Source organism: Mustela nivalis (assembly GCF_964662115.1).
Source record: "Mustela nivalis genome assembly, chromosome: 1".
In the NCBI taxonomy this organism is placed as follows: Eukaryota; Metazoa; Chordata; class Mammalia; order Carnivora; family Mustelidae; genus Mustela; species Mustela nivalis.
This window is the reverse complement of record NC_139020.1, coordinates 141,252,371-141,739,957: the sequence shown is the minus strand read 5'-3', so window position 1 is coordinate 141,739,957 and position 487,587 is coordinate 141,252,371. Positions and strand designations below refer to the sequence as shown.

Sequence of the window (487,587 nt, the reverse complement as noted above, 5' to 3'; positions counted from 1 at the left end):
TCGTTCTTCCCAAATAGACTATAATAGTAGTAGTGATACTTAGCATGCATTGTGCCAGGGACTATGCGAGGGCCTTCCCCATTTGAACTCATTTTATTCTGTTCAACTGCTCTAGGAGATTGGTATTGTTATTAATGTTATTACCATCACCATCATCCCAATTTTCAGATAGAGAGAGTGAGGCACAGAGAGGCTAAAGCATCTTGCCTAAAGTCAGAATCAGTTCCCTGGGGTTAGAGATCATGTGTATCTTGTTCACTTTTGTATTACTCCTGCCTAACACGAAACTTGGCCCATAGTATTGAAGGAAGGAAGGAATAAAATGCCCCCATGAAGCTGTTTCTGCAGTCAGAATTAATCTCACTCCCCTTTCCTTTCACATCTCTTCCCAGTACTTAACACCTAACTTCATAACATTGCCTCCCCCCACCCATTTCCAAATAATCTGTGCTTTTACACACTGCTGAACATCCAAACCCTAACCCTCATTTGTTTGGAAGAAGTCAGGCTTCCATAGATCAGGTGGTTTCCAGCAGCTCTGGGGCTGCCTGAGAGCAGCTGCTGCCAAGGGAGGAGACCAGGAGTCTGGGAGACGTGGAAGACTATAGGCAAGGGGTTGGAGGCTGTGTTGCCACCACTTACCCTGAAGCAGCACAGGGCTGCCCCCTCTGGAATGAAGGGGCTCCAAGAACTTGCTGGCTCATTTAGCATTACCATGAGAGATGAGTGTGCCTTGATGACCTGGCCCCCTCCTGTCCTCCCACACTTTGGCTTCATCCAGAGTAACTCGGGGAGTTACGGAGGTTATGGAGAAATGGGGCGCAATGGATGGCAGCCGGACAACTAAAGAGGGAGTGAAGAGGGCAAATGGTGGTGACCATATGGAGGATCTGGGGTTTCACCCAGCTTTGTTGGCCAAAGTACTGAGTTCCCTTAGGTCAAGACTTTATGGGGTTTAAAGATCAGGTGTCATGGTCATCGGCCCTCTCTGCAATTGGAAAGGAACCCAAGGAGGGGCTTGAGTGGGGAGGGCTAGTTCTGGCTTAACTCCCTGTACAAATAGCTATTCTGTTAGCAGCCAAGGGCGAAAGCTGTTTGTAGACGTCAGACTCTGTAGGGTGGTTTCTCACTTCTGGCAGGGGGCTCTTGACAAGGAAGGAATTGTATTAAGGGATTTTGTAATTAGTGACTCCCAGCTAACTAGAAAGAGAGCTCCCTTCTGCTTTCAGACATTCAATCTTCAAATGCACTTTCTGTTTTGTGGACCACCTATATAATTTTATGTTCTTCCATCACTAGATTGTAAGCTCCAGAAGAGAGGGGCATGGCCATATTCATAGTTCTCTTCTGCCTACTCCATTCCTTCTGCAAATTGTAAGAGGACCGTTTTACAAAATTTTCAACTTATGCAATTTAATTGTATGTCATAGTAAGCGAGCGTCATTGCTAAAATAGACTAATTCTGGTCAAATATTTTGGTGAGCTTCCTGTCTTTCCAAAGATCTTTGGAGCCAGGGCCAAAATTCCAACTTGCTGGAAGAGGGCATGCTGAACACAACCTAGGTTTCCTATGAAAGACATCCAAACATTTACTGGAACACATCCAAAATGCCATAGAATCCTGCCACCACCTATCAATATTAAGACTCTCTTCCCCTTTTCTTTTTTAACTGAATGTCTATGAAGAAAGCAGGTGATTAAAGCCACAGGTAGAATTCAACAGTGAGATGTCCCTTAAAAGATAGACATTGCTGTTGATTAAATGTCCCTTAAAAGATAGACATTGCTGTTGATTTTCTCTGATTCCCATCAGAGAAAAGATCACATGCTGCTAGCAATGGTTTCCTAAGATTAATTTTAAAAAAGAGGAAAAAAGTAACTCTGGTATTGATGACTAGTAGAGTAACATGAAAGCAAGTGATCATTTCAAATGTATAGTTACATTTTATCCTGGTAATTATTAGTTGCAATGTACTTAAACACAGTTTCCTTCAGAAAGAATAAATAGAAGATAAAGTTGATTTACAAAGCCCTTTCACATAAAATACCTCATTTTGTCTTCACAACAATGCTTTTGTTTAGATAGTTCCTTCCCTACTTCATATATGAGGAAACTAGATGCTCAATCCACCACCCACCTAGTAACCAGATTATGAAACAGTATACACGGTAATCAAGGGCATGGGATCGGGAACAGACAGAAATGTACTCAAATTCTGACCTTTTCACTTATTGGTAATATGACTTAGACAAGTTAGTAAAATCTGACCCTAAACTAGATTTTGCAAGTTAAAATGCTATGATACCATACCAATGGGCTAAGGAAGACTTGAGGAACAGAAATAGGATGGAATTATTTTGCATACTCTCCTTTGCCAAAGCAGACATTCCACCATTATGGGCATTACTATAGAGTCTAAAAATACTTAAAAGAAGAAGTGACCCTGAAACAAATAATACAGTATATGTTAATAACTTTTTTAAAAAAGGAGGAAATGATCCACACTTAGGATCCCTTAGTGATATGTTGGTGGTGTTGGTATTCCATTAATTTATAATATATATGTTGTATATCTATGTATATATATACACTATATGTAAGTATATATATGTATATATTTATATATATTTAAATATTTATATAAATATTTGCATATACATAAATATATATATATTTAATGGGCTAAATATATAAATATATATTTATATGTGTATATATATTTAATGGGCTAAGCCTCTCCAGTTGAGAAGCCTATCTGGGCCAGATTCAGAAAAAGCTGGGAGTGTCACTGGGCACAAGGCCTTGCACTAGAACTCTGGGTCCATCCTAGGTGGCAGGAGTATTTTGATAGGAACTCCATCCTAACAAGAAAACATCCCATAGGCCAGATACAGCTGGAAAGCTGCCACCAGACCTGATCTTTGAAACTGCTGCTAGGACTAAGAAATCAGGTGTATTCGTTAACTAGTGTTACAATGATGCTGTGTAACAAACCACCCCAAATCTCAGTGGCTAGAAACAAAATACTTTATTCTATCCTGTATCTACAGATCACCTGGGGTAGCTCAGCTTCATTCAGCATGTCTCTGGGTCTGAGTCTTCTCCTTGGCCTTTCATGCTTCCTGAACTAGAGGGTTTGCCAGGGCATGTTCATGTCAAGGCAATGGCAGAGGATACAAGAGGTAAAGAAGAAACCACCTAGGTCCTCTAGTATAAATTGGTACCATTAGTACCATCACTCCAGCTCTATTTCATTGATCAAAGCAAGATTCCAAGGCCAAAGACATAAGGCAGGAAGTACACTCTGCCTCCGAAAGAGCCATGATAATTATGCAGTGGAGGAAGACACAAAGAATTTGGATTAGCAACTCAGTTGACTACTGTCCACCTCCCTGGCTACATTATTCACATCTCTCCAATACAGAAAGAACCATCCCCATCAAGGGATACCCAGAAGTCTCACCCAGTCATGGTATCAGGTTCAACATTTAAAACTCCATGATCTATATCTGATCCAGATGTGAATTAGACCTATAAACTAAGAAGACAGATCACTGGCCTATGCCCTCTTCCACCTACACAATATGCAATGGTCCAATGGGGATAGGACACAGTGAACACCTCATTCACAGCAAAGAAACCTGTTCCTCTAGACAAATAAGCCAAGTTTCCCAGCCAAGGTAGTAGGATAGCCCTTGGTTCTGTGGGAGGAGCAAGATGGTGGAGGAGTAGGAGAGTAAAAGACCTAATATCATCGGGTCCCAGGAGTTCAGATAGATATCAAACCGTTCTGAACACCTACAAACTCAACAGGAGCTCAAAAATGAACAGAAATTGACCACTTTCTGGAAGCTAGAACATGTGGAGAAGTGAATCTATCTATGGGAAGATAGACCACAGGGGATGGGGCTGGCTCCCAGCAAGTGGTAGAGCAGTGGAGCACAAAATTGGAACTTTTGGAATTCTGCTCCACTGAGGGACAGCCCTCCAGAAGCTAAGTTGGGGGGAGCCCTCACAGGGACAGTGTGGTCTCAGGACTCACAGGGTGCCTGAGTGTGTCAGAGCTCCCAGGTATCAAAGCAGGGAAGCCAGCTACAGAGACAGAGCCAAGGTGGGGGCTCTCAGCTCAGGGTAACCTTAAACTGTGATCCGAGGTACAGTCGTCCAGTGCTTTGCAGACAGGGACCTAACAAGCGGCAGATCCAGGGAGACTCACCTTTTTCTTCTGGGAGGAGCAATGCAGGAGTGTGCTGCAGGAATCAGCTGGTTTTAGAGACTCCAAACAGGGCTGTGCGCCAGAGATAGAAACACTCAATCACAGGCTGGATGAGCACAGAGTGCAGCCAGGGACCAGGGAGACAGGAGGGATTGACTGTTCTTCTCTTGAGGACTCACTGAGAAGTGGGGCCCTGATCGCTTGGCTCCTCCTGGCCAGAGATTGGGAGGCTGTCATTTTCATTCTCCTCCTCCAAAGCTGTACGGAAAGTGTTCAGGGAAAAAAGCTCTCAAGAGCGAACCCGAGTATATTACTTAGCCTGGCCCCTGGCAAAGGTGGTGTAATTCTGCCTCAGCAAAGACGAGAATTACTGCAACAGGCCCCTCCCCAGATGATCAGCAAGAACATCCAGCCAAGACCAACTTCACTGATCAATGAGAACTGGAAAACTTCAGAGCAATGGGAATATAGCACACAGAATTCATGGCTTTCCCCCGATGATTCTTTAGTCTTTGAAAGTCAAATTTTTTTAATTTAATTTTTTTCTTATTTGATTTTTAAAAAATTTTCCTCCTTCCTATTTTAACATGTTTTAACTATTTTATCAATACCTTTATAAAAATCTTAATTTTCATTGCTATATTCTATTATTCTATTTCTTCACTGTATTTAAAAATCAAATACATCAAAAAAATAAGAAAATCCCTTATTTTTTGTATACATACAGGTTTTTCTTTCTCTAAAATTTTGGGATACAGTTTCTTCTAACAGATAAAAATATACCCTAAATGTAATGCATGGCTTTGTCCTAGTCTCCAGTCTGATCACATTCTTTCCTCTTTTTTCAACCAACTTCTTATCAATTCCGTTTTTAGCATCTTTTGTAATTTTCATCTTTGCAGTCATATTATGTCCCTTCATCATGTTTACCTTTATTTTGTATATATAGAGAGAGATATACAGATATCCCCCTTTTTTCTCCCATTAGTTTCAGGTCTTTTCTGCTTTGGTTAGTGTATATTTTTCTGGGGTCGTTGCTACCATTTTAGTATTTTGTTCTTTCATTCATCTATTCTTATCTGGATAAAGGATAAGTCAGAAAAACTCACCTCAAAAAACAGAATAAGACATAATACCATCAGCTAGGGACCTAATCAATATGGATATTAGTAAGATGTCAGAACTAGAGCTCAGAATAATGATTATCAAGGTGCTAATGGGCTCGAAAAAAGCATGGGAGATACTAGAGAATCCCTTTCTGGAGAAATAAAAGCCCTTGAAGAAATAAAAGAACTAAAATCTAATGAAGTTGAAATTTAAAAAGCTATTAATGAGGCGCAATAAAAAATAGAGGCTCTTACTGCTAGAATAAATGAGGCAGAAGAGAGAATTAGTGATATAGAAGACCAAATAATGGAAAATAAAGAATCTGAGAAAGAGAGAGATAAACAACTACTGGATCACAGGGAAGAATTCAAGAGATAGGAGATTGGGCAGTAATCAAAAATCTCCCAACAAACAAGAGCCCTGGGCCAGATGACTTCCCAGGAGAATTCTACCAAACATTTAAAGAAGAATTAATACCTATTCTCCTGAGACTGTGCCAAAAAATTAGAAATGGAAGGAAAACTTCCAAACTCATTTTATGAGGCCAACATTACCTTGGTCCCAAAGCCAGACAAAGACCCCATCAAAAAGGAGAATTACAGACCAATATACTTGATGAACATGGATGCAAAAATGCTCACCAAAATACTAGCCAATAGGATCCAACAGTACATTAAAAGGATTATTCACCACAACCAAGTGGGATTTACTCCTGGGCTGCAAGGTTGGTTCAACATCCTCAAATCAATCAGTGTGATATAATACATTAATAAAAGAAATAACAAGAACCATATGACACTCTAAATAGATGCTGAAAAAGCATTTGACAAAGTACAGCCAGCATCCTTTCTTGATCAAAACTCTTCACAGTGTAGGGATAGAGATACATATCTCAATGTCATCAAAGCCATCTATGAAAAACCCACAGCAAATATCATTCTCAATGGGGAAAAACTGAGAGCTTTCCCCTTAAGATCAGGAACATGGCAGGGCTGTCCACTATCACCTCTGCTACTGCACATAATACTAGAAGTTCTAGCCTCAGCAATCAGACAAAAGAAAATAAAGGCATCCCAATCAGCAAAAGAGAAGTCAAACTCTCACTCTTTGCAGATGATATGATATTTCATGTGGAAAACCCAAAAGACTCCACTCTAAAACTTCTAGAACTCATCAGGAATTCAGTAAAATTTCAGAATATAAATTCAATGCACAGAAATCAGTTGCATTTCTATACACCAACAGCCAGAACAAAGAGAAATTAAGGAGTTGATCCCACTCACAATTGCACCCCAAACCATAAGACACCTAGGAATAAACCTAACCAAAGAGGCAAAGAATCTGTATTCAGAAAACTATAGAGTATTCATGAAAGAAATGGGAAGACACAAAGAAATGGAAAAATGTTCCATGCTCCTGGATCAGAAGAACAAATATTGTGAAAATGTCTATGCTACCTAAAGCAATCTACACATTCAATGCAATCCCTATCAAAATACCATCAAAATTTTTCAAAGAAATTGAACAAATAATCCTAAAATTTATACAGAACCAAGAAAATACCCTGAATAGCCAAAGGATTGTTGAAAAAGAAAAGCAAAGTTGGCAGCATCACAATTCCAGACTTCAAGCTCTATTACAAAGCTGTAATCATCAAGACAGTATGGTACTGGCACAAAAACACACACATAGATCAATGGAGAACAGAGCGCCCAAAAATGGACCCTCAACTTTATGGTCAACTAATTTTTGACAAAACAGGAAAGAACATCTAATGGAGAAAAGACAGTCTTTTCAACAAATGGTGTTGGGAATATTGGACAGCCACATGCAGAAGAATGAAACTGGACCATTTCCTTACATCAGGCACAAAAATAGACTCAAAATAAATGAAAGACCTAAATGTGAGACAGGAATGATCAAAATCTTTGAGGAGAACACCAGCAACAACCTCTCTGACCTCAGCTGCAGCAACTTCTTCCTATAAACATCAACAAAGGCAAGGGAAGCAAGGGCAAAAATGAACTATTGGGACTTCATCAAGATCAAATCTTTTACACAGCAAAGGAAACAGTCAACAAAACCAAAAGACAACCAACAGAAAAGGAGAAGATATTTGCAAATGACATATCAGATAAAGGGCTAGTATCCAAAATCTATAAAGAACTTATCAAACTCTCTGATATGAGGAATTTGAGAGGTGGGGGGGGGGTGTCCTGGGAGGAAGGGAATGAAAAAATGAAAGAAGATGGGACCAGGGAGGGAGACAAAGAGACTCTTAATCTCAGGAAACAAACTGAGGGTGGCTGGGGGCTGAGGGTGGCTGGGGAGAGTATGTGCTATGGTGAATGCTGTGAATTATGTAAGACTGATGATTTACAGACCTGTACCTCTGAAGCAGATAATACATCATATGTTAATAAAAAGAAAAAAAAAAAAAGACTTTGGTTCTGTTTCCAGGGAAGGGTTGGCAAGTAAGTGGTTGGGGTTGAGTTGAGTGAGCCAAGAGGAAGAGCTCTGGTCCATTGTTCTCTATAGCCCCATAGCTGTCCTCTGAAACATCCTTTTACATCATATTTTCTCATTTGCTTCTGAAGGGCACATTGAAACTTACACATTTTTTTTGATGGCTAAGAAGTTCTCCCAGCCTATTTCCTACCTGTAGAGAACTAGAGGCTCTGGGGCACCTGGGTGGTTCACTCAGTTAAACATTTACCTGAAGCTCAGGTCATGATCTCAGGATCTCAGGATTCCAGGATCCTTGGGATACCAGACTCCTGGGAGTTTGCTTCTCCCTCTCCTTCTGCAGTGCCCTCCCTCCCCCATTTGTGCCCCATTTCCCAAGTAAATAAATAAAATCTTTAAAATAAAAAAATCTGGGGGCTCAGAGGTCTTTTTTTCCCTGTCAGCTTGTCTCTTTTAGCTCAGCAGCTAGTACTTAGGCAAAGTCATTTTTTTTTTTAAGATTTTATTTATTTATTTGACAGAGAGAAATCACAAGTAGTCGGAGAGGCAGGCAGAGAGAAAGAGAGAGAGGGAGGGAAGCAGGCTCCCCGCTGAGCAGAGAGCCCGATGCGGGACTCGATCCCAGGATCCTGAGATCATGACCTGAGCCAAAGGCAGCGGCTTAACCCACTGAGCCACCCAGGCGCCCGGCAAAGTCATTTTTTCCAAAAACTTAGTGGGTTTTCTATGTATTTGATTCCAGTCCATTCTATCTGGCAAAGCCACAATTTTTTTTTTAATGCTGAAAAGAAATAAAAAATAAAAACAAAATTAATCATGTGAATGTGAAAGGGATTTAACCAATGATAAAAACATTATGACAGATGTTTGAAATAGCTTGATATTGAATTACTCAAACATAAAATAAAACTTCCTAATTAAAAAAAAAAAGACAGGTTGTTCTCTCCTGATTTAATTACTAGCACTTTGGGCACATCAAGTGGCAGTAGTACTAGGCCCTTAAGCTTTATAGGAGGTTTGCAAGTCCTTTGGAAATATTTGTACTGTTAGTAGCCACACCCCTGATTGAGCCTCTACCCTGAGGCCAAGTTTTCTTTAAGTGTACTAGGTTTGGTCTTTGACTCTTCTGCTATGATTTAACAACCAGACCTTCAACTTGATCTTTGTCCCAGGTCATACGTAAATTTGAGACTCTTTCTGTGGCTGGAGGCGCCGAAGATTAGAAACAGTTTTATTTTTTAAGTCAACAACTTCCGGACTGCTTGCAAACTGTGTTTTATTTGGTTCTGAGCATATCTCTTTCTTGTAGTATTTTCCTACAGGCATTTATTTAAAAGCAAACAACTCATACTTTCAAAATTTCTTTGGAAAACAAGTTTCTCCTCTCTTCCCTGCCTTTTCATTTGATTATGCTGTCCACTGCTCTGTGTGCTTATACCATGCAACAAATCAGTGGGTAGAAAAATCCTAATATTTATTTCGCTAAGCATGATACGCTCTAGTTCCATCCACGTAAGTCAAGCAGAGAAAGACAACTATCATATGATCTCCCTGATATGAGGAAGTGGTGATGCAACATGGAGGCTTAAGTGGGTAGGAGAAGAATAAATGAAACAAGATGGGATTGGGAGGGAGACAAACCATAAGTGACTCTTAATCTCACAAAACAAACTGAGGGTTGCTGGGGGGAGGGGGTTTGGGAGAAGGGGGTGGGATTATGGGCATTGGGGAGGGTATGTGCTTTGGTGAGTGCTGTGAAGTGTGTAAACCTGGTGATTCACAGACCTGTACCCCTGGGGATAAAAATATATGTTTATAAAAAATAAAAAGTTAAAAAAAAAAAAAAAAAAAAAAAAAAAAGAAAAATCCTAATATTTAGATTTGTATACAAAGATTGTCCCACTTGGGCCTTACGGTCAAATTTACCTCTACAGAACAACTCTTCTAGAATTATACTGAGTGATAGCAAGATCTGGCTTGGCCCTAAGGGAAGAACTTTTTAAATGAATTTTTTAAATGTACTATGTTTGTTTAGATCTCTTCTTGGAACCATAGAGAGAGAAGAAATAATAGAGCAAGATTTGGATATTTCTATTTTGGATTTTCAAAATCTTACCTTTATCTCTTGGAAGGGCCACAGGTGCAAATTTTACTGGTCTGGAAGTATCTGGAACAGAACTATACTATTTGGTAGTCCCAATAAATGGTGGAGTCATGGAATACCTGCTAGTTGGTAGAGCATTAGATAACAGAATGGGTTGGTTCCATCAAGCATGACACAGATCACTTCAGGTTCATGAATAAAAGGGTCCACCTTTTAAAATTTTCTTTTAAAGATTTTTTTTTTTTTGAGAGATACTACAAACAGAGGGTGCAACAGGCAGAGAGAGGGGGAGAAGCAGATTCCTTGCTGAGCAGGGATCCCTATGTAGGATTCAATCCCAGGACGCTGTCATGACCCAAGCTAAAAGTAGATGCCTAACAGACTGAGCCACCCAGACACCCACCCCAAGATTCCTCCTTTTAGAGCTAATTATCAATTTTTTCCACAAAGGCTCTCGACTTTACATAGTTTATGATAGTGCTTAGGTCAGGTCTATTAGTGGATGTATTAACTGTGGCCCATCACTCTCCACCCCAGTGAGTTCAGGGCTGTAGATACTACAGACTGGCAAGTATATGGGAGCACTCTCCTCTTTATCCCACTGGTGCCCACAAGAGATTAACCTATCAAAAGTGCACTGCCTACCTGCAGCAGAGATAAAGCTAAGATTCTTACCCCTGGGAATCCCTGCATAAATTCAGCTTTTAGCAAGGGGCAAATGGACCAGGACTTCCTGGAATATAGGGCAACAGAGCTAGCTTTGATGCTTAACCTCTCCACTGTCTGTAGATCTAACTGGAGACTCAGCTGTCAATGAACCCAGCACTTTTATAGATTCACGGAGGCCAGACACTAGGTGGGTTTGGCCCAACTCATTCCAAAGAGGACCAGCCACTCCTCAAACTAAACAAAGAGGGGCTCTTATTCCAACTTGAATGTTTGGGCAGGAGGTTCTAACATATTGCTTTATACCTCTCATATCAAATTTGGTATGACCAGTATACTTAGAATTTAATCTCCCTTGATGGGTAGATATAGTTTTCTTACAATGTCCTCCTCTGGGCTTAGCTATAAAAGTAAGGTATTGTCCACCTCTAGGCCTACCCTAGGAGTCAGCATAATCACATATAATCCTTGGTCCCAGTGGCCCCAAAGCAGGTTTGTTACCTCAGGTTCTGGTGAAAAAAGCATGTTAGTCCATTTCACCTTGGAAGAAAAAGACAGGATCCCTCAGAAGAAAGGTTTGGACAATAATCATGGTGTAACTTGTATAGTTTTCTGCATGTTGATTTTTCTCTGTATTTTATATATATTAATAGATTTTCTTTCACAGCAACTTCTGTGGGGAAAAAAGCTTAGGCTCTGGAAAGTTGAATAACATATCTCAGGTCTCCCAATGAGTAGGTGGCAGCACTGGGACCAGGAGGCAGGCATTGTGTCTCCACAGTCCAACTGCTATGCCCTGGTGTATGTTATTTGGCTGGCCTGCCCCAGAACATGGGGTATTTACCAGTAGGAAGGGTTTGCCAGCCAGGCACGATTCTCAGCCTTGAGGATAGAGATATTATCTGAATGCTTCTTCATCCATTTTCCTAAACACATTCTACCTGGAAATTTGAAAGTCTATATTCTCACATGGACAGAGGTTCCCCTCTGTCCTCTTGTAAGAGGCCTTTCCCCCCAAGAGCCTCTTCTTGGAAGGAGATTGAACTTTCCTCTGCAGACAGAGCCAATCCAAATGTTTGTTCTCAGAACCATTTTGTGCAGCTAAGTGTACAAAGACTTCAGTGGAAATTCCAGACTTCTACAAGTTAGAACATGGCAGAGATAAATTTAGTCTGGCAATTTCAGTATCTTACCTATAGAATCTGACTTTGATGAACACTGGCTGTTCCACCAAGAGGAATTAGCTGTAAGTGATCTAATTAGTCTACTACATGAGGGCTTATATCAAACATTTGAATTATGAGTAAAGTCCTTCAAATACAATTATAGTCATTTTTAAAAAGGTTTTTTATTAACATACAATGTATTATTTGTTTCAGGGGTACAGGTCTGGGATTCATCAGTCTTACACAATTCACAGCACTCACTAAAGCATATACTCTCCCCAACGTCCACCACCCAGTCACCCCATCTCTCCCTTCCCCTACCCCTCCAGCAACCCTCAGTTTGTTTCCTGAGATTAAGAGTCTCTTATAGTTTGTCTCCCTCTCTGGTTTTGTCATTTCATTTTTCCCTTCCTTGCTTTATGATCCTCTGTCTTGTTTCTCAAATTCCTCATATCAGTGTGATCATATGATAATTGTCTTTCTCTGACTGACTTATTTCACTTAGCATAATATCTTCTAGTTCCATCCATGTTGTTGTAAATGGCAAGATTTCATTTTTTTAAAAGATTTTATTTATTTATTTGACAGAGATCACAAGTAGGCAGAGAAGCAGGCAGAGAGAGAGGAGGAAGCAGACTCCCTGCTGAGCAGAGAGCCCAATGCAGGGCTCAATCCCAGGACCCTGGGATCATGACTTGAGCTGAAGGCAGAGGCTTTAACCCACTGAGCCACCCAGGCGCCCCAAGATTTCATTTTTTGATGGTTACAAAATATTCCAGTGTGTGTGTGTGTGTGTGTGTGTGTATGTATATATATATATATATATATATATATATATATATATATACCATATCTTCTTTATTCATTCTTCTGTCAGTAGACATCTAGGCTCTTTCCATAGTTTGGCTATTGTGGACATTGCTGCTATAAACATTTGGGTGCAGGTGCCCCTTGAGATCACTATGTTTGTATCTTTAGGGTAAATACCCAGTAGTAAATACATATTTACCTGGCAAGTATGATTGCTGGATAGTAGGGTAGCTCTCTTTTCAACTTTTTGAGGAACCACCATATGGTTTTCCAGAGTGGCTGCACCAGCTTGCATCCCACCAATAGTGTAGGAGGGTTCCCCTTTCTCTGCATCCTCACCAACATCTGTCATTTCCCGACTTGTCAATTTTAGCCACTTCAACCAGTGTGAGGTGGCATCTCATTGTGGTTTTGATTTATATTTCCCAGATGCTGAGTGGATGTTGAGCATTTTCTCATGCATCTGTTGGCCATTTGGATGTCTTCTTTGCAGAAATGTCTGTTCATGTCTTTTGCCCATTTCTTGATTGGATTATTTGTTCTTGGGGTGTTGAGTTTGATAAGTTCTTTATAGATTTGATTCTAAGAAGTAACAGGAAAATGGGATCTATGACTTCTTGAGACATCTGTAGGCTCTGAATATAAAATCATAATGCCAAGAGAAAGAAGAAACGTTTTTCTGAAATGCTATGGAGTAAATTCTGTTGGAGGAAAAAGAGGAAGGCTTAACTTCCACTGTTTCATATCACTGAGAAGTAAATATGATGTATTGAGAGATTATTCATTGACACTCTGGCTCCTGGAGTGGTTCTGAAAGGCAGACTCTGTCAAAGCATGAAAGTTCTGCTGCACTTACCAGTTTGGCCCAAACTGGGTATATGCCACCCATTTCTAATATGCATGTATTCATTTTTTAAAGATTTTATTTGAGAGAGAGAGAGACAGAGAAAAACAGTGCACAAGGTGGGGAGGGACAAAGGGAGAGAAAGAAGCAGACTTCCTGCTGAGCGCAGAGCCCAATGTGGGGTTCAATTCCAGGGCCCTGATATCAAGACCTGAGCAGAAGTCAACCGCTTAACTAATGAAGCCACCCGGTGCCCCTAACTTGTATGTATGCTGACCTTCAGTGAAAAGCACTGTGAATACCAAGAACTCAGGAGTTGTTCCTACCTCTCCCTACTGCTGTATCCCTATATCCAATTGCTAAATCCTAATAATCCATCAATGCTAATGTAGCTGGGAAGCCATTCCACTCTCTCCATTTGTGCCATACTCAGGCTCTCAAAGTCTTGCACCTGAATTCCCTCCTCCTAACAGGCCTCCTGTCTCTGGTGTTACTCCTGCTCACTCCAACCTCCGTCTGCTGCTGGTGTGATCCTCCTGAAATGTAAAAGGGCTTACACTGCCTAAAACTCTCCACTTGGCCCTGCAGTTACAAACTCTTCAGCCTATGTACACAGAGCAGCTCACCTGCTGTGGTGACCTTCACACCAGCACACGGTCACTCTAGCTAATTCAACCAGCAATAGGTCCGAGGGGCTGTACTGCTTTCTTCTCTCTTCAAGCCTTGGTTTTGTTTCCATGTGCTTGGAATGTCCTTTCTCTGACCCCATACTCCCAGGAGAGAGAAGGGCATGGAAAGAGTGCAAGTGTGAGCACTAGAGATGGATGTGCATTAGAACACGATGTAGAAGGACACTCACCAAAACTGTTCCTGGGAATCACTATAGGATGGGGTTGTAGGGGAAGTGTTAAGGGAGTGATGTTGCATGATACACATTTTGCCTGCCTACCTTGCTTATGGATTTTTTTTAGTGAGACTATATTTAACTTATCTCTTTATGTTTTCCATTACATTTTCCCATCCTCACCTTCAGAGATACTGATTCAATAGGGGAAGCATCCAGGATTCTGATTGTCTACAGCCTCCCCACCTCCCCTGAGACTCTGTTAATCAGTTTTGGGAATCGGGGTTGAAATGATTATTTCCCATAAAAGGTAACTGACACCTCTGAGAAAAGCACCAACTCAATTATACAGTACTTTTTTTTTTATTATTTCCTTTTATTTTGTAGTAGCTTAATTCCACTACCAATATACATTCTCACATCTCTACTACACCTGAATTATCTGTATGAATTATAATAGCCTCAACGGCCATCTAAATAGCCACATTTGAATAAAGGGCCTAAATAAATCATTGTAAAGCATGCGTTTGTGCAGTAAGTTTATAAACCATTTTAAAACTAAGGCACACAAGAAAAAAAATCTATAAATACAAATATCAGGGCTTCTTAAATCCTAAATTTTTATTACTAATTTAAGTACCATTTGATTGATTCTCAAAACAATGGCTATTCGCAAAGTATAAAATAGAAAGTTATTATAAATATCAGCTTTGGTATAACATACACCTATTTCCCTATTTTCAAGCTTTTGACTTTTGGGAAAATATAAACATGTAAGTGTCTTTATAACTAGCCTTTGAAAATATTTATAACACGCTAAAATTCAGACATTAGAGCATCTATTTCTTTAAATTTGCTAGTTATATTTTCAATACATTCTCCAGCTTTTAATTTTATCCCATCAATTACAAGATAGTCCTCTTCATAGTGGTTTTCGAATGGACTGCCTGCTGGGACTTCAGAGCTGCATTTAGTTAACTGTAAAAATAAACATACAATTCATCAGAACTACATCAAATTTACTGGAAGATCAGGCTTAATTATTTGAACAAAGTGTAAAGTAGTCAGTAGCTCCACAACCAAAAGCAGTGACACAAAGCATTGTTATGCTGGTGGTCAAATAATGATCCCCATGTGGAGCAGAATGTATAGTAAATGTGTTAATATAAGAAGAACTAACTATTCAGGCCCTATCTCTTTCTCCCAACTTTACACATTTTTAGTTTTCATTTTAAGCTTTGGGAAAACATTTCATTCTATGAATTTTGCTACATTTGTTTTCTGTATTTGTTTATTTTTAAGGTTATCATTATAGGGAATACAACTTAAAACTAAGTCACAATTTCTATGGCTATCTTCTCATAATCCTCTGTATTACTTAAGAATAGCCATCATTTGGTCTAGCTCAGTAGGAAGGGACACTATGTAAAAACAATGCAAATATCTATAAACACACACAAGATTTATAACTTCAAGTTTCATTAAAGATAGAGCGAACTTCCATGAAATGAAGAAAAAGAATAATTTATACAAGTATTTTCACATATCAAAAATGTACCTTTTAATACAAATAATTATTCACTAAACTCTGTCTTATTTATATATGGCTTATCTAATTCAGGTGGATTTTATAAAAATCTGATATTAATTCCCTCCCATTGTTTGCAAAGCCGTGGCATGACAACCAGTGTTACATAAAGAAGAGTGTAATTAGGAAGGAGACTCTACTAAGGAAAATAATCTCATAAATCATTTCAGTGACAAATAGAAAAGAATTTTGATTATCCACATGTGTATGCTTTTTTTTTTTTTTTTTTTTTAATGTTGCTACTCTCACCTATTGGTGTAAGTGCTAGAGAGTAATCAACCTGAATCCTCATACGTGAAATGACGGATGAAAACACTATCAAATTTACAACTTTGGAAAGAGCTCAAACAATACCTGCTCAGAGAGTAAACATGTTCAGAACATTAAAATTATCAAGTGGCTTTATTGCGGAGGTTATAGCTTGTAAGAGGCCACTTTCTCCTGCAAACACAACACAGCTCCAGTTTTAAGTGGTGTTAACTTTGGAGGCCATGTTAATTTTCCCTACTAACTTAGAAAAAGCAAGCAAGAAAAAGAAAAGAAAAAAAAAGAAACCCCTGAGGTGATCATTTCTTTTCTTTTAAACTGGAAATTGTTCCAGCTTTGATAGTTGGTTTCATTGCTATTCTCCTCATTTAAAAGTGAACAAGGTCCTAAATATACTGAACCTGGTGTGAATGCCAGGCTTACAAAGCTCGTTGAGGAGAAGGGCTTATGAACCAGTCTGCAGGGGGCACTCACCTGCCTGCCAGCAAGTTAAGATGGTTAATTTTTACAATTCCTCAATGGCTTTTGAAAGCATAAAATATTACAAGAATCTAAAACAAAAAGCAAGCTCCTGCCTGGTAATACATTGAAACTATGTATTTTACCTTAAGAAATAAAAATCAGAAGTCATTTTCTGTTCTATCACATTACTGGTTATAATGGTAAAATAGAAGCCAATTCTGTGGCTGTAAAAGCTCCAGGACATCTCTATAAAAATCACCCTGGCTGGAGTTTTGAAAAGACAAACTGCAAAGACTGAAAACACACTGCACAAAACCATATGGTGCTCCAACAAAGCACACATTTGCTGGGAAAGAATAATTTGTATATTAATTACATGTATATAATATATATGCCACCAACCTACAGATCTTGTTTCATTTGTTAGGAAAAAATAATTTGTATATTAATTACATATATATAATATATATGTCACCAATCTATAGATCTGGTTTTATGGAAGGTAGGATCTATACAGAGAAAATGAGTTTTTTCAAAAAGGAACTCTAATTGGAAAAATGGCATTCACAACCATGCAATTCAAATACAGGTTGATATTGCTGGTGCTAATTAAACAGGCTATGGTTTTCAAGTTGGTAAGAGTTTTTAGCATTAATTTTATTTTCTTTTAGCATATTGATCTCTTTAACTGTAAATCCTGTATATTCCGATTTCTAAGTCAAGAAGGGAGGTGTTTATGAATCATCTTTTTTCTTGTTGGAGTCCTGAATGAAATCATGCAATTGGGCAGTCTGCCAAAGTGTGTCAACAACCTTGTCCATATACAAATTCACTTTTTTCAGCATCTGAGAAGAGACAGACTCCGGAATGAGTAGTTGCTCAAAGTAAGAATGTGGGAAAAGAGATGAAGTAAGGAAATCTCAGCCTTATTCTCTCCAGTGACTGCCACTGCCAATTCTCATCTGTAATAACAGCTGACCTTAGAAGTCAGTTTCTATGCAAAGTACTTTTCCTGGTTTGTCTTATTTAAAAAAAATCTTCTGAGGCGTGTGATAAGGAACTGTGCCAAATTACACAAATTGTCAGTGGCCGGACTAGGACTGGGACACTGATATTCTATTCCAGAGTCAGCAGTCCTAACCACTGTGCTCTCTCGACTCCAGGCACAGTATATATCTACATGAATGAATGAGAGAATGAATGAAACCTTAAGGGTATAGGACCTCTTGCTGCCAGTTCTCCCTATTTCGAGAACAGCTGTATTGCCTTGTGGAAGTGCCTGTCTTATGACTTATTTTTCTCACACCTACCATATTGCTACACTGTATTAATCACCTGGGCTTATGCCCTTGTTTTATTTGCATGAAAATGGAGCTGATGTGCTGGGCAATTGATCAACCAACTTAAAATTTATGTTGTCACATACAAATACTGAATAAAGTAAGCACACACTTAGCCCAACATAGGTAGCCGAAAGAGAAAAAATGGAAAATTCTACCTTCGGTATGTTAATAATGAAGTCTGTCCCTACAGAGGTTGTCCCTGTGCCTGAACCAGACAGGGCAGATGTCCTAGCAAGCTGCTCTCAGCCTGGCCCGTCTTCTCCTGACTGTGAAAATCGGCAGTAGTGGAGAGGTCTGTCTGCTGTGGTGCCCCATCAGATACTGTGAGCCCCTCCTCCATTCTTTCTTCATGTCAACCTCAAAGACCCGAAACACAAAGAGCTCCTCCACTCACAGATTTTTTTTTTTTCAAAGACTCATAGATGTATTCTGACTTTTCAACAGGCTGCTAGTTTATTATTCACTTCAGGATAATCAAGGACTCAAATTTCAGAAGGGAATAGAAGTTCTCCATATAATTAAAACATACATCCAGAAAAAATGCCTGCCACTGAAAGAATCTGAAGTTGCTGTTTAGGCCTCATCACGATGACCAGGCTACCTTCGCTCTGGCATTTACCTCCTCTCCACGCTCCTCTTCGGGCTCATCAGGTGCCCCTGTGGAGTCCAGCGCCTGCTGTAGCATTTGCTCTAGCTCCTTCAGTAAAACTTCGGTCTCAGAGACAACTAGAAAACATCGGTAAAAAAATGTTACATCTTAATTAATTCCATCAAATCCATAAGCTTAACTGCCCCAGAAGAGAAAACTGTCTAAATGTTACAAGATAAAAAATAAATATTTTGTACTATTTTCCCATGTGACCTCTGCCTGATGCAACTTAATTATGGATTTCCAGGTGAATGTTTTACAATTATTCCTTTAAAAATGTAGGTGATATTCTTTTTTTTTTTTAATTTTTTTAAAATGATTTTGTTTATTAGAGAGAGAGAGAAAGAGGGCCTGAGAGGAGAGGGGTCAGCGGGAGAAGCAGACAGGGAGTCTGATGTGGGACTTGATCCCAGGACTCCAGGATCATGACCTGAGCTGAAGGCAGTCACTTAACCAACTGAGCCACCCAGGCGCCCCCAAAAATGTAGGTGATATTCTTGCCATGATCACAAAAAGCTCACTAGAAGTGGTTTTTTTTTTTTTTTTTTAAATCAGGGACAAATTAAATTGTTTTTTATTAACCAAGGGTCAGCAAATTCTTCCTGTGAAGGGACAGAGTAAATATTGCAGGCTTTGTGGTTTCTGTCACAACCACTCAATTCTGCTGCTACAGTCCAAACTCTACACATGTACCTAAACAAATGAGAGTGACTGTGTTCCTATCAAACTTTATTTACAATAGCAAGTGGCTTGTGGGCCACAGTTTGTCATCCCTACAGTAAGCTCTTACTGTTTAAAAGGGGAAACCATGTAATTAAGTGGACAGGTTAAACACAGGCTACTCTATTCCTAATTCAAATACCAATGCATCTTAACTGCTTAGTCTGATATCTATCCGCAGCTATATCTATATGTAGATATATATTTTAAATACCACACTAAAACAAAATTTGTGTGTGTGTATGTACACTGTGACATGAATTCACTGAACTTGCTGAGATAAAATAATAACCCATACAAGAAATAAACTACTATGTAACTATAGACTCAGCTACTGATTAATAACATGCAGTTGAAATCCTGACTTAAATAGAATAGACATTTTTGTTTGATATAGTCTCGTTGAAGTAAAAATCAAGGAAACCACGTGTGGCCTGTTGTCCTGTACACCAGACAGATGGAGCATCTGAGAAGTCCTTCCAAAGGCAACATGATTCAAAGATAAAGGCCATGAATATACACCCCATCATTTTCCACTCTGGTGACAAAAACCTGACATACCACCTCCTATTATCCACCATTCTTTGGCAGGTCACCAAAAATCACACTAGGTAGAGCAGCTCAAAGTTCATGGAACTTGAAAATAGACCGAAACAGGACATACGCTTTCAAGCTAAAATATTATCGATGAATATGGAAGCAAGGCATTCTCAGCACTAAGTTTTAATCTAATTATTGAACATATTTTAAAATTTTCTAACTAATCAGTTTAGGAAGAGTGCATATGATATATGAATCCCTGGCATCCTTGTAAACTAAGCATGTTGGAAGGTAAAAAACAGAGATTGTTAATGTGAAAAGTTTTCTGTGTCCTTTCCTCTTATCTTTAACTCATAAGAAGGAAATTTTAGAATTTTAATTTAAAATTTAAAATTTAAAAAAGTTTTCTGTGTCCTTTCCTCTTATCTTTTACTCATAAGAAGGAAATTTTAAAATTTTGCTAGAACATTTTTAAATACTAGTGTTAAATAAAGTCATGGGAGGTTATGAAATAGAAAATTTTCCCTTTCTTGGTTGTCACTACAGTATAAAAGAACAATTTTTAGTTACCATTTTTCACATTACAATTTTACCTACAAAAATAGATTTTCTGTCAATACTTATCACTTGCCCCAAGTAGTTTTATGTTCATTCAATATTCAAATAATATCAATTATTTTCCTACTAAGTGCAAGGGACCCAAGAGAGTAGGCACAGACCAATGAACCTTCCTGGCCATCATCTCTTTCCAGCCCATCTTAGGTTTTCTCCATGAAGACTTCTTTCAAAACAGCTTGAAAGTAGCTTTCTGATAAGCCATTTGCATACCACAGAACAAATTCCTATGTTTAAAAACACAACAAAAACTGTAACTGACCTTTTATTAGATGTGTCCACATATCTATGTGTTTCTGTATAATTGCTAAAGCATAAGAACACAGAATTTAAACTATTATATTCTAAAACAATGGAATTCAAAATTTGGTAGGCATAAGAATCTCATGGAGAATTTACTAAAAAAACATGAAGGCAACCCATGTCTACTGAATCAGAATTTTCTAGAGGTATGTACATTTATATTGAAGCAATTTTGTTAATGGAGTTAACCTCTCTTTATGATAGATTTCCTACTTAGTAGCCTGTTATTCAACAGACAACTACTTGTGATTATCTTCACACCAATTCTCCAGTCCCACTCACAGAATTGTATTTTCCTACTTTACATTCTGAGTCTATGGAAATTGATACTGACATTTAATGCACTGTTGAGAAGATGGATTTTGAGCTATGCTGTAAAGGAAAAATGGTACGCAAACATCTTTATATTTCTAAGGCTAGGCTAAAATACAATCAATTTATGATAATGAATGTCATTGCTGAATGGCATTGTAGGCCCTCCATTTTCAAGTGATGTGGAAAAATATGTACACTGCCTTTTGATCAAAGGGTATACAAAGTAATGGATGACTTCATAAATCAACCAGGGTTCATAACACCGACTTGATTGATATCAAATTCTGCTGCTAGAGCAATAGGAGGTTTGCTTTTCTAAATACGTATTCGTATATTGTAAACTGATAGAGTTCAAAAATAATTCTTAAGAAACAGCAGTTACAGTAATCTAAAAACTAGCTTATCAAAAGTGGCCAATGATATCCTCCAAAGATAGGGACAGAATGAATGCCTTTGCTGATTGCATGACCAATCATCTTCTCTCAATACTGATTATCTTGTAGTTTCTGGGACTTGTTTCAATTTGTTGTTTAGAGTAAAGTGGTAGTATTACAGTTATACCATCACTCAAGAGAAAGTTTTTTTTTTAAAGTAAGAAAAAGGTGTCTCTTACACCAAAGTCCATATCTGGCTTTTAAAAATGAATTTTTATAAAATAATCTGTGTATTTTTTCCATCCTGATGAGAAGTAACTTACTCTTGGTCTCAATAAATCAGTTGCTTTTTTAGAAGTCTTCAAATGTACATTTATGGAGTTTTCTCCAATCTTTACTCTTCTACTAAATGTTTAAGGAAGCTGTTTATTTCCTTATGTTAAGGGGCTACTGGTAAGTCTACCTACCCCAAAGCTGGCATTGAAAAACACCATCTGCAGTAAACTTTCACGGTCATTTCAATATTGAAATTTTGAAGGCATTCTTTTTTTTTCCCCCCAAAGATTTTATTTATTTATTTGACAGAGATCACAAACAGGCAGAGAAGCAGGCAAAAAGAGAGGAGAAAATAGGCTCCCCTTGGAGCAGAGAGCCCGGTGTGGGGCTCCATCCCAGGACCCTTGGATCATGACCCAAGCTGAAGGCAGAGGATTTAACCCAATGAGCCACCCAGGCGTCCCTTGAAAGCATTCTTATGGAAGACAGTGAAGAAGAAGAAAAAGTACTTGTGTTTTGTTTTATTATTAAGTAACCACAAACACTCCTCTTACATGCTTACAATTTAAATGTAGTGATGAGTAAAATACAAATTAGAATGTAATGAAGAAGATAGCACCATTCCCGGAGATACAAACAGAAACAGGAGGCAAGGAGTTTTCCAGGAAAGGGGCATGTGGACCAACCCCACCTTTTAGTCTAGAGGTTAAAGGTAACTCCAAACCAAGAGTAGATGGGCAAAGTTTGTCCTGAGCAGCAAGAAATCATCTTTCTCCCTGTCACCTCTTCTACCTCCCAGCCCCAGTTCCTACTCCTAAGGTCATGCTCCCCCAGGATTTCCGTCATGATCCAGACCTCTCCTGTATTAGCCATTCTTTTCCATGGCTATCTGTCTCAGGTGGCTGATGAATATATCCTTTGCTAATTTATTAATGAATGCCACAGATTATCAGTTAAACCTGGGTAATATGCCAATCTTTTACCTATCTAAACTTTCATAGATTGTCGACTACCCAATAAGAAGTGAGGTATTTCCCAACAAAAAACAATGATATAACAAAACAAATGATGAAAACCCAAAGACAAAAAGAAGTCAAAATCAGTTCATTAAGGGGGTATGAAAGGCTATAATAAAATCTTAAAATTGCTTAGGTTAGTTATCAGTACTGTACCAAAACCCAATATAGTTAGCTTTACGATTCCTGATATTCAAAGCAACCAAGGAAACAGCTGCACACTTTGATTAACTTTAAGAAGATATGTGACTTAGAAAAACCATATAACAACCTCTGAAGTGTCTTGGTTTCCCCATTGATAAAATGGGAGATAAAATAATATCTAGGGTTGCCTGGGTGGCTCAGTGGGTTAAAGCCTCTGCCTTCAGCTCAGGTCATGATCCCAGGGTCCTGGGATCGAGCCCCGCATCAGGCTCTCTGCTCAGCGGGGAGCCTGCTCCCCCCCCCCGGCCCCCCGCCTGTCTCTCTGACTATTTTTGATCTCTGTCAAATAAATAAATAAAATCTTAAAGAAAAAATATCTACCTTATTTACTTCTTATGATCTTACAAGGGCTAAATAAATATATATAAAGTGAAGACACACAGTAATTTTTACAGGTGTTGGCTATCATTATTACTATTGGTATTATTATTGCATCATTATAGATGAACTTTCTTGTTCCTAAACACTGGGAAAAAAATGAGGTAGAGGGCCAATACAAACATAATTCACAATATTCCTTATAGTAATTTCCCCCCAAACATAGATATGCTCCACAAATAGCTATTTCTTAGATTATATCTGCATATCCATGGGCATACAGTTTAAATTATTTAATGATTCCTCAACTTTTTCTATTAATTTCAGAAATCTTCTCCTTGTTGGATAAGAGGGTTTTTACTGTACATTTTTATCACAGATGAAGCAACTGACACTTGGGCAGGTAAAGTAGCTACACTTAATTAGCTCTCCTCCCAACCTCTAATTAAGGAAGAGAGAAAAGCAAAGGGTAGAGTTTATAAGCCAGAAAGGAACAGCAAATCTGGGCAGTAGGTTGATGGGAGACTTTACTTGAGCACCTGGGAGTGTAAGGAAAATGGCTCCAATTTTCACTTGATCTAGGATTGATGCTACCTCAAGCCAAGAACGAAAGGAGTGATTTCAGAGACTTAAGATCAAGGGATACACTGAAATATGGGTAGGGGTAAAAAACTGAGGCGGAGATAATTTACTGAAAAATAACCACTCTTTCAAGAAGTAGTCAGCTCTTACAAAGAACACAGCAGATTAGATGTTTATGCTTTTTATTTGTTTGAAATGGGATAAAGGAGTAAAACACAGATCAGGTTAAAGATTTGAACAATTAACTATTGAGACTTGAGAGCTACACAGAATGTGAGACTCCTGAAAGGGTGTCAGTGGATAACTATGGAAATGTATTCACTCATTTATGCAGCAGAGTGATTTCCAATCAATGGATTCCTGGCTATGATGGCTTTCTTCCTCAGTAGTCCCTGTGAGTCAGAGGCAGAAAGGATCCCAGCACTGGAGCCCTCAGCTGTAGTACCAAGGTCTCCTAGTGAAATTCAGTCCAGGGATAAACTGACTTTTTTGCCTTTCTACAGGAGTATCTGAAGTAATCATGTGAGGCAAAAGGACAATAGAGCCAAGAAAAGGAACCTAAGTTAGCAGGAAAGTAGCAGCAGAATAAATTTAAGAAGAGATAGAAAGAATAGAATTTTGTAGTGGTTTAGGAGAGGAACAAAAGATTTTAAAAAGTTAACTATTTTGTCCTTCTTCTGACTACTTTCCTTTCTTTTAATAAGGCTAAAGATGAATGGCTTATTTAGTCAGTTGAAACACAGTGCCATAGAACACTTGGGGTGGCTATAAAGGAAAGGAAATATGGTACGGATAACTTCTTGGGGGTTAATGGGCTTTGGAACCTCTTTGCATGGTTGCCAAAGTTCCATCTTGCAAATAAGCATTTGCCTGCTTTTCAAGACTAATGAAAATGAAGGAAGAGTAAAGCGCTTTTGAAAACTAAAACTTTCTCCCTGCATTCCACATTCTCCCTACTGTGTTCTAATACCAACAGCAATTAATTCAGCTGGAAGCCCCACGCTGCTGCTTTTCTTCTTTCTCTCCCTCTGGCACCCCGAGGACCCCAATAATTTTTGAATGGAGGGGTCTGGATTTTAATGTATTGATGTGGGTATTTCCTCCCACAGCCACTGGTGCTTTATTTTTTTAAAAATTAAATATGTGACAGAGCCAGAGAAAATTTAATTTATGGGAACAGAAACCTAAAGACAACTGAAGAGATCTAGTATGTAAATCAATATCCAAAATGACCCACTAACAGTTCTCATCAATATATTTTTTTCTTCCAAAAATTACAACTACATTTAGTAAAATTAAATAGAAGTAAAGGAACTAAGAGTAGGAGAGGCCTTCACATACCCATGTTTTCCTTTGATAAGGCATCATCTGAACAAACATTTTCAAAAGAGCATTTTAAAATAGCTTTCCTAGAAAAGGAATTTGACAGATTTAGTTTCAAAAGACCAATCATGTATACTTCAATGGCCATTTTTGCATATTCATTGATAATTATAAATTATGAATATATTTCTTTATCTGGAGGTACTTTTCCTTGGTTGGTTTATACAGTAAGACAGCATGATACAGTGAAAAAGCCAAAAGGAAATAATATTGATCTAAGCTCTCATCTGGTGAAAAGCACTAATGATCTACCAAGTACCTTATATAGGCTTTTTCATGTAATCTTCCCCTAAAAAACCTACTAAGGAATTGCTACTCTCATTTTATAAAGAAACTGAAGCTCTGAGAAATTGAGAAATTTGACAATGTAGGAAATAGTTGAGCATGACACAGCTAAATTCTGTCAGACTGCAAAATCCATGCTTTTCCCATGACACTGCATTGCTGACTTAAAGTCAGAAAACATTTGTTCAAATGCATTTTCTCTAACCATGAGATCTTGAGAAAGCCACGTAGTTTTTCTAAGTCATAGTTTTTCATCTTTTAAATAGAGATGATTATGATATACTTCGTATTTGATGGGGTTATTGTGAAGTATAACTAAGATAAGACTGGAGGGCCTTTTTAAAAATTTAATTATTCATCCTCTGAAGAAGGACAAAGAATAAGAGAAGGACTATCATATCGGAGTCAGACTTTGTCGTTGAGCAGGACTCCTTTTAATACAGCACTGATTACCATTCTTCAAAAAAATATGTAAATAAACTGTGTGGTTGGCTCAATGATAAACACTAAAACTTGTCATCAGTGGCTTATCAGTTCATTATAAAGGCCTGTTTCTGGTTTGCACTATTTTTAAACCAAACACCTGCTTCTCATCTGCTTGCTCACATGATTTTAATCTTCACTAGTTCTGCTTCAACATATTTGTATAAACATAAAACTTTCTCCATACTCTAAAACTACTACTTATCACCTTAATTCTTATTTCTTAATAATTTATTTTAATTACTAAGAAATAATTTATTTTTTAATTCTCATCATCTCTAATTCTTCTAGAAAATTTTGATGTTTCCCTAGAGAAAAAGAGTCAAGAATCAGGGGGAAATATCATAATAATTAATCCAATGTATATATACATTTCAATTTTACCATAATACTTTTTGTAAAAAAAAATACCTTTTCCTTCTAAATTTGGGCTTCTTCTTTTCTGTTGTGTTTTTGGAAACTTGCATCTACAAAATAACAAAAAGACAAGTTAGTTCAAATGGGACTAGATGAGTTCAGTAAGATAATGGGTTCTATAAGGTCCAAGTAATTTAGTACAGAAGAAAAACTCTGGCCCACTGCTTTCAAATAGTTGACTTGGAACCCCAAGTCAACCACTTCATAGTCACTACAATTACATTGATCTGCTCAACTTTCAGAAATAGTAGACTAATCCAACATGAGTCCCCCTCTCCCACGGCCACTCCCCCTTCTCACTTCACAAACATATAATAACACTAGGTAAAACAATCTTTAAGCTTTAAAACATACATGACCTTTTTTTTTTTTTTTAAGATTTTATTTATTTATTTGACAGAGAGAGATCACAAGTAGACAGAGAGGCAGGCAGAGAGGGAGAGAGGGAAGCAGGCTCCCCGCTGAGCAGAGAGCCTGATGCCAGACTCCATCCCAGGACCCTGAGATCATGATCTGAGCTGATGGCAGCGGCTCAACCCACTGAGCCACCCAGGCACCCCATACATGACCTTTAAAGGAGGAAAAAGAACTATACATATGCCAGAAACATGAGGAGTGCAAATGTATACAGATAGGAAGCGGCATGGTAAAAGCCTACAAAAAATGTATACTAGGATAGCGCCAAAGGGGTTCGGGATTTTAATATCTAGGCAAAGACAAGATGTGGAGAAATTGGCACCTCCATACATTGTTGGTGGGAACGTGAAATGGAGCCACTTTGGAATACAGTTTGACAGTTCTTCAAGATGTTAAACAGAAAATTACCTTATGATTCAGCAGTTTTACTCCTAGGTACATACCCAAGAGAAATAAAAACATTATATCCATATAATAAATTGCATATAAATGTTCATAGCAGCATTATTCATAATAGCTGCAAAGTAGAAACAACCCAATGTTCAACCTAAAGTATAGATAATAGTCTATCCATACAATGGAATATTATTTAACCTTTAAAAACAACAAAGTGATGTTAATACTAAAACGGAATCAATCTTGAAGACATTATGGTAAGTGGAAAGTGAAAAAGTCAGACATAAAGACCACATAGTATGACACCACTTATCCAAAATGTCCATAAAAAGGCAAATCCATAGAGATAGAGTTATATTAGTAGTTGTCAGGGATTAGTGGAAGAGGGGAAATGGGCAGTGACTGCTAATGGGTATGAGGTTTCCTTTGGGATGATGAAGAAATGTTCTAAATTTACATAGTGGTATTGATTGCAAAACTGTGATTATACTAAAAACCGCTAAACTGCAAACTTGAAATGAGTGAATAAATTATATCTCAATGAAGGTATAATTTTTTAAAACTTTGGTGACATGGAAAAATGGAAAGTAAGGAGATAGAATAGAATGTACCAATGATTAACAAAAGGAACCCAATGTAGCAGTATTACTGTTAGAAAAAAGCATAATCAGAGATTTTTTAAAAAAGGGTTATTATCTAATGCTAAAAGAAATGACCTACCCAGAAAATATAGCAGTCCTGACCTATATATACCTAGAATCTCAGCCTTAAAATATATAAAATAGAAAAGAATTACAAGTAGAAACTAATAACCTATAGTTAAAATGAGATATTTTAATTTACTTCTCATACAAAGGTGATAAAGTAAAAAAAATTAGCAAAGAAACAGGAGCATTCAATACCACAAATAATAAATTTAGTCTAATAAACACATATCAACCCTAGAACTAAATAATTAAGGAATACATAGCTCTCAAGCCTGAAACATTCACAAATTTGACCACCTACTAGGTCACAAAGGAAGACTCAAAGTATTAAAGTAATCTATTTTACAGACCACAGTCACTGGCTAAAATGCAATACAATAAGAACTCAAAACTCAAAAGATGGCTGAATAAATTTGTAATCAATTCATAGACGTAGAATAATTATATTCTCCCATGAACCTACCCATGATAAGAGTTATGATCTATGTCATTTAGATCAGAATTATTGTCTCACACTTTAGTTACTGGTATATGTGACTTATCTTCTCACTGGGTAATACATTTGTCTCCATGCCAAACCTTGCATGCTATAGGTGCATGTGGAGTGTTGTGGAATAAATGAATGAATAAATGTCCAGAGAAAGATACAATAAAAAAAATATATCACTAGGAAAAAAAAATAGTGCCAGTGTTACTGTCCATTCAGTACCATCGTGGTTGTTAAGCATTTAACAAATTCATACAATTTGCCCTCATCTCCTGAGACAGAACCTCAATGCAGCTGTCACCGCAACGTTTGTTAGCTTCGTCTTTTTGCTTTAACCTGCTAAAGTGAGCAGTTTCTTAGCCAATTTTGTCTAAATCTTTCACAGTTACACTGATCTTAATCAAGATCCTGAATCAAGCATCCACAGTGCAAGGGTGGGAACAATTTTTTTACATATCAAATGTTCAGCAGCTAGCAGAGTGCCATTCACATTGTATGCTCAAAGGCATTAACTATAATGAGATGAAGGTTGAATTTAATAACTCTCAAAGCATTATTAAACAGCTTAAATAGCTTAATAACCATTCGAAAGAAGTTTGTATGAAACACTCAGGGAATTCATATTATGATGCTAAATCATAGGTTTTTTGTGTGTAGGGTTTTGTGTGTGTGTGTGTGATCTGCAACCACAAGGTAATATTCAAATATTATTCCAGCCTTGTATGTATATATATATATATATATATATATATATATATACACATACATATATGTGTATATATATATATAAATAAGGCAAAAAACTATATGGAAATATTATTGTCTAACTCATTGTTCCACATCTCCAAAGACAATGTAGAGCTATTATTTCTATCTTGTTATTCACGATCAGCCTAAATTATGTGCATATTTGAGTATAAAGTGAAAGAGTTGCTACAAGGAGAAATAATATTAAAGTAACAAGGTACAAACTACTTTATAGGTATTAATAGGAGGAAATACTGTTGAATACCTACCATAAATCAGGAAGATTTCTGTTAGAGATAATAAATTCCTTTCTACTTTCTTAAATATTCCACAGCAGCCAAAAATGAACTAGTCAGTATTGCCAAATGCCCTGTACTTTCCAGCTCCAAGCCTTGATAAAATATGCTATGATGGAGAAGAGCATGGAATTTGGAATGACAGGATCATGATCTGAATTTAATCCATGCTACTTACTAGCTGTATCACTTCTGGTAAATCACTGACCACTGGAATATCTAGCAAGAGTCTGGTATAAAGCAGTAATGACCATTCTGGGTTTCAGGATCTTCTTTTATAAATAGGCTAAAAAAAAATAACTACCTCAAAGCACTTGGGGATAAGGTGAAATTAAATAACATCCCAAAAGGTATCTAACAGTGCCCAACAGTTAGTCAATGTTCAGTCATTGTTCAACCTGTTACACTAGTCCACTGGGCCAGTGTCAGAGTTCTATCCTTTTTCCTTAGAGTATATAACATAACTTGGCACTTTGGTATGGTTGGACTTACAGGAGTCCATTAGTTTCCCAAGACTGCCCTAACAAAGTAACATAAACTTATAAAGCATCAGAAACTTACTTATTTATAGTTCTGTAAGACAGAAGTCTGCTTCTTATGGACTCTTAATGTTGCTTGTCATTGGATGAGGGCCCAACTAATCCAGGATGACCTCATACTAAATCCTTACCTTAATTACATCTGCACTACTGAATCCTTACCTTAATTACATCTGCAAAGATCCTTAATTCTAAATAAGGTCATATTCTGAAGTTCCTGGAGAATGTATTTTCTGGGGACTACTATTCAACCCACAGGTAGATACTATAATCTTTATCTATGTCATCCCTTCTACTTCTCTTCCTGTGTTGCAGCTGATTCTCCTATGTTGTTGAGCCTCATGCTATTCAGAGTAGTGCTGTTGTGTGCAGAATTAGCAACACCTGAGAGTTTGTTAGACATGCAAATTCTCATGCCCATCCTAGGCCTACTGAATCAGAAACTCAGGGAGTAGGGCTCGGAAATCCATATTTAAATAAGTTCTTCAGGTGACTTCTACCCCAACTAGACTTTTCTAGGCCTTAGTCTAGCCCACAACACATCGGTACAAATACAATGCTATATACTGTCATTGATTTTACAGAAACCAAAGCAAATATTAATTCTTTTCTTGCTAGATGTAGAGGCATCTATAAGAGTCATATGTAGAGAAAGAAAATGCCATTTATTGAAAAAAATATATTTATTTAATGATAATTAGGACTGCTGACTGGAATGGCAAATAGTAGAATTGCCTTTAGTCGCCAAAGACATATAATCTATATGAATTATGTTTACATCAGATTTATATAATCTTCATAAATTGACTTGATGTTGCCCATTTCCTTAAATGTTTCCCATTTCATCTAAATGAAAATCATTTTATTTTTAAGAAGAAGAACTTTGCTGGCTGTGTTAAATCTGAGGGCATAAAGTTTTGATTTAGCATTTTATGCTCAAAGAAGACATAAATATGTTTTGTAACCTTCCATTGAGAGTAATTGTCAGTCAATGATCACTAAAAAGCTGCCTATTTTGACAGAATTTCCAAACGTGAATCTGTGCCTTGAATAATATATACAAACTCCTTGTCAAAAGTTATCATATAGAAGGAAAAGCCAATATTCTCATTTCTCTTTGGAAAATCTGTTGGGAAAACCTGCTTGGAATAAGGATGATAACTAGTTTTACGCAGCATTGTAAATGATGGTTATTACTTAATCTGAATATCCGGAGAGTACAAATAATAAAGTTAAGTCTTTGGGCCTACATATGATTGTTTTCACTCTACTTTGAAAAGGGGGAAAATTAAAATAATCATTTTCTAGCCCTATTTTAAACAAGATTTTAACAGAGAGAATACAAATCTAGTGCTTCTTACATATATGTCACTCAATTACCATATGCTCCAGTCCAGTCATTCTTAGTAGAGCTCAGTATTACTGCGAGATTTGGACAATATCAAAGATCAGTGCCTGGCAATATGACTTATAAATATCTTGCTGTCCCCTGCACTACCTTTAGCCATGTGTAAGTTCTCACTAAAGTACTGTGGATTTCTCTGCTTTGAGGGGCTTAGCAGAGAAAACAGTGGAGTCTGTATTCAAGTAGTGAGCTGAGACAGAGGAGAGTATTTTCCCTAAAAATAGAAGTTGACCACTAGACCACCTTAAGTAGAAGGCATGAAACACTTTCTATTAACACCTCCCAATCCTTGCTGAAGATACAAGTAACAGCACACTTCAAGAAATTCTATGATTAGCTACATCACTGATAATTTCTAAAGTCTTGGATTTAATTTTTTAAAATGGTCTTTGACTATCTACACCAGGGATAAAACATATAAAAACAGGAGTTTTTGTTTGTTTGTTTGTTTGTTTTTTAAATAGGACAGGTTTCTCTCATATCTATAAAGAGATTAAGAATACTAAATGCTAATGGAAACAGGGTGTCCGGGGAGTATAAAACCTGTATGAAAAGCAGAATTTATGTCACAGTTGTTTATCTCATTGAATGGTACCAGCACATTTGATTATTTGACCTCTATTTGGAGACTCTAAGATCCAAGTCTTGTGCAAACAATTCATGTTAGCACATAGTTTTTCCTAAAGTCACTGGATATTTTAGCAAGAGGAGAACATAGGGTCTCTAAGGAAGACTTCCTGGAATAGATATACAGGTCTACCCCCGAGATATTATAGGTTCTGTTCCAGACCACTGCAACAGAGTGAATAATGCAATAAAGTCAGTCAAATTAATTTTTTGGTTTCCCAGTGCATATAAAAATTATGTTTAGACTATCCTGTAGTCTGTTAAATGTGCAAAGCATTATGTCTATAAAAACAATGTACAAAGCTTAATTAAAAAATATTTCATCGCTAAAAAATATGCTAACCATCATTTGAGTTTTCAACAAGTCCTAGTCTTTTTCCTGACGGAGAGTATTGCCTCGATGTTGATGGCAGCTGACCAATCAGGGTAATGATTGCTGAAGGCTGAGGTGGCTGTGGAAATTTCTTAAAATAAAGCAACAGTGAAGTTTGCTACATCAATTGACTCTTCCTTTCACAAACAATTTCTCTTAGTATGTGATGCTGTTTGAAGGCATTTTACCCATAATAGCACTTTGAAAATTGGAGTCAATCCTTTCAAATCTTGTCACTGTTTTATCAACGAACTTTGTTATATTCAAAATCTTTTGTTGCCATTTTGACAATCTTCACAGCATCTGTACCAGGAGTAGATTCCATCTTAAGAAACCACTTTCTTTGCTCGTCCATAAGAAGCAACTCCTCATCTATTCAAGTTTTATCATAAGTTTGCTGCAATTCAGTTCCATCTTCTCGCTCTACTTCTAAGTCTAGTTTTCATGCTATTTCTACCATATCTGCAGTTACTTCCCCCACTGAAGTCCTAATATTTCAATATTATCCATGAGGGTTGGAATCAGTTTCTTCAAAATTCCTGTTAAGTTGATTTTTTTTTTCTTTTTTAAAGATTTTATTTATTTATTTGACAGAGATCACAAGCAGGCAGAGAAGCAGGCAGAGAGAGAGAGATGGAAGCAGGCTCCCCACTGAGCAGAGAGCCCAATGCGGGGCTCGATCCCAGGATCCTGAGATCATGATCTGAGCAGAAGGCAGAGGCTTTAACCCACTGAGACACTCAGGTGCCCCTAAGTTGATATTTTGACCTCTTCCCATGACTTAATGACATCTAGATGGTGAATCTTTTCCAGAAGGTTTTCAATTTACTTTGCCCAGATCCATCAGAGGAATCACTCTCTATGGCAACCACAGCCTTTTGAAATGTATTTCTTAAATAATAAGACTTGAAATCTGAAATGACAGCCCTGCTGAATTAGCAGGTATGAAATCAACATTACTTTCATTGTATATCTCCATTGTAGCTCACGGGCAATTATGTGCACTGTCAATGAGCAGTAATATTTTGAAAGGAATCTCTCTCTTTCCCTCCCCCCGCCCCCGAGCAGTAGGTCTCAACGGTGGGCTTAAAATATTCAGTAAAATGTGCTATAAGTAGAGATACTGTCATCCGGGCTTTGTTGTTCCATATATAGAGCACAAGTAGAATAGATAATTTAGCATAATTCTTGAGGGCCCTAGGATTTTTGACTGGTTAGTGAGCACTGGTTTCAACTTAAAGTCACAAGGTACATTAGCTTCTAACAAGAGAGTCTGCCTACTCTGTGAAGCTTTAAAGCCAGGCATTGAATTCTCCTTTCTACTACAAAAGTCCTAGATGACATCTTTTTCCAAAATAAAACTATTTCACCTACAGTGAAAGAGAGTTGTTTAATGCAGCCACATTCATAAATTATGTTAGCTAGATCTTCCGGATAACTTGCCGTGGCTTCTACATCAACACTTACTGCTTGACCTTAAACTTTTATAAAGACAGCTTCTTTCCTTCAACCCTACAAACCAATCTCTGCTATCTTCAAATTTTTCTTCTACAGCTCCCTCACCTCTCTCAGCCTTCACAGAATTGAAGACACATTTCTCCTCTATCCCTCAGGCTCCTCCCACTCCCACTGCCCATCTTATGAGAATGACGAGGAGATCAATCTGGCTAAAGTCAGATCCATGGGCTGAAAGTCAAAGCAAAGAAGGGGTTAAGCAAATACATAAATCCCAAAGTAACCCCCCCCCCCCGACATTTAAAGAGCAGGAATGCCTGGCTGGCTCTGTTAGAAGATCATATGACTCTTGATCTTGGGTTATGAGTTCAAGCACCACGTTGGGTGCAGACATTACTGCATTTAAAACTTTAAATAAATAAATAAATAAAATTTAAAGAGCAAATACAATCATCCACACCAGAAAACAGGTACTATGAGTCAAGGGATCTTTGCTTGCTCTCATAAATGGTACATAAAAAGCTCTGAATATCCAAGATTAATCCATTTTTTTCTAATTTTGTATCTTACTGCTAATAGTTATCCTATAGAATTCCCATAGATTGTAATTCAAGATAAAAGAAGTAAACCTTGCAACCTAATTAAGCATCTTTAGTTACTGAGTTATTAAAGAGTACCATGTTAAAAGTTACTCCCCCAAGAGCCTCCAGCTGGCTCAGTCAGTGGAGCATGCAACTCTTGATCTCCAGGTTTTGAGTTCAAGCCCCAAGTTGGGTGTAGAGATGACTTAAAAACAGAATCTTAAAAACAACAACAACAACAACAACAACAACAAAAACACTTCCCTGGAAATCTGTTTCACAACACTGCCTTGTGGTGGTGCAGTTTCCCAGTTACCCTCCATGTTTTGAGTACAAGTTAATTGAAATTAGCATGAAAATAACTTTCTAGGGGTGCCTGGGTGGCTCAGTGGGTTAAGCTGCTGCCTTCAGCTCAGGTCATGATCTCAGGGTCCTGGGATCAAGTCCTGCATAGGGCTCTCTGCTCAGCAGGGAGCCTGCTTCCCTTTCTCTCTCTCTGCCTGCCTCTCCATCTACTTGTGATCTCTCTCTGTCAAATAAATAAATAAAATCTTTAAAAAAAAACTTTCTATGTTAAGATTTCCACTGATGATTTAAAGTGATAAATGGATAATTTCGATGTATAGTAATATATTTTTCTATGTATTTTAAAAATGCAAATGCACAACAAAATAGTGCAATTACATTTTAAAATTTAGATTTCGGGTGAAGAAAATATTATCTATTTTGATCAGGGATGTTAGTTACATGAGTGTATATACATTTAAGAAAAACTCACGAAATTCTACACTTAGTATCTTCCACAGTGTTTAAATTTTAACCTCAATTAAAAAGTTAAATTAAGAAAAAGTTAAGCCAAATGAAAGAAAACTATAGTAACTAACAGTATAGTAAATGGCAAAATGGTGATAAAATACCTGAATGATTCAAGTCTGGGGAACACTGGCCTATGGAAAGGTGAATGATGCCCACAGAGTAGAATCCAAAAGGAAACTAAATGAGTTTTGAATTCTGACTGTGACTCTTCCCAAGGGGTTCCTCTGCTTACTATTCTTTTCAGAGATTTCTCTCTGCCTGGGGCTAGAAGCCAGCAGTAGGGATCTATTATAATATTTATCTTTGGGGAAGGATACATATAAAGCTAGTGAATCAAGTGAGTTGCAGTACATGAATTCCATATTAATAGCAAACTTATTAATTAACACAAATATCTAGACATCTAGTCATAAAATGTAGGCAACTTATCCTGCGACAGGGCTAATGAAAATTTCCTACTTATTATGAAGAATTTTTACAATGATTTTGGAGAAAAATATTTTTTTATCAAAAAATATAATAGCCTAATTTCCTCATACATAAATGTATAAATCAAGACAGTGATCATTAATTTTGTCTTTCAAAGTGTTACAAGTTAAACTCTTGGCACTAATAAAAGTGAAGTGTTAAGAAAAAAGATACTCATACGTACAGACATAATTTCTGTATATAAGCCAAAAAAATTAGAAAACATAATGACAAAGAGATCCTTTTCTAATTAGTAATATATCTGAGATAGTCTTAATTAGAAATATGTAAAATTCTACATTAAAAAAACTAAAGGGAAACAGGGAGAAAAGTTGTATTTCTACATGGGTGTATTTAATATTATAAATATATAATTTTTCCCTAAATTAACACATAGATTTCCTACAATACCAATCATTATCTCAACACAATTTTTCTTGGGTGCTTCAACTGTGTAATTCTAAAGTTCATTTGTATGTAGTTAAAACTATTTAAATTGTGCCTTTATTGGGGTTTCCATGGGAAAGGCAAGGTTGGGTAGGGTGAACAGTTCAGTACTGGGTAGTTTCAGTAATTCTGGAGGGCTCTGGCCTATAGGAATGGTCACCAGTTGCCTGGTATTCAATTATGGGATTATTGAGGGCAATGGAAATATTGGCTTGGTATTTCAGAGTTTCCTAAGAAGTTAGTTGCGGAATAAGGGTTTAGAACTGGTTGATTTGCATATGCAAGATGTATCCTTTGTTACTGGTAAGGGGCAGTTCTTCCCCAGCCAGAAAGGTTTTTGAAAATGTCAAAACATGATAATATACAGAAAATACATACATACATTATACATACACACACACACACACACACACACACACACATATGCAGACACAATGCAATCTGAAAAAGTAAACAGATACGAACTATGAGAACAATTGTTAAAGATTATACTAATGAAGGATCACAAATATACATGTTAAAGAAAAGATAAACAACAACTAAAGCAATTTGAAATTTAAGACCCAATAGATGAATAGATGGAGAAGTAGGCATTCTGACATATTGAATGTCATATGTCACATAGTGAAGATGGCAAATATTAAAAGGAAGATAAAAAAGAGTAAAGGGAAACATTACTTTTTAGTCAATAAATGGTATTGGAATAACTGGCAGTGTAGGAAAGAAAAATATCTTTTTCCTCTACTCTTCTAATTTTTCCAGGGGGGCCCCTGTAACACAAAAACATTAAGAAGAGAAAAAGCATATAGATTTAGGGGCGTATGGGTGGCTCAGTCAGTTGATTGTCCAACTCTTGATTTCAGCTCAGGTCATGCTCTCTGGGTCCTGGAATCAAGCCCCAACTCAGCTCCACGCTTAGTGGGGTGATTGCTTGAGGGTTTTCTCAAATAAGTAAATAAATTTTTAAAAAAGAACAAACAAAAACAAGCATACAGATTTATTTAATATGTTTTTTTTTAAAGATTTTATTTATTTATTTGACAGATAGAGATCACGAGTAGGCAGAGAGGCAGGCAGAGGGTGGGGTGGGGTGGGGAGAAGCAGGCTACTCGCCGAGCAGAGAGCCCAATGTGGGACTTGATCCCAGAGCCCCGGGATCACGACCTGAGCCAAAGGCAGTGGCCCAACCCACTGAGCCACCCAGGCGCCCCTATTTAATGTAAGTTTTATGTGACATGGCAGCCTTCATTAAGGACATAAACATCCAAAGAAGCAGTTAATCCTGAGTTTTTAAGCTAGGTTTGAAGAGTAGAAGGCCATGGGAAAATGTGACAGGATATGAAAGGGTAGGAGTTAAGTGTAGTAAACTGTGGAAATGGCAAGGCTTACTCCCTCAGATTCTTCTCAGGTTCCCTCTACCTTTAGAGATAAGAAACCTCCTTTCCTTCCATTGTAAGGATGATATCTTACATGAGGCTCTTATAACCTGTTCGAGAAAAAGAAAATTCTTCCTGCACCTGCCATTTCCTAAAATCTTTCAGCTTGAAATATTCAATATACCAAGATGCCATCTTTGGAGTAGCATGTCCTGAACTCCATCTTAGCAAGTTGCATAAAATTTTTATACCCTATCCTCATATCTCATATAGAAATAAATCTATATTCCCATAATAGCTAACATTTGTGAAATGTTTCCTATGTTATGTGCTTTACACAACTTGTTAGAGCAATCTTTACACAAATTGTCAGAGTCAGAGTCTTTGCAATACTTCCATTCTTCCCACTTAATGGGAAATTGAAAGCTTCCAAAGTAGCTAATTTCAGATCATACTGCTAGTAGGTGACAGAGCCAGGATTGTTACCTCAACAGCTCAACAGTCTACCTCTAGATGTTCTTCTTCTTACTCACTCCACTGCATTATTATCTATGAAGAAGCCTATGCTAAGTAAGAAATAAAAAAATCTCAGAAATGCAGATGTGACCACATACAAATATTTAACCTCCCTATTTCCAGGAAAAAAATAATAGAAAAACAAGTAATATGCTGGGAAAAGCATATACTGAAATGATGGCAAAATTTTATATTTTCATTACTAGCATATAAAGTATTCATATAAATTTGCAAGATAATATTAAGAACTCAGACATAGGCAATTTATTACAAGTCACAGAAATGTAAATTAAAACTACAAAGTATGATGTACACTGGCAACAACATTTTTATGTGAGAACACCTGTCACTGACTGCGGCATTTGCATGCACTGCTGGTGAGAGTGAACAACCTGATGTATTGCTATCACTGTCCCAGGGATCCTCCTACTGGGAGCTGTCAGAAGGAAACCAAACATGTGGTGGGAAAGGAAGCAATATTCATGGAGATTTTCATCAAAGTGTGACCAACGGGAATTAAAGAAAGATTAAATGAATCATGACATATTTTGTTTAATGAAAGGTCAGTCTTTCAAAGCATGTCACAAAAGCTCTAAAATCCTAAAAGAAAAAAATTTTTTTTTTACTATATAAGTACAGCACAAAAGAATTATAAAAAGGGGAAACTGAGAAAATGTTTGCAGCATATTAAGTACTAACAATCGATAATTAAAGGAACACCTACAATTCAATTAAAAAAATGAGAGAGAGAGAAGGCAGTCTATGGAATAAACAGGCAAGGGTATAAATAGTCAGTTTTCAGAAGAAATACCATGCCCAATAAATGCATTAAAAAGTGTTCCAACAGAGCGCCTGGGTGGCTCAGTCAGTTAAATGTCTACCTTTGGCTCAGGTCATGAACCTGAGGTCTTGGGATGGAGCCGTGCATCAGGCTCCCTGCTTCTCCCCCTCCTGCTGCTGCCCCCACGTGTGCGTGCTTTCCCTCTTTCTCTCTCTTTCTCAAATAAATAAATAAATAAATAAAATTTAAAAAAATGTGCTCAATCTCATTAAAGTAAAAAAAAAAATAGATAACAGCAAATGAAAACAATGTTATTGTTATTTTATACCTCCTTTTAAATATTGGCAAATATGTAAAGATATCTACAACTGGCAAGAGAGTAGGAAAAGCACTGGTAGGAGTACTCAGATATAACTGTTTTGAAGACAATTTGACAATGCTTGACTGGAATTTTTAACTTTTATTTTGAAGTAATTTTAGATTCACAGGAAGTTACATATATAGCTCAAAAGAGTTCCCACATGGTCTTCACCCAGCTTCCCCCAATGTTAACATTACACAAAATCATAGTACAATTATCAAAACAAGAAATTAACATTGCTGCAAAACCATTAATTGAATAAAGACCTAATTCAAATTTCATGAGTTTTCCCACTGATGTCCTTTTTCTGTTTCAGGACCCAAAGTAGGATCTCACATTACATTTGGTTGTTACGCCTCCATAGTTTCCCTCAATATGTAACAATTTTTCAGTCTTTCCTTATATATAAACAAATTTTAAATACTCACATCCTTTACCCCAGCCATTTCACTTACAGGAATTATTCTGTTGAATTTGTGCAAAAATGTACAAGGATGCTTATTTACAGATTTTGAAATAGTAAAATGTTAGAGATGGGGCAACAAGAGGGGAGAAAATGACTTGAACTTTCCATTTTACACATTTTGTAACCTTTGGTATTTTCTCCCTCGGATGTATTACATAAATTTATAATGAAAATAAAACAATTTATAAAGAAAAAAGACTGGTAGTGGCTAGAGTTGGCATGTTAAGGCAGTCTAGACATTCCTTACACTAGTAATGGGACTATAATTGGTACCATAATGTTGGGGGATTTTTTTGGATGGGAGATGTTTAGTAATTTGGCAAAATTGAAAATGTGCCTACTCTTTGACTCAGCAAGTTCTCTTCTAGCAATTTTTAGTGTAGAAATATTTACAGAAATATTTAAAGAGATTTGTGTACAATGTTGCTGCATTTTATTTATAATTTTGCTAATCCAGAATCAATCAATCTAAATGTCCAGGAGAATGTTCAATAAATGAAGAAGCCTCTATAAAAAGATATGCTACGCAAATGGGATAGATCTGGTATATCCGGTAGATCTCTGACTTTCTCATTCTTCTCAGATGTCCACAATATATTATTGAATGAAAAAAGTAAGGTTTAATTCATTACATTCATGTTAATAAAGCATATATATTTTATACATGTAAATATTATATAGTTTTTCACATTTATTTGTACATATACTACATATATTTATACATGCATAAAGTATATAAAACTATTAACAGTGGCTTTTCTTTCAGAAGTGAAATTATAGGTGGGAAAGAATTTATATCTGATTTTTTTTGTTTTCTCATAATGCTATTTCACTAATTTAAAAAAAAACCCAACTCTTAAAAGTAATAAGAACTATAAGGCAACATGAAAAAGATTTGTGATATAATACATAAATGAACATTAACAGCACATTGCTCAATGATTAAAACTATGCAAATAAACATGCATATAGAAACAACTGTAAACAAATGCAAAAATTAATTTAAAATTTTTAATCATACAGATGGGTTTTAGATGATTTTAAAAAGTTCTGTCCTCCAAATATAATGTTATTATATTACTCTGAAAAAATTAAATCATGATTAAAATGTGGGAGTTAGGGGCGCCTGGTTGGCTCAGTGGGTTAAAGCCTCTGCGTTTGGCTCAGGTCATGATCCCAGGGTCTGGGATTGAGCCCTGCTTCAGGCTCTCTGCTCAGCAGGAAGCCTGCTTCCTCCTCTCTCTCTGCCTGTCTCTCTGCCTACCTGTGATCTCTGTCTGTCAAATAAATAAATAAATAAATAAATAACATCTTTTTTTTTTTTTTAAAGATTTTATTTATTTATTTGACAGAGAGAAATCACAAGTAGATGGAGAGGCAGGCAGAGAGAGAGAGAGGGAAGCAGGCTCCCTGCTGAGCAGAGAGCCCGATGTGGGACTCGATCCCGGGACCCTGAGATCATGACCTGAGCTGAAGGCAGCGGCTTAACCCACTGAGCCACCCAGGCGCCCAATAAATAACATCTTTTAAAAAAAAATGTGGGAGTTAATTTTAAAAAGAAACTTTGACATAATCTAACCTAATAGAACTATGATGCTATTGTAAATCTGAAAATCTTAAATATTCTTAAATCCTTCCTATTTCTTAGAAATTAGAGAAGTACTAGGCATTTATTAAACAAGCACCTACTAAAATACAGTAAGCCCAAATCTATTATAATTGTTTTTTATGTTACCTTTATAATACTCACATAAGGTAATTATTATTCGGTTTCTAAAACAAAGAAGGTCACACATCTAAGTAGCAGAACTAGCTACAGAAGTCAGATCTGGTTCATTCATAAGTTTCTATTCTGTCCACCATGACATGCTGTTTCCTGAATACTTGGTTTTATATTTAAACATCTTTCAGAATCTGTAACAGGTAACAGCCTTCACCCATTACCTGATACATTACTATTTTTATTCTTTCATTTCATTCTTTCTAGGGCCAACTGACCCGGATTATTTACTCTGGTTTGCACAAGTCCTTTGACATTCTGAAATTACTTACCGAGCTGTTATAAATATTTCATGGAATATTAGAGCAGAAAGGGACTTAGAGACAATCTAGATCTTCCCCTTCTTTTTTTTTCAAGTGGGACTCAGAGATGGGCTTACTCTAATTCTCTTTCATTCAGACTGCTCCACTGGGCAGAGTGGTGGTCAGGTGAAAAGGTGTGTGCACCTAATACTCCTCACCTCAATCTTAACAGATAGCCACATAACAGCTGAACAGCTCAAAGGGGCCTATGGGAATGGTAGCGGCCTTTAGATATAGCGCTCCTACTTGAGCCAAGAAGCACTATTCCCAGTTGGCACTTAGCGACGGTTTTCAAGGTGGCAACATTCTCACATCTTGGTTCAAAGAGGCGGCAGCAACCACCAGTGCAACCCAGCACAGGCCAACACAGAACTTGGACAACTTATTCCTCAAGGTCCTTTCACAATTCAAGGGAGGCAGGTGACACTGTGGTTAGTTTTGATATTTCAAACCCATTTGGGGAATTTATCCTACAAAAATAATGGCGTCAGTATTTAAAGATATATGTACAAGGAGATTTATGAGAGCACTATATATAGCAGTACCAAACCATACCCGTGACTTGAAAACTCCCACTCACTCATCACTATAGGGCTGACTGACTAACTGTGATAGATCTGGTGATGTAGGCTCTGAAGAAGATTAAAAACAGATCTGGATCTGTTAGCCTAAGTGTTAAATCTATAGAATAACATATAATCAGATCTCATTGTTGTAAAAATAAGACAATCACAAAATACTTTTACATGTATGTATGCACATTTGTTTATATAAATACAAATAAATAAAATAGACTGTTAGGATTTGCAACCCAGGATAAGGAGCTATACAACCAATTAACTTACTTTTTTATCAGTGTTGAATAGCCCTATGCCTGCTGTCTTCATTCATGAACAAGAGACAACACTGACTCTTTTTTTTTTTTTTAAAGATTTTATTTATTTATTTGACAGAGAGAGAGATCACAAGCAGGCAGAGAGGCAGGCAGAGAGAGGGGGGAAGCAGGCTCCCTGCTGAGCAGAGAGCCCAATGGGGGGCTCAATCCCAGGACCTGAGATCATGACCTGAGCCAAAGGCAGAGGCATTTTTTCACTGAGCCCCAATTATTATGACTCTCTTTCATAATAGTTGTTGAATCAAATGAAGTAACCCTTGTATACACCTGGCCTTAGAAGGTACTTAATACATATTATTATTATGGCCTTTTGGTTTCACACCAACAGCTTCTTCTTGTCCACATATTGAGTTTTATATTAAACAGTTCTACCTTTAAAAAATACTATCTTCAGGGCACCTGGGTGGCTCAGTGGATTCAAGCCTCTGCCTTCAGCTCAGGTCGTGATCTCAGGGTCCTGGGATTGAGCCCCGCATCGGGCTCTCTGCTTGGCAGGGAGCCTGCTTCCTCCTCTCTCTCCCCCTGCCTCTCTGTCTACTTGTGATCTCTGTCTGTCAAATAAATAAATAAAATCTTAAAGAAAATACCATCTTCAGGGGAGCCTGGGGGGCTCAGTCAGTTAAGCGTCTGACTCTTGGTTTCCGCTCAGGTCATAACCTCAGGGTCGTGAGACTGAGCCCACTTCAGATTATGAGCACAGCATGGAGTCTGCTCAGGATTCTCTCTCCCTCTCTTTCTGTCCCTCTGCCTGCTTGCACACACACACACTCTCTCTCAGATCTTTAAATAATAAATAAAATCTTAAAAAATATAGTATCTTCAATAGCCATATATCCAAAATGTATAGAAAAATAAAAACTACTTATTAGGTGAAATTAACACTCAAGCTCTAGTAGGACTAGCTTGCTAATACTTGAATAAGAACTAAGGAAAACTAATTAATTTTAAATAAAACTACCTAAGGAGCACTGTGTGGCTATGATGATTTCCTTGATTTCTCTAACTATAAATTTTCTCCTTTGTCAGGTGATGATGATATTGTCTTCTATGCCTTCTTCCCAAGGGTCTGAAGTGAAAGACAATATTTTCAGAAATGTTTTATAATCTGAAAGTACTATATTGATGAAGAATTGTGCCTTGTTTTAAGATTTTATTTATTTATTTATTTATTTATTTATTTATTTATTTGAGAGAGAGAGAGAGAGAGCGAGCAGGAACTGGGAGGAGAGGGTTCAGAAGCAGGCTCTGTGACCTGAAATGAAGGCAGGCACTTAACCGATGGAGCCACCCATGTGCCATGTGCCTGGAAGAATTGTTTTAAAACTAGAATTGTGCCTGTTCATAAGATGAAGTTTCCAATTATTTAAGAGTCAAATATACAAAGTGATTTGGATACTTAAAAAGACACTAAAAAATGATTTGGTATTTCGAAGATAGTAAAGGGATTTAAAAACCTAAGAAATGTTAAAAGAAGCTGTGGTATTATGGACTATCAGAACTGGAATTCTACCCTGGCTCAGCCTCTCCTGTTAGTCACTTAATACCTCTGGGAGGAGTTTCTTTGTAAGAATAATTATGGTAATACCTATTTCCCACTAGTATTGTGAAGGTCAAATGAGGCAATCTACGAGCTTCTCAGCTCTATCAGACCTAACGAATCCCTTTTATAAGAAATATTTTGAAACACACCATTCTCTATTCTTAAATGAAAGTCACAGACCACTAACTAAAACACCAGTATCTAAACTGGTCCAGTTAGAAGCTGCAGTCCCCTCCTTCCCTTTGGCAATGGGTATAGACATATTACTAAGTTTTGCCAATGCAATGTCAGAGAAATGACATGCACAGCTTCAAGTTCATGTTTCTTGTTCAACTAATTGTACTCCTTACCTTTTTTCATGGGCCAGAATGTGGATGTGATAGTGCACTCAACTTTTGACCATATAGATTAGACCACACCCTGGGGATTTACATAAAAATAAAACAGAAAAAACTTGGGAGTCTAAATGATTTTGTGGGGCAAAGCCTCCTCCCACCCTGGATCATTGGCCCACCTTTGGTCAGGTATAGAATAAAGTGATAGATAAACTCCTATCTTATATGACTCCCTGTAATTTGGAGTCTCCTTGTTACAGTAATTGTAGCCTGTAACATAATTAATAGATCTGACTACATGAATAATTTCAAAATACTATAACTTTAACTATACTATAAAAGAGAAATAAAATATATTTATCATAAAATAAAAATGCATTTCTATATGTGTATGCTTGAGAACAACTAACTTAAAGACATAATCAGTGAGATAAATGCCAGTCATCCCTATCATGAATATATAAGTTTGGATAAAGTCGATCTGTACAGGATCTATAAAAAATGTACCAACAGGAAGTAGTGGTGGACATAAGAACAGAAACTACTTTCTTTGTTTTTACTTATAACTTTATGTAGACATACTTCATTCCTTCTTTTTTTAAAAAAGATTTCATTTATTTGAGAGAGAGCGAGCGAGACAGAGCATGAGTGGGGGAGGGGGCAGAGAGTGAGGGAAAAGCAGACTCCCTGTTTAAGCAAGGAGCCCAATGCAGTGATCCACCCCAGGACCCAGGGATCATGACCTGAGCTAAAGGCAGACGTTTAACTGACTGAGCCTCCCACAGACCCCACACTTCATTCATTCTTATATAATTCTTTTTAATTTAAATATCTGAGTTCTCTTCTAGACTGTAGGAGAGTATATGCATTTCTTTTTTTATAATTTATTTATATTTTAGGTATTTAACATACAGTGCAATATTGGTTTCAGAAGTAGAATTCAGTGATTCCTCACTTACATATAACCCCCAGTGCTCATCATAACAGGTGTTCTCCTAACACCCTTCACCCACCTCCCTCCATCAACCTTTATTTTGTTCTCAATCATTAAGAGTCTTCTATTGCTTGATTCGTTCTCTCCTTTTTTTCTTTTCCCCTTCCCATATGTTTCTCTGTTTTCTTAAATTCCACATATGAGTGAGATCATATAGTATTTGTCTCTGATTTACTTATCTCACTTAGCATAATATACTCTGGCTCCATCCATGTCATTGTAAATGGCAAGATTTCATTATTTTTGATGCCTGAGTAATATTCCTGTGTGTATGTATGTGTGTGTGTATGTGTGTGTGCATGCCACATCTTCTTTATTCATTCATCAGCTAATGGACATTTGGGCTCCTCCATAGTTCGGCTATTGTTGATAATGCTGCCATAAATATTAGGGTGCATGTATTTTTGTATCCTTTGGGTAAATACCTAGTAGTGCAATTGCAGGATGGTAGGGTAGTTCTATTTTTAACATTTTGAGGAACCTCCATATTGTTCTCCAAGTGGCTCTACCAACTTGTATTCCCAACAATAGAAGAAGTAACAGGTGTTGGCAAGGGTGTGAAACTACTTTTAAGCTAAGTAGTAACAGATAGGACATTTTATATCATGGAAGAAAAGAAACAAATCTTAAAGAGAGATAATATTCTAAAATAAATTATAGATTGCCCAAGCATAGAAAATGGGAAGTATTATATTCTCCCAAATGAGTTTGGGAAAATAATTCCCTAAATTATTTGACATGAGATGACCTAGTAACAAAATATCACAGAAATCCCACAACACATCAGGGCCACATTCAGTCTCTAGTACTTGAAAATAACTTCGCCATAACTTTTAACATGTGAGGAAGAATGTCTCTTTTTTAAGATTTCATTTATTTATTTAGAGAGACAGAGAAAGAGAGTGAAAGCAAGAAGAGGGGCAGACGGAGAGAGAGAATCTCAAGTAGACTCTGTGTTGAGTGTGGAGGCTGATTGGGAGGGGGGCTCTACCTCACCACCCTGAGATCATGACCTGAGCTGAAATCAAGTATTGGACACTCAATTGACTGAGCCACCCAGGTGCCCCAAGGAAGACTGTCTTGATAATAAATTAGAAAAAGCAGCAATTAATATCTGTATTATACTTATGTAATGAAGAATTTTAAGGTAGACTTTGGGGACATATCAGAGTAAGATTGGAAAACAATAGAAAGTAATTTTCTAAAAGTAATTTCCATATGCAATACCTATAGCAAATTTCTTAGTATTAATTCTAAAGTGTTAACACATATATAAAGGGTAGCAATACTATGAAATATTTCTAAATGTTTATTTTTTGAAATTCAAACAACAATACATTTCATTTATCTGTCAATTCAGTAATATTTGATTTTAAGACTGTTAAAAGGCATCTCAAATTTCCTGTTTCCAATTTTTAAATGTTTTCCATGGTACCTCAGGAACTGCACTTCTACTCTTTATGGTTAAATACGTAGCTAAATATGTTACAATACGTTGAGTAGAAGATAGGTAAATTCTTCAGTAATTTCAAGAACAATGTGTTTATTCCATTTTGGCTTCCTGCTCTATAATAAGCCTTCTAAATTCCTTGGCTTTTTGTCTAACATGTTATATTTCAGTATTACTTTGTATTAAATCACTATACAATTATGGTTGACCCTTGAACAACACAGTTTGAACTTCACAGGTCTCCTTATGCATAGATTTTTTACAATATAGTATTGTATATGCATATTCTCTTCCTTATGATTTTAACATTTCCTTTTCTTTAGCTTTATTGTAAGAATACAGTACATAATACATATAACATACAAAATATGTTAATTGATTATGTTTTTATTATGCTTTCAGTTGACAACATGTTATTAGTAGTTAAATTTAAGGGAGCCAAATGTTATACATGGGTTTTGGACTGCAGCAGTCAGTGAATCTCAGTGAATCCCGTTTTGTTAAAGGGTCAACTGTATATTTGTAGTCTGTTGAGTCTAGCAGCACATTCAAAAGTCATGCCAAATGCTGAAGAGTTTTCGTTATTTATTTTTGTTCCATACATTGCAAGATAGCTAGTTTCCTTAGCTTTGCCCAACAAAAAGCCCTCTATTCCTCCAAACTACTGTAGCCCAAGACACTTGTACAAATTCCCAACACGCTCCAAGACACATAGGGCAGTGTCTCTCAAATAATATTTAAAGGACCAGTTTTGCCCCAAGTATGCCCCAGATCTATACTTCTATACAATTAAAAATAAGTTACTAGGAAAAAAATGAAATAGAAAATAAATATAAGTTCTATTTTATCATTACATTCAACAGACAAAAGTGACTCTGTCAAATTGCTATACAACTTTCTAAATGGTTCCTGTCATATTTTGCTCTTGTCTCACTGCAGACCAATAACAAATAATAAATAGTTCACAGGCTACTTCACACTTTAAATGGCACTGTCCTAGAGACAGTAGTACCATGTCCTAGAGACAGTAGTACCATGTTCATTGAGAATCACTGGCAAAAATAAAGCAATATATAGAAATGTTAGTCATTATTACCTGTATCATTTTTGATTCTAAATATCCTTTAGCAGTTACTAAAATAAACAATTCCAACCACATTAATAATCCTGCACTCTCTCACATGTTCCTGTCTAAATGGTCAGACATAGACAGAAGTACTATTTCCTTTCTTTGAAAAAGGCAACCTTGTCTTCTATGATACAGGTGCAACATTATTTAGCTGGTGAAAAATACAGATTACTTTTACAAGTCAAAAAGCAAAAGTGTAAAACAAAATCAGATTTTAAAAGGACTCATGATAAAAATAAATAATACAAAAATGAAAGGACTCATAATATATACATACTCAGAGTAAAAAAATGATGCTTACCTCATTGCCTGTTCATCTATAGGTCTGTGACCAACATTTTTTTCTCTTCTGTCAGGTTACACTCAACCTTCCCTAGGTCTGCCCTGCACCAGTCCCACCATTCAATTCAGGAAAAACTAGAGGGATAAGCTTTCCTTTTAATCACAATTCTTTTTCTTATGACATCAATGTATTATTTGTCTAAAAGAATTTAATTTAACTATTGGGCCTTTCTCTTTTTAAGTAGTGTCCTATTAAGAATACTGTCACTTGAGGAGAATGTTCTTCCTATTTCAATCATAGTTTTGAAAATAAGTAGTTAAACATCTCCCTGCATACAATGTACAGAATGATGTGTTAAATTTTAAAAATTCTTTTAAAGTGCTATTGACTTTACAAATTTTATTTAAAAGATGTTAGGTTTAGATTGATATAAATGGCTGATAATATTCTCAACTTCAAGGTAAAGTTCATATTAAACTGTGGATTTTAATTATTTAAATTTTCCATGAGATCGCACACATTTCAATATGGTACACAAAAAACATTTTAGTATATGAGAGTATGTATGTGAAATACAATGTAAATAAAAGCAATTGCTAACTTGTTAACTTTAAGTTTTTCATCATTCTAATTTCTGATAATTCTGTAACAGTGAAAAAAGTAATCATAAATATTAAATTTCTAGTGTCAACCTAAAAAAGGAAACATATACTCAACCAATGTCTAGAAGAAAAAAACTCATTATATGTCATTTTGCTTTTAAATATTAATTCAATTTTCTTTTAAAAATAACTGTAATCAAATGGAATTTGAAGACTGCGTATTTTATATAATGAAACATGATCTTACCCTTTTCTTGGCTACCACAGCAACTTTGCCATCTGCTTTGAATTTATCTGTAAGATAATAAAGTATGGCTGTTTCAAAAAAAATGCCTACACTCCTGTTTGAGTAAGTGCAACATTATAAAATCAGAATTTTCTACCTTCTCATACTGTAATATGTGTTTTTAATGGTTCTTTTGATTAAAATGCTAACAAACTCAACTTTCCAGAGTTAAGTAGAACAAAATAATCCCAAAGTAATAGCATTAGGGATTCATATACTTATTTGACAAATCTCTTCTGTTAAGTCTAATTGGTTGGACGTTCTGGAGTTAGCCATCTAGTGTATCCTATTTTAGGTTCTGGTCAGCTTATGTACCCTGAAGTATATAAGATCTGGAATGAAATCCCAGTGACCTCTACTTGAACATCTCCTTGATGCCAGACATGGGATAAAGACTTTACATAGACAGTATCTTATTTAAACTTCATTGATAATCTTGCAAAGCATGTAGTCCATCCCCATTTCACAGCAGAGAAAGTTGAGGCTAAGTACCATGCCTGAGGCCATGCAGTGGGGCCAGATCCATGTGTTGGCAAGTCTCTAATCTTTATGTCTGCTGCCTCCATGTGGGACCCATAAGCAACACAACAAAAAAGAGGACTAGAACCAAATAGAATATAGAAAATTATTTTAAGATATTATTTTGATGTATGCAAAATAGTATGTGAATTAATAAAAATTATTGGCAATAATAATTAATAATTGGATTTTTATAGGTTCAATGTAGAATTCCAACTAAATTAATTGTACATAAATATTCACTCATACATTTGTTTTATTAACCTTAATATTATGGTAATGAAAAACAATTAGAGCTATGGACATTAGTATGATGGTTTTAGAGTTACATTTAATGTTAAAGAAAAACACATAGAAATTAAATTTATTAATATAGGACTGTAATTCACAATGAACATGTAAAACTAATAAAAAGAATAAATATCCATGAATATAAGAGTAAATAAATGCTTCCTATCTAAAAGCAAATATTGCAGTAAGAAACAAACTACTGGCATAAAACAGAGAAATTCAGGGAAGCAGGTTGCTACATTTATACCTATAATTAGCTGGCCACATGTCAACTGCCCTCCTTCCTATGTTTGGCTGCATGCTTAGAATAATCCCTTCTGGAATACCCTTTTTCTCCCCACTTATGAATGCACAAGACCATCCACCATCATAGAGAATTCCTCCACCTAAGAGAAATAATCACCTCTGTTGCAAAACCACAGTCATCCCAGGACACAGGACTTTCTTCCCTGTATTATAGTTACTTCTGTACATGTCTAAGCACTCTGTAAGACTAGAATGTACCTTAAAGGCAAGGACCACATTTTATAGGCAGTAGGTGCTCAATATTTTTTTATAATTAACAAATGCACATGTATTTTATTCAAATCTTATATGGATCTGAAATATGCATTTTCCCTGAACAAATGAATATTATTTACTAGTTAAAATACATGTTTAGATGGTATGTTACTATACTAGACAGTGTAAGATATAAAACACTGTATATGTTCTCAGACCTTTAGTTTCTTTATTGATAAACCAGAAGTAATAATTTATTATCTTACAGGTATATTGTGAGATTCAAATAATAGAACTTATATAAATTCCTAAAACAATGGTAGATAATAGATTATCAACAATGTTCTCTTTTAGCTAATAAAGACCTTCTGGGGTTCGCACACGTGTGTGTGTGTATGTGTGTATGTGAGTGAAAGAGAAAGAGGGATCTAACTTTTGGAATACTAAAAAAATAGTTTAGTGATGATACATTTTACCACTGTATCATCTTAAGTGATTCTATCATTCTCCCATTTAAATAATTTGTTTTAGGGGCACCTGGGTGGTTCAGTGGGTTGTCTCTGCCTTCGGCCCGGGTCATGATCTCAGGGTCCTGGGATTGGCCCCACATCAGGCTCTCTGCTCAGCAGGGAGTCTGCTTCCACTTCTCTCTCTCTGCCGGCCTCTCTGCCTACTTGTTATCTCTGTCCGTCAAATAAATAAATAAAATCTTTAAAAAAATAATAATTTGTTTTAGTCTTTTTAGCATAGTTGGAAATAAATTAAAGAGTAATGATAAAAGAGCAAAGATTATTGAAATTCCATAATTTGTTTCAAATTTATAAAAGGGCCCTGATGATAATTATAAGAGAATAAACTGTCATATCTAAAATTTTTTTCTCTTTTCTCTTTTGAAGATCCCTAATAACAAAAGTCATGATGAAATATCAACTTGTACATGTAGTTAAAACTGTACAAAAAGGAAACTCAAAAACTAAAATTGGGTCTCCAATGGACCCTGATCATATACTGAGAGTTAACAAAAAAAAAATTATCAATTTCCTATATCTTTCCTCAACATATACATCACTCTTATGTAAAATTTCCAGCAGGGAGACAACTGCAAACAGAAACACCCAAACTGCTGTTCCAGGAATTTTTTGTTTTAAGATTTAAAAAATTTATTTGTCAGAGAGAGAGAGAGCACAAGTAGGGGAGCGGCAGGCAGAAAGAGAATGAGAAAGAAGGCTTCCCACTGAGCAAGGAACCTATGAGGGACTTGATTCCAGGATGCTGGGATCATGACCTGAGCTGAAGGCAGACGCTTAACCGACTGAGTCACCCAGGCGTCCCAAAGCCTTCTTTTTCTTTTTCCTTTTTTTTTTTTTTTTAAGATTTTTTTAAGGAACTTTTTATGTTGAAAGGTTACACAATCATCTCCCAGTGCAACACAGAAGTGTTTTGGGAAGTATCAACAACCACTCTGATTTTCAAAGGGATTTGCCAAAGGGAGAAAGTCTGGTATAATGCTGAGAAACATTACAATCATTAGCATTTTTTCTATTAATAACAGTAAGTCCATGTTCAACTTCAGCAACATTAAACACCTTCTAAGAGCCAAATTTTCCCTAGTGAGAAAGGTTTAATTTCCTCCCTTCAGAAATCTCTGCATGTAGGGACCCTCACACAGAGTGAAAAGCAGTTAACAGGAAATGTAGATCTGGATAATTAAAAGGGCCTTTACTCCATTTTTGGGCTATAGCCACATCATAGTTTTAAAGTGCAAAAAAGGAGCTGCAGGTAAAAAATGAAAATGTTCCAAGTCAGCAGAGATGGTTCTGCTTCATGACTCATAACAGATGTTAAAATTTTTTTTATTTACAAGCATATTAGAGAGGACTACAAATATGAATACAAATCAATGGTTTCTTTCTAAAATATAAATTTTTAAAGGCTGTCCATTCATTGCCTCAGAAAATCTGTCAGTCTATGTTTCTTTAAAGATGACAGCTGAAAGAAAGCATTTTCTTAAAAAGGTAGAGGACAGTCCAGTTGCCTATCTGGCATGTAAAGAGCTTGGAAGTCACACTCCATCCTCACAAGTAAAAAGCTGAACAAATTGAAAATCAATAACTCTTCTTAGATTCCCTTAGAGAAGTGAGGTCACAGAGCAAACCACTGCCCCCAAATTTGGAGACAGGTGAATACAAAGAATCACAACTTAATGGAGCAGAAACCTCCACAGGAACTAGTGCTGGGGTAGGAACACATGAACTGTAATTGATGAATTGCTGGAGCCTCAATGTGAACAAGCTGAGAGATAGAAATTCTAGGGGGACCCAGTCATGCAGGAGGGAAGCACACTTTTGTGAGTTTACCTACAGGAGTTCTATCAGGTTCTCAGAGTGAAGACTGGAGAAAAATACCTTTGTGCTTCCTCAGTGGGGGGAAAAAAAGGAACCTTTCTGAAATATGCTAGGGCATTCAGTTCTTAACAGTTTGCCCTCAAGAGAAACTATTTTATCAAAGCCTAACCTATTGTGGTTTTTTTCAGAGCCTGACTAATTAGCGGGAAGGCAACAAATCTAGCCTGCTGTAGTCTTCCATGTGGGGGAAGGGAAATATCCAACTCCAGCTCCCCTTTAACTGTCATGTGCCACGTAAGGGGGTAAAAAAGGTGAGAAGCACTTGTGCAGTTCAAATTCCAGGACTGAGACCCAATCGTAGAAACTACAGACTGCCTCCCTCAGCCCTACATGCCTCACCACTCCACTCGTAAAGGACTATGTACTGCAGTTTCTTTCACCTGGTACATCATATTTGCCTTTCTGCAAATAAATAAATAAATAAATAAATAAAATTAAAAATATATATATATATACACAAAACAAGGCATACTAAAAGGCAAAAAGCAATTTGAAGTGACAGAGAGAGCATCAAGCATCAAAAACAGACCCATATATGTCCTAGATGTTGTAACGATCAGACTGAGTGTATTGATCACAGTCATTTTAAGTTCAAAGTCTCTAGTGTTAAAGTAGAAAACATTCAAGAACAAATGGGTACTATAAGCAGAGAGATGGAAATTCTTTTTTTTTTTTTTAAGACTTTATTTATTTATTTGAGAGAGAGAGAGAAGAGAGAGAGAGAAAGAGCATGTGCATGAGCATCCCTGGGGGGCAGGGGTGGAGAGAGAGGGAGAAGCAGATTCCCTGCTGAATAGGAGACTGATGGAGGGTTTGAACCTGAGCCAAGGGCAGAAGCTTAACCTACTGTGCCACTCAGGCACCCCAGGGAGATAGAAATTCTAAGAAATAATAATTAAAGAAGAAATGCCGGAGATGAAAAATGCTATAACAAAAATGAAGAATACCTTTCATAGTTTTATTGGTTGGACATAGCTGAGGAAAAAAGTCAGTGTCTTTGATGATATGTAAAATAGAAACTTCTAAAACTGGAAGTACAGAGAAAAAAAACTGGGAAAAAAAGAACAGGATATTCAAGATCTATGGGAAAACCCCAGAAGTATAATATATGTGTAATTGGAATATAAAAAGGAAAAGAAATAGGGGGTGCCTGTGTGGCTCAGTGGGTTAAAGCCTCTGCCTTTGGCTCAGGTCATGATCCCAGGGTCCTGGGAACGAGCCCCACATCAGGCTCTCCGCTCAGTGGGGAGCCTGCTTCCTCCTCTCTCTCTGCCTGCCTCTCTGCCTTCTTGTGATTTCTGTCTGTCAAATAAATAAAATCTTAAAAGAAAAAAAAAAGGAAAAGAAATAGAAAGGAACAGGAGAAATACCTGAAGCAATAATGACAGAGAACTTCCCCCAAATGAATGTCAGACACCAAATGAAGATCCAGGAAGCTCAGAGAACAATAAGCAGAATAAAAGCTAAAGATAGAAAACCAAAGATAAAGAAAAATTCTTGAAAGAAGCCTGGTGGTAGGTATTGCCTTATCAATAAAGGAGCAAAGACAAGAATTTCATTCAGGTCCTCTCAGAAACCAGGCAAATAAGAAGAGGGTGGAGTTTTAGAGTGGAGTGGAGTGATTAGTGTTAAGAGGAAAAAACATCAAATTAGAACTCTGGTCACTGTGCAATTATCTTTCAAAATAAAGCAAATACACTTGAGAGAATTTAAGAAATTGATTTGTTACCAGTAGACCTACCTTGCAAGAAATGTTAAAAGAGAAAAGGAAAATGATATAGAGCGGAAACTTGGGTTGACATAAAGGAAGAGTATCAGAGAATGACTAAGTGAAAGTAAAATATAAACTTTAAATTTTCTTATTCTTTAACTAACTGAAAACTATTCGTTCAAAATAATAATGGCAACAGTGTGTTGAATTTAGGAAAACCATTGGAAAATGGTTTTTTTTCCCTAGAGAAGTTAAAAAGAAAGCATAATTGATATGATTAAAGAGGAAATAAAATCATATAAAATACTCAATTAAAACCAAAAAGGTGGAGGAAAAAAATCCATAAAAAGATGAGGCGCGTTGGTAACTCAGTAAGTTAAGTGTCTGTCTCTTGATTTCGGCTCAGGTCATGATCTCTGGACTGTGATATCAGGCTCCACGCTCATGGAGCCTGCTTAAGATTCTCTCTTTCCCTCTCCTTCCTTCTCTAGACCCCTGTGTCTCTCTCTCCCTCTCTAAACAAACAAACACACAAACAAAAACAAAAACAAAAAAAGGCAAAAAAAGAGTAAAAGAAAAAGGAACAAAGAAAAAGGAAAACAAATAGAAAACACTAACACAAATGGTAGCTATTAATCCAACTCTATCAATAACCATTTTAAATTTCAATGGTCTAAATATATTAGTTAAAAAACAAAGACTGTCAGAGTGGAGTAATTATACGCTATCTACAAAAAACTCAATTTAAGTATAAAGACACACAGAGGTTAAAAGTAAAAAGATACAGGATATACCATGTTAACACTAATCAAAATAAAGCTATTTTAATAAAGTAACTATATTAATTTCAGGCAGAGCAGGCTTCATAGCAAGCAAAGTTATCAGGGATAAAGAGGAGCATTACCTAATAAAGGCATCATTACTCCAGGAAGACATAATGATTATTAATATGAATGTGTCCAACAACACAGTGTCAAGGCATGTAACACAAAAATTGATAGAACTCAAGGAGAAATAGATGAACTCACTATTATAATTGGAGAATTCTGCAGAAATGAACAGGTCCAGCAAGCAGAAAATCAGTAATGACATTCAGTAGTTCCCCTTTATCTGTGGGGGACAGATTCCAAGATCCCCAGTGGATGCCTGAAACCATGGATAGTAATAAATCCATGTACTGTACTGTTTTTCATATATATATATATATATATATATATATATATATGATAAAGTTAATTTATAAATTAGGCAGAGTAAGAGATTAACAACAATAACTAATGAAAAGAACAATTATAACAATAAACTGTAACAAAAGTTATGTGAATGGGTCCTTAACTCTCTCAAAATATCTTATTGTGCTATACTCATCCTTCTTATTAAGATGTGAGACAAAATGCCTACATGATGAGATGAAGTGAGGCAAATGACACAGGCATTGTGACATAGGGTTAGACTACTATTGATCTTCTGATGATACATCAAAGTAGGATCATCTGCTTCCAGACCATGGCTGACTATGCATAACTGAAACCATGGAAAGCGAAAGTGCAGATAAGAGGAAAACACCATCAATCAATGAATGGCAATCAACTGAATGTAGTCTACATCTATAGACTACTTAATCCAGCAACAGCAGAATATACATTCTTCTCATGCTCACTTGGAACATTCACCAAGACATACTATGTTCTGGGCCATAAAGTATACCATAACTCATTTTTAAAAATAGATAACATACAATAGTCTGCTCTCAGACCACAGTAGAATTAAACTAGAATAGAAAAATTGAAAGATAAAGGAACAAAGAAAAAGGAAAACAAATAGAAAACACTAACACAAATGGTAGCTATTAATCCAACTCTATCAATAACCATTTTAAATTTCAGTGGTCTAAATATACTAGTTAAAAAACAAAGACTGTCAGAGTGGAGTAATTATACGCTATCTACAAAAAACTAGATAACTAGAGATTAAACAATGCATTCCTAAATAACATAGAGATGAAAGAAGAATCTTGAGAGAAATTTAAAAATATTTTGAACTAAATGAAAATGAAAATAGAGTCTATAAAAATTTGTAAGACGCGGTGAAAGCAGTATTTAGAGGGAAATTTATAGCATTAAAATGCAAATATTATGAAAAAACAAAGACCTAAAATCAATAAGCTGAACTTCCACTTTAGGAAACTAGAAAAAGAAAAGCAAGTTAAATATGAAGTAAACAAAGGAAATAAAAACTAGAGCAGAAATCAATAAAATAAAAAATAGGAAATTAATGGAGGAAATAAAACCAAAAACTGTTTCTTTAAAAAGATCAATAAAATCAAGACTCTAGCCAGTCTAACTAAGAAAAAAAGAGAGAAAACATAAATTACTAATACCAAAAATGAAACTGAGGGCATCATTACAGATCCCAAGATATTAAAAGGATAATAAAGAAATGCTATAAATATGTCTATGTCCACAAATCTGATAACCTAGATGAAATGGACCAATTCCTTATAAGACACAATCTCCCAAAAGTGACACAAGAATAAATAATCTGTATCTTTTTATAAAATTAAATTAATATAATAACCTTCCAAAACAGAAAGCATCAAGCACAGATGGGTTCATTGGTGATTTCTACCAACCATTTAAGGAACAAATTATATCAATTCTCTATAAACTCTTCCAGAAGATAGAAGCAGAGGGAATACTTCCTAATTCACTCATGGAAGCCAGTATACCAAAACCAAATAAAGACATTACTAGAAAATTACAGATTGATTTCTCTCATGAACATAGATGCAAAAATCCTCAATAAAATATTACAAATCAAATACAATGTATAAAAAGAATTAGACACCACAAACAAGTGAAGTTTATCTGAGGTATACAAGGCTGATTCAATATTCAAAATCAATTAATGTAATCTGTGACATCAACAGGTTAAAAAAGTAAAGTCACATGATTAGATCAATAGATGCAGGTAAAGCACTTGACAAAATCCAACACCTATTCATGATAAAAACTCTCAGCAAGCTAGGAATAAAGGAGAATTTCCTCAATTTGATAAGAGAATCTATAAAAATCCTACAGCTAGCATCATACTTAATTAACAGTGAGAAACTCAAAGCTTTTCCACTAAGATTAGGAACGTCAAAGATTTTCTCACCTCCCCACTCTTTTCAATATTGTGCTGAAACTCCTAGCTAATGCAATACGAGAAAAAAAAAAAAAGGAAATAAAAGGTATAGACTGAGAAGAAATAAAACTGCCTTTCTTAGTAGATGACATGATCATCCATGTAGAAAATCCAAAAGAGAATTAAAAAAAAAAATACTCCTGGAACAAATAAGTAATAATAGTAAGATTGCAGGGCACAAGGTTAACAAACAAAAGTCAATCACTTCCCTATTTACCAAACTGAGAAAGCAGGATTTGAAATTAAAGACACATTACCATTTACACTAGTGCCAGCCCCCCCCAAAGTAGAATACTTAGGCAAAATTTAACAAAATATGGACAAGATTATACGAGGAAAACTACAACACTCTGATGAACAAAATCAAAGAACTACAAATTTGGGTATATTCTATATTTATGGATGGGAAGATTCAGTATTGTCAACATGTCAGTTCTTTCCAACTTGATCTAAAGATTCGGTGTAATCTCAATGAAAATCCCAACAAGTTATTTTGTGGATATCAACAAACTCAATCTAAAGTGGGGGAGGGTATGTGCTATGGTGAGTGCTACGAATTGTCTAAGACTGATGATTCATAGACCTGTACATTAGATGTTAATTAAAAGAATAAAAAATTAAAAAATAAAGTTCATATGAAGGGACAAAGATCTAGAATAGCCAACACAATATTGAAGGACAAAGTCAGAGGACTTGGCCCTACCTGACTTTAAGACTTACTCTAAAGCTACAACAATCATGGCAATGTAATATTGGGGAAAGAATTTTTAAAAACCCAGATCAATGGAACAGAATAGAGAGCTCAGAAACAGATTGAACAACTAGATATCTACATGTCAAAAAACTTAATCTAGATAAGACCTTACACCTTTCACAAAAATTAACTCAAATCACATATCTAAATGAAAAATGTAAAACTATAAAACTCCTAGCAGGCAACATAGGAGAAAATGTAGATGACCTGGGGTATGCAGATGACTTCAGATATAACATCAAAGGCCAGATCCCAGAAAGAAATAATTAATAAGCTAGATTCCATTAAAATTAAAATTTCCACTCTGCAAAGAACACTATCAAGTGAATGAGAAGATAATCCAGAGTGGAAAAAAGTATTTACAAAATATCTGACAAAGGACTGTTATCTGAAATATACAAATAACTTTTTTTTTTCTTCTCTCTCTTCATTTTTTTTTTTTTTTCAGATTTAAGTTCTACTTAGCTAACACACAGTGCAATATTGATTTCAGGAGTAGAATTCAGTGATTCTTCACTTACATACAACACCTAGTGCTCATCAGAACAAGTGCCCTCCTTAATCCCATGCCCCACCCACCTCCCTCCATCAACCCTCAGTTTGTTCTCTATCATTAAGAGTCTCTTATGGTGACTGTGGACTCTGAGAAACAAACTGAGGATTTTAGAGGGGAGGTGGGTGAGGGGATGGGTTGGCCTGGCTATGAGTATTAAGGAGGGCATGTATTATATGGAACACTGGGTGTTAATAAGTAAACAATGAACCTTGGAACACTACATCAAAAGCTAATGACATACTATATGGTGACTAACATAACATTAAAAAAAAAAAGAAATTACAATGTTCAAAAAAAGGAGTCTCTTGTGATTTGTTTCCCTTCTTCTCTCTTTCTCCTCCCACCATATAGTCATCTGTTTTGTTTCTTAAATTCCACGTATGACTAAGATCACATGGTATTTGTCTTTCTCTGACTTATTTCGCTTAGCATAACATACTCTAGTTCCATCCACATCAAAGCAAGTGAGAAGATTTCATTCTTTTTGATGGCTGAGTAATATTCCATTGTAGATATAGATACCACATCTGCTTGTTCCATTTATTAGTCAATGGACATTTGGGCTCTTTTCAAAGTTTGGCTATTGTTGATAATGCTGCTGTAAGTATACAAAGAATTCTTAAAACTCAACAATAAGAAAATAAGCAACTGAATTAAAAAGCAGGCAATAAACAAATACCTCACCAAAGAAGACTTATAGATGGCAAATAAGCATATGAAAGGATGTTCATTATCGTGTCATTAGAGAATGTCAAATGAAAACATCAATGAGGTACCACCACAGACCTAATGGAATGGCCAAAAGCCAGAATACTGACAACACCAAATGTTGGCAACTACGTGGAATATGAACTATCATTCATTTCTGGTGGGAATGAAAAAATGATGCAGCTACTTTGGAAGACAGTTTGGCAGTTTCTCATAAAACTAAACATACCATATGAAATGGGTCTATATTTTTTACATATAATTTACTGACCTTGAAGATTTCAACAATGAAAGATCTACATCAAATATAGTGTGCCAATTTCTGTAGGGTAGGAAGAATTTAGGCCATGAAATTACTAATCATTATTTCTGGGTTGAAAGAAGACATTTTGGGTTAAAGAAGTCCTCAAAGTAGCGGGGTAAAATAGGTTGTTTATCTCTAAGATCTTTGTAAGATATCTGAATAATGGCTAATTACCTCTCAAAATAACTTTGAAACAAAGTAAGAAGCTGAATATGTACTAGAGTTTACCCTGGAAACTAAGCAAGGACTACAGTGTCTATTTTGGAGATAGTAAAGAATGAGTGAGCCTATTATGGCAAAGGCTGAATTCCTGGAAGTGTCTTCATGCCCTTCCATTTTGACTTCTCCAGGGATAAGAATCAAGTCTTTAGACACAGGACTGTCTATAATCAGACTGAATTACATCAAATTCTGCATGCAAAAATCATCAGATTTTCAACAAGAAAATGGGTCTGCTGCAAAACCAAAGAGAAATAAGCCCTCTCCATATTCTCGAGACAAGCAAGAATATCAAAGGACCCAGACATAAATATGCTAGCACATACAACAACAACAAAGACATAGTTCAATATTTATTGAGTGTGTCTACTACTAATGTGAAATGGTTACAATAAACTTTAAAAAATAACTGACTATATTACTTCAAGGTATTCATATTAAAAACTAAAAAATTAGTATTTCAAAGTTTATTTTGGTTATACAAGAAAAATGTATACTCTGTGTAAATAATAAAATTGTATGCATGACAATAAAGTGAGTTCAACCTTTACTGATAATAAACTAAGACATATTTTCAGCACAAGGAATAAAATCACATTTATGGTAATAAATGTCTCTTTTCTCAGTTTCAAAGTAAACCAGAGTAATGGGCTTGTCATTCTTTTCCACTATCTTCAAATCTACTTATTTCTTTTAAAATATGAACTTAGGTAGCTAAGTTAATATTCAAATTTTTCCCAAATAAAATGTTCTCACATCTAAGTTTTAAAAAATATATATTAAATTCCAAAAGGAAAAAATGTCATGCTTACTTTAAAATTCAGTCAGCACTAAAATGACAGATCTTCCCATAATCTATTTTAGAACTTAAGATGATCATTTTAGAAATTGAGATGATAATTATTATTATCACTAAGAACATATTTAAGTTTATTCAAAATCATTTTTTCTGTGACAGTCATATTGAGTTAAAAGTATGTCCTATCTACTATAATTCCTATGATGAATCCATTTTAAAAAGCTATGTACAAACCATAATATTTATGATTCAAGAGAACTTTCTCTGAAAATGACCTGAAATCTTATATTCTTTCACCTCATTAAAAAAGTTGAAGATTGTTTTTATCTCTGCCTTGAATTTCTTTAAAAACAAAAACATTTTTGAAAAACACTTTGTTCTGAAAGAATGCAGCATATGCAAATGAAAGTTTCACCCCAGAATTATGTTTTAAGGCCACAGCTTCTAATTTTGAAATATATACTTTGAAATACACAAGAGAACTTATGTAGATAGTTGAAGGGTAAAGAAGATTATAGAAGTGCTAATGAAAACCCTTGCATTTAAGTAGAATGTATGTTTAGTCACTGAAAATAGTTTCAAAGTGCAAAATACATACTATTAATCCACACAAAATTTTTTTTTCAGGGGACAAATATATATTATATCCCCATGCAGAAAAAGAGAGTTTTTTTTTTAAACGTGCAAATATATTTTGGAAAGCAGGCATCTGAATAAATCTTCATTTTGGGGTGGTAAAGAATAAAAAAGCTCATATACCCTGTTTGGCTAGGCGGCACATTTCCAGTCTTTGCTCAGGGGAATATCCATAGAGGAGGCGGGCTTCTTGTAGTGCACTTTTATACCATTTCTTTTTTTTCTTACATTTTTCTGGCTAAAGAAACACAGAAAAATAGTGAGACTCATTTATAAACATATTATTTTGTTTTAATATCTACTTGATTTAGCTGTTGAGCTGGAATTAATCTGGTTTAAGCATTATACCATATATTACTTAGACTTTTGTATATGATTATTATTATTTTAGAGTAAACCAAGGTTGGGGAAATCTTGTACATTAAAAGTCAAAGGGTCAGATTCTTGATTCGCTAAGATAATATTTTAATATGATTCATCTCACACTTTAAAAAGTCACCAAAAGATCACCAATGTAACAAAGTAGTCAGTATTTAAACATCTTATTAGAATAATTTGATTCTCTTTTAAGAGCAATGATCCTGAAGTGGTATAAAATGAAAAGCCAGGCTTCTTATTGTCACAAAGTTAATTCTATTCACATCCAGCTTTTGTGTTATGACAGGCAGGTGAAATATTCATACAAGTTCCTTAAACTTTTGCCCCAATTTCTTCATTTGTAAAATGTGGATAACAGTATATTCATCATAAAATTTCATAAGTATTAAGTGAAATAATAGATGGCAGTTTTCTGGCCTATTAAGCACACAATAAATATTATTCTACTTGAGTTCAGTACTTTTTCTGCATATTAAGTAATTTAAAAAATATTTTGAAAACAGAAACAAGAGTAAAAAAGTCTCTATGCTAAAAATGACTACAAAAATTATCTGGTCCAATAATTTTTCCAATGTTATTTTAGAATATGCTTAAGGAGATTTAAAAAAAAAATTTTTAAGTAATCTCTATGCGCAGCCTGGGGCTTGAACTTATAACCCCAAGATCAAGAGCTGCATGCTCTACTGACTGAGCCAACCAGGCACCCAGAATTTGCCTGAAAAATTTTTTATAATGCTTTTATAAATATTATAATTTATAAAATGCTATACCACCATTTTCTTTTTGGAAACTGTACCATCAAAAAGAATACAGGTTTTTATTGCATAATTCCATATTTACCACTTGCATATAATCATCAGATACGTAATTCACTTTATACAGAAATGTAAATCTATGTAACACTTTTTTTAGTTCATTCAGAGAATGAAACCATCTATATATTTAAAGCACTTTTCAAATTCCACCTTATTCTTAGAATCCTCAAATTAATATAAGCCATCTGTTCCCATTACACTTAATATTTTCTTTTAATCATTTACTACATTCTGACTTGTATTATAGATATTTGTATTCATAACTTCCCCCACCCATAAAATGAAAGGTCCTGAAAACAGAGGCAATAAACAGCATTTCATCTGTGTGTCCTCCACAGTACCCATTTGTCTAATCTCATTGTGTATAATGTAAGCAATCAGAAAGTGGTTGTTAAATTGCATGTTATTCTGGACACTGATTTGATATAAAAGCCATCAAACAATATAATCAAACAAAAATCTATTATTTTAAATCTACTTTTATGCACAGAATATTTATAATTTATTCATTAATAGAAAAAGAGATGAAAATATAGGCAGATACAATTCAAAAAACATGAGAAACTATAAACTAAGAATATCTAAGCTAGTTTCTGCAAATCTAAGATCTTCCTACAACTCAAATGTTATAATGATGCTAAATAAAAAGTTAGTGAAAAATACCCTAGAAGCTGATATGGCACTAAATGACTGATGTTAAGGAAATTTCTTGAGAAAAACCAATACTGTACACAAAGTAAACTCTGGTGAGTTTGGGGAACTAAACACTTTCTTAAAAATCTGTGCTGGAGATTCTTTGAGATTTATCAGTAAATATGTGCCATCTAGTGGTAATATAACTAAACATCTTCAAAGAAAAAAAATTAAGACTATAAAGAATTTTGAATTCCAGAATTAGGCTCAGCTATGCATTATATTTTACAACTAAAGAAATGATAGGTGCATATCCTAAAGTGTAGACTGTGCCTCCCTACCCATTCCTGGTAATGTTTCTACCACAGGTGCCCATTATTACAAATTTCTTTCATAGTCTTTCAGAGATATCATATGCATCTAAAAACATATCATTTATATAAATATAACTCATTTTACAGAGTGTTGTGAATAGTTATATATACTTTTGAGTTCTTCAATTTGTCTTTCAGATCACTTCATTTATTGATTGATTCAACATATTCTAAATCGTTGGGACCTATCATTGAAGAAAATGGATAAAGCTGACATTCATTCTAGGCATTAAAACAGACAACCTATAATAAGCATAACAAATCAATAAAGCTTACAGTATGGTGAAAGAAGTTATAAATTCTATGTAATAAATAAAAGTTAAGGCAATAAAGTAGTCAGGGTAATTCTCATTGGAAAGGTAACACTGAGCAAAGATGGGAAAGAAGTCAGGGAGTTAGCCACATAAATATTCCAAGAAAGAGTACTCCGAGCAGAGGGAAAAAATACTCTAAGGTGAGAGAATACAAGTGTATTCAAAAAGCTTTGAAGAGGGGGGAGGAGTCAAGATGGCGGAGAAGTAACAGGCTGAGACTATTTCAGCTAGCAGGAGATCAGCTAGATAGCTTATCTAAAGACTGCAAACACCTACAAATCCATGGGCAGATCGAAGAGAAGAAGAACAGCAATTCTAGAAACAGAAAAACAACCACTTTCTGAAAGGTAGGACCTGTGGAGACGTGAATCCAAAGCGACAGGAAGATAGACCCCAGGGGGAGGGGCTGGCTCCCGGCAAGTGGCGGAGCACGGAGCACAAAATCGGGACTTTTAAAAGTCTGTTCCACTGAGGGACATCGCTCCAGAGGCTAAACCGGGGCGAAGCCCACGTGGGGTCAGCGTGGCCTCAGGTCCCGCAGGGTCACAGAAGGATCAGGGGTGTCTGAGTGTCACAGAGCTTGCGGCTATTGGAACGGGAAAACCAGCTACAGAGACAGAGCTGACAGTAAGCTCACAGCTCGGTGTTACCTTGAACAAGCCACAGGCTCGGTGAGCCCGGAGCACGGACGGAGGTCAAGCAGACGGGAGTAACTGGGCGCTGTTCTCTGAGGGCGCACTGAGGAGTGGGGCCCCGGGCTCTCGGCTCCTCTGGCCGGAGACCAGGAGGCCGCCATTTGTATTCCTGTCCTCCGGAGCTCTACGGAAAGTGCTCAGGGAACAAAAGCTCCTGAAAGCAAACCCGAGTGGATTACTCAGCCCAGCCCCTGGTAAGGGCGGTGCAATTCCACCTGGGGCAAAGACACTTGAGAATCACAACACCAGGCCCCTCCCCCAGAAGATCAACAAGAAATCCAGCCAAGACCAAGTTCACCTACCAAGGAGTGCCGTTTCAATACCAAGGAGAGCAGCAGAATTCCAGAGGAGGAGAAAGCAAAGCACGGAACTCATGGCTTTCTCCCTGTGATTTTTTTTTAGTCTTGCAGTTAATTTTTTTCTTTTTCATTTTTTTTTCTTTTTTCTCGCCTTCAGGTAAATTTTTTTTTAATTTAACGTTTTTTAACTAGTTTATCTAATATATATATTTTTTCTTTTTTATATTTTTCTATATTTGTTTTCTTTTTTTAAAAATTCTTTTCTTTTTTTCTCTTTTTTTTTCTTTCTTCTTTTTTGAACCTCTTTTTATCCCCTTTAACCCCCCTCACGATTTGGGATCTCTTCTGATTTGGTTAAAGCATATTTTCCTGGGGTTGTTGCTACCCTTTTAGTATTTTACTTGCTCCTTCATATATCCTTATCTGGACAAAATGACAAGATGGAAAAATTCACCACAAAAAAAAGAACAAGAGGCAGTACCGAAAGCTAGGAACCTAATCAATACAGACATACGTAATATGTCAGATCTAGAGTTCAGAATGACAATTCTCAAGGTTCTAGCCGGGCTCGAAAAAGGCATCGAAGATATTAGAGAAACCCTCTCGGGAGATATAAAAGCCCTTTCTGGAGAAATAAAAGAACTAAAATCTAACCAAGCTGAAATCAAAAAAGCTATTAATGAGGTGCAATCAAAAATGGAGGCTCTCACTGCTAGGATAAATGAGGCAGAAGAAAGAATTAGTGATATAGAAGACCAAATGACAGAGAATAAAGAAGCTGAGCCAAAGAGGGACAAACAGCTACTGGACCATGAGGGAAGAATTCGAGAGATAAGTGACACCATAAGACGAAACAACATTAGAATAATTGGGATTCCAGAAGAAGAAGAAAGAGAGAGGGGAGCAGAAGGTATACTGGAGAGAATTATTGGGGAGAATTTCCCCAATATGGCAAAGGAAACGAGCATCAAAATTCAGGAGGTTCAGAGAATGCCCCTCAAAATCAATAAGAATAGGCCCACACCCCGTCACCTAATAGTAAAATTCACAAGTCTCAGTGACAAAGAGAAAATCCTGAAACCAGCCCGGGAAAAGAAGTCTGTAACATACAATGGTAAAAATATTAGATGGGCAGCTGACTTATCCACAGAGACCTGGCAGGCCAGAAAGAGCTGGCATGATATTTTCAGAGCACTAAATGAGAAAAACATGCAGCCAAGAATACTCCATCCAGCTAGGCTATCATTGAAAATAGAAGGAGAGATTAAAAGCTTCCAGGACAAACAAAAACTGAAAGAATTTGCAAACACCAAACCAGCTCTATAGGAAATATTGAAAGGGGTCCTCTAAGCAAAGAGAGAGCCGACAAGTGGTAGATCAGAAAGGAACAGAGACCATATACAGTCACAGTCACCTTACAGGCAATACAATGGCACTAAATTCATATCTCTCAATAGTTACCCTGAATGTTAATGGGCTAAATGCCCTAATCAAAAGACACAGCATGTCAGAATGGATAAAAAAAAAAAACAAAACCCATCTATATGTTGCCTCCAAGAAACTCATTTTAAACCCGAAGACACCTCCAGAGTTAAAGTGAGGGGGTGGAAAAGAATTTACCATGCTAATGGACATCAGAAGAAAGCAGGAGTGGCAATCCTTATATCAGATCAATTAGATTTTAAGCCAAAGACTATAATAAGAGATGAGGAAGGACACTATATCATACTCAAAGGGTCTGTCCAACAAGAAGATCTAACAATTTTAAATATCTATGCCCCCAACGTGGGAGCAGCCAACTATATAAACCAATTAATAACAAAATCAAAGAAACACATCAACAATAATACAATAATAGTAGGGGACTTTAACACTCCCTTCACTGAAATGGACAGATCATCCAAGCAAAAGATCAGCAAGGAAATAAAGGCCTTAAACGACACACTGGACCAGATGGACATCACAGATATATTCAGAACATTTCATCCCAAAGCAACAGAATACACATTCTTCTCTAGTGCACATGGAACATTCTCCAGAATAGATCACATCCTCAGTCCTAAATCAGGACTCAATCAGTATCAAAAGATTGGGATCATTCCCTGCATATTTTCAGACCACAATGCTCTGAAGCTAGAACTCAACCACAAAAGAAAGTTTGGAAAGAACCCAAATGCATGGAGACTAAACAGCATCCTTCTAAAGAATGAATGGGTCAACCGGGAAATTAAAGAAGAGTTGAAAAAAATCATGGAAACAAATGATAATGAAAATACAACGGTTCAAAATCTCTGGGACACAACAAAGGCAGTCCTGAGAGGAAAATATATAGCGGTACAAGTCTTTCTCAAGAAACAAGAAAGGTCTCAGGTACACAACCTAACCCTACACCTAAAGGAGCTGGAGAAAGAACAAGAAAGAAACCCTAAGCCCAGCAGGAGAAGAGAAATCATAAAGATCAGAGCAGAAATCAATGAAATAGAAACCAAAAAATTAATCGAACAAATCAATGAACTAGGAGCTGGTTCTTTGAAAGAATTAATAAAATTGATAAACCCCTGGCCCGACGTATCAAAAAGAAAAGAGAAAGGACCCAAATAAATAAAATCATGAATGAAAGAGGAGAGATCACAACTAACACCAAAGAAATACAAACTATTATAAGAACATACTATGAACAACTCTACGCCAACAAATTTGACAATCTGGAAGAAATGGATGCATTCCTAGAAACATATAAACTCCCACACAACTGAACCAGGAAGAAATAGAAAGCCTGAACAGACCCATAACCAGTAAGGAGATTGAAACAGTCATTAAAAATCTCCAAACAAACAAAAGACCAGGACCAGACGGCTTCCTGGGGGAATTCTACCAAACATTTAAAGAAGAACTAATTCCTATTCTCCTGAAACTGTTCCAAAAAATAGAAATGGAAGGAAAACTTCCAAACTCATTTTATGAGGCCAGCATCACCTTGATCCCCAAACCAGACAAGGATCCCATCAAAAAAGAGAGCTATAGACCAATATCCTTGATGAACACAGATGCGAAAATTCTCACCAAAATACTAGCCAATAGGATTCAACAGTACATTAAAAGGATTATTCACCACAACCAAGTGGGATTTATTCCAGGGCTGCAAGGTTGGTTCAACATCTGCAAATCAGTCAATGTGATACAACACATCAATAAAAGAACAAGAACCATATGATACTCTCAATAGATGCTGAAAAAGCATTTGACAAAGTACAGCATCCCTTCCTGATCAAAACTCTTCAAAGTGTAGGGATAAAGGGCACATACCTCAATATCATCAAAGCCATCTATGAAAAACCCAATGCAAATATCATTCTCAATGGAGAAAAACTGAAAGCTTTTCTGCTAAGGTCCGGAACATGGCAGGGATGTCCATTATCACCACTGTTATTCAACATAGTACTAGAGGTCCTAGCCTCAGCAATCAGACAACAAAAGGAAATTAAAGGCATCCAAATCGGCAAAGAAGAAGTCAAATTATCACTCTTCGCAGATGATATGATACTATATGTGGAAAACCCAAAAGACTCCACTCCAAAACTGCTAGAACTTGTACAGGAATTTAGTAAAGTGTCAGGATATAAAATCAATGCACAGAAATCAGTTGCATTTCTCTACACCAACAACAAGACAGAAGAAAGAGAATTTAAGGAGTCAATCCCATTTACAATTGCACCCCAAAGCATAAGATACCTAGGAATAAACCTAACCAAAGAGGCACAGAATCTATACTCAGAAAACTATAAAGTACTCATGAAAGAAATTGAGGAAGACACAAAGAAATGGAAAAATGTTCCTTGCTCCTGGATTGGAAGAATAAATATTGTGAAAATGTCTATGCTACCTAAAGCAATCTACACATTTAATGCAATTCCTATCAAAGTACCATCCATCTTTTTCAAAGAAATGGAACAAATAATTCTAAAATTTTATGGAACCAGAAAAGACCTCGAATAGCCAAAGGGATATTGAAAAAGAAAGCCAACGTTGGTGGCATCACAATTCCAGACTTCAAGCTCTATTATAAAGCTGTCATTATCAAGACAGCATGGTACTGGCACAAAAACAGACACATAGATCAATGGAACAGAATAAAGAGCCCAGAAATAGACCCTCAACTCTATGGTCAACTAATCTTCGACAAAGCAGGAACAAATGTCCAATGGAAAAAAGACAGCCCCTTCAATAAATGGTGCTGGGAAAATTGGACAGCCACATGCAGAAAAATGAAATTGGACCATTTTCTTACACCACACACGAAAATAGACTCAAAATGGATGAAGGACCTCAATGTGCAAAAGGAATCCATCAAAATCCTTGAGAAGAACACAGGAAGCAACCTCTTTGACCTCAGCCGCAGCAACATCTTCCTAGGAACATTGCGAAAGGCAAGGGAAACAAGGGCAAAAATGAACTATTGGGATTTCATCAAGATCAAAAGCTTTTGCACAGCAAAGGAAACCGTTAACAAAATCAAAAGACAACTGACAGAATGGGAGAAGATATTTGCAAACGACATATCAGATAAAGGACTAGTGTCCAAAATCTATAAAGAACTTAGCAAACTCAACACCCAAAGAACAAATAATCCAATCAAGAAATGGGCAGAGGACATGAACAGACATTTCTGCAAAGAAGACATCCAGATGGCCAACAGACACATGAAAAAGTGCTCCATATCACTCGGCATCAGGGAAATACAAATCAAAACCACAATGAGGTATCACGTCACACCAGTCAGAATGGCTAAAATCAACAAGTCAGGAAATGACAGATGCTGGCGAGGATGCGGTAAAGGGGAACCCTCCTACACTGCTGGTGGGAATGCAAGCTGGTGCAGCCACTCTGGAAAACATCATGGAGGTTCCTCAAAATGTTGAAAATAGAACTGCCCTATGACCCAGCAATTGCACTATTGGGTATTTACCCTAAAGATACAAACGTAGTGATCCAATGGGGCATGTGCACCCGAATGTTTATAGCAACAATGTCCACAATAGCCAAACTATGGAAAGAACCTAGATGTCCATCAACAGATGAATGGATCAAGAAGATGTGGTATATATACACAATGGAATACTATGCAGCCATCAAAAGAAATGAAATCTTGCCATTTGCGACAACATGGATGGAACTAGAGCGTATCATGCTTAGCGAAATAAGTCAAGCGGAGAAAGACAACTATCATATGATCTCCCTGATATGAGGAAGTGGTGATGCAACATGGGGGCTTAAGTGGGTAGGAGAAGAATCAATGAAACAAGATGGGATTGGGAGGGAGACAAACCATAAGTGACTCTTAATGTCACAAAACAAACTGAGGGTTGCTGGGGGGAGGGAGGTTGGGAGAAGGGGGTGGGATTATGGACATTGGGGAGGGTATGTGCTTTGGTGAGTGCTGTGAAGTGTGTAAACCTGGTGATTCACAGACCTGTACCCCTGGGGATAAAAATATATGTTTATAAAAAATAAAAAATTAAAAAAAAAACTATAAAAAAATAAATAAAATAACGGGGAAAAAAAAAAAAAAAGCTTTGAAGAAGCCAACCTGGCTGACACTAAATGAAGAAGGAGAGTGACAGGAAATGAGGTCACAAAATTAACAGGGGTCACATCATGGAGGTTCTTTCAGGCCAGTGTAGGGAACTTGTCTTTTATTCTAAAGAAAACGGGAGCCTCATTCCACAGTTCTGAGCTTGAATAACATTTGATTTGATTCAATTTTTTTTTTTTAAGCTTTAAAGTTTTGGCTTTGCTTTTTTTTTTTTTTTTTTAAGATAAAGGTTTGGCTTTTTTTTTTTTTTTTTAAAGATTTTATTTATTTATTTGACAGGCATAGAGGCCAGCAGAGAGAGAGGAAGGAAAGCAGGCTCCCTGCTGAGCAGAGAGCCTGATGCAGGGCTCCATCCCAGGACCCTGGGATCAGGACCTGAGTTGAAGGCAGAGGCTTAACCCACTGAGCCACCCAGGTGCCCCGATTCAATGTTTTAAAACAATTTCTGATTGTTTTGACCAGAATAGACAATACAGGGGCACGTAGATATAAGATGACCAGCTACTGCAATAATCCAGGCAAGAAACGAAGGTGGTGTAGACCAGGGTAGTGGCAGTCACCATGGTGAAAAGTAGTAGGATTCTGGATATAATTTGAAGGTAGAGCAAAAGGAATTTTTGTCTAGCTGGAAACTGGTTGTAAGGGAAAGAGAAGATGACTCCTAAGGCTTTTGGACTGAGCTAGTAGAAGGGTGAAATTTGCTGTCTACTGAGAAGATGGCTGTCAAGAGTTCAGATATATTGAGTATGAGATATCTATTGCCACATCCAAGTAGAGATCCCAAGAGGAGAATGGTAAGGGAATTTAGCAAAGAGAACAGAACTGTAGATAACATTTAGGAATTGTTCACATGCACGTGGTATTTAAAGCCAAGGAACTGGAAGAGGTAACCAATGGAATGAGGAAATAATATGTATGTAAACCCACATATATGCTATGTATATATCATTTGACAGATGCCCTAATAATGAACATTTTAGTTATCTCTAATACCATGCAATTTGAAACAATGCTGTAATAAAAAAATTTGTCCATAGGTCACTTTGCCCATGTGAAAGAGTACTGAAGAGTAACTTCCGATGTTGAATTACTAGGTTTGAAGTATGTCTATTTTAAATTTTAGAAGTTACTCTGAATTCACTGTTGAATGAGGTGCTCACAATTTTTAATACCATAAACAGCATGTATCCTCACATCCTGGAGAACACTTCTGTTACCAAACTTTTAGATCTCTGTCAGTATTTTAAGGGAAATATGGTATTTCTTTTTTCATTATCATTTTCATTTCTTAAATTTTGCAACTATGAGAAATTTTAAATACTTTTGTAGCTTTGAGATATAATTGACATATAACTATAAATTTAACATATAACTGTAAATTTAAGAGCACAATATGATTGGATACATGTATATCTTGTAAAATCATTACCACAAATAGAGTTAGCTATTACCTTCATAAACTCACATAACTTTTGTGTGTATGTAGTAAGAACATTTAAGATCTACTTTTTTTGGTAAGTCTATGTTGTACATTCGATCCTGGAACTTATCCATCAATTTTCCACATTTTTAAAAGTCACTTTCTTTTCTACAGAATGATTGTTCAAGTCTTGTGTTCCTATTATATTGGTCTTTATCTTAATGGTTTGTTACATGTATTGCAAATATCTTCTCCTGTTGATAATTTATCTTTTAGATATTTGCATTGTCATTTTTGTTCATTTAAATCTTTCATCCTTCCAGCAGTAATTTGAGTGCAAGGTATGAACTATACTTCTACTTTATTTTTTTCCCAAGTAGCTAGCCATTTGTACTCACAGAATTTATTAAATAATACAACTTTAATGATTTGAGTATAACCTTACCCACCAGCTATATTTCCAAGAACTCTGGAGTCTGTTTTTGAACCTTATATTGTTCTATTTGTCTGTTGAATCACTGTTAGTACCAAACTACTTTAATTACTTGAGATTTATTTTAATTTTACATTTTATAGGCCTAACTCCCTCTCCTATATTTAATTTTCCTATACATTTTAGTACTCATCTTAAGTTCTTTTTAAAAAATTGGATTGCTTTAAAATTAATTTAGGGAAAATTGGTATCTTTCCGTATTTAATTTTCTAAACCAAGATAAGGATTTTACCTTTCCATTTACTTAGGTTTTATTTTCTGTCTCTTAGTAGCAAAGTTTTATTTATACAGCACTTACATATGCTTCTTAAGCTTATTCCAGTGTATCAGGTATGTTTTATTGCTATTATAAGTGGGAACTTTTAATCCCTTTATATTTTCACACTGGTTACTCTGTACAGTAATTTTAAAACTGCCATATAATTGAATTTTCTTATTGCTTATAATGGTTTTTTATTTGAGTTCCATGGGTTTTCCAGGTAAACAGTCATCTACTAAAAAAGGTAACTTTGCTCTTTTTCTTTCCTGTATGTGTACTTTTGCTTCTTTCTTTAGTTATCTGTATTGGCCAATTATACCAAGACAATTACATAATAATAGTAATCTTATATACTTTTGAAAACCCAAATTTCCTACCTGAACAAGCAATGTCTTCTCTAATTAAAATAAAACTTTCAATTGAATGAGTTTGCATATTTTTCAAGACATGCTGAAGTGATTCACAGTTACTTAAATTGAATCCTTCTGCAGAAGCTACCAAAAAAAAAATGGTTATTTGTAATCATCTTCATAAACTAAGCTGTTTAAGACATTATCATAATCTTTCAACTGGAATATGCTAAGGAAAGGCTTCTGGATTGACAAGAAAGAAATAAAGACTCAGCATTTTACCAAATATAACACATTTATTCCATATACTAATTACTAGGGCAAAGTTTGTGAAGGATGAATGAACATCATGCTTGAATGAATTATAGTAATAACATTGTGATTAGGTCGAATTTTAAAACACTATAGTATTTAATGAGATAAATGTTCAACTTGAAGTTACATTTTGGACAAAATTCAGCAAAGGAAATAATGCTGTCTTGAATTAAGTCCAAACTAAGGCAAAAACTATTGTTCCCCGCCCCCAACCTTTTCTTAAGAAATAAAAATTTGTTTCATCGATTCTTCTTCTACCTACTTAAGCCCCCATGTTGCAACAAACCATAAGTGACCCTTAATCTCACAAAACAAACTGAGGGTTGCTGGGGGGAGGGGGGTTGGGAGAAGGGGGTGGGGGGGACATTGGGGAGGGTATGTGTTTTGGTGAGTGCTGTGAAGTGTGTAAGCCTGGTGATTCACAGACCTGTACCCCTGGGGATAAAAATATATGTTTATAAAAAATAAAAAATTAAAAAAAATTTGCTTTTAATAAAATTACCTTTTAAAAGCATGAAAACTTTTACATTTACCATTTCATCCAAAAGTCAAGTAAGATAATTAACTTTAGATTTAACAAAGAATTGTTCAAAACCAAATGGGCACTGAAAATAGGATTCAAACTCCAGCAGAAAATAATTGCCATTCAAACTCACTCTATCGACTGGAATCTAGAGGTTTCTTAACCCTTGCCTGAAATCTACTGCAGCTCTTGTGACTTTTCTGATAACCAGTAATAGAATGTCCCAGAGTTACTTAGTCCCCTGAATTTCAAAAACTAAAATGTCTACTCGCACGTTAAGAGATAAAATTCTACACTCTAGTTTAAGTTAGAACTTCTGTCCTCCACTTGCTAGGAGCATACTTCAGGCAGAAGTAGTCTTCTTTTCCTCCATGTGCTTCTCTGTCTCTCCCCACATCTTCTGGGTTCTCTGGGATTGAAAAGATTGGTGTGGAGAATGGAAAAGAAATTGCAAAAAAAAAAAACAACCCAAAAAACCACATTTTTGACTGCTACCACAACAATTTGGGGTTGGTGCTTCCTGGTTTTAAAGTGTTTTTTATTATGGGGTGCCTTGTGGGTTTTTGGAGAACATTTTCACGAACTAGGAACAACTCCCCTAATAGAGGAGGTCTTTTTTTAGCTGGTTGCTTTTAATCCCCCACCCTATTATCATTTTTCTGCATTGTTCTGCCTAGATTGCCAAGGAGCAGAGAGCCATCTTGGTGGTGGAACCCTTCTATCACCCCGATTCTTTTCCCCACATTGCCTATGTCGTCGATACCCCAAACCATGGGAATGCTGACCATTCTCAGTGTCTCTAGCTCTTTCCACTCTGCTGCCAGACCTGATACCAGATATTCTCACTCTGTAGATTCTTTAGAGGAAAGCTGGCTGCCAGTATGCTGTGTTGCTCAAGCTCCAGAGTACACACACTGAGCTCTCAAAAAATCCCTCATACAGGAAAATCAACATCTTTCCCTTTCCCAAGATGGAGCATGAGGAGGTGCAGGGAAAATGCCACAGAATATCATTATTTTCTCCAAAGAAATTTCTGTATGTTTGACCTTTTATATCCTTGCATAAATTGGATGAAGGGCTGCCGAGTCAGTTTTGGCCCCTCCTTTGCAATGTGTAAATAATTATTTGTCTTCACCTTTTACAGTCTTAAAGACGTGTCTTTCACTAAAACCTGGACATATCTAATAATGGTAGAACTTTCAAATTATCTCCCACCCCAAAACAAAACAAAACACGAAAAGTTTTCAAACATACTTAAGAAGAAAGTTTTAAAGGCAGCTCTTCAGCAAATTTTCAAGGTGCTACAAGCTTATAAAGTCAAGGATAAAGATCAATGACTTCGCAAGAAATCATAGAAAGAGCTGGACATCTTCAAATTCAAGTAAATTCTATGATCCCAAGAAGGAATAATACCATGCCCTTTGTTATGTTTATAATACTCTGGCAACTTGAGTTTTCTCAATCAGTTTATTAAATTTAGGGTAGAATGGGAAATAAGTAATCATCATAGAAAGAGAAGGAAGACAGTCTAAAAATTTGTGTGAATTTATGAATGTAAATAAGATAATTCTTGATAGATGTATTCTTGGTAGATGAATAAGCATGTAAATTATTTGGAGTAAAGATGAGGTTTGAGACTACTAACAGATGGTTAGAGAGGGAGGATAGTACCCTATGTTTGACAAAATTCTTAGCTGTGTCCAAAATTAAAAAGTTTGTAAACTACTGTCCTATATGATCTTGTTTCAATTTGAGTATTACTGGCTGACTGAAAGGACTTAGTATCATTTTTACATTTTCCAGGATTTGAGGAAGAAATTGAATGTCCCATTTTATTGAATAATGTTTGTGCTATTACCACACACTAACATGGAGTGGTAAAGTCAAGAAAAATAATACATGTGTTTATCCACCCAGTAAGGCCAGAGGAACAAAATCTGCAATCCATCAGAAATTCACATCTTTTGTTGCTTTATATTTTAAGATTGCTTCTTCACCTCAGAGTTTACAATAACCTGAAGTTGTAGCAGGATAAATTTTTTTTTTCAAGATTTTATTTATTTATTTGACAGAGAGAGAGAGGTCACAAGCAGGCAGAGAGAGAGGCGGGGGTGGGGGTGGTGGCGGGGAGCAAGCTCCCTGCTGAGCAGAGAGCCTGATGCAGGGCTCAATCCCAGGACCCTGAGATTATGACCCGGGTCGAAGGTAGAGGTTTAACCCACTGAACCACCCAGGTACCCCTAAATCTTATGCTTCAAACTGGAATGTGTAAGCAGTGTCCCATTACTGTTTTCTGCTAAATAAAATACAATGTAACAGCCTGCATCCAAAAAGGATAGGAAAATTGATCTCAGTCATTTGGGGGCTCACCTCTTACTTTGCCTAGGTTCATATAAATTGTAATAAAATTAACAAGGCCCGTGAAGACAGATCATTACTCTACAACCCATAGTGGTTACATGAATAGCAACATCTTTGTTTCAGTCCCTTAAAGTCAGGCAGTCTAAAGCTTATGGGCCACACCTAAACAAAAGAAGTTTTTTGGAAGTTGGGAACCTTAATGGCATGAGTTCAACCTCCCTGGGTGAACCCTGGTACTATTCTTTTGTGAGGAGCCACTTGTCAGGGCACTGACAGACTTTTGAACTCTTCCAAGTCTAAAAGGATCTCTTCCCTGCTCAGCTGCTCAGCTGCTCCTGCCTGTCCCTCTCAGAGGCACTGACTTCTCTGTTCCCAGTCCACCCTTCCCACCCTTCAGGAACTCAGGTGGGGAAGACAGGCAAGCTCTGCTTTTGACCTTCACAAGAGAAAACTCCCCTGACACATGGGAACATAAGGGGCCTAACTACTTTTTGGAACAAACGAAAGGGGAAAACACCATCAAAGTAAATATCATCAACCAACCATTCGTGTTTGGTGGGCTGGGGACAAGCATTTCTTGGTTAAGGGACTTTGAATATTAGAATAGATAGGTAGGTGGTAGTCTTTCCTCCTCTCTCCTTGGCACCTTACTTCCTTACTCCACCTATGATTTTTCCTTAATTTTCCCCCATAGTACTCCTTGACAACTAACATACCTATATCTTTGTTATTATTTGTTTGTTTACTATGGGTCTTAACCTACTAATTTAAGTCTTATGAGGGCATTTGAATTTTGTTTGTTTTGTGCACATCTGAGCCTAGAAGAGTTGTAAATAATAGAAGCTCAGTAAATATTTATTACTATAAATAAACATCTTTTTGTTCAGGGTGGCACTGACAAAAACCAGTCAAAACTGGAGATGAAAATGAAAGCTACTGCATTTTTAATCCTGAATTATGTGATTAACCCTTGAAGAGTAAAAGAAAAATTTATAAGGATGAGGAGTATTGGGCATTATGATATGGTAATATTACTTCTAAGATAACATAGAACTTTTCAGTTCTTGTATAGAAATCAGATCTGTAAAATACTTCATGGGCCACTGATTTGTTCCATGATATTAGTAAGTATATTTTTTTCTTAGAAAAAAAAAAGTGCATCTAATTTCAAGTACTTTAAATACTATTTAAAAAATAGTACCTATTGAAACTAGAGTAGTTCAATCAAATGCTTTTTTATGTAACCTATTTGGGAGATGGTAGAGCCTCACTACAGTCCTGTAGGTACAATAGCAGTATCTATAATCCAAAATTATCATTTTGGTTACATCGGTATTAAAATTAAGTGCAAAAAAGTACTTAAAATTTAGAAAATTTATCTTTTAGAACACAATGTTGAACATATATTAAAGAGCTGAAAAACAAGAATCATAGGTACTTAGCCTGCTTTACTGAGCTTCATAAATTCATTGAAATGACTTCAAATATTGACCATTACTTTAAGTTATTTCTTACATAATATGCCGTTAGAAACATGAGACTATAATTCATAGATTTCATAATCTAAAAATATATGAAAGAATTTTCCTTTTAAATGCATCTCTACTGAATGTTTGAGGTACTCTGCCTGGTGATTTACGTTAATTGTTGCTATTTATACATTCAGACTTGCCGTGTAGGTCGCTGACTCTAACCATGCATTGCCCTGATGCATCGTTCTATTTACTATCACACCAAAGTTATCGCTCTTCTCCTCTCTTGGGCAGATTGTTTTCACTTAAAGCAATTCGGTAGAAAGTTAATCACAGGATATCTTGTCCTCCTTAAATTGGATTTCTGTAACAGCAACCAGTAATCTAGACAGTAAGAACATTCCCGTTCCTTTGATGCACACTAGAAGATAGTCATATCACACCCGTTTGCATCATACACTTCTTGGTTTCCTTCCTCTTACCCTTCATCTTTAACATAGACTTATATAATCTTCATATAGTCAACTCTGGATTATTTAGATAGTTTATTTCAATTGTTGAACACTTGAAGGAACTATTGCTTTCAAAATCTTACTAACCTATTGTTTACGTTTCCTTTGCACATAAATAGGAATTTTGCTTACTCTAACTCAGCAGGACTTTAAGATCAAAGTAACTTATGTCCACTCTCCACACTACTGGAAAGTGTGAACTACCTAAATTGACCAAAAAAAAAAAAAAAAAAAAAAGTGTTCTAGTTTTGCTTAGTCTGATCCTTTACAAGATCTCAGAGATTATAGATTATGTCTGAGAGACAATACTAAGACACTGAGAATGCAATGAGTACCAGTGGAGAAATTAGGAAGAAAGAGTAAGAAAATCTGAGAGTCCAATTACAGTGTGATTCCATTACTTGGCTTGAAATATTGGGAATTACCAAAACAGGAACTGAGCATTCCTTGTGAAGGTGGGTGTAGAGGGCAGAGGAGAAAGCCAAGCAGTTTAAAGCAGTACCAGCAGAAAATCAGAAAAATCACAGGATACCAGATGATGCACTTTTTATTAACTTAGATTTTGATATATATTTACTAAGTAATCTGAAGATCTACAACTGCTACATGCTGTGGTGGTGGTGGTGGTGGTGGTGGTGGTGGTGGTGGTTTTTTAAAAGAAGTTCCAGTCTGACACTTTAGTGTGGTCTATTGTTTTTACTGACATTCTTCTGAAAACAATTTTTATACAACCAATATATTGGTCACTTAGTGTGATGGACCTGAAACCAGATTTTGAGAGAAGGAGAGAAAAAGAAGAGGGCTCCGGCTGTGACAGCAGGGAAAAAAATCAACCGCCACCAAAGAAAGAAACTTTTTAAAGGGACAGGGGAGTCTAACATAATTTTGCTAAAGATTTGTCTGGCTTCATTAGTACCACAAACTTAAATACACGTATATGTTTCACACACATACACACATAACACAACATAATAAAAATAATAAAAAAATAAAAATTTTCATAAATATTTTCTTTAGCTAATTCCAGAAAACATAAAAAATAAGTATTTATAGTGAGATAATCTGCTACAGACTGGTGTTTGAGATTCACTGAGGAACTACATAGATTCACAGAACATTCCTGAGTATGTAGGTTCAGGAATATATGTATTTGTATACATATATATGCAAATATATATCAGAAATACATACATACAAATATATGTATATATGCAGACATATGTATATATATTTTTTCCTAGTTTTATTGAGAAATAATTAACACACATCACTGTGTAAGCTTAAGGGATACAGCATGATGGTTTGTTCTGCATATATTGTGAAATGATTACCACAAAAGTTTGGCTAATATCCATCTTCTCATATAAATACAATAAAAAGAAAGGAAAGAAGAAAAAACAAAAAAAATGGTATTCCTTACAATGAGAACTCTTTGGATTTACTCCCTTAACAACTTTCTTATATATCACATAGGAGTGTTAACTATAGTCATCATGTCATACCTTATACCCCAGTACTTAATTTACCTTATAGTGGGAAGTGTGTACCTTTTGACCACTTTCCTCCAATTCCCCTCCTCCACCCTCTACCTCTGATAACCACAAACCTGACCTCTTTTTCAATGAGTTTGTTGTCATTGTTTCAATTCCACATATAAGTGAGGTCATATGGTATTCATCTTTTTCTGTCTCACTTATTTCACTTAGTATAATGCTTTCAGAGTTTATCCATGTCATCATAAATGGTAGGATTTCCTTACCTTTTTTATGAATAATAAGGAATAGAAATATTTTTAAAGAGCTCTATGATAATGAGCAATTTTAGGAACTGGCAATAGAGCAAAACAAAACAAAACAAAAAACAAATCCTGGCATTGAGATACCAATGTTTGTATTAATAATAAACAATTACCACTAAGGTTACAAGAGAACAGATACTAGGTTTTAATAGTAGTCATGAAGAGGTCCTAAATCTCTGGCTAAGAATCAATACATGAAGAAGAAAACTTTCACATCTTTGTCCAACTTGGAAAATTCTGGTTTATGGCTAATTAATCAAGTTGGTTGAATTAACAGCAGGAGATCAATAAGAAGGATATTGTGATCTTCTAGTTTATAGATGATAGCTCATTATGAATTTGGTATGCTTATGAAGATTAGAAGCAGAAAGCCCAGCATAAATTTCAAGCAGGTTGACACATAATGTAAAAACCTGGTATTTGTAATCAGAAGACCTAGGCTTGAGTCCCAGTTCTGCTGTTGTGTGTGACCTTAGTCAAGTCACTTAACCTAAGCTTCAACTTTCTTAACAATGAATGAAGATCACATGAGAGAGTGCATGAAAAAGTACTTTGTAAAGTATAAAGCTTTTTTTCAAATGTTCATTATTAATGTCATAACTGATCAGGACATAAATATTTATCATTTGGTTTATGCAATCCAAGATAATGAGATAGGAACCATCCACAGAAGGGAGGAGCTGACTGGGTACATATATTATTTTCACAGGAGTTCTGTGAAAGAGTCTACTATTAATTTTTTAATTTACTAATTATCCAATGCTTGTGCAGTGCCAGGTGTCAAGAACAGCTTTAAGCACCTCACAAACAACTTATTTTAACTTCCTAACAAGCTCATGAGGTAGGTACTGTTGCTATCTTCATTTTACAAATAAGGAAATAGAGGTAATGAGTTTAGAACTTGCCCAGACTCTTATAGTTAGCAAGTGACACAGTTGGAATTCATATACAGGCTATCAAGCTCCAGAATTCGTGGGCTCAACCACTATAATATTTTATTTCACTAAAAGGCAATTCTGTAGGGGTGCCTGGGTGGCTGAGTCAGTTAGTGGTCTGCCCTTGGCTCAGGTCATGATCTCAGGGTCCTGGGATGGAGCCCTGTGGTGGGCCCCCTAATCAGTAGGGTGTCTGCTTCTCCTTCTCCCTCTGCCCCTCTCCCCTCTCATGCTCTCTCTCTCTGATAGAAAAATAAAATATTTATTTAAAAAAAAAAGGCAACTCGGGATGCCTGGGTGGCTCAGTGGGTTAAGCCACTGCCTTCGGCTCAGGACATGATCTCAGGGTCCTGGGATCGAGTCCCGCATCGGGCTCTCTGCTCAGCGGGGAGCCTGCTTCCCTCTCTCTCTCTGCCTGCCTCTCCGCCTACTTGTGATCTCTGTCTGTCAAATAAATAAATAAAATCTTTAAAAAAAAAAAAAAAAGCAACTCTGTTGCCCAAATATCAAAGATGGTATTATGAAGGGTTTTGCAGCTCATATCATAAGAAATAGAAAGTATCAAAAATAACAGAGAACTTCCATCTGGTACTTTCTATATCAGGTCATATTTATACTTCTTTGGAAAACTTCTTCTAGGATTATTAATTAGTCATTGAAAACTTAAATCACCATTGAACATATGGTTAAATATTCAATTTTATGTTATCAGTTTTTTCATAATTTTTAAAAAGAATAAAAAACTTGAATTTATTGTGACAATTTAAACAATTTTGCATATTCTGCTTTCAAGTTGTAGACTTTTTTTTTTTAAGATTCATTTATTTGAGAGAGAGAGAGCAGGAGGGAAGGGAGAGAGAGAGAACCCCAAGCAGACTCCCTATTGCATGTGGAGCCAAATGTGGGCCTCCATCCCAAGACCCTGAGATCATCACCTTAGAGTGATGACTCACCTAAGAGTCAGACACTCAACCAACTGAGCCACCCAAGTGTTCCTCATGTTGAAGACTTTTTATTTTGCAGAACTAAGTATACCATTAAGTCTGTAGGAAGAAAGCTATTGTGAACACTGCTACATAAAATGACAGGACTAGTAATGAACTATTAGTAATAAAGTATTACTAATATATTGATGAAACAGAGCACATGAAGCAAAGTGAACACTTGAGTCCATGGGTAATTTTAAGGCCTGTGTTCACCTGAAGTGTGGCTATCTCCCACTGCTCTGGCCAGGCTGTCTGTTACAGCTAGGAATATTCAACAGAACTGGGAGGATAGGTTTAAATCAGCCATGAAAATAAGCATGTGCTTATTTGTTCTGAGCCTTAAAAATGTCAGGATTGGCCTAATGAATTTTAAGCAATAGTACATAGAGTTAGCAAGACCTGGACCTAAAGGAAAGCTCCTTGGCTGATATTTTCTACTCCACATTTACTTGCTTTTTTTTTTTTTTTCATGGAATATGTGTTTATGGGAAAACAATTGCTGTATTTATTACATACAATTGCTCAGATTCTGTTTCACAAAAGAATTGTGAGAGAAGGTGGGAATTCTAGAAGAGGATGGTTAAATATGTGATATAGAATCAGTACACATTCTGGGAACTAAACAAAATGGTGAGCAAGTGGTAATTCTGAAATTTATTTCCAAAGTTAGTTTAGTAAGTATTGTTTAGGGTTTAGGGAGAATGGGTTTTGACTGAGTCATGGACTAGTCCTGGCCTTAGGCTATAAGATATGATATAATCAATTAATATGTGAGGGAATTAGAAAGAAATGAAAAAGGAAAGATAGTAGATCAATTGTAGACTTTCAGCTATATGATTATGAGTTTTGGGTTTTACTCTTCACTAATGGAAGAATGTACCAAAAAGTTACTACATTATTTACTAATTTAAGAACCCTAACATAAAAGACTCATCTTAAGGCAGACTTACTCATAGAGGGATGATTCTGAAGGCAATTTAGTGAGCCTTGTATTTTGGCTTAAAAACAATGTTCTGCCTCTGGTTCCTTTAAGAAAAACTAAACACTTCTAGAAAATTGAGGAAGCTATGTTGGAATTTCTTAGAAAAGATTACTGCTGTTCCAGTGAAGAGTCAACATGAAAAACCTAGGTGATACTTAATATATTTTTCATGCATTTGATGATGGGAAAGGTAGCCACCTGTTCTATCCTTTATAAGCTGAGTATAAAGTTGGCCATATTATTTGGATTTGGACTTTTTAACTTCAGTAGAAGTTCACAGCTATCTAAATTCATAAGAGATGAAGTTGGGAGATGACAGAGGTGAATTCAAGAATTTATTTGGAGCAGCCAAGTCAGCATACATAAATGTGAGTGAATCAAAAAGCAGAACAGAGATAGGGAAAGAAACTAGTTTCATTCAGTTGCAAAGAACATGAAAGATAGTATTTCCTATTCTCCTTCCAAATTCCATCAAACAAATCCAAAGTACTTGGGGACTATTCACTCACCAAGGAGTCAGATTAAGAAGGCTCTAACTTATCTCCTCCTTTGAATAGTTCAGAGCACTTCTGTTTACATTAACCTAGAAAAGCACTGCAGCAATGGCCTCTTCAGTCATGTACTAAAGAATCAAAACATAAGATGATCCATTAGCTTTATTTCCTCCCATTGCTGGGACTATCATGTTGGTTGATAGAAAACACTGAATTTATATCATTTTTCACATACGATCTTAAGAGAAAAGATATTATTCATCTTATTGTTCTTGGTATCTTTTTGTAGATGTGGGTTTCTAAGGAAAGGAAATAAGTAATTTTAAAAGTATACTTCACCTGTACTTCCAATGAATAACATCACCTAATGTCTATTAAGAGCCTACTATAGTGACTATACTTATTGTGATGAGCATTAATGTATAAAATTGTCAAATCACTATGCTGCCCATCTGAAACTAATAAAACATTGTATGTCAGCTATACTTCAAAAATAATAATTTAAAAAGAGCTTATTATTTGACAAAGCAGTATACCAAACGCTTTGCATGTAGTATCTCAGTTAACCCTTACAACATCTTTATGAGGCAGATGCTATTTCAACCTCCTTTTTAAAGTGAGGCATGTGGGATTCATGAAGACTAAGTGACTTGCCTGAGGTTAATTATCTGGTAAGCAGCACAGCCAACGTTCAAAACCAAAAGAGCATGGCTCTAGCGCCTGCCTTATTAACTGGTATGACAACTTAATTTTTTCCCCCTAATATCCACTGCTATGGAAGTTATCTTGGTTTATTTATCACAAGTTAAGGTCACAGTTGCATAAATATGTTCTAATTACTTTAACTTTTCTCCAGGCCCCAAACTAAAGAATGCTTAGAAAACAAGCACACAAACAAAAAATCTTAATCCAATAGTACCAAATTTACAGCAAATTTTATATCAAATAAGGCACTTGTATAATAAAAACTTACTGAGAGTTTGATAGCTATACAATTATTTACCAGCAGGAAATAGCATAGATGGTCCCCAACTTATGATGGTCCGACTTACAATTTTTTGAGTTTACAATGGTGCAAAAGTGATATACATTCAGTAGAAACCATACTTCAGATTTTGAATTGGAATCTCTTTCTGCGCTAGCAATATGTGGTTGATACTCTCTCAGGCAGTGGTAGTAAGCCATAGCTCCTGGTCAGCACACAATCATGAGGGTAAATAACCCATACACTGACAACCTTTTGTAGCCATACAATTATGCTTTTTTCACTTTTGGTACAGTATTTGATTATATGCAATATTCAATGCTTTATTATCAATTAGACTTTGTATTAGATGATTTAGCTCAATTTTAGGCTAATGTAGGTGCTCTGAGAACATTTAAGGTAGACTACACTTAACTATGAGGTTGAGTAGATTATGTGTATTAAATGCATTTTTGACTCATGATGTGTTCAACTTACAATGAGTTTATCTGAACGTAACCACATTGTAAGATGAGGAAGATATATATAGCAAATGTAGTTTTCCACTGAGTTAGCTAAACAGATTTATATTCACTTTCACTCCATTACTCTAAGAACAAAACACTGCCTGATGATCTAGTTATAAACTAATTTGCTAATCCTTATTACACATTACATTCTTAGAATTTGGATCCTAAAGAGCAGAACACTTGCTCAAATAGATCTTAATTCAGATGCACTTGTTATGACTATTGCAAATGTAATTTGAAAATATCTAGAGTTCTGCTTCACACTAGTCCTCCAAAGGGGAACCTCAAGGGGCAAATAAAGAGAATATCTACCAGAGACTGCCATGATTCAACATGTATATTAGAATTATAAGGTGAAAAATTTCCTCATTTTGTAGGTACAAATTTGGGAAAACATTCAACAATAAATTAGCGACTGCATATGAATAAATACACTAGCATGGTATAGAAAGAGAAATAATTTGGATTTGGAGTCAGATATTGTAACTCTAATAATTATTGCATCACCTGGTAGCTGACTGACCTTGGGCTAGCCAAGTGGCCTGAATCTCAGTTTCTTCTATATGTCAAATAGTGACAATGCCTATCTTCATGGGGCTGCTCTAAGACTTTGAAAATTATATGAAAAGGATCTACCCAATTCATGGCCTAGGGGAGAGACTCACTATACTATATCATTGCTGTTTGTAGACTCTTCTAGCTGTTGGAGTCATCATACTGCATGCTGATGTGAGAGTCCTTTGTTGCAGGGTATTTACTAAACCAAATTTATACTCATTACATTGATCATCAGTTGGTAATTTCTACTCATATGTTTATCACTATACAGCAAAGAAACAAACTTATTTAATACATTACTGTAGGATAGCAAGTTGTATTATCACATCTATTTACAGATTTGGAAGAGTTAAGAGTAATGTGATTTCAGTCATTTGGCCAAATTCTCAAGGGTACTAAAATTTCAGAACGGTTCTTCTAAAGATATAAGTTACAAAGAACTGTGACATCCTCCATTCCATCATTAGTGTATCTTTTGGAATAATCCCAGGTGCTTAACACAAGGTCTATATCTTCTTCACATTGTTTACTTATTACCTGGTGGGGAGAGGGAGGTAGTTTGCTAAGAGTGGTCAATTCAGGGATCCAGTATGAGAGAGCAGCAAATCAACACTTCAAACATTATCAGTCCCAGGGCCACAGGGAAAGACTGAAGTCTGGAGGATATTGCACTGCACACATTTGCACGTACAAAGAGGTAATATTCATAAATTTCATACAACTCACTCGCCCCATCCCACCCCAATTATCAAATGTGCAATTCTATTTTGCAACAGGAAGGAAGAGATTTGGAAAGTTCTGGTGAACACTATCAATGACTCCTCCAATTAGGAAGCAGATCTGTAAGAGCTGCGGAGCCCAAGTTAGTAATACGGCACTGCTTCCTGGAAAATACAGGCAATTCCACAATACAATGGGTAAATTCTCAAATGATATCTGGGACCCAAACAGATGGCTGCATACCTATAGGTACATCCTACATACAGTAGTAAGCAGACTACTAAAATATATAGCCCAAAAAATCAGTTCACATCACGAACAAAATAACCCCCTACATTTTACCACAAGAGCATCACAGCATCAGAAGTGAACTACCTACCTACTTTTCTTGGCAACAAGAAAAACTAGAAAAGTGTAGGCCAAGCAATTATTGGTTGGAGTACATTTCTTATGTCCAAGAAAAATTATAATGACTCTATATAACCAATAAGATAGATGATCAACTTCAACATACTAGAAATACTAAGATCAAATTATATAGCAGCTTTACCAGCAATATCTATAGATTATGCATAATGCTGAATGATAGGAGTGACCTTAAAGCTGTGTTCAGTGAAACAGGTCATTATTGGGTTTGACATGTGAACGTATGGCAGTAAGCACAATCTCCAGGCAAACCTAAGTGAAAGACTAATCAAAGAAGTAGAAGGCAACAGGAAACAACAAGCCATAAGCACAGTTATATTACTACACTAGTAGAGATAAAGCTGACAAAGCTCTGATGCCTCAAGTTGGGAAAATTTAGGCAGTGGTTCTTACTCTCTGGACTGCACATTATATTCATTTGACAGACTTAAAATTACTGAGGCCTAGCCCTACTCCAAGAGATTCTGATTTAACTGATCTACTAGCCTGGAGCCCAGGCATTACCATGTTCTTGTTGGTGTTGTCATTTTGTTGTTATTTTGTAAAGCTTTCTAATGTATAGCCAGGCTCAAGAAATGCTAAACTAAGTCATGTAATCTATCAAACTAAAAAATAAACTTGCAAGTAATGGGTTCCTCAGACAGGTATCTGCTAAATATAAAAGAACAGCATTTGTGCTAGTGGGGAAAAATTATTTTCCATGCATTAACACTTAAAAAAATAGCCATTCAGCACATGTTCACACCTATTTTCTTTAAAGGGAGATTTCACCTGACTTTATAGCTACTGATTTAATAGTAAATGAAAAAATAAAATGTATCCATAAACTAATATAAATCACAAGTACACAACTAAATACCACGTTCAACTTTTTTCTAAAGTATATCCCAGTGTATCTATGAGAAATTTTATTTATTATGTAAAACCTTATCATCTGTACCAATCAATAGACAGTGACAGCTCTGTTGTGCATTCAACAATGAAATTAGTAAGTCGGTGGGTCCCATAAATATATCAACAAGGGGAAAGTGACTATTCAAAAAAAAAGCTTGGCAAACACAAATTAGAAGTTAAAATTTTCATAATCTAACACTAAAAAGATATTTCATTTTCTTATAAATGCATTTAATGTCTTTCTAGGATAACATATTTCTCTCCCACCTTAACATATATACTGTAAAATATTCATAGTCCATATGCAGTGAAAACGCTAAAATATTTAATCATCTGGTAAACTAAACTTACACAGATTAGGATAAAATGATTGAAATAAGGTATGAAGTAAGATTTAGTTGATTAAAGCAGTGAAAGTTATAAATGCCTATCACTCTTTGCTGGTTTTAGAAAAAGAGATCAGACAACCTGTGCAATATGCATCCCACCTCCACTTCTAGAGGAATCTTTAAGAAAATCCACATTGTCTACTATGCATTAATTTTTGTGTGAGTGATCTTTTTTCATGGGGGAAAGGGATGTGAACTTAATATCCAGATCAATGTACTACAGTATAGAGAAAGCATTTGAGGATATGAGAGCCCTGGTGCAGAGAGGACCACTAAAAGATTAAATTTTGGAGAAGACTAAGCAAGAAAACGGTAGGCTAGGGTTACTACTATTTCCATCACGCAGGTACAGTGAAATCTCAGCTGTCCCTGGACAATACGTATTTTGAAATTACTCTTTTTCAATCAGTTTCTCATGTGCAAAATTTTTGACCATTTTTCAACCTTGGCTGGCAGTATTTCTGAGTCAACTTTCTTCCTTTCTATTTCTTGACTAGACTGGTGTCAATGAGGTGTCAGTGTGAGTCTTCCCTTCTGGGTAAGCAGATCCTTAGATTGGCAGAAGTGGGGAATCAGAACACAGAGGGACAATCTGGCATGTGCTTGATGAATTTGTGGTAGAAGGGAATTCTTGAATGAATGAAGCCTTGAATGAAGAGACCCACAGATAAAGGCACCTAAATTATACCAGCTCCAAGGAAGTAAAGAAAAGAAGACACAGATAAAAAGAGTAAGGGACAAAGAAAGAGCCTAGGAAAGGTACCCTGAAGGACTGTAGAGGAGAGAGCCTGCCCCAAAGCTTGTAAGCACCCAGTGGGTTATTCACCTAAGAGCACTTGGTTAGCTGGAGGAGTAAGGGGAGGAAGAGGGGAAACAAATACTTTATTTTTTTCTGTCCTCATCCTTGCATTAGGGGGCTGCTTAATTTAAGCAGCCTTGAATTGATGGTCTTTGTAAGAATTTCTAAGTTTACTTTAATGTTTTCAGAAGGTTAAAAACTTATGGCTTCAGATGCTTGAGTTTGGCTTTGTTTTGCATCAGATTTTGCCCTTGTCCTGACACAATTCAAATCCCAAGAGAGATATCAATTGAGACAATTTAAAAATTCACTTCTGGTTTTTACTTATATTTAAATATAATTTCTTAAGAATGTCTTGCTCTTCATCATATTGTCAGATCTCTAAGATTCTAAGGTCTGTTTCATGAGAAGCTAGCAGTTTTCCCTGTTCTTTAGGAAAGGGGAAAGGGCACAGAAAGGGAGAACAATTCTTGTATTCTGTGGTTGCCAGCAGAAGCACCTAGGAGCACATCCAAAATGTCAGAGCAGAGAAGGCGCCTCACATTAAGATGATTGGCTCACAACTACCAGGAAATGAACGTATGTATTTTATTCTGTACTTAAATATTTTCATTAGAATGGCCTTCCCTTTGTTGCTTTCAAGTTGGATGGAAAAAGATACTGCTTATGCCAAAGATATAGCAAAAGCCCATTTTGAAGGACCTCAAATTCACACAGATTTACTTATACTGTGGACTAAAGGACGTGCCTTAAATGTACATACACTTACATGTGTATTTGAACATAGATATTTCCACTACAAAATAGAAACCATCCAAACAGCCGAAGGAACCCACATTTGACATCTATTTTAAAATCAGACTTCTAATGAAAGTATGGTTTGCAGATGAAAAGTTTCAATATTAGAATACAGACACAGATAATTGAATTGATTTATAATGACTAAACTAAACCATGGAAATAAGCCCAGTTTGCCTATTCTCATTAACCTGAGAGTCCAGTCTATTCATTAGTTGTAGTGTGTGATTTAAAGTTGAAAAAGTAAAAAAAGATACTGAAGGAGTTAGTATAATGAAATATTCTCTTTGAAATTTGAAAATCTAGTTGCATTCCATAATTAATTTTCCCTGTGAGCTAGGCCTCCAACTTAAAGTCTTCTCAAGGGGATTTTTAAAAACTACCAAATGATAATATTAAAACTGTTTCAAAAGGCAATTATGTAAAGTCCTCAGTTGATTTATACTGCATTGCCATTCAGAAAAGAAAATTTAAAACTATCCTACTTCCCACATTTTCTTTGAAAAAACGTTTAAAAATACAAATATTCAATTTTAAACAAATAGTACACACTGTTTCATTTATATAAATATAAAAATAAATAATTAGGTATCTTTTAGGCTCTAAACAAAAATGGCCATAACTAAAAACAAGTGCAAAAGAAAAAAGCTTTGATGTTACTGTACCTACCTTTAATGTGATACTATAATATCCAACAAATGTTGCATTTATCCATGATCTTGAATGGGGATCTCCCAGGAATTCTACATGATATTGTTCAACATTTCCATCCAGGTCATAGATCACGTATTTCCCTTTAAAAGAATCTGGGCAAAGTATCCCTGGCCAGCTTCAAAAGAAAGTATTTTTAATTATTTAATTATTATGCATTAAGAAAGGCAGAAATCAGTGCATCTGTTATAATCATATACCAAACTTTCTCCTTTGAATTTTAATAACTCACAAAACTTAAACATATTGCCTTGTATCCTTTAAAAGTAGGATACTCATTTGATAAGTCATCAGTTGTGCCTTTGTAGATATAGAAAGCTTTGGTAAAGTCACATATTTAAGATAAACATAAAATACAAGGATAAAGAATTATAAGGCAAAAGAATGATTTCTAGGATCTGGAAGAGACATTTAGACACTGCTAACAGGAAAGGTTAAGATTCATGGCAAGTTTGAATCAACTCTAAGCAATAAGAATGCATAATTACTAAAATGTTAACCCACTGGCAGAGCTTCTGATGGGGCAGGAGAGAGCTCTCATTTCCTGAGCCAGGGCTGCCCAAAGGGTACTGATAGCGCAGGCTGTGATAACATTGGAGATTCTAACTACGGTGGGACAAGCAGAAATAGAGCCTGGCAGTTTTATTTTGCCCCCCGCCCCTCTGCTCCATTGGAAGGAGACCAAATTTATAAAAATTTTTAGTACTGGAAGTAAAATTTATCCTTTACTAAAAATAAACCTCTAGAAATTCTACTAGAAATACATTTCATCTTTTTCTTTGAGAAAAATAAAATACATACACATTAACTAAGTTTTAACTATTTTACCAATCTTTCTGGCCTAGACCTACTGTTTGGAGTCTAAAGTAGGAAAGGAAGACAATAAAGTCAGGAAGCAGTAACTAAGTGATGCCAAGTTCTACCTCAGTTTGCAGCCCCCCTGTGAAAAAGAGAGAGTGAGGATCAAATCAGGAGATCCAGGCTCTGGCTCTGCCTTCTAAGAGGCAAGAGGCCTCAAGCAGGTAATGAGGCCTTGCTGTGACACTGGTTCCTCAATGTGCTATTACAAAGTTCACACAAATATATGCTTTATACATTTCTGGCTTTTGACAAATTAAAATATTATAAAGTGCCATTGTTATGAACCAAACTGTGTGCCCCCTCATCAAGTTCATATGTTAAAGTCCTTTTAACTCCAGTACCTCAGAGTGTGACTGTATTTGGAGATAGTGTCTTTTGAAATGCCCAACTGAGTTAAAAGGTGGGCCCGAATCTAACATGACTGGTTTCCTTTTAAAAAGAGAAGATTAGGGATTGCACTGAATGTATAGATTGTTCTAGATAGACATTTTAACAATATTTGTTTTACCAATCCATGAGCATGGAATGCTTTTCCTTTTCTTTGTATCTTCCTCAATTTCTTTCATGAGTGTTCTATAGTTTTCTGAACACCCTACCAAAATATCACCAACTTTTTTTCACGGAGCTATAACAAATAATCCTAAAATTTGTACAAAACCAAGAAAAGACCCTGAATAGCCAAAGGAATGCTGAAAAGAAAGCCAAAGCTGGAGGCATGACAATTCCAGACTTCAAGCTCTATTACAAAGCTGTAATCATCAACACAGCATGGCACTGGTACAAAAACAGACACACAGATCAATGGAACAGAATAGAGAACTCAGAAATGGACCCTCAACTCTAAAGTCACCTAATCTTCAACAAAGCAGGAAAGAATATCCAGTGGAAAAAAAGACAGTCTCCTCAACAAATGGTGTTGGGAAAACTGGACAGCCACATGCAGAAAAATTCATCAAAATCCTAGAGGAGAACACAGGCAGCAACCTCTGTGACTTTGGTCATAGCAACTTCTTGCTAGACACATCTCCAAAGGCAAGGGAAACAAAGGCAAAAATGAACTATTGAGACTTCATCAAGATCAAAAGCTTTTGCACAGCAAAGGAAACGGTCGACAAAAGCAAGACAACCAAAAGAATGGGAGAAGGTATTTGCAAATGTCTTATCAGATAAAAGGCTTGTGTCTAAAATCTACAAAGAACTTATCAAACTCAACATCCAAAGAACAAACCTCCAGTCAAGAAATGGGCAGAAGACATGAACAGACATTTCTGCGAAGAAGACATCTGGATGGCCAACAGAAACATGAAAAAGTGCTCAACATCACTCAGCATCAGGGAAATACAAATCAAAACCACAATGAGAAACCACCTCCTACCAGTAAGAATGGCTAAAATTAACAACTCAGGAAACCAAAGATGTTGGCAAAGATGCAGAGAAAGGGGAACCCTCCTATATTGTTGATGGGAATGCAAGCTAGTGTAGCCACTCTGGAAGTATGAAGGTTCCTCAAAAAGTTGAAAAGTAGAGCTACCCTATGATCCAGCGATTGCACTACTGGGTATTTGCCCTAAAGATACAAATGTAGTGATCCAAAGGGGCACCTGCACCACAATGTTTACAGTGGTAATGTCCACAATAACCAAACCATGGAAAGAGCCCAGATATCTATAAAAAAAAAAAAAGCAGTATGTATATACAATGGAATGCTACTCAGCCATCAAAAAAACAAAACAAAACAAAACAAAACAAAAAAGGGGCGCCTGGGTGGCTCAGTGGGTTAAAGCCTCTGCCTTCGGTTCGGGTCATGATACTAGGGTCTTGGGATGATGGAGCCCTGCATCAGGCTTCTCTGTTCAGCAGGGAGCCTGCTTCCTCCTCTCTCTATCTCTGCCTGCCTCTCTGCCTACTTGTGATCTCTATATGTCAAATAAATAAATAAAATCTTTAAAAAAATGAAATCTTGCCATTTGCAAGGATGTAGATGAAACTAGAAGGTATTATGCTAACTGAAATAATCAGACAGTTATTATATGATCTCACTCATAATGTGGAATATAAGAAATAAAACAGAGGAGCATAGGGAAAGAGAGGCAAAAATAAAACAAGATGAAATCAGAGAGAGAAACCATAAAAGACACTTTAGGAAACAAACTGAGGGTTGCTGGAGGAGAGGTGGGTGGAGATGGGGTAACTGGGTGATGGACATTAAGGAAGGCATGTGATGTAGTAAACACTGGGTATTATATAATACTGATGAATCACTGGCCTCTACCTCTGAAACCAATAATACGTTATATGTTAATCAATTGAATTTGTTAAAAAAATAAAAACTCAATAAAAAGAGATTAGGACACAGACATGCATAGGGAGAAGACCATGTGAAGACACAAGGAGAGAGATGCATCTACAAGCCAAGGAGAAAGCCTAAGAAGAAATCAACCCTGCTGACAATTTAACCTGAGATTTCTAGCCTCAGGATTGCAAGAGATTAAATTTCTGTTATTTTTAAGCTACTCAGTCTGTGATACTTTGTTTTGGCAGCCCTAGCAAACTAATCATATGCAGGTATGCAATTATATATAGGTAAGATAATTGGTATAATTGAGAGGTAAGAAGAATGACACAAAAACATTTTTTGCCTCATTTAATTCTTTAGAAACTAGATAAAATTAGATATTTAGATAATTTTAAAACCTAAAGAAAGCATACAGATCATGCTATAAGGAATATGAAATCACAAAAATGGAAGATCCATAAATTACTTGGGTTTGAGGATATAGATGGTTGATCTAATAAATTATCAATTGATATGAAAGTTACATAGTTATAAATATAGAAATTTATCTACCATACCATTGTAAAAAAGTTTTTATAGATCATAAATAACACAATCTAAACTAACAAAAATATTTCATGCTTAGTATTATTAATGAAAAAAGTTTGATTCCAGGAAATTAACAAATCCCAACTATAGTTGCCAGGAGGTAGTGAGTTGGGTGCACCAGTCACCAGGGAAGGTGGAATGTGAGAATGGAGAATGTCTAGCTGTTCCCTGGATGCTGAGCAGAGTTCTTTGGCTCTTGGACCTGAGATAGGGAAAGGGAAGGTAGAAGGTCTGCCTGGCATCCCTAGATCATGGAAGAGGAAAGGCTAGAAGATTACAAACTGAGTCAGACTATGTGGAACCCAAAGCCGCCTAATACTTTGGAAAATTGATAATGGAAAGTCAAGTAGAGGTTCAGGACCTAAATGAAGACCGCTATCTAGATCTAGTAATCAGGTTCACATCACAGTATCATTGCTATTTGGCAGCCCTTATTGGGCTTAAAAGTGCTTAAGAGAAGCTTGAATTAGAGTTTATCTTTTAAACCTACATTGGAAATCTACATTTCTGAAGGAACTCGCTCAAAAGAAGATTTCAATAAGCAAACAAATGACTAAAAATGAATGATAGCTGTATTGGAGACTCTTAATTTATTAGAAATCAAGAAACAGTGGGTCCAAAAACACACAAAAACCCCCAAAACAAACAAAAAAAGAAACAGTGGGCCCTCCAATGGATTAGTAACTCTTTGAAAAGAAACCAAACTGTGATTGTTATATTTGTTGACTACTCTTCTTAAAATGCAAGGGGCTCATGTTTAACAGTAGGTGATTTGCATCTCACCAACATTTTAGTATAAAATTATAAGTAGCACCAATTTCATTCAGTGTAAAACAATCACGGGATTTACAACACTTGAGAAGGGAAAGAAAAATATTTTGCCATTATTATGTTTGAGTTTTTCTGACACAGATTTTGAGAAAACTTCTTTTAAATAAAGACTACTGGCCCCTAGAGTATTCCATTTATATTGTTACTCTATAAAATAAAATAAAAATTAAAAAAAAAAACAAAATTAAAACTAGAAATGACTCCTAAAAACAATTACATGCCAATAAAAGAAAAAAGCTTCTGTTCATTATTTAAAACATGTCATATTAGACAAAATATTGCATGCTGATTTACAGATGAATTATGAAAAGTGTTGTCAAATGTCCTCATAATTGGGGCACATTAGTATTTCTTCCGGCAGTGTAAAGGAATTTTCTGACTCCTAGTCTGTGTGTTTCAGCTAAAACAGAATGTACCAAACTGCAGAAGCTGAGAGGCAACAGATGCAGAAAACATGATACTTCTCTCCACATACTTTATCCATCATTTTCTCTGACTCAGCGTGACTGAAGAAAGCTGATGTCCATTTTTTGCTTTCATCCTGAATTCTGAGTTCCCAAACTGTCAATGATGATAGTGCATTGTGTAATTCTACTTCCTGATTTTTCATGTTAATATTGATGAGAAACTCTGAAGTGTTCTCTTGTGGGCTTAAAGACGGAGAGGGAGAGTAAGAGTAGGCAACCCAATGGGAAGGTATTTGAATTACAAGGAAAGTTGTGTGATTGATTTTAGAACCTGTGGGTGGTGGGAGGTAAAATGTACATATACAACACGGACAAATAGATACCAAGTGTTGGAATCCACTTGGAAGAAAGGAAAATTTGGGCATAACATGTAGCTTCGAGAGGAGTGCAAATATATCATAAAGAAACTGGTGTCATACACATTTCTCATCCAGTGGAAATGATCTTTATAAGATAGCTATTGCCCTCAGCAGAAGCTGACGCCTAAGCATGATTTCAGTTGCCATGTTTTTATACTCAATGAGAAATACGTGACTTATTTTCAAACTATGGTTCGGATGTTTAAAAGGAGAGATAGTTTTACTTGGGTCTCACTCGTTTGTGTGTGTTTTTTTTTAAAGATTTTATTTATTTGAGAGAGAGACACACAGCAAGAGAAGGAAGGCAAATAGAGGGAGTAGGAGAGGGAGAAGCAGGCTTTCTGCTGAGCAGCGAACCTGATGCAGGGTTTGATCCAGGGCCCTGGGATCATGATGAGCTGAAGGCAGATGCTTAACAACTGAGCCACCCAGGAGCCCCCTGGACCTCACTCTTAATCTGTGGGAAACAAAATGGATGAGTTGGAATCATCACTAACCGAATGCTGTATTTGCCACAAAATCTCTCAGCTGTTCCTAACTATAGGGGGATGATAGGAAGAGCAAATTCCCCATCTTCTCCCCACATTATAAGTATATTAATCCTTAGACAAAAGAATGCAAATAAGAAGTAGTCAAATAATATTTTATAAGACTGAAAGGATCTACAGAAATCTCAATTTATAAATTTCAATACTATTTCTAAAATGTATTGCTGCATTGGCTTGTTAATTTAAAGGCATATCTTACCACTAAATTGTTTGTACTATAGCACATTAGAATGCAAATATATTTTCTATAAATTAACTTTCATATTTACCAAAAAGCTTTGTGAAATCTGTAAATATGCCCAAGGTAGGTACTTTCAATAGAAGCCTATTTTCTACTTGACAATGTGTCTGTCCCTACTAGGGGAGTTATGCACCATTATTTTTCACTTTTAACTTCTACGCTCTTTCCAGCTGAATACAATGATATCTGATTATTTTTTTTAAAATGAAGGCTGCTTAATATTTTGAGGATAGTTTTTCTCCTCCTAGTACATACAGGTATCCCCACCACCAGCACAACAGACATAGCATAATCCAAAGACAAGAGGCTGCATATGTCCTTTTTAAGTATGTAAGTGTGTGTTATCTCACAATGTGGAGGTAAATGTAACTGTTGTAATTTGATTTTCCACGGATCTTGCCCAGAGACAAAGTGCTTTTTCTTGACAATTCTTTATTTTTATTATATAAAGATTAAATATGCATTTCTAGATTCTGTATCAGTCTCTCTTTGCCTTTTTAAAGTTTTGTTAGAGAAGGTCAACTGTTCTGGGAAAGAGTAACTCTGGGATGTTGTTAAGATTGTTTCTGAGCCTTCAAAGTTGGGTGTAAGGCCATGGGCTAATGAGAACTGACCCAGATAATGCTACCAGCTAAGTGTCTCTACAGCCAGCTAGCTGGTCTTTCCACTTGAAATTTCAACATCTTTAATATTGCTTAATTAAGCGCTGATGTTTGACTATGTTTAGTGGGTTAATTCTAGTTTTATATTCTGCTATTGCAATTTATCCTGCTATCAGCTTTCTATGTATCTGTAGCACTGAATAAGAAATATAACTAGATTTTTTAATATTTTAAGGCTATATTTTAAGCCTGTGCTCAACTGTACTTAGTTCATAAAGAAGAATACATATTACTACTTAGCCAAATCCATTCTATTCTTTCCAAATAGAAAGAAGTAGAGACAGCTGCATTTTGCAGGTATTTTGATGGTTCTAATCATAGATTCGAGATAATTTAAGGCCTGGAGTAAAACACGTTTCATTTGTATTTCAAGTCCTAATCCTCAGTTATAAGCACAAAACTGCAAAAGAAATTCCTAATCAGATTTCTAACATAATATTTCAGATATAGTGACAAGAAACAAATACATTTCTTGAATTAGTTATTGAACCTTCAGAATTTCCAATAGAAAATACAAACTCTTTGCTTTCAAAAATATTAATTTTGGATCTGAAAAATGATATGGGACTACAAACACCTTCATAAGTAACCTCATAAGATAAGCATTCATATTCATGTCTTTTAAGATATTTGTTTTTACATAGCTATCTAGTTTCTCTTTGTGCCCATCCTAATTATTTTACAAAAGAAAATATTTTTAATATTTAAATAAATAATACATATATACTTATAACATTTCACAGCTAATCTCTAGAAAAGTCCTCAGTAGCAAAAGGTATATATCTCAGAGAGACTTCCACATTTGCAAAGGTATTAAATGTGTTAGTTCGCTAAGGCTGCCACAGAAAAATACCACAGAGTGAGTGGCTTAAACAACAGAAATTTATTTTCTTATAGTTTTGGAGGCTTTGAGTCTAAGATCAATAGGTCAGCAGGGATGGTTTCCCTTGAAGCCTCTCTTTGGCTCCCTTCTTGCTATGTCTTCAGATAGTTTTTCCTCTGTGCATGTGCATCCCTGATGCCTCTTTGTGGGTCCACATTTTCTCTTCTTATAAGAATGCCAGTCAGATTGGTGTAGGGCCCACCCTAATGGCCTATTTTTACTTAATCACCTCTTTAAAGGCCCTGATTCCACATACAGTCACTTCTGATGTTTCAACTTTGAAGTATGACTTTTGGGGAACACAATTCAGCCCACAATAGTAAGTGACAGAACAAGAACACAAATGTAGGTTTGATTTGAAGGTCTCTTGTCTGTATGGGTGTGCGTGTCTGTGTGTGTATGTGTGCCTGTGTGTGTGTGGTATATTAAAGAAAGTCCATCACAGTCTCTCTATGACAGCAAACATTTTATATTCTTCATGGAGAACAGCTGACCGGGAATGGAAATGAGAAAATATGAGCCAGAGTATCTCAGCTTTGAGAATATTAAGTAGGAGAATGTAATGCAAAATAGCAAGGGATTCTGGGAAGATAGTAACAATGGTGTTATGGTTTTTTAGAATCTCCTGAAATTTTCCTGTAAGTATAGGTAGAACAACTATAACAGCACAGTCAAGACCTGACATACAACATCTATAACAAAAGTAAATGATAAACTACCCACAGAAACTACCAAAATTGGAGCAGGCAGGTACAAACTACTGACAGTTCTAAGACCCACATATCACTAGCATCTGTATGAGGGAAAGCAGGGTGGGAGGGAAAAGGCAACCAGAGCTCTGATGGGTTTGTGAAATAAGAACCTCAAAACCACAAGGAGTACTTATTGAAAAGTGCAGCAGGTCAACATGAGCACAGCAGCCAAAATTGTGAGGAGGATCACAACAAAACCTGGAGTTACTGGAGCACTCTGGACTCTGCAAACACTTAAAACTTACAGTGACAAGAGCTTACACTGATGAGAAACTGCTGGGAGTATAAACCAAATTGAAGAAGAAAGGATCAATATGAATAAAGAAAAGTGAGGGTACAAATAAAAGTGGGGATATATGCCAAAAGCACCATCCATGAGAAAAAGTTGGATTTCATTAAAATTAAGAATGTCTGCTGTGCAAAATACACTAGTAAGAGAATGAGAAGATAAGTCACAGACTGGGAGAAAATATTTGCAACACAGATATCTGATAAAGGACCGGTATCCAAAATATTCAAAGATCTCTTAAGCTCTCTAAGAAAATGAACCACTCAACTAAAAGATAGGCAAAAGACCTGAGTAGACATATGGCAAATAAGAATATTAAAAGATGTTCCACATCATATGTCATCTGGGAAATGCAAATTAAAACAACCATGTATGTTCATGAAAATACACAGAGGAAATACTAAGTGAAAGAAGCCAATCTGAAAAGTTTACATATTGTGATTACAATACAGCATTCTGGAAAAGGCAAAACTATGGACATATAAAAATCCCCAGTTGCCAGGGGGTGGTGGGAGGGATGAATAGGTGAAGCAGAGGAGATTTTTAGGCCAGTGAAACTATTCTGTATGATAGACATTATAATGGTGAATACATGTTATTATACATTTGTTAAAAACCTATAGAATGTACAGCACAAAGAGTGAATCCCAATGATTCACTATGGATTTTGGTTGAAAACGATGGGTAAATGCCGGTTCAGAGATTGTAACAAATGTGCCAAACTGATTTGGGATGTTGATGGTATATGAGTTTGTATGGGGCAGGGGTGGAATGTGGAAACCCTGCACTTTTCCATTCAGTTTTGCTGCAAACTTAAAACTGCTCTAGAAAATAAACTTTGTTAAAATATGAAATTAATTTAATTTTAAAATTTTAAAAATAAAATTAGGGAAGAAAAAACTAGGAAATCTCAGACACCAAGTTCATATTTTTGATGCTCTGAGGAAATAATAGAATAAAGGGCCCTGGGTATACAATTTAGGAAAAAAAAAAAAAAACTAAAGCAAAGCTATTCTGCAGATTCCATTTCTGGACAAGTTGAGGTAGACTCAATTCTCTATATTTTTCCCACTAAGTACACCAAAAATTCCCAAGTATTATATATTAAATAAACATAAGAAGAGTCTAAAGGATGAAGAAAAGATAAACAGAGAAGGGCCTGAGGACCTGAAGAGTGACATGGCAGGGAGTTCCCTGAGTTTATTTTGCCTCCTATATCCTAGACTGGGTGCTAAAGAAGTCAGCAACCCAGAGATACCAATGGGTGCAAAGGAACAAAAGTTCATGTGAAGCCTGGTCTTTTGAGTCAAAAAACCAGGATAGGGGCAACCTAGCAAGACAGAAAACTTTAAAGCAATAGCTACCTTTTCCCAGCCAAATACCCTGGAAATTTCTACAGATCCCCATCTCCGTCCTTAACAAAGGGCGAGTGTTGAGCCTGGACTTCAACGCACTGAGCAGTAATACAGCTCCCACTGAATCCCCACTCAGATGGTGGTGGAAGAGGACTACTGGGAAGCTGGAATTTTTATCACCTTTCAGAATTAACATGGTTCTCCCCGCCAGGGTATCAGTGGAGGTGAGAATAAGGTTCCCCTACCTTTCCCAGCAAAGTTGGTGAGTGAGAAGCCTTAACTCTAATCCCTTCCCGGCAGTAATGAGGCACCCCACCCTTTCCAGAGAGTAAGTGGAGGCTGACAAGAAAACCTAGATTTCCACTCCCAACCTGGCAGTAACAAAGAGGTTCCCTCATATCTCTCCAGTGCAGTAGTAGGGGCAGCCTGCTAAAAAGATTTAAATAAGATCCAAAAAAAAGCCTTTTACGAAGATGGCGCCGAAAGCTAAGAAGGAAGCCCCTGCCCCTCCCAAAGCCGAAGCCAAAGCAAAGGCTTTGAAAGCCAAGAAAGCGGTGCTGAAAGGCGTCCACAGTCACAAAAAAAAGAAGATCCGCACATCACCTACGTTCCGACGTCCCAAGACTCTGCGTCTCCGAAGGCAACCCAAATACCCTCGAAAGAGCGCCCCCAGGAGAAACAAGCTTGACCACTATGCCATCATCAAGTTCCCCCTGACTACTGAGTCAGCCATGAAGAAAATAGAAGACAACAACACACTTGTGTTCATTGTGGATGTCAAGGCCAACAAGCACCAGATCAAACAGGCTGTGAAGAAGCTCTATGACATTGATGTAGCCAAGGTCAACACCTTAATCAGGCCTGATGGAGAGAAGAAGGCATACGTTCGGCTGGCTCCTGACTATGATGCTTTGGATGTTGCCAACAAAATTGGGATCATCTAAACTGAGTCCAGCTGGCTAAATCTAAATACAGTTTTTTCATTAAAAAAAAAAAAAAAAGAAGAAAAGAAAATATAACAAATAAATAGAAGGTATATAGAGAGAACCAAATGGAAATAATACACCTGAAAATACAAGAACTAAAACAAGAAGCTCAATGGATATTTACAACAGCAGAATGAATATGCAAGAGGCAAGAAATGATCCAATCTGAACAGAGAGAAAATAGACTGAAAAAAACCTCTTCTTAAGGAACAGAATTCATTTCATATAAAAGTACAAAAGAGACTCAGCGGGTGTCCTCCAAAGCAGCTTCTACCTGCAAGCAACCCCCACAGGGACTGGCGCTACTCCAAAATGACTTCTTCCTTGGGAGAGGGGAAGATAACCACACACACTAATTGCTCCCATAGTCCCAGGAGCCAAAACTTACAGCTGGCCACACAGAGAAAATGTCCTGTTGATCAGTTCAACTACAGCCTTCCCGGGGCAGACTGGGGACAGACATCTGGTCTGATTGCTGTTGCCACCCAACCAGAAGCCCATGGCAGCTCCAGACTGACCCCTTAATGGCACAAAGATGAAACTCTGTCACCCACTGTATCCACAACAAGCAAAGTGGGCCATTGCAGCCAACTGGACTAAAGGCAAACATAGCTCAGCCATAATAGTAGGGTGCAAGCAACCCATACAGGACACACCCCTGGATCTGAGAAAGAGGGAGCATTGCACTAAGGGCCACCACAGAACCTCTTTTTCATAAGGCCACGACTTTCAAGATCAGAAGACATAGCTGACTTTTCTAATATACAGAAACAAAGAGAGTTAGACAAAACGAAGACGAAGAGGAATATGTCACAAAGGAAAGAACAAGACAAAACCACAACAAAATAGCCAAATGAAACAGAGATAAGTAATATGCATGATAAAGAATTCAAAGTAATTGTCATAAATATACTCTTTGGGCAATAGATTTAAATTAGAGCTCAGTAACAATAAGATATTTAGAAATCCCCAAATATCAGGTAAAAATATACTTCTAACAGATCATCTGGAAAGAAGACATCACACAGATAATTAGTAAATGCTTGAAACTGAATGGTAATAAATCACAATATACCAAAATTTGTGGGATATAGCTAATGTTGTCTTTAAAGAGAAATTTTTAGCTGTAATTGTCTACATCAAGAGGAAGAAAGATTTAAATCAGTTACTTAAAGTTTCCAACCCAAGAAACTAGAAAAAAAAATTAGACCCCAAAATGTCAGGGAAATAATAATGAGACCAGGAAACAATAAATAAGAAATTAGACAAACAGTAGAAAAAAAAGTTGATTCTTTGAAAAGTTTTAAAAATTCATAACTTAACAGTTTATTTTGAAATAACAACAACAACAACTTTACCTTGGCCAATTCTGTAATTTTACCAAAACCAGGCTCCCAAGAGGGAGCTGTGAATAGACAATCTTAAATCCACTTTCATGAAGCTGAGACTCTTCAGGGAAGTCTTCTTCAGAAACAGAGCAGTTATTGTATCTTGAATCAGCGTTCATGAAGCAGTACCATGGTTTATTGTGGTCAACTCTGGCTGCATCCTTATTTGACAACAATCTCCATTTCAAACAGCTTTCACTCTCACATTGAACCCATACTTTGTTTACATACATACTGTTTTCTGCTGAGGGATCCATTGCAGTGTTACAATATTCTACTATTATCTTACTATCCAATTTTTCTTTTTCCATAAATGCATTTAATCTGGAAAACAAATAAGAAGAAAAGAATAAAGATTCAAGGATATAAGGAAAGTTCAAGCCAAAATCAGAGAAAGAGCTTTTTGAGACCTTTTGCTTATATAATATTGCTTTTTATCCATTAATTCAAGCAACTTGAAAAAAGCATTTCTCAGAATTTATTATGAAAATTTTAAACATATAAAATGTTAGAATTGTATGATTAAGCTTCCAACTTCTAGCTTCAATAATAACTGTGTGTATACTAAAAATAATAAAACCAAAATAAAATAAAAGTAATTAGCAACTTATTTTGCAATAGAAACCTATTTTAAAGAATGACTTCAATATACCACATTCACAAGTTAGCAAAACATTACTATCCAGGGTAAGCACCATTTAAAGAAGCTCTCAATTCATGAGTTAATCATATATTTAGTAACTCACTCATCAAATTCCAGGGTCACCACAAATTGCTTTAGAAATTTGCCAATTTATGCCAATAGCCACAGCTTACAATTTTTTTTACCTGTTAATACTACTCGTATGAATGTATCCACAGAAAATGAACTTCAAAAAACTATCCTACATATACAAAGACCCAACAATATTCACTGAGACACTATTTATCATATCAAGAGTGGACAAATCTAAAAACACAAAGAACTGAATCTACTAAAAGAGAAATAAAATTTTGCTAATAATATTCATGCAAAATTTCTGGTTAATTATATAACTGGTGAGGAAATTTATGAGAAGCATGACTGCAATTTAGATTGCATTTGAAATGACTAGTCCTTTCTTCAATTCTCTGGGCCACTGGACAGTAGCACAAGTTGTTGAGTTTGGACACTGGAGCCAAATTATTTGTGAACTCCTGGCTTTACTGTTCACCAGTTGTCCTTGGGCAAGACAGTATTTTGCATTTCACTTCACCTTAGGTGTAAGTGTGTGTGTGTGTGTGTGTGTGTGTGTAGCAGTTTTGTTTATTTTCAATCCTTGTGCCATCTTTTATTATACTGCCTAAGAGAGGGATAATATGGAATAGAAGCCAATGATAGGAGACATCTTTTTCTAATTTCAAAGAGAATGATTCTACTATTGGACTATAAAGCCAAATATGTCTATTTTTTGATAGAGACCATTAAAAAGTTGCCAGAAAATTTTTCCCATCAATTACCAGTTTACTATGAGGATTTTTTGTTTATCATGAACCACTGTTGAATTTTATCTACTGCTTTTCTGTATGTGTTGAAGTAAACACAAAGATTGTCTAAGTGTATTAATTGGGTATGTTATAACAATGAATGTATTAATAACAAATCATACTTGCATTCTAGGTAAACGTTACATGATTAAGTGTTATGAGAAATTTTAAACATATATTGCTATATTTAGCTTATTAATAGTTATTTAAGATTACATATATATTTATTTATAGATAAGATTGGTCTAATAATTTCAATTCTCTTCTTTTTTGCCTTTGTCTGGTTTTGATATCAAGATTAAAATAGCCTCATAAAATGAAGAACAGAATGTCTCCTTTTTTTTAAAGTTCGCCTAAGGGGGGAATTCCCAATTCTGTCTTATGTTTAAGAATACTATTGTATCTACTATGTTTTTTATTACGTTTCTCTCCTTCACTCTGAAATTTATTTATATCTTCTTTTTCTTCATTTATTTTTTTATTTTCTTCATTTTATTGTCAGTACTTTTTAAACACAAGCAGAATTTGAGTCTTCCCATTTATTTTTTAGAATTCTATTTAATTAATAGCTGCACTTTATTCTTTCCTTCCTCTTCTCTCTTAGGCATTCTCTGTTGATCTTATCTTTCTTGTCTTTGAGTTGGTGCTTGGTTAATTTATTTTCAGTCTTTTTAAAATTAATTTTAAGGGCATCTGGATGGCTCAGTGGGTTAAAGCCTCTGCCTTCAGCTCAGGTCATGATCCCAGGCTTAGGATCGAGCCCCGCATCGGGCTCTCCACTCAGCGGGGAGCCTGCTTCCTCCCCTCCCTCTGCCTGCCTCTCTGCCTACTTGTGATCTCTGTCAAATAAATAAATAAATCTTAAAAAAAATTAATTTTATTTTATTGTGGTAAAAACACTTAACATAAGGTCTATCCTCATAACAAGTTTTCAAGTGTATAATACAATATTGTTGACCATAGGTACAATATTGTAAAGCAGATCTGTATAACTTATTCATCTTGCTTAATTAGAACTTCATGCCTGCTGATTCATAACTTCCCATCTCCCCCTTGAGTCCCACTCACTGATTCTAGGAATTTGAATATTAGATACTATATATAAATAGATTCATCCAGTATTTGTCTTTCTGTAACTGGCTCATTTCACTTAGCAAAATGGCCCCAACTTGATCCATATCCAATATTTTGCAGACCTTGGAAGGCTTAGTAATATTTCCTTGTAGGCTTTCTTCATCCATCCATCAACAGAAACTTAAGTTGTTTCCATATCTTGGTTATTGTGAATAGTGCTGTTATGAACATGGGAGGGCTAATTTGTCCTTGCAATCCTGACTTCTGTTCTCTTGGATCCATACCCAGAAGTGAGATTGCTGGATCCTGTGGTAGTTCTATTTTTCATTTTTTGAGGAATACCCCATACTGTTTTCCATAGTAGCTGTATCATTTTGCATTTCCACTAGCTGTGTACAAGATTCCAATTTCTCCATGTCCCTGCCAACATTTCTTATCCTTTTTTTGATAATAGCCATCTTAAATAGGGTTGAGGTGATATGTAATTATGGTTTTTATTTGCATTTGTGATGATTATTGATGTTGAGGATATTTTCATATATCTGATGGCTGTATTTATGTCTTCTTTGGAAAAATGTCTACTCAGGCCCTTTGCTTAAATCCTGATTATTACTATTATTTCTGTTAGTTGTAAGATTTTTTTTCATATCTTGGCTTTAACTCCTTATAAAGTATATATTTTGCAAATGTTTCATCCCATTCTATAAGTTGCCTTTTAAATTTGTTGATAGTTTCCTTTTTTGTGCAGAAACATTTTAGTTTTATATAATCTTACCTATTTGGTTTTGGTGATCACTGATGAGACTAATCTCAATGATCTTTTCTTCTGTGTTTTCTTTAAGTGTTTTACAGTTTCAGGTCCTTAATTTGAATCTTTCGTCCTTTTGAGTTGATTTTTATGTATGGTATGAGATAAGGATCCAGTTTTATTCTTTTTCATATGACAGTCCAACTTTCTAATACCATTTATTGAAGATGCTATCTTTTCCCTATTGTGTATTCTTGGTGACTTTGTCAAAAATTAGTTGACCGTATATATGTGGGTTTATTTCTGGGTTCTTTATTCTTTTCCATTGATCTGTGTTTTTATGCCAATACCATACTATTTTGATTACTATAGATTTGAAATATAGTTTGAAATGAGGAGGTAAAATTCCTGCAACTTTGCACTTCTTGCTCAAAACTGCTTTAGTGATTTGGGGTCTTTTATGATTCCATATGAATTTTATGCCTACTTTTTTCTATTTCTGTAAAAAATGCCATTTGAATTTTGATAAAGATTGAATTGAATGTATGGATCACTTTGTGTACCAGTGATATTTTAAGAATATTAGTTCTTTCAATCCATGAACATGAGATATCTTGCCATTTATCTATGTCTTTTTCAGTTCCTTCCAGAAATGTTTTGTAATTTCCATTGTACAGAACTTTTACCTCCTTTATTTATTCTTAGGTATTTTATTCCTTTTGATGTAATTAGAAATGGGATTGTAATTTCTTTTTCAGATAGTTTATTGTTAGTGCATAAAAATGCAATCAGATTTTGATTTTGTAGCCTGCAACTTTACTAAGTTCATTGGAGTCTTTAGGATTTTCTATTAAGATAGTATGTTCTGCAAACAAAGACAATTTTACATTTTCCTTTCTGATATGGATGCCTTTTCTTTTTCTTGCCTAATTGCGCTGGTTACCGTTCCCAGTACTAAGTTGAATAGACGTGATGAGAGCAGACACCTTTGTCTTGTCCCTGATCATAGTATGTTAGTTGTAAACTTGTTATTTAAGACCTTTTATTTTTTTGAGATACATTCTTTCTATACCTCATTTATTGAGAGTTATATCAAAGGTTGTCAAATTTTGTAAAATGCTTCCTCTGCATCTAGTGAGATGATAATGTGATTATTTTCTCATTATGGCATGTTTACTGATTTGAATATGTTGAAATACCTATGGATAAATCTAATTTGATCAGGACATATAATCCTTTTAATATACTGTTGAATACTATGTGTATTCTGCCACTGTTGGAATGTTCTGCATATATGTTAGATATTTTTGGTCTGAAGTGTAGTTTAAGTCTAGTGTTTCCTTGATATTCTGTCTGGATGATCTATCTACTGTTCAAAGTGGGATACTGAAGTTCCCTATTATTATTTTACTATTATTTATCTCTTCCTTCTGATTTGCTAATGTTTGTTCTATATATTTAGATGCTCCAATATTGGGTGCATTTTTTTTTTTTTTTTTTTTTGAGAGAGAGAGCATGTGTGTTGGGGGAAGAGGGCAGAGGTGAGAAGTACCACAACTCAGAGTGCTTCACAGAGGTGCTCTTAAGCTATATAGTTAGCTTTACCATACTGCAATATTTTTGAGTTATAATTAACTAGTTCAACAGGTTTACAGATTATGTTATCTAGATTAAATTATTGCTAAGAAAACTTGTATTTCTACAAGGAAACAGCATACTGAAGAGAACACTAATAATGTAAATAATGTGTAAGAGATAGAAAGGAAGTGAAAAATGATTGCTATCTATCACTGAACTGCCTAGGATTTTGTCCATCTTGCAACTATTGGTCTGCTATAAAGGAGAAAGTACTCTAAGTTTATGGTACTATTTCAATAGAAAGCTTAGGAAAATCCATTTTGATAGGCTATTATAAAATGTTAAGGGGATTAAAAGATTACTTTTAAATGGTAGATAAAATTTTCAGATTTTCTTAGAAAGTTGAGTCTCACAGTGGATAATATTGAGAAGATAAATTAACACTAAGGAAATGTCATTATTACTTAAATGACAGTGATACTCATTTTCAATTGCATCTAACTTAAACCTCTGGTATTTTAGATTTGACACAGTTTATCCAGGCTAATAGAATTTATAATACAGATTACAAAACACTTATTCTTTTCAAACCAGATTCTCATGATCTCTATCACCTCCTCTCCAACACTTTGCTGGTTTTCAAAATTAGTAGCATGGGGGCACCTGGGTAACTCCATGGGTTAAGCCTCTGTCTTCGGCTCAGATCATGATCTCAGGGTCCTGGGATAGAGTCCTCCATCGGGCTCTCTGCTTGGCAGGAGGCTGCTTCCTCCTCCTCTCTCTCTGCCTGCCTCTCTGCCTACTTGTGATCTCTGTCAAATAAATAAATAAAATCTTTAAAAAAAATTAGTAGCACATACAGAAGATGCAAATGAAGCAGGAAAAGACAATGTGGTCTAGATCTAGCCTTTTTCTTTTTTAATGATTTTCTTTATTTATTTGGGGGAGAGGGAATGTGCACACATGTGTGCGCGCGCACACACAGATTTGCAGAAGAGGGGCAGAGGGAGAAGCAGGCTCCCCATTGAGCAAGACCCTGGGATCATGGTCCCCGGGATCATGACCTGAATCGGAGATAGATGCTTAACTGACTGACTCACTGAAACACCCCTGGAAACTTCTAGAGTCTTTAAATGGGTCCCCATAAAATTATGCCTGAGTACTTCACACTACAGATTATAAAGATATTGCTAAATGCAAAGTTATGCAAAGCATTAATACTTGCTTTACATGATTTCTTTTTAATTTTTGATTCCATGACTTAGCTAACGTTGAACCATAGAAATCAGAAGAAAATTTAAAAAATAAATTGGAGGAGCACCTAGGTGGCTCAGTCATTAAGCATCTGCCTTTTGTTCAGGTCATGACCCCAGGGTCCTGGGATCAAGTCCTGCATCGGGCTCTCTGCTCTGTGGGAAGCCTTCTTCTCCCTCTCACTCCCTCTGCTGTGTTCTCTCTCTCGCTGTGTCTCTCTCTGTCAAATAAATAAATAAAATCTTTAAAAAATAAATAAATAAATTTGAAAACAAAAATCATAGAACAGCTATCCAAAATAATACAGCCTTAAGTTCAGGCTGTTTATTATTTATTCTTTCATTCAAGGTAATAGTTATGAATGGTCACAGACACTCAATTTTCTGTCCAATAGCTCTACTACTTTTTATTAAACAAATGACTTAATCACTCTAAAATCTTTGGTCCCTTATCTAGGGATGTTAAGAGTACTATTAGCCTATTTTGAGCTCTTGGTACAGTGTATTACATACTTGATAATAAATATTTGTTAAATAAATGATTGACTTTGAACATTAATTCAAACATGTAGTGAGTTTCTACTAGATGTCAGTCACGGATATCAGGATTATGAACAAAAGATGAATAAGAAACAATCTCTCCTTTTGAGTTCAGACAGAGAAACAGATAAAATTAAGTTCCATAAAATACTAGACGAATGTAACAAAGGATGATACAGATGGGGTTAGGTCCCAAAGGCTATAGATGGCCTTGCCCCATGGCTTTGGGCAGCCCCTAACCCTGTGAATTTGCTTGAAGCAGCCCACACCTAGCTCTTAAAGGTTAAAGTAACAATCTGTGGTTCTCCTAGACTGGAATTGCCCATGGGTGGCTCCTAGTCATGAGGGCAGCCTCCCACAGCTCCACTGAGGAGTGTTATAGTGGTTGCTCTTTCTCTGGGGTGACTCTACCTCTGCAGGGATTTTCTGCCTGGGTCACACACCAGGCAGAAATAGCCATGATCTCATGGCTTGTGCACTCTGTGTCCTGGCAGAGATGATGCATGAACAGTACCACTTGGATGCAGCAAAATCCTTTGCCTGAACCGTCTGGTGGGGTGACTACTGCAGCCTGTGCCATAAGAACTCACTGGAACCAAATCTGGGGCAATCAAGGAGCTTGCCCCAAATGCAGGGAGTGAAAGTCCTTGAAGTAAAGCTAAGCAGTAGGTATTTGGGCTGCTATAACAAAGGTACCATAGACTAGGTGACTTAGAGGTAACACAAACTTGTTTCTCACAGTTCTGATAGCTGAGAAGTCCAAGATCAAGGCTCCAGCAGATTCACTGTCTAATGAAAGCCCTTTCCTTGTTCACAGATGGCTGCTTTTTTGCAGTTAGCTCTCATGGTAGAAGGTGCAAGGCATCTCTTGGGGTCTTTTTTAGAAGGGAATTAATTCCATTAATGAGCATTTCTATCCCCACAATTTATTTACCTCCCAAAGGCTCCATCTCCCAACACCATCACATTTTGGGGATACACATTCAGTATATAGCAATCATCAAGTGTATGTTGGTTTTGGAAGTGGAAGGTTCCCAATGATAAGGAAGGGAGGATAGTGGCAGATGAATCTAAGATTTCTGGTTAGGGCAAATGAACAGTGGAGTTAATAATTGAATAGGTTTAATAATCAAATGCACAAATACAAGTTTGAGTTTTGGGGAACAGGAATAATACATTCTTTTTGATCTTAAGATGCCTATAGTTCTACTAGATAGGTAATTTGAAGTATGGGTCTGTTTCTCTAGAGAAAAGTTCTAGAGTCACACAACAGGAAGTCAGAGTATCAACTACTCGCCAGAAATCCTAGGCATCTACTTATTTTTAAATGCCTGACCATCTGGCTTTTACCAAACACTTCTTTTAAAGGAGACCAGAGACTTTCTAATCACATAGTTGAAAGGATTTTTCTCTAACTTTGATTTTTCACTAGTTCTTCTTTCTCCTCCTAGTTCCTAAATGTAGGCTTTTCTCAAAGTCTGTCTTTAAACTTCTCCTTCTATTCTCTTCCTTTTGGTGTTCACTCAAATAGCTTTGACACTCTCTCCTATGCAAATAGCTACCAATTCTCCAACTCAAGTCTCACCTTCATACCTATATTCCAACTAATTCTGACAGTGTCACCTGGATGCTCCTCAGGTACCCTGAATCTGGGCCAAATCGAGTTTTCATTTCCTTCAAAAGTCTCTCTTCACCATTATTGCTACTTAGGCTTGAATTTCACCCAGAGCCAACTTTGAAACTGCCTACTTTCTCATCCTCTCTCTTTGAATACTTGTCATTTTGTTATAACTTTAAAATTTTAAAGGGTCTCTGTGTATGATCCCACCTATAAACCCAGCTCAGTTCAGTAACTCACTCAGACTCCTCTAAGAAGCCTATGAACGAGCTGGTCTATTTCTCTCACCTCACATTTATTCTTTTAACTCACTAATGATAGGTTAATTTTAGAAACTCTTAATAACTGGTCCTCTTGCTAACACACACACACACACACACACACACACACACACACACACACACACACACACAGAGTTTTCCATTGCTAATATAAGGTCTCCACTTTATATCTGAAATCTCCACAGTATAACTTTGTATTGTAGTGGTTAAGAGTATGGGTTTTATTACCTGTCAGACCTGGATTAAGATCTAAGAACATCAACTTAATAGTTGTAAAACCTTGGAAAATCATTTAATATCTTTAAAAAAGTGGGAATAATAATACTAGCACCTGCTGCATAGCAGGTTCTTAAAGTTGAATAAAATAAAGTATGTAGGGTATGTAGCAAGAAGCAGAGCACACTGTAGGTGCTCATTAAATGTCTGCTAGCTAGTATTATTTCTTCTATTACTCTTTCAAACTGCATCAACTTACATTATCAAATAACTATCATTTTCCAAAAAAACCCCAAATGTGTCTGTCTCTATACCTTTGCTCATGTTATCCTCCTTATTCCACCTTAACCTGTAAATTGCTGAATTTCAAGCTCTACTTCAAATGCCATCTTCTTCAAGAAGTCTTTCTGGATATCCCCAAACAGCTGCAATTTCTTCCTGCTACATTTTCCTTAACTTCTCATAGTTAGTATTCTGGTTCATATTATAGTGTTAATCCATACTTTCCATCATTAAATTGTGAGCTGAGGACAGACACATTATTTTTGTATCTCCAACAGTGAAGGCGTTGATGATGGAAACATTGTTTTCTGATCCACAAATGCCTAAATAATTAAAATGCAGGAATTTTTCCTATCATTTCTCTAATTTTTCTCAGTGTCATCTATATTGCTGTGGAACATCTAAAACTAGCCAATGGATGGGAAAAAGATTAGTGAGCAATTTTTAATTTGTAACAATACATTAAACATACTACTGGCTAAACTAAATTTAGTAAAGAGGCCACCAAGGTCTGCAGAACCCAACTAAACAGTTCTAAACAATTTTATGCAGCATAATTACTATTATAGGTATTTGTAGCATTAAAGTAAAATTTATAAGCTCAAAAAAATAAGAAAATAAAAAAGTCTATGTGGATTTTACATAAATTCTCCACAGATTTATGTAATCCATGAACATTATTTTAGAATGTTGCTAGTAGAGTTTGAAAAAATTAAGAAATAAGATTTACTGTTCTTGAATTGAAATATTACATAGTTCCATTGTTTAACAGAACAAAGGCCTTTAAGATGGACTATAGCCAATATGAATCCTTGTGAAGCATCCATTTTTATTACAATGTATATGTATTTTGTGACTGATGAAGCCCAGATGGCAAAATTACAACATATCCAAGGAGTTTGGAACAATATGAGAATTTAATGAGACAGTGTGAAAAATACATACAGAATAGGAATGAAGATAAATGACTGCTTATAACAGAAATTGTTTTTATTGTTTGTATGTGAATGAGAAAAATAATGATTGTTCTTCCAAATGAAAAAAGTTGTCATTATTCTTTTGTTTTCCAAAACTGCTGTTACAGGAAGTGTTTCCATTTTTAACCATGGGCTACCCCAGATAATGCCACTCTTTTGGGTTGAAGAAAAGTAGTAGTATGGGTTTCAAGGTCTTTAGACTTCAGGCATTTTTGTATCATAATTTCAATTTTTAGCTTCCAAAGAGAATTTGAGGTAATAAGATAATTTTAATGTTATAGATGATAATTTCATAATATTCAAGAGGCAGTAGAAAAAGATCAGGATTTGGTATCAAAACTGTAGTTTCTAATCTTGGTTATGCAACTTTGTAACTCTGTAATCTCAAGAGGGGCTCAGTGTTCTTATATGTAATGTGGGAGAATAAGGCCAAATGATTTCTAAAAGTTGTCCTGCGTTAGTGTTTCTTGATTTATCCATTCTGGCTGTTCTTTCTCAAAAATATTCTGCTCCCTCTACCAGATTATCAGCTTCTGTGCTTCATTCTTTCTAACCATGTATCAAGAGTCCCAAATTTCATCAGCCACCCTTTCATCACATCTGTGTTATTAAGTCTCGTCAGCTCTGAAGACCTGCTAAACCTTACTTGCTTTGGAGGTGCTGGTTTTCACGGTCTATTCTGTCTTCAGTTCATACATAATATCCCTTAACCTGGCAATCCGATTAGACTAAAAGCTACATTTATTGTCAATCATTAACACCGCACTCTTCATTACCTTTGATCCCCATCCAGGGTCTTCAGTCTGATGCATTGTATCATCTCTCATGAAAGATGCTTTTATCACTATCATCCAGACAATTAAATGTAGCAGGTATGAATTCCCTTTGGCAAATGTTGATCCAGTTTGTCACTGTCCTTCCCACATAATCAGCTTGATAAGATATTAGCTCTGAAGTCACAAAGTCTAAGAGGAGTACAGAGTCTACCAATTACTGGTTCTATAACTTTGCGAAATTAACCTCTCATAATTTTTTATCTCCAAAATTATTACATCATAGAGAGGTTGGAAAGATAATTAAAAAAAATGTTAAGTGAATGTAATAGATAACAGTAATAGATAAAAATGCTTTTGTACAAGGAACAGTCAAGTGTAGAATACTCTGAGAGTTGGAATTTATTTTTTATTTTTTATTCTTAGGAAGATTCCATGAAGAAAAAGAAAAACACACAAAATACAGAGGAGGATAGTGAGATCTATATTAAACGACAACAACATCATCAAAGAAATAGGGGCTCTACTGGAATGAATCTGAAGAAGCTGGTTATCAATTCAGCAAAGTTCAAAACCACAGAAATGTACAATTTTAAAATGGTAAGGAATTATTGAAAATTGCCATACTCTACCAACAAAAGTATAAACTGGTTGAAACTCTAGAGTGAAATTTTGCAATATGTAACAAGAGACTTTAAAATGGATCCATATAGTAATGGTATTGCATCAAAGTTAAGTTGCTGACTTTGATAACTACGTTATGATCATATAATAATAAAAATGATTGCTTGTTTTTGGAAATGCACACTTAAGTATTAAGCGACAGAGAAGGCTTATGTATTTTGTGACTGGTGAATTCCAGATGGTAAAATTACAACATATCCAAGGATTTCCAAGAGTAACTTACACTTTGAAAGACTGTATTCTCTGGTCTATGTGGTCAACCCCTCTGGCACCAGCAAGCTGCATCAGGAATGCAAGCTGCCATCCCCACCTCTACCTGTGAGCTGGGAGATAGGGGACAGTGGGTGGGTAATGTTAGTTTTACTTCTCAACTTGGATGGGCCAGGGTACCCAGATGTTCGGTCAAATACTATTCTCACTCCATCCAGAAGTTTTATCCCACCACGGCTCCTTTCATATATGGAGAAAAGCTTAAGTCAACAGACAATTCATAACCTCAAATACATAGTTGAGGACTCAATCACAATAATCAAAGAGAAAAGCAAGTATGAAAGATAGAAAACAAGCCTAACAAAAGGAAGAACTCAGTACCTATAAAATATAAGCTTAATAAAGTGAGAAGGACAGCATTTTAAAATATTTAATAACTTTAGAAAGATATGGATGAATATTCATTTAAAAAAACAACAGAATACCATGGAAATTTAAAATCTGACCACTAAAATTTTAAAAAATCAATCAATACACTGTCAAGATGGTTAATATACTGCAAGACTGAACTAAGGGTTTTTCAGAGAATGAAACCCAAACTTTGAAAAAATGATGTATAAGAGAAATTTAATAAACTAGGAAAGAAGCAAGAAAAAAAACAATACAGAAAAAAACCAAAGAACTAATATAGGGGCACCTGGGTGGCTCAGATGGTTAAGCCTCTGCCTTCCGCTCAGGTCATGATCCTGGAATCAAGCCCTGCATAGGGCTCTCTGCTCAGCAGGGGGCCTGCTTCCCTTTCTCTCTCTCTGCCTGCCTCTCTACCTACTTGTGATCTCTGTCAAAAAAAAAAAAAAAAAAAAAAAAAAAAAACCATAGACTAGGTGACTTAAATTTTAAGAAACAGAAAGAAAGAGAGAGCATTGGGGAGAGGCAGACGGAGAGAGAATCTAGGCATGGAGCCTGACACAGGGCTCCATCTCAAGACCCTGAGATTATGGCCTATGCTGAAGTCAAGAGTCAGATATTTAACCAACTGTGCCACACAGGCACCTTTTATGTAACAGTCATAAACAACAGAAAACAAATTTATTTCTCATCGTTTTGCAGGCTGTAAGTCTTTGGCTTGAAGATGGCTATCTTGTTCACTTTCTCCTGCAGCCTTTCCTCAGTACATGTGCAAAGAGAAGGAGAAAGAGCTTTTTGGAGTCTCTTCTTACATGGATACTAATCTTAACAGATCAGGCTCTTACTATTAGGACCTCACCTAATCTTTATTACTTCCTAAGCAGCCCCATCCTCAAACACAGCCAAGTTGGGGCTTAGAGTTCCAACATATGAATTTGGGGGGTACACAAACTTAACTCAATAACAGTCAATAAAACAAAATCTGGTTCTTGAACAAGAGAAAATTCAGAAATAAATCATATTAGAAACATAACTAAAGAACCTTTAAAAAAAGTACAAGCTCCTAGAGTATACCTTGAATATTTTTAATTCAAAAGGAAATTTAAAAAACCAGATAATGAGAGCATAGGAAAAGGAAAAACTATGCTACTTTCATTTAGGAAAGTAGTTTTAAAAATCCTGGCTAAGGGGTGTCTGGGTGGCTCAGTGGGTTTAGCATCTGCCTTCGGCTCAGGTCATGATCTCAGGGTCCTGGGATGGAGCCCCAGGTCAGGCTCTCTGCTCAGCGGGGAGCCTCCCTCCCCCCCTCTCTCTCTGCCTGCCTCTCTGTGTACTTGTGATCTCTCTCTGTCAAATAAATAAATAAAATCTTTAAAAAGAAATCCTAGCTAAAGCAGATCAGATCTATAAAGTAAATCACATGTGTTAGAATATTAAGAAAAAAAATATCCTGGCCAAATAGGCAATGGGAAGTAAAAGTTATTTAGTTGTGAGAATGGTCCCTTGCAAGATGGCCTACCCAAAATGTGGCATCTTACAAAGCTCCACAAAAACTAGCTATAGCTCAGATCCTAAGGCAGTAAATACTGATCTGCTATAATGTTTGAACCCATTTGCCACCTCCAGTGGTACTCACGTTAGGGAAGGTGCTGGCATTAACACAATCAATCATGTATACTGATGTGGTCCACTGGCATGGCAATCCTGCTAACTTTCAGTTTTTTTTTTTTTTAAGGATTTATTTATTTATTAGAGAGAGTGTGTGCACACAAGAGGAGGAACAGAGGGGAGGGGGAGAAAAAATCTCAAGCAGACTTCCGGCTGAGTGCAGAGACCAACGTGGGGCTCGAACTCACCACCCTGAGATCACGACCTGAATTGAAATCAAGAGTTGGATGTTCAACCAACTGAGCCACCCAGGTGCCCCTAACTTGCAGCCATCTTCTATTTATAACCAGAAGTCTTAGATTTCAGCTACATTAGGATTTTTTATCAATCTTGAATGCCATGCTGTCAGGACAGTGCTGAAATCAAAGTTCTGCCACATCATACTACTACTGTATTCTGGTTCCTGATCATACCAGGGGAGGAGCTGATGTTCTCTAATTACTCATTAAAAGTTCATATTCCAGTGGTCAAGTTCCCACTAGTAGAATCTGTCACATGGCCTAAAGAGATTGCTATGCTCTGCTTTAGACTGGAATGAGGCAATGGTGACCCACTGAGGTTCTGACCCCTACTCCTCTATGCTTTCCCTAGTAAATACTGCTCCAGCAGGTCTGATATGTGTGTTGCTTGGAGACCTGCACTGTTAATGATGACATGTCACATTACAGATTACACAAGATAAACTATATAATCATCATCATATTTGCTGTCCCAAAGTATGTGAGAAATTCAACATTCATTAATAATTTTTCAAAAAAAAATGAAGGTCCATCTCAATCTAGTACCATTTATAAAAATAAATTCCAGACTGACTAAACACTAATGTAAAAAATGATAAAATTACAAAATAGCAGATAAAATATTGAAGTCTAAATGTGTTTGTATATATGACACGGAAGTCATTAAAAGATTGATAAACTTGAACACATTGAGATTAAATCTTCTGTGGAATTAAAATTCAAAAAAATTAAACCATAAAATAAATTGAAAGGTAAGAAAGAGACAGAGATGAAATATTTCCAATATATAGACATATGGGCTAATATTTAGAAAGTATATTGTATGGAGTGAATGTCCTCAGGAGAAGAGCTTTAGAAAAGCAGAGAAGCTTCAAGATTGCTTTTCTGTTTATACTGTTTTCTAAATTTTTTAAAAGACTAAAATTTTTTAAAACAATTTTTCTTTTAAAGATTATTTATTTATTTGATAGACAGAGATCACAAGTAGGCAGAGAGGCAGGCAGAGAGAGCGAGGAGGAAGCAGGCTCCTTGCTGAGCAGAGAGCCCAATGCGGAGCTCGATCCCAGGATCCTGGGATCATGACCTGAGCCGAAGGGAGAGGCTTTAACCCACTGAGCCACCTAGGTGCCCCTGGAGACTAAATTTAATATGCTAGTATAAGCCTGATTATCACTACTCAACAATACAAAAAGTATAAAACAGACTCGTGATTTTGAATATATTAATACAAAGTGTAGGACAACTCCATGAACCAAGAGAGTTAGAAGGAAAAAAAGAAGACTGGTTGATCTAGTAACAAATACAGAAGTAGAGATGATCTATACTCTAGTAGGTCCTATATCACAATATCAGCCAAAATGCACAAAATAAAATTCAAATATGACTCGGGAGAGACATGATAATGGCTAAGACCTTATAATGTATCTCAAAGGCTACTGGAGAACTCATCCAACTCACTATGTAGTTTGTGTATAGGGTGGCATATGTGTAGGTTCTTCTGAAGGAAAGAAGTACAGAATTTTAATTTTAGATTAATAATTATAAAATTACAGGGTATCCATAAAAGTGGCTCACTGTTGCTATTATATGTACTCTCCAATTTTTAAAACTTCTTAAAGATAACACTTTTTTAAAAAGTCTCTTTTACTTTAAAATAGTATCTTTTAGGGGTATCTGGGTGGCTAAGTGGGTTAAGCCTTTGCCTTCAGCTCAGGTCATGATCTCAGGGTACTGGGATGGAGCCCTGCATCGGGCTCTCTGCTCAGCAGGGAGCCTGCTTTCCCCTCTCTCTCTCTGCCTGCCTCTCTGCCTAATTGTGATCTCGATCTCTCAAATAAATAAATAAATAAATCTTTAAAGAATCACATTTTTATAAGGTAGGCAAAATGTTATTCCCTCACTATAAAAAGTGTTGACCTGTGGGGTTTCTCCCCTGAACTTTTAGGAAAGCAGCAATGAGAGAGCACTTTGGCTTAGGCTTAAATAAGAAAGGCTTTTAATGGAGATTTTAGAATTGAAGAGCTTCAGATTCAGGATTCATGAATCATGTAATATCTCAATGTACAGAAATCCTGACTAAAATAAGCCACCCAAAAAACCAACCCACTCAGCATTAATATGTACTTATTTTCTTCCAGAATTTTTCTTTAATACAAAATAAAACAAAAAATTCTAATAGGTTAAAACAAGTCAAATGCCCACTCTACAAAGGTAAATACTTCACAAAGATCAACTGAATCTACAACTAAAAGTTAATCGTGCAGGTTTTTAGTCAAATCACTGGTCACATAAAACAAACAAAAGTCAACATGGTAAGCATTCTAAGAAATGAAACCCAAGCAGCATTAGCCTTTGTTTTTTTGCCATTTTGAAGACTTATACATTTTCAGTTTCAGAGTAACATATTAATACTATATATATATATATATATATATATATATATATATATATAATATACTATATAACAATATATAGTAATGTTTTGGTACTCTTCATAGAGGATCTCTAAATTAGAAGATGCCAGTTTTCCCAAAGACAACTTTGGTTATGCTTTAGAAGTCTTAGATAAATGAAACACCTTATCAAATATTAACATAGAGGGAAGAGACACAAGATACAACATAGACAGTCAAGTTACTTCTTTGTATGTTTAGGAATTACTTTCTCCTTCAAGGTATTTACACTAGGTAAGTGTAGTGTGTCCTGATTAATATTTCAGTAGTAAAGATTTGAGTGATCTGAACCTTGGTAAAACCTTAATTCAAAACTCTTAACAAATACTTCCAGTGTCAAGACTACTTTTATTTATATTTATATATACTTTTAAAATATTTTTATATATTATATTACATATTATTATTACATATATTATATATACTTTATATATATTTAAATATACTTTTATTATTTTATATATATATTTCCAATGCCAAGATGTATTATTACAAAATTTATTGTTATGAGGGAAAACAAGTATAGCCAGTCATATTTGAAAAATGTCTCAACCACTGCTTCTCAATATAGAAGGACAGAATTACATATGGGCTATCACACAATTAATCATACCTCTCTTCCCTGAAATTCCCTTAATTTCATTCATTAGAAGGAGATATAAAGACTTTATAGTGGCATGTAGCTTTCCAATGAAACACTTGCTATCTCAAATATTATGCACGTTTTTCTTTCAGTAAGCTAGTACTGGCTTCAGAGTTTGTGAAAATGGAGAAAAAAAGACCAATTCAAAACCATTCTAGAAAATGTCTTTAACTGTAAGTATCCAAGTCAAAAGCTGGAAACCCACTGTTAAGGGCTGAACTATATCTGCCCCCCCCCCAAATTTATATGTTAAAGTCCTAAATCACGGTGCCTCAGAATGTAACTGTACTTACAGATAGGGTCTTTAAAAAGGCCGTTAATTTGAAATGAAGTCATTAGCGTAGGTCCTAATCCAACATGACTGGTGCCCTTATCAAAAGAGGAATTTTGACAGACACCTACAGAGGGAAGACAATATGAAAACATAGAGAGAAGGTGACTATATACAAGCCAAAAAGAGAGGCCTGGAACAGGTCCTTACCTCAAGGATCTCCAAAGGAATCAACCCTCCTGACACCTTGATTTCAAACTTCTGGCCTCTAGAACTATGAGAAAACAAATTTCTGTTTTTTTAAGCCACTCACTCTGTTGTACTTTATTACGGCAGCCTTAGCAAACTAATACAGCCTTACTAAAAACTAGGGTTTTTGTTCCCCATCTAAATAAACCTTAGTCACCACTCCTCAGTGGAAATAGAGGCTCTGATACCCTGCTTCTCCAGCTTCTCAGAAACTGCTTTCTTACAGCTGCAGCAAGACTTCCATAGATGGGTGTCAAGGACTTCCTCAAAGTGCTTTTTATATTAAATACACTACCTAGTTTCTGCCTTTTCTAACACATGAGATTACAAAAAAATAGAGGTGTGTTGTTAGAACCAGAAGCCATCTTTGTATCAAAGCCATTATCTGACTGATGATGCAACAGGGAGACTCAGCTGGAGAAGTACTTGAGGTAGTACAGTGGGTAAAGAAAATTTTAGTTTACATCATATTATGAAGGACTTCCTCTCTGTCACTGTCTTAAGAAACTTCATAAAAACTTAATTTTCAATATTTATTTATATTTATTTTTAAGCAGGTCTCCATGTCAACACAGGGCTTGAACTCATGACCATGAGATCAAGACCTGAGCTGAGATCAAGAGTCAGACACTTAACCAACTGATTCCACCCAGGCTCCCATTCAGTGCTCTCAAAAATAATATTTATATATATTTTTAGTGTGACACTGAGGGGGCCTTATTAGGACAGGAAGAAGAAAGTCTGAGATTTGAGATATATTTGAAGGACTACCAAATGGGAGTTTGGGGTAATGGTAAAATATTCAACTCTACCTCGTATTAAATCATTACTCTAAAACAAACCACAAATTAACCTTCACCATAACCTCTCAGGGGGTTGGGTACCAACCTTTCACAAGTTAGGAATTACTTTAAGGCAAAAAGAACGTGAATTCTAGTTGGGAATTCAGGGCTCAAGATTATATATTTACAGATAGAAACCAGATTTAGGCACCATTTCATGATTTCACTAAATAGACACGTTCTCTCAATTAACAGAGAAGTTAACAGGCTAAAAATTCATTCTAATCCAGCCTTCAGAGATACCTAATCATTAGAAACGGTGTCTTTCCTCATCCAAAACAAAAGGTCTGTGGTGGAAATAGTTAGACTGCTTCAGCGTTCATCTCTCTCTCTCTCTCTTTTTTTTTTTCCCCCTAAGATTTTATCTATCTATTTGACAGAAATCACAAGTAGGCAGAGAGGCAGGCAGAGAGAGAGGAGGAAGCAGGCTCCCTGCTGAGCAGAGAACCAATTCGGGGCTCCATCCCAGGATTCCTGAGATCATGACCTGAGCCGAAGGCAGAGGCTTAACCCAAGGAGCCACCCAGGCGCCCCCATCTCTCTTTTTATTGGCTATGACTGAAACCATTGAAGGTTGGAATACTATGCTATTGTCATACAACAGACTACGGAACCACTGGTAGAGGGTGTTTACTACTATAAATTGAAAACATTAAGAAGGGACACTGCCATGAATGGGGGAAAAGGCTTTTGAATTATCACTGAAATAAACCAAATGCTCTAACAGTGTTAGGCTCCAGAGTTTGAAAATACTAGAGATTAAGTGAGGATCTATAAAGTCTTGAATTTGGAGCTACAAAGAACTACTTCTGTGGTAGTATTCAATCTCTCTCTTCTTGCTGGGTTCTTAGGTCAAGTTAACATCCACATGACAAAGCAAAGGGAAAATAATCTACCTGTATAATCAGACTTTGAGATTCTTTTTTTTCCTTTTTTTTTAAGAGAGGGAGTGCAGAGAGAGAGGGGTCGAGGGAAAGGGAAAGAGAGAATCTTTTTTACCCCCCCGAAGATTTATTTATTTTAGAGAGGGCAGGGTCCGGGAGAACCAGAGGGTGAGAGAGAATTTCAAGAAGACTCCCAGCTGAGCGCAGAGCCTGATGTGGAGCTCCATCTCAAAATCCCGAGATCGGGACGCCTGGGTGGCTCAGTTGGTTAGGCAGCTGCCTTCGGCTCAGGTCATGATCCCAGCGTCCTGGGATCAAGTCCCACATCGGGCTCCTTGCTCAGCAGGGAGCCTGCTTCTCCCTCTGCCTCTGCCTGCCATTCTGTCTGCCTGTGCTCGCTCTCTCCCCCTCTCTCTCTCTGATAAATAAATAAAATCTTTAAAAAAAAAAAAAAATCCCGAGATCATGACCAGAGCTAAAATCAAGAGTCGGATGCTTAACCCTACTGAGCCACCCAGGAGCCCCCAGACTGAGATTCTTGAAATGGGTCCTCCAGCAAGGTGTGGAAGAATAATTACAAATGACAAGATCAAATTAGTTTAGGAGATATTTATATAGATAAGAATTACTAAATAGATTTATACTTTATTACTAATAAGGAACAAATCTTAAAAGAAGGCAGTGATGAGTGTTGGGAAGAATGTGGGACACAGAGATGATTCAGTCTCCTAAAATATGATCCTCAACTAGCCAAATCCCTGGGCATAGGCCAGGTCCTCCACTCACAACAATGGACTCCAAGAAGAAGCTCATCACTGATGTCGTAACTTTCAGCAAAATTACCTTGCAGTCTGACAAGGTGGCCCAGAAAGGGAACTGCTGTGACCATATACATATTCTTCCAATAGCTCACAAATCTCAGTTTGGGGGGGACAGACATAGTTGTAACCCCAGGACTAGTCAAGACCTTGAAACATGGATAGGTTTTCACTTTTGCTTAAATATGGAAAGGTGGGACATCTATTTGAAACTATCCTCAAAAGGGAAAGGGCTGGCTGAACATTCCGTTTTCTTTGCTGGCAGAAGAAAGAGACCTTGGTTATGTATGAGTAGGATGGGGGCAGGAGATACAAGCACCTGATAAACATCAAAATTTTTCTCCTTGGTCTAAGACACATATTTATAGCAAACTCAGGTTTAGATAGAGATCTTGACTCTGAATCTCTTTTTATTTTACCAAAGCAAAATTGAACCCTAAAATTAAGCTAAGTACCTATAAATTACTTACCTGTATTTGGTTTATATATGGAATTACTCGTATGATGGAAATGTAAACACCTTGTCCTCATCTAATGTCCAATTCATAGCTCTGCCATCTTCTGATACTCAACTCTGCTTCTCTATTTCTACTCACTTCACTTTAACCATTCTCTTCCATAAGTACTTTCTTCCAGTATTATCACCCCGCAAAAATATCAATTGCAAGCTTCTCTAATCCTCTTGTCCTCCCAAAAAGTCCATTAAAACCAATCACTTTTCAAGTAACATATCATACATTACACTTCAGTCCTGTCTTCATTTATATCATTTTCCAGCTTGGATTCTATGGCCCATAATTAAAATTATTCCCTTCAAAAATCTTTAGAAACCTCTTTGCCTTTGATCTTCTTTTGATGAACTCGGTCATCACCTGTACCTGAACAACTGAATGTTGTCATATGATCTTAAATGTCATGTGGAATTAATTCAGTTGTTGTTTTCATCCAGGATCAATCACAAGGATGCATGCACACATAAACACATATGCATGTAGGCACAACCTAAAACCTATTTGTTCCATAATCTAACAATCTCACTTTCAGGTATATATCCAAAGAAAATAAAATTACCTCAAAGAAATATCTGTATTCCCATGTTCACTGTGACACTGTTTACTTTATTCAAACCTATACTTCATACACTGGACTATCATTCAGCATTAAAGAAGGAAATCTTGTCATTTCTGACAACATGGATGAACCTGGGTGAACCTGGAGAGCATCATGCTCAATGAAATAATTCAGGCACAGAAAAAAATATACTGGATGACTGTCACTGAATCTGAAAAAAAGTCAAAATCACAGAAGCAGAGGAAATGGTAGTTATCAGGGGTGGGGAGGAAATGGGGATGTTTGTGAAAGGGAACAAAGTTTCTGTTATACAGAAATGAGTTAATTTCTAGAGACCTAATTCATAGCATGTTGACTATGGTTAATAATTTATATATTTGAGATTTGCTAAAAGAGTAAATCTTAAGTGTTCTTACTACACATGCACAAAAGGTGACTATGTGAGATGATGGATATGTTAATTAGCTTGATTGCAGTAATCACTTCATATATATATATATATGTTGCATTATACACCTTAAATATATATAATTTTATAAAAATAAATTAGAACCAATTAAATTATTTCATTAGGATTTGGTTTTTCTTAATCTCTCTACTCTGCCTCCTTTGGCATTAGGTTCAATCTTAGATTCTATGGAAAAGATGGTGGCAGCAAATTCAAGTCCAGTACAAAAGAGCAAGTGTCTCTGCAGGAATCTAGCAAAAATCTTATGGCACCACACTGGCTCTATCCCAGTATCAGTAACTGTAGTGGGTGAATACCATAATTTTAAAGCAGAGGTCACATACCCATCCTTAAAGCATGGGTAAAGACAGCTCCACCTAAAACCCATTAATGGAGGAGGTGAAGGGCTCTCCAGCAGCACACTGGGTGGAAAACAAACTGCAATATTTGAAAATATATACAACAGAGGCAAAAATTGAAAAATATATAAAAAAAGAATCTTATGCTGGTAAGATTATAAATTGTTTTCTGCTCTATTTTCTAAAGTTTTTATCTTGGATAATTTAAAATTGTATTGTTTTATATAACTATACATCAATCTTCATTATTTACAGACTCCGTTTTTGCAATTTTGCCTACTTTCTATAAAGTATTTGTTACCCCCAATATCAATATTTGCTGCACTTTCACAAGGCAATGTTATGTCTTCTTGTTTCAGCTCTCATACTATAAAGAGGTATCCATTTTGTGATCTATTTAGTGCCACATTTTTTCAGTAACTGATTTTATTGTTAAAAATGATGTCCCCCTATCTTCCCCCCTCTGCCCCCAGCGGGCTAGCAGTCTTAAGCTCAAGAAGGCAGAGATGTGCTTTAAGGAGAAAATCTGCTAGGTAAGCTTTGTTCAGGCAAGTGCTGTTGGTCATGAGCTCAGTGTTACTGAATCAATAGTATAGATCAAATAAATTATCTTTAAACAGAAACATACATAAAAAAAATAAGCTTTTGTATTGATTGATTAATGAAAATGTTGTGACCAAAGGTTTGTAGGAATCTAATTCTGCATTTCTTCTAGGAGCAAGGATTCAGAATTTGCTAATATTGTTTTCACAATAATGTAGGAGAACATAATGACCATGAATAATGAGAACAGACTGCAAGTATATATGTGTTTTAAATAAACATAATAAAATTAAATTTTCAATGAGTTTTATAAATGAATATAGGAAATAAATACAAAAGGCTAATATAAGTATATAAGAACAAAATTAACAATATAAAAGAGTAATTTCTTAAAAATATTTTAGCAACATAATCTATCCTTGAAATAAACATTCTAACCGGATGCCTGAGTGGCTCAGTTGGTTAAATGCCTGCCTTTGGTTCAGGTCATGGTCCCAGTCCTGGGATTGAGTTCCACATCAGGCTCCCTGCTCAGTGGGAAGCCTGCATCTGCCTCTCTCATGCACCTTGCTTGTGTTCCCTCTCTCTGTCTCTCACTTTGTCAAATAAATAATAAATAAAATCTTTATTTAAAAAATTGATATTGATCTACATATATCAAAGTGGTAAGTAGCGACAGAAAATTCTGAATAGTAATTTATCAGATTTAATATTTTTTATGTATGTTGCTCATAATTACAGTCCATATATCAGAACTTCAATTAAAATCAATTATTGAAAATTCTGACGAAATATTTTAATATGAAAACAAGTTTCCAAATAAACCATCAAACTACAAATTTTCAATAAATTTCAACCTGCAGGGTCTCTGCTAATTAAATAGCCTTAAACCCTTGTGTACCCAAAGTACTTGTTTATAATTTTGCCAATTATAACAACTTCTTGTTACAAAAGTTAAATCATAAAAATGTTTTATGGACTTGTAAATTTTAGCATTGTAAAGGTGTACCAGGCAATATATCAATAATGGTTACTCTTAGTGTCACCTTGGAAAATGAAGATCAATAGGGGTTAAGTAATATTACTATGAATATAATTATAATGCACATAAGAAATATCAGGCAATGATCCTAGTTCAAGAAAATTCCTTTCACCTACAAAAATATATACTCTTTGGGGAAAAATGATATGTACCCCTCTGTAAATATATCAGTAAGAACAGTATCTCAAATTTGGCATTAATTTGTTCCTTGATTCACTCAGTCATTCTTTCTTTTTTTTTTTTAAAGGCTTATTTATTTATTTGGAAGACAGAGTAAGAGTACGAGTTGGGGGTATGCTGAGAGAGAGGGAGAGAGAATCCCAAGCAGACACCCCACTGAGCATGGAGCATATAACGCAGAGATCATGACCTGAGCCAAAACCAAGAGTCGGATGCTCAAATGACTGAGCCATCCAAGTGTCCTCATTCTATTTTTTTCACAGATACTTACTTCAAACCTCTCACATGTCACACAAAAGTTCCAGGTGCTAGGGAAATAGCAGTGAATAAAAACAGAGATAACTTAACAGACATGAGTTAACATTCTAGTAAGAAGCGAAGTGGACAGTATATATAAGCAAACCAATAAATAAACAAGATAAAATTTCACATGTTGATGGATGCTTAAGGAAAAAAAAAAAACAGGATGATATATGAGAATGATACACACTTTCGGGGGAGATGAGGAGATGGTCAAGGAAGGTTTATATGAAAGATGACATTTGACCTGAAACCTGAAAACTGAAGACACAACCCATAAACATCCTTGAAAAGAAGAAAATTTGAGCCTATATGAAGGACAAAAATGAGACCAGTATGACAGGTAGTTAAATACAGGCGGGATTTCTGGTATAGATCTAGTATCAATTAGAAAAAAGGCAGAAAACCTAATAGAAAAACAGCCAAGAGACCTAAATAGGTACTTCACAAAAGAGTTAATCCATATGACCAATAAATATGAAAGATTCTCAACTTAAGAGTCATAAAGGAAATGCAAATTAAAAGTACAATGAGATACCACTGCAAACTTATCAGCAAAGTCAGTTAGAAGGATTGACAATGCCAAGTTTTAGTGATACAAATGAACTTGAACTTTCATATACAGCTGGATGGGTTGCCAATTGGTATGTCCACTGGCAATTTACTCTTCACTATCTACTAAATTTGACCATAAGTACTTCTGGGTATATATATGATACAAATATCTATATCTAATATCTGTATCTACCTGTCTCAATAGGTAATTTCAAGATATGTTCAAGATTTGTAGTCAAAAACTATAAACTCAAGAATCTATAAGCTGTAGAACAGGAAAGTGAAATATGGTGTACTCACATTTTATAATAATATACAGCAAAAAAATGAACAAACTTCTGCTACACAAAACTTGAGTGAATCTCAGAAACATACGAAAAGAAGCCTGATTTAAAAAATACATATTATTTGATTCTATTTATTTTTATCTTTTTTTTTTAAATTTTATTTATGTGTTTAACAGAGAGACACACAGTGAGGAGGGAACACAAGTAGGGGGAGTGGGAGAGAGAGAAAGACAGGCTTCTTGCTGAACAGGGAGTGCAATGAAGGGCTCGATCTCAGGACTCTGGGATCATGACCTGAGTGGAAGGCAGATGCTTACTTAACGCCTGAGCCACCCAGGCACCCCTTGATTCCATTTAAATAGTTTTCAAAAAAGTGGAACAAATTCACAGTGTTAAAAGTTAAGATAGTAGTGAGTTTTGGATCAAAGGGGTCTAATGATTGAAAGTGGCCATGAGATAGCTTCTCTGGGGCAGGTAATGTTCTTCAAAGGTCCTAATAATTGTCACAGATAATGAGTGAGAAGAAGAGATTGATTAATACCTTGCATGTGGTTATACATGTACACTAACTTTGGGATAATTTGTGAGTTCATCTACAACTTTCACACTTTTTTTTTTGTATGAATGGTAAAATTCAACAAAGTATATATTTTCAAAATTTATTATAGTAAAAAATAGATTTTAGAAAAGAGATAATGTTTTGGTCTTGGGTAGAAATCAGGCACTAAGAAAAGGGGACTGATTCTGTGTGTTCTGGAGGTGAAATAGGTAGAACTCACGGTTGTATCTTGTGTAGGGAATAAGGGAAAGGTAGTGATCAACACTATTAAGCTTTCAGCCTAAGTAACTGGATCAAAGTTGGTGATTTTATGTTTCCAGAGAGACACAGCAGTTGATTATATTAGATATTGCTTATCTGAGTAAGAGGAACAGAGAAACATGGCAGTCATCAATGATCAATGAACAACAATAAGTTAGAGGTAGAGATGAAAACCTCATTGGAGCATGCTAAAGTGAAATTATGAAGGAAATGGAGAAAACAATTTTAGCTAACTCTAAGTTGGTTTCTGGGTTTGTTTTTTTTTTTTTTAATTCTGTGAATTAGGAGAACAGAAATGCAAGAAAAGAGCAAAGTGGAAAGTATTGTGAGCAGAGTAAGTTACGACAAACATTCTACAAATGGTTGAAGAGAAGGAATCTGGTATAAAAACATAAGCTTCACTTACTTAATAGTCTTGGTAGAAGATCAGGCCTCATCAACCATAATTTGCCTTTCCCTGTCACCCCAGAACTAGAAGCCACTTTTTAAGAAACCTCTTGATATATTACTTGCACAACAAATAGTCCTGGATTCCTTAATGATGTTCAAGTGTTGTCTGGTGCTAATAACATTCAGCATGAACCAAAAAATGTTTTGGACACAGGGAGATATTTTCCTTCAGAACTTTTATTTTAAAGATCAATTTTAATTAAAAAATATTTATTGTACAAAATAATATTTTAGGAAAAAACAAAAGAAAACCCATTCCCAATGGATATGCAGACAAGAACCCATAGTAACATTCCGAGGAGTTAAGTTTTTTGTTCTTAACTTTAGGAATCTTATCATCATTCTATATTTCTGTTCTTCTGTATATGTGACAAAATTAACCCCTACGTGTTCAAACTACTATTTATCTTTTCAACTACTTGAGGCCAAGAGCATTCCTAACAAATATAGGCTTGATCTCTGATTTCTTGCATCTGAGATGCGGATTCTTGTAGGAAATTATGTAGTCATGCCTATCGGTACCACAACATATTGAAAGATTCCAATCTCAGAGGAGCTATTAGCACATCTTCAAGGCTATCCTTTTTATTCTTTCTCTTTCCTCTTGCATCTGGACAGTTATTGTTCTAAACCGTTATAAATAAATCCTATACCATCTTCCTCCTTCTCAAAAGATAAACTTGCCTCCTACTTTACAAGGAAATCTCCATCACTTCTCATCATAATACCCCAAAATCTTATCTAAAACTGCTCTCTTGCATATTTGCTGCAGTTTTAAACCCCGACTCTATTTTTTTGTTGTTTTGGGTTCTAAAATAGTTCTTGAGGATTTGCTGTGAGCCAGACATAATGCTTAGGCAAAGACAAAATCCCTCTCCTCAAGAAATGTTGAGCATTAAGCATTAGGAGACAAATGGAGAATGCTATGGAAGCAGATGTGGCATGCTAAGCCTTTAGGTAGAAGGTATTAGACCAGGTTCAGGTGATGTCTAAACCAATCTAAAAAATGGTAAGTAGGGGTCAAATCTCCTATCGTGGGCCCCTAGGACTCTCAACTCCTTTACACACCTCCTAACACACTGTATTACGATTTGTTTGATGAAGTCCTCTACAAGCTAATGAAAGTCCACTTCGGTCAAGGTTTATATTATTATACTGTTAACCACTGTATCCCAGCATCTAAAAAAGTTCCTATCAAAGAAAAGCACTAAACATTTAGAGTATTATAAAATAATGGAAATAATATGAACTTCAGAATTAGGACTGGCCCAGGCAGTGTTGATATTCAAAATATTTAACAACCAGAATGACTGTGTGTATCAACTAAATATCATCATCTGTAGCTCTGGATTTAAATTCTAGCTCCATTTCCTGAGATTTTTAAATTAAGGCAAGTCAGTTAAATGATCTGAGTATCATTTTATCATCTGAACATGTTGATCACAGTAATACCTAATTCATAGGATGGTTTCAGTGATAAAATGAAACAGCATATAAAACCCATTTCAGTATCTGACACACTAAAGATATATAATAAATGTCTGACTCCCTTTCTACATTGCTTTTAAGTAAGTTCTGTTTGTAGTTGGACAGAATAAAACATGCAGAAACCAAAGTGGAATGAGTGTACTCCAATTATTTCATCTTTCCTTAAGGATTTTTCTCAGATGCTTATTAACAACTAATTTAGTTTACTTCTAAACTTTAAAGCAGTCTTATTCGTTTATCTTTTTGAGAGAGAGAATGCACAAAAGCACCCAATGAGTGGTGGTCACAGAGGGAAAGAATCTTAAGTAGGCTTCACCCACCAGCACAGAGCCTCATGTAGGGCTGGATCTCAGGACCCTGAGCCTAAATCAAGAGTCAGACACTTAACTGACTAAACCACCCAGGTGCCCCTGCTTCTAAACATTAAAATGCATTTTATCCTTAATCTTCTCTGTGAAGTAAGTTTAACACTTGCTGTTCATTCATTTACCTAATTTGTGCCTACTTGTCAACCTTAGATTGTACTTAATGATTCAACAGAAATTTATTAAGGGCCTATTATCTATGCAAAATTGTAATTTAGCTTTATCATTCATGGACTAGTTTATGCAGATACTTCTGGATAGACTGTGGCTTAATAAACGCTCCAAGATGCTTAACAGATATTCTCTTTCCTTTTTGTTTTACTAATGAAGATAACTAATGAATTTCATCCCAAATCAGAAATTAAAGTTGAAGGCAAAGAAAGAGCTTCTGGCAGAATGAGAAACTGGTATCTTTTGCAGCAACTATTTTCTTCAGCTTTAATTTTTTTTAAGGGAACAGTTAACAAATAATTAGAGATCTGATAAATTGTGCTAAATGCGAACTTCAAATCTTAGTAATTGATGTATATGCTTTAATATGCTATATTGGTTGTAAGTATCTCAGTTTATTCAGTATAGTGAGACTTGTCAGCATAAAATAACAGAACTAACAAGGATAATCACGATTAAGTTCTTCAGATCATCTACCAAGTATAATAGTGCTATAAATGGATTCGAATTATATCTGTAGGTTGAGCAAAGAGAGCATTGATTTCAGATGGGCTTTTTTATTTCTCCCTACATGTGCCTATTCTCAACTGACTTTTCTCTAAGCTATTTGCACAGAAGTCATATAGTTGATTTGCTTAAACATAAAATTTTGTTCCACTAACCTGAAAGAACAATCTTCAATTAAGTTCACCACTTCCCTCAAATCGCAAGGCACAAGAATAGACTCTCAATCTAGTCTAATTAGAGAATTTCAACTTGTCATTCGAAATGATTTATACATTGCCATTTGTGTTCCTCATTTTAGAAATAAGTGTCATAATTCTAATAAAGCGTGATGACTTTCTTACACTGGGTGCTAGTGAGTAACTACATAATTATTGTTTCAAGAATCACTAAACAAGTATTGAGAAAATCAATCAAGAGTTTTAAAATGAGAACGTGAAAACAGAAGTAATTTTAAATTGCATAATGTAAAACTGAGAACATGCTTCTTCAACATATCACATCTAAATTTGCAAAGTAAACATGACACAGTGAGAATAGGAATAAGTTGGGATTCTTACCCTGGAGAGAAACAATCTAAAGCTTTTTCCCAGTTTGTCCAATTTTCAGTTTCTTTAGAGTGGGTGGGTCCTTTGTTCTTCTGGCCTTAGAAGACACTCTGGATTGCCTGTCTTTCTGCATGATGAAATGAAGAAGACAAGGAGGCACATTAGTTTCATAAAAGACTTCCAAAAATCTTCTTCCATCTTACATTTAGGGCCTTCATAGCCTTGCCATCATCTTCTAGGAAGATTGATTCCCAGCTCCACTGTGAAGCCTAATATATTCTGTGCTGAAACTTCCTGGGCTCTATTTCTTTGAAATGTTCATACCTAGTTTCTTTCAGAATACTTGTAATCTTTTATCCACTGATGACTCCCTCTTTCCTTTGCTGTTATGTGTATATTTTCTTTTTTATTTTTTAACTGTAATTGTAATGGAAGGAAAAACATAAATAAATCGGGCTGTAATCCGGAACAATTTGCTTTCTTACCAACACGTGAACACATGTGAACATTTTCACATGTCATTTATGTTATATATTTAAGCATAGGTATGATTTAGTTTTGAAGCTGTTCTTTACTCCTCAGTCATGTTATTTTAGATATGTCTAATGAAATTTAAAGTAAAGATCACAGTATTTTTCCAAGATTGCAGTCACTAGATGATTCTTTGTATTTTATTAGTGATTGATTTAGAGGCCTTCACTTACCTATTTTTTCTTTTGTTGCCCATGCTTTTGTTACCATGTCCAAAAACTCACTGCCAAATCCAATACTATGATGTTTTCCCCTATTTTTCTTCTAAGAATGTTATAGTGTTAGCTCTTAAAATTTAAGGCTTTGATCAATTTTTACTTAATTTTTGTATATGGTAGGTAAGGGTCCAACTTCATTGTTTTGCATGTGGATACTCAGTTTTCCCAAAACCAACATCATTGGTTGAAAAAACTGCCCTTTTCTGTTGAATGGTCTTGGCATCTTTGCTGAAAATCATTTGACCACCTGTATGAAGGTTTTGAGGGGGTTCTCTATTCCATTGATTTATATGCATGTCTTTATGTCAATGACATACTGTCTTGATTGTGTTGTTCTGTAACACGTTTTAAATTTAGCAAATGTGAAACCTCGAGTTTGTTCCACTTTCTCAAGACTGTTTTGGATTCAGGGATTCCCTTGAGATTCCATATTAATGTTAACATAAATATCTTCCATTTGCTTTTTATTTCTGAGGATAGCCATCCTAGGGGGTGTGATGTTAATAATTCTAATTCCAATCATCTATTATGTTTTTTTTTTTCCATTCTATCAGTTAGTGAAGGAGGGAACTTCAAATCTTCTAGTAGTGTGTGTTTATCTCTTAGTTCATATACTGTGAAGCTGTTTTATTAGATGAATTTTTTTTAATCTTCTGGTGGAATTAATACTTTTTTTTCTGAAAATCTGCTATGTCTCACGGTAATATTTTATATCAGGCTATTTTCTACTTCAGCTTAGTTTATTTAAGATCGATATTTTTGTATCCTTTGCTATTTTCCACAGATCTTTTATTATCAGCACATTTTTTTTTCTTAATCCAACATGACAGTCTTTGAGCAGTCTGTGTACATTTAACATTAATACTGAGATATTTGGTTTTCAATATATCCTCCAGTATTCAAAGCAATAAAATGAATGTCATTCAAATCTATTTTTCTGAAACTTTTTATTAAGATATCATTAGAAGTGACCACAATTATTAACATTATGTATTATCAATATTTAAAATTTCTATTATTTTTTCAGCAAAAAGGAGAAGTGAGACTGACATAATCTAGGTCATGTAGGGTAAAAGCACACTCTAACTCTTAACTAAAGGAACATTTCATAGACACATCATATAAATATGCCTAATGCTACATTTTATAGTTGACAATTTCCTTATTGCTCTATATTTCTCTTCTGAAAAAAGTGAATAAACTTGTCTCACAGTTTCTGTAAAGATGAAAGATATTTATAATCTTTTAAGATTTTTGTTGCTTTATTTTTAGAGAACAAGGATTATGGAATAGTATGCTGATTCATTTAATATCAAGATGAATAAAATTTTTCCTCAGGCCTCTTCCACTTTTCCTCAACCCAAGCCATTATTTCTCCCCAAAGATCTCCACATGCATATATTGTTTTCACATGCATATTTTTTTAAGTGAGTTTGCTTTATCTGGAAAACTGTAATTGTCCTCTGCCTAGCTGCACAGACCAAAAAAAAAATTTTTTTCATTCTCTTTAGATTCTTTGGCCCATGTTTCATAACTTTTACAACAAATATTGACCAAAACATTAAATATCCCCACTTAGTGAATGATATACTCTTAGTGAATTACATACTCAATGTCAAAAAATAACTATTTTTCATGAATATAAATGTTATTGATAATTTAAACTGTATTTCTGTGGCTAATAGATTGCCAAGTTAAAATACAAGATTTGGGGTAGATGTAGTTATTTCATTCCCTTGTCATCTAAACAGAACTAAAAATCAAAACTGAAAGATAATAAGGTAGTCTGGCTTCTAAAACTCTTAGTTTTGAGCAATCACTTCAGTCACTAAGCTCAAAATATCAATGATTTTTTCAGTGTATAGTTAAGTATTTCCAAGTAGTTCTAGTTCTGTCTTATCTCTGATGTATAAACTTCTATATTATCTAACACAGTTATTTGAAACCTATTAGTTCATTTGAGATAATAAATATATCAAACTGTCCTGTCACAGAAACAAAAGAAACACTTCTTCAAATTGAAAATTTGAATTATTCTAGAAAAAGTACTGGTAGGACAGGATAAAGAACTTTTTAAACACTCCTGCCAATAACATATACATAGCAATGCAATTCATTATGAAGATTTAGAAGAACAATTAAGAATTTTGATATTAGTTTAGGATGATCAAAATTTTTTTTATTCTGAGCACAAAGGGAACAAAATAGCTTTGATTTCTACTAGGGAACACTAGTAGAATGTCAAAATAATGGTATAATATCAGTGATTGAAGACCCATCTTTTCAAACCATAAGAGCCTCTTAATGTCACAAAACAAACTGAAGGGGACTGGGGTAGGGAGAGGGTAGTGAGGCTATGGACATTGGGGAGGGTATGTGCTATGGTGAGTGCTATGAAGTGTGTAAACATGGCGATTCACAGACCTGTACCCCTGGGCCTAATAATATATTATATGTTTATAAAAAAAATTAAAAAAATATTTTTTTGTACTTTTAAGAATCAATGGACTATCCATACGTAGACAATTTAAAAATCAATAGTAGGTTTTAGGGTAATGAAAATACCCTATACAAAACCATGATGATGGATACATTTGTCCAAACCCTTAGAATGCACAATGCCGAGAGTGAACCTTATGCCAACTATGGACTGCCCCTGATTTTGAGGTGTCAATGCAAGTTTATCAATTGTAACAATTAAACAGCTGGTGGGGGGGATACTGACAATGGAAGTGACTGTGTATGTGTGGCGGTGGGGGTTTTATGGGATATCTCTATACCTTTCCTTCAATTTTGCCATGAATCTTAAACGGCTCTAAAATATTAAAGCCTTAATTTTAAAAAAGAAAAAAAATCTACGCTAAGAACTTATGTCTTTAACTTTGCAACTGTTATAAATTCAACAATTTCACTTTCATGTGCTGTGAGTTGTGCAATGGCTTGGAAATTTTCCCTTGCTAAATATTCTATTTTTAAAAATCTAGTTTAATTTCTTTCTACAGTTCTTATAGAAGCTTAATGTCATCCTTTTGTTGTTTATTTGGTAGCTTTATAAAATATCTTTCCTCTAACAAACTGACTTTGTCTTCTTGGATTTTACAGTGAACATGCAGAAATCTCCAAATTATTTCTTCTTTCCATTTTAAATAAGAAAAGAAGTTTTCATAGGCACATATACGAATTGCTATAAAAGAAAATCAGTGGGAGGGAGCTGCTTGTCATGTTGTTAAATTTCACATACGTCTTCGTCTATGTGACTGATTTCCCGTGATAGATTTTATTTCCTTATACATCAAAAAGTCATTTGCCTGTTTCATTTCAGGGCCTAAAACAATGTCTAATACATGGTAGGTGCTAAATTAATAAATTAATTTATTTACTAATTTGCTATTTAATTTAGCAATTTGCTAATTAATAAATTAATGCTAATTAATACATTTGCTAATTAATAAATTTGTTATTTAATTTGCTAATTAATAAATTAATGAATTATTATCCCAAACAGCAAGAGTACAACTTTCAAGCCTCAGAGGAGGGTTGTTCTTACTTCATTTAATAAGAATATATGATTCTCTCCACTGGATCTTTTTTTCTCTCTCTGTACAACATACCAAACCTATTCTGGGTTCTCTGTTGCTGTTCTGTTAGCTGTCTTCATATTTCTTCTTCATACTTTAGGGCTTTTCAGGGCTATCAAATTTTTCTTCACCTTCATGTTTCCAAAAAAAAAATCACTACACTTACTGTGCATACAATTATGACACTCAAGTTTTATTAAAAAAAAAAAAAAATGAAATCTCTGTCAGAAGCTAGTTCTGACTGAATACAAAGTATTTCAATTCAAAGTTATTATGAAGCATAGACTGTACATACAGAACAAGGCTAGTTCCTACAGACAGTAGCATCTCTCTCTTTTATAAATAAAATGTAAATGCCATACTAATTTATATCTATGATTATTCATCCTGTTGAAAAGCACATGAACAAGCTTTCCCTTCACAGTTGGGAACTTGACTATCATTCCTTTTCTCCTTGAATTCATATTTTTATCTCATATATGTATTTGTATTATATATATATTCATATTTTTATCTCATATTTATTATTCTCCTACATACGTTTCTCCTAACATTTTAGTGTTTGAAAATATTTTAAGCTGACCATCCTATCAAATTTCCTTCTAACAACAAAAAGATTTTTAAATTCCTGAGAACATAAGTTCTAAAAATTTTCTTTAGTATTGTATTATCATTAAATTACTAGACTACTATTGATCAAGTAACAAACATATTATAAATTATGTTCATTTGAAAATATCAAGTCAGCTTTTATTAGAAATGCATCTCATAAAGAAACAGGTAGGCCCTTCTCTAACACCCATTTATATCATTTATCCAGGATGAATACTACTCATTGCTAGAAAAAAAACAGGTAAAGTTTTTCTTTTACTTTGTATTCTTCCATTCCAAGAATTTGGGAGTAGAAGGATTTCTGGCTGTAACAATCTTTTTGAACTACTAAACCATGTACCAAAAATCACATAGAGGTATGTATCAAAAATTATTTTTTAGTAGTCAGCTGACAACTCAATTAAGTTCTGCAATATTTCTGAAGGCCTTTGGCAATTGCCATTCTTACAAAGGAATCAATTACCCAGTCATTAGAATCACTCACTTTCTAAACAGATTTAGATCAGATTAAAAGTATTGCTTTATATTAGAATAGTAGAGGGACAATTACCAAAGAGGAAGGGAGAAGGTATCTGATTCAGCACACTCTGACGTAGATCAATTTTAGGGAAGAAAACATGCAAGGGGACAACCTGAGAATTAGTACCTTCAAACTATCCTTTATGTAGGGATATGTATGGAAATCCTCCATGTATCTTCTAAGGTTAAGGGTTAGGAATATGTGTTGCCCTGTTTGAAGCCTGTTGCTTCAGGATATACACAGATTTGGATATACACAGTTTATCAAGTCAAGACTTTTAAGTAGTTTACATCTTTTTGTCTATGTCCTTTTTTTTCCCCCCTTGGGGGTCTCTGTGTGTGTGTTTGTGATGAGGTGGGAGAAAATAATTTTAACAAAATAATTTTGTTAATAAACTTCCTCATAATGATAGTAAGGAGGTGTTTAGTTTTTCATCAGAAAACTAAAATAATGGGCTGTCATTTTCTAAAAGGGAAAAGATAAAAGTCAATTTTCCTTCGTTTTTGACAAGTCTCAAAGTATTCTAACTTGTCAAAGTTGAATAATAGAAAGCATTTTCATATCTACAAATTAGAAACCAGAGTATCATTTTTATTTCTGATGATTTCGGGTACCTCCGCCGATTTGGTAAACATTCCTCAAAACTTTACCAGCCAAAACATCCTTACTGTAGTGGTCTGCTTTTTAAATTATCAAAGCGCATTACCAAGGCAATCAAAAAATAAACGATTCACGTCTAATATACTAAAAACCGTGCTCTCTTTCATGCCGCAGCCGGATAAATTAAAGCAAACTATTTAATTATTTAGATTTTTAAAAAATATGATGTAACTTTTAAGTTGCGTGTGGTCTTTGTTCATAACCACCGTGAACTTTCACTTAAACCAAAAAGAGAAGATTAACAACAAAAGCGTATTTTAAAGTTAATCCTTGCGTCGAATCCATTGTTTGATCAGAGCTACCAGGTGGGCTGATGAATTAAAACGCGATGTAAAAACACCTTCCAAGAGAACACTTATTTAAACAATATTCAAGTCTTAGTTGACAAAACACTATGTAAGAGGGTGGCGAGGGGGGTCTTTTTTGCCCACTGGCAGTAAATGAGGATAAGTTGCCAACAATTACCGTTTTCTCGTTTATTTTTTTAAATCAGAAACAGCCCTAGAGCTTGAGGGGTTTCACGTGGCTGCGACCTCCAGAGACAGTGACGAGTTCAACTACTCGTGACTTCACAGCTCAGGCCTATTATCTAGAAATTACTAAAGACGGTAGAAAATCTAGGGCCGCCGGGTACCATCCGCAAATCCCAAAGCTTTGCCTAAACTCAGTTATGTAGGGTTTTTTGTTTGTTTGTTTTTTAAAGAGCACTGTGCCGAATAACTATGCTGCCCTGAGTAATTCGCCGAGCTTGTGTTTCAAATGCTGGCCTGAAGTTTACAGCAGCGCCCGGGAAACGGAGGTGGGAAGCCTTAACAGCTTCCTTCCGTCAGCCCCGAAGGCGTCGTTAGTTTCCCAGCTCCCGGCCACAGCGATATAAACACTGAGCGCATCCAACAGACACCACAGACGCTCGGGGACCCCCAAGTGGACGCCGAGAGAAAGGAACGCGCTGGAAGTAGGCCAAAAAACAAGCCAGCAATCCAACCGCCCCAGAGGCCAGTTGAGCGCTTACCCACCTCCAGCTCCGCCTCCGTCTTCTCGCGTCGACGCGGCCCCGCCCCGCCGCGGAGACTCACGGGACACGTAGTACGCCGCGCCCACCTTCCCCTTCCCCCCGACCCTTCAAAGCCCCGGCTTCGAGAACGCCCTCTCAGCTCCTTGCGGACCGGGTTCCGGTTTGCTCTTGTGGCCTCGGAGCCCAGCCTGAGGACGGCGGAAGCCGCACTTGCGGCGGTTCATTATTCGTCCTCCCTTCCAGCCCCCCTCGACAGCGCTTCCCTCCCTCGGAACGCGACAGGGCCATCAGCCGGGGCGGACGCTAACGAGGCGGACGCCAACGAGGCGGACGCCGGCGGGCCTAGGTCTCGCGCGCGTGTTGCTGGGTAACGGGCCTTCTCCGGCAGCAGTTCGGCAATTCCTGCTTCGGCTGGCTCTCCTTCCAGAACCTCCGGAGCCCTAGACGACAGGCCGGGCTGCGCCGCTGCGGCGCAGCCGAGGCTAAAGAAATGGGAATTCCGCGGCGTTCCCGGAGCGGCTGCCTTCTCTGGGGAAGCGGTGGTGCCTTCGAGGAAACCGGAAGCCCATGGTGACCCCTGGCGACCCGGTTTGTTTTCCGTCCGTTTCCAAACACTGGGGAATCGAAACTCGGCGGCCCAGGGGGCGGCCCTACGTAACCTGTCTTCGGGGTGAGTGACTCGCTTCAGCCGGGCTAGGGGCGCGGGCGGTGCCAGGACCAACCTCCGCTGCCATTGCTGGTTCGAAGAGACACGTCATTTTCTTCACAATCCCGTGCGCCCTCTGACTAGGGAGCCGCCCGCGCCTGGGCATCCCTTAGTCCTGTCACCTTTTCACGCTAGCTCTTCCAGGCCCTACTTGGTTTTTCACTTTGTCTCTATGCTTATTTTCTTTCCGTACTCTGAATTACTAGGGCGCCATTACTTGTATTTCATTCATTGAGATTGCATTTATATCGAAAACGGAAGAGGGACGTGTGGCTAGGACGGCACTGCCTGAGGCAGTGGTCGTCACCCCGCGGCCCCCCCCCCCCCCGCCCTGTCCGTTATCGAGGCTAACAGTAGATATTCGTCGTTCTTGCAGTGTCTGACCTGTACGTTTGGTATGATTTTTGATCATTTGTAGAGTGACTCCTACATACACGCACGGTACAAACAAGGAACTCACATAGTCGTAAGTGAGATAAAATATTCGCTGAAACTGTAATACAAGTTGGAATATGAACTGCTCCAGCATGTGTTGTTGGAGATCTGCTAAGGTGATCGAAGACAGTGACGTACTAGACTGAAATGACCTGTGCCTCTTAAACATAGCAGACATTTTTTTTTCCTACTATAGAATTTTGAATTGGATTGCTTAAGATTTCAACGGCATAATTTAAATTCTGGTTCTTTAAACATGCCATATCTGATTTCCCAACCTGTTGTGATCACTCCCTACTTCATCTGTAAATTAGGAATGATAATCACTCACAGAGTCTTTGGAAAATTTTAATGCCATATTGTTTATAAAATGGGAAGAGGTATACAAATATAGGGGTTTAGTATTAGAGAATATAGTGTAATGGGAAATGCACTGGATTAAGTCAGAACGAACATTAAGTCAGATCTGAGTGTTGAATTTTCCACTTACTCACTTGACACTGGGTAGGAGACTAAATCTCTTCGCCATTTTCCCACTCTCTGAAATGAGAGTAATGCCTAACTCTTCAAGGCACCAGTACATAGTTTCTAAGTTTCCCTAGCTGTAGTCAGCTGGCTGGTTTACATTCCTGGCTTCACTTTTCAATCTTTGCCTTACTTTTAGTCCACCTGTGATAACAGGAAATTCTTTCCACATCAGAGGTCTTAGATTTAACCAATTGTTATGAGGAACAAATGAGATAGCTCCCCTAAAAGCTGCCTGAGAGACCATAAACACTCGGTAAATATTAATTACCAACACTGAGCATTTTTGTTTATTGAATGAAACATGATGACGTTTTTCATAATCCATGAACAGAACAAATGTGATTTTTTTTTTCCTTGTTTTTATATTCTGGATTAAGGTACAGTTGTCTTAATGGCTACCAGAGAGTAACCACTGCTAATACTAAATTACTAATATACTAATACACTAAAGAGGGAATGTAAGTGCTCAATTCCATTGAGATTTATTACTTTATGAAAAGACTGAAAAGAAGTAGACTGTACTTCATACCTACCCTAACCCTGAAAAAAATCTTATGATTCCCTAGCCATAACACATTTTTGGACTAATGCAGTTTAGTGACATATGGAAATTAGAGTGGAGTTTTTCCTACTGTATATCTGTTGCTGAACACATTTTGGGCATTCACTGAATTATAGGGCATTGGAGTTCTGAGGTATATAGACGGAGTGATAGTATCATGAAAAAAGGCACTTGATCATCCCTTCTTTATAAACTAGTTAAGCCATTCCTGCCCCAATTGTTTAATTAAAAATAGGGAGTGAAGGGGCACCTAAGTGGTTCATTTGGTTAAGTCTTGGACTTTTAATTTAGGCTCAGGTCATGATCTCAAGGTTGTGAGATTGAGCCTGGGGTAGGGCTCCATATCAGTGGGAGTCTGCTTGAGATTCTCTGTTTCTCCATCACTCTCTGCCTCTTCTCTTTTTGCGTGTGTGCTCCACTGCTCTTTCTCTGTCTAAAAAGAAAGAAATCTTCAAAAAATATGGGTTGGGGATGTGTCGGGGTGGCTCAGTCAGTTGAGCATCTGACTCTTCTTAGGCTCAGGACATGATGTTAGGGCTGTGAGATGGAGCCCAGAATTGGGCTCCATGCTCAGTGGGGAGTCAACTTGGGATTTTCTCCCTCTGCCCCCCCCCAAAAGAAATAAAATCTTAGAAAAAACAAAAAAGAACGAGGATTTTAAGTGTTGGTCTCTTTGCCTCCATAAGATTTAATCCTTGCTCCACTGTATTGTGAATAAACCTATGAAGTGGGTTAGGGATATTCTAGCTTTTCAGAGGTAGGAGGATGATGGCAATAGGAGATTCAGTTCAGAAGGAAATGTAGAACAGAGGAAAGAGCCCACTAGATAATGCTTAATTCCAACCCTAGCTCTGTCATATACTGCCAGTGTGATTTTAAGCAAATTAGCCACACCTCTTTGAGCTTAAGTTTCTTCATCTGGGGTGGTGGTGATAACTTTTTAGCCATGTTTGGTATGGATTTGAGGTCTAAGATTTGTACTATACCATTTATTCAGTTTTTGGCAAAAATGGAACTCCTTCTATCTGTTTAGGTTGCCATTCTATATTTGCATTAAATTTTCCTTTCACAATTTAGGAAGGTAGCATCTTAGTAATGAAGTTCAACCTTGTCATTTTTTATTGGTGGGAAAATTTAGATCCTGAAAGGTAAACCAATCAGTAATCAAGATGGCAGATTGTAGACTAGAGTCTGGGTTTTTGAATCTCTGGTTGGGGTTGTTTCTACCACTGAGCTTTTCCTTTCTGGATTCTTATTAGAACAAATCTGAATCCATGTTCTGTTGTCTCTGAAAATGTTGTATTAAGAGCACAAATTCAAAAGGAAGCTTATCTGGGTTTACATCCCAGCTTTGCCACCGATTACTCATATAGCTGTAAATAAGATATTTAATTTTTTTCTAAGACTTTGTTTATAAATTAGGATTATAGTACCTACCTAAGAAATTGGAAAATGCATTTGGAAGCACTAGTGCCTGGTATTTGGTAAGTGATGAATGTGGTAAATATGATGATGATGAAATATGACAGAATAATCATATTTTTTCCCTAGAAAAGAAGATATTTCTGTGTTTTCTAATATGTCACAAGCCAGTATATATAGCATGTCTTAACTCAGGGTACTCTTAATGTTGATTGTAGTAAATATTGAAATTTAAGGTTTTCTAAAATAATTCTTAAAGTGTTAAAATTTTTTTTCCTTTGTCTCTTCTGTAGCCTCACAAATAGCTCTTGCTCCTTTCTGTCCACCTTATCTGGCAAATTGTGCCCTTCTTTCTCCATTATCATTGCAATATTGTGATTTATAAGAAATATGTATTTGATCGTTTAGATGATCAAAATGTATTTCTCATATATATTTGGCTTTAGTCCACAGTTCTTGGCCACAGCTCCCAAACTCTTGGAAATTTCCTGAGGATTAAGAGTTATAGGATCATCTTTTGTCATAATATTTGGTCTCTTAACATCTTTTACTGAGCAATGAAGGTGAAAGGCATGTCTTGTTTATTTCTAACAAGTTCCTTTCTACCAAGACTGGGTTTATGTTAATATGGTGACTTTTGGACAGCAACTAAGGGTGAGAGCTGATTGCCAAGAAAACCAATCCTATCATTAGAGGGTTGAACCTTTCAGCCCCACCAAGGTTGGTGGTGGTGTGGGCGAGAGGGTGGCACTGAAATTTTAATCAGTTGTCAGTGATTTAATCATTTTATGTAAGGAAGCCTTTGTAAAAACCAAAAGAGGGAGGGTTCCGAGAGCTTCCAGAACATTTCACATGCCATTATGCTGGCCTCAAATTCCAGAAGGACAGCAGTGGCTTCGTTCAGGACCTCACCCTATGTATATGTATGTTCAGAAGCACAGGTAACAACCTAGGCTTACAGTTCGCATCCAATGTAGAGGGCAGTCTTGTGGGAGCAAGCCCTTAAACTGTGGAATATGTTGGTAGATACTATCAGAATGGAGTTGAATTGTAGGCTACCCATCTGGTGTCCGGAACATTGCTTGATAGTGTGGAAACATCTCCTCCTCACATTGGAATTGGCTGACCAGAACACCTTTTAATCATCCTTGGGAATTTCATTGTTCTCGGCAATAAACGTCAACATCTTTGACCTTAACCCCACTCTGGTTTTTTTGTTTTTGTTTTTAAAGAGAGAGTGTGCACATGTAAGTGTAGGGGTGATTATGAGGAGGGGGAGGGGCAGGGGGAGAGAGAATCTTAAGCAGGCTCCACACCCAGCATGGTGACTCACCAGGGCTTGAGCTCAACCCTGAGATCACGACCTGAGCCAAAATCAAGAGTTGGGCGCTCAACTGACTGAACCATCCAGGCACCCCTCACTTAACTGTTTTTAATTTTCTTTTAATTTATACATCTCTTATGTAAACCTCTAAGAAGAAACTATTTAACTCCAAATATATAAAATAATTGCATGATTATATAAATATACTTCCTATAGGTAAATATATCTGATTCTCCTATACTATTGTGATGAGAGAGACAATGATTATGAATTTATTTTCTATACTATTAAAAACACAATCTCCATGCACAAGTTAGGTGATGTTTACCAATTGATAATACAGAACTAACCAGGACCATAAATGTTTAAGAATACTAGTTATAATTGGAATTCCGTAAATCTCATAGTAGCCACTTAACTCTGTAGAATAGTGGCTCTCAAATTAGAGAGGGACTTAAAATTACATGGGTTGATTATTGAAAGTTCAATTTGACCTTTTCACCCCAGGTATATTGACTTGTGAAGTTCTGCAGTGCTGTCTAGCACTCAGTATTTTTTTGTTTGTTTTCTATTAGAATTTTATTTATTGAAATATAGTTAACACAAGTGTTACATTAGTTTCAAGTGTACAACATAGGAATTTAACAACTGTATACATTATGCTATGCTTAGTACACATATAGCTACCATTTTTCACCATACAATGCTATTACAGGATCATTGACTATATTCCTTATGCTATACCTTTTCATCCTGTGACTTATTCTGTAACTGGAAGCCTGTACCTCTTAATCCCCTTCATTTTGCCCATCCCTCATCCCTTCCACTATGGCAGCTATCAGTTCTTGGTTTAGGTCCATTTCTGCTTTTGTTTGGTCTTTTGTTTTTTGGATTCTACATTTAGGTGAAATATAGAATTTATCTTTGTCTGACTTACTTCACTTAGCATGATGCCCTTTAGGTCTGTGTTGCAAATGGCAAGATCTCATTCTTTTCTATGACTAAGTAATACTCTATGGTGTGCTTACTATATTTTCATTATCTGTTTATATATCAGCAGACTCTTAGGTTGCTTCTGTATCTTGGCTGTTGTACATAATACTGTAGTAAACATGGTGCATATATCTTTTCAAATCAGTGTTTTCTTTTTTTTTTTGGAAGTACTGAGTTGTACAGTTTTTCTATTTTTAATTTTTTGAGGAACCTGCATACCATTTTCATAGTGGCCACACCAGTTTGCATTCCCACCAGCAGTGCATTAGGGTCCCTTTTTCTTTACATCCTTGCCAACACTTGTTATTTTTTGTCTTGATAGTAACTCTTCTGACAGTTGTAAGGTGATGATAGATCATTGTGGTTTTGATTTGCATTTGCCTGATGATTAGTAATGTTGAGCATCTTTTAATGTGTCTGTTGGCCATGTGTATGTCTTCTTTGGACAGATGTCTATTCAGGTCCTCTGCCCATTTTTTAAGCATATTGTTTGGATTTTGTTGGTGTTGAATTACATAAATTCTTTATATATTTTCAATATTCCTTATTGAATATGTCATTTGCAAATCTCTACTTCTGTTCAGTAGGTTGCCTTCCTTCTATTTTGTTGATGGCTTCCTTTGCCATGCAAGCTTTTTATTTTGGTGTAGCCCCAAAAGTTTATTTCTGCTTTTGTTTCCCTTTCCTGAGGAGACATATCTAGAAAAATGTTGCTAAGGCCAATGACAAAGAGATTACTGCCTATGTTGTCTTCTAGTCTTATGGTTTCAAGTCTTACATTTAGGTCTTTAATCCATTTTGAGATTACTTTTTGTGTATGGTGTAAGAAAGTGGTGCAGTTTCATTCTTTTTACCTGTCCAGTTTTCCCAATACCATTTGTTGAAGAGATTGTCTTTTCCTCATTGCATATTCTTGTCTCCTTTGTCATAGATTAATTGACCGCATAGGCACGGGTTTATTTCACTGTGCTCTATTCAGTGCCTGTTTTGTGTCAGTGCCGTGCTGTTTTGATTACTGCAGCTTTGCGGTATGTCTTGAAATCTGGGTTGTGGTATCTCCAGCTTTGTTGTTCTTTCTCAAGATTGCTTTGGGTATTCAGAGTCTTTTGTGGTTCCACACAAATTTTAGTATAATTTGTTTAGTTCTGTGAAAAGTACTCTTGGTATTTTGATAGGATTGCATTAAATCTGTAGATGGCTTTGAGTAGTATGAACATTTTAACAGTTTGTTCTACCAATCCATGAGCGTGGACTATCTTTCCATTTGTCTATGTCATCTTCAGTTTTTTCCATCAGTGTTTTATAGTTTTCAGAGTACAGGTATTTCACTTACTTGGCTAAGTTTATTCCTAGGTATTTTATTATTTTTGATGTAGTTCTAAATGGGATTGTTTCCCTAACTTCTTCCTGCTACTTCATTATTAGTGTATAGAAATGCAACAGATTTCTGTATAATTGAGTTTGAGTCCTGCAATCTTGCTGAATTCATTTCTCAGTTTTAGTAGATTTTGGGTGGAGTCTTTTCAGGTTTTCTACATAGAGTATCCTGTCATCTGCACGTATGATAGTTTTGCTTCTTCCTTACCAATTTGAATGCCTTTTTTTTTTTTTTTTCTTTTTGTCTGATTGCTGTGGCTGCCATTTCCAGTATTGTGTTGAATAAAAGTGGTGAGAGTGAACATCCTTTTCTTGTTTGGGACCTTAGGGGAAATACTCTCCATTTTTTCCTCTTGAGTATGATGGTAGCTGTGAGTTTTTCCCGTGTGCTGTATATAATGTGGCATGTACCTTCTTTACCTACTTTATTGAGGGTTTTTATCATGAATGGATATTGAATTTTTTGCCTATGCCACCTTTGAAAGGAGGCTTGAGCTGTAGTGAGCACTCACCAGGGGTATCCCACTGTGGATTAGGGGCCTGAAACTCATTGAGGTGGTAAGCCAGCTAGGGCACCTGGACTCTGCTTCTGTTTACATTATCAAGGTGGAAGGGGAATGTCAACTGTAGCACTCATCAGTCTCCTGACCCAGAGGGAGTTCAGCAGCTTTGGCTGGTTCTTTTATTTTCTATAGCCCTTATAAAGGCATAGCTTGCTTCTCTCTCTCTCTCTCTCTCTCTGTCTCTCCCTCTTTGTCTCCCTCTGCCAGAGGGCAGAGGAATCTGCTCACAGTCTCCCATAATATCTCACCCCACTGTGGTTTGCGGTGGCAAGGTTGGAGCTTCCCTTTGTACCATGTCTCTGTTTCTATTGCCATTCTGTGTGTGTGGTTGTTGTCATTCAGTCAGGCCTCAGTTCTTCAGGAGTGGTTGTTGTATAGTAGATGCAGATTTGGTTTGTTCCTAGAGGACTTGAGGTCAGAATCTTCTGTGTCACCATCTTGGGCCAGAACGAGCCATCAGGATTTTGAAGAGTACTCCCAACTGATTCTGGGGCAGTGGTCCACATCTCACTCTGTCAAACACTCCTCTAGGTCATCTCCAGTTTCTTAGAATGTTCTTGAAAAAGACATTTTGTGTGTGTGGTATATTACTATAGAATGTATTTATTACTGATTTTTATGATCAAGAGAGGTCTGCTTAATCTTTGGGTAATATTTTTGATACTTGTTGAGATTTAAAAGTTAATGCTCTCAATTCTTGCTAGGTGTACCTTTAAAATATTGTCTAGTCTTTTGATGATTCTAATTTTGATAATAATCTGCTTATGACACTTTAAAATTTCTTTTTTATTTCTATTTTATTTATTTGATAAAGAGAGCAAATGGGCATGAGCAGGGGGAAGGGGCAGAGGGAGAGGGAGTAGCATACTCCCTGCTGACCAGGGAGCCTGATGCAGGACTCATTTCCAGATTGTGAAATGGATTGTGACTTGAGCAGAAGGCAGACGCTTAACTGGCTGAGTCACCCAGGTGTCCCTGCTTATGACACTTTTTAAAGATTAAAGTTAAGCACATGCTTGTTATTTTAAGATAGTTTAAGTTACAGTAAATAACATTAGATCAGTGTAGGATAAGTTTTCCCAAATTTTAGATGTTAAAACTGGTCTTGTCTAGTTTATTAAGGATAGTATTAGCCAGTTAAGCTTTCATGATTTGTCCAGAAAATCAAATTTCTTGGGCCAGTAACTTTGGATACTCATGAAGAGACATTTCATCACAACAGAAGTATATAAAACTGAATCATACTTTACTGTGAGGGAGATACATAAGCATTAAAGGCCTAGCCTACTTTGTTAATTTTCTAGCAATTTTCCTTTCAGTATAATAATTTATATAATGGGATAGCTGCCTTGTATTTTTCAGAACCTTTCTAAGATAGCATTTTCTTTGGCCCTGCGGCTTTTAATCTCTTTTAGTCCAGCTGGTACAGAGTAATGTAAGCATTAATATTTCTGATACTTTTGTGATTTCATATTTATTTTTGCAAAGATAATCAAAGTTTCCTTTTTCATTTTACAGCAAATTTAAAATACTGATTTTAAAACATTAAAACTGCATGCATATCTGTGATGCTAGTAGATTTTATCTTCGGTGTTTTTTTTTTTTAAGATTTTATTTTTAAGTAATCTACACCCAACATGGTGCTTGAACCTACAACCCCAAGATCAAGAGTCATATGCTCTACCAAGTGAGCCAGCCAGGTACCTCTTGAGTGTGTTTTAATGTATGGGTATTTCTCATACAATTTGGCTATTTCTTATACAATTTTTAGGACAGTTTTTATGCTGCTTTCCAAGTCATGTTTATAGTATAATAACTAAATAAATAGAATTGTAGTATAAAACTTGGAAGAAGCTCTTATATCCAAATAAATTTTCTCATATTTGGAGAGAGGACACCATATGCTACTTTTTAGTGATTTAAAAATAAATCATTTTACTTTAGGCAATAAATATATAAAATAAGCTAGTTTCACTACTCATTTGTTCTAAAAAGACCAGTGATCATATTGTGTATGTGACATTGTTACATCAGTATACCTCCTTCCATCTAAGGTACTTAAAAACGTTCCTAGTTTTGTGGTCCTTTTTTTCCCCCCTAAGATTTTATTTTAGAGAGAGCATGCATGCATGTGCGCACACATGAGTAGGGGAGGGGCAGAGAGAGAGGGAGAGAAGTAGAGGAGTCCATGTTGAGCTGGAGGGATCGGGGATGGAATCTCAGGAATCTGAGATTAGGACCTGAGCTAAAATCAAGAGTCAGATGCTTAACAGAGCTACCCAGGCGCCCCCTAGTTTTGTAGTTCTTGATGAATATAACTATGTGAAAGATTCATTGGGGAGGGAAAAATATTAATAGTTCAGGCTCTGAAATCCAGGTGCTTGTGCTATATACTAATCATCTGGTCTGTAACCTTCCCAGGCCCCAGTTTTTCCGTCTTTCCCAGTAAGATTTCCTTCCTCAGGGTAGTCATGAGAGTGAAAAGAGAATATTTACAAAATATTTAGCACAATACTAAGTAGTTCATTTGGTTGGATATAGTTTACAAATGTTGTATAAGTATTCTTCACATTCTTGAATTATGTTCGGGTCTGTTTTGAATTCCTCAGAATAAGAACCAAATTCTGGGGTGCCTGGGTAGCTCAGTGGTTTAAGCCTCTGCCTTCAGCTCGGGTCATGATCTCAGGGTCTTGGGATCGAGCCCCACATCGGGCTCTCTGCTTGGGGGGAGCCTGCTTCCCCCTCTCTCTCTGCCTGCCTTCTGCCTACTTGTGATCTCTCTCTATCAAATAAATAAATAAATAAAAATCTTAAAAAAAAGAACCAAATTCTGTAGTCTGTCTACATAAAAGACCACTTCAGTTTGTTTCTGTTAGGTATTTTTTTAATTTCACATCTTGCCATTTCCCTTTTCATACTTTCTTCTCTACTCTTTCAGGCCTTTGAACTTGTTTCCCTTGTCAGAAGTTATACATACAATGAAAATAACCATCCTTCTCACCTAAGAGTGTGGAACTAAGAGTCCTTTCATTATTTTATGATACCTTCTTTCAAAACTGCTCCTTATAACAAATAGCATGGAGGACATGGGGAGATAGAGAGGAGAAGGGAGTTGGGGGAAATTGGAAGGGGCGGTGAACCATGAGAGACTATGGACTCTGAAAAACAATCTGAGGGTTTTGAAGAGGTGGGGGGTGGGAGGTTGGGGTACCAGGTGGTGGGTATTATAGAGGGCATGGATTTCATGGAGCACTGGATGTGGTACAAAAACAGTGAATACTGTTATGCTGAAAATAAATTTAAAAAAGAAGAAACTGCTCCTTCACCTGAACCCTCAATTCCTGTAGCACTTTCTCTTATTTCAGATATGTTATCTTGGGGCACCTGAGTGGCTCAGTGGGTTAAAGCCTCTGCCTTCAGCTCAGGTCATGATCCCAGCCCGCATCGGGCTCTCTGCTCAGCGGGGAGCCTGTTTCCTCTTCTCTCTCTGCCTACTTGTGATCTCTGTCTGTCAAATAAATAAATAAAATCTTTAAAATATATATATATATATAATCTTTATGGCATGATTATTTTACTGCACAGCTGTCTTCCACACTGGTGTTTTTTTTTTTCCTTCCCGGGTAAGTGATTATTTCATAATAAAAATGAATGCTCTGATCCTTGAAGTGCACAATCAGTGGGACATCTCTTTTGACTTTGTAGAGTAGTTTATGCTTATTTCTTGTTTTTCAAGAGTCTTCAGAAAAAAAAAAAATCTCAGTTGAATAAATCCTGCCCATTTGGTTGGATATTAAGATATGAGAAATCATATGCCTACCTTTCCTGTAATTTTAGATATAAACCAATTGCTAGATATACCAAACTGACATTAATTGAGAACAATTGTAAGCCTTCCATTATAAAAAATCAGTAAAGCAAAAATACAGTGATAGAAAACTAGAACTAGAAAAAACCTACACTTTTCCTTAGTATTCATGTTGTCTGAAATAAGGCAAAATGAACTTTACAGGCATTGATTGATACAGGGAGGGAGGTCAGAAGTTTTGGAGAAAAGCAGGCACAGTAAAACATAGTTCTTGTGCCTTAATCACCTATGTTTACATCTTCTTATTTATTATTTTACTTGGGAAAATTACTTAAATTCCTTTCTACCTTAATTTCCTTACCTATAATATTCTTGGAACAGTGACATGCTAAGCAACCAAATATCATTCCAAGCAAGGAATAGTAAATAAAAATGTTTTTCAGTAGTCATGAGTTACTAATACAAGATACATGAAATTCCATTGATAGTCTTATTTAGATTGCTCTGTTTGATGTTTTATTTCAAACTAAAAGGTAACTAAAAGGATTTTTTAGGATCTCTTATGACCTGCAGTCCCACTTACTCTGTTTTTCCCATAAGGTCTTAAAAGATTTCAGCTACAATTTCTCCTTCCACAGTGTTTTTCAGGAACGTAACTTTGAGATGAGGAAGTAATGCTGAACCTAACAACAAAAGTACATGTACAGAGCAAGCAAGTTCACTAACTACGGAACTAACTGGCTTCTTGTCTTAGGTTTTTGAGTTAGAGTTTGATTTGAATCCTATACTATTGACTCTTCATTTAATAACCAGTGTTTATTGGGCATCTTACACACAATGATAAGTTGGGGACACGATGAGCAAAACAGACATAACCTGTACCCTCCTGGAGCTAATTAACATCTACTATCTTTAACCTGGGCAATTTACTTTACCTTTTTGATCCTATAAAATATAGATAATACTTACCTCATAAAATTGTTTGGATGAATTTGAAAGAGATAATAAAAAAAATGTACTGCATGGTGCTGGGACATGGCGAATACTGAAATAATTCCTTTGTGTCTTCTATTGCAAATGGACAACAATCAATCAGTTACTGGTATGCAAAGAATACAGTGGAGGATGCATTAAAACTTCCTTAATACTCTTGTAATGAATTGTATTCAGAAGAGTTTTAAAAAATGTATAGTTTGCGAAGTTATAAAACTTGCTGCTTATATCTTAAAGTGGAAATACTGATAATGAAGCAATAGGTGGATAAAAAATATTTAAAAATTTTTATCCTGTATAAATGGTGTTTTGCAACTTTTTCTAAAACTTATTAATAATAGCTTAGATTGGTTTCAAGTGCTATATGGATATCAGCTCATTTAATATCCTTAACTCTGTGAAGTAGTTGCTACTATTTCTTATACTTTCTAAATAAGGAAACCAAGGCAGAGAAATTAAGCACAAATTCTCACACTAAGCAGTGCTTGGATGCAGTTCCTAGAATCTGGTTCTAGGGTCCATGCTCTTCACCACTATGTTATGCTGCCTCTAAAAGAAATAGGAGTTTTTAACATTGACAGTATTTTCATTATTCTGAATACCATCTCTCTTTTCTTGCTCATTTATTGAAAGAGACATTTTTCTTTTACATTCTTTGAAAAAGCTGTCATGGATGCACTGGTAGAAGATGATATCTGCATTCTGAATCATGAAAAAGCACACAGGAGAGACACAGTGACTCCAATCTCAATATATTCAGGAGACGAGTCTGTTGCTTCACATTTTGCCCTTGTCACTGCATATGAAGACATCAAAAAACGACTTAAGGATTCAGAGAAAGAGAACTCATTCTTAAAGAAAAGAATAAGATTTTTGGAAGAAAAGGTAATTACTATCTATTATATTTTATAACTTAAAGAATAATTCAAAATACTTGAAGTTTTAAATATTTTCCTATCCTCTCTTCACTGGTTGTACTGTTTCCAAGGTTAACTCATAGCTGGTTTCAAAACCCAGTACTTTTCATACTATGCTTCACATATCATGTACATGGGGAATATGTGTAGAGTTGGATTTGGAATATATTTTTGGAATATATTTTTCTTGGAATCTTTTTTTCAGATTGCCTTACCTTCGTAAATTGTATGTATTTTATTCAGGATTTTAAAATCTGTGCAACAAATGATATGCCAGCACAGGAAATTAAATGTAACATTGTTCTAATGTTTAAAAACATCTTCACCAGCACTGATATCTTCTCTACCTCAACTTGTCTCTTGTTCTTGAACACACGGAATAATGCTTTTAACTGATAAAGGTCATCTGTTTACCTTTCTCATGCAGAAATCTGACACTCTTAAATCTTACAGAATATATAAGGTTGATAGCTGATTCCATTATAAACCATCATACCTACTTGGCTTTTTGTACTGGAAAATCTTTATCACTCATCCTTATATTTTTTGAGGTTTAAAGTTTTAACTTAGTTTTATGTTTCTTCTGATTAGATCATTGTATTTGTATTTTATAAACAGCAGCTTCCCCAATGGGGAAGGAAATGGATTCTTAGCTGCTAAGGAAATGAATTATCTTGTTATAAAAACTTTAGGAAGGGACTTGGTAGAGTTTGATTCATCTAGGAGAATTAAGAGAAAGGAGGTCAGTTGTAAAAATCATTATAATTTCTTTATATTCATATACATTGTCTTTAATGGTAATCAAATTTGTGATACAGTTGGGTAGAGTGAGAAAAGGTAACATTTTGGAGCTTGTAGTTATGCTTATTTTAAAATTAAGTAGAAAAATGTGGTTTGGTATAGCTAACATTGGAAATATTTGTGTACTTTGTGACCAACAATCCTATAATTTCTATTCTGAAATAATGTAGTATTTAATTAACTACCACATTTATTCTTTAAAAAGGTCAAGCATACCTTAACTTGTCATTTTTTCTGATGGTGGAAATGAAATACTACTGCCTTGAAAAACATCTTAAGTATTATAAAAGAATAATGTACTGTTTTAGAATGATGAGTTAATATATGTTATAAAACAAAAAATACTGATTAAGTAAAAGCAAAAAATAGAAGGCTTTAAAAATGTTTACCTGTACTTTTTTTGCTTTCTTAATCAGTAAGGCTTACTTGTTGAAAGTAAAATGTTTATTTTTAATTATAGTCCAGGCTTTATCCCTGCATTACAAAGAAAAGTAAAGTGTGGAGCCATCAGAAGACTGGCGGCTTTTTTTTTTGTTTATGTTTGTTTCGTAGAATACGTCCTTTGAGCTTTCCCTTCTAATTTTATACCATTAGCTTATAGGAGCTCGATTTGATGAAGAAACAAATTCTGTGGGACGTGAACAAGTAAATAAGGCCTATCATGCATATCGAGAGGTTTGCATTGATAGAGATAATTTGAAAAGCAAATTGGATAAAATGGTAAGTTGGTTTGAAAACAGTTTCTATATATTGCAAATGAGTTTTCTTCTGGGAGTTTAAAATTAGAAATAAGAAAGATATTTAACATTTATTAAATAAAAAATTGAAAATATACATCCTGAAGGCAAAAATAGGAATTTTTTTAAAAGATTTTATTTATTTGACAGACAAAGATCACAACTAGGCAGAGAGAGAGAGAGGGTGAAGCAGGCTCCCTGCTGAGCAGAGAGCCTGATTCGGGGCTTGATCCTAGGATCCCGGGATCATGACCTGAGTTGAAGGTAGAGGCTTATTAACCCACTGAGCTACCCAGGTACCCCAAAAATAGGAATTTTTAATGGTGATATTTATAGCTTATTTCTGTACAAAATAAATACATAGTATGTGATGATGTTTAGGAATTAAGTATATCTAACACCACTAACTTATTTTGGAAAATCATGACATGGTAGATTTTGTCAATGTGTTTTTAAGAAAAAAAGCTAGTGACTAGTATTTCCTAAGATTGAAAAAGAAAAAAGGAAATTAGTGAAAAACTGGGCTAATCATCCCACCTTGCTTTTATAAAGGCCTAAATCTGTTTTTTTTTTCATCTACCTGAAAATTAATGTATATCAATCTATAGATTTTATTGAATATAATTTGGCATTTTCCCTACTTAACTAGAATAAAGACAACTCTGAATCTTTGAAAATGCTGAATGAACAGCTACAATCTAAAGAAGTAGAACTGCTCCAGCTAAGGACAGAGGTGGAGACTCAGCAGGGTATGCCACTTATTTGTTACAAATATTATAATGGAATCAGTATAATTTTCCATTTATGCGTTATATCCATTATCAGTTTTCTGTATCTGTATGCTAAGGCCTTAACTTATTTTACAATTTTAGGCTTATATTAATTTCTCTGATCAGCTTTCACCAAAATATCAACTCCTTTAACTTTTCCTTAGATATAAAGTTGCACTTTTCCTAGAGAAAATTTGATGGTTTCTGTTTAGGGCTAGTTTGTGATGAAGTAGATGAAGAAAGGAGTAGAACTCCATCCTTGTCTGAGATCTTGCCTGCTGGTATGTCCTGGATTTTCCTTTCTACTAAACTTTTGCCCCTATTAAGCACACTGTCATGGAGTAGTTACAATTACTTTTTTTTTTTAATTTAAATTTCTGAAGTTGTTAAAATGTGTAGATGAGATGCTAGAGTAAATGATGAGATGCTCCAGTAGTTCTGGAGCATATGGCTATTGGCCTGTTCCCATGAACATTCTGATGAGACAGACTGAAGAGTAGGCCTCTGAGAGAGGCCTTTTGATAGGCATTTGAGATGAGCTCTCTTACAGTAGCTGGTTGGGGCTTTTTAGCCTTTCTATCTTTAGATAGAGAGACTAAAGAACTATGTCAAAGGTAAGTCAGTATCCAGTTGTCCTGAGTTTCTATAGTAAATGTTTATGAATAAATTGTTTTGATGTCATTTTCTAGGCCTGATGGTCATACTTTATACTCTGAGGGGACTAGATGGAGTAATTAGAGTCATGAGCTTCAGTTTCCTCACTTCATTTAATTTTTATCACTGTCTTAACCTTGACTTAAATATTGTTGACTTGCCAACAGTTTTAGCATGTATTTAATTAGTGTTGTATATTTTAAGGTTTCAGACTGACAAACTGGTACTTTAACCTAAACAGAAAATCAGGGATAGTGGTGATTAATACATTCTGAAACAAGACTGGTAGGTTTCTTATTCTCATTAGCATAGGTCTTTGAAAGTAATATTACTGTTTTTAAAAACTGTTAGTTGTGCATGTTTTATATTAGTTTTTATATTATCTACGTTTTACTAGTATAACCTTTATCACAACAAATGTAGAAGGCAGAAATAACAATTTTATTGTCTATCCTCTTTTTAGTGATAAGGAATTTAAATCCACCTTCATCAAACTGGGAGGTGGAAAAGTTGAGCTGTGACCTGAAGATCCATGGTTTGGAACAAGAGCTGGAACTGATGAGGAAAGAATGTAATGACCTCAAAATACAGCTACAAAAAGCCAAACAAATGGTACCACAGAATTATTAAATTAAGAAATTCAGTATTCTGTGTATGCTGTCTATAGGATTTATAACTAAGGATTAAATCATAGATTTAAATATATTATAACTACCTGGAGAGTTAAATTCTCTGAAAAATTTACCTTTATCTTCCCTTTTAATCATTTTGTCTAAAATTTGATATACTATATACTTTTAGCATAATCCCAGAATTATAAAATTTTATTGTTTTAAAGAGCTCATTTTAAAAAAGCTTTACTAGTTTATTAATTTATTGAAGCGTTTCTTTTAAACGCCTTTTCCTTCAGTTTCTTTAAGTCCTTTTTTTCTGTAAAGTTTAAAGAGAACTCGTTTTAAGTTTATCATTTTAATTTAATAATTTGGTTAATATAGACCCCACAAGAGACAACTTAGTTTTTAGAACTCTTGAAAAAACTCTTAAGAGTCTACTAATTCACAAAAGTCTTAGTACTTTTGGGGCAACTTCAATTTTCAGCAAATAGCTGAGATTTTAAGAATTGGGTGGAAAAGTAAAAACAAAAAACCCTGCTGAGCTGCTAAAGTATGGTTAGCCAGAAGTCCTCCATAAGTTGCCTCTCAGGTCCTCACCAAGTCTGTTTACTAATACTTTACACTGGGTTCCAACAAAGTTGAACACAAGTTTTTAGATGTCATGACAGATAGTGCTGAAGAGAAAAGAAATGGTAGAAAAAAAGAGGAGTATAAGAGCAATGTACCAAATGCAGAGTTTTAAAAATAGTTGTTACAAGCAAAGTTCAGTAGTCTAGAGTCAGTCATTATATACACTGAAGTATTTTAAATAAGTTAACCAGTGAGTGAATTGTTTCTCAGCTTAACCATTTTTTGCCCATCACAGCATTCTAACCCCATTCTACCCCAGGTTCCTCTTGGGATGCCAATAACTGATGAAGACACTACTTCCCCATATTGTTTGACTGCCTACCAGGACACTGCCCCTGAATCCCAATTGTCCTTAAATGGAACTGACAGTTCTTTATTTATGATGTTGTCTTTATTGAAGGTGACTACCCTTACGGATGAGCCACGCATTAAGAATAATGTAGCATTCTACCCTGGCCTCGGCCAAATGAATTCTTCTGAAATGGCCAATGAGAAACACTACAGCGATTACTGTCAGTTTCTATTAGGGCAAAATACTTTTTTTCCTGCTTAACATATGAGGTTAATTTCTGCCTCCCTTTGAACCTGTGATTACAGAAAATTTCTTCAAATGCTTCCAGCATCCTATCCCACAATCTTAGATGCCTTAGCCCCTGAGAAGCTAGCTAGCTGGCTGGCTGGCTTTTATGCTTGCTTGCTTGTTTATATATGTGTTTCTTAATTTTAATTAAAAAAAATTCCAATCTAATTAACATCCAGTGTTATATTAGTTTCACATGTACAATATAGTTAACAATTCTAACTGCTCATCATAAGTGTACTCTTAATGTCCTTCACATATTTTACCCATTCCCCCCACCTCCCCTTTGATAGCCATCTATTTATTATTAATAGTTAAGAGTCTGTTTTTAGGTTTGTCTCTTTTTCTTTGTTCATTTGTTTTTTAAATTCTGCATATGAGTGAAAGCATGATATTGGTCTTTCTCTGACTGGCTTACTTTGCTTATTTGCATTATACTCTCTAGATTCATCCACCTTGTTGCAAAAGGCAAGATTCCATTTTTTTTATTGCTGAGTATTAGTCCTGTGTCTGTATGTTTGTCTGTCTGTATGTATACAGACTTATGGTTATTCTATTTTTAACTTTTTGAGGAACTTCCAAACTATTTTCAAAGTGGATTATACCAGTTTGCATTCTCACCAACATGCATGAGGGTTCCTTTTCTTCTCATCCTTGTCAACACTAGTCTCTTGTATTTTTTTTTTAATTTTTTATAAACATATATTTTTATCCCCAGGCGTACAGGTCTGTGAATCGCCAGGTTTACACACTTCACTTACCAAAGCACATACCCTCCCCAATGTCCATAACCCCAACCCCCTTTTCCCAACTCCCCTACCCCCAGCAACCTTCAGTTTGTTTTGTGAGATTAAAAGTCACTTGTGGTTTGTCTCCCTCCCGATCCCATCTTGTTTCATTTTTTGATGTTAGCCATTCTGACCGGTGTCAGATGATATCTCACTGTATTTTTGATTTGCATTTCCCTGATGATGAGTGATGCTGAGCATCTTTTAATGTGTCTGTTGGTCATGTGTATGTCTTCTTTGGACAGATGTCTATTCGGGTCTTTTGCCCATTTCTTAAAAAATCATTTTTATTAACCTATAATGTACTATTTGCCCCAGGGCTACAGGTCTGTGAATCATCAGGCTTACACATTTCACAACACTTACCATAGCACATACCTTGCCCAATGTCCATAACCCACCACCCCTCTCCCTACCCCCTCAACCCCCAACAACCTGCAGTTTGTTTTGTGAGACTGAGAGTCTCTTAGTGTTTGTCTTGCACCCGATCCCATCTTGTTTCATTATTTCCTTCCCTACTCCCCACAACACCCTGCTTTGCCTCTCAAATTCCTCATATCTCCTCTGCCCATTTTTAATTAGATTATTTTTTAGGTGTTGACTTGTGTTAAGTTCTTTATATGTTTAGAATTCTAACCCTTTACCAGATACGTCATTTGCCACTATCTTCTCCCATTCAGTAGGTGTCTTTGAGTTTTGTTGTTTCCTTTGCTGTGCAGAAGATTTTTATGTTGATGTAGTCCCAGCAGTTTGCTTTTGTTTCCCTTTCCTGAGGAGACATATCTAGAAAAATGTTGCTAAGGCCAATGACAAAGAGATTACTGCCTATGTTGTCTTCTAGTCTTATGGTTTCAAGTCTTACATTTAGGTCTTTAATCCATTTTGAGATTACTTTTTGTGTATGGTGTAAGAAAGTGGTGCAGTTTCATTCTTTTGCATATACCTGTCCAGTTTTCCCAATACCATTTGTTGAAGAGATTGTCTTTTCCTCATTGCATATTCTTGTCTCCTTTGTCATAGATTAATTGACCGCATAGGCACGGGTTTATTTCACTGTGCTCTATTCAGTGCCTGTTTTGTGTCAGTGCCGTGCTATTTTGATTACTGCAGCTTTGCGGTATGTCTTGAAATCTGGGTTGTGGTATCTCCAGCTTTGTTGTTCTTTCTCAAGATTGCTTTGGGTATTCAGAGTCTTTTGTGGTTCCACACAAATTTTAGTATAATTTGTTTAGTTCTGTGAAAAGTACTCTTGGTATTTTGATAGGATTGCATTAAATCTGTAGATGGCTTTGAGTAGTATGAACATTTTAACAGTTTGTTCTACCAATCCATGAGCGTGGACTATCTTTCCATTTGTCTATGTCATCTTCAGTTTTTTCCATCAGTGTTTTATAGTTTTCAGAGTACAGGTATTTCACTTACTTGGCTAAGTTTATTCCTAGGTATTTTATTATTTTTGATGTAGTTCTAAATGGGATTGTTTCCCTAACTTCTTCCTGCTACTTCATTATTAGTGTATAGAAATGCAACAGATTTCTGTATAATTGAGTTTGAGTCCTGCAATCTTGCTGAATTCATTTCTCAGTTTTAGTAGATTTTGGGTGGAGTCTTTTCAGGTTTTCTACATAGAGTATCCTGTCATCTGCACGTATGATAGTTTTGCTTCTTCCTTACCAATTTGAATGCCTTTTTTTTTTTTTTTTCTTTTTGTCTGATTGCTGTGGCTGCCATTTCCAGTATTGTGTTGAATAAAAGTGGTGAGAGTGAACATCCTTTTCTTGTTCGGGACCTTAGGGGAAATGCTCTCCATTTTTTCCTCTTGAGTATGATGGTAGCTGTGAGTTTTTCATGTATAATGTTGTGGCATGTACCTTCTTTACCTATTTTATTGAGGGTTTTTATCATGAATGGATATTGTCAAATACTTTTTCTGAATCTTTTGCATCTTTTCTCTTGTTCATATGATGTATCATGTTGATTGATTTGGGAATATGGAACCACTTTTGTATCCCAGCAATAAATTCTACTTGATCTTGGTGAATGATTTTTTTTTTTAATGTATTGTTGGATTTGGTTTGCTATTATTTTATTGAGAATTTTTGCAGCCATGTTCTTCAGCAATATTAGCCTATAGTTCCCTTTTTATGTGGTATCTTTATGTGGTTTTGGTATCAGGCTAATGCTGGCCTTGTAGAATAAATTTGGAAGCTTTCCTTTCTAAGTTTTGGAATAGTTTGAGAGGAATAGGTATTAATTCTTCTTTAAATGTTTGGTATAGTTTCCCTGTGAAGCCATCTGGTCCTGGACTTCTGTTCCATGGGAATTTTTTGATTATTTATTCAATTTCATTGCTGGTGATTAGTCTGTTCAAATTTTCTATTTCTTCTTCATTCAATTTTGGGAGATTATATGTTCGTAGGAATTTCTCCATTTCTTCTAGGTTTCCTAGTTTGTTGGCATATTATATTTCATAATGTTCTCTTACAGTCCTATGTATTTCTTATATTTTCTCTTACTGCTTTTAAAATTTATCTTTATCACTACTTTTTGCCATTTTATGATTTGCTGTGGACATTTGATGGTATCACTGAGTTTCCTAAAACTCTTTTTTTTTTTTCATTTTTCTGTTTAGTTTGATTTGTTTTCCATTACTCTGTCCTCCAGATCACTCATTGTTTTCTCTGCTTTCTCTAGTCTACTTTTTTATTTCTCTAGTACACTTTTTTATCTAGTGCATTTCTAATTTCAGTTACTGTGAGTTACTGTTTTTTATCATTTCTATCACTTTTTTGAGGGTTTCACTGAGGTCCTCCCCTCTTCTCAACTTCAGTGAGTATCTTTATGACCATTATTTTAAATTCTACGTTAGGCATATTACTTTGTTTTGTTTAGCTCTCTTTGCTGTGTTCTTATCCTTCTTCCTTTTGGGATATAATCCTCTCTTAATTTTGTCTCTCTGTATTAGGAAAGTCCGCTATGTCTCCACTCTTGAAATACTGAAATGGAAGAGGTCCTGTACTCTGCAGTTACAATGTCCCCTGTTCACTGGAACCTCATGTTTCAGGGGTGTCTTCTGTGTGTGTTGTGTTAACCCTACCATTCAGGTTGAGCTGCTTTTGCCTTCAGTCCATTTGTCTGCAGTGGCTTTCTTTGTTGTGCGTGGGTGCATATTGGAAGGGGCAGGTGCACAGGAGAATGTAGGGGCAGGGCATATGGTGTTAGCATGGTTTGATGAGGTCTACTGTGAGAGGGGAGCTGGAGCTGCTTTTGAAAACTGCTTTATTGCTGGTGGGGGTGAGTCTACAGAAGAGTTGGGGCCGGGGGAATTGCCGCCTGGTCTGCTGTGGGAGGGTACCTGCTGCTGCCCCAAACTGTGGAGGCTGGTTAGGTTAGAGAGGGCAGATCTGCAGAAGCATGTAAGGCATGCTATTAGCAACCTATGTGGAAAGTGTGCTGCACTGGTTCCCGCACGTGTCCATGTAAATAGGGTGGTGGCCCAGGGAGGGAAATGGCGCCCACCAGCCCTTTTGTTCTTGGGGAAGTCTCCTCAGGATCCCTGCTCCTCTAGTACGTGCTCTCTTCCATATACTGGAGGCATTTTTCCAAGTGCTGTTTCTTTGCTTTGTCTTCTTGGGGGCTGATTATGCTGTCTTTTTAAAGGCCAGGATTCTGTTTCCTCTCATCCTCCCTTTTCTCCCAGAGCTGAGCCCACCAGTTTGTGAAGTCCCAAGTGTTAAGCCTCACTGATCGTGGGAAGTGGGGTAACTGGGCCCCTCTGTATTTTCAAAGCCAAATATTATGGGGATTCATTTTCCCTGTGTGTGGTCCCCATACCTGGGGTTCTTGGTGTGAGGGTCTGCTTTTCTCCCTTTCTGGTGCCAATGGTGTCCCTCCCTCCTGCAGATAGTCCTGTGGGTAGATGTGTTTAGCTCCTGCTTGCAATTCCTGCCTCTTCAATATGGCCTCCTCTTTACTTTTTGCTGTGAATAGTTTGTTTTGCCAGTTCTCTGGGTTATTTACACTGCTGTGGATGTTATCTGGTTGTATCTGTGGAACGAGGTGGGCATAGGATCCTCCTACTCTGCCATATTTTTCTTCTTCTTTTTCTTTTTCAAGAAAAGACCTTTAAGGATTTTATTTGAGAGAGAGTATGAGATGGGGAGAGCAGAGGGAGAAGCAGACTACCCGCTGAACAGGGAGCCCAGGGTGGGGCTCAGTCCCAGGACCCTGATCATGACCTGAGCTGAAGGCAGAGGTTTAACTGACAGAGCCACCCAGGCACCCCTAGATGCTATTTTTCTCTTTTTTAAGATGTGATTCCAACAAAAGATCTATACCTTGAAGCTCTGAATTATAATTGTCAGTAAACAGATTTTCCTTGAAAGGATGATGATAGCTTTTTACATAATGGATATTTCATTACAGAGTAGGAAAAAGTACCATGGAATTGTAAAATATTTTGGCTTATAATTACGGCGTTGCTTATTAACTATGTAACATTAGGAATATCTTCTTAACCTGTTTTCTGTAAAGTAGACTTAAAAATCTGTTTTTTTCCATAAAGGTTAGATAACATGTAACACTTTTAGCACAATGCTTAGTATATAGTGTATTCAGTAAATCAGTGTATTTCAAAAAAAAACTTATGGTAATCAGAAATGCAGTCCTGTTAAGTGGGTGTGGGTGTTATAGTTCAGTTCTTATTAGTTACTCTTTTCCACTAGATGGTGCTAGGGGATAAATTTGCTTTTAGTATAATTTACCTATCATAAATCCATAAAAACAGACATTTGAAGGTAGAAGAAACTTTAGAAATTTTTCACTTACTGCTGAAATGGCATCTGGAAAGACTAAGAAACAAGAATTTAATATAAGAGGAATTGTTTTTAAAAAAATTTAAGACTTCTTACTTTCATAGGAATTTATTCGGCAGGGAGAGGGGGGATTTAAAATTTAAAAATGCTCATAACTAAGATAAAAAAATTAACCAGGAAAAGGGAGAATGGAATGCTTAATATAAACTTACCAGAAGTTCCAAGTGATGGAAAATCTGGATGTTGTGAGGAGTATACTTTTAAATTTTGTTCAAAGGTATTGCTGATCAGAGTCCTCTTGATATGGAATCAGAAAGGAAGTCAAGGAGAAAAATTTATGTTCATCTTATTAATCTTATATCTACTATAGCCATATTTACAAATACTTTTGAGGTGGTATTTTCTGTGAAACATTTTATAACATCTTTTAAAGTGTGAAAATAGCATTACATGGACATAATAATGAGAAGTTTTTTGGTTTATGTTTTTTTTTACTCAGTAGATTACTGTTTTGTATTAATGAGATCAAGTTTCCAGTGTCTGTTCCACTATGGCCCTTTTTTCTTTTAATTTTAAATTTTTTATTTTATTTATTTTTAAACTTTATTTATTTTCAGCATAACAGTATTCATTGTTTTTGCACCATACCCAGTGCTCCATGCAATCCGTGCCCTCTCTAATACCCACTACCTGGTTCCCCTAACCTCCCACCCCTTGCCACTTCAAACCCCTCAGATTGTTTTTCAGAGTCCATAGTCTCTGTGGCCCTTTTAAACTTTTCCCCAATATTCCAGTCATTTATATTCAGAAAAGTTGATCCTTTGGGGAAAAAAAAGACACTGGGGCCAAAGAAGTTTAGAAAGCACTGGATCTATAAAATGGAGTTGGTGTAAAGTCTAAGGTCCCGGACACCTGAGTGGCTCAGTTGGCTAAGCATCTGCCTTTGGCTCAGGTCACCATCCAAGTTGGGCTCCTTGCTCAGCAGGGAGTCTGTTTCTCCTCTGCCTGCTGCTCCCCCTGCTTATTCTCTCTCTGACAAATAAGTAAAAATCTTTAAAAAAAATAAATAAATAAAAATAAAAAAGTCCGAGGTACCTAATAATAGCCCAGTGTGCTCTTATGTATACCAAAGTTCTGAGAATTCTTAGCTTGTAGGAACCTGTTTAACTTGAACAGCGTTTCCCAATATTTTATTTTTATTTATTATTATTTTTTAAACATTTTATTTATTTATTTGACAAAGAGATCACAAGTAGGCAGAGAGGCAGGCAGGGACGGGACGGGGCGGGAAGCAGGCTCCCTGCTGAGCAGAGAGCCCCATGCGGGGCTTGATCCCAGGACCCCTGAGATCATGACCTGAGCTGAAGGCCAGAGGCTTAACCCACTGAGCCACCCAGGTGCCCCATCCTAGTATTTTATAATGATGGCCCCTGTATATGTTCCATCACAAGGTACTAGTTGGGAAACAGATCTATACTTCTTAACAATTAGAACTTTTTAACTTTTTTTTTTTTTTTAAACAAATGAAAGGATCCATCTCAGGAAGACAATCTGAAGAGCAGTGATCTCCAAAGACTGAGCATTTCAAGGTATGAATATTTTTCAACATTCAGAAATAACATACTCTCCTCTGTAGGCCACTTTCTATAGCTTACCTAGATTTCTGTTAGGATTTAACCTTAAAAGTGAATGGATCACAGTGGATTTATAAAACATTTAACTGCTCTTTAGCAGTTGGTTTGAACCAAAGTAGTAGAAAGGTACATACTGTGAAGCCTTAAACAAAATTTTTGAACATGCGATGTTTTAGATAGGGCTTTAAGGAGCTAGATGTATAGAAAGTATTCTGTATTAAATCCTGATTTTGCATGAAGAATTATACATTTCTATATACAGTATTACCACCCTGTCCTTAAGGCAAACTTGGACCACCGTAGTCTTTGGTATAACATGAATCACAAGAGAACTGTTCTCTTGGGATAAAAACAAAAGTAGCTGTAAGAATTCATGTTTTATTTTAACCTTTATTCCCTTAAATATATATAATTTTTATTTAACATGTACTGTGTTTCACATTATCTTATTTTACATCCCTTCTATATATGGATACTTGAATCCAATGAAAAATAGTGAGTTGACTTCATTGTTGGATCATTTGGCTTCCAAGGTTTACAGATCTAAAGTAAATAATGTGAAATGGCTCCTACCTATTTCTTTTGAAAACCCAATTGAGAGAAATGATCAACTAGGGCAAACAATTTGAGGATTGCAGCCAATCTTTTAGATCCAGGGGGTAGGCAAACTTTTTCTATAAAGGAAGATCATATTTAGGCCTTGTGGGTCATAACCTCTTTCTTGCAACTACGAAACTGCCATTTGAACAGTTCTTCCGTTGATGCCTTCAAGTTTCATCTAACTTTACAGCAAGGAAGTTATTCCAACAGTGGGTCTAGGTCAGTGTCCATGTAAATTATTTCTTAAAGTTGTCTTTATGATACATTAATTTATTTTAGAAAGGAGTTTTGTGTGAGCAGGGAGAGGCAGAGGGAGAGGGGAAGTAGACTCCCCACAGAGCCTTGATTCCAGCACAGGGGTTCCATCTCACCACCATGAGATCATGACCTGAGCTGAAACCAAGAGTTGGATGCTTACCAATTGAGCCACCCAGGTGCCCCTTATTTCTTCAAGTTTTCTTAATTTCTTCTGAGCCTCCCCCCTCATTTTGTTGTATTTATCAGCTTATAAGCCTCTTCAAACCATTTTTGGTAAGAAGCAGGGAACAAAGAAATATGTTAGAATCACAGTATGTCAAATGAAAGAGCTATGTATATTTTATATTAGAGGTCTGTGATACAGAATGAGACTTCTTCCATTCATGGGAAATTTTATAATTTGGATCACATCACCTGAGAATAACTCAAAAAGCTGCCCCCCCCCCCCCGCAACCTCCCTGCAAATGTTTTTTAAGACATAATGAACAAGACAGTAAGGAATCTCCACACCAGGATTTAAGGGGATAAATACACAAGGAGATGAGTCTAGTTTTTGAGGCTGCCAGGCTATATAATTGTGGCTTCAAAAGTACAGTTATGAATTCTCTAAAGCTTGGTAGTATCTCAGAGTATCAGCTGAGAGAAACAATTTTTAGAAAGATTTGCCCTAAGTTCTTCACTCCAAGAGCTATGTGTCTGCTAAAAGAATTGCATAATTAAAGCATGTCCTGATGGTTTGCTAGTGCTCAAAGTGTACTTATGGTTTTATACAAGTTGGTTTGCATTTATTTTATGTAAACAATGTGGATTGCAAAACTGATTAGGTTTCCCTTTTCTGGTAACTAGAAAACTAATAACCAAATTTGTAGCTTACCCCTTGGTAAACTTTGTTATCGTGCATTTTAATGTTAGTCTCATTCCTAGCTGCATTTTATCTTGTTTTTCCTTCACCTTACAGTTTATACCTATGCCCAGTTTATAGTCCTGTGTTAATATTTTTAAGTTACTTCATCACTTTTAAGTGGAACAGTTCAAAGTTTACTACATTAGCAGAAAGGTTAATAGGAATGTTTCCACAAAACCTTTAAGTACGAGTTTATGTATTTTTAAGGATTATTTTTTATTTATTTGTAAAACACCCTTTTTTGGGGAAACTTTTTTTTTTCATATGTCCTCCATATGATGTCAGGTGAATGAGGTACTGTATTGTTCCCTCATATAGAGTGAACCTTTAGTTACTGGAGGCCTTTTATCTGGTATTTACTGTGTAGAATATCATTTAACAGCAGCCCAACCAGGAATTTGGCCTGTGTCTTGCTCATGTTCTGTTTGGTTTTAGCTTTATAGGTTGTTGTGCTCAGTGCTTAAACATAAGTAGGTATGGAGTAAACTTATATGGTAAATTTTTAAAAAATATATATCTTTAGGAAATAAGGATTAGGTTAGTGTTTTTCAAATGGTGCTGTGCTCCCTGAGTGGTCATGAAACTTGGTGTGTTGAGAGAAGTATTTTAAACAAATACTGAATAAAATAGAAGAACATATCAGTGTGTACTACACATAGTGAGGGGGGTTAAGTATGGTTTCTCATAACTTACTCTTTGGGTTGCAGTGTAAAATGATTCGTTGCTGTGCCTCCCATTAAAAAATTTCTAAAAGATACTTGATTTTGGGGAATCACAGTTGTCAAAATACACACTTCTAAATCTTTAGCTCTTGGGTAAGTTATCTCATACTTTGATTTTAGGATTTCTGGGGAATGTAATTGTAATAAATTTGCAGAAGCTAAAGAAAAACACAAATAGGTGAAGTAAAAAATTGGATTTTTCTTAGACAAGGAATACTAATTTCAGTATTGAAGAGTTGAATAGTTTCAATTAAGAAAACTGGGCTTTTACACAATTTGACTTCATAAGCAGGACATGAAACCTGCTTATTCACATCTCAAGAAGGAGGTACTTTACATTTAAAATTTAGAGGATTGAAATTTGTGGTTAAAAAGGTTGTGTTGGCAGCCAGCATATTGGAGGTGCTTGGTAAATATGTGATGAAGATGATGGTAATAATGATATGAAAAATGTTACCCCCAGCAGGGCAGCAGGCAGTCCTTAGACTGGATAATTAAAAGATGGCTTTGATCAGCAACATGTTAGAATATGGAGTAATCTCTTGAACCTGTTTCCTCACAGGGAAACTGGTTATACCCAGCTTGTCAAGTTGGTGCAAGAACATGGTTGAGCATTTACTACGTTAGGCATTTTTGTGGGGTTCTCATTTGGGGTGCTTTTTAGTGTTGCATATCAGTGCTCAAGTAGTTTTATAATTTCTTACACACACACATTTGCACCTGTGTCATTTAAAGCAAAACTTAGCTAAATTCACACTCCTGGTTGGTTGGGGAGGGAGACAGAGCCAGCCTATACAATCTCAAAAATACCTAGATAAGTGAAGGTTAGTTGGAACCCCGCTAAAGATTTGTGGGTAATTTGCCTTTTCCAATCTCACTTAAGGTAATGATTTAAATACTTTGTTCAAATAAATTAATTTTGTGAAAGTACTCTGAAGACTGTAGCACTTTCTAGTGTAAAGAGACTGTTATTACTTTATTATCCACAAGGGGGAGAGTTTATACTTAGTAATTTGTTGGTTTGGTTTGGTTTTGTTTTTAGCTGTAGTTTTTAATTCAGGTGACATTAAGGGCAAAAGAAAAAGACTTAGATGTATGTTGAACTTGGTGACCTAGTTTTTGGTTTAACCTAATTTATAAGCAGTCTTCATTGATACACATTTTCCAATTCAATTTAGACACTGCTTTAACACTTCTGATTGTTTCTTTTACTTTACATGCTTAGCTATTTTGAATGATTAAATGTGTTTGATATTCTAGGACCCAAACATGGTCTTGGATATTTGCTTTTGTTTTCTCAAAGTTAGGTACTGATTTGTCATCTCATGCCAATAACTAAACAGTATATTTAAACTATTATTCATATCATCACAGTCTGCATGAATTAGCAAGTTTAAGTGCTGTATATGTGTATGCAATGTGAGTAACTCTTTGGAAAGCGTATTGAATACCCACAGTTGCAACAAGGAACAAACCACTCTTCACACTTAAGATGAGTTCCTATGTGAAACATTCATTGTAACGTACATCTCAGATGTTTACTGGTGAAATGGGGGTGGTTAACTAATTTTTGTTAAGTATTTAACACTTATCAAAAACCTGCAAAAAGCCCTGTGATTTTTAATAGACTCCTGTTTGACAAATGACATTTTCAATAGACTAAAACGTGTAGATTTTTCCCAAAAGCAGTATTAAGTTTATTCTGCTTCTAGTGAAAGAATTGGAGTCTTAGTGTGATAGAAATACCTTGACAAAAAACATATATAACCTTACATTCAAAACAATGTTTTTTAAATTTTTTTTAAAGATTTTATTTATTTGACAGAGATCACAAGTAGTTAGAGAGACAGGCTGAGAGGGGGGGAAGCAAGCTCACCACTGAGCAGAGCTCCCGATGTGGGGCTTGATCCCAGGACCCCGGGATCATGACCTGAGTCTAAGGCAGAGGCTTTAACACACTGAGCCACCGAGGCGCCCCAGAACAATGATTTTTGAGTAGCTCTGTTGCACTGTAATTCAAACAGGATCTTAGATTTAGGTATCAAGAGTATTATACCTTGGTTTATTTAAAGGTTTTTGTTTATAGCTAGATAAAAATTGATGTATTTTCTAACTTGTTCTACTTATTAAATTTATACCACTATCTTTAAGAGGCAGTAATGGTCATTTGAATGCTATGAGATCAATTGTTTTTATACTTAACATTTTACATATCCTTGTATAGCAAAGTAGGAATATATATTGAAGATCTGTTTATTTAGTTGGCAATTAAAAACCAAAAAAAATCATGAATATCCATGTCTAATGGAAGAATGAGACTTTACAAATTAGGTGTAAAATAATTTATAACTTCTCAGATAATTGAGGCAAAATACTTTTAATTATGAAAATGAGAGGCATTTATGAAGTTTTAAATTTGTTTCATATAATCCTCTCTCTAGCTTCTTTTCCCTTACCAGGAAATCATCTGGCTCTTCTTGTCTTGTGCTGTCATGTCACATTGGTTTAGACCAACCATATGAGACAGCCCAGTCAAACATAAAAGAATGAAATGCATGAAGCCTAAATTTTAATGTGGATCTGGGTATACATTCAGTAGTTGATATATTTCAATTCATAATGTCAAAACCAAGTAAGTTAAATACAAATTAAAACTCTATACATGAATAAACGTCACTTTATTTTTGATCCGATTTGTAAATGAAGACCATATTCCTTGAAGTAGTGTCACAGCACAGCACATTATAGGCTATAATTAATAAGAAATTTGATTGTAATACTACTTTTTGTAATAACCTTCTGTTTAATATAGTTCAGTTAATGGCCAGAATTGTGAATAAGATCTTTTTACTTATTCTAATGCCCATATTTGTTACTTAATGAGGAAGTTTTGTTTATCTCAAAACTAATTGGAGCAGAAATGCAGATAATGCTCATTTCTATATTAAAGTCAGTCCTTTCTTTCCATAAAGAAAGTTATATAACCAGTAACTTTTAAAAAAAAAATCTATTTCAGTGATAATATGCAAAATGCATACTGGGAACTGAAGAGAGAAATGTCTAATTTACATTTGGTGACTCAAGTACAAGCTGAACTACTAAGAAAACTGAAAACCCCAACTACAATCAAGAAAGGCAAGTTAATGTTTGCTGGAAACCCTATTAGAAGAGCAGCTGGCTATCGTTTCTTATCAAAATCTCATCAGATGATTTTGATAAGTCAAAGTATATATACAGTATGTTCACAGCCTACCTATTCTCTGCTTTGGCTTCATTCTCATACTGGTCAACTTCACACATAAAGGTGTTGCTGATGTGTTTTTTCTTCGTACTGTATTCTTTTCCCCTTGTGGCTTTTTTTCTCAGCCAAGTGTTGCTTATGTGTATAAGCCTGAGGTGTTAAGTTTGCTCTAGTTGACCTTTTACCACAACTCCTCCTTATATTTAAAAGAAAAAAAAGACACCAAGACACTGAAAGCTATTTTTTATTCCAGCGTTACAGAATATATCAAAGACCTAGCTCTTTAAAGGAAGAAAATTACTTTGATGCATTTATTGGGTTCATTTGGTAAACAATTTTTCTTTCCATAAAGGATAGATTGTTTAGAATGGAGACCAGGTGTTATCCCCTTATCTCTTTCAATGAAATGAAAATTTTCATTGATTTGCTTTTCATATGTAACTGCTTGGCTGACTACACTTTCTGAGTTTTGGGCTAATATAGTACTGTTTTGCCAAAGCTATTTTTACACCTCAATCAGTGCATTTGCACTTTTTATTACATAATAAGTATATTTTTGAAAAGTTGTAAATTTGAATGCCCTAAGTTTATTTTAAAGGAATGAGATGTGACTTTATATTCACTACCACCTAATTTAAAATTATATGCACCTCGTATTGCTGCTAAAGAGGGCACAAGAGAATTTTGTTTTATAAATCTCCTCAGGAGTGTTTACTAGTAGGGAAAAAGGAAAACTAAAGTCAAAACTCCTTTCAGTTTCGTGAGAGTTATTTATGAATCAGGAAAACTAATACAGTGCTCTAGCAGGCTCCAACTTAATTTATGGTTCATTTTGCCCTTGAGTTTTCCAGTGGCCAGGGTTACATATGAGGCCAAGGTATGTTGATGGGGAAGTTCCTCCTTTTAAAAGGAACACAGAATAATCTTGTAGGGAGTTTTCAGTGAGGCTCTTTTTTTATGTAATAATTTCCAAAGAATAATATAGGAGGAATGTTCTTTCCATATTTAATAATAACTCATTTGTATGTCCCTTCTGATGAAGGATGCCTTTTGGTATATTGAACCATAAATTTTCTAGCATACAACAACAGTGGCGGGCTCAAGGCCACCACTCCTAACTGCGGCACTCAGTGCTTTGGGGAGTAGAGACAGACTAAATCTACCTTTTTTCTAATCTACAGATCACTCTTGTCCAGAAGTTGAGCACCTTTAACTTCTACTTCTTCTATCCCTCTTCCCAAGAAGAAAAGGCAATGAGCTTATAATGTGGTTCAGTTTTTTATAAAATTATAGATTCAAGTCTTTGTTCTAATTCCTAGCATTCTGCCACAGTTGGTTAAATTGGAAGGGGCAGAGAAGCTCATAAACTCATACTACCATTATGTTGGCTATTACTAAATAACAACTTTAAAGCAGTTTGTTTTCTAAGCCATTATGTGCATACTTAACATTTTTTTCCTTGACCTATTACTGTAACCACAGCAGAAATATATGTTTATTTAAGAAACAGATTATTATGTATTAAAACTTTTATCCATAAAAACCTTTGGATCAATTCACAATGTAATTATTTCTGAAAAAATTTACTTTTGAAGCACCTATGGAAAAAAGATTTGAATAAGCAAAGGATATTATATTTAATAAAACATTACTTTAGAACAGCTTAGTTTCCACTGACATGTAGTCTGCAAACATTTTCTAGCCACATTATGAGCCAAGAAGGGGATCCTTTCTGTATTTTAACTTTATTGGCTTCTAACTTCTATGGAATTCTTCATCTTCATTAATTATTCTGTGATATAGGCAGGACAAGATAACTATGTCCATTTTGGAAATAAGAGAAGTAACACCTGGATGTAACTGACTTAACCTATCTAAAAGTCACAATGCCAGTAAATAGTGATCCAGAATTAGAACTCAGATCACTTTTCATCAGTCTTCAAGTCACAGTGCCCCAGTGGTCACGCAAACTTAGAAATGTTAATTTTATTTCCTATTCTACATTTAACCAAATTAATGAAGTGTTACGTGTTTTATGATCACAAATGCCTTTACAACTGACATTTAGCCTGTGCTTTCTTTTTAGCCTGTGCCCCAGTAGGATGCATGGAAGACCTTGGGAAAGAGAGCACAAAACTGCACTTGGCGAATTTTACTGCAACATACAAAAGACATTCCCCCCTCTCACCGAACGGCAAAAGTGTTTGCCATACCACATCTTCCCCTTTACCAGGAGATATAAAGGTTTTATCAGAGAAAGCAATTCTCCAATCATGGACAGATAATGAGCGATCCGTTCTTCATGATGGTCCTAACTTTCAGGAACACAGCTCTTATGGCAGAAATTCTCTGGAAGATAATTCTTGGGTATTCCCAAGCCCTCCTAAATCAAGTGAGACAGCATTTGGGGAAACTAAAAATAAAACTTTGCCTTTACCCAACCTGCCACCACTGCATTACTTGGATCAACATAATCAAAACTGTCTTTTTAAGAATTAATTCTGAAGAGATTCATGATTTGGTCATGAGGTTATTTTATCTCCCTCAGTGGCACTCTCAAGAAATTATTTAACAAACTGAAAGCAGATTTTGATTAAACTTTGAAAAGTTCTTCGGTATATACGTTTGCACATACTGTTCCACATTATGTAGTTGATTTTCCAATGTGAAAGAGCACCGTCCAGCTTCACGTTCTGGCTAAGAATCAGACATATGCTACTTACTAATAAATAAGCTTAAGGCGTTTTAAAGAGACAATTTTACCTTTGATAGTGATTGTAAATAACAGCCTCACATAAAGAATGGAATTAAAATTTCTTGGACATGGTTTTATAAAGCGTGTGAAATGCCTAAATATCCATTCGTAAAAATAAGAAGCCATTAATATGAGACAAATTAGAAGTTGCTTTAAGTTGCAAAAAAGAGCAAATGGCAAAATGAGTAAGTTATGTTTCTGTTGATTTACTGAATAAAGACAAAAAGTGTTATAGTTAAATAATAGCATCTCTTACAGGTTATTCCATCTCCGTATGCTATTATGTTTTCAAAGTTTAAGACTTTTTTAAATCACAGTGTTAAGACTTGAAATAACCTGATCATCAAAGCCAACCTTGTCCTATACATTCCTCAAATCCTAACTGAAAAGTGAAAATGTGTGTGAACTATTATAATTCTATAGTATTCAATGAGAAGCAGAAAGAGCACCACAAAGGTTTTAGTCTAAATCTGTGCCATCAGTGGTCCATAATGAAAATCTAAGTATGTAACTGGATAAAGTCATTTTCATCAGGGTCTGTACCTGCTGGTTATGTAGAGCAACTTATAAATTGCTAGTTTATTTGAAATGTAACATTGTACTCATTGAGATAGTGATTTTTCATTAACCAAATTAGGAATTGTAATTCTATAAACCAAATTCTGTGCTGTATTGATCTAGTACAATCATGAAATGTCCCCAGACTTTTTGATTCTAAGTGGTCTATCATTTATAAACAAGCATATAACAAGGATGGCTTCACACAAATCTATCTAAGTTCTTACAGGATGGTGGTATTAACATATTAGTAATATAATATATTAGTTGGCTTATACATCTTTTCCCTGAGATAAAGTGTTTCATGTAGGATGCCTTTATCCTTTTTGATAGACAGTTTCAAATATCTTGAACTCAAAAGAGTATCTCAGATCTCTTCTATACTAACTGAATAGCATACATACATAAACAATGTTCACCGTTCACCAGATATTTGTCTTTCTATTATCTTACTCACTTATTCAGGCTTGTCTGTGATTAATGGAATTGGTGTCAGATGCTGGAATTTATTCTGACCAATGAACACAGCTGACTCCAGGGAGTACAATCTCCTGCCAAGTAATAGAACAAAACCCAATATGCATAAAACAAATACAAGACTCCAGGCTTTAGCTAAAGGAAGCAACTACCTGTGTAATAACAAAGCAGCAGAAACTATTTCTCATGTGGCTGCATAGACTATATATTCTATCTAATCTCTAAGGTAGCTTACTGGTTTGTCTTTTTTTAAACCAAGGTTGGAAACTTTTCTTTGTAAAGGAGTAGTATGAGATAATGGCTTGATTAATGTTTTGAACAATGCCAAGAAATTGTTTAATTAAAATAAATTATTTTTGTTTGAAATTGAAGCGAATGTGAAATACTGTCCTTGCCTTTATATTCCAAGGTCAGGTACGATTTGTTAGTTGTTCATTTGATTCATGTAACAGGCATTTGTCTTGTTAAACCAGTTCTTCTAAGTGGAAAAAATGTTCTTCCATATGAACAAGAGGGTGGCTATCCAACAGGTATGCTAAAAATCAGTGGTTGTATGTTCTTTACAGTGTAAAGTGCTAAATAAATGATGTGTAGGACTCTGATAAAGATTAACCAAAAGCTTTTAACCAGCCACAAATTTAAAAATGTATGCTTTATGATCATCTTCGTTGTACATAAGATTCAAAGAGAAATGGGAATGGCCCATCTATTTGAGATGGAAAAAAAATTTAAAGATTTACCTGAGGGGGGTAGGGAGGAGAGAGAAAATCTCAAGCAAACTCCCCACTGAGCACCAAGCCCAACCAAGGGCTGGATCCCAGGACCCTGAGATCATGACCTGAGCTGAAATCCAAGAGGCAGATGCTTAACCAACTGAGCCAGTCAGGTGCCCCCGAGATGGAAAATTCTATGTTGATTTCTTTCATACTGCTTGAAATTTGCTCCAAAGGGCTTCCCTTGGAAATATCTTTAATCTTTAGCTTTTTATAACCCAGTTTACATTTATATAACAGAATGAAGAGAAAACAGGTAACAACAAAAAGCCACTCACTCCTTCCTCTTGGTCTCCTATCAGTGAAAGTAAAATCTGCATCATCTTTAAAAGGAAATGGAGATTCTGCCCAAATGGAACCTATTCCTAAGCAGAGCAGGGACACACCTATGGGAAACATTAGAAACCAAGTAAGTAGGGGAAAATTCAGACTTAAAGACCTGAGACCTAATCATGGAAAAACCATAATGATCTGATCCAGAGAGGCTACATGAACAAGGCGGATCTTTAGGGGCAGAAAATCTGTGCACTATTTCTTCACAGAAATAGCTTCAGCCAGAGGTATGAATAAGCAAGCAAGACAACAACTGAGGCAGCTGTTTTAGAGTAGACAGTGTGGTGGCTAGGCAGGATATCCTGAAAGCTGTGATAAATGGTTTAGTTTCTGGCAGAGGAATGAACATACATACTACTATTCCAGTACCTGTGGAGAAAGTGACATCTACAGAAAATAAATTTTCCACATAAATTTAGCTCCTCTGATTGTCATCCAAATTATAAATTAGCCACAGATTATATATTTCACTAGCTTTTTAAATTTACTGCCTTTTCATCATTTGCACCATTAAAAGTAAGGTCCTGTGCGCTAAGAAATGTAATAGGTACTGAAAAGCCAACAGAAGAATATAGGCTGGATGATGCCTATGGTATGTGGTCTCTAGGTTTCTACATTTGCTTTGCTTTTGTCTGCTCTAGTAATCTTCCTTTTGATCTGTGGGCTGGGAAAATGTGGTTTCTTTGGTTTTCAAGTTAAGAGTAAAATAGTTCTTTGAGTGGTTCACTTGAGTAAAGTATGGAACTTGAGCATCACACTAGTTCCTTAGCATCCTATCTGCTTTAAACTAAGTCCTTTAAAAAAAGAATAAGCTCAGATCTATTTTATGGGCTAGGGGTCAAGATTTTAATCTTGTCCTAGTATGTAATTTCTATTTGTGATTTTAATGAGAAATACATAGAAACTGGTTGCCGTGGCTATAGTGGAGAGTTAACAGCTCATGGAAGAAAAGAAAAGCAAGTTTTGATATAAAAAACTGGAACCAAATTATTGTACTCGGACAATTTTTTACATTAGCTCCTGAAATCATTAAAATATTTTCAATAACCAAATGAACAGGTCAAGGAACATAATTCATTTTAGGAAACTTTCCATCAAACATATAATTAAAATTAATTCATCTATTTTATATGTTTCCAAATAATCCTTTACTACTTCCAACAACCATTAAAGAGCATTTACCACATCTGAGGCACTGTCCTAAACACTCTACTTACTTGCAATAATCCTCACAATAACTAAAAATTATTTCCATGGTTACATACCTAATAAGTAACAAAACCAAGAAGGAGTCTGGTTCATCACTATTCTACTATACTGCCTTATTAATACCTCTGATGGCTGTCCATCCCTACTTTGGTTACTTCTGATCCCTATGATTACCCATTAGTCTATACACTGGACAAAAGGAATATAAGGTCTATATAGAACCCTAAATCTCAGTATCTCTGTTACAGAACTGTAGTTGTGGGAAATTTACCAAAAAATCCATGATGACCAGGCAGATCATATCCCATTTCACTATTTACTACTCCTACCATATTTGACACACCTGACTTTAAAATTAAAAAAAAACAAAACTTTATTTCAGATAAAATTAGTATTTCCATAATTTAGAATAAAGCGAACACTTCCTTAAGTCCATTATTTTAGGTGATAATGATTTCCGTGAGTATCAGAGCTTCTAAGTATCTGAACACTTGCCTACATGCTTGTGGGAAGCTTCTGTAGCCTTTTCTTGGTAGGAATTCCAGTTTTTCTGAATTCTTCCCTTTCCTTCAGGTATTCCATTTTGCATTCTTCATAAAAGGCTGGATCATTATAACTACAAGAAGGAAATGAAAATCTCGTTTAAAAAAGTGAAACTTCACGAATGTTTTTATTTTTTTTAAATTTTTATTTATTTTTAAGATTTTTTATTTATTTATTTGACAGAGAGAGATCACAAGTAGGCAGAGAGGCAGGCAGAGAGAGAGAGATGAGGAAGCAGGCTCCCTGCTGAGCAGAGAGCCCAATGTGGGACCCAGGACCTGAGCCAAAGGCAGTGGCTTAACCCACTGAGCCACCCAGGCGCCCACACGAGTGTTTTTAATATAAGCTTGGTTTAATAATAGTCAGACATTTCACCAGGTACAATCTTTAAAAGTAGATTTTAAGAAATGGTCATAAACTTACTGTAAACATTAGGCTATCAACCTGCTTACTTAAGAGGGCAAGGGGGATGACCTAGTGGTTTGTTTTTGAATGGCAGGATAGAGTGATGAGAAGCACAGCGCCTATCCTAAGGGAGCGCATGGCGTTCTGGAACAGGAAGGAAAGGATGCACCACAAGGAAAGATGCAAAATGCTGTGCCAGAGGTATGGCCCAGTGCACCATGGGAACCTGGGAGAGAAGTGGGGAAAGGAGAGGTGGCAACAAGTGCAGGAGTTGTACTTTAACAGACAAGAAAAGTCCAGACTGAAGGCACACTGGAAAGGAACAAAGATGAGGAAAAACAATGAAGAACTGCAAATAACTACCATTACAGCAGATTATGCACATAAGACAAAGGGCCTGGAATAAAGCTAGACAGGGCAGGAGCCACATCATGAAGGCCACTGTATGCCATATCCAGAAGTCAAAATCTATCCTGAAGGCAATGGGACACTATTAACAGAAACTCAAAGATCAATTCTATGTCGTAGGTGAGTCAGGCCACATGGTACAGCCCAAAAGGGGGCAGCAGGGTTCAGTGCAGGATGCCCTGTAAGTAAACAAGATGAGAACAAGATGCCCAGTAAGTAAACGACCACAATGATCCAGAAAAGAATGATGAGGGCCTAAGCTAATGGAGGAGAAGTTGGGATGAAAAGGACAAAATCGATGTGGGGGAGATATAGGTAATAAAACCAATAGGAAATAACCATTTAGAGTTAAGAGAGAGGAGTCTAAATTCTAGACACATGATGCAGGAGGAGGAAAAGGAGGGGAGTTCAGTTTGGGACCCGAAGAGAGCAGAAAAATGTCATAACCTATAGGAAGTAACTGAATTCATGGGTATAAACTGAGCTGTCACAGACCTAAGCATGAGGAGAGAACTGGGAACCCATTTTAAGGAATCAGTTAAGGAAGAAAAGGCTGAGAAGAAATGAGATGTTGGAGGAATAGGAAAGAGTGAAAGGGATGCCAGACAGAAGGGAATTTTAAGGAATTTCTGGAGGTCAAGTAAAAGGAAGGAATGAAAAGTACTTCACTGCATTTGGCTACCAGGAACCTATCAGAAACTTGAAGAGCCACACGTAGTTCCAGTGGAAGGGGGCAGAAGCAAGGCTGCTGTTTACTAAGGAATGAGTGAAAATGAGACAGAGATAAATGAGAACAAGCATTCATATTTCAAGATGTCACTATGAAAAGATGAGAGGGCAGTGGTTAACTTCATTTCACAGTAAAGCAGAGCACTTTCTTATTCCAAAATGAAGATATAGACTGTTGAGACTTCAGGTCAAGCAGTAAAATCCTTAACTCCATCTACTTTCAGTTTCATTTACTGTTTCTCTCCTAAACAGAAGCAGCCTCCTCCAACCCTTCCCAGCCCCTTCCCCCAGAACAGACTAGAAGTTCTTTCTCCTTATTTCCAGGGGGTAAAAGATGGGAGGATATTTAAATGATTAACATTCAGATAACAAAAACAAGTACAATTTTTTAAAAAAGCTACCCTTTACTCACTACCTCCTATGTGCCAGGCACTGTTGTAATGAGTTTATGTATAGTCCCCCACGATCACTCCATGAGGAATAATTTTCCCATCTTCTGTGAGGAACTTGCCTGAGGCTGCATGGCTAGCTAAGCTCTGGCTGGTCCACAAGGTAAGCCCCAGCTGCCCTCTCCCCAGCTGGCACTCCTGCCCCTTTGCTCTAATTATGCCCATCTGAGAGGGATGGATAATATGGCAAACTAAGAACAAGTTATTATGATGACTAAAACTGAGGTGTAAAATCCCTTAATATACAACAGAATTTAAATTCAGTCACAAAGAAGTTTAACAGGTTCGTTTATTCATTACACATCTCTTGGGAACATGAGGAAATAGGAATGGGAGAAAAAGAAGTCACAGAAGGAACTCTTACTCTCTGATGAAATGCTTAGTGCAGGTCCTGGGCCATAAGTAAGGGTGTTTCCTCATCCATAAATGTAGAGATTAACTTCTCAAGTCTTCTAACTACAGAATTCTAAAATAAGTTTGTAAATTTAAATGTATATGTACATTAGTTGTTCTCAAAAACAAAAACAAATATTTGATTCAGATAATCACTTGTTATATAATTCCCTAAGGAAGCATCAAACCGTGCGGACCTATGTTTCAAGGGCTAGAGAAGTATAGAAGGAAATAAGGGTTAACCAAAAAGACCTCACAACTGTCAGTTAACAATACTAAAGTATTCTGCAATATCATCAATAATGTAGACAATAAAATGTGTGGGGAGATACAACAGAAAGCACCTGGGGTGACTGAGTGGCTCAGTCAGGTGAGTGTCCGACTCTTGGTTTTGGCTCAGGTCATGATCTCAGGGTTGTGAGATCAAGCCCACATCAGGCTCTGAGCTCAGCATGGAGTCAGCTTGACATTCTTTCCCTCTCTCTCTGCCCATACCCTGGTACTGCTCTCTCAAAAAAAAAAAATAAATAAAGTCTTTGAAAAAAAGAAAGCACTTGCATTCCAAGAATTTTGCAAATTTTTACTTTAATATTCAACTACATGTCAGTGAACATGATATTTAAGAATTATTTTAGGGGCACCTGGGTGGCTCAGTGGGCTAAAGTCTCTGCCTTCGGCTCAGGTCATGATCCCAGGATCCTGGGATCGAGCCCCGCATCGGGCTCTCTGCTCAGCAGGGAGCCTGCTTCCTCCTCTCTCCCTGCCTGCCTCTCTGCCTACTTGTGATCTGTCAAATAAATAAATAAAATCTTTAAAAAAAAAAAAGAATTATTTGAAAATTGATTAACTTCAAAAATCTAAATTTACCTTTGTATCCTTCATTTTATCCTTCATTTGATTTATTACAACTTTCCCAGGAGTTAAAAATTATATTAATCCCCAAATCATAAGGCTGGCAAATCATCTAACTCAGTACCTTTTCATTAGAAGAGACAAATATAAGCCCATCTATAATATATTCTACAGTTCAACCTCTTCATGAAAAGGAATTTGCTGTCATATGAAAAATCCTGCATTTTTGTTTGCTTGCCCTCCTATTTTTAATCAGATATAATGTTGACCCATGTAACTTGATAATACCTTTCATAAATAAATAAATTGCTTAATATTTAACAAACTGAAGTCTCAGATTGAGCTAACAATATCAAAGATCTGATGGGGTGAAGTACAAAATCTATTACATGTAATGAGTTAAATAACAGTCTTACCTGCTACATGTATTAAAAACATAGAGAAGCACCAACAATGTGGTGACTACTTACTGAGCAGTTAGGCATTCTTTCAATGCAGAATTTTCTTTCCGACATTTTACTACCATAAGGATTCCAGAGTCTTTGCAACATTTGGTAAAATCTGAAAAAGTTTGGAAAGAAAAAGAAATGACTTGCAGTTACATCAAAATTTTTAAAGATTCCTTAAAGAAAGAGAAAGAGAGAAAGAGCGTGGGCGGGGGGAGAGTCCCAAGTAGATTCCGTACGGAGTACAGAGCCCAACACAGGGCTCAATCCCATGACCCTGAACTGAGATCATGACCTGAACTGAAACCAAGAATCAGATGGACACTCAACCGGCTTAGTAGACACTCCTACTAATTTTTAACAGCTCTAAAATACTCACCACTTAACATCTATTACTTAGATTATGCTTGGCACATAGTACACACTCCAGAGAAGACATGCACACAAATAAAAGGCAGAACAGGATAAGCGCCATTAACTTTGCAGAAATAAGGGATGACTCTGAAAGGGCGGGGGGGTGTGGGGGAGAGGACCTCTGTGGAGGCCTCCTAGACACAGAAGGGATGTAGAGAATAAGGACGATTCCTAACACAGAAGAGGGGTCTCTTTTACAAGAAGTGAGTGCAAGGGTGAAAGGGGAGTTGTTTGCAGATATGGGCCTCTGGCCTCTAGTCTCTGCAGGTCACCTGCAGGTCAGGCATCAAGGCACCCACTTTAAGCCAAGCCTGCCAAAGGGCCTTCCTATCTGATAATAGGGTTCCCACTCCATTCCCAGGTCAACTCTTAGATGTCCCTGGAAACAGCTTTCTGTCAAATTTCCATTCTAGTAGTTTGTCTTTTAAATTGTACTAATCCCTTGGTATCCTGCCTTCTCAACACTCCCAACTCAGAGAAGCCTGGTGCCCTAATCCAGTCTGCTTTGGAAAGTCAGACTTGGTCCTCCGTTATTCTTCCCACAGGACAGTGTGCTTTGCTGCAGCTCCCGACTATTCTGGTCCTTCCTCTTGTCCACTGGCTACTCTAGTTTCAGCTCTGCCATCTCCAGTCTGCTCTAAGTAACGAACCATTTCCATGTCAGACTTCAATTCAGTATCACCCTCGCATAGAAGCTATAGGTAAAACACAGTGTCTTCTGAGTATCTTTTATAATTCCTTTAATGCAAAATTATCAAGATTTCCCTCTTTTCTTGAACTATTACCCTTCTAGTTACTAGAGGATATAATTTATAATTCTCTTAAAGCAAGCAGGTAATTCAGGGGTCTCCCTGATGACACAGAATATGTTAACCAAAAGTTTTAAACCTAAGCAAACTGGAAATGACTGGAATCTATTAAATGCATTAAAAAAAACCTCAGGAGAGGGGCTGTGCTGGGACAAGAGCCCCACAGCACAGACATCTGTGTCTCCCTGAAATGTCACAGCATACTCTGACGGAGAAGCAGCAGAACAGGAACAAGGCCGAGAGATGCAGGCAATGACTTTAATTCAAACAGTTTAATGTGTGATCACATGAAAGCGGGGGACATGCAGTAACACTCCACGTCAAAGACACGTAGGATTCTCTTCCTTCAGCTGCTTGTTCTCCAGTCCTGGCAGTCCCACCACTGCTCTCCGACCCCTGAACTCACTCAGCTATCCTTTTCTACTTCAACTACAAATATTCTGTTCCATTCTGTGCACGAGTTGAGCTCCTGAGCCAAATCAGACCAAGGAAATTTCCTTTGTGCCCTCTAAGGACTCCCTCCAACTCAAAAAGGCATAACAGACTTATATAATCAGCTCATTATCGGGGAGATCCTGAGGGGTGGCTACATGGCTATAGAAGTCCATTAACTTTCACTCTGGAATGTCACTAGTATTCCTACATGTGAATTTCTCTAGTTAAATGATATTAAAATCTGCTTTTCGACAAGCAATGGTTATGATGCTAAGTAAGATTCTAAGACCAAGGGACCTGGTTTGTGGGATGCCTGGATGGCTCAGTCGGTTGAGCGTCTGCCTTCAGATAAGGTCATGGTCTTGAGGTCCCGGGATGGAGCCCCATATTGGGCTTCCTGCTCAGTGAGGGAGTCTACATCTTCTGTTCCTCTGCCCCTCCCCGCACTTGTGTTCATGCTCTCTCTCTCAAATAAATAAGTAAACAAAATCTTAAAAAGACCTAGGAAATCCTCAAAGGGAGTATGTATATAAAGTTAACCTGGAAGTGACTGAATCTGGCTAAGGGCTTCTGTAAGGGAACTGCTGTATTCCACAGTGGTGATGAGCCATGGGCTGATTGCTCTGCATCACTTCTTACTAGACCTATAGCAGACCAGTCCATGCTCAGATAGTGCCTAGAAGAAAGATCATTAGCATCACAAATTTGCCTAATGAAAATATGCTAGGTGATCAAAATCCTCCTTTCCTGAAAAAGACCAACACGATGGCTATTATCAAGTCCACTTTCCAAATTTAATAAACCCAATACTTTTACATTTGACAGATTCACAACAGAATGGTTACACATTATCTTACTTCCAGATACCTTTTCCCTATTATGAATAAAAATATTCTCAGTAGGGAACCAATGCAAGATAGCATCCCTGTATTCTGACCACAATAAAGGCACAGTCTGTATATTTTCATACTTGTCCAAATCTCTTGGAATAACCACGACTGGCCTAAAGCCTCAAGCTGTTTGTAAGGTTTCTGTCACTTTAGCTACAAGGTTTTAATGAGGATCTTGCTTTCATACCACATTAACAAACATTCATATAATAATGATGTCGCTAATACAGCCAACTAATTTCTAAAATGGTATTCTACGATATTCATAGAAATTCTTTGTCTTTCAATGTTATTTTAAAGCTTATATGCCTATATATAATTTAAATTCATTACCATTGAAGATTATGAAAAGAAAATTTCATGCACTTAAGTATATCTTAAGGAAATACAAATGAATATCAATAAACAGTAAGAACAGAGAGCTTAAAAAGTTATTTCAAATTTAAAAAACATATTTAGAGGTAACATTCAAAACTTTTTTCTTTAAAATGTCAAGAACATGGTACCTGCTCTTTTCAAACTATTCCATAAAATAGAAGAGGAAAAGAAAACTTCTAAAGTCATTGTACAAGACCAGTATCACCCTGGTATAAAGCCAGTAAAGACACTACAAAAAAGACTATAGGCCAATGTCTCCGATGAACACGGATGCCTAAATCCTCAACAAAATCTAAGAAAGCTGATTTCAACAATATATTAAAAAATTACAATAGTGGGATTTATTCCAGGGATACAAGAGTGGTTCATTAGTCACAAATCAATCAATGTAATACATTACATTAACAAGACAAGGGGATTAAAAACCATTTGATCACCTCAACAGTCACAGAAAAAGCATCTGACAAAATGCAAGAGCAAAGTAGGTTCCAAGGGAACATTCTTCAACATAATAAAGGTCATATATGAAAAACCCAAAGTTAATATTATACTCAATGGTAAAAAACTGAGAGCTTTTCCTAAAAATCAGGGACAAGACTAGGATGTCCACTCTCACTGCTTTTATTTAACACAGTACTGGAAGTCCTAGCTGTAGCTATTAGACAAGAAAAAGAAGTAAGAGGCATCCATACTGGCAAGGAAGAAATAAAACTGTCATTATTTGCAGATGGCATGGTATCACATGCAGAAGACCCTAAATACTCTACCTAAGAACTTATTAGAAGTTATAAATGAATTCAGTAAACTTGCAAGATACAAAACAAATACACAGAAATTGGCTGTGTTTCTATCCACTGATAATGATGTAACAGAAAGAGAAATTAAAACAATTCCACTTAAAATTGCATCAAAAGGAATAACTTATGTAGGAATAAACTTAACCAAGGAGGTAAAAGACCTATACCCTGAAAGTTATAAAACACTGATGAAAGAAAGTGAAGACAACACAAACAAATGGAAAGATATTCCAAGTTCATGGACTGGAAAAACAAATATTGTTAAAATGCCCACCCTACACAAAGAGACCTATAGATTCAACACAATTCCTACCAAAATACCAACAGCAGTTTTTACAGAACTAAAGCAAATACTCCTAAAATACATTTGGAACCACAAAAGAACCTGAACAGCCCAAGCAATCTTGAAAAAGAAGAACAAAGCTAGATCACAATCCCAGATTTCAAGATATAGGATAAAGCTGTAATAATCAAAACAGTATGGTACTGGCGCAAAAACAGACAAAAAGATCAATTAAACAGAACAGAATAACAAGAAATAAACCCACACTTATATGGGCAGTTAAACTTTAACAAAAGCGTTAAGAATATGCAATAGGGAAGACAGTTTCTTCAACAAATAGTGCTGGGAAAACTAGACAGATACATGCAAAAGAATGGAACTGGACACTGTCTTATACAACAAAAATTCACTCAAAATCGATTAAAGACCTAAATGTGAGACCTGAACCATAAAACTACATAAAACTCCTGGAAGAAAACATTAAGCAGTAATCTCTTTGATGTCAGCCCTGGGAACACTTTTTTTTTTTTTAAAGATAAGTCTCCTGAGGCAAGGGAAACAAAAGCAAAAATAAGTTACTGGGACTATATCAAAATAAAAACCTTTTGCACAGCAAAGGAAACCATCAACAGAATGAAAAGGCAACTTACTGAATGGGAGAAGATATTTGCAAAAATTTGATATAAAAAGAAATTAAAAAGCTTGAGAGGGATACTCAGATTTGTTATCTACATTTGTTAGAACATATTTTAAATGGGAATTAAGATGCGATTCTGACAAAGCATTTAGTAGGTAACACTTGGGATACAGATGACTTCTACTTATGTAAAACCAAAGGGCAATGGCACATTAATATTGGGTAGGTTCTAAAACAGTTCTTGGAGATTTTCTGGGGAAGACAGCAAAGTAGGAGGACTCTAAGCTCACCTTGTCCCACAATAAAACTAGGTAACATTCACATCTATATAAATAACCCAGAAAATGATCCCAAGACTGGTAACAAACCCAGCTTTGAAAAGTAGAGAAGAGGCCACCTCAAAGAGGGTAAGATAGGTGAAACATAGTGGGGAGGGATGTCAGGTGTGCAGACAAGAAAGAGAAAATGACTCTCACACTGGAGAGCCCACACGGTAAAGACAAATTCCCATAACATTTGACATTGAACACAAAAGGGGTCAAATTTCATGAGTTCTTACAATCAGCAGAGCTTTACACTGGCAACACTAAGCATCAGTTGGCTCAAGTTCTGGGAGAGCTGGGAGGGTAAAAGGAAACTGAGTCCCTATCCTTAAAGAGACAGCACAACCAACAGCCTTGGAAGATACAGCATGGAGGCAGTGTATGAAAAATGTCTGGGGCATAAAGAAAGAAGAGTTAATTTAGTCATCTCAGGGCTTGTCCTGGAGGGACAAGGATCACTGGGGGACTCCTCCAGGGACAAAGGAGCTGGCAAGCACCATTTTGCTCCCCTGTGCCCTAGCATACACACACGGCTACCTGTGGGAACCAGCCTGGCACCAACACTTGCCACCTAACTTGCTAAGAGTTTGCCATCCCCGCACATGCAAATGATGCTAACACTGCACCACCCATGACAGTGAGCTTCTACAGCGCTGCCTGCTCCAATACACTCTTTGCTAGAGCCCTTCCAAAGCATAACCACAAGCCTGGTAGTGTACAAGCAGCCGTGACAGGGACAGCACCACTCTAAAGTGACGCCTGTCCTGGAGAGAAGGGAAGATTACCACACACTAGTCCCAAATGCAACTCCGGCAGTGGCATGGGGGCAGACAGAAGTCTGACTGCAGGTTGTACCCACCAACAAAGGCTTCTCAGGGGACAACACAGGGAAAAGTGTCCTGTAGTTTGGTGCTACTCCACCTCTAGACTGAAGCAACTAGAGCCTAAAGTGGCCCCTGACTGGTCCACCAACACCACAGGAAGCAAACACTGCCCACAACAGGCAGAGAGCCACTGGAAAGAGCTGGATGGTAGGAAGAAAAGCCAAACCACGATACCAGGATGAATGCAACACACACAGAAGACAGCCCTGAAGTGTCAAGTTCTGGTCAACACAGGACACTGATTGCAGGGTACTCCAGGACCTCTTCTTCATTAGGTCACTACTTTTAAGAGCTGGAAACGTAGCTAACTTTCCAGACACACAAAAATGGATATGGAGGGGCGTCTGGGTGGCTCAGCCATTAGGCATCTGCCTTTGGCTCAGGTCATGATCCCAGGGTCCTGGCATCGAGCCCCACAACAGACTCCCTACTCAAAGGGAAGCTGCTTCTCACTTTCCCACTCCCCCTGCTTGTGTTCACTCTCTCGCTGTCTCTATCAAATAAATAAAGTCTTAAAAAAAAAAAACCAGATATGGAGTTAGACAAACTGAGGACAGAGGAAAATGTCTTGTATGAAAGAACAGAACAAAATCATAGCAAGATACCTAAGCAAAATGGAGAAAAGTAGTAGGCCTGATAGAGAACTTGAAGCAATAAATCAGGGGTGCCTGGGTGGCTCAGTAGTTAAGCGTCCGCCTTCAGCTTGGGTCATGATCCCAGGGTCCTGGGATCAAGCCCTGCAACAGGTTCCCTGCTCCACAAGAAGTCTGCTTCTCCCTCTCCCCCCCCAACTTGTGTTCCCTCTCTCACAGTATCTCTGTCAAATAAATAAATAAATAAATAAATATCTTTTTAAAAGATTGAAAAAAATAAAGCAACAAATCATAGGGCACCTGGGTGGCTCAGTTGGTTAAATGTTTGCCTTTGGCTCAGGTCATGATCCCAGGGTCCTGGGATCAAGTCTCACATGGGCTCTCTGCTCAGCAGGACACCCACTTCTCCCTCTCCCTCTGCCTGTCACTCCCCCTGCTGCACTCTTTTTCTCTCTCTTTACTTGTCAAATAAATAAAAGCTTAAAAAAATAAAGTAATAAATCATAAAGATAAACTCACTGGACAGTGAGACCCTTAACAAAGAGACAGAAAACATAAAAAAGAAAACTTATAGATGAAGAATTCAATAAATTAAATTAAAAATACACCAAATGGAATAAATAGTGGAGTAGAAGCAAAAGAACAAATCAGTGACCCAGAAGACAGAGCAATGCAATGTAATCAAGCTGAGTAGGCGAGAGACAAAAAAACAAAAAACCAAAAAGCCCAGAATAAAAATAGACTTAGGGAACTCAAACATAATAATATCCACCTTATAGAGCTACCAGAAGGGTAAGAGAAAGAGAAGGAGGCAAATAAATACTTGAAGAAATAATAGCTGAAAACATCTCAAATCTGGGGAAATCAAGATCGAGGAGGCACAGAATGCTCCAAACAAAATCAACCCAAGGAAGTCCACACCGAGACACAGAATAATTAAAATGGCAAGAAGTAGTGATAAAAAGAATTTTAAAAGCACCAAGAGAAAACAAAATAGTTATACACAAGGGCAACCTCATAAGGCTATCAGCTGATTTTTCAGCAGGAACTTTACAGGCCAGAAAAAAGTGACATGATATATTCAAACTGCTGAAAAGAAAAAAAAAAATCTGCAGCCAAAATTATCTATCCAGCAAGGATATCATTCAGAATAGAAGGAGAGAGAAAGAGTTTCCCAGACAAAAGTTAAAGGAATTCATCACCATTAACCCATGAGAAATGTTAAAAGGGACTCTTTACATGGAAAGGAAAGACCATAAGCAGGAATAAGAAAAGCAGACAGCACAAAAGCAGTAAAAGTATGTTTATATGTCAAAATCACTCAAGGGACAAAATAAAAGGGTGTAAAGTGTGAAAACATACACCTAAACATGGAGGGGAAAGGCATAAAGAATGGATTCAAACTTAAGCAACCATCAACTTAATATAGACTACTATATGCAGAAGAGGTTATAAACAAATGAAAAATCTAAAAACCAGTAGTAGATAAGCAAAAAAATAAAGATAAAGGAGGCCGAGTATATCACTAAAGAAAGCCAAATAATCATGAGAGAAAAGAGCAAGGGAAGAAAGGAACAGAGAACTACAAAAGCAACCATAAAACAAAAATGGCAGTAAGTAATCTACCTATCAATAATTATTTTGAATGTAATGGGCTAAAGGCTCCATACAAAAACAGAGGGTGATGGAATGGATTAAAAAAACCAACAAAAAAAACAAAAAACAACCAAAAAACCCCAGGACCCATCAATATGCTGCCTGCAAAAGACTCATTTCAGACTTAAAGAAACCTGCAGCTGAACACGAAGGGACAGAGAAACATTTATCATGCAAATAGATGGGAAAAGAAGCCAGGGTAGCAATACTTCTATCAGACAAAACAGACACTGAAGAGGAGACAAGAGACACGAGACACAAAAAGGACACTATATAATCATAAAGGGGACAATTCAACAAGATATGACAACTGTAAAGTAAGTATTCATGCACCCAACATCAAAGCACAGAAATACATTAAAAAAGGCTAATAACAAACATAAGGCAAGTAATCAACAGTAAATTTATTAGCAAATGATTTTTCACACCCAGCTTGTACCAATGGGCAGATCAACCAAACAGAAAATCATCAAGGAAACAGTGACTTTGGATGATACATTGGACCAAATGGATCTAACAGATATACTCAGAACATTCCAACCTAAAACATCAGAATACATATTGTTTTCAAGTACACATGGAACATGTGAAATCATATCATGCATCTTTTCTGACCACAATGTTATAAAACCAGAAACAAACTTCCAAAAAAAAGTCTGGAAAGAGCACAAATACATGCAGCTTAAATAACATGTTACTAAACAATGAACAGGTCAACCAAGAAATCAAAGAAGAAATGAAAAAAATTCATGGAGACAAATGAAAATGACAACACAATTGTTCAAAATCTTTAGGATGCAGCAAAAGCAGTCCTAAGCGGGAAGTTTGTATCAATACAGGCCTACTCAAGAAGCAAGAAAAATCTCAAATAAACAACTTAACCCTACAACTCAAGGAACCAAACCAGTAGAAGGAAAGATATGATAAAGATTAAAGCACAAACAAATGAAATAGAAACTTAAACAATAGAACAGATCAATGAACCCAGTCACTGGTTCTTTGAAAAGATTGACAAAATTGATAAACTTTTACCCAGATTCATTAAAAAGAGACAGAGAGAGAGAGAGAAAAGACTCAAACAAAATCAGAAATGGAAAGAAGAAAAATAACAGGAATACAAATACTTATGAGAATATTATGAAAAATTATATGCCAACAAACTGGACAACCTAGAAGAAATAGAGAAATGCCTAGAAACATGTAAACTACCAAACCTGAACCAGGGAGAAATAGAAAATGTCAACAGACTGACTACCAGCAGTGAAACTGAAACAGTAATCAAAATCCCAATAAACAAAAATCCATGACTGTCTAGCTTGACAGGCGAATTCTACCAAACATTTAAAGAGTTAATACCTATTCCTCTCAAACTATTCAAAAACATACAAGAGGAAGGAAACCTTCCAAATTAATTCTATGAGGCCAGAATTACACTGATACCAAAACCAGATAAAGACATTACAAAAAGAAGGGAACTACAGGGCAATACTGCTGATGAACATAGATAGAAAAATGCTTAACAAAATACTAGCAAACCAAATCCAACAATACATTTAAAAAATCATTCACCACAATCAAGTGGGATTTATTCACAGGATGCACGGGTGGTTCTATATTCTCAAGTCAATGAATGTGATACATCATATCAACAGGAGAAAGGATTAAAACTGTATGATTGCCTCAATAGATGCAAAAAGCACTTGATGAAGTACAATATCCATTCGTAATAAAAACCCTCAACAAAGTAGAGTTAGAGAGAACATACCTTAATATTATAAAGGGCATCTATGAAAAACCTACCGCTACTATCTTATTCAATAGTGAAAAATTGAGAGCTTTTTTCCTCACCACTTTTACTCAACATAGTATTGAAGTCCTACCCGCAGCAATCAGACAAGAAAAAGGAATGGAAGAATTGGTAAGGAAGAAGTAAAACTTTTACTTTTTGCAGATGACAGGATACTGTATGTAAAAAATCCTAAATACTCCACCAAAAACCTACTGGAACTGGTATCTGAATTCACACAGGTCACAGGACACAAAATCAATATACAGAAATCTGTTGCATTTCTATACACTAATAATAATGAAGCCGTAGAAATAAAAACCAGGAAAACAATCTCATTCACAACTGCACCAAAAATAAGAAAATTTCCTTCCTTACGCAAGGCAGTGAAAGACTTGTACTCTGAAAACTATAAAATACTGAGATGAAAGAAACTGAAGACAGAAACAAATGGAAAGACCTTCCATACTACAGACTGGATGAACTGAATGAACAAATATTGTTAAAATGTTCATACCACTTAATGTCAGCTACAGATTTAATGCAATCCCTATCAAAATACCAACAGCATTTTTTACAGAATTAGAGCCAAAAAATTCTAAAATTTGTATGGAACCACAAAAGACCTCGAACAGCCAAAGAAATTTTGAAAAAGAAAAAACCATAGGTATCACAATGCCAAAGTTTCAATTTATACTACAAAGCTGTAGTAATCAAAACAGTATGGTACTGGCACAAAAAAAAAAAAAAACAAAACATATAGACCAAAGGAATAAAACAGAAAGCCCAGAAATAAGCCTACATTTACACGGTCAATTAATGTTCGACAAAGCAGAAAAGAGTATACAATGGGAAAAAGAGTCTCTTTAACAAATGGTGTTGGGAAAACTGGACAGCAACATGCAAAAGAATGAAATCAAACTACCTTCTCACACCATACACATAAACTCAAAATAGATTAAAGACCTAGATGTGAGACCCGAAACCATAAAAATCCTAGAAGACAACACAGGCATTAATTTCTCTGACAGTGGTTTTAGCTATGTTTTTCTAGATATGTCTCCCTGAGGCAAGGGAAATAAAGCCAAAAATAAACTATTGAGACTACATCAAAATAAAAGTCTTCTGCATAGGAAAGGAAATAATCAACATAACTAAAAAACTACTTACTGAATGGGAGAGGATATATGCAAATGATATATCCAATAAGGGTTTAGTATCCAAAATATATAAAGTATTTCTGCAACTTAGCACCAACAGAACCCAAAGAATTCAATTAAAAGTGGACAAAGGACATGAACAGACATTTCTCCAAAAAAGACATACAGATGGCCAACAGATACATGAAAGGATGCTCAACATCACTCATCATTAGGACAATGCAAATCAAAACTATAATGACCTATAATGACATATCATCTGACACCTGTCAGATGCTAAAATGAAAAACAAAAGAAACAAGTGTTGGTGAGGATGTGGACAAAAAGGAACCCTAGTGCATTGCTGGTGGGAATGCCAACTGCTGCAACTACCGTGGAAAATAGTATCGAATTTCGTCAGAAAATTAAAACATAGAAAACCAGTATGATCCATTAACTGCACTACTGGGTGTTTACCCAAAAACTACACAAACACTAATTCAAAGACATACATGCATCCCTATGTTTACAGTAGCATTATTTACAATAGCCAAATTATGGAACAGCCCATATGTCCATGGAGAGATGAATGGAAAAAGAAGATATCGGGTGTACATAGGTACGTGCACACATACACACATACACACACAGGAATATTATTCAGCCTTGAAAAAGAATGAAATCTGGCCATTTGCAACAACACAGATTATTATGCTAAGCAAAGTAAGTTAGAAAAAGAAAAATTCCATACGATTTCACTCATATGCAGAATTTAAGAAACAAAACAAATGAACAAAGGTAAAATGAGACAAACCAAAAAGCAGACTCTTAACTATAGTGAACAAACAGATGACTATCAGAGGGGAGGTGGGTAGGGGGATGGTTGAAATAGGGAAAGGCATTAGGAGTACACTTACTTGACAAGCACCGAGTAATATACAGAATTGCTGCAATACTGTATTGTATACTTGAAATCAACATAATACTGTATGTTATCTATATTGGAATTGAAATTTTAAAAATTATAATTAAAAATAAAATATGCATAAAATTTTAAAAAACAAGTAAAATGGTTCCTTTACAAAAAGATTTTATTTATTTATTTTTAGAAATAAATTTTAGAAAGATTGTGTCAGCCAGAAGTGGGAGAGAGAGAATCTCAAGCAGACTCCACACAAAGTGCAGAGCCCGACATAGGGCTGGATCCCAGCACCCTCTGAGATCATGACCTGAGCCGAAATCAAGAGTCTGATTTTAGGTGGCTGTTTTGTTGGCCTGTTTTCCTATTTTCCCATGGAAATTTGTAATTCCTTTAAAGGTATTTAAAGGTGTTAATAATAGCAATAAGAACAAAATAATAACGGCAACTAAAATACGGTGGGTGTTTATTATGTACCAGATACTATACTGAGTACGTTTATTCACTTGAATTTTGTAAAACCACTGTCAGATAAGCACTTTTATTATCTTCATTTACCAGATGTCACATTTAGGTTATGTCACATTTCTAAGACCACAGAGCCTGGCACAGACTAGCCTAGCAACCGGCCTTTCCTCATTCTGGAAAAATACTTGTAACTACTACTGAATTCCACTTGCTCCTTCCACAATAAGAACACACACAAAAGTCTTCACATCTAGCTGCAATTTCCATGGTCACAGAGGAAACTAAACCTAGGCCAGTTAGCTCACAGAAAGTCGCAACTGAGAAGTGGGGAGTGAGCGGGGGTAGCCCAGCACACCCCTATCATCACCACAGGAAAAAATAAGCTGTAGACTTGTTGCTCAATTTTATGCTACTTAGCAGCAATCATCTGAAATAAGTAACATCAGGTCCCTCACTCTTTGGTCCCATCCTGTTTTCTAGAATTCCTATAAAATATATTTAAATACTTAAATTAAGTATTTTACGCACTGGAAAGTGGCTTCTCCAAACGGTATATAATGAAACACTGAATTCTGTGTGTCAGATTTTAAGTGCTACCAGCACTTGAAAGGTACACATTAGCATAGCCTAGTGCTGCTGAGCAAAACACCCACCCAGCCCATCTTTTTTTTAAAAAGACTGCCACTAAGAGATGTTTGAAGTCTCCCCAAATCACAGTATCCATTGTCATTAACAATAGCAGAGGTGGAGGATGTAGAAGGTGATAAAGCAGGAGAAATGTAAGTGAATGAGTTTGGTTCATGCTGTACATTTTTCTTACATGTTCCCTCTCTGTTCCCATTGCCTCCCAAGTTGAAAGAGCTGTCCATTAACAGGCACTGATCAAAGCAGCTAACAGAACAGCACAGCTCTGACATGGAGCCTTCCAGGCTTCCTTGACATCTCCTGGTGGGTGCTCTGCCCTCCCCCACCCCTCATGAGAAGCACCATCACACAAAAGTAGAATCCATGCTTTTAATAATGTCAGTAATGCAAGCAATAAACTAACCCGCTGTACTTTTTCTCTCTTTCAAGAGGTTTTACAGTCCTTTCTGGGCATGAGTATGAGCCACCACTGACCATTTACCACAATTCCCAGAGGGTCCAGGGGAAGGACGAGCTGCCTTGTTCCAGACTTCTGGGACTGAAATGGTGAGAGTGGGAAGGACTTCACAGGTCACTTAATCTAAACTCTTACTCAGTTCGGAAGGTCCTTGTTAACCATCTCTCTGTTTAAACACTGTGACAAAAACTCCTTATCTCCCCCATGGTAGCCAGTTCCTATGTGTGTGCGTATCACATGTGTGCTGTGGGTTAAGGGAGGATTTATGGCATAGAAAAAAAAAAAAGCACAGTACATAGAAATGCTGCCTTCTCCTCAAATATTACAGGAAATAACATCCTTCTTGCTCCCTTTTCCTGGTTCAGAGGCAGTGTGAATGTGGCTCTCTCTTTCCTAATTGGATATGCTTTCTAGAGTACTAACAAAACCTGGGCACCCCCCTCATAATCTTCTCATTTGTCAAATTTATTTATGTATTTAACACCTTGTTTCGCTCCCAAAAGGATCTAAAAGAGGTTGGCATCTCCGTTACAAAACACTGACAGTAAGTTTTGCAAATTCAAACACAGCAGGCGATTAAAATATGAAAATGATTATGGCTAGGTATTTCTTAACAAAAATGAATATATAAATAAATACATAGATATCAAAAAATCCTTTGGAGGGAATCATTAAGAGAATGACACATCACTAGCCATTCCTCATTCTACTTTTCCTGAGCTGAAACAAAAAAGGTTTTATCTAAGTAAAAAATAGCCTTTGACACCATTGAAAAACACTGAATCAGCCTTCTTTTACTCTGTCACATCAACAACCAAAGGAGTAAAATACTATATCGTGAAATACTATGCAGCCACAAAAAAGAAAAGAATAGGAAAAAAGTACATTAACAGGAAATGATCCCTAGGACCCCAACTGAAAATCGAGGCAAGAGCAGTACAGTGGAGCATGTTATCATTTCTGCTTAGAATACAAAATGGAATATTACAACTCCATCAGAAAGGATGAATACCCAACTTTTGTTGGACGGGACTAGAGAAGACTATGCTGAGTGAAGTAAGTCAAGCAGAGAGAGTCAATTATCATATGGTTTCACCTGTGAAGCATCAGGAATAACTAGGACATTAGGAGAAGGAAAGGAAAAGTGAATTGGGGAAATCGGAGGGGGAGACGAAGCATGAGATATTGGACTCTCAGAAACAAACTGAGGGTTTTGGAGAGGAGGGAGTGGGGGGATGTGTGAGCCTGATGGTGGGTGTTAAGGAGGGGCACGTACTGCATGGAGCACTGGGTGTGGTGCATAAACAATGAATGCTGGAACACTGAAAAAAGAAAATTTAAAAAATAAAACATCAGGTTTGTGTATGCGTGCATATCTGTGCATCTATACAGACAGATGTTTATACAAACTCCAAAGGGCCAGAGAAGAACAAGGAAGAAAACTGGTAATTGTGGTTGCCTCAGAGGAGAAAAACTGGGGCTCTGGAGGGCCAAGAAATAAAGAGACATGTTTGTACCGTGTCTGGGTAGTAGACACATGTGTCAACCTTCCAAAATGTAATTTTAAAAAAAGCAAGCAAGCAAGCCATAGCTCTGCGTGGAGGGGAGAGTGGAGTCCGGTTCAGACTTTGATGATCAGAGTGAAAAAATCCTCTGCAGTTTCCTTCTTAAGCAAGTGCTTTTCCCTGAATGCTGTGCACCAACGACTGGGTGGGGAACCCCTCTATATCTCACTAAGAACACCCCGTTCATCACACTCTAGGGCTATTTCTGCACATATGGCTTCTTTTCATTAAATGCTAATTGTTCTCAAATACAAATTTGGACATTCCTTTTCACAAAATACACAGCTACATAGATCCTACTATTCCCATTATACCAATGCCAAGCAAAAAGCACTATTCCAAGGTAAAATGACACTATCAAAAGTCACACTACTGGCTTTCTTGTAATTTAACACGGTCACACCAACTGCCAAAACGGAAGAAATCTGACAATAACATGTGCTACCTTATTCATAAATAGGTCCAAACTCTCAGTTTTAAAAAGAAAAAAAATAAAATAAAAGACATGATATGCTAAATTTAATTAGACATTTACTAAGTGTAGTGTCCCTAGTTAACAAGGCAAATCGATCCTTTCAGTTCTGGCTGCAGTTTATTTAAAGACTTTACAATTTTACTACTTAAGAGCAAGTCCTATGGAGGTGTTATCTCACCATTTATATTTTCACAACACTTATGATATTGCTATCACACTCTTAAAATAAATGAAAAGCCCATGCCACATTTCAGACCAATGTAATGCTACAGACTCTATTTTTATTTCTAGAAATAAACATTAAAATAATTCGATATTGCTCACTTTATTCTTGCAATGTTGAACATTAAAAAAAAAAAAAAGTAAAACTAAGTTTGGTTGTTTTTTGTTTTTTTTTTTAAGTCCCAGGTATACTTGAAAAGCAGAAGTTAATCACTTGGCTTTAAAATTAGGCACTAGAAAAACACAACATTATAAAATTCTCACAACAACAGCATTTTGTGACAAAATTATTATGCTTTTAATTTTCTATTAAATTGTGATTTATTAGCTTGCTACTTTAAAGATTAGTTTGTGTACAGAACGAATTTAGTGGTGCATTTAATGAGACAAGAAGGTAGAATGATGAACACGAAAAGATTATTTCACATTGTAGTGCATGAGCTATTTGATAATTCTAACATAGTACAAAAGAAAGCTTCTCTCTAGATTGATCACGGTTCAGTTAACATCACTGAATATCTAATACCTCCAACTCAATTAATTCTCACCTGATTAAGATCAGACTGATATTCAAACTAAATCATCTCTCCAGTCAAGTAGAAATCAATATTTCTGATTTTACTTTTAAATTACAATAGAAAATAAAATGCACGCATCTTCAATATGCCAAGAGTAGCTTTTTCTATTCTGGTCTACCACGGCATGGATAACACAGTTGATTAAAGAATTATTCTAATTTGAGCACCGATATGTAGCAGAATCTGATTAATTTGAACACAGAGATGGAATAAAGTAATTAAATATATCTTATACAGGGCAAATAGAAAATTGACATAAAGTAAACTTGACTTCTTTAAAACAAACCTCACTATTTATCAGCTCAAGTAGTTAGGAACACGATCTTATTAAAGATTGATTACTCTGACAGAAGAGTCTTATTTCAGGCACAAATATATACAAGATGGGCAGACACAGTTCTTTTTAGATCATACTCTTGCTACCACTGTGACCTCCAAAAAGCATGCACCTACCTAAAAACGACCAAGCAGGACTTTTCTAGAAAAAAGACATACCAACTCATTTTTGCTAAGCAGGGTTAAAAAAAAAAAAAAAAAAAAATCAGTGGATCCTAAAATAACAAAATACTTACATACTTGTAACTTTTACTACTTGAAGAGGACTCAAAATAGATTTTCCTACTCTTTATTCTTTAATGCCACTTCAAATTTAAGATGGAACAGAAGAAGAGTAAAGCCAAATTATTTGTTGTTTGTTGGATTAGCTGAATACGAAGTATTGCTTTGCTTGTTGGCAAACTCAAAATTTAGATAAAAAGGACAGAAAATTCTCAAATTTTAAACAATACACTGAAGAAAGTAAAATCACAGCTAAATGTACTATTAGAACTGAAAACAATAATACAATCTGAAGAGTACTTACTGTGTGTCAAACATGGTGCAATACATTCATTTACTATATATTATGTATATATCATATAAAAATACTTCTATAATGTACTTTAAAAATAGGATATAATTTATATAAAATATATATTTCATATACATTATTCTCAAACCTCACAAAATAGGTTTATTACTGTGCACTAAATAACTCCTGGTGCTACCTACCTTAGATGTACCTTTTCTGGTGTCTTAAGACATATCAACCCATAGAAAAGAATATGAGGAACAAAAAACTATGCAAACTAGTCTGGAAATAAAGATTCCCCAAACCATACCCAATGAGAAACAGCCATAGGAATTAGTAGGGCATAAAAAACTAGTAGATAGTTAAGGGCATAAAAGTTTGGATTTTATGTTAAGATAGGGTACTTTCCAAACACTTGTAGAATCTGATGCTGGGCTGCCTGGAAAACTTGCAGGCACACAGGCAACTTCGAATTTGGGCCACTTGTATAATATACAGAAAGGGACAGTTTTTGCGTTCATGAAAGACTGTTTTTATTGAATCACACAGACATTTCAGTTTGATTTTCTTAACTAATGATTGAAGCGCATTATTTTTGGAGAAATATTTTGTGTATATGTGTATTTCTCCAAATACATAAAGTAACCGTGCAAGCAGACTGTAATGAACCAGTGCACATGTCCCTCTGTTTAAAGGAACCACACATGTCAGCAGTTACTTCATTCCAGATACCCTCTTTGCCTTGCAGGAATGGAAACACATCATTACCGGATCTGAGGATTTACACTGTTTTTTAAGCTGGAGTTTTTGTTTTACGTAAAATATAGCAATTTTAAATAGTTTAGCTAACTTTGTTTTCTAAGACACTGCACAGAGGAAAAACAAAATATGTCTACATCAAGGGCCTTGGTTGGAAAGCTGATGGTCTATGCCATTGACCTCAAAGGCTTTCTTGAACACTTCACTTCCAGAGTAATTATGCACACGTGGTTATCCATTCAAAAACTACGATCACTCACTTGACAACTACTGAAGCAGAAGTCTCATAATTATTCTAAGTAATGTAGCTGTAGAAACAGAGTAAGGACAGACTCCCCAATCTTGCCATAATCTTGTGAGACCACCTCCGTCATGATGGATGTAAATGCATTTACTTCCTTTTAGGAATCAACAACAGGGAATCAACACGGGCCCTTAACTGAAAGTTTACACTTCCTTTGGGTTAAACATCTCTGTATGCTCCAAGAAGCACTGTCCTTAAGAAGAATGTTTCATCTGAGTGGATGCTACTTTAAAAAAAAGAAGTATTACTAAATTACCAGGCACTTGGTAAACTAACAAATCGTCTGTCTGCTGCCCTCAGGAAGTGTCTAATGGAGCAGCAAAGCAATGACACCCTGAAAATGTTAAACAATACAAAATAAAACTGCAATTATGCAAAAATGACAAGTATCAGATAACAGTAAAAGACGGGCTACCCAAACAGGGCATGTGCAATGACTGACAATACCAGACCACACGTGAAAGGGCACAGCTCAGGCTGCTCGAAAGCAGCATGTTAAAGGGCTACTCCCCCCAAACCCCACCATTCGCAAACATGGATGGAAGAACTCCAAGAAATGTAAAACAGCAATCTTTATCTTCTCCTCCCTACTACTCTATTAAGCAATCTGTGAGTAGAAAGGATAAAATGAAGAATTCTTTAAAGTATACCCAATAATTTTACATTCTCAGAATCCAATGTAATAGCAGTTAATTATACTCACGCATAAAGCATTGTGGCAAAATCAAACAAAGTAAAAAACATAGGGGTTGGTCTTCACCTACTTATCAGACACCGCTAAATAAGAATTTTACTTTTGTTCTATTTTATTAGTAACTTTCATTAAGATAATAAAAATAAAATATAAAGTAAAAAAGTAAAAAAGGATTCAGAAACGTTCTGTTGTAAGAAGTAGAGAAAATAGCTATCACAAAGTCTTATGTTAGATTCCACAAAGAATATTTTTAATTTTAAAACAGAATGTCAACAGGGCTGATTGAAATAAAGAGAAATAAATTAATGCTAAATAATTACTAAGGAAGTTTTGTTTATGGAAATGAATAATTCAGTGTTTTACAAAGTAAATTCAAACAGCAGCTGCTTTGCTGACATTAAGCTTTCTCAAAATGTACAAACTTTAAAACTAGAGAATCATCATTTTTTTTTTAAGTCAAACAGAAGTTATTTTCTAGATCTTCTGGTTTTAGTATAAAATATTACATGGTTACAAATAATCAACTAACCACTTAAGGAGTCTCAGCATTACATTCTTCATGGGAGGTATCTGCCACATTCTCGTTAACTCAATGTATGCATAATTCCTGGCTTGTTAAGTCTTAGAACAGCTGGGGAAGAAAGGAATTCAGATTTCTAACAATCTGTTCCCAATCCACTTGGTCCTGGGTTTTATTCAGATCTCAAAATAAATCTTATGGTTGCCTTTAACTCCATGGCAGTTCCAGCTCTGTATCCTAACTACCACTCCGTATATTGGATACAACTCTTCCTCCTTCCAAGAGAAATAAACTCAAACTTAAACACACTTTAAAAATATTGCACGTGGAGTGCCTGGGTGGCTCAGTGGGTTAAGCCGCTGCCTTCGGCTCAGGTCATGATCTCAGGGTCCTGGGATCGAGTCCCGCATCGGGCTCTCTGCTCAGCAGGGGGCCTGCTTCCCTTCCTCTCTATCTGCCTGCCTCTGTCTACTTGTGTTCTCTGTCTGTCAAATAAATAAATAAATCTTTAAAAAAAAATATTGCACGTATTACGAATTAAGTTCCTTTTTACCAAAATTATTTTCCTTTTTACTAAAATTATGTATCTATAGCTTTTATCCAAAACTGCTTAATCCAAATAATTGATCCACACAATCAATATCTCATAAAGGCAGCTAATAGATACAGAGACTTAAAAAATAATGTTTCAAGTACCCCCAAAGATCTATCTGAAATTTGAGCAAGACACTTGCCAGTGGTCACAGAAGACAAAAAGAAAACCAGTCCTATTTACTTAAGATTATTTGAGGCTTGGGGCTACTTAAGATTATTTGAGGCTTGGGGCACCTCTGCCTTCGGCTCAGGTCATGATCGCAGGATCCTGGGATCGAGCCCCATGGCAGGGGTTCTTTGCTCGGCAGGGAACCTGCTTCCCTCTCTCTCTCTGTCTGCCTCTCTGCCTACTTGTGATCTCTCGCTGTCAAATAAATAAATAAAATCTTAAAAAAAAAAAAAAAGATTTGAGGCTTGTCCATTGTGTAAGGCAAACTGTAGTCTGCAGTTTTAGTGCATGATGAAAATTTAGTAGATTACAGAGTATTTGTTTTTAAAAATGAAAGAAAATAGGAGCACCTGGCTGATTTGGTGGGCTAAGCATCCAACACTTGATTTCGGCTCAGGTCATGATCTCAGTATCATAAGATGGAGTGCTGAATCAGGCTCCCACCCAGCAGGGAATCTCCTTGAGATTCTGTCTTCCTCTCCCCTCCCACAATCTCTCTCAAATTAATAAATAAATCTTTTAAAAATTAAAGAAAATAGGAAATATCAACATATGCTATGCATTTCGTCTATATAAACCTATATATCTAGGGGCACCTGGGTGGCTCTGTTAGTCAAGCATCTGCCTTCAGCTCAGGTCATGATCCCAGGGTCCTGGGATAGAGCCCTGCATTGATGCTCCCTGCTCAGAGGGGAGTCTTCTTGAGATTCTCTCTCTCCCTCTGCCCCTCCCCCTGCTCATGCTCTCTCACTCTCTCTCAAATAAATCAATAAAATCTTCAAAAAATAAAAATTAAAAAATAAACCTATGTATCTATATAAATATATCTCTACATACCAAGTCCTATTCTAGACACTTGGGACAAATGAGTAAAACAAACTCAGGGTCTCTGCCCTTGTGAAACTTATCCAGCAAGAAGACAGATAAGAGAAATAATATTGTACAGTATGTTCAAATATATAAGAGTTGGGGTGCCTAGATGGCATAGTTAGTTGAGCATCTGTCTCTTGTTTTCAGCTCAGGTTGTGATCTCTAAGTTGTGAGATTGAGCCTTGCAGCAGGCTCTGAGCTGAGCGTGGAGTCTGCTCAAGTTCTTCTCTCCCTTTCCCTATACCCACCCCAACACCATGTATGTGCATGCTTACTCTCTCTTTCAAATAAATAAATCTTTAAAAAATATGTATGGGGGGCACCTGGGTGGCTCAGTGGGTTAAAGCCTCTACCTTCAGCTCAGGTCATGGTCCCAGGGTCCTGGGATCAAATCCCCCATCAGGCTCCCTGCTCTGTGGGGAGCCTGTTTCCCCCCACCCTCTCTCTGCCTGCCTCTCTGCCTATTTGTGACCTTTGTCAAATAAATAAATAAAATCTTTAAAAAATATATATATATGGTAAGAGTTATAGGGAAAAAGGAGAGAGTAGTAAGGTGCATCATGGGGGTATGGAGACAGTGGGTTGTATTTGATAGAGGGCTGTCAAGGTAGGCCCCTCTGATAATTCGAGGGGAAGACCTTAAAAGAAGTGGAGGAATGAATATATCATCATTTATACATCCAATGACAGTGTAATATAAATATTTTAGTTTCTAATCCTATACATAACAAAAAAATATTTATAAGGAAAACAGACCTGAAGAAAGAATAACTGTAGTTAAAACTAAATTTCAAGACTGGATTCTAAGCACACTACCATCCACCAAAGAGAAGGCAAGGTTATTAATGTCAACGAAGTTGCTCTTGTGGGACTCGGACAAGGGCCTTAATTTTAAAATGTCACTAAAATGAAAATAAAGACTAGAGACAAAAGAGACACATAAAGAGTGATTTAAAATCTTAAAGCAAAATGAGCTCAGATAAAAATGCATGTACTGAAAAAAAAATATTCACTAAAGATATTTCTAGGGTAGCCAAGTGTGAAATAGCATTCTCTATTCTTTCTAGAGTCTACAAATTCTTTCGTTTTTCTAAAAAAAAAAAAAAAAAAAATCAATAAATGACATAAACTAATAAGCATCTTTGCGACTTCTGCCTGGGTAACAAAAGAATGAAGAGAGGAGTTTCGTTAATGAACCCAAACCTAATTTCTAATATAATAAGCTCCTTCAGTAGTAGGGAGCATGAGTATTGACTGATGTTTTGGAATGACAAATCTGGAAGTAACTACTACATAATGTATGCACTAAGGACCTATGTCCTCTATTTTTTTTTTTCAGTCAGAAAACACAAATATATTTCCTTAAAGAGAAAGTGGGAAAAATAATGTTATATCCTATGTTAAAACTATGTTCTTGATTCATAAAAATGAAAGAGCATGAGCAAATTAAGGATTTCTGGTATTATTTTTTGTTGACTTTCACTTACCTATTCAGTTTCCATTCGTGCTTTAACTTGCAATTAAAGAGGTTTCTTTTTATTTATTAAATACAAGCAGTACTTAACTTCTGATACTTATCAATATCGATGTAGCTATACAAATACGTTTTCTTACTTATTTTATAAAATCCCATGAAAAATTTTCTCGAATCCAGCTGAAATGGTTAGTAAAATTTATTTCTCCTATATTATAGAAGAGAGAAATTTATTTCATACGACAAAAAGGAAATTTTATCGCCAACTTTTGCTATTTAACTACATAATAGGCAACTTCAAGCTATTCTGTAAGAAAATAAGGCAATTACAGAAATTTTTGCATATGAACAGGGAAAAGCTGTTTCTGTTTTGTTACACACAACAAATGAGTCAGGGTCTCATAACTGCAATGCCAGTTCTGTAATTTTTTTGATGGAATTAATTTATGTTACTGCCCCAGAACTGCCACTGATAAAAGATGCTTAATGGGTATACAAGTTATGGTCGATGAGAACCAGTGAAAGCAGTTCTACCTCACTGGACATTAATTTTTTAAAAAATCACTAACTTCACATTTATTTCACCCAATTAAAATGAATTCTTCAAAAAAATTAAAATTATCTTCTTCCCTTATCTGAAATTCACAGTTCAAAATTAATCATGTATCCAAATACATAAGGTCTTAGAAAGAAAATTAACACAGAGGAGACTCTGGGTGGCTCAGTCAGTTAAGCAGCCACCTCTGGCTCAGGTCACATCATGCATCAAACCCCACATCATGCTCCTTGCTCAGCAGGGAGCCTGCTTCTCCCCTGTCTACTACTCCACTCCCTCTGTGTTTGCTTGCTGTCTCCCTCTGTCAAATAAATAAAATGTAAAAAAAAAAAAAAAAAATTAACACAGGTTTTATAGAACTAAAGGGTTTTTCAGTTAAAGAAAGATACATGTTTTGCTTTAAAACTCTGTTGTAATACCTTAAATAGAAACCTAAGACACAAAGCAAATTTCTGTTAAGAGCTGGATGTCTTCTTAGTTATGTCTCAACTCACTGACCTCAAATTTAACATGTCCAGGTTCCCTGCTTCTCGAAAATCATTTGAAGTCAAACTTTTGGCATCATCACACTTCTCTTCGGGGTCATCTTTCCAGTCACTAAATGCTGCTAATGTTTCCTGTGATGCTTCTCATTCTCACTGGCATCTTCCCTGAAACAGGCCCTCTGCTTATAGCTTAATGAAAGGAAAAGCATCCCCTTTCTCTAACATCTCCTCCATCCAGCCATCCCCCATAAACAGAAAAATCACTGGTTTTCTCTCATGTCACCAGAAGCGTGACGGAGAAAACAAAGCCTGACAAGATTACAAAGACGCAACTGTATTGGAAGTACTGCATGCAGTTCCAACTTACCCTCCCCGAAAGTTCCTGTTTCTAGAAGAGACTTACACTAAAGGTGTGATTAGCATTACATGGATTTAAAGGAGGACTGATTTAAGATTCAAAATAATCTCAATTAATATGGTCAACCAGGGCAAAAAACGAAAAAAGAAAAGAAAAAATTAAGGTGAAATTTCTCAGGAATAAATGCAAAGTCCTGCATTTAGGTTTAAAGAAATCCTTTGTTTTAGAAGAGAATGACAAACAAACTCAATGTGATCCAACAAAATGAAACATGATAGAACACCTAAACCCACGTTAATACCAATATCCTAGTCACAGTGGCACAAGCTCACAGGTATCTGTGCTCTTCTCTGGGGACCACATATTTACTTAGATGGATTTTGACAAATAAGCATGTTCCTAAAGAAAGATGATCAGGAGACTGAAATAAAGAAAAACCACAGTGTGTATATAGTTGACCCTTGAACATGGGTTTGAACTGTATGTGCCCACTTATATATGGATTTTTTTTCAATAAGTATAGTACTATAAATGTATCTTCCCTTATGATTTTAATAACATTTTCTTTCCTCTAACTTAACTTTAAGAATATAGGATATAGTACATACACAAAATATGTGTTTACTGTTTTGTTATTGGTAAGGCTTCTGGTCAAGGGTAGGCTAACAGTAGCTAAGTTTTGGGGGAGTGAAAAGTTATACATGGGTTGTCAACCATAGTGGTAGGGGTGAGGATTTTGGCATACATAACCTCCACATTATTCAAGGGTCATCTGTATACACCATGTTATGTACTAACTACATCTTGGAAATCTACCCAGAGTATGTGTGGGAAAACACAGAAATTTCCAAGCTACCCTGAAATGAGTTCAAGAAAGGAAATGAGACTATGATTAGTAAAGTAGGCCTAAATAAAATCTTGGAGGACCTTGAATATAAGACTTTAGACCGGATCCTAGAGGTAGTGGAGAATGACATGAACTTAACTGTATACTTAAGGAAGTTTTACCTAGCAACTTTTAGAGTAAAGTTCAGGAAGATGAAGGAAAATAAATTTTCTAGATAGGGAAAGGTAGTCTATATGCTAATAAAACAATTCAGACAACAGATATTGAGGACAATTCTAGGGGGAAAAAAAAAAATCAAAGGATATTGCAAGCTCATAAATTCTTCCACAATAAAATAAACAAGAGGAGTTTCAAAAGAGGGAAAATTGCCCAACTCCCACAATGCAAGGAAAGAGGCATATGTAATCTTATACCTAAACTTCAAAAAAAGTAATAGGAAAGAAAGAAAAGACTGGCAAACTCAGCATGGTGAGGATCAGCGTAGCATGGCCACTAGTCCCATTTCCACACCTTAGAACACACTGGAGGATGAAAATGAATTTTAAAAAGTGCTAAGAATCTCCACTAATAGCACTCCTTATTTTTGAGAGCAACAGACCAAGGGCATAAATAAGAATCCTAGAGAAGAGTAAAAAACAAAATGAGACCCCTTAGAATAAAAGCCTCTAACCACATTCAGAGGATCTCAGCAGAGGTTTAAAAAAAAAAAAAAAAAAAAAGCCCACAGTATGCCATTTTTCAGGGCTCCACGCTTAATAGCAAGGATAACCCAAAGGTAACCCCACAGGAAAAAAGGAAACATTCCTGAAGGCTATTTAACAAAAACACTGCATTGACCAGTACCTTTCTTTTCTCCCCTCCCTTCAGGCTTCAGGAAAGTACAGAGAAGAACACCTCAGCTCTCACACTATAGCCCACAAGGGAAGACAAAGATATCAGAGAAAGGTGGAGTGTTAAAGAGAATTCACCCACAATTTCAGAGAAACAGCAGGGCAACTCTGCAAACATACCCTAAGGAAAAAAGATTCATCTCAAATGTCACACTATATAAGAACTCAATAAAAATATAAATTCAAGAAAGCTAGGTTTCAAAGAATGGTTGAGAAAATAGAGTGAGATTTAAGAAGAGATAAAAATCTAAATATCTAAACAGATGTATAATGTGCCAATATACTAGAAATACATAAAAAATAGACTATACACAGCTAAAAATTTAAGTGAGAGACTTTGTAAGAATGACTTTAGATAATCATAGTAAATATGGAGGAAAAATGTTGAAACTTAATGCAAACACAAAGAAAACCAAAATGTGATAGGTAGTTTCTCAGATGGCCTCAAATTATCCCAGCCTCCTGGCATCCATGCCCTACAATAAACCACTTCCCTTGAGAACAGGCTAGACCTAGCGGTTTCCTTCTAATTAAAGAACAGGCAATGTGAGGAACAGGATGTCACTGCCATGGTTAGGTGACAAAAGAGCCTGACTTTTGTGTTGTTACCAGATGTTCTCTAGGCCTTCCCAGTTTGCATGCTCTAATGATAAAAATTGCCATGAGGGAGAGACTTGTGGCAAAGAACAGAGGGGCCACTGGCCTCGGGACAACAGTGAGCAAGGAACTGAGCCTGTCAGCACAATATCACACGGAGGAACTGAATGCCGCCAGCAACCACTGGATAAGCTTCCCCAGTCGAGGCTTCAGATGAGACCGCAGACCCTAAGACCACTCTGTGACTGCAACCTTGTGAGAGACTGAAGCAGAGAACCAGTTAAGTCATGTTAGAGTCCTGGCCCACAGAAGCTGTGAAGTAATAAATAGGTGCTGTTTTTAGCCACTAAGTTTTGAGGTAACTTGTTACATAGCAAATGGCATCAAGTGGTAACCCTGTTTCAGTGTTCTAAGGATCACTGGTCTCTCCAATAAAGAGAATTCAAAAAAAGAAAAAATATTTTACATAATTTAAGTTTTCTGACATAAAGAATTGAATCTGCAAATCAAAAAGACACTGTATATTCCAAAAAGAACCGACAGACAACAATAACCACCTAAGATATAGTCTATAGACCTAACCCAAGAATTTAAAAAAGAGTTTTTCTTTTATCTAAGTAAAATGAAAACTCCTATGGCAGGATAGTTGTGAGGTCGGGCAGGGATGAAAAATCAGGCTCAGAATTCCCAGAGCAACATTCAATGTCAAAAAATACTAACAGGGGGCGCCTGGGAGGCTCAGTGGGTTAAAGCCTCAGGTCATGATCCCAGCCTCCTGGGATCGAGCCCCGCATCGGGCTCTCTGCTCTGCGGGGAGCCTGCTTCCTCTTCTCTCTCTGCCTGCCTCTCTGCCTAATTGTGACCTCTGTCTGTCCAATAAATAAAATCTTAAAAAAAAAAATCTCAGAAAAAAAATTATTAAAAAAAATACTAACAGAATGTATACAAATTTCTGAGGGAAAGAAATATGAACTGACAATTTTATGTCATGCATGAGACAACAAGCAGTCCTTTCCAAACATGATAAATATCTAGGATTCTAAAATGCAAAGATTCTTAAATTATTTGACAATGAAATCTAACCAATCAAACAATGAATCAAAACAAGTAATAAGGGGCGCCTGGGTGGCTCAGTGGGTTAAGCCGCTGCCTTCGGCTCAGGTCATGATCTCAAGATCTTGGGATCGAGTCCCGCATCGGGCTCTCTGCTCAGCAGGGAGCCTGCTTCACTCTCTCTCTCTCTCTCTGCCTGCCTCTCTGCCTACTGTGATCTCGCTCTGTCAAATAAATAAATAAAATCTTAAAAAAAAAAAGTAATAAAAGGTGGAGAAGTGATGAGCATTGAATTTATGGTTACAGAAAAGAATGGAAGTATTATAAATATCAACAATATAAAAATAACTTAGAAAAAATGGAACCTAAAAGGTGGGATGTGGAGAAGTATAATTTCACCTTCAAAGCAGAGAATCAACTGATACTGCCCCAAACTAGATATGAACTTTAAAATACACAATAATTCAGCTTGTTAATGGCCTTTATCTGAGGCACATTCAGCAGTAATACATTTTTCACCTGAATTTCAGCAACTTGTTCAGTTTAGTTTTGCTAAATTCAACTTTAAAAAATAGTGATTTTTATATAACCCATTCCGGGTCTGTTCATAGAGATCTCTATTTATGAATGGGGAGATGAAGGGTAAGTTTTAGGAGGGGGTCATCCTTTTTTAATTTCTTATGTTATATAAATGGAGTATTTATAATTTGTAGTAAAAGATATTTTTCTAAAAAATTAACAATAACATATGGGGGAAGTAAGTAATGAAAGCCTCAACTGGCAAGGAGGTATTGAAAATAGAAATTTTCACATAGTATTTGAAAGATTCCTGAACTGGGACTAGTAATCCTCAAAGGCTCCATTTGATTCTAAGTTTCCAAGATCACAGAATTTCCCCTCTACTAAAATCCAGGCAACATAAAAATCCCTGTTTTCTATTAAATCAAAGTCTAGATTTCGTAGCTTGGCTTTTAAGAAGCACCAAAATATGACTCTAAAGGCAACCAGTTTTACACAATTAGGCCAATCTGCTCACTGTCTCATAGATACCTTGTACTATATTCAGCTTTCATGTTTTAAATCCTATGTGGGATATCTTCTAAACAGACGGATATTGAAATGTTACCAATTTATAGGCTATTTCATCCCCAACAATTAATAAGATAAAGAGACTTAAGTTTTAAAAAGCTATCTAAATCTAACCTAGCTAAAACATCTATCTGCTGCATAAAATTCTTCCTAAACTCTTGAAAGTCAAAACATTTTTTCAGAATTTCTAGAGCATTCAGACTTTTTTATATCAAAACTCTAAATTAATGCTGTGTAAATGTGTTAGTCTTAACAAATTTAAAAACCTGAAAGAATAGAAAAAGTTTTAAATATTAGGTTAAATATATTTAGTTGGAAAAAAAACTTAAAACATCTTGAAGTTTTTAATTAAAAATAAAATGAAAGGGTGATATAAATAATTCTGATTTGAAATATGTTCTTAAACCTTTGATATGGTCTTCCCTGTCAAATAATTCATATTAGGTATTTTAAAAAGAGAATTTTATGCATTTATATAGCATGCTACAGTTTACAAAGTGTCTTAATGCTCATTTACCTCTAAAAATAATTTTACAATTATAATTATCCACTAAAGGACAATGACATTAAAAAACCAGAAACTAGAAAAATGAAAATTTTAATTGCTTCAGTAAGAAACAATTTATGAAACTTCATTGATTTATCACAGAAACGTTTTAATCAAAATACTCTTTACCACGACAAAACTACTTTTGCAAGTAAGCATCTAAAGCTTTATTTGTTCTTCCTCTGAACCATGATTAAAATATTTATATTCCTTGTTTCAATATTCCAACACATTCAGAATGGTAGCTGTAATTGTTTTTTTTTCCCTTCACTGTAATTTTAAAATCTGAAATTATCTTTAGCTGACTTCTTCTATAAGACCTAAAACTTTATTAATAAACCCTAACATTTAATGTTATATTTACAGTAATGGGAAGGAGCATAAGTCATGTAAAGAGGAATATGGGTTAACTATAGTCTCCTAAGAACAGCATTTTCAGATATTTCTACCACAAGATGGAGATAAAGTAGACATATTTACATATGTCTAAAAGATATAATTTTTATTAAAACATTTGATGTCATGTAGTTCATAACTGGAAATATATGCTGATCTTTAAGATAAACAGAAAGGTAATACTAGTTCATATGACATCAATTTCAATTAAAGTTATTTCCAAAATATTCTTTTGATAAAAGAAAACAAAGACATACCATGTTCTCATGTTTCAATTCATTTTACACAGGAAACTACCAGTATATTAAGATTATTTTTAAACATTCACTGAAGATGATTCATTATGTTTATACCAGTGCTGTCCAAAGAACGTTCTACAATAACGGAAATGAACAATAGACTGCATTATCCAATGTGGTAGCCACAAGCCACATGTGGCTGTTCAGCATTTGAAATGTGCCTAGTGCTAAGAAAAATTAAGTAACTAATAAGACTAGTGACTACTAGCTACTACTAGCTATTAACAACTAAGCCTAGATCATAGCCAGCTTAATATTTTAATGTAGATCAACATCTAATAGAGTTTTCAGATATTAAACAGATAAAACCTGAAATATAGTTATGAATTAGTGATACAAAAATGTGTTCTGACAATTAATAATTGAGGTTTATCCATAACCATGAGGAAAAAACCAAAAACTCAAAATAACTACAGGAATGTAAAAGTACTGTATATTAAAACAGTTTTATACCATCCTTCAAAGAGAATAAAAGAGCATTAAAACATACATATATAATACACACAAATCTTTGAAAAATATAACAATGACCATATGAACTTTCATATTTGATATAGAAATGTGGTTAAGTATTCAAAATATTAAATATCAAATAATTGCACATAAAATAAACTCCATGTTTACCACTTATTCAAGTCCAAGTTTAGTTAACATTTAAAAACAAAATTGGTCCCTCTTACCAAAGAGTAAGAGTCTAACTCTGCAATTACAAAGTAGAGCACTTTGCAACAGAGAGATTCCAAAAAAAATCCATTGGACCTCAATCGATTCCAAGCTGTGTACCATGTGACTAGAGAGCCAACAGCCAGGGTGTTTCTAACTAGAAGTACTCTCACCATCCAGCCAAAGACACCAATCAAAAGTGCTGAAACCAAAAGGAAAAAATTTGATGATCACATCCTGAAAGCATAAGGATTCAAGACCAAACTGCTTTATTCACGTCTTTTTGGGGTTTGGGCAGATAAGGGAGGGAGCCGAACTGAAATGCTATGAAATCAACACTGAGGAGATAGGAGAGTAGAAAAGAATTTGTGGAATCATCAGCAAATAATTCTTGAAAATATGCTGATGGTTGGACTATTCTAGCACAGGTGCTCTGACTTTAAAATCAAGAATGTTTACTTATCTGTAGGTTACAAAATTAGGACGTTCTTCATTTGTAATAAATAGTCAAAACCGGCATGCCATTGACTAGTCACACTCCAAAAGAAAATGAAAAATAGAACTCTTCTCTTCAGCAGATCTACCCTTCCCCCAAAAGATCTCATTAAATGATTTCTTCATGTGCTGTGTTAAAACTGAACCCCTAGAGGGCAACTGAGCTTCAATTTTTACTTCAGAATATACTTCAGTTCCTAACCAGTTTATAGACACCATGACCTATTTCCTTATACTTTGGAACTTTTCCTTTAAAACAAAGGGAAATGGAAAGAAGAAAACTAAGATATTCCACCAACTAATGAAAAATACCATTATGGAATGTATTCTTTAACACTGATAATTCAAAGATGAAGAATATGGTATATTCTTATAGACATCCCGAATAACACAGATCATAACGAATATCTGAGTATTAGCACCCTCAGCAGGAACCATGTAGCAGATAGGAAAGATCTACTTAATGAGTCTATTTAATATAAATGCTTTGCATAACTTTACATTTATTAAAGGGCACGTTAAAATTTATACAGAAAAAAGTGAAGAACCCAATCTCTATAACAATTAACCCTATATAAACTACCCAATATAACTCACTATAGGAAAATCAGTATCTCTTCAAGGTAAAAAAATGTGACAAGATTTCCTAACTGTCCATCTCAGTTAATTCTATACCATGAGGTACAAGTGTTAATATTCAAATAGGCCCACTCGAAATACGGACATACCAAAAAAAAAAAAGGGGGGGGGGCATCACTATATCAAAGTGAAAGAATACTAGCTAGCAAGGCCACTAACCTATACAATGCAACAATGGTATATCTGGTTTAGCCTTTTCTTAGTGTAACTTGAGAAATGAGGCATCTACAACAACCCTAACATGTATATACTAGCAGAGGAACATAGCAGAATGAGTTGAGCATTTACCTGGATGGTATATGGGGTTACAACAGTAACTTGATTGTGTTTTTTTTAAATCCCAAAAGATTTTTAAACAATAAACTCTTAGATTTGTATGTTTACTCTACAATATGTAACTTGTTAACAGGAACAAAACTTTAAATCAATCCAGATTTTTTTTGTTTTTGTTTTTTTCAAGATTTTATTTATTTGAGAGAGAATGAGTGAGAGAGGGAACACAAGCAGGGGGAGATGTTGAGGGAGAAGGAGAAGCAGACTCCCTGTGTCAGAGCTGGATGCCTGACACAGGGCTCAATCCCAGGACCCCGGGATCATGACCTGAGCCGAAGGCAGATGCTTAACTGACTGAGCCACCCAGGTGCCCCCAATCCACAGTTTTTGACTGTCAGTGTAACCACACAAGGCCCTCCTTCCCACCTGGGTCTGTCAGCAGTGGCTCAGTGCCAAAGCAACCATCCTCCGGAAGGCAAAGAATACATACATACACATGGCTGGTTAAGACCTTATGTCATAATTTTCTTCACTAACTTTGTTGTAAACTAGTCACACATACAATTTCTTGTAATTACATTACACCCTACAGACTCATGGATCTAAAATGATCACAAATCAAACTGCTCACGTAAATTAGAATCTGTGTATGACAAATTAAGCACAGACTAATGGAACACAGAGAAGAGAGAGGCTGCTGAGAAGTGTGAAGTTTGTGTGCCATGATGTCAGTCATTTTCAGAATAGGAAAGAGGGACAGGGAGTAGTATAGAATAAAAAGGAGGCAAGGGTTCAGACCTTAAGAGCATACTTGGGTTCATTACTTCCTAAGATTCTTTGGCTCACTAGAAAATATGAAGGTTGGACTAGAAAATGTGGGGCTCATCCTTGAAGATGGAAGGAAAGGAAATAAAGTGTCAAAAATAGAAAACACACACACAATCAAGAACAACAACTAAAAGCTTCTGGTTTATATGGACGAGTGCTCTAGATCGGGAAGTATGTAACCTGAAGATACACAAAATGAGCCGTAGGCAGGTAAAATCCATAATGGCCTGTTGCCATGTGCTGCTTTAAGGAGCAGCGCTGGGTCTTTGGCTAATCACTTATTTTCGACTGTGGCTGCACATTCAAATCATGATGCAAGCTTTGAAAAGAAAATAAAAACATCCAACCATATCTTTCTTTGTGGAGAGGAGCCTGTGCATTGGTATTTTTTAAAAGATTCCCAGCTAACTCTGATGTATAGGAAAGGCTGAGGACCACTGATCTAGTTTATGTGTGAGAGGATACAATCATAAAGGCAGAGCAGAGGTTCTACCCAAAGAATATGACAATTTGAATCTCATCATATGAATATATGACAAGGGAAGGAAGATGTGGAAGAAAAAGATAACACAGAAGAAACCACCCAAAGCCTTTATCATTGAGGCATTTAGTAAACAGGTCCACTCTGAAAAGCATGGGGGTATTAATGAAATTAGAATTCCTTAATAAACTCAACTACATGTACCTCAACCATAAGTACTTGTCTCATGAGGACAAAGTAAGGAAAAAACAACATCTTTTTCACACTGGTACATGAAAACTATGGTTGGCCAAACCTTCAATAAGGTCGGAATTTTTAAATTTTTCTTAAGTTTTATGAGCTTGGCATATCTGTGGGAGATATACCAGGCGAAGAATAGGATGCAACATATTTTCAGTTTTTACCTCTTACTGACATGATCTAGGATTCAGCTTCCTTAAAAGTCAGTTTCAAATTTCCAAACATAGTCTTGACTCTTCTAGGATGGTCTAGTTCACAATCTGTGTAGGTGAGTGGTGAGTAAAGTAAGCAGCAGCTATAACTGCATCAACCTGTACTGAGTTAGAACAGAATTGTTCCTACTGATCCAATAAAGGCATCTTCCACCACAATAAAGAGCTATTATCTGGAACAGTCAGAACGGAAGTGAAATTACCTGAGCTCAAGGATTCAATAGGCTCAGAAGGACAATCAAAAGAATTAGACAATATGTTAATCCAGAAAGAGCTGGGTTTTAATCATGTATTTGATATTAACCCATGGTTTGAACTGAGGTCCATCAATTACCTAATCTCTTACATAAAAGACACTGGAAAAAGCGATATTTAAACATTCTACCCATCACTTAAATTCTATGTAAGACTTGGCTCTTCGGCAGTGTCACTGACTAAGGAGGTGTAAATATGGGGCTGAACTACAGAACTATTTTAATAAACACATGGTAAAGTTTAGAAAATCAGGAGGAAGCTGAATTTGTGTGTGATGACCTAGAAATCTTACATAAATATAATTTGTCCTAAGAAGTTAAATCCAGTAAGATTTTCTCAAACTGTGCTGAGAGATATTTGAAATAAGAAAAAACCTCTGATAATATGGATTCAGAGTTAAATTTGTGCTGTATTTTTGAGTTTGGTCATCATTAAAACAGGTTTTAGGGTTATGATGCAGAATTAAAGGGATAAAAAAAATCAGTATTACATTGTTTACCCATGCACTTTAAAGGTAAGGACCTGGGTACTGTATCAGAATGCAGAGTAAGACTACTTGTGGGGGTTAGGGGAGGGTGGGAAGAAGCAGCCTGACAATGTGAACTTTCTAATTATGTAAGCAGAAATCAACTGCCATTAAATTAAGAGAATAAACTGCCATTTCGCTATTTAGCCAATCTGAGATCAAAGAAATTTTTTCTTTAGCTTTGAGGACTCAAGTAAAATGTTATAAAAACCTGACAAATCAGTTTGTCTAAAAGAGGTAACACTACCTACCTAAAGACACCTGTAAAAACAAAAAGGCTGTGTCACAGTTAACTCTGGGGAAGTACTACATACAGTTAATGCTCATCCTCACACTGTAGCCGGACACTTTCCATCACTGCCAGGGGTTATGATACAGCAGTTTGAGACAGGGGTGCCTCCTTAGCTCTGGCAAACACACATCATTGCCTGTCATTTTAATGAACAATACCTTTTAGTTTTAGAAGGCAGAAAAGCAGACTTTGGAAAGGAAATTTGTTAATATATACAGTGTTCTGTTGCAGAACTAATATTTCAATTCTATTTATATCAGTTCTCTTTCTGGGAAGGGAGGAAGAGAGGGAAAAAAGAAAGGGAGGAAGAAAGGACGGATTTCAGATGCTTCTGATTTCTTTTTATTGTTTTCTTTTTACATTTCTTTTCAGCGTAACAGAATTCATTGTTTATGCACCACATCCAGTGCTCCATGCAATACGTGCCCTCCATAATACTCACCACCAGGCTCCTCCAACCTCCCACCCCCCGCCTCTTCAAAACCTTCAGATTGTTTTTCAGAGTCCATAGTCTTTCATGGTTCATCTCCCCCTCCAATTTCAACTCCCTTCTCCTATCTCCCCGTGTCCTCTGTGTGATTTCTTATGCTCCACAAATAAGTGAAACCATATGATAACTGACTCTCTCTGCTTGACTTATTTCACTCAGCATAATCTCTTCCAGTCCTGTCCATGTTGACACAAAAGTTGGGTATTCATCCTTTCTGATGGAGGCATAATACTCCATAGTGTATATGGACCACATCTTCCTTCTCCATTCGTTCGTTGAAGGGCATCTTTGTTCTTTCCACAGTTTGGCGACCATGGCCATTGCTGCTATAAACACTGGGGTACAGATGGCCCTTCTTTTCACTACATCTGTATCTTTGAGGTAAATACCCAGTAGTGCAATTGCAGGCTCATAGGGAAGCTCTATTTTTAATTTCTTGAGGAATCTCCACACTGCTCTCCAAAGTGGCTGCACCAACTTGCATTCCCACCAACAGTGTAAGAGGGTTCCCCTTTCTCCACATCCCCTCCAACACATGTTGTTTCCTGTCTTGCTAATTTTGGCCATTCTAACTGGTGTAAGGTGGTATCTCAATGTGGTTTTAATTTGAATCTCCCTGATGGCTAGTGATGATGGACATTTTTTCATGTGTCTGATAGCCATTTTTATGTCTTCATTGGAGAACTGTCTGTTCTTGTCTTCTGCCCATTTTTTGACACGATTATCTGTTTTGTGTGTGTTGAGTTTGAGAAGTTCTTTATAGATCCTGGATATCAACCTTTTGTCTGTACTGTCATTTGCAAATATCTTCTCCCATTCCGTGGATTGCCTCTTTGTTTTGTTGACTGTTTCCTTTGCTGTGCAGAAGCTTTTGATCTTGATGAAGTCCCAAAAGTTCATTTTCGCTTTTGTTTCCTTTGCCTTTGGAGACGTATCTTGAAAGAAGTTGCTCTGGCTGATATTGAAGAGGTTACTGCCTATGTTCTCTTCTAGGATTCTAATGGATTCCTGTCTCACATTGAGGTCTTTTATCCATTTCGAGTTTATCTTTGTGTACTGTGTAAGAGAATGGTCGAGTTTCATTCTTCTACATATAGCTGTCCAATTTTCCCAACACCATTTATTGAAGAGATTGTCTTTTTTCCATTGTATATTTTTTCCTGCTTTGTCAAAGATTATTTGACCATAGAGTTGAGGGTCCATATCTGGGCTCTCAACTCTGTTACACTGGTCTATGTGTCTGTTTTTATGCCAGGACCATGCTGTCTTGGTGATCACAGCTTTGTAGTAAAGCTTGAAATCAGGTAACGTGATGCCCCCAGTTTTATTTTTGTTTTTCAACATTTCCTTAGCAATTTGGGGTCTCTTCTGATTTCATACAAATTTTAGGATTATTTGCTCCGACTCTGAAAAATATCTGTGGAATTTTTATCAGAATGGCATTAAAAGTATAGATTGCTGTAGGCAGTATAAACATTTTAACAATGTTTATTCTTCCGATCCAAGAGCATGGAATGGTCTTCCATCTTTTTGTGTCTTCTTCAATTTCTTTCATGACTGTTCTGTAGCTCCTCGAGTACAGATCCTTTACCTCTTTGGTTAGGTTTATTCCCAGGTATCTTATGGTTCTTGGTGCTATAGTAAGTGGAATCAGTTCTCTAATTTCCCTTTCTGTATTTTCATTGTTAGTGTATAAGAAAGCAACTGATTTCTGTACACTGACTTTGTATCCTGCCACATTACTGAATTGCTGTATGAGTCTAGTAGTTTGGGGGTGGAGTCTTTTGGGTTTTCCATATAAAGTATCATGTCATTTGAGAAGAGAGAGTTTGACTTCTTCATTGCCAATTTGGGTACCTTTTATTTCTCTTTGTTGTCTGATTGCTGTTGCTAGGATTTCTAATACTATGTTGATCAAGAGTGGTGAGAGTGGGCATCCTTGTCATGTTCCTGATCTCAACGGAAAGGCTGTGAGCTTTTTCCCATTGAGGACGATATTTGCTGTGGGTTCTTCACAAATAGATTTTATGAAGTTCAGGAATGTTCCTTCTATCCCTATACTTTGAAGCATTTTAATCAGGAATGGATGCTGGATTTTGTCAAATGCTTTTTCTGCATCAATTGAGAGGACCATGTGGTTGTTCTCTCTTCTCTTATTGATTTGTTCTATCACATTGACTTACGAATGTTGAACCACCCTTGTAACCCAGGGATGAATCCCACCTGGTCATGGTGGATAATCTTTTTAATGTGCTGTTGGATCCTATCTGCTAGGATCTTGTTGAGAATCTTAGCATCCATATTCATCAGTGAGATGCTTCTGATTTCTAACTAGGAAACAAATCTAAACTTTTGTTGTAGGTTTTTTTTTTTTTTTAAGATTTTATTTATTTATTTGACAGAGAGAAATCACAAGCAGGCAGAGAGAGAGAGAGAGGAGGAAGCAGGCTCCCCGCTGAGCAGAGAGCCCGATGCGGGACTCAATCCCAGGACCCTGAGATCATGACCTGAGCCGAAGGCAGCGGCTTAACCCACTGAGCCACCCAGGCGCCCTGTTGTAGGTTTTCTAAGGTACTCCAAAATCAGGCCTGACTCCAAGTCTTGTCTTGTCAATATCCCCCAAATACAATGTCTCTTAAGATCAATCTCTTTACTGCTGTAGAGACACACTGTGCCCATTCTTACCTCTGGGCTTTCAATCCTGAGTCTATGGTATAAAATGCTTTTCTAGCATCCCTGTACTAACCCAGTCATTAGCCACCCTTCAAGGTCCACTTCATATAGCCCATGTTCTTTCAGTCTCACCTGATTAAATCAGAATTTACTGGCTTTTCTTTTTTCTCAACTAACATGTAGCTATTCTATTATAAATTGCTTTATACGATGTAAGTCTAGTTTAGGCATGTCTGGTTTGTCTCTCATCAACCAGACAAGTTTCTTAAACCAAGTCTCCTATTCTGCCTCTATAAAACTTCTTATGGTGCTGAACATGTGCTAGGCAGTCAATAAACATGCAGTAAGACTGCTATTACAATGAACTCTGTAAATTAGGAGCAGTATTATTCTTTAAAAGGGTTTTTAAAACGTTTGAGGAAATGTCTGCCTATCTACTTAATGTTCTTGATTTATCTCCAATAAAAAGTAACTGACAAATATTAAGAAAAATCTAGAAAACTTAAAAAAATTTTTTTAAAGATTTTTAAGTAATCTCTACACCCAATATGGGGCTCAAACTTACAACCTTAAGATCAAAAGTCACAGAAACCACCAACTGAGCACCCAGGTGCCCCAAGAACAAATTTTTAAAATCACAGATATTTCTAACATTTCTTTAGAAGCATTTCTTTATAGCACTCTTTCTTCATGGTATTAGCCAGAATTTTAATTTGAATACTTACTGAATAACTATCTCCCCTGGTTAAACTCAGTAAGAATAAGGACTAAATCTGTTTCTGTTACAGTCATGTGCAGAGTGTTGTGTGTGTGCAATACTTGGTCCCTGGTAAGTGCTCATAAAAAACTTATGGAATTAGAGGTGCCTGGGTGGCTCAGTGGGTTAAGCCTCTGCCTTTGGCTCAGGTCATGATCTCAGGGTCCTGGGATCGAGTCCCGCATTGGGCACTCTGCTCAGCAGGGAGCCTGCTTCCCTCTCTCTCTGCCTGCCTCTCCGTCTACTTGTAATCTCTGTCAAATAAATAAATAAAATCTTAAAAAAAAAAATCCCCAGGGTGTCAGACTGGATAGAAAATAAGACCCATCTATATGCTGCCTACAAGAGACTCATTCAGACTCAAAAACACCTACAGTTGAAAGTGAGGGGATAAACAAACAGCTATCAAGCAACAAATGGATGCCAAACAAAACCAGAGTAGCAATACTTTTAACAGACAAAATAGACTTTAAAACAAGGACTGTAACAAGATACAAAGCAGGACACTTTACAATAATAAAGGGAATAATCCAACAAAAAGATACAATAACTGTAAATTGTGCATCAAACTTAGGACCACCCAAATGCATAAAATATTTAATAATTAACATAAATGAACTATTCAATAATAATACAATAGTAGTAGGGGACTTTAACATCTCACTTACATCAATGGACAGATCGTCCAAACAGAACAGCAACAAGGAAACAATGGCTTTGAATGACACATGAACAAATGGATCGAACAGATATATTCAGAACACTCCATCTTAAAACAGCAGAATATGTATTCTTTTCAAGTGCACACAGAACATTCCTCAGAACAGATCACATATTAGCACAAAACAAGCCTCAACAAATTAAAAAAGATCGAAGTCATACCATCCATCTTTTCTGAGCACAACACTATGAAACTAGAAGTCAACCATAAGAAAAAAATCTGGAAAGACCACAAACAAATGGAAGTTAAATAATATGCTACTAAATAATGAATGGGTCAACCAGGAAATAAGAAATTAAAAAGTACATGGACTCAAATGAAAATTAAAACATAACATCCAAAACCTTTGGGATGCTGCAAAAGCTGTTCTAAGAGGAAAATGTATAGCAACTCAGGCCTACCTCATGAAGAAAAATCTCAAACAACCTAACCTTACACCTAAAGCAGCTAGAAAAACAAAACCTAAAACCAGGAGAAGGAAGCAAATAATAAAGATTAGAGCAGAAATAAATGATACAGGGAAACAAAAAAAAAAAAAAAAAGAAAGAAAGAAAAGAAAACAACAGAACTGATCAATGAAATGAGGAGCTGGTTCGTTGGGGGGGGGGGGGAATCAATAAAATTGATAAACCTTCAGCCAAACTTATCAAGAAAAGAAGAGAAAAGGATTCAAGTAAATAAAATCACAAATGATACAGGAAAAATAACAACCAACACCACAGAAATACAAACAATCGTAAAAGAATAGTGTGAAAAACTAGATGCCAACAAACTGGACTACCTAAAAGAAATGAATAAATTCTTGAAAACATAGAAACTATCAAACTGAAATAGGAAGAAGTAAAAAATTTGAACAGACTAAGAATGAAAAAAAGAAACTGAACCAGTAATTCAAAAACTCCCAAAAGGGGCACCTAGGTGGCTCAGTCAGTTAAGCGTCTGCCTTTGGCTCAGGTCATGAACCCAGGGTCTGGGATCGGGCCCTGCATCAGGTTCCCTGCTCAGTGGGAGTGTCTGCTTCTCTCTCTCCCTCTCCCTCTCTCCCAGCTTGTGCTTGCTCTAAGAAATAAAACATTTAAAAAAAAAAAAAAAGCCAACAGGAAAAAAAAAATCACCTCCCAAAACACCAGATGGCTTCACAGGTGACATCTACCAAACTTTTCCAGAAGAGTTAGCATCTATTCTTCTTAAAACATTCCAAAATATTGAAAAGAGAGGAATACTTCAAACTCCATTCTATGAGGCCAGCATTATCTGGATACCAATACCAAAGACACCACTAAAAGAGAGAACTATAAGCCAAAATCCCTGATGAACGCACATGCAAAACACCTCAATAAAATACTAGCAAACTGAATCCAATAACAGATTAAAAAAAAATTCACTCACCAGGATCAAGTGGGTTGCAAGGTGGTTCTATATTTACAAATCAATCAACAGGGTACATCACATAAGTAAGAGAAAGGATAAGAACTATATGATCACTTCAATAACAGAAAATTGCAGAAAAAGCTTCAGACAAAGTACAACATCCATTCAAGATAAAAATCCTTAAAAAAGTAGGTTTAGATTGAACATACTTCAACATAATAATGGCCACCTATGAAACCATCCTCAGTGGAGCTTTATCCCCTAAGGTCAAGAACAAGATAAAGAAGTCCATTCTCACCAGGGCTATTCAACACAGTACTGCAAGTCCAATCCACAACAATCAGACAACAAAAAGAAAAAAAAGGCATCCAAATAGGTAAGGAAGAGGTAAAACTTTTACTATTTGCACATGACATGATACTACAGAGAAAAACTTGGAAGACTACAGCAAAAAACTGCTAGAACTGATTGAAGTCACAGGATACAAAACCAATGTACAGAAATCTGTTGCATTTCTATCCACCAATAATGAAGCAGCAGAAAGAGCAATTAGGAAATCAATCCCATTTACAACTGCACCCAAAATACGAGACCAAGGAATAATCCTAACCAAAGAGGTGAAAGATCTGTACTCTGAAAACTATAAAACACTTAATGGTAGAAATTGAAGATGACACAAAATGGAAAGATATTCCACATTCATAGATTGGAAGCACAAACACTGGTAAGGTTCCACGCTCATGGACTGGAAGCACAAACACTGGTAAGTACAAACACTGCCGAAAGCAATCTAGACATTTAATGTAATCCCTATCAAAATACTAACAGCATTTTTCACAAAACTAGAACAAAGAATTCTAAAATTTGTATGGAAATACAAAGACCCCAAATGGACAAAGCAATCTTGAAAAAAAAAAAGTAAAGCTGGAGGCAACACAATTCTGGACTTTATGTTACAAAGTAGTAGTATGGCACTGACACAAAAATAGACACACAAACCAAAGGAACAGAAGAACCCAGAAATAAACCTACAACTCTATAGTCAATTAATCTTTGACAAAGCAGAAAAGAATATATAATGGGAAAGCCCTGCTCTTCAACAAATAGTGCTGGGAAAACTGGACAGCAACAGGCAAAAGAACAAAACTGGACCATTTTCTTACACCATACACAAAAATAAACTCAAAATGGATTTAAGGCCTAAATGTGAGACAGGAAACCATAAATAAATCCCAGAAGAGAACACAGGCAATACCCTCTTTGACACTGGCCACAGCAACTGTTTTCTAGATATGTCTCCTGAAGCAAGGGAAAAAAAAGCAAAAATGAATTATTGGGACTACATCAAAACAAAAGGCAACCTACAGAATAGGAGAAGATATTTGCAAATCACATATCCAATAAAGGATTAGTATCCAAAATATATAGAGAGAACTTATAAAACTCAACACTCAAAAAATAATCCAATTTAGAAATGGACCAAAGACATGTACAGACATTTCTCCAAAGATCTAGATGGCCAAGAGATAAATAAAAAGATACTGATCATCACTTACCATTAGGGAAATGTAAATCAAAACTACAATGAGACATCTCACACCTATCAGAACAGCTAAAATAAAAAACACAAGAAACAACGGGTGTTGCTGACGATGTGAGGAAAAAGGAATACTTTTGCACTGTTTGTGGGAATGCAAATTGGTGCAGCCACTGTGGAAAACAGTATGGAGGTTCCTCAAACAGTCCTCAAACAGATCCATAGTTAAAAATGGATCTCATGATCCAGCAATTGCACTACTGGGTATTTACCCAAAGAATATATATATATATTTTATTGCACCCTATGTTTACTACAGCATTATTTACAACAGCCAAGCTATGGAAGCAGCTCCAGTGTCCATAGATTGACAAATGGATAAGGAAGACATGGCATATACATGCACTGGAATATTATTTAGTCATAAAAAAGAATGAAATCTCATCATTTGCAACAACACTGGTGGAGCTAGAGAATATTATGCTAAGGGAAATAAATCAATAAGAAAAAGACATACCATATGATCTCACTCATTCATGGAATTTAAAAAACAAAACAAATGGGCAAAGGGGAAACAGACAAACCAAGAAGTAGACTCTTAACTAAAGAGAACAAACTGATGGCTACCAGAGGGGAGGTGAATGTGGGGATAGGTTAAATAGGTGATGGGGATTCAGAAGTGCACTTGTGATGAGCACAGGGTGATATATAGAAATATCCAATCCCTGCACTGTAGATCTCAAACTATTTTAACACTGTATGTTAACTAACTGGAATTAAAATAAAAAAAGAAAATACTCATAAATGCCTTTCATGACTTTGTGCTGATCTGCATTTCTAGCCAGCAGTGTAAAAACCTGCTTCTCTAAAACCTTGTCAATGTTATATACTATATATGTTTTCTTACCTACAATACTTTAGCATGGACCGGACTAGAATTCTATATTTTGTCAGGGACCGCCTCCGGCCGGGAAAGTCCCCACCATTACAAGATGGTGCTTGGCTCACTGCCAGCAAAATACACTGCAAGTAAACAACAAACGTTCTGGTGAAGCCTGCCTAAAGGAGGACATTGTCACTGGCTGTTTCAAATTTAATCAGCATAGTAACAGGACTCTCATTGGCTCTCCCCATTGCTTGGCCCCTTATTGGTCACCCTGCTGCATATAAGCTAAGGAAGTTGATGAAATAAACGGATGAAGCATTAACACCATACCAGGCTGACTGTCGTTCTTGCGGGCCAAGGGCGACAGATGGTGCCGAAACCCGGGATTTGTTAACGAGTAGTAAACCTTGCAAGGAGAAAAACCGCAGGTAAGCGGGAAAGGGACCACGATCAAAGTGGTGGGAATCTTGTACAAGACCGCAACAAGAAGCAGGGCGGCCATAGAGCCGGGATTTTACAAGACCGCAACAAGAAGCAGGGCGGCCATAGAGCCGGGATTTTCTTATCGCTTGTGAAATTAACCTAAGCGGCCAGATGGGTTCTGAATTATCAAAATCTAGATTGGAGGGTTCTTTAAAGGACGTTCTCAAAGCCAACGGTGCACCTCTGAAATTAAAAACCGTCAGAGCATTTCTAACTACAGTGGAAACCATTGCACCTTGGTTTTTGGACGAGGGTTTGTTAAATATTCCACAATGGGACCATTTAGGAGAGGATCTTAAGAAAAGAGATAAAAGCAAACCATTGCTGCCTGGAACATTAGCTATATGGACTCTGGTCAGAGGATGCCTTGGGGGACATAAGCCAAGATGTGAGTCAGCTATTCAGGAGGGAGCTGAGGCCCTTAAGAGATACACATAGCACCAGAAAAAATCCAAAAAACATCTATCAAGGACTACTAGACTTGATGATACTAAAGTTAAACCTTTAAAGGTAACCCTACGGAACAGATAATTTAAAAACATTAAATGACTTCCAAAAGCTACTAGGAGACCTTAATTGGATTAGGCCTTATTTAAAGCTTACAAATGAAGAATTGCATCCTTTATTTGAAACGCTCAAAGGAAATGCTGATCTCAATTTCACCCCGTCATATGTCCAGACAAGCCCAAGCAGCTATCGAGTTAATTCAAAAAAAGACTGGAAGCTGCTCAGGTTGACAGAATTGATTATTCAAAAACGCTATATTATTGTATTCTCGCTGTGGAACGAGCCCCCACTGCGGTCTTCTGGCAGGAAGGACCCATATCATGGGTCAACCTAGCCTACTCCCCAGGAAAAATTCTGCCATGGTATCCAAACGCCATTGCAAAAATTTTACTGAAGGGTGTAAAACTCAGTGTCACAGCATTTAGCAGACAACCTGACATCATCGTCACTCCCTATACACAAGACCAATTAACCTGCTTAGCAGCATGTGATGATGATTGGGCTATAACCATGACCATTGTTACAGCAAAGTTCGACAATCATTATCCTACAAGCCCATGGCTTCAATTTAGCTTAACACATCCACTCATTTACCCTAGGGCAACTCGCCACAAACCACTCGATAGTGCTAAATTGGTTTTCACTGATGGATCCAAACATGGGGTGGGTGCTATAGTCACAAAGGAAAAAAAAAATTGGACCTTCCTGTTTCAGAGCACTTCCCCACAGGTCACAGAGCTACTTAGCGTTACAAAAGCCTTTCGATTATTTCATCATGAACCCTTCAACCTCTTGTCAGATAGCAAATATGTTGTTCAAGCCGTTTCCATTCTTGAAAATGTAGGTCATATTAGTACCAAATCCTCTATTACCAAAGCCTTAAAAAACCTCCAAACAATAATATGGGACAGAAAAGCCCCCTTTTTTATAGGTCATATCAGAGCACATACAACTCTACCTGGTCCCCTAGCAGAAGGTAACGGCACCACGGATCTACTAACAAAGGAACAGTTTATCTTTACAATAGAGGATACATTACAACAAACTGTTTCATGTAAATTAAATGCACTCACACTCAGATTAAAATTTAATATAACAAAAGCTCAAGCCTGAGACATAGTTGTATCCTGTAAAAACTGTGTGATGCTGCTTCCGTCACCTTCCCTAGGAGTAAATCCACGCTGTTTACTGCCCAACCATATATGGCAAATGGATGTAACTCACATCCCTGAATTCGGCAAACTCAAATATGTACATGTCTCGGTAGATACCTGCTCGGGAGTCATTTTTGCCTCTATCCATACAGGAGAAAAAACCAAAGACGTTATTTCCCACTGCCTTCAAGCCTTCACCATTTGGGGTAAACCCCGACAAATAAAAACAGACAATGGTCCTGCATATACTTCACAATCATTCCGCAGTTTCCTTGCCCAACTAGGTATTACCTTAAATCATGGTATTCCCTACAACCCTCAAGGACAAGCTATAGTAGAACACACCCACTTGACCCTCAAACAAGCTCTTTTAAAACAAAAAGGGGGAATAGGGGGCACGTTTCGGTCCCCTAAAGGCAAACTAAACACGATTCTAACACTTGATAAAAATGGACATGCAGCAGCTGAGAGACATTCAGCACGTACCAACTCCTCCCCTAAGCCTTTAATCCTTTGGAAGGATATTCTTACAGGACAGTGGAAGGGTCCAGACCCTGTACTAATCTGGAGCAGAGGTTCTGTTTGTGTTTTTCCACATGACAAGGAAGTACCTATTTGGATTCCTGAGCGGTTAACCCGACAAGCCCCAGACCCTGAAGACGGCGCTAAAGAAGATGCCACTGATACTACTGATATGGGGAGCATTAACACTCCACCTCCCGCCGATAGCGACCCGTGAATTGTGAGCAATCCTTAAAGCCTGGCCCTACCCTTTGCCAGTTACTAACTCCTCATTAATATTCCCTCCATTTTTCACAACTAATCAAACATTATGACTGCCTACTGTACACAATTCGCCCGACATTGCGTCTTTACAGAATCATACCTTCTATCTGCCAGGAACTTTACTATTACCTTAGACATGAACCAAACATCACCCCCATGTATCCAATTGAATAATCAAACACTCGGACATTTTCAGCCATATAATCACACTGCCGTTAAAGGTAATGTTACCGTCTTACAGGGTCTTACCCCCAGCCCTTTGTGTTACCCCTGTAAAATTCTCTCAATTTAATAAGGCCAGGAATTCCTCCCAACAGCTCTCCCAGTATTTGCAGGGTGCTTGGTCTGACGATTTTCAAAATTTCACACGAATCCTTCTGGCTGAGATAACTAGAGTAAATAGTACGCATGTGCAACCAGCTTCCCTCCCAGAGCTATTTCAAACATTCAGCAATATGTTCCAGTTCACCAAACAATGGGCTGGCACAATTGGTCTTCTTGTCCTCCTTCTTATTGGCATTCTGCTTCTATTCAGAAAAGTTCGCCAATGGAGAACACAGCAGCGAGAGCAGAGCCGAGCTATAGGCCTCCTCTTATGTCAATAGAGGCTGGGACATCTCCCCAGATATGGCTAAGTATGCTAGATTGGTAGTCAAAGACGGGTAAGATCAGTAGAAAAGCATACCAACCTAAGACAGGATAGAGATCATCGATATCTTGTGTCTGATGACAGGTAAGGTTGTTTTCTGCTACTGACGACCTAAGACAGGCACGATCTCTGCCATAAAACAAAAATGGGGGAGATGTCGGGGACCACCTCCAGCCGGGCAAGTCCCCGCCATTACAAGAAGGCGCTTGGCTCACTGCCAGCAAAATACGCTGCAAGTAAACAACGAACGTTCTGGTAAAGCCCACCTAAAGGAGGGCATAGTCATTGGCTGTTTCAAAAAAAATTTTTTTTGGCTCTTTCAAATTTAATCAGCATAGTAACAGGACTCTCATTGGCTTTCCCCATTGCTTGGCCCCTTATTGGTCACCCTGCCGCATATAAGCTAAGGAAGCTGACGAAATAAATGGATGAAGCATTAACACCATACCAGGCTGATTGTCGTTCTTGCGAGCCGAGGGCGACAATACTTGTTTTTTTTTCTTATTAGGGAAGTTAACACACAAGGAAATAAATCTTAAGTACAGCACTCGATGAAACAAAGTATACACACCTCTGCATCACAAACCAACAAATTAGAGTATTGAAAAGGACTCTACTAAGTTCCTTTAAAGTTCCTTCCTGGCCCACTCCCAGCCTAATGGTGTAACCCTCATTTGGATTAGTTTAGTCTATTCTAGAATAGACTATGTTTTAAGTATGTTCTTTCATTTTTCTATTTCACTCAGAATAATAGTTTGGGGATTCACCTGTGCTGCAGTGTGTTATACAGTAGGTATTTAATTTTATTGCTGAAGAGTATTCCATTGTATGAGTATACCACAATCAGGCTATCCCTTCTCCTTTTGAGAAATACCTGGGTTATTTTCCATTTTTGGCTCTTATAAAAAAATCTACTGTACATATTAGCATACAGAAATGAAACTTATGTTGAAATGATTCATTTCTCCTAGGTAGAGCTGCTGGGTCATTGTGGGCAGGTATGTGGTTATTAGTAAATATTTTCAGTGTTTTTAACTATAGCTATTATGCTAACTATGCAATTCCAATTACATAAAGGTTGTCCTTAATATATTGTTCTAAAAATCAATTATATTCTATTCATCTTTTTAAATTACTTTTTTCCTCTATTGTTTAGAGTGGCTATTTCAATCGATCTCTCTTTAGATTCATGACTCCTGCCATTTCTATTCTGAAGTTCCTACATCAGATACAGTAATTTTTAGTTCTAGAATTTCAATTTGGGTCTATTATTTTGAATTCCTTGTTAAGATTTACAGTCTTTTTATTCATTGCAAGCATATTTTCCTTTACATGTTTAAGCAATTACAACAGCTGATTTCATATTCTTCTCTAATTCCAACCTCTTAGTTATCATGAAATTAGCCTCTTGATTTCTTTTGAAAATGGATCAGGTTTTCCTGTTTCTGTGCACCTAGAAAAATTTGGCATTCTATCATGCGATCAATATCATGTAAAGTGTTTGGATTCTGTGTTTTTTTCCTAAAGAATTTTTTTTTCTTTTTCACTTAGTCAATTTTATTTGCTGACCTCAAACTGTGGGACCCTATCTCTCCTACACCGTATAGCGGGTAGCAGCTCAAAGTTTGGTGAATGAGTAGCTTAACTGAGTGGCTTGGAATTTGCTCCATATGTAGTTTAGGACTGAGTCAGAGACAGTTTAGACACAGTATGAGGCTCACTTTCTCTAGCTCCCAACTTGTTGCGATTAATGTTCTTACCCTTCTCTTACACCATCACACATAAATACAAAGTTTTCTAAGTAGTTACACTAAACCCTATTTTAGGTCCTGCAGACCAGTAAGACTAAAGACTAAAAAAGTAAAGGGTTTTTCTGTTTGTTTGCTTTGGTCAGAGTTACAGCCATCTTACAAGATGGAGACTCAGCCAGTACTATTCCCTTCCTTCACTGTGACTACCCTCTGACTTCCAACTGCTTTTGTCTACACTCAAATGACTTTATGTTGTTATTTTTACATTTTGGTCATACTTTATAGTTATTTTCTGCAGAGAGACATGCAGAATCATAAGCGATCAGAGCTATCAGGCCATGCCAGAAGCGGAACTTCTCCATCATAAATTTTTAAGACATATCAAGTTTGCTAGTTACACATGATACTGCAGGTATGGTTTGCAATTCACCCACTGAAAGCGAGGGCAAGTATTTTCCATATTTAATATGTATGTAATTTGTCAAAAAGGAACTTTGTGTCCTCTGCTCATTGATATTCACCAATTCCTAACTGGTAGGTCTTTATATATTAAGGATAGCAAACCTTTGTCACATATGTTACAAATAGATTTTCCTTATTTAGGATCTATTATGTTTGTACTATAAGACATACAAAAAGCTTTTTTTTTTTTATATTTACAAATACATGTTCATTATGGGAAAATTTTAAAAAATCCATTCTATAAAATAAAAATCACCTATATCAACCATCCTTTCTTCCTCCAATACCCTTTTATGGCTGTTTTTTAAAAATCGGGTATACTTCCAGTCATTTGGAAGTCTGTTTAACATTATCTACTGAAATTGAAGTTATATACAGTGTATGACCCAGAAATCCCATTTCTATGCTATAAATTACAGCACATTCATATGATGGTGCTATATAGCAATGAAAATGAAAAAACTATAACTTCATACAAAAACATGGATAAATCTAACAAATATAATGAGTGAAAGAAGCCAGGCACAAAAGATCACACGCTGTATGGTTCCATTTAAATTAAAACCCAGGCAAACTAATCTATGCAGTTCTCAGTCAAAATGGTTGTTATTTTGCAGAGCAGGAAAAGGACGGTGATTGGGAGGAGACTGGAAGAAGGACAACTTCTGGCAATTTCTATTTCTTGACTTCAACAATAATTACCCATATGTCTACTTTATCATAATCCACAAACTGTACATTTATGATTTGTGCATGTGGGAGACAAAGCTTAAAGTAATGTTTTCATTTTGAAGACTGAAAAAGCTATGCAAATTACAGAGCCTATGATCCACCTTCTCGTGTTTCAGATACTTACTAAATTTTGGATGTATTTACTTTTTTCAACATATATTTATAACTGTGTTAGAACTACACCATGTACAGGATTTTATATAATGCCCTTTCACTTAGTGATGTGAGCATATTAACATTTTTTAATGATCCTTCATGGACTCAACTATTAGTTACCACATATTTTACTGAGTGATTTCATAAGAAGATATAAGGTAATGAAAATAAAAATGTTTCAATTCTAGTAAAAAAAATCAAAGAAGTAGATATTGTTAACTGTTAATTATAAAAATAAAGAAAACATTCAACTTCAAAGCATAAATCAAATTCTTATGCTGCATGGGTATGACTGCATTTTTAACAAGTAAATGGTTTATAGTTTGCATAGGTATAGAGCTATAGCTCTAAGAGTGCCATAGGAAATACCAGAAATGTTCCCCAAAAATGAAATAAAAACTCAGAATCACTTAAGCTACAGGAAAAAAATAACGTTTCCATTTTGGTGAAGTCTGTGATAAATAATACATAGCACACACAATCCAGCAACAGGAAAGTAGTAACTAAAAATAAACTAGCACATATGCAAAGCATATCATCACTTACCAAATCTACCACCCAAGACAGACATAGCTAAGTGATCTAATGACATGGTTTTTGATTGATCCCCTTATAGTATGGTAGGCAACCACTTCCAACTGCTGAAAGTCAGCATAAAGTTTATTTGCTATCTTTGACATAGTTAAATGGCATGTTAATGGAAGAGCACTAAACTGGGAATTAAGATACCTGGATTCTGACACCAACTGTGATTTTTTTTTTTTATTAAGATTTTATTTATTTAACAGACAGAGATCACAAGTAGGCAGAGAGCGAAGAAGAAGCAGGCTCCCCAATGAGCAGAGAGCCCGACGTGGAGCTCAATCCTAGGACCTTGGGATCATGACCTGAGCCGAAGGCAGAGGCTTAACCCACTGAGCCACCCAGGTGCCCCCAACTGTGATATATTAATGCATCACACAATACTGAATAATCTATTATGGTATGAGACCATATCCTCACATTCCTCTCTGTACTTGGCACCATTAGTTTCTCCCTTCGAGTACTGAGGTATAGTTTGTTAAATAAACAAATCAGTGTAGTTATGATTTGCTCTGGAAGGGAAATGGCCTATGTGGAATCTTAAAGAAAGACCAAGAAATAAAAATGTCAGTTTTTGATACCAAAACCACTGCATTTGCATAAACAGTCTACTCCTATGTTTCCCTTTAAGACTGATCACTTTTTACTATTGCTTAATACAGTATTATTAATATAGTGGCTTCAAATTTAGATGTCTACTAGGCACCTCAGAGTTAACATGTCCAAAACTAAACTCTTACTCCATCAATCACCAAAAACTAAACTAAACTAATAGTTCTTCACAAAATTCTGCCTCATCTCTGGTAACTACAGTCCCATCCTTTTATTTGTTCAGGACAACTCATAGGAAGCTCTCTCTTTCCTGTTGCCTCTACCTTCAATGTATGTCTTGGATGCGTTCATCCTCATCATCTCCAGTGCTATCACCCTTTTAATCCCCCATCACGTCCTTAAACTGCAGCACCATTCTAGCACTCCCCATGGCCCTCACTCAACTTTTTCTCCAGATGACTTATATTTACTTATAATAACCTACAATATTTACCTCCCTCCTTCATTGAAATGTAAGGTCTGTAATGATAAGAATTTCTGTTTCATTCACTGTCCATGTAACAATGGCTAGGGAATATTCAGTAAACATTTCTGACTATGTTGCATATAACCCTAAGGTTCCATTCAAGTGCATAAGGGAACCTGAAAGTTCTTTTTTGCTTGTAAAAATATATGTTCAGCGGCACCTGGGAGGCTCAGTCAGTTAAGCATCTGCCTTCAGCTCAGGTCGTGATCCCAGGGTCCTGGGATTGAGCCTTGCCATTGCGCTCCCTGCTCAGCAGGCCTGCTTCTCCCTCTTCTGCTCCCCATGCTTGTGCTCTCGCTCTGTCAGGTAAATAAAATCTTTAAATCTAAAATAAAATAAAAATATATCTTTAGTGATATGGTAATTGGATAACACTAAAATATATGCAAATAGTACAACTGAATGCTAACAACTGAATGCTAGACAACCAATATGTTAAAATATGATGCCAGATAAACTTATTTCTGGGCCTCGGATCAAAATTTCTCTCATAGCTGTTTAATTGAACAATATTCCCAAAATCTGAGTAAATCATAAGAAATCATTACTACTTAGACTACTACATTATATGATTTAGGATTTACTCTTTATTTTGTATTCCTCAAAAAGAAAGCCAGAAAAATGAACTGGAAGAGGAGATACATACTAGGCTACATCTGCAATCAATAATATCTGATTTAAAATTTGCTTCATGAAAATAATGCAAGATTGTTTCTACATGTTGGCTCTGTAAATGTGATAAAATTAAACATACTACAATAAAATGCTGTCTTTATCTGTTTTATACATTATAGTTCCAACCAAATTCTAGCCCTCTGTAAAAAGGAACTGATTATTTTTTAAGTGGTTCTAAATCTAAATGCATTCCAGAGTTTTGTACTAACCAGATTTATAAATTACCCCCCTTTCCAATAGACAAGATTCCTCTAAGAATGTATTTCAGTCAAAATATAATTACTTGTGGGGTGCCTGGGTGGCTCAGTGGGTTAAGTCTCTGCTTCGGCTCAGGTCATGATCTCAGGGTCCTGGGACCAAGCCCTGCATGGTCGGGGGAGGGTCCTCTGCTCAGTAGGGAGCCGCTTCCCCCTCATCCTCTGCCTGCCTGACTACTTGTGATCTGTCAAATAAATAAAATTTTTAAAAAAATAATTTTATATATATATGTATTTGTGAGTATTTGCACAAAATTAACCAGCCATCTGCTTTATCTTGAAAGAATGTCAATTACAACTTAAGGATCATCAGTTAAGTGAAATGTGATCTTATACTTAGGTTTTGTAAACAAGGGATGGTACTGTTTCAAGCCCATATTTAATTTTGGATTAATTTCCCATAAGATAAAAGAATTTAAGACTATTACAGCAAAATCATTGAAAGGTCAGGCCTAGGAAAGCTGGGATATAATAAAAACTTGTTAATGAAGTAAACAAAGAAGAATAAAGAAGTTAGTTCATATGTTATTTATTCATCTTAACAATATTCCTAAGTTTCAAGTCACAAAAGTCTCAAGTAGACTTTTCACACTTAGACCTTCAAAAATAAGTTGCATAAATTACGTTTGAGATACTAAATTCATCTGCCCTGACAAAACTCCCTGCTAATGTAGTCACTTAAAGAGTTAGCATTTACATATTTAACTTACTTCAAAAACTCAAAGAGACTACACCTCTCTCTGTGGGAAGAAAACTAGCCAATTCATTCAAGAGTACTTATGTACAGTCATAATTACAAAACTACCCTGTTATGCAGAAACAAGGCAGTCATGATAAGCCATTACGTCCTACAATACAGGTATGAATTAACAAACATAACGGAGAAGCACTATGATCAATAAGTAATGACCACCATATACCTTGCTCAGTCATTTTAAAAATAATTCAGCTGCATTTGTCAGATATAGGTCTATTACTCATAAAGTCATGACATCAGGCCTGAGAGGCATACACAAGTACTTACTGGCAATTAATTTGTATTATGTCCATGTACAGAAAGGGGTGAACACGGCAGGCCTGATGCTGTTATCTTTAGAAAAGCCTGTTTGGAAGGTTGGCCTAGCTGGTGTCTGACAACTTGGATTTTGGGAGTGTTCCCACCGTTCCCTAATTGCTAAGAGTGGCTCACTGTCTCTAAACTGTTTGTGCAAACCATATGGTTTATGCTGAACACCTGCTTTCCTTCTGGGAGTCTGAAATTTTGGTAATGCTAACCAAAGGATGCCTGTGTGACCAACTCCTAATAAAAACTCTGAGGACTAAGTCTCTAATGAGTTTCCCCAGTACACAACACTTCACACATTGAGTCACAATTCAACACTGGAGGAATTAAGCACATCCTGAGTGACTACTGGGAGAGGGCTCTTGGAAGCATGTGCCTGGTCTCCTCCATTTCATGTGCCTTTTCCCTTTGGCTGTAAGAAACCTTAGCCATGAGTGTAAATACACGATGAGTCCAGTGCAGGGCCAAAGAAGAAGAACTGCACTTTCAATCTTTCTATTATTTCTTAATGTATGTAACATACTCTTTTAACAATATGCATCACACTTGGTGATTTTACATATTTGACCCTCCTGAGTTAGTTAACACTGATGAACTGTTCAATGGCAAAAATATATGTAGTGGTAACAGCACCACTCAAAGAACAAAGGGAAAGTTTTTGGCAGGTTCAAGTAACACAGTTGGATAAAAGATGGATTTCTTTGACCATGCACAGTCTTCAGTCCTCCAGTTTGTTTTAATAAAGTTTCGATAGTTTTCCACCTGTAAACATCCTAAAGGATATCCAAAGCATTCTTAATTTGATTTTTTCCTGTCAGTTCATAATCCTTGGAATTTGTAAAATGTAACATACTTCATTGCATGTACTGACAGAAGACAACAGATATTCTGTTAGCTACAGCTCTGCAAGGTCTCAAAGAAATGAAGAATCTGTGCTTCCTTATGGTTTACAGAATTCCTTTAGAACTAACTGTTACCACCTATTGGGCAAAAGATCAAAACGGACTCAGAAGAAGACATTATACAAAAGAAACATTAAAATATGATTTAAAAAAAAAAAAAGGAGTTAGTGAGCAGTAGATACATCTAGGTTAAAGAGAGCTCCAGGCCATCCCCGATGACAGAGTACTACTTTGGTCTTGATGTGTCATAGCAAGAAGAAAAAAAAGTTATTTTTAAAGTTAATTTCGTTGTTCAATGTGGAAGCTTTATATCAAATGTCAACTATGCAATTCAGAAAAAGCAACAAAATATAATGAATTTTTACAAAGCATCAATTCAGTGATTCTTCCTCTCATGGACTACTTCCAGAAGAAAAACTGTAACACAAGAATGTATAAAATATGCACATATGTAAACTATGCAATGTATATATGACAAACTATACACACACACACACATATATACACAGACAACATACAGTATAGGTGACACAATATTACTAACACAGAAAAATTAAAATTAAATTAAATTAGCAGAGTCAAACACATGGAAAAAGTCACAGAATGAAAAGTAACCTCCAGAGGTCATCAAACCGTCTTCCTAAAACACCACAAGCTGGTAACTCCCAGATCCAAGAAAACCAATGATTCCACCATCATACTTGATGAAAGAGAATTTCTGTTTTGGCTTTTAGAAAATGGGAGACCTGGAGAGAGCCATGACATTCTAGAATTTTCCTTCAGTTTCGTTCCCAACATTGTCAGTGTTCATTGTGTTAATATCTAAAAATACACTGGTAATTTTAGTGGCTCTATTCATTGCCAGTATCACTGGCAAAAGAATACTATAAAGTTCAGTTTTCTATCTCAACCAGTTGATCACTTGCTTTTCTGTTGATGTATACTCTACCAACAGTTAATCTTATCTGAGTGTATATAATAACAAGATCAGCATTCTCAGTTCTGTATCTAATCTCTAAGTTAAGCCACCTTTACTCATCAAATCAAGGTTAAATTCCAAAAGAAAAGGTAATAGGTATTATTTTTCTATATAAAAAAGAACAAAATGCAAAAAAGCATATTTTATAAAGACAAAGATTATCAAGTTGACACCAGTTTAATACAAGTACTGCTTACTTGTTACCCAGAAGCTGAGATTTTCTTGTTTCTGGTTATAGTTTTCATTACTTGAAATGACAGTTATTGTGACTTTATAAACATACACTGTAGAATAAGAATCATGAATTGTAAATAAAAATTAAGTTTTAGAAGCATTAAGGCATGTAACAATGAAACATTCTAAATGTTATCAGCTACTTAAGACAAATTTTAATTGTGTTTAAACATAAGATGAAATGTGCAACTCAGACTAAATCAGTGTAGAGTAAAAACCAATAGTGTATATACAGATAATGAAGGTATCGCAGAAACTGGTTAAAAATTATAATGGAGAGAGAACTAGTAAGAATATAGCAACCTGGCTGAAATTGATATTCATTAGGGTACTCTTCACATCAATAGGGAGCATTTGGACTCTGTGGTCTTTATCAGTGTCCCAGCTGGTAATGGTTGAAGGTTAATGCCTTACCCCATTCTGTTCAATTTTCTATCCTAATTAGCCCTCCAAATCTATAGCTGTGAGCACCAAGTGTCTGTGCTCAAAAGAAACTAATTAATGCTAGCAAATTAGATCAAGTCCAAAGATCCAACAGCCAAACTCTTAGTTAAATGCTCCTTGTTAATAGGAAGTGTAGCTGTCAATAACTGCTGTTGGTGACTATAATGAGGCATCCTTCTTTCATTGAAAGTGATTTCATTTCTCTTTGTCCCTGCAAAAGCTGTTCCATTCCCTTCACAAACCTAAGTTGCTGGCAGTCTGACCCAGTTCTTATGATCAGCTGGGATGAAATGACATGCAAAAAATCAAACAGAAAAGCTTTCCTACATAATCAGGTTTAAGGCATTTAGCAGAAAGTCAGATCACTTATTAAAATTCCTGTATCTTTATCGAAAAACTATACAGTGAGCACACACAATGCTTTTATATAAAAATTCTATAATTATTTAATAAAGCAAAGGCTATAAATAGTAAATAAACTACAAGGTGAGTGTCCTGATTCTAAATTACATCTTATTGTTCAGTTCAAATATAGATCTGCTGCTGCTGAACACCAATGTATGTTCTTGACTAAACCACATGGTTAAGCAAGAATACTAAAGAGTATTGTTTTATAAAATAATTTTAGATTCTATAACAGTCTTAGACCATATGGCCTAAAAAAAAAGTCAATATATGATTATCTATAAAAGATTCAAATATTCAAAAAAATCAATTGTTACACCATGTTCTAACAGGGACAAATGCATTGAAAAAACCCAAGCAGATCTCAAATTTTAAGATGCTTTCAGTCTTCAGAAGATTTTAAGTTTATTTTAAGAAAGATTTAACTAAGTCAACATCCTAAAAACAACTTAACTTCTGATAAAGCAAAAAATAAACATTTTTTCTGTACCACTCGTTATATGATAGTTGTGCAACACAAACTTTTATTTTGTTATACTCTCTTTTGTTTTTTAAAAAAACCAAAAACAGTTTCATTGTTTTAGGAGTTAGCAAAGGCAGTTCTGAAACCCAAACCCAATTCTTCTGCATTTTCATCTGTATCATGTGAGTAAAAACTCCATCTGTAATTGAGTTAGCTAGCTTTTTTTCATTCTAGATATCAGAATAGTGTGTTAAAAACAGAATAAATACAACTCATATTTATAACTTTGAACCAATATATCAGTAGCAAGTAAATCTTCCTGGTAGTAAAAATTTAGCCCTATAATTCCATTACACATTGTTCATTTTTATCCTCCCTCACCTGGGTCAGGAGATTTTATATATATAAATATATACGTGTGTGTGTGTGTGTGTGTGTGTATACACACACATTTATTTACTTATTTTAAAGTTCTGAGGCAAGTGGAGAATTATCTCCAGACTATCCGCATGACACCTGCCAATTCTAGCTTTGCGGATGGCAATGGGTTAGTTACTCCTGATACCTGGGGGTATGAGTGCAAGGAAGGTGCTCTGATTAAACAACTAATTCACAGTGAAAGCAAAACTAGTATCATAGACGAAGTAATTACTGATAACATTATTTATGGATGGATTTAACTTAAATCTTATGAATGAATCTGAAACTGGAATAGGGCACAATAAGTCATCTAACAAAGAGAAATGACCACCACACTATGTCCACTGTGAGAATTACTCTTCTTTTTATCGCTTCAATCCAAGGATTTCAGAGGTCATTCTCAAAGAACAGCATCAGAGGGACAGAAATGTTCCCGGCATCCAAACATTACTGACAGAGTCCCAAAACTACAGATGACACAGCCTGGCTCCCTATAGAGAAACTTGCTGATGGGAATCACAGGCCATCATCCTCCACAAAGAATCACTGAAGTCCCTCAAGGAAGAAGACTACAGGGAAAAGTGAAGAAGGGGAGCCAGAAAAATGGTGTACATCAGGAAAATTTTTACTACTACCTCTTTTAGATGGCCATTTCAGGGATAGATTTGTGTAAAAAGATGTTTGTTTCTACAGTAATACTGTCTGTCATCTGTTTTTCTAATGACCCCCCATCTATGGCCTCCGTTTTTACCTTCCACTGCTTTGTTTACATGTTTTCACTAAATTTTATATATTAATCAATAGCATGTCTTCTAGATGTACAGAATACAGGAGTATCCTGCATTAAGAAACATTTTCTAAACAAAACATACATATGTGGGTGCCTAATGCATTCATTTACATAAATATCCTAAAATATAGAAAAGTAAAAAATAAAAAGTCTCAATGGAATCTCAGTAGTACTTACAGTAACAATTCAGAAATAGACAATGGCACCAAAGAAAATCATCTTAGAATATATAAGAATATTGCTGAAGAAAAAACAGGTACATGTTACATTTGAGGTTTCTTCTTTCCCTATCGAAATCACTGGAATAACTCGTTTCTCTAAAATAGTAATAACCAAGTTTCTCTATATATGTAACTGTACTCCTGGGAAAAAAATTTTTTTTACTAGTAATTTGGGAAAATATTTTTAAATTGTAAATGAACTGAACACCGTCTGCAAGTTCTGAAAGCTGAAATACTGGTATCTCTGTGAAAGGGTGAGAAGCAATTCATACATATTAATTCATTGACTACTTGACTCTGAGGCTAAGGATTAAATTCAGATCATATTATAAAAAAATGAATTTGATCTTTATATGAATATTTGAATCTTACCTTGAACTTGTTCAGAACATCTCTCTCGGGCTTTTTCTCTCATTATTTTAGGGATCAAAACATCCTTTTCAACATGTCTGAGATGCTGCCCTGGGGAAAAAAAAAAAGATCATTCTTTAATATAGTGAAGTCTCAAGTAAATCACCAGTTTAGGGAATCACCAGTTTAGGGAAAAAATCACCAGTTTAATATAGTGAAGTCTCAAGTAAATCACCAATTTAGGGAAAAAATATCTGCTTTACTCAAAATGAAAGCCTATGCAAATATATTAAAAGCTGACTCTCACAACTTCATTAAGATTGTGATTATTTTAGTTAGTAAAAATCATTCTAAGTATTTTTTTATATAAAACAAAAATGTGGGACACAAGCAATACGTTTCTAAAAATTTCTACAAGCTACACTGCAACACTTTTGATAACATTCTATGCAGCCTTGTCAAAAGGTCATAAACTAAAACATTATAATTTCCTTTCTTAACATAACCCAAAGAAAGAGGATTTTTATCAATACTGAGATTCAAGGATAGATGAACAGATCCAAGATTATGAGACACACAAGTAGTTTAGTAAATAACATGTATTTATCCCCAAAGGATCAGGACATTTCCCAGTATCTAGTGACACATAGGAAGACCAGGACCCCTAAACTTTTCCTGGTACTACGCAATTCCCAACAACCTTTGGATATAGGCAGCCATGAACTGAGAGTATTTGCCGAGCGTGTAAAACGGCAGCTTAAAAAGCAAACAAAATCAACAACAAAATAGCCAAGAATCACCTAAATTTGGTGGGACAACATGGTGAAAGGGGGAAACCAACTGTAATTAATCAAGAAATATTTAAACCGTGGAGATTTAAAAGAGTAAAAAAAAAAAAAAAAAAGAATTTACAGTAAGTTTAAGAAATACACTAAAGTAAATATAAAGACATGAGTCCTCAGACAGAAATGGATTACGGATTACCTACGCACACTGTAAAGAAATATCTGAAGGTCAAAAATCCCAAAAGCTTCAAAAGGGAGAAAACGTTACCCCCACAGAGTAATGAGAATCAGATTTATATTGTTTCACTGGCAAGACTTTGATACATGAAGACAATGGAGAAATAACTTCAAAGCTCTGAGAATGAATTTCTTTATATCCAAGGATTCCAAAGCCAATTAAGAGTGTGAAGATATTTTCAGATGTGTAGGGACTGAAACCTCTATCCCAATCCTACTGACATGAAGCCACCCCTTTCTGTTGTGCAACAAGCCATCAACACACTTAGTGGCATAAAACAAACATTGTTATGCATAGAGTTCCAACAGGCCAGTACTTCAGAAAGTTAAGGAGAATTGACCCTTCTCAGCTTCATAGTTATCTGAGGCCTCTTCTAGAAGAGGCAAAGGACTGGCATTGACTTCAACAGCTACAAAAGCTGAGGCTGGAGGATCTACTTGCAAGATGACTTCTTTCTTCACTTACCCATTTAACCTCTGCTATGAAATGGCTGATGAATGGGCGTGGTGAGAACTGTAAACTAGAGCACCTATACATGACTTCTCCGTGTGGGCTGATTTTTCAGAGTGTAGCAGATAGGTCTTGAGAGGGAGCAATCTAAGAAGGAATGTCCACTATAGCCCTGAATCTATTAAAGAAGTTGAATCTGTAGGGCGCCTGGGTGGTTCAGTGGGTTAAGCCTCTGCCTTCGTGACAACAGGGAAACAAATGAGATAATCATACTGTTTTTGTTGTTGTTTTAGAAAAATCAATAAAACCGCCCAGATGGTTTCATTGACAAAGTCTATGAAATACTTACTGAACAAATAGCACCAATTCTTTAGTCTCTTCCTAGCACTATTTTATGAGACCAGCCTTACTCTGATACCAAAAGCAAAGACAATATTAAAAAACAAAACAAACAAAAAAATCCCAATATTCCTCATGATTATAGACTCAAAAATTCTCAATAAAATATTAGCAAATCGAATCCAGCAATATAGAAAAAGAAAAATACACCACATCGAGTTGGGTTTATTCCAAGATACAAGGTTGGCTCATTATTTGAAAATTAATCAAGGTGGGGGCCCCTGAGTGGCTCAGTGAGTTAAAGCCTCTGCCTTCAGCTCAGGTCATGATCCCAGGGTCCTGGAATCGAGCCCCGCATCGGGCTCTCTGCTCAGCAAGGAGCCTGCTTCCTCCTCTCTCTCTGCCTGCCTCTCTGCCTATTTGTGATCTCTGTCAAATAATAAAATCTTTAAAAAAAAATTAATCAAGGTGACCTATCATATTAATGGTCTAAAAAAAGAAAACCACATGATCACATCAATTAAAGCAGAAAAAACATCTGATAATACCATTCATTAAAAACAAACAAAACTTTCAATAAACTAGGAACAGAAAGGAACTTCTTCAACCTACAGACTGTTTGCAAAAATCCTATAGCTAAAAAATCCTATACCGCACTTAATGGTAAAACACTGAATGTTTTCCTTGTAAGAACAGGAACATGGAGTAAAATTCCATAGGACTATACACATACATATGCCTGTATATAAAAACTGGTGAAAACTGAAGAGGCCTATAGTCTAGGCAACAGTATTATACCAACTTCAGTATCCTGCTTTTGATATTATGCTATAGTTATACAAGAAGCCACCACTGAGGGAAAGCAGCACAAAGGGCATGTAGGACTCTATACAATATTTTTCACAACTTCCTGTGAGTCTCTGAATTATTTCAAAATAAAAAGATCAAAGAAAAAAACTTGTATAAGAAATCATAGAAGAAAATCTTCATGACCCAGAGTTAAACAAAGAGTTCTTATACATAACACCAAACTCATGATCCATAAAAGAAAAAAAAAAAAAATCAATAAATTTAAGCTTCATCCAAATTAAAAGCTTTCACAGAAACTGCTCTTAGGAAGATAAAAACAAGCCACATAGTGGAAAAGGTTATTCACAAATTTCGTATCTGAAAAAGAATTTGCATCCAAAATACATACAGACTTCTTTAAACTCCAGCAGTAAGAAAACAATCCATTTAGAAATGGGCAAAAGACTTGAACAGACACTATACAAAAAGATAGAAGGATAGCAATAAACACATGAAGAGATGCTTAGTATCATTAGTCATTAGGAAAATCCAAAATAAAATTACAAAAGTTATCACTAAAGACCTATTAAGATGGCTGAAAGAAAAAAAGTAGTAAGTGCTAACAAGAATACAGAGTAACTGGATCTCTCAGACATTCCTAGTAGGAACATTAAATGGTACAGGCACTCTGGAAGATAATCAAGCAGTTTCTTATTAAGTTAAACATAAGTTTAACTTATATTAAACTTAACTTATGTTAACTAAAACTTAACTAAACTTACGTTAAATGGCATTTAACTTATGTTAAATGGCAGTTTCTTATTAAGTTAAACCTAAGTTTAACTTTTATGTTTAACTTAATGCCATGTGACCCAGCAAAACACTCATCAGGATTTATCCCAAGAAATGAAAATATGTTCCCACAAAAACCTGTGGGCAGATGTTCACTGTGGCTTTACCCGTAACAGCCAAAACATGGAATTAACCCATAAGTACTTCAACAGATAAGTAACAGTTCAGCAAGACAACGGAATATTATTCAGCAATAAAACAGAATGGATTGCTGACATCCAACAATGGCAGGAACTTGAATGGATATCAAGCGCATTAAATTGAATGAAAAAAAGACCATCTCAAAGGGCTACATATTGTATGATTCCATTTATATAACATTCTTAAAGTGACAAAACTGGAGTAATGGAAAACAGATCACTGGTTCCCAGTAGTTCAGAGCTAAGGAAGCAGTAGGACGATTAAAAGCAAACAGAGGTTTCCTTTGTGCTGACTGAATAGTTCTGAATGCTGTGATCACGGCTACCTAACTATTCACCAGCCATAAAATATCATAAACACACACGCGCGCGCGCGCATAAAATTTGATAAAATTCAACTAAGGTATGTACCTGAATTAGCATACCAATGCCAATTCCTGGTTTCCTTATATATAATTTAGAGCAGTGTGTTCCAATTCTTTTCCATTTTTACTCTAGTAGAGCCTTTTTAGTTTTTTTTTCCTAATGCCCCCCATGAAATGTTAATACCACAGACACATTGTCTATTTATATGCTTCATGTATAACAGTACTTCATATATTGAAAGAGTAAGATTTTCTCCCTCCGTTAACAATTTTTGCCCCTTTGAGGGCAATATCATACTCATTGAAGACCTATATGAAGATTATGAAAGACAGTATCATTAGGAAAAACTGGAGAAAGGGAACATGAAAACTGCCATGTTTTGCAGCTTTATGTGTTACACTATTTCAAAATAAAGTTATAATTTTAAAAAGCTTAAAAACATCTAAGAGTAAAGGACTTAGAATAACCAAAACAGTAAAAAAGAACAAATCTGGATGACTTACATACCTGACTTCAGGTGATTCCAAGTCTCACTACAGAGCTACAGCAATCAAGGTAGTGCAGTACAGGTATAATTAGCATAAATAGATTGATGTAACAAAACAGAGCCCAGAAATGTTTCCACTTAGATACAGTCACTTTATTTCAACATATTCGCCAAGGTTACTGAATGAAGAAACAAAAGCGTTTTTTTCTAATATTTTAGTTATTTGAGAGTGTGAGCAAAGAGGAAGGATAGAGAGATGAAGAAGCAGACTCCTCACTGAGCAGGGAGCCTGATGTGGGACTTGATCCCAGGAACCTGGGATCATGACCTGAGCTGAAAGCAGAGGTGTAACCGACTGAGCCACTGAGGCACCCAATAAAAGCATTTTCAATAAATGGTAGTAGACCTGGATAAAAATGGAGGTGGGGGGGAAATCAGCCTAAACCTTCTGATCTACTTCACAGTACCCACAAAAACTAATTTGCCACAGATTATAAACCTGAATATGAAAACTAAAACTATTAAACCAAAAAAAAACCTCAATTCCTCAGAGTAGAAAAAGATTTTTTTTAAGAAGACACAAAGACACTAAACAGAAGAGAAAAAGATAAATTTAATTTCATCCAATATAAAACCTGTTCATCGAAAAACACCATGATGAAAATTAAAAGGCAAGCCAGGAGAAAGCGTTCATGGTAGATAGACAGATAGCTACAGACACAGATAAATACAGAAATAGGTACAGTTCTATATCTATATATGTAGATACATAGACTTATTTGACAAAGGACTTGAATTTAGCATATATAAAGAACTCCTACGGATCAATAACAAAAATACAAACAACCAAATAAAAAACCCAATAAAAAAGGGACAAAAGGTGTGAATGGACTCTTCAAAAATATATACAAATTGTAAATATGTAAATGAACAGGTGCTCAAAATCATCAGTCATTAAGAAAATGCAAATGAACCCCATTATACTATTTCACACCCACAAGAATGACTAAAAATTAAAAATAGTGACAACACCAAATGTCAGAACGTGAAGCAAGTGGAACTTTCATATATTGCTGGTAAGAGTGTGAAGAGATAAACTTCTTTGGAAAACTAATTGTTAAGTTATAGTTAAATATACACCCAACCTACTTTCCACTCCTAGGTATTCATTCACCTAACGTCAATAACAACACATTTCCAGAAAATGACTTGTACAAGTCTGTTTATGGAAGCATTCACACTAGCCAAAAATTGGAAACAACTTAAATGCCCAACTGAATATTACTCAGCAATACAATAACTGCTGAACACTCAGCATGGGGGTGGAGCTTAAAAACTGTTGACAATAAGAAGCCAGGCCCAAGAGTAAATACTACATGATTCAAGAACATAAAAAATTGTGGTGATAAAGAATAGAACACTGGTTATCTATGAGAGTTGAGGAGAATACTCTCTGGGAGAGGTCTTGATTCAGTCAGTTGTAGACATGTATCACAACTTACAACGTGCAGATTTCACTGCATATTTTACCTCAATTTATAATATATTAGCTTTAAAACAGGATAAATAACTGCACTCACAGTGGATGACTTTAACATGTAACTTTAAATAATTAAGTAGATAAAAAGTTCTGTAATTTTCTCCTTAAAGATATTATTCTTTTACTAGATTTACTTCTACTAATAAGGGTTAAGTAACATGTAATTATTTGTCGCTAGTTTCACTTAAATCTTATTGTCCTTCTAGCCAACACAATCTTACTTCTCATTAATTCTAGTAAATTGGCCATAGTCTTCTAATTTCTATGTGGACAATCACAGGGACAGCTCTGCTCTTTCTTCTTAAAAGCTTACTGGCTAGGTCCTTTAGAAAGTAAAGTAAGTATAAACTTAACAGCACCTCAGTCTTAGATGCTCAAATTCCATTTAGAATTTTTATAGTGATCTTCCTGTTGAGATTGGCCTATGATTTTCCTGTGTTGCTTTGTATAACAGTTACATTATTTAAATGATAAATTGGGGACCTAACTCTCCCCTTGTATTCTCTGAACACTCTGTATAAAATAAAGATTAACAGTTCCTTTAAAGTTTGGTAGAAACTACCTGTGGCTATCAGTTTTAGGAATCAACTTGGCTAGGCTATCCTCTCCAGTTATTTAAACAAACACTAATCCGGGTTATGCTGGGAAGGTACTTGGCAGATGTGATTAAAGTCTATGATCACTTGACTTTAAGTAAACTTGATTTTCCTAGCTAATCTGGGTGGGTCTCAAAAGCCTGAAGAACAGCATTGGTGGTATTGTGGGGATCATAGCTGCCTTCAAAAGCCTGAAGAACAGAACTAAGATTTTCCTAAAGAATGCCTTCTGCAAACTGCAGCTCCAGCTCAGAACCAAGGGTTCTAATGCTGATAGCCATTCTTCCTCATAGCTTGGCCGGCCCTACATTTCAGACTTGCCCAACTAGCTACCACAGTCACACGACCGATGGTCTCTGCTGGAATTCTTGACCGGTACACCAGCTGTTAGGGCCTAGGTCTTGCAGTCTCTGTGTGTGAGACAGACACAGAGTTTTACCTACCAATTCTATTTTCTAAGGGCTTTTTATTTTTTAGTCAGTTACAGTTTTTAGCAAATTTATATTTCACAAGGAAACTATCCATTTCATCAAATTTTCCAAAGAATGATATAAAGATATTCACATGATTTTTTTTTCCCTCTTTACCACACCTATAGTTGTATCCCAATTTTCACTGCCTATGCCAGGGTTCAACAAACTATTTCTAGTTAAGGACCAGACTTGTGAATAAAGTTTTGTAGGCTACAAACTATCTCTGTCATGTATATGCTTTTTTAAACCACCCTTTGAAAATATAACTAACCATTCACAGCTTACAGACTTTACTCTAGACCTTCTGCCTGGACCCTGGTTTACTGAAACCTGGCCTAAACTATTTATTTATGCCCCTCTTTCTCCTTAGCTTTGCCAGAGCTGCTGTCAGATGGGAAAAAGGACAGTGAGCTTATAGAAGGCACCGGAAATATGGATGGAGAAAAAAAGGCAGCTTTGAGGGAGGCCCTACAGGATCACAGGGCCTGCAGGGACTAAGGAAAAGAGGATTCAAAGAAGGCTGCGAGTTTTTCTGGCTCCCAGGGAAATGCTGTGACCACTCAATGACACAGGGAACGCACGAGAAACACCAGGTGGGAGAGGACTTCAGCTGTGGACATGGTGAATTTCCGATGCCTGTGAGACTTCCTGTGGAGTGAAAAGCTGATGTGTATTTGAAGGGAAATAATGAAACAGGAGACTATCTCCACATACTTCTTTCCTCCTGGTCTGCAGCACACATTTTAGGAGGCATCAGTTATTAACACGATAATTAATGAGGAGTGGAGGAAACACTGTAATACACCGACCTAGTTTATAAAATCAATATCAAAATGTTACCTCTTCCTTTCACTTATATAATTTTAAACTATACAACTTATTAATATTGTGTCCTGATGAGTATCTTTTGTTCTAGAAACTTTGTAGTGGTCTCAGATAACAAAAGCACTAATTTTTTAAATCAGTTCCTTAAATGGGAATAGTTGTGTAATATCAAGCTATTTTTCCTTAAGAAATTATAACAGAAATTTACCTATTTATGAATTCTAGGTTATAATTCCTATTTAAACATATGTTTTAAATAGCTTGCAAAAATTCCTTCTGAACATTCTTCTAAAACCTCCTAGGGCAAAACAAACAAAATCAATTACAGAATCACACGAATACTTAGATTTTCCGAACTCTTGGTGTTAATTCAAAAATAAAAATATATAAATAAATTCTACTAAAGATGCTCTCATTTGATAGCATATCAACCACTGAACATTATTAATTATAATTTTATATGTATTACAAAGCTATCTTCAACACAATTATAAAATTATCCTTTTTATTCATAAAACTCAAATGATTCTCTCAAAGTCAATGTGATGCATATATGTTATACATTTGTATAAGAACCTGCAAAAAAAAAATCAAATTTTGAGAGTTTGCTACCATATAGTCATATGAATTTATACTGATATAAAAAATCAGGATAACACCACCAAAGAAAATTTCCAAAGCTCTAACTTCAACATTCTATCATCACCTGAAAGTCAATTTTCACCTTTTTCACTGGCTGAATTTGTTAGCTCAGATTTTGCTTGGGGGCTCACAAGTTCCTGCAGTATGGCAGGAATAGATTAGATTGTAAGTCTACTGACAACAGCAGTTGCTATGAATCCACAAAGATAACAGTGAAGCAAATCAAAGTATTACAGAATCTTTCATTGGAAAGAAGTGACATTGGAAGGGCAAGGTATGCCTTTACAATAGTGAGAATGTTCTAATTTAACAAATTTGATTCTTGTTTAGAAAATGCCACTTTTTTTTTTTTTTTTTTTAACTTCCTGGTTAAATTTATTCACTCCTGAAGACATTTCCATGCTACTCTTCACTCTGGAAGAAAAACAAGAAAAATGCTTGCAATTAAGTTTGCAACGGTATCCTCATTAGCCACAGTTTCTATCTTTAGGGCTCTCTACTAGCTACCAAGAGCCTAGAAATGAAGAGCTCCAGGCAGATGGTATCAGGAAAAACATAGAAAGACCAGTGTTCTCAATTGCTACATTTCCAATAAGTGCTTCACACCAGGAATCTAGACAGCTTCCAGTTTTCAACAGCACAAAAATAGGGATGATCTTGATCAGAATTCTCAGGTTCTTGCCAGCTTGCTCATACTTTCTTGCTATGATAAAATGAGGAAGGGGTGGATGGGTGATAGAGATACTTAAGCTGGGAAAATTACAACAGTGAAGATCAGTGCTCCTTTCATACTTTCTTTCCTTCAAGCCCTACTTGAACGAACAAAACCAGAAAAGACAATCAGTAGTAGGAGATATTCCCCACCCTCTCCTGCCCCCAAATTCCAGCCTGCCGCTGGCTATAAGGCCTTCAAGATGAGGCAATGAGACCACAGTCTGTGTAACAGCCCACCCAGGTGAAGGTACTTTGATTCCATTTTGTGGATACAAAAGTGGAGACCCACAGGGTTAAATAAAATCAAGTCTCTGATAAAGCAGCAATGCCAAGATCATGTAACCCAGCTCTCAAATCTTCTTCCATGACACACCACACACACGCAGGTGGTGGCCTCTTTAAAGGGATTTCAGCAAATAAGGTTATATAAGCTTCGGAAGTTATACAAAGTGTGAAATAACCCTCAGATAGTCAAGATTGTTTCAGAAGCATCAGAAGCACAGGTAAAATTAAAAAAAAAAAAAAAAAAAAACACCTCACCCTTCAGATTTTTTTTCTTTAGCAGAGCATTAAATGGAATTCTGATCTCTGATTTCTAGCATGCTGAAAATTATTTGAAAGAAGGGGAAAAAAACCTACCACAAGCCATTTGTCGTTGGCTGAAAAAATACCTTCAAACAAAGTACACATCACATATTAGGTCAACTGGTAATAATCTAATTTTTTTATAAGCTCAAACTTCAAAAAGAGAGGGAAAGCAAGTCAGTAAGATAGATGTCCCTACTTCTGCTTAGCTTCTGGGTCAGATACCCCATAGCCCACAACAGGAGTCTTCATATGAACTATTTTGTCCTATCAGCTTTCACTGTTAATAACCACCCAGTTCACACTAGATGTGCCCATTTCCCAAAAGCACCTATTTCTTGGACCTCAGATTCTGTAGATTGTGAGGTGTGAAAACTTCCTCTTCCACCCACATTACTTTAACCAAGATGAGGCCAAAAAGGGACAACAAATCTAAAGGTATACCAAAGCAGGAAATAAACTTATACAAGAAGACATGCCAATTTTAGAAATGTGCTGCAATCTCCATCGTGGCCATAATTTCTTAAATGAAAAGGTTTCATATTTACTTTACTTGGTAAAACTTTGAGACTATCTTTTCCTACAAGCACAATTTCCCATTGATACATAAGAGAAAATCAGCAGTGTTATGAGAGGCATAAACAGGTATTTGAGAAAGAAATAAGGGACAGTATGCCTATGTCTTCTCAGCAATACACACCTGATTTTTCTGATGGTACATCTGGAACATGGTAGACTATATTCAAATCTGAATGTTCCTCAGTGCCTTTGGCCACTCTACTCCATCAGTTCTCCTTCATCTTACAATATTTCATAACCTTTCTTCAGAAAACACGTGCCACTTTGTAATGGAGTGGGGGAATTATTTTTACATTGAGAGGTTATTCACTTATTTCAAAGAATCAAACTTTGCTCACACCACTCATGGCTTTCTTGGCATGGCCTTCAGAGTCTGTGTGTGTTAACTTGAAAACCAGTTCCATAATACAACTTTTCTTGGGGAGGAGCATTTCCCAGGATGATCACCTACCACCTTCACCAGACTGCCCCTAGCTAATGTTGGCTGAAATTCAAGTTCACTTTCTACACAAGAAACTTACCAAAAATGAGGATATTGAGATGGACGGTACAGGCTGAAGGCAAATCCTACAGGAGTCTCAAAAATATTCTGAAAAAAAACGTAATACTAGGAAAAGCATAAACGATTCCAAGATCTGCTCCTAGTCCTTCTGCAGCAACCCCACAAGGTTCTACCTTTAAAGATGCTGCTGCCATGTTCTCAGTGATTATTTCCAGCTCCAAAATTTACTCTGTCCACATTTTCAAGTGTCTATTGGCAATTTCCAAGTCCCAACGGTATCATGATTTCAACTTAAAAATTTCAACAACTTAAATCTGCATTCTCCCATCCTGGTGGTTATGTTATACTCCTTACGGCGCCTGGGTGGCTCAGTGGGTTAAGCCTCTGCCTTCGGCTCGGGTCATGATCTCAGGGTCCTGGGATTGAGCCCCGCATCGGGTTCTCTGCTCAGTGGGGAGCCTGCTTCTCCCTCTCTCTCTGCCTGCCTCTCTGCCTGCTTGTGATCTCTCTTTCCGTCAAATGAATAAATAAAATCTTTAAAAAAAAAAAAAAAGAAAGAAAAGAAAACCAGCTTACATTTATATGGTACACAGAAGAAGCACAATAAATTATTTAAAGAAGGAAGGAAGGAAGTGGTAGAAGGAATTGTTTTATAAACATCACACACGAGGTATTACAAAGTAGCAGGGGCTCAGAAAACCCAAAGCAATCTTACAACATTACCCAGCAAGTAACTGTAGAGTCAAACTCCAGCTCAATCTTCTGTCCTTATTTTCCATTTTCTACCTCTTATTTTCTTAACAAAGTCTACCACCTTAAAATCAAACACTTGTTCCATCCCAAAGTTCTCTCTGACCTCAGCACCTGAAAGTGCCTTCTCCTCCTTTAAGCCCAGGATTTGGGGCACAACAATGCTATGGCTCTAAACTGCACCTGGATTCATACATCATATCGTACACCACCCGTGCAATCTTCTTTTCCTGACAGAGCAGTGGTTGCCATGGACTGAATCTTTGTCCCCCTCCCCCACTCCACTTCATCCTGAAGCTCTAAACCTTAATATGACTTTTATCTGGAGAGGCAATTAAGTGTTAAAGGAGATCATATGGGTAGGGCCCTAATCTGACAGGTGGTCTTATAAAAAGATTCTAGCAACCAAATTGGCCAGCACCTCCAGCTTGGACTCTCCAGCCTCCAGAACTGAGGGAAAATAAGTATCTGTTGTTTAAGCCACTCAGTCTATGGTACGCTGTTATGGTAGGCCAAAGACACTAAGACAGATTTTGGTACCAGAAGTTCTCAATTCTGGCTGCATCTTCTAATAAGCACTTGAGAAGGCTTTGTAAAACTCTGATGCCTGGGCACCACCCAAACCAGTTAAATCAGAAATGCTGGGATAAACCCAAGCATTTGTATTTTTATTTTATTTAAAGATTTTATTTGACAGAGAGAAAGATCACAAGTAGGCAGAGAGACAGGCAAAGAGAGAGGGGGAAGGCAGGCTCCCTGCTGAGCAGACAGCCTGATGCAGGGCTCGATCTCAGGACCCTGAGATCATGACCTGAGTCGAAGGCAGAGGCTTAACCCACTGAGCCACCCAGGCGCCCCAAGCATTTGTATTTTTAAAAGCTCCTCAAATAATTCTAATATGTGGCTAAATCAAGAAACACAGCATGAAATTTAAGTTTAATGAGGTCCGAGACCATGTCTCAGTCATCTCTTAATTCCTTTTAACTGTTGGCACATGGCAAATATACATTCAAACTGTTTAATAAGTGACGCATGACTAAGAGTGTTTCAACATTTGATAATTATGGATATTCATTCTATTAACAGATATTAGGTACCTACTATGTATGCATCAGTCACCACGCTAGGGTGTCTACACAATGCTAAGAATAGCAGGCTAGTTCCTTATTCCGCCACATAAACATTTGAAACTCAGTATTTTAATTCATTATACTTAACACTCCTTTGATCTGTAAAAAATAAAACAAAAACAAGAAACAAAAAACTCCCAGTAACAGTTCCTCAGCAAACACAATGCAGGATATTAAATTCCATGTTTTTAAAAAAATTTTCCCCTCCATCTCTCAACTCAAAAATGTTACATATTTATAATCAGGGCTGGTGGAGGGAGAAAGCGAATTTGGGCATCAGTGTTCTTATTTGGGCAGTTTTGTTTGATCCATTTACATCAGGTAAAAGGTGGTATTTTTTGACATCTTTATAAACTTAGGGGCTTCTACACGTATGCTATTAACACCCTTATGCAAAAATAAGGAGAGTCCTCTAGTCAATGGAACATAAAACCTGACGTTTTTTTTCCTGTGGTGAACCATCTGTGCTGACTCAAGAAGCCTTTGAGACCAACTGCAAGTATTTAAAAATCATAGATGTTTAAGGCTTAAAGCAGCTTTCAGGGGCACCTGTTGAGCGGCTGCCTTCGCCTCAGGTCAAGATCCCAGGCTCCAGGGACTGGGCCCCAAGTTGGGCTTCCTGCTCTGCAGGGGGCCTGCTTCTCCCTGCTGCTCTATGGGCTTGTGCTCTATGTCAAATAAATAAGTGAAATCTTAATTTAAAAAAAAAAAAAAAAAAAGCAGCATTCACAGTTATTGATAAATCTTATCCTCAAACCTGAGATTATGCCATTTAGAATTGGGCGTAAGGTTAATAGCAAAGTCTAAAACAAGAAGATATCATTACAAATTTCCCAATTCAATTGGGTGCTATTTCCATAATACGACAGTGCTCCCCCCACTCCTGGTGGGCAATCTCTTACTGTCTAGATGTAATTAACTGGTTTATCTTCTCTAATCATCTAGTCTCTGATAAACTTAAAGAGGAGAAATCATGTAAAAATATTTACTGTTTACTACACAGTTACATACATATTCTCATTCTTCACATGATGCTTTTCTTCATTTCTCAAATCACTGGACACAGAGACATTCACATCTATAAGTTCCACTTTATTTCTCAAGGAAAAAATTCTAGGTCTAGAATGAAAAAACTCTATACGCAGGTTATTTGACATTTTGGTAGTTTTTAAAAATCTCAAGTAATTTTAAAATTGTTTTTTGAAAGACTGCGGGTGGTAACAATCAGGGAAAGCTTCCTATGCAAATAATTCTAACGTGAAGTGTGAAAAATGAACAAGAATTAGACAGACTTGGGGATGGGGAAGAGAGGGAAAATTCTAAAAAGAAAGAACAGTATGTCAAATGGCCTAGAGGGAAAAAAACAAAGCACAGTTTGGCAGATGTTAGGTCTATCTGAAACTAATGTTATTACCACAACCCCATGATATCCACACCTGGAGCCAGTACAGACACCTGTGCGTATTTATATGTTTGTGCACATAGCCCTTCCTACCTGACCTACCACTATTCCAACTTTCATTAACTGAACAAAGGTTCCTAAGAGCTTCAGATACAAGATTTTTAGGAGAAAGCTGGAATCCTTCCTACAGTAGAATGCAGGAGCACTCATACCTGCAACCTTTTCAGGACTGCCCCGGGCATGGCAGCATATTCCAGCTCTCCTGCCTGCTGCCCGCCCCCCATCTCCTGCAGTGGGCAAGGACGGACAGAGGTCACAAAAGCCCAGAGCCCTTGCCTCCAAAGTGGGACAAGCCCTGCATGCTGCGGTACACCAGAGCTGATCAGGTAGAGACAGGCCTTCCCTGAAACCACATCCTTGCTCAGCTTCTTCCCCTTCCCTTTCCGGTTCCCTTCAGTCCCTCACAGGTTTTTTCCTAAGAGCATACCATTCATCAATCACTTGCATGTAAAACATCCAATGGTCCCCAGACCTTGGTCTCTAATGTCATTCCCAAAGAAAGGAACCAGGGTTTGTAAGAGATAGGACTAAATCTATGGATGGGCCAGAAATACCTTGTGAGAAAAAATGGAAATGCTCCAAAAAAGGATGGGAGCATATCACAAGGACCTGGAAGCTAGTTTGAAGGAATGCTCTCACTGGCTAAATCTGGGAAAATGTGAGCACCAAAATAATTACATACGGCAACAAGTTATAAGTGGAAAAAAAGGAATTCATGAGTGTGTATCTATGATAAGTCTATAAATAAATAAACAAGAAACAAAATGATCTCTGGCTTGTATCAAAACACCAATACCATCCAATAAATGTGGAGAGAATGCTGGAGATAGAAAATCGTCACTCTGCAACCACGGTAGGGAAGCCTGAATCAGGCAAAAATCATCAATGGATACCACATCAAAGGGAATTTTTTGATGAGGAATTGGTATTTGCCTAGTCAAATGGTCTCCCCACAGATTACTGATAAATGGTGAGAGGAAAAAACAAATGGAACAAAGCCCTTGACTGGGTGATTAAAATTAGTATCACCTATGAGAGACAGACATCAATGTGCCTCCAGATATGACACCATGAGAAAGACATCACCACTGAGGCAGTACTTTGCTGAGAACAAATAACCTGGATCTGATGAAAAGCCACATTAACAGAAAGTGAAGGAAAGTTCTATTTGCCTAAAAATCTGCAGCACCTTCCCATCATTCTTGGGATAAAATTCAAATTCCCTAAGCTGGCTGACAAAACATTTCGTGATTTGTGATTCACAACTCCTATAACCAATATACTTCGAGTTTAGAAATATATAAAAATTACAAGTTCAACAGATTTTTAACCCTGAACTACCAATGTAATCTATGTCTAAGAGAACACTACAGAGCTACTGAAGCAATAATAAAAATTTTGCTGATCAGCTACATAACCTTTTATATATTAGTCACCCAGTGCTCTGAAAAGATTCTTCTAATCTGTTTAGATGTCTAACTTAATTTCCAGTGAATTTGATTAAGTGCTGGTATCCCTAAAGCTAATCTACCTATATACCCACAAGAACCATTAACAGAACCCCTATAATTCAAATATTCCAAGAACTGCCATGACACCCCCAAGATACATCTTCAACATCTATGCATGGGATGTCATGAAATTCCTGACTCTACTTTCCATCCTCTGAGCTCTTGCTATCCCATATTCCTCCCCTAATTAGATTTCTGGACAACACCATAACAGCGACACACACACCTGGTGAAAGATACTTCTCTCTGCTGCTATTGCCCCACTATGCAAAAGTAGAGAACAAATCCACACTAATGGATGAAGGAAGGGGAACTAACTACCCTGCTAAAAGAGGAAATGGTACAAGGGGGTGGGGAAGAGAAAGGAATCTCTTCTGGTTATTAGAGAAAGTAATCAAAATTATCAGGCCCAGGTTTCTGTAGGTTGTCATCTGGGAATATAATGATGTTGGAAAATTCTCTGGAATCTGGAAATAGCAAAGGAATAATTAAGTGTTCTTTCAGTACAGCCCTGGGCTTGACTTTCCATTACCAGGCCCTTTTACAACTTGGTACAGGAGGAGGTTAATGTCTAGAACTTTGTAGAATAAAGACAGAAATAATTTCTGACCAGTGGAAAAGATAACCCCAAAGATTACAGTGTATGGTCCTGTTTTAAACCCACCATTTTTATCTAAGCAAGCAATCTATGAAACAGTCAATGCAGGGGCGCCTGGGTGGCTCAGTGGCTTGAAGCCTCTGCCTTCGGCTCAGGTCATGATCCCAGGGTCCTGGGATCGAGCCCCACATCGGGCTCTCTGCTCCACGGGGAGCCTGCTTCCTCCTCTCTCTGCCTGCCTCTCTGCCTACTTGTGATCTCAGTCTGTCAAATAAATGAATAAAATCTTATTAAAAAAAAAAAAAAAAGAAACAGTCTACGCATCTAAATTGTCAAACGCTTTTTGGACTGTTTTACTAATTCCCACACTAATGAATTGAAGAAAATCTTCAGCACACATTCATTTTGTATTTGCATGAGTAGTAATTTTATCTTTTTGAAAATTCTATTTTAACAAGCACCACTTTTTAAATTGTTCCTATAGGGGATCATGTGTTATGCATTCAAAATATACAATCATTTAAATTTTCAATCACTTAAGTCTGACTAGATTTTCAAAATATACTTGTAGAAGGGGTACTAAACTGGCAAATATGGAATAGACTATGTTTAAGTCTATTATGCAAGAATGAGCTATACTGTATATTTCTGAACCATTACTATGCCATCAAAGATCCCATTCATGGCTAAAAACGTAGGGATAATTTTCTCTGGAAATAGGGGGATTAGACTTATAAGAAAACAAAGCTAAAGAATAAGTCAATAAAAGTGGAAGAGTTCAGAACAGTGGTTCCTTTTCTACTCTGTTTGTATATTAGAACTGTCTGGACTATTTTTAAATGTCAGAGGCTTAGTAAATTAAATCTGAATATCCGGAAGCAAACCACATACGAGTATTTTTTACAAATATTAATCTCTTTCTGCAGCCACTTTTCTTGGGTGTTGTGAACTCCCTCCAGCTTTTTCTCTCTGCATTCAAATAGTAATAGAAAATAATGAACATAATTACAGCTGATAAATGTACAAAGAGTGCCCTTTATTACCCCTACATTAATGAAAAGAAGAATAGTGTCACTAAAACTACATAGAAGAGTAAGTATGTAATCTGCATTTCACTGCTGGGTTCAGAGCTTCTTGAGAAAAAATGGAGGTTACAAAGTTAGTTAAAAGCTGTGCCAAACGAAGATCAAACTTATATAAAGATCTTTAAAAATCTAACATAAACCAATGAAGGTAACCTACTGAATGGGAGAAGAAATTTGCAAATAATATATCTTATAAAGGGTTAGTATCCAAAGTATATAATGAACTCATAAAATTCAACACCAAAAAACCAAATAATCCAATTAAAAAATGGGCAGAAGACATGAACAGACATTTTTTCAAAGAAGACATCAAATGGTCAACAGACATGTGAAAAGATGCTCAACATCACTGATCAGAGAAATGCAAATCAAAACTACAATGAGACATCATCTCATACCTGTCAAAATGGCTAACATCAAAAACACATGAAACAAGTGTTAGAGAGGATGTGGAGAAAAAGGAACCCTCCTGCACTGCTGGTGGGAATGCAAACTGGTACAGCTCCTGTGGAAAACAGTAGATTCCTCCAAAACTTAAAAATAGAACTACCCTCCAATCCACCAATCACACTGCTAGGTATTTACCCCCAAAATTCAAAAACACTAATTCAAAGGGATACATGTGCCCCTATATTTATACCAGCATTATTTACAATAGCCAAATTATGGAAGCAACCCTAGTGTCCACCAATAGATGAATGGATAAAGATGTGATATATACATACACAAAGGAATATTATTCAGCCATAAAAAAGAATGAAATCTTGCTATTTAGGATGACGTGGATGGAGCTAGAGAGTGTAATGGTAAGCAAAATAAGTCAGAGAAAGCCAAATACTGTATGATATCACTCATATGTAATTTAAGAAAAACAAACAGCAAAAAAAAAAAAAAGAAAGAAAGAAAGAAACAGAGACATGAAGAAACAGAACAGATTGTTTCCACAGGGGAGGTAGGTGGAAGAATGGATGAAATAGGTGATAAGAATTAAAGAGTACATTTACCCTGATGAGCACTGAGTAACACATACAATTGTGGAATCACTATAGTGTACACCTGGAACTAATAACACTGTCAACAATAGTGGAATTAAAATTAAAAACTTAATAAAAAATATTTTTAAAAATCTAATATAAACCATTGTGAAAACAGACCTTGCTATGTAAACCTCATCTGATACAACTACCAGCATGGGCACAAGCCTCTGTATAAAAAGCAAGAGAAATATCAAAATGTGAACCTATGCTTCAACTCAAGAACCAAACAAAAATGAAGCTAAAAAATACAAAACTGGCTTTAATATATTTTTGGGTGTCATCCTTACACAGGGGCCAGGCTAATATTCTCTCTATCATTCCAATTTTAGTATATGTGCTGCCAAAGCGAGTACAGCTTTAATAGATTTTTATTCTGGAATTAAACCGAGAAGAAAAATTTAAAACTTCCAACTTTCTGAATCCACTTTCTTTCTTCCCATTCAATTTTGCTTCCATTCCTGCTTTTTTTTTTTAAGATTTTTTTTTATTTATTTGACAGAGAGAGATCACAAGTAGAGAGGCACGCAGAGAGAGGGGGAAGCAGGCTCCCCGCCGAGCAGAGAGCCCAACGCGGGGCTCGATCCCAGGACCCTGAGACCACGACCCGAGCTGAAGGCAGAGGCCCAACCCACTGGAGCCCCTGCTTTTAATCAAGTTTCCAATGATTACACTGTTAGATTTGGCCATCACCAGCCAGCCAGTCAGTAAAAAACCCATTAATTATCCTTAATACTTCCCTTTCCCTCACCATCTTTATTCAATACAGCAGCAGGTCTTCTCAATTGTTCCTCCAAAACATCAACCTAATAAGCTTTATATTCTTTTCCAGCTTTTCTAATACCATTCCAGTCTACGATACTAACATATCCGGCCTGGACTACTGCCACCACCTCTTAACCTGTTTCCTTGCTTGCATTCAGGACCCCTCCATAGTGCATGATACCACTACAGTCAGGGTACTAAAAACAATTTATAATATGCCATTGCCCTCTTTAGAAGCCCCCCAGTGCTTTCCTATCAGAGCCTTCAAGGCCCTGCAGCATCTAGTTCCTGCCTACTTTCCCAACATCTTCCCTTTTGGAGCTCCACCACTCTGGCCCTCGTTCATGGCAAATATTTAAGCATTTGCTACTTCTGACTGCCTGGCATACTTTTTCCCTACCTCTTCACATAACTACTTCATCTTGTCCTTCAGATTCCAATTCAAATACTTCCTCACAGATCTGTTCACATACCACTCTAAGGTAGTCCGCTCTTTGCCACCTAACACATGACACTGCTTATTTTCTTCATATTTATCATAATCTGGCAGAATGTATATGGGGGCATAGAGTTGGGGGGGGGGTCTTTCTTTTACCATTGTATGCCTGTGACATGTAACAGGCACGTATTTGTTTAATCAATAAATACTCCAACAGAGGCACGGTCTATAACCATGCAAATGTATTACAGAATTCGATTCCAGACTGGACTCTACGAGCAATTAGCTGCATAGCCTTGGGCATACCACAAGATTTGAGTGGGTTAAGAGTAACTGGACAGTAAAAAAGTGGATGGGGCGCCTGGGTGGCTCAGTTGGTTGAGCGGCTGCCTTTGGCTCAGGTCATGATCCCAGGGTCCTGGATGGAGCCCCACGTCTGGCTCCCAGAACCTGCCTCTCCCTCTCCCTCTGCTGCTCCTCCTGGCTTGTGCTGTCAAATAAATAAAATCTTTAAAAAAAAAAAAAAAAAAGTGGAGATGGCATGTAGGATTTCTTTTTCCTTAATTTCCTCCTGGATCTAAATTCAAGAATATAGATGTTTGAAAGCATTTGACCTCTCTGCCTCCGTTTCCTCATTTGTAGGAGACTGCTCTGAATACCACTTTCAGCTAAGAAATACTAGAACTAAGGCTCACCTGGGTGGCTCAGTCGCTTGAGCTTCGGATTCTTAATCTCAGTTCAGGTATCGATCTCAGAGTTGTGAGTTCAAGCCCTACAATGGGCTCTATGCTGGGGTTGCAGCTATTGTAACAGGCCTTAATCTACTTTTTAACCTAATTTTCCTTAGGCACCCCTTATTTCCACCCTGCAACCAAACATTACACTTTACTGCCTGTACATTTCCTCATTCTGCCGCCTCTTCTCCAACTCCAACCACTGGAAGTTTCCCTTAAAAGCCCAGATCAATTGTTAACTGCCTCATAAAGTCTAATTCAACCACCTAGCCCAGTATTGGTATGATCATTAGGTGTTCCAGAAATTCTTTTATGCTTCAGAGTAGTCCCTGATCCTCTCTCCACCTGTTTCTTAATCCATAAAAGGGAGATAATACTATCTAACATACCGCACACTATTGTTGGACAACTGTGAAAACTTAGCTTGATAATAAAGCGTTCAATAAGTAGTAGTATTTGTTGGCTACATACACTTTCCGCTCTCCTTGAGAGTCACCAAAATGACTTCATTTCCGAATCTCCAGAAGTTTGAAGCTATTACTACTCCTTCCAATGCCTCAAGTTTTCATATTCATAAAATGAAGGGAGTGGACTAGACCAATTACTATTCCCTTCAAAATGAAGTTCCCTATATTTACATGAATACCCTTTAGGGAAGCCTCAGGTGAGCTTCCCGCAACATAAATAGCTTAAAGCAAGGACACAGGCGCAGGTGAGCTGCTTTAAGGACGGGAATGCGAGGAACCTGAAACCACTGCTGCAAATGGAAGTGGGGTGTTAACACTAAAGTTAAAATAATGTTTACCAAAACCCTGGAGATCCTTTCTCAAGAAACTGAATCTTGCCATAGTGATGGCTCTTTGGGATTTTCGCTTTTAGATTAGATTACAGATTATTTGAAGGAATCAGTGCCCCAGAAGGGCGGAAAAGATGACGAAGAGACCAGTCGCGTTAAGAAGGAAATGTGTGTAAGCCACGAATGGACGAGAGTTTACACAGCAAACCCAACGCCTTTCACCTAACCCTAACCCCAAGAAGCGGGAAGAAGACCGAAGACTGCTGGGAAGAAGTTCGCGGCCGCCAGAAACCCTAAGGCGGCAGGCTGGCCGGGCGTGAGCTGACGTCTGCGGAAGCGGTGCAACCTCAGCGCTCGGCCCCTTTTCCAGGCCAGCCCCCAACCGCAGAGCCGCAGTTAGGGACCCCGGCCGTAACTCCTCAGCAACCCCCGCGTCCCGCCCCCGTACCTGCGGGGTCGAGCGCCATCTCGGCGGGCGGAGAGAAAGCAGCGCCTGGCCGCTCCCGGGCGGGGGCAGGGGAGGGGAGGAGCCTGGGCTGAGCGGCACGTGCGGCCGCCAGGAGCTTCCCGCGGGAGGAAGAGGAGGCGGCGGTGGAGGAGGAGCGCCGTGCCCTCTACAGAGCCCGGCAGGCCTCTTTCCTTCCTTCTTATTTCCCTAGTCACTACTTCCGCCTCCCATTGCGCCTGCGCCCTCCTGGCCCCGCCCCGAAGCCTGTAATTGCTGTGGAACCGACATCTGCGGGAGAAAGGCCGGGCAGGGGGGCGTGGCTTCGCGTGCGTTGGAGGCGGAACTGCCTCCGACGCGGGCAGCCTGGCTTGGGAAGGGGCGTGAGCACCCGGTTGCAGACTGGGCTAAGCGAAGACGAGAGCAGAAGCTGTGGGCCTTTGGGAGTGCGCCTCCCGTGGCGACTAGGGTCACCGCCAAGCACCTCCCTCCACGTCCGCCTTCGGAGAACGGAATGAATCATCCTGTTCCTTTATTTTTTTTCTCGTTAACGTTCATTCATTCATAAGTGTCTATTTTATGCCTGTCGGGTTCCAGCCACGGGTTCGGAATATGAGGGACAGATAACTGAATAAAAATAAGGCTCCTATTCTCGAGGAGTATCGTGTTGGCAGGGGAGTCAAATACCAGCAACACGCTGTTAAATGGGATGAACTCCACACGTGCGAGTTATAGACAGCTTGTTCTACTATAGAAGTGGTATAGTTTGTGCAGTATCATTATTTGTCCCACGCATCAGCAGCCTGCGGTTCCCCTGGAGGGGAAATTAAAAAAAAAAAAAATGGGCGCTAGAAAATATCCTTAGGGCGTACAGCCTGATTTGGGTGATGTTAAAAATCCCGACTCTGTCAATTACAGCTGTTTTGAGAAAAATGAGGGAAGCCAATAGCTATGCTCCTGAAGAGCCCCAACTGCCCTCTTGTTAAAAAGAAACTTTCTGGTGGCAGTGGTGCTCATTTCCACTCACCAACCAGCCTTCTAAATGCTTCCTTGTCATACCCACGTGTAGCCTCTGAAGAGTGAGGTGCAGCCGGGACAGATGGGACAGATGTTAGAAAAACAAGGAGCAGCTGCTTCTTCCCTGGGAGGGATTTAGAGCTTTCAAAATGATCCCCTCCCCACCTACCTGCAGTCCCTCCTCCCCTGCTGCTGCTTCAGCCTGGTCAGTTGGCAGAAAAAGCAGCCGCAGTTGAGCAGGGCTGGGAAAGTGGGTCTCTGCTCAGCAAGTCTTCCGTTTAAGGGCCTATTTGGGCATAACGGCCCTTATTACAGCTGTAGGTTGAGATGCCAAGGTGAAGAATTAATGTTTCACTCAGCCAGGCAGGAAAGCAGGTCTGTTTTCTTGTGTGTTTTATACATGTGTTTTGAAACGTACCAGATTCATTCTGGTGCCCCTTTTCTTTTTCTGGAGGTGGAGGATTTCCTTTAGAAAATAAATCTTTTTGAGGAGATGAGGTGAAGTATAAAAACAAAAGCCAGGCCTCAAACTGAGGTAATTAAACTAAATCTTCCTAGATGTAAAAGGCATCACAGAGAGCTTCAGTCAGTGACCCAAGTACCTCTACCTGAATCCTACATTACAACCTATTAGCATCACAAATTCCGACGTTTCTCTAGACTTTTGTTTCTAATTTGTAAAATTATTGTGAGGAGTAAATGTGATATCATTTAACTGTTTCAGTCATTGAAAAACCATTTCTATCACTTAAACCACTACTATTTATTTTTATTAAATCTAAATCAGCTCACTTAAAGGAAAACGCACAAGGGTATTAACCACTTTAGCCTTATCCTATGCAATAATACCTGTAAAATCATGGGTTTTCCATGTCCCATAAAATGGATTGCTGGACATATCACACTATGAGAAGCGCTAGCACCTCAGTACCTGGTACCTAACAGGGTACCCTTCTCCTGTCTTATTAAATCAGATCATTTGGGGGCAAAGTCTTTATAATGTACCTGGGAAAGATAAGTCAATTATTAAAGGTTAAACCATAGAAATGTAATTTTGGTAATTTAAAACAGAAGAAATTTCCTAAGATATCACATTATGAATGGACAATTCTTTGAGCAGTAACTGTAGTGGGAACATAAAAAGGAAGAGAACACAATGTCCCGGAAATGAAGAAATATGTATTATCCAAGCATGACCTCTAGGGCTCAAACAATATCTGGTACCTAATGGCCCCCACAGTAGCCCTTCACAAAGGACTGAATGTCAGGGTGGATGGTTAAAAAGGACTTCAAAGATGAAGTAGAAATTATGGCTGGCCATGAAAGATGGGTAGCATGTGTCAGCAGAGAAGAATGCATGTCACACTAGGAGAAAAGTAAACAAAAGGGTCTGGGAGGGGGCACCTGGGTGGCTCAGTCGGTTAAGCATCTACCTTGGGCTCAGGTCACAATCTCAGGGTCCTGGGATGGATCAAGCCCCGTGTTGGGCTCCCTGCTCAGCGGGGAGTCTGCTTCTCCCTTTACCTCTGCCTCCTCCTGCACATGCTCTATCTCTGTCAAATACATAAATAAAATCTTAAAAAAAAAAAAAGTACCTAGGATTTGAGATGTTCTTGAAGGACAAATGAGGCATGGAAAGGACAGAAGGTAAGCAATAAAAACCTATGTGCAAAACCTAGGTAGGAAGCAGGGATGTGTGGCAGGCATGGTGGGGGGCAATGCCTGAAACCATTCATCTGAGGATTTGGGAAGCTAGAATAGTTAAAAATGAGACTGAAAATGTTAGAAGAGGTCAGATTCCCAAAGCCTTAAATATTAGGCTGAGGAGTGTTTGAATCTGTTGCTATAAGCAGTCAGGGGCTGTTGAAGGTTAACAACTAGAAAAATGGCCTTGTGGTCAAAGTGATGTCTTCTAAAGATTTTTTGTAGGCTAAATATAGGTGGCAAGGAGGGAGGCAGGGGCTAAGCGGAAGGGTAAGGGACTATTGCAGTTCAGGCAGGATCTGAAAAGAGCCTGAATGGGTGTATGTGGCAATATAAAAGAAAGGACCGTAGTGAATGTTCCTGGAAAGGAAGAATCCATTCTTCATCACTGACTTAGGAGACTAGATCAAGGAGTCAAGAAGGATCTCTAGGTGATTCTGTTCCTTGGCAAATGTACACAGACAAATGAGAAAATCATGGCGACGTACCTATTCATGCTTCAAATGATCTGCCATTGATCGTCATTACTGGGGAGCAACACTGAGACAGGGGAACCAGCTAGGAGGAAATTGCAGTGACCCAAGGGAGGAAGGACAGCTACTGATGTGTGGCAGAACATGCAAAAGCAAAGAGAAATGAACTGCTTAGTATGTAGACTAGACATCAATGCACACACACATATACATATCTCTTAGTTGTATAATTCTAAGGAATTTGCAAGTATGCATAAATACATTACTTGTTTATTGCATCAATTCTGACTAGATCTAGCATACTTTTTTGCTCTATGTTGATAATCAGTTAACTATTTCTAATGTTTGAGAAAGTCAGCCCCTGCTTGCTTCCAACTCTGCCCAACGTCAGAATTGAAGACTTTTCGCCAATAGCTCTGCTCTGCCCCTGTCTTTGAGCCAGTGAGAATTACATTAGGAAGAATACTAGAAGCTCCATCCCTACCAGTACACGAAATCTGTAACTAGTTTTGGCTAGAAGATCCCCATCCATTGGGCCCTATCCATTGGGTCTGCTTTCTGAGCTGTATGATTCAGCCCCTTGGTCCCCCAGGACCTCTCCCTTCTCCCATTTGAATGCATTTAGGTCCAGGTTGACACTTAAATTAGTTTGTTAGGCCTGCCATTACAAAGAACCACAAAATGGGTGGCTTAAACAACAGAAACCTATCTTTTTCACAACTGGGGGCTAAAGGTCCAAGATCAAGATATCTGTAGGTTTGGTTTATTCTGAGACCTCTCTTCCTGGCTTACAGATGACCATTTTCTCCCTGTCTATTCACATACATAGTCTTCAGGATGTGAGTATCTGTGTCCAAATTCCTTTTCTTTTTAAAATAAGGAAACCAGTCATATTGGATTACGGCCTGCCTGAATACCTCATTTTAACTTAATTATCTCTTTAAAGACGCTATCTCCAAATACACTCACATTCTCAGGTACTGGGCTTGGGACTTCAGCAAAAGAATTTTGGGGGATGCAGATCAGCCCATTATAACAGTCTAGTTCCTTACAAGGACCAGAACCCTTCCTGGAATCCCAAATCACTTGGCTAGAGCCCTGATAACTTGCCTAGCTATGGCCTCCGCCCAGAGCAATATACTTTGTTCTTGTCTTTCTAGTAGTTGAGTAGGTTCTTCCTCGCAGTGGCTCAGTCCTCCTAGCCACTTCAGTCAGCTCCTGTCTGTCCCCCACTGCCCACACCCAAATGATCACAACATCCACCTGGCTCTTTAACGAATCTTTTTTGTCCATCTGCCAACTGCACTGTTGCGACTCAGTCCAAGATCTACCTGCTTTTGCAGAGATGTTTACAATAGTCCTCTAACTTGCTCTCTGTTCCTGGGCTGTTTTTCCTACCACCCATTCTTTCTAACTCATTTCACCCACAACCGCAAATAAGATCATAAAATTTCTTACATAGAGTCCCTCAGTGGTTCTTCATATAAATAAAATCCAAACCTTTCCCTCGAACAAGGTTCACAAAGCCCCTGATAGACAAATTCCAGCTCATTACATCATCCTTTCAAGAACAACCTGCTTGTCCTCTACGTTATCCACTGTATGAGACTACTTGCAATAGATTAGAAAGTATCTGTGGGGACTTTTCTGTGCATTATCCCAGAAAAACAGGTAAGGTTCTGTGTTGAATACAGACACTTGAAACTGATTTCCAAAAGAGTGTGTAGTGGAAAGACAGAGGCTGTGGAACTAAGCAGAGCTCAATTCTAATTCCTCTGGCCTTCTTTTACTTTTTAACTGTTTTATTGAGATATAACTTATACACAGAAAAGGGCACAAATCTTTGTGCAGCTGAATGAGTACTTATATATGTATATACTTTTGAACTACACCTCTGATGAGGCCTAGAGCATTTCTAGTCATCCAGAACTTTCCTTGGTACCTCCTCCTGATGCACCAGCCTCCATAAAAACAATGACTCTTCTGACTTCTATGAGAATTTATTAGTTTTGCCCGGTCTCAAACTTATGTAAACATAACTGTATAGTATAGTCTATCATATCTGGCTTCTTTTGCTCAGCTCAAAAGCCATGAGACTCATTCATGTTGTAAATATCCACATATCTGCTCTCTACTTCTAATTTATTTGTTTCTCCCCCTGAGTCTCAGTATCCTCAATCACACCACGCCTACATAATTGATTGGAGCATTAAAGAAGACCTGTGACAAACAGTGATAGTGGTTTCTAGCACATGGTAGGCCATTGCTAAATTCAAGCTATTGTTATTGCAATGATTATTTTTTACTCTAGAAAACTGTCTTTTTGAAGTTTTGCACTATATTCAGGGTGGTTTTTTTGGTTTTTTTTTTTTTTTTCAATGTAATACTTCTGAGCTACTCTGCTTTCAAGACTAAAATCTGGGTAACAATATGTTTAAATCAGTATTATGTGAACATCCTTCAAATGAACAAAGGAGATTTAACAGTGTGCCCTATCACTTATCAGGTGAAAAAAAAGGTGTGAAAAAAAAATCACCTCTCACCTCTGTGGAAGGCTTTTTATATTTTATGTTTTGTTTTTACTGTGAATTGTTTTCTGGGTGGCCTCCTTTAAGACAGACCACAATTTTTTTCTGGGGTCACAGAATTTTATTCCTAAAAAATACTTTTAAAAAAAGGGTAATAAAGATAATAAGACTATGACATGACTTATATTGGATTTCTCTCACCTTGGTCTTCTGCAGATATTATGATCCTTTGTAGAACTTCTCACAGGAGCTGGCAAACTTGACAAAAACAGAAGGGCTTTTCATTGTACAGTGAGTCTGAAAGAGCAGTGACATTCTGATTAGATGGCCAGCTGTCCTGAAAACATCTCAAGGATTTTTTGCTTATTTAGATGAAATAAAGTTAGTGAAAACTCTAACAACTCATTCCAGATGTTTCTGCACTATTAATCCGTCAGACGACAAACTTCCTGAATTCACTACCCACCCCTCCCCCAAGTCAGAGAGCGTACTATGTGCCATGCACTGTGCTGAGTCTTGGAATAAATAAAGATGACAGACTTTCCCTTAAGGATCTCACAGTACAGGGGGCATAAGACAAACACACGAACAAACAATCACAGTCCAACATGATAAAAGATGATGTGGGAGCCCAGAGAGGGAAATTAATTTGATTTCCAGAAGATATATTTGAAATAACTCTTTAAAAGTTATTATTCAACAAGAGAAAGACAATGGTTATAGTTAACGGCGTTTTACTGTATAGAATAGGCATAGGGTAACCATCATGAACAACAAATATGGTTGAAATAGCTGGATTGGCCACTATCAGTTGGAGCTTCTTAGACACCAAAGGAGATAAAAATCAAGAATTGAGAACAAAATCAAGAAATCAAGTTCTGATGCTTTCTCACTAGTGCTACGCTCAGACAAAACAACCCTATGTCATTGATTCTGGTATATTTATCAATAGGACATTAAGAAATCAGTCCAAACGAAGAGCTCCTAAACACTCAGGACCTGACCCTCAGTAAAGAAGAGTGCTTACAGAGATCTATTCCATTAACTAAATTCTGTGTCACGGGGGCGCCTGGGTGGCTCAGATGGTTAAGTCTCTGCCTTCAGCTCAGGTCATGATCCTGGGGTCCTGGGATGGAGTCCCACATCTGGCTCCTACCTCAGCAGGGAGTCTGCATCTCCCTCTCCTTCTGCCTCCCCCTTGCTTGTGCTCTCTTGCTCTCTCTCTCTCAGATAAATAGAATCTTTAAAAAGAAAACAAATCTACATCATGGAGCCAGGGATCCCAAGGTATGGATGAAGAGTTTCCTAAAGGAAAGAAGTATTGTTGTTGCTAAGCCACTTGACTCTGCTGTTTTGAGGGAAGAGACTATCTTAGGCACCACTATAGTACCTCTTAGACAACTTAGCATCTGGCAGGGTAAATGTTGGTTGCATAAGTTCCTATTAATGGAGAGTATAGTGGCACCATGTAAAACTAATATGGGTCACTTGGTCCACGGATTATTTTTCTTTAGCATCACTTTCTTCTTCTTCCTGTCACTAACCCCTACCTTAATTCAGGTTGCCATTCCTGATCTTCGGCTAAAGATAGCTTTCAGGTTTTACATTCTTATGTTTCCTGGTCAAGGCATCCCCTCACTTAGAACATGATATACTTATTTATGGCACTGTCTGCTTGATGTCTTGTTCTTTTGGACTCTGCTCCTCCCCTATTTTGTTACATGGTTTCTACCAGTGTTGTCATGTCCTTATAGGACCTCTCTCTTTAGCCATACTCATTTGTCCAAGAACAGTTACCTGACCTAAAGTAGACCAGTGATGTTTCTGTCTAGAAAATATTAGCCCTGGGTCTAAGTATATCATCAGTATTTGTCTCCTGAGGCTAGAATTGGAAAATGTAGAAGCCAGTAAGACACAAGTGCTGTGCCGTGTAGAGAAAGTTATCTTTAAGGAAGAGTAAAGATGATGCCTAACCAGAAAAGTACAGAGATTCAAGACTGAGAAAATCCATATAGAGTTTGAATCTCTGGTTGTAGCTGCTCTGAGAGTTATATCTATTCCTGCCTTTCTGGGGCTTGGCTCTTTGAGCCACCAAAGACTCATGACTCCAAATCTTCTACGTCCCAATTCTCGCATGTGGCCACTAGTTCTTTGTAGGCTTCCGACACCTTCGCATAGGTGCAAACTGTTAGTACTTTGTATCTCTCTGAGACCACTGCCTGGAACATCCATGGGATCCTCTGAGCAGTTACACAGTTACACACATACAGAAGTGCAGGGGAAGCTACTGCCTGCAGGGTTATCTTAGTCAACAGTGAATGGAATCCCATAGATAAAAGTGTCCTACCTTTTATTCCCTGGGAAGATAGTTCTGAAGCACATTTTATAAGACCCCTCCAACAGTCTCATGGTATCCAGTACTAGTCACCTTTAGTGGGACACTCACTAAAACATGAGTGTATTATCTTTCCCTCCTTCCCTGCTTCACTTTTCCCTGTCTCCCCTTCCAGCTCTCTGGGATGATATTCAAAGGTAATCTACTTGCACATAATCTAGGTTCAATGAGCACTTGCTCATTGTTTCTTTTCCTTTAAACTGATTCAAGTTGGTTCCTATTCCTTGTGACTCAAAGACATTGTCCAGATTAATTCAAAGCCCTGCAACGGTTCCCCCAGTCGCCCATAGAATACAAGCATACAAGCAAGAGAACTGGATGGGAACATATGGAAATCTGATCCAGAGTTTACATTCTTAACTTCTCCGGTGCTTCATAGATGTTTATCCCCTGAGAGTTAATCAAATTCTCCCTAACAATGCAACGGGTCATTGAGAATACAAAAAAATCCAGGCACACACATGAAAAAACCCTACTATCTCCAGGATTGCTCCAGTTCACTATTTGTTCTTATCCTGTTGTGACTTGTGTCTAGATACCACACTTTATTTTACTGTTTATCTGTTGTTGAAGATTAAGGCTGTTTGTAATTTTTCTTTTAAGATTAACATTGAAGTGAATATTCAAAAAAAAAAAAAGCTTTCATCTCTAGCTCTGTTTATTTCTGAAAGATAATTCCTAGAAGTAGAATTATGGTGCTAATTACTGTGGATGAATTGGCCATAATAAATAGTCGCTTTAAATATATTTGCTTAAATTAGTACGGACAGGCATTTTGTTCCAACTTACTCATTTTTATTAGTAGTGATAAATATTTTGCTTGTTTAATAGGCATTGTCCTTTTATAAATTGTCTATCCATATTCTTTCCCATTTTAAATTAAACCATTATTATTTCTTATTGATTTATCTATTGCTTTTTTATAAGAAGCCTATTTTTATCATTCGTGGCATTTATTTATTAGAGTTGTTTTCTTTTTACTTTTATGAATAATAATTTGACAGCCTCATGTACATATGGAGTATTTTTTTTTTTTGGTTGTCTATTCCATTATTTAATTCTTAGAAATAACCCATCCTATTTTCTATATTTCTTTTTTCCTGAGTTTTTAAAAAATAAACAGATTGCCAGGATGTCTGAGTGACTCAGTCAGTTAAGTGGCTGCCTTCAGCTCAGGTCATGATCCCAGAGTCCTGGGATCAAGCACTGCATCGTGTCAGGTTTGTTGGTTAGTGGGGAGCCTGCTTCTCCCTCCCTCTCTGCAACTCCTCCTGCTTTTGCTCTCTTTCTCTCTTGCTCATTCTCTCTCAAATAAATAAAGTAATTAAGTAAATAAATAAATAAACTGCTATTTTACAACTATTTTCTTTTCTGCCTCTTTATTTTATTTTCTTATGGTGGAAAATGAGGATCTATCCTTTTCTCCAGAGAACTAACCAATTCTTCTAACACTGTTTTCCCAAAAGTATTTACTGAATAACCTACCTTTTCCTTTTCAGTTTTTTTCTGATCTTGAATCTATCTCTATGCTCTTTGTCTTCTCCATTTCCCCACCTATTTCTATGACTATGTCATCATCTTTTCATTTTTCAGCTAACTCTTAAGCTCTGGGTAGGTAAAGTGAAGATACAAATGATATATCCTCTCTTCTGATTTCAGACCACGTCTCAGCACATTTGAGCACTGAACTTCCTTTAGGCTCAAGACACCGTCTGTGATTCGTGTGTGTCAGGACAATGAGCAGTGTCACTTGCCCCATCAACTCTGGCTCTATGCCTGCTGGCTCCTCGTTTGTGAACAGATGAGGGAGGGGCTGTGAGAGCCCATATTCCCCTCTCCAGGTTCAACTAAAGAATGTTTCTGGACTTCCCATCCTTGGTTGCAGTGCATGTTTATACTTATTTCATACTATTTATATTATTATACCACGGGTCCCTGGGAAGCAGAGTCTGAGGCAGAGATTAACACACAGAAAGTTTGCTAGGGAGTGCTCTGGTGGTTAAGACTTTTGGAAAAGAGGAAAAGGAAACAGGGAAGGAGGAGATAAACAGTGGTGTAGTCCTAATAAGAACTTAGCCAAGTTCTGAAGCTGGTTAACCCTTCTGAACTGTCCTGAATTGGAGCAAGGGGAATGGGCTTCATATTCCCTCCTGCATTGACCAATCATTGGTAGAAGGCTGTCCTAGGAAGGGGCATGGCCTTGGGTGAGGCATGTCTTTTTAGTAGGTAGCACTAATCATGATTTTAATTACCAGAATTATAATTAAAAATTAATGTTAATTTCTGAGATGCATTCATTATTAACTGTCCCTCTCTATATCATAAGCTCCAGGAAGTAAAGGACCATGCCTGTTTTTTAATCTCTTTTGCAGCCTCAGAGCATAGCAATTTTTTGTTGAGTACCTAATGGGTACAAAGCACTCCATAAATAATTGCTGAATAAATACATGACTAAAAGAAACAATATTATCTTCTTTGTCTATATTTTAAAAGAAGAGTGAGGTACAAAAGAGATCTAATAAATGGTAGAGCTGAGATATAAGTCCACTTCAGTTTGGTTCCAGAGGCCAGGCTCTTTCTACTATGACAGTGTCCTAGTCCGCTCAGGCTACCAAAACAAAATAACACAGATTGGATAGCTTAGACAAAAGAAATTTATATTCTCACAGTTTTGGAGACTGGAAGTCCAAGATTAAGGGGCCATCAGAGTTGGTTATGGGTGAAACCTCTCATCCTGGCTTGTAGGGACATCATTTTGCTGTGCTCTCATGTGGCCTCTTCACTGGGCACATGCAGGGAGGGAGGGGGGGAGAGCAAGAGAAAGGGAAAGAAGGAAAGAAGGATCTCTGGTGTTTTTTCCACTTCTTATACAGACACCAGTCCTATCAGATTAAAGGCCCAACTTTCTTTATGACTTCATTCAACCTTTACTACTTCCTTGTAGGCCCCATCTCCAAATATAGTCACATCAGGGATTAGAGCTTCAAAACATGAATTTGGGGGCAGGGGGACATGATTTGGTCCATAACAGAAAGATTTCCAGGCTTTATTATAAAAACAGAAAGATGTAGAGGAATCTAACTTTGATAGTATTGTGATGCTCTCCTTCTGCCTTCTGCACACCTATTATGAAAGTAATGATGCCAGTTGTGTCTAATTACATAAGAAATAAGAGAAAAACAGAAAAATGTTGGAATGAAAGGTGTGAGAAACTTTAGAAATAGACAGTAATAGTACTCCAACATTGGGGTTATTTGGCCCTCCTCTAATTAGTGACTCCAAATGGCTGCCAGACCATGAAGTATCTTCTTAACCACCAAATCAAATTCTGACTGCATTTTCTCATTAAAGACATTCAGCTTTCAGCTTCTCTTTCTTGTATTCTGAAATAGCTATGTTTTCAGCCATTAATCTACTCCATCCTCCATACTTGGACTAGTTTTCATCCTGAGAAGAAAATAAGACCTTGTCACTCCCTTGCTTAACTCTATATATTCATATATATTCATTTCTATATATTCTATATATTCATTTCTTTATATTCATTTCTCTATATATTCATTTCTCCCTGTGACAGTGGTTCTAAAACTTCATTGCCTATCAGAATCACCTAAAAGGCTCATTAAAACAGAGTGGTGTCTCTCCACGACTCATGCCCCCATTCCCAGAGTTTCTAACGCTGTAGAGCCCTGAGAATTTGCATTTCTAACTGTTCCTAAGTGACGCAAATGAAACTGATCCTGGGACTGACGACTTTTTGAGAAGCTCTGTCCTGCAGAGAAGACTGACCCACAGACTCTTGCCTCTATCTGGCCCCAGCTTGCTCACCTCTTTTCCTCTTACCCTCCTCCTTCTAACTCCCATTGATCTTACATGCTAGCCACATGTTTTCACCAGGTCCAGAATACTTCGGCATTGTCATACTTCTTGCCTTCATGGCTGGCAAAGTCTATTTCCTACCCAGCCCACATGCTCCTTCTATACACAGCCTCCCTTACTTTTTCGGAGTATTTTAATGATGATTCCACATACTGTGTTCATATATATCTATTTTATATTACTGCTTTATTTTTATTGTTTTTCAAGCCCTTCTCTTTCACGGTGTGTTTGACTATACAGGAGACATGTCTCATTTTTGTATTTCTGATGATTCACATAGTGTCTGCCAAGAATGGCTGCTTGGTATATGTTGCATTTGTATTTAAAGTTAATTCAGTTTGATTATCCATAAAAGGCTTAAACCATTCATGGGATGTAAGGTAGCTCTGACATCCTGTAAGTTTCCTTTCATCCTCTTAGGATCTGAGACCCTATAGAAGAGCATTTCATCTACTTTCAGCTACTGTGCATGGCTTCCTTTATTCATCAGATCTCACTTTCAATTTGTCTATGTAGCTGACCTCCATTCCAGGCTTTGCTGGCCATGTTTTTGTCTGGCAAGCTCCAGCATTCTCTTCGGCTTACACCTTTACTTCTTGAGGTTCAGACTGGGTCCTCTAGCTCTCTTCTCACTAGCCTCCCTTGCCTCTACTACCTGCCAGAGTAGCACGCTTTGTTTGATCTGATTTGGCCCACTGGTTCTGGAACTTTGAAACCATCTACAGCCACTAGGCTAATGGTCCACACATCTGCAGTCACTATAACCTGAAGAAAGGCTGCTGGTTGAACCTTTCGCCTTACTCTCCCTTTTCCCCAGTTCCCACCTATTAACACTTGATTCATTATTCAACCAACCTTCAATTCATTCTTCTATTTGTTGTTCCACTCAGAGCTTGTAGGTGACAAAGTGTATGGCATCACTTACTACATTTCTACTTCAAACTATGTATTATTACACACTGAAGTCATAAAGGGGGAAAACTCTGAGCTGGAAAAGAAAGAAAGAAAAAAATTTCAGTCACAACTCAGCTGTGAAATATTGCTAATGACAGCCTCTTCAGTTTATCAGTAAGAGGGCAACATAAGCTGGATTTTCAGAAGATATGAATAATCCAGCTCTTTATTAATTATACTGGAAGCATATAGTATTCCAATTATAAAAATTATCAGCCGTGAAAAATTTCATACCCTGTTTACTTTCAGGGTGAAATACACCTTCTCAAACTTGTAGATTATTTTTGCTTTGTAGGTCAGGCTTAAGTATAAATGATAATTCATTTCTCAGATAAGCTAAAAGGCTAAAAACAAAAAAGAAGAAACTGTCAACTTCTGATAAACCAGATGCAAGAGGTGATAGCTAGGCCACCATGTCAAATTTCAAATTAATAATTTTAACTGTACTTGGGCCAAATAAACGGACTTTGTAAAAAATTCCTTACTCTCAGAAATTATGTTATTTCTCGTTTATATAAGGAGTTTGATTTTTATCTCTACCAGATGAAATTCCCTGTAATTTGCTGTTTCAAATAATTACTCATAACAAACCAGAAGAATAGGTGCTATATGGCCTGATACATATATTCTCTAGCTGAAATGCTTTTCTAGTTTTGATTCTTTGATCCCTTCAACCAAGTGTAGGCTTGGTTTTCTCAGTTTTAAAAGGCATAGAGATCCTGCCTTCTACTACAAGAGGAATAAAACAATCTTGGGATACTACTCAATAAATGGGAGACAACAATTCTTAATAATGTCCAACTTGCAGTATTATTGTTAGTATTAAATAAGGGAATAATTATGGAAATGCTAGCCAATGCATGCACACAGTTGGTGGTCAATAAATGTTAGAAGTCCCCTAATAGTACTACAGTCTGTGAGTCCCAGAAATAGCTCAGGCATCCATGTGCTTTCTTACAGGAAATTGGTTGTGAATATTTATATTTTCTGGTCAAGTAGAGTGAATCGTTCCTTGCAGTGCTCTCGATAAGAATGTTGGAACACATGAAGTACCCAATTGGACACATCAGATGTTCTAGAAAGGCTATTGGAGGGGAGGTAGAGAAGCTCAGTGCCTTGGAAAATGTGCATTTTCCACTGTGCAAAACAGAATCACATTTGCCAAGAGGAGGTTTATTGTCAAGAGATGAGACAAGTAGGAAATCACTAAAATTGCTGTCTCTGTGAACGGATTTGGAAGATGAATGCATTGAGATTTCTTCTCAGCCCTCATTTTCTGCTTCTCTGTGGTATCCAACACTGTTGCCCATGTCCTCTACCCAAAGCTACTTTTTTTGAAAGTCTTTTCTCTGTACCAGATTGAAACTATATTCACATTCTTCTCTCATGAATTCTGCCCTTTTCTGCTATCTGATTAAACCGCTTCCATATTTAAATTTTTGACTTTCCATTATATTCAATCTTGAGATCCATGGCCTTCTCTGTGGACTTTCTCATAGAGAATCCATCCATTTTGGGGGATGCAACTTTTGTAATTTATGTGGAGGGTTCCCAGATATCACTGGAGTTCTAAATTCTAAAGTTTCAGGTTTGCATCTCCTCTCCAGCTCCCTAGCGAGTAATTGTTGATGTTGTAGTGATATGCCGAACTCAGCATATTAGAAAAGACTCACTTTCTGTCATCCTTATTTCTTTTACTATTCTCAGAACTCAGTTCATGCTTATCATGTCAGTCATGTTAGAATTGGTTCAACATTTCACTCCCTAAACCTAAAATCATGTTGAGTAACTGTCGGGAGCCAGTACAGGAGGCCTACTATAAGAGCTGTAAGGGACTGAATATGATTGGCTGTTCATTTAGGTCCACTCACGCGGGAGGTGCATGAGCACTGCGGTGATTGGCTAGGCGGGCTAAGCGGCCGGTGTATATATGCTTGAATGTACTTGTAGAGGGGGCCCGCTGGGAGCCAGGCCGCGCGGAGCTGCGCTGGCCAGGGGGCCGCAGCCCGGACCATGGCGGCGAGCGCCGAGGGGCAGCACGCGGCCCTGGAGGCGGCGGCGACTCCCGAGCGGGGCGGCGGGAGCTGCGTGCTGTGCTGCGCCAGAGGGGGAAGAAGATAAAAAGGAGCCATTAAAGAATTTTGCCTCCACGCGTGTCTCCGAGTCGTTCTTGCTGGCGAGAGCGACAAGTGGTGCTGAAACCCGGGATTCTCATTGTGAGAGACGCACGGAGTCGGCGACGATCAGGTAAGGAGTGCACCTATTTCTGTCTAGTGAACGACAGGGAAAGTTCCTAGGATAAGGACGAGAGTAAAGCTTTCCGGGATGGGAAACGAGATGGCTGCATATAAAATGTTGGGGCCGCTAACTGACATTCTTAAAGCAAATGGGACCCCTTTGAAAAATAAGAAGGCTCGCTTATTTCTAAAAGAAGTGGGTCAAACCGCTCCGTGGTTCTTAGAGGAGGGATTGCTTAATATTCCCCAATGGGAATATCTAGGGGAAGACCTCAGGCACGACCCGCACACTACGCCGGGAACTCTGTTTGGTCCTTAGTGAAGGTCTGCTTACAATCGTCCCACGAACCCATACGCAAGGCGGTTCTACAGGGAGGAGAGATCTTAGAACAGGTAAAAGAGGAGTCTTGCAAAGGATCCTTGAGATATTCCAGTTCTGAAAGTGAAAGCTTAGAAGAAAGCTCCTACGAGGAAAACGCCTGTCCCGGTGATAAGAGAAAAGTGACGGGAGGGGGTCCCTCCGATGATCAGAGAGTGGAAGAAATGAAAAGGAGCTTGCAAAAAAGGAGGAAAAGCTAAAGAAGGCCATGGCGCAGCTCAAAATGCAGGGGGAAGTTATGGCGCAGCTGAAATTAAAAGTGAAAGAAGGAGCTATGGCGCAGTTACAAACAAAGACGGAAGTGGTAGATAACTTAGATCCTATGCCCACACGCCCAGCCCCAACAGCGCCACCTTAGGAGGGGCCTTCTCCATATAAACCTTGCTGCACCAAGGCCTGCTATTGTGCGAGCTGCACCCCACGAGTGGCTGCCATAGTAGCCTCTCAGGAGTTTGGGTGGGAACAGGATTCTCATTCAGTCCTAAAATCCCCACTTACTCTAACTCCACCTTTTTTGGCTATACTTATACCTACCAAGACCCAGCGCAAGGCGCGTCAGCTCACCCTCTAGATAGGTGGCTGCTCTGCAAGGCTGCACAGGCATGTACAGGCTTGGAAAGCCTTCACTTTATTAATGGGTCTACATGGTGTAACTGTACGTACAACTATCACGTAGGCTCTCGATTTGAAACAAATGTTACAGCAATCTGTTTCGTTCCTCAAACAGTGGGCCGGACTTGGTGCCATGGCTGTTCTCTTAATCACAGCTAATGTACTAATGTTACGTTGGGTGTGTGGCCGTGTCCGTCGCAATCAACGACAATAACACCTCATGGTTCAAGCCATGATGGCTCTTGAAGCTGGTACCTCCCCCCAGATATGGGTAAGTATGCTAGATCGGTAGTCAAAGACGGGTAAGACTGATCCCACACCATAGCAACCTAAGACAGGGGCTCTTCGACCAGGGAGAGTACCCGATGACGGGTAAGCATGTGTGCTGAGGATTGGCAACCTAAGACAGGCACGATCTCAGCCATTATAAATAAATAAAAAAGGGGGAGATGTCGGGAGCCAGTACAGGAGGCCTACTATAAGAGCTGTAAGGGACTGAATATGATTGGCTATTCATTTAGGTCCACTCACGCGGGAGGTGATTGGCTAGGTGGGCTAAGCTGCCGGTGTATATATGCTTGAATGTACTTGTAGAGGGGGCCCGCTGGGAGCCAGGCCTCGCCCCGCCGAGCCGGCCGGAGGGGGCCGCAGCCCGGACCATGGCAGCGGGCGCCGAGGGGCGGCACGCGGCCCTGGAGGCGGCGGCTACGCCCCAGCGGGGCGGCGGGAGCTGCGTGCTGTGCTGCGCCAGAGGGGGAAGAAGATAAAAAGAAGCCATTAGGGGCGCCTGGGTGGCTCAGTGGGTTAAGCCGCTGCCTTCGGCTCAGGTCAGGATCTCAGGGTCCTGGGATCGAGTCCCGCATCGGGCTCTCTGCTCAGCAGGGAGCCTGCTTCTCTCCCTCCCTCTCTCTCTCTCTCTCTCTCTCTGCCTACTTGTGGTCTCTGTCAAATAAATAAATAAAATCTTAAAAAAAAAAAAGAAGAAGAAGAAGCCATTAAAGAAGTTTGCCTCCACGCGTGTCTCCGTGTCGTTCTTACTGGCGAAAGCGACAAGTAACGTTCTCTAATGTCATACATTGTTCTTTCCTCAGTCAACATCTTTGTGTACACCAATATCCTTTCCCTCTGACTGTTTTTGTGGCCACAACCTGCCCTGCCAACTCCAACTACTTCAGACCTGTAGACTCTCTTTTCTCCAGTTCATTCTGTGCACCTCAGCTAGTTTATGCCTTTTAACAACCTTTGCTAACTCATCACAGTATTGCTTACTGAAAACCCCACAATGACCCCCGAGTTTCCACAGGTTTTTCAAACTCCTGGCCTTCCAAGACTACATCTGGCCTAACCTGACTCTATAATCCCACTCTTTCCCACTTATCACTATCCCTCTGGGGCTCCATTCATTCCATTTACAGAAGGTTTCTGATAAGCAGTGACTCTTTCAAGGAAAGGTAAAATAGAGCCCTAAAACCTTCCTGAGATACTTCATTTTCTGTCCAGAACACATCCTCATGGTTATAAACTCATTTTTTTTTTAAGATTTTATTTATTTAACACAAAGAGACACAGTGATAGAAGGAACACAAGCAGGGGGAATGGGAGAGGGAGAAGCAGGCTTCCCGATGATGCAGAGTCCGATGCAGAGCTTGATCCTAGGACCCTGGGATCATGACCTGAGCCGAAGGCAGATGCTTAACACCTGAGCCATGCAGGTACCCCATAAACTCCTTCTTTAGACACACACTTGATTCCACAAATATAAAATGGCACTAGGATGTCAGTAGGTGCTTCTAATAAGCACTTTTTGTCATGGCCCTATAATCTAAACACTGAGAACTGGCAAATTTCCCAAGTGTTCTCTTTATTCATACAAATATCATTTAAAAAGTTCCTTCAATGTTTGCATTTTTCATCACATTAGAAATTAGAAATTTTTTATTATTAAATGTTTTAAATAGAAAATATAATAGGTACTCCTATACCAATCATTAGATTTAATAGATGAGAAAGGTCAGAAAGGTCATATTTACTGCAAGGCACTTAAAAAAAAATGTTCTTTATAAGTTGCCTGGGTGGCTCAGGCAATTAAGCAGCTCAGGTCATTATCTCAGGGTTGTGAGATCAAACCCCACACTGGGCTCACACTGAGCATGGAACCTGCTTAACATTCTCTCTCTTCCCTTCTCTCTGCCCTTCTTCTTCCCCTTGAGCTCTATCTAGCTCTCTTTCTCTCAATAAATAAATAAATGAAATAAAAATAAAAATGTTCTTTAGTTCATCCTATTAATGGATGATTTGCCCACTGATAACTATTAATAATTGGATGTTATTATTTTAAATTCGTGACTAAGAAGCAAATAAAATTGCATTGATTTCTTTGGCAATGTATAAGAGAATATAAGGATATAACGAGTCCTATGACCCAAACTTTCTGTTCACCAGTAACTGAGAAGATACCAAAAACATTAGGAGTTGGGTAATATTTGTGTTAGATTTTGTCTATGACTTGATGTGAGTAGAAAAAGAGTCTGTCTAGGAAAGAACAAGTCAATGCATGTTCTTTTATTAGACTCAGAACTGAGTTAGCCAGCGAATTTCCCATTATATCTTAGCTGCCAGGAAACTTGCACTATTTAATTGCTAAACTTCATAAATTAACTCATCCCAGGTCCCTGTCATCTGTTATTCTCCTTCTTTTTAACAGGTTTTATACTTTTAATTCTTACTTGTCTAACATGTTTTAAAAGATGACTGTAATCACTTATTGAACATTTTTTAAAAACCCACAGAAACACACTTACAGGACATGATTCTCTCAAATCATTAGAGAATTCCAAGATACAGTATTCCATGGCAAATTCATCAGGTTTCTCAATATAGGACATAAATAGTGACTTGTTTTAAATGGGAATAATGAAACCTAATTTTTATGAAACCCACAGTAATCTAAAAGCTTCAATTTCATTTGTGTCTATCCTCTCTTCAATACCAGACTTCTTAGCAAACCAATTAAGTGGTAAAGAACTGATACAGATTTATCAACTTTTTTCATCAGTTTGATAAGACAGTCAAGGATTCAAATTCAAATGATGGACATTGGGGAAGGTATGTGCTATGGTGAGTGCTGTGAAGTGTGTAAACCTGGTGATTCACAGACCTGTATTCCCGGGGCTAACAATGCATTATATGTTTATAAAAAAATAGAAAAAATATTTTAAAAAAAGATATGGAAAAAGAAATAAGATACCTGATTAATTTATAGATGGATAACTCTATTGTCCATGAAGTATCTTATCATACAAGTGAGGCATTTCAGTCTCTGTTCATAGCCCACACCTAAGTTTGGCTACTGAATTCACTAAAGTAAAACAGTGGTAAGAAGCTACAGGACTTTGAAGTAGAGGGATAAGTAGATCTTAAACAACTTGCCCAATGGAAAATGAATTCATGCCCAAGTCCAGCCTAGAACCCAGATTTCTTGGCATATCTAGGAACACTATAACTGGTTTGTGTTAATGTTTCACGTGGAGACAGTTTTACTTGCTTTTGAGTAATAGCTTAAGCTGATAGTTGGCTGAAGTAACCACTTTGAAGGTCAAAATTTATTTGAATTTGTAAATTCTCTCATGTCTGTTGAAAAACTATGCCCACTATTGAATTATAGGCAAGGCATTCGATATAGGTGTTGGTCAAACAGTGGTAAATAAAACAGTACTTAATAGCCCTCAGGATCTTTGTATCTAGAAGCAAGTTTTTTAATTCTTTAGTAATAAAGTTGAGAATTGGGTGGGGCTTTACTGAGATTGGGCCATATGTACATAGCAGAGATGCTGACTCCAGCCAATGATGGAGTCGAGCTGAAGGTGAGAGGTCATAACATTTAAAATTTGAGGTCAATAGGAGTAAGTCAGGCTAAAAAATAGGAAAGGGAAGAGAAAAATGTTCTAGGTTCAGGAAAGCATGTGCTAAACCCAACAGAAATCCTGATGGGTTTTAAAAACCTAAAGAAGTTTAGTTTGGCTGATGCTTCAGAGCAAGTCTAAGCTGTGAAGTTGTAGACACAGGCCCCTTCACCTACAGATGACATTAACAGGGTTGGCATGGGTCCTGAGAAGAAGGAGAGGCCACTTACGGGATAAAGAATGAAGTGGTCTGAAATTACATTTTAAAACAAAAGACTTCCAATATGGTAGGTTCATTCAGTGGGACTCCAGAGGTCACGGGCATAACCAATTTTAGATAATCAATGTTCAGGTCCTCCACTCCCTTTTGTACTCTTTCTTAAAGGGGACCCTCTCGAGAAAGCATACACTTGCAGTGAAGGCATCATGCAGGGTTCTTTTCCCTGGTATATCTCACGTCTGTCCTTCTTCCTCTTTACACAGAAGAGACCTATCTTTCACTCATTCTGAATCTTGCTCTGATGGGTTATTCAGGAGCTCCCCAAAATGGACAAATCTAAATACTGATTTTGGTGAAGTCTTCATTTCTCAAGACACAGTTAATCTGCTTATAGATTTGAGATTTCCTCTTGTTTAAAAATAGTTTCATTAAGCATAAAACAGGTATCAGAAACAGTCTTAGAATATTTTGAAGTCAGGTATACTGCACAGTGGAGATACAGGAGTAGTGAAAACTTTAACTTAATAATTTTGTCCATTTCATTCCTGAATTACTACCATAGAATGCATTCTTCCTGAAAAGAAGTTGGAAAGAGCAAAGAAAGAGAATTTTGGTCAAAAACATAGATGAAGATGGCACTTTATTTCACCCAAGTAAATTCCTTGGATTTTTTTAGAAAATCTAAACAATTTTTAGAATTATAAAAAAGCATGTTAGAAAATAAGAACCTGCAACAAGGGGTGCCTTCTGAACATTTTCATCCTCCTCAGTAAGGAGAAAGCACCAGCGAAAGAATTCTCATTTACCTCTTACACAGTTTTATATATTGCATGTATTATATATACATCTACAGTATTATATATTATATATTGTATAAATATACAGTTTCAGCTGTATATTTGACCTGATTTCAGAGAGAAAATTGTGGAAAATTATTTATTTTCAACAGAATTTATAGCTTCAGTAAAAGGAACATATGACAAAGTTAACTTCATGTTTCATATTTTTATTCAGGTTATGGAGAAACAATTTCATTATCCTTTATAAGGGATTATTGAATATTGTGAACACGTCTGAAAGTTTTGCTTGGACCATGTTTTTCGTTCTGTGTGTCTCATCAATATCTTTAGTCATCTACTCATTCCTCCCAGTATTTATTATGGGAATAACTGCAAGGAAATGTGTTGTAGATTCTGCTCTGTATAATGCAACGAACCAAAATCATTAATATATGGCAATATCTTTTCTTCTGTTTACTCTTAATTTTTACAAAGAACATTAATCTGACACTCTGAACTTAAAATCAGTATTAGCTTATTGTGATTAAGTCCAGTATCTCAAATGTGGATTTGCTGCTCTAATTCTGTTTTATTTCCACCATGAAATATTACCACACTATCTATATATAATAATTCTCAAGAGCCTATCTTTATGTCTACCTGTCATGATTTTTTTAAAGATTTTTATTTATTTACTTGACAGGGAAAGAGAGAATGAGAGCTCCTGAGCAGGGGGTGCAGCAGGCAGAGGGAGAAGCAGAAGCCCTGTGAAGCGGGGAGCCCAATATGGGGCTCAATCCCAGGCCCCTGAGATCATGACCTGAGCCTAAGGTAGACCCTTTACTCACTGAGCCACCCAGGTGTCCCTACCTGTCATGATTTTTAAAGCATCGAGAAATGACCTAGGAAACTGAGCTTTGGCACAAATGTAAAGGTCTTTTTTTGAACAGAAGGCAGAAAATATCCCAACATGTGGAATTTAATACATATGTGAAATTTATGAATTTAAGTGAATATAAAACCTAAATTTGAGTAATTTTAAATTCACAAATAAGGTGCTTCTAAGTAAAAGAGTAAAATTAATTGTCATCTGATAAGGTTTTCTAGTGTTTTTATTTTAATTCCAATATAGTTAACATACAGTATTATGTTGATTTCAAGTGTAACACTATAGTAATTCAACAAAACCATACATCACTCTGTACTCAACACAAGTGCACTCCTTAATCTCCACTTCAACGGACACTTGGACTTCTTCTATAATTAGGCCGTTATAAATAATGCTGCAATAAACATAGTGCATGTCTGCTTTTGAATTAGTGTCTTTTAATTTTGGGGGGGTAAATATCAAGTAGTGCAATTGCTAGATCATGAGATAGTTTTATTTTTAACTTTTTGAGGAACCGCCATACTATTTTCCACAGTGGCTGGACCAGTCTGCATTCCCACCAACAGTGCATGAGTATTCCTTTTTCCATGTTCTCACCAATAGTTGTTCTTGTGTTGTTGATTTTAGCTATTCTGACAGGTATTATCTGATAGCTCATTGTAGTTTTGATTTGCATTTCCCTGATGATGAGTGACAATGAGCATCTTTTCATGTGTTTCTTGGCCATCTGGATGTCTTCTTTGGAGAAACGTCTGTTCATGTCCGTTTTTCAACAGGATTATTTAATTTTGGGGTGTTGAGTTATACCAGTTCTTTATATATTTTGGATATTAACTCTTGATTGGATATGTCATTTGTAAATATCTTCTTCAATTCTGCAGGTTGTCTTTTCATTTTGTGGATTGTTTCCTTTGCTGTACAGAAGGTTTTTATTTTGATGTAGTCTCAATGGCTTATTTTGCTTTTGTTTCCCTTGCCTCAGATAACGTATTTAGAAAAAAGCTGCTACAGCTGATGTGAAAGACATTACCATCTGGGTTCTCTCCTAGAATTTTTATGGTTTCAGGGCTCATATTTAAGTCTTTCATCCATTTTGAGTTTATTTTTGTGTGTGGTGTGAGAAAGTGGTCCAGTTGCTTTATTTAGCAATATGCTGACTGCAATATGCAGTTTTCCCAACACCATTTAAGAGAGTCTTTTTACCATTGCATATTCTTTCCTACTTTGTTGAAGATTAATTGACCGTATAGTTGTGGGTTTATTTCTGAGTTTTCTTTTCTGTTCCATTGATCTATGTGTTTATTTTTGTGCCAGTACCATACTTTTTTTATTACTACAGCTTTGTAATATAACTTGAGGTGAATTTCGATGTCTTCAGTTTTGCTTTTCTTTTTCTAGGTTGCTTTGGCTACTCGAGGTCTTCTGTGGTTCTATACAAATTTTAGGATGGTTCATTTTAGTTGTGTGAAAATTTATTGGTATTTTAATAAGGATTGTATTAAATGTATAGATTGCTATAGGTAGTACAGATGTTAGAACAAATTTGTTCTTTCATTCCATGAGCACAAAATGCCTTTCCATTTCTTTGTGTCATTTCAGTTTCTTACATCAGGGTTTTATACTTTTCAGAATACAGGTCTTTCACATCTTTGGTTAGGATTATTGCTAGGTATCTTATCTTTCTGTTTGGTGTGCAATTGTGAATAAGATTGTTTTCTTAATTTCTCTTTCTGCTGCTTCAGTATTGGTGCATAGAAGAGGAACAGATTTCCGTAGATTAATTTAGTATCCTGTGACTTAACTGAATTTGTTTTATCAAGTCTAGCAATTTTATGGTTTTTAGGGTTTTCTATATATAGTATCATTTCATCCACTTCTTCCTTACTGACTTGGGTGCCTTTTTTGCTTTTTGTTTTCTGATTGCTATGGCTAGGAATTCCAGTACTATGTTGAATAAAAGTGGTGAGAATGGACATCCTTGTCTTATTCCTGACCTTAGTGGGAAAGCTCTCAGTTTTTCCCCATTGAGGATGATGTTAGCTGTGGGGTTTTTTTTCACATTTGGCCTTATTATGTTGAGGTATGTTCTCTCTAAAACTGTTTTGTTGAGGGTTTTTACCATGAATAGATGTTGAACTTTTTTCTGTGCCTGTTGAAATGATCATATGGTTTTTATCTTTTCTCTTATTGATGTGATGTATCACATTGATTTGTGAATGTTGAAGCACATAAATCCCGCTTGATCATGGGGGGTGATTTTTCTTAATGTGTTGAGTGTGGTTTGCTAGTATTTTATTGAGATTTTTTTTTAAATTTTATTTATTTATTTGACAGGGAGAGATCACAAGTAGGCAAAGAGGGAAGCAGAGACAGAGGGAGAAGTAGGCTCCCCACTGAGCAGAGAGCCTGATGCGGGGCTTGATCCCAGGACCCTGAGATCATGACCTGAGCTGAAGGCAGAGGCTTAACCCACTGAGCAACCGAGGTGCCCCTTATTGAGAATTTTTATGCCTATCTTTATCATATTTGGTCTGTAGTTCTCTTTTTTAGTGGTCCATTAGTCTGGTTTAGTATCAGGGTAATGCTGGCCTCATAGAATGAATTTGGAAGTTTTCCTTACATTAGCATGTTTTTGGAATAGTTTGAGAAGAAAGATATCAACTCTTCTTTGAATGTTTGGTAGAACTCCACTGTGAAACCATCTGGTCCTTGAGTTTTGTTTCTTGGGAACTTTTTGATGACTGAGTTAATTTGTTTGCTAGCTATCAGCCTGCTCAAATTTTCTATTTACTCCTGTTTCAGTTCTGGTGGTTTATATGTTTCTGAAATTTTCTCCATTTATTCTAGGTTATACTATTTATTAGCATATAGTTTTTCATAAAATTCTCTTATGATTGTATTTCTGTATTACTGGTTGTTATTTCTCCTCTCTCACTTGTGATTTTATTTATTTGAATCCTTTATCTTTCTGACTGTCTCTCTCTCTCTCTTTGATAAGTCTGGCTAAGGGTCTAACAATTTTATTGATTTTTTTTTTTTTTCAAAGAACCAACTCCTGGTTTCATTGATCTGTGCTATTGTGTTAGTAGTTGTTTTTCTTATTCCTAGTTTGTATATCATTTATTCTTGCTCTAATCTTTCTCTTTGCCTTCCTTCTTCTGGTTTAAGGTTTCATTTGTTGTTCCTTTTGTAGTTCCTTTAGGTGTATGGTTCATTTGTTTGAGATTTTTCTTGTTCCTGGAGGTAAGCCTGTATTGCTATTAATTTCCCTCTTAGAATTGCTTTTGCTTCATCCAGAGGTTTCAGATTTTTAAAAAAATTTGTTTCCATGTACTTTTTTAGTTCTTTTATTTCTAGTTGATGCATTCATTGTTTAGTAGCATGTTATTTAACCACTATATATTCGTGTTCTTTCCAGATTCTTTTTCTTGTGGTTGATTCTAGTTTATAGTGTTGTGCTCAGGAAAGATGCATGGTTTGATTTTGAGTTTATTGAGTTTGTGGAAGCTGGTTTGTGGGCTAATATGTGATCTAGTCTGGAGGATGTCCCACATGCACTTGAAAAGACAATATATTCTGCTGTTTTAGGATGGAATATTCTGAATATATCTGCTAAATCCATCTGGTCTGCTGTGTCATTCAGAGCTGTTGTTTCCTTGTTGCTGTTCTGTTTAAATGATCTGTCCATTGATGTTGTGGAGGGTAAACATCCCCTCCTATTATAGTATTATTACTGATTACTTACTTTGTGTTGGGTATTAACTGTTTTATGTATTTGGGTGATCCTAAGGTGGGTGCATAAATACTTACAATTGTTATATTTTCTTATTGGATTATTCCCTTTATGATTATATAGTGTCTTTCTTTGTCTCTTGCTACAGTGTGTGTTTTAAAGTCTATTTAGTCTGAAGTATTACTATTCCAAGTTTCTTTTGGTATCCATTTGCATGATAGGTGTTTCTCCATCTCCTCACTTTGAATCTGCAGGTGTCTTTAGGTCTAAGATGGGTCCCTTGTGGGCAGCATACAGATGGGTCTTATTTCTTTATCCATTCTGTCACCCTATGTCTTTTGACTAGTCCATCTACAATCAAAGTAATTACTGATAGAAATGAGTGTACTGTCATTTTTATTACTTGTTTTGTGGTTATTTCTGAATATTTTCTCTGATCCTTTCTTGTCTTTCTTTCATGTTTTGCTGATTTTGTTTAGTGATATATTTGGATTTCTCTCTCTTTTTTCTTTGCATATGCATGAGTGGTTTTTGATACACGGTTACCATTGGGTTTGTACATAACCTTTTCTGCAGGCAGCAGTCATATTGAGCTGATGGTCATTAATTTGAACCCATTATTTTCTCCTATTCTCCCCATGTGTTAGGTATATGTTACTATGCTTATATTCTGTTTTTGAGAACTGCTTGACTGATATTTTACAGAAATGTTCATTGATACTGCTTTTGTGTTTCCTACTTCCAAACTGTTGCTTTTGGTCTTCCTTCCCCCTCAAAGAGTCCCTTATAAAATTTCTTGCAAAGCTGGTTCAGTGGTCATGAAGTCCTTTATGGTTTGTTTGTCTGGGAAACTGTTGACCTCTCCTATTCTGAATGATAGCATTGCTGGATAGAGTATTCTTGCCCGCAGTCTTTCCCCATTCAGCGCTTTGAATATATCATGCCATTCCCTTCTGGTTTGCAAAGTACATGTTGAAAAATCTCTTGCTAGCCTTATGGGTTTTCCCATCTAAGTTAATGACTTCTTTTGTCTTGCTGCTTATAAGAGGTTTTCTGTATCACCATATTTTGCGAATTTAATTAGAGTATGTCTTTGTGTCTGTCTGCTTTTGTTGATTCTGCTGGCAAGTGTCTGTGCCTCCTGGATCTGGATATCTGGTTCCTTCACCAGATTCAGGAAGTTTTCAGCCATTATTTCTTCAAATAAATTTTCTGTCCCCCTTTTCTCTCTTCTTCTTCTTCTGGGACTCCTATGATACAAATATCATTACATGTGATGGAGTCACTGAGTTCTCCAAGTGTATTCTTGTTTTGCATGATTCTTTTCTTCCTCTTTTGTTCAGCTTGATTACTTTTCATTATGCTGTCTTCCAGGTCACTAATTTGTTCCAGTTCTTCTTCCCTCCTGCTGCTCATTCCGTCAAACGTGTTTCTCATTTCATTTATTAAGCCCTTCATCTCTGCTATGTTATTCCTTGTCTCTGTGTTAAGGGTGTCACTCATGTCTTCCACTCTTTTCTCAAGTCCAGTGAGTGATGACCATTGCTTTAAAGTCTCTACCAGGCAAGTTACTTGTAACTGTTTCACTTGGTTGTAGCCTTGTCCTGCTCTTTCATTTGGGATAAATTTCTCTGTCTCCTCATTTTTGTCTGCCTCTGTGTCTGTTTCTCTGTGTTAAGAAAGTCAGGTATGTCTTCTGCTTTTGAAAGTAGTGATTTTATATGACACCTGGGCAGCTCAATTAAGTGTCTGCCTTCACACAGGTCTCCATCTCAGAGTTCTGGGATAGAGCCCCACTTCAGGCTCCCTGCTTGGTGGGGAGTCTACTTCTCTTTTTTCCTCTGCCCCTCCCCCTCCTCACGTTGTGCTCTCTCCCTGTCTCAAATAAATGAACAAATCTTAAAAAAAAAAAAAAAAAAAAGGAAAAAGGTGTAGCTTTATGCAGAAGGGTGCCCTCCACTACAGTGTCTTCTGTCTATCAGTGACTGGCACTTTGGAAGAGTATCTGACATGTATTGTTTATGTCCTGTTGTTGTGTCTTTTCCTTTTAGGTCAGTCATCTGCACTGACTCACTGCCTGCTGTGGGCTATGATTACTCTCTGTGCTATTAGTGGGACTCAGCCAGATCAGCCTTGTGGGGATGTGCCTGCCAGACCGTGGGAGCAGGCCAGTGGTGTTAGCAAATTTGAGCTGGGTTAATAGTCCTTTTATGGATGACCTGAAGTTCTGTGGGGCAGCCTGGGGTATGAGAGTGGTCACAGTGTGTGACAGTGGTTGGAAGTGGGTGGCTGGGTGTGGTTTTGTGGCTTGGTGGGGTACATGGAATCTGCTGTGTACCTGGCAGCTGGGTGGGTCCTGAGTGTGTGTGGTTTTAACAAAATGTGCCTTATGCTTATGGCTGAGTCTAATGGGCTTGGAGTAGGTGAGTCCTCAGGAGAACTCCTAATAAAGTTTATTACAGTTTCTGGTACAATCTCAGGCATTGGCCAAGAAAATAACACTAGTAACTGGTAAAATGTCCTTTCACTAAGAGGTGTCCAAGTCTGTGCTTTGTATAAGATGAAGGAGGATCTAATCATGTTTTCAACTGATATATCAATGTTAAAAAAACACATGATATATAAAATATATATTATTGTATATATTTATACTTACAGTGTATACATATAACATTGCATAATATATTATATTATATTATATATCATATCATGTGTTTTTTGGCATATTGCTTGAGAAGAGTTTAATGAGATGAGTTCTCACTGGTGTAATAAAGTTCTTTCCTGGACCACTAGTTATTTAGGGAATTAAAGCTTCTCAAAAATTATATCTATAAGGCCAAGTATGGGCATAGAAGTTATTATGAATGCTTTATAATTCCAGAGATATATAATATTTATCCACAGACACATAAACTGATTAAAAAAAAAAGACATTTATTGGGGCACCTGGGTGACTCAGTGGGCTAAAGCCTTTGCCTTCAGCTCAGGTCATGATCCCAGGATCCTGGGATCGAGCCTTGCACTGAGCTTTCTGCTCAGCATGGAGCCTGCTTCCTCCTCTCCGCTTGTGTCTCTGCCTACCTGTGATCTCTGTCAAATAAAAAAATAAAATCTTAAAAAAATCATTAGAAAGTCATTTTCTTACAAAATTTTACTTTCATGTTTGAAAAATTTTTTCTAAATATGTAATATGTTTATGATGTTTTCATCAATTATATTATAAGATAACAGTAACTCAACCTATAAGAACCTAATAATAATTACAACCTTATGGTCACAGGAAATTTTTTAACATTTTGACTTATATATATGTTTTTCTGCAATGTGACAGGATAATCAACCAGGACTAAAACTTACTCTTTAGGATAAAAACTGTAGGGAAAAAAATGGAGTGGAAGTACAAGTTCAAGGGAAAAGTATCAAACCCCTGACATTTCCAGTTGTTAAAGAGGAACTTCTTCATGTATTTATAAGAGAACAATGATAGACATCAAATCTTATCATTTAAATTCATTTGGATCTATTCCAAAGAGGACACAGCTGTTTTATTTTCTGTATCAGTGTTGCATCATACTGGATATTCCACCCTTTTTAATTCTCTAATTTTACAGTAAAATAATTTTATGTGAACTTAAAAAATAGTAAGAAAGTATATATATTTTTCAAAAATTCTAAGGGTGGTTTGTAAGCAAAAAAGTGTAATGACCACTGCAGAAAATCTGTTTGAGTACAGTATGAAAAGGAAACAGAAGGGGGCAAGACTGGAGACAAAAAGACTAGCTAGTAGGATGTTGCAATAAATGACTCAGGATAATGGTTGCTGCGACCATGATGGATAGGAGACAATGAATCTGAGATACACTGGGAGGTAGAATGAATAGGATATGTTGAGAGATTAGATGTTGAGGAACAAGAAGGGTAAAGGATGACACCGAGCTTTCTATTTGGGTAACTGATGTTACGGAGAGAGGGAAACATAGTGAAGTAATAAGTGTGAAGGACAGGTGTGTGATGCCCTGAGTGTGTGTATGTGTGTGTGTTTGCATGCATGTTTGTAGTATTGTGTGTGTACTTACTTTCATATAAGTGCATGGAATGAAGGTGAGAAGAGATATTTGGGCTAGAGGCTTAAACTTGGTAGGCATAAGAATATATACATAATAACTGAGTCTACGGGAGTAAATGAGATCTCCCAAGAAGAGATGCAGGAGGAAAATTAGGAGCATGTGTTGGCATGAAAAACAAGAGAAGGCAATGTTTCAAAAGGAAGGATTATTTAGTGGTGTCAAATGTTGCTGAAAAGTCAAGTTAAAGAAAGATGGAGAAGACCTTTTTCAGAAGAATTTCAGTAAAGAAATGGAGACAGAAGCCAGCTTGAAGAGGGGGAATAGATGCATGCGTACACCTACACCCGCACCCACATTCAAGGTGCGGCAATAGGAACTACGGGTTGAACGGCTGACAATGGATTTATTTGGTGCTGATAAATCAACTATTGCTAATTAATAGAATTTTTTTTTTGTATATAACAGAGAAATGTGTGGCTAATTTATGAACTGAAAAAAATCATGTATTTTACTCTTTAAATAATCAAGTTTTTCCATGAAAATGCAACTTTATAACAACACTTGTCTCCTCATTTACTATTTAGGCTTGCTTCAGTAGACAGGGATGTCCACTCAATATAAAACACTGGGCTAAATTGGGCTGGGATAATGAATCAGACGTGTAGCCAGATCTCAAGGTATTACAAAGGAGTTACCATGTCTTTAAAATATCATACTATGAGGCAGTAAGTGATATGTGTTGCAAATATACACTTTGGCTTTAAGAATATAAATATGAGTAAATATTTTTATCTAAAGGCTTTTAATACAGTGTGCACAGAATACTAATTTTAAAGCCCTAGTACTTAGATCTGTATTCCTTCAACAAGGAGTCTCTGCCTTTTCCTGATTATCATTTCTTAAAGAGAACACACAAGTAAACCTAAAAAATTAACAAAATAATGCACATGGGCCTACCTCTTAGTTTGGATTTCTATACATCAGACTATCAAAAGAGAACTAACTATATTCAATTCTTTATTCAGCTTAGTTTGCATTTTAAATGGAAATGACAATGTCCAGAGTAAAAAAATAACTTGACTCTTCACTCAAATGTGATTCTCCTTTCTTCACTCCTCCTTGCCTATGGTCTTGAAACATAACTCTCTTCTCCTTCATAAACTCTCATATTAAAAATTGCTTAATTAGGGGAGAATATGAAATTTTATTCATTCTTTTTTGAGGACTCATGCAATTAAAAAGTTGAGAATCTACTTGGATGTTTGAGGAGCACAGATTACACTGAACAATCCACCCTTAAAAATTAAATAGAATGTTATAATCATAAATAGCTCTGCCTTGCAGTCATTTCTGTATTTCTAACATTCATATTGTCATTTGATTAGTTAATCATCCATTTTCAAAGGTGTGAATGTGTTTTCACACTTCTGCTAAGACAGTGTTAACTATGAAACTATAGATAGCAATAGAGATTAATTATCTATTGCACAAGTTCCCACACCTTGTGCTTACCAGATAGAGGAAGAGAGTGCATGTCTTAGCACAGGTGTGATTTCAAAAAATGAAAAAAAAAAATACTTGGTCAAATGAGTTCAAGGAGTACTTTCAATTGGCATACCTTTAAAATGTTAACCACATTGACACTTTTAATTTTATTTCATAAAACAATTGATCTCCTATGTATCATAAGAATTGTTTCCTGAGTGTATTAGTGAATCTCTGGTTATAAATGAATGAGTGAAGTGGAGGCATTTTATAAATGAATCACTTTCTCATGAAATTTGAAAGGGAACAGAGCTCTATCAGATTTTAACAACAGCTGTAATTTCATTACGACAAAGCCAGACATTTTAGACTTGTCTTCTGAAAGGTTAATTAAATACATTGAGCCTTCTGAACACACTAGTAACTCAAAATAATAATAGTACTATTATTATAATAGCAATAAACTGTCCAGCTGGCTTTTAGTTTTGCTGTTCTCTGACCCTAATGAAGTTTGCTAATTTTGAATCTGGCTCACCATCTCTTTGGAGACTGATTTTTCTATCTTAGTGAGTTGTTAGCTTTGATGTATAGGGTATTGTGACTGAAAAGAGAGACTAAGGGATAGAAGTTTATCTGTAACTGCGTACTGTTTTGAAGTAAAGATATGTTCAAGTTTTGATCCATCATGAAAGGTAATAATTCCTCACTCCTAGATCAGTATTAGCTTTGATTTTACATTAACCTGGTGCAATTGATCTTTAATATCCTACAAGTCTTCTTTATGATGTAAACCAAGGACTGAAAATAACCAAAAAATTATTTCTCTTGTTCAGAAAATGTTTTTACCATGTCATAAGCTTTCTGCTTTCTTCTTTTTTCAGAGAGTGGGTGAAGGCATTCTCCTAGGTGTGGTTCTGTATGGACACTAAGACAAGCTTGCAGACTCCTAAACAACAACCTTGTTCTCTAAGTGCCTCCAACTGTAAATACATCACCCCAAATTGCTTCTTCTTTCTTGGTCTTTCTTGGGTATGACACCAGAAAAGCAAATGTCAAGGGTTTTTGATAGCAAGAAAATGAGATAAAAACCAAATATCATTGGTTTGTTAGACAAAGTAGCACAATATTCTTATATTTCTAAGCAATCTTGTCAGTTCGTACTTAGTTACTCTTCTATAATGTAAATTCCAAAGTCCATGCTAATACACTCTCCATTTAATGAATTAGAATGACCATCATTTATCACCAAAGCCCCATTTAGATTGAGGACACTTCAGTTCTCAGGCTTATTTTTACTTTCCTGGAAGCCCTGAATTAACCAGAAACTTCCTGAGAAAGCTTGGGCCTAGTAGCTTCACTGATGAGTTTGCAATATTAGGCCAGCCTTTGAAAGAAAAATAGTTGAAAGGAAGATGGTGAAAAGTGATCAGGACAGAGACTTTTTCTTATAAAAGACATTCCAGAAAAGTAAACTTTATCTTTATTGGATTGGGCATGCCTTCTGAGGAAAGTCGGCCATGTCCTCATTGGGTGTTATTTTGACCTTATTGCCCATCTGTGGACCTGGGAGAGAAAAAACACAAACACATGGAAAGAGAGGGGATCTTGGGACCTGGGAAATTAAGATGTATTTCCCAGGAAACTTCAGATCTTAAGGTTTAAGATTTTCAAAGTTTTGACCAGCTTCAAAAATAAGAGCACCACACACATTTTAAAATGTGCTCCTTGGAACCATACATTGGATGGCCTCATTGTCTATAGGTGCTCTAATTGGGGGCAAAACATACAATAATGTGAAATTCCTCTTAAATTAGAGCTTTTTCTTAAACAGAATGATTCTCTGGGGCATGAAGCAAATGACCTCTTCTATTCTTTGTAGTAGTCTAAGCCAGAGAAGGCCCTGTGGATGACATAAATCTTCTCTTTATCCCTGTCTTTGACGACATACTTCTGAATAATTCTGACACATACCAGAGCCTTCTAGAGGGTTGAACCATGTGCATGCACTCCAGTTCAGCCCAGACTTTCAACCATCCACAACAAAGTGCTTCAGATATGCGAGGAATCTCTCTTGGATTCTCCAAACAACCCTGTTGCCACAGCTGAAAACCTCTGAGTGGTCTCAGTCAATGTCACATAGAGCAGAAAAGTCACTCTACTGAGCCTTATCCAAATTCCTGACCCACAAAATAATGAAGTTTAATTAAACTGCTATTGTTTGAAGCCATTACATTTTGGTGCAATTTCTTGTGCAGCAAATGGAAAAGAGGTGCTATACGACAAAAACCTTAAGATGTGATATGGGCTTTGGGACTCGGTGGATGCCGGTATAGCCTCAAAATTATTGTAAATGTAATCTCAAAGAACCTCATGAGGCCACTGCTGAGGGCTCCTATGACACTGCGGAAAAGGTTGTCTGAAGATGAGGAAGAAAGGATGCTTGCTATGCAGTGGCACAGTTTGCCATAAGTACTGCCTCTGGAGATTTGGAAATTCAAAAGGGTAAAACTTAAGGTACTCATGGGCTTGGCTGTGGAGATCTCCAGGAGGAGTGCAGAAAGTGCCAAATGGCTTCTTCTATTGATTATGATAACTTAAGAAAGAGAGGAAATGAAGAAGAAACTATTATGCTTTCTTGAGTCAAATTTAGAAGAATTATAATATATCCAGGATTTGCTGGGCTTGAAAATAAAACTGTTTTCTATACGCAGTGTCTCCCAGCAAAAGATTTTCAAATTAATAAATAGCAAGATCAAATACAGAGTCATCAGTAGAGCATAGCCTCAGGGTAAATATCTCACATATGTAGCTGTAAGAACCTTTAGGAGGATTTCAGGAAGGTTTATAGGTCCTCTCAGTTAAATGATAAAGCTTTCAAGAATTTTGAGGGTATTTTTCTATATCAGCCTTACACATGGCCCATGTATAAAAGGACTTGTCTCAGAAAGAAATGGGAGTGTGACTTTGTTTACTGGAGTTTATTATGAATTGATATAAAAAACCCACAAAGTTGTTAAAGGAATCAAAACAGCTTGGAATGAAAGAGACAGAGATAGTACAAAATTAATTTCTCTGAGTGAGAAGGAGGCTAAGAGAGCTATATTGGTGTAAACAAATTCTTTTTTTTTTTTTTATGGATGAGAAATGATGATTTGAAGGGAGGGGTCAAGAGCCCAAACATCAAAGTCAAGAACCATTCATAATCCCTTTACAAGGGAGCAGAATTGGGCCCCAGTCAAGAGATTAAAGTGGTGCCATGAGCCTGAGTGGATTGCTACGGGTCTATAAACACTAGGTACTTTCTGTTCCTTCCCTTTTTTGGATGGATTTGTTTATTTTGGCCATCTAATCTCTGTTTCACCATTATAGGTTGAGAAGCCTTTTTCTTTAATTCACAGATTCTATGATCAATGGGAACTGTACTTGACCACCAGCGGTGAACCATAACACTTTTAAAGAATTGAGCCATAACACTTTTTTTTTCTTTTTTTTTTTTTTTATAAACATATATTTTTATCCCCAGGGGTACAGGTCTGTGAATCGCCAGGTTTACACACTTCACAGCACTCACCAAAGCACATACCCTCCCCAATGTCCATAACCCCACCCCCCTTCTCCCAACCTCCCTCCCCCCAGCAACCCTCAGTTTGTTTTGTGAGATTAAGAGTCACTTATGGGGCGCCTGGGTCGCTCAGAATTGACTGGAAACAGGCTTAAGAAAATCTTCTGAAGTGATGGAATATTTTTTATCTTGGTGTGGGAGATGGTACATGGACACATACATATGTAAAAATTAATTGTGCTATGCACTTAAGCTTTGTGCATTTTTATGGTGTCACTGATATCATAGTTACAATCAGTCATTGTATTTGAAATTCCAGGTGTGGTTGTCCTCCATATTGTTTAGGTAGATACATACATGCACTGAGAGAATTCTCTTTTACTCTTCCTTGGGTCAGTCATTAGTGGGTCTAATAGTGATTTCACATATGTGTAATAGTGAATCACACATTAGTGATTCACACATGCGTTGAGAGAACTCTCTTTTACCCCTCCTTGGGTCAATCATTAGTGGTCTAAGAGTGATTTCCTCCCTTCCTTTCCTCCATATATTAGCTAAGAGGGAACTTCATTTTTGTATCAGTGAATTCTCATAACAATCATATGATTTAATCAGTGCTTTGTATTCCTTGTTTTCTGTTAGAATATTCTTTCATTTCTCATCATTCTCTTTGGAGATTCTTACATTAATTTTGTTCTTGATATTTCACTTTTGACTTCTGATTTTGGAATCAAACACTTTTCATCATCGATTTTATTTTATAATCTGTTAATGCCGGCATTTTCCAAATCAAGTTTCAAATCATGGTATAACAATTCATAAACAATTAGAGCCATATTTATTTATGACACTGATTGGCATTATGCAAATTAACTCCACTTATAGAACAGTGGCTTTTATAACCAGAAAAGGTAATATTACTTTATATGTTAAATATATTTTGTTTTCAGATGGGTAATCTGAAGTTTTGTTTCTTCTCTCTCTCTCTTTCTCTCTTTTTTTTTTTTTTGTCCCTTGCTTGAGATAAATTCACTGCATATTGCATGTTCCAAATTTAAACCTGACACCTAGATAGAAAGCTGACAAACAGGAAACGACTAAAAGGAAGAGGTTCTTCCTACCACATTTGATACCATCAAAACAGACGTTTTTTGTAAAATCTTTTTCTTTTGTTTTTCTTTTGGGCATAAGGGAGTGGAACAGTAATGGTTGTCAGTTTATATATTTATCCCTTCGTGCCTATGTTAATAAAAAAGTGATTGAACAGTCAATACAGTGTCTTTTGGTACACACCTTATAATTTGGTTTGGATCAGATTATTCAGCCATTACACCTTTTGCTGGGAAAGTTACAAACCAATGAAATGTAATGTGTCCTTCTTAGGGCATTGTCCCCAACTCTTACAGAAGAATAATTGCATATGCTTATTTCTTATATTCATAATGAAGAAAGCCAGTCCGTGCACATGTAAACCATAGAGGCTATTGTCTGTTGACTGAACACATGAACTCCAAGTCAATCCCTTAGACATAAATGCTTCCATCTTTTTTTTTTTTTTAAGATTTTATTTATTTACTTGACAGAGAGAAATCACAAGTAGACGGAGAGGCAGGCAGAGAGAAAGAGAGAGGGAAGCAGGCTCCCCGCTGAGCAGAGAGCCCGATGCGGGACTCAATCCCAGGACTCTGAGATCATGACCGGAGCCGAAGGCAGCGGCTTAACCCACTGAGCCACCCAGGCGCCCGATGCTTCCATCTTTTTCACAAAAGTGAGACCTGGAAATAATCTACAGTATAGGTGTGAAGTTCTGGATGTTTTAAAACTAGCCATGTAGGCCATCCCTGAATTTACTATTTTAATTAAAAAAATAGTACATGCTCATTATAAAAATTAAAACAGTACTGAAGCATACTAAGATAAGTAAATCTCCCCCTGCCTGCTCTGCCTCTCACTTTAACTCCCTTCCCACACAAAGTCACCTTCATTAACAGTTGGTAGGGATCTTTCCATTTTGTGCATTTGCCACTTAAATGCAATATGTATCTAGAGAATAGTCATTCTCTCTCTTTTTATCTAAATGAAGTTATGCTACATGTAATGATCTAAAATTTATTTTGTCTACTAAATATACCTCATCTTGTTACTAATAGTAATCTACCCATTTCAAATTTTTGAAATAAAGATTTTTTAGCTAATTTTGCTAATTATTTTTACTTTTTTACATTATGAATAATATATTGTATTCATAGAGATTAAACGATTGCAGATGAGGCTAAAATCCCTTTAATCCTTGCTTTGATTTCTGCCCCTACTCTCAATACTTCTCTTATCACCACTGTTGATAGCTTTATAAATGTCCTTCCAGACCTTATTCTTTACGTTTATATATCGTTATTTACAAAATCATTAATAATTTATAGTATTGTTTTTCTGTCTATTTGTTTAACTTAAAGAGGTTTTCTTTTTCTTTTTTTCTTTTTTATTTACTTTCTTTTCAGTGTAACAGAATTCATTGTTTATGCAACACATCCAGTGTTCCATGCAATATGTGCCCTCCATAATACCGACCACCAGGCTCCTTCAACCTCCCACCCCCCACCCCTTAAAAACCTTCAGATTGTTTTTCAGAGTCCATAGTCTCTCATGGTTCATCTCCCCTTCCAATTTCCCTCAACTCCCTTCTCCTCTCCATCTCCCCATGTCCTCTGTGTTATTTCTTATGCTCCACAAGTAAGTGAAACCATATGATAATTGACTCTCTCTGCTTGACTTATTTCACTCAGTATAATCTCTTCCAGTCCTGTCCATGTTGATACAAAAGTTGTGTATTCATCCTTTCTGATGGAGGCATAACATTCCATAGTGTATATGAACCACACCTTCCTTATCCATTCATCCGTTGAAGGGCATCTTGGTTCTTCCCACAGTTTGGCGACTGTGGCCATTGCTGCTATGAACATTGGGGTACAGATGGCCCTTCTTTTCACTACATCTGTATCCTTGGGGTAAATACCCAGTAGTGCAATTGCAGGGTCATAGGGAAGCTCTATTTTTAATTTCTTAAGGAATCTCCACACTGTTCTCCAAAGTGGCTGCACCAACATGCATTCCCATCAACAGTGTAAGAGGGTTCCCCTTTCTCCACATCCTCGCCAACACACATTTCCTGTCTTGTTAATTTTAGCTATGTCTAACTGGTGTGAGGTGGTATCTCAATGTGGTTTTAATTTGAATCTCCCTGATGACTGGAGATGATGAACATTTTTTCATGTGTCTGATAACCATTTGTATGTCTTCATTGGAGAAGTGTCTGTTCATGTCTTCTGCCCATTTTTTGACATGATTATCTGTTTTGTGTGTATTGAGTTTGAGAAGTTCTTTATAGATCCTGGATATCAGCCTTTGTCTGTTGAAATGGATGCATTCCTGGAAAACTATAAACTGCCAAAATTGAACCAAGAAGAAATTGACAACCTGAATAGACTGATATCTAGTAACAAGATTGAAGCAGTGATCAAAAACCTCCCAAAAAACAAGAGCCCAGGACCTGACGGATTCCCTGGGGAATTCTACCAAACTTTCAAAGAAGAAATAACACCTATTCCCATGAAGCTGTTTCAAAAAATTGAAGCAGAAGGAAAACTTCCAGACTCTTTTTATGAAGCCAGCATTACCCTGATCCCCGAACCAGGCAAAGACCCCACCAAAAAGGAGAATTTCAGACCAATATCACTGATGAATATGGATGCTAAGATTCTTAACAAGATCCTAGCAAATAGGATCCAACAGCACATTAAAAAGATTATCCACTATGACCAGGTGGCATTCATCCCTGGGTTGCAAGGATGGCTCGACATTTGCAAATCAATCAATGTGACAGAAAAAATCAATAAGAGATGAGAGAAGAACCACATGGTCCTCTCAATTGATGCAGAAAAAACATTTGACAAAATCCAGCATCCGTTCCTGATTAAAATGCTTCAAAGTATAGGGATAAAGGGAACATTCCTGAACTTCATAAAATCTATCTATGAAAAACTCATAGCAAATATCATCCTCAATGGGAAAAAGCTCACAGCCTTTCCATTGAGATCAGGAACATGACAAGGATGCCCACTCTCACCACTCTTGTTCAACATAGTATTAGAAGTCCTAGCAACAGCAATCAAAAAACAAAGAGAAATAAAAGGTATCCAAATTGGCAATGAAGAAGTCAAAATCTCTCTCTTTGCAGATGACATGATACTTTATATGGAAAACTCAAAAGACTCCATCCCCAAACTACTAGAACTCATACAGCAATTCAGTAATGTGGCAGGATACAAAGTCAATGTACAATGATTTCTGTAAATCAGTTGTTTTCTTATACACTAACAATGAAAACACAGAAAGGGAAATTAGAGAATCGATTCCATTTACTATAGCACCAAGAACCATAAGATACCTGGGAATAAACCTAACCAAAGAGGTAAAAGATCTGTACTTGAGGAACTACAGAACACTCATGAAAGAAATCGAAGAAGACTCAAAAAGATGGAAGACCATTCCATGCTCTTGGATCAGAAGAATAAACATTGTTAAAATGTCTATACTGCCTACAGGAATCTATACTTTTAATGCCATTCTGATCAAAATTCCACAGGTATTTTTCAAAGAGTTGGAGCAAATAATCCTAAAATTTGTATGGAATCAGAAGAGACCCTGAATTGCTAAGGAAATGTTGAAAGAGAAAAACAAAACTGCAAGCATCACGTTGCCTGATTTCAAGCTTTACTACAAAGCTGTGATCACCAAGACAGCATGGTATGGCATAAAAACAGACACATAGACCAGTGGAACAGATTAGAGAGCCTATATATGGACCCTCAACTCTATGGTCAAATAATCTTCGACAAAGCAGGAAAAAATACATAGTGGAAAAAAGACAGTCTCTTCAATAAATGGTGCTGGGAAAACTGGACAGCTATATGTAGACGGATGAAACTCGACCATTCTCTTACATGGTACACAAAGATAAACTCGAAATGGATAAAAGATCTCAACTTGAGACAGGAATCCATCAGAATCATAGAGGAGAACATAGGCAGTAACCTCTTCGATATCAGCCACAGCAACTTCTTTCAAGATATGTCTCCACTTTCTTTTTTTTTTTTTTTTTTTTTATAAACATATATTTTTATCCCCAGGGGTACAGGTCTGTGAATCACCAGGTTTACACACTTCACAGCACTCACCAAAGGACATACCCTCCCCAATGTCCATAATCCCACCCCCTTCTCCCAAACCCCCTCCCCCCAGTAACCCTCAAATGAATATTGTTGTGCTGAAAATAAAAAATAAATTAAAAAAAATAAAAATAAAAAAAAATAAAATAAAATGTTATAAACCTCAAAAAAAAAATAAATATATTACCCATTAAAAAAAAAAAAAAAAAAAAAAAGATATGTCTCCAAAGGCTAAGGAAACAAAAGCAAAAATGAACTTTTGGGACTTCATCAAGATCAAAAGCTTCTGCACAGCAAAGGAAACAGTCAACAAAACAAAGAGGCAACCCACAGAATGGGAGAAGATGTTTGCAAATGACAGTACAAACAAACGACTGATACCCAGAATCTATAAAGAGGTTTTCATTGTATATAATGTTCCACTATGTTCTTCTGCACTCAACAATTTGTCCTGGAGACCATTCCATGTTAGTACACATAAATCTATCCTATTCTTTTTTTTATTATTATTAACATATAATGTATTATTAGCCCCAGGGGTACAGGTCAGTAAATCACCAGGTTTACACAATTCAGAGCACTCACCATAGCACATACCCTCCCCAATGTCCATAATCCAACCACCCTCTCCCTACCCCCCTCTCCCCAGCAACCCTCACTTTGTTTATCCTATTCTTTTAACTAAGATTATAGTACATATACTATATACATATATATATATTACTATGTACATGTACTATAGTATATCTTGTTTAGCCCCTCCACTATTTAAGGTCATTTAGGTTGTTTCTGGATTTTTTCATGCTTATGCTTATGCATAATGGTACATAATCTTTGTAACTTTAAATATGGCTGCTTATGTAATTGTGCAGAACATGCAATTTATGAGCATATTAAAGATGATACCTTCCTGCCAAAATTTGCAGGTCATGGTTAGTAACCTGAGCATTTTATTTAACTGATAATAAAAAATACGATAAAATGTGTGACTTTGTCAATAATTCTGTCAACATCAAAGTGTTTCACTTTGTATAGAATAAGGGAGGTTAATGAGAAGTGAAATTACTAAGTCACAGTAGGTATGTAAATTTTTTGTTTCAATAAATACCACTGAATTGGCCTGCAAACTATACCAAATTCAATTTTACCAGAAATTCCCATTTCTTCACAATATTGCTAATAATACTGTCCAGTTTTTACTTTTTTTAAAGGAAAAAAAGCTGGGCATGGAGCCCAATGTGGAGCTAAAACTCACCACGCTGAGGGCATGACCTGAGCTGAGATCAAGAGTTGGATGCTTAACTGTCTGAGCCAGACAAGCACCCCAACACTGTCCAGTTTAAAAATTTTTTTTATCAATCTGATCAGTGAAGAGTGCTATATAACTGATTACAATTTATGAGCCTTCAAACTATACCACTGGCTTTCCCAGGTGTCCAGCTTACAGATGGCAGATGGTGAAACTTCTTAGCCTTTATAATTGGATGAGCCAATATCTTATAATAAATGTCTTCATATATATATATATATATAATGTTTATTTATATGCATAAATATGAGATCTACAAGATAAGATAGACATAATATTTATCTAATGGCTAGTATATTAGTCAAGGTTCTCCAGAGAAACAGAACCAATAGGCTATATGTATATACATACACACATATATATGTATGTGTGTATATATCTTATATGTGTATGTATATAAATATACATTTATATGTACTTATGTATATTATCTTATACATGTTATGTATGCATATATATATATATGTATGTATCTTATATATATAAAAATACATCCTAGTAGTCCTGTTTCTCTGGAGAACCTTGACTAAATACACTAGCCATAACCTATACAGTTTTGTAGACAGACAACATTTTTAAATGTACTGATATAATTAACATATTTTTGTACAAACTATTATATATCAAGATTGTGCTAAGTGTTCCAAGGTTTATATAGAGGAGCAAGGTACAATGTAGTGGTAGTTGATCTCTCTACCATAATTGGGGGCAGTTGTGTATTTAGGGGAGAACAGGATTAAAGAGGGTCTTCAAGAAGCTCTGATAGCATTTAAGATCTGTCTTGATTTTACAAATTAAAGTGACCACAAATTATTTGAACCTGTTTCTACTGAATCTGGACAGACCTATGACTGCTTTCACAAGTAGACTATGTCACGAGTGACACCATGGCAGTTTTGGATCTAGGCTTTCAGAGAACTGGCATTTTAGCTTTGATTTCTGGGAACCCTGAGTCACCACGTGGCAGTATGACTACCTTCCTGGAGTGAAAGAGAGGGGCCAAAGTGAGCCTAGTCCTCTATCTCTTCCTGTCAAGACACCAGTCTAGAAAATAAAGATGCCTTGGATTCTCCAGATGAGCTTAGCTGTTAGCTGGATACTATCTGGCAACCCCACTGGATCCCATGTGTCTGAATTCCTGACCCAGAAAATTGTGAAATATAGTAAAGTAGTTTACATTTTAAGCCACTGAGTTTAGCAGTGATTTTTTTTAAGCAGCAATAGATAACTGGAATGAAGACTGATTTAAGAGCATTATCTAAAAGGAAAGAAAATGCTGCAATTGTAGTAGATTAATCCTCAAGATGACAGAGCTTACAATACGAATCCCTTGCAGTGCAAATCTTTCACTTAACTTACAGTAGCAGAGCACCATTCTTTCATACATATTTTTGTATTGTATGCACGTACTTCTTACAGAGATAACACAAACCAACAGAATAATTTAGGAATAAATTCTGACCCTGAAACAATTAAGTGCTTTTAGTTGGCTTCAATCTTAATGCAGTGTGTGATAATTATGACTTAACTCAGCTTGGGACTTGAATCCCAAATATCAAAACAAGATAGGAGGTCAGCTCTTAATATAAAGATCTCAAGATCTTTACATTAAAACAAAACAAAACAAAACAAAACCTTGTGTCTGAGAGAGATTGAGGATTTTGGCTAAGGTCTCATGAATGATTGTGGCAGAATCCGGAATAGACCTTTGGTTTCCTAACCCTTTCCTAGAACCCTTTATTTCATTGCATTGCAAACCATGAACACATGTGTGCATGTATGCACAGACACCTAGGCACAAAAACATAATTTGGTTTTAAAATTTCAGAACTCAATTATTGTAATACTATGCAACAATCTGATTTCGAAGGCCAAACAGTCATTTGACTACCTGTGTATACAGTGGTATACTTGTAAATGTTTGACAATTGGTTCTTTGAAAAAAATGAAGGAAGTTCTGATTTGTAGCATTTGCTGACTTCTATAGTATAGCTAATCCCCACTATGGCCAAATTCAAGCTATATTAACATGAACTTGGGAGTTGGAAGAGATCTGCCAACTCATCTTCCTGAGCCAGTACAAGCCAGATCTAGCACATCAATGATTATACCACTTTAAGAAAAGCCAATGTAAAAAGAGACATATTTGAAGTGATTAGTCACAAAAGATTCTTTACAAAATGAGTCACCTCACTGCTTCCTTGAAGAGCTGGAACTTTTAAATGCATTAAAATATTACCTGTGAAGCAACATTTCAATTTATATTGCAATGAAACATGGCTAAAAACAACATGTATATATAATCTCTGTGGACAATACAGCAATGCTCACCAAATGCTCTCCATGCTCCTTACATTTCTCAGACCTTGTAGTCAGCTTGGACCCAGGTGATAAGTTTAGGTCAATGACTTATGAGTGGAAGTGATATCAATGACTTCTGGACAAAGGTAGGTAAGGACTGTGCGTTCTTCATGCCTTGTCCTGACACGATAGCCTTGGAAGCCACAGGCTGAAATGGTGACATCACAAGAGGAAGGGAATCTGAATTCTTGAGTCAACAAATGGAAGGCGGCTCTGCTGACCCTCTTCAGACTTGGCAAAAACAAGAAGTTATTTTATCTGTGTCTGAAATAACTGAGATCTGGGGGGTTGTTACTACACGACAGCAAGGATTATCTTGACTAGTAGGTTTAAAAGGGCAATTTCATATATTTGAACTGATGGAAACAAGGAAAAGCCATGTCTTAGAAAGAGAAGAATGAAGATAAGACAGAAAGTAGGAAAGAGTTTCCAACTTCTCATTAACCAGTGAAGTTGTTTCTGACTATAAACTTCTGATGCCTTTTAATATGGGAACAATGTGCATATACTATTAGGCTGCCTTTTATAGATAGCATTTTCATTTGGAGGTCTAACCAGTTAAAATTATAACGACAATATTTGCATGTCATTTTTAGAGCTATAAATCATTTTTGTATCCTATATTAATTATTTCTTTCATTTCTTTTTTCATTAAACAATTATTTATTGAATACTGTGATATTACAGTGTGAGATGCTGGGAATATAATGGTGAAAAAAGCATAGACTCTACCCTCATGGAATTTCTAGTGCTGGGAGTTACATGGTTATTAATCAAATTATCTGAGAGTGTTAAGTGTCTCAAAGGAAAAGTATGGGATGCTGTGTAAATGTAATAGAGGCATTTTTTTTTTAAATGAGTTTGTGGTCAAAACGGAAGGGAAGTGATACGCTCTTTCCTGAGGAAGTGATATTTGAATCAAAATCTGAAGGATCAATAGGAGTTAAAATGAAGAGGGAAGTTTCTTCTTACTGCTGTAACACTTTACCGCAAACCGTGGCTTAAATATACATAATTCATTATCTTACAATTATGGAGATCAGAATGGGTCAGCAGGGATTCATTCTTTCTGGAGGCTCTAGGGCAGAATCTGTTAGATTCTGGAATCTTCTAGATTCTAGAAGACTGCCACATGCCTTGGCTCATAGCCCTTTTCCAGTAATGTCAGCACTCAGTTCTGTTTCTGTGGTCACATCTCCTTTCTTCTGATTCTAAACATCCTGCCTCATTCATATGTCCTTCTTTCTGATTCCAAACTTCTTCCCTCCCATGTGATTATCCCTACCTGGATAATCCAAGATAATCTTATTGTCTCAAGATCTTTAACTTAATCACATTTGCAAAGTGCCCTTTTCATATAAAATCAATACAGGTTTTGTGGATTAGGACATGGACATCTTTGAGGGCCATCATTTTGTCTACCACAGTGTACAAGATAATGGAAACAGCATTTACTGATGTGCTGAACTAGAGGGACATATGTCATTGGAGAAGCAGAATGAAACTACTGTAACTGGACTGTCACTTTAAGGGGAGGACAAGAACGTTACATTGGTCTAGAGAGAAAGGCCAGGGAGAGGGGGGGGTTCCCGCAAAAACCTGTTGTCATAGTCAGCCCCGGCTGTCCTATAGAAAATACCACTGACTAGGTACCTTAAATCACAAACATTTATTTCTCACCGTTCTGGAGGCTGGGGAATCCAAGATCAAGGTGCTGGCCAATCTGGTTCCTAGTGAGAATATCTTCCTGGCTTGCAGACAACCATCTTCCTGTTGTGTTCTCACATGGCTATCTGGTCTCTTTTCATAGGAGAACTAACCCCATCATGACAGTTCCACCCTCATGATCTCACCTAATCCTAAATAACTCCCAGTATCATAACATTGGGGATTAGGACTTCAACATTTGAATTTTGGAAAGACAAAACTCAGTGCATAGAACCTGTAGACTATTTTAAATTTTGGATCTATAATTACCCAAGGAGTACTTGGAAGCATCTTTATTTACCAAGGAAATACCTATTAAGAAAAGATTACCTAAAGGAGTTTTCACATTATTTCTAGATCTAAGGTGCTATGCAATTCAAAATGTGCCAATAAAAATTTGTAGCAATTCAATCTTGTAAAATGGAGACAATAATGGTACCTGCTACACATGCTGATGTGAAAAACTCATGTAAAGCACTTACAATAACGTCTGGAACATATAAACACTACATAGATATTAGCTACTATTACCTAACTGTGCAAAATGAAATCTTCTGGTACTAAGGGAAGGAATAATATTATAGTTGCCTAACTCTGTGGGATTTAAAATGAAAGATGAGGGAGATGGGGTGAGTGGGGGATGAGAAAGCAACACAACAATTCAGACTAAAAATGAAATGGCAGGTTAGAGAGTGTAAGAAGAGAAAAAGAAAATAAAGTGGCTATCTAATTGCATTCCCTGGTGAATCCAGTTCAAATGGACAAGACAGATTGAGTGCATAATAGAATAAATGAAGCACAGTTTGAGAATCTCTGGGAATTCTGAAATGTCTTAGGTTTCCCTTGATAGAATTGAAAATCATGGCGAGCAGAATGCTGGACCTGTGGTGTATTATCAAAGGAGCCACTTATTCAAGCAAAACACTTAGTGCTGCCATGCTGATGTGACAAAGAATGACACTCAGGCAAAGATATAAGGCCATTTTACTTGTCAGTTATATTCTGGGTTGAGTCTGCTAAGGCATATAGACATTGTTTGAAGTTAGTCTGGAATGACAACTTTTCTATGCAACCTGTAAGAAGTATTGTACTACTAACAAGTAGGTAGGGCTTAGTCAGAATTATGTGATTTACACTGTCTTGGATTGGGTTTCCCTAGAGCAGACACTGATACAAGGATTTGAGTGTAATAGCTTATTTGGGATGTGATCCCAGGAGGCAGTAGCACTGTAAGAGGGTGGACAAGTGAAACAGGGAAAAGAAAGCAGTAGTGGGTGAGCTAATGAGCAGATTAAAGCTGAGGACAACTGAGGTCTAATTCCCCTGGATACCCGGAGGAGATGCCATAGCAGCCTCCGTAAAGCTGCCCTCTTACCAAGGGTGAAGACTCTGGGGTATTAACGCTCCAACTTCTATCTGTCATTAGTTGAAGATTGGTTGGGGGAAGAAGGGTCAACATCTGTGGACCACATCTATTTTTCTACTTCCAGTCAGAGAAATAAATGGTGTGCTCTAGGTTGAAACTGTAGGCAAGCACAGGACAGAAAGGGTTGAGAGGATATGGGTATCTGCCCTGCAGATCTCAGACTTAACATTCTTGACATCTGTGGAATATATTGAAATGTACATATAATGATTCAAATGTTGTGATCAATTCTCTCTTGATTACCTTATGATACCACTCAAACCTTTTCCCCTCTCCTTTCTGCATCATGAAAATTGCCCTATGAACTGGATTTACTTCTGCATTATATTAATATGCTCTGCCTTTTCCCTCATTGTGTCTGCTTCTCTTGCTAGCTGATTACTGATCTCTCTCTCTTTCCCTTTACAGCAAGCTCATTGAGAATATTATTTTTTACTCAATGTTTATAATTATTTTTCTTCCATTATCTCTGGAATCAATTAGAAGTATATATTTTACCTAGTCTCTACACAAATAGATAATGACAAAGTCATTAATAACTTGCATGACAATAAACTCAATGATCAATTCTCAGTCCTATTTTATTTGATTTCTCAACAGTATTTGACAGAGTTGTATACTCCCTCCTTTTATGATTCCCCCCCCCCCCAATTGAACATCACATTCTCTTAGTTTTCTTCCCATCTAACTGATGTTTCTTATAGGTTTCTTTTGCTGAACATCTGCTAGTTCCTTCTCATCCTTTGACTTCCAAATATCGAAGCCCCCCACCCCAAACCCAGTCCATGGACCTCTTCTCTTTTCCATCTACACTTAGGTGATATCAACTGGTCTAATGACTTCAAATATCATCTGTATGCTCATGATTCCCAAATTTATAGCTTCAGCCCAGACTTCTTTTCATAATTCTATTCCATTCTAGTGGTTCTTACCTTAGGGCAATTTTGCCTCCCACTCCCACTCTGAGGGATATTTAACAATGACTAAAGAGGTTTTAATTCTCACAACAGGGGGAGTGGATACTACTTGCATCTAGTGTATAGAGACCAGGGATGCTACTAAACATCTAACAGTACATAGGACAGCTCCCCACAGCAAAGAATTATTTAGTTCCAAATGTCAATAGAGCTGAGGTGGAGAAACCCTGCTTTATTCTCATATAAACAACTGCACATTTAACATATCCATATGGGTGACTAATGGGCATCTCAAACTTAACATCTCTAGAAGTCAGTTCTGACCAATATTCCCCAAACCTGCCCTCTCTGCATCGTTTCTTAATTTAATTAATGGCACCTCTACCCTTATAGTTAGATAAGCCAACAGTGTTGGAATAATCCCTGACAACACCCCTTATCCCTGACAACCAGTCCATCAGCAAACTGCTCCTCAATCTTGAAATCTCCTCACCTTAACACTATTATCCAGGTTCAAACTAGTAATGTCTGTTGAGACATTATTTTATCAAACTGCTGGAATTATTGTCTTCATTTCCAAAATGTTCTCCTGTTCCTGAATCTCCTATAGTCAGTCTACAACCAAGAAACCAATGATGCACTTAAAATACATATCATGTCACACCTCTGCTCAAAACTGTCCAAAGACTTCCTGTATCACATAGAATAAAAGTCAGTGTCCTTTCAATGACCTCAATGTCTTACTTGATTCATCTCACTTTTACCCATTAGTCTTGCTTTTACTTAGCCACAACAGCCTTGCTCCTTTGCTCTTCTGTGAGCATAACAAATGTGCTCCCATCTCCAGGCTGCTACACTTGCTTTTTTTCCCCCAGATTATTCATGGCTTCTTTTACCTCCTTGCAGCTCTATACAGATGTCTCCATCTCAGGGAGGCCTTTGCCGACAACCAATTGACAATTGTACACCCTTTTTCATTCCAACACACCCTACCTTCCTTCGTTGTGTGTTTTTTTTTTCCTTTACTGTATTGATCAGTTTCCAGCACGTTGTATATTTTACTTATTTTTCTAATTCACTGTCTGTCTCCTTCTTGTATAATGTCAGTTTCATGAGGTCAGGAAGTTTGTTTTATCCACTGATGTATCTACAGTGCCTAGAATACTGTCTAATATGAAGTAAATTTTCAATAAATATTTACTGAATAAGTGAATTAATGAACAAAGAAAATACAGCTTTCTTTGTTTCTATGACTGATGTAATTTTACTTTTTTGCCCCATTCTTAATCATGGTAGGGAAAATAAAGACTAATAAATATGCTAAGTTAGTCTTATTAGCAAAACATGGAATAACAAGAAGTCTGATACACTGCTTCAAAGAGCATAGTTAGGCAAAAAACTTTGGGAAATAACTAGGCATTATCTGATAAAAGGCAAAGATCAACATATTCTACGATACAGCAATTCCACTCCTAGGTATATATTCTAGAAGTTCTCAACTCTCAACTCTCAACTCTGTGTTAAGCAAATTTGTTCATAATGAACCCTGAAGATAATCTAAATATATAAGACAGGAGAATAGACAACTAACTTCAGGTATAATAAACTGTGAGTGATTTACAGCTATATACAGCAATGTGAATGGATCTAAAAATGATAATGAGAAACAGCAGCAAATTGTTGAGGAATTCTATTAAATATAAATACACATATGTATGTATGTATATACATATATATGAAGCTCAGAGACATGCTAACCTAAACCATACAATGTTAAACATACACATATAGTTGATAACTAATAACACAGTCAGGAGAGTGACAAACACAAAATACCAGATACTGGTTACCTAATTGAGGAGGCAAGAAAATAGTCCTTTAAAAATTTATTTATTTATTTATTTAAGTTATTTTTATTAACATATAATGTATTATTTGCCCCAGGGGTACAGGTCTATGAATCATTAGGTTTACACATTTCACAGCACTCACCATATCACATACCCTCCCCAATGTCCATAACCCAACCACCTGAAAATAGGCTTTTAGATGCAAATTCAAGGAGTTAGTATCAAAGGTTCTGGTCATACTCAAGTGTTTTAAACTGGGTGGTAGGTATGCAGATGTTCATGGTACTGCAATTTTATACTATACACATATTGTATGAGTTACATGAAAATATTCTGCATGTATTGTTATTAATTGCTACAGAATTAAAAGTAAAAGAGTCTTGTGCGTATGACTAGTATATACTATATCTTTCTAATCCAGAGAAAAGTCAAGTGGAACAAGGTCTTAACTAAAATGGTGGACTCCAATATTACTACATACTTCATGCTATAAATTATTATTGCTTTGGTAGCCATCATGTGATATGAAAATGAATACAGGAAAGGTTATTAAAGACTGGAAGGAAGTGGTAAAACATTTTTTACAGTTTATGAATTGGTAGTTTATGAATCAGGTTTTTTGGGGGAAATAGCACTGTATTAGTTATCTATTATTGTGTAAGAAGTTACCAAAATTTTAGTAGCTTAGAACAATATACACTTACTATATTACAGTTTCTTTGGTTCAGGAAATCTGGGCATACCATCATCAGAGCCTCTGCTTAGGATCCGATGGAGCTACAATCAAGGTGCTGATGGGATTGTGATTTTTTTTTTTTTAATTATAGATGGAGAGAGAGAGGAGAAGCAGAGGGATAAAGAGAATCTGAATAGGCTCTCTGTCTAGCACAGAGCCCGATGTGGGGCTCGATCTCAGAACCCTGAGTTCATGACCTGAGCTGAAATAAAGAGTTGGACACTTCACCGACTCAGCAACCCAAGTGCCCCTGGGTTGTAATTTTATTTGGGGAATCAACTGGGGGAAGGGAATTACTTTCAAGCACACTCAGATAGTTTGCAGAATTCATTTCCTTATAGCTATAGGGCTGAGGTCCAGCTTCTTGCTGGCTGTAGCTCCTTATTATGTGGATGCTTCTCCCACAAGGCTACTTACCCCATCAAGCCAACAAAGAGAGTATCTAGAATGTATCTGTTAATCAAAGTCTACAAAACATAATGTAATCATGGGCATGACATCCCATCTCTTTGGCTACATTCTATTAGTTAGAAACAAATTTCAGGTCAAGATCACTCTCAAGTGGAGGAGATTACACAAAGGCATGGATATCAGGAGGTGGAGATCATGGAGGACCAGCTCAGAGTCTGTCCACCACAGGACATTAGTGAGAGTTTAATGAGGGGCCTATTTACAAAGAGTGGTCTGGGCAAAATTAAGAGAAACCAACGAGAGGTATTGAAGAACCCTAGGCCTAGCAATAGCAGTAGACTTTCTTACTCAAGGGGAGGGGAAGGGGCTGGAAAGCGCATCCTGTAAGTGTAGGAGGCTGGCTGCCAAATGGCAGGTGTAGCTCTGACAAGGGAACACTGCCACTGTCAACTTGCAGCCTAGAAAGGAGAACATTGGAGTCATGGTTTGGCCAGCAGTTTTCAAAGTGTGGCATCGAGACTCCTTTGTGTCCCCAACAAATTTTATAACTATTTTAGTTTTTAATAATTATTTTTAAAAGTATTTTCATAATAATACTGAGGTATTTGCCTTGTTCACTCTAAATTCCTCGTGTGTATACCATGGAATTTTTCAAGGATTACATGACATGATACTGCAATAGATTGAATGCAGAAGCAGAAATCCGGCTGTTTCAAATTAAGCCAGATAGTAAGGAGATCTGCAAAAATATAAAACAATGCCAGTTTTATCATTTACTATTATTTGTTTTGGGGACATATAGTTATTTTCATAAAAACATGTTATTTATATGAATGTACAATGGAACTATTATTTTTGAAATAAATTTATAAATTAATCTAAAAATGTATTGTTTTAATATCTAATGTGGTAACTTCAATAGATATAATTTGTTTTAGCTTCTAACATCAACAGACAGAATTTTTCTCTGTATCAATGTATTGATATATATATCAGTATCAATTTCTATTATATATCTATATCTATATTATATATCTATATCTAGATACAATTTTTTTGTTTTAATTTTTGTATGATAAAATCAATAGATACAATTTTTATCTTTTAAGAGTATAAATCAGTCCTGAGATCAACATGTGTGAGGCCTACTGACATAATCTCATCTTTGTTTCACTTGTTGCCTTCCTATTACTGGTTCTCATTGGCTGAACTGAGGGGGAGCCAGAGGAGAAGTCATCAGCTGATATCTGGGGAAGATGGTGGAGATAGAAGAACTTGAGCTCACCTAATTCCATGTTTACAACTAGATGTCTTTTACATCCAAGTCAGTAAACTGGAGAGGGATCCAAAGACAGGCAGAACAATTCCACAACCAAATATAGAGAAGATCTGCATCTGAAGGATTAGGAAGGTCAGAAAGGGGAGGGAGGCTGCCCACTGGAGGGAGGGAGCTGCACGCATGGAGAGGGTAGAGAAATGGGTCCTTGTACCAGGAAGCCCATGGGAAGACTAATCCCCTTAGTGTTTGGTTTTAAAACCCAGAAGAGTTGAAATTTCATGAGTTTGTAAAACCCGTGGCACATGGAACTAGGACTTTGGAGTTAAACTGAGTCAACACTGGTGAGCCTGGAAGGTAAGTGATAGCTAGTTTGTCCTTAAAGAGTGCAGCCTGTGGAGAAGCAACATAAAAATGGCAGTTTGTATAACATCAGGGGTAAACAGGAGACAAATCTGCTCATACAGATTTCAGAGATTATTAGGGAACTCCTTTGAAAACAAGGGAATAGGCAGGTGCCATTTGCCACCCCAACTCCCTAGCATAAACACAGAGATACCTGCAGGAAATGGGGCTGCACAGATACTTGCTAATAATATGGCAGTGGCCTATGCTTACAAGTTATCCTGACAACTCATCTACTCCAAGCCTGCTAGCCCCTGCCCCAGGCACAAGGCAAATTTTTAAAGCCTCAAGGGCACCCACTCAGAGTGTACTGTTTTCACCACATGCTATGTACATCCACTGCACCACACCAAGCTATGTGACCATGGCCACCCTTTTGTGCAGATCCCAGCTGCCACAGCACTTCACATAGAATACAGGCCCAACACCAATTTGGTAACATCTCTGCCCTGTTCCCACCTTCACCAGTGGGCATGCCCCCACCCTTCAGAGCTGCTCTGAGGGATCCCACTAACACCACAAAGAGCAAACACAATTCATAACAAGCAGAAAGTAAGTGCAGATGACTGCACTGAAAGGAAAAGTGACTCAGACACAACAACAAGGCATAAGCAATTCTCCTAAAGTACCAGGCTCTGGTGAACAGAAGACAGTGCACTGGAGGGCACTCCAGGATCTCTTTTGCATAAACTCCTTCCTTGCAAGAGCAGAAGACACAGCTGACTTTCTTGACACACAGAAACAGACACAGAGAGGCAGACAGAAATGAGAGGAGATGGAGAAATTTATCCCCAATAAAGAGCAGGAGAAGACTACAGCCAGAGATCTAAGTGAAACAAATACAAGTCACTTGCCTAATAGAGACTTTAAAGCAATGGTCATAAGGACACTCACTCACTGGACTTGAGAAAAGAGTGGAAGACATGAGTGACACCCTTAACACAGAGACAAGGAATAACATAGCAGAGATGAAGGGCTTAATAAATGAAATGAGAAACACGTTTGACGGAATGAGCAGCAGGAGGGAAGAAGAACTGGAACAAATTAGTGACCTGGAAGACAGCATAATGAAAAGTAATCAAGCTGAACAAAAGAGGAAGAAAAGAATCATGCAAAACAAGAATACACTTGGAGAACTCAGTGACTCCATCACATGTAATGATATTTGTATCATAGGAGTCCCAGAAGAAGAAGAAGAGAGAAAAGGGGGACAGAAAATTTATTTGAAGAAATAATGGCTGAAAACTTCCTGAATCTGGTGAAGGAACCAGATATCCAGATCCAGGAGGCACAGACACTTGCCAACAGAATCAACAAAAGCAGACAGACACAAAGACATACTCTAATTAAATTTGCAAAATATGGTGATACAGAAAACCTCTTATAAGCAGCAAGACAAAAGAAGTCATTAACTTAGATGGGAAAACCCATAAGGCTAGCAAGAGATTTTTCAACATGTACTTTGCAAACCAGAAGGGAATGGCATGATATATTCAAAGCGCTGAATGGGAAAAGACTGCGGGCAAGAATACTCTATCCAGCAATGCTATCATTCAGAATAGGAGAGGTCAACAGTTTCCCAGACAAACAAACCATAAAGGACTTCATGACCACTGAACCAGCTTTGCAAGAAATTTTATAAGGGACTCTTTGAGGGGGAAGGAAGACCAAAAGCAACAGTTTGGAAGTAGGAAACACAAAAGCAGTATCAATGAACATTTCTGTAAAATATCAGTCAAGCAGTTCTCAAAAACAGAATATAAGCATAGTAACATATACCTAACACATGGGGAGAATAGGAGAAAATAATGGGTTCAAATTAATGACCATCAGCTCAATATGACTGCTGCCTGCAGAAAAGGTTATGTACAAACCCAATGGTAACCGTGTATCAAAAACCACTCATGCATATGCAAAGAAAAAAGAGAGAGAAATCCAAATATATCACTAAACAAAATCAGCAAAACATGAAAGAAAGACAAGAAAGGATCAGAGAAAATATTCAGAAATAACCACAAAACAAGTAATAAAAATGACAGTACACTCATTTCTATTAGTAATTACTTTGATTGTAGATGGACTAGTCAAAAGACATAGGGTGACAGAATGGATAAAGAAATAAGACCCATCTGTATGCTGCCCACAAGGGACCCATCTTAGACCTAAAGACACCTGCAGATTCAAAGTGAGGAGATGGAGAAACACCTATCATGCAAATGGATACCAAAAGAAACTTGGAATAGTAATACTTCAGACTAAATAGACTTTAAAACACACACTGTAGCAAGAGACAAAGAAAGACACTATATAATCATAAAGGGGACAATCCAATAAGAAAATATCACAATTGTAAATATTTATGCACCCACCTTAGGATCACCCAAATACATAAAACAGTTAATACCCAACACAAAGTAAGTAATCAGTAATAATACTATAATAGGAGGGGATGTTTACCCTCCACTTACATCAATGGACAGATCATTTAAGCAGAACAGCAACAAGGAAACAACAGCTCTGAATGACACAGCAGACCAGATGGATTTAGCAGATATATTCAGAATATTCCATCCTAAAACAGCAGAATATATTGTCTTTTCAAGTGCATGTGGGACATCCTCCAGACTAGATCACATATTAGCCCACAAACCAGCTTCCACAAACTCAGTAAACTCGAAATCAAACCACGCATCTCTTCTGAGCACAACACTATAAACTAGAATCAACCACAAGAAAAAGAATCTGGAAAGAACACGAATATATAGTGGTTAAATAACATGCTACTAAACAATGAATGGGCCAACCAGGAAACAATAGAAGAAATGAAGAAAGACTTGGAGACAAATGAAAATGAAAACACAATGAACCAAAATCTTTGGGATACAGCAAAACTGGTTCTAAGAGGAAAATTTATAGCAATTCTCAAGAATCAGAAAAGTCTCAAACAAACAAACCATACACCAATGGGAGCTAGAAAAAGAACAACAAACAAAACCTAAAACCAGAAGAGGGAATGAAATAATAATGATTAGAATAGAAATAAGTGATATACAAAGTTAAAAAAGAATAGAACAGATCAGTGAAACTAAGATCTGACTCTTAAAAAAAAATCAATAAAACTGATAAACCTCTAGCCAGATTTAACATGAAAAAAGGAGAGAAAGGACTCAAATAAATAAATTGCAAAGGAAAGAGAAGAAATAACAACAAATAACACAAAATACAATCATAAAAGAATATTATTAAAAACTTTATGCCAACAAATTGGGTAACCTAGAATAAATTTCTAGGAGAAATTTCTAGAAACAAATAAACTACCCAACCTGAAATAGAAGTAAATAGAAAATTTGAACAGACCAATAACAAACAAAGATTTGAGTCAGTAATCAAAAACTCCCAACAAGCAAAAGCCCAGGACCAGATGGTCTCACAGATGAATTCTACCAAACATTTAAAGAAGAGTTAATACCTATTCTACTTAAACTATTCTAAAAAAATAGAAAAGGAAAGAAAACTTCCAACTTCATTCTATGAGCCAGCATTACCCTGATACCAGAACCAGATAAAGAAACCAAGGCATAAGTAAATAAATAAATAAACAATAAATAAAGGCTGATATCCTTGATTAATATAGGTGTAAACATTTTCAATAAAATACTAGCAAACCACATTCAACAATACATTAAAAATCATTCACTATGAACAAGTGGGATTTATTTCTGCATTGCAAGGGTAGTTCAATATTCACAAATCAATGTGATACATCAATAAGAGAAAAGATAAGAACTGCATGATGATTTCAATAGAAAGCATTTGACAAAGTCCAATATCCATTCATGATAAAAAACACTCAACAAAATAGGTTTAGAGGGAACCTACCTCAACATAATAAAGGCCATCTATGAAAAGCCCACATTAACATCATCCTCAAGAGGAAAACCTAATAGCTTCCCCCCTACGTTCAGTAACAAGATAAGAATGTCTATTTTCATCACTTTTTTTTTTTTTGAGAGACAGAGAGAGAATGTGAGAATGTGCATGTGTGAAAGCATGAATTGGGGAGGAGGGGTAGAGGGAAAGGGAAAGAGAGAATCCTGAGCAGACTCCTCGCCCAGTGTAGAGCCTGGTGTGGGGCTTGATCTCACAACTCTGGGATCATGACCTGAGCTGAAATCAAAAGTTGGATACTTAACTGACTGAACCATCCAGATGCTCCTACTGTTACCACTTTAATTCAACATAGTACTGGAAGTCCTTGCTATAGTAATTAAATAAGAAAAGGTAATAAAAGGCATGCAAATTGTCAAGGAAAAAGTAAAACTTTCACTATTTGCAGATGACATGATACTATATACAGAAAAGTCAGAAGACTCCACCAAAACACTGCTAGAAATGAAAGAGAAATTAGGAAACAATCACATTTACAATTGTACACCAAATAATAGGATCCCTAGGAATATACCTAACCAAAGTGGTAAAAGAACAATATTCTGAAAACAATGAAACACTGATGAAGGAAATTGAAGCAGAAACAAAGAAATGGAAGACACTCCATACTCATGATTTGGAAGAACAAATATTGTTAAAATGTATATGATTCCCAAAGCAGTCTATACATTTAATGCAATCCCTTTCAAAATATCAAATGATTTTCACAGAACTAGAACAAAGAATTCTAAAATATGTATGGAATCACAATAGACCTGGAATAGCCAAAGCAATCTTGAAAAAGAAAGCAAGGCTGGAGAAAACACAATTCCAGACTTCAAGTTACATCACAACAGTATGGTACTGGCACAAAAATAGACACAGATCAATGGAAGAGAATAGAGAGTCCAGAAATAAACTCACAACTATGTGGTCAAATTAGTCTTCCACAAAGCAGAAAAGGATACCAATGGCAAAAAGATAGTCTCTTCCACAAATGGTGTTGGGAAAACTGGACAGCAACATGCAAAAGAATGAAATTAGAGGGGCGCCTGGGTGGCTCAGTGGTTTGGGCTGCTGCCTTCGGCTCGGGTCATGATCTCGGGGTCCTGGGATCGAGCCCCGCATCGGGCTCTCTGCTCCGCAGGAAGCCTGCTTCCCTCTCTCTCTCTCTCTCTGCCTGCCTCTCTGCCTACTTGTGATCTCTGTCTGTCAAATAAATAAATAAAATCTTAAAAAAAAAAAAGAATGAAATTAGATCACCTTCTTACACCATGCCTCAAAATAATTTCAAAATGGTTTAAAGGCCCATAAATGTGAGACCTGACATCATAAAAATCCAAGAAGAGAGCACAAGCGGCAATTTCTTTTGACATCAAGCTTATCAACTTCTTTCTAGATATGTATCCTGAGGCAAGGGAAACAAAGGCAAAAACAAACTACTGGGACTAAATTAAAGTAAAAAGCTTCTGCACAGGGATGGAAACAACCAAGAAAACTTAAAGGCAACCTACTGAATGGGAGAAGATACGTGTAAACGACATATCTGATAAAGGGCTAGTATCCCAAATATTTAAAGAACTGATACAACTCAACATCCAAAATCAAATAATCTAATTAAAAAATGGGTAGAAGACATTTCTCCAAGGAGGACATTCAGATGGCCAACAGACATATGAAAAATGCTCATCATCACTGATCATAAGGGAAATGCAAATCAAAACTACAATGGATATCACCTCACACCTATCAGAATAGCACAAAAAAGTACAGAAAAGCATAAAAACCAATAGGTATTGGTGAGGATGTGGAGAAAAAGAACACTCATGCATTGTTGTTGGAAATGCAGATTGGTGCAGCCACTGTGGAAACATTATGGAGGTTCCTCAGAAAGTCAAAAATAGAACTACCTTATAATCTAGCAATTATACTACTGGGTATTTATGCAAAGAATTCCAGAATAATAATACAAAGAGATACATGCATCCCTCTGTTTATAGCAGCATTACTTACAAAAGCCAAGATATGGAAACAGCCCAGGTGTCCATGGATTGATGAATGGATAAAGAAGAAGTGATCTATATACGTAATGGAATGTTATTCAGTCATAAAAAAGAAAGAAATCTTGTAATTTGCAAAGACATCAATGGAACTGGAGAGTATAATGTTAAAATAAGTCAGAAAAACACAAATACCATATGATTTCACTCATACATGGAATTTAAGAAACAAAGCAGGAGAAGAAAAAAAATAAGTGAGAGATGGATGGAGACAAACCAAGGAACAGATTTTTAATGTAGAAAACAAACTGATGATTACCAGAGGGGAGGGGGAAAGGGACGGGTGAAATAGGTGATGGGGATTAAAGAGTGCACTTGTGATGAGCCCCAAGTGTTGTATGGAAGTGTGGATTCACTATATTGTATACCTGAAACTAATATAACACTGTATGCTAACTAACTGAATTAAAAAAAAAAACTTAAAAAAAAGGAGCCATCAACCTGGTTTATGTATCCAAAAAAAAAAAAAAAAGTAGCTTTCTAACACAGAGCAGGGCAGATCATGTTAAAGAATAGATGTTGAAAGGCAAACAGAGAATATCTAACAGATGATCATTTGTTGTTTTGGGTTTAATCCACTCTCTTCAAAATTCCTAAGGAAATATACTACTAAAGAATTATACCATTCATTTTCTCCTGTCTTTGGAATTACATAGTAAGAGTGATCAAATGACTTGTCAAACCTTGCTTTTGGTAGTTCAGTCTTGTCATTAAAGTTTAATTAAAGATTAATAGATTAATGGTTTAACGAATTGTAGTTTGCATGGAGAAAGTTGGTAATTTTCAGAGTTCAGAAAAGCAAAAGGTAAATCTATCAGTTTTCATCCAGTAGTATGTAAGAGTAACCAAGTTTCCAGTCAGCAGCACCCCAGTGAATTGTCATGAATCAGAAACACTTGGCACACCTGACTCATCCTTCTCCATTTATTGGTGAGGCCCATAAGCGCCCCCAGAAAAAGGTCTCTAGCTGGAACTCCACATCCTGAGACTCTTTCTGGACACCACCTCCTATCTACTTGAACCTTAACTGCCCTGTTGCTTCAGCCATGATTTTCCTTTGGACTCTCTGGATCTTGAATAACTCCATCCCTTTTCTCTCTACTTGCTTCATACAATAGGCTCTGGGTCAACTCTGCTATGTTCCAGTACTCATTCCTGAGTCTCAGAACTTAGGTCCTGGAAATGATGCCTTATTCCAAGCCCCACAGTCCATCTGTCTGGCATGAGTTCTTAGATGATAGGGAATAGAGTCTGATCACCACTTCATGGATAAAAGGTCACAAGACTCTTTGACTTTTGTTATTCTAAGTCCATGATCTCCCCAGAATCTCTAGTTTTATAAGTCCCTTGTGGTTGGGAAAGGTGACATGAGTATTTTGATCACCAGCAACTAACTGACCAACTGTACATATTTCCATCTCTTCAGATGTAGTTAATTTACTCAATTTTTAGGGTCTGATTAATTTGAAGAAAAATGTTAATGCTAAATTTCTGAATCTATACCACTTATCAGAATTTGTCCTTTAGATTCCAGTGCTCTTTAAGCATTAACCTGCCAATGTCTGACCTCTCCCATTAAGATTTCCACATTCATGGGAGCTTATCTTAGTTTGTAACTTGCTGTCATCAAGTTTCCTTTTTTCTAACTTATTGACATTGATGATGTGATGTTCTGTTCTTTGTAGCTTAGAAGACAGTGATGTTCAGGTAGCATAAATGATTGCTATCTCATAAACTGAAGAGAATGTACTATAGGTTGAAATGGCAGGATAAATCCAGATTCTGCCATTTGTGATGCAGTGTTGGAATTCTGCCTCCATAATTAGACACTGACTGAAAATTGGTAGGCAAAAAATATAAAGTGGAGATTGTGGAGGGATTGGCTTTCTGTGAGGAAGTGATGAAGTCTCAGGCAGTAGAAAATAGTGCTCTTAGGTTCTACTAGATGCACCTCTCAGATGCCAATTGGGATCAAAGAATGGGGCTCAAAGTTTTCAATACAGTTCTCTGTCAGTGAGAATTTGCTTACTTTGAGCATGGACTAAAGAATGCTTTCCTTGTTAGTTGAAAGCTTCTGTGTCCATTGGCATCTCAGATTTTCCCATTGTCTTTATACTCTCTCCTGATCATTCTTTAAATCTTGTATCTTCAATTCTTTGAATTTTAGTATCTGAATCTGGCCTTGTTGTGACTGCTTGTGTCCAAAATTCTTGGTTCTCACATCTTACCAAAGCTCTTCTGTTTTTTGACTTCTTTCTTTTTGCCATCTGAGAGTGATTTATTACTTAGACTTTGATACAAATAATTCTAATAACAACTGGCTCTATTATAAGGCAACAGAGAAAATACAGTTTCCACAAACAGACTTACGTGACAAATCTAACTTCTAGCCCAGTCCTAGCATCTAATGTGTAATAAGGATTCCACAAATATTAGCTGAATGAATAAATAAATGAACCAAGTAGTCTTTATGCTTCCATAAAATGCACAAAGCCACACATTTTTAGCAATAATCATATATTTTTAAACATAACTGCCAGCCATATTACTTTGAAAAGAGAGCATAAATGTGTCTATGTGGATATTATTGGTATGTTTGAAAATAAAACAGTGCACATATAAAGCAGAACAACAATAGATAACATGGCCATCTGTAAGCTGGTGCACAAAAAAAGGTGTTATCAGACTTAATGTACAAATGGTAAACATTCAGTAAAACATTTTAAGTAAATCTTAGGGACCCATAAATAATAAAGCATAATCTACACTTAAATTGTTTAAGTAATGTTGCATTTTACATTTAAAAGATGTTGGGGTCGATTTATAGCTTGACACTCAGGAAAGGGTATTTTGCCATATTCAAGAGTCACAGTCTTTATGTCATAAATTCCAAGAAGAGAAACAAGTAGAGCTCTAATTTTTGGTCCTATTTTTCTTTTGGTGGCAGAATAATTTCTCCCATAAAGATAAAAACGAATGAAGACTTTCCTTTTCCATGATTTCCTGAAATTTGGCTACAGCAAATGCATTATCTGAGTGACTATCATTCTTTCTGTGTCCATGAAAATACCACAGCATTTTTTTTTTCGTTAATGAGCATTAACTTGTCAACACAGATTTCCAGGTAGCTTTTTGGTTGATCTTATCTAATATTCTCCACTTAGGTCATTCCTTGTGCGAGGAAAAAAATCATTTGCCAACTACCGGTCTTCATTCATGCCATATTTATGATAAAAGTGATTTTTCTCTTTCAGTGCATCATTACCAAATATTGCCCAGTTCACAGGACTTCCATGGAGGTCTATAAAGAATTTTCTTTCTTTGAGGATAGTTTAGTCACTGATAATGTCTTGAGTCCAAAGTCATTCTTGGCTCCTTTGAGGCTTGGAGTGAAAATAGCCACATACAGTAGCAGAGGAGCAGAACCAACTATCTGTGCCTGCACATGTGCCCACCGTCCTTCCTCTTTCTCCAATGTGTACTCCTAGGCTCTAACTTTCCAGTAATTTCCTTGGACACAAGCTTCCCAAGGCTATGGCCATATCAGTCCTGTTCACCACAAAATTCTCAGCTCCTAAAAGTGCCTGGAATAGAATATGCAATCAATGATGATCATGGAAGATAGGAGGGAAGGAAGGCAGGAAGGCAGGAAGGAGGAGGAAGGGAGGGAGGAAAAGAGGGAGGGAGAAAGGAAGGAGACAGCTTGGGTGAGGTGCCGACTTGTCTGGTTTGTATATTCTTGCTCTGTTTGCCATTATTGCTTGGTGAACATTGTTCCATACCCCTTTCCCCTGCCCCTTGGATTTATTTATTTATTTATTTATTTATTTATTTATTTATTTATTTGACAGAGAGAAATCACAAGCAGGCAGAAGGGCAGGCAGAGAGAGAGAGAGGAAGGGAAGCAGGCTCCCTGCTGAGCAGAGAGCCCGGTGCGGGACTCGATCTCAGGACCCTGAGATCATGACCTGGGCTGAAGGCAGAGGCTTAACCCACTGAGCCACCCAGGCACCCTGCCCCTTGGATTCTTAATGCTGAAGTGTTTTTGACTCCTTTTGACTCCTGATTTCTGCTTCAGGGGCCATATGCTGTCTTTTGACAGTCTAAGGACTATGTTCTATTTTTCCTATAGTCAAGGAAATTTATTAATAAGATGCTTTCTGCCTGGTGTAACAAAAACACTGACTTAACTGCTTTAAACAAAAGGAATTATTTCACATAACAAGAACTTCAAGGGCAGAATAGCTCCACATATAATATAATTGGGGCTCTGACTCTACTTCTTGGGAAATCTCATGGCTCTATCCTCTCCGTGTTGTTTCTGTCTTCCTACTATTTCCCCTCATTGTTGTAAGAGGACCTCACCAGTTCTAGCATCTCACCTAGACATGACAAAATTTAGGATCTGAAAATAAAGTGGCTTTTCCTCTGTCTTCAAAACCCCCCAGCTGACTTTGTAGCATGTCTCAGTGGTCGCAACTGAACCAACTGCCCGTGCTAGAAGAATAGGAACACCATGCTTGATCTAAACTAGTCAGGATCCCTTTCTTGGGGTGATGTGAGTCAGCCTTCCTTGAAGCCCATAATGTTGGGGAGGAGGGTAGGAATTTCAGGAAAACTGAAGTCATGTTAACAAGGAAGAAGGCAATAGGTATTGGGAAGATATTGGTCTTAGTTTGGGTTATCCCAGAAGCAGGTCCTAAAACAATGTATAAGTAGGTTGTTTAGGAGATGAAACCAGGAAACATAAGGGAAGTAGGAAAGTGAGAGAAGGAAGGAAGTGAGCTAGTAAAAACTGTTTTATAAATCAAGTAACAAGAACGGGCAGCTGAAAATACTCTAGCTGGGGAATCCCGGAAGGCAGTGTAGACATTTCTTAGAGTTATCCCAACCAAGTTATCCCAACCAAGTTATACCATTCGTCTGCAAACTGCCATCTGCCATTGACTGAGGATTCCTCCCAGTGATATTAACCCCCAGGACTCCCAGCCTGCTACACAGTTCTCTTCTGGCACAGAGTCATGGTGCTTTTGGTAAGACAAATCCTACAGGATATGGCTGGATATGACAGCCATATTTGATAAGACAAATCCTACAGGATATGACAGAATCCGCCAGAGCAAAGAGCAGGCTTTGCTACTACCATGAACTATTTAAATTTTTAATTTCATCTTCAGATTTTTAGAACAGCAATGCCATCCTCAGACTACTTTAAAATAAATGTAATCTTCATCATACCATGTGCCTTTTAAACACAAACAGTTGTTCCAACCGAACAGAAGAGATTTTCAGAATAAATTCCAGGTTCTTGATTACCCTTGAGACTCAAATGTCAATTTGGAAAGAAGTGGTGGCAGGGGTAGGTCTGTGGGGAAGTCTGCCTCAGACTGTTTTCTACTTTAACTTCTTTTTTATAATGTTGTATATATTTTTTTAAACAAAGCATAATATTTTCAAAGGAAATATCTTTTTAAACAGGAAAGAATTATGTAGCTCTAAGATACTTTTAAAAGTTACTTTTTTACTAACACCTTTTTTAAAGAACAGTTTAATGTGTGTGCAGAAATATTTAGGGGAAGATACAGAGATTTTCCATATGCACCCAGACCTCAGATATGCATAGATATGCCAATGATCAGCATCCCCCCAAAGTGGTAAATTTATTTTAAGTGATGACCTACATTGACACATTATAAACACCCCAATTTCATAGTTTACATTACAGTTTACTCTTGGTATTATACACTCTATGGATTTGGACAAATGCATAAGACATGTATCCATTATTACAGTATCAGAGTATTTTCATTTACCCCCCAAATCCTCTATTCATTTCCTGTCCCCACGTCAGACTCTAGTAATCTTGGATTTTTTTTTTTTTACCTTGTCTTTTCCAGAATGTCATATAGTTGGAATCATACAACATATATATCTTTTTCATATTTTTTCACTTAGTAATATGCATTTATGGTTTTTTCCATGTCTTTTCATAGTTTGATAAGGTCATTTTTTAATACCTAAATAATATTCCATTATCTATTTTTTTAAGATTTTATTTATTTTTATTTGACAGAGAGAGATACAGTGAGAGAGGGAACACAAACAGGGAGAGTGGGAGAGGGAGAAGCAGGCCTCCCACTGAGCTGGGAGCCTGATGCGGGGCTTCATCCTAGGACCCTGAGCTGAAGGCAGGCACTTAACCACTGAGTCACCCAGGAGCCCCTCCATTATCTAGATGTACCGTAGTTCACTTACTGAAAGACATTTTGGATGCTTCTACCTTTGTGGTTATTAATTAAGCTGTTATAAATACCTATGTGCAGGTTTTGTGTGTATGTAAGTTTTCAGTTCTTTTGGGTAAATACCAAGGAGCATGATTGCTTGATTGTGTGGTAAGAGTAGGCTTGATCTTGTAAGAAATTGCCAAACTGTCTTCCAAACTGGCTATACTATTTTGTATAACTACCAGCAATAAATGAGAGTTCTGGTTGCTTCATATGCTCACCAGCATTTGGTGTTCTAAGTGTTCTGGATTTTGCCCATTCTAATATGTATGTGCTGGTATCTCATTGTTTTAATTTGCATTTTCCTCATAACAGATAACATGGAATATCTTTTCATATGCTTATTTGCCATCTATATATTTTCTTTGATGGGGTATATGTGAAGGTCTTTGTCCCATTTTTAAAAATGTTTGTTTTGTTTTCTTATTATTGCGTTTTAACAGTTCTTTGTATTTTGGATAATAGTCCTTTACTTTTGCAAATATTTTCTTCCAGTCTATAGCTTGTCTTCTCATTCTCTTGCCAACGTCTTTGAAAGAGTAGAAGTTTTTAATTTTAATGAAGTCTAGCTTATCAATGATTTCTTTTATCCTGCCTTTGGTGTTATATCTACAAAGTCTTTGCCATACCCAAGGTCATCTAGGTTTTGTCTTGTGTTATCTTTCAGGAGTTTTATAGTTTTGCATTTTACATTATTTATTTTGAATTAGTTTTTGTAATGGGTATAAGGTGTCTATATTCTTTTCCTTCCTTTCCTTTATCTTTCTCTCTTTCTTTTTCTCTCTCTTTCTCTCTTGCTTTCTGTTTACATATGGATGTCTAGTTGTTCCAGAACCATTTGTTGAAAAGATTTATCTTTTCTCCATGGTATTGTCTTTGTTCCTTTGTCAAAGATCAGTTAACTATATTTACATGGGTCTTTTCTGAGCTCTGTATTATGTTTCATTATTCTATTTATTTATTCTTTTATTAATACCACACTGTCTTGATTACTATAGATTTACAGTAGGTCTCAAAGTTGGGTAGGATTTGTCCTCCAACTTTGTTCTCCTTTAATATCATGTTGGCTATGAATAAACGGCTGGGATTTTGACTGGTATTGCACTGAATCTGTAGGTCAAGTTGGTAAGAATGGATATCTTGACAATATTGAGTCACCTTATCCATGAACATGAAATATTTCTCCATTTGTTTGCTTTCTTTGATTCATTCATCAGAGTTTTATAGATTTCTTCATTTGGATGTTCTACATTGTTAAAATTATACCTGAGTATTTCATTTTAGGGGTTCAAATGTAAATGGTATTGTGTTTTTAATTTCAAATTCCACTTGTTCATTATTGGAATATAGGAAAGTGTTTCACTTTTATATGTTAACTTTGTATCCTGTAATCTTGCTGTATTCACTTATTAATTCCAAGAGTTTGTCAATTCCTTTGGATTTTCTACATAGACAATTGTGTCATCTCCAAACAAGACACTTTTATTTCTTTCTTCCCAATCTGCATGCCTTTCATTTTCTTTTACTGTCTTACTGCATGGGCTAGAATTTCTAGTACAGTGTTGAAAAGGAGTGGTGGGAGGGGACATCCTTGTTCTGCAGGCAATCTTAGTGGGAAAACATCATGTTTTTCCACCATTAAGTATGATGTTAACAATTGATTTTTTGTAGTTTTTTCTTTTTTTTTTAGCAAATTGAGGAAGTTCCCCTTTCATCTTTTTTTAAACTAAAAAAGGTCAGATGAAATCTTTTTTAGATGGATTGTAAATGTAAAATAAAAAGGATTCATTTCTGTGTTGTTTTGTGTCTCCAAAATTTATATGCTGAAGGCTTAATTACCAGTACCTCACAATGTAACCTTATTTGGAAATGAGGTCATTGCTGATGTGATTTGTAAAGGTAAAGGTGAGGTCATACTGGAGTAGGGTGTGGGCTTCTACTCTAATATGACTGGTATCTTTATAAAAAGAATGTGATGTGAAGGGACAAATATACACACCATGAAAATGCCAAACAAATATAAAAAATATCAGGGAGATGCATCTATAAGCCAAGAAATGCCAGCAAACTGCCAGGAGCTAGGTGAGAGGCATGGAACAGATTCTCTCTCATAGACTTCAGAAGGAACCAACCCTGCCCATATCTTGATCTTGGACTTCTAGTCTCCAGAACTATGAGACAATAAATATCTGTTCTTTAAGCCATTCAGTTGGTGGTACTTTGCTATGTCAGCTCTAGAAAACCAACATAATTTTTGTGATATTTTTATAAAGACTTCCTTTTAGAGTTAGTATAATTACTGGTCAAGATTTCTGAGAAAGGTTATCCCTTTAGATGTGAATGAGTGTTTGTGGTTCTGGTCTCTTAGCACCAGTGGTAAATCGCAAAGATTTGGGTCACCTTATCCTAGTTGCAGGAGTGGAGGAGACATGCGAATGTATATTTAGGAACGGTCAGACCTGTCTAGATTTATAAGGACAAAAATTACTATTGGAAAAACATTGCTGCTGTGATTGCTGGAGACTTTTCATAATTTTTTTCTTTCCTTATTATGGTACTGTATAGAACTTGCCTCTTGCGTGTCTGATAGTCATTTACAACCTATCCATTTGCTTAGTGAAGTTAGTTAGACTAAAGGTAGTGTAGGAGTGTAAGAACCAGAGGGAGAAAGATTTAAGTCATTTTCCCAACAAAGTTGGGATACTGAAAGTGGGGTTTAGATGGAATTATAGTTCTATAATTGCCATCCCAGTTTGTTTGAAAGACACCCTTCAACAGTTTTGCCACAATTGTTTTGGAGCCCCCATCCAATAAATGTTTGCAAAATGTCATGTACATATGAATGTGTGCATCATTCAGGGTAGCGGGCGGGTGGGGGAGAATGTGTTGTTCTCAACAGAGGTTTAAACTGTACTGGAAAAAATGATGCTGATAATAATTTGAAAATCACTATCAGGTAGGATTGGAATTTTGAAATGACATTAAAGAAACTTTATTGTTTAATTTATTTTTATAATGTTGAAATACTATGCATCAGTTAGTGCTTTATAGTTTAATTCTTTAAAGGCAGCCAGGTGGTCTTTATTACTTCTGTTTTGCTGATGTCAAGTGAAAGGCTGAGAGGCTAAATAATTTCCCTAAGGTCACAAAGCTCATAAAGACTGAGGACTCATATCAGACACTGTCTTGCTTCAAAGACGGTTTTTATCTTAAATTCCCTGTTTCTTTATTCAGTGGTAGTCTTCTCTTTATTGATTTATTTATTTTTAATTGTTATTTATTTATTTATTTGAAAAAGAGAGAGAGAGAGCAAGCATACAAGCAGGTGGAGCAGCAGAAGGAGAAGGAGAAGCAGACTCCCCACTGAGCAGGGACTCAGTCCCAGGACCCTGGGATGATGACTTGAGTTGAAGGCAGACACTTAAGCCACTGAGCCACCCGGGCACCCCAGGTAGTCTCTTTAAAAGCTGAGTTTCATTAAAGCCAGTTAATTGTAAGCATCAACTGTTGCATTGTTATATAGTACATGAATTATAGACAAATTCAAGATTTTTTCCAAATTCCAAGATTCTGGAGTACTGTGAGAAACCAGGTTTTGTTTGTTTGTTTGTTTGTTTGGCTGTCGGGGCCTTATACAGAATGAGGGGAAATGTGAGACCTCCTGACTGGGCTCTCTGCCCTATTCTTCCCCCTTCCAGAACTTGTTTAAATTGTAGCCAAGCAACTTTGCTAAAGCATGAATAAAATCATGTCATTCCTTTGCTTAAAATTTCCTGGTGGGATTTCATCTGAACCAGATCTAAGCGATTTGCCATATCCTACAAGCTTTAGAGGGGAAAAGGGAGAATTATTAATTAATAATTAACTATTAATAATTAAATTCGGGGGTGTGCCTGGGTGGCTCTGCAGGTTAAAGCCTCTGCCTTCGGCTCAGCTTATGATCCCAGGGTCCTGGGATCGAGCCCCACATCTTTGGGATCTCTACTCAGCAGGGAGCCTGCCTCCCCCTCTCTCTGCCTGCCTCTCTGCCTCCTTGTGATCTCTGTCAAATAAATAAATAAAATCTTTTTAAAAAAATTAAATTTGGTTAAAGGTGGTAACGGGGGTTATCTTGGGCCAAAGTGGGTATCTGGTCATTCTTCCTTCGAGGTTCTACTTGCTCTGTCCTCTGTTCATTTCTCTGACACAGTATACCTTAAACCTCCCTTCATTTCCTCTCTTTGGCCACGCTGGCCTAGTTTCTGGGCCTTGAACACACATTTGCTTGTTTCTGCCCCTCGTTGTTTGCTGTCCTTCTGACTGAAATACTTTCCCCAGACCTTCACATGCCTCTTCCCCTCTAATTGTTCAAACCTCAGTTCAAATATTTCCTCCCTAAGAGTGGTCGTTCTCGCCCAATAGAGTTAAACTATCCCCTGCTCCTCACTCATTCTCTCCCATAACACACAATTTTATCTTTTCCTGGCATTTGGTGGATATTGATTTGTATTTATTTTTTTATCTGTTTAGTGTCTGAATCCCTCTACTATTAGATGAGCTCTTTGAGAGCAGGGACTTTATCTTGTTCACAGTGTGGCACATAGTAATTTCTGAAAATGTAAGTGTTGGTTACTATTGGCTACTATTAAAAATGGTGGTTACTGGAATAATTTTCTTGTTTGCAAGAATAGAGATACTTTTGTATAGAGCATAAACACCTGGCCCCTGCCCACCTCTCCATGCTCACTAGTCACCCCCAGCTCCTGCTAGCTGACCTTCTGTGCTCAAGTCCTACTTATGGGACTTCCCTCCTTCTGCATTATTCCTTCTCCTTGTCCTGGACTTGCACTTCCACTGGAATTTCTTCTCTTCTCTAGAACAAGTCCCCAGTGGTATCCTCTGTCTCTAGTATTCCAATACTCATCACACTTTATAATTTTTATCTGGTTCATTGTTTTCTTTCCATTAGATTACCAGCTCTATCAGGAAAGGTGTCATGTCTCTCTTGTTGACTTCTGTATTCTGAAACCTAAGACACTACCCACCACATTGTTGTACTGCTTCATGAATGAATGAACCCACAAACGTGTAGATCTCTCAATATATTTGCTCCACTCTGGCACTCTCTTCGACTTTTATATCCTTGACTTTATCCTAAAAATATAACAGTTCCACACACCAGGCATCAGCACAGGATTTATCACCACCCCCTGATTCATTCTCAATTTCTAGATGTTAGGATATCCTGCTGTCCACAGCATCAGTGCTAAGCTAAAAATCTTCAGTCTCTTATTAGCTCTCAACATCTAATGAGTCACCACATGTGGTACTTGTTTAAAATTGTCTTGCTTTTTTCCAGTGCCTGGTGCCAGATATCTGCTCTCTTGTCCCTTTAACAGAAAGTCTCCTTATTGCCATCATTATGGTCAAAATTGGTGAATACACCTGCTGTCAGATTTTAGTGGATCTCATGGTGTGCAATCAGCTGTTGTTTGAGCTCTCTAATTTCAGCATTAGAATATTGGGAGATCAGATTCTGCCTGCCACAGAGAATTCTTATGGCACAGAGAGACTGATGTGTGGTGCTAGAAGCAAGCTACATGCCCCAACTACCTCTGAATTAGTGCAATGCTGAAATCAAGATCATGGACATAAATATACACTTAACCTCAGCTAGCTGAGGGAAATGGGCTTTAAATAGTGAAGACTTTTAGTTATCACTCTTACATATTTGTATTAAGGATAGAGCTTGTAATTCTCTGAGGATGTTTATGTATACAGAGACCATCTACCATCATTCCCAGGGAGAAGCAGTATATTAGGAGCTCTGGAGCAGGACTTCCTGAGATCAAATCTCAGCCTCCACTTCTTATATGACCTAGGGTAAGTGTCAGTTTCCTTGATTACAAAATGCACATTACAGTAGTAAATAGTTTATAAGCTTATTGTGTAGGTGATATACTTAATATAGGGCTTGACATGCACCATGTGCTGTGTTATTATCACATTGTTATTACTATCCTATTCTGGTAACTACTCATTCAATAGAAACAAAGAAATTAAAAATCCATATGGTAGAATTTTTTTTTGGCAGAACATATTAAATTTTACTACCAAAATCTCAGTTGCATTTTTCCTAGGAAAAGTCATAAGGAAGAAATTATGAAAGAAATCTTTATGCTTCAAACTTTTTCAAAATGTTATTATAATAAGTTGTCCTGCCATAATTTATGTTCCTATATTATTTTTCTTTCCTGTCACCCTTTCTTGTCACACTGCTTTAGCAGGACACAAGTAGGTATCGCCAATGCTTATATGTCTGCACAGTGAACTAAAGGAGATTTCTGGATACTTTTTCTTTTTAAAAGTCTACAGAAGTAACACAAAGTAGTTTAAAACATTTAAAGCATACAAAAGAGAAAGTAAAAATTACAGTCCAATGCCAACAACAACAATTTTTTTAAAAAACCCGAAACCTTTTCCATTCAAATCCAAATTCCCAGTAATCAAAATAAATATAATTAACTAAATGGCTTTGTGAGATTAAGAGTCACTTATGGTTTGTCTCCCTCCCAATCCCATCTTGTTTCATTTATTCTTCTTCTACCCACTTAAGCCTCCATGTTGCATCACCACTTCCTCATATCAGGGAGATCATATGATAGTTGTCTTTCTCTGCTTGACTTATTTCGCTAAGCATGATACGCTCTAGTTCCATCCATGTTGTTGCAAATGGCAAGATTTCATTTCTTTTGATGGCTGCATAGTATTCCATTGTGTATATATACCACATCTTCTTGATCCATTCATCTGTGTTATTTCTATTTCATGCTCTGGAGACTGGTGCATTGGTAGTCCCTAAAGAACCACACTTTCTGGTATCCATGGCTTTGTGTAATTTCCTCCCACACTGATACTGAGCTTGGCCATGTGACTTGATTTAACCAAATGGAGAACAAAAGTTTGATAGGTACTTCCACAAGGAGGTTTGTCCTCTTGGAATGCTGTCTCTTGAAAACCATCTGCCATGTAAGAAGTCCAACTACTATGGGACCACCATCCTGTGTGGAGAGCCATATTAAGACAGAGAGGCCATGTGAGGCACACTGAGGCACCAAATGTGAGTGAAGCCTTTTAAAACTTTTTTTTTGTTTGTTTGTTAAAAATTTTTTAAAAATTTATTTTCAACATAACAATATTTATAGCAGCAATGGCCATGGTCACCAAACTGTGGAAAGAACCTTTTAGAACTTCTAACCTAGACTGGTCACCAGCTGTCATAGCACATTTTTGGCCACCAGTCAATATCACAACTGTATTCCCAGCCCACAGAATCATGAAAAATAATAAATTATGTTCTGTTAAACATATGTTCTGGAGTGGTTTGTTATACAGTATTAGATGACTTAAATGAGTAGATATGCTATAATTTGTTTTTCTAGGTCTTTAAATAACTATATAGATTAGAACTGACTTTTGCTATTTTAAGAAAAGAAACAATCATTCTTTAATAGATGTGTATGTATACTCATGCTAGTATTTCTATAGGATAGACTTCCCTTGATGAGATTGCCAGGTCATAAAGTACAGGGATTTAAAATATTGATACTGCTGCATTGTCCTCTCATAAAAGCTGTATCAATTTACATTTTCACCAACATGAATCATATTGTCTATTTCTTTACATTATTGTTAATATTTTCTTATCAAGCTTCTAAACATTTGTAACTATATTTCACTGTTATTTTACTAAGCATTTTCTTATTACTGTCTAAATAGGAGTTTAACATCTACTTTTATCTCTTCAGGCACAATTTTTAATTGGATTGCTTGATTTGCTCAATTTTGATTTGTAAAAACCATTTAGGAATTAAAGATATTAGCCCTTTATATGGGCTAAGCGTTCAAAATATTTTCTTCTAATCTGTTGATTCAAACTACGTATTTTGTTTATGGTATCTTGCAGTTTATAAAGGCAATGAAATTGTATGTTGTCAGGTCTCACAAGTTTTCCTTCATGTTTCCTACATTTCTTGGCAAGCTTTATAATTATCTTCCTTATAGTGAGATTATTATAAGTATTTACTATATTGTCTTCTATAACATAGAGAGCTAAAATAGATTTAAACTGATAGATTTATTTATCTGGAATTTGTTTTTGTGGGTGGTATGAAGTAATAATATAATATTTTTTACAAGTAGATAGCCAATTTTCTTAAAACTAGTTGTTGAATAGTTTTCCCTTTCCCTGCTGATTAAAAATGCCATTAAGTTGATGAGAAGATGCCAGTACAGGAGGACAGTAGGCTCACCTCTTCCCACAATACACATAGGTAACACCTGTATCAGTGTAAATAACCCAGAAAACAACCAAAAGACTGGAAGAACAGACTCTCTGCAGCCAAATAGAGAAGAGGCCACATCAAAGAGAGAAGGAAGAGTGCAGATGTGGTCGGGAGCCAAACTGACCATAAGACTATCCATGGCAAGGAAGGAAGTAGGGAGTTCAGAGGAGGAAGAGGAACAGACACCATGCCAACTATTCCAGGAACAGGGAATCTGCACTGAGAAGATGAATTTCCATAGCTTTTGGTTTTGAAAACCAGAAGGGCTGAATTTCACGAGTTCTTACAATCAGTTGGGCTTAATACCTGGAACTTTAAAAATCAGCTGGCTTAGCTCTGGGAGAGCCAGACGGCAAAAGGAAACTGAGTCTCTGCCCTTAAAGAGACAACATAACAAATAGCCCCACTGACATACAGCTTAAAAACAGTCGTTTGAAAGCTGGGGTACACAGGAGGGAGATTTGTTTACTAATCTCAGAGCAGGTACCAGAAGGGCAGAGATCTTTGGAAGACTATTCCAAAACAAAGGGTTGATGGGCACCATTTCCTTCCCATGTTCCCAAGTGTAGATATGCAGACATCTGCCAGAACCAGTAGAGCACCAACACTCCACCTACCTTGCTAATACTGTGCACTGCCTCAGGGCTTTTCTGTAGACTTAACCCTTCTGTCCTTGACTGGACAGGAATTTTCCTAGTCAGGTGCAGGCCTCCTCCCACAGTACACTGGCAAGGCCCTTACTGACATGATGTGTCTTACCTCCATGTTTTCCTGCAGACCATTCCCCTCCAACAAGCCCTTGCCAGGAACACATCCAAAGTAGTGCCACAAACATGCCAGTGTTCAAATAACCCCAATAGGAAACATCACCACCTCAGAGTGTTTCCTGCCCTAGTGAGAATGGAAGTTAACCACATACCAGTTTGACTGCAATCTCAGCAGTGGGCTTGGATCAAATATCTGGTGTATGGGCCCTGCCCACCAATGAAAGCTTTTCAAGGCACAACACAGGTAAAGCACCCTGTAATTTGGTTCTTCTGAATCTCTGGCAGGTACCTGGTCTGATTCAATTCAAGCTTGAGGTGGTCCCACACTGGCCCACTAACAACAGAGGGGCAAAACCCTGCCCATAATAGGCAGAGAGAGCTATTATGGATGACTGGACTGAAGGCAAATGTGATCAGCCACAACACTAGGGTGCTCAACACACATAGGAGACACCCCTGAAGTACCAGATTTTGGCAAATAGGGAACCTGAACTTCAGGGCACTATAGAACCTCTTCTTCATGAGGCTACTTGTTCAAGAATAGATGTAGCTGATTTTTCTAACATAGAAACAGACAGACAAAATGGAGATAGAGGAATATGTCTCAAATGAAAGAATAGGACAATATTACAAAAAGAGAGCTAATGAGATAGAGATAAGTAATGTGCCTAATAGAAAATTTAAAGAAATGGTCATAAAGATACTCACTGGGCATGAGAAAAAAATGGAAGACCATAGTAAGACCCTCAATAAAGAGATAGAAAAACATAAAAAAGAATCAATCAGTTATGATGAACACAATCATTGAAATTAAAAATACACTAGAAGGAATAATAATAGATTATAGAAAGCAGAGGAACTGATCAGTGAGCTGGATGACAGAGTAATGGAAAACAAACAAGCTGAAAAGGAGAGAGAAAAAAATAATTAAAAAAAATAGAATAAGGAAACTCAGTGACACCATCAAGCGTAATAACATTTTCATTATAGGGATCCCAGAAGGAGAAGAGAGAGAGGGAAGGGTAGAAAATTCATGTGAGGAAACAATATCTGAAAGCTTCTCAAATCTGAAGAAGGAAATAGAAATCCAGATTCAGGATGCACTGAAAGCCCCCAGCAAAATCAATCCAAGGAGGTCCACACTGACACAGAGTAACTAAAATGGCAAAAAGTAGTAATAAAGAAAGAATTTTTAAAGCAGCAAGAGAAAAGAAAACAGTTACATAAAAGGGAAACCACATCAGGTTATCAACTGATTTTTTCAGCAGAAACTTTGCAGGCCCCAAGAAAATGCCACGATATATTCAAAGTACTGAAAGAAAAAAAGAAAAAAGAAAAAACAAAACAAAACCCTGCAACCAAGTGTACTGAATGCTGAAAGATTATTTTTCAAAATGGAGAGATAGTTTCCCAATCAAAAGTGAAAGGAATTCATGTCCCCTAAACCAGCCCTTTAAGGAATGTTAAAGGGCACTCTGAGTGGAAAGTAAGGACCATAAGCAGAAGTAAGAAAAGCAGGTGACACAAAAGCAGCAAAATTAAGCTTACATATAAAAATCAGTCAGGATATTCACAAAATAAAAGGATGTAAAGATGACACCATGCACTTAAAACTTGGGGGTGGGGGGAAGGGAGAGGAGTAAAAATGTAGTGCTTTTAGAATAGGTTCAAATTTAAGAGACAGTCAACTTAATATAGACTGCTATATACATAAGATGTTATATATAAACTTAGTGGTAAGCACAAATCAAAAACTGGTAACATATATGCAAAAAATAGAGAAAGGGATCAAGTATATTACTATAGAAAGGCAGAAAACTCTGAAAGAAGACTATAAGAGAAGAAAGGAACAGAGAAGAACTACAAAAACAACCATAAAACAAATAACAAAATGGCAATAAGTACAGAACTGTCAATAATTACTTTCAATATGAATGGACTAAATTGCTCAATCAAAACATAGGGTGATGGCATGGATTAAAACAAACAAACAAACAAAAACAAAAGACCAAACTATATTCTGCCTATAAGAGACTCATTTTAGACTTAAAAACAGATGCGGATTGAAAATGAAGGGATGGAAAAAAAAAAAGAAAAGAAAATGAAGGGATGGGAAAGCATTTATCATGCAAATGGAAGTGAAAAGAAAGCCAGGGTAGCAATACTTCTATGGGACAAAGTAGACTTTAAACAAAGACCATAACAAGCGATAAATAGAAGGACAATATATAATCATAAGGGGGACAATTGAACAAGACATAACAACTATATAAAGCAGTTAATAACAAGCATAAAGGAAGTAATTGATAAAAATATGATAATAGTAGGGGACTTAAACACTCCACTTACATCAATGGACAGATCACCTAAACAGAACATGAACAAGGAAATAATGGCTTTGAATGATGCATTGGATTAGATGGAGTCAACAGATGTATTCAGAACATTCTATCCTTAAACAGCAGAATATGCATTCTTCTTAAGTGCACATGGAACATTCTAAAATATATTACATATTAGACCATAAAATAAGTCTCAACAAATTAAAAAATTTGAAGTCATACCATGCATCTTTTCCAACAACAATGCTATAGAAAGCACAAGAAAATATCTGGGACGAACACAAATTATATAGAGGCTAAATACCATACCATGCTATGACATAATGAATGGGTCAATAATAAAACAAAGAGGAAATAAATCCATGGAGACAAATGGAAATGAAAAATAACTTCCAAAATCTTTGGAATGCAGCAAAAGTTGTACTAGAAGGGAAGTTTATAGCAATACAGGCCTGCTAAAGAAGCAAGAAAAATCACAAAAAACCCACAAAAAAACCAAACCCTAATCTTACATGTAAAGGAGTTAAAAAAGAACAAATAAAACCTAAAACCAGGAGAAGGAAGGAAGCAATACAAACTAAAAAACCCCAATAGAACAGATCAATGAAACCAGGAACCGGTTTCTTTCTTTCTTTCTTTCTTTCTTTCTTTCTTTCTTTCTTTCTTTCTTTCTTTCTTTCTTTCTTTTTTAAAAATTTCTAGTATAATTAAAATACAGTATTGTATTAGTTTCAGGTGTACAATATAGTGATTCAACAATTCTATACATAATTCAGTGTTCATTGTGACAAGTATATTCAATCCCCTTCATCTGTTTCAACTATCCCCAACCCCACCATCCTTTTGGTAAACATCAGTTTGTTCTCTAAGAGCCTGTTTTTTGTTTTGTCTTGTTTTGTGTGTGTGTCTTTTTTCTTTGCTCATTTGTTTTGTATGTTAAATCCCACATCAGCGAAATCATATATTTCTTTTTCTCTGACTGACTTATTTCCTCAGCATTATACTGCTGAGATCCATCCATCCATGTTGTTGAAAAGATCAACAAAATTGATTAACTTTTAGCCAGACTGATTAAGAAAAAAAAGACTCAAAAAGGACCAGATAAAAGTACTACTTAAAAGAGAGAACTACAGGCCATTATATCTGATGATTATAGATGCAAAAATGCTCAACAAAATATTAACAAGCCAAATGCAACAATATATTTTAAAAAATGACTCACCAGGATCAAGTGAGATTTACTCCTGGGATGCAAGAGTGGTTCAATAGTCACAAATCAATCAATGGGGTAAATTACTTCAACAAGAGAAAGATAAAAACCATATGATCATTTCAATAGATGCAGAACAAGCATTTAATAAAGTACAAGATCCATTATGATAAAAACTCTCAACAGTAGGTTTAGAGGGACTGTACTTCGGCATAATAAAAGCCATATATGAAAAATCCACGGCGAGCATCATACTCACTGGGGAAAAACTGAACTTGTCCCCTTAAACCAGGAACAAAACAAGGATGTCCACTCTCACCATTTTATTCAACATAGTACATAGTTCTAGCTGTAGCAATCAGAAAAGAAAAATAAGTAAGGAAGAAGTAAAACTTTCACTATTTGTAGATGACATGTTACAATATATAGAAAACCCTAAATATTCCACCAACAAACTACTAGGAATGAATTCTGTAAGTTTGCAGGATATGAAATCAAAATACAGAAATCCATTGCATTTCTATACACTAATAATGAAATAGCAGAAAGACATTAAGAAAACAGTAATATTTATAATAATAAATACTAAAATAATAAAAAATCACAAATAATAAATACCTAGGGATGAATGAATGAATAAATAATAAGATACTTAGGGATACTTAGTCAATTATGTGAATGACTTGTACTTTGAAAGCTACATTGAAAGAAATTGAAGATGACACAAACTGAAAGATATTTCATGTTCATGGATTGTGAGAACAAATATTATAAAAATGTCATTGCTACCCAGAGCAATTTATAGACTTAATGCAATTCCTATCATAATACCAACAGCATTTTTTATAGAACTAGATAAAACAATACTAAAATTGGCATGGAACCACGAAAGATCATAAATAGCCAAAGCAATCTTGAAAAAGAAAAACAAAACTAGACGTATCACAATCCAGATTTCAAACAACAACAACAACAATAAACAAACAATCCAGATTCCAAGTTATGCTATGAAGGTGTAGTAATCAAAACAGTATGGTACTGTCACAAAGACGCATGGAGGGGTGCCTGGGTGACCTAACTGGTTAAGTTTCTGACTCTTGATTTTGGCTCAGGTCATGATCTCAGAGTCGTAACGTTGAGCCCTGTGTCAAGGTCTGCACTGATGACAGAACCTACTTAAGATTCTCATTCTCTCTCTCCCTCTGCCCTCACCGACTCACACTCTGTTCTCTCTGTCTCTCTGTCTCTTTCTTTCAAAATAAAAAAATAAAAAAAATATTAAACACAAAATTGATATATGGATCAACATAACAGAATATGGAGCCCAGAAATGAACTCATGATTATATGGTCAGTTTAACTCTCTCTTTTTTTTTAAGATTTTATTTATTCATTTATTTGTCAGAGAGAGAGAGAGCACAAGCAGGCAGAGTGGCAGGCAGAGGGAGAGAGAGAAGCAGGTTCCCCGCTGAGCAAGGAGCCCGATGCAGGACTTGACTCCAGGACCCTGGAATCATGACCCCAGCCGAAGGCAGACACTTAACCAACTGAGCCACCCAGATGTCCCCAATTTATTTTTGATAAAGGAAGCATGAATATGCAATGGGAAAAAGAGTCTCTTCGACAAATGGTGTTAGGAAAAGTGGACAGCAACATACAAAAGAATGAAATAGGACTCCTTTCTTTCACCATACACACAAGTAAACTCAAAATGGGTGAAAGACCTAAATGTGAGTCCTGAAACCATAAAAATCCTGGAAGAAAGCACAGGCAGTAATTTCTCTGACATTGGCCAGAGCAATATTTTTCTAGATATGTCTCCCGAGGCAAGAGAAACAAAAGTAAAATGAACTATTGGCTCTACATTAAAATGAAAAGCTACTGCACAGCAAAGGAAACAATCCACAAAACTAAAAGATAAACTGCTGAATGGGAGAAGGTATTTGCGAATGACATATCTGATAAAGAATTAGTATCCAAAATATATGAAGTTACACAATTCAACACCAAAAACCCAAAATCCAGTTAGAAATGGGCAGTAGACATGAACAGATATTTCTTTAAAGAAGACATCCAGATGGCCAACAGGTGTATGAGAAGATGCATTTCATCACTCATCATCAGGCAAATGCAAATCAAAAGCATAACTAGGTATCGCCTCACCCCTGTCAGAATGGCTAAACTCAAAAACATAAGAAACAACAATGTTGGTGAGGATGTGGAGAAAAAGAGACCCTTGTGCACTGTTGGTGGGGATGCAAATTGGTGCGGCCACTTTAAAAAACAGTATGGAAGGGCCACCTGGGTTGCTCAGTGGGTTAAAGCCTCTGCCTTTGGCTCAGGTCATGATCCCAGGTCCTGGGATCAAGCCCCGCATCGGGCTCTCTGTTCAGCAGGGAGCCTGCTTCTCCCTCTCTCTCTGCCTGCCTCTCTGCCGACTTGGGATCTCTCTCTCTGTGTCAAATAAGTAAATAGAATCTAAAAAAAAAAAAAAACAACAGTATGGAAGTTCCTCAAAGAATTAAAAATAAAATTGCCATATGATCTGATAGTTCTACTACTGGGTATTTAAAAAAAAGAATATGAAAACACTAATTTGAAAAGATATATGCATTCCTAAGTTTTTACAGCATTATTTACAATAGCCCACATATGAAAGCAACCCAAGTCTCCAAGGATGGATGAACAGATAAAGAAGAAGAGGTATATATACATTAGCATATATAATACATTCCATATAACATATATCTATAACAGAATATTATTTAATCATCAAAAAGATTGAAATCTTGCCATGTGCAACAACATGGATGGATCTCGAGGGTGTAATGCTAAGTGAACTAAGTCAGTCAAAGACAACTACTATATCCACATGATTTCACTCATATGTGGAATTTAAGTTACAAAACAAATGAACAAAGGAAAAAAGAGACAAACCAAAAAATAGCTCTTAACTATAGAGAACAAACTGCTGTTAGCCATCAGTGATGAGAGGTGGGGAGTTTGGGAGAAATAGGTAAGGAGACTAAGAGGACACATCACAATGAATACTAAGAAACATACAGAATTGTTGAATCACTATATTGTACAAAACACTGTATGTTACTTAGACTGGCATTAAAATTTTAAAAGTGTGAAGAAAAATGTAAAAAAATAAAAATGACATTTTTTTAATGTAACCTGGGTTTGTTTCTGGACACTGTTTTGTCCCCCCGCCTTTTTTTTTTTTCTATTTACAGTAGCAAGATTCTTAAAATCATCCTGAGTTTTTCTTAATAGCATAGCGAAGTTAACAAACTATTCAGCCCACTCCAAAATTTGAAAGAAGGAATTCTATTTGTTAAAGAGTCAGTTTACTAACTTACTAACTTACTAGTGCACACTTAGAATTTTGTAAAAAGGACACTATATTTCATTTAGAACCACAAGATGCTATAAAACAGCAATTAATATCTGAAGTCAATAGTAAATAGAAAAATTAACCTGAGAAAGAATCTTTGTGATGCCACATAAGATTGTCTTAAATTTTATATGATGACGATCCCAATTCCTTGTCTGCCTTCTTTCCTATACCTCCAGCAATTCAAAAGATAGTAAGTACCGCATAGAACTGGAAGGAAAAAAAAAAATCTGTTGAGAAGATTAAAGCTGGTTGGGCAGGAAGGATGCCCAGAACTTGTTATCCAAATTCAAAATAACTGTCCAGAATAACTTTAAAATAATGGCATCAGAGAGACAGTGGAGGCCTCCTCTATATTTTTCAGGAGTAACAGAAGATTGTTGCTTTTCCCATTCACAGTTAACGGTGTTCAGCATTAAACAAATAAAATCCATTCGTCTCTCATGTAAAGGAAATGCTCAAACTCTTACCAGGTTTTAGGCAGCTCCATCCATTGCACAGTCTGCTTGAATTTTTCAGTTCGGATGGTTTTATTAGGTTCATGTAACTATATTACTTGAGGGTTTTTTTGACTCCCATTGATAAAATGGTGTGCTAAAATCAAGTTTCCTAGCGTGACAGTAAAGTGTTAAACAAGTGTCTCTACACAGATATTGATCTTAGGCAACCTGTAAAAATGGTGAGTGGTTTGAAGCCTGGATTTGCAGTGGCCTCCACTAATTCTACCCTTGAATTTGTGGACATACTTTTAAGAGTTGTTGACCAAAAAATGCATCTTTAGTCTTAAAATAATTCAAAACTAAATGGACTTGAGTATTAACATTTTAAAAACTTGACATTAACTGTGACTCTCCCTTTATAATTGATTTTGGCATTTTCTCTTTATTGTTTAAAAAAAATCTATTTTCTCCTTAGTACAAAAATGCAGTTTGAAAACTACAAACATGAGGGGGAAAAAAAAAAAAAACAACCAAATGATTCATAGTCTGCTATAAAAAGTGAAGTGCTATTAAGTAATTTACTCTATGATCTTGGAGTCACATAATTAAAAAAAAAATGTTTGTGTACTCACTAGGAATAAATTGTAACATGTTTCCATTTTTTCCCACCAGTCTTTCTTTGTGAAATGCTAACACAAAAAATACTATACCACATCTGCTGCCTCTGTTCCCCACCCTCAGAGATAGGCATGTTTGCATTTTTTTCTGTGACTTAGGGCAGTTCAAATGGCATCTTCATTTCACTGATTATTCAAATAATTACTTCTATATATAAACCAAGCCTCCCCTTCGTCTTTTTAAAATGCCATTTGTAAATTTATATTTTGTGTTTTACTTACCTACCTATCTTCCCTATTACATATAACCTTCTTGAGGAGAAGGAATTAGTCAAGATTCATTTCCTTGTAAAGGATAAAGTCACAGCTAAGTAAAACAAGATAATTTCTTTTTAATAAGATAGATTCTCAGAACACTGAGAAATCTGAGAGGCTTCAGGCATGGCTGGATCCAGAGGCTCAGTCTCTTTCTCTTATTCTCAGTACTGCTCATCTCAATTTGGCCTCATCCTTCTTACAGACATTTTTTTTCAAACACCATTTACTGAACAATTCATTTTGAAAGGTACTTCTTTCTTGATAAATATGGCAGAAAAGTCCCAAATAAGACTCTTATCTTAGATAATTATTCCATCCTGAGCCCATCATGCTACCAGAAGAAAGGAACTTGTTGATTGGCAGGCCTGGGCCATGTGCACCATCTTGTGGCTGAGTACACACAACAGAAGAAATCAGAAAGGGATGCAAGGAATCCAAAGATAAATGCTAGTGATGGGATCCTTGATTTACTTTTGGTCACTCCATGCTCTTAGATGGTACCTGGGATGTATTTGGTAAGTATTCAATAAATATTTGTTGAATGAAATGACCATATCATTAATTACTTTCTACCCAATAGTGGGTGAAGACGGGGCATTAATGTTGAGCTCTTTGACCTATTAACATGATTAAGAAGACTATCTTTGCTGTTTAGAATTGTTCCCTAAAAGAGTTCCATTAAACTTATTTTACATTAAGGCAAAGAAAACGTAAGGGGAATACAACCTGTCTATAGAGAAAAGTAGAGAGAGAAAGAGGTACTTACCTGGGTCTTTAAAAAAAAAAATGGATAGCTTCTATTTGCCCCTCCTGATTTCCCATTCACCTGTTCTTTTTCTGGGGAGGCTGATCTGTAGGATGGCATCACCAGCTTCCCTTGCCCTTTGGCTTCAGTGGGGCTTAGCTAATGGGAGGCATCTGCAGAAAATCAGAGGGCAGGAAGTGAGAAGGGTTGGGTGTTTGTTCCTCTAACTTCTGCATTGCCAGGTCATTGTGGGCTGGCTACAGGCCTCTTCAAAAAGCCGTAGTTCATTTCATATAGCTCTCTAGATTTTGATAATGATTTCTTCTTTTTGCTGCTTCAAGCTGAGGGGTGGTAATGGCTACCAACACTGCACCATGTTGATTTTTCTAAAACCCTTTCACACTTCCATAAAAATAGTCCACTTACTGAACTCTCCTTAAATTAGCCAGTTAGAGTATGCTCTATGTTTCCTGTTGGGTCATTAATATTTGCCTAACCAAAACAGAATACAAAAAAACAAACAACAAACAAAGTCTACAATCTGGTAACCTTCAAATTTTTACTTTATGGGGTAGAGTGGGAAAGAAGACAGATCGGTTCTTGACAACCCTCAGTCTTCATTTTTTGCAGCACTTACCCCATTAAAAGTGTCCTTGATGGTCATTCTCATGGAATTTTATTGGTATGAATACCTCTTGTTTTTCTTTTTGAGGAGTAACACTATTCCAGGCCTAATAGCCAGCTGGTATTCATGAATTTTAATCTTCTGAAAGCTAGAGTTTTACTTCTAGAGACAAGGCTGGCGTACATCCTTTGGCCCTCTACTCAGACACAGGTTTTTAACTAATGATTTAAGGAAAAGAGCAGGCAGAAAAAAATTATTTCATTAATCACCACTGCATTAAAACCAAAGGACCTAGCTGGACAATCCCACCTGTGTGTAACTCAAGTGACAAAGCCTGCTCAGAGTTTGAAAAAAGCAGTGTTGCTCTCTTCCCAATTAAAGCAAAATTAATATTAAGATATTTCAAATGGATTTCTGCAAGCATTGTTATCTGCTAAGGAGCTTCATCATGTTCTTTGGTTTTAAAGTGAATTACTTTTGCAATGAAGGTAAAATGTATTATTCTCTTTTCACTGTGACATTTACTCCCAGCCTGTTTATACCAATGCAGCTGCTGTGTAAGTCAGTGCTTTCTCTTTTTCTTTCTTTTTTCTTTCTCTTTTCATTTTAAAGGCATATATGCGAATCATCTGACCCAGGTTGTACACGAGCTATACAGCATATGGTTGGGGTAAAGAACATCGTATCTTTTGTTCAACAGTTTTTGTATTTCTTTCCAGTCTTTTGCTTCCCTGGTCCTCAAATAAGGCTAATTACAAAGAAAAAAAAAAAAGGTGGGACTGGTGGAGAGGGAGCCTTTAAAACCATTCCTTTTGCAGCATGGAACAAAAGAGAGTACCAAGGGCATGGCTAGGCCTCAACAAAAAAGAAAAGAGAAAAATCACCTAATGAGGATGTCGAGATAAGTGCTTGTGAAGAAAACTGGCAAAAAAAGAGCTTTTAGTCTAAAATCCATAAATAAGTGTGCATCAGATGGGTACTAGAACATTTTTAACAAGATAGGCCATGAAAACTATATCCTTCTATGCAAGAGCCTCAAAAATAATCTCCTTTCTTTATAAGATATTTTTCTTTCAAAAATTAATTTAAAAAGAAATACTTGAGAATTAAGATGTTTTATTCATGTCTCTGAATCCATTATAGAGTGGATACCATATAAAGAGTTGTTTTTGAGACATAATTACTGATGCTGCTGGCTTCTTCGGGGTCAAAGGGTTTGCATGAGTGTATGAAGAAGTTGTTCATGGAGAAGGGCCGAGTACAGGAGATTTTGACCTTGGAGCCTTCTGTTGCATTTTTATTTTTAAAATAGGAGAATAGCAGATCTAGTTGAAGTCTGTTAATTCTATGTAGCTCTTCTTCCTGTCTATCCTGATAACGCCAGAGCCTTACCCTTCGTGCTAAAGCAATAGAGATCAGGAGTTTAAGACTAAATTAATTACAAAAATACCAAAGAGCCACAGATTTTTAGAGTTGGAAGGACCTTAAATTACCTACCTTTATAAAATGTAAGGGTGGCAAAAAAGAAGTCCAAGGAGAAAGAACTCTTACGACCTTAAGAAGGATTTAATTTTGCTGTGTATTGACCTGAATGTATCTACCTGTAGTTTATGTAAAGAAGAATATAGGAGTGTATGTCATGGTAACCTTGAGACAGTGCTCTACTAGATGGAAGACTTAGTTGGTTGATCTAAAGATTTTCTTTCGCTTTTTTTTTTTTTTTTTTCATTTTGCCACTTGGTAAGGTAAATACACACATTGTATGCATGCGAAAGTGTACTTCTTTTTTTTTTCTCACTAATCATCTCTTTATTATGATGAAAAAATTTATAATCAATTTTGTTTTATCTTTTCTAGTTTTCATGATTTTAATACAGAAATATGTTTATCTTTTATTTTGTATCTTATTATAAATAAAGACTTTGTATTCTTCCATGGGGTTTATTAACTTCAAAGTCTTAAACTCTTTTCCTGCTGTTGAACATGAGAGACTGTCTTTATTTTCTCAATATTATAACCATTGTTCCTCTGTTACTCAGGACCCAACAATGGCTCCACACTGCACTCAGGAAAAGCCCAACATGAGTCCTGCTTATTCTCTCAATGTAAATGCTGATCTTCATTGCCCTCCTCTGCATTTTCTTTTTCTATAGCACCAATAACGTTCTCATATATTATAAAATATCCTTATTGCATTCACATTTATTATCTGATTATCCTGGTAGCCCTACATAGATCTTCACCTTTTTCACTCCCTAGTGTTCTCAAAGCACCTACAACAGTCTCATACATGTGCCACAGTAGGCTTCCCATAAACATTTGCTATACTGCATTGGGTTCTAGACAAGAAAAGCTCTAAACCCTTTTCTTTGTTGTATTGTTTTTTCAGGGTAAATCCTTTGATACTCTGAAAAGCCTAGCATAAGAGGCAGTTTGGTCATAGAGTATGAAAATTTTCATGATTTTTTCATAAAAGTTGCCAGATTATCCTATAAAATAATCACCTTTGTTTTTATTACAACCAGAAATATGTCAACATATGTATTTTTCCATAGTTTAACTAGCTTTAGATTAAAATGTAAATGTTTTAACTAGTACACTGGGAGCAAAAATAGAGCTAATTCTTTGTTTTAATATGATTTTTTTCCAATAAACATTGTTTAGTATCTTTATATTTAATCAGTTGATATATAATTTCAATATATGTGCTGTTGTATATTATCTAAGTCTACTCACTCCTGGGGCTCATTATATTTTGGCATTTTGGTGAGATTCCTAGTTGTGCATACCAGTTCTATGTTATATTCACGAACCTATTTTGTTGGCCTAATATTTTCTTATGTCTTGATAGTAATGCAGATTTTCATTTATGGAAATATTGAAAATGTTGCATATTTTTACTGCTTACATTTCTCTACTATTTAAATTATGTGGAAATTAACAATTTCCTATAGCTAGGATGCATTCATATTTGAAACTTATTTTTAGATCTTTGTTTCATAAAAGGTGACCTGCAGACCAGCAGCAATCTATTGAATGGGAATTTACATTTTCATAAGATCCTTAGTTGAGCATGCACATTAAAGATTGAGAAGCATTGTTTTAGGTAGCCTCTCTTATCTCCTGAAATTCAGAGAGAAGTTTGCTGTATCAGAAACAGTGATGGGTCAGATATACGGCTATTACCTGCTTTAGGTTGTTCCTCCAGACAATGCAGCAATCTTTTCTAGATTGTTGGGTCCCAAGTAATTTTCTAGAATTATTTAGAGTAAGTTTCTAGAATAATCTAGAATTTTCTAGATTGGTCAATCAAGCACCCTGGTTTTGAGGTCAGACAGACTTGGGTTCAAATGATGCTCTATTATTTATTTACTGTATTGGCCAAATCACTTAACTGCTCTATGCTCACTTGTCTCACTTGTAAAATACAGAAAAAATAGTGCCCATCTGAGAAGTTAATCATGAGAAGCAAATGAGAAGATATTTGCCAACTGATTATACACTGTCTGGTGTATGGTAAGCATCAATAAATGGTAGCCATCATTATAATTCTGATCTTATTGTAACCCTGAAAACATATACTGCCCTAAACAGTGGTTCCCAATCTTCTCAAACTCAATGTTGCAAAGATTTTGTGAATCTCCTGATATTCAGAGATTTAGACAAACCTCTACCTAGAAATTTATTTAAAAAAAAAAAGGGATATATTTTATAACAGAACAGCTATGGAAGTTCAGGCATGATTATACAATGAAACATTAAAAAGTGTTCATGTGTTCACTTAAAATTAGAATCCACACAAATGGGAGAGCTCAAACGCTGTCTAAAACTGGCAGTTCAAATATTGGAACCAGGACTATAATTATGAACACAATTTTTTAAAATGGTTAGTATCTGTTTGTCAAATTGTGAACAAGAGAAAGGATAATCTTCCATGGATTTGTATGGTACATACATTTCTAGAAAAGTCAGTGAGCCTAAAAATGGTGCAAAATATAATTTATGTTAATATATAAAATAGAGTTATGTCCTGGGGTCAGATAATGAAGGTAGCTTATCTTCATGAAGATCTGGTGGGATGCTAACCTGTGCCCACTGCTGGACAATTCTTCATTACATGGGACTTTTCTGTATATCACTAAGTTCCAGTAATGCCTTCCAATAATTGAGACAACCAATTTGCCCTCACAAATTTCTAAAAGACCTTCAAGGAACACTATTGCTCCTGCTGGGACACATCGCCTCATTAAATTCAGTGTTCTTTTCTAAATACGGTATCTTTTTGTCTCCCATCATTGAGGCTGACAACTAACATAACCTGTATACTATGATATAAGAGGGATCCAAGAAATAATTACCACTCTTGTAATTTTAGGTAAAAACCGAACTATGACATGATATAGTTATACCCAAACCTAGAAGTAAATGCCTTTCAGACCAAGTGACTAACAATGGAGGGATTAAAACTTTCTCTCTCTCCTTGACTCTGGGGATACCTTCAGGTACAATTTAGGACATTTTAAATGATACTGTGACACTACAAATTGTAATTGATGTTCAGGGAACAGACTTCAGCTTTTTAACGCCCCCGAGGTATGTGATCTTACATTGATACGAACTTTGCTGAATCTGATTCCTTAATTAGAACCCAGAGTTCCTGTGATAGTTGGAAACTTCTGGGTTTTCTCCCTGAAAAACTTACTGACCTACACAATTTAATGATGAAAAGTTCAAGACTGCAAAATGCATTTTTTATGGTTGCTGTTTACATATAATTGAACACCATGACAAATGTTCATCAAGCGAATTTCCAACACAGATTATTTGCTTATTATTTTATTTATTTATTTATTCATCCTTTAAGATTATAGTAGAAAATTCAAGAAGGAAAAGTTTGAGGAAACAACTGAATGATCTAATAAAAGTGGTAAAATAAAGTTACTCTAAAAAAATCAACCAAATGAACAAAAATAATAGCTCTGTTATTTATTGTATTAACCTCTGTTTTGCACATATCTGTCCTTTTCTAATTTTGGTGTGAACACATTTATGAGTTATGTTCAGAGGGTTTACTGCATCTTGATAAAATTCCGCAGTGAGCCCTTTTGTGACAGAAATCGTGGGCTTACATGTCCTCTTGGACAACCTTGTTTTTTCAGAACTTAGATCTCACTCAAATATTAATGCGCTAACTGTTCGTGGTAGCTCACTTTTACGAGGAAGCGTGGCAGAATGGTCAGCTTTCTGACTAAATTTTATGATTTAATAGCATAGAATTGTTGCAACAAAGGGATTTCTAGTCATAGACACTGTTCCTCAGCATTCCTGCATTGGGTGTGGTCACATGATTGAGAATTGGCCATTGAAATGTGGATGGAAGTAAGGTATACCCTAGCTTGCCCTGACCCATTAAGTCCCTGGAGCATTGTTCATGCTCTTAAGCCTCATCTGCTAATTTAGTACTTTTTTGGGAGCCATGTATAAAAGACTGCAGACTCCACCACCCAGGTTCCTGAATCATTAGGTGGAACAGATTGTCCCCTTCCTCTTCCCACACATTGGAATTTACAGGAGCCAGAAATACAAATTCATAGTTTTAAAGCAATGGAATCTGGAGTTTTATTTGTTACAGGATCTAGAATTACCTTAAGTTCACTACTGTACATATGAATCCTCGAAGAATTTCTGGCACATAGTAGGCCTTCAATGAACCAATGAAAACATGCTGCCTATAGAAGAGCAAAGAAAAATGCCATATAAGCAGAATTCCTTGGTCTTCTAGGGAAGACCTTGGTCAAACAGACCAAATCAGAAATTATCTTAAAGGAAGAATGTGAAGCAGATAATGCCACCAGCTTGTGTAATTCCATGGAGTCAGTATTTTCTTATGTGACTTTAGAGATCAGGAGAGAATCTGATAGGAATTTTAAGTTATTGTGGAGCCATACAAATAATAGCTGTATCAGAGACACTAGTGCAGTTTCATAGAAAAGCTATCATGTAAATTAGTATGAAAATTAAAAAAAAAAAGTCATGTCATCTCTGTGAGATTACTCTGGGCAACCAACTGCCACATGTAAGAAACAGTGCAATACTTTTGCCCCTATGTCTAGTTGAGGAAAAACAACCTTGCATGACCATCTAAGTGTACTTATACACCATTATTTATGGAGCGCTTCCTCTGTCAATATCCATGATTATGACAAAATCCTTCATGAGAGATTATAGAGTTCCATTCAGTCTGATCAAAGGTGGGTTTATTTGATTATGCCAACAGTTGCATGTACATTTTCTTATTTAAGCTTTTACATATTATCATTCCCAGCTGACATGTGGGATAATGGAGACCCAAAGTTGTTGATGAATTAATTTGCCCATGGGCACCCAGCTGTGTGCCCCTGCCATGCTTTTCATTCTCTACCCATCACTTCCTAATATCCCCAGGTCTCATACTTCCACTGTGGCTCCCAGCATCAACCACCAGATCACCACACAACCTCTAGTTTAACATCACAACCAAACTCAGATAATTAATTCAGGCACAGCACACCTGGGTTTGGAATCATTTCCTTTGGATACTTGCTTTTTGAGGTCACTCAAACTGCAAACAGCCCCTGTTGTGATTGCTATTTCCTAGTAATCAATCGTTTTCCTTTAGGCATGCCTCCGTACCTGGTGACACTACTACTTAGTTTTTTTTACCTTTGCATCTGGAGGTTCACCACACATTGCCCAATGTTCACTCTGTAGCTCTAGCTGTGTTCCCTAGAGGTGTCTATCTTCCCAGTGCGGCCCCAGTCACAAATCCCTCGTGCTCTATCGTCTAAAAAACAATCTTTCCTACCAGGGGTCATCAAACTTTTTTTCTGTAAAGGGACAGATAGTAAATATTTTAGGTTGAGTTGTCCACACAGTGTGTCACAGTTCCTTAACTCTGTCCTTGTGGTGCAAAAGAGGCCACAAACAATTTAAGTGAGTGGGTGTGGCTGCATTCCAATAAAACTTGACGAAAATGGTCTGTGGGTTAGACTTGGCCCATGGGCTGCATGTTACCAGTCCTTATTTTATACATATATCATTTTCTATGATTAGATTTCATATTTCCCATGACATTTATTTGTTTTACAATTTTCCTATTTTGGAGTCTTGATGGGAATATCTAAAGAAAAGCAGATACATACTCTGTTGGGTTATTTGAGGATTGTTAGAGTTCATGCATACTCTGTTTGAAAAAAAATATGCAAGGAAATTTTGGATTAAAGACATGTTTCCTAATAAAAAAGAAAGATGATTTCTGACAAGAGGTAGAGAATGCACTAATGTGAGAAAATACAAAATTAATATTCGTTAACTTATAATGGATAACTGATATTGCATAAAAAGAAGGTATGAGAGATTTACTGCCTTTATTTATTCACTGAAAATGTTAGTTTTATCTCTTTGCTCTAGGCCCTGGGATTACAATGTGAAAAAAACAAATGTTGTCCCTGCTATACAGAATTTATGGCTTAACTCAGGAGACACACGTTTGACAAATAATTATCACAAAAGGTGAAGAATATATGGACCTGGTAAGTACAGGATGAAAACAGGAGCTTGGCTGGAAAGAAGGACCTGGAAGGGGTATAGGATTCAAGGAAAGTGATGTTAATGGAAGGAGACTGACAAATGGCTTTGGAATTTGAAGATGGAAGTTGAATGTGTATCCCCAAGACTTTGAAAGGCTAATGGCAGACTCTGAGATAGGACCATCAAAGGATTGGGAGGATTGTTTTGTTTTGTTTTGTTTTTCACAAATGTCTTTTTAATGACCTTTCAGATTAATGGTGGTGGGGGGGGTGTAAGCAAAGGATGGAAGCAACAGGTTTAAGTAGGTAGCAACTCTAAATGAGGAGTATGGTTGTGTTAAGGAAACAGTAAGTGACTCATTTGCCTGGGGCTTGGAATGAAAAAGAGAAAGAGGCTGCAGCTAGGGTGGGACCCAAAGGTTAGAGCCAGATGGTGGGAGGCTTTGAAGGCCAGGGTAAGGAACTGGGTTGACTCGAACAGACTGGGCATGACCTGAGTGGCGAGAGCAGGGTCTGCGCCAGGCAAGTTTCAGGAAAATGAGAGGAATTAGAGAAGAAAGTTCTGGAGGCAAGGAAAATAGGTAAGAAAGTCTATGGCTAGTGCGGGTCACACAGGACTGGGAGAGGAACAGGGTTATGTTGTCTTGGGAATTTGCTTCCCTCCTGCATAGACTCCTTTGAGTTAAATGCAGCAGCTGTTTGGCTGCCCGTGGCACATTGTTTTACTGGATGAAGAACAGCACTGTATTCACTGGCTGCTGACAATGTCTCTCCTTTGCTCTAGTATGTTTTAATTATGCTTGACATTCATCACACACTATTATCCAGTGGAAGCAAATTGAAGAAATGCAGCTTCATTTGAAGTCAAACCAAAGTGAGGACACATGTAATTATACAGTAATATATTATTACTTGGAAACTGTTAGATTTTTAGGTTTAATATACCTGTGGCTTCCCAACTACCACCCCACTCCCATATCTTGCCTTGATTGCATTGTAAAAAAGCCTCCGCCCACAGTTTAATTACCAACATCCAGAACAAAGAATCACAAAACATTAGGAATCAGGAGAAAGCAGTACTTTTTGTTATGGAAAATTTCAAACACCGAGGTCAGTATAATAAACTCCATGAACCCAACATTTAGTTTCTTAATAATCATCACTTGGCCCAAATTGTTTCATTTTTAACCCCGCCTACTTCACCTACAACCTGGATTATTTTAAGAACCCTCCTACACTGTTGGTGGGAATCCAAGCTGGTGCAGCCACTCTGGAAAACAGCATGGAGGTTCCTCAAAATGTTGAAAATAGAACTGCCCTATGACCCAGCAATAGCACTACTGGGTATTTACCCTAAAGATACAAACGTAGTGATCCAAAGGGGCACGTGCACCTGAATGTTTATAGCAGCAATGTCCACAATAGCCAAACTATGGAAAGAACCTAGATGTCCATCAACAGATGAATGGATCAAGAAGATGTGGTATATATACACAATGGAATACTATGCAGCCATCAAAAGAAATGAAATCTTGCCATTTGCGACAACATGGATGGAACTAGAGCGTATCATGCTTAGCGAAATAAGTCAATCGGAGAAAGACAACTATCATATGATCTCCCTGATATGAGGAAGTGGTGATGCAACATGGGGGCTTAAGTGGGTAGAAGAAGAATCAATGAAACAAGATGGAATTGGGAGGGAGACAAACCATAAGTGACTCTTAATCTCACAAAACAAACTGAGGGTTGCTGGGGGGAGGGGGATTGGGAGAAGGGGGTGGGATTATGGACATTGGGGAGAGTATGTGCTTTGGTGAGTGCTGTGAAGTGTGTAAACCTGGTGATTCACAGACCTGTACCCCTGGAGATAAAAATATATGTTTATAAAAAATAAAAAATTAAAAAAAAAATCTCAAGCATCCTTTTATTTGGGCTACACATACTTCAAAATGTATCTTTAAAAGTTACATTTTTTTTTCTTTTAAAGCAAAGACTACTACCATTATAATGCCTAAAATAAAAATAATGATAACTTTTCAATACCATTAAATATCTAGTCATGGTTTAAATTTCTCCAGTTGTCTTCAAATTTTTATTTGATAGTGGTTTTTCTCTGTTGTTGTCCAAATGATATAGGAAGAAGAGCTTCCTGTGGAGTAGGTTGATCTATCTCTTGTGTCTCATTTATTTATAGATTTTTTTACTGTCCCCCCCCCCCCCGCTTGCTATTTATGTATTAAAGAAAACAGGTCATTTGTCATGTCAAATTTCCCACTTTATGGATTTACTGATTAGTCATGAGTAACATGTTACTCTAGACCTGGTTTTTCAGTAAACTGATAATTAATTAGAACTAGAAGCTTGATCAGATTTGGTTTTATCTTCTTTTGCAAGAATATTTATGGGTGGTCTCCAGTTCAATTGTGTTAAATTAGGAGGCATTTAATGTTTGGTTTTCTCTCTTTTTGGTGATGTTGAAAGGGAGGAATGGATTCAAGTGATGTCAACCTGGTCAAATTATTATAAAGTTCTTTATTTTAAAGCAAAAGTTTATAAAAGAGAAATAGGAGACATGCTTGAGTTTTAAAAATATCTCGCCTTATAAGGAAACTTGTAGATTTAAAAGGTTGATGTGCTTCAATATATTGAAATAATATTTTTTGAAATCACAGATTATTTCATCTTTGTCCAAAAGAAAACCTTTCAAGTTGGCTTCTTCTTTCAACTTTTCTGCAGTATCCTGGATAGATTCCTTGCTTTCCGGCATGACAAGAGGCTGATTTCGTACTTTCTGGAATCAGCTACTTTTCTAATAACCCCTGTATCCTTTTAGTGAGAAATGGTGTTTAGGCCTTTTCAAAAGACAGAACTAAGAAATCTTTTTTTCGAGAAAAAAACAAATCATGAATTCATACTTCTATTTCCAACATAAATTTATAATTTTTATTTATTTGATTTTATACTTGTAACTCCTTTCTCAGGCGATGTAAATCTCAGTTTCTAATGAAAATATAGTTTTTCTTTGTTTGATCCTAATATACAATTTCAAAATAACCATACCACTAGTAATACTAACAATATGACTATTAAGCATACCTTTAAAAAAATAAACATAGATTAATTTCCTTGCAGTTCTTTTTGCTTTTATGATATATCACACTAAGCTGTATAATTGAATTTATAATCTATAATTAATACATATATAAAGTAAAGTTTTATATATATGTATATAATTAAAGTCATCAAAATAGTTTTTGGCTGGGTGGTTAAGTCTACAACTATATTTATTTCATTTGTTTTTATTTTTTAGGGATTTTTAAATCCCTCAAAGCTGCTGGTGAGAATCTTGATATGAGTTTCCCCCCTATGAACCAGGAATGCTGCAGCCGTCTGAGGGCAGGGAGAGATGGATGTCTCAGCAGACACTGGGAGAGTGAGCTAATTCACGTTTCCTCCACATACTTTGCTCTATGCAGGCCCTCAGTGGACTTGCGGCTGCCCACCCACGTTGGGGATGGCCATCTGCTTTACTCAGTTCACGAATTCAAATGCTAATCTCTTCAGAGATTATCCTCACAGACACACTCAGAAATCAGGTTTTACCAGCTATCTGGGTCTCTCTAAGCCTACACATAAAATTAACTATCACATTTGGGTTAATTTGGTTTTTTATTATGTAAAACATTTACATGTGCCCAAAGACAAAAACTATAAAACTAATGGATTTGGAGAAGCATAGCTTCCATCTCTTTGATCTTTACCTTGCTCCCTCCTGATCATTACTGATAACCACTTATATTTATTTTTAGCTTATTCTTCCACTACAAGTAAAACTTTTAAATTCCTTTTTTAATACACTTTTATATTCCTTTCTTTAAAAAGATGGACTTTTATACTCCTTTTTTTCTTAAAAAATATCACACATACTTTAATATTCCTTTTTTAAAAATGATACATAGTACATATGCATACTATGCTGAAGAGGACAGTGTTTAGAAGGCTATAGAAGAAAGTTCTATATAGGGGCATCTGGGTGGTTCAGTTGTTAAAGTGTCTGCCTTTAGCTTAGGTCATGATCCCAGGGTCCTGGGATTGAGTCCCGGGTCAGGCTCCTTGCTCAGTGGGAACCCTGCTTCTCCCTTTCCCTCTCCCACTCCTCTTGCTTGTATTCCCTCTCTTTCTGTCAAATAGATAAAATCTTTTAAAACAAGGAGAAATTTCTAGAAAACTAAAATGACTACTCTTATAAAAGTAATTTGTTATATTTATCATTAAAATTCAGATTTATTAAGTATAAAATCATCACATTATTTAGATCTAGTAAAGAAAGTTACTTCAAAATGAACTTTGTCAGGCTAGACCTTTGTAATATATGAAGGAAAAACACTTTGCTTACCTAATGATTATATATCCAACATTTATTATGTGCCAGGCACTGTTTTAAGCACTTTCTAAATATTAGCTTATTTGATCCTCATAACAACCCCATAAGGTAAGTACTATTATTAACCTTATTTTAGAAATAGAAACCAACCAGGCTGTCATCTCCTAAGGTCAAACATTTACCTTGTATTCTTCTGTTTGCTATAATAAGCAGCACTGTAATAAACAGTAGACATCTTTGAAGACAAATTTTAGTTTCATCAATTAGTGTTTTCCTACAATGATAGGAATTTATCTTGGTGGGATTTCTGAGCTGAAAGGTAAGCATATGTATTTTATTAAATAGGCTTTAACTCATGACCCTGAGATACAGACCTGAGCTGAGATCAAGAGCTGGACACTCAACTGACTTAACTGCCCAGGTACCCCAAAAGCTAAGCATATTTTAGAGTAAGTATTTTGGAATTTTTTATCTTGAGCTCAAAGAAGTGGGAAGGAATCCTTTTCAGTATGTGGATGGACAACATATCCCCATGGGTTTTTGGTTTTTTTTAATTCAATGCCATGAGATATAACTGGCATATAATAAAATGTATCCAATTCAATTTGTGTGATTTGATGTCTTGACAAATGTATATACCCTTATTATCACCACCACAATCAAGAAATAAGCAGGCGGGCACGTGGGTGGCTCATTAGGTTAAGCCTCTGCCTTTGATTCAGGTCATGATCCCAGGGTCCTGGGATTGAGCCCCGCATCAGGCTGTCTGCTCAGCAGAAAGCCTGCTTCCCCCACCACATCTCTCTGCCTGCCTCTCTGTCTACTTGTGATCTTCGTCTGTCAAATAAATAAAATCTTTAAAAAAAAGAAAGAAAGTAAATAAGAAAAGGGGGGCACCTGGGTGGCTCAGTCAAGTGTCTGCCTTTGGCTCAGGTCATGATTCCAGAGTCTTGGGATAAAGCCCCATATCAGGCTCCCTGCTCAGTGGGAAGCCTGCTTTTTCCTCTCCCACTCTCCCTGCTTGTGTTCCTTCTCTTGCTGTATTTCTCTCTGTCAAATAAATAAATAAAATCTTAAAAAAAAGAAAAAAAGAAAAAGAAATAGAGAACATTTCCAGCACAACCAAAAGTTCCCTTGTGCCCATCTGTACTTCTCATAAATTTTGAGAACAGATTCCTTTTACTTGTGTTCTGTTTAGAGGAATAAATAAACTTTTTAGATATAGGCCATCTCATTCCCAAATGAACTATCTCTAGGCAGAAATAAATTTTTATACTTGTCTGTTTTCTTTTCTGCTAGAATCCATGTCAGAAAGCATTGACTTGAAGCTATCAATATTAAAAGCTGTTTTCACTATGTGAGCTGAAAGCTGACATCCATTGTGCTGTTGATACCAAGACAGCAACTCTCATGTCTCCTGGGTTACTCTCACCAGCACATCCTGCCTTTTTTGATATATGTATTTGATTTTTATTTAGATAGAGGGAAACATTCAAATAGCTATAGCAGCCTGTTACCCTGAGGGAGTGTTATACATCTGTCCAAAAGATGGGAAAGTTCAGTTTTTGAATGATTAGGAGATTTCTCTTTTAATCAAGATTATGAAAGTGAGTTCTACAGACATGACCAACTATATTAGCATATAATCATGGAATATTAAAATTTTAAATTTGGCATCTATATGCAAGGAAAAGAAAAATCAAAGAGCTTACTTGGCTTACACAGGTCATACCATTTAAGATACAATTGGGATTAAAACCTTCACTAGCGGGATAAAGTACTTCTCCCCAAATCCCAGCCTATTGTCCCAATTTCATGTTCTTTTCATCGTATCATGCTGCCATTTCATAGTGCTCTTCCTTAGGCATGACTGTTCCCAGACAAAAATTATAGAGACTGTATTCATACTATTACAAAAAAATTTTCATGGCCCACACTTTTGATATCACTCACATATTAGTTGCAAGTCAACATTATTATACTCAAGCTCATATTTAGTTGGTATAACATACACCTTCTCAAACAGCATGCTGTGCCAGAAGGGGAGAAAACACGGGCACAACATCTCTGAAAAATCGAACTCTCATAGCCATTTACCATAAACCAGAGCCAATCACCAGAGCTAAATTAGCCAATTTAGCTAATTTCTAAAAAAATTAGAAAAGGAGTAACTGTATGCTTTACAGAATGTTCCTTGCAATAGTGTGGGAAGTCCCACAAGATGGTTTGAACTATGTGACCTTGAAAACTAGTGACTTTTTTATTGTGAAAGTAAAGTATTTTTTCTATTTGGAAAAAATAAGCAATAATAGCAATAAAACAATAAATGAATAAAATAAAATTATTCCCAATATTTAAAAATTAATTTCCACTTAGTTAATTAAAAATTAATTAAGTTAATATTTTGGTGTATAGTTTTCCAAACTTATAAAAGTATTTCATATTTCCAGGACCCTTGGAATGACTGAGTCATTTAAGTATCGAACTCTTGATTTCAGCTTGGGTCATGGACCCCGTTTTGGGCTCTGTTCTAGGCATGGAGCCTGCTTAAAATTTTCTTTCTCTCTCCCTCTGCTCCTCCCCTCTTCACGCTCTCTCTTTCTCTCTTAAAAAAAAAAACAAAAAAAAAAACCACCAAGAACAAAAAACACCTTTTTAAATTAAAAATTATGCTAATAAGTTTGGTTTTAGTAACTCAATATATGAGTAATATTTCCTTCCTATAGACATAGGAGGGTATATTGGTTAAAAATACAAGCCCTAGATTACTTGGTTAGCATCTGGGTTCTGCCAATTATTAGTCATGTGACCTTGAGTAAGGTCATCTGCCCATGCCTCAGTTCTCTCATCTATAAAATAGTTTAATTTTACTGCTTATTTCCTAGGGTTGTTGCCAGAATTAAATGAATAATGCAAAGTATTTAGAAAAGAATCTAACATACTGCTATTATTATGGTATCATCATTATTAGAAAGCAATTTAATCAACATGGGTTCATTGAATATCCCTCTTTTGCCCACTTTCTCCCCCATTCCAATTCCCTTTACAGAAAGAACCCAATCATAAACATAGCAAAGAACCCAACCATCCCAATGCTGTGTTCTCTAAGGATAGATTTATGATAATGTTCTGGCTTCTGCTAGATTTAAAAGGATTAAGAGGAAGAAATACTTCAGGAATCTCAAATGAAACTTTCTGAATGGAGTGAATTTCGCAGACGGGCCGAAATTTTTAGGAATGGGGCCAAATGCTTCCCCCCCGACCTTTTTTTTTTTTTTTTTTGAAGATTTTATTTATTTAGTTAAGAGAGATAGTGAGCGGGAGAGAGAGTATGAGCAGGGGGAGGGTAGAGTGAGAGGGAGAAGTAGACTCCCTGCTGAGCAGGGAGCCCAACCTGGCTTAGGGAAGTGAAGGCAGACACTCAACCAATTGAGGCACCCAGGCGCCCCCAAGTTTCTTTTATAGGTATAGAAAAGGGAAAGCGAATGATCTTGGAACTGCTCTGGCCATTCTTGGCTGTTGCTGCCAAGGTTGGATACTACAGTTTTTTACATGTTTCTACTATGGTCTTTATTTATTATTTAGGTTCTATTTATTCATTTATTTAAGAGAGAGAGAGAGAGAGAGAGAGAGAGAACAGGGGAGGTGCAGAAGGAGAGAGACAAGTGGATTCCACACTGAATGGGGAACCCGATTCGGGGCTCTATCCCATGACCCTGAAATCATGACCTGACCCCAAAATCCAAAAATCCAGGCACCCCACTACCATGGTCTTTAAAAGTTTACATCTTTACCTGTGTAACTGAAAGCAGATAGAACCATTTACACCTGAGTTCCATCTCTTTTCCATTTCAGAAATTTTTATTCTCTGAAACAGAACCTGTCTCTGTTTCTTACTTCAAGTTAGTGTTGTCATTCTAACTGAAGACTATTTTGTGTAGGCTGGTGCTGACTTCCTGAGATAATCAACCATAGTGAGAGATTGGGTTCCTGTAACAACATGACAGCCCTTACTGGGAATGGTAGAAGAGCATTTCCTGTAAGAAGGAGGTAGGAGTGGGTGGGGCATGCTGCTCTTGTAATGATGGCGAGAGCTAAGCAGTCCATAGCACCACCATGACCCTTTCTTAATTTCTTTCTGCTTTCTGCCTGTGCGTCACCTCACTCTCATTACTCAGCAACATGCTGTGGGTGTGACTTTTGCTCTTGTATTCCATTGGTGCCATCTGCTCCTGCCTCGTCTCCTTTGATGTCATTATACAGATGGCAAGGGCACAATGGGAAGTGGCACTTAGTTCAATATGGTAGCTCTGGATACATCAAGGCTGACCTTGCATCAAGGCTGCTGATCAGTAATCCTGCTCATGTGTAAGTCTAATAATGGAATCACTACTACATTTTGGTTTAGCTTCTGAAATTCCATTATAAATTATTAGAACAATATCTATCCATTCTAAAATATATATCTTTTACAGTATGGGAGATAATATATATGATTGTTTTTAAAGGTTATCTGGTAGATTTCTAAAGAATGATGAAAACTTGCTATTAACAACCTACCAAAGTCAGAAATATTGTTGATATCATAAACAATAGAAAATGTCTTACAAATGTGCTTGTTAATTTGACCATGTAGGTGTCAGAGCTAATCAGTCAACAGCTACAGCTAATGCAGGAAAGAAGAAAAATTAATATTCATTAGACTCTTGTTTACACTTCTGTTGTCAAGGTTAATCAGTTTACTTTAAGCACAATGTTTCACTCTTATTAAAGTCATTAGTATCTTTCAGTACATAGAGAACACTTGGGTTTCACAAGTGTGTTTGATTTACACATCACATACACTGCACAGGGACCCAGGCTTAGGCCATCTTTTGCTGGGATTTATACATGAACCTTTATTTAGACCAATCAATTATTATTCCTCATAGGGGCATAATTAAATAATAGTTAAAGTTTTTAGGTATTTGGTAATATTTTCAACTGCAGAAACTAACAAAAATTCGCCTCTCATCTTTAACACAAACATTACATACACTAATATCAAAATACTACTGGCACTGATGATGCAAAATGATGATTTCTGGTATTTTTGTTTACTTTTGCAGCAAAACAATCCTAAATAACTAAAGCATGACTAGAAACTTTTACTGAACAGTGTATGTGCCTGGTATTCCATGGATATAATCTTGTCAGAGGGTCAGTTTTTCCCTACTATAAATAAAAAAGTTAATTTTCAAGTCCCTCCAACTTATCAATTTGATGGAAATCCCAGATTAACCTTATTCCAGTTTACTCCTCAACAAACTGCAAGTCTGAGTTGCTCAGGGGAAGCAAGCCTCTGGGATGGCTCTCTTACCACTGATCACCTTTTATATCTCATGGAGAATATGATAGAAATAATATAAAGTGGTTTTCAACTTTTACATATGTTTCCTTGGAGTTTGGTTCCAGAGACAGGAACTATAGTGTGTTACTCAGCAGACTGGATATGGACTCTAATGGCTTATGATTTTCTGAAACTTATTCACTACTCACGGATTTGAGAATTAGAGCCTACAGAAATAATCTGTTCATTTGAGCTAAAAAATGGAGCTGTGCTGTTTTTCCTTTTTAAATTTTTATATCCTGATAATTAGAATGCTCTAGATATATGCCTCTTGGCTAGAACATATAGGACAAACAATATTTCTTCCATTGTAAATTATATGTTCTTATGATAGTGAATGTAGAAGAATCTCTGAGAACAAAAGATTCTTGAGTAATTGATGTAAAAGGACTTGATATTATTCTTTAATAAGTTATTTTCAGCAAATATTATCTAAAATTTAATTAATATAGCCAATACATTCATGCAGTAGGAGATTCGTTCATACTTTAGTGAAGAGGAGGACAATTTGTGGTCTATCAATTCTGGTAGTTTTTCTCCTGAAATCTCTTAAAAATAAGTGGACAGTGCACTGAAGCACTCTTGACATTTTCTGTAGTTATGATAGATGACATGTATAACTTCCAGCACAAAATAATCTTCACAATACTGTAGAAGTGTACAGTATAGTACTTTGGGAATTACATTAATTATTTATGAGTGAGAAAAGACTAAATCTGTAGTTAGATTGGAAATAGACATCTATCTGGCCTGGAGCTTCGATTTGGCTTCTCAACTTATTTACTATCTACAACTACACTGTCCAGTAGAGTAGCCACTAACCAGGTTTAGGTATTAAAGGTTTAAATTAATTAAAACTAAATAAAATTAAGAACTCATTTCCTTACCTACATTTCAGTATTTAATATCCACATGCAGCTAGCATATCAAACAATGCCAGAATAGAATATTCTCATCATCTTAAAGTTTTTATTGGGCAATGCTGGTCTAAAATTTATGCATCCTCATCAACCACAAAAATTATCTATTTTTCAACCACCTCCCAAGAAATGCTTATTTAAAGGCTGCTTAACAAAGAGATATTTTGAACTCTTGGCTTCAAAGGTCATGCTCAAACAGTAACAGGAACAAGAAACAAACAAAAAACAAATTCTATTACTAATGAAACTAGGAGATGTTTAATTCCAATGACATATGAATATAGAAAAATACGGAGAAATCATAAATGACGTAGCAGGTGGGAGGAAAGTCAAATGACTGTTTTTGTGTGGAGTGATAACTGGGAATAAGTAGATGAGCTTTGCAGAACCTGAGAGAGGCTTAGAAACTTGAGGTAAATTCTCAAAATATAGGTAGGTAGTATACTTCTATCTTACAGGGTCAGAGTGTTTCCTTTATTCTCTTTAAGTGGCAAGCTGAATGTTTATTTTCTAGATTAACCAAACTAGATATTCTGGATTGGGGACCTCAGACACAGAGGGCAGACAGTGGAAGAAGGTGGCATACTGAAAACTGTGTTGCCAAAAGAAAAGGAACATCCTGAATGGTAAGAACCCCTGGTTTCTTTCCCCCACTCATTTCCAGAACAGCAGCAGGTTCTTTATCCTTCCTTATCATCACCTCATCTCTAAAACAGGAGATTAGAATCTCCTTCCTTGGGGAAAACAAACAAATCCAGAGGAAAGACGTACTAATCTGGACTTGGAGTATCCACAAGTAAAAAGCCAGGGGCTTTCTTCACTGTGTTGCGTTATAGCCACCAGCACACAAACTTATTCTTTCACAGACAGATGCCAGGTGATTTCTTAGTGCCTCATTCTTAAACAGAAGAACAGAGTGATAACTGGGTATTTGAGGATACCCAGCATAAAAGAAATAGAATGAAACAGGCAACAAAGGAAAAACAAAAAGAAAATTCAAGAAGAGAAAAATCTCAAAGTAAACATCAGAGAGATAAGAGAAATATTGCACAAATAAAACAAGAACAGCATACCATTAAAGGAAATGGAAAAGGAAATTGAACAAAAAGAAAACTGAGCAAAACTATATAGATATGTAATATCTATATATTATAATATCTATACATTATATATATTAACATATCTATATATTTTTTACATATATAGGTATGTAAGAGCCATATATTACGGATATAGGTAATATCTGATGAACAGGAATTCCACAGGGTAGGGAAAGAATAGAGAAAATGGTAAGAAAGAAATACAGGAATAGTTCCTCAAACTGAAAGGGAGGAATGCCAGCACAATGCATAAAAAGAACCTACATGATTGTGAAATGTCAAAACATTAGGGACAGAAAAAGATCTTGAAGATAGGTCACATTACAAAGAGCAATGATTGCGAGGACATTGATCTTGTCAATGGTGACTGATTTCTAGAAAAAATCAAGAGGAAAAGACTGTGTACCTAATTTTAAAATATTGATGTAAATGTCAGAGGAGACGATAACAACAAGCTGAAAATGATTTACTCTGGGCACAGGAGTGAGGAACTGGGGAGGAGGTATCAAGAGACTGCTGTATTTTTGCTGGAAGCCTTTCAACATTCCTCAACATTGAAATTATTTGTCTGGACTATCTGATAAAAATAAATTAAAAACAAAACCCATTCTAAGAGGACGATCTTGAGTTATGTAATATTCAATTTTTATCAGATTCTTAGAAAGTAAGCAAGCAAGCAAATAAATAATGGAAACTTTTAGACTCATATCTGGGAAATATCAGATTATAAAGTATACAGGGTTATGATATGAAATTAATGCAGAAAAGTAATGAATAAGTATTTGGGCTCTTTTATCATGTGAGGGTTAGAAGACATCATAAAACACAGTTTTCACTGGTAGAACTGTGCCTTTTAAAAAGCAACCATAATCATGCTTTTAATCTTATCCTCAGAATTCACAGTAAAACTCCTGAAATGATTCAACAGGCAGAGAAAATAACCCAAATGGCTGACAAAGAATACTTTTTAATGTTCAGTGTGTCAAAAATGTGTTAATACTAGTTAAGGCTAACATCTTGACCATGACATTTTAGTATGTCAATGATTATATAAAAATTCTAAGAGCACTCTTTTTCAGGATGATTCTTTTGGAAACTGAGACTTACTAAGAAAGATTACAAAAATCCAAATACATTATCATGGAAATCTTGAAACACCTGTGTTTCCTACCAGGTTTCCATTGGAGATTTGGTAATGCCTCAAGACTTGAATATTACAGAAGATGTCAAGTTATTAATGAGGGCAGATTTAAAAAGAAAGTCTAAGTGTGTAATATTTATTTATTTATTTGACAGATAGAGGTCACAAGTAGCCAGAGAGGCAGGCAGAGAGAGAAGGGGAAGCAGGCTCCCTGCTGAGCAGAGAGCCCGATGCGGGGCTCGATTCCAGGACCCTGGGATCATGACCCAAGCCGAAGGCAGAGGCTTTAACCCACTGAGCCACCCAGGCGCCCCTAAGTGTGTAATTTTAAGTGTATTTACCTTCTTCCAAACCAAAGAAGTAAAATGGAAATCTTTTAATTACCTGCATAAGACTCTGGTGGCTTCCTTTTACCTAGCTTATAAAATTTGAATTTCTTAATCTTTTATTCAATAACCTACATCAGCTTTCTCTTTTCCCTTACTCCTCTTAATACTTTGTCAGCTCAAGCCAGATGAATCTACTTCCTTTTTCCAAGTTTGGTTTTTTGTTTTGTTTTTGTTTTTGTTTTTTTAGTCCTACCTTTGTGTTTTCATCTGTATTTCTGTCTGCCTTGAATGCCTTCATTTTTCCCTTTACCAAACCTTATTTTTTTCTTTCTTAAAGTTTTGCTTTAAAGCCCAACTCCAAGAGGGACTTCATGATTGATACTAACTGCCTGTTTCGTTGTTACTCTGTTTGACTGGTTTTTAGTATTCTTGGCCCTTGTGAGAACCATTAGCAATTTTATTAATATTTTAGTTTCATCATGGACTTACAGCAAATTACTAACTTGTCTTCCTTGACAGTGGGCATGTCTTCTGGTATCTATGGGGATTTCAAATCTATGGTATCCTATATAAAATTAATAAAACCCTCGTTTATCTCTTTATGGATATTATGCTCACTTTTAATTAGGGACCCATTGATCCCATATATTTACTTCATATGCTCAGTGTGTCTATCTTCTACTGTGTCCCTCAAGGGTCTAGATATTTTGGTGTGTGAGGGCTAGTTGGGGGTTTTAGCAGCATGGACTAGCATCATGTGGGGGTATAGGCCAAGTTATGGTTGGTGCCCCTTCTGCCGAGATAAGGCAGGGAGAAATGGGTACCTTCCAGGCATCAGAGAATGATAACTGACCAAGGATGGGTAGGTGGGGAAGTGGATACCCTAGCTCTGAATCTGTCCGCACTCCAACAATTTTCTAATGCCTTGATATGCCTAGACACCTGGGCTTCCCTTGTGAGTGTTGATCTCCAAATGCCCACCAGGCCTGCAAAGACTCTTTTAGGGCAGTATAGAGGAGAAACAGAACAGAAGGTAAAATAGCTCGCCATGGCTGCATAGCTAGCTGCCCTCTACCCTGCTCCCTATCCTATGTCCTTTTAGTTCCTAGCTTTCCTCTAGCTATTTAGCTTCTCCAGGGGTTTCTGAGGACAAGGGATGAGACCTTGGTTACCCCTCTTTCAGCAAGTGTTGCATCTCTCCAGGGCTTCTTACTCTTTGGTCCCATTGACCCTTTTGGAAGTCTAAACATGCCTATGGACCTTTCTCAGGTCTGTAATACTTCTAAATAGATAAAATAAAACACATAGCATTACAAAGGAAATATTAATATTAAAATACAGCTAACAAATCCAACTTAACAATAGTTACATATGTGCTTAGTCACAAATAAATAACAAGCTCTAGTGTCTGAGTTACTGTAATTCTATTTCTATAATTATAAGAATTAAACTATAAAAAATTAAAGATTAAACTAAATTTAAAAAAACATAATTTCTAATGATGTTGAACTTCACAATTTTTAGACAGCTGAGATAACCATAATATGATATGGAATACATGATTTTGATCAATAAAAGTCACAGATACTGTGAATATGGCAATATGTACTTTTATTTTTATTTTAAGATTTTATTTATTTATTTGAGAGAGGAGAGACAGAGCGAGAGAGCATGAGAAGGGAGGTTAGGGGGAGAAGCAGACTCCCCACGGAGCTGGGAACCCGATGTGGGACTCGATCCCAGGACTCCAGGATCATGACCTGAGCCGAAGGCAGTTGCTTAACCAACTAAGCCACCCAGGCACCCCAGCAATATGTACTTTTAAAAAATTAAGTCTAAGAATTAGCAATACCTAGATGTGTTATAATTTTAAGCTCTTGTGTAGTGAAATACAACTCTTCCTTTCTCCTTTGTTCCCTGGTCCCTTAGCTGTCCTTCCTAGAAGCAGCCAGTTACTTGTTTGTATGTCTCCTTCTAGAGAAATTCAGTGCATATACAAGAGAGGGAGAAAAATTATGTATTTCATTTAAATCACTTAATACATTTTGGAGAGTGTTTCATTTCAGCTCATACTTTTTAAGAACATGTAGCATTCTGCTGTGTGAATGTACCATGATTTATTTAACCAGTCCTTTTTTGACGGATATTTATGGTATTTCCAATTTTTAGATCTTATAATGCATATACAATTGTGGAAACATGTGGATTATATATGTCACACAGAACACTTAAAATGAAATTGCTCAATGAAAGGGAATATAAATTTTTTTTAAAGATTTTATTTATTTGACAGATAGAGACCACAACTAGGCAGAGAGGCAGGCAGAGACAGAAAGAGTCGGAAGCAGGCTCCCCGCTGAGCAGAGAGTCCCATGTAGGGCTCGATCCCAGGACCCTGGGATCATGACCTGAGCCGAAGGCAGAGGCTTTAACCCACTGAGCCACCCAGGCACCCTGGGAATATAAATATTTTAACTGAGAAGAATTTGGCTGAATTATCCTCCAAATAAGTTGCATCGATTTCTTCTCCCATTGAGAATATGTGAGAATTGTGTTTGGAAAATGGACATATTGTCCCTGGAACTTGGCACTATTTAGGATACTGGGAACAAATTCACAGTACAACTGACTCTTGAATAATGGGGGCTAGGAGTGCTGGCAACAGTCTAAAATAGGGGTATAGCTTTTGACTCCCCAACAACTTAACTACTAAAAGCTTACTATTGACCTGAAGCCTTACTGATAAAATACACAGGTGATTAACACATCTTTTGTAAGGAAAATATTATTAAGAAAATCATGAGGAAGAGAAAATACATTTAAAATACTGTATATTTGTTGAAAAGAATCTAAATATAAGTGGACCCATGCTGTTCAGACTTGTGTTTCCAATGCTTCATTTAATAGATGTTTAATAGAATATGGTTGTTTTCCTGCATCACTGGAAATTGCTTTCACTTTTGTGGCAATGTCTGATTTTGGTTTTTATCCTTGGGGGTGGCATAGAATCCTTCATTAGAAACTTGACAGCCTGGGTCAGCATGTTAGAAATTGTTCTAATAAATCAAGTTTTAATAGTTTATTATATGTATTGCCTGTCAGAGGGAAGTGGAGTGGCGGATATTGTGACAACCTCTTAACCCGTGTCACACTGGAAGTTTAACACCAACTTCAAAGCACGTACTAGTTGTCTTTTATTTTAGATGTTTCACTCATAAATTGTATTAAAGATAAACAGTGTCAGTAATACTCTAACAATTCTGTTTCCATAGTTGCCCGTGTTTTTGTTAGCATAAGGCTTTAGTTGTGTAGCTTCAATCTCTGGGTTGTTCTCCTACTAGGTAAATAGTTTTCCTTCTACTGGAAAGACAAACCAGGTTGTAGATGTCTCGTGAAGAGGACTTGAAGAGGACTCCCAAATGCTACAATGTTTGATTAAATTAAGTTCAGAGAAATAAATTATTTCTAAGTATGTTCTCAGAGACACCCATAGTTTTCCTTATTTGACATCATCTTTACCAATTAAGAGAACATAATTCAAATAATACTAATAGTCTTTACAATTTCATGATTTCCTGGATCTTTTCCTGTTTTTAACTTCAACAAGTTCTTTTGGTAACTCTATGAACTATAAACATGCTAATATTAGTCTTATTTAGATTTTTAATCTGAAGGGTTTTCTAATCATTGTAGTAAGTGAGTCCAAAACTAGATAGGCTCCCCATAAGAGAAGAATTAGGATGACTAAACAAAAGTGGTGAACACTGATTAAAATAATAATAATGAGTAATTGGATTCATATTCATAGGTTCTTCTGAAATCTGATATAAAGAATTGGCCCTTGGTTAATCTCAGGGCAATTAGGTACTCCTGGAGACCTACCAAAATTCTTTTAAGATTAGAAAAGGAAGAGGAGTAAGTGTTGATAGGGAAAACAAAGAAAATCCAGACTTCAGAGACTAATTTTAATTCTTTTGAAAATAGTAGGAATCAAATGGAAAACATGTAAAAGAGAATTGAGTATTGGGGAAACATCAAAAAGGTCTTGTCAGAAACAGTCTTCCTATCTTCTCCTCCTGTGAAAGGAGATAAGACTGAGTGATCAAGGAAAATTGTAACTGCAATAGATCTTGATTTCACTCATTCATTCATTCAGTGTCACTGGCTCCAATATAGCTCTCAATTCTATCTCATGTGACATATTCATTGACCAGCCATGTGCTCTGGGTTGTTAAGCAGTTAGAGGGTCCAAAAAAACTGATTAGACTGAGTTTCATGGTAAATAGTGTCATCTGTGTTCAGACTAGTATTAAACAGTACCCAGATAATTGATTAGAGAGAGCTAATGAACTGTAGAGACAGATGCAGCCTCCAACCAGGGATTTGTAAGATATCGGTACCTTAGACCATTACTTTTGGGGTCTCCACTATGCAAAGAATATAGGGGAACAAAATTAAGAACTTAAAGTAACTAGAAGGAAGAATTTCTTAATGTTAATTCACATTCAACCAATACTTACTGAGTGCCTAATATGTGTCAAGCACTATACTAAAATGCCAAGGATACAGCATAGGAATAAAAAGTCTGCATTTGGGGTGCCTGGGTGGCTCAGTGGGTTGGGGCCTCTGCCTTCAGCTCAGGTCATGATCCCAGGGTCCTGGGATCGAGCCCCACATGGGGCTCTCTGCTTAGCGGGGAGCCTGCTTTCCCCTCTATCTCTGCTTTCCTCTCTGCCTACTTGTGATCGTCCTTTCTGTGTCAAATAAATAAATAAAATATATTAAAAAAAAAAAGTCTGCATTTGTGCAGCTTACATTTTATTGATACAATTAATGATAACCATGATGATTTTAAACACTTGAACATTACAGTAAGATTTAGGAATATTTACATCTGAATATCTTTAAGTATATGAGAGATTTTAATTTGCATGGGAAGATGAATGGATGATGAAATGTGATATATAAATATCAATTTTATATATGTACATAAAATATATATAAATATCCACCATATATATCACTGTATATAAATATTATATATACACATATGTAAAATATATTATTATCACTATAAGAAAGAAATGGTAATTATGTGAAGTGATGGAGGTGTTAACTAATCTTATTGTGACAATCATTTTGTAATATATACATGTATCAAATCAATACCTTAAACTTTTGCAACATCAAATGTCAATTATATATCAGTAAACCTGGGGAAAAAAGAATTACACATTATCCTCTATGCATGTATGAAGGCAAATATATAAAAGAGATGCTTCTTCAACAACTGTTCAATTTTCTAAAGTTATTTCCACTGTCTATATTTTACGGGTTAGAGGGAAATTAGGAAGATAATAAATTACCATGAACCAATAAGAGAATAACAAGCCTGGGAAAAAGTTCATGGAATTTAGTCTATGTTCATGTATGTGTACAGAATGAGACAGCTAGTGTTCTTTCACCCTTTACTTTAGTAAGATTTTGGAGTAACTGTACTTGGCTGTAAGATGTCATAGGAGAGACAATGAGAAAACAGGTTATGACAACATGAGGCTGTTTAGCATAATCTAAAATCTGAAAGACATGACATGTGAAAATTAACTCAAGAAAGTAGAGATTACATTTTTGTTCTGGGGCTATGAGTTTGAGTTACAGTTCTGCTCTTTGTCCTCTGTGCAACCTTGGGATATTACTTTACTTTTTCTAAGTCAGTTCCTCTTCTGTGAAAGGAGAACAATCACACGGCCTGCTCTGTCAGGATGATGGTGGCATCAGGTAACTGAAAATTCAGCTAATCTTGGCCCAGTCAGGAAAGACAGCACTTGTTTACTTACCAAGAAATCTAAATTCCATGGTTCTACAGTTAGTTCAGAGGCTCCCTGGTGTGAAGGTTCTAAGTTCTCTATGATTTCCATGACTTTCCCTCCATTGTTGAAAATGGCAAACAGTGTTCCAGACACCTCACCCTCACAATTTCAAGTCCAAAATCTAGCAGCTGTGAGAGCCTCTGACATGCCCCTCTCCCTTTAAAAGGGAGCAAATGTTTTTTCCCAGAATCCCCCTTGCACATTTTCCTCTTCACCTACTTGGCCAAAACTGAATTCTAAAGCAACCCTTGGCTGCAAGAGAGTTGAAGAAAGAAAGCATTTGGTTTTATATCCTTTAGTCAGGAGAGCAGGCAAGAGAGATAGAGCTCATAGAGTTGGCCTCAACCACCTCAGAATATATCTATAAATATATAATGGGATGAAACATGGCACCATAATTTTCACAGGTACATATAGTAAATATTTAAAAAGATAACAATTATTTGTTACTATTATTTTCCCTGAAGAGAAACATTTTTAATGGCAAGGCTTTATAATTTCCTTTAAATATTTGAGTTCTGTGATACATGTGAAGAGAACAAAACTGAAAACTTAGTAACTTTCTATTAGGTCTGCTTCAAAATGTTACTGACACTGTATGGTAATAAGGGCACAATCAATAAAATTTTCAGAGAGCATTGGTATGATCCCTGTGTTTTAGGTGGGAACTTGCATTAGATAAGTCTAGGATTCCTTCTCCTTGAAGGTTCTATGACTCTATCACACAGCAATCAGAAGCTCAAGATATAAGATCCTTCTCTTGGCTTAAAGTGAATTTAATTTCTGATTGGGCTAAATTGTAATGTTCTGGCTATATTCATTTAATTTCTAAGATGAGGATCTTAAAATTCCAGCCATTGCAACTCCATGGCTGCAATGGGGTACAATCCATTTACTGTTATCAAAGAAGAGACTAGTTGCTTGTACAGAAAGGTACAAAATAATAGTACAAAATTCATCCTATTTTTAAATTTTAAAGTTTCAAATATTGATATCTAGTCAAGTAAAAAATGAACACTGGGTCAGTAGCTTTCCCAAAACTTCTTTATTGGATTATGTATTCTTAAAATGTGTATTTCTCATTTTACAAACTCCTCTGCTGAGCACACATACCATCTCTCCCTTCGTTAGGATTTGGTTAAGAGTGCTCTGAATGTGTTAGAACAGTGTAAATGATATTTGCCATGTATGATTTGTTTCCTCTTCCCAAGCCTAGCAGGGAAGGGAGGTGTTATATCTCAAGAGACTCTTTTACCAGGTCCAAGTTTTAAATAAATGAAACTTGTACTGACTCCAACACACCATCTTGAGATAACCTCAGGCCCTGCAGCACACTGACAAGCAGAATGATCACAGCCAAGTCGCAAAACTGTCTTTTGAGAAGAATAGCTAGATGAAAAGCATTAGTAGTGACTGAACCAAAGGGAAGGCTGACTTCTTCAAATTCTTCAAATCCATTCCACCACTCACTAAAACTGTTTTTGTTCAGGTCACCAATAACCTAGGTTTTCCAAAACACCATGGCTGTTTTTCCATCCTTATCTTATTTGTCTTTTCAACATCATTCAACAAGATAGAGAACTCCTTCCTGGATGGCTTTGATAATATCACATTCTCCTTGGGTTCATACTTCCTTTCCAGTTGCTCCTTCTCAGTATTTTTTTGCTAGCTCTTCCTGCTTTATTCCATCATCTGTTGTTGGATTATCAGTGATCTTGTGTTGGATTCCTCCTTTTCTGTCCACACTCTCTAAGGCTTGAAATTCCATCTTTAGCCAATGCTAATCTATGTCTCCAGTCTAGAGTTTCTCTGAATCCTATTTCAGACTGCAAACTGTGCGTGCCCAGAATGAGTCATGATATTCTCTTTTCCCATTCTCTGCCATGCAACCTCATTCTTCTTCAGTCTCCCCACAGTAAATGGTACTATCATCCACTCAATTAATAATAACAGAAACCCTAGAGTCATCCTAGAGTTCTCCTTTAATAGTAACTTCACACCCAGTCAGTCAGCAGTTCCTGTCAATTTACCCTTGAAAACACATCTCCAGTGCATCCAGTTATTCCATCTCCACAACTACCACCTGCTTCAAGGCACCATCATCTCTCATCTTGTATGCAGCAATAGCCTCCAGGCAGTTCTCCTGGTTTCCTTTATCAGCTCCCTTATAATTCTTTCTTTGCATAGGAGCCAAAATTGAATCCTACCATATCACTCCCTTACCCAAAACTCTTGAAGAGGGTCTGTTGCAAGTTAAAAAAAAAAAAAAATCCAGATTCTTCACTATGGTCTTTGAGGTGCTTCATATTCCAAACCCTAGCAAAGTTTTCAATGTCATAACAGTTCTTGCTCTTTCTTTCTAAGCCTTACTAACACTGGCCTGACAAACCAAACTCTTTCCTGCCTCAGGCCCTTTGCACTTGCTACTTCTCTTAGAATATACTTTGTCTGGCTCTTTTCATAGCTTGCTCCTCTTTATTTATTAAGTCTCAGCTTAAATGCTGCTTAATCAGGGATGTTATTCTTAATATCTTACCTAAGGACTATTTTATGTATGTATTATGTATGTATGTATGTATGTATTTGCCTATTTAGACTGGTAGGAAAATAGTTCTTTTCTTTCTGGGATTTTAGGCACTTATAAAATCTAATCTGGAAATGATACAAAAAACAGAAACAAAACTAGCATTTGGAAGCCAAAATAGATTATGATGAGAAGGGCTCCATTTGATCACTTTTCCTGGATCTTTTAACTTTTAACAAGAATTATAAATTCTAAAGCCATAAGGAGTCTTTCAGGTAGCTGAAATTAATGTGATGAACTATGTTTAGGACAGCTGGGAGTAGTGAACCAGTCAGAACATGTTCATGTAAAGTTATTCAAGATAGAAATTTTTAAATGCTATTCATGAGAAGCTAAGCCTGGTTCAGGGCCAAATTTGGCCCTTGAGCCAGGAGTTTAAAATCCATATCTAGATGTTTCTTTTGTTGAATAAACCAGAACATTCCTTGATATATAAGCATCTATTTTTTATGTTTCTATATATGGATACTAAAACATAACAAAAATCACATAATCAATAGTTTAAAGCTATTCATTCTTTATTAGCTCTTTAGGTATTTTCTCCTTTTTTGGGAGTATTACCAATTTTAATTTTACATAGGCATATTCACCTAACCAAGAGACTTAGGAAAACCTAGGTGTTCCAAAACACAACTCAACACCAAAAAAATGAAATAAACTAATTTAAAAATAGGCAGAAGACATGAACAGACATTTCTTCAAAGAAGATATATAAATGGCCAACAGACACACGAAAAGATGCTCAACATCACTCATCATCAGGGAAATGCAAATCAAAACTTACAATGAGATATCTCACACATATCAGAATACCTAAAATAAAAAACACAAGAAACAAGTATTGGGAGGGTGTGGAGAAAAAGGAATCCTCTTGCACTGCTGGTGGGAGTGCAAACTATTGCAGCCACTGTGGAAAACAGTATGGAGATCTGACAAAGAATTAAAAAAAAAAAAAAAGAAAAAAAGAACTACCCTATGATCCAGTAATTGCACTACTGGGTATTTATTTTAAAAATATAAAATTCAGGGACGCCTGGGTAGCTCAGTTGGTTAAGCGGCTGCCTTCGGCTCAGGTCATGATCCCAGCGTCCTGGGATCGAGTCCCACATCGGGCTCCTTGCTCCGCAGGGAGCCTGCTTCTCCCTCTGACTCTGCCTTCCACTCTGTCTGCCTGTGCTCGCTCTCACTCTCTCTCTTACAAATAAATAAAATCTTTGAAGAAGAAAAAAATATATATATAAAATTCAAAGGGATACATGCACCCTGATTTTCATTGCAGCATTATTTACAATAGCCAAACTATGGAAGCAGCCCAAGTGTCCATCAATAGATGAATATTGTGTGTGTGTGTGTGTGTCTATCTGTCTATATATAGACGCACATACATACACACATATATATACACTTTATACATGCATACCTATATATACACACATATATATATAATGGAATATTACTCAGCCATTAAAAAGAATGAAATTTTGCCACTTGCAACAACATGGATGAAGCTGGAGAGTTTAATGCCAAGTGAAATGAGACAAATACCATAGGATTTCACTCATATGTGGGATTTAAGAAACAAAGAAACCAGCAAAAGAAAGAGAGAGAGAGACAAACCAAGTAACAGACTCTTAACTATAGAGAACACTGATGATTACCAGAGGGGAGGTGGGTTGGGGGGATAGGGGTAATAGGTGATGGGGATTTAAAGAGAATGCTTATCATAATGAAAAAAATAAAATAAAAATAGAATATTTTTATTTAGTAGGAACTTGGTTGTGAGTTTATGTGTCCATGTGTCCCAGTGCATTTCTTACTGCTAGTCTTAGTAAAAATGAGTTTGAAAAGCCCTCGGTAGACAACCCTCCGGTATACCTCATCTCTGCCGTGATTCTGACAGAGTGGAATATGTCTGGGCTGCCATTAAGGGCAGATTTGCAATCCAATCGTCCTTAGGTTATGTGATAAGACAATTGATGCCTTCCTGGTTCCACGGTTCCATCTGAGGGTATGCCCAGAAAGATCCAGCTCCTCCTCACAAAACATCATGAGGGATATAAGACTGGCCGAATTGCCCATATGCTGAAACAAACCCTAGCTTGGAGCTACTGTGTTCTGTCCTTTAAGACTCCATGGGACTAACCCAAAAAGCTTAATTTTGAGTAGGAATACATCTTGGGCAACATGCCAGAATATAACAGTTCTGAGGGGAAAAAATTCTCTGCTTTTTCCTTCTCCGTACTCTTAGAACAGTCACAGAATGCTTCGCTTCTGTGAATAGTTTTTCTGAACATAAATTAATTAATTAAAAAAAAAAAACTTCGCTTCTGGCCAGCAAATGTATGGACTTTCTTCCCACACCAAGCAATTCTTAGATGACCCCCGGGGTGTCTTACGACTTAACTCACATTAGCACACTAGCTGCCCAAATCCCACAGGGGAAGGGCTCAGTCCCTCAGGACTGCTCACAGTTTGGAGGCCAGTCGCAAGTCCAGCTTGTCACCTGTACTTCTGATTGGTGGGCTATAAATTGCTGGTTTACATAGCCTTGTCCTCAGGTTCAATCATTTGCAAAAATGGCTCACAGAATTCATGAAAGCAGTTTATTATTACCAGTTTATTATGAAATGACACAATTAAGGAACAGTCAGATGGAAGATGGCACAGGGCCAGGTATGGGGGAAGCAGTCCAGACCTTCCGTGGCCTTCCTGGGCACCTCTCTCCCAGCACCTCCACATGCCTGACCACCTAGAAACTCTCCAAACACTGTCTTTTGGTTTTTTTATGGGGGCTTCATTACAAAGACATGACTGATTAAATTATTGGCCATTGCTGACCAGCTGAACCTCCACCTGTCTCCTCCTCCCTTCTTAGGACTGAGGGAGTGTGGAGGTAGGGCTGAAAGTTATAACCCTGTAATCAAAGGATGGTTCCCCTGGCAACCAACACACACTGCCCCTCCTCCCCCCCCATTATCTGGGGGCTTTCACAAAACCACCTCATTAACTTAAACTCAGGTGTGTTTGAACAGAGGAGGGTGCTTATTAAGAATAACAAAAGACCTCCATCTCACCTTTATCACTCTGGACCTATTTCAGAACTGTGGAACAAAATCTAAATATTATAACAAAAGATGTTCTTATTGCACTTAACCATTCAGGAAAATACATGGATTGTAGAAGCTAGATTCCAGGAATCTTGAGAAAGGCCAAAAGATCTATTTCTTATTATAGCACAGCATCAGAGGTGTTAAACATGTAAATCAGGGATCACCATCCAGACCACCCTCAGGTGTGAAGCAAGTAAGATAATGTGTGACTATCCCCAGGTGGATAAAAAAAAGAGTCATGGGGACCCTATGAATGGGGAAGTGTGTAACTTTCTAAAGGGAGCAGCCAGTACTTGGCTGCAGTTAATTGTTATCTGTAGGAATGTAAGGCCAGTATTTTCAGTCCTTCCCAATTGTCAAGGGACCCAGAAATCTGGTTTTTATGTAAAATGACATGTTTTTAAATACTGGCAACATTTTTTGAAAAATTGAATGGTGTATTACAGACCCCAAATTTCTTAGGCAAGATTTCTAATGACTCCCAGTTTGTTTCTTTTCATTTAGATCAGACTTTGAAATTTTATTTTTTTAGTCAAGAAATCTGTTCCTTTAAATGAAATTTATACAGAAGTCTGATAAATAAAACCACCACTAACAAAAATGGTTGGGGGTGGGTTGAGGTTGGAGCTTAAGCTCACTTACTTCGTGTTTCTAGCCCTGTTTCATGACTCATCAGTTCTAGAAACTAGAGCTATAGCACAGATCTGAATGCTATACCAAAGGCCTCTTGAGATGGAAATCAGTTTTTTTATTCAAATTGACAATTTGCCTCCTGTTTTCTTCTTGAGGCCGTCCTTATAATGTAATAGAAAGACTGTATCATCAACCTAGGAAAGGATGTTTGTCTTTTAAAATTGTTATACATGTTGGGGCAGGAGGAAATATAGAGATCATTTCAGTGATCTATATATTCAGACATTTCAGACACGATCCTGTTGTAAGCCATTTTAAATTAGAATCAGCACTTTCAAAATCCATTCTGATATCGCCATGTAGATTCATAAAAATGTTTAGAATTTGAGATCTAAATCAAAATCATATAAGCTAGCCCCTAGAACAACCTGGAATTCCTTCTGGGTTTAAGCAGAATGTAGGAAGTCCAGAGAGAGTTGGATTCTATGGAGTCCAATGCTACTATTAGATCACTTAGTACTAGAAAAATAGAACTTTTCATAACTGAGTTCCTATTAAAACGATTAAAACGGGCCTACAATTCAGCCTTTTCTATTCTGAGCTTCTTCAATCTTGGGTTTTCTGCAACCCTACTATCCAAATAACACAAGATTTTAAAATCTCCATAAAGGCATGTTTCGGGCATTTGATTCAAGATAGCTTAGTCAAAATCCGTAATGAAACTAGATATTTTACTTCTAAACAGATGTTGTTTTAAACAGATTTCATTCATAACTTTTGTATAAAATTAGTTGGACAGTCTTTGGGAGAGGCAGACCAGGCTAGTGAATACTACTAGTGAAAAACATATCCTCAAATGTGGGTTATTTGCTTAATAAATTTCAAATGCTTCATGCAAACCTCATATTTCTTTGGCCTTCCTGGCCTCTTTCCCATCCACTCAACGGGGAGGCAGGGCTGGAAAGTGGCATAGAAACGTTATTTTCGTCTATCCTTCTCCTACATATTCCACAGTATTTATCACACAACTTTCATCTTCTTGCCTGAGCACAAACTCCCTCCAAAAGAACAGAAATGATTTATCAATATTTTCTCTTTTATTTCTTGCCTCCTGCCTACAATTCTCTTTTGGCTAACTTCTGTTGAACTCTTGACCTTAGGTAAAGATGCAGCTTTGCATGAATATTTGAAAGTGACTTTTGGTGATTTAGCTGCTAAATGTGTATGATAGAAATCCAGCTTACCTTGGAGGCTCGTAGGGTTTTTAACTCACCGTGCCAGAGAGGAAAGCAGTCTGGGGAAAAGCCAGCTAATATCTCCCAGCTGTGCCGGGGAAGTGTGAACAGCTCTGTCAGAAGCGTTGCCTTTTTCTCTTCTTTTCTAGACAGTACCTTATACGCAAACCATCACTTCTCATTTGCCGTGTGGACAACGGTGATGAAACTGCTGCTTTATTGCCCACGGAGAAGCCAACTGGGGAGTCTGGAGCTGATCCTGTAGTTCCCCTGGACAAGAGAAGTTTTAAGCTCAGGCCTGGTCCTGGAGTACACACAAAGAGAGCTGACAGAAAATATATATTCACAGTTTTGGCCTAAAGGTTGCTGGCTGACCAATAGGTAATACGAGGAGAAATGGTCTTTTCTGGAGTTGTAATTCTTTTCAGGTGAGAAAATTAAATGCCATCCTGGGAGCAATTCAGCCTTTCTCGGTAAATTGCCAAAGTGGGTTTGTTAGCAGATTGGGGCTTTGTATGTTCAAGGCTGTTAGAAGTGACAGAAACATAGGGAACAAAACCTCAGAAATAAATATTAAATTTTAGCTATGGGCCAATCATTCTCCTCCTTAGTGCTTTATCAAAAAGCAGATACTGAATGACTGCATATGTTCAGAACTATTTGTGGCAAACCCTTCACATGTCCTCCCAAGAGCCATTCCCCCTACCCCTTCCTTCGACGGCAAACCCCTCCTGTCATGGGAAGCTGCAAGTTTGGGGCACTTGCTTTCCTAAGTTCTCTTGCAAGCAGAGATAGTCAGTGACATAATTCTGACCTGTGAGTTATAAGAAATCTTGTGACTTTCCAGAAAGATTTTTCTCTATGATTAGAAAATGATGAGGATGAAAAAGCCTTTTTCCCTTTTAATCTTCTGACATTAGAATGAGGCTTCATGAGAACAGAGACTTCGTCTGTTTTGTTTATGGTTATGTCCCCACACTTACAACGATGTGTGGTACTTAGTAGTCTCTCACCATATTTACTTACTGACTGAATGAGGGAATACATGCAAATATTTGTGAGAGAATGTGATGTTTAGAACTGTAGCAGCCATTTTGTAACCTTGAAGCAAGAAACTTTAAGAAAATAGCCAATGCCCTGAAGATGTCACCATGGAAGTTCCTTGATGGCATCATTGAGCTACCGAGATAGTCTTGTGGCAAATTACCTCTGTATTTCTCTTAATATACAACAAAATCTCCCATTTTTATTTATTTTTTTAATTTTCTTTTTTTTTTTAGATTTTTATTTATTTATTTATTTGACAGACCGAGATCACAAGTAGTCAGAGAGGCAGGCAGAGAGAGAGAGGAAGGGAAGCAGATTCCCTGCTGAGAAGAGGCTCCATCCCAGGACCCTGGGATCATGACCTGAGCCAAAGGCAGAGGCTTTAACCCACTGGGCCACCCAGACGCACCGCCCCCCTCTATTTTTAAAACTACTTTTCACTGGTTGGTTCACTCAATAAATATTTTCTGAGTGCCCAGTCTGTGCTAGGCTTCATACTAAGTTCAGGGGAGACAGCAATAAATAAAAAAAAGTCTTTATCTCTGCCTTAGTGGAAACAGACAGCCAATGAACCAATGCACAAGTGAATGTATTTTGTATGATAAGTCGCACTGTGGAGAAAAATGAAGCTGAGTAAGGAGGCATGGGCTGGAGTGGGCAGAAGTGCTAAGCAGGAGAGGGGTTGTTGTTCCTACTTCACATAGGGTGTTCCGGGAAGACCTTGCTGGAAAAGTGACATTTAAGCAGGAATGGTTAAATGAGGAAGGGATTTATGTCATCATCAGGGGTTGAAAGAGCATTCTGTTCAGAGGAAAGAGAAATGCAAAGGCCTTGAGGTGAGATCATGGCATGCTTGTGTTTTAAGAACAGCAAGTAGGCCTGTGTGATTAGACTAGAATGAATGAAGACATTAGTAGGAAGTGAGTTCAGAGAAGATGGGAAGCCATTGCAGTAGAAGGTGGTTTAAGCAGAAGAGTGACTTAATTGGATTTATTTTAAAAACACCTACTGTTTGGGGTAGAGATGGAAACAAGGAACCGTCTGGAATAACCCAGGCAGGAAATGATAACAGGTTAGACCAACATGAAACAGGTGTTTTAAGAAGAGTTCAGATCTGAATATATTTTGAGAGTAGAGCTATCTTGTCGGAGGTATTTTAGACAAAAAAACAAAACAAAACAAAACAAAAAAAACCCAAGGATTATGTACTTCTGCTTTACACATTTATTTTTCTAGTCATTTCCCAACTCTACTCATAAACTGTTTATCACCATGTTCTGAGATTTACTTGAGAAAGCTTTTTTAGAGCTTTGCCATTTTATAGTTAATATTAAGTAGTCCTGGAAGATGATGGCTATTTCTGTCACAATCCACTTCTGATCCCAGCAATATTCTTGAGAAGAATGAAAAACTATTACCTCTTGTGCACAAGTTTAAAGTATTCATATATCTTGGATTACTTTCCCATATTGAATGCTAGAGTCCATTACTGACTTAATTCATTGGATCCCAACTCTTTAACTGAAATCACTCAAGATGGTCTTGGCCAACTTCCCTGTTTTAAAGATAGAGAAACTGAGGCTCTGACAATTTCTGTGAGCCTCAGCTGCATCATTAGTAGAATGAGATGATAATCCTAAATGTTTTCCCAAGGGTTCCCTAGTTTTTTGATTTCTTTGATTTAAAAATTTAGGATTGTTTTAGTGTCACACTTTTGTAAAAATACCAAGTCAACTTTAGTTTGAGTTCCAGTTTGCTTGATTTCAGGAAATGCAGATGCTGATTTATTTCCTTCCCTGAGAGTATCTGAGAAATAAATGACTATATATTTGAAGGATTTACCCTGGTTGTCATTTGCCATTTCAACCAGCTGACTTGCTCTGGAGCACAGGCCAAAGCTCATTCTGTTGCTGTTCTCTTCTTGCAATTTTAGGCCAGCTTCTTGCAGGCATCTGTGCTGCCCTGGATCACTGTATTTTTCACAGACATCACCGTTACTTTTAATGAGCATTTTCTGAGGTCTTGAGGATAATGCACTGTGAGTCCAGTGAAGAACGGCTCTTTGATTCTCCCAGTCCTGGGAGTCCCCAGGTCCAAGCCTTCCCACTGTGGTTCTCTGTGGGGTTCCTCTTTTTTAGCATCTTTGCTTGGCTTGAACCTAGTAGTCATGGCCTTATGACCATATTAAAGGGACCAGTTTGGTTGTACCAAAGTGAGAACCTGAAACAAATATATCATATCCAATATAGCAATTGTACTTGTTTCCTATGGCTGCTGGAACGAATTACTACAAACTTTATGATTGAAACAACAGAAATGTATTCCCTCACAGTCTGGAGGCCCTAAGTCCAAAATAGTTATCACTGGGTGGAAATTACCGTGTCAGCAGGGCTTTACTCCCCTGGAGGCTCTAGCAAAGATTGTTTCTTGCCTCTTCAGCTTCAGGTGGCTGCCTGCGTTCCTGGACTTGTGGCTCTATCACTCTAATCTCTGCTTCCATGGTCACATTGAGTCCTCCCGTCCCGTCTATGTCATATCTCCTTCAGCCCCTACGATTTTGACACCAGTTCTAATGCGTGTGTTTTTTCCATGCCACCAAGCAGTTCTATGACCCCGGAGTGCCGAACGGTTCAACTCAATTCTGATACTACCTACCTGGAGAGAGCAGATCTCACAGGTTAAGGACTCAGTCCTATAAGACTGCCATCCCTGCCCCCTCCTCCCACTTAAGATGCTGATTGTAAATCCAGGTTATCACCTGTGATTTTGACTGACCCCCTCCTTGGAAATTTGCTAGAGTGCCCACAGAACTCTGAGAAATATTTTACTTACCAGATCACCTGTTTATTAGAAAAGGATATAACACAGGAACAGCCAGATGGAAGAGACACATAGGACAAGATATGTAGGACAAGATATGTGGCTTCCATGTTCCTCTGGGGATCACACTCCCAGACCCTACAAATGTTCACCAACCTGGAAGCTCTTCAGAGAAAGTCTTTTTAGGTTTTTAGGGAAGCTTCATTACAAAGGCCCGATTGGGGGCCCCTGGGTGGCTCAGTCAGTTAATCGACTGCCTTCAGCTCAGGTCATGATCCCGGAGTCCTGGGATGGAGTCCCTCATAGGGCTCCCAGCTCCACCGGGAGTCTGCTTCTCCCTCTCACCTTCTCTTCGCTCATGCTCTCTCTCACTGTCTATTTCTTAAATAAATAAATAAAATCTTAAAAAACAAAAAACAAAGGCCAGATTGGTGTAACTCATGGGCTACTGAAGATTGAAGTCAATCTCCAGCTCCTTGCTCTACCCAGAATTTGGGAACTTTCAACCCCTTCCCCCTAATCACATGGTTGGCTCCACTGGTAACCAGCCCCCCTTCCTCCTGTTACCTAGGGGCTTTCCAGAAATCACCTTGTTAACCTAACAAAAGACACTTTTATTGCTCTCCTTACAGGGAATTATAAGGGTTTTACGAGCTCTGTGTCAGTAATGAGATAAAGACCAAATACAGATTTCTTATTTTAAATCACAATGTCACAGGGGCACCTGGGTGGCTCAGTAGGTTAAGCCTCTGTCTTCCGCCCAGGGTCCAGGGATCGAGCTCTGCAGGTGGCTCTCTGCTCTGCGGGGAGCCTGCTTCCCGCTCCCTCTCTGCCTGCCTCTCTGCCTACTTGTGATCTCTCTCTCTCTGTCAAATAAATAAATAAATAATCTTAAAAAAAAAAGGAAATACTATAAATCACAATGTCACAGTTTCTCTCTTCTATAAAGATACACGTTGTGTCATTTAGGGTGCACTTGGATAATACCAGGTAACCTCCCCCATCTCAAGATCCTTAGTTTAATCACATCTGCAAAGGCCCTTTTCTAATAAGGGAACCCTTAAAGGTTCCAGGGATTCAGAGCTGATATCTTTGGGGGCCATGATGCAGCCTACCACAATAGTCTTAGTGCTGTTCACCAAATAGTTCCCATTTGTAATCTTCTAGTATTGTACTGCCTGACTTCTTTGGTTGAATGGGGGATATGACCAACGAGTAAAAGTAACTTGTGTCACTTCTAAACTTAAGCAGTTAATTGCTAGTGTAAGAACGAGAGAGCTGCAATTCCCTATGCTGTGAGCACAGGAAATTTTGGAACGATGGCTATACCAACCAACTGGTTTCTCTGTGGAGGGAGGTGTGAAACAGAGACCTGACTGACCTGCAGTGACGTAAACAATGAGTAAAGAACACACCTATGCTGTTAAAGTCACTAAATTTAATTGTTTTAATTTGGATCGTTTTGCTGCAGCATAACTTCACCTATCTTGATTGATATACCCAGAATCTAGGTTCAACTAGAATCAACAACCAGAAGGCCAGAGAAAGAATATAGTTTTCCTTTCATCACAATCTAAAACTTTCCTCCCAAATGAATAAAAGTGAGAAATTCCATTGTCCATTTCTCCCAGGAAAAATCGTCCCTCCAAAACTCACATTAGAGCTCAATAACTGATCACTAGTACGTTCCCCAAAATACAGGTCCTTCCATCTTTTTATTAATAACAGCTTTATTGAGATATATTGAGATATAATTGGATATAATTCATATACCATAAACGCCACTCATTTAACATATATAATTTACTGTTTTTTTTAGTATATTCACAGAGTTTTGCAATGATTGCCACTTATTTTAGAACATATTTGCTAGCCCCAAAAGAAATCCCATAGCTATTAGCTTGTTACTCCTCATTTATTTCCTTCTACCTCAATGTTTGGCAGCAACTAATCTACTTTCTATCTCTATGGATTTGCCTATTATACACATTTAATATAACTGAGACTACTCGCTATGTGATCTTTTGTGACTGGGCTCTTTCATATGTCTTTAAGGATCATCTGTATTGTAGCGTGTATCAGCACTTCATTCCTCTTGTGGGTGAATAATACTCTATTGTATAGATATATGACATATAGTTTATCTATTCATTAATTAATGAACATTTGGGTTATTCCTACTCTCTGGTTATTATGAATAATGCTCTGTGAACATTTGTATCTGAGATTTTGTGTAGACATATGTTTTTAATTCTAGGTCATTCAATCTTAGAATAACATGTGGACCATGAGCAGTCCAGCCTAGTTCCTTTTCAAAATCTTTTCAAAATCTTTCCTCTACTTTGAGATGGTGATGTTACATATCTTTAGTAGTTTTCTGTAATGGATGTAGCAAATTACTACATGGGACTCAAAGCAACACGAATTATTGTCTTAAAGTTCTGGAGTTTAGAAGTCTATAGTGGATCTCCTTGGGCTAAAGTCAAGGTGTTAGCAGGTACTAGAGGGTGATCAGTTTCATCTTCAAAACCTGCAGTCTTTGTCTTATTGTATCTCTCATTGTGATTTTCTCTTCTGCCTCCTTCTTCCATGTTTAAAGGATGCTTGTGGTTACACCAGGCCCTCTTGGATAATGTAGGTCATCTCCTTATTTTAAGATCAGCTGATTAACAACTGTAATTCCAACTGCAACGTTAATTCCTCCCAACCATGTAATATAGCATATTCACTGATTCTGAAACAATTCTCTGGCCCCTTTCAGGAGGCATTATTCTGCCTACCACAATATCTTTTTAGCTGTCTTGGAGTCTCTGCTCCAGGTCCTTTGGAAATAACTATTTGAAAATACACACACACACCCACACACACACACACACGAAAAGCAATATAGATACACAGCAGTCTAAATCAATACCTAAGGAAAAAACTTGCAAAATGTCTAACTACTTCAGAGGATAGTGTGGCAGTTTCTTGCAAAACTAAACATACTAGTAACAGATGCTCCAGTAATCATGGCTCCTTAGTATGTACCCAAATGAACTGAAAACTTGTAACAACACTCATAGTTTTTTCATAATTGCTAAAATGTGGAAGCAATGAGGTGTCCCTCAGCAGAGGTAAACAAACTATGGTACATCTAGACAGTGGAGTATTATTTAGTGATAAAAAGAAATGAGCTAACAAAAAATAAGAAGAATAAATTAATGAAAAAAATTAATGAGATATAGGGGCGCCTGGGTGGCTCAATGGGTTAGGCCACTGCCTTCAGCTCAGGTCATGATCTCAGGGTCCTGGGATCGAGTCCCACATCAGGCTCTCTACTCGGCGGGGAGCCTGCTTCCCTCTCTCTCTCTCTTTCTGCCAGCCTCTCTACCTACCTGTGATCTCTCTCTGTCAAATAAATAAATAAAATCTTTAAAAAAAATTAATGAGATAAAGAGGAAAGTTAAGTGAATATTGCAAGTGAAAGAAGCCAATCTGGGGCATCTTGGTGGCTAAGTCAGTTAGGCATCTGACTCTGGATTTCAGCTCAGGTCATGGTCTCAGGGTGGTGAGATCATGTCCTGGAGTTGGGTTTTGCACTTAGTAAGGAGTCTGCTTGAAATTCTCTTTCTCCCTCTCCCTCTGCCCCACCACTCACTCTCTCTCAAATAAATAAATAAATCTTTTTTAAAAAAGAAGCCACTCTGAAAAGACTACATATTATTATATGATATTAGCTATAGGACAGTCTTTGAAAGGCAAAGTACAGAGATGGTAAGATCACTGGTTACCAAGGGTTTGGAGGGAGAGAGTGAGATCATGATGAATGGGTGAAGCAGAGGGGATTTGGGGGACAGTGAAATTGTTCCTTATGACACTATAATGGTAGGAACATGTCATTATACATTTGTCAAAATCCATAGAATGTACAACAGAAAGAGTGAACCTAATGTAAACCAACCTTAGTTAATAGTATATGCATGTTGGCTCATCAATTGTAACAAATGTACCACAATAACACAAGATATTAATGAAAAGGTAAACTGTGGGGGGGAGGGGATATATGGAAGCTGTATTTTATGCTTGTCTATAAATCTAAAACTGCTCTAAAAATAAATTTTTATTAGTAATGATTAATAATATATTTATTAATATAAGAAATCTATTCATTGCTTAAAAATTCAAATCTATAGAGATGTACTCTGACCACTATAAGGGTAAGGTTTTGCATTATTTTTCTGAGAAGTGTAGCTCCTGGGATCTGTCCTTTTTCAATCTCTGGACTTCAGAAATCTTTCTCTCATGTGTAAAACTAAAAGCCCATGGAATGTTTTTCTCATATGAAAATAAGGTCAATTGGCTTCATAAATAAAATTTAGTTTCTACTTCATAAAAGGCAGACAATTAAATGACAGTTTTTACAGAATCAACTCATTAGAATTTCAAACATTCTTGGGGGCCAGTTCCCTCTGCCTCAACTCTGTTTTACCTATAATATGGGTAAAAAATCCAAAACAGGTTTCCATGCTTAGTAGCTATTTGTGTTAGCTGAAATTTGGAAGAATTTCATTTCCAGTAACAGCCATTGTATATTTAATCTCAAAGTAAGCTATTTTTTGCACTTTTTAAGTCATCTTCAGACCCCTCAGGGGTTTGTTCTTTTAGAAAAGAAAAGAAGTCTCCACCAGTGAACACCGAAATAGACATCTGAGCATTGCCATCATTTCCTGTTTTTCTGTGAGGATTTCTGGCAGGTCAAACTTGTTCATCATTAACACTTCTATTCAAAAATTATGAAAATTCACGTCAATCACCAAGAAAGTGAACTTATTTAAGTCTTGGGCAAGATTCTTGGATGGGAATGGGGATATGATCTTTGAGAAGGTTAAAAAAAGAATTTACAATGAATAAAATTCAGAAACTGCTCAATTTGCTTATTTTTTAATATAAAACAGACTACAATTAGGAATCTCTAACAACTTTCTATTAAGAACTGTGAATTGTCTGTGATTTTATCCTACTCATAAATTAATAAGCCTTTCACAATTTCATGCATGCTGAGGGAAAATATAAGACTTCTAGGTCAGAGACAAGGGATTTTATGATACATGGGCCAGCAAGCAGAATTAAGTATATTTGTGTTATTTGCCCCATCCCCAGGACACTCAGGGGCAACATAGATAGGCCTTGGTAGATACACCAGGTTATATCACAGGAGAGCAGCCTTAAGCTTGGAAACCCATTTTTAAAATAATGACCAATAAGCATGAGTTTACTTTACCTCCTTTACCCTGGAGGAAGACACTAGGTTTCAAGAATGTAAGCAAACCTATTCTTTACTCTGGAGGGAGACATTATTTCATATTTTCAGTATATAAACATCTTTGAAAATATATCCTGGACAAAAAAAAGACATACAGTGACTGGCTCATAAGGTATGCAGAACTCTGTGACCCGTGGAGAACCATCTCCCAATCTTTCCTTGAAATATCTGACATATGCTGTACTCTTTATAATAAGATGATTCTACTGATATGACAGATTCGTACCCTTTTTTCATATGTGATTTAGGTTCCCCACCCTAACAGAGGCAGTGATTTCTTCAGAAACATCTAAATTCTCGCCTAGTGCCCCTCAAAATTAAAGTCTGGTTCAGTGGTGTGGTCAGTGATCAAAGATGAATCCAAGCTAATGGACACATATGGGCGTTGAACAAAGAACTTAGGCTTCAGTCACCTGAGCTTGAAACCATTTATTAGATTTAGCCAAACACTGGGAGCAATCCTGAATTTCTCCATTGCCTGCCCTGGTCTCCATACCCACTCAATCACTAATCCCACTGATAGGACTCCTGGACCAAACTGTCCTCTCCAGCCCTATGCTGTGGTTCATGTCCTCTTCTTACCTTGCTAAACCTATTGTTATATGTCTCATCTCTCTCCTTGTTGGCTTCTTTCTTTCCAGCCTTGTCCAACTTGACTCCACCATTCACACAGTGGACAGAACGAATGCAAATCTTAACATGCCATTTCTGTTCTGAAGATCTGCACTACCTCAGAGCTATGGATAAATATCCAATGTCCTTAGCATGGGACAGTTACCTTCCTGCAGTTTGGCTCCTGATTAAAACTTCAGACAAAACACCAAATTTACCCCACCTTATGCTGCTAGAATTTTCATCTGCAAAAAGATATAATAATAGTATCTACCTCATAGGTTGCTCTGAGAATTACATGTGTTAATATGTGTTCATTGAATATTCATAATAATTGCTCAAGAAGTGTCATAAGGAGAGTAATTCTCTAGCTGCATCAAACTGCTATCAGTTTCTCCAATAGACTAGATCAACCCCTATCAACTTCTTGGGCACTTTTAAAATACTTTATCATCTTGGATACTGCTTTTACTAATCACAGAGCCTATAATAAAATAATCCTTTTTTTTTTTAATGCTTCCAGTCTACTCTCTCTACTGCCAAGTAAAATTCAGAAGACAGGGATTATATTTGACCCATGTATGGATTCCTAAGGCCATCCCCTTTTCTGGCACATAAAAATCCCTTAGTAAATATTTGTGGGGCAGTTGTGTGTTATTTCTGTTTTCATGGATACAGATGGAATATGCCCAGCAGATCTTTCCCTACTCTTTCAGGTCTAGGTTTTGTAGTTATAGGCACTACTTTCAGGCCTTCTGACTGTCTTTGTTCTACTTTTCCTCTTTAGAGCGCTTGCTCATAAACCCAATAGTTTTTTATTGTTACATCTTAGAGTCTCCCCACCCTCCATCCCCTTGGCTCTGGCTAGAAGTATATTACATATGAATAATACAAGAGTTGCACTAATGCTCTTGTTGATAAATCTAGTAGGCAGGCTTGGGGGTACTGATTTTTTAGTTACTCCAGTTCTTCAATGTAGAAATATCTAACCTTATAAGACCCATTTACTGAGAATGTAAGTGAAAGGAAGGTACAATTTCTTTGCTGCTATATTTTGTCTCACTATCCCTTCTTGTTAGTTTTCATTTTTGTTAGTAGCTTTCCACATAGGTACTATAAGATAAAACAAGAAACATACTGAAGGAATGGCCTATGTACTTAATTACCTTGAAGAGTGCATGGTTCTGAGCACTTTGTTAAGGTGGCGTTTACCAACTTTTGCCATTGCAAAGCTATTTCTCCTCTTGTAATGAATAAATATTTATAGGGAAATAATTTGAGATTATGTAAATATTCTGTTCTTCATCAAACTTTTACTCATTAACTTAACATCCATTAATAGTTCTTGCCTAAATAATAATAATTACTATGATGGTCACAAAATTGATGATTTTCAAACTCACATCATATGCCCCTAATGTGATGCATTAAGAAGGACAAATCATCATATATGTAGTGTTCCTTCAAAAAATGCATTATTAGAATCTGTTAATGAAGAAACATCAAACAAGCCTAAACTGAGGATATGCCAGAAAAGAAATGGCATGTAATCCTAAAATGTTGGTGTCAGAGAAGAAAAGGAAAGACTGAGGAACTGTCATAGATCAAAAGAGCCCTAAAACACTAACAATTAAATACATTGTGATTTTGGATTGGTTCCTGAGCCAGAAAAATTTACTATATAGGACATTACTGGGATAACTGGTGAAATTGGGATATTAACTATGCATTAGGTGATAATATTGTAACAATGTTAAATTTCACAAATACAGTAACTGCACTGTAGTTATATGAGGAAAAAATGCTGCTGAAGAAATACATAGTGAATGTTAAGGAGTAATAGGAATGATACAGGCAACTTACAGTTGCTCAGAAAAAATATGTATGCATATATAGTCAATTAAACAAGAATGAGGCAATTGTGGTAAAGTGTTAATAATGGTGGAATCTAGAAAAAGGGTCCATGGTAGCTCTTTGTACTATTCTTGCAATTTTTCTTTTAAGTTTGAAATTATGTTTTTAAAAACTTTATTTTGCATTAAAAAAAGAACACTTTTATACACTTTTATACACTTACTGCTATGTTTTTAATATGATAAAGCTTTTGGGAACCTGGGTGGCTCACTTGGTTAAGCAACTGCCTTCAACTCAGGTCATGATCCTGGAGTCCCGGAATTGAGTCCCACGTTGGGCTCTCTGCTTCTCCCTTTGACCCTCCCCCCTCTCATGCTCTCTCATTCTCTCTCAAATAATAAAATCTTTTAAAAAAAGATTTTATTTATTTATTTGACACAGAGAAGGAGATCACAAGCAGGCAGAGAGGCAGGAAGAGAGAAAGGGGGAAGCCGACTTCCCACTGAGCAAAGAGCCCTATGTGGGCTTGTTCCCAGGACCCTGAGATCATGACCTGAACCAAAGGCAGAGGCTTAACTCCCTGAGCCACCCAGATGCCCCAATAAATAAAATCTTTAAAAAATATGATAAAGCTTTCTTAGATATTATATTAGAAGTATATTATCCTTTTGATTTTTACTTTTTAACTGTAAGAAACTTCTCCATATGTGTACTCTCCAATTGCAGGGAAACCCTTATTTATAAAAACAGAGCAGTTAAGGATGTATAATAAATAACAGACACTAGAAATAACCACACAATCAGGCCATTGGAACCCAGAGCATCCACTGTGATGATTCATGATTTAAGAGCATCTCCAGAACCTCCAATATCTTTACTTCCTCTTAGCAGATTGTGGCCATTGATCTCTTGCCTGAAGATGATGCTATTGCTATTCTCAGACTTAGCTTTTTTTTCTTTCTTTTTGAAACCTCTGATTCTTTCTGTACCTCTGTTTCTCTTGTGTATCTTGCATTCAAAATATCTTAGAGGAATATATGACTGGGTTACTTAGTCAACATCTATTACTGAGCACAGCAGTTGGGTGGGTTTCCTTCATCAATCCATCTGATAAGCAGTTGGACTACCTTAGGTCAAGCTCTGGATCCCAATTTGATATATAGCAGAGCCAACCAAACCAAAGATTCTTTGCAGACCTAGACAACAGAGATTGTATAGCAATGTTCTTGGTCCAGTGGATATCGGTCAGTTTATCATGTCTGTAGAACACAAAATAAACACATGAAAAAAGAACCACCTGTAGTCAATTTCTTCAAAGGGAACATTCCCATTTTCATCACTCAGGCCTGCTAGGGGTAACAAGGATGGATTAGTGCCTATCTGAGTAAAACCTTTATGTCTGTATGATCACAGAACATAGAAAAATCCAAATGTACTTTCTTTATGTAAGCCATAGGGCAGACATCGAGAAAACATGGACATTGGGGAGGGTATGTACTATGGAGAGTGCTGTGAATTGTGTAAGGCTGAGGAATCACAGACCTGTAGCCCTGAAACAAATGACACATTATATGTTAATAAAGAAAAATTAAAGATTCACTACAAAAAAAAAAAAAAGAAAAGAAAAGAAAAAAGAAAGCATGGTCATTTGTGCCATGAATCACATGGAGTTTGAAGTCAAGGGGATTGGCCCCAATTCCTACCTTCATCACTTATTGGGGTACATGGTTTTGGAAAATTACCTCATCTGAATCTTGATTTCCTCAATGGTGAAACCAGTATGATAAAATAGCTCAGTGAAATATTAAATTACCCTATGAGAAGATTGCTGTGGGGATTCAATAACATGACGCATATAAAGCATTTAGTATAGTGTTTGGCACCTAAAAAGAGATCAGTCAATGATAATGTTTATTATAAAATCTGCTTTAGGGTTATCGCACATCTGTAGCTAAGGATAGTATATAAAGTTATTTTCAGTAAATTAATTTATGTGTGTGAGGCACTGCCCTATATTTTCAGTTCTTTTGCTTTCTGACCCTTTAAAAAAATACATTCTTTTTATATATGCTTCACCCAAAGATAACATCTTATATAACTGTAGTATACTGCTTAAACCAGAAAATTGATATCGGAACAAACTATTAACTCAGTTATAGATGTTATTTGGATTTGACTAGTTGGGTTTTTTTTTTTTCCATTTCTTCCAGTTCTAGTTTACAGGTGACAGATTCAAACAGAATTAACAGAATTTCATCGTATAGCACAGATTAGTTGTGAGCTCCCGCCACACCCCCTTGCAGTAACCATTATAGTTTTTAAAAAAGATGGACTGGGGCATCACTGGTTTTCTTGACATCCAAGAAGGAAGTATTCTTGGGGTGTCAGGGTAGCTCAGTCAGTTAAGCAGCTGCCTTCGGCTCCGGTCATGATCCCAGGGTCCTGGGATTGGGTTCTGCATTCTCCCTCTGCCAGCAGCTCCCCTTGCTTGTGCTCTCTCTCTGTCATTGTCAAATGAATAAATAAAATCTTTAAAAAAATCAAAAAAGAAGGATGTATTCTTGAGGGAAGTCCAATCCTTCTAAAGGTACATAGGGCTGAAGGAATTGTGCCTTGGGCTATAACGATGAAGAACATTTTGTCACTGCAGCTGGCTAATTCACATCAGGACTTGCATAGAATGATCCTCGAAGTCTGACAACTCTCACTCCAAAAGGAGAGGAGGCACAATAGTGTCCAGTGGGCAGGATACTAAGAGCCACAACACTGCCTTCCCAATCCCTGTGGACCAGGGAATAACCTCTACCCAGCCCTAACACTTTCTTCTGCCTCCACTACCAGGATTGCACTAAATGCAGAGTCAGTGAAGAAAAGCTTTTAATTTGGGGAACTGTCTAGGGAAAATAAAGAATGCAGTTTGTTTCCCATTCACAGGGGACTCATTTTTTAGGCTGGAGTGCCTGGCAATGCCTGGTGTTTTATTTTATCTAATTTTTTAAAAAGATTTTCATTTTTTTACTTGACAGAGAGAGAGAGTAGGAGTGAGCACAAGCAGGGGGAGGGGCAAAAGGAGAGGGAGGAGGAGGAGGAGGCTTCCCACTGAGCATGGCGCCGACTGTGGGGTCCTGATCCCTGGAGCTTGGATCATGACCTGAGCCAAAGGCAGACACTTAACCGACTGAGCTATCCAGGTACCCTTTGGTTTTATTTTTAAGAACCTTAATGTACCATACATTTAGTCAGTTTGTCAATCAACATTTTAGTTAAGTCCTGGTTAAACTCATAAAATATTGTGTTTGTGATCTCTAATACAATTAAACTATTTTTTCTCCAAAAACCTTGCAAATTTCTTTACTGCCCATATATTTAACTTTGGACTCACGGTCTAGGTCTGTAATAGATTCTTGAAAATTTCTGCAGAATCTTTGTGGTTTTTTGTTTTGTTTTATGCTTTTTGAGACAATGACAGATTCACAGGAAGTTGCAAAAATAGCACAGAGGGCACTGGGTACTCCTTACTTAACTTCTCCCAATGGCAATATCTTACATAACAATATAATATCAAAACCAAGAAATGACACTGGTACAATACAAAACTGAGAAGTGTTCACATTTAGCCAGTTTTTACGTGCATCCATTAATAAGTTTTTGTGTATATGTTTGTATTCATGTATGTGTGTGTTATATACAATTTTAACCCATATATTGATTCATGAAATCATGGCCACAATCAAGGCACAAAACTGTTCCATAAGCACAAAGGAACTCCCCTGTGCTACCCTTCACCCACCAGTCTCTATCCTTTGGCAAGATTATAAAGTCCTCCTTAGGAGTGCCTGAGTGACTCTGTCAGTGAAGCCTATGCCTTCGGCAGGGGTCATGATCCCACAGTCCTGGGATTGACCCCAGTTTGGGCTCCCTGCCCAGCAAGGGGACCTGCTTCTCTCTCTCTCTCTCTCTCTGTCTGCTGCTTCCCCTCGTGTTCACACTCTCTTTCTCTTTTCTCTCCCTTTGTTAAATAAATAAATAAACAAACAAACAATTCTAAAAAAAGAAAAAAGTCTTTCCCCAGAAAAATTAAAATTGTACATATGGTTTGAAGTCTCCCACTTATATGAAGCAGATAGTTTCCATCTAGGATAATACTTAACTCAGAAATTTGATTTTGCAGGATGCCTGAGTGGCTCAGTCGGTTAAGTATCTGCCTTTGGCTCAGTGTCCTGGGATCAAGTCTTGCATCCGGCTCCTTGCTCAGCAGGGAGCCTGATTCTACCTCTGCCTGCTGCTACCTCTGCTTGTCCTTTCTTTTTCTCTCTCTGACAAATAAATAAATTAAATTTCTAACAAAATTTGATTTCATATTGCTTTTAATTAATGATGCAAGAGGGGGAGAAATTCTTAAATAGTGCATACTAAGTAATTTCCTCTAAAGGAGGTAACTTTCCTTGGAAAAATACATCAAGAAGTGCCCAGGGCAGAAAGTGAGCCTTCAGAGAGTGAGTGTGTTGAGGCCAGAGTGCCTGAAGAAAGAAAGAACTCTAGAATAGAGGGCGGTGTGCATTGTTTTGCATCTCAAAGGGAAAGGGAAGTGAGTGGTTATAGGACATTCTTGAGGGTGTGGGTCCTTTTAATTCCTTTTAAGACAAGTTGTACGGTTGTAGTTTGAGCTTCTCTTTCATCTTAGCCCAAAACGCTTCAGAAAAGTCTTATTAAACTCATGTTCATTCATTTTTCACATATTCATTTATTCATCCATTCATCAAATTGTAATTGAGCACCTTCTATGTTCATGGCATATTCAAGGCTTTGAAGTTATATCAGTGAACATGCCCAAGGCTGCAATCTCACCCGGCTTACACTCTAGTTGAAGAGAGAGAACAAAAAGATTAATGATTTTGCAACATGTCAGCTATTATTGAATATTACGAAGAAGAATAAAGCAGGGTATTGGGGTAGTGAGGGAGGGGGGTGTGCATTACTCTAGATGGGGCGGTCAAAGGTGGCAACATTTTAGCGGTGACCCGAATGAAGTGGGGGGGTGCAATCTCTACAGGTGTCTGGAAGACCAGTGTTCCAGGCAGAGGGAACAGCAAGTATTCTAAAAGTCAGCTTGGTGTGCTTAAGAAATGGAAAATAAGTCAGTGTGCCTTGAGGACAGTAAAAAACAGAGAGTTTCAGGAAATGATGCATATGATTGCTGTGGAAAGTAAGCAAGGACTGAGTTGTGTGTATTGAAATGAATGGAACAGAAGAAACTTCTAGAACCCAGAGGTCTGAAAATTTTACTGGTTCTGAGAATATAAGCCATTGTCTCCTTACCCGATCCCAGAAAATTTAGGTACTACTTTGGACTTCTGAAAAGAAAGGAGTTGGTAGAAAGTAGAAGACACCATCTCATTTTGATGGGGCAAGGAGTCACTGACATATAGTTTCCTCTGATATAACTCTTTAGAAATTCTGGAACTTTCATCAGAATTTTCATTTTAGGTCCTCACAGCTTGTCAAGCAGCTGTTGTGTCACTGTAGTGATCCATTCATTCTTTAATAAAACTCACTAAATTTTGATAATAAAATCACTAGAAGTAAAGTACATGAGCATGGCATCTTGGTCTGTCTCGTTCTATACTTTTTGATGTCTACACAAGTGCCTGGCATGTAATAGGAACTCAATAAATATTTGCTAAAGGAGTGAAAGAAACAATAAATCAAGCAGTCAGTTTTGGAATTCAAACAGTGCACATATGTATCCTTAAAGAAGTAAATTTGTTTGTTTAGAATGCTAATAACATGTTTAACTATGTGTTGGTGATTTTTCTCTAGTCAGAAGGTAAATAGGACACAGCCCATCTTAATGAAAATCTTAATCTTAATGAAAAGTTATAATTTGATGAAAAACATCTGTAATAGCCTTCAATATTTTCAAGTAATAAAACCTCAATTTAGATAGCCCGTGTTCCTATCCAGATTTTGTGACATATTTTATTACCGAGAAGTATCAGTTTTGAAAAGTGTCAATCGAAATTGAAAATATGCCAGGTTTATTAACACCAGCATTAAGAGTTTTTAATTAAGTTGCTGATTCTGTCAATAATATAGTTTACTGTTGTTTCTGAAGAGTTGTATAAGCATTTCTTTTTCACATAACTTTTATTCCGTACAGGTGTGGAATGGAGCAAAGTTTCAACAAATGTGCAAGAAACTAAGCAAAATTTCATGATGTGTTGTTTTATTTCTATAAAAATAAATATATGTTTTCTATTTTTTTTTTTACAAAAAGATTTTATTTATTTATTTGATAGACAAAGATCACAAGTAGGCAGAGAGGCAGGCAGAGAGAGAGGAAGAAGCAGGCTCTCTGCAGAGCTGAGAGCCAGATGCAGGGCTCGATCCCAGGACCCTGGGATCATGACCTGAGCCTAAGGCAGAGGCTTTAACCCACTGAGCCACCCAGGCACCCCTAATTTGGTCCTTAAAACATGGGTCTTCCTTATTAAACATATGCTTAATTTACTATTGCTTAAATGTACTATTGAATCAGTAAAATTTGCTTTTTTTTTTTTTTAAGATAGAGAGATAGATTCTCTGGAATCCTGGTTCCTGGATAGATGGTTGATAGCAGCTTCAAGATTTGTTTGTAATACAGATTTCAGGATGCTGGAAGTGAAAATTACATTGTTTATGCTTTTTTATACCTGTAAAGTCTTCTACCTCTATTCTCTCATGATGTTATAAATGTTCTCCATCTTTGTGCCAAGCATACAATACAAAAGAGGGCTTACATTCGTAAGAACTGGATAAGATATAATATTCCGGTCTTATTGCAGAATTCGGATGCCCCATTAAAAAGCAGAACCTTTTATTCTTCTCCTACCCACTTAAGCCCCCCTGTTGCATCACCACTTCCTCATATCAGGGAGATCATATGATAGTTGTCTTTCTCCGATTGACTTATTTCGCTAAGCATGATACGCTCTAGTTCCATCCATGTTGTCACAAATGGCAAGATTTCATTTCTTTTGATGGCTGCATAGTATTCCATTGTGTATATATACCACATCTTCTTGATCCATTCATCTGTTGAAACAAGATGGGATTGGGAGGGAGACAAACCATAAGTGACTCTTAATCTCACAAAACAAACTGAGGGTTGCTGGAAGGAGGGGGTTTCGGAGTAGGGGGTGGGATTATGGACATTGGGGAGGGTATGTGCTTTGGTGAGTGCTGTGAAGTGTGTAAACCTGGTGATTCACAGACCTGTACCCCTGGGGATAAAAGTATATGTTTATAAAAAATAAAAAATTAAAAAAAAAAAAAAGAAATTCAAACTTAAAAAAAAAAAAAAGCAGAACCTTCATTTTCTACACCAGAAGGTATAGTACTTAAAAGATTCCTACAACTCATATGTTGGAATTACGTAGTCCAAATAACAATATTTCCCTAGGATGTGTTGCCATTCATATTCATTAATTTGTCTGTAAATATTCTGTTCTGTACCAAACCAAAACAGGTTGGGTGTTAGAAATGCTATGTTCCATGCTGAATGATTTGATTCAAATCTTCAAGTCTAAAGTTAGATTTATTCTAGTTTGTGTAACTTCAGTAGTGGTTTTTATAGATCCTCCATTGATTAACATTTCATATATCAACTTGGTCTTTTGTATCTAACCCTTATTGGGAAGTATGGATTCCTTTAAAGAGAAAACCACATGTGAATTTTAAAAGGAATACTTGTATTCCTCATGTAACAAGACACACCCCCTTTTTAGTTTTTAATCCAGTCTTAGCTTCTGCCAAGGCGTCAATGTAGCTTTGTGGTGGGTTGATGACAAAAACGTTTCCAAATTCTCCACCCCTCCCTCTGAACTTGCTCTTCGTTCTTCTCTGTGTCTTTGCACCTTCTTTTATAAGGAGGTAGATTCTATTTCCCCACCCCCTTAAGGTGGGATGATCTTGTTGGGGCCAATAGAACACAGAAAAAGTGACAATGTGCCAGGTCTTAGCCTGAGCCTTGCAGACTTCTGCTCTCTCTTGGACCCCTCATCCTGTGAATAGCTCTCAACTACACTCTCAACTACACTCTCCTATTTGTTAACCAATGTGAAGTGCAACCATGAGCAACTATTTAACTGCTCTGGCTCTTGGTTGCCTCATTTTTAATAATGAAAGCATTGGTTTAGGGGGGGTCCATAATGGCCTGTCTACTTTGCACTATGGTTTCTTCTTTGACTCATAACTTACTTAGAACTGTAGTGTTCATTTTGCAAACAGGTTAGATTTTTAGATTTAAAAAATGACTTCTCACTTTTTACTTCTCTAGGATTGTGTTTGGAGAACATGACCTGTATGGGACCTGGTATCAGAAAATACTGAGTTTGTGATATTGAACATATTTTCATATATCTGTTGGCCATCTGTATATCTTCTTTGGGAAAATGTCTATTCAGATCCTCTACCCACTTATAAATTGGATTGTTTGGGAAATTTTTTGCGATTGAGTTATATATGTTCCTTATATTTTTTTGGATATCAACTGCTTATCAAATACAGGGTTTGCAAATATTTTCTCCTACTTATTGGTTGCCTTCTCATTTTGTTGATGACTTCCTTTGCTGTGCAGAAGCTTTTTAGTTTGATGTAGTCTCATTTGCTTAATGTTGATTTTGTTGCCTTAGCTTTTGGTGTCAAATGCAAAAAATCATTGCCAAAACTGATGTCAAGAAGCTTACTTCCTATGTTTTCTTCTAGGAGTTTTATAGTTTCAGGTCTTATATTCAAGTCTTTAATTGATTTTGAGTTAATTTTTGTATATGGTGTAAGACAGTTGTCCAATTTTCCCAGCACCATTAATTGAAGAGACTGTCCCGTCCCTCACTGTATATTTTTGGCTTCCTCCATTGTAAAACAACTGACCATATATTTGTGGGTTTATTTCTGGGCTCATTTCTGGGCTCCCTGTTCTATTGTATTGATCTATGTATCTATTTTTTTAATTTTTTTTTAAATTTGACAGACAAGATCACAAGTAGGCAGAGAGGCAGGCAGAGAGAGAGGAGGAAGCAGGCTCCCTACTGAGCAGAGAGCCCAATGTGGGGCTCGATCCCAGGACGCTTAAATCATGACCTGAGCCGAAGGCAGAGGCTTTAACCCACTGAGCCACCCAGGTGCCTCTCTATGTATCTATTTTTAATGCCAATATCATACTGTTTTGATTACCAAAGCTTTAAGATATAGTTTGAAATCAGAAAGCAAGCTGCTTCCAATGTTGTTCTTTATCAAGATTGCTTTCACCATTTTGGGCTCTTTTATGATTCCATATGATTTTTAGGACTGTTTTATTTCTGTGGGGAAAAAGCCATTGGAATTTTGATAAGGATTGTATGGAGTCTGTACATTGTTAGTATTTTAACAATATTAATTCTTTCAATCCATGATCATGGAATATCTTTCCATTTGTCATCTTCAATTTCTTTCATCAGTGTCTCATAGATTTCATTGTACAGGTCTTTCACATCCTTGGTTAAATTTATTCTTGCATATTTTATTCTTTTTGATGCAATTGTAAATGGGGTTGTTTTCTTAATTTCTCTTTCTGACAGTTTGTTATTAGTGTATAGAAATGTAACACATTGCTGTGTATTGATTTTGTATCCTGCAACTTTAGTTAAATTCATTTATTGGTTCTAACAGATTTTGGTTCTAACAATTTTCTGTCTGTGATGTGTACTTTTTGGGTTTAGGATTCTATATATGCTTTTTAGCACAATCAAGTGTTAGCTCTAATTGTAGCCATCATGGTGGAGGTGGCAGTATATTTGCTACAACTGATTTACTAGGGTCTCAGAAACATGATATTTGGCTGTCTTGTCTATCCCAATAAAGAAAGGAGATCAGAAATAGTCCCAGCCATATAGAACAGTTGACATTATATAGTTACAATTTTTTCTCCAGCTGGCAGCTCGTTTAGGGCAAGCTTCAGCTGTAGAGAGTTGTCCTGAATGAGCTTATACCATTTTGGGGGCATTCTGCATTCTGTGACTGATAAAGGCAGAGCTATACATGTCCAGTCACTGCAGCCTGACACAAGATGACATTGACAGCCAAAGTGCCTTGTCAGTCACGTATTGGTCATGACTACTAAATATCCTATCCCCCACACTCTGTCTTAGTATCTGCTGTTCCAGATAATCCAAACTGTGACACCCTACAAATACCATGCAATAAAACAAATTCAGATGTGATGCCATTGAAAAGTGGTTCCCAACCCCCCAGAATTTTAACATGTTAGCTGTTCAGGCTCATATCAATAACATCCCAGTAATGCAGCCTTATATTTTATGCCATTGAATGTTTTTGGACTGCATAATGTCATGATGGGGTGGGTTGTTTGCTTGTTTTTTAATGTTGTGCTCTATTTTATTTTACAGTATTAACCAGTATAATGTTCACCAAAAATAAGTTTTCCTGTTCCCTCAACCTCTCCACCAAGAGCTGACCTGTTGCAGATAAATCAGCTGCCTTTAGGGAAGAAAGAATGTTGCTTCTCTGTTTCCTTTCTTCCCTTCTCAGCTAGCTAACTTCACACATCTTCCAAAACCAAAGCATGGAAAACACCATTTCTTTCAAAGCAAACATTTATGGCCCGCCATTTTTTGGAGCAAATACCTTTGTTCCAACCATTTGAGGGAGTCCAGTCACCTCCTAAATGTTCATTTAACATATCTGAGTACTCCAGTTGAATTTCTAATTTAACATCCTGTCTCATATGGCTATTTCAGCTCTTATGTTTAGTGTTCGTCCAGTCTATCTTTTTACATTCTTTTATTTTCAATTTTTCTGTCTTTATCTCATAGGGATATCTCTTGTGACAGCATGTGACTGGATATTTTAAAATACAGTCTGTCAAGTTAGCTAGCAAAATTTTCCAGCTTTCCAGATGATTCTTATGGCTAGCATATGTGAGTAGGAGCAGGATGCAAGACTTTCCTGGAACAGTCATAGGGTGGGCAGAGGTTGCTAGGGGACAGCATCAACCTTATCTTTCTTTTCTCTTCATGAATATTAACCAGCCCAAGTAATGAGCCCATATCCTTAGCCTTTTTGTCTTTTTTCAAAATCCAGGGAATGGTCTAGTTAGTTCACTTACATGGAGGCATATATGAGTGTTCACCTTCTCATGGGAAAACTCGATTCTAGTGAACAAGAAAGTTTATGTCTGTTTTAAGGCTAGGGGAAAAAAAAGCAAAACCTAAGTATTGACTAGGGAAAGTTTTGTGGAGACCTGCCAGAGACCTCTGGAGAGATGTTAGTCCAAAAAACCTGCTCAGGCAAGAAAATCTAACCTTTGATATGTTTCCCCATTAGGGACTTCTACAAAGAATACACAGTTGTTGTTGTTGTTGTTGTTGTTTTTTTAATGTACTGTGAGCACAAAGATGTAACATCAATAAAATGTTAAAGTGGATGGAACGAAGAATGAATGGAGAACACGATGGAATTGGAAGGCTTTATTTTCTATGTTGGAAAACAAGACAACTCTATTAATTAGACTGCTATTAGCTATGAGCAAAAGATTTCCAAACTAACAGTGGCTTAAGTACTATGACACTCAAAAAATGGGCAGAAGACATGAACAGACACTTCCCCAAAGAAGACATACAAATGGCTAGCAGACACATGAAAAAAATGTTCATCATCATTAGCCATTAGAGAAATTAAAGTCAAAACCAAATTGAGATACCACCTTACACCAGTTAGAATGGCAGAGATTAACAAGACTGGAAACAACAAATGTTGGAGAGGATGTGGAGAAAGGGGAGCCCTCTTACAGTATTTGTGGAAAAGCAAGTTGGTGCAGCCACTTTGGAACACAGTGGAGATTCCTCAAAAAATTAAAAATAGAGCTACTCTATGACCCTGCAATTACACCACTGGGTATTTACCCCAAAGATCTAGCTGTGGGCCATCCGTACCCTAAAGTTCATAACAGCAATAGCCACAGTTGCCAAGCTGTGGAAAGAGCCAAGATACCCTTCAGTGGATGAATGGATAAAGAAGATATGGTTCATATACACAAGGGACAATTAATCAGCCATCAGAAAGGATGAATACCCAACTTTCACATCAACATGGATGGGACTGGAGGAGATTATGCTGAGTGAAATAAGTCAAGCAGAGAAAGTCAATTATTATATAGTTTCACTTACTTGTGGAACATAAGGAATAACATAGAGGACATTCAGAGAAAGAAGAAGCAGAAGACGAACTGTGAGAGTCTGTGGACTCTGAGAAACAAACTGAAGGTTTTAGAAGGGAGGAGGGTAGGCGGGATGGGTGAGCCTGGCGGTGGGTATTAAGGAGGGCATGTATCGCAGGGAGCACTGGGTGTGGTACATAAACAATGAATTTTGGAACACTGAAAAAATAAAATTAAATTTAAAAAAAAGTACTGTGGCATTTAGCTGTTCCACATTAGAAAGACTCTAGAAGTTCCAGTTTGAGGGCAGCAGTTCAAAAATATCTTTAGTTTCTCAACTTCTTTTCCATCTTTCTGTTTACCATCAGAACTTTTGGGGGTTGGAGGTGGCATCTTGGTGTTTGCGGTCACATGATCCCAAGATAGCTGCTGTAGCTCCAATCATGGCTGCATTCAAAGTCAAGAAATAGCAAGCTGGTCAGGGAGGCAAAAAAGAACTCCTTGCAGGCTTCATTCTCCTTTCATTAGTACAGAAACAAGACTACAGAATTCTGACATAAATCTTGGTATTACTCTGTAAGCTTCAAAGCAGGGATAGCATTTGGAGCCTTTGACCAAGATCACCTTCTCTGCTACATTACTTGGCTCCAGCTTCAGAATCTTTCTCAACACAGAGATTTAGGCAGCAATTACCAATAGATCAGAGTCAGCACTCAGGATAAAAGGACACCTGGCTTTTCGTACTCATGGTGATTTTATAGCTTTTGAGAAAAACAAAACAAAACAAAACACGTAGGACAGGTTGTGATAAACAATGCACTTTTTTCTTCACTCATTCATCTCAAAATTAGCCAATCCCTTACCAATGTCGGGTATTTTGTTCAGGCCTAAGTATCTTAAATAATGTAATCATACAGGAACAGAAATAAAACGCAAATTTTAGACTCAACACCGCCGCCACACTTAGTAAGTGTAAAGTAACTAAGTCTTAGACACGAAGTTCCATCAGTCTCTTGGTTCCGCCTGTGTGGAGATAGGCTCTCCCACATGCAGGCATTTTCCAGTGAAGCTCTTTTGCAAAGAGCCTGGAGAAGAAAACAAAACACACACACACACACACACACACACACGCACACGCACACACACACACACACACACACACACACAACCAAAACACTGAAGCGTTCAAGTATTACTTCTGCCCCTTTTAAAACAAAGCAAAACCCAGCTCAGCACCATCTGCCGGAACCATCCTGTACAAGACAGGACTGTCTAAGAGCATCCGCCGCGTCCCACAACAACGAACCCAATGGCTCCCTGTTGAGCCTAACTGCGTCAGAAGATGAAACAGTTGGGCTCTGACTATTTCACACCCGTGGTTTGGGGCAGCAGCAGACATGCGGGGATGGTGCACTTTGGAAAGGCCGGTCTGCTTGTTAACTTTATGGCATGCTACTGCCATCGCGATTTTTTTTTTTTTTTTTTTTGACAGTCCCAGGGAAAATGCAAGCAGAACTGACCTCTCATCAGCAGCTCTGTAACCGTGGGGCTTATGCAGGCAGATTGGCATCTGCAGGCACATCTTTAGCAAGTTGGCAGCCTCCATGCCCTTTGCAGGTTGCAATCAAACCTGCCTTCTACAGCAGCCTCTTTCTGGTTGATTAACTTTAATGTAATTTTAATTAAAAACCACAGTGTCAAAGGGTTTAGCTACTCGAGAAATGAGCACAGACTGCGGCCCAGTGGCAGCAGTCACTTGGAAAATGGAAATGTGTCTTGACAATGTTGTGCGGGGGCCAGATAAACAGGGTCGCCGCGGCGCTTCGCTCACACACAGGAAACAGGCACGGGAACATCGGAATCGAGAGGCGGGCTTGTGCGGCGAGGGCTTCTAATGTATGAATTTCAGGTGCCGTCAACATTTTTTAGAGCTTGTTCCGTCCTGGCACAAAATACTCCCTACAATGGCTGGCTGTGACCATTCTGTTCTCCTCTTGGCACTCTGGGCTCTAAATCAACACACAAATCTGGGTTAAATATGAATCAAATTTCAGACAGGAAATGATAGCCAAGGCTTAGTACTCTTCAATTGGAGAGAACTCTCTTTTTCACTGTATATATTTTATAGGAGCCTGAGGATTTTTAATATTAGAAATAGACTCTTCTTTCAAGGAAATGCTTCCTCTGAGATATTATTCCTTGACTTCTTTACAAATAGTGCCAAGGAACTAAACTGAACATCATCTTAAAAAAAAAAAATTGCTACATTACTTGAATTGCAAGAAAGAGGAAATGATCTTGCAAATATATTTGGTCATGCTAGATTCAGGAAACAGATTTTATCCTGTTTATCTTCTTATGCATGAAAAATACAAATATTTTGAACTTTCTAGCTGGCCTGAAGATATCTTTTTCGGTTCCTCTTTTCCTTTAATTTTCTGGTTGATGTAAAATAATGTTTGAAACAGAAGACAAATGTGGTTCTGTGTGGGAGAAGTGTTTTATTGATGCCAGTGGAATGAACGTCGCTATTCCATGCTGAAATGCCCTTTATTCTTCCTCAATGTAGCTAATTTTTCAGGGCACAACTCTCAGGAGAACACCTAGTGACGTCAATTCTTCAGAGGAGAATTTCCTCCACCAGGTTTGTGGGATGCTGGGGCTGCTTTGCTGACAGATGGGGCCGGTACAGGTGGGCCCAGAGCCATTTGAACAGAAGGGGCCCCTGGACCCTGACAGAGAGGATAGACAGAACGGTGGGGGAGAGTTTAGGGCAGTGGACAGGGAGGGGAGAGAGGAGGCATAGAGGATTTCTACACCAAATCCAGCAGAGAGGAAGAAAAGCAAAAACAAGCAGATGGGTGGACAGGGAGAGGTGATTTGAATTGTATAACTTGCTTAAGAGACTAATAAAAAACAATCTCTGGGGATAGGACTTCACTGCAGGCAATCTTGGAAAATTAGAAATGTATCTAGGATTGCCAAAGCAGAGAAAAACACAAGGAAAATAGATATGAAATGAAGGAATAAAAATGAATTATGTGTAACCTTGCAGGATGAATCCTCTGTAGGCCCCAGCATGGACCCAGGTAGAGCATTATCGGGCTATTTCTGACTGTGTCAAAAGCCACTTTTTATTCTCCTCTTGATTGCTTTTCTATCCAAAGACAAAATAGAATTGTTGTCTGTTGGCAGGTGATGTAACTGATCAAAATGGACTTAGAACAACTCAGTATATTTGTAAATATTCTATGTTGACAGTTTAAAAAGAAACACCTAGCAGAGTAGGATCTCAATAAGTTAAACCAGAATATTCCAAAGTGTCTTTCTTAGAATATTATTTTTTCCAGATACTTATATGTATGTTTTGCGAATGTGGTTCTCTGGTGAAATTACTGTGGGGAGGCCTGGATCACACATCACATGGATCTCTTTTTAATTGCAAGACTCCTCGGGGGCTTCGTATGCTGTCTTATGTATAAAGCATTTTTAAAATTTTGGTGGGGGGGCCCTTTCTGAGAAGCATTTCTTGGGGCTAAAGTATGCACGTCCAAGAATAGGTCGACTCTTTTGAATGGGGCAGAGGTACGTGGGACCTTGTTCTTGCCAAGAGGGTTATTGGTGTGAACGCAGTTGCGAGGGAATGGGTCTGCATTTACATTGCATCCTGGGTTCAGCAATGGGCTCACACTGGCCATTCAGTCGAGGGGCTATCTCATATCTAATGATGTTAATCGGAACACCCAAAACACTCCATTTGCAGGTTACCACATCAGTGGTGTTGTTTTATCTATTTTGCCATAGATATTTTGAGTTAAAGAGTCTAGACATGGTCCAAGTGGTAATAAAAAGAATTCCTAAAAGTGATGACCTGAGCACTGACTGGGATGGATTCTGGCCACATGTGCAGCTGGACCAATATGTTTCCCTGAATGCCAGGCCTGCTCCTGATGTTTTGGTCTTCATCCAGAATTTACAGCGTCCTCATTTACAATGATCAACGAATAGACCTTAAACTCTATGGGAGCAAAGACAAGTAAGTGTTTTCTCACTCTTGTGTCTCCAACACTTATGTAGTCTGAACTCAACAAATATTATTAGAACTAATGAATTATCCCTCTGGCTAATGTTTGATGATATGCTATATGGCGTGAGCACGCAGCAGGGCTTACATTGGATTCCTCAAGCCCCTTTTTTGCGCTAAGTAAGCCATCATAATAACAGTTGTTTCCATTATTGAATATCCTACTTTGTGCCTGTCCCATCAGCTGAAAATATTCTGGAGGGAGATAGTATACGTTATTCATCTCTGAATCTTAGAAAACTTGGGGACCTCAATTGAAGCAAATGTTGTAGTCTGCGTTTCAAATGCTGTAGTCCATTTCCCATATATCTTATAAATTTTGTTCATAGCTTGAAGATACTGCCACAGAAACACGAGCTTCATCTCTATTCTTGAAAAAAATTTTAGCTTCATAAGAGTTCAGTTCTGTATTTTCAGGATAGGCTGATCCTCTCTGTTGAATTATAAGATTCATGAGGATAGAGTGATGTTTGTCTTTTCTATCCCCTTACTTTCTTCCCTACAACAGAGCAGGTACTCAGTAATTCTTCAGTGAATGATTAGTGTTGTATTTTTCTCCTTTAAGGGGGAGATCTGATTTTGTGAAGTACTTGAGGTAGAACGTGGTAGTGACTACTAAGAGTGAAGTTTTGTTTTCCCAGATAAATTTGACTGCCAATATGATATGTGCAAATGTTGAACAAAATTCATCCTGGAACTTCCCTGATACCCAATGAGTCTGGAGAGCAGAAATGATGAGTTTAATTCTAATTGATATTTCTCATCAGCCAATAAAGCAGATGGACAGAAACCTGATTTGGGAAGAAAATGATTATTTCTTTCTGTAAAGTCTGGGGATTCATCATTCTGCAATCTGATTACATATCCCTTAACCTTCTGTGTTCTGAGGAGGTCTGGACAGGAAGGGCTAAGGGCTAAGACTCCTTTGAGCCAAGTAGTCTATGCTGGACACTTTGACTTCCTTGATTTAATTTAATCAGGACAACTTGTCAAAATAGGTATTACTATTTTCATTGTAGAGATGGGGAAATAATGTTCAGAGAGGCAACTACCTAGCCTATGTGCTAAGTATAATTCAGTCAATAGTAAAATATGCTCAGCAATTCCCTCACTGGCTAATTTAACTTTCTTTTCTCTCTTCAATTCTGTACCTTTTATATACTTTTAGTATCGCACATATTACACTGTATTTTAAGTATTTATGTACATGCTTATCTTCCCCAATCGACCATGTCTCTTTCTAGAGAATAAATAGAGTCACACTCAGCACTGTGTTCTATAACTTCTAGCAAGGTTCTTTTCTCATATGTTGAAACAGTGGTCTCAAGTCTTAGTGTGCATTAGAATCACCAGAAGGGCATATTAAAATTCAGATTTTAAGAAGATGTGGGTAGTGCAGTCTGTTAAGCATCTAACTTTCCTTTTTGACTGAGGTCATGATCTCAGGTCCTGGGATCAAGCTCTGTGACAGATTCTGCTCTCAGTGTGGAGTCTACTTGGATTCTCTCTTCCTCTGTCCCCCAACCCCAGTCCCCATCTTTCTCTTTCTAAAATAAATCTTTTTTTAAAAATTCAGGTTTTAATAATGAAGATTTCTGCTTCATTAGGTCTGGGATGAGGCCAACAAATTGAATTTCTAACAAGTTTTCAAGTCATGCATCTACTGCTGGCCTAGGAGAGGCATTTATCAGTAAATATTTATTCAATTAAGTTGATTTGAGTTTACTATACAGATTGGGAGAGTGTAAGCCTCAAACATTTAGCAGTTCCTTGAAGGTATTAACATTGTCCTTGGTTATAACATCCTATCAACTATAGCTGGTGAAAATGGCATTTATGAATTTAAAGATCTCCAGTTAAAAAATAAAATATCATGATAGGAAGGAATGTTACATTGCCTTTTACCTCTTCCCATTCTTAGGACTACCAAAGAGATTACATCGCAAATGGAAGTTTTTGTTTCACTAAGTAGGATATTGGATCTGTCATGGAAAGAGAAGCACAGAGAGAGTTGCATACACTTGTGTAAGAGAAGGATGATGGGAGAACCCAAAGATGATTGCATGGGATGGGATTTGGGGGCAATGGTGATAGGATGAGGCCTTGGAGATGAAAAGGAAATGAAAAAGCAAGGTGTAGTAAAAGACAGGAGCAAGAGAAAGAAGAGAAAGGGGAATTATGCAGGTGAATTTAGGAACAGAGAAATTATGAGAATAAGATAGGTATTTGAAGAGGTTTTTAAGAAAATTCTATTGTGTCATATGAAATTTGGCATCTTCTTTTTGCTGCCAAACTATAGATAAAAATTCCCATTGTGAGTTCTGCTTCTGGAAATGCATTATGAGGACCTCTATGGGCCCCACTCCTCAGAGAAACAAATGCAACTGGTGGAAATAATATATATATATACATATATATGTATACGTATATACTATGGAAATTGAACTGAGGTCATACAGCAAGTGAAGAAACATTTAATCAAGAAAACCTACTAAAACCAAGTAAGAAAAGAGTCTATAGCCCCAGAGTAATGACTTAACTCTTTTACTACTTCTCTTACTGCCCAGCTCAATTTTAGGGAAGCTCCACTTTGGACATGACAAAGGTAACAGAATACCCTATCCCTCAGCTCTCTATTAAGGGATACAGTATCTCACCAGGAGGGGGAGGCCACTATCATTTCTCATCTCTTTCAACTCTAATTTTCAAAGGCTACATTCTCAATGAGGGTCACAAAGAGGTCAGTGTCTCTTTTCTTCAACCCAGCTCCTGTTTATGGGATGGAGATTCTACCCCAGGTGTGGCAGGCCAAGAATTTTGGGGTCCTAGTAATCCTTGCCCCAGCATAATAGTAGGATAGTGGTTCTAAGCCAGGAAGGCAAACCTAGAAAGATCAGAGACTGTGGCTCCCTCTTAGTGACCAGAGCAATGGCTTAGAAACTTTTTTTCCCAGGTGGAAAAGCATTCCTTAAGAATAGAGAGCTCTTAAAATTGCCAAAGGAACTGATTTTATTTGAGACAGAGTATGTGGGAAATTTATAGATAGAAATTGTCTCACTGGAGATTTTGGTGATGAATAATTAAGAGGTGGCAGATAATTCTATGAGAACAACAAACTAAATCATAGGCCAACCAATTTACTAAGGACCAGAGAAAGAGACAGCTAAGAGTGGCCTTGATGGAGTCAGAATGAACCTCAAAATGTAGCCTCAAAAACTATACCTGCTTAAATTTAATTTTCCAGATTATGGATCAACTTATTCTCTAAAGCACTGTAGAATATAATAGAGCATCCAGCCAGCAATTAACGTAGCCTAATAACTGGGTGTGATACCCAAAGCAGACAACTTAACAAAGAAATCAGGGAAAGAGACATTCAAAGTGAACCTCCTTCCCAAAACTATTTATCCCATGTTGACTATGCACATGCTCAAGACTATAACCTCTGAGAAATGACAACAGAAATTACACATTGTAAGGGGCATAAACATCACTGAAATAATGTAGTCAAGTCAGTAAGACAGTCAACAAGCAAACAATAACAAAAACAAGACCTGGAGAGGGAAAAGGTAAATAAGTATCCAGATTTTCTATAATAAATTTCCAGTGTTCAACAAAAAAAATCACAAGACATGTAAAGAAAAATGAATGTGTGACCCGTACACAAAAAAAAGTTAGCAGGCAGAAAAAAAAAAGTTAGCAGACAACAAAAACTGACTATGAGAAAACCCAGATATCAGATTTAACACAGGCTTCAAAGAAACCATTATAGATATGGTCAAAGAACTAAAGGAAAGGATGCCTAAAGAAGGTGAAAGAAGATATGATAACAATGTCTAATCCAATACAGAATACCAATAAAGGTGTAGAAATTATAAAAGAGATCCAAATGGAAATTCTGGAGTTGAAAAGCATTATCACCAAAATGAAAAATTCACTAGAAGTGTTCAAAGTAATTTGGAACCTGTAGAAAAAAAGAATCAGTGGATTTGAAGATATATTGTTAGGAATAATGAAATCTGAAGAGCACAGAGAAAAAAAGAATGAAGAAAAATGAACACAGCCAGAGAAATGTGGGATACCATTACGAGCATCAATATATTATGATAAGAGTACCAGAAGAAACAAGAGAAGAGAAGAAGCAGACAAAATTTTGAAAAAATAATTGCTGGAACTTTTGCTGAAAATGGGTAATATACAAATCCATGAACAATATAAGGTAAGATAAGCATGAAGAGATTTAATACAGACACATCATAGTAAAAATGCTGAAAGATGAAGACAAAGAGAAAATCTTGGAAGTAGCAAGAGGAAAATGACATGTACAACAGAATCTCAATAAGATAAACAGCTGATTTCTCATTAAAAACAAAACCAATGGGGTTCAAAATGCAGTAGTATGGTATATCCAAAGTTCTGGGGAAAAAATGTCAACCAGAAATCTTATATCCAGCAAAACTATTTTTGGAAAAATGAAGATAAAGTAAAGACATTACCAGATTAACAAAAAACTAATAGAATTTATTTGCTTGCTGATTTTCCTTACAAGAAATACTAAGGGAAGTTTTTCTACCTGAAAGTAAGTGATCCAGACAGTAATTTGCATGTAGGCAACAAACAAGTGACAGTAAACATAATTTTAAAAGACAATATAAATGCATATTTAAAGTACTTTATAAAACTATGTATATAATTGAACGATTAGACCTATAACATATAGAAATGTACTATATTTGACATTTTATAATTTTTTTTTGTAATGTTTGTAACTTAATGACATTTGTAATATTACAAAGGAGGTGGGTGGTAGCAAAGCTGCACTGGAAACATGAACAACAACAACAACAACAAAAATGATGGAGGTGGTAAATTTAAATCCACAGGAACAAAGGAAAAGAACATGAAATATTTTAAAAGTTTAACAAACTTTATAAATATATACCAGTTCTGCTTTCTTTTCTTAGCTTCTTTAGTAGATATACAATTATATAAAGTAATGATTATAACAATGTATTTTTAAAACTTGCTTAAGAATAAATAGAAGATATGAAAATACATATAAAAGTAGAGAGATAGAAATAGTAATAAAAACACTAAGCAAAGAAAAGCTTAGTCCCCATTGGCTTCACTGGTGAAATCCATCAAATGTTGAAAGATAAATGAACAATCTTTCGAAAACTCTCAAAAGCGAGACCAAAGTAACACTTCACAATCAAGTCTATGATACCAGTATTACCCTGATACTAAAAACAGACAAAGACATCACAGAAACAGAAAGTTACAGATCAATATCACTTATGAATACAGATACAAAATTCCTCAACAGAATACTAGCAAACCTAACCCAGCAACATATCAAATGGACCATGCATTATGACTTAAATGGGGTGTTTCCCAAGAATACAAGTTTTACACCCGGAAATCAATTCATAGTAATACATCATGTTAATAGAGTACCAAAAATATGATCATCTTGATAAATGCAGAAAAAGCATTTGACAATATCCAACACGACTTCATAACAAAAATATTCAATAAACTAAAAATAGGAGGGAAATTTCTCAACCTGATAACAGCATCTACAGCAACTTACAACTATCATCATACTGAATAATGAAAGACTTTTGGAAGGAGGGACAAGATGGCAGAGGAGTAAGAGACTTAAATATCATAGGATCCCAGGAGTTCAGCTAGATAGTTATCAAACTATTCTGAACAACTACAAACTCAACAGGAGATTGAAGAGAAAAAGAGCAGCAATACTAGAAACAGAAAAGTGACCACTTTCTGGAAGGTAGAAGGTGGGGAGAAGTGAAACTGAGGAAACATTCAAGAAGATGGTCTGGGGGGAGAGGGGCCAGCTCTTGGCAAGCGGTAGAGCATTGGAGCACAAAATTGGAACTTTTAGAAGTCTGCTCCACTGAGGGACCTTGATCCACAGACTAAGCAGGGGGTGGAGCCCTTACAGGAACAGTGAGGTCTCAGGACCCTTGGGGCCACAGAAAGACTGGGGATGTTTGAGTGCAGTAGAACTCCCACAGCAGCCAGCCACAGAGACGCAGCCAAGGAGAGGCTCTCAGCTTGGGGTTACCTTAAATCATGATGTGAAGCACAGTCAGACCACTGTTTTTCGAGCAGAGACCCACAAGTGGCAGATTCGGGGAGACTCACCTTCCTCCTCGAGGAGGAGAAGCGTGGGAGTGCACAGCAGGAATCAGCTGTGTTTGGAGACTCCAAATGGGACCATGTGCCAGAGATAGAAATGCTTGGTCACAGGCCAGGTGAGCTTGGAGTGTGGCCAGAGATGAGGGAGACAGGAGGGATTGACTGCTTTTCTCCAAGGGCGCACTGAGGAGTGGGGCCCTGAGCTCCTGGCTGCTCCAGGCCAGAGATTGGGAGACCGCCATCTTCATTTTCCTCCTCCAAAGCTATATAGAAAGCTCCCATGAGTGAACCCAAGCAGATTACTTAGCCTGGCCCCTGGCAAGGGTGGTGCAATTCCTCTTCGGGCAAAGACATTTGATAATCACTGCAACAGGCCCCTCCCCTGGAGGATCAGCAAGAACATGCATCCAAGACCAAGTTTACAGATCAATGAGAACTCCAAAACACAGTGCTAGAGGGAATATAGAACATAGAATTCATGGCTTTTCCCTTATGATTCTTTAGTCTTCCAAAATTAAATTTTTTAAATTTTCATTTTCTATTTTTTTGAATTTTTCCTCTTTCCTATTTTAACTATTTTATCTTATCAATACCTTTAAAAAAATCTTTTAAATTTACATTTTTATGGTCCTATTCTATCCCTTCATTGTATTTAATCTTTCTTTTTTTGTATACATATAAATTTTTCCTTCCTTAAAATTTTGGGATACAGTTTCTTCTAACAGACCAAAATTTACCCTAAATCTAGCATATGGTTTTGTTCTAGTCTCCAGCCTGATCACATTCTCTTCTTTTAAAAAAAATATTTTTTTAACCAACTTCTTATCCTATCAATTCCTTTTTTGAAGTCTTTTTAAATTTTCATCTTTACAGTCATATTCTATCCCTTCATTGTCTTTACATATATATATATATATATGTATATATATATTTTCTTCCTTTAAAATTTTGGGAGGCACTGTCTTCTAACAGACCAAAATACACCCCAAATCAAGTGTGTGGGTCTTTTCTATTCACCAGTTTAAGCATATATATTTTTTTCCCTTTCTTCTTCCACTGGTTTCAAGTCTTTTCTGTTTGGTTAGTGTATGTTTTTCTGGGGTTGTTGTTACCCTTTTAGCATTTTGTTCTGTCATTCATCTATTTTTTTCTGGACAAAATGACAAGGTGGAAAAACTCACCTAAAAAAAAAAAAAAGGAAAAAGAGGCATTACTGACTACTAGGGACCTAATCAATACATCACTAGTAAGATGTCAGAACTAGAGTTCAGAATGATGGTTATAAAAATGTTAACTGGACTTGAAAAAGGTAGAAGATACTAGATAATCCCTTTCTGGAGAAATAAAAGAACTAAAATCTAGCCAAGTTGAAATTTAAAAAAGCTATTAATGAGGTGCAATAAAAAATGGAGGCTCTTACTGCTAGGATAAATGAGGCAGAAGAAAGAATTAGTGTTATAGAAGACCAAATAATGGGGAAAATAGAAGCTGAGCAAAAGAGAGATAAACAACTACTGAATCACAAGGTGAGAATTCGAGAGATAAGTGATACCATAAGATGAAACAGTATTAGAATAATTGGGATCCTAGAAGAATAAGAAAGAGAGAGGGGGCAGAAGGTATATTGGAACTAATTACAGGAGAACTTTCCTAATTTGGGGAAGGAAACAAGCATCAAAATTCAGGAGGCACCGAGAATCCCCCTCAAAATCACTAAAAATAGGTCAACACCCCATCATCAAATAGTAAAACTTACAAGTCTCAGTGACAAGGTGAAAGTCCCAAAAGCAGCATGGAACAAGAGATATGTAACCTACAACAGTAGAAATATTAGACTGTCAGCAGACCTATCCACAGAGACCTGGCAGGCCAGGATGCATGATATATTCAGAGCGCTAAACAAGAAAAATATGCAGCCAAGAATACTGTATCCAGCGAGGTTGTCATTAAAAGTGGAAGGAGAAATAAAAACTTCTAGGACAACAAAAACTATAAGAATTTGTGAACACCAAACCAGCCTTACAGGAAGTATTGAAAGGGGTCCTCTAAACAAAGAGAGGGCCATAAAGTAACATAGACCAGAAAAGAACAGTCACTGTCACCCTAAAGGCAATACAATGGCACTAAATTAATATCTTTCAATAGTTATCCTGAATGTAAATGGGCTAAATGCCCCCAATCAAAACACACAAAGTATCAGAACGGATTAAAAAAAAAAAACACCAAAAATCAAAAAAACCAAGACCCACTGATATGCTTTCTGCAAGAAACTAATTTTAGACTCAAAGACTCCTCCAGATTTAAAGTGAGGGGGTGGAAAACAACTTACCATGCTAATAGACATCAAAAGAAAGCTGGGGTGGCAATCCTTATATCAGATCAATTAGATTTTAAGCCAAAGACTATAATAAGAGATGAGGAAGGACATTCTAGGGTCTGTCCAACAAGAAGAAAGATCTAACAATTTTAAATATCTATGTCCCTAATATGGGAGCAGCCAATTATATAAACCAATTAATAACAAAATCAAAGAAACACATTGACAATAATACAATAATAGCAGGGGACTTTAACACCCTCCCTCACTGAAATGGACAGATCATCTAAGCAAAAGATCAATGAGGCTTTAAATGACACGCTGGACCAGATGGACATCACAGATATATTCAGAACATTCCATCCCAAAACAACAGAATACACATTCTTCTCTAGTGCACATGGAACATTCTCCAGAATAGATCACATCATGGGTCACAAATCAGGTCTCAACTAGTACCAAGAGATTGGGATCATTCCCTGCATATATTCAGACCACAATGAAGTTAGGACTCAATCACAAGAGGAAAGTTGGAAAGAACTCAAATACATGGAGACTAAAGAGCATCCTACTAAAGGATGAATGAGTCAACCAGGCAATTAAATAAAAATTTTAAAAATTCATGGAAACAAATGAAAATGAAAACACAACTGTTCAAAATCTGTGGGACACAGCAAAGGTGGTCCCTACAGGAAAGTATATAGCTATACAAGCCTTTCTCAAGAAATGCGAAAGGTCTCAAATACACAGCCCAACCCTACACTAAAGGAGCTGGAGAAAGATCAACAAAAAAGCCTAAACCCAGCAGGAGAAGAGAAATCATAAAGATCAGAGCAGAAATCAGTGAAATAGAAACCAACAGTAGAACAGATCAATGAAACTAAAAGCTGGTTCATTGAAAGAATTAATAAGATTGATAAACCCCTATCCAGACTTATCAAAAAGAAAAAACAAAGGACCCAAATTAATAAAATCATGAATGAAAGAGGATTGATCACAACCAACATGAAAGAAATACAAACAATTATAAGAACATATTATGAGCAACTCTATGCCAGCAAATTTGACAATCTGGAAGAAATGGATGCATTCCTAGAGACATATCAACTATCAAAACTGAACCAGAAAGAAATAGAAAACCTGAACAGACCTATAACCAGTAAGTAAGGAGATTGAAACAATCATCAAAAATCTCCCAATAAACAAGAGCCAAGGGCCAGATGGTTTTCCAGGGGAATTCTACCAAACATTTAAAGAAGAATGAATTCCTATTCTCCTGAAATTGTTCCAAAAAACAGAAATAGAAGGAAAACTTCTAAAATAATCTTTAAAAATAAACAAACAAAAACTGGAAATCCAAATAAGTCATGGATTTTTGTTAATAATGTATTAATACTGGTTCATCAATTGTTAACAACTGTACCATACTAATATAAACTATTAATAATAGGGGAAACTCTGTGTGAGGTCTATGAGAACTGTCATATTATTTGCAATATATACTATGTCTACACTATTTACAATTTTTCTGTAAATCTAAAACTTTTCCAAATATAATGTTTATTAATGAAAAAAAAGCGTCAAAAACCTAAATTTAAGAGCTAAAACTACAAAATTCTTAGAAGAAAATATAAACATAAATCTTCATAATTGGATTAGACAATTTTTAAAAAGATAAGATACCAAAAGCACAAATAATAAAATTAAAAATAGATAAAGAGAACATTATCAAAATTTCCTCTTACTTCCCAGTTTCTTCCCTCTTACTTCCCATTCCTCTTCCCAGTTTCTCCCAGGGTTACTTCTGCAACAAATCACTTACTTATCAATCATTGTCTCAGGATCTGCTTCTGGAAAACAATCCAAGACAGACCCTAACACCTCCTGCTTCTGTCTCTCCCAACCCATCCAGCCCAATTCCCTTAGTCCAAAAGGATCTTAAATGCTAAAAGGATCACCTTGACCACCAATAGACTGATTCACTGTCTTTAATTTAAAATTTGTAATGATATGGACTACTCTAATTGTAGAAGTAATACATACTTACTGAGAAACAAATGAGACAAATGAAAGTCCTAACTACTGTGTGTTTTGACTCCATGGCTGACTTTCTGAATGCTTTTGACATTCATTCGGACACTTCTGCTCTCACAGGGTTGAAGGCAACCCCTATCCTACCTCCACCGGTATTCCTGGGTGTCTATTGGGTTCTCAGAGAGTAATAAAATATGTATAATATTGTTGTATAATATGTAAAGGACTTTCTTGTATCTCCCCTTAAAGTGAGTTCCCTCTGACAAGTACACTTCTTCCAGAGGTTGGACTAAATTTTATTCTTTGATTCAATCCCTTGAAGTGCCATAATTCAAGGATCATAATTCTGGCATAGTGAGAAAGAGCCATCTGTCTCAAAATCTTTGTTATTTCTCCCAGGAGGCACAGCAGGGCTTTGGGTATCCTATCATGGAGGTTCACAGTTTTTAGATGGGCACAATTTCAAGACTGTGAGTGAGATCTAAATTCAGTTAAGTTTATGTTGATCTGCACTCAAATTGTTTTCTGTCTAGGTGAAAAAAAAACCAGCTATGTTTGGAAAACTACTTGAAGAGGAGGCATGTCTTATTAGGAATTACATTGTTAATCTCAAATATGGCTGAATGGCGATAGGCTTTGGAAAATTATAGGATCTACTGCTAGATTTTAAATTATAAAGTGTAGGAAATATTTATGGTTGTGTCTCCCTTCCTGGTACTGTGTTCGACGTACTCAGGACCCAGTAAGTATTAGATATTATTTTCAAATCTTCCCTCTCCTCTCCAAATTCCATTTGGTTTCAAGTCTTATTGATTCTAACTTGGAAATATCTTGAGTATATCATTTTGTCAATTAAAGTATTTTAATCTAAGTCCTTGTCCTGGCAGTGTATTACTGGATAGCCATCCCAACCTGGTGGCGTAAGCAACAATCATTTTATTTTATCTCATTATTCTATAGATCAGGAATTCACGGAAGACTTAGCTGGATGGTTCTTCCACTCCACTTGGTCATTCAGTGGTACTCAGCTGACCTAGTCTGGAGGATACAAGATGGTCTCACTCACATGCCATATAGATTTGTGGCCTCTCCAAGCAATGTAGTTGGACTTTTTCAACGAGGACTTGAGACCAAGGCAGAAGTTGCCAGTCCTCTTAATGACGAGGTTTGGATGAGGTGTCATGTCACTTTGGTCATAATCCATTAGTCAAAGGAGTCAGAGATTTTAGAGGGGAATGGATCCTCCTGCCTATCCAGCTATCTTTAACCTGTTAAGTCTTCTTCTCTTGCCTGACATCATACCATAGGCTCTTCTAATCACAATCAATCACACATCTAAGAAATTATCTTTCTATTAAAGAAAAATATAAAGCCTTAATTATTTTTTCTTCCACATGCAGCATTATTTATTGTTTGGCTGCTGCTGATGTAATTATACTCAGGCTTTGTATCATAACACAGAAAACTTTTTACAATCTGGTGCCTATTGGTATTTCAAATATCATTTTTCACTGCACTTGTCTATAAGAACCTTTTATCATTCTCAAAGCATACCATGTCCTTTCACGACTCCAGGCCATGCACACAGTTCTTTAATCTGCCTGGAGTGCTCTTCCCTTATCTCTTAACTTCTTGGCCTCCTTAGGCCAATGTGGTCTTCCCAGAACTCTGAATTTCTAGACAATGATGCTCATTTACTATAGCTTTTGTCACATTATATAGCCTTTTATCCATTTATATGTGTCTCTTTTTCTCTGTATCTCTCTCTGACTACACATATTTTGAAGACAAAGAATATTTCTCTTCATCTTTCTATCCCTAGCATTTAAGCATAGTGCCCAGCATAGAAATCACAAGTGGATCTACAAAATGAATAAATACAAGGAAAAAAACTGGAAGAGCTACAGTAGCAAAAAAGTCAACTGCTCCTAATAACCTGACATTTTCCATTCTTTTCCAGAAGGTGTCAAAGGTGAACAGAAGAGCAAGATGTGCTGAAGGACTGCATATACTTCCAAAGTCACTAAGTACCTGTCCATAGACAGAGCATCCATATTTTCAGATTGAACATGACATAAGGTATTTTGATTCTTGCTTCCTCCATGTATTTCCATCTACTTATTTACTTTAGAATTTCAGCCTTCTAAAACTAATACCCTACACATTTTGTAAGTGTAGTGAAGGTAAAAGGATGAAGTTAACTTCACAAATGCTCCTGCTTTTATCTATAGGAATCCAGTGGATATTGAATAAATGAGTTATGGACAGAAAACTATCATACCCCCTTTACCCTTGACACAAGAGACCTTTTTATATTTTAATTATTTATTTCATACATTAACAATTTAATTGCTAGCAAACTTAATAACTCCAGATTATGCTGACAAGCATTGCAATCTCCAAATAAGGGATACATCATTTGGGCAAGTCTACAATGATTTAGATCTCAATGGTGTGCTAGAGAAGAGCATATAATTATAGCCTGAAATAGTTGTTGTTTTACTTCCCCAAGTATGACATGTGTTATGTACTTTCCTAAGTGAGTTTACTACTTTTTATCAGTCATTTTTGTCACTACAGTGGAAGTAATAATTGGAAATGAAGAGTGGGTTATAATCAGATGAACACCTATTTCACTTTCTTCAGAATAATTCTGGTTATGTTTGCTAACTTTATGTAATTAATAATAGAACTTCTTCTCATTCTCTGAGGTGCTTTGGATTAAAAATTATATAGATGTCCCAATGATAATTAACTAGACAAATTATTCCTATTGCATAATGCCAGCATGGGCAATTGTAGTGGCTTTCAAACTTTTTGACCAAAACTCATAGGGAGAAATAAATTTTCCATCATCACATAGTACACTAATTAACACACACATACACACACACACACACACACACACACGCACACACGCACACACGCATACATGCATGCACACAGGCACACACCCCATAAAGCAAAAGCTTAAGGGAAATAATACTAGGATATTTCCAAATCTAATCTAGTCTCTTAATTTTAAAAACTCCAGTCATGGCACTTGAATTGATTCCCTATCCATGGCTTAAACAACACCAATATCTTAGATGTATCTTGAGGTTGTAGAACATTCCTTCTGATGGTTCTCCTTCACTTGATGGTATTATGCAAGGTGACAAACTTCTCCAAACAACACTTTCATGGTCTGTAAAGTGAATGTAATAACTATCTTAAGGTAGTAGGAAGAGTTAACTGAGATGATGTGGTCAATGAGCCCGGAATCTAGTAGACAATAAATGTTAGTTTCTTTTTCTTTCTTAAGCTTCTAAACCAACAAGACCTAGCTAAAATTCACAGGTTTTTAGCAGTGAAAAAAACATTTCTCTTAGCCCTTTGACCTCTAAAGTTTGGTCAGAGTTTTTGTTTAACCACTGATAATAACACTGTTTCTTCTGTGTTCAATAAATAGTCAGTTACTTTTTGAGCTACTTCTGGTCAATCCATTAGAATAGCACCAGCAGCTTCTCAAAAAAAGAAGACACAAAAGAAGAAAAAGAAATTGTGATGAATATTAAATAATACTTTTTATTGAGGGGTAGGGGGACGGCAAAGACATTGATCATCATAATGAATGCAACATAAATGGCTTGCATTTCTGCTTGACAGAAATTGACAGTTTTCACACATAACTCCATTAGCAGAAGGATGTGTTGGAAAATTAACCTTGAGAATAAAACAAGGGACAGAAGCATAATTTTGCAAGGGGTGATGTATTTTTTTTCTGTTTTAAATGTGAAAGAAGAATAAAAATGAGTATTGGGTCATATATCTGAGATGTACACCGTGAGCAATAACAGAAGACAGAGCCCAAGCAGGAGTACTCTGACGTCCCATAATCCAGAAGACCAAAGCAATGATAAAGATAAGCATTCTCCTTTCAGGCTGGCAAAATCCAGGCCTGCGCCCAGATTTCTCTAGTTTTCACTGTGTTAAGGTGGGGCAGCCTTTGATGCATAGCTCCTCTGCTCTGTTTGGCACCTGCTGAACCCCAGGACATCACAGTAGTGGTGGAGGCAATCCGGCTCTGATCATTTTATAGTTTGAGCCCCTGAAGTCAGAACCCCTCCATGGAATCATAGTAGGCATCCCAGCACTATGTAAAAAGTCAGTCATCTTGCTCCTTATCTTCACATTGAGTCTTTCAACTTTGTCTTGTTTAATATTGTTTCATTTCAGTGAATTTTTACTCTTCAAATAGCACTCTTGTAGTAGTTTTCTAGACACGAGTCCCTTTTCTTTTTCTGGGTACTCTTGACTCTTCACACAGTGCTCCCTGTGCAGTGTGCTCAATAAATTGTGCTGATAAGTAAGTCACTCACTCAACAAGAATTTGTTCAGTATCTGGTGACCAAAACAAAGATTAAGTTACCAATGACTTTTAAATCACCAAATCCATTGACCATTCCTTATTGCTTATCCTCTTTTCGACACTATAGTGGCCTCCCTTGGCCTGTCTCCACTTCTCAGACCCACTGCCTGGCCCTCCCTGACAAGCTTTCCCTTTTTCCTTTACTATTATTCAGCAATTGTAAGGAGTTGAATCTGTCTCCATTAGTACATGGCTTGTTTGAATTAGAGCCAGGACTAGAACTCAGGTCTATATATAATCAACAATCAAGAAACAGCCATTTCTTGATGTTTCTATTCATAGAGAGGAAACCCAGATGGACCTACTCACAATAGATGCTTCCAAATCAAAGATTCCACTCCCCCAGGACATAGTTAGGACACTGTCTAGCTAGAAGATATTCAGAGAAAATTCACCCCTTTACCTGCCCCAGGGAAATAGGAGAATTCAATGCCTGAGCCATTTACCCAAGAGAGTAATCCATGCTGGAAATTTTGCTTAAAGTATTCTTTTAAAAGGCCCTTCTGTCTTTATTATGACTCTAAGGCTGCTGAGTCTGCCCAAGCATATGAAGTTGCAAAGAATATTTCTTTTTATTCAGACCTTGTATTCTCTATAAAATGAAAGGACTCTTGGCACATAGTTGGCAATTACTATCTAGGTTTTCTGCATAACGTAGGTTTTTTAACTAAGCTTTAACTCAATAGACATCAGGCTCCAGTGAAAATACATGTGGACTAACACGAGCAGAAATAAACACAATTCTAATCAATTTAGCTGTTGACAAAAGCATGTGGTTTCATTGCTTGGGGCCAAAGTTTTAAGAGAGGGTTCTGATTTCTCGCTGACACACCCTTCATTTATGTGTGCAAATAGGGTAATTAAGTGTCCAATTATCAGATTTGCATTGGCAAATGGGGGCTTTGTGTGGGTAAAATTCTCCATAGTTTGGGACCAGCTGAAACTTAGGTCTTTTATTTTTGAATCAATCCTCCAACAATAACGCAGGCATGATGAAGTTCTCATCTTGCCTCAATCTGAAGCCACGGCTGAAGACTTGCTTTTATTTTGGTGATTCAGTGAAGCGGAGAGCCAAAGTTAGGATACTGAGCTTTTTCTCCCATACTCTCTACTCTGAAAAATAATTAAGCATCTCAAGTGCTTTCAGATTGACTTTTTTTTTTTTCCTTGCCAGCTCTATAGAATTGATTACTGAAGGTGAAATACCTGTAAAAATATTCTTTATGAAGATTTAGCCATATGTGAGTAGTAGGTTGAATGACCATTCATAAAGCAACTTTATTCTTTTTTCCCCTAGTTCTTGGGTGAAATCTAAGACAGGTCCCTATCTTTCTCAAAATATAGGTAGGAAGTTTTCTGGACACTTTCAGTCACAGAGCTGGTCTCCTTACAGTAATTAAGATGTTCTTTTTTTGTCCAGTTCTAGTCAAGATGGTAAAATACTCCATTCTGTGTCTCTCAGTGAATGCATTGAAAATTCTGAGGAATCTGGAAAGTTAATCGCAGCAGGCAGTTTGAGGGAGGGAAACCAGAACTCAGACTACCAAGTCAGGAGTGAGGCAAACTTTTCCCACACTGGTATCTTATGTTCTAGATCTGGAGACAGCTAGATACCTGGAACCATGTGCCAGGTACAGACAGCACTCCGAAGAAGCCCTTGAATTTTGGCTTGAAGAAAGACGATGGGGGCTCCTGGTGGTCAGAGAGAGGAGAAAATGCTGTTTTTATTCTTCCTTTACATTCCCTACTCCTCTAGCTCCCAGGCAATCCTGTCCTGTTGGTGGGAGCTCGTTAGACACCAAATGGGAGAGCCCTTGTCTCTGATCATAGAAACTATGATATTTCTCTTTTTTCTCCTCTATCTTCTTGCCATTTTGCCCCGAAGCAGAAAGACTTGGCCTCTTCTTCTTTCAGCCCTATTTTGCAAAGGGCTTGCATGAGTTGGATCACATTTTTTCTGGAATATTCCTCCTCTACGTAGACTACCAGATAAGCTTTTGACTGTGTATTTCAAATCTAGGATAAAGCTACGTCCTTAATAAAGCCTCGTTTTTCCAGAAATAGCTTTACCTACTTCTCTTATAAAAGACTTTGGTATGATATCTCATAATTATCTCTGGTTTGGAGGCTGCCATCTTCATCTGTGGATTCATTCCCACCCTCTAGGGCTTGCTTTACTGATTTCTATAAGGGTTTAAATAAATTATCACATTTGTTGTCTTCTAAATGAAATATCTCAAGAAATATTAAAAGATATGCACTAAGCTGAGAATTAAGCATTAGCAGCGCCTAAACAGAAATGAATTTATATGAATATTTTATTATAGATAGGGCTGCCATACAATGTATTGCCCACCTCATCTCTTGTTTGTTTCTTCATGATTTCTTCTCCACCCACAGCTTTAGACATGGACAGGTATGTACAAATCCCCCTGAAAATATACATTTTGACCTCATATTCTAAGCTGGACGATACCAACTAAGAAAGAGAGGATGTGGAAACTACACTGCACATAAAAGTATTGACTTTGTGAAGCTTCCACCTTTCTTTCCATCCTTCTTTGACTCTCGCCCTCTTCCAAACACAGTTAAAACAAGAGGATGATTCCCTAGCATCTTGTTCTAACTTCAGGTTTTAATTAGATGGAACGTTGTGGTTAGACATTCTGACTTTAAGAATCTTTTTCATGGATTAAGATCTAAGTTTTGTTAGTCACTATTCATGTAACTGCAGTTCTCTTATACTCAGTTTCTTCATCTATAAATTGAAAGCAATGGTGATGTACTCTCTGAGAGATGTTGTGAGTATTTGATGAAATAATTTGCATAGCAGTGCTTAGCAGAGTGCTTCAAGTTAAGTGGTCAATAGACATCAGCTCTCATTACAGTGACCATAGAATTCATTGTCCAATCTGGACACTTTTTTTTTTTTCAATTGGGACACTTTGGAGATTGAGAGTGGACTCTACTAATAATTTGTTGGGATAGAAGGGAGAAAATGAGATTTTCCCAGTCAAATCAGAATGCCACCTTCTGTTTTGTGAATGACTCTCTACAGTGGTACTCTGACGACCAATTTGCACAGAATGCCACAGAAAGGGAAACTGTTACACACTTTCCACAAACCCTAAATTCTAAGGGAAGTTTATATCGAAGAGACCTGCTTACAAATGATCTCTGAAAAAAGTCCAATTCTTGCCAAAATATGTAAAATATTTCCAGTTTGCCCAATACTGAATTAAGAGATTCTTCTTTCTAGTTTATCAGCAAGTTTGTTGTGTTAAACACTTATTGCCTTGGAGGAAGAATACTTCTAGGGTGGGAGCAAAGGGGAAGATGATGAAGAGCTTAATAAGTGAGTCTGAAACCAAATCTCCAAAGAAAACCACCACCATCACCATGAAAAAGAAAACTTGACACTTGCTTGCTGAATCCCTGAGTCAAAGTAATTTCTTTCTTTCTTTCTTTTTTTTTTTTTTCAAATCCGGAATATTTTACCCAGAGCATACTTTGATAATTATTTCCAACTAAGCCTAAAAGTATGTCTTCTAAAATTATCAAGCAAATTTAAATCAGAGGACCATCTGCCTTAGACCAAGCTAATAATTAAATGTGTTTTATTTGCTAGAGAAATGGATTCTCATGTGGGCACACTTGGTCTTACCAGCGATGAAGCCTAATGAATTAGATGTTGTCAAGGGGCCCACAATAGCATCTCAGGCTTGGCTGAATTTCCTTTTGGGTTAACTGTTGTGACTTCCATTCTTCTAAGGGAAGGAATTGAAATTACTAGGAACCTGAAGCTCTTTACCTATCCAGTTAGGACTCAACAGTCTTAGCATTGAAATAATCTTCCATTACACTGCACAGACCAAATGGCTAAGGGTCCTTGAAGTGGAATGGATGTCATTTTGACTGCCTATGTTTCCATCAGCTCCTGGCTGGCTTTCCCATTTCCCTGCTTCCTCTGCAAACTAAGGTGGGTTTTGGCTCCAGTTCACCTACTCAAGCCATTACACGATTCTTCTTATAATGAAGAATAAAATCATTCTAGGTCCTATGGGCTTTGCAAGGTAATATTGTATAACCTGACTATTTGAGAAATATCATGGCCTAGTTAAATAACATATTCTGTTAATTTACAGGTTAACAGAGCATCTTGCCACTGCCTCTCCTTGCCAACATTGCACCTGAAAATTTTGGTAAGGAATTATAGTTCATTTTCCTATGTGAAAACAGTATAAGTACGAGGGTGTGGAGATGTTTATATTCTGCTTTCTCCCCAAACTAACTCATGCTCACATTTTAAGTAAATTTTATTCCATTTTACTTTTAAATAATGAAGTTCTTATAATCTTCTCTTTCTGGGGTTGGAAAACTACAGCCTGTAGGTCAAATCTACTCATTTTTATAAATAACATTTTATTAGAACTCAAGTACAATCATTTGCTTACTTATTGTCTATGGCTGAGTAGTTTCTGCAGAGACTAAATGGCTTATAAAACCAAAAAATTTTACTATTTGGTCCTTTACAGAAAACATTTGCTGACACTCTGTCTAGCATAATCATTCTAAGTACTGATAGTCATTGCACAAATTTATAGAAACTAAAGTGTGATATACTCTGTTGAATATATTCTGAATGTAGGATGTATCTTAGAGATAGTTATGTCTAAGAAAGTTTATTCTTGACATCAGCTTTTATTTTTCCTTGCTTTGAGTTCCCATTAATCAAGATTTCTTATGCACAACAAATTTCCAGTAAAGCATACTTCATGGTTATATAGATTCAAATGTTCCTCATGCAAAACCATATGTCCCAGTTGCATAAAAATTTGATATATCTATATCTATATCATCTATATCTACTTTCTTTATCCATTCATCAGTTAATGGACATTTGGGTGGTTTCCATAATTTGCCTATTGTAGATAATGCTGCTGTAAACGTTGGGATGCATGTATCCCTTTGAATTAATATTTTTGTATTCCTTGGGTAAATATTTAGTGGTGCAGTATTTAGATCATAGGCTAGTTCTGCCATTCTGGAAAACAGTATGGAGATTTCTCAAAAACCAAAAAAAAAAAAAAAAAAAGAAAAGAAAAAAGAATGAAAATGTAGACCCTTAAGAGTAGGTGGGGCAGTGAGGGGGGAGGGGCAGATGATGCTGATACTGGTCCACAGAACACATTTTGAGTAACAAAAGTTGTGATCTATAATGTGTGCATGTGCACGTGAGTATGTATGTACACACACATGTCCCTAATATGGTCATTATTCTTTCTAAAGACCAAACTTGTCTTCTCTTTGAGTATGCCTGGAGCACTCAGCTGGAAGAGATTTTCCCTCTTGTTTGTGAAGGATTTCTAATGAACTGCGTGCACGAGGACCCTCCCCTGCTGACTCATGCACACTGAACCCTGCTTAAGCTGTCAAGACAGTTCTCTGTGCTGTTAGCTCAGGTTTCTGCTCAGATGTGCTTGTGCTGTTAGCTCCGGAGGGGCTTCACTGATAATGGCATCTGAGGGCATTCAATTAGCACATTTCAGGTTTCTCTGGTCACGGACACCTCATCATTTCTTTACTTAGGGATCTTTTCCTTTTTCCAAATCATTAGGCATCTCTTCCATGTTACTTTTCACTTTCCAGCCTGCAGTGGGTAAGGATTCTATTTTAATACCATCTCACAACACATCTCTGTGTTAGGGTAATTTAGGGAGGAACCAGGTGCTACCTTATTTTTTAAAGCAAAGTTTCATTTTTCTGAATCCCACTAAGACATTGATCCTGCCTCCTGTCTTTACTCGAATCCGTTGAAACCTCAGCATTAATAAATAGGTGTGATGCAGGTTGTGTCTGGAGATGGAAACTGAGTCTGGGAAGACAGGGAGGAGAAAAGAACGGGGACAAAGACAGAAGGCTCCTCAGGTTCACACCTGCAAAGTAGAAAGTAAAAACCACTGCCTTGGGGGTGAGATCGTGAGTTCCTCCTTCCGTCCAAATCCCAGTATCTCAGGAAGGGAAAACTCAAGTAGGGCAAAGGTGAGATCTGCTGATTCTTTCTCTAATGTAAGTTGGCAGGGAGGATTCTCTGGTTCAGGGCTTTTCAAACTTTAGCATGCATGGGAATTCTCTGGAGATCTTACTAAAAATGCAGACTTTCATTAGTTAAGTCAGGGTGGGGTCAGAATTTATGCATCTCTAACAAGCTCCCTGGTGATGCTTATGTTGCTGATCAGGGAACCACACTGTGAGATGCAAGGTTCTACTGGCATATATCAAGGGCCATGGTTCTCAACCTTAGTTTCTCATTAGAAGCATCTAGAAAGCTTAAAAAAAAAATCCCAATGCTCAGGCCTCGCCAGAGACCTATTATTAAATCAGAAACTGTGAGATCCAGACCTCAATAATTTTGAAAGCTTCTCGAGTGATTCTAGAGTGCAGTCGCTGGGGATGTAGGGGAAGGGGAGGAAACGGAATCATTTCTCCAAGTGTGGTCCCAGGCCCAGGAGCATCAGCATCACCCAGGAAATTGTTAGAAATGCAAATTCTTAGACCCTCCGCTAGGCCCACTTTATTGGAAAGTAGAGCTGGGGCCTAGCAATCTGTTCTGTTAAGTTTTTCAGATGATCCTAGCACACACTAAGATTTGAGATCCATTGAGAACCATTATATATTTAGCCTCTCAGACTAGTTTGATTGTGGGAACAAATACATTCTAAATGTTAACATGGCTTCAGGCAGTGTCTGTTGAGAACCCGCTTACCTGCTATTGAGTGCTTACTATTTACTATATAAAATGCCAAGCAACTGACTCACTACATCTCACTTACTAGCTTAACATCCTGGACAGGTCAATATTAATGTTAACATAACACAAATGAAGAAACAGAAGATTACTGAGGTTAGGCAATTTGCCAAAAGTCACAGAGCAGGGTAATTAGTATTTTTATACCAGCTCCTTCTTTTTTTTTTTTTTTTAAAGATTTTATTTATTTATTTGTCAGAGAGAGAGAGCACAGGCAGAGTGGCAGGCAGAGTCAGAGGGAGAGGCAGGCTCCCTGCGGGGCAAGGAGCCCGATGTGGGACTCGATCCCAGGACGCTGGGATCATGACCTGAGCCGAAGGCAGCTGCTTAACCAACTGAGCCACCCAGGCGTCCCAATACCAGCTCCTTCTGATTCCACGTGTTGTCTCCTAACCTAGGCTATGCTTCAGGCCGAATGAACAGAAGAGTAATTCACTCATTTTGTAACCATTGGGAGCATGTAAGACATGTTAGGTATCAAGCTACAGCTATCTAGATGTTGTCCTTGTCTTCACGAGCTCATGAGCTACTGGGTTTCAGAGAAGAAAACTGGCCATTAACACACAGGCAGATGCATTCCCTAATAGATTAAGTAGCTTGTGCTATGGGTAAAAGTACCTTCTTGGGAATTGGAAAGTGGGATGGTGGGGTGTTTCAGAAGGAATTTCAGAGAAAAAAAGAAAGTGTAGCATCCCTGCATGGTTGAGATAGTATTTCGATTTAGAACAAATCAAATTATTTTTAAACTCCTTTTGTAACTGCTTTAGTTTGATTAAAAGTATCTACTGGATTTTTATTCAAAAGCTAGTCCTGTTCTATCAAGTAATGAATTTCCTGTGATATTGATACCTGATCAAGTTATTCTCCATTTTCACGCATAGCTTTCACTGAACTAGAATGAATATTGTAATAGTTTTTTTTAATTTATTTTTTATAAACATATATTTTTATCCCCAGGGGTACAGGTCTGTGTACAGACACAGCACACACCATAGCACATACCCTCCCCAATGTCCATACCCCACCCCCCTTCTCCCTCCAGCAACCCTCTGTTTTGTGAGATTAAGAGTCACTTATGGTTTGTCTCCCTCCCAATCCCATCTTGTTTCATTTATTCTTCTCCTACCCCCTTAACCCCCCATGTTGCATCTCCACTTCCTCATATCAGGGAGATCATATGACAGTTGTCTTTCTCCGATTGACTTATTTCGTTAAACATGATACCCTCTAGTTCCATCAACGTCATTGCAAATGGCAAGATTTCATTTCTTTTGATGGCTGCATAGTATTCCATTGTGTATATATACCACATCTTCTTGATCCATTCATCTGTTGATGGACATCTAGGTTCTTTCCATAGTTTGGCTATTGTGGACATTGCTGCTATAAACATTCGGGTGCACGTGTCCCTTTGGATCACTACGTTTGTATCTTTAGGGTGAATACCCAGTAGTGTAATTGCTGGGTCATAGGGTAGTTCTATTTTCAACATTTTGAGGAACCTCCATGCTGTTTTCTAGAGTGGTTGCACCAGCTTGCATTCCCACCAACAGTGTAGGAGGGTTCCCCTTTCTCCTCATCCTCACCAGCATCTGTCATTTTCTGACTTGTTAATTTTAGCCATTCTGACTGGTGTGAGGTGATATCTCATTGTGGTTTTGATTTGTATTTCCCTGATGCCGAGTGATATGGAGCACTTTTTCATGTGTGTGTTGGCCATGTGGATGTCCTCTTTGCAGAAATGTCTGTTCATGCCCTCTGCCCATTTCTTGATTGGATTATTTGTTTGGGTGTTGAGTTTGCTAAGTTCTTTATAGATTTTGGACACTAGCCCTTTATCTGATATGTCATTTGCAAATATCTTCTCCCATTCTGTCAGTTGTCTTTTGGTTTTGTTAACTGTTTCCTTTGCTGTGCAAAAGCTTTTGATCTTGATAAAATCCCAATAGTTCATTTTTGCCCTTTCTTCCCTTGCCTTTGGCGATGTTCCCATGAAGATGTTGCTGCAGCTGATGTTGAAGAGGTTGCTGCCTGTGTTCTCCTCAAGGATTTTGATGGATTCCTTTCTCACACTGAGGTCCTTCATCCATTTTTAAGTCTATTTTCGTGTGTGGTGTAAGGGTATAATAGTTTTTTTTTAATTAAATATTATTTTTTTTCAGTGTTCCAAGATACAATAGCTTTTGTTTGGGTGTTTGTTTTTCAGAGTCAATGAAACAATTTTTAGGAAAATGATAGTTCTGTGAAATGCCAGGATTTAACTGTTAATGTCATTTGGAATTAAATAATCCACTGCTAGGATCCTTTGGTCTTGTTGAAGCAATGACAAATCAATGATGCTCCATGACTGGAACTGGTTGGGTGAAGAAATGCTTTTCTTTGGAATAAGAATAATGCAGAAAAATGTCTGAATTATTTAACATCATGGCAGGACCGGTGGAGGTAGAAATGTAATCACCATGTTTTCATTAGTGTTAGGAATTAAGGTAATCACTCCCTTAGGTTAAGAAAAGAAAACAACAGCAACAACAACAAAACTTAGGAGAAAAAATCCAAAACACCATCTTGTGCCACTCCAGCTCCTTCTCACTGAAGTGTGGTACATAGGTGAAGTTGGGGTTTTGACTGCTGCCCCGGCTCCCACCTCTTTCTTTTCCTTTTTCCCTCCTATCTTTTCCACCTTGGAGGTTTCTTTCCAAATACAGCATTACCCATTTGTGTGAGTTATCAATAACTGATCTTGAACATTTGTATTTGTGTTTTGTGAATAGAACCTAAACTTTGGGACCACGCAGACCGGCATTCAGTTCACAGATTTCCACACCTACCAACAGAGGTTAGTCATTTAAACTCTCTATGCCAGGGCCTCCCTGTCTAGAAAATAAGGGCAGTAATGTCTTCCTGGCAGGATTGAAAAGGTAGCAGAGGCAATAATTTGAAACTATTAAATCAAGGAATGATTATCACCTCTTTAAATCATGCTCTTTTGTAATCTTGGATTTTCAAGGATGTATTGGGAGGCATATCACCTCAGAAGAGAAAACGAGTAATGCCTATAAAATAAGTAAACAAGTGAAACAGGTAAATAATTTATTATCTTCTAATCTTAAAGCTGAATTCTTTTTTTTTAAGATTTTATTTATTTATTTGACAGAGAGAGGTCACAAGTAGGCAGAGATGCAGGCAGAGAGAGAGAGAAGAAGAAGCAGGCTCCCCGATGAGCAGAAAGCCCAATGCAGGGCTCCATCCCAGGACCCTGAGATCATGACCTGAGCCGAAGAGTTGGAATTCTTTTCCTTTTAACCTTTTCTGATTGGCGACTTTCAGTTAGTAATATGCATTTAAGTTTCCTCTATGTGTTTCTTGGCTTGACAGCTCATTTCTTTTTATTGCTGAGTAATATTTTATTATCAGAGTGTACCACATTTTATTTATCCATTCATCTCTTGAAGGACATCATGGTTGCTTTCAGGTTTTGGCAATTATAAGCTACAAACATCAGTGTGCAGGTTTTTATATACCAACGGACATAAGTGTTCAAATCATTTAGGTAAATACCAAGGAGTGCTATTGCTGGATTGTATAGTAAGTGTGTGCTTGGTATAATGAGAAACTACCAGACTATCTTCCAAGGTAGCTGTATCATTTTGTGTCCCCACCAGGAGTGGGAATGTACTGTGCCACGTCCTTGTCAGCATTTGGTAGTGTCAGTGTTTTGGATTTTTGCCATTCTAATAAGTGTGTAACAGTATCTCATTGTTTTAATTTGCATTTCCCTCACAGCATATGATAATGAGCATCTTTTCCTGGGCTTATTTTCCATCTGTATATTTTCATTCTATGAGTTTTAACACATGTACAAAACTAGTTCCATTATCCCAAATGAAGTGGTCCTCAGTCAGTGAGTGACAGGAATTGGTATATAAATGCTGCAGCTTCCTTAACCCTTGATTGAACAAGTCTGAATGTGTTTTCTGACCAGTACCCAGAGTTTTCCCATGGGACTAAGGTCCAGTTGCCCACAGCGGTGACTGATGTAGAATGTTGTTTCTCACTGCCTTCCCTTCCCTCTCGCATTTCCCAGTCCTCTCTTGGTGTCCTCTGCCTCTCCCAAATGAACTAGATCCATTTCAATCTTTGCCTCCTTTTGAGGAATCTAAATTAGGACAGTCAGAGTGTAAGAAGAACTCAGCATAGACAGTAAGGGAGTCTGTCTAGGCAGGAAGAGAAAGGGGTAAGCCCCACTTCTGGGCCCAAGGTAGTGTTGAACAAAAGAAAGATAAGAAAGATAAAGAGAGGACATCAAGGCCAAGATTCCCATTTCCCTCACTCTTGGTCCTGCACATGAAGTAAGAGGACAATAGAAATGTTCTGATAGATATAGGAGACACCACGACACCAATTTCATGGTCTACTTCCCTAGACATAGCTAAGATCCTAGGAAGATCCCCACAGTCATGTCTATACCATGTCCTCATAGAGTGGGAATACAAATACACCGTTGGCTGATGGAAAAATTGGAGAGGTTAGCCTAAGAAAGTGGGCTTCTCTCCCTGGCCAGCACCCAATCTTCCTTCCAGTCCTGATGTGCAGACACAAAGTTTCAGAGACAGGCAGTGGATTGTAATATACCTTGAGATGCATGTGTGAGCATATTATGAACAATTGATAGGCCAGGAGACCAGTTTCTAGAAGTAAGCCAATAGGAAGTTCCACATGGTGGTGAAGATATGATTGTTCTTCCATCCATGCAGCTGACCAACCAGCTATGCCAAGGTGGAGCGTTCCAGGGATCTGAGAGTTACCACGCAAATCCATGGTCCCCATTCTCTATTGGCATGTGGCATATGAGCTCCAGAAACCACCTTCAAAAGGCGCAAGGGGACAGAGAGGAGATCTAAAAGATAACATATATTGGACAGACACCACACACCAAAGAGGCTGTTGAAACCGGAAGAGAATAAAAAATACAATTAGCCCAGTCTGAACTTTAATGTTGCTTCTCCCCTGGAGAACTACGAAGAAGATTCGACTGGCCATAAATAAAGAAGATGAGATTTCTTGGTACAGAAATGCCATGAAGCACCGCAAGAAACTGTACAACCCACTACATAAAGATCAGAGATGAGGGATAGGAGGCACCCAGCCAAGCACGTGGCCCATGGTAAGAGCTTAGGAACTGGTGGCTCCAACACTGACACCACATCTGACGATCTGAGTGAATTTGCTGGAATAAGAACCGGTCGTAGCTGATCTAGGGGGAGCAGTGGGAATGACAAGTCTTGGTTCTATTGTTGTTCTTTCAAAAGACTCCAGTCCTAGAGCCGCTTCATGTCCAGGATTCTACATAATGGCCTTTTAGTCGGATGGAGCACTGGATTGGTTCTGGGGCACCCGTTGATTGAAAGTGTGAGGCAAGTCTGTTCCAAGTCTTAAGAGTTTGATTTGATTAACTAGTATTGATTAGTTTGTGTTAGAGCTCCTTTCTGTGAGGAGTTGGTGTTCAAATTCACTAAGCCAGCCCAAGCCTCAGTGAAGACTGATCTCAGAGACCATTTGTTTGCTCTTTCTCCCATTAGTTTTAAATTGAACATCACAAGAGCCACAAAACAACAAAGGCCGTAATGTGCAGCTGAGCGGTTTTGGTGCAGTTTCTTGCCTTCTTCCTGCCACTAAAGGCAGATTAAAAAGGCATCATTTTCTTTGACATCTGTAGTATGCAGTCACCTTGCCCATTAGATTCAAATAGGGCCAAAGAATAGCGAGGGAGGGATGGGCTTATGGGGAAATTTGCATATACATTTCCATTCGGGTTAAAGACATTTAAATCCACATTACCCTGGACTATGGCATAATGAATGCACCATTATGGACAAGCTTAGCGTGTGTTGCTACTGCATTTGGCAGGTTCAAGTCTTGCTCTGGGTGTAATATTTTGTGACTCATTTTTCCTCAAGCATAGAGTAATAGGCTTTAACTTTGCTAAGCTTTTCTGCCAGCCCTTCGCCCCCTGCTGTTCCATTATATTGAACTTGTAAGCAGGACCCTCTGTCCGGCTCACCCAGATTACCTCGGCAATACGGCCCCGCTGAGGGGCTGGTGTCAGGATAAGTGTTAGGGAGGGAGCTCCCCATCTTGGCATGCTGTTCTCATCTTATTAAATTCAGCTTTGTGGAAGCAGGGAGCCTGCCTCTCAGTCACACTGGCTCAAGCCTGATCCAACTGCTACTGTCAGACAATATGAAAATAGGAACCACCACAGCTAATGGCAGGTGCTGCCTCACAGCTGAAAAAAAAAAAAAAAAGAGAGAGAAAGGAAAAAGAAAAAGAAGAAGTCCAAGGGGTTTGTATTATGATGATGATTTCATGAGCCTGTGTGAGTGTGTGTTATTTTACTCTTTCACAAACACTTCACCGGATCGAAGGCTGGATTCAGAAAGCCTCGTGCTTCTGAGAAATGAAATAAGTCTCCATGCTTTCAGCAGTGGGTGTGTACGTGTGTTGGGCAGCTGTAGACGGAAGGCAGCTTTTATCAGCGTTCTTCACTCCAGGTTCCAAGGCAGCTCGTATTTAAATATTTAAATATTTTTTAAAAAGCATTTTTAAATCCCTGGGAATCAGGAATGTCCATGTAATAATTTAAGATTGGTATGTTTGTGTAACAAGGCAGCAGAGGGTCTGGTTAGAGCTATGAAACTAATGAACAAAACAGAAAATCCAGCCCTAGAAATAAGTCATCATGTGGGTTTGAGAGTCCCCATCCTCACCCCAAATTTCTGCCTTAATATGTGTTTTGGTTGTGTATTTCAGCAACTCAAACTGAAAGACCCGCGGATCCCCTTACCCAAGAATCCAACACTGCCACTGGATGCAATCAGCAAGAGGTTCTTTATTGTTACGCAGGCGCCTGCGGGTGGTCAGCGCGCGCCTGCGGGTGGTCAGCAGCTCCTGCTAGCTGAGCACCCCTGGCTGGGGTGGTGCAGGATTTTTATAGACAGGTGCAAACAAGTTTTGGGTGGGGCGCAACTGATTGGTTGACAGTTTGAACTTTTGAAAAAGGCATATGTGGAGTTTGCTGATTGGCTTTGGGGACCCGCTCGCGCGGAAGAGAGAGGCGGGAAGGGGGAACAAGCTGATTGGTTCTGAGGGCCCGCGTGCAGGAGGAGAGAGGCAGGGAGGGGGAACAAGAAGGGGGAAGGTAGGAATGCCATCATGGCGTCTTCTATTATTTCTATAAGCCAAGCAGTTACAGAAGGGCAAAAGAGCAATTAATCACGCAATTAATAACCTAATCTATGCCTAAAAGCCAGCGGTTCACAGAAAAGCAAACAAGCGGTTAGTTATCCTATCTATCTTCTAGGGGAGGGGTCTTTCAAAACCACTCCAAATGCTTCGTGGCTTAAAATGACAACCATTGTGTGGTTCTTTACGTTCTGTGGGTTGGCCTTCTGAAGAGTGGGTATTTGAATGAATGAAGCCAGCTGAAGCCTCAGCAAGGACTGACCTCCAATATCACTTGCATGTTATTTCCCCCACTCATTCCCATAGGCTCTGTTAGACGGTTCTTCTGCTGTTCTCACTAAGGTCTCCTTGGAACTGTAGTCCAGTGGACAGGGCTTGAATGTTCAGGATTTGTCACTCACGAATCTGTCATCTTGTCAAGGACAACTAAGCTGGGGTCTTGGCTGGTGGGGGCAGACAGGGTGTTGTTGGCTTTCTCTTTCTCCTCTTCAGTTGGTCTTTACATCTGATGTCTCCACATGGTCTCTCCAGCAAAGTAGCTGGACATCTTACTCTGTGGCTCAAGGCTGTTAGGCGTTCTTATAGGTTTAGGCCTTAGAACCATCCTGGTATCACTTGGCCTGCATTCTATCAGCTGAATGTCACAGGCTTAGCCCAGATTCAGTCTCCAAGTGGATTACACAAGGCTGGAAAACTGGGAGTTGTGGCTCATTTGGAGCTGTCTTTGGACGCCAGCTAACATGTCATGTTATGTACTTTGCTCTTCAGCCCCCAATAGTAATGCATGATGTACCTTCTTGCATGGATAATTTAATCAGTTATTCTGTAGTTCTTTCCACTGAATAGAGGTTTTTAACCCTGTGGCTCAGGTATTCATGAAATGGCATTCCCATTGTGAGACTCCACTTAACCAAAGTGTGTGTGTGTGTGTGTGTGTGTGTGTGCGTGCGTGCATGGTTGGATAGAGAATGAGAGTAGGGGAATGTGGAAGTCAAGTCTCTATGTACCTGAGCCAGGATAAAGCCATAAATATATCTCTCAACAGTATCCTTAAAAAGTAATATTGAATGTATTAGGCCTTATAATCTAGAGATCTGAAGAAAGGGATTCAGTGCACATGTAACCAAGTGTAACCCTTCAACATTCCTACCAATTCCACTGTTTACCCCTGCTTGACCCAGATAGCTGGATGGGTGGTGAGACCCTATGGGGAAAATTGATGTGGGGACTCTCTTCCTTGTTGTCTGGGTTATCTCCTTTGTGGATCCCCAGGCAAGAATTTTTCTTCTGGAGGTTAGCAAACTCCAGGAAGAAGGTCATCACTGGCCTTCCATGAGAGTGCTAGGTATTCCTAGTCCCCAAGAGGTCAAGAAGGAACTGAACAGAAGGACCGGGTATTGAAAAGGAAATAAGGAGAGTGGAAAGCGGGAATGTTCCTTCATCTAGGTATCTCAGCAGGGGCTAGCTGTTAAACTGAAGGCCATGAGGCAGGACCACTTCACTTTCCCTTGGTCAAACATACCTGAGCCCCAAGGAACCTACAAAGAAAAGTAACAAATCTCTATTAAAAAAACAATCAATAGAATTAATAAGAAGATTTGGTAGGGGCACTATATACATGAAAAATATTTTCAGTAAGCTGCAGGTCTCATAGATTCTAGTGGCATTCGAGGGATGAGACAAGTCTAGGGTCCTCCTACTATATGGCCATCTTGGCTCCCTCTCTCATGCTCATAGATTCTAGGCTTGAATACCTGAAATTAAGAATGGAAAACATTTCACTCATAATAACTACAAAAATGAAAAAAAAATTAAGATAGCTTCTCATAAACATTATTTACATTTAAGACAATTCTAATTAAAAATCAAATTTCTTCCTTAAATTTAGATAAAATTATGTTAAAAGTATTGAGAAAGAAAAACTCCTCCAGAATAACCAAGATAACTATGCAAAGAGAAGCTATTGTCTTCTCAGATGTCAATAACCTGCTATAATCTAGGCTGGTTAATATATCACTGTAGACTAACCATAATTCATTTAGCCATTCCCCTGACAATGGCTAATCATAGCTAAAATCAGTAAACATCCTTGTACATGTGTCCCACATAGTGGTACATATATTCCTATAGGACAGACACCCAGGATCAGTGTTTGCTGGTTGCCATTCATCTGTGAACTTAGCTGGGATAAGTAAAGGCTTTATTCTTGCACCATTGGCTGATGCCAACATTGTACCTCTTCCACTTCTTGCACAGTTTTCCTTCCTTCCTTCCTTCCTTCCTTCCTTCCTTCCTTCCTTCCTTCCTTCCTTTCTTTCTTTCTTTCTCTCTCTCTCTCTCTCTTTCTTTCCTTTCTTTCTTTCTGAAGAGTATTCAATGAATTTTCATAAGATGAACATAAATAGGCATCCGCATTGGATAAAGGAACAATCCTTTAAAATTTAGAATGGCTCCATATTCAGGAAAGTTTTAAGAACAACAATATGTGCGAAAATTGAGTCTAAACTCTTCTCGTGTTTGGAGATTTTTAGAAAGTTCTTCAAAACAGGAAAATTGTAAATAGCCTTTAAAACATAGACTATCAACACATTTGTTTAGCTCACTCCCCAAAGCTCTTGTATTCTTGTACATAATATTTTTAAATATTATTCTGAGATATTTCAATCTTATATAAAAGAATAATAAATAAAAGAACTATTACCCAGGTATTGACTACCCAGCTTTGTCAAATCTTAGCTGTTTGCCACATTTGCTTTAGAATTGTAAAGTTAAACATTTTAAATAAGTACCCCCTGGGTACTGCTTTCTACTCTCATTTCTCTCCCACCTTCCCTCTCTTATCCAAAGGGAATCATTACTCAGAAATCAGAGTTTATAATTTCCATGCAACTTAAGCGAATTTTTAGTATATTTGTATATAGTAAATAACATTTAGAATACTCCTTCATTTTTTTTTACTTTATAAAAATAGTCTCATACTACATGTTTTTCTTCTACCTGTCTCTTTAGAAAGTACTATTTCTGAGGTTTATTAGGTTGATACCTGTAACTTTATCTAGTTGAAAAGCTATTTAGTATTGTGCATATGAAATGTATCCATCCTCTATTAAATACACATTTCTATTGTTTCCAACTTTTTCCTATTATAAGAAATAATGCAATACACCATTCTTAAACCTGTGGCTAGGTGGAAAAGTCTTCTAGTAGTAGTTTTCAAAGAGTGGCTCAGAGTGGCCTAGAGGTTTCTGAGACCTGTTTAGGAGGGCTCCTGGTCTAAAATTATTTTCATAAGAATGACGTTATTTGACTTTTGCATTCTCATTCTCTCTTAAACATACAGCAGAGTGTTTCAGAGACTGCCTGGTATGTATTATCACAACAGATTGAATGTGGAAGCAGATAAGAGAATCCAGCTGTCTCCTATGAAGCCAGATATTAGAATAATTGGAAAAATACAAAATAGTGTCACTTTAACACTGATTTTTTTTAATTTTGAAGAATAGAGGATTTTTTTTGTAAAAATATGGTATTTAGGTTAAGTAATGAGTTGTTGCTTTTAAGTGAATGAATAAATATTTTAAAATTTCTTGGTTTTAATTTCTAATTTAGTAAATTTAACAGACAAAAATGAAAAGAATTTGGTTCTCAGTAACTATAAAGAATAATGAATTGTTGAACATTGTAACAAAAACTTATGGTGTACTATATGCTGGCTAACTGAACATAACAAAAACATAAAATTAAATTAATAAAAATAAAGTATGCTGACATTAAAAAAAATAAAAAAGAAGAAGAACTTAAAGGAGTTCCAACAGCAAGATGTTTTTGTGTGTGGGGAGGGGGTGGTGTACACATGTCTTCATTTCTCTTGGGTAAATACCTACAAGTGGAATTTTTGGGTCAGGGATAGATGTATGTTAACCTTTAAATAAGTTGTCCCATTGTTTTTCAAAGTGGTTATTTGGTTTTACACTCCCTGCAGCTATTTATGAGAGTTCCAGTTCATCCACATCCTTGTCAAGTTCGCTATTTAAATTTGTCTTTTTAATTTTAGTAATTCCAGTGGCTCTGAAATGATAACTTATGGTGGTTTTAATTTGAGGGATATAATTTTAGAGACCCTTTGTCTGGGTTAAATATGACATAGCTTTTTAACAATGGAAAGATCCCAGGGAAAGTGTTGCAGAAGGATCAACTCTGGTCTGTTCTCCTTGCTGAAAATGATTTATCAGGTTATTTTCCTAAATGACAAATAATGACTCTATGGTCACACTACCCTGAATGTACCCAATGTCATATAAATGACAAATAATGAGAATAAAGGCAACCAGGTGATTGTCAAGGTGGGAGAAGTTGAGCATTGATGAAATATGCACCAGAGAATATAGTACCTTCTTATCATATCAACAGAGAGCATCACTTCAGCTAAGGCTAAGTTTTCGTGCGTGGATGTTCTAAATAGGAACGTTAGTCTGGTTGTATGGTAAAGAGGATGCCAGTGGGGCACAAAAGACTCAAGACTGGAACCTAGCAGCATAGTACAAGTGCACTAGACAAAGGATCCAGGGGACTTGAGGTTGATTACTTATTTTAATAAGATTAAAATAATGGCTTAGAGTGCCATTGATCTCCTGTTAACTTGACCCCAATCAAGTTAACATTTCCTATCCCTCTGTGCAATGGTCCCAGGAAGCTAGAAGATTGCAGACCCTTGGGCAGTGTGAAGTGTGAAAGAAAGAGTAGTCCCTGCAAGTTTAATGATGGCATTGAGTGCTTCAGGGCTGGCATGTGGGAGACAGCAAGTTTTCTGAAGGCTGGTGTGGCCAAGACTAGCTAACTCCTTCCTAAACCCGTTTGCTTTTCCTCCTGGCCAGAGTTAGACCACATTTCTCACATTTCTCATTACAATTACCTGTGGCCAAGTGACTAAGCTCTGACCAGTGGAATGGGAGCACACATTGTCATGCCACTTCCATGCTTGGTTCATGGAGAACTACTGATATAATTCTTGACCTTCTTCCCCAACTACTGATATAATTCTTGACCTTCTTCCCCCTCATCAGCCAGTCTGTTGAAGCGAACACAGTGGAGGTCCCTGACACCCCATGATATGACAGAGGGACAAGAGGGAAGTTAGTCCAGGACCCAAGTTCTATACTCAAATTTACATGAGCAAGAAAGAAACTTTTATTAGTTAATTCAATGACACTTTGTCATTGTACATTCCAGCATCCTTTCTACCCTCACTAATACAGCAGGCACTACTTACACCTTTCTGCAGACCTGCCAGAGATTTAAACTGGTGCCTTTTGGATGATCAGTAAATACTTGTTGAATTGGTCATCGAGGAATAAACAAGTAATTGATTAGAAAAAACAGTATGCACTGAAGAGTGGACATATAAAGAAAACGTGCGTTGCTTTCTTTAATAGATTGGCCCATGGTAGAAGTAATTTTAATTTCCTTTCCCACTGGGTTTTAAAATTTTCTGCTCTCTCATGGGCCTATTAAGAGCTGAGAAAGCTGGAGAAGGTGACATCCAAAGGTTATTTATTAGCAGTCTGTTATTTCTCTCTTCAAGTCCAATTCCTCTCCTCTCCTTTAGAAGATTTTATTGCTATAAAGAGTGGCATCTGGTACCAAAAAAAAAAAAAAAAAAAAAAAAAAGTAAAGAAGAAATCAAACCCCAAACTAAGCAAAATAATAATTAGGTTAAAAATATTTCCTTGGGGTTTAGCTGAAACTGGGAAGGAATATCTCTAGCAGTCTAAACATCAAAGACAGAACGAATTTTGCAAAGTGCTGTACAGACTAACCCTACTTATTTACTCGTTCTCACCTCCTTAATAATCCACAAACTGAATACTTCTCACAGTAAACCCAGCAGTGTCACCTTACTTCTCCACCAAGATATATAGCCAAGAGCTGTAATGAGGTCTCCTGCAAGGGCAACCCCCATTATGTTTACCAAATATGTTATAGTATCTTTACTAAAAGAGTCTTGTCAACAGTGTGTGTCTCTCTGGGCACAGTTTGCAGGGTGAGTCAGTAAACTTACATCATTTTTTTTTTTTTTTCAGTTAATCCTCCCTCCCAAGAAATGTGCTATTCTGTACTGAGCTTCCTTATCGTTGGTGTGAATTATCTGATTTTTACTGTTTCCAAAAGTATTTTGCATATTCACAAAATGTTATCATTCAAATGTACACTATTAACCCAGAGTGGGTTTTAAGCCAAAAGTAATTATTTCTGTTTCAGATAAATCAATTAGAATTGGAGTAGGGACTATATGGTGGTTTTGTCATATTACTTTTGGAGAAGCATAGGCATTATACATAATTATGGACTGAAAATTATGTTAGCTTCTTTACAAAGTTATACATTTTCTGACTCACCTGAGTAACAGTAAGTTAGTCGTAGTACACAGGGATAAAGGCACATCAAGCACTGAGAAAATTCAATATGAAAAGTCAAGCTTATGAAGGATTTTGATGATGGGGCAATTGTTTACATTACAAATTAGTTATTTGCTTCATAGGCCTTGCCAATTTGTTAGCTATTTGACCAAATTGGTTAAAAGGCAAGCTTAAAGCATGAGTCAGAAACCTTCTGTTAAAAAAAAAAAAAGTAATAAATATTTTAGACTCTGTAGAACATAGGGTTTTTATGACAACTATGCAATTCTGTTTCTGTAGTGTATGTATGGAGCAAAATCAGCCATAGATAATAAATAAATGAACAATTATGGTTGTGGACCCCACTAAAACTTCATTTGTGGATATTAATTTGAATTTCATATAGTTTTATTATGTCATAAAATAGTCTTCTTATGGTTTCTGTTGTTGTTTTAGCTTCTGGGCCATACAAAATCAGGGGACGGCTGGATTTGGCACGTGGATTATAATTTGCCACCCCCTGATTGAAAGTATTGTGAGCAAGTCTCCATTGACAGAATGAAAGCAGGATGAGATGAAGGTAAGATGCTTGATATCACCGTGTGTAAGGAAAAATAGGAATCGACGTACATACTTAGTTTGGAATTCAACATTCAGGGGTGCCTGGATGGCTCAGTTGGTTAAGCATCTGCCTTCATCTCAGGTCATGATCCCAGGGTCCTGGCATCGAGCCCTGCTTCTGGTTCCTTGCTCAGCGGGCAACCGGCTTCTCCCTCTCCCTCTGTGGCTTCCTCATTTGTGCTCTCTCTCTCACTTTCCCTGTCAAATAAATAAATAAAACCTTTACTTAAAACAAAAAACAAAACCAGAATTGAGCATTAATTGCTGCAAGGGGCTTTGGTGGTATGGTACTGGGTGAGGAAAGAGGCAGAAAGCGGTGTTTCTGACCAGCTCCAGGGTGCATGGAGGCTGGGCTGACTTGGCCTGCAAGAGAACTCAGGTTAAAGCTCTTTCAATGCACCTCTGTCTTGTCTTTTTAAAATTTGCTCTGAGCTCATGCTGAGGAGTGGATGGGATTTTGAATACTTTCAGCCTCATCATTTTCCAACTTCCCTGTCCACTTTGGCAATATAATTTTTAGTCACAGATGACTCAAAACACGAAGATCGATTACCAGGTCTCACCTCCATGGATTCTGACTCTGGTGGGATGGGGGCCTATGAAATCTGCATTTTTAATAAATCATCCAGAGTGTTTTGATGGGTCTTACAGCTGGTGGGCAAAATACTGATTACTGTCTTTTCTAATCCAAGTTTAGCTTTTGTCTTTTCTCCCATCCAAGTACTAACCAGGCCCGACCCTGCTTAGCTTCCGAGATCAGACGAGATCGGGCGCGTTCAGGGTGGTATGGCCGTAGACGGCTTTTGTCTTTTCTTAGACCATTTTTCATCCGCAGTTCCTTCTCATTTCCTAGTCTTAAACACTCAGCTGTGGCTTGGGTCTGGCCTCTCTTGGGGGGACAGCTTATGGAACAGAGGCTCAATGTGTCCTTATCCTCCACTGCAGAATTCTTTTCAGAATTCCATAGTGGCCCATGTTGATACCTTGCTAAATCCTCCTTTGCTTTTCCTTTGCATTTGGAATCAAGGTAAACTCCTCAACAAGGCCTGCTTAGTTTGTTTCCTCCCCCTCTACATTTTCATCCTAACCTCCATCCCAGTTGTGCTGGCTCCCTTTTCCTCCCATGTCCTCTTCATGCCTCTTCCTACTGCAGGGCCTTTGTACTTTGCCTGTTCCACTGTGCCTTCTCCTGCTCTTGGTTGATATCTACATGGGCTTTATTTCACTTTATTATTATTTTTGTTACATATTTATTAACTTTTTCTTTTAATTTCTTTTCAGTGTTCCAGAATTCATTGTTTATACACCACACCCAAGTGACATTTCCTCATGAAAGCTCTTTCTGACCCTGGCAACTATAAATGTGGCACTAGTCCTGGGGTCAGTTTTACACTTGGGTTTGGGGGGAGTTATTTTGTGATTATTTGACAAAGGTCTGTCTCTCCCACGAGACTGCAAGCTTCATGAGGACAAAGCTCAAGTTAATACTTGGCTCCCATGTGTATCTCCCAATGCGCAGCATTTTTCCTGGATCAACAGTCATTTGTTGAGTGAATGAACAAGTGGATGAATGAATGAATGAATGAATGAATGAGAGAAAACTGTGGCTTATGTGTTATGCTCCAGGCAGTCTGAAAATTTGAGTGTGTTCTGGTTCTGCAACTATGATAGACACTAACCTTTCCATATGAAACCAACAGTGAGACATCTGAGAGGACTTCATGCCATCCTGCTGCACCTTGAATATAAGGAGGTTGGTCCCCAAACCAGCATGGTGCCAGAGTTGATAAAAGCACAATTGCCAATGTCAGTGAAGGGGGCTGGGCAATGACCCCAACCATAGTAGGCAAATACAGAGGAGAATACGAGTAAAGGAGGAAGAATTTCTTGAGAATGAGAATAATAATAAAATGAAGGTTACCAAATGCCAAAGAGAAGAAAGAGAACAGGTAGCCCAAACTTTATGCATCAAATTTGTATCACAGGTGATATCAATTGGTACATACATTTTTGGTCAAAGTCAAGTGTAGAGCTCTGGCCACACTCTACCAAACTGTACTGGGGAAAATAAAATGACGACACGGCCTGTTATCTGCATGAATGTCTGATTCTAGATTTTCAACTTTTGACAAATACATATTTTTATAGTTTTGATATGCAAACTATTAGTATATGCTCTAAAAACATTGTTTAACTCATTTGTTTTATCTCATTTGTTAACTCATTGTCATTAAACTTATGTGACTGCTATAGAAATGTAATCTATTTCTTTTAACAAACCATAGTCTTGAATGTCATCTAGTGAACCAAACATAGTCAAAGTTATATTTGACACAATTTTTGTCTTTTATATTTTTAGTAATCAGTTCATTTTCTTAACATTTAGCACATAGTAGGCACTCAATAATGTTTATTGAATGCATATTTAAAAATTATGTTGTTTGCTTATGAACAGAAAATAATCCTTTAGCTGGAGATTAAACCTCCATTTAACAAACTCAGAGAAGCATGTGTGTGGGAACAAAACCTCTAAAGCCTCTTCTTTCATTCTCTTACCCCATATCATTTTTTTCTAAATTGTTCCCAAAGGGAGGTACCAATACTGTCTTGAATAATTTTTAGGGTTAACGATGCCACAGTCTCCCCAGTGTCAGTGAGCTTTCCCTACGTAGCAAACCACGGCAAACCTGGCACCTTGAAACCACAGTTTTGATTAGCTTATACTTCGGTGGGTTAGCCATCTGGCCTGGGCTCAGCTGGGTGATTCTTCTGGACTTACATACCTGCAGTACAAAGTACGAGTACTGGTGAGGTAAATGGTTGCCTCCTGAATTGGCTGGCTGTCCCCTGGGGCAGGAGAAGCACTCTCATCCTCTGACAGGCTAGCCTAGGCGAACTGGGCCTCTTTCCTAACCATCACTTCCACTACATTCTATTTGCCAAAGCAAGCCACAGGGCCACCCTAGAACCACTAGCTGGGATGGTAGGCTACCTCTTGATGGCAGGAGTTGTAAAGCCATCTCACAAGTCCACCGATACAAGGAAAGGTCCTGGGTTCTGGTCATTTCTGTAATCTGCAACATTCCCCAAAAACACCTCTTTTCCATTATCAGGACTGTGTCTCTAAACTGGATCAAAATCATGTTTCAGCTCATTACCAGTTAGTGCTAGTCTTTATTCTATAATGAACCATTGTCGCTATCTTCCATACAATAGTTTTCCCTCAAGTCAATAGCATTAATTGGCTTTTGAACTCTCTTTTATCATTAAAAGTATGTTGATACTTTTTGGTTGGGAAATAGGTACTTGACAAAGAAAGATAGTTACATTTACTAGATACCTTCCAATCCTTGGAACGCTCAGGACATCTGAGAATAAATCCTAGCTTTGTAACTTACTTATGCTAAATAATTATAGTGGTAAGTATAACAGCAATAACAAGAGCTAATGTTTAGATAGCACATAATAGTAGCAGACAATGTTCTTTTTTAAAAGATTTTATTTATTTGAGAGAGAGAGCATGAGCAGGGTGAGGGGTAGAGGGAGAAGCCGACTCCCCACTGAGCAGGGATCCCAATGCTATGTGGGGCTCCACCCCAGGATACTGGGATCATGACCTGAGCCAAAGGCAGACACTTAACTGGCTGAGCCACCCAGGCGTTCCCATATCAGGAACTGTTCTAAGTGCTTTACATTTAATCCTGACAAAAAACAACCATTTGAGGCAGGTCCTATAATTATCATTCCCATTGTATAGATGAGGAAGCTGCAGCTCAGAAGTGTGAAGTCAAGTTTACACGGTCAGACAGAAGCAGAGTAGAAATTTGCCTGCAGGGAGCCTGGTGTCAGAGCCCATGTTCTGAACCACTACAAAGTACTGTCTCCTGTGTGACTATGTATAAGTCACCCAACCTCTCTGAACCCACATTCCCACATCAGCAAAGTGGTAATAGTAATGCCTGCCCACAGATGTGTGGTGACACTCAAATGAGCCGGTGTACCTGAAATATCTTGGTGGAGCTGCAAATCACTGTAAAAATGTAAGACATTGTAATTTTTATTATTAACCTGACACAGTCAAGTGCTTCACTAAGATCTTGAGAAGTCCAAAGAATGCATGATTGTTATTATGGTTCCTACGTGCTATTTAAATAAAGAAATGGATGGTGTCTGTTTAAATGCAAATCAGTCTGCAGTGTTAACGAAGTCGACATCAGTGTGATTTTGGGTTAACTATTCTGGTGTGAGGTCTTATTTTTCCACCAAATGCCCTCCCCATCGTCTTTTTCCGAAGAGGAAGACAACTCCGCTTGTGAAACCTGAGGGAGGAATAGAAAACTCCCCTCCCCTTGAAGGCTGTGCACAACTTCCTTGTCTTGCTGGAAATTGTAGGGCCAAACTTATGCACATTTCCCCCAACAAATATTTTCTAATTTCTATGTCTTCATCGTCATGAACCCAATTTACAGCACCAGGCATGCAATGTGTTATTTTTGGAGCAGTGCTGTATACACTGGAAAAAATTTGCACATGAGGGCAAAATAGAACAGACAATTGCTTTTGGGGACTGCACAGATTAGTACATCATTGCATATTAACAAAGTGCTAATTGCTCCTTTTGACCACGGGCCCAGTTTACAAAGCTTTTGCACAAATGTGCTCTGTGCACTAAATTACAAAGCTAACACTGCATTATTTCTCAGTACAGCTTGCAAATTCTTGTAGGACAGTATGCATTAGCATTAATTAAACCAGAGAGAGAGAGAGAAAGAGGGAGAGAAAGATGAGAGAGAGAATGAGAGCGATATCGTGCACAAGCACTAGAGAGAGGGAGATACTCATAATTTGGAAAGAACAGACCGGATGCTAATTACTCAAGTTACAAATGTTGCACTTACTCTGGGATGATATTAGTAAAAGCAAACAGCGTCTATTCTCCAGGCTTGCATCTGGGAAACACAGTTTCAGCTCTTCAGCAAAGATGAAAATTGGTGGTTAATAGCTAGTATAGTAGTAGTATAGTAGTAGAAGTAGTAATAGTAGGAATGATAGCTGACATTTATTACTTACATTTAGTAACTCGGCAGCACTATGCAGCAGGCCCTATTCAAATAGTTGTGCACACACCAACACATTTATTCCTTACCATGACTTTAAGAGGTATAGGAATAAAGAATGGTAGATCTTTTAATAAGCTGAATACTGTTGAACCCCCACTCCAGCCCACCCCTGTGACTCAGCTTTAAGCAGTTGAGTCTGAAGAAAATGACAAGGGTGACTCAAGCTTTGACGTCTCTGTGAAAATAAGAGTCACCTCTTCCCATACCCAGCGATCTTTGTTTTCCTCCAAATGCTAAGGACCCACACTTTAAAAAATTACATTATCCCAAAACAGGTACAGAATCTTTTGACTAACTCAAAATAAATACCTCTCTAAATCTGATCCATTTCTACTTTAAAAACAAACAAACAAACAAACAAAACCCTGAAATAAGTTTCAATTAGCAACTGAAAGAGGAGTACATTGTTGTATTTTTTTGTTTTTAGAAATCAAAAGTGAGGATATGATCAGGCTGACTTATAGTTATGAAGAAAACTTGTTTTCTTTTAAATCAGGCTTTAATTTATGAACAAGAAGACTGCCTATACCTTGAAAGAAAATGATGGGCATATCTGTTTCTATCTTATTATTAAATAGCTGGGATCTTTTGTGAAGTATGTGCTATGGCTATTCTCTGGGGCACGGATTTAAAGATTATGGTTTGTTAAGGTAGAGCAGAAAGAAGCAAACTGTCTGTGGGGAGATCACATTATACGTCCCCGGGCTATGAATTAACGTGGGGGAAATGTGAGAGCGCACTCTTTTTGGTGTTACCATATGTGTGAAATAATCATAAAGTATAACTGTAATGAATCCAATTCTGAAAGTCCACTCTTCTGTGAAAAGAGGCATCTTTTTTTAGCACCTGGGGAAATGCAGATGATGGTAAATTCAGACAGGAGGGGCTGGACTCAGGCTGCCAATTATCCTTGTCCAGCAAATGAGCTCAGAGTCAGAGGTAGAATTTTGACCAGGGAATGAAGTACGATGGTGGGTTTGTCAAGCAGGAGGATGTAGATTCTCTTGTCATTGGGAGGGGAAACTAACTTATGAGGTTGACAGAAATATCCACTGTTTTATATGGAGCAATAAGTATTGCAAGTGAGAAAATTAAAAGGGCTCCTTTGTCAGATAAGTTTGGGAAACCATGCCTGCAGTATTTATTCCTGGAAATTTGCAAGGCACACAAGAGGTTCTGAGGAGCCCTGCTTCTTATTTAAGTTTGCTTTAAAAGGATTTGCACAAACTCATATTCTGTGGAGCTCAGTTCAGGAAATGGTAGAGATTTTTGAAAAAAGTACTCGATTGTGGAAGGAAATGTGCTCACTTGACCGGTAGGTTGGGTTGCCCATACAAAAGGAGGAAAGAAGCATACTTCATTAAAAAGTACAGCCTTAATACTTGGCAGAATAATGTACTTCAAGCAAACTGAAAGAGACCGAGTTGAAAAACCAGGGGCAAGTTAAGAGTCCTATCCAGGAAGGAAGCCAACAGATTGCTTGACTTTAAGAAACTAAAATGTACTGCTTGACTTAAGAATGAAGTAATCTGTGTTAAATAAGGTCATTTTCTTCTGTGCCTTAGTCTGGTTATGTGTGAAGATACCTTCAGTTTCCTTGTAAATGTAAACTGTAAAATCCATATTCTGCCAAATTCTAAAAATTCTGTTTTTTTTTTTTGAAGATTTTATTTATTTATTTGACACAGAGAGAGACACGAGAGAAGAGGGAACACAAGCAGGGGGAAGGGGCAGAGGGAGAAGCAGGCTTCCTGCTGACCAGGAAGCCCAACACAGGGCTCTATCGATCCCAGGACCCCGGGATCATGACCTGAGCCAAAGGCAGATGCTTAACATCTGAGCCACCAAGGTGCCCCCCAAAATTCCATTCTTTCTCAGGTCTTGGATATAGAAGCTTATATTTTGTACAGAAAATTACAAAATCTGACAGCTGGAAATCAAAAGTGCCCAGCTTGAATTCTTGGTCAGCATGGCAAAGGAATCCAGGGTACCCTGAGTCCATTGCTTTACCATACACAGAGCCACAGCCAAAAGTCAGAAACTGGATTGAGAGAACTGAAAACATGATTAGGGAGCAAGGAAGTTGAAATTGTCCTTTCCCACCTGGGCTTCCCTTCATGATCTCTTTCTGCTTACATTGCCTTTACTGGCACTTTGGAAATTCTCAACTTACCATGGAGGGGAATAGGGGATTTCTGCCTCCCCACTCTTCCTTTTTCTTCTTGTCTTTGTTCAGTTTGTGGCCCTAGTGCCCTGCTGATGCTGAGTTGTCACTTCGGGCTTGTTAGTCAAATTATGGTGATTAATGCAAACAGCCAACGTGAACTTTGGGCTGCTCAGATGTTAGATAACCCAGGAGCTGGCAGGGAGCCATCTTTCTACATATCCTAAATGACTCAGACATCTTTCAACACCAAAGAAGGTCTTCCTCAAGCACAGAACTCTGTGATTCTTAAGTGACTCAGACACCTTTCAAAACCGAAAGACAGTCTTCCGGTATTTGATATAAATTTGATGGCCAAGTTCTTTTCAGAAGATAAAATTAATGAGAGTGTTTAAAAACAAATGGCTTCTGGTGAAAAAGGTTGTATTCTATGGATCTCTATTACGTACATGATGCCAATTCCTTCTAGAAGTTTTTCAGCACATTCCAAGCCTCCACCATCTTTTCTTCTAAATGTGGTCATTTTCTTTAACTGAGTTTGAGAAACAGTTAAGGACCCACCTCCATCTATGGTTTAGCTTTCACACATGGTAAATGGTGATGTGTCCATTGTTCTAATTTGAATCAGATGTTTACAGCACTAATAAAAAAATAAAGTAAATATAAGATACTTAGAACTTTGAAAGAAACTTTCTATAGAAATTTGAGAAGCTGTGGTTTATTACATAATATGGAAGCCTCAATTCTAAAATTCTTTGGAGAATATGTCACCAAACTTTCTTACCTAAGATGAAACTAGAATTCTCGCCACAAAGGATTTGCTGCCTAGATGGATATAAAGAAGCCAACGATGAGAACAGTGTTCCATTAACATAAATTGTTGTTGTATTTCTGGAGGATACCCTATGAAGTCAACCACTTCCCTTACAGTACCATTTCATGATTCTATATGCTCAGAACAGCCACATAGGGAAAATTTTGATGCAGTTGGTTTTGTCTGTTTCTTTCCTGGGGTCCCATCATCCAAGACTAGTGTTATAGACCCTTCTCCCAACTGTAGAAAACCTCTCATGTTAATTGAATCAGATCTTGGGTCCCAAACTATTTCCTGCTCTTCTCCAAGGGTAGAGGGGCTGCTGCTGCTTCTTTCCCTTCTCTAACAGCAATGGGTTTTCACCTGCACATTGGGGTGACACGGTTTGTTGCTTCTCCTCTAGCAGCTTAAAATTTATATTCTGTAGGATAGCAGGGTGCAGATGGGGTAGTCATGGACAAACCCTGTGAGTGGAGGAAAATATCTTAAATGTCTGAGTATCCCATGTGCTATATGCTATCATGGTTGCCCTAGCATAATCTTTGACAATCTGTTAAAAATGTAAGCTGAGTTCTTTATACCTGCTTGTATGGTACTCAATATCTTCATTTCATCATCTGCCACAAATGAGCCAAACTCTTAGCCCATCTTTCCTTGGAGGAGCCTCTCCTTCCTCGGATCTCCAGCTCCTTGTTTGCCCTACAACCTCAGCAACCTGAGGAGTTCAAGAAAAGTGATGGTTTTGTAATTTATTCAGATTTTTCTTGCTGTTAGGTTATCAGGGATATTATCTCTAGTTTCCTACATCCTAGGCCATAGTGGAACTCTGAACCATGATTTTTTTTAGGGTAGGAAACAGGTCAGGAAAAGGATGAGAAGTCTTCATTCACAAACTTGTTTCCAGCAGAACTTGCAAGCTGTACAATTTTGTGCCATGAATCTGAACTTTAATTGGCCTATCAGAAAGGAAGGGTTATTCTCTTACTTCTAGATTAGTTTGAAAAAGTCTTGAGAAGCTAGATTGATTCCAATTTCAATCTGATTCCCAGCTATGTCCCCTCAGCTGACCCAACAGCAGGTGGTAGGTACACTAAGCTTGTTCTCTAGTTCCTGATTACTATAGTGAATTTTCAAACTCTTTTACTCACAGTGGCCCAGCTTCTCCTGGTGCGTGTCTGTAAATGCAACCTAGGCCATCTGGTCTTTCCTCCTGGGTGGCCAAATGTTATCTTGCCTACTGCTTTCATTTGTTAACATTGTGTGCTCCTGAAATGATGCCTCTGCCTGAATGGAAGTGAAAGGATAATAGAGTATGAATGAGACAATCACAAAAACCAGTGCTGCTGTTTACCAAACAATGTCACAAACCAGGACTATGTGAAATATAGTCCTGTAAAATACAGCCCTGTCTCATCTGATGCGCATAACAAACATTTGGGTAAGTACTATTACTATCTCATTGCAAATATAAAAAACCAATAAATAAATTCATTAACTAGTGCTGGGAAAAATGCATGGCCATATACACAAGAATGAAACTAGAATACCCTCATACTATACATAAAAATTAACTCAAAATGGATTAAAAACTTGACCTGAAACCGTAAAACTCATAGGCAACAACATACGCAGTAAACTCCTTGTCATTGGTCTTGGCAATTCATTTTTGGATCTGATTCTAAAAGCAAAGGCAACAAAAGAAAAAAATAAACAACTGGGACTACATCAAACTAAAAAGTTTCTGCACAGTAAAGGAAACCATCAACAAAAAGAAAAAGCAACCTACTGAGTGGGAGAAAATACTTGCAAATCCTGTATCTGAAATCCAAAATATATAAAGAATTCATACAATTCAATAGCAATTAAAACAATTAAAAAATGGGCAGAGGACATTTTTCCAAAGAAGACATACAAAGAGTCAATAGGGACATGAAAGATGCTCAACATCATTACTAATCATAAAGGAGATGCAAATCAAAATCACAATGAGGTATCACCTCACCCCTGAATTGAATAACTATTATTAAAAAGACAAGAAACAACAAGTGTTGGTGAGGATGTGGCAAAAATGGAACACAGAAGTACTGTTTGTGGGATGTAAATTGGTGCAGCCACCACAGGAAAACAGGTTTTGAAGTTCCTCAAAAAATGAAATATATAACTACCACATGTAGCAATTTCAATTCTGGATATTTATCCAAAGAAAACACTAATTCCAAAAGATATATCCACCCTTGTATTTACTGCAACATTGCTTACAATAGTCAAGACATAGGGGCAACCCTAGTATCCATCGGTGAAGAAATGAATAAAGAAGATGGGTATGTGTGTGTATATATACACACACACATATATGTATATATACGTGTATATACACACTTACGCAGTAGAATACCAATCAGTCACAAGAAAGAATGAAACCCATGTGACAACATGGATGGAACTTAAAAACATTATTTAAGTGAAATAAGTCAGACAGGAAAAAACTAAATACCATATGACCTCATTTCTATCTAAAACAAGAACAAAAGGAACAATGAACACCCAGCTCATAGATAGAGAAGACATATTGGTGGTTGCCAGAGGCAAGTCATGGGTGTGTAACGTAACATGTAACCGTAGTTGATAATACTGCATTGAAGGTTTGAAAGTTACTAAGAAAAGAAAAAAAGAAGTAACTTACAAAATGTTACAGATCTAATGATAGGTAGATCCAGAATGCCAACCTAGTTAGTATCTTTACTCCTGAAGTATATTTATATTTGTTTTATTATTGTTTGATTTATAGAGTGAGGACTCTCAAAAAGAATGTCTTAGGTCAATGGAAATTTTCTGTGGAAGAGCTGACTTTTGAAGATGATACCAAAGGTCTTAGAGAAAGAGAAACTTTCCTTCCCTCTGAGAAAGCCTGTCATTCCTGGATTGTGGAAATCTTCTCTCTCTCTCCCCAGAGTCAGAAGCCTGCTTGGATGTCACCCTTAACAACAACAGTGGCTGTGACAGTAAAAGGCAGACAATGGAAGGTATAACCAAAATCCCGAGTCCCTGCCTCCCACTTCAGGGTTGACAAGCTATGCTGAGACCTGTGGCCTGGGCTTGGGACCCAGCTGCTAAAAGCACTTTCTTTGGTTTCTCCTAAGTGGGATCTCTAAGAAGCCCAGTGATTGTGAATGCTTTAGACAGGCACAGCTGTAGGGGAGCAGGGGAACATCTTGTTGCATTTCTATAAAGAAAACAAGCTGACCATATATTTGGATCTATCAAAGGTTGCTGAATGCACTTCCTTTAAGGTTTTTTTTTGTTTTTTATTTTTATTTTTTTGTAAATTTTGAGGCAGAATAAAAACATTCAGGGGGCAGTAACCAGATTTTGTTGAATTTTACACATTTGCATGTTTTCTGTGCTTCTTTTGGGTATATATCAATAAATGTTATTATAAAAATGATAATGCCATACATTGTATAGATTTTTTTATTCTGCAAAACCTTTTACATATACTATTTCATTTCATGTTATGAAGTCATAAAGCAGATGGAAGAATGGAAGCACACTCTAGCAAGGAGAATTGTACTAGAGAAAAAATAATAAGGAAGAATCAGAGGTGGGTCTGGATTTCCACCCTTAATGGTGACATGACTTGTTGACACAACCTGTGGTCCAGTCCCCCCAGTCTTCATCTTGGAGGTTAGTTAGTAGGACTGTACCATTTTTGTGATTTCTCCCTATAGCTCTCCATAGCTTGGAGAATTCTGAGCGATCTACCTCCTCACCAACTCTGGCTATCAATTGTTAAATATTTTGTCTATCTCATTACAGGTGGCAAATGGTATCTCACGATCATTTAAATTCATCTTCTTTTTTTTTTTTTTTTAAGATTTTATTTATTTATTTGACAGAGAGAGAAAGAGATCACAGGTAGGCAGAGCAGCAGGCAGAGAGAGAGGGGAAGCAGGCTCCCTGCTGAGCAGAGAGCCTGATGCGGGGTTCCATCCCAGAACTCCGAGATCATGACTTGATTGGAAGGCAGAGGCTTAACCCACTGAGCCACCCAGGCACCCTTAAAATCATCTTTTTATTCTTACTAGAGTTTGGATATCTTTTCATATGTTTATAGACCATTTATATTTCTTCCTTTTGAATTCCCTCTTCATCTTGATATATGTTTGTAAAGCTCCATTATCTCTCAATCCTTTCAAATCAAACTTAAAAGTATTTTAAGTTTGATTTGAAAGTATTTTCCTTACCTGGATTTTTTTTTTTTTTTTTCATTTAAAACCCTGACCTGAAAATTTTTGTCTTTTGATGGGGGAATCCAAGTCTTTTACTTATATTCTGACTACATGTATAGTTGATTTTATTCCTGTCATCTTATTTTCTTTTCTGTCTGCTGTGATCTTCTCATTCCTGTCACTGGATGGACTGAATTTCCTTTGTTCCTTTCCTGGTTTTGTGTTGTGCTTTGCTTTGCTTTAAACCAGTGGTTTTGGAAGCTCCACATCTTATTTCTAGTTATCTCATGTTTAGCCATATATTTTTAATGCATTTATACGGAAATTTTTATTGTCCAAAATAAATCAATGTTTATAACCCATATCATTCAAACAGGTGTTTGGCATATTTTTATTTCTTCTTTTCTAACTAGAATGTTTTAGCTCCAGATTTTAATTTTTTTATTTATGATTTTTGCCTCTAAAATCTTTAGTGATTCATGGTTATCTATTTAATTTTATAAAACTGCAGGCTGGAGTAATTAATATAGGCAGACGATATGGGTTTTTCTCAACATGATATGAAGTATTATGTCTGCAGGGGAACTCAGCTGTCACAGGGACAGCTTTGTCAGTGGACAAAGAATGGCAGAATTTAGCCTTCTCTAAGGATGGGCCAAGGGCATGGTACCGCCACTTATGGTTACCAAATTTATGAGGCAATGTGCTTTAATACCCTGTGCTTCAAAGAAGAGCTGCCTTTCTATTTTATATCCAAATTCAGAGTTGAAATCAGCTTTTCTTTCTTACCCCCGTGTTCACTGTTCATCCTCAAGACAGAGTCCTCACTTTGTTTAGAGATCATTCTTCTAGATATAATGGGGGACAGAATCATGGCCAACTGCTGAATAAGGAGAAATGAGTGGGGATGGAGATCAACTGGCAAAGCTCTTCAGCTGTCCTTTGATTAATTATCTCACAGATCATCAATTGACCCAGCCCTGTTGCCTCTCCATTGTGAAGGATTTGAGCTGCCTTAATACTCACGGCACAATTTGGGACTGCCAGTCCATATTGTGATTTTTCTGCCAACAAATCATTTCTGTTTCTGTCTATCCCCTAACTTTCTGATCCATAAATAGCACCTTTCCTCATTTACCACCTTTAACCAGAATGACTGACATTTCACAGAAAAAGAACCTAAGGCTTGGAGACAGCAACCTTGAGAAGTAGGAGGTACCCTTCAAGGGTAATATGAGGCTCACAGTATTCAGGGGAGTGGGGTAGGGAGAGGCAGAGGGAGAGGAAGAGAGAGAATCCTAAGCAGGCTCCACACCTAGCATGAACCCTGACGTGGGGTTTGATCTCATGATCCTGAAATCATGACCTGACCTAAAATCAGCGGTCAGACACTTAACTGACGGAGCCACCCAGGCATCCCCTTTTTTAGAGAGAGAGAGGGGCTGTTCACTGTATTGATAAGATAGGAAAGCAGCCAGCTTTACTTCTCCTTTCACTGTGCACATGAGTACCTTCATGCGTTTTAAGCATTAAATGATCTCTTCTCAGTTCCATGCTTTAACAAAATGCTATTTATCCAGCAATGTCAGATATGCCATGAGCCAAGAACACATTGGGGAAACATGGTAGCTGGAACATGTAGAAATGTATGAGGAACTCCGTCCCCCACCAACGCACACAATCTCCTATTACCCTTTTGTTAATTTATTTAGCCAAAATGTGTTGAATGCCCACCACTTACCATATACTCTATTAATCATGGGCTCACTGTAGTAAATACAACAGGCAAGCTTTCTTCCTGGCAGAGCCTATAGCCACCACTGTGGCGTCACACTGGCCATTAGCTTCTACTTTTGCTTTTTTTATCTCAGTTCTCCTCAGTAAGAGGACCTACTAATCCATGCAGTTAAGCAAATGCATTATATACAATTTGAACTATCTCTAGTACTGTGTTTTGAAAGCAAAGTAGGATCCTACCAACATTTAAGTTTGGCCAAAAGGGTCATACTTTTTTTTTTTTTTTTAATGATATGGGAGGTAAGGGGAGTCTCTAAAGACACTAGAATAAAGAATGCTAGTTCAGTGAGAGCTTCTGAATGACCTTTCTCATGTTGAATGGTGTATTGCCATCTTGAGCAAATGGGGTTGTATAAAATACATAGTCAAGGTAAGAAATAAAGTGAGATTCAGAGTGGGATCAAACTTTGAAACAGCATGTGGTTTGGGAGATATTCAGAATCTTGTTTTCCTTGTTCAAGAAAAATAAAAAGATGTCTAAGGTCTTCTAGCAGTAATGTTTACTGGGCTTATATTAATAAAAATATAATACTAAAAACTGTTTTCATCTTTTAAATTTCTACCCACATAGGATGTTCCTTGTGTTAGTGGAAGTTCTATGGAGAAAAAGGAGAGAAAAGGCATTGAATCTACAAAGTAATAGCCTTGCAAATCCACAAGACTGCTGTTGGGTGGTGTATCTTAAATTCCCTAATAAGGTTTCAAAATGAGCTACTTTCTGAAGAAGGACTCTTGTCTTAATAACCTTCCCATGTTGTCTGTGAAGTCCCAGTAACAATAGAGATCATGGTGGAAAGGAAAATCAAAACAGGATAGTTAAAGTTCTTTTCTAAGATAGTGTAAGATGAAGAGATTCTTTGCAAGTTTGGGAGTTTTCTTAACCTTCTTTACTCCCCTGTTTCTCTTATCCCACCTGCCACTCCTGTCCCCTCTCGGAACAAAGCTGGAAAAAGCAAGTTTGGGGACCCAAAAGGGCTAGAGCATACTTTTTACTATAATTCACAACTTTCCCAGTAAATTCCTTAGAAACCTCAATAATTGGTAACTGATGTCTATTGAATTGGTCTCCTCAAATTGTCATTGAGACAGAGTGAGAAATTGTTATACATCCCGCCAGCCGTCTGCTGTTGATGTTTGGTTTCAAAGGTCCCTTTAGACTATCCATGGAAGGCGTATCCATTAAGAGTTGTTCCAAGGCGCTTAGGATATTGTTCTTCTTTTTCTACTTCATTCTGCTCTTGGGTCACCTCTAGTACCCAAACCCTCTCATGTACACATTAGAAACACACACACACACACACACACACACACACACACACACACACACCTTATTTCAGTATTTACATGGATCCTATGGAATATGCCCAAGAGCATAAGCTCAAGTTGCCTGGTTTCTCCATTTAACAGCTGAGTGATCTTGGGCAACTCACTTAACTTCTCTGTGCCTCGGTTTCCTCACATTACAGTGTTCAAATGAAGATTAAATGGCCTCACCCTTGTCCAGTCCTTAGCAGAGGTCCTGGCACAATGTAAGTGCTCTATAAATGTGAAGTATTATGCTCACAAGGAGCTTTCATTGTGCTTACATTCTTTTGGAGTTCTAGGGAATAGATACCTTTGGCACTGAGCTAGATTGAGCTAGGTTTCCATGTGTGGGAGGAGGGTAGGTAAAGTGCTATGTGGCTTGCCCTTTGTTCTTACATGAGTTCAAGTCCTGAAAGAAGCTTGGGGATTGGATGGCAATAGTCTCTGTGTGCCCTTTCAAGAAGGTAAAGTTAAATGTCACTTGCCAGGTGCTGAAACCTAACTCTAAAAAGAGTGAGTTAAGGGAAATAGTTGTACTGAGCAGAGCTAGGCAAATTGTCTACTGTGTTTGAGACCATTCTGGCAGAGCTAGCTCCACAGTCCTCTCTTATGTACAAGTTCCCATTGTTTCTGCACAGGCTGCTCTCAGTAACACTTTGGGAAGGAGGGAAGGAGGGTAGGTGGGTGGGGACTTCTGATACGATACTGACAAGTATAAGCAATGGGAAACTTGACAGTTTCTATCCACATGAGCTCCCTCTGTTTCTTTTTTTCTTTTTGTCTCACTTGTGATGGGCTTTCATTTCCTTGAAGTTTAGTTTTGAGTTTTGACCTTAAGTAAACTCTGGTTGCAGGGTCAGTGTCATTGCCTTGTACAAGAGCTGTGGTTACATGCATGGCTGCAAGGGACCCCTGCCTGGGTGGGAAGGATCTGCCCTCCATTTCTGAAACTTGGCTTCCATCAGGTCAAACTGAATCCTACTACCTTTAAGCTCCCTCTTCTAGGTTAACAATTGTCCACAAAGATGGCAAGTAAGAGATTCTTAGTACCCTAGCTCTTGCTTTTGTGGGCAATGTGTCACAAATTTTCTATGTGGCTGAGAAGGGGAGAGAGATTCTCATGGAGTAAACCCATGTGTCTTGTACAGATAGAGAATAGTAGGAACAAAAATATCTTGTTTCTTTTTCTATTTAATGTAACAAATGATAAAGCTAACATGCATAGGGTTTACCACACAAACTTCTTACAGCATAAGCACACAAGTCCTAAAAATGGGCAAATTTTATCAGAAGTAAAACAAAACAAAGCAAAACAAAACAAAACAAAAAACAAAAACAGAAAGTAGGAAAAATGCTCTGTCACCTACAGAACCCAAAGCTTTGTATAAATGCCACCCAAGTTTAAAAAAAAAAACAAAACAACCAACCAACTGGCAGTTGGAAGCTATTGTGTTTATCGGGGTCCTCTACACTGTTTAAGGTGATGAAACCCAATCTTTCATGACTAGAAGCTTTTTTTCATTTTTGCAAGCCCTGGTGCCTGAAAGAGAATGGTGACAATGGTGTTAATAAATTCACCAGGGTAACATTAAGTGAAGTTATTGAATGGAGGTGTGAGAATGGTGATTTGTGTCTATACTGTGGGCTTCTGCCAGCCAGCATTCATTCATTCATTCATTCATTCATTCATTCATTCATTCACTTACCCATTCATACTTCTTGCTAATAGTATCAGCTACAAGTTACAGCCATAGCTGTTGGCCAGAAAAGAAGTGGGAACTATAACAATGGCTCACATATCAACTGTAACTTCCTCTGGAAAAAGAAACTCACAAATCTAGAGATCTCTAGATTTTGTCTTCTGAGAAAAATGGAATCTAGGCAACATTTAGACTGTGCATTCAGGGTCCTCAGTTTATAGGCATGAAGCTCTGCTTATGAGACTTACAAACTCCTGCAAGCCATGAATGTTGGTCAAGACTGAGGCTGCTACTGAGAGAGGGGAAAGGCAATGAGAATCTGGAAGCTACCTTGGAAATGAACCACATATGTCTTTTAAAATCTACTGGAAAATCCAGGAGTCCCTGTCAAGGGGACCACCCCGAGACCTCCCTGGGGAGGCAGGTTTTCTCCATGGGCTCTGCATGGTGAAAGAATGTGAGTCCCATTTGGAGGAAATCTTACACCCAGAAACACACTCTCTCATCAATCTTTGTCTTTGAAGTATGGGTTCACCCACAACACGTGACTCAAAGACACATAAAAGACACGGCAACCCCCATAGCCATGGGTAAGGTCATTATCTTGTGAGAGAAGTTGGTTTGGAAATTAGTCACACCTCATGCACATAACCTTTGCCATTCCCTGCCCACCTTCATTACAGCTAATTTCAAAACAAATCCTTTTCTTTTTCAAGATGTTTAAGAAAAAAGCAACAAAAAATCCTCTGACCAATTTATGTATGTGATTGATTATATCAGCTTTCACAAGAGTTCTGAAATGGCACTTCAGGCTCTTAGCTGGAAATTTGTTTGATTAAGTGACCTGTTGGTATACCCTTGCTTACTCTTGGTTACATCTCTAATGCAAAGAAGAGAATTTAGTTTGTAATTAATTACACTTTGGCTTCCTGAAATAAGATGACTGTGGATGTGCCTATTTTTTCTAAAAGCATTAATGCTTGAACTGGAAAAATAACAAGCTGAAAAACTATTTTTTAAAATCTGTGATTAGATTCCATGGAGTCCACCTGGATAACAGACAACAAATACAAAAACCCATCTATCTATTGGACTATATGGCCAACTGTACCCACACGAAGACGGTTGTTAACTATGTCTGTGGGACATCGTCATCAAAATTTAATATCACTAGTTCAATGTGAAAAGAGCAGCAATAAACTAAGTCCAACATGTTCATGCACATCTTTTAAAATACATATTTGCTGTCTTTTGTAAAACTGTACTTTTAAGCTACTCAGAATTATTGTAAAATTTCAGATGAGAAAAAAATGCAGTTTTCTCTCCCTCTGGCTCTTAGTAGTACTCCTTCAGATACTTTTTCTTTTTTTTTCCACAAAGGATTCCTTTTGGACTGGTATTTTTCACTATCTGTCAGCAAGCAAGCAATTACAAATATCCACCAGGAATTATACAAACACAAAGGCTACTGATCCTTCTCAGCCATATTAGATCTTCTTAGCCCATCAGACGGGTGGTGCTCCATCTACAAAATATCTAAGTATCATGGCAGACAATCTTTCATTCTCTGTGTTTCCATCGCACTTACTATATACCTTAGGAGGTATATAGTAATTGTGCATATGTGATTTTCTGGTGTGTAGACCATCACATAAATAGATTTTTATCTCATCTCACCTCACATCCTGGTCTCCTGGCTGACTCACAGATGTTTAAGTTGGCTTATAGATGTGTGTGTTTCCAACTTCATCAAAAGATCTTGCCATCCCAATTTCAGATTTTGAAAAATTGAATTTTCATTGGTATGATTACGGGGTGTATTAGTCTGGCAGAGTTGCCATTAAAAAAAAAAAAGCCACAGACTGGGTGCCTTAAACAACAGAAATTTATTTTCACAGGTCTGGAGGCTGGAAGTCTGAGACTAAGATGTCAACAGGTTTGGTTTCTCCAGAGATCTCTCTCTGAGATGGACACCTTCTCTTTATGTCCTCACATCCCCTTTCCTCTGTGGGCACACACTCCCAGAGTCTCTTCTTCTTCATCTAAGGACTATTGGATTGGGGCTACCATTATAACATCATTTAACTTTAATCACCCCATCTCCAAATATAGTCATATTGGGGCTTAGGGCTTCAACATATGGATTTGGGGAGGTACGCATACAGAAAATAACATCTGGTATGGCAGGTTGGATTCTAAGATGTCCCCTAGATTTCCTCCCCCTGGTACATTTGCCCCAGGAATATGAAGATGGTGAACTTTATACCTGTGATTAGGCTAAGTGGTAGTGCAGATTTGACCTTTCGATATGAGACTGTCCTAACTTAATCTTAAAGCTCTTGAAAAAAAGCAAAAAGTTTTGATAAGTAGCAGAAGGGAAAAATCAAAGAGATTTTATATGAAGGAAAGTTGATGCAAGGAGGTTCTCTGTGGCTGAGATGAGGGAGTCACATGGGAAGGGCTACAGACTGACAAGTAGAAGCTGAAAGGAAACCCTAACTGACAGTTGGCAAAATGACAGGGAGCTCAGCCTTAATCCTACAAGGAATTAACTCTACCAATAACCTGAGTGATCTTGGAATTGGATTCATCCCAGAATGTCCAGATGAAGACTCAGCTTGGCCAGCAACTTGGTTTCAGCTTTGCAATGCCCTGAGTGGAGAACCTAGCCATGTTCTGTGGGACTTTTGACCTTCAGAACTGTGAGATAATAAATGGGTATTATTTTAAGCTCCTAAGCTTATGGTAATTTGTTACACAACAATAGAATACTGATACCGATAGGTCATCTGGATCAGCCACAGACCCATGGAAACAGAACCAACTGAAGCTAGTCTTCTGCTGCCTCATCCACATCTTTCACACCAAGTTCCCTGGCATTTCTTACACCTTAATACAACCTGCACTTCCTCCTGGGGATCTTGTTAAAGAGCAGATTCTAATTCAGTAGTTCTATGGTGAGTCCTGAGATATAGCACTTCCAACAAATTCCCAGAGGAGACTCACACCACAGCCCGAGGGTCACACTTAGGGTGAAAATTATATACTAAGGAAATTGCTCTTATCCTCAGAGCTGTGGGAAAGGTGGGCCTGTCTTCTCTTTGTTTTTAAGTCATCGATTGGTCACATTTCTCAAAGGATTGGGTCCATAATGGACCATCATTAATGGTAATGATGTCAGAAATTTGAGGTATGTAATAGTTATAGTTAGTATTCATTGAAAATTTGCTACCTGCCATACACTTGCATGTATTTACATGAATTACTTCATTTAAATCCTACAACCCCTAATCAGTAGATACTGCTGTCATCTCCTTGTTTGGAAATCAAACCTCAAGGAGAACAAACAATGTGGCCATGATCACATTGGTTATATATTGGAGTTTCATGGTTCAAATCTAGAACTTTCTAATACCCTTGATCACTTTTCTATTCGGCCCTTCTGTCTTGACAAAACTGAGAATATAACATAAAAGAAAATATACATGTGCTCCTCCCCTTGCTCGACTCGGGAGGAAACATATTTTTCTTTTGTTCCTCTCTCAAAGACTTGTTTGAGGGGGCCCCATGTCTAAAATTTTGAACCAGAATATATTCAAGAAAAAAACTGTAGTTTACAAGTTTCCGAGAGGGTTTTTTTTTTTAAATGTTTGTTTGTTTGTTTGTTTTGTTTGTTTTGATGCTGAAATCAGAGGCTTTTGGTTTAGTGAAAGCCTTTTTGAGGTTTTTAAAATGCATAAATAGATCATAAATTTAGTTTGGGTGGAGGGAGCAAAGCATAATAAGCGAAGAGAATTGGGGGGGCGGGGAGGTGCAGACTGGCAGCTGCAGGTTGAGGACAAGATGGGGATGAGTAACATGGCAGGTCAAGACCTCAAGAGAGGTCTTGACAAACCATGGCAAAGTCCTAGCAGGGAAATGTCTTCGAAGAACCATTTATTGAAAGGACAGTTGAATGTCAACATATTAATCTCTTCCCTTTACTGAGCTCTGCTGTTCTCTTCATCCTTGATATTAAGGCTTTCAGTAAGAGGCCTTTGTGTAAGAGGGGACAAAGGGACAGTAAAGAGGAATGCAGTATTTCCCTCCCAGCACTCTGCGATACCAGTATGGCGGCAGCAACATCACACAGAGAAAGAGCGAAACCCAGAGCTGCAGTGAACCCGTAGAAGTGAGGGTCCAAGGTGCGCCCTGCCGAGGGACCGACTGAGTGAACAAATAGCCTGAAGCGACCGGGGAAACCCCAGTCCCTGCCACGGGGTTTCTCAGCCCTGGCACTAATGACGTCCGGGGCCTGACGTGTAGAGTGCCATATTGCGCATTTTCGGGTGCAGAGCAGCATCTCTGGCTACTACTTACTAAATGCCAACAGGACCCTTCTCTCTCCGGTTGTGACACACACACACACACACACACACACACACACACACACAAATCTGGACATTTCCAGATATCCTCTATGGGCAAAATCTCCCTAAGATGAGTTATCCTACCCCAAACCCTCCAGGTATCCCGGAAGTGGCTCAGACACCCCCCAAAGCATGTAGTGTTGACATCAGCCATAGGACTAAAGAAATCCAGGCTGCAGGTCTTGGTTACAGTCATGTAGGCAGAGACCGTAGAGTCTGACAGGGTTTGGGCTGCAGGGGACGGCAGGGGCAGCCGTGCTTGTGTTGTCTAGGGTATATGCTTAAAAGAAACATTGGATAAAAGGGGGGGGGGGCGGAAGATGGGGAGAATGTTGGTCTCTCTAGCACTTTCTCTCCAGAAAATAAAAGTTCTGAGGGTCTATAACCATTAGCAGGCTACGCTGTTTGCCCGACTCAAATATAGTTTTCCTTTAAAAAAAAAAATCATAAATATTTAATTGAAATTGTCAAAATGAAGCCCTGAAATGAGATTTTTCAATTTTGGTTACTAACAGGCCAAGACTGTGATTTGGTTCCAGCCACTTGTGAGCCGTCTGCCTGCCACGGGCGCTGCCTTTACAGCACCCTTGATTAGATGTGACATTTTCTCACTCTGAGTATTTTGCCCATATTTGAAGAGACCCACACAGGGGACCTTATTAAAATCTGCAGAAGCCTGTGAATACGTGAGGATGCACTTATGTGAACGGAAGGGAGGGAATGGATTTTTTTTTTTTTTTTTATCTTCTGGGAATCTGGTGGTTTTTATTTTGTAGGAGCTTACAAAAGGGAGAAGATGCCGATCTCATCTGAAGCGGACCACAGCGCCTCCTCTGGTCAGAAGTCTGAGAGAGGCCGGGGTAAAGCAGAGTTTTAGTTGTTTTTATGAACCACCAAAATAGAAATTGCTTCTTCCGTTAAACTCCAGTTTCCTTTGCTAATTATACTGAATCGATGTGGAGAACACAGAACCACAGATTTCAATGACCCCACTGGCTCACTCAAGTCTGTGTTTGGGCTCACAAAAGATGTGAATTCTGCTCTGCTCCCAGTCTGATTTGTCCCTGATTTGCTTTTCTAGTAATGGCCCCGGGCCCCAGTAGGACAGAGTGGAGGCAAGCCTCCAAAAGAAGGCTGACCCTGTTGAAAACCATGGAGGAGGCAAAATTTGTCCCCAATTTCCCTTTCCTGTCCCCTTTCTATCTTGATAGGGCCTTTCTCCCCACACTTTTATAGGCCTTTGATAGTCTAATGTTTTTCTAGATAGATCATTTTCAGTGAAGCAGCCTCATTCACAGGCTCTTATCCAAACCACTTGAGTCTGGTTCCAACACCACAAGCCCCAGGCTCCCCCCACACACACCCCACATAGGATTTGGTCAGGGGTGGGAGCTTAAATCAAGGCAGTCAACTATGACAGGGGAGAGAGGATCAGCTTGATCTGTCAGCCCAGATGATTCCTTAGGAATTCACATCAACAAATGATGACATGACATGGACATTAGCAGTGGTAGCTGGCACCAAGACTATGAGGGAGTGGGGTTGAGGAGAGAAGTAGAAGAGATGGCATGAGAAGCCACAGAAAGCAGGAAGGCATTGATTCCTTAACAAATATTGATTGGGCATTTACGGTGTTCCATACAGTTCTGGGATATGGTCCTGGGGATATGGCAGCAAACAAAGTAGGGAGAGCCCCAGCTTCAGGAAGCCATTCAGACCATGAAGACATCAACAAATACAGAAGATATTAGATACTAATGAGTGCTATGAAGAAAACAAAATGGGGAGAGGTGACAGAGTGACCAGCAAGGGTGAAGCAGGGAGAGGAGGGGAGGTGGGCCACTTTGGGATGGTGTGGTTGGGAAGGTCTCTCTAAGGAGATGGGATCTGAGCTGAAATCTCAGAGACTCGCAGGGATTGGTCTTGGAAGACTCAGAAAGAACATTCCAGGCAGAAGGCCTAGCAAATGCAAAAGCCCTGAGGTAGGGATGAGTGTGGCACACTCAAAGAAAGGAAGAAGGGCAGGGTGGCCAGAATGCTGAGGGCAGGAAAGAGCAGCACAAGATGAGATAAGAAAGGTAGGAAGGAGCAAGTCATCTAGGTTAGACCTCATAGTGAGGAAAGCAGGGTTTGACCCTGAGGGCAAGGAAACCATCGCCATCGCAAGCATATGCAGGCTACCTAGAAAGTGAACAGAAAAAATCAACAGCTCCAAGTTCATGACAAGCTGTTCACAAGAAGAAAGGAAGAGAGAGAGAGAAAGGAAAGGAAGGCAGAGCAGTGAGCAGACAAGGTGTTGCATGAGAACAAAGGTCAAGAAGCAATGAATTATGGCTGGAATGGGCTATGTTTTATGGTTGCATAATATTACCTGGTGTGCATACGCCATGGTTTATTTCCCTGCTGGTGGGGAGTTGGATTATTTCTTATCTTTTGCCATTAATTAGTGCTGCCCTGCATATTAATGTATATTCACTGTTTCGTATCTGTGAGGTGTATCAGTAGAATAAATTCCCAGAAGTGGGATTGCTGGGTCAAAGGGTAAATGCATTTGTAATTTTGATAAGGCATGCCAAATTGCCCTCTGCAGGGGTTGTACCATTTTGCACTCCCACCAGCAATGCATGAGCGTGCCCATTTCCCCACCATCTTGCCAAGAGAGTGTGCTGTTCAATTTTTGGGTTTTTGCCAATTTGATAGGTGAGAAATTTCAGTGCAATTTCACGGTTTTGTCTCTTATTGGGAGTAAAATTGAGCCTCTTTTCACATTATACATATAAGGGTTGTTTGTGTTTTTTTTTCCTATAAACAGTCTATTCATAAAACTTTTGACCATTTTCTTCTCAATTTCTAGGAGCTCTTTATATATTAAAGAGATGAGCTCTTTGTAGTATAAGACACAATGTTTCCAGTTTTTCATTCATGATTTGATTTGCTTATTTTTAAAATGTATTTGAATGTACCAATTTTTCTTTATGGCCCCTGGATTTTGAGTTCTTATTAAAAGGCCTTCACCACTCCAGAGTTACAAAAGCACTCCCTTGTTATTTTCATCTTTTCAAAGGTCCCTAAGCAAATACTGTTAGCCTTATTCTATGACTGAGGAAATGGACACCCTACTCCTAATCTTTTTCAGAACCCGATTCAAGGAATAAGAAAAGGAATTCCTCTTCTCCAAGTAACTTTGTATACTTTTGCTGGGAGATTTGTGACTGTTTTTCTTTGCACTTGGCTCCGAATCTCAAATTCTCATGCAAAAACACCTGTGGCCACTGCTAGTGTTAAAGACAGTGGTCCTGTTGTTTCTCAGGCTTAAAATAAACACACCATTGCCCAGTTCCTCTAAACATTAATGTTTGCATTTAAACAAACTCAAAAAAATCCCCAAAGCTTCTAAGCATCAATGCTGGAAGCCAACATGTTGAAACCGCCAGGACCCTGCGCACCACCTACGGACGTCAGCAAATGTCCCTTTTAATTGAACGCTCAAAAGGATATCTGCAGGCAAGCAGAGAGGCCCTGTGGTGGCCACATTGGACTGCATTAAGGGACACCTGGAATCCGTGGCAGCTCCTCGTCCCTGTCTCTCCCTTTCTCTCTGCCAGAGCCAGCAGGAAGGGAGAGTGCTGACGTGTCTATTGAGGGCTAGGAAAAATACTCCGTTTGAGAGCCAGTCCTCTGATGGAACATGACCCAGATGAAGCCGAGCGTCTGCAGTCTCCTCTCCCGCCCTGAACCCTGGAACCCAAGGGCGGGGGGCATTTTCCATAGAAACAGGGTAATGAGACATTCGCCTCATAGGTTTAGCCAGGGAATGCTGTAGGCAAGGTCACATTCCAGACCCGGGCTTATCACAGTTTTGTCTCCAGGCTTAACTCTGATCAGCTGGGAAGCACTAGTTGTGATGGATTCCAAGGCCACGTCTAGGCACAGTGCTATATAATACTGAGATACTGAGATTCATTAGTGATGTCTGTCACCAATCTAGTAGGGGGAAGAGTCACGCCCATGTTAAGCATCTGCCAACCCTGATTTCAAGGCTTATGGTTCGTTTATAGAATCAAGACCCAATGAAAATGACTGAAATGAGCTTACCTGCTCCAAATGCCAAAGTTTTGGAATGCTTCATTCTGGTGAAGTTGCCCAGGCTCATTTTCCAGAGGGCGATGTCAATTAATGAAATCAATGGAAATCAATGAAATCAATCAATGAAGTCAATCAATGAAAAGCAAAATTTTTGCTTGGCTTTCCATTCTCTGCAATTTGCTTACTCCTTTGTATCCAGCTGTAATATCCAGTGCTTCAGGATCTAATATAGGGCTTTCCTGCAGTAAATGTGCAATGACCACTGTATTAAATCACATCACATGTAGCAGACCAGGTTTTAAAGAGCACTTTGCGCACATTCATATATTCACTCAACGAATCCTTACTTAGCATCTATCTATTGCGTGGTACAAGTTAAATGTTGGAATTAAAAGACTGAACGATTAGATATGGTCTCTAAAGTATATATTTTCATGAAAGGTTTTAAATTTTGATGACTCACATTCAAGGCCTATACAGGGTACTTTATACCCACGTTTGTTCTTCTCCCTTAATAAGTAAAACTTAGTTTATTGATTCATCCAATCAATTTATTGAGCACTCTTCATGTTCCAGGCACTGGTCTCGTGTTGGGGACATAGCAGAGAACCAAAGTTCTTGTCCTCAAGCAGTTGCAAAACAGTGAAAGAAGGCAGGCAATATAAGCCCTATATTTTAAAAAGTGAGTGGCCTTGAGGCTTATGAAGAAAGAGGATGCCTACTGTCCCCTTTAAAGTTATTTATCTCAATGCTTCTACCTCAGTTCAAAATTCCTCAGGAGAGCTTGCTGGACTTATAGATCCCTCCTCCAACTTTTTCCTTGCCTCCTTGCCTCTACTCAGTCCTTACGGATTTAGCAAGCCTGCTAGCACCAGGCACCCTTCTTGTCAAACTCCCCGATTTTGCAGGGCTCACATTCTAGTGGGGGGACACACAATAAGCAAGGAAATTAGTATCCTTCTAACGTCAGCTCTGGATCAGTGCTATGCGGAACAATGATGCAGGCTTCTGGGTAAGGAGAGCAGCAGGCCCAGAGGCACAGTTCTGGACAGGGGAGAGCCTGGAGGCCCCTGGAGTGAGATGACATTTGAACTAAGCTGTGAACAAAGGGAAGGCAGAACCATGTGGATGTCTAGGAGACAGCGATCCAGGCAGAAGGATTGCTAAGGCAAGGCCTGTGGCTGGAATGTACCTGGTGTGTTTCAAAGACAGCAAGGTGGACAGGGGGACCAGAGTGGGGCGAGTAGAGAGGAGACGTAAGAGAGGTGGATGAGGCCAGCTTATTCTGGGCTTCACAGGCCATGCTTAGGATTTGAGTGAGGTGGGAAACTGCTAGAAAACTTTGGTGGAACGGTAGACTCTGATATGCATTTTAAAAGGTGTCCTGTCTGTTCATCACCGAGCATTTCCACTCACTGTCTCCCACCCACTCCCACCCAGCTCTTACCTTCAGACCAGCAGCCCGCCCTGTGAGCTATATCTGGGGGCCAGTTAGAGTTCCAGTTCTGTGATAGCTCAATTAGCTCCCTCGGACAACGCCCGTAATTGCATGGTGGGAAGCGTCACTCTGCTGCATACGACACCTTAGAAGAGGGGATTTGGTTCAGCTTGAATTATGGGAAATAAAAATGGGTCTGGCCATCAGAAAACCTACACTCTAATCTCTGTCAATAACTAACCCCATGCCTCTGAGTTGTTTCTCTGACCTGGCTCTCAGTCTCCTCATCTGTGAAATGTGGGAGGTTGAACCTGAAGACCTCTGAGGTACTTTCCAACTCAAAATCACTGTGGTCTCCTGACAGTTGGTGCCAGCTGTGTATCAGGACAGCTGCCTCTGGATAGTAGGGCTGTGGGGAGGACTTGGGGGCCAACTTAATTGTAACAAATAGCTTGCATTGATGAGAACTTCCTATGTGTCAGATACGGTGCTAAATACACTATGTGTGATATTTCCTTTCCACACACAGATGGAAAAACACGGGCTTAAAGACATTAATTTACTCAAGCTCTCAGGTCTAGTAAAGGCTAATTCTAGCATCCCTTCGCTCGGCCCCTTTGCGATTCTGCTAGTCATAGATATATTTATAAGTGAATAAAAGTCAATCTTGCAGAAAAAAGCACTTGACAAGTCAGCATTGCCACTGTGGTTGACTCTGAAACCATAGTTGGATTTAACTAAAGAGATATCTTTGATCTCTGCCAAGATTATTCTCAACATATATTTTTTGTTCTTTTTTTAAAAAAGTCTGGTTACATTGCTGTATATTAGGCTGAGTGAAGTATCTATGTAACATAACACACAGAATTTATTGGTATAGGCTGAAACTGTAAAAAGATAAGCAAATCCCAGCATTTGAAATGTGTTTAAAAACAGCAGTTCTAGCTGAACTGAAATGGAAAACAGAACAAAGCTGCAGTTTGGGGGATGCTTATCAAATAGAAAGAAGTTAATTATGATATAATGATCCTTAAAATAAATCTAAAGTATTTTCCAGGAGGTGTGGGAAGAAGCATGAGGAGAAGTTCCCTTCCTTCCTTCTCTCTTCAGGTGTTCTTTTCTTTGGAAATTTCTATTAGAGTAATATTCATGAAAATGCTTTTCAGCTGAAATAAATTAATTGCCCAAAGACTGAAGACAACCGTGAGGTTGATAAAATCAGCAAACTTAAAAATCCTGACCCACATCTCAATAATTGCATTTTTTGCAATATTTTCTCTTTCCTCAAATTTTCACCTTTGTGGAAAGGTAAAAGCCTATCGACAGAGTTGTATAAGATCAATGGAAGACTCTTTTGAGCAAATCTCAGTTCATTTGGTCATGCAATGTGAAATAAGTACAGTTATTATTTCAGACTTAGAAATAATGGGGGAGGGGTGCCTGGGTGGCTCAGTGGGTTAAAGCCTCTGCCTTCGGCTCAGGTCATGATCCCAGGGTTCTGGGATCGAGCCCCAATCGATCTGCTCAGCAAAGAGCCTGCTTCCTCTCTCTCTCTCTCTCTGCCTGCCTCTCTACCTACTTGTGAGCTCTGTCTGTCAAATAAATAAATAAACTCTTAAAAAAAAAAAAAAAAGAACTAATGGGGCAATGAGTATAAACATCTTTTAGGGACATAAAAATCATGCCACAAAGTCCAGGACATACGCTCTCTAAAAAGATGAACTACAGTTTTTATTGTGGCTTCTAAATTTTGCTTTTATAGCACTGCTGGTATAGCCCCTATAAGGTGCAGTGAGTTTCAAACTATTCTGGAACAAGTCACTATTGCTATTTAGCTATCATTGGAAATGATGGGTGAAAGGACACAGGACTTAGATTAGTGAGAGAGAGAGAGAGAAATCTTATGGACACAACCTAGACCTGTAGACAAATAAATCATCTGACTCTCAGACTCAGCCAGTTTGCCTGGTTTGCTTGCAAAGCTTCGACTTCATCAAAGCTAGGAGGTGTCTGCTGTACACATGGTTTGCCATGTCTTTAAAAATAAAAGTTTTTGAAACAAAATAGAGAAAAATATAACAAGAGCTTTAGGCAGACCATCCAGTTCTGTAAGTAAACATGATGCAATGGAACTGATCCTGTCAGGCTCTTGCTCGAAACTGTCACCAGGCTTCCCATTATACTTAACATAAAGTCCTGGGGCATCAGGGCACCCAGCAGGGAGTCTACTTCTCCCTCTGCCTTTGCTGCTCTCCCTGCTTGTGCTTTCTCTCTGTCAAATAAATAAACTAAAATCTTAAAAAAATAAATAAAATAGGATAAAATTTTAAATTAATTTAAATTTAATTAAAATTAAAATTAAACTGAATTAAAAAGTCCTATCATGGTCTACAGAGTCCTGCATGACCTGGCCCCTGGCTCCATTTCTAACTTCATTTCCTACCATGATTCCCCAAACCAATCTACCTTCATGTTCTAGATTTTATCTTCCTTCATTTTCTTTTCTCTGGCTACACGTATGGCAGTGATTGCTTTTCTGTATTCCCACCAGATTATTAGCTTCTCGATGCAGAGGTTTTTTTTTTTTTTTAATCACTATATTCTGATGTCAAGCTTGTGGTAGGTGTTCAAAAAATATTTTTGAATGAATGAACCATCAAACCAACAAAACACTAGACTACGTATTTGTTGACTTAAGAGTCAATTTCTTTAATAGGTGACCTCAGGAAGGTCGTTCAGCCTGTTTGTCCCTCATTTGAGGTAAATCCTTCCTCGTCTCAAAACTAAGAAGTTTAATGAAGAATATAAAGTCTTTGTATTCCCCCAAATATTATTTTTCAAAAATAACGCAATTCAGTTTTCTAGATTTGTGACTGGCATTAACTAAGAATACTTTTTAAAGGCCTTGGTGCATGAGGACCTGCATGGATACATTTTCTCGATTTTTATTTTGAATTTGTTTTCAAATAATTGATAAGTGTATGTATATCCATCAGTCCATGTTTTTGTATTGCTGAAGTGTATTTCACTTTCTGCCACTGGATGTTGAGAAGATGGAAGCCCAACTTTACAATTTTTGCCATCTATATTTTATGGTTCTCATATCGTGAGAGGAACAAGGTGGAGAAATGTGGGCTTCAAAGCAAGACTCAAATGCAGTGAAATGATTAAAACTAGACTTTTAAACAGCCCCTATTAAAGTTGTTAGGAAAATCCACACCCCTTAAGTGTCTTATGATTTTCAGTTTGACTGGTTTTCTTTGTTTTCTACAATTAACTCAGCTTGGAGGTGTTGCTTTAAAGGATATGAAAATTCAATTGTCATATAAAACCTAGTAATCAAAAAACATTAATATTTGATGGACAGATGAAATGTAAATCAAGATTCTGTTTCCCTTTAAGCCAATAACTCTAGGGACTATATCCTCAGGTAACATCCAAAAACTGGAACATTTTGAGTTCACCAAATAGTTCCCTTCCTTTATGCCTGGTACACTGCTGCATTTATATATTTTTCTTAAGCTAGGTTTCAGAACCATTCTCCTATGATTTAAGCATAAATCAGAAATCAGAATAAACTAAAAATGAGATTGTACAAATCAAAAATGTATTTTATAAAGCAGTGTTTAGAAAGAATCAGTGGGAACCCTCTGGCCTCCAGCACTTCTGGGATCTACGGTGTCCCAGTAAAATCACAGAGACTGTGTAGATAAATGAACATGAAATGTATGCATTAACTTTAGTGGTGAACATCTTGAAACTAATGTCACTTTGAAATAAACTAGGGGTTGGTAAATATCGGCCTACTCTTCAGGCTAAGATGTTCAGAGACGCAAGTGTTATTTGTTTTTTCAGATAAACCAGATTAAATAAGAAAACCAAATATATCACCAGCTCTTGATAAATACTTTTCCCTTCTTCCTTAAGCAGGTACAACACATTGCATTAGTCAGTCTCCCAATGGCTCATCTAACTGACTTTCTGAATATTGTTACTTACTGCCGCCTCCCAAAGGACCACAATGACCCTGACGTTCTGTGATTAGGGACTATGTGTGCAGTAATGAAAAGAACAGAGTTTGAAGTCAGGCTAAGCCAAGTTTGTTGTTATTTGTTGTTTCAAGTCCCTATCTCTAAGTATGCTTACATATTATATATATAATATTATATATATATAATATGTATCTCATATATATCTATATTAGTGGAGCATATTTTCCAGTTGCTTCTCAAAAAAAGACAAATAAGAGGTAAACTTTTGAGAACTTAAGTTTGAAATTGTCTGTATTTTACTTCATATTTAATTGATAGTTTGGCTAAATATTATGTTCAGGGTTGGAAATCATTTTGCTTAAGAATTTTGAAGGCATTGCTCCGAGGTCTTCTAGCTTCTAGTGTTGCTCTTGAAGATTCCCAAACCCACTCTGACTTCTGATTTTGATACATACCACTTACTGTTTTCCCATTCTGAAAGCCTGCAGTTGTCCTGTGGGGTCTGTCTTTATCTCTCATACTGTGAAATGTTGTGGTGATATGCATGGTGTGTGACTTAATGTCTCTTTCAGTCTGGAAACTCATTTATTTCCTTCCTTCCTTTCTTCCTTCCTTCCTTCCTTCCTTCCTTCCTTCCTTCTTTCCTGGGAGTTTTTCCTTTCTTCTTGGGAATTTCATTTCTGGGAAACTATTCTGAATGATATTCTTTATAAGATCTTCCCCTCCAAGGTCTCTGGATGAGAAGATCTTTAGGAACCTTTCACAGATGTTAGGATGGAAGAGGTTACAAGAGTGCATCAACACCAAGCCTCTGAGGCTGAAGACCCACCAGGAATTACTACCAAAGAGATGAGACCAACTGAGATCTAGAGCTTTTAAATGACTTGCCCATTGTCACCCTACTCTTTAGAATTAAAAAGCGTAACTAATGCTCTGATCACTAGGCTTTGCTACTACATCAGTTTGCCTCTGAAGTAAAGAATCTTTTTATGCGTTAAGTTCTTTCTTGACATTAATTGAAAGGTGATGAAGATTTTTGGCAAAAGATGATTACCTCCCAGTTCCACTGGTGGCTTACCATCCAGCTATTTGCATTACAATGCTCCCAGCCCAAGTGACCTCATATTTATGAAATGAGAATGCCACTTACTTATATCATGTTTAATGTTAGATTTATTTTAAGAACTTACCTTATGTACCTTTTGTATTTGTCATAATCCCCAGCACATACTATGTACGTAAGAAGTACTACTTAAGGGGCACCTGGGTGGCTCAGTCGTTAAGGGTCTGTCATTGGTTCAGGTCATGATCTTGAGGTCCTGGGATCAAGCCCCTCGTCGGACTTCCTGTTCAGCAGGGAGTCTGCTTGTCCCTATCTCTCTATCCCTCTCTATGTGTGTGTGTACACCCTCTCTCTCTCTCAAATAAATAAATAAATAAATAAATAAATAAATAAAATATTTAAATAAATAAAATAAAATAAAGAAGAAATACTAAGTTCTTGTTTAAGCTACTTTCTTCGTGTTACCTTCTTAGGTATTTATTCAATGAACAATTGAGGGTTTACTTCCTACACTTAAGGTGATCTAATATATAACAAAATAGTCTTGTAGGGGAGAGAGGAACAAATGAATTTTATCTCAAGTGTTTTCTAGTGTGTCTTTCAAAAAAATGGATTTGAATTTCCTCATATATAAACTGTGAATTTCTTTTCTGTTTTTTTTCTATTGGGATCTTAGTAACTTCTAATGAAATATAGGAATTACATACATTGAAGAGATGGTTTTTTGTCTGAAATGTTTTTCATAAACATTTTGGGGGATTTTTGGATCTTGTTTACTCTTTAATTCAGTTGACCCCCCCCATAAAAGGTTTAATCCATTGCTATTCTCCACTCAGAAAACTTAACCTCATCTGAATATTTTAAAAGTGTTTACATTACCCATAGATTTTAAACATATTCTTTTATTTCTTTTTCTTCTTTAATTCGTGGTTATGGTGTGAACAAAAGGTCTTAGCAGGTATTTTTTTCCCTAGTAAAATCCTGTTTTGGATAATATTTTCCTTGCCAATTCATTTGCATATATATATGCAAATATATAGTTTATTCTAGGATTTGGTTGTAAAGATTTGTTGTGTTTTATCAACACAAGTGTTTTAGAATTGGTACCACATGGATTTAATTGTTGTATTTTTTTTAAAAAGTGGCAGGCTTTACTGCTGTCTGTGAATTTTTTGAAAACTTAACTTGTACATGTTTGTTATATCAGAAGAATTTGAGAACAGTGATTATCAATCCCAGAATCTCTCTTTTTAAAAAACTTTTTAGATAGGTATCTGGGTGGCTCGGTTCAGCTACTGCCTTTTGCTCAGGTCATGGTCCTGGAGTCCCAGGATCAAGTCCCACGTACTTAATATTAGCTTACAGGTGTGTGTGTGTGTGTGTGTGTGTGTGTTCGTTCTTTACTTGGGTTTGGCAACTGAGTTAACCTGATATTGTGTGTAAGTCAGGTAATAAAAACCCAATTTATACTACCTTAAGTGAAAGTGAAGTCTTCTTTACTTCTATAACTGGAAGAGATACTAAAATATCTCAGAGGATTAAAGAAAAAACTGGAGGAATCAGGCCTCAGGGATTGCTAATAGTAAACTCTTGACCCCAAAACTTTTTACAGTCTCTCTCTGTCCCACTCCGGTGTCACTTACATTTTGTATTAGGATACATAGGTTCTCTCCATGTACCAATACACTAAGCACAACAAATCTTTCCTATCCCTGGTTATTCACCCCAGTCATGTCCCTTCTCAAAGTGGCCAACATCCAAATGCTGATTAACGTGGGAGCAAAAAAGCTGGACTATTTCATGCAAAGTTAGGACTTTCCTAGCTTAAGAGCTCCCTGAGGCCCTGCTGAAGATGTGCTGAGGCCTGTATCACAGGCCAACTTCTTCCTCCACCCACTTCAGCTCCTTCTCTCTCACTTCCACATGTTTTTCCCTAGGAAATAAAAATCCTGTATACTAAACACAGTCTTTCAGTTTCCTGAGGAACATAATCTCAAATACTTTGGGATGAAATAGTTTGCTAGGGAGATAGATTAAGAACTAAAACCGTTCCAATCATTTCAATTTTATTTGCTACTCTTATATCAAGGATTTTTTTCTACTTATTCATAAACAAGATTTATCTATAGTATTGGTGGGAGTGGAAGTTGGGGTTGGTTCTCACCCAGTTTTACATTAGTGTTGGTATCTTTATGAGATAAAATGGAATGAGGTTGGTTTTCTCTTTTTTCTTTTTTTTTTTAAGATTTCTTTATTTATTTTGGGGCATCTGGGTGGCTCAGTGGGTTAAGCCTCTGCCTTCAGCTCAGGTCATGATCTCAGGGTCTTGTGATCAAGCCTCGCATTGGGCTCTCTGCTCAGCAGGGAGCCTGCTTCGCTCCCACCCCCCACCCCCCACCCCGCCTCTCTGCCCACATGTGATCTCTTTCTCTGTCAAATAAATAAATAAAATTTTTTAAAAAGATTTCTTTGTTTATTTTAGTGGGGGGGAAGGGCAGAAGGAGAGCATCTTCAAGCAGACTCCCCGCTGAGCACAGATCCCAGTGCGGGGCTCAGTCCCACAACCCATGCGATCATGACTTGAGCGGAAACCAAGAGTCCAGTGCTTAACTGAGCCACCCAGGAGCCCTTGGTTTTTTTCTTTTTTAACCATGCTTTTGTTATAGATAGAAATTTTCCACATATTAAACTTTAGGCAGAACGTTTTCCTATAAAACTAACTGGGCCCAGAGTCTTTTTTTTTAAAAACTAGTTTTTGCTAAAGGAAGATTCTGTTTTTACTGCTCCAGTCCTTACATGCTATTTTGCTTTTGCTTCAGGACTTAAAATGTATTTTAGGATTATGTTTCTCTGAGCAATTCCATCAAAGCTACAGTGGATAGAAATTCTCCCTTGACTATCGCTTACAGCCTTGTCTTTCCTCTCCTTTGAAAACTGTTTCCGTCTCTCTCTCCTTGCATTTTGTATGTCCGTTTTCACTGAACATTGAGAGAGGAGTTATCAGGAACTGTTAACATCCTACCAGACTGACACAGAACTCCTGATGCCTTTCTTCAGAAGGCGAAAAGCCCACACTAGCCTTTGCTATAATCTTTCCTGCTCTTTTTACCCAGAGAGCCACTCTGGCATCCACACCCACACCCACCCACACACACACACACACACCAGAGTACTGAAGGTGTTCCCTTGATTGCATTAACTGTGGATAACAATGCATACCATTAGCACTTCTCTAGTGTTTGATAAATGTGATCAGTTTCAACTTGGGGCAACATGATACTGGGGAATTCTTAAGGCAGAATTTCCCTCTTGCATTCCACAGTTGTCTTAAAGACTGGTGAAATGACAAGGTGCTTCTCCAAGGAAACTCCCCGACAAATCTTGTTTTCTAAAGAAAAGTAGAGGTGAGGTAAGGGAAAGGAAGGAGAGGAGAAAACAAATTTAAATTTATAGTATTCTACTTTCATTCAGTCGGTCATGTTCATTTTTTGGCTATGAGATTCCCCACATATTTTATTTCTTACTACAACTGGTACAGACAATGCCATATAAATCAGGCAATATAATAGTAGACCAAAATAAGTCCCAACTGTACTAAAAAAATTATTTTTTATACCTGGTACAGAATGTATTTAAAATGTAGGATACTTGTTTTTTTTATTTTTTAGAGGAGCCTTGAAAATTGTCAAAATTGCTAAACTGGAATAATAACTATTTAGGCAGAGTTGGAAGAAAAGGTAATGGCTTTCATTCAACTTAACTAAATCAGCATGTAGCCAGTGACTTTTCATATGAGCTGATAGAAGGTCCTCAGCATTATTTTGACCTTTAAATAATAATTATTGGTCCTGAGCAAATAAGAATGGATGCTCACCATGTCATTCCTTGTTTGGATTGTCCTAGACTAACTTTATAACAGATACAAGTTGATGAAAAAATATGAATCTGTAAGATTTGATTAAACATTATGATCCCTGAAAGCTTCAAAGGCATTATCTTTCCTCCAGATCTATCTGTGAGCAGCAATTCTCAAAAATTTATTTTAAAGATTTTATTTATTATTTGACAGAGATCACAAGTAGGCAGAGAAGGCAGAAAAAGAGAAGGAAACAGGCTCCCCGCTGAGCAGAGATCTGGATGTGGGGCTCAATCCCAGTACCCTGGGATCACGACCTGAACCAAAGCGGAGGCCTTAACCCACTGAGCCACTCAGGTGCCCTAGTACTTCTCAAATTTTAATGCACATGTAATTCGCCTGAGGATCTTGTTAAAATGCAGATTCTGACTCAGTAGGTCTGGGATGGGGCCCGAGATTAACAAAATCCCAGGTGATCCTGATCCATGAACCATACTAGATCAGGGTAACCTAGACCTTCTCATCTTAGGTCTGTCAGTTAAGGAGTTGCATGTGATCTTGGGTAAATTACTGATGATCTCAAGAACTTGGATTTCCTCTTTTTTCCATGGGTTTTTTGCCTACTCACATTTCTGGGCCTCCCCCCCCCACCCCGCCAAAAAAAAAAAGAATGAAAGAAACCTAACATGGGGGAATTTCAAGGTATTAAAGGATGAATCTCAGGTAGTTATCCTCATTTTAAAAAGATTTCTTTAGGGTCGACTGGCTGGCTCAGTCGGTTAAGCTCAGGTCATGATCTTGGAGTCCCAGGTTTACACCCAGAGTCAGGCTCCCTGCTCAGTGGGGACTCTGTTTCTCCCTCTGCCCCTCCCCCTGCTTCTACCCTCACACTCTCTCTTTGTCAAATGAATAAATAAAATCTTAAAAAAAAAAAAAATCTTTAAATAGCAGCTTAGAACTCACAGGGGAGTATTTAAGGGTATATTTGGCAAATCATTTCATTTAAGTAAACAAATCTTTACTGATCCCCTTTCATTTGAAGGCTTTTTGCAAGATACCTCCAGGCAAGCCAAAGAAAAGGATGATCCTGTTCTGGTCTTACTGAAGTTTGTAAACTGGAAGGTTATTAGTTGTACTGAGTAAACTTTATTATCCAATATCTCAGGAGGGATCTCACTGAATTTACCTTAAAACGGTTGATAGTCTAGAAGGCTATCTATGGCTTGAGGAGCTCCTTATTTTCTTTTGCCAGTTCAGAGACTAAAGAGAGGTTTCAGGTACAAGGCTGTGTGAATTGTGCTGGAAACTTTGGGGCTAAACATGGAAATGCTTAGGAATTTGTTTTTCTTAACAGCACTGTCTACTCACAGCAACAATTACAGACAGAAAAACCAGCGATCTGAGGCTCATCTCTGAGAGCTAACACATCACACACAAGTCCTGGGGTCTTGCGTGCCTCCTTATGGAGGGTTTATAGGGGTGGAGGGGCTGTAGCTACAAGGAGGCTTGGGGAGGGGGGACAGCAGGGTCCCCCCGCCCCGCACTGTGAATCAGCACTCCTAGGAAAAGTACCACTATCATTAGCCCTCATCTGTTTTTACTTCTTAAAATTTTAGCAGAACTTGTAAAGACTTGTCATTTGACCAGATGGTGTGGGGAAAGTCTTTCTCTCCTAAAAGGAGGATAGCATTTTACCCAGTACATTCAGAACCCATTCGGCCACAGGGGTTCCGTTTTGCTGTTTGCCATCATGGAGCATGGCTTTGTCTTTTCGCTAAGCATCAGGGGTGGCTAACAGATCAGATCGACAAAGATTCTGGTCTTTGTGCCCCACTCCTTAGGCCTTTTTGACACTGTATCTATCGATACCCTCCTCCCCAAATCCTCTTTCCATTTTCTGGTATAGCATACAAACCGGTGTCGGGCAGTGTTCGGCTGAATGCACTCGTGGTCCTCCCCTCCCTTTTCCCAGCTCCCCGTGCCCCCACTTCCCCTGCTGGCACAGAGCAGTCTGAGCGCCAGGAGTCTGCTCCCCATGCCACACGCTTTCTGAATGGTTTTGTCAGCCCTGTTTTCCTAGGACATCCAGCTGCTCAGCACTCTCTCTTCTTACCTATGTCAGCCATGGCCAGTATTTTGTGTTAGCCTCTTATTAAAACACACACACACACACACACACACACACACACACACACAAACAAAAAACATAATGTGCCACGTTGGGTACTTGTGGACGTGGGCCTCGCCTCTGTGGCTCGTTAACATCATTTCTCAGTTCGGCTTCATCTACTAGTCTCTGCAGTGGTTTGTCATCCGTCTCATTTCCGTCTTATGTCTGACCCAATAAAAGACATCTTTTCCCAGCTTATCTTTTTCCTTCTCTCAAGTGTGAATATAAGATTTATCAGTTATTAAGCTGTTTATTTTTTTTAAGGTATCTAGCTTTGTGTCACTGTTGATTTCACTATTTGCAAACTGGCTTTGTCATTTTATTGATAGCACTTGAGTGAAGAGCTCCCTGTTAATATATGCAAACTCACAGCTCCCAACGAGCTTTCCAGCCCTGTTAATGAGAGGATTAGCAAGAGCACTGCAATGTATTTAACCTGCGGCACTAGCTCTGTTTCAATAAGACTTCAACAGCCTATTAAATGGAGTGGGGGCTCAATTAACCCACACAAAGGCCACTCTACTGAACGTGGCAGGGAGGACCACATTTAGCATCTGCCTAAGCAGCTTGTTGGAAGCTGGAAATAAAGAGGGTGACATGTTCTTGCCTGGAGCTATGATATAACTGAAATGGTGATTCTAGTTCATCTGGACTGACTGAATAGGTGACAGCATTGAAACCTACTACTATCTCACCATATGACAGTTTTTCAAAAAATCAGAATATGCTCAACGGTCACTCCACTCCCCTCGTGCCTTTTCCAAGGGAGAACCCCCATTGTTCCTGGGTCAGTAGGAGTCATGGATTATGGATTGAGGACGGAGGGTGTCAGGGTGTGACAGTTTGCTGGTTGGGGAGAAGGGATGATGGAGTATACAAAGATGTCCTAGGAAATGCGTTATGTTTAAACAGCGTTTCCTCCCATAATTAGAAGCTAGAATTGGGTCTTCGTCTCTCATAAGCATGCTTCACCCAACAGCCGGCCAAGAGCCAGCCATTTTCTTTTGGGAATCAGTGTACGAGGAACAGCAAATCATTGAACTGGATTCTTCTAATTCTAAGCCTTCGCTTGAATTTTGTTAGAATTATTGGCTTATGTGGCCTGTACAGTCAACTATCTGCCAGGAAATCCAAGGTATCATGATTGTTTCAATATTTCAAATAAAAAATGAAAGTTGACTGATTAAATAGATTGCTGATTATTTACTCAAGATGACTGAAGTCCAACTATAGTGATAAACCCAAATCTCCTCTAATTTTCCACATGTGAATTCTCCTTGTAATATAATCAGAGACTTATTTGAAAGAAAAAAAAGAAAAAAGGGAAGAAATATTGTTTGACATTTCCAATTCTCCAATGGACATTTCTTTTTCAAATGCCATTTTCTCTTGAAATTCAACCATACACAAGTATTATTATAGATTGGCTATGTCACTCTGTCTATATGTTTTGATTCCCCCGCATTGTGTAGCCAAGGTTACAAGTGTGAAATGTGTGTCAAATTTAAATATTAACGAATGTTCTGGTATCCTACTTTACTCCCCCCACCCCCCATTGCTTGTGACCTTCTAACGTACTCTATTCTATACTTATGTATCATGTTCATTGTTTGTTGTCTTTATCCCCCTGTCTGTAAACATAACAAAGGCCAGGATTATGTTTTGTTTACAGGTGTAGCTCAATCATCTAGCATATGGTAGATGTTCAAGAAATAGTTGTGGCATCAATGAATTTTAAAAACAACCATAGGGACACCTGGGTGGCTCAGTCCTTAAGCATCTGCCTTTGGCTCAGGTCATAGTCCCACGGTCCTGGAATCGAGCCACACACTGAGTTCCCAGTTCCTCAGGGAGCCTATTTCTCCCTCTCCTACTCCCCCAGCTTGTGTTCCATCTTCAGCTGTGTCTTTCTCTGTCAAATAAATAAATAAAATCTTTAAAAATCAAAATTAAAATTATTTTTATGTATCAAAATATTATATAATATTATTTTATATAAATAAAATATTAAAATATTTTATTAAAGATATTTTGTTTTTCTTATATAAAGTATTTTATAAAATTTTATAAAAACGTTATTAAAATAATTTTAAAATTTATTAAAAAATAAAAAAGAAGCATAGGTTATGTTCTGGTTCTGGAATCATAGCCAGATGGTTCATTAGACAAGATTCCTATATGAGAAAATAGTCACTTCCACTCTCACAACATTTAAAAAAAAAAAAAAAAGGTCTAAATTCTAGGTTGACAGGCTAGGTGAATTCACCAGAGTGGTTTCAATATTGTGATGTACCATCCCTTACACCAGAGTGGTGAGGGACTGGGTGGAACATGGTTTCCCAGACTGGATCGGATCTCATTGCCCCGTGGAGTCTGCTGCATGCTCGCTAGTATGAACCCTCTTAATCTTGTTCTAGGGAATGCTAAAGCACAGTTTATTCAGTGAAAATGAGAGACACAAATTACTGTGGCATTGCATCACAAATGCCCATGTCAGGGCTAATGGAAATGCCACACTCGTGTACTACGTTCATTGAAATTTTGTGCAAAGCCTTGAGATTGGATGGCTAAGAAAACAATGTATTAAGGTATCCTATCATGCTATGATTGTAAAATTTACTGTAATATCATACTATTACACCATTTATTAGGTAAATTTATTCACTTATATTTCCAGGCTTAAGGCGGCCATGAAACTAGAGAGTATTTACACTCTCGATCCTGACCTCTTTGTATTAATGCTCAGCAGCTCTAATTTTCATTTATATATCTGAATAGTCACAGAACTGAGACAAATTCTTGGCTATCTTGTAGACAGGTTGCTATCTTTGCTTATTTCAGGAGGACAGTCTTAACCCCGGTCTTGAATACACTTTGGGCCTCTTAATGTGTGCTGGGTGAGTAAGAGCATTTTTGTAGGTGTATCCTATAGAGGGAAGAACCATCATCTGTTTGGGGGGGGAGAAAAAGAGCCTTATTCGATGTAGAGCCCAGAAGTACCGTTGGCTGGAGTGAGGCTCACCAGGCTTGTCAAGGGTATATCCTAAGACAGGGTTTTCTTACTGTTAGTCTATGAGCACATACTCATGTAATGAAATCAGTTGTCCTAAGGGTTCTGAACTGTATTCTAGTTCATGCCTCCTCTGGTTGGTGAGGAAAGATCAGAAAGAATTATCTTTAAAAAATGTGAATTGTGTTCCATTCTTACTCCAGACTTCTGGGCATTAAGACACCTGAATGCATGCCCTATTCTCAAAGCTTCCCCGAATCTCTTTGGTTGATGGAGAAACTTGTTTTGTGTGTGTGTGTGTGTGTGTGTGTGTGTGTGTAATGTTTTTAAAGTAGGCTCTATGCCCATTGTAGAGCCCCATGCAGGGCTTGAACTCACAACCATGAGATCAAACTACAAGCTGAGGGGCACCTGGGTGGCTTAGTTGGTTAAGGGTTCAACTCTTGGTTTCAGTTCAGTCTGTGATCTTGGGGTCCTGAGATCGAGCCACGTGTCCGGCTTTTGTTCAGTGGGGAATCTGCTTCAGTTTCTCCTCCATCTTCCTTTCCACTTTCTGTTCATGCTCTCTCTCTCTCTCTCAAATAAATAAACAAATAAGTTAAAAAAAAAAAAAAGATATGAGCTGAGATCAAGAATCACACAATTAACTTACTGAGCCACCCAGTTACCCCACTTGTTTGATACTTTATGTTTAAGATTTTGATTATAAACAGGGACTTAGAGCCAAGGCAGTTAATGTCCTAATGGTACAGCTTTCCAGACCTAAGATTTTTCTTAATTAGTATCAAGATGTAACTGAAAAGATAACTTAGAGTTAATTATTTTTTTCCACTAAATCTGCCATAGAATGGGTTCTTATGGATTTGACTTTTGACTGAAATCTTAGAATATCTAAACTAGCCACCTCATTCTATGCCCAGTTGAGTCACAAGGAGCTATGAAGGCCTTCAACAAGATCAGGTACATTTCATCACTTTTTCATCAACAAATTTTCTGCTGTATATAAACAACCGCCCATGCTATAAAATAACCTATTGCTACTAATTATTTTGTGGAAATGGACCTCATGTATGGTCACTAATCTCTTTACTTAAAAAACAAGAGCAAAAACCAAGCTGAAATACCTTCAAATGATCCTTAGCTTTCTTTTCTTTTATTCAAATTGCAGGTTGTTTTATTTTTGCCTGATGCTCTATAACTTCATAGTGGTGGGAAAACTACTTATTAAGAAGAAATGAAGCAATTTGGAGTCTAGATGGTGCCAGAGTGAATAAATTAAACATATCCCCCCAGAAACAACATGTAAACAAAAAGGAATTCCTTACAAAAAACCACCTAGATCTTTGGCAAAGACTTTAAAATTCATTACTATTGGGTTTGGTTATTGGCTTTGTGGGTCCTAGTTTCAGCCTGACTGAATGATATAAGAATGTGGAGATATGCTGCTCAATGTAGATTGATTGCAATGGAGGAGGGGTGCTCTGTTAGATTTTATTAAGCCTAGAGTTGAAAATCTTGAGCATTGTTTCCTGTAATAGCCTCCATTGTTACTGATGTGTCAGGCATACTACAAGATGCAAAGATGCAAGATGAACAAAACCCAATAGCCTACATCGTGACGTTTTAAAGATGTAAACAAGAGATAACCAACAAACCAATTTCAGTCAAATATGGCAATGCTAAGATAGAGGAGTAAGATCAACCAGAACCCCTCATGACAGACAATGTTTCTCAGTTGGATTCTGGGATTTGGGGCTCACTGCCTGTTCTTCATTATCTGTATCGTATTTGCCAAATTATGTGGTGATGTGGGCCATCAAATGAAAACTAGATTCAAAGTATGGTCTGATTGCCCTGTTAACTTGGTTGAGTCTTAGGTTATCTCATCTGTGAAATGGAGAAGAAAATACCTCATTGACTTAGTGTGAGAATTAAACAAGACTCAAGTCAAGTGCTTAGCCCAGTGCCTGGCATAGAGTAAGCTTTGAGTGAATAACAGCTCGTGCTGGTGCTGCTCTTGTTATTCATGTTGTCATTAGATTCTGAGAAACTCCAGTAAATATTTTTCTCTTACTATTGTGTTAGAATGTGGCAAAACTGTGACTCACTGTGGTTCACCTACTTACTGTTGTTAATTCCTCTCTTCTTCTTCTTTTCTCATGCCCTGAGTGCCTTTCCATTTCACCTATGGCTCATGGGCATTTCCCCTCACAGACTGTCTTCCTGCAGAAATCATCCTCCTTTCTGGAGAAAGAGTATGATTTATGGGAAGCCATGAAGTTTAGGAGTCTACAGGGTAAAGGCGATGAGAATGAAGTAGATGAGGGCTTTTGACTGACTCAGACGCTGAAGGACTTCGCTGATAAAATTTAAGGGAGCCGGGGTACCTGGGTGGCTCAGTGGGTTAAACCTCTGTCTTCGGTCCAGGTCATGATCCCAGGGTCCTGGGATCGAACCCTGCGTCGGGCTCTCTGCTCAGCAGGGAGCCTATATCCCTTCCTCTTTCTCTACCTGCCTCTCTGCCTACTTGTGATCTCTGTCTGTCAAATAAATAAATAAAATCTTTAAAAAAAAAAAATTTAAGGGAGCCTAGACACTTATAGGGAATCACCTGAGTGGCTCTGAGGACAAAGTGAGAAAATTTTGCTATGCTTATTGGGATGATTAGGAAATATATTGACATCAATATTCTGGAAGTAGAAAGCCTCCTATGAAGAGAGGTGAGAGAAGCCATGATAGAAGAATGGAGCACAGAGAGAAAAGAAGGATTAAAACTTTGACAACCAGAGACATGCCTGCATGGCTCAGTCAGTCAAGGGTCTGACCCTTGATTTCAGCTTGGGTGGTGATCTCAGGGTCATGGGATCGAGCCCCACATTGGATTCTACACCGAATGCTATGCATGGAATATTCTTGAGATCCTTTTTCTCCTCTCCTTCTGCCCACTGGTGCCCTGCGTGCTCTCTTCCTAAACAAACAAACAAACAAACAAAAACCAACAATCTTTAAATCCTCTGACAACCAGAGACCATTTCAGAGTCTGGCTGGTTTATGGGTATAGAAGAAGATGAGTTCAGAACCACAACTTTCATTGAGCAGATTTGAAAATCTGGCTTTAGTTCTGCAGATATTAATTACTCATCTAAATAAACTAAGAAAGTCCTGTAGCGTTAAGGATTATGGAAGTTTAGAGAAATTAAGGCTATAATATACCCAACCCTATAGAAGGTTTTGA

General features: G+C 37.2%; 4 protein-coding genes and 4 long non-coding RNA genes across 16 annotated transcripts; 4 read left to right on the top strand and 4 right to left on the bottom strand.

Annotated features, from left to right (window-relative positions):
- Positions 1 to 14,571: 14,571 nt before the first annotated feature.
- Positions 14,572 to 139,719, bottom strand: ZCWPW2 (zinc finger CW-type and PWWP domain containing 2). 8 transcript variants are annotated; one of them, XM_082728945.1, is made up of 13 exons: positions 139,588 to 139,719; positions 132,465 to 132,579; positions 120,551 to 120,655; positions 114,860 to 114,959; positions 113,956 to 114,144; positions 103,077 to 103,430; positions 90,559 to 90,718; positions 61,934 to 62,048; positions 49,183 to 49,229; positions 26,359 to 26,414; positions 25,138 to 25,205; positions 18,504 to 18,610; positions 14,572 to 15,202 (listed from the first exon to the last, which is right to left on the bottom strand). In XM_082728945.1, exons 5-13 carry the CDS (start codon positions 113,997 to 113,999, stop codon positions 15,041 to 15,043), a joined length of 1,113 nt encoding a protein of 370 aa, XP_082585071.1. In that variant the 5' UTR covers positions 114,000 to 114,144; positions 114,860 to 114,959; positions 120,551 to 120,655; positions 132,465 to 132,579; positions 139,588 to 139,719; the 3' UTR covers positions 14,572 to 15,040. The 8 variants fall into 8 exon arrangements, with proteins under 8 accessions (XP_082585071.1, XP_082585073.1, XP_082585072.1 ...); XM_082728947.1 differs by lacking the exon at positions 139,588 to 139,719 and adding an exon at positions 132,777 to 134,844; XM_082728946.1 differs by lacking the exon at positions 120,551 to 120,655.
- Positions 101,196 to 101,686, top strand: LOC309863809 (large ribosomal subunit protein uL23). The gene has a single exon (XM_082728981.1). The coding sequence runs from the start codon at positions 101,206 to 101,208 to the stop codon at positions 101,674 to 101,676; it is 471 nt and encodes a 156-aa protein (XP_082585107.1). The 5' UTR covers positions 101,196 to 101,205; the 3' UTR covers positions 101,677 to 101,686.
- AZI2 (5-azacytidine induced 2) lies at positions 139,638 to 175,122 on the top strand. Its single transcript, XM_082728930.1, has 8 exons — positions 139,638 to 140,256; positions 152,962 to 153,182; positions 154,610 to 154,735; positions 155,402 to 155,501; positions 156,640 to 156,788; positions 165,133 to 165,191; positions 170,737 to 170,855; positions 173,048 to 175,122. Exons 1-8 carry the CDS (start codon positions 140,154 to 140,156, stop codon positions 173,458 to 173,460), a joined length of 1,290 nt encoding a protein of 429 aa, XP_082585056.1. The 5' UTR covers positions 139,638 to 140,153; the 3' UTR covers positions 173,461 to 175,122.
- Positions 175,123 to 177,414: 2,292 nt separating this feature from the next.
- CMC1 (C-X9-C motif containing 1) lies at positions 177,415 to 261,795 on the bottom strand. The gene is made up of 4 exons (XM_082728996.1): positions 261,533 to 261,795; positions 239,900 to 239,989; positions 181,316 to 181,406; positions 177,415 to 177,682 (listed from the first exon to the last, which is right to left on the bottom strand). Exons 1-4 carry the CDS (start codon positions 261,549 to 261,551, stop codon positions 177,562 to 177,564), a joined length of 321 nt encoding a protein of 106 aa, XP_082585122.1. The 5' UTR covers positions 261,552 to 261,795; the 3' UTR covers positions 177,415 to 177,561.
- Positions 228,218 to 233,780, bottom strand: LOC309863820. The gene is made up of 2 exons (XR_014311277.1): positions 233,633 to 233,780; positions 228,218 to 232,999 (listed from the first exon to the last, which is right to left on the bottom strand). It is a non-coding gene; the product is annotated as an uncharacterized lncRNA (long non-coding RNA).
- Positions 261,796 to 264,748: 2,953 nt separating the features above from the next.
- LOC309863744 lies at positions 264,749 to 305,368 on the bottom strand. Of its 2 annotated transcripts, XR_014311232.1 has the most exons (4): positions 305,210 to 305,368; positions 274,381 to 274,513; positions 267,453 to 267,548; positions 264,749 to 264,850 (listed from the first exon to the last, which is right to left on the bottom strand). It is a non-coding gene; the product is annotated as an uncharacterized lncRNA (long non-coding RNA). The 2 variants fall into 2 exon arrangements; XR_014311233.1 differs by lacking the exons at positions 264,749 to 264,850; positions 267,453 to 267,548 and adding an exon at positions 272,695 to 273,093.
- A 100,215-nt stretch (positions 305,369 to 405,583) lies between these two features.
- On the top strand, positions 405,584 to 427,241 carry LOC309841214. Its single transcript, XR_014299055.1, has 4 exons — positions 405,584 to 405,766; positions 419,683 to 419,801; positions 421,504 to 426,502; positions 426,747 to 427,241. It is a non-coding gene; the product is annotated as an uncharacterized lncRNA (long non-coding RNA).
- Positions 427,242 to 433,702: 6,461 nt separating this feature from the next.
- On the top strand, positions 433,703 to 447,378 carry LOC309868486. The gene is made up of 3 exons (XR_014313708.1): positions 433,703 to 434,105; positions 443,035 to 443,158; positions 444,481 to 447,378. It is a non-coding gene; the product is annotated as an uncharacterized lncRNA (long non-coding RNA).
- Positions 447,379 to 487,587: the final 40,209 nt, after the last annotated feature.

Coding starts and splice junctions, on each gene's coding strand:
- AZI2 (XM_082728930.1), top strand. CDS start 140,154: ATGGTGACCCCTGGCGACCCGGTTTGTTTTCCGTCCGTTTCCAAACAC. Junction 140,257..152,961: donor CTACGTAACCTGTCTTCGGG/GTGAGTGACTCG, acceptor TCTTTGAAAAAG/CTGTCATGGATGCACTGGTA. Junction 165,192..170,736: donor CAAAGACTGAGCATTTCAAG/GTATGAATATTT, acceptor AATCTATTTCAG/TGATAATATGCAAAATGCAT.
- CMC1 (XM_082728996.1), bottom strand. Junction 181,407..239,899: donor ATGTTCTGAACAAGTTCAAG/GTAAGATTCAAA, acceptor AAACTTTTTCAG/ATTTTACCAAATGTTGCAAA. Junction 177,683..181,315: donor AAAGAATGCCTAACTGCTCA/GTAAGTAGTCAC, acceptor TCCTTCTTGTAG/TTATAATGATCCAGCCTTTT.
- LOC309863809 (XM_082728981.1), top strand. CDS start 101,206: ATGGCGCCGAAAGCTAAGAAGGAAGCCCCTGCCCCTCCCAAAGCCGAA.
- ZCWPW2 (XM_082728945.1), bottom strand. CDS start 113,999: ATGATACAATGCATCAGACTGAAGACCCTGGATGGGGATCAAAG. Junction 49,230..61,933: donor GTGCCGCCTAGCCAAACAGG/GTATATGAGCTT, acceptor ATTATCTTACAG/ATAAATTCAAAGCAGATGGC. Junction 25,206..26,358: donor CCCAAATTTAGAAGGAAAAG/GTATTTTTTTTT, acceptor TTCCTTTTCTAG/GAAAGCTATTTTAAAATGCT.